The 571,738-nt window shown below is 53.0% G+C and overlaps 2 protein-coding genes across 2 annotated transcripts; both read left to right on the forward strand.

Annotated features, from left to right (window-relative positions):
• Positions 1-220,077: 220,077 nt before the first annotated feature.
• On the forward strand, positions 220,078-467,319 carry IGSF21 (immunoglobin superfamily member 21; the record flags this gene model as incomplete). Its single annotated transcript, XM_080690986.1, has 10 exons — positions 220,078-220,144; positions 324,621-324,733; positions 386,914-387,035; positions 426,365-426,483; positions 451,865-451,980; positions 454,454-454,928; positions 465,466-465,551; positions 465,932-466,124; positions 466,510-466,548; positions 467,246-467,319. 10 exons carry the CDS (start codon positions 220,078-220,080, stop codon positions 467,317-467,319), a joined length of 1,404 nt encoding a protein of 467 aa, XP_080547112.1.
• A 74,444-nt stretch (positions 467,320-541,763) lies between these two features.
• On the forward strand, positions 541,764-544,034 carry KLHDC7A (kelch domain containing 7A; the record flags this gene model as incomplete). The annotated part of the gene is made up of 1 exon (XM_080690984.1): positions 541,764-544,034. One exon carries the CDS (start codon positions 541,764-541,766, stop codon positions 544,032-544,034), a length of 2,271 nt encoding a protein of 756 aa, XP_080547110.1.
• Between the last annotated feature and the right edge of the window lie 27,704 nt (positions 544,035-571,738).

The raw sequence follows: 571,738 nt of genomic DNA on the forward strand, positions 1-571,738 counted from the left end.
TGTGTGTACGGGCTTCCAGGGGAGGGAGAGCAGGGCCAAGGGTTGGTCCCTCTGTCCCCATCCCTGTCCACACAAGCGTGTGCATTTCCTCCCGCCCCTCTGCCCTGTGCCGGAGGAGGAGGGGCCCAGCGATGGTGCCCACTGCCTCCTTTTGTGATGTGGCTGATAGATGGAGGTAGAGGAAGGCAGAGCTGGCCGGGCGGCTGGGAAGGGCTGTTTGATGGAGGGGGTGTAGCCTCGACTTCCGCCTGAGATAAAGGCGCGGCCTGTGCTTCTTGCTCGTATCCTGGACAGGTGAACAGTGTGCCTGGTCCTTGAGGGATCCGCCTTCTCCCAGTCTTAGGGGAACTGTCACTGAAAGGCCTGCTCAGAGACACTGAAAATGGCTGTCGCCTCATGGAGGGACGTGATGGGACAGGCGGGGTAGTTGGGGGAAAGGGCCCAGGCTTTGGGGTCACAGGGACTTGGGTTGAAATCTCTGTCCCCCAGCTGGTAAGCAGTGTGGCTTTGGCTACACTACTTTGCCTCTCTGAGTCTAATTGCCCAATATGTGCAGGGTTAATGTTTAAATGAATGAATATAAGCTGGCCTGGTGGCCCATGCCTGGAATCCCAGGCCTTGGGAGGCTGAGACAGGAGGATCGCAGGTTTGAAGCCAGCCTCAGTAATTTAGGCCCTCAACAACTTGACAGACAATGCTACAAATATAAATAAATAAATAAATAAATAAATAAATAAATAAATAAGTAGGGCTAGGGGTGTAACTCAAAGGTAAGATGCCAGCCGGGCGTGGTAGCACACACTTGTATTCCCAGCATTGGGGAGCCTGAGACCGGAGGATCGCAGTTCGAGGACAGCCTCAACTGCTGAGTGAGGTCCTCCGCAACTCAGGGAGACCCTGTTTCCAAAAAATAAAGAATAAAATATAGGGTAAGGGGTGTAGCTGGGAGGTAGAACGCCCCTGGGTTCCATCCTCAGTGCCACACACACACAAACAATAAAACAAAATGGTAGTATGGCCTTGGGTTCAATCCCCAGTACCCTTATAGCCCCAAGAACAAGTAGTGCTTGGCTACAACCCTGTGATCAAAGTATGGCCGCTTCTAGCTGGGCGTGGTGGCGCACACTTGTAATCTCAACGCTTGAGAGGCTGAGACAGGAGGATTGCACAAGTTCAAAGCCAGCCTCAGCTACTTAGTAAGGCTCTCAGCAATTTAATGAGACCCTGTTTCCAAATAAAATATAAAATAGGTCTGGGAGTATAGCCCGGACGTAGAAAGCCCCTGGGTGCCATTCCCAGTACCACACACACACAAAAAAAGTGTGGTAGTTGTAGACTACTCATTTGGCTAAATTTAAATCCTGGAGGGCTTCCTGCAGGAGAGCCCTGAGGCTAGGCTCTGAGGTCTTGGCCTCCCTTCTGAGTTCCCTTTGATAAGGGGATGTCTCAGCTGCTGGACTGTTCGAGACCCTGGTGGGCCTCCCCACCTCTCCTTACCCCTCTCTCTGACCACTGAGCCAAGCTACTCGGGAGTGATGGTGCATCGGAGCCAGAGGACAGGCGCTGGAGAGGCGTCATGAAGCCAATTAGGGGGGGTGAAGACACTCGCTGGAGGGTCTAGCTTGTGATGAGCGACCCACTGAGTCTGCGCAGCCCGGTGCTCCTCAGCCGTGAAGTTCTCTCTGTAGTCCCACCTCTGCTGCTCCGGAGCTCCGTGCAGATCCATTAGATGCTGGAGTCAGGCCAGGCAGGCAGAAGCGAGGGTTCCCAAACTCCAGGGCTGGCGAGGTCAGGAAGCTGAGGTACTCCCAGAGTCCTGCGTGTGGCTGGGGAGCCAGGCAGTGCTGCTGGCAATACCTTCCTCCTGGATGGGGCAGCCGGCTTCAGGGATGGACACTGCCCCATCCCTCCCGGGGCTGGCTTCCCAACCTTGACTTCTGGCCAGCCTGACCCTCGAGACTCATTCCTCCCTCTTACTGGGTTAATTCCCAGCCCTCGCCTTAGGACGTCCCAAGATGAAGATGTCAAGCATCATTGATACAGAGACAGGCGGGGCCACAAGGAAACCCCTGGAGAGCTGGGGCCAGCCGCCCGAGACCTGGTGTGGCAGAAGTCCCAAGGTGGCAGGGCGGGCAAGGGGCAGAGTTGCCCGAGTCTACTGTTGCTCTCCTAACATTTATGAAGCAGCCACTTTGCCCTGTGCACTGTGCTAATTATGTGTGTTCCCACACTGAATCCTTGCCATCACCCAGTGAGCGGGGAGATCATTATTCCCAGGGCAGGTGAAGGAACCATGGTTCAGAGAGGCCATGCCACTTCCCCCAGGCCACACAGCTCCTCGGTGGTTGAGCCAGGAATCCGATACAGGTCTGTCTCTTTGCAAAGGCACTGTCCCAAGCAGGCCAGTCCCAGGGGGAAAGTATTGATGGGGTCGAGAAAATGACAGTTACAATGTTTGGGCCCAAGAGCTAAGTGGGAGCTAGAGTCCTGTCCTTGGGCGGGCCCCGTCTGTACCGTCACGTTCTTCAGACACAGAGATGGGCCTCTGATGTCTCACTTAGCTTACAAGGGCAACTCTTCTGGACCCCAAGGAACCTTGCTGGCCTGGCTCTTCATCTGCCAGGCAGGACCAGCCCTGCCAAGGTCCCAGGGTGGACCGGGGGACACATGATGATAATCTCAACTGCTCTGCAGTGGCCGGGCCCATGCCACTGCTCCTCTCCCCACACGTGCCCGTGGACCTGCCTCTGCTCCTCCCTGTTGGGCCTTGATGTCCTCCTTAATCTATGTAGCCCTTGCCTTTGGCTGTAGATTCCCTCTGCTAGCCCTACCCACCCCCAGACCCTCAGAGCAAGCATCCTGACTGGTCTGGCACAGAGGTGCGCCTGGGCACGACCCGCCCTTCTAGAGGTGGGAGGCTTCTGTCCTGAAGGGACTGTGTCTTTTTTTTTTTTTAATTGTATGTTGTTAAGAGCCCTAATGTGAAGGGTTAAGACAAGCATGGTACATGGGGAGAGAGAGAGAGAGAGAGAGAGAGAGAGAGAGAGAGAGAGAATAGCCCAGCAGGCTTCTCCTTCCAAATCTCTGCTCCCAAGACAAGTCCGCTTTGCAGATAAATGGACAAAATAGCACGAAGGTGCGTAATGACACAGAGTTATTTCAAAGCGATTATCTGGGATAACAGTAATTATGTCCAAGAACAGAGAAGGTCAAGCTGCTGGTCCCACTGCTCAGCTCCAGAGAGCTCTGCCAGGAGAAGGCTGCCGTGTGCGCTGGGAGGCGGGCGCGGGAGGCGGCGCTGGAGGAGGCTCCTGACCAGGGACTCCCAGGGGTTTGTCCAAGGGTTCGCTCTGGGAGAAATTGAGCTGTCAGTTGCTGTGAGCCAGGAAGCAGCCCTGCTTGCTTCCGGGACACCGGGGGCCTCTCCTTCCCCAGTCCTCAGCATGTGCCTGAAGCCGGGCTCTTGCCTCTTGTTCACCCCTTCGTTTCTTCTCTCTTCTGTCCATTCCTCTGTCTCTCATGGTTTCCACCCTTGTGCTCTGGCCTCCAGTCACCTGGTCATTGCCTACCCAGACCCCTCCCACTTCCCACGTCAACCCGTCACCCCCCACTCCTGCACACCTACCTACCAGGCCCCCTTCACCAGGCTCCTTTCCCTTCTCCCCAACTGCTCACTCAAGCACGCACTGTGTGCCCTTCTACCCAACATCCGTCTGCCCAGCTCTCCTGCCAGCCACTCGTCTCCTAGCGTCCTCCACCACTCACCCGCTCCTCCCTCACCATCCAACACCCCTCCACCCAATCGCCTAGCCATTCATGACCCCTTCCCAACACATCTGTCCACCACCCCTCTGCCCGACCACCCACTCATCCATCACCCCTACCCAACAATACATTCATCCATCATCCCTGCCCAACCACCCACCTCTCCTTCCCCGGCCCTCCGTCTTTCCACCCATCACTCTTGCATCCCCCTTTTCCGATTCCTTTACCCACCTCCCCCCACCCCCTGCCCACGCCTCCACTCTCCTGTCTCCGCCCTCTCTCCCCACCCCTCCCGATTGCCCACACGCCCTTCCTCCCGGGTGAAGCTTTAGCGGCCTCGGTGTCCCCCAATGGGCCCCTCTCCCTTCCCGCTTCTGTCTGTTTATGCTCTCCCCTGCGCCTCCGGTGTCCTCCTCCTGCAACCTGATTGTTGAAATCACCCTGCTCTTCAAGGTTTATTTTAAGATCTCTATTTCAAGCAAGCGTTGCACAGTAGAAAATAGGTGTCTGCAGCCAGAGCCAAGCCTGGACCAGCCTGGCTCAGACAGTCATCGGCTGCACAAGCTCACTGTCCTCCTGTGCCCAAAGGGTTAATGATGTCTATTTTGAAAAGCAGTTAAAGGGTTAAGTAAGAGTGTCTATAAAGTGCCTGGCAACAGACATGAAACCCAGGGGACCCTGCAAAATGGATGAAAGACCCTCCTATGCTCTCCATGGTGGCCGGTTGGGGACAGAGACGCTTCCTGCAGCTGGCTTCTGCTCGGAGGGGTCTCCACTCCACCCGCTGATGCGTCCTCCAGAGGGATTAAAGGCGATACAGAGGGTGGCGGTGTAGACAGCGGGGCATGGTTAAATCAACTTCACTGCGGCAGGGGGCCCGGGACGAGACCACGGGCATCGTGCCAACTACTCATTAGAGACGCAAGACCTGCTCCGCCAAGCACAGCCGTGGCTGGGGGTGGCACAAAGGGACCCGGGTGTCTGCGGGAAAGTCTTTCATTGAAGGCTGTGGTCATGGAGGCCCCTGCTGAGATGAAGGGAACAGTCAGGCCATAGAGGGAATGTGTGTTGAATCCCCACCCCCTGCAGGGAGGTTCCCAGAGCTGATCCAGAGCCCAAAGCTAGACTGGCTTTCTGAAGTGAGCCATCCTCTCTGAGTGACAGAGGCTGGCTCTCAGCTCTCCACTGGCCCAGTGGCCATGCTGTCTAGATTGTAACCACGTCCTCTGCTGAAAGCTACCCATAATGAGTTGGCGCGTGGTAACGCTAGCCACCTCTCTGGGACTGTAATCAAAACAGGACCTGGGCTGGATGTGCGGGTACACACCTGTAATCCCAGTACTTTGGAGGCTGAGACAGGAGGATCTCAGGCTTGGGGCCAGCCTCAACAACTTAGCGAGGCCCTCCGCAACTTAGCGAGACCCCACTTCAAAAATAAAAAATTAGCCGGGCGTGGTGGCGCACGCTTGTAATCCCCGCGCTTGGGAGGCAGAGACATGAGGATCGCGCAGGTTCGAAGCCAGCCGCGTGCGCTGGCTTAGGAGACCCTGTTTCCAAAATGAAAATGTAAAAATAGGTCTGGGAGTGTAGCCCGGAGGTAGAAGGGCTTCCAGGAACCCCAGAACCAGCAAAATAAATAAATAAATAAATAATAAAAAATAAAAAATTAAATAAAATAGGGGTGTAGCTCAGAGGGAGAATGCCCCTGGGTTCAATCTCTAGTACCAAAACCAAAACGAAAAACAGGACCTGGGTTGTATGTACATTTACTGATTTTTGTGGTGTATACGCCTCTACCATGGCTGATTTCAGGTTTCTCAGACACGGGTCTGAGAAGAGATGCTTGGTAGACACTGTCCTGGAGTAATTTTATTACACATATCTAAATACACAAACAATCTCAAGAACATAGTAAGACCGAGTAAATACCTAGGAAGTGGTGGATTTTGTTTTCCGTTTTTTGATTTTTGTTTTCGGTGTACTTTATTTAATGGTGAGTTTATACAATTTGATTTTTAATAATGGCTGTTTAACTTACTAGCTCAGAAAATTCCTGAAGATGGAACCAGTGGTTTTTAAAAGCCCCAGAATACTGCTATTTCAAATGGATTTGTTTTCCCGGCACTCTGGACTTCAAGGTGATGTCAGAGTATTGTGGAGAAATGGAGAACACCGTGTCCACTCTGAACTTTGGCCAGGATGCTCTCAGAGTGAATAATCAGTTGGACTAGTCTGGGGCCAGTCTCCTTAAAGAGCACAAGAGAATGAGATTTTTTTTCTTTTGGTATTATTTATGTGAGAGGCTGTGGGTAAAGTGGCCTTTAGATCCTTTGACTTGGGTTCGAATTCAGTTCGACCATTTAATAGTGGCGTGAGCTCGGGTGGGTTCCTCTACCTCTCTGACTCCTTCTGAGCACATGAAATAATGCATTAATTTAACAGTTCGAGCGCCTGCCATATGCCAAGAACCAGAAAAAGGCAAACAAGGAAATAAAAAAAAATTCCCTCTTTGCATATAGCGTGTGTCTTACAGGACAGAGCGTTCAGCTGTTTGTCATAGAGCAGGCATTTTGCAGTGGCGTCTCTTATTTGTCGTTTAGATATTGTCTCCTGTATCCACAGAGGTTGGATGGGTGACAGCTTTGAGATGCGGGTCTTTTTCAAGACGAGGATGTATTGCTACCGAAAGCGCAGCGTTGTCTTTCACAAAGGTTTGGCGATGGTAGCTTTTCAAAATTGAAATTGACTCCCTGTTCTGGAACACCGTATCTCACCTGGATTTCACATCGTCGGTTCATTAATGATCCATCCATCTATCCACCCAGCCAGCCAGCCACCAGGAAGACTCTATTTCCACTCCGAATGTTTCCTTTGCTGGTAGCTCAATTAGTACGATTCTCGGCTTCTCTGCCTTCTGTCCCCGGGGGCATGGAGCAGGCTGATTGGTGAACTTGGCTCCGGTAGCCAGGTCCTTCCCGACTTCCTCCTCCTAGGAACTTGCTGTCCATGGGAGGCGGGCATTATTCCCCGGTCCTCCACCACCTCTGCCCAAAGCCACTGGCCACATCTGGCCATTAGCGTTTGCAATGTGGCTAGTTTAAATAGAGCCGTGCCGCTAATGTGAAATTTGAATTTGAAAACTAGTACGGAAAAAAAAAGAACAAACTTTCTCATTGATAACGTTTATGTTGATGATGTGTTCAAATTATGTTTTAGAGCTATTGGGTTGAATAGATTACTAAAATTAGTTTCACCTGTTTCTTTTTTTTTTTAAAATGTGGCTGGGCGTGGTGGCGCACGCTTGTAATCCCAACATTCGGGAAGCGGAGACTGTTTGTGGACAGCCTCAGCTACTTAGGCCCTTCACCACTCAGCGAGTCCCTCTTTCAAAAAAATAAAAAGATTAGCCGGGCGTGGTAGCGCACACTTGTAATCCCCGCGCTTGGGAGGCGGAGACAGGAGGATCGTGCAGGTTCGAAGCCAGCTGCACTGGCTTAAAAGACCCTGTTTCCAAATAAAAATATAAAAAATAGGTCTGGGAGTGTAGCCCAGAGATAGAAGGGTTTCCAGGAACCCCAGTACCACCAAATAATAATAATAATAATAATAATAATAATAATAATAACAACAACAACAACAACAATAAATGATAATAATAAAATAAAAATAAAAAGACTAAAAAATATAGGACTGGGGATGTAGCTTGGAGGTAGAATGCCCCTGGGTTCCATCCCTGGCACTGCAAAACAAATGTGACTGCTCAAAAATTTAATATTTTTATAATTATGGGTCTGATGGCACACACCTGTAATTCCAGTACTTGAGAGGCTGAGACAGGAGGATCGCAGATTTGAGGACAGCCTCGACAACTTATTGAGACTCTCAGCAACCTACTGAAACCCTGTTTCCAAATAAAAATATAAAGGGCTGGGGGTACAGCTCAAAAAGAGAATACCCCTGGTTTCTATCCCTAGAAAACACACACACACACACACACACACACACACTTTAATATTATGTGTGTGACCTCATTCTATTTCTGCAGGACAGTGCTGGTCCAGACGTGAGCTTTGTTCCTGCGAGGGGCGGGAGGTGGGTGGCCGGCTCGGCAGGAGGTGTCTGTGACGAGCTGGGGTGCGCTGTCCAATTCCAGGTTCACTCAACAGCCCCATTTGCTTTCATGCTAGGCTCTAGTGTGTTCAAATTAGGCTTTCTCCTTACCAAAGCTGACATGTCTGTTATGACTGCCGCTCGGCGTTCTCCCCAGTGTGTCCAGAACTTGGGGGAAAAGAGAAAACTATTTCTGGACCTCCTGTGCATGGGCAGTCACTGGGCCCTGCCCCATGCTGGGCAGAAGCCATCGAACATGTCCACGTGACGCCTGGCCGCATAACTGGACTGATCTTAAGATGGTTATCACACTGGTTAAAATGGCAGTGGTTAAACTGGGCTAGATCCCAAGTCTTAGGAGTTTGGGAAGGGCCGTGAATCAACTTTTCTTTTCTTTCTTTCTTTCTTTCTTTCTTTCTTTCTTTCTTTCTTTCTTTCTTTCTGGGTCTGAGGATGAAAGGCAGGGGCATTTGACCTCTGAGCTACACCCCCTGCCCTGTTTTTTATTCCTTATTTTGAAACAGGGTCTCACTGAGTTGCAGAGGGCCTCACTAAGTAGCTGAGGCTGTTCGCGAACCACGATCCTCCGGTCTCAGCCTCCCGAATGCTGGGATTACAAGCGTGTGCCACCACGCCTGGCTTCTCTTTTTTATTTTATGTATTTATTTACTATTTGATGTACTGGGGATGGAGCCCAAGGGCATTCTACCTTCAAGCTACAGCCTAGACCTATTATTTATTTATTTATAATTTTGTAGTACTAGGGATGGAACCCAGGAGCATTTTACCTCTGAGCTACACACCCATCCGGTTTTTTTCTATTCTTTATTTTATTTATTTATTTTATTTTTGCAGTACTGGGGATGGAACCCAGGAGCATTCTACCTCTGAGCTATACTCCAGTCCTATTTTTCAGTATGTATATATATATATATATATATATATATATATATATATATATATATATATAGTGTGTGTGTGTGTGTGTGTGTGTGTGTGGTACTGGGGGTGGAACCCAGAGGCTTTTCTACCTCCAGGCTATACTCTCAGACCTATTTTATACTTTATTTGGAAACAGGGTCTCACTGAGTTGCAAAGGGCCTCACTAAGTAGCTGAGGCTGTCCGCAAACCGCGATCCTCCAGTCTCAGCCTCCCGAATGCTGGGATTACAAGCGTGCGCCACCACGCCCGGCAGGGGTGTGAATTTCTGGAAAGATGTCCATGGGCCTTCTAAGGATTCTAGAACTCCTGGTTAAAAGCTATTTAGAGCTGTGTTTTTGCACCACTGCGAGTTTGGGCCAGGCAACCTCTCGTGAGGCCATTCACTGCACTGTGGGATTTTAGGCTCCCGGGCCTCTGCCCACCTGATGCCAGTAGCGTGCCCCACCCCCATTGTGACAACCCCAAATGTCCCCTGAGGGTTAAAGTCACCTCAGTTGAGGCCCAGTGCAGTGGCACATGCCAGCTACTCCTGGGACAGGAGGATCGCAAGGTCCAGGCCAGCCTCGGCAATCTAGCAAGACTGTATCTCAAAATAAAAAATAAAATAGGCCTGGGGGTATAGCTCAGTGGTAGAAGGCCCCCGGGCTCAGTCCTCGGCACTACAAAAATTATTACCCCAGTGGAGAACCTCTTAGTTGCGTCTGGCTAGATTCATCCTCCAACCATATGAGTTTACCCGACTTCTGAGCAGCATGGCTGTCTGTAGCAAGGCCAAGCCTGACTCAACCTTGGTCTCCTCGGCGGCTGGCCCTGGGTCTCTTGTCTCACCTGGCTCCGGGCAATGAGATGGCTTTGTTGAGTGGAGACTGAACATAAGAATCGAAGTCCCCGCTTTCCTCCCCGCCCCCGGCATGCAAAGATCACTCCAGTGCCTTGTCCAGTAGGAGTGCCCTGGGGACATGTCAGCTTTAATTATTTTAAATGCAGACCATGCTGAAACATCTTTACTTCCCAACCAGAAATTGCCACTTGGGAGAAAGTGAAAGAAAAAAGAAGTTCCTGAAAAGCCTCAAGCCAGATGTTCCTGGAGGCCTGGTTGCCTCTGCCTCCTGTGGCAGCTTTGCAGGTAGAATTGGACTGGAACATGGGGCTGAGCATCCTCATGCATCCTGCCTGTATCCCTGGGCCACTTCTACCCATGCATTCTTCCTGTTATCCTGGACCACTTCTCTTACCTGTGCATCCTGCCTGTACCCCTGGACCACTTCTTCCATCCATTTGTCTTGTCTGTATCCCTGGGCCACTTCTCCCCCGCCATACATCCTGCCTGTATCCCTGTATCCCTTTTTCCACCCATACATCCTGCCTGTATCCCTGGACCACTTCTCCATCTATACATCCTGCCTGTATCCCTGGACTACTTCTCCCATCCATGCATCCTCCCTGTATCCCTGGACCACTTCTCCCATCCATGCATCCTGCCTGTATCCCTGGACCACTTCTCCATCTATACATCCTGCCTGTACCCCTGGACCACTTCTCCCATCCATGCATCCGGCCTGTATCCCTGGACCACTTCTCCCATCCATGCATCATCCCGGTACCCCTGGACCACTTCTCTATCTATACATCCTGCCTGTACCCCTGGACCACTTCTCCCATTCATGCATCCGGCCTGTATCCCTGGACCACTTCTCCCGTCCATGCATCCTCCCGGTACCCCTGGACCACTCCCATCCATGCATCTTGCCTGTATCCCTGCACCCCCATCTCTCACCCTTGAGCATTTTTGCTGCTAGGGACACAGACCTGGAATGGGGGATTTCCTTGGTTTCCAGAAAGTGCTTTTCCAGTTCTCTGGCTCCCAGGACCCTGGCTGACTCCAGCATTAGGCGGGACAAGATTTCCTGTCTCATGAATCAAAATAAAGTCAGTCAAGGAAAAGAGCAAAGGCTTCGGTGTCAGAGTGCTCCACGCCCCAGATTCTGCACTTGAATGTGCTGTGTGGCCGCTGGCAAATGGGTCTCCTCCTCTGAACCTCATCTTCGTTCGGGAGCCGGGCTGCAGACTCCCCCTGAGCATCCTGCGTGGAGGGGCCCGGGTTCTTTTCAGTCCACATGGCTGGCACTTCTCTCTGTCCAGGTGAGTTCCATCTTCCCTGCACGGGGAAGGGTTTGGTCGCAGATTACTTGCTTTCAGCCTCAATGTCTATGTTTTGAGGTTTTCCTCTCCTGGCTTCTCCTGCCTTTTCTGTTATCCTCTTGGTTTTAATTGCTAGGCTCACCAAATACCCAGGCGATGGTGGGTATTTGCGATTGAACATCTTCTTTCATTCTTACTTGGCCTCTCTGTTCCTCTGCCTTGGCTTCTCTAATAATTGGCTCCAGGTGAATAAAGGGACAACAGCCAGCACCATCTATTTCTGTAGACAAGGACACTGAAGCACAGAGAGGTTATGCACCCCGCCCGAGGTCACACAGCAACAGGTAGGAGAACTGAGGTTAAAGCCCAGGTAGCCGGCTTCAACTGGAGCCCAGATTACTACTGTGGTAGGAGAGGGGTCTTCCAAGTCAGAGCCTCTGAGAGAAGCCGATCGAGAACTTGCTTTGAGGGTGCCCATTGTGCGGGGTCCGAAGGGTCCCGCGGCAGATGCGTGCAGGTGTGAAGCTGTGAGTGGGCGCTTCCCACACACCTGGCTGGACACGGGTTGACTGAGCGCCCAGGGTGTCGGGCAGCACCAAGGAACAAGCACTCTGTCTTGTGCTGCTTGCGACCTGGAGCAGGAGGCAGGATTCGTGCATCTGAGAGCAGAGGAAAGGGAGCAGGGAGGTGGCGTGATGGCGTGAACGGAGAAGCGCAAAGGTGATGGGAATTGGGGAGGGAGGGGGTCAGGGGAAGCCCAGCCAGGCAGATGACGTTGTAGCATAGATTAGAAGGAGGTGAGGGGCTCACCTTTGTGGATAGTTAGGGGAAGAGCAGCCAGTGAAAAGGCCCTGTGGCAGCACATGTGCCTGATATACTGGAAGAAGTCAAGGAGATCAGTGGTCCAGGGGTCAGAAAAAGACGAGTGGTAGGTTAGATTCCATGGGACTCTGTGGCTCCTGGGCCTTGACTTGGAACGAGATGGGAGTCACTCAGGTTTAGAGCAAGGGGAGCGTGGTTTGAAAGTCAGGCTCTCCATCCAGGGGGCTGTCTCAGATGGAAGGAGTTCCAGGACTCCTTGCCAGTGGCCCAGTCTCTGGTGGAGGGGTCCATTCTAGGGGTGTGGGCGTCCTGTGGCCTCCTCCCCAGGAGGCGCCGGCAGCACCTGGAACCCAGCACTCAAGCCCCAGGCTGTGCCCGCCAGGCCCAGCTGCCCAGCCCCCCTGGACACACCAGCTCCGTGAGCTGGGTTCTGAGAAGTTCTCCTCCGCTCCCCCAGCCTGGAGCTTTTCATCTCCCGCTTTGTCCCCTTGGGCAATTATTTATTATTTCCTTCTCCGAAGTGTTTCTGAGACACGGCTCTTATGAAAGATGCTACGCTGTATGAAGTGGGGCGGCATCGTAATTCACCCTGGCTCCAGCTGAAATAGTTGAACGACAACACATTACTGTCCAATTTCCCTGCGCTCTGCTCCGAGGGGGAGCAGAACCCCGCTCGCCCGGGGCTCCCAGCTCTTCGCTGAATTGAATGGAGTGGGGTTTGGCGGCTCATAGGCTGAATGCCGAGCTGCGGAGCTGCCGGGGCTGCGGGTGGGGGATGGGTACTCAGAGTAGCCAGGAGGCTGCGCCCGCTGCCCTGCCTCCTCCCTGGACTGGAGGCCCGGCAGGCCCCAGAGCTGACTCCTCCTACTCTCTTACCGTCACCTGTGGTGCCTGGTCCAGAAGCTAAGTGAGGCCTGGGGAAAGAAACACAGCTTTGGAGTGAAGCTGGCTTGGTGGAAGGCCCAGTCTTCCTCTTTCAAGCTGTATAATCTAGAACCAGACCATTGGTCCCCAGTCTCTGTGCCTCTATAATAGAAGGACACATTATAGATATCTACTCAAAACTTTCACTATGAGGATCACTATGAGGTGGTGTGTATTAGTTATAGGCAGCTGCGTAACAAACAGCCCCCAAGTTAGCGGCCTGAAACAGCAGCTATGTGGTTTGGCACCTTCTCTGAGGGCGGGGGATCCAGGAGCAGTTTAACTGGGTGGCTCTGGCTCAGTCTCTCACGAGTGTGTCAGTCAAGATGTTAGCTAACCTGGTCACCTCTAAAGATCCACCTGGGCAGGAGAATTCACACACTCCAATGGTGGTTCCAGGAGGCTGGGGTGGAGTGTTACATCCTCGGGACATGGACTTTACAGGGTTCCTGGGACCAATCCGCGAGCAGTGGGCGGTCAAGATGGCCAGAGAGCTACCAAGGTGACAGCCATACTATCGTTCCCCCCACATGGTTTTACAGCATTGTGCAGCGGCCGCTACAATTCAATTTTGGAACATTTCTGTCATCCCCACAAATTTCCTTGCGCCACTTTCAGTTAATTGCCAGTTCACCATCAGTCCTAAGCAACAACTATTCTGCTTTCTAAGTTTCTATCTATTTCGTTTAAATGGAATCACAGAATGCTTAATGTTTTCCATCTGGAATCTTTCACTTAGCAAAATGTTTCTGGGGTTCATGCATGGTGCTGCATGGATCAAGCATTTGTTCCTTTTTAATCACCAAGTAGTATTCCACTGCGTGGACGTACCACATTCTGTTAACCCATTCCTCTGTCCCTGGGCATTTAGATTGTTTCCAGTTTCTGCCTAGGATGAACAATACAGCTATAAACATTCATGTGTGAAAGTCTTCACGTAGAGAGATTTTTCATTTCTTGGAGTGGGTTTACTGGGACTTGATAAATTTATCTTTTTATAAGAAACTGCCAAACTGTTTTCCAGGGTGACTGTGCCGGTGCCATTTTACATTCCTGACAGCAATGCTGAGGAGGAATTCCAGTCCTTCTGCTTTCCCGGCACTTGGTAATCTCTGTGTTTTTTATCAATGCTGTTCCGGCAGATGTGTGGGGGCCTCTCGCCGTGGTTTTCGTTGACATTTCACTAATGATTTATTGTCTTGAGTAGCTTCTTTTGTGCTTCTTAGCTACTTGTGTATCTTCTCTGATGACATGTCTATTTAAATCGATTTAAATCTCTTTATTTCTTTGTCTCTCCAGGTTATATATTCTGTTATTATTTTTTGTGGTTTTTTTTTTGGGGGGGGTACTAGGGATCGAACCCAGGACATTCTATATCCAAGCTATACCCCCAGCACTTTTAATTTTTTTTATTTTGAAACAGGGTCTTGCTAAGTTGCGGAGAGGCCAAGCTGCTGAGGTTGGCCTTGAACCTGTGATCCTCTTGTCTCAGCCTCCAAGCACTAGGATTACAGGCGTGTGCCACCACAGCCAGGTTGGCTTTGTCCGCCAGGATTTCCCGGGCCTCCCGTTGGGCAGAGGATTCAGGAAAGTGGATTTGAATTTGGCATCTATAGAAGAACTTCATAACTCGCGATGCCTGTTATCCTCCTGGCCAAAGGGAGTGAGCCGCTCGCATCGGGAGGTATTTAAATAAGCCCCGGTGGCTTATTTCATATCATAGTTTTATGGTCTTTCAGGGATGCTTAAGAGTTTAGAGAAAGAAAGGCTGGATACGGGGATTCCTCTCAGCACTGAGCGCCGAGGAGGCCACTGGTCATGGTCAGAGCCAACTGGCCAGCAGATGCCAGGGCCGCAGTTTGAATCCACGTCTTTTGGCTCTGAGATTTTATAACCTGGGGCTGCTGCTTCTTGTGGGCGCCTTGTGACCATTTAGCCCACTTCCCCATCTTACAGAGACTGGAGGCCACAGGAGGCGGCACAGGGCACCTACAGGCTTAGTGGCCAGGCCGGCCTGGGTGTGAGTCTTCTCTGGCCACTGATGGCCTCGGTCTGTCCTTCTGTCCTCTGCTTGAGCTCTCTGGGGGCTGCTGGGAGTCGGGCCGGGCCAGGAGGGAGTTAACAAGATAACTTGTGACAGCCACACTCCACCGCAGGGTTTTCTTGTTTAGAAATGCAAATGTCTCGCTAGGCCACGCTGGGTGCTTCGTGTTTTAGCCACACAAATTGTTTTTTTTTCCCCTCCCTCTAAGACTTGTCTGGGATTGTTTGTATTACAAAAACCGGAGGGAATTGAGCCATTTTCTGGAACAATCCTGCCAAATCCGGCCTTTGGGAATAAGGCCTGCTTCAGCAAGGCGGCCCCAAGCCCCCTTCCTTCCTCCGGCTGGCTGGGGTGGAGGCCCAGGGGTAAGGACACAACCTCGTGACCTTTCTGTCTTCTTTCTCCAGGAGGCCAGAGATGGCCAGAAAGGTAAGCCCGGCTCCAGACGGCCACCAAACAGGTGCTGTGTCTCAGACCCAGGTGGGAGGCTGAGGCCCCACCCTCCAATTCCAGTTCTCTTTTACTTTAGGGGACAAGGAGAGATCTCAAGTTTCCAACAGCCGGCAAATCTTACTTTCATTCTCCATCCTCTATTCCCAGCTGTATTGTACCATCGGCAAGTCACTCAATGGTCACGGGCCATCCTGTGTGCTCTGGGGCACCCTCCCTTATAACCTGCAATGTCATTATAGTTATCAGCTTACTCCTCACGATAATCATCATTACTATCTCTCTCTCTCTCACACACACAAAAGGACACTGAGCCCAGAGAGGGGAAGGGTCAGGTGGAATCGTATGCAGCTGCCATATTGGTAGGTAAAAAAAAATGGTGTGTGTTGGCTAGTTCATGTGGTTCAACTCAATAATTTCTCCTAAGTCCTATAACTTGCCCTTTGTCTGATGACACACACCTATCCGCCATGTTGGAGTTTAACCCTCTTGCTAGCTATGTACTTTCAGTCAACTCATCGGCCTCTGTGTAGATGAGGGGATGAAATGTATTAGCCAGCACGTTGCCACAAGTCATGTGCTTCCCAGCAGGCACCTGGACTCAGTCAACCTCTATCTGTGGACTCTTGAGTGTCACCGAGGCAGAAGGCATTGCGTTCACTATCCCCTTGCTCACCTGTATTAGTTATCCACTGCTGTGTAACAAATGACCCCCCCCCCCCCAATCTTACTGGCCTAAAACAAGAGACACTATCATCTCAAAGCCGCTGTGGGTCAGAGATTCTGGAGCTCCTCAACTGGGTGGGTCTGTCTCAGGGTCTCTCATGGGTCTGCATCAAAATATCAGATAGGGCTAGAGTTATCTGAGGGCTTGACTGGGGCCGAGGGACCTGCTTCTAAGAAGGTTCACTTACACGGCAGGAGGCCCCAATTCTTCACCCATGAATCTCCTCATAGGATTGGTTGAGTTCCCTTACAATATGGCACCTGGCTTCCCCCTGAAAAAATGATTGAAGCAAGATGAAACCCATGACATCTTTCATAGACTTCTCTCAGAAGCCACGCTTTCTCATTTCCACCACATTGTATATACAGCCACGAGCCATATAGCATCGATCGGATCAACCACAGACCACCTGTATGCTGGGGGTCCCATGAGTTTATATCACTTAGCCAAGTCATATTCATCATAGTTTTATGTAAGTACACAACAAAAATTGCTCAGTGACAGGCCTTTCAGAACGAGTCCCTGTTGTTATATAGTATGTGACTCTATTAGAAGCAAGTCTCTAAGTATGGCTCACACTCAAGGGGATGGGAGAATTTATCTCCCTAGAAGGAAAGATTGCCAAAATATTTGTGGACACATTTTATTTTTTAAATAAATAAATTAATTAATTAATTTGTAGTACTGGGGATGGAACCCAGGGACATTCTGCCTCTGGGCGACACCCTCAGCACTATTTTTTATTCTTTCTTTTGAAACAGGGTCTCACTGAGTTGCAGAGGGCCTCACTAAGTAGCTGAGGCTGTCTGAGAACCACGATCCTTCTGTCTCAGCCTCCCGAATGCTGGGGTTACAAGTGTGCGCCGCCACGCCCGGCTATGGACATATTTTAATACCACCCTGCTCAGCTCTGACCTGGGTGCTGGTAAAATATAGGGATGAGAGAAACTTCTTGTTGTTCTTCTTGGACTTATGTCCCTAAGCTAAATATCTTCAAAATTTCTTCTTTGGTTAACTTTCCCTTCATTGAAACAAAGGAAGAAAGAAAAGAAAAGAAAAAAGAAAAGAAAAAGAAAAAGGTTCTTGATGTCTCTTGTAGATGCAGGCGGAGCAGAAAAAAAGGACAGAAACCAGACAGTCCCTGGTTTCTCCTCTTCTGGAGCACAAGGTCTTGCCTATAACTTCCTCTCTGGGAATGAATCGTTTGGTCCCACAGGGCAGGGCCTAGGCCATGGTGCTTTGGTGATGGGAGGATACTCAGTGTCATAAGACAGGCTCTGGACGGTGAGAAGGAAGAACAGGAGTTTAGTCTGCTTTACCCACACGGGCTGTGGGAATCCATTAGGACCTCCCTGGGCACTTACAACAACAACAACAACAACAACAACAACAACAACAACAACAACATCCAGCCCAAATTGGCTTAAGAAGAAATAAAAGTTTCATAACTTAGGTAAACAGAGCCAACCAGGAGCTGCTGAGGTTACTTGCGGTGATGTGGCGGTGGAGGTGGCCAGCTGGTCACCCAAGGATCAGGTTCCGGTGCAGACTTGCTGCTGAGAAGCAGCTGCCCAGCCAGGAACTACAATTTCCAGAGCCCCTTGCCTTTAGGCATGGTCATATGACCAGTGCTTACCAATGGAACAGGGCAGAAGTGGTAAGTGCCAGTTCTAGATCAAGGCACCAGGGGCGGGGGCAGTACAAGGTAGAAGGATCCTGGGCCCCCAACCACCAAAATGACCCACGTCAGCCCGTTATGGGAGTAAGACGTTCATTTTGCCTACTGAGACTTGGGTTGTGTTTGTTACGGCCGCTGGCATTAGTCTAATCCAGAGATCACCAGGACCGCCTCTCTCCAGCTGTCTGCTACCCTTTGTTCTCTGTTGGCTTTATCCCTAGTCTCCATGGGAGGGCAATAGGACTGCCAGCAGCTCCAGACGAGTAGAGGTCCCAGGTTCAAGGCCAGCGGGAGAGATTGTGTTTGAACAAAGTCCCAGAGCTCCTAGCTCATGGCTCGCCTCTGTGAGCCTGTCCTAGAATCAACGACTGTGCCAGGTGGTCACCGAGCATGGACCGGTCAGCTCAGCACATGTGAGTTCAACCCATCTGGGCTGCAGCTGAGGGAAGGGACTGGATACTGGGCATTTGTCCATCGCCATGAACTTGGGCAGTGCCCGTAAAGTCCCTGGGCTCTGGTGTCCCTTCCTGTTTGATGAGGGTGCTGGGCTTTGTGCAGGGTTTCCTGGGATGAAATGACCTTGAATTGTTGCCCAGATCTGAAACGTGTGTCTGGTACAGCCGCGCAAGTCTCCTTCCCGCTGGCCCATCGCGAAATCGGCTCATCTGGGCTGCGGTGGACTCTCCGGCCGAGCCGTTTCCATCTCCTGCTTTCCTTTGTTCTCTCTCACATCCACGCAGGGCGTTTTCTGGAAGGACATCAATGTCTGGGCCCAGAGCGCGCGGTTTTGAACATCACTCGCTCGGTCTCACCCGCTGCCAGGCTCTGGTTGGTTCAGCTGCCATTTTCAACCCTTTGATCGGAGGAAACTGATCAGAGCCTGCCTCGCCCCCTTAGGCGGCAGGTTTCAAACCTTGAGGCTGTGTTTTACATCCCCCACCTTGTCCTTGGTCCAGCCTCACCTAAGGGAATGCACTATGAGGCCTCGGTCTGGCAGATAAACAGGTAGATGTTCCCTCCCTTTTTATTATTTTTTTTTTCTGGGAATTGAACCCAGGGACATTCTGAGCTACACTCCTAGCCCTATTTTATTTATTTATTTTATTTTGAAACAAGGCCTCACTAAGTTGCGGAGGGCTTCACTAATTTGTTGAGGCTGGCCTTAAACCTGGGATCTTCCCTTCTCAGCCTCCCAAGTACTGGGATTACAGGTGTGAGTCACCACGCCCAGCTTGGATGACTCTTTTGAACTCTTCCCAGAGGCCCTCCACTTCCCAGTCTGCGCTGATCCCTCTGAGCTCCCAGGCCACTTCTGTTCCCACAGGTAATTGTAGTTTGTCCTTTAAGTGAACAATTTCCTACTTTTCTGTCTTGTGTAAAGACCTTCAGGACCAGAATATATTTTCTCCTTTTCCTGTGTTTCCCGAAGGTTCTTGTGTAGGACCGAGAGCAGAGTCAAGGAAATGAAATAAAATCAAGTTGACATTTATTTAACAGAGCCTAACTGTCAGACACCCCACTGGGGGTGTTTGCATCTGACTCTCATTTGGTTCTCGCCAGCAGCCCCGTGAATTAGATATCCGGACACAGATTTTGCACATAAAGATACTGACGCCTAAGACAGACAGTGTCCCATGCCCAAGGTCACAGCAGGAGAAGGGATGGAAATTCAAGTGTGGATCCTTCGTGCCCTGTCCTGCGTGGGGCACTTTGCCAAGTGACTTCTGTGTGCCATTCTATGGGCTGGATGCCCGGGTCAACACAAAGTAACGGGATTCCCTACGGCTTAGTGGTTCAGGGCGAGCCCCCTGGAATCAGGCTTTTGGGGGTCAGTCAAGGGGAGAGTCTCTGCAGTGGGGCCCTTTCAGTTCGAATCCCTGATGGTCACTGGGCAGTGCCGCCACGCCCCAGACATTTCCTCTCCCATAGCCCCAGACGTCTGCGGGGGCTCACGGCAGACAGGATGCCCACGGGCTATGTGCACACCAGCTCCCTATACTGCTTTATTTACCAACCCGTATGTAGCACTTATTTGGCGCTTAATGTATGCCTGGAACTATTTTAAGTGCTATGTAGGAATTAACTCATGCCCACCCAGCCCCTGAATAAGTGCTATCATTATTTCTGTGTTATAGGTGAAGAGACGGAGGCTCCGAGAGTCTCAGTGACTCTGCATGATTGCGGCTGGGCTCCACATACAGTCTTCCCGGCTCCTGGGCGTCCGCTTCCAGCCTCTAGGCGCTGCTTTCTGTTTACTTAATAAATAGCAATGGATTAGATTGAATTAAATCACGAGTGAGGGATGCCAGGTCTGCCCGGGGTGTTTTCATGGGTCCCTATAGGGCTCCTTGACCACATCCATCTTTTCCCCTGGATTCTGATTCAGGGAGTGAAGTCACGCTCCCAGGAGGGCAGCTCTGACCAGGTTCCAAGTCCTGGCAGGGGTGTGGGGGGTGTAGCATGGCTTCTGGGAGCTGCCCCTGGCCCTGCCGCTCAGCCGTGGTCCATGGGCCTCCAAGCTGGACATTCTACTCGGACTCAGGTTGGTGGTGCTGGGGATTGCGAAGCCCTCTCTGCATCCTGGACCCCCTATCTCAGCACCCCCCGATCTGTAGCACCCCCGTTCTTTCCCTCCTCCCAGGATCTGCAAGCACACCACCCCCACCTCCAGACAGCCGCAGATGCAGGCTGCTAGCCGGACTCCAACGCTTCCCGCACAGAGCGATTTTCAAAGGAGCCTTGTTTGATCCTGTGGGTCTCTTGTCTCCTCTGCTTGACTTAAGCTGACGGTGGCGACGAGACACAGCCTCTGACAAATCTCAGCCTTACTGAACAGTTCCTGGCACGGCCCATGAGGAAGCAGAACGCGCGGCCAGCCGGGGTTGGCGAGGCTTGGGGGCTGAGCCAGACGAGCCTCTTCCCTAAGGCCTTTTCTTTCCTTTGTGGCTCCGGCTGTTTGAGATTTGAGATGCCATTTGAAGATGCCGCTGGGATCTCAAGGAAGTGGGCATCTGTCTGGGAAGAGCTGTGAGGCACCCAGGGCCGCGCCTCTCTGCCGCATCCTCCGTTACCACGCCCCTCCCGTCTTCATTTCATAGGAAGTATTCCAGCACACAGACAGGTGCAAAGAATGATGTTAACCAGGCCCTGTTCACTACCTGCTGGGAGTGTGTCTCCCACTCCAGAAGTGGAATCCATCCGCACACCTGCGCTCAGGTGTACCCACGCCTACCCTACCCAGCCCAACAGAGGCACTGTCCGCCAGGCAGCCACACACCTGTCCAAAGGGTTTCTACCTCCCTTGCCCAACTTGAAGGAGGCAGGCTGGGGCTAGTACCCTCATCTTACTGATGGGGAAACTGAGGCCCAGAGAGGTGAACTGCAATCTGCTTTGGGTCCCACAGCTGGAACAGGCTTGGCATACAGCCAACACCGCCAAGCAAGACCTGGGTGGATAGCCACACACACACAGCCTCTCCGGCTCCTGCTCCAGAGGCCAGAGCAGCCAGGACAGGCGGGACCTGCGCTGTCACCATCTGCTGCGTGTGTCCCTGTATGCCCTCCTCCGTGTCCTCAGTGCCCGGCACGCAGCAGCTGTCGGTAAATACTTGTCTGGCTGTCCAAAGAGATGCGTGTGACCTTAACTGTGGCCAGGCAGGATTGCCTGGAAAGGCAGCCGCACAGCACTCTGGGGGCCTGTGGGAGGTCCCTGGGGCTGCCATCACACAGTCCCACAAGCTGGTGTCCTAAAACAAGATCAGTTCATCCTCTGATGGCTCTGGGGGCTGGAAGTGGAAGGTCACAGTGTCCGTGGGGCCGTGCCTCCTCTGAGGCCACCAGGCAGGGTCCTTCCTGGCGGCATTCTCGCCTCGGGCGGCAGCTGGCAGTCCGTGGATTGTACTTGTGATGGCCATTCTCTGCCTCTGTCATCACAGGGCCTCTCCCCTGCCCCTGCCTCCCTCTGCAAGCCCCCTCCTCTTAAAAGGCTACACTGTGAGGTTCCAGGTGCACGTGGATGGGGGGCTGCGCAGATCCTGGTCCATCCCTGACCTGTGGGGTGTCCTTGGGAATGACACCGACCTTGCTGGGCGCTGCTGTCTCATTTGCCACACCGAGGCCACCGGGGCCTATTTGTGGGGAACCGGGAGGTTGCTGTGAAGACACCTGGTGTTCAGCAGACACCAGCCAGCAGCGAGTCTCCTTATTACAGTTCTGTTATTGAATGGATGCGAGGCGAGGGGGGAGATGCTACTGCTTGTGTTTGCAATGTGATATATTTAGTAGGTAATGAATTCCATGGGGGGGGGAGCAAATCCATTTACTTATTTATGTGTCTGTCGTTCCTGAGGCTTAAGGACATGGCAAACACCTTGCTCAGACCCCGCATCAAGGTCTGGTGCCTGAGGCAGACGGAAGGAGGTCAAATGCCATCCTGATTGCTGGTGAAGCTGTCGGGCTGGGGGTGGGGCTTAGTTTCCAGAGAGCTTCTGACTGCCAGCAGGGCTGCCTCACCTCGGTGGAGCACAAACGCCTGCGCTGCCAACTTTATTGGGGCCAGAGAGCGCCCTCTGCAGGCCGAGGAGCAGGTGGGGTGCATCACACATGCTCAGCGCCTCCAGACTCACAGTTCAGGGGGCCAGGGGAGGGGAGGACTGGGAGCAGGGAGGGGGAGGGTGTGTTACCCGGAGACTAGAACCCGGGCAAGGAATTGCCCTTCCAAATATATCACAGTAATCGTGGAGCAGCCACCTAGCCCGAATGGAGATTTGTGGCAAGAGGCTTGGCCTCTCTGACCCTCAGTTATCTTTGTGACATGGAGACCAGAAACCCCCATTTTGGGGGGCCTAGATAGAAACAGAATGATTTAATACCTAGGAAGTGCATACAGCAAGAGCTTAATTAACGCAGACTTTTACTTTTACTGTCCCCTCATCATTATCGTGTAATGTTGGTTCCTGGAGAGGCGTAGGGGTCAAACATCATCTTGCAGGTGCCTTGGTAATACCGATTCTGTAAGGGCCCCCCTAGGACCCACCCTGCTCCCTTAAAAGTATAAAATGTAAAATGTTGTCTAAGGTGAAGAGACTGTTAAGTTCTCAGAGACCCCCAGCCCTCACTCCTAAACGCCCTTTGCTGGTGTTTGGAACAGGTGGGGGCACAGGTAGGCAGGATACTTGCTAAGGGCCCCCAGGCTCGTGGTAGGGAGGGGACAGTGTAGGGACTGCTGGGGTACTGGGCAGGAAAACAAGGTCACCTGGAATCTCTTCTCTTGCTCTCTGGTTGGGAGGATAGGGAGAAAGGCTGGAAAAGAGAGCTCTGACTGATGGGTGGCAAGTTTCTTTTCTGAGGATCCATCAAGGCTGCTGCTGAGATCGGTCTTTCCAGGGGTGAGTACCACACGTGCAGGATGGCAGAGGCAGGTGTGGGCCCCTTGTGAATAATGCTACACAGCTGGCCTGGCGCTGTCCCCCAGCCTGGATGGGGTGGAGGTCAGGGGGTGGGCAAACGGCAGCTCAGAGCCCAGCCCCAAAGGGTCATGTCCTGGGATGTGGTACCCAGGCTGTGGCTGGCATCCACAGTTATTAGTGTCCTATGACCCTTTAAGACATCTCAAAGGCAAACAGAACTAATGTTGTATGATGGGAATTTTGCATTATCCAGGCTCCAAGATCTTTCCCTGGCCAGGGTGGGGAGAACAGCTTGAATTGGAAACAGTGTGTGAGTTACTGAATCTCTATGAATCTTGATCTCTCCATCTATAGAATGGGGACAGGGATTGAGTACCCTCCTACCTGTGGGGTGCGTATGAGGACTCAGGGAGATAAGCTTGTGCATCACTTTGAACTCTGTGTGGCACAAAGAAAGAGCTCAGTGACTGTCACCTGTGACAACAGAGATGGCATTGATGGTGGTGTTGGTGGAGGTGGTGGAGGAGATATTGGGAGTGATGGATGGGGATGATGGTGGTAATGGTGGCAGTAGGCTGGTGCTGATGCTGATAGAGCTGGTGAAGATGATGGCAGTGGTAGAGGTAATGATGTCGTGACAGTGAAGGTGGTGGTGGTGAAGGTGGTGGTGGTGAAGGTGGTGGGATGATAGTCGCTTGGGGGTCAGCAGCACCCCTGGAAGTGGATGCCCAACCCCTTGCTCCTCCTAGACGGGCTGCGCCTTCATCCCGCTTCCAGACCCTTCCTGTGTGCAGCCAGCTGGCACAGCCTCCTGTGTGATGCAGCTGTGTGATGGTGGTGGTGAAGATGGTGGGGTGATGGGTGGTGATGGTGCTGGTAGTGATGGAGATGGTGATGATGGTGTTAGTGATGGCAATGATGGAGATGGTGATGATGGTGTTAGTGATGGTGATGATGGAGATGGTGACGGTGCTGGTAGTGATGGTGATGATGGAGATGGTGATGGTGATGATGGAGATGATGTTGATGGTGGTAGCAGTGATGATGGTGGTAGAGGTGATGATGGTGATGGCGATGATGGAGATGGTGACGGTGCTGGTAGTGACTGTGATGATGGAGATGGTGATGATGGTGGTAGTGATGGTGATGATGGTGGTAGTGATGGTGATGATGGAGATGGTGACGGTGCTGGTAGTGATGATGGTGATGGTGTGATGGAGATGATGTTGATGGTGGTAGCAGTGATGATGGTGGTAGAGGTGATGATGGTGATGGCGATGATGGAGATGGTGAGGGTGCTGGTAGTGATTGTGATGATGGAGATGGTGATGATGGTGGTAGTGATGGTGATGATGGAGATGGTGATGATGTTGATGGTGGTAGCAGTGATGGTGGTGGTAGAGGTAATGATGGTGATGGTGGTGGTGGTAATGATAATGGTGGTGGTGGAGGAGCTAGTAATTCTATGGGTGGTAATGATAATGATGGGCTGGTGATGAGAGTGGTCCTGATGGTGATGGTGAAGGTAGTGGTGGAGGAGATGGTGGAATGATGGTCACATAGGGGTCATCAGCAGCACCCCTGATCAGCAGTGGACACTCAATATCTTGTTACCCTGCATGGGCCACCTCTTCACTCCACTCCCAGCCCCTTCTTGCATGCAGCCAGCTGACACAGCCTCCTGTGAGCAGCGGTGTGATGGTGGTGGTAGAGGTGCCCGAGTGGTGGAGGAGATGGTGAGATGGTGGTGCCAGCTCCTCACCTTCCGTCCTCCACTTAGCTGCCAGCTCCTTCAGGAGGCCTGTGCCCCTCGCCTCCTGTGCTTCCTCTACTCACCACACTGACTGCGAGTACATGTCCCTCCCAGAGGGCGGGTTGGGTCCTGAGGACACAGCATTTCCTGGGGGCTCTGCTGCTGTGTGCTGCAGGGATGGCTGGGAGAGCAGGGGAGGCTCAGAGAAGACAGGCTGCTCTACCCAGCTCTTCCTCCTTGCTGGGAACCAGCACTCGCCCTCCCGGCTGGTACCTGAAGGCCCGGGCAGCAAAGTCTGCGGAAATATAGAGTGTTATCTAAATGCTAAATAGCAGCAATAACGGCCGCGACGGGTTCATGAGCGATGTGCAGGCTCATTGGCCATTTCCCGCGTCCTTCCCGCTCCCAGCCGTTCTAGAAGGCCTGTCGGGCCCGGTTAGTGGTCACACTTTGTCAGACCCCAGGAGGCTCTCTGAGGGGCTGAGGTGCATGCAGGAGGCTGTGCCGGCTGGCTGAACATGGGAAGGGGCTTGGGGGTAGGGGAAGGAGGCCCAGGTAAGGGGAGCCGGGGGTCAGGCGTCTGCTTCTGGGGGTGCTACAGATGCCCCCCCCCGAGTGCCAGCAGGTAACTGACTGCCCACATGCTCAGGCTCCTCATGTGTGAAGAAAGGGCACCCCACTGGCCTCACAGAGAGGTCACGGCGCCCCAGGTGCTTTCTGCCTTCACACGGTTCCAGATTCTCAGAGCAGCCGCGAAGGTCTCCATTACCCGGGCCGAGAGAGTGGGGCTCAGATAGGTGGAGACCCCGCCAGGGAGCATTAAAATAGAATTTAGCCCAAGGCTGCTGGCCTGTGAGCCTCGGCCGCCTAACATGAGGGGCTGGACTGGATCACAGGTTTGCAAAATGTTTGTAGTGGAGGGAGGCTTTGTTCAAACAGGATCTTACACAGAAACTCTCGGTAGAATACAGATAAAAGCAGACTGTGTCTGATTGAAGCTGGAGCCAGGGTGGGTGGGTGGAAAGGGGGGATTGGCGGGCTCTTCCTGGCTCCCCTCCTTCCACCCTACAACTGGCAGAGCTCAGTGGAGACTTCCAGGCATCTGGGATTCCTGGAGTTGAGCTTCGCCCTGGATGCAGTGACATTGGCCACTTGCAGCCGTTCAGAGGGTCATGGTAACCTGGATGTTCCTGAGTCCATCCCCCCTAGCTGGAGGAGACCCTGGTCTTGCCAGGTTCCCTAGGGAACACCTGGGTGGGGCTCTACTGAGTCACCGCTTGCCCCTTTCTCCTGGGGGGCAGGGCAGGGATGGTGTGGAGTAGCTCTCTGCTCTTCGATTGTTGGTAAGAATGAGGGTATCTGGGGAAGGTCTCCATTAGCCTGCCTCCCCTGGGGGCTGGTCCCTTGAACTGTCAATGGCTCACATGGACCTTGGATAGGATGTTCTCAGAGGGAGGGCTGGGCAGGGTCTGGAGGTTTAGAACCCAGAGCCTGCCTGGCCTGATCAGGATTGTGTAAGGGGCATGCCTGACAAGGCTGGGGACCCAGCTGAGGGAGAAATGCCCCCAGGCCTGGAGGATTTAAGGCTGTGGGCAGAGACTTTCCCCCAACTCTCACTGGAATCATGTCACTGGGAGATGAGGAGCAAGCTCCAAAAAGCTCAGGAGGGCAGGGCAAGGTGTGTGGGCCCTGAGGGAGAGGGGCTGGGGGTTAGAGAGGACCTCTTGGCTTGGAGGCCCTCCAGGGGCTCAGATTCCTCCAGGAAAGGTTATTTAGAGGATGCATTCAACCCCACTCAAGTGGGATTCGAAGTTCTCTTGGGGCTGGGTTTGTGGAGGTCTCCACCCCAGGGTCCCTCCCCTGCCAAATCCTCAAAGCCTTGGGTTTTTCCTCCCCATCTGGACTTCCTCTTTCTATGGGTTTCTCTGCTCAGTGGTCTCAGGGTCATCAAACACCGACCCCAGGCCCCAAGCGCCACCACACCCAGCCGGGACCTGGGAATGCTGGATTGCAGTCCCAGCACCCCCCCCCCCCGCCTCTATTTCCTCCCTCCCCCCACCTTGGGGATGTCGGAAGTGAGGAACTGGGGGGGGATAGCGCTTGGCAGACACCCCCACCCTGCTGGCTGGCGCCCCGCTCAGCGGGACGGAAGCCCAGGAGCCGGCAGGACTGCAGGCTCCCTCCGCCACCCGCCATCCGTCACTCCAGTGGACTCTGGGAAGTCCATTTGGTTTATTAACACAAACACTCTTGGCACAGCCTGGACCGGCAAATTGGATGGGAGTTCACGGAAGTCAGAGGATGTGTTTATCACCTTCTGCACCATCACCTGTCGCCGGCGCTGGCAGCCTGGGGACCGGCCAAGGCGGGAGGGGGGCAGGGTTGAATAAAGTCACCTCCAGAAAAGCACTGCAGCCCGGCCGTGGCTGTGCCCCACCCAGCAGAGGGGGCCCGCTCGCGGATCACTGCTTTTCAGCGGGCTGACCAGACGTTACTTTGGCTCAGCTCCTTCTGAACCTGGACATGAGGGGCTGTGGGAACAGGCTGGACTTTGGCAGCAGATTCTTCTCAGCTGGAGGCTGTCTGAGCAGCTGTGCCACGCACCTCAGTTTCCCCACCTGCAGAACGGGTGCTGCTTCATTTCTTAATTTACCTGTCATTCATGTCGAGCACCTGCCTCAGGCTAAGAATGGAATTGGTGATTCAGCATACTCGTCGTGGCTGGGCGTGGTGGTACATATCTGTATTCCAAGTATTTGGGAAGGCTGAGACAGAAAGATTGCGGGTTCGAGGCCAGCCTCAGCAACTTAGGGAGACCCTTTTTCAAAACAAAACAAAACAGAAAACAATAACAAGAAAGAAGAGCTGGGGTGTAGCTTTGAGGTAGAATGCCCCTTGGTTCAATCTTTAGTACCATTAAAAAAAAAAAATACTGGCTGGACGTGGTGGCCACGCTTGTAATCCCCGCGCTTGGGAGGCGGAGACAGGAGGATCGCGCAGGTTCGAAGCCAGCCTCTCTGCCTTAAGAGACCCTGTTTCCAAATAAAATATAAAAATAGGTCTGGGAGTGTAGCCCAGAGGTAGAAGGGTTCCATTCCCAGTACTACAAAAAAAAAAAAAAAAGAAAGGAAGAAAGGAAGAAAGAAGATACTAATCATGGTGATAATCTCGATACTGTTTTGATGATGGTGACTAAGTGTGTGGCATCCTAAGGCATGAAGGCACTAGTTCTAACAAGGATGGCAGCGTTGGTAACATTATGTGGCAGGCGGCAGGAACAAGGCGTGCAGGGGTCCGGAACCGGCCCAGCCCTGCCTGCCCAGGACCAGCCAGCTGTTTGATACAAAGGGCTTCTAAGAGGAGTCGTGGGCATGTTTGAGATCAGGTCAGCAACAGAGAATTTCTGAAAGGTTTCAAGGAGACAGTGCCCGCCCAGCTCGAAGCCTGTGCCCCTTCTCTTTGACTTCCAAGACTGCGAGTGATCAGAGAAGGGAAAGGAGGGTGGGGCGGCCGTTTTGAGCTCTTGAGGGGAAATGCTGGCAGAGGTGCCTGCTCCCCAGGGGGCTAGGCCTTCAGAGCCTCCCTGGGCAGGCGGGGGGGGGGGTGGTGAGGCTGGTTGCCCCACCCAGAAGGGAAGATCCCATTAGGCCAGGGGCTGTTTGCATGAATCGACTCCTTCTCTTACTCCATTAATCTTGGCAGCAGCACCTGCCTGCTGGGCTCCAGGAGAGGAGACTCAGTCCCTGGACTCCGAGAGGAGATTCCTCCTCTGGGGAAAGACAGGTAGGGGCTTGGTCTTAGAATCAGGCTGATTCCAGACATTTTGTCATTTTACAGGCAAGGAAACCCGGGCTTGGTTGAATGTTCTCAGTGTGGTTTGCTCTAGGTCATTCTGGCATGGTGGAGTGGGGTCAGCGACCAGGACTCCGAGACCCCAGAGTCCAGTCCGTTCCCCTGCACCAGGGATCCCTCCAAAGCCAGCTGTTCGATCAGCAGAGGCAGGGCCCTGCTCCTTTTTCTTCCCCTCTGTCGCTCCCTCCTTCCTGCCCTTCCTACCTGCTGCATTCCTTCCCCCATCCTTTTTTTTTTTTACATCTCTGTGTCTCTATCTCCCCATCCTCACCCCCAAGTGCCTGGACCAGAGGGGACCAGTCACTAGCGAGGGTGTCAGTGCTGCAGGTGCAGCCTCTGAGGACAAGAACAACAGGAGTCAGGGAGATGCACTGTGCACAGAGGTGAGCGGTGGGCGAGGGGGCCCCAGTGCTGGCCATGAGGACTGAGTGCTTCCCAATACCCTACAGGGGGTCCAGGACTGCCCACCCCCTGGGAAGGGGCTTCAGGAGAGCAGGAGCCCTCCAGGCAGGTTTGGGGGTAAACTTCCCCCACCACTATCTGCCGAATCTGCACACTGGCTCTACTAGAGATGCCCCTCAGCTGCCGGTCACCACCCTCTGCCACTGAGGGATCTCAGCTAGGAAGCAGAGAGAAGAAAGCACACTAAGGCTCCCCAGAAGTCTCCAGGCCGGGGAGCCAGGGTGTCCGCCATAGTCTTCCAAATGCCTGCCACGCCCACGTCCCAACCCCATCCCACCACGATCCCCACTGGCGTGGGTCCCTGTTAGCATCCTCTGCAGTTCCTGGGCCTCCGGAGCCAGGGCATGCATGCCTGCTTCTCCTTGAGGCTCCCAGCAGCCTTTCCAGGGGATCCCAGGAGCTTCTTCTTACATGGGAACCTGAGTCTCGGGTGCTGGGGCTTGTCCAAGGTTGCACGGCTAGCCGGCTCCATGCCTGGCTCTGCCCACGCCACCTCACCCTCAAGCATCGCTCAGCTCTGGCGGTGCCACGGAGGTTCCCCTGCCTCCACTTCTCCATCTGCCAAAGGCTCCTCCCCGTCCTCTCCCCTCCCTCATCTCTGGGCTCTGCAGGGCTGAGGGGGACCCGTTCTGATGATATAAATGGAGCCCATTTGGGAAGTGAGCCCCAGGCAACTGCTGGCAGCTCCATCTCCCCACGGTTTGCTTGCCCGGGACATCTCTCAAAGGACAGCGAGTCCCGGCAGCCTCATCCGCTGGCTTCTTCCTCCCCAGGAGGCTGGGTGGAGGGGGCCATGTTGACCATCACGTGGGGCAGAGTTAACCAATCTTCTGGGCCTGATTCTACAGACAGAAAATGGTGGTCCCCAAGGACATCAGGTCCTAGTTCTTGGAACCTGTAGCTGTCACTCTATTAGGGAAAGGCTCTTACTTAGTAGGTGTGAAAAGGTGAAGGATGTCAGGAGGGGAGCTTACCCTGGGTCATCTGGGCGGGCCCCAAGCGCCATCACTTGTACCTGAATGGTTGAAAATAGACTTAGTGAGTTTAGGAGGGAGGTAAAAACATCAACCAGGTTATCAGAGACCGCTGTTTTATTTGGACCCAACCTGGCACCCTCCGGGGAGTCAGCTGGCCGTGGGGGAAGGGGCTGACGGGCCGCGTGTCTGGAGAGTTGCGCATGGTCCTGATCCGCCGGCTGATTTCACGTGCTGGATCAGAGGCACCGCTGTTTTATAGGCATGCCGGTTCTCTCGCGATGTCTGTAGTCTTGCGGTCTCAAGTATGTCTCACAGCACCTGTAGTCTCGCGATACCTCTGCTTCTGGCTTCCGGGATTCTGCCTCCTGTTCCTGCTGCGAAATCACGTGGGGGAGGGGAGGGACCCAACTTATCAGTACCCTTGTGAGAGGCAGAAAGGGATGTTGTACACGAACACACACAAATGCGCGCACGCACGCACGCACATGCACGCACACGCACACACACACACACACACACACGCACACACGGAGAGGCAGAGTCCAGGGGATGCAGCCCTAAGCCAAGGAACACTGGTAACTACCAGAAAGGAGAAGAGGCCAGGAACAGACCCCACTGGACGCAGCATGGCCCCGCTGCCAGCTTGAACTTGGCCCCTTGACACGGATGCAGACTGCCCGCCTCCAGAACCATGGGAAAGCACAATCCTTCCCTGTGCTCAGGGCCCGGTTTTAAGTCAAAGTGATTTGTTCCAGTAGCCGTAGTCCCAGAGAGTTAATACGCTTGGTTCACAGAACCCAAGGAGGGCTTGGCCAGAGGCCCCTGAGAGAGACAACAGGTAGACTGAGGCATATGTGGTTGCATGGGAGAGGGGAACAAGGACCAGAGGGCTCTGCAGCTGTGGGATGGAGCCCAGAGGGCTTTACTGGCTCAGATTAGACTTAAGGGGCCAACGGATGTGCTTGTCAAGGGGAATACAGTTTGGACAGGGCCCTGCCTCCCCTCCCCTGCCCACTGTCTCTGCTCAGCCCCTCCTCGGCTCTCACCTAGACAGGGCAGAGGCTTTTGCTGCCCCCTCTCACCTGCGCACTTCTTGGGCTCCAAATAACTCCTCAGCTGAGCTGAACGCGCCCTGACATCATGGCTTCCAGCTGCCCCCGAAAGCTGCCTCCCCAGCATGGAGACCATGTTTCAGACCAAAAAATAAGGCCTGGGAGTGTAGCTTAAAGATAGAATGTCCCTGAGTTCAATCCCCAGTACCAAGAAAAAAAAAAAAAAAAAAAAAAAAAAAAGCTTTTCCTTGGGTCTAGAATTTAGTACCAGGAATTTGCTTAATGAGACAGTAGAGGACTTGGACTGCTTGTATCCTGCTGGCCGGCCCCGGAGTAGGAGCCAGGAACCACAGCTCTCCCCTGCTTTGGGGCATCCCTCTTCAGCTGATTGGGTGCTACGCTAGCTCTGGAGACGCCCGGCCAGCGCCTGCACCAGCGCCTGCACCCCTCACTGTCTCCAGCGCCCACAACCCTCACTCAGGCATTATTGGCTGGAACTCCTGGGCCTCCAGTCCAGGCCTTGGCCCAGGGGAAACCAATTTGCAAGGAGATCATTTAATTTTCCACTCAGCAGGGTGCTGGCGGCTTGCTGTCTCTCTCCACGCAGAGGGCAGGAAGTAATCTGAACAGGACTGAGCACAATCCTTCCCTGGGCTCAGGGCCCGGTTCTTCTCACTCCCATTGGCTGCCTGGTTGGAATATTCTCTCCCATTGTATAGACGGGTAAACAGAGGCTAGGAAGAGAGGTAACAGAGGGCTTGCTCACCTCTGGGGATGGGGAGAGGTGGTTCAGGAACAGAAGAAGCTGGAGCTTCCTGACTCCTGCTTGGGCATCTACCACAGGTCTGCCATGTAGATGTTAACTATAGCCAGCACTGTTATTTATTTTATTTATTTTTAGTGGTACTGAGGTTCCTAGAAGCCCTTCTACCTCCGGGCTACACTCCCAGACCTATTTTTTATATTTTTATTTGGAAACAGGGTCTCTTAAGCCAGCGCGGCTGGCTTCGAACCTGCGCGATCCTCCTGTCTCCGCCTCCCAAGCGTGGGGATTACAGGCGTGCGCCACCACGCCCGGCCAAGGACTGTTATTTTAAAAACAGATTATTTAAGCCGGGCATGGTGATGTACACTTGTAATCCCAGCATTTGGGAGGCTGAGACAGGAGGATGGCAGTTTGTGGATAGCCTCAGCTACTTAGCAAGGCCCTTTGCAACTCAGTGAGACCCTGTTTCAAAATAAAGGATAAAAAATAGGGCTGGGGTGTAGCTTGGAGGTAAAATGCACCTGGGTTCCATCCCCAGTACAGAAAAAAAAAAATCCCAGGTTTTTAAATTTTTTAAATTGTGGTAAAAAATATAGAATTTATCATCTTGCTATTTGGGGGGGTACTAGGGATGGGACCCAGGGCATTCTACCTCTTAGATACATCCACAGCCCTATTTTATTTTTTAATTTGAAACAGGGTCTCAAACTATGTTGCAGAGGGCCTAAGTTGCTGAGGCTGGCCGCGAACCTGCAATCCTCCTGTCTCAGGTCCTAAGTACTGGGATTACGAGCGTGCTTACTACTTTTAATGTACTGTTTAGGTATGTTAAGCACATTCTCATTGTGCAACTAATTTCCAGACTGTCTCTCATCTTGCAAAGCCGAAACTACCTGGAGCCACTGAGTGATGATTCTCATTTCCTCCCCCTTCCACAGGTCCTCGTCTCTGTGAATTTCGCCGTTGCCAGCACCTCATGTAAGTGGAATCCTACGGTATTTGGTCTTTTGTGACTCCGTTTAACATATTGTCCTTAAGGTTCATCCATATTGTAGCAAGTGTCAGAATTATTTTCCTCTTTTTTTTGGGGGGGGATGGATACTGGGGATTGAACCCAGGGCCATTTTACTTCCCAGCGACACCCCTCCCTAGTCCTTTTTCCTTTTTGTATTTTGAAACAGTAGCTCACTGAGTTGCCGAGTCTGGCCTCAAACCTGGGATCCTCTTGTCTCAACTTCCATGTCTTGAGATGACAGGTGTGTGCAACCACACGCTGTAATCATCTTCCTTTTTAAGGCTGAATGGTATTTTGCTGTGTGGGTACAATCTATGTGGTTCAACCGCTCACCTGTTGATTGATGGACACTTGGGGTACTTGGCTAGGGATTCTGAATTCTGTCTCCATGACTTCCATGTTCAGTGGTAGAGTGCTTACCTAGCATGTGCAAGGCACTGAGTGTGGTCTCTAGCACCACAGTCAGCCAACCAAACAATCAATCAGATAAAATGAAGGAACAGACAGATTTCATGTCAGGAGCCAGCTGTGATTGATTAGTAGTGACTTCTTATAGGGCTGTAGTGGAAATTATTTGGGATTTGTGCCTCTTCTCTGAAGAAGAGAGAACTGAGATCTACTGGTGATGTCTGCCCAGGGTCCCAGAGAGACAGGTGATGGTGAGTGTGCTGTTTGCTTGCCTTCTACCCTTGACATGAAGAACCCTCTGACTCTGATAACCTGTGTTTCTGTGATTCTGAGCTAGACAAACACCAGGCTTTGCCAATATGCTTGGATGAGAAGGAAAGACAGGTTACAAGGACACTTGAGCAGCTTTCTGGGGAGGGCCAGGTGGTGAGGAGCTCTTTCCAGGCACAGAGGTGCGCCATCTTGGGACCCGATCTTCCGGTCCAACCTTGAGTTGACTGTAATGTTGAAACTGAATTGGGGTTCGTTCGCAAAGGAGGCAAAAACCAGCCAAGTTTTTGTGTGAGACCAAGCGTCTTTAATTAAACTGGCACCTTTGGGTGAGGTTGCAGACCATGGAGGAGGGGACCGATGGCCAGGCGGCAGAGTCACGGTCAGCAGAGTCACACCACAGAGAAGAGGTGAGGGTATTTATGTAGCCGGGGTCTTTAGGTGACACTAGTGGTGTGGGAAAATGCTGGTCCTCTCGCGGTATTTGGAGTCTCACAACCTCTGGAGTCTTGCAACATCTCCATCTCTGGCTTCCTGGTTCCGCCTCCTGTCCCATGAGGGGAGAAGAAGGGACCTGACCTGTCAGTGACCACAGCCCCAGTCATGTCCTGTCTGCAACTCACGAGAGAGCCCAGGCCATGACGGCCCCACTAAGCCATCCCAAGTTTCTGACCTACAGAAAACAACATTTTCAATGTTTATTGTTGCTTTAAGCTACTGGGCTTTGGGATGGTGGTAAGCTCTGTTTTGGACAGGTCCCTGCTATGGATGGCTGGTTGCTTGATTCCACAGAACCTCTGTGAAACAAGAAAAATTCATCTCCGGACTATGCCCAGAGGCAGGGGAGGCACCTGCCCGCTGGCTTCAGTCTCCCATCATTTCTGGGCTGCCCTGGCTCCCCGCACTGCGTGGGCCACACATGTCTGCCAACAGGGTCCCCGAGGGCATTTTGTGTCACAGAGGGAGGCAGGCTCAGCACAAGAAGCCAGAAGATGCGGTTCCCGAGGTGTGATACTGTCAGTCATACCCACACAGCGCTGACGGGCCAGGCAGCAGCACTGTCACCGCCGCAGCTGTTGCAGAAAGAAGTAAGGGGAGGAGTGAGCTGCGTGCCCAGGAGGTGTCTGACGCACCGAGTGACTGAGTAGGTCACTGTATAAATGAATGGCGGCTGAGGAGGGGGGACCAGCTGGGAGGCTGGGAGGGAGGGAGTGGATGGAGGCCTCGCGGGGCTGGTCACGCACCAGCAAAACGTGCAAGAGATGCGCTGAACCAGCAGGATTGCAGGTTTGAGGCTAGGCTGGGCAACATAGGAGACCCTGTCTCAAAGTACAAAACCAGAAAGGGCTGGGGATGGAGCTCAGTAGTGGAGCATCTCTGGGGTCCATCCCCAGTACTGAGAAAGGAAGGAAGAAAGGATGAAGGGAAGGAAGGAAGGATGAAAGGAAGGAAGGGAGGAAGGAAGGAAAACTACTGTCCACATCCAATGGCGTTATTCCATGGGCCCAGGCCCAGGTAATGAAGAGACAGAGACATACTGAGAGCATTTGTCTGTAAATCCTGCAGGGCCATCTTCCAGGGAAGGGCCCTCCCTCAACCCAGCTTTGTCTCCTTCTCATCCATTCTGCAGAAGAAGGCAAGGGATTACCGAGGCCCAGGGAAGTGGGCCTGTTCCCTGGGAGACAGGCAGGATAATCACAGGCCTTGATTGAAGGTGTTTCACCACCTGGGAACTGGACAGGAACAACTTTTTTGGGGGGTGGGAATGTCAGGCGGGTTTCTGAGAAGTATCTCAGATCAGTAGCTGTAATAGTTTGGATTTAGAACGTGCCCCAAGACTTCATGGAAGGGAGGCAGCCATGTTGGGGGCAGGGCTTGGTTACTGAGGATGTGGCCTTGGGATTGTTGTGCTTGTGCCGAGGCGACCTTGAGGATTATATAAGGTTCCTCCTCCCCTCGCTTGCCCCCTTTTATTTCCATCCTCCATGATGTGAGAACAGCGCCCTTGCTCTCTCCTTCTTTCTGCTTCCTGCTCTCATGCCTTGAGCTCCACAGACCTGGCTTGACATGGACTAAACTTCTGAAATCTCTAGAACTGTGATCAAATAGATCTTCCTTCCTGTATGATGCGGTGGTCAGTTGACTTGGCCTACGGTGAGAATGCTGATTGATGCAGTGGTCTTCCTTTCTGAGTGATGAATTCAGTCCCCATACTGCCCTCAGTTAATTACCATCGTCTTGGTCACCCCCACTTTGCAGATGGAGAAATTGAGGCCCAGAGTGAGAAGTGACTTGCCTGAGGTCACAGAGCTGTGTGCAGTGTGTGGGGAGGCTGGGATGAGAACTTCTTTGGAGTTCTTTCCCATCTGCCCCCAGGAGGGAGAGATTGATTCATTGGGGAGAAAGCCCTGCAGCATGATTTTAAAAGTGGTGGCGAGAGCTCGAAGTCAGATCTCTGTCCCTCTCTGTGAGTCTTGGGTGAGTACTTATCCCCTCAGGTATGGGCTCTGCTCGTGGAGGAGGGGCTGGGGCTGGAGGGGAGGCAGATGTGCTGCTGATGGGAACCCCGGACGAGCAGCAGCAAACACGCTGACTTGCCCGTCCACTCAGCAAGGCTAGGACAAATGGTGGAACAGGGAATCTGAGAAATTCTCTAACTTGTCCAGAGACCAGGAGCTGATAAGATTCGAAAACAAGATTTGAACCTGCGTCTGTCTGGTCACCAAGCCACACTTGGGCGTTGCGTTTCCTTGCTGTTACTGCTGTTGCTTATAAACATCGGCTACTGCTATTTATTGGACGCCTCCTGTTTGTTGGGATGCTTCTAGGTGAGTTCCTGGGGGCAATATGTCTGCATCAAAAGAGAGCTTTCATTTGCAAGTGAAGGAATCCCACTCAAACTGGCTTGGGCAGAATGTGATTTGTTGGTTCATGTAATGGATAGATCCAGGGGCCAATCCCTGCACAGGCAGCGCTCAGGGCTCCACCCTCACCTTCATTTCCCTTCATCCTTTCTGTTATAGTATGTCTTTAAATTCATGAGTGCAGTATTGTGTGCCGTTTTAATAGGCGTTAATAATCAATGATAGATAATTAATTTAGTTAATAACTAGTTAAGTAATAAGTTTTTAATGTCATATATGGATTTGTGCTTATAAGTTTTGTTTTAAAGTTTTAAATTGACAGGCAGAGAGCAGCTAAACGGGAAACACCCAAAAGCAACTGCCCGGGCCTAGCCCACCTGTGGGTCTTAGATAAGAAACCCCTGCCTATGCCTAGTTTGGAGTTAGATGCTTTAGAAATTGGTTTAAGTTTTATAAGTTTGCTGTGACTAAAAATAAGATGAATAATTATGACAGTAATATCATTAGGTAATAACAGTCAATAGTATTATGATCAGTAGTATTATGCACCAATAGTTCAATAGCATTGGGTGTTAATTATAAGCAAGCTCAAACGGCCAATATTAACGGGCAAATTCCTAGAAAAGCTAAAAGTATAGGGTATCCGCCCCGGCTAAGAGCATCCGCCCCTATCAGGGCTGTAAACCTAGATAAGAGACCCTCTGCCCCTACCCCCGTTATCTTAAAAAATGTCCATACACGTTATGTGGGAAATGTAAAGCGGAGAATGTAAAGCGGGAAATTAAAAAGCGTCATCAGTGATGTAAAACAGTGACTTGCAGTTTAATGTAAATTTTATACATTTAAAATAAATTTGGCCCCTGAGTGGAGCTCTGGGCCCTTGCCATTTCTGCTGTGCCAGAGGTGCTTGGGTCCAGGTTCGAACCTGTAATAAAGTGTGGCTTGACCGACTAGTAATTGGCTGTGGACAGTTATGCTCGCTACAACACTTTCCCCTCTCAGTGTGACTGCGTTTCTTCCTAGGGGAGCTAGACTTTCTCCATATGCCTGCTTCCAGAGTTCCATTCTTCCAACTTAATCATCCAGTGAACCAAAGCCTATTTGGCACCCAGAGTCTGTGTAGCCATTCCAGGGAAGGTGTCTGATTGGCTCTCCTCTGAAGCATAAATCCACCCGTGGGCCAATCAGCTCTTTCAGGGACGGTGGGGTTCTGTGATTGGCTAGGCATATGTCACGTGGGCGTGGTGAAGCTCTGTGATTGGAATCCCAATGCTGTGCCTAGAAGAGACAGCTGTGCACCCAGTTCAGTCACATCAATCCTCACACAACCCCATGAGGAAGGCACGTGACACCTGCATCTTACGGATGAGGACACGCAGGGTCAGAAAGGACGAGAAAACTGTCCAGGTTCCGCAGCTGGGAAGCGACCTCGGGCAAGTCTTTTAGACCCACTCTAATGAGAATTGAGAGGACCGGCACTCTGTTAAATCAAACGAATAAAACGTCATTGAGTGTTTCCTGTGTGCGAGGCTGCTGAGGAGCGGGAGCGCCCGACCCTGCCAGGAGGGCATCTGCAATCTACCTGAAGGAAGGAAATAGAATGAAAAAAAGCAACCAGGAATTTAAACAATAGTTGGAGACAGCAGTAGAGGAGCTGTCACGAGGCCACTGGTGATTAATTGCTAAATGAGCGATACAGACAGTAATTGCTTCTGCAGTTCCGAGGAGAGAGCGAGGGCTGTGGGCTGCAGTCAGAAAAAGTCTCGGAAAGAATGAGACTGTGCACTTGGCCTTGAAGGACGGGAGGGTGTGCGGAGGCAGGCCTCCTACGTGAGGCACGGGTGCAGCCTCCGGGCGCCCCCAGATCTGCAAAGATTCCCCGACCCGGCTCCCGCAGCTCACGCTCAAATCCCGGCACCGCTACAGAGGAAGGAGCGGTGTGGCCTTGGGCACGTCACCTGTCTGATCTTCAGGGTTCTCCATCATTACCTGGGAAAGAGGATTCCTGCTCTGTGTACTTTATCAGGTGGTTGTGAGGCTGGGGTGGAAAGATGTGCCTTCCTTGGGAACCATAGTGATTGGTAAACACGAACAAGGATTATCCACGACCAGCTCCCACACATGTATTCTTAGCCCGGGGGCTGCAGACAGTGTGTGGAGGAAGGCTTGTTCTCCTCTCCCCTGTCTAGAGCCTGCCTCTGAGAGTTATTTGAGAATGGCAGAGCGTAAAACCAGATTCGGAGTCCAGATCACCTGCTCCGAGAACCCTCCCTTAGCCACTTACCTAGGGACATTTAATTGTGCCGGGAAGGCCCGGGCTGAGGATTCAATGGGAGCAGGTACCAGAGAGTCCGGTACAACACCTGGCACAGAGCAGGTCTGTTTCCCTTTCAGGGCACCTTTCTCCAAAGCACTGACTTGTACTCAGAGGCTTGCAGGGCCAGGAAATTGGGTCACACTCATTGTCCAGACACGGGTCACGTGACCAGTCGGGCCCGGGAGAGCTCACTGGGCTATACTCAAGACCTGCAGCCACAGAGCAGAGCCGGTGTGGTGTGTGTTTATTCCCCCTGTGTGGAGCAGTCGGCAAACTCCCGCTCACGGTCAGATCTGGCCCGCGGCTGGCTTTTGTGCTACCTGTGAGCTAAGAATAGGGTTTACGTTTATAAAGGGCTTAATAAAAAAAAAAGAGGCACAGAAAGCTATGGAGCTTCCGTGGCCTGCAAATCCTAAAATATTTACTATCTGGAGCTCGGCGAGGAAAGTTTTCTGACCCCTGATCCGTTCTGTTATAAACACAATGAGCCAGCTAGTCTCAGATCCATCACTTAATGAGCGTAATGAGAGGGCTTTTCATAGCGCCACGTAAGGTGGATTCTGACTAAATAGAGGGCTTGGGAGGTGTACTGGGCAGGTTCCAACCTGGGAAAAAGAAAGCACTAGATGTACCCTCTGTCTTCTACATCCACACATTTAATCAACTGCAAACCCAAAATAATGGAGAACAGCTCGGTGTGGTGGCACACGCTTGTGATCTCAGTACCTGGGAGGCTGAGATAGGAGGATCGCAGGTTCGAGGACAGCTTCAGCAACATGGCAACGCTCTCAGCAACTTAGTGAGCCCCTGGTTCAAAGAGAATAAAGATATAAGTAAAAAGGGATGGGCGGGCGCGGTGGCGCACGCTTGTCATCCCCGCGCTTGGGAGGATCGCGCAGGTTAGAAGCCAGCGCGCTGGCTTAAGAGATCCTGTTTCCAAATAAAAAGTATAAAAATAGGTCTGGGAGTGTAGCCCAGAGGTAGAAGGAGTTACACACACACACACACACACACACACACACACACACACATTTTATGTAAGTGTGTGTGTATGTATATATATATATATAAACAAAAATTATAAAATTTACATTCACACACACTCTCTATATATATGCGAGAAATTGCATTTGCATTAAACACATTCAGACATTTTTCCTTATCATTATTCCCTAAATAATACAGCAGAGCCACTGTTTACACAGTGTTGACATTGTATTAGGTAATCTAAGTACCCTTGGGATGATGGGAAGTTTCTAGGAGGGCCTGTTTGGGCTATAGAAAAATACTTCGCCAGCCAGTGGTGGCGCACGCTTGTAAACCCCGCGCTTGGGAGGCGGAGACAGAAGGATCGCGCTGGCTTAAGAGACCCTGTTTCCAAATTTAAAAAAGTATAAAAATAGGTCTGGGAGTGTAGCCCAGAGGTAGAAGGGCTTCCAGGAACCCTAGTACCACCAAAAAAAAAAAAAAAAAAAAAAATACTGCGCCATCTAGAAGAGGAATGCACACATCCCTGGGTTTTGGTACCCGTGGGAGTCCTGGGACCAGTCCCCTGCAGATACCAAAGGACAACTGAATTTAAAATGAAAGGGTGGTGGAGAGCTGGGGTTGGGGGATGGGGAGGACTTAGCATGTACAGGCGATGCAAGCGCCGGCACTCGGATGGGGAGGGCAGCGCTGCACCCCCAGGCTGGAGGGAGAAGGGAGGAGGGGTTCCTGGAGCCCAGGGCGGCCCGGCTCTGCCCCACGGGGATGCAATGCAGTCTCAGAGGAGAGGTGAGGCTCTTCCCTGGGCTCGGCAGGATTCGGCCTTCTCTCGCTTTGTAGACTCCAGCCTGGGGCAGGTGAGGAAGCAGAGCAGGGCACGTGAGTGTCTGGGGGTGGAGGGTGAGACGGGCACAGCCCAGGGCCAGTCTGTGCCCACCTATTATCATTTGCATTCAGCTTATATTTGATGAGCCCTGAGCAGCCTGCCCTTTTTTTCTCTCCCCTCTCTCAAGTTTGGCCTTTTCCTGTCTTTTTTGTGGTCACAAAAATATACACAATTTTCCAACCTCGGATGCCCCTTGACCCTCTTCTCAATGTTTCCATACTCAGTGTATCCATTGGTCTGAGGTTACTGTAGCAAAATACCAGAGGCTGGGATGTGTATAAAGCAAAGAGGTTGATGTAGCTTATGGCTTGGGACTGAAAGTCCAAGATTGGGTGGCCCATTAGTTAGGTCCATGGTGAGGCCTCCCTTGGCCTTGTCACAACATGGCGCAGGGCATCATGGTAGGAGTTGTGCAAGATGGCAAAGGTCACGTGGTGAGGCATGAAGCCAGAGAGTTTGGGGCGGGGCCAGGCTGGTTCTTATAGAATAAGTCGCTGGGCTCCCATAAGGATCACACCAATCCCTTCCAGGGCAGTGCCCCGGGGACCTAAGCACCTTCCACTAGATCACACTTTTTTGGTGCTGGGGATTGATCCCAGGGGCATTCCACCTCAGAAATATACCCCCAGCCCTTTTTAAAATTTTTATATTTTGAAACAGGGTCTTGCTAAGTTGCTGAGGGTCCCACTAAGTTGCCGAGACTGGCCTCAAACCTGTGATTCTCCTGTCTCAGCCTCCCAAGTACTAGGATTACGGTGTGCCCCGCCATGCCTGGGTTAGGTTCCACCTCTTAAAGGTCCCAGCCTCTCTTATCACTGCCTTGGGGATCAAACCTCTAAGACATGACGGTGAGGGACACACCCATGTCCGGACCACAGCACACAGCCGCCACTTTGAACTACCCCCTGACTTTGGTCATGTCTGCATATGATTTTTTTTTAATCCACTCTATTTTTGAACACATTAATAAATTTAGTTAAGCAGAAAACTTCATATCAATACCATAAATAGAAACTCAGGATTATAAGCCATCAGTAGAAATAAATATCCCCAAACGGAATCAGTGTTAATTAAATTATGGCTAGATCCTGTCGCGTTGGCAAAGACCACAAGTATGAGGTTCTTGGTTTAGAAAAGGAAAATAATAAAAATAAGTCATGGAAGAATAGCACGGAGGGGAGGCTTCCTCCTTGACAGCATCAGAGGGATGGAAATAGACCCGGGAAGGGATTAGCTCTGACCCTGTGGACTCCATGCCGTCGGCCCCACCTCTGGTCCGCTCCTCCCGCGGGTCCCACGCCGGCCTCCGGTGCCCACACGCTCCGCCAAGCTCTCCTCTAACATTTTACTAGTCTTGCCCCTGTGTTTGTCAGAGTTCTTATGCTCCATTCAGCTTTTTTAAATTTTATGAACACTTCTGAACAGTGAGATCTCTCTGAAGTAAATGGATGCCCAAAGACACTTTGCATTCTCTGATTCATTAAAAAACCCATACCCGGAAACGAGGGAAAGTCTTATCAACACTTTAAGTGCTGAGTAAGAGCAGAGAGAGTCCAGGCCTGGGCTCTGGCATCTTGTGAAAATCCTGTGTGTTTGTTTCTTTTTTTTTAAATGATGAAGTATAAACAGTTACTTATAAATAGTTGCAACTTACCTGTCATCTCTAAGTGTCAACATTTATGGCTTAATGACACTGTTTTTATGCTCTGACTGGTGTTTGTGGGTGTTTGTCTGCTTGTTGGCATATGCAGTTCGATTTTAGAGAAACATACTTAAGTTGTGCGTGAATGTGTGTTATATTATACTACATTATATTATATTATATTATATTATATATTGCATATAATCTACCACTATATATTGCATTTATCTGGTATTTACTACATGTCAGACTCTGGGGATAGGGTTTTATGTGACCTTAATCCTCACAGCAAACCCCATGGGATGGTATTGTTATAATCCTCATTTTTTTCAGAAAGAAACTGAGTCTCAGAGAAGCCAGACCACCTGTCCAATGTCACAAGCTACTAATAATCAAAACTGAGATTGAATGTAATCTTGCCCAACACCAGAGCCAATGATCAAAACCATAGCACGAGCCGGGCGTGGTAGCACACACCTATAATCCCAGTACTCCAGAGGCTGAGACAAGAGGGTCACAGGTTCAAGGCCAGCCTCAGCAACTTAGCAGGACGCTGTTTGAAAATGAAACCTGCAAAGGGCTGGGGGTGCAGTTTGGAGGTAGGCTACCCCTCAGTTCAATCCTAAGTACAAAAAACCATAGTCCCGAATTTCTTCTCTCCTCTCATCCCAATCCTTCCTATGAGGAAATTGAGACCAGGGAAGGGACCCACCCTGCCGTGTCCACTCTCTGAGCCTCCCCGGCCACCCCGGCCCCTGCAGGTCCCCAGGCCAGGTGGCGGCTCAGCATCTCTTTGGCCCTGGGCAGGCAGTTTCGTTGCAGATCAACAAACGTCACTGTGACGCCTTCCAGAGAGAGCTTGGAGCTTTTTCTCCTCCTGCAGGTTCTAATGTGATTATTCGTGCAACAGACAAACATTCAAATGTACACGACTTTGAATTATGGGGCACGCCAGGACAGGCTGTATTGAAAACAACAGCTCTATTACTCACGGCTGGGAGGACTGGGGCCGTGTCGCAGGGAGCCTTCTGTCCCCGCGCGCTGTGGGATTCCACCGCCGCCCTTGAGGGCTGACTCAGCCTCCATCCGGGTTCAACTCCTAGTGACCAATCAGCCTACTAAGTGCAAAGCCTGACCTACTAAGGGCAAGACCCAATGCCAGGCCTGGGAAGCAGCAGGGACATACAGAGAAATGAAACTTTCTAGGATCGAGGGGCCCGCTGTGTACCGCTCTTGAGCTCTCCTTTCTACCTTTTTTTTTTTTTTGTATTGGGGATGGAACCCAGGGGCATTCTACCTCCAAGCTATATCCCCTGCCCTATTTTTTATTCTTTATTTTGAAACAGGGTCTCACTGAGTCGCAGAGGGCCTCACTAAGTAGCTGAGGCTGGCAGTGAACCGCGATCCTGCGGTCTCAGCCTCCTGAATGCTGGGATGACAAGCGTGCGCCATCATGCCTGGTGCTCCGTCCTGCCTCTTTATGGTGTCTGTTCTGTGACGCTGGGGATGGAGCCCAGGGCCCCGTACATGCAAGGCAAGTGCTTTTCCACTGAGCTACATTCGCTGCCCTTTTTAAGACTTTTTATTTTGAGACAGGGTCTTGCTAAATTGCTCATGCTGGCCTCAAACTTGTGATCCTCCAGCCTTGGTTTCCCGAGTTGCTGGAATCACAGGTGTGTGCCACCGGGCCCGGTACCTTTTCTCCCTTTTTATTCCCTCTTTCCTTTATTCTCTGCCTTGTATTTTTTCTTCCTTTCCTCCCCCATTGCCTGCCTCCCTATTCCACTAGTTTGGGGCCCTGTTCAGCTCTGGGCACCCTGCTAAGACATTCGCACTGAGGCAAACCATCCTCCATTTACGATGGCGCTAACTAGCTTCTAGAATTGAAGGGCTCCGGGCTGGAAGGGTCCTTTACAGTGACACCATCTTGTTTTAGAACTGGACCAGCAGAGTCATCAGAGAGGGTAGCCAGAGAGCTGGGTGGCTCAGAGTCCCAGAGCATCAGTCATTGTTCTCTAAATGCCATTGGTGGGGAATGCCGCGAGGACTTTGATACTAGGAATTAAAGTGATATCGTATCTTTGGAAAAACCTGCCATGGTAGATAGGAGACAAAGAAGGCCCCAGACGGCCAGCCAGGCAGGCGCGGTCCCTGTTGCCGTGAAACATTAGAACCAGGCAGCCTTCTATGGGCCCTCTGGTGGACTCCGCTTCCTCCCTCAGCCAGATGGACACTCTGGCTCTAAATAAAGGCTTTCCCTGGGCCCTCCGAGGCTCCCCCCGGGAGGTGTGACAGGGCCCCATAGACTGCCGCTAGTGACATTCTTCCTGTGCTGCTTCCCCTTAGGTCCGTGGCTTACTCGGGGCCAAGACCCTGGCGCAGAGCCCGGCCCATGCTCCCTGCACTGTGGCCCACGTCAAGCCCTCTTTACCCTCCCTGCTCAGGCTCGGCAGTGCGGCCCCGTGGGCACCGCGCAGTCTCCCCGTGCCCTGACCGAACAAAGCTACAGAGGTGCGGTGGGTGAGCCTTGTGTGGCGACATGAAGCCCCGGGCAGCGCTCAGCCACCCCCTCCACCTGCTCACCGGGCACGTGGTGTGCCCGGCTCTGTCTGGGTACCTGCCGCCACCGCCCGTAGCAGAGTGTGCTAAGCTGTGCTTTGCACGACTACAACCTGTCCTCTGTGTCCTTCGAGAGGCGTGGTCCCTCTCGTGGCTCCTGAGTCCCTTTCGCCACAGGAACCCAAACCTATCATATCCATCAGTGCTACTGATGATGGTTCTCTGACCCCCCTCCCCCTCAGGTTGACAGAGGACACAGCCTTCATCGAGCTCCCACTGGCTATGGGGTTCAGTGAAGCATACCATCTGTGAGACCCCAGGGAGTTTGCTAACCTCTCTGGGCTTTATTTTCCTCATCCGGAAAAAACCAGTACTATAAATAGTCCTTGCATCACATGGCTGTCGTCAGGGATTAATGAATTAATTCCCGGGCTCTTAGCGTGATTCCTGGCACAGAGTAAGTATGGGCTGAGGACGTGAGCTGCAGAGGCCCAGGTGCCTGGAGGGCCCAGCCCGCGCCCTCCTTTGTCAATGATCTGCATCTCCCACTGCACCTGGCCGGCTCCTTCCTGCCGGTGGGAGTCTAAGCCAAAATCCAAATCTGGCAAAATCCGGCACCTGCCTTGCTGGGTCCTCATTCCCAGAGCGGGGGCTGGCTCATTTCAGAGGCAGGGCGAGACCCTCGTGGCTGTGACAGCTGCGCCACCGGGGTCCTCTTTTAGGGAGAGCAGGTTGCATTTCCGACCTTGGGCTGAGTACTTGACAAAGAGCTCGTCTTTGATCCCATGAGGTAATGGACCGGCGGATCCCTACTGTACAGATAGGGAAACTGAGGCAGGAAGGGGCTTGCCCACGGTGACACCAACTCCCGGGAGCAGAGCCTTAAGCTGCTGGGCTTCGCCGATCATGCCTCCTACCCACAGGCTGCACCTCTCACCTGGCACGCTTTGATCTGCAGACCCCCTCTCTCTCTCTCTGCTGGACTCCCAGGGGGGCGTCTACCCAGCTCCACATCCTGGTGGCATCTCTGCTGCGTGAGGGCAGAGCGCCGCCTTCATGCCAGGCACTTAATTCCTGGGCTCTCCGGGTCTGCCCTCCCTCAAGCTGCAGGGCCTTCCAAACAGGCTTCCCATGTGACCTCGCCCTGACCTCCTCCTGACCAGCCTCCAGCCTCCAGCCTCCTTGCCTCCCCTCCTGCCATGGTTCAGGCCTATTGTGCTGTCCCTCTTGCCCAAACGCCCCATTTATCAGAACCCACGTGCACCCGTGTGCTCTCAGGCTGGGATCCCAGAGCACAGAGGAATGGGAAGGGCTCTGTCATCTCCACAAATAGTTTATCCGTGTGTGCTAGTAACCCTAGCTCTCTAAGCCGGCCACAGGCAGGCATTCCTTGGCCCCAAGCCCAGGGATACCCACATGGACAGCTCCCCCAGAATTCCCAGGGTGAACAGACTGATTTAATTTTGCCCAGTGTAACGTTTCTCAAATGTGTTTATCTATAGGATGTTTCTTTTTCCCTTGGCAATTACAGTTAGCATCTCAAAGCACCCTCAGGGCAAACCTGATGGGAAATAAATTCATCTCACCCATTCACACAGCCTGTCTGCCCATGTTTTTTTTTTGTTTTTTTTTCCTATGAATTTAGCTCCTGGTCTTCCTAGGTATCACTGGATCCTACCCCTTGCAGGAATCTTTTCCTGATTTTTTTCAATTAAAAGCCATCTTTTCCTTGTGGGGAGCTTCATGCCAGTAACTTTCTGGGGTGTCTCTTGAGCAGCCACTGGGTGACAGATATTTGATATGAGCTGTAGTGGCAGGCCATGTTTGACCCGGGTGACCTTGGGCAGAGTCACTCAACTTCTCTGAACCTGTCTGTAACCTCCCCGCAGCTGCAACCTGGGATAACAATAGAAGACAGGGACCATTTGCGATGTCTTCACGCAGCACCGCTCAGCGGAGTGCGTGGCACGCGGGAAGCGTTGATGCGCAATGATTCCTTCTACAACTTCTGTTATTATCATCAGCATCATCGGCACCATTAGGGATGTTGATAGAGATTTGTTGTATTTGCTGCCCAGATTTGTTGCAGCCCTTGCCAAAGATATCTCAGGGCCACCGGGAGTGGGATCCAGCCACAGAAGTCAACTTGAAGGTACAAAGCTAACCTCCCTTATCTCTCTCCTCTGAGACCCCATGAAGGGACCCAAGAGATGTTTTGACTCATCAGTAAAAAATGGGGAGCCGGGCGTGGTGGCGCACGCTTGTAATCCCCGCGCTTGGGAGGCGGAGACATGAGGATCGTGCAGGTTCGAAGCCAGCCGTGCGCACTGGCTTAGGAGACCCTGTTTCTAAATAAAAATGTAAAAATAGGTCTGGGAGTGTAGCCCGGAGGTAGAAGGGCTTCCAGGAACCCCAGTACCACCAAAAAATATAAATAAATAAATGGGGTATTTCGTGTCCTGAGTCAGATTCGAGGTGGCCGAGTAAGGGGCTGGGATCCCCCACAGGAAAGTGCAGAGTGGTCTGACGTCTCTCTCTTCTCTCTTCTCTCTTCTCTCTTCTCTCTTCTCTCTTCTCTCTTCTCTCTTCTCTCTTCTCTCTTCTCTCTTCTCTCTTCTCTCTTCTCTCTTCTCTCTCTCTCTCTCTCTCTCTCTCTCTCTCTCTTTCTCTCTCTCTTTCTCCCACTCTCTCTCCATGCTGCGAGAGGAAAGCCCAGGGCCCGTTCAGGGTTAATGAGTTTCTCTCTGTAACAGTCTGATCAATGTCTCCTCCTCATCCTGCTCCTCTCTGGAAACCTTTTGGTCCCTCCTTTGACTGCTTGCTGCCTGGCCAAGACCTTGGAGCCGGCCATTATTGCTTAATTACTGGATAAACGGTCTCATTTGTTCTCCGTTTGTCAGCGGAGAGGCTGGGCCAGGGCAGCAGAGAAAAGTTTGAGCTGGCCCTAGTGAGCTTTGACTTTGGGGAGACAAAGACACCTGGGGGCTCCTCCCTCCCTGCCAGCCAGGCAGCTCCTGCTCTGGGGGCACTGGTGCCTTCTGCCTTGGGGAGGGGGGCTCCTCTCCACCTTCCTAGCCTCCTCTGTCTTTGTCTTGGTCCCCTCGTGCCTCCAGCTTAGAGCGATGGTATGAACTTGATTCCACCACTGTAAAACCTGGATTGGAGCCAGGTATACTGCTGACCTTCTGGGTGACCGAACCTCCCCACAGGGGCACGTGGAGTGCGCAGGAGGAGTGAATTTACACCAACTAGCGTGCACGTTGCACAAACACCAGCTCGCTTTGTGGCGCTCCATTCGGGACATTCCCTGCATCTTGGTATTTCTTCCCCCATACGGATCTGTCACGAAGAGGCGGGTGTTTGGCTCGGATCACCCCCTCCGGCTGGCATAGTCTTCTGCTTTTTTCTCGCTCACTCTCTCCTTCTACCTGGATCTTCTGGCCCCAGACACTCTTGTGTCTTCACCAATACTCTCCACAAACCTTCCCTGTCTTCTTTTGCCTATGTAGAAAATCAGCTTACCAATAAGGAACTCCTTGGAGTTCACAGGGCAAGCGAGTGGGTGGGCTGGCCAGCCATCTCCAGCGAGCAGAGTTGGGCCTGGAAGATGGTCTCTGGCTGCATTTCATGTTTAGAGGCAGGGGGGAAATTTCCCCTTTGTCCTCTGGAGTCTTGCTGGCATAAACTGATGAAAACATTAATAGGAGGAAACGCCTCCTATTTCTTAACGGTAATGGGGAGAGTCGCAAGGGTGCGATCATCCACTAACTCAGAGAGGTTCAGATGCTCTCGTGCCCTTCTTCATTAAGGGAGAAGGGGTGCGAAGGAATTAAGCAATTCTGAAGGCTCGTGAGTGATTAGGGGAAGTGAATGGACCCAGGAGACAGGAATTAACTTGTAAATGATTTCCTTTGGAATTTGAAGAAGTCTGAGAGACAGACATTATCTTTTGACAAAAGTCCAACCAGGTGTGACTGAGGTCCTCTGTCTCCTTTTCTGTGATGGATAATGAGATTTCAGGGGGGAGATAGAAGATTATTTTGTGCTCTCCAGTGGGTCTAGTCTCAAGGCAGATAAAGGAATAGCAGGGCCCCTTCCCGTGCCTGCGGGAGAGGGGGAGGACCAAGAAAAGGGTGCAGAGGGTCCTCGATTCTAAGACCATTTCTCCAGCTCAGCATACCACACTTTGGGGTATCATTTTTCTGGGCCCAACACATGGGAAGGAGACTCTGAGATGGGGCCTGGCGGGCAGGACATTATTCAGTAAGGGCTCTAAGGCATGCTACCTGTGGAAGGGACAGGAAGGAAGTGGGCCCGGGTAGAGGGAGAATTTGAGGTGGGAGACAGCCCAGCATGGCCTTGGCCAATGTGCGTGGCCACCTGTGCTGGAATAGCTCTTCGGAGGCTGCCCAAGTTGGGAGACCTTTCTGCCCTTGGGTTGGTCAGACACACGGCCTCTCAGAAAAGGGGGTGGGACTCAGACAACCAGTTTTCTTCACCTGAGGTAATCCCATAGGGGGCTGGTAGTCAAGACCTGTCAAAGCCAAGTCCTTCATTCCCAAAGCATCCCGGGTGGGACATCATGGATTGCACCCTAGAGGCTCCTGACCACCTCCCCAAGTCTGGTCCTGTCCCAGCCCCTCTGGGTCCAAGTCTGTATCTCCTGGCTCTGGTGTTTGGGGTCCTGATTCCTGTTTGATGACTCTTTTGTGTCCCTGGATCCCTTTGCCTTGCCTTCAGACCCAACCTGGCAGCCACATGTGGCTGGTAATTGCCCGGGGACTCTGCGCCTTGCTTCTGGGCTCTACTCTGACCCCAGGAAACCCTTCTCTGGAGGAAGGACATAATCCCCTTTCTTGATCAGCCAGCTCCTGGTTTTTTACACTTATGAAAAGAAGCCAAGTCACCAATGATAGGAAGCAGCAGACAATGCAAAATCATTTACATTTGTCCTTCAGTTGCATTAGGCGATTGCAAGGGGCGGGAAGCGGGGTTGGAATCACATGGCTGCTCCCTGGATGCAGACTGCCTAGGTGTGGACCTCGGTTCTGACCCTCAGTAGCTGCGTGACCGCGGGTGAGTCAGCCCTGCTGTGCCTCCACTGCCCGGCGAGTAGAAAGGAGGATTTAATAATGGCACCAGTACCCTAAGACTTAAAATTCAGTGAACCATTCCATGTTCAGCTCTCAGAATACTGCCTAGTACCTAGTAACTGCTCACTAAATCTTTGCCTTAACTGCAAACTCTCAGAGATCTTTTTTGGGGGGGGGTGTGGTACTTGGGATAGAACCCAGAGACATTCACCTCCGAGCTACACCCCCAGCCCTATTTTTTATTCTTTATTTTGAAACAGGGTCCCACTGACTTGCAAAGGGCCTCACTAAGTAGGTGAGGCTGTCTGTAAACTGCGATCCTCTGTCTCAGCCTCCCAAATGCTGGAATGACCAGTATGCACCACCACATCCGACTCTCTCAGAGATTTTTAAAAATGTTATTTGGCATTGCCCTCTTGTAATTGAGGTTGACTCAAAAGAGATTCAAGGGCAGGAGAGGTTGGTCTGCACTGGCAGACCACTGTGCGGCCTCACCAAGCAGATCAGTCCCAGACAGTCATTAGAAGAATGGGTATCCTGGGAGGAGAGGTCAGCACCAGGGACAGCGCCCACGGCCCCATCACCCAGAGACTTCCTTCCCACAAAGGACAGTGAAGCACAGACCTGTCTCATCTCCTGGCAAGCTCACGGACCCAGGCCTGGGCTCCAAACGTTCTTAGTCCAATGATGCTGGGGTTATGTGTGTCTTATTTGCCCACATGAGTACCCAATGAGGGAGGGAGGGAGGGAGGGAGGGAGGGAGGGAGGGGGAGAGAGAGAGAGAGAGAGAGAGAGAGAGAGAGAGAGAGAGAGAGAGAGAGAGAGAGAGACAACCTTGAATCCCAAGTTTTCCTTGGTGAACTGTGTACTTAGTGGGTGGGATAGGAGGGTAGGGTCCCCTTCCTGCTCCAGGACATCGTTTTCTCATCCACAGAGCAGTGGTTTTTGTTCTCCTAAGATGTCAGGCTTTGCATTTGTGGCAATCCTCTGGGGATGGAGATTGTGGATCCCAGGGCCCAGCGCATGGCATCCCTCTAGCCTGCGTCCATCCTTGGGGTGGAGTTTCCCTGCTGGCAGTTCTCTCTGAACCCATAGGAGTGAGGGGAGTCCCTGAACCCTGAGCATGTCTTCTCTCTCCTTATCCCTCTGTATCCCCCTCTCAAGCCCCACCCACTGCCTCTCATCACCATGACAGCTGGTACTGAGTCTTTGCCTTTGAGACAGATGTGTCTCTGCATTCCTGTGTGACCCTGCATTACTGCCCGGCTCTCCTCCCCCTGGGAGGTCCACACTGCAGGGTTCAGGGGAGTCACCTGCCCAGTCCCCTCCACCTCTCACCTCTGGTGTCTCTCTGGAGGACTCTGGACTGTCTCCAGCACGGCAGGGCAGTGTGGAAAATGGGCGGTGGGGTGAGGGAGAGCAGTGACCAGCCTTGCTCCTGACCCGTGGTCCCAGTTCACTCCAGGATGGGCTTGGGTTTGCTGGGAGCAGGTGATGTTCTTTGAGTATCAGGACAGCAAGGGATGGAACAGAGGTGCGGAGACATGAGGAGCACGGAGAACCCTCTGATAATCACTGAGCATTCACGGTGTGCCAAGCGCACATCTGACCCACAACACATGGCTCAGGAACTGTCATTATGACAAAGATGAGGACTGGGACAGTTCCAGCGTACCCTATATTCTATTTTATTTTCTGAGATAGGGTCTTGCTGTTTCCCAGGCTGGCCTTGAACTCCTGGGCTCAAGGGATCACCTTGCCCCAGTCTCCTGAGTAGCTGAGATGACAGATATGAACCAAAATGCCCAGCCTGGTTCCTGCATTTCTTTGGGCCATGCAGTTAAGAAATGGTAAAACTGGCCAGGCATGGTGATGCGTGCCTATACTACCAGTACTTGGGAGGCTGAGATATAAAGACCACAGGCTGAAGGACAGCTTCGGCAATGTAGCAAGACTCTCAGCAACCTAGCAAGATCCTGTTTCAAAACAAAATAAAATAAAATAAAAAATAAAGAGTTAGGAATGTAGCTTGGAAGTAGAACTCCATGAGTTCAATCCCCAATACCATAATGGGGTGGGGAAGGGAGTTCTCTGATGGGTGAAGCAGTGTGATGCTGTGGGCAGAGGCCTCGGTCCAGAGTCTGCCAAACCCTGGCCCGAACTGCAGTTGCCTGACCTTGGACAAAGACCTTCCTCAGTTTCCCCATTTGCAAACAGAGGTGCAGACTAGGATGCTCTCTAAGGATCCTCTGCTTTAAGAGTCTATGAATATTTCCTCCCTGGGACTAAGGCTTTTTTAAACCTGTTTGCAAGAACCCACACATGTGCAAGCCCAGCTTTAAGTATAAACTGAGTAGGCGGCGGGCTGGATGGTGTGAGTGATGGCTGCCGGCGAAGGGCCCTGCCCGAAATATCTCAGAGGCTCATGCTGCCGCCAACGTGCTCGGAGCCGCTCGAGCACGGTGCCACCAGGAGCCCCTATTTCAAAACGCCAGCACTTCAACCAGGACGCCCTTCCCTTCTGTGAGGAAGGGAACTTCTGTTTTGCTGGATGCTGAAACTGACTTGCCTTTCCTGAGCTCAAAGTGTTTTTTTCCTGTGGGGGACAGTAAGCTGGCTGCCCTGGGCCAGCAGGGGAGCGGAGGGCCTTCTTTCAGTTAGGACCCGGGAGGGGCTGAGGAAGCGGCGGGAAGATGCTTGCTGTTTTATGAAGCTCCCTGGGCCTTGGCTCCAGGTGGACCTGGGATGAATCCTGGTAGCTGGATGGCCTTTTGGGGTACGCCCTGACTTTTCTTCCTGAAGCCAGGCCTCTCATTTCTCTGGGGCTTGGCAAGCACAGGCTGCAGGAGAGTTTCCTTCTTCTGAAAGAGGCGCCAGCCCCACTAAGCGGGGTGTTCCAAGGCCAGTCCCTGCTGCTGCCTCTCCGTGCTCCTCAGGCAAGCCCACCTCTGCAGTCCCCCATCCCAGCACCCTGTCAGCTGTCAGCCCTCCCCCACTGGCATCGCCACCTCGCCCCCTCCCTGCCCCTCCTGGCTGGCTCTGGGTGTCTGTGAAGCCCTTCACAATAGAGGAGTGGCGCTCGGCACCATCTGGACCCTCTGTCACCGAGGAGCACATGGGTCCTGACCCTAAGGCTCGGCCGGGCAGGTAGGATGATGTGGAAGGCCCTGGCCCGTGAGGGGTGCGTGTTGCATGCTGGGTCCACCTCCGCCCTTTCTGTCCCCAAGGCCCCTGCGTTTGTGGGCTCGGGGATGAGCCTGGGGCTGACTCCTGGAGACCTCAGCAGACCTTAACGGTCACAAGACCACCAGATGGCGAGGCTGTCGGGAACGTCACTGGGCACGCAGTAGGGCTAGCTGTTTGTCCTCTGGGACTCCCTCGGGGTTCTGTGAGGCCCTGGCACCTCATCTTCTGCAATGGTCCTTCTTGGCCATTCCCCTCCGTCACAGGGACCTTCCTGCTCTTGCTGGAACATTCCAGGACTGCTCCTACCTCGGGCCATTAGCCTGGCCTCACCTGCTTCCTCTCTCTGGAATGTTTTCCCCAGACCTCTGAGTACCTCATTCTCCTGCTTATTTTATGTCTCCTTGAGTGCTACTGGCAGAAAAGCTGTCCCTGACCTCCTTAGTAAAAGAGCCACCGTCACTCCAATAGAGAGATATAGGCTATACGTCTTTATATATTCATATAAAATACATTTACGTATGAGATATTTATATACTTATTGTATGTTTAAGATGATATATACATTTATTTATTAATATATACACCAATAAATACATTATACATTTATTATATATAAATGTATATACTATTATACATTTTATATAATATATACATTATATAAAATAGCTTTTTATATATTTATACTATATCTTTATATATTATATAAAATACATTTTATATAATATATTTATAATATGTATCTTTATATATGATACATATTTATATGTATATAAATATTATATATATTAGTTTTTGTACTGGGGATTGAACCCAGGGGCATTCTACCTTGCTAGGTTTTTTTTTTTTTTTTTTTTTTTTTGGTGGTACTAGGGATGGAACCCTTCTACCTCTGGGCTACACTCCCAGACCTATTTTATATTTTTATTTGGAAACAGGGTCTCTTAAACCAGTGCAGCTGGCTTCGATCCTCCTGTCTCTGCCTCCCAAGCGTGGGGATTACAAGCGTGTGCCACCACGCCCGGCTTAAATTTGAACCCAGCTTCACTGGAGACTAAGCCCACATGGGCTACAGCTTCGTAAGTGAAATCCATTCTGTAAGAATGCATTCCACAATCATCTGTCGAGTACCACCGTGGCTGAGTGCGTTCCCTCCAAAGTCCACCAGCTGGCACTTAATGGCCAGTGAGAAGGGACCAAGGGCGGGGCTTTAAGAAGTGATTGACCGTGAGGAATGGGCTAAGGAGGAAAGGGTCTTCTCTCAGTGCGGCGTTGGGCTTGTACTCGTCCTTCTTTCTGTCTCTGGTCTTCCTCCCCCAGGGGCGACACATCCACCAGGCGCCATGTTGGAAGCAACAAGCAGCCCTGGGGCACCTGTGCCCATGGATTTCTGAATCCAAATATGCATAATCCTAACACAGGTTTTCTACTTCCGTGGCAGTGTTTCCCCTCGCGGAATTCCTCCCCGGCCTTGGTCCTCTAGCTTGGGAATGATGCTCCTACAGGTTCTACATTTCCTGGTTTCCCAGGAAGAACTCGGGTGACATGGGTGTCGGGTGCTTCTGACCTTGTGGGAGGCAGGGACAGGGAAGGGAGCTCGGCACTGGGTCCGGTGAGGACGAGCCCGGCTCCAGGCCGGGGAGAGGGAGAGGGAGCCTCCCCGCGGTTCCCTGCGTGGGGAGCTGGTGTTTTTCCTGCTCCTGGCACAGCAAGCAAGGCCCGGCTTTCCCTGGAGTGGCAAGAGCCAGGCAGGGTGCCAGCTCGTTAGGACGAGCTTCACAGCTATTGGGAGCCAGGAGGGGCAGGGAGGGGGCGTGGGGCGGAGGATGACAGCTCCTGTCAGTCCGTCAGCCATCAGGCTCCGACAGGCTGCTGAAGGGACGGGAGGGGGCAGAGACCGGCTTGCCAGGAGGAGCAGGAGAGGCGGTGGTATTTTTCAGGCACCCGCCTCTGGGCTTCTCCTGAGAACACGCCAGCCCTCTGGGGCTGTTGCTGGGCTGGATCCCACCCCTTCTGGAAGAAGACATTTTACCACCCTGTGTGGGAGGAGGCCTGGAGTGAGGGATTCAGCTTGGGGAAGGAAGAAGTGTGAGCAAAGCTAGAAAAGGGGGCCTTTATGGGAAGGATGTCTATGGAACTCTCCACCAAAGAAAGCAGGAAGGATGTAAGTCAGATACCAGGAAGAACAGCCTGGCAGGGCCACTCGTCAAACAGGGATGGATACTTGTGTGTCATTTCTGATTCGAGGCTCATTTGAATGAGCTCTCATTCATTTATTCATTCATTCATTCACTCATTCATTAACTCATCTTTATTTACATTACCACGTGCCTGTGTTGAGTCCTGAGTCTCTACCCTCGAGGTATCAGGGTACAAGACAGGACATGTCCTCAGCTAACTGCACACAGAGCCAGTTGGGGGTGCCATCATGGAGAGGCCAACAGGAGCTCAGGAAAGAGATGGCGCTCGGGACCAGGCGCCTCACAGAAGGCTCCCGGGAGAAAATGGTATTTGAACTGAGTCTCAGGACACTTAGGGAGAATGGACAGTATGGACAAAGGCCCAGAGGCAGGAGCGGAGGCTCCGCCTGCACCATCGGGTGGAAGGCTGGGTCACGTGACCCCTGTCTGGCCAATCTGTGTATTCTATTCTCCTGACTATGTGATTGGTTCCAGAGTGGCATGTGATCTCAGCTGGTCCGATGAGAATCAGCTCTGGGACTTTTGCTGAAATCACCCCCCAGCTCATACATTTTTCACAGCCAAAGATTGACCTTAATACAGGCTTTAACGCTGGGATGCTGAAGTCCAGCCGTGAGAGGGGGTCTTGAGCCCAGCTTAATGCGTATCTAGAATAACATGTCTAGAATAGGGAACTCAAAGTAGACGACTCTTCCACTGGGAAGTTGCACATCTCTAAGCCCATTTCCCCTCCATCCTAAGTGTATTTATGGAGCAGGGGACCTGCCCTATTGCTGAGTCCAGGAGCACAGAGATGTGGCTATTATCTTCAATTTCCTGGTGCCTCTGCTCCCTTCCATCTTAACGGGATTGGAGGGCACTGGCTTGGGTTTTGCATATTGGAACAAGCCAAGAAGGCTGCCTGGCTTTCCCCCTCCCTCCTGCTGGAGGCTCAGAGAGGGCAGAAGCCTATTCATCACTGGGCACAGTCCAGGAGGGGAAGCCCCCGCCCCCCGCATCTCCCCTGTCTCCATTCTCCGTAAGACTTGGGAAGTTCATTATTTCCCTGACTGGCTTTTCTGGCGAGACTCAAATTAATTTTCCATCTCTCCCTTTCTCTCAAGCCTTGCAATCATTAAATGCCAGGGAAAGTTAAATAAACAGCTGATTTACAGAAGCATTTTCTTTCTTTCTTTCTCTCTCTTTTTTAAAGCAGGAGCCTCTATTAATCAGTTGCGCTGAGCGCAGTCTGATTAAGCAGTCGCCGTGCCCTTCCGACCAGCAAGCGTGAGGTCACAGGGCCCGCGCTGGCAAGAGGCCCCGATCAGGGACCCAAATAACACAGCCCCCCTCCCTGCAGAGGTCTGTGGTGGCCTTTCTACATAGAAGGGTGAAGCATGGACCCTGGCCCAAACCAGGGGGCTCACCACCTTTCTCAGCCCGGAGAATTTCGAAAAACATCTTTGCTCAACTGTTTTATTTAAAAATTTTTTATTGGTGCGTTATAGTCATCCGTCTTAATGGGATAACAAATGCTGGAGACATTCAACTCTGTTTTTATAAAGACTCTGAGAGGGCTGGACGCCCACCCAGGGTCACACAGCAAGGTCATCGGCACGCTGGGAATAAGATCCTGAATTTCTGTTGGGGGCGAATGGATGAAGAGAATTTAGAGATTCATGCTTTGAATAATTTTGACAAGAGAGCGTGAGCACCACAGACCCTGGCATGGTCTGAGGACCGCACCTGGAACAGGTGGAAACCCTCCCACAAGGTCCAGGTGTAGAGAGAGCCCGGGATGGGTGTGTGTGCATGCCTGGCCTGCGCGGAGTGCTCGCTCTTCAAGTGCGCCTGTGTTTTGATACCTGGAGAGCAAAGCCGTTTGCAAACTGCCTGGCCCGGGTGTCCCCATCCATCTGCCCTGCTGCCCTGCTGCCCCATGCTTGGTGCTCCGGGCCCTTCAGCCCTGTTTGCAGCCTGGGCAGATGCTGGCGCAGTCTGGAGCACAGCAGCCCCAGGTCTGGTGTTTTCTTCCTTCTCGGGGACTGATGCCCCTGGTGTTGCCAAGTGGGGTGTAGAGTGGGGACAGGGGTTCTTACCTCCCAAGGCAGTGGTAGGGGTTAAACAGTTCTCAAAGCATCTGCTACTAGATTGTCCAGTAAACCAGAGTCAAGGCCCTAGGACCCAGGAGTGCACCCTCTTTAGGCTCCTGCCTCTGCACATAGTAGGTATGCAGTAAGTGGAAGGGACTGTCACCATCAGCTGTGGTCTGAATGTGTGCACCCAGAGTTCATGTGCTGGGAACTCAACGCCCAGATTCCTATGTTGCGGTGTTTGGAAGCAGGCCCCTCAATGGCGCAGGGGTTTTGTGAGCCGCAGGAGCAAGCCTGCTCGGCCTCGCCACGGGACGCCCTGGCCCAGGCTATGGCGCAGCGGGAGGCCTCCCCAGGTTCTAGCAGAGGCCAGCGCCATGCTCTTGGACTTCCCAGGCTCCAGGACTCAGAGCCCTTTTCTTTGCAAATTTCCTGGTCCCAGGTATTTTCTTATAGAGATGGAGTCAGACAGAAAATGGTCTAAGATAAGCACTGTTTGCCCGTTGGTACTGAGCAATTATCTGATACCAGGCATTGCAGCAGGTTCAGACCTGGAGGCAAATGACCTGAGTGTTTCCAAGAAGGAATGTTCAGATGCTGGGGGAGATGGGTACATAAGAAAGTTGTTCCAAATGAGGCTGAAAATTGCTATAACATGAGGCAGCGGGACATAGCTTGTGGCCCGGGGCTGTGTTAGGTGCTTGGCTCTTTTGCCTTAATCGGTTCTCCCAATAATCCATGTGAGAGGAGCACTGTTATTACCCTCTTCTTATAGATGGAGAAAGTGAGGCCCAGAGAGGGTTAGTAACCTGCCCAAGGTCACACAGCCAGCAGGTGGCGAAAGGCACAGTGGACGCATAGAGGGAGGGTCACTGACTCCAAAGTAGAGTTGGGAGGGGTACCCCCCTGAGAAAGGGGGTGGCCCTTGAGTCCTGAGAGGCCCCTCCCTTTCTTCCTGCTTAGAATGTCCTCCACCTTCCCTTCCTCCCCGGTGACTCAGCTCAGGGCTGGACACTGCAGGGAGTCACATGACTGTGTTAGCCTTGGCTGATTGGACAGGGATGTGCATCTGATGAGCTGGGCTGCAGAAGTTGGGGTCTCCTAAGGAGCTAGCATGGGAAAGAGGAGAAGGGGGGACCCAGAAGCTGGCAGAGCTGACCCTTCTGGGTGGCAGGGAGTGGGAGGCCTGGCCTGGCTCTGTTTCCCTCCTCTCTGAGTTCTGGGGTACTGCGGTGCTCCCAGCTTCTGGGGCTCAGGGGCTCCCTCGAGCTGTATCCTCAGATCACCTCTACTGAAGCAAAGCCAGAGTGGCCTCCTGTTTCTTGCCACCTGATAACGCCAGCCTGGGACAGCTGAGTGCACACCCGTGCCTTCCAGAGAGGACAAGAGAGGCCCCAGGAGGGGGAGGAGCTGCTGTAGGAAGGGCGTGAGGAGCGCTGCGAACAGGCTGCACCCGCCTCCTGGCCTCCATGTTCCTGCCCAGATGTCTTGGGGCTGCGGGGTTCTCAGGCAGCCGGGCCCTCTGCCTGGTTGCAGAAGCCCCGTAGCTCATTTCCAATCAGGCTCTGTCCCCAGCACACAAGCAGAGTTAATTAAACATAGCCTTCCCTTCAGCGAGGAAATGAAAAGCAACCTCCTGATAGAACAATTAGTATTTACCGCCCCGCCTCCTCTCTCCCATCTCTGCCTTCCCTTAATGCCCGGCTTTCATTATCTCAGACTTGGAGCCTGCTCTGCCTACTGTCCATAAATAAGCATTAAGAAACAAGGAGGATAGGAAGGGAGAAGGGACTTCTGTGTGTCCCTCCATAGGACAGGGAGAGAGAGGAAGCCAGCTGTAACACCGGAGAGTGTTTTGGTTCAGGGGTAGAGAGCTGGCTGCTGAGATGCTGGGTGCAGGTGTTTCAACCTCTCTGTTTCCTTGTATGGATCACAGGAATTTCATGCTCTATTTCAAAAGACTTGCTAAGATTGGATGAAAAGAGAAAGTGCCAAGCAAAATGCCTGGCATCTCCTCTTTTTCCCAAGGCAGGTAGGACAGAGATCCGGCCTCTGAAGTCAGCTGGGCCGCTGCTTTGCTGTGTGACATTGGACTGACTATTGGACTTCTCGGGGCCTAGGTGTGAAGGAAGTGCCTGCCTCTCTGTGGAAAGCTGGAAGGCAGGGGTGTGGCTCAGAGGTCAAAAGCACCTGCTCTGGCAGGAGATGCTTGTATTTTGTCCTCATTCCTGTCCTTTTTCCATAGGATCCCCAGGAAGTGGTTTCTAACTCTTTCTGTCTCTGTTTCTTTGGCTCTAAAATGGGAGTGGTACCTACATGCCTTGAGAGCTCAAAGGAATTGATGAATCTGAGCATGTTAACTATACAGACCGAATGATGTGTAGCCCAAGAACACGGCTGGGTAGATTCAGCTCTTCACCTTCACCACCATCACTACTGTTATCACCAGCATCATCATCATTACCATCATCACCATCACCATCATCACCATCATCATTACCATCACCGTTACCATCATCATCACCATTACATAATCACCATCATCATCATCATCATCATCATCACCATCACCATCATCATCACCATCATCATCATCATCATCACCACCACCACCATCATCATCATCATCACTATCACTATCATTACCACCATCATCATCACCATCACCATTACCATCATCATCACCATCACCTCTACCATCATTATCATCATCACCATCACCATCACTATCATCACCATCATCATCACCATCACCATCATGATCATCATCATCATCACCACCATCATCATCATCATCATCATCATCACCATTACCATCATCATCACCATTACATCATCATCACCATCACCATCATCACTATCACCATCACCATCACCTCTACCATCATTACCATCATCACCATCACCATCACCATCATCACCATTATCATTACCATCACCGTTACCATCATCATCACCATCACCACCACCACCACCATCATCATCATCATCATCACTATCACTATCATTACCACCATCATCATCACCATCACCATTACCATCATCATCACCATCACCTCTACCATCATTATCATCATCACCATCACCATCACTATCATCACCATCATCATCACCATCACCATCATGATCATCATCATCATCACCACCATCATCATCATCATCATCATCATCATCATCACCACCACCATCATCATTATCACTATCACTATCATCACCACCATTATCATCACCATCACCATCACCATCATCATCACCATCACCATCATCACCATCACCATCATCATCACCATCACCATCATCATTACCATCATCACCATCATCATCACTATCACTATCATCACCATCATCATCATCACCATCACCATTACCATCATCATCACCATTACATCATCATCACCATCACCATCATCACTATCACCATCACCATCACCTCTACCATCATTACCATCATCACCATCACCATCACTATCATCACCATCATCACCATCACCATCATCATCACCATCATCATCATCACCATCACCATTACCATCATCATCATCATCACTATCACTATCATCACCATCATCATCATCACCATCACCATTACCATCATCATCACCATTACTATCACTATCATCACCATCATCATCATCACCATCACCATTACCATCATCATCACCATTACATCATCATCACCATCACCATCATCACTATCACCATCACCATCACCTCTACCATCATTACCATCATCACCATCACCATCACCATCATCACCATCATCATTACCATCACCGTTACCATCATCATCACCATCACCATCATCACCATCATCATCATCATCATCATCATCACCACCACCATCATCATTATCACTATCACTATCATCACCACCATTATCATCACCATCACCATTACCATCATCATCACCATCACCATCATCACCATCACCATCATTATCACCATCACCATCATCATTACCATCATCACCATCACCATCACTATCATCACCATCATCATCACTATCACTATCATCACCATCATCATCATCACCATCACCATTACCATCATCATCACCATTACATCATCATCACCATCACCATCATCACTATCACCATCACCATCACCTCTACCATCATTACCATCATCACCATCACCATCACTATCATCACCATCATCACCATCACCATCACCATCATCATCATCACTATCACCATCACCTCTACCATCATTACCATCATCACCATCACCATCACCATCACCATCACCACCCCACTTTAGGGCAGGGTCTGTGATCTTTACAGTGACAGTGAAATGAAATCCCGGACTCTCTTTCCAGGGGCTAACCAACACGATCTTCTTCCTCCTCTCCTGGCTCAATCCCCAGCGCATTTGCCCCTGGGTGGCAAAGAGGATTCTCTGCTTTGCAGTAGATGGCCTTGGCAGCTCTTTCCTGAAACAGGATGGCTGGCCCCATCTGCGGCCGTCCACCTCTGGGTGGAGAAAGCCCTCCTCCTCCCCTGCTCTGAGGAGCTATGTCTCCATGGCTGCTAAGTCCTGGCCGCTCCTGGCCTGCCGGAGACACGGCTGAGGGGCTGGCCAGATCCCCTCTCCCTGCCGCCGCCTGCCTGGGCTGAGGGAGAGGAACAAGAGGCCTCTCTGGGCCCAACCCAGCCTGGGTCTGCAGCTCCTATGGCTTCGGCCTCTGCTCTCCCTCCAGAACCTGGAGTGGGAGATGCTGCTGTCTGCCCCCACCTCATTGGTAAAGCCTGCACCTGCCTTTCTACTTGAAGCAGTAGTGTCCAGTGACATACCTCAGTCAACCTCCACTTACCAACATTTGACCTTAGGCAAGCTCTTTAACTCTGAGCCTCAGTTTCTTCATCTGGATAATGGGTGGTAGTAATCTCAACCCCAAAGTGCTGTTGGAGGTTAAAGCTAGGGAAGTGTCCCAGGGCACTTGAGAGACTATGTAAAGAGGGGGTTAAAATCCAAGTTCAGTAGGGCGTGGTGGCGCACGCTTGTAATCCCAGTATTTGGGAGGCCGAGACAGGAGGATCAAGCCTTGCAGACAGCCTCAGCTACTTAGCGAGGCACTTTGCAACTCAGTGAGACCTTGTTTCCAAAATAAAGAATAAGTAATAGGGCCGGGGTATAGCGTGGAGGTAGAATGTCCCTGGGTTTCATCTCTGGCACTGCAAAAACAAAAACAAAAACACAAGTTCAGAGCCAGATGCACACAGCCTGTAATCCTGGTGGCTTGGGAGGCTGGGGCAGGAGGATCACAAATTCAAGGCTAGCCTGTCTCAACAGTAAGAAGGGCTGGGGGTGTAGCTAAGTGGTAGAGAGCCCCTGGATTTGATCCCTAGTACCACACACAAAAATAAAGATCCAAGTTCAGACACGTTTTAGTGGTGCGACTTTGGCCAGGTGACCATGTTTTCCTTGACCTCCAGTTATTGATATACAGAATGGAAATCACAGCAGAACTAGGAACCAAGTCCTTTCGTTCTGCTGTGGGGACTAAATGAGTGTGTGCACGCGTTAGGTGCGTGCTTGGCACAAGAATGGTTTACGCTTACTGACTCATTATCGTTCTCATCTCCCAATTGCCTGGCACTGCGATGGTGCCAACAGCTGGTGAGGACTTGCCTTCTTGCTGTCCTTCGAGGCCAGAGCCGTTCCTGTCGTCGTGAAGATGGGCATTGTGAAGAACTGAACTTGCCAGTTTCTGACGGCCGGGGTTTCCTCCCCTGGGGCTGGCGCTCCCCTCCCCTGTCACTGACAGAGGTCCTCTTGCCAAATTAATATTGACAAAAGCAAAGCCTTGTCCTACGGGCGTTCGGGGGGCTCCCTCACTGTGGCCTTCACTATCAGTTTGGTGAGAGAGGACATGGAAAGCCCAGAGAGGCTTAGCAAGTCACCCGGGGTTACGCAGGACATGGGTGAAACCAACATTTCCGGAGTGCCCAGTTGCGGCCAGTCACCAGTGCCAACACTGTCCCCTGGGTCTCTGTGGGAAGAGAGGCTAAGGTCTCCCAGTCATTTCCACAGCCCCATGTGACCTTCTCAGCTGCCCCATGAGTGGAGCAGGATGGGATTATCCAAACGTTACTGGCACTTTTCAAAGAGGCAAACCTGAGGCTCGGAGGTGACTTGGACGGATCTCAGGTCCCACAGATCCCACAGGTAGAGCAGTCTCTTGCCACCTGCCTGGCACCCCAGCCTCCAGGGAAGGGGTCCTCCCATGATAGCATGGCCAGCCTCTCTGCCCACCCTCCAGCTACCCTCTCCCCGCCCACCTACCTTCTAACCCCGGCCAAGAGTCCTTGGCTGGGCTCCTCAGAGTGGGTGGGCACCCTGCAGGAGGCCCTAACGCTCTGCTGCATGGGCTCGGGACCCCACGCACCCAGTGCACCGATGCCCCTTCTCTGAAGGAGCAGAAGAGATGTTCAACTTTCGAGTACAAACTTGGTTAATTCTTTTGCTCCCACCACCCCCCCCCAATTCTGGGATTGGGTTCAGGGGCATTCTACCTCCAAACTATATTCCCAGCCCTTTTTAGGTTTATAAATAAATATTTTTATTTTAGTTTTTATTTTATTTATTTTATTTTTTTGCGGGTCTGGGGATGGAACCCAAGGGCATTTGACTCCCGAGCTACAGCCCCTGCCCTATTTTTTATTCTTTATTTTGAAACCGGGTCTCACTGAGTTGCAGAGGGCCTCACTAAGTAGCTGAGGCTGTCCGCGAACCGCGATCCTCCGGGTCTCAGCCTCCCGAATGCTGGGATTACAAGTGTGCGCCACCACGCCCGGCTAAATATTTTTATTTTGAAACAAGGTCTCGCTCAGTTGCTGAGGCTGGCCTTGGAACTGTGATCTTCCCGCATCAGCTTCCTAAGCACCAGCATGTGCCACCATGCCTGGCTGAACGTGGCTTTTTTTTTTTTAAATACTTGGAATTGAACCCAGGGACATTCTACCTCTGAGCTACTCCCCCAGCCCTATTTTTTATTCTTTATTTTGAAACAGGGTCTCACTGAATTGCAAAGGGCCTCACCAAGTAGCTGAGGCTGTCTGTGAACTGCAATCCTCCTGTCTCAGCCTCCCATATGTTGGGATTAAAAGCGTGCACCACCACGCCCAGTTTGAACTTGACTTTTAACAAAGTTGCATAAAAGAAAATAGGTGTCCTTCCAGGAAGGCAGAGCTAAGAGGCCAAAAGCTTCCTGATAAAATTTCCTTCTTGTTTGAAAATCACCTCAAGGGGCTGGAAAAATCGACTTCCTGGGAACATGGCAAGATTCTTGTCACGTGAGGTTTCCAGTGAGCTGCAGATGCCGGGATTCAGTGTCAGCCATTCTTCTCAGGGCAGGTGATCTGGGTCATACCAGCTCTGGGCACCAGATGTGCCCTTGAGCAGTCCCAGGGCTCAGCTCCCTCTGAGAAGCTGGGTCCCTTCTCTCCTTGGTGCAACGCGAGCCCAGCCAGCTCAGGCAGAGAACACACCAGGCTCAGAAGGATTGAAGCACTCAAAACACGCTCACACGTGGAAGCCGAAGTCAGGTGTGAGCCATTGACTGGTGTTGTTATTATTTACGGTGTTCATGGAGGGTGCGGAGAGGGGAGGAGCCCTGTCAGGAGCAGAGTCACCGCGGGCCCTCCGCATCGACGGGATGTGCAGCCCAGACTCAACTCACTGCAGAGACAACATACCCAGAAAAACTTTTGCGTCAGTACTGACCCTGTACAGTTTGCTTTTCTTGTCATTATTTCCTAAACAATACCACCTATCCACTATTTACGAGCACACGCATTCTTCTGGGCCTTGGAAGGAAACCGAAGATCGCTTAAAGTACACGAGGGTATGCAGAAGTTGGATGCACATACCACGCTGTTTTTCATCAGGGACTTGAGCATCTGAGGATTGGGCTACCCGGAGGCGTCCTGGGGCTGTTCCCTTGTGGATACTGTGGATGCCAAAGGGCGAATGTATTTCAATTTGGGAGAAGGAATACAGGGAGAGTCTTTGGTCTGGTTGCATTTAAAAATGAAAACAACAGTCATAGCCAGAGCAACAAAACCAAGTGACTCTGCCAGAGCCTGGGCCTCCCCGGGCTCTCAGTCCCAACCCAGCAAGAAGCCAGCCCAGGGGAGGCCCTGGCATCCAGGCCTGTTTCAGAACCGCTGTCTCACCAGCTTCTGGAGATCACAGGTCCCTGGGTACCAGGCCTGGAGCCCAGAGCCAGGGTCTGCGGTGTGTTCAGATATCGGGACATGAAGGGCAGGTGCGCAGGGAGCTCGTTGTCCTCTCGGGGACTGGCACAGGGCATTTGATCTGGGCAGGAGAGGCCTGGGCTGGGGAGCCATTCTTGTGAGCTCCAGCCTCTTCTGCTTCTCCAGCTTTCGGGGGCTCCTCCTTACAGGGATCAAAGCCGCCTCCCTCTCTCCTGTTCCTACCTTTTGTCTGCTCTGGTCTTGTCCAGAAATGATTCAGAAGCCACAGGATGCTCCTCAGAAGCAGGGCAGATGTGACTTGTCTACTCCAGGCCCCCCTGCCATTCCGACCTCATTCCACACCCCCGCGCCACCTCCCGGTAAGATTTGGAGCAGGAGGCGAGGACACAGCCAGGACCTGACTGGTCTTAGAGACCCACCCACAAAGCACTGCTGTGGCAGGCGCCAAGCTCGGTCTTTTTAAATTCTCCCAACAAGAGGGAGATGCGGCAACCCCATCTTATAGACGGGGACCCTGAGGCCCGGACAGATAAAATAATTTGTCCCAGGTCGGGTGGAGAGAAGCAGAGTTGGGCTTTAGAGCCAGCTATGTGGGGTTCCATTCCTAAACACCTGCGTGCAGTAGACTTCCTAAAATGGGAACTCGGATGAACTGAGGTTTTTTTCTTTTTTCTTTTCTTCTTTTCTCTTCCTTTCCTTTCTTTTCTTTCTTTCTTTTTTTTTTGTGGTACTGAGGATGAAACCCAGCAACATTCTCCCTCTGAGATACACTCCCAGCCCTATTTTATTTTTTATTTGCAAACCTGGTCTCAGTAAGTTGTGAAGAGCCTCACTAAATTGCCAAAGCTGACTTCGAATCTGCGACCCTCCTGTCTCAGCCTCCCAAGTACCGGGATTACAAGCGCGCGCGCCCCTGTGCCCGAGTTTCCTTTGCAATCAGCGGACCCCTCCCGATCTCCCTCCCTCAGTTTCTAAACAGATCCTAAAGCGTCTCTACCCGTTACACGCACACACTCTTGACTTCAGGGCACTTTCTAAGAAATTCACCACGGGGCGATTTTGCAGGGCCAACACTGTAGAGCCCTTACTCACGCAAGCCTAGATGGGACAAGCGGGTCACTGACTGTAGCCATGAGGCTTTATTTTGTAAGCAGAGGGCATTTGCTCTAAAATATTGCCAACAGTGCAATACAGTAAATACATCAACCACGGACAGTCTTCATCACCAGCCTCAAATACCACGTGCTACCTGTGACTGTGCACGCTCTACTTGTGTGCGACCTGCAGGGCTGGAGGCTGGTTTGCACCAGCGTCACCACAAACCCATGAGTGACGGACGTGGCCTGTTGTGACGGTGGCTACTACTTCCCTGGCAACAGGGTCTTTTGAACTTGATCATTCTATGGGAGCACAGTTAGCGGGGTGGTTTGTTGTTAACCAAGCCCCCATGACTAACTACTCCATCCAGTGAGAAGGGCTGGGAAATTGCCTTCCCATTTGAGAGAGGAGGGAGCATACAGGGGGAGCCACCGCCCTGAGCCGCCACCTGGTCTCCAGCCTCCCTTCTCCAGAACGCTGGTTCCAGGCATGGCTTCTCTGGGAGAAGCTGTAGAAATGCTCTGCCAAAAAAAAAAAGGGCTGATTATCCTAAGATCATTTCCCATGGTATCCTTCCTCTTCCCTCGAGCTTGGATTGCAGTCACTAACAAGGCCAGCCTCCATCCACCCACCTCTCACCAGGCAGCTCTTTTGCCCAGGCATTTGGTAACGTCTATGTGTCAGGGAGAAGACATCTGCATCCACATCTGCAAATGTGGCTGCACTGGAAGTGAGGGTAAGAGCAGATGACCTGGCTGGGGACCAGGTGGGACCTAGGACCCTGGCACTGGCTGACCTCACCTCTTCATGACCAGCTGCCTCGAGAGCCGAAGGTACCCAGGAGCCAGGAGCTCCACAGCCCTGACTATCTCCTTACTAAAAACTCCCAGTGGTTCCTGTCTTCTAGCCAGGCCCCCTGCTCCTCCCATTCTTCCTTCTGACTTCAGTTCATCCATCCATCCATCCATCCATCCATCCATCCATCCATCCATCCATCTATCCATCCATCAATATACCCTCCCTTCCATCCGTCATTCTCCATCCATACACCATAATTCACTTGTCATTTTATTTAAGCACCATCAGCATCGTCCAACAGAAACTTAGCAAGTGCTTGTTGAATGACTAAAGGCACTTGGATATGATAATAAAGAAGGTACGAACTTATAAGAGTTAAGATAAAACCAGAAATTTCAAAGTTTTTAAATAAGTGCCACTTTCTGGTTGTGCGTGGGGAATCCTTCCTTCTTTCTGCACTTAGCGTTTCTTATGAATGAGAGTTTGGGAATCACAGGCCAGGAGGGGGAATATGAGTTTCTGATCTGGACTCTGGCTTTCTGACATTCTCTCAGTTACTTTCTCAAAGGCCACCCATTAGCTGGGTTGCTTGCACCTTGCCATACACTCTCAGTTGCTTTTTCTACCTCAGACCCTTTGCACACGCTCTCTCCCCCTCACAAACTTCTTTCATCCTCTTGTCCAGCTATAAACTTTTCTGCCTGCTGCCTGGGAATAGGTTTAAATCAAATTGTACCTCTGCTGGAAAGTCTCCACGAGCTTTACTTCTCCCTAGTTGATTCAGAGAGAGAGAATTTCTTTTTTATGTCTGCTTCTTCCATGCAGTGAGAGCTCTGTGGAGCCAGAAATGATTTCTTTAGCACCTAGAATGGAAGGGTGTTCATGGAGTTTTATTAAATCTTAGCTATTGGTGGAATTATTAGATGGATTGTGGTTTCTCTCATATTCCAATTACTGTTCTAAATGTTTCAACATCAGACCTCATATGTCTCTGCAGGGCAGGGATGATTATTATCTTACTTTTATGGGTAGAGAAACAGGCTGCTGTGGTTTCAAGGTGCCCCACAGGGCCATGATGAAGGCTTGGTCACCAGCCTGTGGTGCTGTTGGGAGTTGGTGGGACCTTCAGGGGGTGGGGCTTGGTGGGAGGAAGTTAGGTCTTTGGGGGTGTGTTCTTGAAGTGGATATGAGGACCTGGGCCACTTCCTCTTGCTCTCTCTTAGCCTCCTGGCTGCCATGAAATGGGCGGTTTACCATGCACTCTGCCATGATGTCCTGGGGCAACAAAAGCCAAAACAACAGTGCCAAATGGCCCCGGACTGAATCCATGAGCCAAAACAAGCCTTCCCTCCTTTTAGCTATTTATTCTAGGACTTTTGTCATAGTGACAGAAAGCTGACTACCACACAGACACAAACAAATTATGGCCAATTTATTCCAGATTATGCTGCTACTAAATGGTGGAGCCAGGAACATCCTGGGCAAAATGACTTTACCACCCTGGACCGAAGTCTCTGCCATTGGACAAACTTTCCACTTGTCTGGCTTAGTTCTCCCACCCGTATGGTGAATTGTTAGGACCAAGTGATATTTCAGGGCTGTTTCAGTGAGAACTCACTCAGGATTATCTTCTCTCCAGAGATGATGTCTTCATGACCAACAACTTCTTTATAGAAATGTGACTGCAGCCAGGCATGGTAGTACATGCCTGGAATCTTAGTACTTGGGAGGCTGAGATAGGAGGATCACATATTTGAGGACAGCCTCAGCAACTTAAAAAGACCCTGTTTGCCGGGTGTGGTGGCACATGCTTGTAATCCCCACACTTGGGAGGCGGAGACAGGAGGATCACGCTGGTTTGGAGCCAGCCTCACTGGCTTAAGAGATCCTGTTTCCAAATAAAAAAATATAAAATAGGTCTGGGAGTGTAGCCTTGAGGCAGAAGGGCTTCCAGGAACCCCAGTAACACACACAAAAAAAGACCCTGTTTCAAAATTTAAAGTATAGCTTGAAGATAGAATGCCTCATGGTTTAACCTCTGTTACCAAAAGGAAAAGAGAGAAAGAAAGAAAAGAATAAAGAAATATGGCTGGGACCCTTCAGGGATAGGAAAGAAAGCCCAGTGGGTTTGTGTTTCTGGGACAGTCTTGGTCTAGAAGCACAGGCAGGGAATGGGTGGGTGATAGCTTGTTCATAGCAGAGATTGCTACTGAGCTGTGTTAAATTATCACATTTCCCCTCAATTATTTCCTCTTCTCCCTTGTCCCAGCTCCCCTGTGGGTAAAGTATACTTTCCTCTTGTCTTTGAACTTGACCACGAGACTTGCTTTGGCCAATGGATTGTGGGTAGAAGGTTGTGTGCTAGTCCCAAGATAAGGTCTTCAGCACCATGGCCAGTTCCCGCCAGCACTCTTGTGGTTGCACTAATTTGCAATCCTACCAATAGTGTATTGGAGTTCCTACTTCTCCACATCCTTGCCAACATTTGTTGTTGTTTGTGTTTTGAATGATTGTCATTCTTGTTGGAGTTAGGTGAAATCTCAGGGTAGTTGTATCTCTCTGATTGCTAATGATGTTGAGCATTTTTCGTACATTTACTGGCCATTTGAATTTCTTCTTTTATGAAGAGTCTAGTTCACTTTCCCATTTTTTGATTGGGTTATTTGTTTTCTTAGTGTTAAGTTTCTTGAATTCCCTGTATATTCTAGATATCAGTCCTCTATCAAAATAATAGTTGGTAATTTTTTTCTCCCATTCTGTTGGCTCTCTGTTGAAGTGCTCGATAGTGTTATTTGCTTTACAGAATCTCTTCAGTTTAATGCAATCTCATGTATTAATCCACCGTTTAGTTTCTTGTGCCTTTGAGGTCTTGTTGAGAAAGATTTTACCTGTGTCTGTGCATTGCAGTGTTGGACCTATGCACTCTTCAAGGAGCTTCAAGGTCTCTGGTCTAATTTTCAAGTCTTTGATCCATCTTGAATTGACTCTTGTGCAGGGTGAGAAAGTGGGGTTTATTTCCATTTTTCTGCATATGGTTAACCAGTTTTGCCAACACCATTTGTTGAAGAGGCAATCTTATTTCCAGTGTATGTTTTTGGAGAAGGTTTTATGAACAGCTGAGAAAGATGTGAACTCTGCTGTAGTTGAGTGGAATATTCTATACGTGTTTAATAGGTCCATTTGGTTTATGGTGTTCCTTAGGTCTGAGGCATTTTTATTGACATCTTTTCTAGCATATCAATCTAACAGTGTGAGAGGGCTGTTGAAGTCTCCTAGTAATATTATATTGGGACTTATGTGTGACCTAATGTCACAAAGAGTTTGTTTAATAAAAGTAGCTGTACCTATGTTTGGGGCATAAATGCTGACTATTGTTATTTCCTCTTGCTGCATTGTTCCTTTTACCAGTAAAAAATGACCTGCTTTGTCTCTTCTGATAAGCTTGGACTTGAAGTCTAACTTGTCTGATATCATACTTGCTACTCTTGCTTGTTTTCGAGTTCCATTGGCATGGCTTACCTTGCTCCATCCCTTTACCTGTAGTTTATTACTATCTTTACTTTTAAGGTGTGTTTCTTGCAGGCAGCAGATAGATGGATTCTGATTTTTAATCAATTTTTCTACTTTATGTCTTTTTATTGGAAATTGAGGCTATTTATGTTCAATGTAATTATTGAGAGTTGATTTTTAATTCCTAACATTTGAGGTTTTTTTTTTTTTTGGTGGTACTGGGGTTCCTGGAAGCCCTTCTACCTCCGGGCTACACTCCCAGACCTATTTTTTTATATTTTTTTATTTGGAAACAGGGTCTCATAAGCCAGCGCGCGCCGCTGGCTTCGAACCTGCGCGATCCTCCTGTCTCTGCCTCCCAAGCACGGGGATTACAAGCGTGTGCCACCACGCCCGGCAACATTTGAGTTTTAACTTTTGTTTGAGGTGCTGTTTTTTATCCTTTGCTTAGTTGTTTACTTGATGGAAATTTTTCCTCTGGTTCTGGTGGGTAATACCTGCTCTTCTTTGCAGCTAATCTCTTTGAGTATTTTCTCTAGTGCTGGCTTGAAAGATATAAATTCTTTCAGCTTCTGTTTGTCATGGCAGATTTTTATTTGCCTGTCTAATTTGAGAGATAGTTTTACTGGGTAGGAAAATTTTGCCTGCAAATTGTTTTCTTTCAAAGTTTGGGATGTGTTACTCTAGGCCCTTCTGGCTTTCATGACTTGGTTTGGGAAGTCTGGAGTGATTATAACTGGTTTTCCTCTGAATGTCACTTGGTCTTTTGTTTTTGTTGCCTTTAAGATTCTCTCCTTGGCTTCTGTGTTGGTCAGTTTGACTATTATGTGGTGTGGTGAAACTTTTCTCTGATCTTATCTAGAGGGGGTTCTATAAGTTTTCTATACCTGTGTATTGACCTTTTTTGCTATGTTTGGAAATTTTTCTGATATTATTTCTTTGAAAGATTGTTTCTTTGAAAAGATTGTTGATCCCTTTGGTTTCACCTTATCTTTCCTCTTCTATGTCTATTATTCTTAGTTAGCCATTCTAAGATAGGCCCATATGTCTTCAACGTCCAATTCATGCTGTTAAATTGTTTTTTCTAAATTATATACTATGCACTCATTTTTTGGAGTGACCATCTTCTAAGAGCGAGACTCTATTCTCCATGTGGTCTAGTCTATTGTCTACAGTTTGTATTGATGCCTTCACTTCAGTGATTGCATCCTTTATTTCTTTCAGGATCTCTCTAAATTCTTTTCAGAAATCCTGTCTCGTTTCTTCTGTTAAATTTCTGATTTATCCTTCTGGTGATCTCTGGAATTCTGTGTTGTCAGGTTCTGTTATTGTCAGGTTGTGGGAGCTCAATGCTTCCTTGATATTCCTCCTTCACATGATATTAGAAGTTTGTATCTGTTGCTTTTAATCTGAGTCTCTAGGTGTCAGCTGATATCTCCAAGGGCAAGTTGTGCTATATTCAACAGTGAAGTTTGAGTGAGGAGGAAAGTGACATTGTAAATGCAAGAATAGGGTAAAGCCACAGATACAATTGAATAGAATGAGAGTATGCATTTGGTAAGGTAGAATATAGTAAAGATTAGAGATAGTCAAAATATGGTAGAATTCTAGTAACCAATGTAGAGTATTTAGAACAGTGATACGAAGTAGATTTAATACAAGACAAAGAAGAGAAAAGAAAAGAGATGGAGAGAAGAGAGTGGGCATGTACAAAGGAAAAGGCTTGTGAAAAGGGTAGGGAAGAGAGCAAACAAGCACACACACACACACACACACATAAACAAAACAACAACAATATAATGCAACCCTATAAATATATGACTACTCAGAAGATTTGGCCTCTGCAGTCTCTTTCTGTTCAGATGCCTAGTGTTACTGGCACCTTTCTTGCTGTAAGCATGGTTCTCTGAGTCTATCTCAGTCTATGCAGATGGCCAGTATCAATGGAACTGGATCTAGTGTTAAGCATAGGTCTTCCTCCATGCTTTTTACCTATGTGGAGACTAAGTCTCTTCCTGTGTGCATAGGTGGCAGGTGCCTCTGAGACCAAACCCAATGCATACATAAGAGTCCCTGTTCTCAACAGTTAGGGCTGGGTTGGTCTGACTTCTCTCCATTCACCACGACTGGGTGGTCTTTGGTGATCTCGGAGATCCTACTAGTTGGATCTAGTGTTAAGCATAGGTCTCCCTCCATACTTTTCACTGAAGCAAAACCTGAATCTCTCTGAGCCTCTGCTATGTCCAACAGTAGACTCCACCTGCACCTTTGCTGAGTTGAACTGCAAAGTCTCAGATCCAGAGAGTTTATCACACCTGCACCAGTCCCTTCTGGGGATAATGATGGGTCTTCTCCTGCAGGAATGGCTGGACCACTAACAGTGTTGTTGAGCGCTGCTCTGGATCCCTGGTGAGCTCAGCCACCACTGCTACAAGTTTTAGCTGGTGTTTGCATAGGAGGAACTGAGAGATTACAATTCTGCTAAGCTGCAGCTGCTTACTTAGTTTCAAGTCACTGGGTTTTTTCCCTGTGAGTCTCTGGCAGTCCTCCGCAGTGAGGCAAGATGATACACCTGCAGCCACAGCTGTGGCAGATGGGTGGGATCCTTTTCTGCTCTCTAATCGGCCTCCTAGCTTATTTTATTTTATTTTTTTGCTGCTGCCTTTCACTTGTGCTTTTTTTTTTTAATTGTGCTGCTTTCTTACTTTTGTCAGAACCCTGTTTACATGGCAATGGAGACTGAGAATCAACAGGACTGATAGGTGCTGCTTCCTTTGGTCACCATCTTCCCAGAAGTCCCCAACTTAGAGTTTTTAGACCATATTGTTAATCTTATTATTAATCATTTAAATAATAGTAACTTGTTAAAATGTTTCCCGTGAGCTGGGGCACTGTTCTCTGAACCTTTTACATGTGTTATGCACCATTATTACTCCCATGTTCCAGGTGGGAAAACTGAGGCTGAGGGAGCCCGGGAAACTTGCCTGAGATCACATAGCCATGACATGGTGGAGCTGGGATTCAGCCTATGTTCTCTGGCAAGGCCGGTGTAGCAGACCCTGGAGGTGCCCTGTCCCAATTCCCCATAACCAAACCCAGCCTGCTATGGTGAGAGTTGGGTGCTCACAGCTGGCTCCTGTCCTAAGTGCCCTGTCCCCCAAGAGCCATTTCACCAGGAAATTCCTGGAAGATTACCCTCTCTCCCAGTGGTCACCTCAGGAACTAACTGGCTGATATAGAGTGTGCAATGTGGACCCCTTTCCTTATGGCGAGACAACTGCATGGTGTCACTCATGCCCCAAGTCTCTCAGGGGGCAGGCAGAGGCAGACTTCAGCTGGATCTGCATCTTTATTTAGTTTCCTCCTCTGGCCCCTCCAGTCTTGCTGCCTCCCGGGCTTCTCCTGAGAGCTCTCCTTCAATAATCATTTTCCTGGGAATTGCATCTTGGTTCTTGTAGAAAACTCAATCTAAGACTGGCATCAGAGAGCACCTGGTCATGGATACAGAACCAAGACAAGTACTCATGATTAAAGGGTTTATTACAGGACTTTGACATTGTGGGGTCACGGGGATGGGTAAAGCATCCAGTGCTTCTTCTGTTGCCGATCCCAAAGTCGGCAGCAGGCAGCTGGAGAGGAGATGACTGTGACCTGGGAAGAAGAAGACTCTTGCAGGCACAGTCTGGGGCTTGGAGATGAACTAGAGCTCAGGTGTCTCTCCCCATCTTAAGCTTTCCATGCTGATGCTGAGCTCACCTGCAGCAGAAGCTGGCATGATTCTCCACGGAGCCGCACAGGACCTGGAGATGCCCATGGAGGAGGCATTGCAGGAACCAGGATGGGAAGGCGGTGACCGTGGGCTCAATTGCTGCCCCGCTCCTGCAGAGTGAGCCAGGCCACTAGAAACCTGGTGCAGGGTCAACAGGTAGGCCTAATTCTACCTTCACCAGAGGCTGTTACTCCCCTTCACTTCTGCCTACAAATCCCAAGCAAGTTTTTCTGTAAACTTAGAGAAGCAAATGGAATTTGGAGCCATATGTATCCCACCTTAACTGAGAAGCAGAATGGGACAGGAATTCTGGGAAGGGTAGTGTCAGCTTTCTTAAGTCAACTCAGTTCAAAGCCACCCCACATCAGCTTGGCTTGTGCAAACCTGTCTTTTAACCATATTTAACTTCCAAATTAAGATCATTGCAGAATCACACTTCTTCCTAACACAAAGCAATCATCCCTTGTGATACACTCTCTACTCACCTCTGTTGGAAGAGGTGACACAAAGTCCTTCCATCCATCCATGGGTGATGTTTATATCAAGTTGGGTCAAACTTCTCTTTAGCTATTTTGCTTTTTAAATACTAAATTACAGGTTAACTACTATTAATAAGTTTTACATTAGACGGCAGGAAAATTTTACTATATATGTATATGTATATATATTTACATGATTGTATATATATAAATACTTTCATATCAAAATAAAGAAGAAACAGAACTATAATCTTTCTCTTTTCTCTAACTGGTTGTGTGTTTGCAGGCAGCATTTACAATTTTCTTCTTCTGCTACCCATTTCATACACCATTTGTCCTGATTAAGAACATTGGGCCTTTTATGATTCTCTGCCTGATGGGTGACTCAAACCTTCCTTATTTAAGGGTCTGGGTCATTATCCACCCCACTTCAGATGAGTGGTTGCAGTTCCTTCTATCACAGGATGTGAGAATACTGAGTCACCTCCAGGGGTCTTGCATTCAAAGTGTCTTCCCGCCCATTTCCATGAGCAGTCATAACTTATATTTCTCTTTGATATTTAGAACTGATCTCTCCAGCCAGTGGGAGACAGTTTTCTAAGCTCACTGATTTCCCAGCCTGGGGAGCACACAGCTGCCAGGTAGAAGGCTCAGCTTCCTTCTGCTTAACAGGCCCATTGCACGTCTCCTGTTGGGAGCATCCCTTCCTTGGGATCAAAGGCTCAAGTCATGGGGACAGAAAGTGAATTTTGCTAGAGGATTACACAGTGGTGAGAGGGGCTGCCCCCATTCCTCCCTTGGCTTCCAGCCCTGACATTCTGGCCATGGTACCATGTATAAGCTGCTGGTTTTAGGGCATAGACTGCACCCTGGTGCCATCACTGTATCTTTAAAGGGTCATTCCACCCTCCAGCTGGTCAACTGCCGCAGGGAAACAGGAACATGGTGGGACCAGCGAGTTGCTTGTATGTGAGCCAGTTGTCACACCTGAGTTGCTGTAGATCTCCTTGCCTGCGAGCCGCATGACATGCTGTGGCAGTGATGGTGCATTCTGTTGTCCAAGGTGCAGTTTTGGCAACAGGATCATCGAGGGCAGGGAAGGCAGATAACCCAGGCCAGGGTCTTGTCAGTCATGAGAGCAAAGTACAGGGCCACATTGGAGGCCACTGTTGGCCTCTGCTGTCTGTACCTGGGCAGAAACTTGGCCAAATCAACCTTGACAAGCAAAAGCCTAAGTGGCCGAGCCCACGCCTCGCCTCCATCGCTTCCACTAACACCAACAAGATGGCCATTATGCTCATGAGCCCAGTGAGTAATGATAGCACAGTCTTGGGAAAGAATTCGACTTCAGACTATGGAATGGATCGCTTGGTCTACCCAGTTGCTAAGATCCTTCCTCTACAATCCACCACGGAGATGCAGGAGTTAGAATGTCCCACAGAAGAAGCCATCCTGTGTCCAGGCTTCACCAATCAACCAAGCAAATGGCCATAGCCGGTCCCCAGCTGCTTGAGACAACACACTGGATACAGAACCTCCACATCATGCCTGTGTTGATGAACTTGCCTAATTCTACATTCTGGGGGATCATCCCCAGAACTACACAGAGATGGCAGATCTGGGGAACATAGCATCAGCTTCACCAAGATGGCGGGGCACGGAGCCTCCTTCAGCCTCCAAACAATACTGCTTCTTGGTTTCCCTGAAGTGCCACAGGTGGCTTTGTTAAGCCACAAGGATACGTGCAATGGTGTGATCTCCCAGGTTAAACCCAGAGGCCATCGCTGCTTCTTTTGCAGCCTGACTCACAGGCATTCTGTAGTGATCAGTCCTCTATCTTGGTCCTGACCGTGGTTACCCAGCCTACTGCCTAATCTGTGTAACCTTGCAATGAAGGAGTAATTACCCCTATTTTACAGATGTGGAAACTGAGACCGAGAGGGCACCTGTGAATGGATGGGACTGGGATGTAGGCTCAGCTCCCTGGCTCCAATGTAATAAGGGGGGGCAGACTGTATGGAATCTCTGCACCTCCCTTTTTTCCCAATGAGTTAAAATCTGCACCAGGCCAGTGGTGATGGAGTAGATTTGGAATCCAGAGCCACAGACCATCTTTGCTGGATGAAGGGTCATGAGAATACTTTAGATGCAAGGAAATTAAAGCCCCCAGAGGTGAGGCAATTTGTCCAAGGCCACCCAGGGGACACTAGCAGGGCCCGGGCCAAAGGTGACTTCCTGTCTCGGGGGATGAGGATGTCACAGCTGACTGAGCATGCCCTTCCTAAAGTGCTTGATGCTGGGATGAACATCAGCCTTGACCCAAGCCTGTTCAGGGAAACCACATGCCTTTTCCTGTTGTGTTTGGTGGGCCTGGAAGGCAGGGCCAGCTGGCCAGCTTGACTCTAACCCAGCTCCCGCCTCATTGGCCCAAGTCTCAGACAGTCTCTTTCCTGGTCCCCAGATGACACTTGGATTTTTTTGCCTCTTTGGGTACAGAGGGACGGGGAGTGCCTCTTGACTTGTTTGCTCTGGGAGCAGAGTGCGGGGTCTCATGAAGGCCGATGACCTAGTCCCAGAGGAATGGCTTGATTTTTGTGTTCATGTTAAAAGGCACCAGCAACTTATTTTGAGCTCATCCCGATGCAGCCAGGATGAAACCCTCAAGCGCTGCCTCTGTAATTCAGTGGGGAAATTCTTTCTCTAGGGCATCTAGCAAAAGTGTCACTTGCTTAACATGTGGGCCTCTCAGCTCTCTGTCTCCACTCGGTGTCCAAGGAAGTAGTGGGCAGTGGCTCTGTAAGGCTCAGGTGGGGATCATTCATCCATTCATTCATTCATTCAGGCATGCATTCATTCAACAAACACTACCGAGTCTGCTATGGGTTGGCAAGGTGGGAGGTTGTGATAAAATAGACTTTGTCTTGCTTTTTGGGAATTACACTGTAGAATCTACAATTCCTTATTTATTTATTTTTTGGGGAAAGGGTATTAAACCTAGGGGTGATCTACCATGGAGTCACATCTTCAGATTTATTTATTTATTTATTTATTTATTTATTTATTTATTTTTCAAGATAAGATCTCACTAAGTTGTCCAGGCTGGCCTTGAATTTGTGATCCTCCTGCCTCAATCTTCCTAGATGCTGAGGCTACAAGGATGTGCCATTGTATCTGACTTAAAATGACCTAAAGAATAAAATTATAATGAATAACTATGTGGTGAGTTGGGGAAGGGGGTAGAGGGATGAAGGGCCAGAAGGCAGGCTGCAGAACTGAAGGTCTATGCTGGGAAGGTGAGGTTTTAGTAGACTTGAAGACGGGGAGTGGGAGTGACCCCGTGTGTGTCTGGGGAGCAGCATGCCAAGGAGAGAGAGGAAATAGCCAGCACAAAAGCATTCTTCCTCTGAGATACCCCCCAGCCCTATTTTTTATTTCAAAACAGGGTCTCACTAAGTTGTGGAGGGCCTCACTAAGTAGCTGATCCTGTCCTTGAACCCCGATCCTCCTGTATCAGCCTCTCAAGTCCTGGGATTACAAGCATGTACCACCATGCTTGGCCCTGTTATTTATTTATTTATTTATTTATTTATTTATTTATTTATTTATTTTTAGTGGTACTGGGGTTCCTGGAAACCCTTCTAACTCCAGGCTACACTCCCAGACCTATTTTATATTTTTATTTGGAAACAGGGTCTCTTAGGCTGGCTTCGAACCTGCGGGATCCTCCTGTCTCTGCCTCCCAAGCGCAGGGATTACAAGCGTGCGCCACCACGCCTGGCCATTTTTTATTTTAAAGGGGGTCTTTTTGTCTTTTTTGGACTGGGGATCAAACCCAGGGTGGTCGCCAGGCAAGCGCTTTGCCACTGAGCTAAATCCCAGCCCTATTTTTATTTTTAACGGGATCTCACTAAGTTACTGAGGCTGACCTTGAACCTGTGATTCTTCTGTCTCAGCCTCCCAAGTACTGGGATGACAGGCATGAGCCACCACGCCCGGCTGGGTTCTCGACCATTGCCCGTGGCCTCCTTCGCACCGCAGTGGCAGAGGAGGCAGGCGGCTGAGCCTAAGGGATTTTCTGTCTGGCTCTCTTTGGAGAGTTTGCCCACCCTGGATCTGGACCAAACTGGCCCCTTTTTAGAGCATGTTTTGGCAAGATTTCTCATGCTTCCTCACGTATGTGATCCTTCATCCTGCACCAGGACAGCGCAGAGGCGTGGTAGATGACCTCTGTGTCCACCACCCTCATCGGGAGACCCTCACACCCAGGTCCAGAGCCCATCCTGGTGCCGGCTCTGGGAGAGGTGGCAGGTGCTGCTTCTCCCTCCCCAGAGTGTGCTGTTTGTGGCGACCACGTGGCCGTCACAGTGCCTGGGCAGCGTGATGCTGTAGAATTACACGGCTGAGTGGAGGGATTAATAGCTGATGGAGTGCGTGGCCCTGGACAGTGGGTCTTGATCCGCCGCGGCTCAGGCACGCATGCACTCGGTCCCCACCTCCCCCGCCTCTCTAGGCAGAGCCAGCCCTCAGTCATGCAGAAAAGAGGCCGGCCACTTGGGGAAGCATCCAGCTGAGGTCTGTCATAGCTGTGCACCTTGCTGGCCCTGTGACCTGGGACACGTCAGCCAGTCTGCTTGAGCCTGGCCATCTGTTAAAGGGACCCTTCTATGGATGGGCAATGACACGGTTCATGAGGTTGGCCCCGGGTGGAAACTCATTCTCTCAGGGAGCATGGCAGCCTCGTTGACCTCTTAACATCAGGAGCCCAATTGTGGCACATAATAGGTGCTTAGGAACCGTTTGAGTGAATAAAGGAGCGTAAAGCCAGCAGTGTGGGTGCCCAATTGCCAGTGCTATCGGTGAGTGATAACCTTGCTCCGAGATGATCTGACTCCCAGGAACCTTCCTTCGGCAGCCCATGGGAGCTGGCCTGACTTCAGGATGGGGTTGGGGCTTTGCTTGCTGTGAAGAGGAAGGAAAGGGAGGCTGCCTTGGGGATGACGCCATGGAGACTGGACGAGTTTGGATTCCTGCTGAATGGCCGTGGGCAGGTCTGACAGAGAGACAAGTGATGGATGAAAAGACAGAGAGATGGATTGACAGATAGATAAATAGAGGACGGGAGGAAAGGCAGGTGGGCAGGTTGCCAGACGGGCAGATGAGTGGCTAGGTAGCCGATGGCGGTGTCCTCGGCGCCCATCCTCCCTCTATGTTGCACACCCATGGAGAGACAGGCGTGGGGCCCCGTGTAGACTCTGCCTCTTTGGTCACAGGGCCTCGGGGAGAATCCAGGGCAGGAGGGACACGTGGTCTGTGTCGACTCAAGATGCGGATCAGAGAGCAGGTGGCAGGCGTGGGCAGGGAGAGGCTGGGCTGGAGGCGGGGACCTCAGATCTGCACATGTGCTGTCAATTTCTTAGAGGGTGAGTAACTTGCCCCAGGACACACAGCTAAGTCAGAGGCAGTGCCAGGGCTCAATCCCAAGTCCCCACTCCCACTCACTCCCTGGAAGGGTTCCAGCACAGACTTGGTGGCCCAGGGGTGTTAAGCCTCCTCCCCTCACTGACCCTAGGGCAAGGCTGCTGTTTACTTTAAAATGTTGTTGGAGGATTAAAGAGAGTATCTATGGACAGCACTTAGAATGGTGCCTGGCGTATCGTGAGTGCTTGGTAAGCACCGGTTATTCTTGTGTTCTCTTAGATTTTCTCCAATCCCCTGAGGTGGGTCCTATTAGGATTCCCTTGTGGGTGAAGAATCAGGGTCCAAGAGGTCATGACTTGGTCAGAGCCGCATGACGAGGGAGGCCCCTGGCGGGTCCACACTCGGGTCTGGCTCGAACCTGGCCTCTGCCTTTTCCGCTGCCTTTGGGGGCACATGGGTACCCCCAGGGCGCAGACAGAGGGAGAAGTGAAGTTCTTGGAAGCTCCAAGGTCCCCCTACTCAGGCAATCCAGTGGCAGGTCCCCGGCTCACACGACAGTCTTGTCCACTGCTCTGATGCCCGGGCCAGCTGGGGAGGGGCAGCCCTCCCCTCGCCCAGTGGACCGTCAAGTGCACCGCAGCTCTGGTGCAGCGGCCGCACCAAGGCGCATCTGCCAGCTCCTGACAGTCACCCCCGCGTCGTGGCTCCCTCAAGGATGCAGAGTGGGCTCAAGGGGAGGGTGAAGTCCGGGGAGTGGCCAGCCCAGGGCCCGCAGATGGCCTTTCTGCCTCATCAGCTGGGCTTGCTCTGAAGTCTCCGAGATCCATGAGAAAAATTTCTCAGGATGAGCCAGATACGAACGAGCCAGACTAGGAGGAGGGAATTTACTGACCCTGATGTTTGGGCAGGGAAGCCGATGCAGGCCTATTGATCCAGGTTCTCTTCAGTGGGCCAGCAATTGTGACCGCTGGCTCTTAGGGCTGGGGGAGCAAGAAAGGGAGCTACAATCGCTTCACTTTTCAGATGGAGGAACTGAGGCATGGAGACTGGGGTTGCAACCCCAAGGCCACACAGCCAGCCTTCCATGACTGGGCTGGATCTGGGGCCTAGATTTTCAGAGCCATGGGTGGGCATGTCTGCAGAGAGCTCTGCAGTCTTAGCCAGGCCTGGGAGATCCAGAGCCAGGCTCCCCGAGCTCTGCTCACCCTGCCGGGGGTAATAACAGAAGCCACACTTATTGAGCGCCTACTGTATGCCGAGCGTTCTTCCAAATGCCTTATAAGGATTAGCTGCTTTATCCCGTCTCTCAGGAAGTAGTTAAGAAACAAGATCCCCATTCGTGCACAGGGAGACTGAGTCACGGACGGTAATTCGCCCAAGGTCGTCCTCTTACAAAACAGTTACGATTTGAACACAGATCATAGGACCCGCGGGTCCAAAGCATCTCAACGCTTTGGATATCTTCAAGGGATCCAGAGCCCGTCACCAGCAAGGCATGATGACTCACACCTCTGGTTCTAGTACTTGAGAGGTCGGGCGGGAGGATTGCAGGGTTGAGGACAGCCTCAGAAAACTAGTGAGACCCTCAGTGACTTCGCGAGACCCTGTATCAAAACAAAATCTACATGGGGCTGGGGGTGTAATTCAGAGGTAGACAATCCCTGGATTCAGTCCCCAAACCACAAAAAAATTAAAAAGGAGTCCATTGCCCTTAACTAGTTGTTCACCAACAGTCTAACTGCCTTTGCAGGACACTGAATCCCTTCCATCAAAATCTTCACTCTTGTCTACACCGTCGGCCCCAGACCCAGAAGATGGGTGCTAAAGTGGCTTCGTGAACGGGAAAATGAGATTTGTCAGTGGCAAAATGCTAACACTTAGGGGAAGAGTCAGAAGCAGCAGTACAGAAGGGGGATTCTGGTGCTGGCCTGGGATAGGAGGCAGGACAGGTAGATCTCAATGCCCGCCCCTCCCTTCCCTTGTAGAAACCTGGCCTCTCCCCACCCTTCCCTGGCCCTCAGGACCCGTGCGTCTGCCAAGGGGGATGTTGACCTAGGGTATTTTCTCCAAGGCCCTCCCAGCTCTGACGTTGAGGGTTTGCTGAGCTCCTTCACTTAATGGCTCCTTCACTTCTCGACAGGTTGGCACTGGAATGTCCCCTTAGGAATGCCTGCCCTTTCTCTCTCCTGCCAGCTCTTCCTCCCCCATCCCGGAGCCGGGAGACTCCTATTGTTGGGAATGTCTCCCTTAGGTCTGCCTTAGGAGCCCTCTCGCCCATCCCATCTCGCTTCTTCTGGGATCCTTTGTGCCTCTCTCTTTATGGCAGAGAAATTCAGAAGAAGATTCCAGGCTCCGTTCTGCCATCAGGCATCAGGGCGTGTCCAGACCTGTCAGAGATGCCAATGATAGCTTCATTATGCAGTTTCTGAGCAAACTGATCCCCGGAGGGGAGAGAGTGTGCTTCCTCCTCACCCCAACCTGAGCTGGGGGCGGGGAGGGTCCTCGCTATTCCTGGAGTCAGGCAGAGCCTCCGTGGGGCAGTGACTGGACCTGGGGCAGTGACTGCTGCTTCAAGGTGAGCGCCTCAATGCACCCCGCCCTGTGCCCTGGGAGAGGTGACCAGCTCCCCCGAGGGAGAGGGGAACCGGGCTCTCTCGGTCTTCCTCTGCAATTTAGCATCCGAGCACATCTCAAGATGCATCTCCACCCAGCTCTTTGTCTGCACACACGCTCAATCCACTCCCCATCCTTTTATTCGCTTGTTCAATAATTTGACAAGCATTTGCCGAGCTCCTGCTGTCTCTCAGGATGGCACCTGGACCCTCAGGAGCTTGTGGGAAGGAGAAAAAGAGCCTGGGTCTGGATTCAGATGGGCTCAGGTTCAAGTCCTGACTCAACTAGCAAGTTGTATGACTGGGGAAAGCTGCCTCTCTTTAATTCCTGTCCTTACCCATATGACAAGCATAATATTAACTTGCAGGGCTGTGAGCCCTCTATCTACTCAATTCCGTACACGATGCTGAATGCATAAATGCTGGATTTCTTCCCCACCCCTCCCTTAGCTCCAGCTCCCTCTGTCATGACTTTGCAAATGTGTCTCACACCCACTGCATCAGACTGAGGGCGCTTCCCTTGTTCTCTTCTCTTATACAGCTCCCACCCTCCAAGGAGGGTCTGAGTTTCCCTCTCGTACCCAGAGCTTGAGAAAGGGGCTTCTCCCTTCCTGCCGTGAGGTTGATCATCCCAGCAGCCCCAAACTGTCTAAGCAACCACCGGAGCGGGACTGGGAGCTGGCCGTGGTGCTGACTTGCTCTAGCCTCTTGCAGCAGGGGAAGGAAATGGCACCTCACAAATGTCTTCAAGCTCCCTCGCAGATCATCTGGCTCCTGCCATCACCAACATTTCTCCGAGTGTGAAAAGCTCTGCCTGACTCAGCTGGTAGGAATAGGCCTCTCAGAGGCGCTCTGGAGTGATGAATGGGTCGGGGTGACCGATTGAAGTAGGGGTGCCAACTCCTCCTGCCCTGTCTCTCTGATGATGGAGGAGGTGGGGGTGATGTTAGTGGGAAGTTTCAAAACGCAGGAGATAGAGAGAGAGAGAGAAAACCGTTAGACTCTCTCCTACCTGGCCTCTGCCTGTTATGTGCCTGTCTGCCAACCTACCCTGTAGGCTGCAGCCAGATTCATCCAGGAAAAGTCTCGTTATCATCTGAAACAGAAGCACTGATCACCATGAGCTAGAAGAAACCTCAGAGGTCACAGAGTTGGCTTCTCTAATTGTATAGATGAAGGAGCTGAGGCCCAGGGTAGCAACGACACATGTTTGTGACCAAAGAACCAATGAAGGTCAGAGATGGGGCCAAGACCCAAGAGTCCTAAGCTCTATGTCTGTGACTCGTGTAGGGCATGACACTTTTCAAGTTACTTTCTCATTAGTGACTTCCTGACCTTTTCTTCCTTAGGGGTGAGAGCAGTCTGGCATGGATGTTTTATGAATGAAGACACAGTACCACCAAAGTCTCGCAGTCACATTAATTAGACAGAGTGTACATGCCCATGAGGTGTAAGGGGCAGTGGTGGTGGTTTGTCTAATGTTATCCATAGAGTAAATGACCAGGACTTCTGAATTTACATTCATTCCTTTTTCTAGATACCACGTCTCCCTCTCCATCCTGCTCTAGCTCCCCATTGGCTCTTGAACATTTGTGATACCCCTGGGCCTGGGAATTCTAGGTCCTGAGGAGTGTCATCCCTTCACACTAGATTGCCAGCCCTGGTCTACATCTCTGTCCTCACCTCTCCTGGCCTTACACACAGATCCCTGCATCCTTGACTCCCAGGGACCCATGTCATGTCTGCACACCTAGGCAGCTCAGGACTATTCTAAGGTGAGCACAGAGAAAGCCTTGGGGGGCTGATGTGCCCCCACCTCCCCACTGTACCTCCTGTCACCCTTCCTCCCGGGCCTAGATCAAGTCTCACCTTTTCCAGAAGTTCTACATGACCAGCCCAGTTTCTGGTGGTCTCTCCTTTCCCTAAATCCCTACAGCATGCCTGGTGTGGTTTGGCTCCCAGAAAGGCTCACGTGGTGGCAAAGCAAGACATGTTCAGAGGCTAATTAATTGGATCTGGACTCCAATCTCACCAGTGGGTAAATCCATTGATGGGTTAGTAATTTGAATGGACTTACTAGGTGGTAGCTGTGGACAGGTATGGTGTGATTGGAGGAGGTAGACCAGTGGGGGCATGGCCCCGGGAACTATTTATGTCCCCGGTCTCTTCCTAGCGCTCTGATTTCTGCCGCCACAAGCCAGCGGCTTTCCTCTGCCACATCCTTCTGCCATGACAGTTCTGCCTTGGAGCCGGCCAACCATGGACTGACCCTCCGAAACCACGAGCCAAATAAACCCTTCCTCCACTAAGTCGTTCTCGTCGGGTATTTTGGACCAGAACACTAAAATATTGTTCATGCTCTGTTACTAATTTTCCACATATACGGGGCACTATTTTATAGTCTTTCTCGGTCTCCTCCATGAGCCCATCATCTCCCAGGCAAGAGGACCATTGTATGCCTTGATTATAATTCTTCACTTGGACGAATCAAGGAGCATCCCAGGCCTGGTCACTGTCTGCTTACCACAGCAGTAAGGACCTCGGGGCCAGAGGAAGGGAAATAGCTCGTACCATGTCTCAGCCAAGAACACCGCTTAACTCAGACCTGCTTCCTGACTCAGACCACACTGCACCTGGCTGCTGGGCTCGCTCAGCCCGCAGGTGGCCTCTGGGGGAATCCAGGTCAGCACTGTGACCCTGGTGTGGTTACTGACTCCTGGTGGGAGCCCGGTCAAGTCTCCCTGTCTGCGCCTCAGCTTTCTCTTGTATAACACAGGCATGGCTGGTTATACTCTGTCCTCCCTCTTCTCTCCAGAGAAAATAGTGAGCTAAAAACCCAGCCCCTGCTCCGCTCCGGGGCTCTGCCTGCAGGTGGCTTCTGGCGTGTCAGTTCCCCACTCAGTAGCAGGGGTCTTTCTAAGGTACTAGTGTGTCCAGGTCACCTGCTGGCTTCAAACGCTTCCCATCTTGCCAGTGCCCTGGTACAAGGGCCCGGGCTCTTGACTGTGACTTACAAGCCCTTCCTGAATCCTCACATCCCTGGGTCTCTCTGCGCCAACCACAATGGCTTCCTCCACCTGTTTCTTTCCCACCAGGCTCACTCATCTCTTTGGCCATGAGATCCCCCCTAGTGACAGATGTCTTCACGTTATCTCCACCAGGAAGTCCTCCGTCCATGGCAGGGCTGGGCTGTGCTTTCTGGCCCCCCAGATGGTGACCCTCCCCGAGTGTGCGCACTGCTCCCCACAGTGAGAGGCAGGGCCAGTTCATCCTCTTTCAATCCAGGCTGACCAACAGAACTTCACGGAGGAGACAGTTCCGAACTCCCAAGGCCCAGTCCTAAGAAACTTTGTACCCTCTATCTGGGCTTCTTTTGAGTGTTTTCCCAGGGGAAGCCAGCTGGATAGAGAGCCCACTGCCCCAGGACTGCAGTGATGAAGAAGGTCACTTTGGCCTCCTAGGGGAAAAGGGAAGCTCGACCCTTCCCCGTCTGATCTGGTCATCCTGGCTACAGCACCAGATGTTCGAGTGAAGAAACATTTTGGACACTCAGTGGCCGTGAGATACAGCTGCGTGACAGACCCCCGGGGACTCTGCCCAGCCGAGCCCGGTCACCCGCGGAACCAGGAGAGCTAATAACAAATTTGTCCTTTAATCCACCAAATGGTGAGGGCAGCTTATTGTGCAGTAGCAGATCACAGACATAGGGCTCCGAGCCGCCCTGAATAAGCATCCGTCCTGCATTTCTGGGGTAACTTGTCCTGGCAGAGAGGTTGGCCACCCGACCAGGACTGCTTCCCTTCCAGATGGCAGAGCAGTTGTCAGAAGACAGCACTTCATTTCTCAGCCTCCTTTACAACAGGGAGGGTCAGGTGACTGCGCTCTGGCCAATGGTTTGTGGGCAAAAATGCCGTGCGCCGCTCTGTCCTGGCCGACAGCAGGCCCTGGGCGGCCTCGCATACTCTGCCTTCTTCTGCCCGCTAGCTGTGACTTAGGGAGACTCATACCGTGGACCAAGGTGGCCCCATCAGTCCAGGTCCAGGAGAACTCCCTCCCTCCCCTGATACTGACCTTCATTCAGAAGAGAAAAAATCCAAATGCAGTTGAGATTAGGAGCAGACATCGGTGGTTCTGCTACACGTGGCCTTCACAACACACGGCACAGATTGATTCTGGGCTCCTACCAGTTAGATCATGAGCACCGGGAAGGCAGGGACAACCTCTGATACGCCATTGTGCGTCGGTGCTGCCTGATGCCGGAGCGCAGTGGGCATTCGGCGAACACCTGCTGCTCGTAGGGAGATGTGTTCGCTGCTCTGCCCGGGCTCTCTCCACGAGCGGCACTTCACCTTCATGCTGGGCTCTGAGGGCCTGGGATTCGTGCTCAGCCAGGTCTTGAGCCTCCCGGGAGAGGAGGGGCGCGGAGTCCAGCTCCCAGTCCCTCCCTGTGCTTTGGCCTGGTTTTAACGACTGATGTGTTTTCAGGGAGGGGAGGGTGAGGCGGGCAGTACGTTCATTCTAGTCAGAAGCTAAAAAGCTCGTTGATTTTTCTGATAGCCTTTGAATGGGTCCCTTCTCCACCGACAGCTCCTCACAGCTGTGAGGACTTCAAATTCCTCGCGCATTGAGGGGGGCAGAGAAAAGATATGAAAGGCTTTTCGGCTGACACAAAAGAAAGGAGAAATGTGGAATAAAAACGACAATGTGGTTAATACATAAAACGGTGAAATTTCTGGCACTCGCCGTATCATTAATCTGTCTAAAGTGGCTTTGATCTCTTCTGCTTTAATTAACTTGTAATTATAACATGATGATTTTTGCGGCAGGCAGAATCTGGGAGCCGGGCCCTGAAAGTGACTTGAACCTCCGAGAGGCCCCAGAAAGCAGAGCTTGCAGCATCCTGCATCTGAGCTCGCACACATGCGTCCCCCCCACCCCCGGCTTCTCTGTCATCCTCGTCAAGGGACAGTAGCTGGGTGTCCCCAGCTGAGCCTGCATAGGGGTTACCTGGGCAGTGTCTCTCCAGGGAACGTCGGGGGTGGACAGCAGTCATGAGTAACAGGACTGCATTCTCGTGACGCCCCTGGCAGGTGGGTTTTTTCAGTCCCGTTTTCTAGATGGGGATGCGAAGGCCTAGCGAGTTCTGTTCTCTTGCTAGAGGTCCCCGTTAGAAGGCAGCTGCCGCAGGTAGACCCAGGGGCCCCATTCTTTACTCCTGTGAACAACTTAGGCCTCCCTGTGAGGGGACCGCACTCTCCTCTCCCGACATTGGGTGTGGCTGCAAACCTTTACTTGATGGCCTGTTTTGGAAAGGAACTGTGAGCGCAGCCATGCCTGTGCATTGCTAGGAGGACGTGCCCGGGCTCACCTCTGGCCTCGGGAGCAGGTGCAGGCGGATGGTGAGGTCACCCACAGAGGTCAGCCTGCAGGGAGGGTCCACAAGTGCAGGAGTGAGGAGACCTGTCCTTTCAAGGCCCCCAGTGGGTTCACCCGTGTTGGGGCGGGATTGAGACTCACACCAAGCTTGCGGGTCCCTCTCCCCTGCCGTGTGGCTTCAGAGCCGTGGGTCCTGGAGGCGGTCAGGTTTTCGGACCCGTGCGGTTTGGGGGGAAAAGGGAGTAAGAGCCAGAGCCCTGCCACCTCCGCTGGTCCCAGCTCTTCCCCCGCTCTGCCTCACGGTGGCCTTCTCTGTAACACTTCATTGAAAGAAGGCGTTCTGCCACTTTAAAATGTTGGGAGGAGACAGTGACGGGAGGATCTCAGGTTCAAGGCCAGCCTCAACAACTCAGATAATAAATAGGAAGGGCTGGGGGTATGGCTTGGAGGTAGAATGTCCCAGTACCTAAATAAATAACAAATAAAGCGGGCAAACCGTGAATGGCACACTTTGTGCTCCTGCCTGTGTTCAGTGACAGCCGGGGACACCTACGTCCTGGTGATTACAGGAGGCTGGGTGGACGGACCGAACTCACAGAGACCGGCTACCCAGTACCAGACCACACCAGCCTAATTGGCGCCATTTCATTTAGCGTTTCCAGCAAGCCCACAGACTAGCCATTCATTCAGTCATTCATCCATCCATTCATTCATTCATGTACCCTCAGGTTCTTCCCAAAGTCCTGGTCAACTCAGCTCATATGCTGGGCATTGGGCAGTGCAGTAATAAGTCAGCTGACACCAAGTCTAAGAATGAAGCTGGGGTTTTCAGGAGCGAGATCCTGGCTGCGTTATGGGAGGGAGAAAGGGAATGGGGCCCATCCCCAGCAGGCCTGGGCCAGCCGGGTGCTTGTCTAGCTGTGGTCAGTCCAAGCAGAGGGGGACAGAAGCGGGAGGAGAGAGATACAGAGAACCACGCTGGGAGCCCTGGGGAGTGAGGAGCCAAACTGTGGGTGAATGTCAGTATTTTTGGACAGGAAATAAGTGCTATGCAAATGAAATGCAAAACTATGCAAATCATGGCCATTCAATTTCAGTCCAAAGCTACTTTTGGTAATAAGTCTAGAGCAAGGCTGGTTGGTAGTGGAGGGGCGGGAGGGGAAGGTGGACTGTACTGGAGTGCCAATGTCTGCTCCCAGGCCATCTGTGATTTCTGCTAGAGTAGGGGGTCATCCCGGGCCTGGGCAGGGTGGGGCGGGATGCAGGGAGAGTTAGAGTCCCATTCTGACAGGTGCAAGGTGCAAGGATTGAGCTGCTCTCTGCATTCCAAATACATGGAAATCGCCATCCCTTCCACGAAGAAGAGCTCTCTCTCTCTCCTCTCTCCCTCTCTCTCTCTCTCTCTCTCTCTCTCTCTCTCTCTCTCGTCTCTCTCTCTCTCTGTGTCTCTCTCTGTCTCTCTCCCTCTCTCTCCCCTCTCTCCCTCTCCTCCCTCTCTCTCTCTCCTCCCTCTCTCTCTCCTCTCTCCTCTCTTCTCTCTTCTCTCTCTCCCTCCCTCTCTCCTCTCTCTCCTCTCTCTCCTCCCTCTCTCCTCTCTCTCCTCTCTCTCCTCCCTCTCTCCTCCCTCTCTCCTCTCTCTCCTCTCTCTCCTTTCTCTCTCCTCTCTCCTTCTCCTCTCTCTCCCTCTCTCTCCTCCCTCTCTCTCTGCTCTCTCTCCCCCTCTCCTCTCTCTCTCCTCCATCTCTCTCCTCTCTCTCTCCTCTCTCTCATCCCTCTCTCCTCCCTCTCTTCCCTCCTTCCTCTCTCCTCCTCCTCTTTCTCTTCTCTCCTCTCCTCCTCTCCTCTCCTCTCCTTTCTTCTTCTTCTTCTTCTACTTCTTCTTCTTCTTCTTCTTCTTCTTCTTCTTCTTCTTCTTCTTCTTCTTCTTCTTCTTCTTCCTCTCTCTCTCTCTCTCTCTCTCTCTCTCTCTCCTTTCTCTTTCTCTCTTCCCTTGAATTGCAAGGCCTTTGGGGTCTCTATTTGTTTTCCAGCTTTTGGTAAGGCACACACCAAGAGATTTCTCTCAAATGAGGAACCTGAGCACATAGGATCAACAGTGACGGAGCTCAGGCTCAACCCCCCAGAGCAAGAGTTAGCAGCGAGGACAGTGTCCAAGCGTGGAGGCAACGCCGTCCCCTGTGTAACAGGGCCACGGCTTCCTGGGTCCAGAGGGCTGACATCCAGCAGGAAGGCAGGGCAAGGTCTGATTTCCAAATCGAGAATTCTATGTGAGAGCTTCTAATAACTAAATGTTGGTTCAAATTCTCTCCTCTTTTAACACACTGGGTGGCCAAAAAGGAAAACAGGGAGAAAGAAAGAGGAAAGACAAATGCCAGGCGTGGTGGCGCATGTTTGTAATCGCAGCGGTCGGGAGGCTGAGACCGGAGGATCGCGGTTTGCGGACAGCCTCAGCTACTTAGTGAGAGCCTCTGCAACTCAGTGAGACCCCGTTTCAAAATAAAGATTAAAAAATAGGGCTGGGGGTGTAACTCAGAGGTTGAATGCCCTTGGGTTCCATCCCCAGTATTGAAAAAAGAAAGAAAGGAAGGAAGGAAGGAAGGAAGGAAGGAAGGAAAGAAGAAAGTCTGGAGGCCATGTGCCACTGGCTGAGGCCTCTGGTGTGAGGCAGGACTGGGGAGGCTGCAGCTGGCGTGGCATGTCAGTCACTAGTGTCATGGTTATGCTGCACCATGAACCCCTCGGGGCCTCCACGCACACTGCTTCACACGTGCGCTTCTCTGGTGACTCCGGTGGCCCGGCTGGTTCGGCTGGCCTCGGCTGGCCTCGGCTGGCTAGGACACCAGGGCTGGTTCCACTCAGCTCACTCCCCTGGTAGGTCAGCCCATAGATGTTCTCGTCAGAGGTAGAAAAGCGAGGGAGCAAACAAAACTCATCACTCTCAAGACAGGCTGGAAACTGGCAGCTGGGCCTTCCTTCTACTATTGGTTGAATCAGCCACATGGTTAAGCCTAGGCTCAAGGGCAGGGAACTAGGTCCCTCTTTTCACTGTTCAGAGCTGCAAAGACCCATTGCAAAGGGCAGGGATGGGCGGAGAGCTTGGGCCATTTTTGTAATCCACTTGCAACAGTGGGCCTTACACAAGTCGTTCACTCCACCTGGCCCTGTTTGGTGATCTGTACGATGAGGAGGCCGATGAGGAGGCCGTATGGGATGATTCTTCCAGCCTGCCTAACCTGGGGGCCACCTCATCGCTGGCCTCCAGGGCCCATCTAGATTCTAGCTGGTAACAGCGAAAAAAGGTCTTGCCTTGGCCCCTCCTCTGCTGTGCCCAGGAAGTGCCTGCCCTCGGATCCCAGGCCTCTTTCATCAGGGATCAATAGCTCTCTGTTCTCTAATGGGCTTGCTGATGGTCTGCAGCTGCAGCAGAGCTGAGGGGAGAGATGCATTAGCTCCCCTTGTTCCCCTCAGGGTTGTTTGTCCTTAATGGAGGCAGGGCTGTGGCTCATCCGATCTCTCCATTGTTTGAGATATTAATGAGGCTTTTATTGTTGGCACCTTGCTGAGGAGGGTGACACAAAGCAAAGGACTATCTCCCAAGCCCAGTTTTCACGTGCAGAAACCTGCTTATAAGGCATTAATTCCATCCATGTGTCCATCCATCGATCCATGCATACTTCCATCTATTCATACATCCATTGATATAGCCATCCATGAATCCATCCATCCATGAATCCATCCATCCATGCACCCATTCATCCATCCATCTATCTATCCATGCATCCATTCATGCATCCATCCATCCATCCATCCATCCATCCGTCCACCAATCCACCCATCCGTTTATTCATTATCCATTCATCTATCCATGCATATGTATATTCATTTGTCTATCTATCCATGCATCTTTCCACCCATCCATCCATCCATGTATCCTTCCATCTATCCATTCATGCATTGTTCACCTAGTCATCCTTCCATCCATCCATCTATTCACCCATGCACGCACCCATCCACTGATCTTAAGACACTGCATGTGCTGAGCAAGGCACAAACAGCTTTGAGATGAATTAAAGATAGCCCCAGCCCTCTATGGGGAGAGAAAGCAGACTGGCAGGTCAATGCACCGAGACACTGTTGGGTGCAGCCAAGATGGAGTGTGAAGAAGAGAATCTTACCTACTGTAAACTTGTATATAAGATGCTGGCCTGCAAGGGGTCTTCATGGGCAAGCACCCTGGTGGTAGAATATGCCCTTGGCACTGAGCTCCCAGTGCTTTCTACTGTGTTCTGGGCCCCAGAGCCTGAATGGATGGGAATGAGTTACCTGAACACCTTTATTTGTGCCTGTATGTGGGAGGGGTGGCCCAGTAGTTGGTGGGGCCATTTATCTGCTCTATTCTTCAGGGAGCTTTTCCCTGGATGTAATTGGCCATCCCAACAGCCTGGTTAAGTGGCCGTGTAGATGCCGCTGAGGCCCTGGGCTCTGTCCATCATCCAACTTTCCCTGCCTGGCAGGTAGAGACGGGACCAGGAGAACCAGACAGAAAGAGACCTTGTACTTTAGCGGGGCAGAGCCCACTCTAGACTCTAAGGACGCTCCCTTCTTTTGCAGTCACAGAAACATGTACCAGCCCTCAAAATGACACGTATCATTCTGGAAAGATCTCTGAAGTTTACTCTTGAATCTCAACCTTAGATTATTTCCGCCAATTACATTTCTAGCTCAGCCCGGTGAAACATCCTAGCATCATTGGAGAAAGTACCCAGCACCCACAAAGAGAGGAGGGGCGTTGAGACATTGCCTCAAAGTTCCACCCGCTGGCTCCCTGCCCCTGGGAGATATACCCGCCCAGGCAGATGGAGGAAAGCGGCCATTTCTCTCTGTAGCCGGAACCAGGAGATGCTGGGGAAAAAAAGAAGAAAAAAAAAAAAAAAGGAAATTTCACTTCCAGTGCCAGCCTCTTTGCCATGGAAAACCTCAGTATCCATTCATCACTTATTACCTCTCCAGTTCCAAAGATGGATTGTGTGGATATGTAAAATAAGTGTAACAAATAAAGGAAATACATTTAAAATGTACAAGAATTGGCCAATTTTACAATATTTCACCTCGATTTTATATGCTGTCAAATATACTTGAAATACATGTGCGCTAAGCATGACAAATATATAGAAACTAAAGCTCTATTATTTTGCTGTAATGGGCCAGGGGAATAGCTCTGAAATAATATTCTTCTGTCTACAATAAAGGCTTTTCTCCGAAGCTGTGTCAATGCTGTGAATAAAACCCAGAGACCTCTCACAGTTTCTTACCTTGAAATGCTGCCCTCTCCATGGCCTTCCGCCACGAGGAGTTTGGTACCCACTGGTGGGTGGATGGGAACCACACCCATGATGCATTGGGGTGAAAGGAGCAGGATCCCCCTGGCCCGGGCTGAGGAGCGTGGGGAGGATGGGGAGCGTGAGGACACAGGCCATGGGCCACAGGGTGTGTGGCAGGCACGCGCGCCTGGCGCCTGTCCCCTGGGGGCACAGCTGCCTGTCAGCATCTCCGCCCTGGCAGCCATCCTCAGGAAAGCTGGAGGCTTGAGGGACCGACACCCCGGTGAGTGGCGCAGGCAGCCTGCTACCCAGTGATAAGCTGGAAGAGCCTGCGGGCCTCAGGGGATCAATTCTGCAGCAGACTGAAGCCCAGCTCTGCACTTCCACGGGCTAGTGATGCTTTGGGGGTAGGTTGCATAACCACTCTGAAACTCCCTTTTCTTGGCTAACAAAGGGGGGTAACCATTCCAACTTTATAGGATTGCTGCGGCTCCACCACACAACTCCAGGGGCGCAATTCACGCCGTGCTCTGGCTCGATGATGCTCCTTGGAGTTATACAGCGTGCTTCCTGTGTGGCCTCTCTTGACAGCCCTGCATGATGTAAATAAAGACCCTGGCGCCCAGTAGGTGTGTGATGGGTAACAGCTATTATCACCGCTGGGATTCTTACTCCTAAGCACGCTTTATTTTGGAATGTTGGATTTGGAAGAGGCCTGGATGGGCCTGTTTTGCAGAGTGATTAGAAGAGAGACGTCAGCGTCAGATAAGTCTAGATTCAAACCCCTGCTTTGCTACTTCCTAGCTCAGTTATCTTGGGAGAGTTTCTTAACCTCCTTGGTCCCCAACTTTTCCATCAAATGAGGATAATAATAGATACTGCTGCATAGGCTGCTGTGAGGATTAAGTTTGACAATTGAAGCTCGAGCCTTTACTGGGCAGCGTCTGACACAGGGCAGGTGTTGAAAATGTTAGTTTTCACACAGCAGCTGAAGAGGGAGGGAAGGAGAGAGGGGAGAGAGGGAAGAGAGAGAGAGAGAGAGAGAGAGAGAGAGAGAGAGAGAGAGAGAGAGACTAGCATGAGGCTGACAGCAGTTGCAGGCAGCAGGCCAGACACGCCCACAGCCATGGGGTTCGATTGCAGAGGCCAGAGCTAGCATGGACGTATAGTTTAGTGGAAAATGCACACATGCGACACACACTTCACAAAAAGAAGCTCAAGAAGGCTATACATGCAACCTGCCAGAAATCTTGCCCTTGGGAAGGACGAGGTGGTTGTGGGGACTGAAGATACAGGGGCCATAATGAGGCAGAGCATAGTGGGTTGGTGCGGGTCTCCAGACAAGGGTTCTTTTCTGGAGCCAGGGGTTGTGAGTGGCCTCAAAGCAAGCCCCGTAGAATTTCAGAGCTGGGAAGGACCTCAGAACTTGTCCAGATCGGCCACCTCCCAGATGAGAGACTCAGGAAGATGGCAGTGGAGTGGGGCGCTTGCCTGTGGCCGTGGGGAAGACTGGCTCTGAGGGTCACGTCATGCACCGCTTCTCCACATCCCACACACAGAATCACGCCTGCTGCCTGCAGCACCTCTCGTGTGGGTTTTGGAGGACATCTGGGACCCAGGGCCGGTTCTGCAGCCTGGCCAGTGCAGCTGTGGGAGTTGAGGCTAGAGAGTCAGAGAACTGGACGGGAAGAGGAAGCCCTTGTTGCCAGTGACCATGCACACCTGCTCCCAGGGAGAGCTGGTGAGCGGCGGGGAGGCATCAGGCTGGCCGTAGACGTGGGAGCAGAGGCTGGAGCCATTCGTGGTCCAGGATTAAAGGCCCCGGGGGCCTTATCTTGCACTGGTTCACAAGAAGAGTCTGGAAACATAGCTGACCTGTGTGTCCCTGAGGGTCTCCCTGCATCTTGTGGACACAACATCATAACAGTGCCGAGGTAACACAACTCAAACTGCCAGCCTGAGGGTTCCGGGAACAGGGACAGTGATGAATTCTAGTTGGAAATAAGTGAATGGATGGATGGATGTTAATGCAGCTCCGGCTACCTTCTTTGATGGAATTTTTCTGTTTCAATTAATCACTTTGGGGATGTGTGACTCAGCTCATTGTCAGTTCAGCTGACTGGCTGCTTCCTCTCTCCCCGTTTCTTTCTCTCCCCCACCTGTGCCCCTTACCTCATCCTTCCAGAACATTCCTTCCCCTCAAGCTCCTCAGTATGGTGGTCATGCCCACCCTGAGCCAGCCCTGCCCCCCGTCTTCATCTCATAAGGAAAAAAGCCAAATTGTCAAACTGCTCACAGGACCCGTCTGTCAGATGTCCACCCAGCCTCGTGCCTCTCCAGAAGACAGGGGACCTTCTGAGCTGTCAATGAGACCAGCCAGGTTCCTGCACCTCAGGCAGGAAGGGCTGGGTACCCGGGGCCCATTCTTATATTCCTATAGCATCAGAGGCATGAAGGAACACACAGGAGCACACGGCTGCAGGTGCACAGACACACAGAAGCGCACCTTAGAAGTATTGTGTGCACAGACGTGGATACAGATGTGTGCCCCCAGATAGGGATGCTTACCCAGACAAGAGTGCACATTAAGGCCACAAGCAGCTACGTGTACATACATGCACACACTGCGCATGTGGATAGAAGGAACAGACGCCCGTGTGCAGCTAGGTGCGCACACAGATGAGTGAGTGCGCGAGATAGGCTCCTCTTTGCCCCCTGCTCACACACAGGGGCTCGGGGAGCTGCGATCTTTTCCACCACTGCTTGCATTTGAAGAACGTCTATCATGAGCCGGGGCTGCAAGCCGGGGCCAGAGCAGAGAGACAGGCCCCGGGGCCCCGGGGGAGGTGTGATGTAGTGGGTCGAGCTCCTGGGGGCGGGTCCGTGTCTCCTTGGTCATCTCAGCAGGCATCCCTGCTAAGTCCAGGGCTGTGTCCATGCCAGGGTGCCATGGAGGTGATGTCTGCCATGTGAGGCTGGGAAGCGTGGCCATCCCGCGGCCCACCCCTCTCACACACACACACACACACGCTGGGCCTAGTGCCTATGGAAGCAGATCAGGGATGAGGGGCCGGCACTTCCAGGGAAACCCTTCCAGAGAAATCCAGAGCAGGGGCACCAAGGGTGGGTGGCTTCCTCCGCCCCCTGAAATGCGGGCTGGGCATGACAGGCCCCTGTGAGCTGAGAGGGCATGCCCGCCATGTCCTTTATGCACACTATCTCCACCCAAGTTTCAGATGTTCTGTCCCTCAATTCTTACCATAGCTTCCCCACTGAGCTTTCTACTTCCCCGCGTGCTCCACTGAGAGCATTTTTTATGCATCAGTGAGAGATTCTGTTAACACGCGCGTTCGATTCTCCTCTCCCTTCCTGCCCTGCTCCCGGTGCTGGAACACGCCAGACCGCCTCCTGCTTCAGGGCACGCCAATCCTCCCCTGAAAACACATCTGTTCTCGATGATGTGCACCGCTCACTGGTGGTCACCACCTCCCGGAAGCCTTCTTTTAATGCCTGATCTAGAATCATACCCTCCACGGCTATCTCCAGCTTCCCTTTTCTCTATAGCACTCACCACAATCTGTCACACTATTTTACTTATCTTTTCCATTTCTATTTCCTCACTGCAGTTCTAAGCCCCTTAAGATTTGAGGGTTGACTTGTTCTGTTTACTGTCTAGGACAGTGCTTGGTGTCTAGAGGGTGCTCGGGCTACAGGTGCTGAACGACTACACAGTCCTGCAAGGCAGGTGTCTTTCTCTTCATCTTACAGGTGGGGAAACTGTGACTCCTCCGGTTGAAGTGATTCATCCAGACTCAAAAGGCTGACAAGTAGCAGAGTGGGTTTAAAAGACAGAAGCTGTCTGCCTCACACAGGTAACCACATCCCAGGTACCTTGCAAAGACTCTAAACTTTGGCATGTGTCATAGTCAGTGAGGACCCCGGGGATGTCCACAGATCTAGTAAGCCAAATGGGTGCTTTGTGGAACATACTTTGAGAAACACAGCTGCATCCTAGCTTCCCAAGACACCTGTATTCGTCAATTTTCGGTTACTATAACAACATGCTTGAGACAGGATAACTTTATAAAGGAAAGGGGTTTATTTAGCCTATGATTCTGGAGGCTAAAGGACCATCAGTTTGTCTTCTGGTAAGAGCCCTTCATGACTGTCAGCATCGTGGTGTAAGGTGCAGAGAGTAAGAGATCAAATTTTAAAACCAGAAGCCAGCAAGAGAGCGGGGAGGGGCTAGGCTTTGTTCCTGTCATAACAACCCTGACCCAGAGCTAACCCAGGGGTCCCACAGGAGCCACCTTAATTCCTTCCAAGGGCAACACCCTTGGTGACCTTAAGACCTTCACTAGGTCCATCCCTTAAAGGTCCTGAACTTCTCATAGTCCCACCCTGGGGACCAAGCCTTGAGCACATGAACCCTGGGGACACACTCAAGTCATATTAAACCATAGCGTTACCCAAAGGCTCCTGACAGCTCACAAACCCTCCCAGCGCGTTCCCCAAATCATCGCCTTACTGTTGCCTTTTCAAAGCTCACCTGTTTGGTGGTGGTGGCTGCTGCCTATTTCCTTAGGATCTGGCTGTCATGGGGAAGGGAGAAGAGAAAATAGCCTTTTCTGTGCCTCCTGTGTCTGGGCCCTATTTTAGGAACATGTTCTGTGCTGTGTGCCAGGCTCTGGCCTCAGACTACTTGTTTCTTCCAACCATGCTAGCTTGGGTGACTTCTGTGGCCCCTCTGTGCCTCCATTCCCCTATCTGAAGAATGCTGACTTTGCTACAGATAACTATCTGCAATATCTATCCCTTCCTCTTCTCTCTCTCTCTGTCTCTGTCTCTCTCTCTTTTTCCTCTCTCTGTGGAGGTAGTGGGGATTGAACCCAGTGGAGTTATAGGATTCTATCTCTGAGCTACATCCCTAGCCTTTTAACTTTTTATTTTGAAACAAGCTCTTGAGAAGTTACGCTTTGAACCTGCGATCCTCCTGTCTCGGTCTCCCAAGCACTGGGATTATAGGTGTGTGCCACTGTACCTGCCTTCTTTTATCTTTTAGTAATGAAATTGCGGGATTTTAGGTGGGCCCATAGATGCTGAGTAAGGACTACATTCCCCATACTCCTTTGCTCCCATGCAAGGCCACATGGTTATATTCTGACCAATAAGACTTGAGAGGAAGTTACAGAAGCAGCTTCTGGGTCATGGCCTTAAAAGAAAATAGATTTCCCTCCATTCTTCTCTCCTCTGCCTGCTAGTGAGGGTGCAGAATCACGAGGTGAAGGCCACAAAATGGCCTCAGCAGAGAACAGAGTTGAAGGGGGCCTCATCCCTGACTGATGAGTCCTCGATGAATGGTTGTACAAGAGGGAAACTGGTGTCCTTGGAAGCTCTCTGTTTTGGTTTTTGTTCCAACAGCCAAGTTCGTATTGTGACTAAAGCCGACTTTGGTACCAGAGTGAGCACACAACGAGACTGAAAGCAGGAGGCTTTGGCTGTCATCACAGAACAGGTGGCAGAGACCCGCTAGGGTAGGATCCCTCCTTCCAATATGGTAAGACATCTGAGACTGTGGAGCCATGGGAGAGAGAGCACGTGCCAGTGACGCTGGCAGCCAGAGGCCGTGTTGAAATTCTCAGACTGCACTACGCACTGGCTTATTCTTTTAGATTAACAGGTTCCCAGAAGAGGGACGATGCCAGGCTAGTTATAAAAGAGAATTTGGAAGAGGAAGCCTTCATGGGGGTGGGAGAGAAGAAGACGGGAGCCCAGTCTCTCTCAGGCACCCTGAGTCAGACCATAGGATGGGGGGTGGCAGCCAAGGTCAGATTGGAGCGCTGCCCGCCACCAAGCCTGCTGTCCCTCGAAGGCCCCATAGCGCCTCCTTCAGGCTGGCGGGTGAACAGGACCGAGACCAGGAAACTTTTGAACATGGAAAACTACTTCTAGAAAAGAGCTTGGTGTTTGTTATTTGTGCCTAGAATCGAGTAGAATCTAATAGAATGAAAGCCTATACAAGTCTTGAGTGGATTATATTGCCAACAAAACCACCCGTTTCTCTGGGATAAGCTGACCGTGTGGGAAGAGCCTGTTCCTGGCACAGGGTTCACGATATCCCACGCACCTCCCATTAAACCCAGCCATGCTCTCAAGTGTGCATTTCCACTCTGGCGTGCTAGTGCAGGCCTCTGAGTTCCTCTAGTTTTGTTTATGGGAAAGTGGAGAACCAGAGAGGTACGGGGGCCGGCCCCAGAGCACACAGCTTCACAGTGGGAGAATGAGGAACCATTGCATACATCACAGGATTTAGCATAGGGTTTCTACTGGTTTTTTAGCTCATTTATGCAAATGTCCAGGACCAAATGAAAAGAAAGGATGCTTGTGAAAATAGAGTGTCCAAGAGTGAGGGGTGTGAATGGAGATGGTGGCTCCTGTGACAGCCTCTTTCCTCTCTCTCTCTCTCTCTCTCTCTCTTTCTCTGGAAGTAGTTCATGTTCTGAAAAGATAAAAGGGAGGAAAGGGGGACCCTGGTGTAAGCGCCACACTGTGTGGATATGAATCCCATGGCATCACCTAGTACCAGCGCCACCTTGAGCAGGCAGTTCACTGTGGCGGGTCCCAGCCTCCTCAGCAGTAAGAGCGGTACCCACCTCACGGCAGCGTGGCTGGGGTTAGGTGGGGGAAATAACTCAAAGTGCTCACCACGGCACCTGACGTGCAGTAAGTGCTCAGTGCATGTCTGTGTTAGGGTAGTTAGTGGAGGTCAATTAATTAACTCCACCCTCTCAGCGGCGGTGTGCAGCAAAGTCTATTCCTCAGCTCGATCGGATGCCAACTGGTGGCCCTTCCCACCTTCTAATTACATGGCCCAAGGTGTCCGAGTGTTTCCACTTAGAGAGAGATGAAGGATGCTTCCCAGGGCCAGGCCTCTGCCCACATCCCACGGGCAGAAGTAGTCTATTCTGCAGAGGAGGCTGGGAAGTGTCACGTACTATGTGCCCCAGGGATGAAACAGCGTCCTGACCCCATCACCTCCCGTCACAGATAGGATGTAATCCGGATCCCAGTCCCGGTGTGCCGTGTGGCTCTGAACATGTTGTCTAGCCTCTCTGGACGCCCATCTTCTTGTCAACGGGGCTGTGGACGCCATTTTTATTGTGAGGTTCTTACCAGGAAAGGCAAGTTGGAAGTGCCCGGTGCATGGCAGACACTTGTGTAGTATCACTCTCCTTCCTCAACGGGCCTCCTTCGCCTCACCTGGAACGTCCTCCCCAAGGGAGGTCCCCCCTCCTCCCCCTGCAGTGAGCAGCTAGCGAGTCCCCTGGGCCACATTCACCAAACCCGCCCGTTTTCAAAGCGGCCAAAGAGCACCCCAAGAACAAATGTGGTGGCCAAGAGCAGGTGGACGGGGCCCCATCTCTGCTACCCTCTGTAAATCGTTGGGAAAACCATTAGCGGGCCCTGCAGCCCAGAGACAAATCACAGAGCGGGAGGATCGATGTTATTTCTTTTCCACATGCTGAATTCATAACGGCTTATGACAAAATCGATGCAAATCTTCATGAATAAAGTGATGGCAGGTGCACGTTGGAGAATAATAAGGGGTGGGGGGAGGAGAACCCTCAGCCAATCGGCAGCGGGGGCGGGGCCCGGAGGGAGCCGGAGGCAGGTGCTCGGAGCCTCCTGCCCCCGCTGCTGCTGCCTCCGGGGGACTTGGATCTTGGTGGAGAATGGCCTCAGCCTGCAGAACGCCCTGGAGGGAAGGGGCTTGGAGTGGGAGGGGTGGGTAAGAGATGACTTTTCATCTGGTCTTTTGTACTTCACCTCCTTGGCTTTACTGGGTCCTCAGAAAGACTCACAGAGGTACGTACCATTGTGAATTCCCACTGAAGCCTACAGGGGTAAGACGCTTGCCTGGCATCATAGGGTTACCAGTCAGGATGGCCTGGATTTGAGGCCGGGTCCCAGAGCTCCTGCATGCCTCTGCCCAGCTGTGTCCTCTGTCCCCAGTGCCCCACTCCTCTTCCTTTTTACCAGGGAAGTCCAGATTGGCCCTTCACACCTGGCTGTGATGTTCAGGAAAGGCCAGGGCTCTGTGATGCCCTTAGTGGCATCAGATGCCTTGGCCAGAGCCCCCGGGGGATTCTGGGTGAGTGTCCAGTGCGATTCTGTGATGCTGAGCAGGGACTATTTGCCCTCCTGGTCCCTTACCTCTAGACTGTGAGCTGCTCAAGGATGGCACTGTATCCTGCCTTCCCATCTCTCTTTCAATTTACCCATCTGGATACCAGTATCAACATCCATCCATCCATCCATCCATACATCCATCCATCCATCCATCCATCCATCCATCCATCCATCCATTTATTTCCAGGTAGTTCTAAGACTTGCAAAAAATGACCAGATTTTATCCTGACACCTGGATGAAGCTTGGAGGTGAGGATGGGTTGGGGCTATTGTGTAAGGGACAGAAGTTTCAGTTTTGCTAGATGAAAATTTCCAGATGTCGCCGGGCATGGTGGCGCACGCTTGTAATCCCCGCGCTTGGGAGGCAGACACAGGAGGATCGCGCAGGTTCGAAGCCAGCCGCGCACGCTGGCTTAGGAGACCCTGTTTCCAAATAAAAATGTAAAAATAGGTCTGGGAGTGTAGCCCGGAAGTAGAAGGGCTTCCAGGAACCCCAGTACCACCAAAAAAAAAAAAAGAGTCAAATTTAATGCAAAAACCCTCAATAAGCGAAATCTCCTTCTTAATAAAGATGAGATCCAGCCCTGGCAGCCCCTCTCTTTTGTCTTGTCTTAATCCTAGATCTGGATTCTGAGATAGAGCTATGCACTGAATTGTTTTCTTTCTGGAACCGCTGATGCCACTTGCTTTAATAAGTAACCCTCCCTCCGAGCCAACCCATTCATCAGGAACTGCCTGCTGTGGGGCATAGCTCAGGAACCCTGAAGTCAGTCTTGGTTTAGAAGTCTGTTTGCGGACCTTTATAGCTGTGTGGTCTCAGGCAAGCTGCTTAACCTCTCTGCGCCTCAATCTTCTCTCCTGTAAGGGGTTCTTCTAATGGCATCAACTTTATAGTGCTTTAGGGGATTATCTGAGATAAAAAAAAAGTGCAAAGAGCTTAACGCAGCACCAGCTCCACAGCTGACTAAAAAGGTTAAGCTCTTGTAAAATCAATTCAACCCATTCCTCCATCCACCAAAAGAGAAGTGAGAAGGGTGCATTTATGATAGCAGTCATCAAAAAAAGACAGCTGCTTTTATTTTTCCTCTTTTCAATCCCCCCCCCCAATGTCTCTGGACCTCAGCGGTCACAGAGAAAGTGACAGTCTTGGGGCAGGGGTGAGCGGCCGGGGGAAGAGGCGATGGAGAAATGGTTCGCGGCTTCTTGGCGTCGGGCAGCCACCTGCTCCTCTTTGCCGCCGTCCACATTCTGCACATTTGCCCATTGGCTTCAGATGGGGAAGCGGCCCCTTGTTTTCCAGATGTGCGTTCTGCACATCTGGATTTAAAAGTGCCGGGGAAGGGACGTGAGCAGTTTAATCCCTCTGTGTTGCCAGGAGCATTCAGAGAGCTGGGTGTCCAGGGGCCGACGCTCATCACACCTGCCACACGGCTGACTCTTTTTACCAGATGTCTCTGTTGGGTGTCGTGATGACCCGGGAGTGCTCCAGGCCCCTGGCGCAGCAAAGAGATGACCCACCCAGTTCCCCATGAACTGAAGCTGGGGAGGCCAAGGGACTGTGCCAAGCTCCCTAGTGATATTGGGCAGTGCCAGGTGGGGCCATCATTTGTTGGCTGACCATCTGGCCAAGGTTTTCTGGAGAATCTGACCTGCAATTTCTTCCTGCTGGAGCAGAGAACATGGGGGCAGGCGGGGGGGGGTGGTGGAGATGGAGCAGGAACAGACCCTCTTCATAGCAACCTCAAAGTTGTCCTTAATCACAATGAATCTACATCCCAGAGCGCCGGAGCTGTATTCTGGGACCTGTGGGGGCTTCAATTCAGTCCCCACCCACACTCTGGCTGGGAACACCAAGGTGGAGAGGAGGGACAGGAAGCAGCCGGCAGGACCGCTGCCTATGCCTCTGACCTGTGATCTATGGCTTTGGCTGTGCCCTGAGAGGCCACAAGAAGGTCCCACCTCCTCTGAGCTCTCATCCCCACCAAGTCCAAGGGCAGCTGGAAGATTGGAAGAGAGACCACAGGGGTAAGGAGCCTGACTCTCTGACCCCTGCTGTGGGCCACAGCCTGGACCGCCCTGGACATCTGAGGTGACCTTCACTCTGCTATACAATACCCCTCTGCAGGCAGCTCTCCACAGAGCCCCCTCAGCATCCTTCCTCTGATTTCATCTCGGCCACATCGGTCCTGACTGAGGGTTCTGCTTGGTGTCTCTTCCCCCAGGAAGCTTTCTCTGATGAACTCATGTTTGGGTTCTCCTGACAACCTTGGTGTTCTAGCTTGGCACTGATGGCAGCGTATATTCACTGGCTTATTATTTTTATTTATTTAAATTTTTATTTATTTATTTATTTAGTGTGCATGATATTTGAGATTGAATTCAGGGGCATTCTACCTCTGAGCCCTTTTTATTTTATTTTATTTTATTTTATTTTGAAACAGGGTCTCTCACTAGATTGCTGAAAGTTTTGTTAAGTTTCTGAGGTTAGTCTTGAACCTGCGACCTCCTGTCCTAGCTTCCCAAGTCCTGGGGTTCCAGGTGTGCACCACCACACCCGGCTTCACTGGCTTTTAATGTCTTATCTTCCACAATAGCGAGCTCTGAGAACAGGTAGGGTATGTCTTTCCTGCTCCTCAGTGCCCATCAAGGCTTCTCACACACAGGTGTGCACATGACGTATCTGGTGAATTTTACCAGTGAGGCATCTGGGTAGTGGATGTAGAGAAGTCATAAACCAGAAAGCGCTCTCCTTTCTCCAAAGGTAGCACCCTCCATGCCTCGGTAGAGCTGCAGTTCCACACACGACCTACAGAGGGCGACACCGAGGGCTGCTTCGCTGGTGGGTTGGGGTGCTATGGTATTTGTGGGAAAGGCGGTCCTGGAGCTGGCTGCAGAGCTCAGGGTGGGGATGTCCACCCGGGACCCACGTGGGTTAATTCCAGCAAAGACAAGACTTCCCCGTCCGTCCTAACGTGTGGTCAGGGGTGATCAATGGCCACCAGGCTCTATTCATTATTTCGATGGCATTTTCTTCCTCTTTCCTTTTCTATTCCTCCAATTAGATTTAATTGGATATTGATAATAGAAGTGGGTGTGATGAGTCCCTGTGGTCACAGGCTGGGAAGTGCAGGGTTGCTGCAGAGAGAGGGAGACAGGGTAGGGGTCAGGCAGCCTCTGGGGACCGAGCCGTGGGGCCCAGGCTTCAGATCACCAGTGCCAGTTCCTTCGATTTTATGACAGCTCCTTCCCCATGAAAAAGAAAACACTTGCCCAGCCCTCCCTTCGAAGCCTACTCCCTGCCCACCCGCCCTCTCTTCCTCCTTAGGATGCACAGCCCTGTCCTGCCCGGCAGCTGGCTGCCTGGCACCAAGCCCCAGGTCTCCTGTGTGGATTCTGCTTGGCGGCAAGGGGCACAGGTGTGATTGATGTCAGCAGACACACCCCTCCTCCTGAGGGGGAACATCCACCCAGTCCACCATGTTGAGCTTGGCCACGTGCTGTGCACTGACAGTTGAGGGTCCAGAGTGAACCCACCCACCAAGGTCAGCCCTGCTTTGGCCCCCCAGTGCCAACTGGACAAGCCAAACCGCAGCCCCCATAACCCTCATCAGGGATCTCAGTGCTGTGGTGTCAGCCACTGGGATTTCAACCATTTTTGACACATCATTATTGTGTGATGATAGTGCCTGGCTCTGTTGGAGGGCTGGGTGGGGCCTCCATGAAGGAGAACTGGGAAAGGTTATTTCAGACTCCCGGGGAGGACACTGGGCTCTATTTAGTCTCAAATCTCTGACTCACTTCCTCTGAGGCAGCTTCCTGTTGCTATAGCAAAATACCCGATATAAAGAAATTTATAAGCAGAAAAGGTTTTCTCAGCTCATGGTTCTCAAGGTTTCAGTCCACGGTTGGTCCAGATGCTTTGAAGCCAGGCTTGTAGAAGCGGGTGGTAGAGGGATGCTCATCTCATGGTGGCCAGGAAGTGACAGAGAAAGAGAGGAAGAGGCCAGGTCCCAATATCCCCTTCAAGGACACACCCCCATGACCTAACTTCCTCTCACTAGGCCCTGCCTCTTAAAGGTTCCACCAGCTCTTGATAACAGTGAGCTTGTTAACATGGGGGCCTTTGGGGACACTTCCAGACCAGGGTGTCTTGTCTGCCTCTGGAGATTAGGAAAGAAGTTGGTACCCTGTGTCTTATTTTGACCCCAATCTGGCCCCCACATTGTGTTAAGAGCTTATGATACTAATTAGAAAATGCTACCAAAGTTTAAATGAATGTTAACTTTAAAAACAATCGCTGGTTGGGTACCTGCTATGGCCAGGCATGCAGACGGTTCCTCAGCTGTATGCACTCAGTGTTTCCCTCTGCGCAACCTGCTAGTCCAAATTCCACGAAGCAGCCTCAGCATCTGTCCAGCTCGCCGCTGCCAACCACTCCGTCTGCCGGGAACGTGCCCGTGCCTGGTCTGTGCCAAACTTCTGCAGAATGGGTCTGACCTTGGGGGCTCTCATTGCCTAGTGCCCCCAGGCCGAAACCGAGGCAGCAGAATGTATCTGATGCCTCAGTTGGGGATGACCCTGCCCCCTCCCGCTGCAGGGCACATCTGGCAATGTCTAGAGACATTTCTAGTTGTCTTGCCTGGGTGAGGTGGGTACAGCTACGCATCCAATGGGACAGTCCCACAACAAAGAATGGCCCCAAACGCCAAAGTCATGAACCCTGCCCATCAGAGGTCTGGTTCTATGGCCTGGCAGGGAGTAAACTCAGATTTGTTCTGCCCCAAAGCACCTGTGTTGGCTTCCCAATGCTGCATACCAAGCGACCACAAACAGGGTGGCGTAAGACCACGGAAGGCGCAGGCTCCCAGTTGCTCCCACTTCTGGGGGAGGGAACGCAAACTGGAGATGTGAACAAGGCCTCCTTCCTCTGGAGGATCTGGGGATACTCCTCACCTCTTCCGGTTTCTGGGGTGCTAAGTGTCCTGGCTTGGGGAAGCACCCCTCCATCTTCACGTCCCTTCTCTATTGCTGTCTGGCCCGATTCCCCTTCTGTCTGTCCCTCCTCCCTGGACTTAGTCCCTGCCTGGATTATCCAGTTATCTCTTCATCCAAGGTCCCTTAACTTAACCTCATCCTACAAGATCCTTTTTCCCAACAAGGTTACGGTCACAGGTTTCAGGGATTTCTTAGGGCTATCTCTGTGGGAGCCTTTCTGAACACTGGCCCATCTTGAACGCTGACCTGTCCCGCTCCCCCACAGAGATAACTTGCATTTCATTCTCACACAGCCCTCCGAGGAGCACACTGTATCCTGTTTGACCCACAAGGCACTGAGGCCCAGAGAAGCTGTACAATTTTCTTGGGCGAATCAGCCCTTGGGTCAGGATTTGCTCTCTGGCTCTAAAGCTCTTGCCCAAGCCTTTCACCTTTCTCCCAAACCCTACCTGTCCCTCTTCACTCAGAGATGCCCCCATTCCAAAGAGAACCTGGAGCCGGTTCGGTTCCCAGTTCTCCACAGTCAGTGGAGCAGCCCACCTAGAGGCGAGGGGGCAGACACACACGTCATCAGCAGCCTTTTCGGGCAATTCAGTCTTTTGAGTGACTGGAGGGACACAGAGCAGGGAGGAGAGAGTCCCCAGGCTCAGCAGGCTCCCGTGCAGGGACAGCAGGCAACATCCCGTCACCATGGGAACTTAGCTGCTTCCCCTCTCCTCCCTCCAGCCTCCTTCTCCTCCACCTGTTCCCCAGATGAAGGGACTGTTTGCCAGTGGACTGCAGGGGCCCGGGAAGGGAGGATCCCAACGAAGAGGAAGGGACTTGTGGTCAGATCGAGGACATGATGGAGACAGGGCCACATGGGAGACCCCATCCCACCCTTAGTGTGAAAGTCCTACCAAACACCCAGAGTCAAACATGCCCCACTCTGTGCATCGCGTCATTTACCAACCCCAATCAACTCTGCCTCCCTTCTGTCATGGCTTTATTGAAGCAAAATTTGCACATGAGAAACCACGCATCTTTAGAACGAGACGTCTGATAGATTTTTGGTGCACGCATACACTCGTAAAACCAGTCGCGTGACCAAGATGGTGGATGCGCACACGGCTCCCCAGAGTTTCCGGGCCCCTTGATGATACCTCTCTTCCCCCGCCCCTCCCATCACCAGCTAGGCACGGATCTGCTTCCCGCCACTGTGGGTACCGAGCCTGCCCTGGACAGAGCTTTCTGCAAACGCCATCTTATAGCGCGGGCTGTTTCACGAGGCTCGCTCCGCTTGGCGCGGGCGTGTAGGGAGTCAACCGAGCTGGGTCAGGTGTCAGTGCTTCCTTGCCTTTCTTGATGGCTGCCTCTCTGTCCTGTGTTGATTCCATGGTTGGTTTGCCCATTCATCTGCTGATAGACACTGGCTGCTTTCCAGGCCTGGGTGATTATGAATAAAGCCTCTCTGAGCATTTGCGTGAATGGCTCTGCTTGAACACACGCTTTCTTTTCTCCTGGGTAAATACCTCCGGACGGCTGGATCATATGGTAAATGCGTATTTAATTTAACCGTTTGCTGAAATATCGGTACCGTTTTGCATTCCCTAGCAGCTGCGATTCCCAGTAGCTCTCTGCACCTGCATCCGTGCCTGGAATGGTCAGCTTTTGACTTTTAGCCGCTCTGATAAGTAACTTGGTCTCATTGTAGGTTTTTGTTGGCATTTCCCTAATGTGTAATAATGAGGAGCATCTTTTTTTTTTTTTTGCGGGTTTGGGGATGGAACCCAGAGGCATTTAATCTCCGAGCTATACCCCCTGCCCAATTTTTTATTCTTTTTTTTAAAACACGGTCTCACTGAGTTGCAGAGGGCCTCACTAAGTAGCTGAGGCTGTCCGCGAACCGCGATCCTCCGGTCTCAGACTCCCGAACGCTGGGATGACAAGCGCGCGCCACCACGCCTGGCTTATCTTTTTTTTAAATGTATGCTTATTTGCCATCCATGTACCTTCTTAGGTGAAATGTCTGCTCAAATCTTTTGCTCATTTTTAATGGGGTTGTTTGCTGTCTTGTCCTTGAGTTTTGCAGATTTTTTTGTTTTTCTTCCTCTGCTCCAGATCCATGTACTTTGGCTGACATGTGACTTCCTCTCGGGCTTTGTCTAACTTTTCATTCTTTTAACAGTATCTTCCAAAGAGCAGGAGTTTTTCATTTTGATGAAGTCCAATTTGTCAGTTGTTTCTTTGATGGACTGGGCTATTGATGTGTCTGAGAAATCCCTGCCTCACTCAGCATCTGAAAAGTCTTTTTAGATCCTCACCTGGGAGGCAGAAAGGCCTACCGCAGGCGTTTCTTATCTTTCAAGGATCAAATTCCTTCATTCTCTGGTGTCACTGTCTTGGAAACCATTGTGTCTGTTTGGTTTGTTGTTCCAGGCAAGAGGGTAAATCTGTGTTGCTTCAACTTGACCTGAAGCCTCTTATTATAAGCTTTATTCCAACCATACTGCTTCCCAATTCTTAGTTGAGAATCTCTCTCTGATCACCCAGAGAGGTGGAGCAGCTTTCCCAGGGTCACACAGCACACAAGTGGCACTGTCAGAACATAAATCCAGGCCCACATGGCCCCACTGTTTGCAGACCAGGGACCCTCAGACTCTAGGAAGTATTCCCAGTCCCACTTGCTGCTTGACGTTTCAGAGTCAGGAATGCATGTGAGGTCTGGGATTGTCCAGGCAGGAGCCTCTTATCCAGTGTTGTTGGCTTGGCTCTAAGAGCCTAGGGCTAAGGTAAACTCTCTGAGTTGAAAACATTAATTTCAACTGGCCCTTCTCTGTAAGAGGTACAAAAATAAAATAGGCTCAGACCTTGTAAGATACAGAGTCCAAGTTTACATGCCACTTCTACCGCAGGATGAAGATATCCAAGATGCACTTACCCTTCCTGTGCCCATTGCAGACATCACTAATCAATGACGGACCTCTTTTCTGCTGAGCTAGACTTAGCCTCCAAATACAACCTTTCTAAAAACTCTAATACTCAACTTTCTTACCACCAAGTAGTGGGCTGAGATGAGAAGAGATGAAGGCCCATCCGCATCCCTACTGTGTGGGATCCTGGTCAGATGCCACCTAGTCTCGGGGACACACCTCATTTGCCCAGGTAGCTCCACGTCTCAGGAAAACCGACGTCCTTCAAATGCAGTGTGAAGGTCATGCCCCTCTTTATCAAGTGAAATGTCTCTTGACACGTGACACGTGACCTTTGGAAGTCCTCCATACTTCAGTTTTGAAACCCTTTCTCAGCATCTTTCCTAAAATGTCAAATCCGAATGAAAAGGAAGATATACCCAACATAGGATCTGCTTAAAACACGGTGGCAGAAAACTATTAAACCTTGCTTTCAACATTTCACTTTTATGAACATGGCCTAGGATTTTTATAGTGTGTGTGTGTGTGTGTGTGTGTGTGTGTGTGTGTGTGTGTGTGTAACTGGGGATTGAATCCAATGGCATTTTACCTCTTAGCTACACTCCCAGTCCTTATTTTATTTTATTTTATTTTACTTTTTTTTACTTAGAAGCAGGGTCTTGCTAAGTTGCTGGGGCTGGCCTTGAGCCTGAGATCCTCTTGTCTTAGCCTCCCAAGTACTAAGATTACAGGTGTTTCTCCGTGTCCAGCGTCATACAGCTTCTCTTATACGAGATAATTTTTATCTGACCTGAGCTAGCCCAGAGTCCCCCTTTCCTATCCTGTGCAACCAAATTTGTGAGCCCGGCACAGTTCTTATCATTTTCTCCCTGATTTATCCCACCAGAGTGGACCAAGGAGCTGTATTTCCATGCCTACCCCAGTGCTGGATGCATGCTGAGCAATAATAATAACAATATTATTGAGATTGAGACAGGAGGATCACAGGTTCGAGGACGGAATCAGCAATATAGAAAGACCCTCAGTGATGTAGTGAGACCCTGATTCAAAACAAAAAGAAATAAAAAATAAAAAAAAGTTGGAGGATATAGCTCAGAGGCAGAATGCCCCTGAGTTCAATCCCCAGTACCACCAACTAATAATAATAATAACAATTTTAGCTAACACTAGTATTTGCACATGTTAATACTGTTTATGCATATATTTTAACTAAATCCTCACAGCAGCCGTGAGTGGTAAGCACTATTTTATTCCCATTCTAAGAGGAGATAATAGAATTACAGATGTGAAGAAAACCAGTAACTGGTCAAGCTGGAATTCGAAGCCAGTTCCCCAGTCTGTGTTCCTAATCATGACACGGTCGCAGGGCAGTTCACGTTCTCCCACACAGTCCTCAGGAGGGTCCCCTGGAGGGGGCAGCGCAGGCTGGACCAGCCGGGCCTCTCCTCTGCATCTGGCCTCACCCGGAGATGGTTTCTCAACTGGATCAGGGAAGATGGCTGGAGAATCTCACCTCGGGTCTGTTGGATTATCTGTGGGAGTTTGCTCCTGCTCCAGGCTGTAAGCAGAAGAGGGCGGATAGAGACCAAACCTGACTTTACACGCAACCTGTAGCTCCCTGGCACCTGGAGGGCGTAGCCCTGGCTCTGACTTGTAACTCAGAGCTCTACCCTGGAGGGTGCCCCTAAGGTTGAGGGCCCCCAAGGGAGGCCCCCGGGACTGAGAGGAATGTTAGCTTCCCCTGGTGACCGTCAGCTCTTGGGCCCCCAGGGTGCTGTGGTTTGGAGATGGTTCAAATGTGTTCCCAAGAGTTCATGTGCTGGAAGCTAGGTTCCCAGCGCAGCAGTGTTGAGGGTGATGGGACATCTCTTTTGGTACTAGGGATTGAACCCAGGGGTCTTTTGCCTCCAAGCCATACCCCCAGCGTTTTTATTTTTTCTTTTGAAACGGGGCCTCGCTAGACTGCCGAGAGGCTTGCTACATTGGCGAGGCCGGTCTTGAACCTGCAATCCTTCAGTCTCAGCCTCCCAAGTACTAGGACTCCAGGTGTTTGCCACCATGCTCAGCTGAGAGTTGTGGGGCCTTGGAGAAGTGGGGCTTAGCGGAAGTTGCTTCGGCCCCTGGAGTGCCGCCTTTGGCAAGGACTGATGCTGGCCTCGCGGAGTGGATGAGTACCACCCTTGTCGTGCACTTCTAACGTGATGCCGCCCAGCGCGTTGTGAGGCCACTGAGGGAGCCACTGCCGGAGACCACACACATGGAGCTGCCTGTGTGCACTCCCAGCCTCCAAAACCGTGTGCTACATAGACCTCTTTTCAAGTATTGAAAAGAGCTTCAAGCATTATGTCATCGTAACAGAAAACAGACTAGTGCACTTGCCATTTCCTGGGCTGCGGCTGGATCACTGCAGTCTCTGCCTGTCATCCCGGGGCCGTCTCCCTGTTTGTCTCTGTCTAAACGCCTCTCATCTTAAACACTCGTCATAGTGGATTAGGACCGACGGTAATGACTTGGCGTTAACTCGATTGCATTTGCAAAGACCCTATTTCCAATGAAGGTCCCGTGCAAAGACACTGGGGCTCAGGACTCCTTGCATCTCATCACAGTAACTGACGGAATGCTTCTCTCCCCCCTACCTGAATCCCAGGATTGCCCCCCTCCCCTTTCCACTCGACAAACCTCGGCCTCACCTGCCTGGATTTGGCCCCGAATGGGGCTTCTGCGACTCCCCAGTACCCACAAGAGGAGCAACAACGGGCAGGATAAATCTCACTCCGGAATTAATGTAGCTCAGGAAGAGAAAAAGGAGCCTTTACTCATTTCAACTTCTTGTTGCGAGACTCATAAGTGAATAAATCCGAAATAAATGTAAGTGGGGCGAAGGGAGAAGCCACGATAAACGGGATCCCGTCGCCCTAAATGAAGACAAAGGCTCCGAGACAATATTAAATTCCATCCCCAAAGGCTCATTTCATTTCAGACCCAGATTTCCACAAAATCAAGTTTCGCAGCCGGGCGGAGCTCCCTCTGCTCCTCTGCGCCCACTCCTTCCCCCACAGCAAGTGCTCCCCCCCCCCCACCCCGCCTGCAGGTCTCTGGGCCTCATCCATGAGGGTTACCCACTCCGTCTGCTCACACACCAGCTGGACCCCAAATCCTGAGACCACGGCAGCTTCCTCGGCTCTCAATAGGACAGCTCTGTGTGCTGGGGAGCCCCGCAGCATCTGCTTGGGTGTCCAAGATTTGCACATCTGTATCAGCAGCCTCCCGTCGGCCAGGTGGGGCGCAGGCAGAGACAGGCTCACCTGGGCGTCTGCACAGATGCTTGGGACCTGTGAGGCGGGGAGCTGAGCCCTGGCTGGCCTTCCAGCCCAAATGGTTAAACCCAGGCTGTGTCTGCCAAAGTCCACGTGTTAGGAACTCAAGCCCCAGTACAGCGGTGTTAAGAGCTGGGGCCTTCCAGCGGCGGCCAGGAGGGAGGGCTCGGTCTGCGTCGCGGATCAGGGCTATTATCACCAGGCACTCCTGAGCCGTGGTTCATGATGAACCTGGTCCCTTCCCTCTCGGGATGACGCGGCCAGAAAGCCCTCAACAGAAGTAAACACCTGGATTCTGGATTTCCCAGCTTCCAGAACCAAATGGTTCTTTACCAACTACCCATCCAGTGCTGAGTATTCTGTTACGGCAGCACTAAACAGACCATGACACCTGGTGTGCTGGGGCGCTGGGGTTACGGCAGAACCTGCTCTTCTGGTTTTATTTTTTTTCCTGTTTTTTTTTTTTTTTTTTTGTCCTGGGAGTCAAAGCCAGGGGTATTCTACCTCTGAACTCCACCCCCAGCCCTTTTTTATTTTGAAAGAGGATCTAGTGAAGCGACTGAAGGTCTCGCTAAGTTGCTAATGCTGGCCTCGAGCCTGCGATCCTCCTTTCTCAGCCTCCTAAGTACTGAGATTACAGGTGAGTGCTACAGGGATTACAGGCGCACACCACACCCAGCACTGCTTGTTTTACCTTCCAGTTAACCGTCTACTCCTTGATTCACATCCCTGGCCCCTCAGGGGTCAAGGGTCAGGGGAAGGAGGCGCAAGGAGCAGTGGGAGCCTCTTCCCAGGACAGTCCCTGGCCAGCAGGGTGTGAGGGACTTGGCCCCTCCCAAGGACAGTGGGGAGAGCAGGGACCGCCAGCTCACAGTGCCCCCCATGCCTGGCACAGAGCCTGAAACAGGCAGGACGTCAGGCCACACGTGTCTGGTTAACTTACCTTGTCCTCACCCATGATGTCACCGGCCAGGAGCTCTGGGGCAGACGGTCTCTCTGACTCTACAAGCCGGGCTCAGCGTCTCACCGCCTTGATGACTAAACGGAAACGACTGGGATTGAGCGCGTGGTGAAAGGTTCTCCGGGAATCCAGCGAGCCCCCGGACGGAGCTGACAGCTGTCCGTCTCCAGTGCCAGCAGCTACGTCTCTCTGTGTCAGACAGTGTCAGAGTCAAGAAGTGGCATCGCCTGGGCCCACGCCTGCCCACTCCTGCAGGGCCAGGCTGGGGGCGTCTCGCTGCTGCCGGTGGGGCAGATTTCCTTTCAACACAGCCACAGTTGCCATGTTTGAGCACCTTCGTGCCCACGGAGCCCTCCGCGTGCCTTCTCCTCACTCCACGCATCTTGTCTGAGTGATGCTAATTGCCCGTTCTGCTTTAATGGCTCAGGGATTGCTCTGGTGCCCTAAAAGTCACATTCTGGAGTGGGGTGGCAGGTGCTATTTTTTTTTTTTTTTTTTGCGGGTCTGGGGATGGAACCCAGGGGCATTCTACCTCCGAGCTACAACCCCTGCCCTATTTTTTATTCTTTATTTTGAAACCGGGTCTCACTGAGTTGCAAAGGGCTTCACTGAGTAGCTGAGGCTGTCCGCAAACCGTGATCCTTCAGGTCTCAGCCTCCCAAATGCTGGGATTATAAGCGTGCGCCACCATGGCCGGCTGGTAGGTGCTATTTTAACTTAGTATGTTATAGGGGAGGGAATCAAATTTTTATTTCATATTATCAAAAGTTTATTTTAGGTGGAATTTATTTTATGTCCTATGTCCAGTCCTATCCTATCATTCCTATTTACGCTCCATAACAGCTCTGCTGGGAGGTCTTATTGTCCTCGTTTTAGAGCTGAGAAACTCTCAAGATAAGAAACTTGCTCTGTGGCTGGCCAGGGAGAACGCGGTGCTGTGCCCGCAGAGTGGGCAGAGGGGGCTTTACTGGGAAGGGGCAGGCCAGGATTTGACTCAGAGAGGGTGAGGTGCCAGTCCTGCGCTGCATGCGCCTGGGGTGTAGCTCTGAGGTAGAATGCCCCTGTGTTCAGTCTCCAGCACAACCAACAAAGGGAATTGCAAATAGTCTTGCAAATGAAGCTCCCAGGACAAGTGGGCCTGTCAGGGAGGTGAGGAGCCAGGCAGGCACTTTGGCCTAGTCCCCCAAGCTTCCAGGGACAGAGTCCAGGAACCTCCCCTCTGATCTCCTGAGGTCCCTCCTGGCTTACATGGGTGACACTGGTGGCTGCCTCCTGGCCCAGCTTCCAGGATCACAGCCCTCACCACCCCCCATTTCCAGTGCATTAATCAGTCTTACTACTTATTTTGTTTTTACATTTTTAGTATTTTTACAAATACTAAAAATTTTTTAAGTCTATTCACAAAGTTGTGAAGCTGTTGCCACAATTAATTTTAGAATTTTTCATTACTCCAGAGAGAAAGTCTGCACCATTTACCCGCCACCTCTCTGCCTCCCCCTCCCCCATCCCAGACCTGGTAGCCACGAATCTACTTTCTGTCTCTACAGAACTGTGTATTCTAGACATTTTATGTAAATGGAATCATATACTATATAGTATTTGGTGACTGGCTTCTTCAGATCATTTTGCAGACCCCCACATGGTCAGAGGTAGGAGGGCTCTCCCAGATCATCTAACCAAATTCTTCACATGTCTGATGGAGAATTAAGACACAAGGAGGAGCAGCTCCTTCACCGTGGTCAGGGCTAGGTTGGAACTCTCTTATCCTGATGTCCAGTCTGACTCACTCTTCCTCTTTCTCCCCCAGGCAGGCTGAGTCAGGAACCGATGAAAAGATATGAACTTTGAGAACAGTGCCCTTTGTGGAGTGGTAATTATGAAGTTGTATATCCATCCATCCATCCATCCATCTACTCGCCCACCTGCCCATCATTCTTTTTTTTGTTTGTTTGTTTTTTGTTTTTTTGTTTTTTTTTAATTAATTAATTAATTTTTTAAATTGGTGCATTATAGTCATATATCAATCACATTGGAGTACAAGACTTGAGAGGATATATAAGCACACATCATCCAATTAGCCCTCCTCCAGCCCCCATCCCATTCCCTCCCCCTCCCTAGATCCCATGCTTCTTTGGTGATTTACTTTGATACATTTGTTTATGTACCTCCTGCGTTTTAAAGAGGCTCCGTCCTCCACTATTCCATACCCTCTGATTGGTCACATTGGTTGCATCACTATAGGACCCATTCTATAGCTCAACCTCTTCCTGTTGCCCCTTTCCTCCTAGTTATTGCTGATTAAGAGAAGCGTCTGATTTATATTTTCTGCTATATTTCTCTGTGCATGCTGCATTGCAAGTACCTATCCCACTCTTGACGGCCCCAGTAGTGGCCTGGCTACTCAGTGGACTGATCCAGACCTCGCTGGCTCAAGCAGCGGCCTTGCCTCATGGGAGGCCCCAGTTCTGGTCTCTCTGGCCCCTGCACTGGTCTAACCCCTAAGCTGGCTTCAGTCCCGGCCTTGGAGGCCACAGGAGTGGCCTTGCCTCACGGCAGGCTCCGATGCTGGCCATTGGCCCCTGCACTGGCCTAACCCCTTACCTGCCCATCATTCTTTCAGCCATCCATTAATTCATTCATCCACCCACCCACCCATCCATCCTTTTACCAGAAAACCTTTATCATGGACCAATAATACTCCAGGCTCTCTTCTAGACAAGGGAAGACAGAGTAGGAGGCAGAAGAGGACCAGCCCTTGCAGCTGACAGACCATAAATACAGAAACAAACATACCAAAAAAAAAAAAAAGGAGTGTCAGGTTACAAGCAGGGCTGTGAATCAGAGAGAAGTGGGAGGGAGCACCTGGCAGGGATGGGGAAGGGCCATTCCTTCAGCCTGGGGGACCAGGAGGCTCTCAGAGGGGGATATTTTGCATGAAGGTGTCAATTATGCAAAATCTGGGGAAGGCACTCTTAAAAGAAGGATATGGATTTGGGGACTCTGGGGTGCAGAGAAGGTCAGCATGTCTGGAGCACTGTAGGTTAAGGACAGTGGCAGGAGGTAAAGTTTGCCGTCCCCAGGGGCCCCCTCAGTTCTTTTCTCCATCCTCACACAGTTATTTATCCTGTTTGCTGGTAAAAGGCTGGATGGGTGGGTGGGTGGATGAATGAATTAATGGATGGCTGTGTACTCTCCCGTGCTGGCTGGGAGGGCAGCATGCAAACCAGCCACACCCAAGTCCCATCCCAAGTTCCTGGGCCACACCCACATGGCGACTCCATCTCCATCCCTCCTGGGCCCCACATCCTTCTCCAACCTCCGTATACAGAGACCTCTGTCTGCCTGGGGCCATCATGGGCTGTGTCCCCACAAGAAGAGGGGCGGGGTGTCAGTCAGTGTCTTCACATGAAGATGTCCTCCATCTCCCTGAGCTCCTGTTTAGACAAATGAAGGGCGATGGGAGGCAGTCGCCTCCCCCTGAGGGAGGTCAGGAGAGAGGTCCTGGGGAAATGGGGCAGACGGGGTGGCTGAGCGCTCCTGGCCCCTCTCCTTGTTCATGCACATGCCCTTGTCTCTTCTGTCACTTCTCCTTGAGAATCAAGTTGTTTGGGAAAGAGGATCCAGTTGCATAACTGTGTCCGTTGGTTGGCAGGAGCATTCTAATTTTAAAAAAGAAGTGTCACTCTCTAAACTGCAGCAGAGCTTAATCAGGCAATTACTTTATGATGTAGTATAGTTAAGGAAGAAAAAGAAAAACACCATCACCAACCCTTGAAATCTCAAACACTTTCTGGAGGAGAATTAATTTGGTAAATGTTTGACTTGAGCTCCGGAATATCTTTTGTTTCCATTTCTAAATGACAAAAGGGACAGAAAGAAAGGGTAATACTTTGGTATTAGTCAATCTTCTTCATTAAAATTAGTTCCCCCAGCCAAAGGTGCCATGGAAACAGTGGAGGTTGGAGAAGGGTGTGGGGCCCCGGGTGGGGTGGAGATGGGGTTACCATGTGGGCGTGGCCCCGGGAATTTGGGATGGGACCCGGGTGTGGCTGGCACCGAAACCATCACCATCCTGGGCTGAATGTTTCCACTTTCCCTTGTCCCAGGCCCTTTTAAGTGCCCCGTGGTTTTGTACCCAGAAAAACCTAGTGACCTAAGTGCCTATTTTGCAGTTGAAGAAACCGAGCCCAGGAAAGTTGGAGAATTTGCCCAACACTCATAGTTGGAAATGGCAGAAGAGTGGCTTGAACTCAGGTTTCCTGACCTCAAAGACCTTGCTCCATCTTTTCATCTTATCCTACTGCCCTTTGTATCTGCCAGAGCCTGAAGGGGGCAGGTAGACTCTGGGTCAGGAGGGACTGCGAAGAGGTCCTCAAAGGTAGATAAAGAGCCTTACAGTTTCTGCCCAGGATGCTCTGGAGGTGAGTGTGTGGCTCCCTGCAGGCAGATCTGATGCCCCAGGCCTTCTGTTCTTCTGTGAGACTGGTATCCAAATTTTCACTTCACCAAAACACCCAGGTCTTTCTAGCCTTTCCCTCAGTCCCCAGGCCATGATGAGTTAATACACTCTTGTCGCCTGTGCCGTAGGTGTTGTGAAACCCAGAGAATCTCAGAAGCTGATGATTTCACCTGAGCTGGGAAGGCAGGGTCGGGGAAGGTGGCCAGTCCTCTATAATCTTCAGATCTAGCCCCCATTCCTAACTCTCCCCAAACCCAAGCATTGAGACTGTTCTCCTCCTTCCCCACCCCCCTCCATCTCTGCATTATCTAGAAGAGTATCAGAGATGTTCTGGATAAATCTTTTCCCATCTACCCCTCATATCTCTCCCAAGCCTCTCACACTGCTGAGCGTAGATCTGGCCATCATGGGGTAGGGGGTGAGGAATCCTAGCTGGCAAATACAACATTTAATTAGGCGAGGGCAGCGGGCCTGGGAGTCCTCGCTTGGGAACGCACCTTCTCCCAGTCACGAGATCACATGTCACAATAAGGATTCTGCCATCAGAGTTTGAACAGCCCAGGTGTGTGTGTGCACATGGGGACAGTATAGGTCCAGAGGCTCACAGTCCTTAACTATTGGACACCATGTCCCCTTGCTGGCCTGGTCCCCGGGGCCCCACTGCACTCGGGCCACTCACGCCGGCCGTGCTCAGCTGGACTGTGGTGCAGTGATCAGAGGCAGCAGCTTCTCACTCCCAGGACTCTGCAGCTCGTGCTGACTCAGGTGGGCTAAGTTCACACCTCAGCTGGAACCGAGGGACTGCTTATTGTTGGCCAGCGAGAGGTTCTGGTGCCCTTGTGCTTCCTGGTAATTATGGGCGTCTCCGTTGTCAGGCAATTGCAGAGATGCCCACAGTGAGATTTCCCTCATCACAAAGCCAGTGCCACCACGTCCAACAGTAAGTGATGAGGACCAGGAATGTGGGGGAGAGGAAGGGAAGGCAGGAAGGACGGGCACCTGCTGCTCCTGGGCTGCTGATGGGAGGTTGAGATAGGAGGATCACAGGTTGGAAAGGGCTGGAGGTGAAGGCAGAATGCCCCTGGGTTCAATCCCCAGTACCACACACACACACACACACACACACACACACACACACACACACACGAATCTTGTTGGCTTTGGTTGAGTCCCAGACTCCCAAACACATTACTGGAAATCCCTCCTTCCGCCTTTGTGGAACTATCTGAAGATGCAGCAACTTGCCTTTGGTCAAGATGGGTCTGGAATTCCCTGGGATGGCAGGTTGGCATCAGGAATCTTTCGGGAAGCTCTCCCAGGTCAGAGGAACCTCTGGAAGACACTTCATCTCAGGTATCCTCGGGAGCAGCACAGGAGGACCAGTACCTGGAAGTTTCCGAGCTCTCAGTGGCAAGAAATCTGTATTCAGATCCCGTTCTGACACCAGCCTCCTCCTCCATCTGGAAATTTGCCTTCTGTCCTTTGGGCATCCTTCCTCAGTGCCCAGGCTGATGGGAGGGTGGATGACATGACTGCTTTAGTCATCATTTCTGCTGCTGTGACTAAAATACTTGACAAGCAGCACTTAGAAGAAGAAACATGCATTTAGCTCACACTTTGAAGGTTTTAGAGGGTCCAGTCCTTGTTCACCTGGTTCCCACGTAGAACTGCTGTGCCAGGGAGCAGAGAGGGAGACGGATCAAGGACATATATAGTCCCACAGTGACCAGCGTCTTCCAGCCATGCCCCGCCTCTGAACCCTGATGCTCTGGGGACATGCTTTCAACACAGGGGCCTTTTGGCAGAAGGGGCTGCCAGCCTGGGACTGCTGCAGCTGTTCCAGATGTGTGGCCAGCTGGGTGCAGGGTTTGTAGCTGTGCCATGAGCACAGAGCCTGGGCACACTGAAGTTGTCCAAGAGGGATAGAGAAGCTCAGAAACTAGAGAGTAGAGACACAGCAGCCCCCTCGGGTACCCCATGGGAATCCCTATCAGGGGTCCAGTTCCACCTGTTCCCAGATAGCCACCAGAGCCAGCGATCCCCTGTGATGCTGGGGACATGAAGTCCTATCTCTGGGATTCTCAGAAGTTGCCGGAACCCATAGAGATGGGCTTGAATCTTCCTGCCTCCATTCAGAGGACCAAAGCCAGCCTGCGATCTCTGCTTTCATGGCGTCCAGCTCTGCCTCCCACTCCTTGGGGAGCCCTAGCCCCACATTTCTATGAGCTCCAGCTTCTCCCTGAAGGCTCACCCCCAGCCTCAGTCCCTGCAGCCTCTGAGCTGCGAATAGTCACTCCTATGTCCTGTCGGGGACTCAAAATATATTGGCTCAAAATTATTTTCTTTTCTCTGGATCTTAGTCAAACATTTGCAACAGGGGAGTGTAGACTATGTTGCTGGTTTTCAAGCCACTTACCTTATTTTTTAAAGCCACGTACTCTTTCCTTGGAATAAAATAAAATCTTAGGAGGGTCCTGATATGTGCCCCAGGTGAGAGCAGTGTGCTCCTGGGAGGAGGGCAGGGAGCACGGAGGCTCAGTTTCCCATGTACCTCCTCCCTCACTCCTCCTTCACTTGCAGGGCCCCTGGTTTGCAAGTCACTGTATAAACCCAGATGAAGATGCTCTTGTCTCTGGGCAGTCCACAGCTCAGGAGATGAACCCCACTGTCTCACCCATACCCTGGTGTCCCCTCCCCGCCATGTCCGGGCCCCTCCTCTAGTCTGACCTGCCTCTGATCCACCAGAGACTGCTGTGGCTGTCCAGAGGGACCAGGGGCTCACAGCATAGCAGTAGAGACTAGGTTGGGTCCCCTTCTATATAGTGTCCACTACAGTTGGATACTGGAGGCAAGGCACGGAGGGATGTTTTCTGACCTCTTACACTCTTATTTTCACTGCTGCACATGTCCAAGGCGAGGCTGAACCACACCCATCCCTGTAGCATCTGGGGCGGGGACCAGGCCCCTCTCTCTACCTGGGGAGCCAGCAGGCTGGGCCTCGCTGTCTGCACAGCCCTCCTGGCACTAACTGGTTTCTGACCTGCCAGTTGTAGAGGGGAGCTCATTAGCTACAGATTAACATTATTATTCAACTCGAGCACCCTGTCAGGGGCTGACACAAGGGAACCATCAGGCGCCCGGGATGCGGGCCTGCGTGTCCTTGCTTGAGATTTTAATAATCTCCGATGGTGTTTTTTAATGTAATAATAACAATCATGATGGTGAGCGGAGGACACAGCCGCGTTCCCTCCGGAGGCCGAGCGGCCTGGCTCATGGCGCCCGGGGGAGGGGAGCCCAAGGTGGGTGCGGGAGTGCGACGTCGCCCGCTAAAAACAATCCCAACCCGGGGAAATAGCGCACATTCTAATCTGCCCCCTGCCTCTAGAATGTGCCAGCGTGATGGAAGAACTCCCTGCGTGGCCCCAAATGAGTTGAAGAGGGAGGGCAGATCCAAGAGTCCCGCCCTGCTCCTTGAGGGAGCCCCCTGCGATGCTAACTGCCCCCCTCTCTTCCTTAGGAAATAGTTCCCCGACATCAGGTCTTCTGAGGTTTGTCAGGAGAGGGAGCAACCTAGGACACGTAGCCGAGAACCAAGTGCTGTGTGCATGGGTGTGGGTATCCCTTTGAACCTCACCGTGAAGTATAATTAAAACGCATCAATAGATTATAAAAAAAAAGAAAAAGAAAATAATCAACTCCATCAGCCTCAAACCACCACCATACCAGATGATTTGTTCGGCACATACGTTTGGGGTGGCACTTTAGGTCCGGTTGGATTCATGTGGCTCTAAAGATATTGTCAGGGAAATATAAAAATATAGGTATCCTTATAATCAGCCCCCGATTTTAAAATACTGATCTTCTCTCTCCTTTACTTGGCCCTGCCTTTCCTCTGTTCTCTGGCTCTCCTCTCACGGTGGCAAGATGGCTGCCAGCACCTCCAAGCTTCCATCCTACCTCCTAGTGAGAAAGCATCGCTCCTTTTTCCAGAAATCCCCACAAAAGGCCAGCGCTAACACCGTGACTCCCATTGGCCAGCTTGGGTCACGTGCCCATCTCTGAACCAATCAATGTTGCTTGGTGAAGGAGTTGCTCTGATTGGATAGGCTTGGATCACATGCTCATTTTTAGGGCAAAATGGGCCCTTTCCAGCCACATGGGCTGGAGTAGAGGTGTGCCAAGGATCCCAGGACACCAAGGCTGGTCCTCCTGAGGAAAGGGCATGCATACTGGGCAGGCCCATGCTAGATGGAGGTTCATGCATAAACATACACGAACGACACTGTGTCACACGCACACCCTCACTGCCACCACCCTCCCAGCTCCCAGATGCAGAGCTGATCTGTGTTGCAAGCCAGCCCCGGCCAAGAGATGTCTTTGCCAGCCCAGCCTCCAGGACCAGGTCTCAGCAATGGTCTACTGGAGGCCAAGGAATCACGGATACGAAGACACCAGTCCTGCCCTCATTTAGTGCTCCTCACAGAGGTGGGCCCGTGGCACCAGCAGACGTGCCAGATCTGGGACAGCCCAGGTCCACTGGAAGGGGAGGTCCCTGAGGGCCCAGGCTTGGCCAGCCCAGTCCTCGTTCCCAGGACCAAGGACAGCACCCAGCACTCAGTGGGATCAATTTCACAGTTGCTTTGACTTTTAAACTTATTCTCCTTATATTAACCAAAACCAAACTGGGCAGGGTTGAGGGGGGGGTCTATTCTCTGCTTAAGACAACACAGAGGAACTTAACCATTTCCAAGTGACAACAGGGCAGATATTTGAAGACTAGTAAGTGTCTCTTTCCTCTACCCTGTCTACTCTCTTCTCAGGCTACATAGGACCAGCTCCTTCCCTGCTCCCCACAGGCTATGACTTGGAGCCCCTTTCCCCATCCTGGAGGCTCTCTCCAGACCCAACCCCTGGTTAATACCATACCCCAAAGGTGGTGTCGCTTCTCCAGATATGGGAATCCTAGAGTATAGCAGAGTAAAAGTTACCTCCTCCCTGCTTCAAACTCCACCTGCCTTAACACAGTCAATATCACCCCATGATTGCTTGGGTCCCTATATACCATTGAAAATTCACAACATACTGTTTCTTAAAAGTCTGGTGTTTGGGCGTGGTATCATGTGCCGGTAATCCCAGCACTCAGAAGCCCCCCCCCCCTTCTCACTAGGGATTAAACTCAGGGGCTTTCTGGCATTCTACCTCTGGGCTATATTTTTTATTTTGAAACGGGGTCTCACTAAACTTGCTGAGGGTCTCAACAAAGTTGCTGAGGCTGGCCTTGAACCTGCAATCCTTTGTCTTAGCCCTCCAAGAACTGGGTTTACAGGCATGTACCACCATACCTGGCTGTTGACTTGTACCCATGGAGAAAGAGTGGTGGTCTGGAAGCTTGGGATAGGTGAAGTTAATTTCTTTTTTCAGTACTGGGGATGGAATCCAGGGGCATTCTACCTCCGAGCTATACCCCAGCCCTACTTTTTATTTTTTATGTTGAAACAGTGTCATACTGAGTTGCAAAAGGCCTCACTAAGTAGCTGAGGCTGTCTGTGAACTGTGATCCTCCTGTCTCAGCCTCCCAAATGCTGGGATTATAAGCCTGTACCACCACGCCTGGCAGGGAAGTTAATATTTATTTATTTGTTTAGTATTTATTTATTTTGGGCATTAGGGATTACATCCAGGGGTGCTCTACCTATGAACTACACCTCCAGCCATATTTTATTTTTATTTTGAAGTAAGGTCTCAGTAAGTTACTGAGGCTGGCTTTGAACTCGTAATCCTCCTGTCTTGATCTCCCAAGTCCTGGGATTACAGGAGTACTTCCTTTGTGCCCCGCACTTCACGTCACTTCTGATTACTCAGTGAGGTAGGTATAATTGTCCCCAATTTATAGAGGCTGAAACTGAGGCTCAGAGAAGTTCTTCATTTCTAAACGTTGCAGGGTCAAATGCAGACCTGCGAATTCCTCTGGATAACAGGGTCTGAACAGATGCCGAAGCCACCTCATCTTTTCAGAGAGGATTTCTTTCTGTATGTGCCATCTCCCTAACTCCCCTGCACCCTGACCCGAGCCCATCCCCTGGACTCCAACTCTCTTTCTGGGTCCGCTTCCAACATTCCACAAGAACGCACCGTAGGCTGAAAGTTCTTGACACAGCTGCACCTGCGAGGCACCATGGACAGCAGATGGGGGGGTGGCGAGTTTGGGGCCAGCGAGCCATCTTGGAAAAGGTACGTAGAGGAGAATCGGCCAGGCCAGTCCGCAGCTTTCTGTTTCTACTTACCAGCTGTCAAGGGGGCTCGCCAATTAAGTGGCTGCTTCGGGCTTTCAGAACCACTAATCAGACCTGCCAAATCTTTAAAAAGGGCTTTTCAAAATTTTTCTCTTTTTCATTTATTTTTTTTTAAAGTGTGCTAAAAGGTTCATTAAAGATCTGCAAAGGATGGAGAAGCCCACCTCCAGCTTCCCGCCTCCCTCCCTCGGTCATTAAGAACGGGGTTCTCCCCCCAAACATCAGCTCCCCTGCCTCCCCCATTGCAATGGAAGACACCCATGGACGGGAGTTCAGAAATGTCTTGTTAGCGAGTCTGTCTTGCAAGAAATCGCTCACTAATGGGAGATGCTGGGAGCTGGTGATTTGGTAAAGATAACGCTGAGATTGTGAGCAGGCGGCTTCTCCCAGCCTCCGCCTGGGCCCCTGCCTGCTCTCCATCTTGTATCTGGAACTTGGCTGGAACCCAAAGAAAAGCTGTCCCTCTGGGGATCCAGGCGCAATATGTTCCCTCGGGGAACTCTCTAGAAGTGGTGTTTGAAAAGCAGCAGCACGTTGGGTCCTCTCTGAGAGAATGGCCTTCCTGCTGTGAGAGGGCCAGGGCCGCAGGGAGGTGCTGGACCCAAAGTCAGGAAACCTCGAACTTCCTCCAGAGTAGGATTCGAAGCCAGGAGCCTGTTTCCGAAGCCTATCAGTGGAACGCACTTGTGTTGAAATCAGGCTCCGTGTGCAATTGTGACCGTGACCAGAACCAGAGTTTGTATAGAGAAGACTCCACACTGGCCCGATGGCAGAAGGATCCCACGCTGGCATTGTGGGAGCCACGAGACTCCAGGAACCAGAGAAGCAGAAGGGACCGTCGCCATTTGCTTGGATGGAGAAACAGAGGGAGGGAGGAGGAAGGGGAGAGGCTGGTGGAAGGCAGATCGACCCACGCACAGCCCAGGAAGCCAGAGAGACCGCGCTCACCGGGACAGCGATGCATGGGCGGGCCTTGCACCAACCAGAGCAGAATTCACACTCTAACAGGATGAAGAAGCCTGCGTGGAGCCAGGGGAAAGGTACAAACAGCCAATGATGCCACCGCTTCATTTACTCAGCAGATATTCCCCGAGCACCCACTCTGCGCCAGGCAGGAGCACCCGGGTGCTCAGACCCCTGGCACAGCGCTGCAGGTTTCCCGTTGTGCACAGGGGGCCCCGTCCCTCCCGAGCACGATCTGACCTGCTGCAGTCCCCCAGCTGCCTCTCCCCGCACACTTCTTCCTTTGCACTCTCCACCAGGAGCTGCAGGCCAGGCTGTTGTCCAAAGTCACCTTTTGCCTCAGGCTTCAGATCAAATGCGGCCACCCTACAGACCTCCGCCTGCCTTGTCCCCAGCAGAGAGGCCCCTTCCCTCCCCGGAAAGCCTTTCTTCCCGCCCTCATTGGTTCCTTCCGGGCTATCAGCGATAGCCACAGTCATCTTTTTATTTGTGTATTTCCTTTACCGCTTTCTCCCCAATTAGACAGAAGCCCCGAGGGTCGTGTCCACATCCCTGTTGACCACAGTCCCCTCTCTGGGGCCCAATACTACTGATGTTCAGGAAGTGTCAACTGAAGGATCTATACAAGACAGGCTGGCTGCCCCCTACGGAGCTTAGGAGATGCTCCCGGGATTCACTGGCAAGGGTAGGAAAGGAGAGCTAGTCCTGGAGGGCTTCCTGGTGGGTGATGCCCATGGGGCAGGAGTGGTCTGGGCACAGGCATGGCAGAGATAGAGCAGATCAGTAAACAGAGCCTGGAGGCAGGGGCTGAGCAAATAGCCTTGTTCCCTGGGTTCCCAAAGGAGCGGGCCCGGTCTTGGGTGACCGGACGGTGGAAGATGCAGACCAGAGCGCTTGTCTGTGTCATGTAGAGCTGTGTGAGCCCAGGGAGGGCGGCAGCTCAGTGGCTGGACTGCCTGCAGACCCCGATCCAGGCTCCAGCTTGCTACAGAAGCACGTCGCTTCCACGCCTCAGCTGGCCAGAGAAAGAGGAGGAAAAACCCACACCGATTCCCCAAGAAGCGTTCGAAAATTAGATCTCATTGACCAAGGATGTGAGGCGGGCAGGCTGGGGGTGACCTCATTTCTTCGCTAACAGGAGGCCCTCCTGCTGACGGGAGCTGCAGAGCTGGCCGCTGCCCGGCCTCACCCAGCAGGAGCTTCTGCCAGGCAAGATGTTTCTACTGGAAGGAAGCTCTGCTGCCTAGCTGGTCCGGCAGGGGTCTGCTGAGGAAATGTGCTTTCCTGTTTCAGCATCCTGGGTCTGTAGACAGTCCCCGATGACTGCGTCCTGGGCACTGAGCTTCCAGCTACAGTAGCAGATGAAAAGCCACAGACCTGCCCTTGAGAGGTTGGCCAACTGGAAGCAGAAAAAGATGGTAAACAGTGCAGCCAGCTCAGGAGCAAACAGACAAAGCTGGGGCCTTCCCAAGCTGACAGGCCCAGACTCCACCCCTCCATTTGCTGAGGGGCCTCAAGGCCCAGAGCCACCTGGATAACATCCTGGTGGAGCAGAAAGCATCCTTTACCTGGAGGGGCAGATGCTCCTGGCCCAGCTCCTCCAAGGACCATGACCTGGTCAACAGGTCCCATCTGTGATAGAGGACCAACGCAAATGTCATCCAAGGTTCCCTGGCCCTGGAGGTAGGGAAGAAATAACGAACAGATCTGGAGGGCTTTCCATGAAGTTGGTCCAGATTGTTAAATTTGGGGCTGAAGTGTGGTGATGGGGTGATGCTTACGAGTGGTGGTGAAGGGATGGGGATGGGTGTGACGGTGGCTGTAACTGTGGTACCCAGAGAGTCAATGCTGCTATTGGCAACACATCTACTGGTGATGACATGGAAGCTGACAACCTGGTGACCATGGCGGCAGATCAAAGCTAGTGATGGAGCTGATGGCAGGGAGAGGAGAGAGGCCACGGTGACCATGGCAACAGAGGGGATGACGCTGATACTAGAGGATGGGTGATGTCCAGGTCCCTGTAAAGCAAGGGCACCCTGCAGGACTGGAAGTGCATGTAGCAGCCAACCTTACTTCATCCTGGGCAGTGCTTGCCAAATCTCTTTGGAGTGGGGTGACAGTGAGCTGTCCTTGGGGAACACATGATGTCCACACCATAGTACGGTCTGCATCAGCACCCCTGGTCCTTAGTCACTGTCTGCCACCCAGGGAGGCGTGCCCCTAAAGACTTTGGGACAATCCTCTAGAGACACAGGCATGGGTTGGCTCTCTTGAAAGGGTCCTAGGAAGGGGGTTCCTCTCTGGCAAGATTTTCCATGCCTGTCATTGAAAGAAGAGATTCCTTTGCATGTCAGGAGAGAGACCAGCTTGGGATAAGGACAGGATCTCCAAGCAACTCAGCCATCAAGTTCTAGCGCCAAAGGGTCCTCTTCCAGGGAGCCCTCCCTGATTGTCCCTAGGCTGAGTAGAGCCCTGCTGGCCTGGGCACTCTTCTAGCGTCTTCTTAGCCCACAGCCCATGATGTGGACACACAGTTTTATAATAATTGACTGTGTTTCATCTTCCATGTGGACTGTGCCCCCCTTAGGCAGAGCCAGGGCCCCTTGTTGGTAGAAGGCAGGATCCACAGATGGCCCAGGCTTGATGACGTCAGCCAGGGGAGGTCCAGGACTGCTGGGGGGGGGTGTCTGCCCTCCCCAGATGGGTGTCAACAGGCAGTGTCACAGCCTGGGGGCTGGCACAGCTGACCTTTACTTCTCACAGATCTGGAGGCTGAAGTCCAAGGTCGACTCGGTTCTTGGCAAAGGCCCCTATCCTGGCTTGATAGTCCTTCTCAGGGCTCCCTCTGAGGGAGAAAGAGAAGAGAGGGAGACAGAGACCAAGAGAGAGAAAGAAAGAGAGAGAGAAAAGAAAGAGAGATAAAGGGAGAGAGAAGAAAGAGAAAGAAAAAGGGACAGAGAGAGAGAGAGAGAGAGAGAGAGGGAGAGAGAGAGAGAGAGAGAGTCTGACTTATTCTACCCCTGAGGTTCCCGGTTCTCATTTGTAAGATGGAGGTGATACCATGATACCGCGATACGGACTCCTTGGGCCAGCATGAGGATTTAAAGGGGCAGCTCCCAAATCCCAGAGGGAGGGATGGAGTTCAAGGAGGGAGGCGTGCTTTGGGGCTGTGGATCACTGTCACGCTAGTCTGTCTGGAGGAGGGGAATTGCTAAGCAAATGTGGCAGGTGTGGCAGTGGCCACCATCGGGAGAGGGCTGTTGGGAGGGGACTCCGCAGAGCACCCGGCATGGAGCATACAATTCAAAATGGGCAGTAAAAACGGCAGCCATGCTTCACCTCCCCAGCCAGTTGGTCTTCTTCACGGCCCACGTCTCTATTAGGAATTGCTGTTAAGTCACTGCTTCCACTATGCAGGTGGCGAGCTCTAGCATGGCAGCCTGTGTACCCGAACGCAAGGCGGCTTGGGCACAGTGGGCGTTGGACCCGCGTCCTCCGGGTGGGTGAAGGAGCTTGGTCTCCACGCTAGGCTGTGGGGCCCAGGGCAGCCTCACCACGAGGTCGGCCATCCATTGGCTCATGACCCATCACAAAGTGAGTAGCTGGGGCTTCAGGGACACCTGACACCACAGACACAAACATGTGTTGAGTTAGTAAAGTTTCAAAGCAACAGCCACCCACCTCTCTTCCCTGGAGACATTCAATGCAGAAATGCTTACTGTTGTTATTTATGTGAGCGCTATTATATTATTTATCCTAGCAGGCAGGCAGGCAGGCAGGCAGGAACACGAGCCCCCTTCCCCACCCCACACAACCGGGAAGACGAAGGGGGGAGGGAAGGGCCTCTGAGGTTTTTATGGAAAGAGATGGGTGGCTTTGGTCCCCAAATTCAGGGCCTGTCCCCAAGCCCAGGGCTCTTCCCAGCAGTCCCAAATGCCACCAGCAACCTGGACATGCATCTTTTGTGCCTGAAGAGGGCTGCTTCTTTCCCAAGCCTCATGAGCCACATGCTGTGGGTGTCGTGTGAATCCTTCTTGTCTGTCTCCTCACCTGTGCTACGTGCAGGAGCCTTTCCACCTGCCCGCTTCCTGGGAGGCTGATTGTGCAGCCACATGACCGGATGCAGCCCATGCATACAGCAGGTGCAAACGCTTGGGCCTGATTGGGCTGCTAACGTGCAGGTCCCAGACAGGAGAGGTCACTGCGGGTGGAGGAGATGGGGCAGGGGCCACGGTGGGTGCAGGGAGGCTGGAAAGGAGGCCAGGGAGCAGCAGGTGAGAATGGCGGTGTCCAGTGGAAGAAGCTAGAACCAGGTCATTCTGATGCAGGAAGGAGAAGGCAGGGCTCGTACTCACCGTATCATATAAATGATAAACAATAATAATAACATTGGTTCTCATGTAATGAGAAAAGCTACAGGGACTGAATTGCCTCAGTAATAGCTTACGGACGTCAGGGAGTCATTTGTTTTTTGAAGGAAGAGCTGAGGGTGGCATTCTCTCTCTCTCTCTTTCTCTCTCTCTCTCTACACACACACACACACACACACACACACACACACACACACACACACACACACACGATGTTCTTCAAGGTGGGAAGAAGGAGGACCGCCCTGGCAGAGAGGGAAGCATCAGGCCCGTGGGGCTCAGAAGGGGGCTACAGAGGTCCGTACTGTTATCACTCACCAAGTGTTTCTCATCTCCAGCCATACCAGAAGGGCACAGTCTGCGTTTCCTGCCCACCCTGGGGTTGTTAGGATGTGCCACTTCTCAGCACTCCTGTCACAGCAAATAGCAACAAATGGTGAGAAAAAGAAAAGCTCTCTGCTGAAAGTAGCCACAAAGGGTGGGAGTACCTGTTACTGCAGCATAACCAGTCCCATCCTGACTGACGCAGGGCCTGCTTCTCTCTGGGAAGGGGAGCCCCGGTCCAGAGACTTGTGCAGCTCTTCTGAGCATCACATCCTTACGCAGAGATTTTTCTGGTCAGGTGGAAGCCGGCCCCCTGGCCTTCAAGATGAAGGAATGAATCTCTACCTTGAATCGTTTGATGATTTGGCCCTCCTGTTGCTTCCTTCTGGCTCCAGGACTTACGAGTCACACTGTTGTTCAGGAAATAAAGACCAAGTGGATGGATGTCAGGTATTGTGGAGACAGGAGACCTGTTGGCTGGAATTTGCCTTATCACTTTTGTTTTTTTTAGGTTATTAGATGTCAGAGCACCATGGCCTGGGGTGGTTGGAACCTGGTAGTTATCACTAGTGACACTTTCATTCCACTCCCTGAATGAGTTGGGAAACTGAGGCTCACATCTTTGGGGCCACACAAGACACGCTGGGGTGGTATTTTAAAGTCCCTGGACCCTCCCTGAAGTTTCTAAGAACACTTGCCCCAGATGTGAGGTCTCCGGGAACCCAAGGGCTCTTCCCTTCGTGCCTTGTTTAGGGAAGCGTGAGGGGCAGCGTGCACTTTGAGAGACAGGAACTAGGAAGGCAGACAAAGAGGCCCACCGCTGCCAGGTGCATGGGAATCCCACCAGCTCTCTGCCTCCCACTTAACCAGCTGGAGTCTCGGCCCCCCAATTCCTCATTGTTCAGGGAACGAGGTGTCTGGGAGCCACGCCCGGCCTCTCCATCTCTGCTCTCCTCCTTTGTTGCCGAAAGGCACCATCCTTCAGCCCTTGAATCATGCCCACAGCTCTCATCTGGAGCCTTTCCAACTGCCTGACGACTCGGCCTCTCTGCACAGACTGTGCTTCCCCTGCCTCCTCCAGCCCATCCATTATATACTCACATAGTCAGCCTAATAGCCCTGGCCGCCTAAGAACATAAATTGCATTTATAAAAGGAGCAAAGTGCTTCAGTGTCTTAAGCTGGCATAACAACAGGAGCCATCGCCGGCAGAGGCCCCTTCTCGGCTCCACACACGTGGCTGACTTTCTCCTCCAACGCCCCCAAGCGTTGGTGGGCTCATTTTCCTGTCAAGGGAACGGAAGCCCCATAACTTGTTCAGCATCACACAGTGGGCACACATCATAGACAGCATTCTCTCTCTGGATGCAGGCTCTCAGCTCTGCCCTGTTACTGCAGCATAATCAGTCCCATCCTGACTAACACAGGGCCTGCTTCTGTCTGGGAAGGGGACCAGTCCAGAGACCCCTGCACTGTGTTCCTGAAGGGAACTCTGTTATATTTGGGGAGCCTCAAGGGACAGAGAGATAAATGACACTCTGTAGCTCCTACAGAAACTTAGTGGCAGGTCCACTAAGTAGACCATTTCCTATCTGGTCTAGCCCAGATCCTATATAGGCTTGACCAGGACAAGGTTGCATAGCTCTGTTCTGCTCTACATTGCAGAGTGGAGCTTGCTCCTGATCCCCAAGGAGCAGGCCACCTGTGGCCCTCTTGGAAACCACAGTTGAGCCATTGACTCCTGTCCCATGGCCCGTCTCCAACCACCATCCACAAGAGATATGCTAACAAAAAGTAAGGGGGCGGGGCATGGTGGCACACGCTTATAATCCCCGCGCTTGGGAGGCGGAGACAGGAGGATCACACAGGTTTGAAGCCAGCCACTCTGGCTTAAGGGACCCTGTTTCCAAATAAAGTATAAAAATAGGTCTGGGAGTGTAGCCCGGAAGTAGAAGGGTTTTCAGGAACCCCAGTACCACAAAAAAAAAAAAAAAAAAAGAAGTAAGGGATTCCCGCTGGGATAGGGTTTGGTGCAACCAGTTAAAAGCTTTCAAAGGAGAACAGGGCTGGATTCTGCTCCTTTGCATCTGACTTCTTGTCATACCCAAGCCCAGACACCTGCAGCTCCCCTCCAATCAACTCTGCTTGCAGAGACACAAAAGCGGGTCTCCTACAGAAAATCAGAGTCACCCAGGAGCCTAAGAGCACAAAACCAAATCAAAGCAAGGTCCAGACAGGGGCTAGGTGCCTGTCAGGGGTCTTTTGGCCAACAGGTGAGAAATAGGATCAGGAAAAAAGCCCCCAGAGCCCTGAATTTACCTCCTCCATGACATACCATGAAACATTAAAACTAATCAGCTGTGCAGTGATTTTTATTATATAAGCCAATAAAATGGGAAAATCACATTTTCACTGTTAACTGGTAGACCGAGTTTTTGTGAACTTTTAAATTTTATAGCCTCATAGTTTCTGAAGATTTGTCTTTTTTTTGTGATACTGGGGATAGAACCCAGGGGCATTATACCTCCAAATTACACCCCCATCCCTATTTTATTCTTTATTTTTGAAACAGGGTCTCACTAAGTTGGAGAGGGTCTCACTAAGTAGCTGAGGCTGGCCGCGAACCTGCGATCCTCCTGTCTCAGCCTCCCAAGTACTGGCCTTCAAGCCAATGCCCAGCTTGAAGTTTTTTATTATTATTATATTATTTGTTCTTTCATATGAAACAAAACAATTCCTAAACATTTCTCACTGCTGGGCTTGACCTCTCCTAGACCTTCCCTTGCTCACACGGCCACTGCGACCTTCTTGTTTGCCAGCCCAACGCCATCTGCTCTCTCTCCTCCATCCATACATTAATTGAGCACTTACTAACTGCCCTGGTGTGCAATAGATAGGATTGTGCTACCCCAGTTTTTCAACGAGCTGTATTTCCTGGTGCATGGGCATTAAGTAGAGTCGCCCCAGCTGGCTCTTGTACTCTTGACTTTTTCGCCTGGCTCTGTGATGGGCGGGAGCTACTGGCATGTGAGGTTAAGTGGCAGCACAGCCATCATGACTGTAGGTTCCTCCTGTCCTTAGCTGGATTTCTGTCCTCCATCATGAACACGATGCCCTTGGCTGCCTGCTCTTGGAGATGAGAACCACGCATAGCAGACCCAACCCTAATCTGTAGCCAGAGCCCAAAGCCTAGAGCCCCGGCTGACCTGCCCAGTTGCAGCCGGCCCGGAAACCTGTCATCATCACATCAGCGATCATTTTCCTAGCCAGTGATTTGGGACTGGCCCGCACCTTGATTGTAACCAGTTCATATACGGTGTAACTCACATATTTATGCATGCTGAGGAGCTTTGCCTCTCAAGTTCGAAAAAAAAAATCCTGTTTTTATTCCTAATAAGGGCCATCATTTATCAAGTGCTCAGGAAGCACCAGGCTCCATACCAGGTGATTCGTATGCAGTATCACTTTCAGCTGAGGACTCGGAAGCTCTGAGAGGTCAGGTAAGTCTCCCAAGGTTACTTAGCTAATTAGCAGGAGAACTGGGGTGTCAAGCTCACAAGCGGCTGGTTACGCACCCCACTCATCCTCACCGCCCTCGCCGCTTGGAGCTGGTCAACCCCGCCTGCCCCGGGCCTCTCTGACGTCAACCCATCCTCCAAGATCCTCGCCAAGGCTCCCATCAGCTTGCCCCGGAGTCCTTTAATTAAATAAAGAGGAACTCATCTCCTCCCAAAACAGGGCGCTCCATCTTTGAACATTTCTGGTTATTGGAAATCCTTTATATTGAGCCAAACCTGTCCCTTGGACGAATCTGTCCTTTGGTCCCGATCCCCACCCCCCACCCACTCCCAAAGGATTACGTAAAAAGAACGTGATCTGCCTCCCACAACCCAGCATCTCGAATATTGCCAGACAGGGCTTGGATTTGTCCCGTGTGCTCTGGTTTGAATGTGTCCCTGAGGTTTCATGGGTTGGAGCCTTGGTCCCCAGAGCAACAGGGTCGACAAGTGGGACCTTAAGGAGGTGATTGGGATATGAGGGGCCATCCTTGTCAATGTGTTGATGGGTTAATGGGTTACCGTGGGAGTGGCTTTGTTATAAAGAAGCGCGCTCCCAGGCAAGTTTGTCCCCTTTGCCGTGTGGTCCCCTCTGCCATACTGTGATGGAGCATGAAGGTCCTCATGAGAAGCCAAGCAGACGCCAGAGCCATGCTTTAGGACTTCCCAGCCTTCAGAACCCTGGGTGAAGGCCTGGGGGTGTATGGAGCTCAGCAGTAGGTTTGCTTGCCTTGTACTGTAAGGTCTTGAATTCAATCCCCAGGACTGAAAACACACACACACACACACGCATGCACACACACACACACACACACACACACACACACACAGCCCTGAGCCAGATACACTTCTGTTTATCAATTATGTGGTCTCAAGTACTGTGTTAGAGCAACGGAAAAAGGACTGTGATGCCATGTCTTTTCTGAACTAAACATCCCTACTTCCTCAGCTGTTCTTAAGAAAACTCGTTTTTATTGTAAAATATCTCATGCAGAAAGCCGGGCGTGGTGGCACACGCTTGTCATCCCCGCGCTTGGGAGGCGGAGACCGGAGGATTGCGCAGGTTCGTAGCCAGCCGCGCTGGCTTAAGAGACCCTGTTTCCAAACAAAATATAAAAATAGGTCTGGGACTGTAGCCAGAGGTAGAGGGGTCTCCAGGAACTCCAGTATCGCCAAAATAAATAAATAAATAAATAAATAATACATATATGTGTGTATATATATATGTATATATATGATATTCATATATGTGTATATATATCATATATATACATATATATATATCATGTATATCATGCAGAAAAATGCGTAAAGTGTAACAGCACAGATTCATAAATAAAGTGAGCCTCCCATAACCCCTTCAAGACCAGAGATGAAACTTTGTCATTTCCCAGAGGTCTCGTGTGTCTTTCTATCCCTTGCCTAGGCTTTTCTGGATGGATTTATTACTTGTATGTCTACTCCTAAACAATGCGATTTGGTGTTACCTGCTCTTTGAGCTCTATGCAAATGCAGCTGTACGTTAGGGTGTTCTACCTCCAAGCTACACCCCTTGCTCCTTTTTTTATTTTTACTTTGAAACAGAGTTTTACTACCTTGCTAAGGCTGGCCTCCTGCCTCAGACTCCTAAGTACTGGGATTACAAGTGTATATCACTGCACCCAGCTTTTACACCTTCTTTTAATTCATAGTTTACTTATGATTCGTGTTGTTGTTTGTAACAATATTTCGTTTGCTCACTTCCTTGTAGAATAATAATAGAATTCGTGTGTACATGTATTACAGTGTCCATACCCCTTCTACCGCGGGTGTCCAGTGTGTGCCCCCCGGGGTGGGGGGTTCTTTGCATTCATTAATGTGCTCACAGCAATGATCTAAAAGATTTGGCCACACAGCTTAGAGGAAGGAAGGCTATTTGTCTGCAGTTTCCCTTGGAGATACTGGGCCTGCGTGAGGCTGACGTCTGGATCTCAGGACATGATGGCGGGAGGCGGAGAGAGGGTGAGCAGATGAGCTTTGCCCCTCACATCATGGGGGCTGGAAGCCAGAGAAAGTGAGGGCAGGAGGGACCATGTGTAATCCCCAAGGCCACACCCCAGGGTCACACCATTGTAATGGATTACAATGCTCAAGACTCAATTAGATCAGCTCCAAACACCAGTTTATGTGCTCTTCAAGGGGACACTCTATTTCTAACTATAACAGGGGGTGTCTTTTGGGAAGCATAACGTTGAAATTGAGTCAGGGGGGTGTCACAAAGAAGGCAAAAACCAGCCAAGTTTTTGTGAGAGAGCAAGCCTCTTTAGTTTTGTGTGGCACCTTTGGGTGAGGTCTGCCGACTGTGGGGGAAGAGACCAATGACCAGGCAGCAGAGTCACGGTCAGCAGAATCACGCCACAGAGAGGAGGTGAGGGTATTTATCTTGGGGTGGAGCTTGCGGTCCCCTCGCGACCTCTGGAGTCTGCCCCACGATGTTGGGAGTCTGGCGCATCTCTGCTCTGGCTTCTGAGGTTCTGCCTCCTGTCCTTGCTGCGGGGTCCCATGGGGAAGGGAGGGACCCAACCTATTAGGAAGCTCTCTCCCCTTGGCCAGCTACCACCTTGCATTGCTGGGGTAGAAATCATCTGCTCATTGGAGCAGGTGCGAGCCGGGTGGGAGCCGTGGCCCATGGTGTTTCCACGGCCGAGTCATTTAATCCCGGGGCTGCATCCTACATCTGCACAATGGGGGCAAAAAAGCCACCCCTCGGCGTTTATGGGTACTTTGCCATTCAGGGCAAGTGACGCCAGGGGAGTGAGGAGTTTGTTGGTGCCCAATGTGGGCAGCTGTCATTTTTCTTGTTATGGTTACACTGAGGGTGTCGCTTGTGACCAGGCAAATGTGTCAGTATCTCCAAACTCGCAGCACAGGTCTTCTGAAGATTCTTCCACCACGAGGATGAGAAGAGTCAGAGCTGCAAGGTGAGCTTGAAGGAGGGGGACAACTGTCTCTCAGGGCCCCACACTCTTTCAGGATGACCGCACCCTTGGGCGTGGGGCGCAGGGTTCTATGGATGTTTCTCTGCTTCACACACAGCCCTGAAAGACTCAGGTATTTTTTGGGGGGAGCACCCTCATTTCAACACATGGAGAAAGACCATGGGGATGTCCGGGTCGGCAGCAGAGGCTGGAGGACAGCCTGATCACATTCCCCTTTCTGGTCGCCGGCACAGGGTACTGTTCTGAGAGCGGTGACGACTTGCAGCATGGCCATCTCGCACGTCCGTCCCACGTGCCGCAGAACTGCCGGAAGGGGGGCCTCCATCTTGACCTTCAGCTTTTATGTACTTTAGCTCCCACAAAGCCCTTTCATTTCTCCGCAGAACCGCATCGGACAGCTTTCCTGCTCCTTGGTGTGCGAGAGTTTCTTTGTTTGGTTGAATAAAGAAGCTTGTTACAGGAAAAAAAGGCCCCGGTGAGCGTCAGGGAAGAGACCTGCTTCCTTGCAGAAACTCCCCCAAACCTTTCAGGCGGCTGCTGTGGAGTCCCAGAGCCCCTCGGGTCCACAGGCCCCTCTGTTTTCCATGCTTTCTGAAGCCGTTGCTGGGAAATTTTCTGAGTCTCTCATGTAGCAGGAAAGGTGAGTCCTGCTGCCCGAACCCCGGGGGCACTCGTCAGCTCGGCCCCTGACATTCAGCTTCCTCTTTGTTGACCTGAAGCTGGGGCCTTGGTGCCAGGGAGAGAAGGACGGTGAATCTGTGTCAGGCAGGGTCAGCAGGAGACACTCACCTAAGTGCCACCAGGGGGTCAAGTCTTCAGAAGGTGGACACCTCAGTCCTTCCTGGGTGTCCACTGGGGGATGGGTTTCAGGACCTCCACAGAGAGTGGTATCGGTGGGTGTTCAAGTCTTTTATATAAAATGGTGTAATATTTTCATTAAACCTATGAAACCCTCTCCTATAGTGGGTATGGAATCCAGGGACAACCTACCACCAAGCTACACCCCCAGCCCTATTTTTTTAATTCTTTATTTTGAAACAGGATCTCACTAAGGTTGCAGAGGGCCTCACTAAGTAGCACCCTATACTTTAAAACACCTCTTCATATCTATAATACCTAGTTCAGAGTAAGTGGGAAGCAAATGGTTGTTAGACTGCATTATTAACAGAATCATGAGAAATAAAAAAGTCTGTACATGTTCGGTACAGATGTAATTATATATATATATATATATATATATATATATGTATGTATGTATGTATGTATGTATGTATGTATTTCAAAGCCAGGCGCGTTCCTGTAATCCCAGGCTGAGACAGGATTCCAGGGTCGAGACCGATCTCAGCAATTCAGCAAGACCCCCAGCAACTTAATGAGACTCTGTTTCAAAATAAAAATTTAAAAGGTCTGGAGTGTAGTTCGGAGGTAGAAGTCTTTGGGTTCAATCCCCAGTAAACCCCCCCCCCCGCCCCAGTTAATTTTGAGCTTTCGGTTGGTTGAATTGGCAGATAGGGAATCCTGGTTAAGAAGAGTCTAATGTAATACACCACACCTTCCTCCCCAGGCCTGTGTGTCAGTGGCACACACCTTCCTCTTGGTCCTGAAACGCCCCCACACTCTCACCCCCTGTGCCTTCACACACCCGGCTCCCCTCTTGGATGCCCGTCTTCCTCCCCTGGAGTTAGTTCCAGCATCCTCTGCCAGTGGCATCTTCTCTGACCATGCAGGAAGCCCCAGCATGCCCCGCCCCTCTGTACCACTTTCACTATAGCATTTCTTCCACTTTCTGAATTATATACTCTAATATCCCTCTCCATCCCTCTCCCACGCGGTGGGAGGCCCTTGGAGGTGAAGAGCTGCCGTCATCAGCAGCGCCCGGCATCCTGTGGGTGCTGTGGCAAATTGGTTTTCTCAGGCTCCAGGCCAGATCCCATTTGTGTGGCCCTCAGTGATGGAGAGGACCCACCACAGGATGGAAAGGACTATGGGCCAGCCCGGTCATACAATCGTACTGGTCCCAGAATTTGCTGAGTTCATGAAAATTGGAATTGAATGTTTAGCCAAGGTCCAGAGATTCCTGGGAAGACCCACCTTCTCCGGGACCTCAGCATCTGAACCTCCCAGGGGAGAATCCTATGGCCCCATGAGCCTCACCGGGAACAGAGCACCCTTGTGGGGTCAGGGCCCCTACATGTCCCCAGAGGTCACAGACTTCCCTTTAGGACTAAAGCTAACCCTAGTCATGCCTGATATAACAGAAGGATGTACGCAGTGGACAGCGGCAGGGCAGCCCCGGTGCCACACGCACTTAGAGGAAAGCTCTCTGGAGGGCATCTTACCTGTGACAGAGACACACCTGGCCTCCCCAGAGAAGCCAAGGGCAGGCAGCAGGAAGGAGAGACAGAAACAGATTTTGTATCCTGCTGCATTTCCAACCCAGTGAGTGACTCACGGCACCCTGCTTTCTCTGGCCCGGCCCTGGGCTTCCATAGACAAGGTCTTAGCAGATGGAGGGCCCTGGTCCCTTAGCAACGAAAATAACCAGAATATGTTCATCGCTCCTCTGCACTGGCTCATGTTACCCTACTGAATCCTTCTTCCAGCCCGAGGAAATCAGAACTCATTACTCTGCATAGGTGTGGAAATGGGACTTTGATGGGAGATGCAGCCTGCTCCAGGACATGGAAGAACCCAGACTAACCCTGTGAGACTCCACTCCTTGCCCTTGACCTCTGGCCCACACTGTCCAACTGGCATGTCCCAGCAGCCCCAGATTCCCCATCCGGCCATCTCCCTAGCCCCTGCTTCTGCCGGCCCCAGCTCCCTGACAGCCGCATCCTGTCCCTGGGCCCCCCCAGGGACTTCTCCATCCCACCTACCTTGTGCCATGCAGACGTGAGCCCCACCTTCTGCAAGGGGAGCTGCCTCTCCTGATTCAGATCTGGGACCCTGGCCACGCTCAGCCTGTCCGCGGCTCCCTGGCTCCTGGACAGGCTTTGGCCTTGACTGTCTCCCTCCAATACATTTTGGGTTTTTGTTCCTTCTCTGGATTTGATCTGAGCCTACCACCCGGCACAATGGGCTAGGGTCCAGCCTGTTTCATCCATGTGGAATAAATCTGGCTTCCACACCCCAGACACAAGGAGGGTGCCTCCTTCCCTCCACGGTGGCTTCTGTTCTTACCTATCTAACCGCCAGGCTGTGCCCTGGGCCCCATGCTCCTGTGGGCAGAGACAATGACCTTAACCCTCTTGTCCCTCACTGGGGCAGGCCAGGCACCAGACAAAGGTTCGGCACCTGCCTCTCTTGTTTCCTCTGGTCCTTGTTGGGTTTTGTAAGTCCCGTTGCACAGATGAGGAAACTGAGGCCCAGAGATCATGAGCAACCCCCAGCACCACCACATGGCAGGGCTGACATGTGAGCATCAGGCCACAGAGCCCAGCTGCTCTCCACTCCCTGGGTGCTGCAAGTGGACACCCCTTAGAGTTGGCCAGTGGTCCCCAGCTTGGTGCTCCACGGTGGAGCCCAGCTGCTCTCCGATCTGAGACCTCCTCTTACAGCAAGTCCTGCACCGATAAGATTCGGGACAAGCCACCCAGAACCGCAGCTGCCGAGCCAGGACTTCGTGCATCGCTAACCCTTCACTGTGATCCCACTCTCGTCCTGTGCAGGTCTACCAGCTGAGGACAGCATGTAGCTTAAGAAGAAAAGTAACAATAATGAGCCTGGCATGGTGGCACATGCTTATAATCCCAGAACTTGGGAGGCTGAGACAGGACGATCATAGCTTCATGGCCAATCTCAGCTACTTAGGCCCTCTGCAATTTAGTGAGACCCTGTTTCAAAATAAATAAGCCAGGCATGGTAGTGCACACTTGTAATCCCAGCATTTGGGAGGATGAGACAGGAGGATCATAGTTCACTGCCAGTCTCAGTTACTTAGTGTGGCCCTTTGCAACTCAGTGAGACCTGTTTTAAAAAATAAAGAATAATCCTGGCGTGGTGGTGCATGTTTGTAATCCCTGCGCTTGGGAGGCGGAGACAGGAAGACTGCGCAGGTTCAAAGCCAGTCTCTGGCTTAAGAGACCCTGTTTTCAAATAAAAATATAAAATAGGTCTGGGAGTATAGCCCGGAGGTAGAAGGGTTTCCAGGAACCCCAGTACCACGAAGAAGAAGAAGAAGAAGAAGAAGAAGAAGAAGAAGAAGAAGAAGAAGAAGAAGAAGAAGAAGAAGAAGGAGAAGAAGAAGAAGAGGAAGAAGAAGAAGAAATAATAGGGATGGTGTGTGGCTCAGAGGTAGAATGCCCCTGGTTCCATCCCCAGTACAACAAAAACAAACAAAAAAATGTAACAGTAATGGGCCAGAAATCTGTGTGTCTTCCCTGGGTGCCCAGTCCTTTGCACGCAGTAGGGCTACAGAGCACGAGCTCATCCCTCGTTGCGTGGAGGCATGACCCAGCGTGCAGGATCCAGGGATAAAGGCTCTTCCTGCTTTTCTCGGAAGCCTGACGTCGCATCCATCACAGGCCCGCCCGACCCAACCCTTCTTCCACCTCCCCTTCGCCAAGTGATATATAGAGCTTTTGCTTTGTTGCGAAAGGGGGGAGGGGGGAGCAAAAACCACCCTCAACAACCAACAAGAAATAATTAGCGCACATTGTGTCATTAAACACTAGACTTTAATTAAATCGCATGGAGATAAATACCTCTAACGACTGGGAATCTGGAGACGGAGCAGGCGCGGCGCTCAGTCTAATGGAGTAATAGACTCCGCAGATAGCGGCGAGTCAGGGATTCTGACTTGATTAAGAATCTGACTAAATTGGGTTGTCACCCCGCACGCTGCACCTACTACCTGAAAATTGCTCATTATCTCCCCCATTTGATCTTCTTGGAACTAACAAGCCTTTGCAGAAATCGCTCCAATGATCAAAGGACCCATTTATTGAGGATTTTTGCTTGTGTGGGGGTCCTCGTCCCAGGCGGCTCCTTCCTCCTGGTTTTTATTTGTAATGGATCATCATCCAGGCAGCAGCCGGAGCTGGAGCCAGGCTGGAGGTGACCCTCATGATGCGAGGACTGTCCTCTGTCGCCCCACACCTGCTGCCCAAGGCTGGGCGGCCGGGTCTTTGCTCCCTGCCCCAGTCGGCCACCAACCCCCATCCCCAAACACCCTGCCCCGTGCATCTGGCCTCTCCTGCTCCTGTTCTTTGCCGCTGCTGCAGGCTGATGTGTGTGCATCAGTGGGGGAGAACGCCCAGCCCCCGTCCTCCTCTTTCTTCTGTTTTGGCCCGTGACTAAAACACACTGAAGATGGAATACCAGCAAGCTCCCTTTAACATCAGAAGGGAGATAAGTCCGTTCCTCAGCTCTCAAAGCGTCCTCCATTACGATGGCAGCCTACCTCTCCAGGCCCCAGATGAGTGTGTACAAAGGGCTTGTCCTGAAGGCCCCTTCACCGCAGACAAGCCGCAGACACACCGAGCCACTCTCTTTCCCTGTCTTTCTGACTTCTTAAGCATGGCTTCTTCTGTTCCCTCCCTATGCGGTGCTCTTCCTCTCCAGCTCAGCCTCTCCGCAGTGTATCAACTGTCCGGCCCCCATATTCCTCAGCCATGAATGAAACCTTTGCTAAAAAGCTGGATATAGCCGGGCGCAGTGGCACAGAGTCCTGAGACAGTATGATCACAGGTTCAAGGCCAGCCTCAGCAATTTAGTGAGACTCTCAGCAACCTAGTGAAACCCTGTTTCAAAACAAAAATAATTTTTAAAAGGTTGGGAGTTAAGCCGGGCGTGGTGGCACATGCTTGTAATCCTAGCATTTGGGAGACTGAGACCAGAGGATCACAGTTCATAGACAGCCTCAGCTACTACTTAGGGAGGTCCTTTGCAACTCAGTGAGCCCAGGACTATGGAGTTCAAGGGGAATAAAGCGCCTCTGTCCACTCTTTGGGCCTTTATAAGAGCCTCACACAGAGCGCCTGTGTTATCCCCACTTTACAGATGAGAACAGTAAGGCACAGAGATGGGTGGAGAAGCAGGAAGCAGAGGGCTTGACAGTTAGTTTCTGACACTGCCAGTTCTCCGTTAATGGTGGTTTCTTTTTTTCTTTTCTTTTTCCTTTCTTTCTTTCTTTCTTTCTTTCTTTCTTTCTTTTTTTTTTTTTTTTTTTGGTGGTACTGGGGATGGAACCCTTCTACCTCCGGGCTACACTCCCAGACCTATTTTTATATTTTTTATTTGGAAACAGGGTCTCCTAAGCCAGCGAGGCTGGCTTCGAACCTGCACGATCCTCCCGTCTCTGCCTCCCAAGCGCGGGGATTACAACCGTGCGTCACCACGCCCGGCATTAATGGTGGTTTCTGATGATGATGATGGGGGGGTGCCGACAGTAGGTGCTCATTTAATGTTTCTGGGATTGAAACTAACTGAAACCAAGAAACATCCAGCCAGAACATGTCTGCCACAGCTGAGGACGATGGACGAGTGGGATCCCCTGGGTCCGGGGTGGGACTCGGCCCCTGGGACGCCTCAGCTTAGGCGCACAGCTCTCTGTGGGGATGGATCCTGGGCCGTGGACAGGAGGGGAAGCCAGAGCTGAAGGATAGTCGTGAGGCCCGGGAAGGACAAGACAAAGAACCCACTACAGAGGCAAGTCAATAATTCACATGGTTCCTTTAAATATTTACCTCTCCAGCTGCTTACAGTGTGGAGAGCGTGTCTTTGAATATAGATATTTTGTAGTTTGATCACAGAGAGGCAGACAGTATAGACAGGAGGATGGGGTGGGAGGGCCTGGCGGGGCGCTGGAGCCCTGGGGGCCATGCCAAGCAGCTTTGCGGTCCTGAAGCAGGAATTCGGTATTGAAATCTCACCCGCGGCCTTCCCGCGTGGACTGCTCCCTCTGTGCCGGGCGTGCACTCAGTCTCCATCTTTTTATTTACTCGTGTGGTCTTGCTGGCGCTGGAGCCCAACAACAGAAGTTCAAATTGTGGCCGCTGTGTGACCCTGGAAACACGCCTCATCCTCTGTGTCCTGTGTCCGTCTTCTCTGCAACCCAAGGTGATGGTGGGGAGCGAGCCCTCAACTACACATGGGGCGCCTGGAAGGGCGTCCGGCATCTTTGAAGAGATCAATAAACATCCTTATTCTTGCTACTGCCAGCCTCCTCCTTCCTTTGTTTATTCTTTTCAGAGATATTTACCGAGTGCCAACTATGCGGCAGGCCCCATGGCTGTACAGTGGTGAACTTAAAAGACAGTGTCTGCCTTCAAGGAACCTGTGCTGGGTTACGAATCCCAAGATCAAAAGTCAATAAGCAAGCCTGGCATGGTGGCACATGCTTGTAATCTCAGCATTTGGGAGGCTGAGACAGGAGGATCACGGTTCATGGATAGCCTTGGCTACTTAGTGAAGCACTTTGTAATTCAGTGAGACCCTGTTTCAAAATAAAGAATTAAAAATTAGGGCTGGGGTGTCACGCGGGTATAGAATGCCCCTGGGTTCCATCTCCAGTGCCGGAAAAGAAAAAGTCAATAAGCCAGCTGGGCATGGTAGTGTACACCTGCAATTCCAGTACTTGGGAGGCTGAAACAGGAGGATTGCAGATTCAAGGACAGCTTCAGCAGCATAGCAAGATTCTCAGCAACCTAATATGACCTTGTTTGAAAAATAAAATAAAATAAAATAAAATAAGAGGGACTGGGAGTATAGCTCAAAGGGAGAATGTCCCTGGGTTCAATCCCCAGTACTATAAAAAAAAAAGTCAATAAATGAGGCAGGTTCACATTTTAATAGAGCTGGGAAGGAAATAAATAGGCCAGTGGGATACTGGGTCCTGGAGTGCAGGGGGTCAAGAAGGGCCTAAGGAAGAGCTGACCACTAAGCTAAAAATTGGAACATAAAAATGGTCCAGGAAAGAGAGCTCCAGGCAGAGAGAACAGCACGCACAAAGGTCCTGGGGTGAGCGGTAGCTTGATGTGTTTGAAGAGGGAACAAGAGGTCCTACTGCCTTGCCTTCTGTGACACTGTCCAGGGTATTGGGACATTTGGGGGATGTGGACAAGGAATCCCAGTGAGGTGGACAAATTTGTCCACAGCCTCTCAGCTGGTATTGGTAAAACCAATATATAAAAACAGTGCCATTTAACTTCCAAGCCTGTGCCTCTAACCAGCCAGCCGATCTGCCTCCAAGTGGGGGCTCCAGCCCTCATCAACTTGGCAGACTCAGAGTGGGTTTGGGTGGCTTGAAGTTAGACACCGTCCTGAGAAGCAGCTGGCAAGGTTGGAGGTCTGCCAGCTACTCAGCCCCCATCCTCCCAAACGCTGCCAAGGAGACGCCCCATGGAGCCCTCACTAATGAACACATCAAAGGCCCCCATCCACTTCTCCCTGGGCATCAAGACGGGCACATGGAGCAATTCCCAAGTGCAGTACCCACTGTTGGCAGCAGGAAGAGGAGGCCCAGCACACAGCCGGCAGGACGGGCTGTCCAGAGCCCCTCTTGCGCGCCAAGCTGTCTTGTCTCTCTGAAAGCTACAGAACCACCCTCCTTACTTTAAGAATTCGGGGCTCAGAAACACCAAGAAATTGCCCTGGGTTGCCCGGCTGGAAGGCAGGAAGCTAGCTAGCCAGTCTGATGACCAGGCCGCCGTGAAGGTTCCAGTTGCTGCCCTGCTCAGTGGCTCTGTGCAGCCACACTCCACCCATCCTGGGCAAAGTCACCGTCAGCCGGGTTGCCCCATGCCAAGGCCAATGCTGGGGCCTCTGAGGCCGGGATTGGAGCCTGCCAAAGGATTAGGCCAGTGCCAGGATCAGCAAGGTTGGGATTGGAGCCTGTCGTGAGGCAAGGCCAGGCTGGGGCCTCCGAGGCCAGGATCAGAGCCTGTTGTGAGGCAAGGCCGGGCTGAGGCCTTCGAGGCCGGTATCGGAGCCTGCCGAGGGGTTAGGCCAGTGCCGGGGCCAACGAGGCCGGGATCAGAGTCTTCCGTGAGGCAAGGCTGGTGCTGGGACCCTCGAGGCCTAGATTGGAGCCTGCCGAGGGGTAAGGCTGATGCCAGGGCCAGCAAGGCCGGGATCAGAGCCTACCATGAGGCACGGCCACTACTAAGGCCTCCGAGTCCGGGATCGGAGCCTGCTAAGAGGGTAGGCTGGTGCCGGGGCCAGCAAGACTGGGATCGGAGCCTGCCATGAGGCAAGGCCGGTGCTGGGGCCTCCGAGGCCAGGATTGGAGCCTGCTGAGGGATTAGGCCAGTGCCGGGGCCAGCAAGACTGGGAGCAGAGCCTGCCATGAGGCAAGGCCGGTGCTGGGGCCTCCAAGGCCGGCATCGGAACCTGCCGTGAGGCAAGGCCGCTACTGGGGCCTCCGAGGCCAGAATCAGAGCCTACCGAGGGGTTAGGCCAGTGCCCGGGGCCAAGGAGGCCAGGATCAGAGCCTGGTATGAAGTACGGCTGGTGCTGGGGCCTCCGAGGCTGGGATCGGAGCCTGCCGAGGGGTAGGCCGGTGATGGGGCCAGCAGCCGGCATCAGAGCCTGCCTTGAGGCAAGGCCGCTACTGGAGCCTCTGAGGCCGGGATCGGAGCTGGCTGAGGGGTTAGGCTGGTACTGGGGCCAGTGAGGCTGGGTTTGGAGCCTGCCATGAGACAAGGCCGGTGCTGGGGCCTCCGAGGCCAGGAGAGGAGTCTGTCGAGGGCTTAGGCCAGTGCCAGGGTCAGCAAGGCTAGGACGGAGCCTGCCTTGAGGCAAGGCCGGTACTGGGGCCACTGAGGCCGGGATCGGAGCTAGCCGAGGGCTTAGGCTGGTGTGGGGGCCAGCGAGGCCAGAATCGGGGCCTCTCATGAGGCAAGGCCGCTGCTTGAGCCAGAAAGGTCTGGATCAGTCCACCGGGTAGCCAGGCCACTACTGGGGCCTTCAAGAGTGGGATCAGTACTTGCAACGTGGCATGCACAGAGAAATATCGCAGAAAATAAAAATCAGATGCTTCCCCTAATCAGCAATAACTAGGAGGAAAGGGGCAACAGGAAGAGGTCGAGCTATAGAAAGGGCCCTATAGTGAAGCAATTAAGGTGACCAATTAGAGGGTATGGAATAGGGGAGGATGGAGCCTCTTTAAAACACAGGTGGTACGTAAACAAATGTATCAAAGTTAATCACCAAACAAGCATGGGATCGAGGAATGGGATGTGGAGTGGATGAGGACTAATTGGATGATGTGTGCTTGTATATCCTCTCAAGTCTTGTATTCCAATGTGATGTATGATTACAGTGCACTAATAAAAATAAATTTTAAAAATTAAAATTAAAATAAAAAAAGAGAGAGTAAAAATAAAAAGAGAAAAGAGAAAAAAAATGGGGGGGGGGACCAAAAGTCCTCCCGGGCTCGGCACCAGAATGTTAGGTTGAAAATAGAGTTAGGGGGGTTAGGAGGGAGGCAAAAACACCAACCAGGTTATCAGAGACTGCTGATTCGGACCCGGCACCCTCCGGAGAGTCAGCCGGCCATGGGGGAAGGGACCGACGGGCCACGCGTCTGGAGAGTTGCGCGTAGTCCTGATCAGCCGGCTGAGTCACGTGGCGGATCGGAGGCACCGATATTTTATAGGCATGCCGATTCTCTCGCGACATCTGGAGTCTCACGATGTTTGGAGTCTCAAGGCACCTGGAGTCTCGCGATATCTCCGCTTCTGGCTTCCGGGGTTCCGCTGGAGGGAGGGACCCAACCTATCACTTCTGAGGTGTGATCACATTCATTCCCAACCCAATTAACAAAAGGCTTTCCAAAATTCTTAACAAAATTGAAAGGAAGTCCAGGAGCTGCTGGGGTACCAGCTATGGGAGAAGACAGGACACACTGGGGCCACTGAACTGTCTTCATGGGAAGTGACCAACTGTGGGTCGGGAGTCACAGCTCTCAGAGAGGGAAGAGACAAGTGTGTCGCTCAATTAATTTCACAAGTGCTCCAAGGGCAGGCTTTCTGGATCGGGCCTCCTCACAGGCTGCTCTCTGCTCTGTGACTTGGTTGTCCTTGCGTCAGACACTTGCCCCAAATCCAAACATTTCTGATGAAAGGGACAGGTTATTGGGTGTGGCAGACCACGCACTGGCTAGAGGTGGGCACCATCTTATCAGATTATACCTGCCAGAAGGGCAGGACCCCGGCCGACGCGCCAGGTCTGGGGCCAGTGTGCCTAGTAGGGATTCCAATAAACAGGCGCTGAAGCTGGGCATGGTGGAACGTGCCTGTGGTCCCAGAGTCTTTGGAGGGCTGAGTCAGGAGGATCACAGGTTCAAGGCTAGCCTCAGCAATTTAGTAAGACTGTTTCAAATCAATTAAAAGACCTGCTGGGGTATAGTTCAGAGGTAGATCGCCTCTGGATTCATCCTGGTATCTCCCTGTCCAACACACACAAATAAACAGGTGCTGAATGGTGACAACTCAGGCTTATTGTATCTTTTCTAGGTACCAGACACTGCTAAGAATTTATTTGGGTTGCTCACAGCCTTGGCTGTGTGGGAAATAGCATGAAATAAAAAAGATGGCAACGCCCAAGTCCCGTCTCCCTGAGACTCTGTTGCAATTAGTTTGGGGACAGCTCGGACACTGGTGTTTATTAATGCTTTCTAGGTGACTCTGATGGGTGGTCAAGGTGGACACCATTGCTTTATGCACCTCACTACCACCCAGGAACCCTATGAAATGGCTACAACTATTGTACATTTTGCAGATGAGAAGGCAGATGCGCTCCGAGAGGTTAAACAGCCTGCTTAAAGCTGCACAGCACAGAAGTGGAGTCAGCATTTGAACCCTGAATGCAGACCCCATGGGATGCAGGCAGAGGAGAGGAAGCATCAATTCAGCCAAAAAGAAAGTCCCTTGCAGGGTCTCCTGTCTAGATCCTAAGGGAAGGGGCACCTCCCACAGCTGGATCTCACCCGGGCCCTTTGTAAAGTAACAGTGACACCTTTCTGTGCCCGATAACCTGTCCGATAACCTGGGAGATGTTTGGATTTGGGGCAGGTGTCTGACTCAAGGACAACCAGGTCACAGACCAGAAAGCAGCCTCTGAGGAGGCCTGAGGAAGAAAGCCTGCCCTTGCAGCTCAGTCCCGGTTTATACAAGTTCAATAAGCACTGGCCAAATTAATTGCTTAGTATTGCATTTTACAAACCAGTGAGTAACCTGGGACGCTGTGCACATTTCGCTTCTTAAGCCCAAATATCCACCTTTCATATTAGGTCGCTAATCAGCGTGCGCTCAGCCCCTGGCTGTAATGACCCGGGCCGCGGGGCAAGCTATTCATTCGTTCCTTCCTTCCTTCATTCATTCCGTATCTTCCCTGCGCCAGGCTGTCTCCTGGAAGCGGCAGCGTTTTCTCGTGGGTAACCAGCAGCGAGAGAAAGACCTGAATTCATGTTGGTTTTCACTTCACTCGATGTAAAACAGGATTGCCTGTATTTCAGATTTTGCTAGTTTATCTTACACAGCCAAAGCCCCGGTTATCTCTGCTTCACTAAGTCTTGAGATTGGTTTGGAACTTGAACATATATTCTCCCAAACCATTAAAAGTGGTTTAATTGGCTGTTCCGGGATGCCCCCCACTCTCCTCTCCAGATCATTCCTCTCCGTGTCTCTCCCAAGAACCGGGAGGCTGGAAACCCTAGCCCAGATGATCCACTCCCCCGGACGTATTTATCTTGCTCTGGCCCCAGAAGCACCAGGCTCCATGCGGCAGATCCCGCCTCTGTCCACAGCCCCGTATCTAAATCCTCCCTTTAAGATGTCCACTGTAGCAAAACCACAAGGCCTGCGTTTTGGAGGTGATGCCAGACGTCACTTAGAGAGGAGCTGGCTCTTTGTGAAAATTCAAACTTAAAATAAGGTGATGGGGCACGCAAGGGAGGACTTCACAGGGAAAGACGGAGCTTCCAGAATTACGTAACACAGCAGCAAAACCTGCATCCCTGCGTCTGTTGGACGGGAGCCAAAGACAGGGTCCCCGTTCAGGTGCAGGCTCCTCCAGGTCTTGGCAAGGCGACCTTGAGAAAGGCGCAGGGCCCCTTGGATCTTGTCTCGTGGTCTAGTTCACAGGTTCTCTGACCATAGAATGATGATACCTGTGTGGGTGAATGCACGGGCACCTTGCCAGTGGCCCAGGTGCGCGATGCTGGCGGGTCCAGAATGCGGGCGTCCAGCCACATGGAAGTGGGCACCCCGGGCCGTTTGCTGTGGTTTATTGTAACCCATCTCATCCCAGCCGTCCCCAGAGATTGACGTGAGGCACCATGTATATTGGGACAAGCCCACATATAATAAATCCACGCATGTTTTTGCAAAGGTAAATAGAGACAGGTATGGAGCTGCATTAGAGAGACAGGAACAGGAACATTTCTGGATATTCTCTTGACGTTGCTTTTAGATTATTTCTAGCACTTAGCAGAGTGCTTGTTACATAATAGATACTTAATTCATGTCTTTTGAATGACTACTATAAGAATCTACAGTGTGTGTGTGTGTGAGAGAGAGAGAGATTGAGCAAGAGAGATTGAACATGTGTGTGTCTATACAGTTATTTATTTATTTTTGTGACACTGGGTATTGAGTCCAGGGCATTCTTCCTCCAAGCTAAGGTTTCTACCTCCCCTCCTTGAAACAAGGTCTCTCTAGATTAATGAGAATCTCACTCCTTGCTGTATCCTCCAACCCGTGATCCTCCTGTGTCAGCCTCCCACGTATTAGGATTAGTGTGCGCCACCACACCTGGCTTCTATACAGTTAAAATAGTAACTCCAGTGGCCATATCATGTTTTATATAAATTCCAGAAAATACAATTAAATAAATCAATATAAATAACAAAATACCAGAAACACAAATATATTTTTCCTATTCCCTTTTCTCTCTGTTTTTTAAATTTTTCCTTTCCAGTTGGGTGGTAAGATTTTTTTTAAAAAAAATGAGATACCAAATTGGAATTTCAAATTTAAAAATAATCTTATGGCATAAGTGATAGGTCGGGTCCCTCCCTTCCCCCATAGGACCCCACAGCGGGGACAGGAGGTGGAAACCCCGAAGACAGAAGCAGAGATATCGTGAGAACCCAGGTGCCTCGAGACTCCAAATATTGCGAGACAGACTCCAGGCATCGTGAGACTCTGGATGTCACGAGAGAATCGGCATTCCCACACTGCTAGCCCCACCCCAACTCCTCCCCCCAGCTTTAAACATCAGTACTTCTACTCTGCTGTGTGACTCTGCCAACCGACTGGGACTGACCACATGGCTCACCGATCCTTTCCCCCATGGGCAACAGACCTCGTCTGAAGGCGCTGGTTTGATTAAAGCTGCTGTTGTTAACCTGGCCGGTGTTTACCTCCTTCGCGACACTCCCCAGGTCAATTTCAATGTTAAAATAAGTATGTCTTAAATAGTGCATGATCAAATATTACATGGAGTGTACTTAGGCCAAAAATGATCCATCCTGCTCTTTATTTGCTGAATTTGTTTCTTGTCCATTTTATAAAACAAGTTCTAAAATTCTGCCCTTTTAAAATGTCACATAAGTGCTCACGGATCTTCAGAGATCTTTTTTAAACTTATATATAGGATAGAGTAAAAACCTTTAACCTGGCCCTTGACCCACAAGCTCCCCCACCCCACACATACCTGCTCCGTTTAGCACACAAGCTCAGGGATTCCTGGTGTCCCCTCTGCCTGGGTCAGCACCTCTAAACAGCTGTCTGCAGCTGGGCACAGGGGTGAGTAGCTTTTTATTTATTTATTTATTTATTTATTTATTTATTTATTTATTTATTTTGTCTACGTTAGTTTATAGTTCATATTAGCCAAATCTCTCAAATAAAGTAAAATGCAGTCATCCACTATTATCCACAAGCAATACCTTCTAAGACCCCAAGTAAAGACTTAAAACCTCACATAGCCCCAAAGCCCGGATTTGCTGTATTTTTCCTGTAAAAAGGCTATTGACTAATGGGTGGGTGGAGTATACTGTGTGGATACAGTGAAGAAATTGTACACCGTTTAGTTTAGTGTATACAATTGTATACAGTGTAGTTTATGGATACATTGAACAAAGAGATATTTTGAATCCTAGGGAGGATAGAGTGGGACATCAGAGATTCTGTCCAGCTACATAGAATTACACACATTTTAAACCTTTAGAATTGTTTCTTTCTGGATTTTTCCATTTAATATCTCCAAACCAAGGCTGGCCATGGGCAACTCAAACCACAGAAATCAAAACCATAGGTAAGGGGGCCCACGTATCAATTGGTCATGGAGCCCCGTTGTTCTGTGCACAGAATCAATCCTCACACATTAAGGCGAACCTTTGTCTTTTTACCCTATTAAGACACTAAAAATACAATTCTGTTTCCCCTGGTCCAGGAGGAGCCCATACCGAGCTTATGAGAGATAAAACCTCTGCAATGGGGAATCAGCCATAACTCACAGCCTAGCTGCAAGAGTGCTGTAGCCTTTGGGGGTGGCAAGGTGGGGGTATTTCCTCTCTGCCTGGGTTTCCTTTGGCCCTTTCAGCCGCCACCTACTTCAGCCAGAACAGCCCCCAAACCCCATCCTTGGGGGTTTGGACACTGAGAGACTGAAATACACTTGTAGTAGGGAAGGGACTTGGAGACAGCTGAGAAAGGGGCGCTAGGAGGCATGCAGGGGATGCCTGTGGCTCTTCTGAGTCCTGGGAACTGCTCCCATCCCAGTGCCAGCTACCGGGTTTGGAAAAGTAGGAGCCCTGAGACCTGCCTCTCAGGGTGGGGTGCAGAGCCACGGAGAAGGTATGTGGTGAGTGTCTCCTAGCAATCTAGTTAGCACCTCTGCCCTCCATAAACACTCAGTTATTACAGCCTGCGGTTAGCCGCTGAGCTGAGCCTCCCTTCTCCCAGGCCTGGCTCTCCTGGGGGTAGCACGGTATTGAAGCTTTCACCAGGGGCTCAGCTAAACCAAAGACACAAGACCCAGAGACCTTGGGCCTACCCTGGAGACAGTTCAGGGCCCAATCCTGAGGGTCGGACTGCCCATCCCTGCCCGGAGGAATCAGGAAGACACCAAGAAACCCAAGCTGGGCTTGCACTCTCCAAAACTGATCTATCACTCATCAAATTCTTTCCATCTCTCCAGCCACTGAATCTGCCCAACAGCCCTGAGGTCAGGCATCCCTGTGCCTCATATTAAAGATAAGAAAGTTACAACCTAGAGATCTAAAGTCATAGCACAGCTGTTAGCTGATACTGGTTGTTTGACTCCAGGACCCAGGACCTTAACCACTGGGTTCCTAAGAGACCAAATTGGACTGCGCTTGTGGCATCTGCTGCAGGCTCAGAACTGCCATCCTTGCCCGGTCTTTCATCTGGGGAAGAGCAGGGGGTCCCAACACCCCCGCCATGGTCGCTGGTGTACCCAGGTTTGCTGCAGAACCTGCCCCTTGCTCCCACCCTTGGAAGTAAGCACCCTCCTCTCCCCCTCACAGCTGCAGATCTTTTCCTGGGTAGTTCTTTCTTTATCTCCTCTCTGTGGCTCTGGCCGCTCTCCCTGGAAATACAGTTTGCTGGTATTAAAAAGAAACACACAATCACTAAACACATTTTATATAGTCTTTGAAGTCTAATGGCCTAGGGCTCCTGGGCTGATAAGCATGCAGATATGCAGATAGAGAGGTGGATGGCGGATGGCGAGGTGAGAAGACAGCTGGTGTGCAGGGCAAGCCCGGAACCTAGAGTACAGGGGAACCTGAGGGGGCAGGCAGGGCCCCCAAGGGGAGGGCAGGGGGATGGGAAGTGGGTGCAAGTCCCTGAGAGAGGGTGCCCTACCTCTGCACCTCCCACTTCTGCCCCATAGCATCCTAGCATCCGCAATGTAAACCTGATGGGGAAAAAAGAAAGCAGAGGAGAGGAGAGGGAGCCCCCATCGGCTGCTGCAGTCGAGGCTTTCTGAATGAGAATTTGATCTCCCGGAGGCTGGGAATTTGGGGTTCTCTCTCAAAACAGGGAGAAGAAAGAATGTTCTGTGTACCCCCAAGGCCTCAGAGTGCATCTGTGCCCAGAGAAAGATCAAGACGGAATGTTGAGGTTCTGCCCCCACCATACTTCAGGAATGCCCACACATGTGTGGACACCTTGGCTCCATCAGCCCCTTCCCGTGAACCAGCTCAGAGCGGAGCATCATGGGAGGACAGACTCAGCCAGTGCACAGGGCCATGACCCCTTGTGGGTGCGGTGGAAGCTGCCTCATGATCCCCAGAAAGTGCCAGGTCTGATGGAGGGGGATGCCCCAGACTACAGGCAGCTCCCAGCGTGATGGGGGAAACCTAGGTGTTAGGACCTCATGGCCTGCCAAGGAGGCAGAGGACAAAGTTCCTGACCTCCTTGGGACTGGGAACTCCCTTGCCTAGGAAGAAGCCCTGGCCCTTGTCCTGGGAGAGAGGGGAGGAGGACCCACAGAGACATGGAAACCACTGGTCCATGTGAAGCCTCCTCCTTCTCAAAGCCTATCCTCCAACTTTGGCACTGTGATGTTCCAGGTTGTTGAGCGGGGCCTCCCGGTCAGCAGAGGAAGATGCTTTGCCCCCATCCCCCAGGACCGCCTCCAAGTCCAGGCTTAGACCTCCATCAAGACTCAACCCTCTGACAGAGGGTCTGACCCTGTTTCTCTGTCCCTCCCATCCACCCCCCTCCCCCTCCCTCTCCAAAGGTACACATTAGTTATCACTTTGACCTTGAACCTCAGAGCCCATGGAGGGTGGGCTCCCTGCCACCTTGATTAAATACCTTCTTTGTAGGACTCAGGTGTGCCCCCCTACACGGCCCAGACATGGGAGACCAAGGCTTCACAACCTGGTAACTCAAAACCTGGTCACCTGTGGGATTCTTGGCATCCTTTCAGGCCCCGCCCCTTCCTTAGGGAAATTTTCTTTGTTTGATCACCCCACCCCCAACACCCTGCACATCCCCCTGCATTAGTCACAGCGGCGCCTGGTTAGTGATATCAGGGATGGCTCACACTCCCTGCTCAGCCACAAGCTGCAGAGGGAAGGAAAGGCGTCTGCGTTGCCCGCCACCCTGTCCTGAAGCCTTGGCCTGCGCGCTGGCTCAGGGAACACCCCAATAACACTGCCATTCGGCCGAGGGAGGAGTCTGTACGGCTGGAGTTCTCCAGCCTTCTGCAGCTTCATGGGATACAGGTACCATGGGGCCCCAGATGAGCTTGCACTGTGATGCCGTCTATTCTTAGGTCTTAGAAGGTGCTTCTTCAGACACCACTTTCTGTCCCCAAAGTAAAACAACAACAAATCACTTCCTACCAATCAGATTGGGAAAAGCTAGGAAGTCGTATAATGCTATGTGTTGGTGACCGTGTGTGGAGCACCCATGTTCTGATGGTACGTATGTAAGTGAAGTCAAGGTACCACACAGTCTCCAACTCCTCGTCCCACTCCTGGGACACTCAAGGGGAACCTTTGCATGGGCTGCAGGGGGAACCCCTGGTGGGGGGCCATGGAAAGAGACTGAGTGTCCACCACCCCGGGGGAGTGGGTGTCTCTCTAGAAACCGCAGCCGCAGTCACCGGCATCTAGTGAGATTTATGAACAGCCACGCAGGTAGATCTCAAAACACGGAGTTAAGTGAAAAAATTAAGCCACAGAATGAGATCTATAGCCCAATACAATTTATGTAAATTAAAACACATTCGCCCGATAAACAACGCCATCTATTTTACAGGAAGCACCCATATCTGGGGATATATATTAGGAGTGCTAGAGTGGCCTCCCAAGGGGGGGTGGCGGGAGGGACCACAGAATAGGAGCGGGGGTGAGGGAGAAAAATCATACACGGCAAAACCGGAGAGAGGCCAGGCAGGAACGTGATGCTAGCGGGCGGGAGGCTGAGTGAGCGCTGGACTTGACTGATTCGACTGTTTTCAAGGTATCAGTTAGAACTGACTGATGAACCAGGCTTCCGCTTCCCCTTTCTCCCACGGACCCTAGGAAGATTCTGGAAGAGAATAGGCTTGAGGAATTTCTCCGCCTTGGTGCTGTTAATACTTGTGGTGGGGGCTGTCCTGTGCCCTGTAGAATGTTTAGTGGCTTCTCTGATCTCTACCCACCAGATGCCACAATGGTACCCACTGATCTGTGCTCACCAAAATGTCTCCAGACATTCCCAAACGTCCCCTGGGGGATGAAAATTCCCCCTGATTGAGAATCACTGGGTTCAAATAAAAGCCTGCAAAATTGCTCCAGGTCTTCTAGGTAAGGGGCTCCCATTTCCTTGCTGAAACCCATGGCCAGAGAAACAGACAGGCTGGCGCTCCATCTTGAAAGCCACTAGTGTCCCTTGTGCCTTTAAATTAAGGCCCTTGATTCCAGTTACAACCTGCAACTGCATCTGCCTTGGGCTTCCTTCTCAAGCTAACCAGAAGCTGGATTTGCATAGGGCATTTGCATTTGATATTACCCATGATTCTTGAAGAGACACAGTCCATGGCAGACAGTGGAAAAAAAATATATATATATATCCATTTTCGTTTGCCAAGTAGAAGGGAGGAAGGAGACAGAGGCTTTGGGGAGGGAGGGCGGTGTTTGAAGGGAATTACAATGCCTTCTGCACTTGGGCAGGGGGTGCAGGAGATGCCTTCTGACCACTGGGCACAGGAGACTATCAGTCCTCTCATTGGATAGGTGAATTAATGAACCTGATGGTCAATGACTGAGACTCATCAGGAGGGGCCGCTGTTCTAACCGAGGCGGGCAGAGGGCGGAGGGTTATGGTAGAGACCTGTCTGCAGAACAGCACACAGCCTCTGCCCTCCATGAGCCCAGCCCCTTGCCAGCACTGCCTGTGAGCCTACTGTGTGCCAGGTGGCAGCGCTGTAGTGCTCTCTGCACCTGCAGCCATTTCCCTGTGGGAGGTGACACTCTGCTCATCTGAAGAGGAGGGATGGCGGCTCCTTGGTAAAGAGCATTGTCTGAGTCACAGTGAAAGTTCACCGGACTCTCAAACCAGTGCTATTGCTTCAACACCCTCAGGGGCTTGCAGAGTCGGTGAACCAGGCAAGGGCGGAGCTACAGCTGTAGCTTCTGCTCAACCTAGGAGTTAGCCAAGCCTAGACTCCAGATGGAAAAGCAGACGCCCATGGCCCATAACCTGTATACCAGGTGAGGCATCTGGTCAACCTCAGCCCCCAACCTGTGCTTCTGTTAGTGCCTGTCACTTTGATTTTGAATCTCTCTTCCCCGCTAGACCACGAACATCTTGAGAACAGAGATCACAACTGTCTCATCTCTCCCTCCCTAGTGCTCAGGAAACATGTGGGCTGTAAGCTGAGCTGATTCTGAGCCAGAGGCAGGCGACTAAACAATCCACATCATTCCAGTTGAAATGCTCTCTGGCCCAGAGGAGTTTTCTGATTACCCAGAAGGAAGAACACCTTGGATGGCGCCTTCCCCCTGAGCCATGGGTAGTGGGTATATGCCCCTGGTCAGTTTCCACCTTGATCTCTAAATATACTTAAGACTCCTCAAGGAAATAGTCTTCACTTTTAATTATGGTAATATTTTTTGTGATATCCAGGAGCGTTCTACCTCTGAGCTACATCCCCAGCCCTTTTTTATTTTATTTTGAAACAGGATCTCACAAAGTTTTTTTTTTTTTTTTGGTGGTACTGGGGTTCCTGGAAGCCCTTCTACCTCTGGGCTACACTCCCAGACCTATTTTATATTTTTATTTGGAAACAGGGTCTCTTAAACCAGCACAGCTGGCTTCAATCCTCCGGTCTCTGCCTCCCAAGCGCAGGGATTACAGGCATGTGCCACCACGCCCGGCTCTCACAAAGTTTTTGAAGGCCTTGCTGAGGCTGGCTATGAGTCTGCGATCCTCCCGTCTCAGCCTCCCTAGTACTGGGATTATAGGAATGAGCCATGATGCCTGGCAGGAGGCTTCAGATTCTGACTTGTATTCTTGATGCATATGGGACATTGAACATGGACGGATAGATGGATGGATGGATGGATGGATGGGTGGATGGATGGATGGGTGGATGGATGGACAGGAAAAAGTAGATGAACAATTGGACAGGCACATACATGGGTGATGCCGTAGTAGTTAAGTGAGTGCCTGGGTGGGTGGATGGATGAATGAGTTAGTAGATGGACAGATGGATGGATAGAACCAGGGTGATGGTTGAGTATTTGCATGGGAAAAGCAAGTTAGAAGCTTAAGGTAGAAGCTGAAAGGTTGGGTGGGTGGACCAAGGGTTTAATGGGGAAGTTGAGTGTCAATTGGGGGCTTGCAAACAGCTGGGTGGGTGGACCCACGTGGGGTGTGCAGGTGCGTGGCTGGTGGGATAACAGTGACCCTGGATGTACCCACTGTCCTCTTAGTCCCCAGTGCCACAGTCAGATTTCCTGAGTAAAACATCCCCTTGGTACTTTTTAACAGACTCCACCCTCAATCCCCTCCTCTCCTGCTTCCTCTCAGTCTCCAAAGCTGGGGCTCTGGGTGCCAGATGGAAGCCTTCCCGGGAAGTTCAGCTCCATCCAGTCCCTGCCTCTGCCGGGAGCGCTCCTTGCTGCACAGATTTAAGCCTTAGCCAAGCCTCTCCCCGCTCCTTACCTGCCTGAGGAGGTAGAGCAGCGATTTGCATATTTATTAAATATCTCTTAGCAGGATACACAAGCTGCATTGCCTCATCCCGCTCCTGCTGGCAGACAAGAGCCTCCGATCGGCGCTGCCTCACCGCCTGTTAAATAGCTGTTCCCGGGCTCAGGAGGCCAGGAAGAAGCGAGGCCATGGAAGGCTGAGACCATGCAGGGAAAGGGCCTCAGAGGCCCTGACACAGTTGTCTCACACTTACCTGGCAGCGGGGGGCTTCTGTTCACAGCCCAGGCAGGAAGAGCTCTGAGGGCAACTGTTCCAGCCCCCTGCTTCCACATGGGCACCCCAGGAAATCAGCCCTTCTTTTAGAAACAATTCCCAGAGGAGATCTTTTAAAGCATCTTTGTCTTGTGTTTCTTCCGCTACTTTTTATCTGGAAGTTTAATTCTGATGTCAGAAAAGAAGCCTGCTTGCTTTGTTTTTGCATGAGCCCATTTCTGGTACACTGTTTTAGATCGAAGTGGAAGAAAAGTGTTCACTGTGGGTTTGGGGCACCCTCCCCAAACTGAAGACACCCTGCGAGGTCCACACTTGGACCTTGATTTCCAGGGCCCTCTTCTCTCTGGAAAGGTGTCCTTGGAAAGGAAATGGGTGTCCTTCTAGGGAACAGGTGCTTCCTGACGGAAGCAGGATGAATTCAACCTGCTACCCCAACTCTCCTTCCTATCTCCCGTCACAGTGCCTAGACCTGTTCAGATCTCAGGATGTGGTGTCTGGAGTTGACCTGTCCATGCGCTGATTCCTGCCCCACCTCTTACTAGCTGAGTGACCATGGGTAAATGAAAGAACGTCTCTGAGCCACGGCTTCCTCATCTATACGGTGGGGATGATGATAGCAGCCTCCTTTTAGGGTTATTGTGAGGCTTGAGGACAATGAGGGACATCAGGGGCTTTGCACAGGGCCTGGCTCTGGCTCAGGCAAATACTGGTTGCTACTGTTGATGAACTGGGGGAAGTTAAAGTGCAGTGTGAGGCTGGTGGCTGCTCGTTTTTCCTGGAAAGAGGGGGAGACTAGAGGGACTCTTATCTACGTTTGTCTCCAGTTTGAGTTTTTGAAGTTTTACTTCCCCTGTGGTCAGCCGTGGTCTGAAAATAATAAAATAGAAAATTCCAGGAATTGACAATTTGTATGTTTTAATATTGCCTGCCACTCTGAGTACTAGGGTGAAATCTCTTGCCATCCTGTTCTATCCTGCTCTGGGATGTGAATCATCCCTCTGTCCAATGTATCCACGCTGTATATGGTACCCACCATTGAGTCATTTAGTAGCCATTTTGGTTACCAGATCAACTTTCACACTATCCCAGTGCTTGCCTCCGGTTGACCCTTATTTGATAACAACAAGTACAAGAGAAGGGGTACAGAGGAGGCACCAGGCATGCAGCATGGCAGGACAGGTGAACTCTGGTCTCACCTGAAAGCACTGTGGGGCATATAGAAAAACACTATAAGCAGTGCTCAGTTCTATCTGCAGTTTCAGGCATGCGCTTAGGGTCTTGGAATGCATCCTCTGTGGGTCAGGGGGTTGGGGGATACCCCATTTCATATTCTGTTTGTTGACAGCACAGAGCATGATACCCCAAACACTCCCAGTTTGCAGATGAAGAAACTGAGTCCCAGAAGAAAGAAAAAGATGCCTGGGGCCACATGTGAGCTGAGGACACACATATCTCCTGGCCTTCCAAAATAAGTCACGAGGGATCCCTATCCTAGGAACAGCCTAAGACTCAAGGAAAAGGATGGACAGGGAAACCTTCAACCAGGTTTTACATCTCCATCTGCCCCCACCTCGCATTGCCCAGGACTGGCAGGATCCAGAAGGAGAGTCCTGAGCTACAGACTCATAAACCTTCCTGAAAGCCCTCATAAACATGAGGCCCAGCTGGCTCCGAGTCTAGTGCCACAAAAAGCAAAATCCCTGATCGTAAAGTAATCCTCATAAAAAGAGGAAGGAGGAGAAGAAGAAAAAAATCCCTGTGCTATAAAAATAGTAACAGCCTCTAGGAAATAGAAAAAAAAAAAAGGCAGCTAAGTTCTCATGATTTGCAGGGAAAGTAGGCCCAGCCCCAGCAGGTCTCACCCAAATGGCACCAGGCTCACCTCTCTTGGAGAGGAGAAATGAGATGATATACAGGGTGTGAGGTCTAGGGTGTGCTAAGGACTCCACAAATTGGAGCTAAGGCAGCCTGGGAAGTGCTTAGGACTGGGTTGCATGAGACTCCTGGGCCAAGGGGCCAGCAGGTGCTAGTGGGTGCAGTCAATGCTGCTGACTCAGTTCTCCTGTAAACCTCCTCCGCCTATCTCCAGCACCCTTCAGACAAAGCAGCTCTGCTCAGCATTCTCCACCCCTGAGGGCTCTCCGCCTCCGCCCTCCCCAGCCTTTTATTCCTGCACTCACCTGCTCTCCTCTCTGCCCCTCTCCCTTGGCTTTTGTCTGCCAGGTTCCAGCTTCCTAATCCTGTTGCAGTGCTGACCATCTCCTTTCCTCTCTCTGTCCAAGTTTGGAATGATAGTCTTCCCTGCAGTCAGGGGCCAAGTCAGCCTCTCCCCATGCAAGACTGTGGGCCGGGAGATGCCCTGGAGAAAGGTAGAAATGAAATAAAAGGAGTTGTTTCTCCCACCTCCTTGTACAGGGGAAATACGGGATCTAAGATGCGGCCAGGATCACCCAGCTGGGGGTGACAGGGCTGGTTTTGAACCTGAGTCTGCCCCCAAAGCCTCTGCTTTTATGAAGAAGTCAGGCTGCCTTATACAGGACTTTCCAGTGGCTCTGGGTCTCTTCTTGTGTCGGCCACAAGCCTGAGCACATTGAGACAGAGGGGGTGTCATCACAGGAGCTGGGGTCACACAGGCCTGGGCTGGACTCCTGCCCCCCATGGTTAAAAGAGCACTGCACATGTTCCAGGAATCTCATGATACCCAGGCACCTGTGAGCGCAGGTGACTGTGGCTACTGATTGGTGAAGAAGCTGCGACAGCCCCATCCCTCACATCCTCAACAAAGGGCCAACTGGATTCGTCTTTGCTTTTAGCTGTGGTCCTTTCACATGCGAGGACCTTCCCACCTGCCTGGATTCTTCATTCCCTCTGCCGAGAATCTTTGTTCTTATCCCAACTGGTCTTTTTTCTGCTCGTTCTTCCAGATGGTTCCTCCAGGAAGCCTTGTCGGATCCCCTGGGCTCAGCTAGACTTGCCTCTTCCCCCTCCGGGCCTCACAGCACCTTTAACATCTCTCTTTTCCCGGTAATTGCCAATTACACGTCTGTCTGGAGTGCTGCGGGGTCCCCGAGGGCAAGGAGGGTGTCAGATTTGTCTCACGTCCCCAGCACTGTGTAGCACTTAGAAGGTGCTCTGAGATGGTCACAGGGCGGATGTACAAGTAAGCAGATGAATGAATAAATAAACACACCGATGACAGGAAAATCGGCATGAGCAGCCCTCCTCCCCTGCCTTATTCGGGGTCAGAGACTTGGATGACAGCATCCCTCCCCCATCTCTACTCTCCTAACCACCCCACCCCCACGCCACAGTGTACTTCTTAGCACTTAAATCTGTGTGCTGTCCTTGCAGAAGGTGTTGCCTGAGTCTTGAGTCTAGAAGGTCAGGACCACCATGAGCTCTAGATTCTGCAAACTAAGGGAGCAAGCTCCAGGTCCTGGGGCTGGTGAGACATGAGATGTCAAGGCATGAGGATTCTTGAGACAACTGAGACTTGTAAGTTGGCCTGGATTTTCCTACCACTTGTCTGTTTGCTCTGATAAAGGGAAAAAGGTGTAAGCCGGGTGTGGTGGCACATGGTTGTAATCCCAGCATTCGGGAGGCTGAGACTGGAGGATCGTGGTTCATGGACAGCCTCAGCTACTTAGTGAGGCCCCTTTGCAACTCAGTGAGACCCTGTTTCAAAGTAAAGAATAAAGAATAGGGCTGGGGTGTAGCTCAGAGATAGAATGTCCCTGGGTTCCATCCCTGGTACTGCAAAAAAAGGAGAAAGAAAGAAAGAAAGAAAGAAAGAAAGAAAGAAAGAAAGAAAGAAAGAAAGAAAGAAAGAAAGAAGAAAGGAAGGAAGGAAGGGAGGGGGGAGAGAGAGAAGGAAGGAAGGAAGGGAGGGAGGAAGGAGAACAGAACAGATGTGCCACAGCAGCCTAACTACACAAATCTATGTTCTTTTAATTCTGAGCAACACACACACACACACACACACACACACACACACACACACACACACACACACATACCCCTGCTACAGCAAGAACTGAATTTATCTCAAATTGGCACACACTGCTAGCCAGGCCAATCCCATCCTCATCTGTATCAGACAAATGACATCTACTCCCTATGCTTTGAATACCAGAGAGGAAGACTTCAGACTTCCAAACGCTGTCTTCTAAGAAGTCGGAGTTTGAACACAATCCCTGGGGTGGTCTGTCCAAAGGAGAAGTTCTCACTGAAATTCCCGGCGTCGTAAAATGTCAGGATGTCTGCGGTCTTTATTTATAGACAGATTGCTTTTCAACTTTTCTCACTCCAACATTTCAATGTGTTATTTCTGAAGATAAATGCACATTATGATTTCATAATAGAAATTGCATCTCTCCCTGGTGTCACCTCTAAGCATGTATATACATAAATATGGCACATTGCCTCTGACAGTAACTTAAAAGGCACTTTGGAAAACATATTGATCATGACCAGGGAACGGAGCTGGCATGGTTTAGATTTCGTGGAATCTGCCTCCTCCCCAGCCCGGCCCAATCTTCTTTTCTTTCTTTGGATTTTGAAGCTTGGGAACTTATGATTCCATTTATCTTTGTATATCAGGGTGCTTGTTTATAGGCACCATGGGCTTTGGAAGGAGGATAAAGCAGAATTTTAGTACTCCGAAGTATCAACACGAAGTGATAAAACACAGCACCAGAGTGAATTCCATGGAAGCAGAGATTCTCTGTCTCAACCCCACCACCCGCCCCGTCGACAGACTAGAGGTCTCACGTGGGAGATGCCTGGGGTCATCATCCCACTCTCCATGGCCGGAGTTCTCATCCAGCCAGAGCATCCTCCTGCGCTGGACCAGGATCCTTCTCTCTCCTCCCTTGCCTGCCTCCTGGGAACCCTGGCCTCACCTGAAACATCCACCTCTTCCCTTGGGGCCAGCGCTCATCATCACTGGAAACGGTTAGAAACCCGACTCTTTTAGGAAGCTTCCACGGCTACTGAGAGCTCCATCCCAGCACCCCACTGTCTCTCTGCTACCCTCGACACTCTGCCCATCTTAAAGATGATTTCTCTCTTGGGATGCTTTGAAGATGGCATTAGCTGTCCTGGGCCAGGTACCTGCATTTGTTGGAGGAAATTAAATAGACATTTATCGAGCAGTGAGAATACACCAGGCAAGTTCCTCTGACCCGTCTAATTAAGTCCCTGCAAGATCCTTCAAGAGCAGTGTTTTCATTCCCACCCCCCCCCCTTTTTATTTTGCTACAGGGGATTCTATTTTTCTACCTCCAGGATACAGGCCCAGCCTTTTTATTTCTTATTTTGAAAAGTTGCCGGGGATCTTGCTAAGTTGCTGAGGGTGGCCTTAAATCTGCGATCCTCCTATCTCAGCCTCCCAAGAACTGGTATAGCGGGCATATGCCACTGCACCTGAATATAACCCCCGCTTCTTACAGAACAGAAACCAAGGCTCAAAAATTTCATCTACTTCCCCCCAGAAACTTGGATCCAAGATCTCAAGGCATTACGTGGAAGAGTATCCCTTCAAATCTGACAAGATCGGGCCCCGTGGATAGTGTATTAAGCTGGAGGCTTGAGAATTTAAGAATTCGAGATTTCCCCCCCCCCTTTTTTTGCAGTATTGGGGATGGAACCCAGGGGCATTCTACCTCTGAGGTACACTCCCCAGCCCTATTTTTTATTCTTTATTTCGAAACAGGGTCTCACTGAGTAGCTGTGGCTGTCCACAAACCACGATCCTCCTGTCTCAGTCTCTCAAATGCTGGGATTACAAGCGTGCGCCACCACGCCCAACCTTCAAGGTCCCTTTTTAAAGCAATGCTAATTACTCCTTCAATCAAAAATGGCCTGTCACTGCCCACTGCCCGGATCCAGACACTCACCTCTGGTCACAGGGCCAGGCTAGCGCCAGCTTCTGTCTCTCACCGGCACCTGCTCCTGTCTTTCCTACTCTTTCAACAGCCCTTTCCCCCAGCCCTCTCCAATCACACCTTCCCTCTGCCCACTGCTTAAGCTTCTCTGCTCCCTACACTTCGACTTGTTTTTGGTTTTGTTTTTGGTGGTACTGGGGTTCCTGGAAGCCCTTCTACCTCCGGGCTACACTCCCAGACCTATTTTTACATTTTTATTTGGAAACAGGGTCTCCTAAGCCAGCGCGCGCGGCAGCGTGCGTGGTTGGCTTCGAACCTGCGCGATCCTCCTGTCTCTGCCTCCCAAGCGTGGGGATTACAAGTGTGCGACACCACGCCCGGCCAACACTTAGATTTGGATACCTTTTTTGCTTCTCCCCTGACTTTATTGCCCATCCTTGATCAGGTTCTCTGGGCACCTTTGCAATCTCCAGCTGAGATCTCTCTCCCAGTGTCCCCTCTACGGCCATCTCCACCAGGGTGTCTTGGCGGCTGGCAAATGCAGCATGGGAAAGGTTGAGCCTAACATCCCCCATCTCAATGAGGCTGCTGCTGTGCTTTGGGTGATACTTGTCCCCCCAAAAGCTCCATGTTGGGCCTCGTGGAAATTTGGGGAGGTGGAACTTAGCAGAGGTCACGTGTGGGGTGTGTCCCCTCGAAAGGATGAGGGTAGTTCTCGTGGGATTCTGGGTCCTGATTCAGAGAGCACTGTCACGGAAGCCTGAGTCCAGCCCCACTCCCTTCTGGGTTCCTGTTAGGTGACGCGACCTCTTCGTCCCCCATCCTCTCCTGCCACATTTCATGGGGCCCTCACCAGAACCCGAGCCATGCTGTCCAGATGTTCAGCTTCCAGAGCCATGCACTATATGGATCTCTTTTCTTACAAGGTGAGCCTAACTTGGGTCTTCTGTTATAGTAACGAAAGGCTGACTAATACAGATACCATCACCCACACAGTTTGCTGGAGTCAGAAGCCTCAGCCATTGGTCCTTGACTCCTGCGATGGTATCCCTTCGATTGACTGACAGGTCCCGCATCCTTTGCTGCCTGACACCTCCCTCCAGCACTTCCCTTCTCTCCACATCCTCTGATGCTGTATCCATTCAGGCCACCACTGGTTTAGACCTGGTCATGGCAATGGCCTTTTGAGTTACTTCCTAGTCTCCATTCTGGCCCCTCTGGTCCGTTTTGTGTATGATAGCCAGAGGGAGCCTTCTCACTTAGTAAATGGATGAGACAGTCCTGTTGTTTAAGATCTATCGAGCTCCACTGATGGTCAGCGAGCATGGCTGCACCATGCGCTTAGTCTCAGTTCAAACATGCAATAAATGGTTCCCGAAACTAATGTAGTGGCAGACGCATGTAATCCCAGTATTTGGGAAGCCGAGACAAGAGGACAGCAAGTTTGAGGACAGCCTCAGCAACGTAGCAAGACCCCGTCTCATAAATTTAAAAGGTGGGGGCACTGGGGATATAGCTCAGTGGTAGAGCACCCCTGGTGTGCAATCACCAATATCACTTAAAAAAGAAAAAAAAATGTTTAAAGTTGCCATATGAGTCTTCTCCTCTCTTCTCCTTGGGTCTATTTCCAGGGCTCTGTGCTGGCTAGCTTTTCCTTCCAGAATTTTCCAGGAGCAGCTCCATCTCAACATCTTATCCCTCCTGCCTTAGAGCCAAGACCACGGGGGCTGAGCTGGCTTTGCCTCCGCCTTTAACTGTCTTCCTCCCTCGATTACGCGGTAATCCCTGTTAAAATTACAAATTTATTTATAGTTTTTTTCCTTTCTCCCCCCCTCAACCCAGCAATTTTTACAGCTCATCGGCCATAACAAATTCTACTTCATAAAGCAAAGGAGTGCGTTATTATTACCTTATGGAAATAGTCAGAGACGGATGGCTTCTATTTCCAGTTGGTGTGTTGTCTTGGCAGATCTGTAACGGTTTCAATCAGAACCCCCGTGGGTCTTGTTCCACTCTTTGAGGACAAGAGCGTTTGGACCTGGGATGGTGTTTCTGTCTCCAGACGGTTGGCTGTGGCGGCTTCGCCCAGGGGCCTTGAATCTTGGTGGCTGCCTGGTGAGAAAATTACAGCAGAAAAGTCCCAGTGATTCTATTTTTTTTTTCAGGAATAAAGAGATTATGCTTGTGTACAGTAATTCTCAAAAGCCTTTGGTGAGTGTTATTAAGGGGACCATTTGGGGTAGGTGCTAATTATGAGCCCATTTTACAGGTGGGGAAAGTGTAATTCAAGCTGGAGGAGGTGGGCAGGAGGCAGGGGTGCCCTGATTCCTTGTCCTCCTGCGGGCCTCATCCGGCCTCCACTGTGGGCACCATTAAGTCTTTTCCTTGTTCATTCATTCATTCACTAGTTGACTGCTTCATTCATTCAATACAAATGTGCTTGTGTTGAATGGCACCAGCAGCACTTACTGGGTGCCAGGCACTGTCCCCAGTTCATGGACCTCGTGATAATTAAGCTCTAGGTGAAAGAGGTGACTATCTTCTTCTTCCCTATCAGATGTTACTAATAAAGATGTGGAGGAGGAAAGAATTCAGAGAGGGCAAAAGGGGAGAGAAGGAGGAGCCAGTGCCAGGCGCTCTGGTGACGGGCTCCAGGCTGTGATCCGTGCATTTCTCAGAACTACACAGCCGCAGAGCACAGACTCCAGGCGCCCGCGGTGAACCTTGTCCCTCCACCCCAGCTTCAAGACTGACACCGCACCTCATTCTGTATGCATGAGATGGGGGTAATTTAATACCCGCCATTACTTTATTATGAGGAATTAAACAAGCAGACGTGTGTACAGTATTTATTAAAAGGACTCAATACATATTTTTATTTCTCAGTGCATGATGTAAGTGGTCTTCATTCACCCATTTTACAGATGAGGACTGTGTGGTTCCCAGCACTTGGAACTTCCAGGAAAATAGAGCTAGAACGAGGCGGAGACCGGTTCTGGGGGCGGCTCCAAGTTCTGTTTCTTACTCAACACCTGCCAAGCCCCTCATCACCACCTTTCCGCTCATTTGCTTAATTACCAAGATGGGGCTGAACTCACCATCAGGGCTACAGAGGTGCACACCTGTAATCCCAGTGCTTAGGAAGCTGAGACAGGAGGATCTCAGGTTCGAGGCCAGCCTCAGCTACTTAGACTTGAGGCAACCTGGTGAGACCCTGTTCCAAAACAGAAAATAAAAAGTGCTGGAGCTGGGGATGGTGCTCAGCAGTAGAGCGCTTGCCTGGCATATACAAGGCTCCAGGTTCAATCCTCAGCACTACAAAAAAAAATAATGTACTTCTACTTTATAAAAAAAAAAAAGGTACTGGAGGTATAGGTCAGGGGTAGAATGCTCCTTGAGTTTAATGCCCATCTCCCATCCCCAAAAGAAAAGTACTGATAGAGGGTGCTGGCCTCCGGGGGGTTGCAGTCTCCTAGAGTAGAGGGCTCTTGGCAACAGCCAGCAACCCTGCCTGCAGCCATGTGATCATGTGACACAGGACTGTGGGTGGGAAGGAGGAGCTGGTCCCCGGGCCTTGGGGACAGAGAGCCCGGGCTTGTGATAGTGGGAGAAGCGCTCTGGGAAGGCTCTGGTCCGACTTTCCCATCATCATTGGTGTCTCCGTGCTGCTGACCCTGGGTGTAGCCCACGTGTCGGTCAGGACTCTATTCTGCTCCCTGGAGATGGCTCAGGCTGTGCCACACCCCTGCCCTCCCCCAGGAGCCTGCTGCCCCCCCCAAACTGCCCCCATGCTCAGAGCCTCACCCAGGTCCATTACCTTCCTTTTACCTACTTTCAGGGTTCCTCAAAAGCCCCTAATCATATAAGCACGTATGACCTTAGAAGTTTCATTAAAGAAAGTGTCTTATGTTTATTATTGGATTGTTTTCATAACAAAAGATGTGATTTTTTTTTTTTTTTTGGTGGTACTGGGGTTCCTGGAAGCCCTTCTACCTCTGGGCTACACTCCCAGACCTATTTTTACATTTTTATTTGGAAACAGTGTCTCCTAAACCAGCGCGCACGGCTGGCTTCGAACCTGCATGATCCTCCTGTCTCTGCCTCCCAAGCACGGGGATTACAAGCCCGCGCCACCATGCCCGGCAAGATGTGATATTTTTGGGAAGGCCCTTGTCTGCTTCAGGTTGGCACCGTGTGTGGTCCCTTCTATCTGCCTTCCTGGATTGAAGGTCAGCAGGGCAGGGTCCAGGGCTTCCCTCAGTAGGAGCAGAGGCTCCCTTCTCCCATCTGATTGGGTAGAGGGAGAATAAGGGGTTGGGGAGGGGTGGTAAATGGCCATCTGCCACTCTCTAGACTTTTCTATCTTTGTCTCCAGATCTGATCAGCCCTGGGGAGAAAATTCATAATCATCAGACAATGGCAAGCCTGGTGTGGTGGCCCACACTTGTAATCCCAGATTTCAGGAGGCTGAGACAGGAGGATCGTGGTTCATGGACAGCCTCAGCTGCTTAGTGAGGCCCTCTGCAACTCAGATCCTGTTTCAAAATAAAGAATAAAAAATAAGGCTGGGGGTGTAGCTTGGAGGTAGAATGTCCCTGGGTTCCATCCCCAGTACCATAGAAAGAAAGAAAGAAAGAAAGAAAGAAAGAAAAAAAGAAAGAAAGAAAGAAAGAAAGAAAGAAAGAAAAAAAGAAAGAAAAGAAAGGAAAAGAAAATGACAGGGCATCCTCTTGGTGGGGCTCACAGCTAGGAATGACAAGCCAAGCACACCTCTTCCAGCCTCACTTCTATGGCTCCACAGGCAGAGCACTCACTACCTGCCGAGCAAGTGCCTTTCTGAGCTGCTCCAATTCTCAGAGTTTTTCCTCCTCCTCCTCCTCCTCCTCCTCCTCCTCCTCCTCCTCCTCCTCCTCCTCCTCCTCTTCCTCCTCCTCTCTGTCCCCTCTCTTCCTAGTACTAGGTGTTGAATCCAGGGGCATTCTACCTCTAAGCTACAGCCCCAGCCCTATTTAATTTTTTTTTTTTTTGAAACAGAATCTAAGTTGTGGCGGGCCTTGCTAAGTTGCTGAGGCTGGCTGTGAAACCGTGACCTTCTGTCTCAGCCTCTCACACCCTGGGATTACAAGTGTGTGTCATCACACCCAGATCACTGTTTTCTTTTAAAGGGGCCAAAGTGACAACTCTGAAATTTCTGCCCGTAGGCCCCAGTGTAGCTCTTGGAGGTCTTAGGAGCAGGACAAATCTTCTGTCCACTTCCGGTGCTTGTCTACAGCAGACAGACCACGGAGGTCGCAGGGGGCTGTGGGATCCTCTCCCTCTGCCCCTAGTGGTAAGATGGGGCTGCAGGAGTCACAGCCCTAGGAAAGTTGCTGTGCTTGGCTTTCCTCTGAAGACAGCACGGCTTCGCACATTCAGTGTCGGTTGGTGATTTGACCCCAAAGCCCGGGCTTGATCCCAGCCCCAGGCTCTTTGTAGGCTGCTTTGATTACCCAGTAGAAAGAAGAGTTGGCTGGAACCTGCCTGACTCCAGCCTTGCCCATTCTCTGTAAATTCCCTGCTCACCCTGGCACCTATGCCAGAGCCCGGGCTTGGCCTGTGCAGAAGGTTGGTTGCTTTGTTTCAGCTGCGTTTGATCCTCATCAACTGTCTGGCTAATTTGGCGGATTATGCAGCACAGGGCATTAGTCTTGAAAGCCAGAAATGCTACCATCGTGCCAACCTGAGGATCACTCTGAAGTGTGGAAGGAACTTGCTGCCTCTTGGGGCCCCACCCCCTCCCACGGGAGCCAGGCCTGAAACTCAAATGTCCCTTCTGAGACCTTCAAAGGAAAGGCTCCCCAGGCCCCAGAGGCAGCCTCATGGAGCAGAAAGGAAAAACAGAGAGACACCACGGAGACAGAGAGTTCCATAGAAGCTGCACCTCTTTCTTTTTCAGCTGCGCAGCCCAGCTTAAAGCTCTCCTTTATACTGGCTCTGTTTCCTCATCTGTGAATGAGCGGTGACTGCATCCCATCCAGAGGGGCCGCTGTGGGTTACTGAAGCGAGGAGAGCACAGGACAATGCGTGGCCCGTTTCTCAACGCATAACTAGCTTCCTGCAGACGTTGACTCTCCCCATCCCAAGCTCTGCATACGCACCCCTGTCCTCACCAAATCCCCTCAGACCTCAGCCTTCTCTGGCTGGCACTTGGAAGATCACGGTTGCCATGGCAACACACGGCAGCCCACCTCCTGGTCCCTGCTCACTCAGCCCCATCCCTCTTCATCCCTGCGTCCAGCTCAGCCCGGGAGGCTGCCAAGGCAGCGGATTGTGTCAGACACAGCTGGCCCTTCCTCCTGGAGCTACCCCACTGTCTGGAGGCTCGGAGGGTGCAGGGCTCAGTTGGCATATGGAGCTTTGCTCAGCCAGCACGGGCCCTGCAGCACCCCGGAGCCTGCCTGGATCTGCTTGCTTTCTCGTTAGAAATATGGCCGGGTTGGGCTGGTATTTGGAGAGCTCTTTCCAGTGGCAGGGGGATTTGCCCCCTTCCATCTCTGCCCTGCCTCCTCTGAACCCTTGCTGAGCAGATCTAGATCCCCTAGGCTGGGCAGGCTGGGTCTGGGTGAGAGGATGTCTCAGCATGTAAAGAAATGGCTGTGCTAAAACCAGAGGCATCTGGGTTCAAATGCTGGCCCTGTGTGTAACCAACTGGGCTTGTCTGCCAGGGCTGCCATAACCAAGCACCTTGGCTGGGGCTGAAACAACAGGAATATATTGTCTCATGGTTCAGCTCTGTTCCAGGTATGGACAAGGCCATGAACTGAGCAGGTCCTCTCCCCAGGCTCCAGAGGGTGATTCACTGGCCTTCACTGCCATTCCGTGGTTGACAGATCCTCCACCCCAATCTCTGTCCCTGCCTACTTTGGCCCAGGTACATGTCTTCCCTGGTCTAAATTTCCCTTTCTCTACAGACAGAAGTCGTGCACAATAAGAGCCTGCCATCGACCTCATTTCAACTTGATTATCTCCATCCAGGCCCTATTTCCAAATAAGATCACATTTTAAGTCACTGGAGATAGAATTTCAACATGTGAATTTGGGGGGATATGATCTAACCTGTAACACTGGCTCTGTGGCTTTGGGCGAATCACATCAGAAGACACTAAAAGGATAATCCTGGTAAACGAACAATTTCCTCACGAGGCTGTTATAAGGATTAAACAGGACAATGTCCAGGGGGCTGGGCAGCCCAGGGCCGGCCTGCAGTAGGGTCAGTAGCCACAGATGCTAGGAACTCCTGCTCGGGGGAGAGTCCTCTGCCTCAGCAACTATGCCCATCAATCTTTACATCGTCAGCAAAAAAAACTAAAGGATGGATGGGAAATAAGCTTGAAATCCTCTGGGGGTTCATCATGCAATCTGCCTCCTGGGAACCCCAATAGGGCTGCACTTCCCCAGTCACTCATTCTCTCCATAAATGGGGTCAACCAGCGCCACATGCATTCGGCTTCATTTACTAATTACAAAAGTATTATTATTGCCAATGTACAGATGAGCAAAGAGCAGTTCCCAGAGCGGCTTTCCCACAGCCCCATGACTCAAGAAATGGCTCATGGTTCAGCAGCATAGACATAGTGTGCTGAAAGACAGGTGCCCGGAGCAGCTTTGCATTTTATCTCCTATATGGGCTCCACAAATCCTTCAAACCAAAGCTCCAGTGGCCTGCAGCCTGTCCCCGGAGGAGATCACCCATGCTCCCATACTCTGGGCATCGGGTGCACGAACCCCCCCCCCCTCCATTGCACTCAGTGCATAGGCCCTAGTTATAATTTTTTTGTATTTATATCTTTCTATGCTTGTCGTCAGGCTGTTTATCGGCACGCGGCGATGCATCCCTCATACATGTTAAATATATATGCGTCTCTGTGCGTATGTGTGTGCCTTCCCGGTTATATTTATGCAGTTCCTCGGAGGATTAATTTAGCCAAATAACCGGAGCTATTTAGGTAGCTGACATTCACGCTGGAAAGGGAATGTGAGAGGGAAGTCAGCAAGGGGTTGGCATCACTCCTGGGCCTCCGAAGATTGAATTTCCTTAAAGTTGGGGTCCTTTTTTAGTACTTCTACCCTCAAGACACACTTCCAGCCTCCTTTTTTAAAAAAATTTTTGAAGCAGGGTCTTACTAAGTTGCCGAGGCCAGCCTTGAACCTGCTAGCCTCCTGTCTCGGCCTCCCAAGTACTGGGATTACAGGTGTGTGCCACAGTGCCTGGCTTAAAGTTGGGGTCCTTAAAGCATGGTGCAAAGGGTGGGAGTTGGGCTAGTTCAAGGTTCTTTGCAGGCCTGTCCCAAAGATCCATGCATCTCTGGAAAAAGTCCAAAGCCGAGCTTCAGTCTATTCAGTGAAACAAGTCGTCTCCAACAAAACGGATGCAGCCCTTAAGTGAGTAAAGAATTCAAACCTCTTTGCTTGTTGTAGGTATTTATTTGTTGGTGGTGCTTTTTCCTCCTTACCCCTCTACTTTGGCATCAGGTGGCAGCCCTTGGATTGTCACTCAGGGCTCTCAACTCTCTGGTTCTTAACATCTTTTATCCTCTGGAAATCTTACTGTCCCTGTGTCTGGCAGATGTGTGGTTTGGTTTGGATGGTCAGTGCTCTTGGTATTCTTTCCATATTCACCCTGTGGCTTAGCAAACCAGTAGATATGTTCCCTCTTTCACCTACTGTTCCCAGGGGCTGGAGCCCTTCTGGGGCCCTGCAGAAACCTGCCCTATGATGCTCTTAGATGCTTCCTTTTCTTCTCTTCCCTGTCTACCTCCTTCATGATCCTACAGGTGTGTCTTGGAGCACCTTCAAAATAAACTCTATGTATTCTATTTATTTTCTGAGGCTCTTCTTGCAGACCCAACCTAAGACCAGGTAGGATGGCAGATATTAAGAACCTGAGTTATAAGGTCAAACTATCTGTCTCTGAATCCTGCTTTAACAGGAAGAAAGAAATGGTTAAACCTTTATGAGCCTCATTTTCCTCATCTGTAACATGTAATCACAGTGTCAGCCCCACAGAGACACAAGATGACTCATTGAGATAACCTTCCTTTCTCTCTCTCTGGCTGTTTCTCTGGCTTCAGTTTTTCCCCAAATTCTTGCCACCATCTTCACCACAGAAACTTTATGACTTACCGACTTACATATTTTTTTTCCTTCTCATAGACTGTCCTCACCTCATCTAGATCAACTCCAAGAGTGGGTCTTTCTCTCTGCTAGCTCTGCTGTCAATCAGAACCTTGGACAGCGTCAAATCGCAGCCCTGCTTTTCTCAGCACCTTGGACAGCGCTAACCATGGGTCCCAGTGCCTTGGACAGCACCAGGAGGGGTGTCTCCTCAGCACCTTGGACAGCGCCAAGCCTACACCAAGCCCTGGGCATTTCCCAAATGATCTTTCTGTACATTCCATGCCCCTGGAGAGGACTGGGCTCAGGAATGACTCTGCTTTTGATCTTGATGGTTTCCATCATCTTGGATTCCTTTTCCATCAGACTCTACTTACCCTGACATCCTGGGAGCTGCACAGGTCTATCCTGGCCCTTACTCAACCTGCTACATCTGAGATTCTCCACTGTGCTGTGTCCTTAGGGGCCCAGGCTGAGGACGTGGGCTGTGAGTTAGCATCTGCCCAGTGCCTCGTGTCCTTCAGCTCTTGCGCTCCTTCCCGGGGCCTGGTGGGGTGCAGCCGGGGTGACTGTGGCTCCCTGCTCTCCTCAGCGGCAGCACAGAGCTAAGTCAAGGACCTCTAGGACCCACTGTGGTCACACTTGGAGGCCCCTTCCCACCTGCTTCTTCCTTCTGTCTCGAGTTGCTGGTCAGTGTCAAGTCAGGCCTGCTCTATCTTGTGTCCAGCCTGCCTGATGCTATCTCTCAGCCTCTTTTAGAAACATGGCTGAACTTCCTTTCATCTTCCTCAAGATTGATGGGACCATTCTGGACAGTGTGTGTGGGGGGGGGGCAAACTTTCTGGACTTAACAGAGTTACGGCCAAAGGGTGAAGCAAGTAGGTTCTAGGTGGTTAGAAGACCTGGGCCTGCCAACTTGCTCCGTGGCCTTGGAGAAATCCTTTCATCTTCCCTCTGTATCTCAGCTTCCCCATGGGAGGCACGGGTGTGGGGTTATCCTGAGAGGACCTTCAGCAGAGCAGAAGTGGCCACTCACTGAGCATCCAGTGCATGCCAGGGTGACTCATAATTGTGGTTCTATTTCCTCTTCACCCTGAAACCTGGGTGTCCACTTCCATGTTTTGCAGGTTAGTTTTTTTTTCTTTTTTTTTTGTGGTACTAGGGGTGGAACCTAGGGTCTTTCTACCTCTGGGTTGTACTCCCAGGCCCATTTTTATATTTTATTTGGAAACAGGGACTCACTAAGTTGCTGAGAGCCTCACTCAGTAGCTGAGGCTGGCTTTGAACCTGTGCGATCCTCCTGTCTTGGCTTCCCAAGTGAGGGGATTACAAGGGTGCGCCGCCACGCCTGACAGTGGATTATTTTCTGAGGATAGAAGGGTCTGAAAGCCTGAGAACCTTTCCACTACCCAAGCTTCTGGAAGAGATGCTCTCCTTTCCAATAGAGAGGAGCTGGGGAAGCCTTGGGCAAGAGTCCCCCTGCTCCCCTTCTATCCCTCAGAACCAACCCCTCCCTCCCGGCTGCTTACCCACCTTCCGTGAAGTCTTGCCTGCGCCTGTCTCAGGGGCTCCCACCTGTGTGGATTGCAGTTTGCAACATGTGGACACACACTTGGTCATGACCAATGCATCTGAGATAGAGGCCTAAGACAAAGGGGCCCACCCTTAGGCTGATGAGAAACCCACGAGGAGGCCTGTGGGGGGCGCTCGGTGCACCCCCATCATGTTGAACTCATCCTGCAGGTTGCATCCTGTGCCAGGCACTGCACCCATGACCTCCCCAGAGGTCATGAACCAAAAACACCTCCCCCTCATTCCTTCATTCCTCCCTTCCTTCCTCCCTTCCTTCTATGGTACCGGAGATTGAACCCAGGGATGCTCTGTCTCCAAGCTACACCCTCAGCCCTATTTTACTTTTTTATCTTGAAGCAGTGTCTCCCTACACTGCTGAATGCCTCTTTAAGTTGCTGAGCCTGTCCTCAAACCTGTGATCATCCTGTCTCAGCCTCCCAAGTACTGGAATCACAGGCGTGCACCACTGTGCCCGACTAAACCTCTCCTCTTCCTAAATTGTTTATCTCAAGTATTATATAAAGGATAGCACTGTTTATCTCAAGTATTATAAAGGATGGCACTGCCATCCTTGAGGCCGGTGCAATGTTATCAAGCCCATTTCACAAATGCTGACACAGACAAGGGAGGCCCAGCAACTTGACTGGCATTAGAATATGAACCGGATCTGTCTGGCACCAGAGCGGGCACCGGGAATGCCACCCTGTCCTCTCCTGGGCATGGAGATGAACTGAAATTCTCTAATACTTCTCTTTAAATCCCCAAATCTCAGCTGGGCATGGTGGATCATGCTTGTAATCCTAGCTCTTGGGAGGCTGAGACAGGAGGATGGCACAGGTTCAAAGCCAGCTTCAGCTACTTAGTGAGGCTCCCAGCAACTTAGTGAGACCCTGTTTCCAAACAAAATACAGAATAGGTCTGGGAGTATAGCCTGGAGGCAGAAGGACCCTGGGTTCCATCCCCAGCACCACAATAAATAAATAAATAAATAAATAAATAAATACCAAAGCTCTGAAAACTACACCCACCACAAATGTGTGTGTGAGAGAGACAGACAGACAGGTCTAGGAAATAGAGAAGACTGAACATATGACCAGAAGCCCATGGGGAGAAGGCTGGGAGCTGAATCCAGGGGCTGCAGAAGCCTTGAGGGCCAGAACCAAGAGCTGAGAAAAGGGAGCAACAGAGAGAAAAGGCCTGGGCATGGGCTGTGCCCTCCTGTGGCTTCCCTAGCACCCCTGGGGTCCCAGAATGTGCCAGGCACCTGCTGAACAAAGCTCCTGTTCTCCACCAGGCCTGCCCAGCACAGCGATGGCCCCCCGATACATCCATCCAGGACTCTGACAACCCAGTAGGCACTCTGACATGGCCGCTCCCAACACCACCGTCTCACTGCCCCTCCGGTGACAGCAGCTCATCACTGAGACCCTTATCATGCCATTGCAAAAATTCATCTCCAAGCCACTCAGGACATGCCTGCCTTACCACCTACTACCTGCATCAATTCATTCATTCATTCATTCATTCATTCATTCATTCATTCATTCCTCAAATATCTACTGACCCTCTTACGTACCAAGTGCTCTCCTAGCCAGTGAAAGCACAGCAGTGAACAAAACTGAACACCAGCTTTCAAGTTCTTCCAGTTTTTATCTTTGTCATCCCCTCTGCAACCTTGATAGACAGCACCATCGCCACGCCCCACACCAGCACCATGACTTACCATGTCATCAGCTTTCCACAACTGTGACAAAATACTTGAGATAAACAATTTAGGAAGAAGAGAGGTTTAGTCGGGCACAGTGGTGCACGCCTGTGATTCCAGTACTTGGGAGGCTGAGACAGGATGATCACAGGTTTGAGGACAGGCTCAGCAACTTAAAGAGGCATTCAGCAATGTAGGGAGACACTGTTTCAAGATAAAAAAGTAAAATAGGGCTGAGGGTGTAGCTTGGAGACAGAGCATCCCTGGGTTCAATCTCCGGTACCTTAGAAAGAATGGAAGAAGGAAGGGAGGAATGAAGGAATGAGGGGGAGGTGTTTTTGGTTCATGGTTTCAGTCCATGGTTGTTTTGGGCCTGTGGTGGCCATGTACACATGTACATTATGAAAGGAGCATGTGGTGGGAGAGACTTGTTTACTTCCTGGAAGGCAGGAGAAAGAGAGAGGGAGAAGGAGAAGGAGAGGGAGAGAGAGAGAGAGAGAGAGAGAGAGAGAGAGAGAGAGAGAGAGAGAGAGGAAGAAGAAGAGAGGAGAGGAGAGGAGAGGAGAGGAGAAGAGAGAAGAGAGAAGAGAGAAGAGAGAAGAGAGAGAAAGGGATCCCTTTCACTGAACCTCAATTACTCCCGCCAGGCCCTGCCTCCTAAAGTTTCTACCATCTCTCCATAGCACAAAGAGTGTCCAACAAGAGCTCAACACATGAGGCTTTGGGGGACATTCGAGACTCAAACTTTAGCACTTACTGAGACCCTATGAAGTGGGATGCACCAGGCAGGGGTGGAGCCTTTGAAAAGTGGTGCCCCGCCCCTGCAGTCCAGAGCTCATTCTCCATCCTGTAACATGCATGGGGGAACACCCTCCTCTGGGCTTCCCCCACGTGGTACCCTCCTGGGAACTTGCTGTCTGACCTACTTGGAAATCTTCTTCCAGAAAAAAAGGAGCTGATGCTGCATCCCAGCAGCGGCCACACTTTCTCCAGAGCTGGAGGAAGTAAGACAAAGACTACCATGCACTTAAGTCCAAAACTGCCTTGCGGTGCCAAGGAGGGCCCAGGAGGCGCTGGGGCTTTCGCAGGCTCTCAGTCTCCACCCACAAGTGGCACTTCATCAGGATCCTCCTAGAGGATGACTGATGGGGCAGCGAGGAAGCGTGGTAGGGACAGAGGAGCCTTAATTCTCTGGGTGAAGACAAGCCCATCCATTCCCCCAGGGACTCCTGCTTCTAACCTGGCACTGTATCACGGAGGCCCCATCAGCCCCTAGGGCTGGGATTTACTTAAATGGAGAATGAGCTGAGTAGCTAAAGTGTGTGTTGAGCAATGTTTATTACAGTCAATAAATCATTTTTCTCTATCTGATCTAGAGACAGAAATAGCCAGCTGTGCGCCCAGGCTGCAGGGACAGAAAGGCCTGTCTGTGTGGGCCGGGAGGGGCTGGCGGGCCCCAGGGCCAGGACTTGTCTCTCCTGACATCTCCTCCTTGCTTGGAGGAGCCTCAGGGGAGAGCAGGCGGCCTGTGTGTGAGCAGAGCTGTGGTACAGAGGGCCTCGCGAGTCACGGGGACTCAGTGAAAAGGCTTCTGGGTCTCCTTTGGGGATCTCTTTCCTCATGGGGGGAGGCTCCGGCCCCTGCATGTAGGAAAGGAAGGAGGGAAAAGGTGGCGTCATCTGGAAGTCTACAGCCTGGGACACCGGGGCTAGGTTCATGGGCCAGAATGGCCACTTCTTTGAGTTAGTGACCCACACTCTGAGAATTCACTTCCTCTGTGTCAAATGAAGGAAATGGTATTGCCTGCCTCACAGAGTCACATGGGGGAATACAAAGAGATCCATTGAACGGAAGTGCTGAGCAGGGGGGTGAGTGTGCGGTCAGTGCTCAGGGAGAGCCCCTGTAGTGGTGGGAGAGACCTGTTCACCTCATGGAAGGCAGGAGAAAGAGAGAGGGAGAGGGAGGTTGAGAGGGAGAGAAAGAGAAAGAGAGAGAGAAGAGAGAGAAAGCGTTATCTGGCAAGAGTGGTAGGCTGAGCCATGGTCTCCGCCGGTATCCTTGTCCCAGAACCTGTGAATGTCACTTGTAGGATTAAGAAAGCCATCTTTAGGGTTACTTTTAAGGTTAAAAAAAAACTCCTCAGGGGTGATTAAGCCTAGGAACTTGAGATGGGCAGGTGATCCTGTGGGTTGAGGAGTGGAAGGGCAGAAGCAAATTTTGGAGGATCCTGAACCAGAGCACGGCAGTGGTCTCACTTTTGTTATAGGATAAGGCAGGAGACCCCTTGTCTGGGGTGAAGGTCAGAGCGAGCCTTCCTTGATGCTGATGTCTGACCTGCTCCAGGCTCCTGGCCATCCCCTGGCTGGGATTAGGATCAGTTCCAGGGCTCAGGGTCGAGTGACCTCCCATGGCGTCCACGAGTTCCAGCGACCCAGAGGGAAAGACCGAGGGAGCACTCTGCTGGGGCATTTCTCTCTTTGGGGTCGTGTTCTGCCTGGGGCTCATGCGTGGGCACAGTCTCGGGGTCTCTTCTATGGAGGGAGGAGCCCCGACCCGAAACCACACAGATGAGCATCCTCGGCGGAGAGTCAGCTCTGTGGGAAGCGGTGGGCGGCAGCTTCCTTCCCTTCTTCTTGGTCTGTTCTCCATGGTGCTGCAGCTATTCTGGAGGCTCCATGCCCGGCCCAGGAAGGACTGCTGGGGAGGAAGGAGAGAGGAGCTGGGCAGGTGTCAGTGGAGTAGGGCATGAGGGTGCTGGGGCCACCTCCAGGAGAGATGCCGAAAAAGAGAGGGGATGGCATCCCCAGCGAAGATGATTATAAGTGGTTCTCAAATGCCAGTGCCTGAGCTAGCACTGCAGAATTCCCCAGGGAGTGTGTCCAAGGAACAGACTCCAGAGGCCCATCCCTGGAGATTCATCCCTGGAGATTCACAGCGGGCTTGGCGTTTGCGTCTGTGGGCAGTGGTTTGGGAACTACCAGTCTGCACATGGGTTTTGAACAGCTGTGTCCACAAGACTTAGAGAAGAGAGAGAGAAAGGGGACAGGAGAAACTGGACAAAGAGAAAGCCCGGAAAGGAAGGGCAGAGTGAGAAAACCATGCAGAGACCTCGGGTGGGAGGACCGCCTGCTGTTCCTCGAGGTCACTGTAGGTACCGGCCCAGTTTCTTCCTCCCCAGAGCCCAGTGAGGCCGGCATGATTCTTCCCACTGACCAGGTGAAGATAATGAAGCCCCAGGAGATCATTTGACTTGCCCAAGCTCACAGGGTCAATGCTGTGAGATCCGACTACAGTATCTTGTCCACACTCCTGGCCCCTGTGCTTGCAGGGCAGCCGCTTGAGGGCTGGGACCCCTACGACAAAGAACGAGGGAGAGATGGGGCCTCTGTGATGGGCCCCGGCCTTACCCATCCTCAACTTTAGTGATTCAGCCAGAGGTGTGCGAGGATTCTCCTATCCTAACCAGGCTACCTTGGGAACTCTGCTGCCCCCCACCTCAAGGGCCACCCTGTCTCTAGCAAGCAAACCCCACCTGTCTCTCCCATGTATTCCTGACCAGCTCCTGCTCCCAGCCAGCCTCCTCGCCATGGAGATCGCAGCTGCATCTATCACTTATGGCCCTGGCCCTCCAGAGTTGGCATTGAAAGTGCCCCTTCCCCTAGGACTTGCCTCAAATCCCACCGAACTGGCCTGTTGTACAGCCAACAGCAGTGCCTGACCAGCAGTCCCTCCCGATTCCCAGGGTGGAACAGTGCAGATGAACCCCCAGGATTTGCACTTATGTCAACACTGCCTGGGCCCAATGGGGTGGGGAGAAGCTGCCTTGTTCTACCAGCTGTTATCTCGTTTTTGCATTGGGCGGGATGGTCAGACTTACCTCTGGACTGGCATTGGGACAGAGCCCATTCTAGACATGTGATCATAGCCTCTTTGTGGCCTCATTGGGAGGAGGATGGGTAGGCGGGAGGAGGGGCAGGAACATGGCCGGCTCCTCTTTCTGGCACCCTTAGAGACCACTCTCAGCACAGCAGCCAGGAACACGGCCAGGATGCCTAAGTCTAAAGCCCTCTCTAGTGCAGGGCTTGCTTCTCCCTGACTTTTTTTTTTTTTTTTTGTGGGTCTGGGGATGGAACTCAGGAGTATTCGACCTCTGAGCTACACCCCCTGCCTTATTTTTTATTCTTTATTTTGAAACAGGGTCTCACTGAGTTGTGGAGGGCCTCACTAAGTAGCTGAGGCTGTCCACGAACCGCAATCCTCCGGTCTCAGCCTCCCAAATGCTGGGATGACAAGCGTGCGCCACCACGTCTGGCTTCTCCTTGACATTTTAGATGGATTGTTCTTTTTGTGGAGGTTATCTTGTGCCCTGTAAAGAATTTAGCAGCACCACTGGCCAGCAGATGCCTGCACCCCTCCCCAATTGTGACAAGCAACGTTATCTCCATTCTGCCAAATGCCCCATGGGGGCAAAATTGTCCCCAGCTAAGGACCAGTGCACTGTTGCTTCCCAGTCTTCATCCGCACCTCACCTTATGACCTTGTAGAGGTGGAGTCTATCCCTCATCTCATTAGTGTTGATCTTGGTCACACACTTGCTTTGGCCAATGGAATGAGAGGGCAAGTGCAAGTAGGTCAGTTCCGAGGCTAAACCTTAAGAGACACCGCCTGTTATCACCTTGTTGCTCCTGCTGTTGCCTTGAGAAGAGCATGCTGGGAGAATCCCACTGGCCCCGTTAGAAGGCACATGCATCTGGAGTAAATCTAGACCCCACCCACTCTGGAGCACAGCCCAACACACTAGACTAGGCCATCCCCTGCCAGGCCACATGCGTATGGAGACAGATCAGTGCTGTAAGTTGTTGGGAGCTTTGTTATGCAGCATTATCTGGCAATAGCTGACTAATAGAGCCTCCTGTTAAAGTCAGGAGAAACCCCGACCTCCTTCTCTGACCTAGGAGACCCTCCCAGATCTGGCCACTGTCTAACTCCCAGAGGGGGGCAATAGAGCAAGCTCCCCAGACAGAAGGAAGAGCAAGGGAAAAGACCCTGAGGTCCCGAGGCAGGACCAAGTTGGGCTATTTAAGAAACTGAAATACATCCCTTGTCAGGCAGAGAGCAGTTCTGCTCGCTAGAGAATCCTAGATAATGCAAGTATAACTAGGTTGAAAATCTAAGACATTCGAAGTCTAGATCCCAAGCCCTTAGCTCCCACACCATAGATAACCCTATTATTGCAGTGTTTTCGGTAGTGGTAGTACTGAGAGTAAGCTGTCTCGATGGGCCAGGCATGAGGCTAAGCTTCTAATGCACCATATAAAATTCAATCTTCCCATGCTGGTGGAGGAGGGTCTACTACTGTACCCATTTTACAGATAGGGAAATGAGTCAGAGCCCCAGCATTCACACAAGTAGTGTGAACAGACAGGAACTTGATCTCAGATGTGTCTGACCCCAGAAATCTCAAGCCACCCTTGTCTCTCTCTGGACTGGCTCTGCAGATGCAGACATTTTCCAGAAGTTTCCCTTCAGGGAGCAAGAGAGATGTGTGGCTTTTCAAGTCCTGACATCTTCAGGAGACAAGGGTCACTACAGTGTCATGGAGCCTCCAGCTGTCCCCAGAGGCTGCGGCTTTCCCCCGGATCTGCATCACCAATGTTCCCTCCCATTTACTGGGGGACGGGCCGTAGCGTCCATAGCTTGGGTCATGGGACAAACTCCAGGAGGGTTTTAGACTCTGGAGTTGGAGCTCACGGCTGAAGGGCAGACGGTCTGGGCAAGATAAGAGTTTTGTTTGGCAAAAGGCTGGTCAGGGCAGAGGGAACTCAAGGGGCCTTCCATGCTTGGGAGAATTTCAAATGACACGCAAGGTTGGCCTCGAGACCCAACCTCTGACTTTTAGAGGCCAGGATTGTGTTTTTTAAAGCCTTTCTCCATCCCCAGGTGATTTCAACTTGCACCTGTTCCAGAATTTCTGCCCTGGAGGCTCTGCTCAGATGGGATGGTTTCTGCCTTTACTACACCCTTCTGGGATCGCCTCCTCCTCCACAATACCTCCCTGAGGTCATCGGTCAAAGTGGGGGTCTTTTTTGGGCTCCTTTCCATATCTGGATACTTGACCCATATAAAGTGCCTTGAAACCAACACACCGCAAAGAGAACTCCCCTTTGACCCTAAGCCTACTTCTTCTTGAGTTTTTTGTCTAACTAGATGGCAACCCCACCTTTCCAAAAGCCAGAACGGTTGAATCCCTGAGCGAGGCACTAGGTCGGCCCCTTGGGCTTGCCACTCAGTTCTACCACTCACTGGCTGTGTGGCCACCAGTGAGACGCTCAACCTCTCTGAGCCTCAGTTTCCTAGCCTGTAAGAGGGGACAATGTACCTGCATCCTGGGTTGTGGGCGGGAGTTGTGGGACAGTATAGACTGGGTGCTCAGAAGAGCGCTTGGCACACAGTGTGCTCAATCACTGCTGGCTGTCGCCCCTGTGACCCCCTTCCTCATATCGGATCCATCATGAGCCGATCGATCCTGTCTCCTAAATATCTTTTTGACTCTCTTTTCTCCACCGGCATCACTGGGCCACCCCCGGGGCAGGTCACTATCATCCTCGACCCAGGACAACACCTGCCTCCTCGCCGGCCTCTCTGCTTCTCCTCCTGCAATCTGTTCTCCACGCAGCAGCAGCAGCAACAGGGTGATCTTTTAAGAACACAAATGGGACGGCGCCCTTCTGATGCTTAAAACCTTCAGTAAAGCCGGGCGTGGTGGCGCACGCTTGTAATCCCAGCATTCGGGAGGCTGAGACCTGGAGGATCGCGGTTCGCGGACAGCCTCAGCTACTCAGTGAGGCCCTCTGCAACTCAGTGAGACCCGGTTTCAAAATAAAGAATAAAAATAGGGCAGGGGGTGTAGCTCGGAGGTCGAATGCCCCTGGGTTCCATCCCCAGACCCGCAAAAAAAAAAAAAAAAAAAAAAAAAAAAACCTTCAGTGACTCCCTCCTGCCCTCAGGAGATGGTCTAACTCGCAATGTGCCTTTTAACACCACGTCTGGCCTGGCCCCGGCCTCCCCAGCCTCCCGCCTCGCCTCCCTCTTTTTAGTTCTCTGTCTCTCTGGCTCCGTCTCATGCTCACTCCTCCAGCCTGTCACCCCGGGGCTCCTCCTGTTCCCCTCCACCTCCACGCGATCTCCCTCCCACACATCCTCGAAGCTGTAGCCGAGATAGCGCTGACTCAGGAGGCGCCCGACTCCTCCAGCTCCCCATCTCCGTGGTCCTCAGCCCTCTTCGCGCATCCCCTACTCCACATCTGTAACAAACACACCAAGTTATGGTGCTCCCCGGCCCAGTCTGCAAACACGTGGTTGCCAGGCACAAAGCAAGCAGCGGGAGGTACCGTGGCGCTCGACATCATCGCCCAGCACTGTCAGCACCGTTGCTCTCTGCCCGGCGCCCGCCACCCTCCTGTGTCTATCCCAAAGGCTGAGGGATTCGCTGCACAGACTGTATCCGTACCCATGCGTCACGTTTCCTGCCTGCACACCCTGTGCCTGTGACTTTGCAGTTCGCCCCTTTGTTCTGAATTGGCTTTTACCAGTAGAAGGTGGCCGGAGCTCAGGGGTGTGTCCTGAGCTCGGGCCTCAGTGGGTCTCAGTGGTTCCCACTCTCTGGCTTGTGGCCTCTACCTTGGGACCTGCCGGGCCAGACTGCAGGTGGATGAGAGGTACATGGAGCTGAGATCCTGAGACCCTCGCTAAGGCCGTCAGAGAGGAACCAATGGTCACCGTGCACAGGTGTGATCAGCCCTGCGGGGTCACCTGGCTGACCTGTGGATGACCACAGACGCAAGCCCAAGCAAACCCTGCCCAGAGGCTCATGTGCTGAATAAATGTTTCCTGTTATGGGCCGCTGAGCTTTGGTGGATGTTTGTACATGGTGTTACTGTGGCAATAGATAGCTGACATAGGAGCTGCCTAGGGAATGGGCAGGCTCCGTGCTGAGAACATACCCCAGGCTGTGGAGCCTCTCAGAGTGATGGCTGCCCACTAGCGGCTCGCAGTGACCTTGGCCTTCTGCGTCCACCGCTCTCTAAGCGCGCAGAGCAGCAAGCCCTTTCAGCCTAGCCGCACACGGTCTCTGTTTCCTGCCTTTCAAAGCGCTGAGCCCTCCGGTGTAGCTGAGAGCCCAGGGTGGAGCCCTCTGCAGGAGTGGGAGGCTGTTCCCGGCCCCCGGCTCCTCACTGCGCCCCACCCGAAGCCTGCCTGTGCTGGTTTAAGTCTCCCAGGCTTCTTAGAGAAGGTCTCCATGGATTCCTGTGGCTGGTCCCTGGCTTTGCCTCTCAAGACTGTGCAGTAAGGTTTCATAGCATGTAGACAGTGACCGGAAAACTTTACTGCGACCTGACTATCTCATCTCTTAGCTGCCCCTCTGCTCAGCCGGCGCTCACGAGGGCGCCGCCAGGTCATCTACGGTCCAGCGGTGGATGGAAGAGAAGGCTCTTTAGAAGTCAGCACTCAAGTCCTTTCTTTCCTTCTTTGATGGGGAAGAAGCCAATTTTACCCAGACTGAGATTTTACACCTGTCTGAGCCACGTCTGGAGAACTCTGCCCACCCCCAGCATCGCCGCAGAGAGGAGAAAGTCACCGCTGTCGCTTTGAAGCCTCTGACATAGCTTCACTTGCCGGCAGTGAATTGGCCCAAACACCAGCCACTGCAAACATTCCATAACCTTCAACCTGGTTCTAGCCCTGTGCTCTTCTTTTAAGAGTAAGGCTTAGATTTTTTTTTTTTTTATGGGTACACGATAGTCTCACATAATGTGGATCATGTTGACAGTGGCAGATATTCACACAGTACTCGGTGCCCTCCCCCACCTTGCTCCCCCCTCCCCCAACTTGCTCCCCCCTCCCATACTGAGTGTCCAGGTTAACGATGTTATGCACATTTTGAAAACAACGGAAAACACCTTTTAAGTGTTTCTGGATGTTTTAAAGTTTCTCAGACGCCCGATCCATTCTGAGGAACAGGGTAAGAGCTCTCTGCTCTTTGGAGACCCCAGAGAAATTTGTTTTCCTCATCCGGCAGGAGCTTGTGGCTGCTTGCCTCTGGGGAGGAGTGGGCTCTGTCAGCCTCAGCCAGGCCGTGAAGCAGGACTTCAAAAACACAAACATACCAGCAACTTTACCGCTACTATATGCCTGAAAGAACTACAAGCCGAGACCCAAACAGATTTGAGCAAACCAGTTCAGAGCAGCGCAGTTCACAACAGCCGAGGGGAGGGAGCAGCCCAGGTGCCCATCAGCGGAGGAATGGATAAACAGAAGGTGGTCTGTGCAAACAATGACCTATCACTCAGCCTTAAAAAGGAAGACAGCTCTGGCTCACGCTACAACAAAGATGAACCTTGAGGACATGGTGCTGTAAGTGAGATAAGCCAGCCACGAAAAGATCAACGCTCTACGGTGCCACTTAGGGAAGGTATCTGAAACGATGACATTCACAAAGGCAGAAAGGAGGCTGGTGGTTGCCAGGGGCTGGGGAACGGGCAACGGGAGCTGCTGTTTAATGAGGGCGGGGCTCCAGCTCTGCAGGATGAACAAGTCCTGGAGATGAGTCGCTCAGCCGTGTGCATATACTACAAGCTGCAGAACTCACCTTTAAAAACGGCGAAGACGTCAATTTTATGCTGTGTGAGATTTACTACAAAATTCATTTTTAAAAGTAGATGCTATATCCATGTTTGGTTTTTTTTTAAACACAGAAAAAATATATGGGAAAAAATAAGGGGCGCTAAATGCTCATAACAGGAACGTATATTTTTGTTGCTTTTCTTTTTTTTTTTTTTTTTTTTTTTTGCGGTACTCAGGATGGAACCCAGAGACATTTTACTTCCAAGCTACACCCCCAGCCCTATTTTTTATTTTTTATTTTGAAACAGGGTCTCAATGAGTTGCAAAGGGCCTCACTAAGTAGTAGCTGAGGCTGTCCTCGAACTGCGATCCTCCTCCTGTCTCAGCCTCCCAAATGCTGGGATTACAGGCGTGCGCCACCATGCCCAGCTATTCATTTTCTTCTTTTTTCTTTTCTTTTTTTTTTTTTTTTTGCTGTGCTGGGCATCAAACCCAGGACCTCACACAGACTAGGCAAGAGCTCTACCACTGCGCTAGCGCTACACCCCTAGCTCCTCAACACTCTTTTTAGACATACATAAAATTAGAGTAAGCTTGGCATGGTGGCATATACCTGTAATTCCAATACTTGGGAGGCTGAGACAGGAGAATCACAGGTTCAAGGCCAGACTCAGCCGCTCAGTGATACCCTGCTTCAAAATAAAAAAATAAAAACAGGGCTGGGGGTATATCTCAGAGGAAAAAGGCCCTGGGTTCAACCCCCAGTGACAAAAATTTATTGATAATTAAAATAATTATCAATAATTATTTTAATTTTATTAAAATAATTAAAAGTAATATAGAAAAGCATGATTTAGATCTAGGTGTGTGTGTGTGTGGTGCTGGGGATTGAACCCAGGGGCATTCTACCTCAGAGCTAAACCCCCATCCTGATTTTTTTTATTCTTTAATTTGAAACAGAGTCTCACTGAGTTGCAGAAGGCCTCACTAAGTAGCTGAGGCTGGCCTAGAACCCGGATCCTCCTGTCTCAGCCTCCCGAATGCTGGGATTACAAGCGTGCGCCACCACGCCTGGCTAGATCTAGTTTTTAAAAATGCACACAAGAAGGATTTTTCTTACACCTGGGCCCCGTTCATGGTGCTAAATATCCTTCTGGGTCTTTTCAATCCACACAACCTGCTGCCTTATTCTTCGTGGCAGTTCCACAATCCTAGGGAGAGTGTTCATTGTTGAGCCTATATTCTTTCTAGGCCATGAATTATTTCAGGTGATTAATATGTGAGCACTCATTTAACCTTTCCGACGACCTCTGAGGCTGGTCTCATCATCATCCCCATCTTATACAGAAAGAGGCCGGCAGAGGTTAAATCACCTGCCCAAGTTCAAATAATTGCCAAGTGGTAGAACAAGTTTCCAAATCCAGAAAATGAGCTCAGAGCTGATCTCTTAGTTTTCCGCCCTGAACCGGGTCTTTTCTTTTTCTTTTTCGTTCAAACGAGCTATACTTTATTTAGCTAATTCCTTCCTCGTGGCCATGCAGGCTGTCTTTATTCTTTTGCTGTTATAAATAATGCGGCATAAATGTGTGTATGTGCGTATGTGTGTACGTGTGTGTGTGTGTGTGTGTGTGTGTGTGTGTGTGTGTCTTGTATCTAAATACCAGAATGAGTCTATAGGGGGAATTCCTCGCTATGAATAGATGGGCTGAAGGGTTTGTGCATTTCAGAATTTGATATTATCGCCAAATTGCCCTCCAAAGCGGTAGCATCGATTTACGCTCTCGCCGTTAATGGATGAGAGGCTGGCAAGAGTGTCTTTTGAAGTACACACCCGAGAATATTATGGGAGTGTGGGGGAGGGCTCCTGGCTCTGGCTTTCAGAGCTGGCTTCTTGGGCTCTGGAATTGCGCTGGCCACCTTGGCTGGGCTCCTCAGGGAAGCCGCGGGCCTGGTTCCGAGGTAGGAGAGAGGACATAAAGAAAGCCTAAAGGAAGAACCAGAAAAACATAACTTTAATATTGGCAAAATTTCTCCAATAACCCTCCTCCCCAGCCAGGCCCGTTAGTCCCAGGTTTCTAGGGAATTTAAAGGTCTTTGTGTTTTGTTTTTCTGCGATAGTACTGTGGATTGAACCCAGGGGCATTCTATCTCTGAGCTATACCCCTAGCCCTCTTTTTTTATGTTGAAGTAGTGTCTCACTAGTTGCTGAGGCTGGTCTGGAACTTGGGATCCTCCTGTTTCAGTCTCCCAAGTCCTGGGATTACAGGCGTGTACCACCACACCCGGCTTATGAATCTTTATCAATTATCCTGAGCACGCTGACTATCCTGAAAGGGATATCTATTGATCTACCACACAACAGAGACCACCTAAAAGATCTGGAAAGGTGGCTGGGACACCATACTGCGAACTCACAAGACATTCCTTGTGCTATTAATTATCCAACCCAGGAACCATTAAGCAAGAGAGACATCTGTTGATCCGAACACAGAGATCACACAAAAACGTAGTCTTGGGCGCAGTTAGCCATCCCACCTGTAAATGGCTTAAACAAAAGAGCAGTTTCCTTGGGCACTGTTAGCTGTCCTTGAATAGCTTAAACGAAAGGGGATACCTATTGAGAAGACACTGAAGGCCCCCCAGGACCCTGCTAGTACCCTATATCAGCTTGTGATTACCAGGCTGACTGATGTCAGCCTCACCTATCTCCTCTACCCACCTCTTGTGAAAGTCTCCTCTAATGGGAGAGCTGCAAACCCCCAAGTGTGGCTCTCCTTCTGGAGATGGCCCGCATTCTCCCTTGAGTGTGTATTTCTTAGTTTCCTAAATAAATCTCTATGTCTTTGAATAAGACAAGGACTCTGCCAATCCTCAGTCGTGTTTCTCTCTCCCACACTGGGAACTGCTCTGGAACTTTCATGGAATCAACCCTTCTCCCTTGACGGTTCTATAACTGGTGTGTACACCACTCCAAACCCAGCGTGCTACAGAAATGGTGTGGACCAGTGACGTAATGATGCTCGGTTACTGGATGTCCCTGGGAGGACCACAGGGGACCACAGTGACGTAATGATGCTCGGTTACTGGATGTCCCTGGGAGGACCACAGGGGACCACAGTGACGTAATGATGCTCGGTTACTGGATGTCCCTGGGAGGACCACAGGGGACCACAGTGACGTAATGATGCTCGGTTACTGGATGTCCCTGGGAGGACCACAGGGGACCACAGTGACGTAATGATGCTCGGTTACTGGATCCGACCCTGGGAGGACCACAGGGGACCACAGTGACGTAATGATGCTCGGTTACTGGATGTCCCTGGGAGGACCACAGGGGACCACAGTGACGTAATGATGCTCGGTTACTGGATCCGACCCTGGGAGGACCACAGGGGACCACAGTGACGTAATGATGCTCGGTTACTGGATCCGACCCTGGGAGGACCACAGGGGACCACAGTGACGTAATGATGCTCGGTTACTGGATCCGACCCTGGGAGGACCACAGGGGACCACAGTGACGTAATGATGCTCGGTTACTGGATCTGACCCTGGGAGGACCACAGGGGACCACAGTGACGTAATGATGCTCAGTTACTGGATGTCCCTGGGAGGACCACAGGGGACCACAGTGACGTAATGATGCTCGGTTACTGGATGTCCCTGGGAGGACCACAGTGACGTAATGATGCTCGGTTACTGGATGTCCCTGGGAGGACCACAGGGGACCACAGTGACGTAATGATGCTCGGTTACTGGATGTCCCTGGGAGGACCACAGGGGACCACAGTGACGTAATGATGCTCGGTTACTGGATGTCCCTGGGAGGACCACAGGGGACCACAGTGACGTAATGATGCTCGGTTACTGGATGTCCCTGGGAGGACCACAGGGGACCACAGTGACGTAATGATGCTCGGTTACTGGATCTGACCCTGGGAGCAGTGTGGCTGGGTCCAGATCCAAGTTCCAGCTCTCCATAACTTGCAGTGTAACCCTAGTCCCCTCCTCCTGGGACTCAGCGTCTCCCTTAAAAAATGAGCGTTGCTACCGGGTGCTGGGTCCCCTGGTCCTGTGTGTCTGTAGTGTTTTCGGTGTAGGCAGAGATTTTTACAGACCTCTTATAGGTATTCATACCTATGAGATACTGAACTACAAGGGCCCTGGAGATACAGTGCCAAGGTCTGGTCCTGTTAGCTGGGTGCCCTCTAGCAATTCACCTCATATCCCTGCCCCTTGAGCTCTTCATCTAGAGGCCAAAAATACAAATAGTGATAAGTGAGGGCTGTTTGGGGAATCGAAAGAGTCTGCCTGTGCTGTAGTAATTACTCAGTGAGCATTAGCTATGGCTGCTGCTACTGACACTGTTATCATGTTATCGCCTTCCCATGGGAACCTGGAGCAAGGAGGATGCTGAGAAGGGCTGGTTTCTTGGATGTCAGCTGCCTGGCTGGCCTTTAAACAGGACGTCCCCTTAGGCACGTTGTACCTTGAAATTCAGCCATAAACGAAGAAGCTCCCGTGTTGTGAGCCCCGGGCGTCTTGGAGGGCTGGCGAGATATGTTTGTAGTTACAACTAATGTTAGTAAAGGGTTTGAGGGTCTGCAGAGAGGATGTCCCAGAAATGCAAAGAGACAGGCACACCTTTTCCTGCCTCGCTGTCCTTGGCGACCAGCCGGGCCCTGGGGAGTAGAGGTACTCGCAGGACATCCTTGCTTACTCTGGTGGGGATGCAGGGTCTGGGGAACCCACAAGCCCAGGGCCAAAGCCGCCACTGGCACCGAATAGCCAGCATCCTTGGGAAAACGGCTGTGTCCTCTGAACCTCCGTTTCTCCATCACTAGAATGGGGATCTTAGCTGCTTTGGCGGCTGCAGTGTTGAGGATGAGGTGGACGTGGCGGTGCTCAGGAACGGCGAGTTCTCTTTCCATCTTGCTCAGAGCTCAGGCAGCCCTGTGAACAGAGCCTGGGCCCGGACACAGTGGGGGTCAGTGGTGAGCAGCCGATGCAGCCCCTACCCTCGGGGTCCCTACCCCAGGCCCAGGGGAGCCGTACGCCTACCCTTGGGACGCTTGAACAGTGTGGCTACACAGGTGTCACTTGTGTGCCCCTCCTGGAGAAGCACACGGGGGCCTGCCGTTCAGAGTGAGGTCCCTGGACCAGCAGCACCAGCGTCCATGGGGCCTGGTTAGAAAGGCTGCATCTTGGGGTGAGCCATTGCCTGCACTTGGCAAGACCCCTGAGTGATTCATGTGAGTGATCCAGGTTGAGAAGCCTCGTGTTGGGTAGCCATGGCCATCCTCCTTCCTCCCCAGCTCAGGGCCGCCATGGGCCCTCCTCTTCTCAGGCAGCGAGGGACAGAGGGGCGTGGCTACTGCAGATCACTTTAGAGGCTGGTCCAGGAGTCTAGGAGGCAGGGATGCTTTCTGGAAAGGCAGGATGGCCCTCCCTGCCCTGCCCCCTGTGCCCTGTGGCTCCCGGGGACAGGAGAGGGTTTTGCAACACAGTCCTCAGGGCCAGGCCTGCGGGGACTCGATCTCCACCTCCTCCAGGCCCCCCCCACCACACTGGAGCGAGCTGGGGAGACCGAGGCAGCCGGCGCCAGCCAGCTGCTAATGAGGCGGATTCACCAAACGACCCCCACAGAAGGCGTATTAGAGACATTTGCCTGATCCCACTTTAATAACCTGCCAGCCCGCGCAGCCAAACGCGGCTCAGAAGTTGTGGAACAAGAGGGCCATTTCTTATTATTTTTAATAAAGAGCTTTTCATAACCAACTTCGTCAGGGCTATTAACATGCCACGTGCTTAATAAGACTACACGGTAACAAGAGGCCTCTCTGGTTACTCACGTGTGGAGCCCTGGGCACCTCGGCTTCCCATGCCGGCGTGCGCCCTCGTGCGTGGAGAAGCGCGCGCGCACACACACACACACACACACACCTGTGAGCAGACGTGTGTGCAGCCCGGGCCACCTAGGTGGGGCCGCCTGTGCACACAGGAGCACGTGCACAGACACACACATGCTCTTATGTGGTGTGCAAGCCACACTCATTGCAAATATGTGAGGCTGGAAAGGGCAGTGGACCTGGTCCCTTGAGGTATACACATGTGCACATGGATTGAGGGAAGCGGGGTGTAGGTGTGCACGCACACATGTACACGGCTGGTATTCTGATCTATGGCCTGGGGGAGGCACAGGAGATGTGTCTCCCATAAGTGTCCCCTCTCCCGAGCCCTTCAGAGCAGTGGGGTACGGGGTGCCCAAGGCCCATGTTCCCCGTGTGTGTCCAGCAGAAGGTGTGCGTGGGGGCCCCCGTCCTGTTGGAGGGAGGAGGAGCAGGTGGCCGCCCATGAGGCACCGGGGGTGGGGTGGCAGTCCTGCCTGCCCTTCCGGAGGGCTCTCTTCCACTCCTCAGGGTTTGTGTAATTGGCCTGGAACCCGAGACATGCAGGCATACACACTCAGGGGGAGGAAGACAGAGATGGCCGGCGCCACCGAGGACCCCCCAGCCTACCTGGGCCTTTCTCTCTGGGTCCCAGCAGCCCAGAGCCACCTCAGCGCCTTCCCTCTTGCAGCAGGAAGGTGCCTGCCCACGGCCACCCTGCCTGTGCTGGGCACGTCCCTTCTAGAACCAGCTGAGGAGGTAGAGAGGGTGAGGGGGGTGTCTATGCAAGCAGAGCCAGGAGCGAATGTTTTGGGTTTTTGTGTCAATTCCAGGAGGGAGGGATTGGCGGCCTCCTTTCTACCGCTGAGGCCCGGAAGCTGCACCACATGCCCCAGGACTGCTGGTTGCGATGGGCACACCCTGGGGGCCTCCACTCACAGAAGGGTCCCCGCTCCTTCTAGCCACGAGGCCACATGGGCCGGCCACCTCACTAGCTGCTTTGCGGGCAGAGCCAGCCAGAAAACAAGAGGTCAGCATCTTCCTGAGAGCGTCCCCGCACGAGGCCGCTGGTAACGAGACACCTGTCATCCTCTGGTCCCTGGGCCTCTACAGAATGGATGGTAGAAGCTCTCAGCAGAGCGGCTCAGGCTGAGCCGGCATTAAAGGGAGAAGGGCAGGAGGGAGGGGGCTGGGCGGACAGCGAACAAAACCGTCAGCAGCGGCGGCAGCGTTCGAAGAAGAACAGATGTGGCGGGCTCTGCCTTCTGATCTATAAGCCTCTGGAAATCGGGGGTCTGCGGGGGTCCCTCTGTACGGTCTTTTTTATTCTGGCCTCTCCGCTCCACACAGCTTTCCAGAGCATGATCGAACGGGCTCCCCAAAGGAGACATCGATAGGCCCACGAAAGACAAAACGGCGAATGCCCCTGCCTTCTCCCGGGGGCTGGAAGGAGGGGCGCGTGGATGGGGGGAGATCGACGTTTTAATAGCTGCCGTTGGCGTGGCACTGGGTTGCCCAGGCCCAGACAAAGGCCCGAGATCCCTGCCCTCCCCCCTCCAGGCTGCCTCCTGCCTTCCTGTTTTCCTGGGCCCTGTGTGGACTTGGGCTCTGGCATGCCGGGGCTTCAGAAAGGTCAGGGGCTCCTGCACACCAGGCCAAAGAACTTGAGCCCTGAACTTTAAAGAGGATTATGAAAAACGGCACAGAGGCTCTGTGGGGGCAGATGCAGATTCAGAGAGGCCATTAGGATGGGGATCGGGGGGAGGGGGTTAGGGTCAGGAGGAAGCCCCCAGGCCTGGCCAACCGAGGGCGTACAGGGCAGCTAAGCGGCCCTGTGGTTATCAGCTCTGGAGTCCGGGAAGCTGCATCCGCCCCTCCAGCTTACACACTGACCTACTTTCTCTGGCTTCTCATCTCCCTACCCCGTTTCCCAGATTCAACCAGTCCAGCCTCCGCCACCCCACCCCAGCCCGTCCTCTCTGCGCTCTGAACCCAGCAATGGTAATGGGCACACTTAGGCACACCCCCAGGACCCCCGTATTACCCGCTGTTCTCTGAGCATCTCTAACCAAGCCTGGCCAGCCCAGCAGGACTCAGACAAAGGAAATGAAACAATGGTCAGGAAGCCGCTTTGCAAACCGCACGGGGCCTGCAGGAGCTGCCCCGGAATGTGGGCCGCTTTAATTACTTCCAAGAAAGAAGTGTTCCGGGTGGCTATTACCACTGCCACAGAGAGCAGCTACTATGTAGAGCCAGGCGTGGGGCTAGCAATTTACATCAACAAATTTAATTAGTCTACACAATAACCCCAAAAGGGAAACACAACGATCTTCCTTTTGACAGATGGGAAAACCGAGTCTTGGGAGGTGAAGTGAGCGGCCCACAGTCACACAGTCAGGGGCTGAGTCGAGGTTGACCCCAGACAACCTGACTCCAGATTCCCCACTGCTGGGCCATCGTCACTTGAAGCCAAAATTTTTTCTTTCACTGGATTCATTGTCTTGTGGAAATGCAGGAAAAAAGTCCATGGACCACAGAAGGGTGGGCGTAGAGGTATGAAAGTTTATTTTAAGCCAAGGAAAAATTATAGGGATGAGAGAGACAGACAAGCTCCTCCACACAGAGAGGAAGGGACAGCCAAGGAGAGCTAAAGCTCTTGGGAGACAGCCGAGTGTCCTGGGAACAGCGATGTCAGCTCAAGTGACTGGACTGGACCAAACTGATGACTGGAGCCACCCAGTTTAGGCTCTAAGTGCAGCTGTATCCAACCTCCCTCACCCATTTCTGGAGGTCAAGAGAAATGAGTGGGAGGCCACCAGTGCCCCGTTTGACACTGATTGGCCAGATGCAGGTCCAGCCCTGGTCCAATCATATGGAAATCACCATGCCGGACCCATTTGGGACCTTGGTTTTTCCATCTATAAAACAGGGATAATAAAAATCAGTGTGTGTGCCGATAATCCAAGGACTAAATACGCCTGGCACGACACAGACATTGGGTAAGCGATGTCACTAAGACGATTCCCTGTCACCTCTTTGGAGAATAGGACCAGGAGCGGAGGAGTAGATGTTGGGAGCTGTATTGTCGACAATCCAGGGAGTGGATTGTCATGGGATCACCAGCTATGGAAGTTGGTGGGAAGAGTCTGGCTGGTCACCTGGGAGGGTCTTTGGGAGTATCTCTAAGGGGAGGAAGGGAATTGATAGAGTCAGAAACCCCATCCTATTCTCACAACCCTGTGCAGCTGAAGAGTATCTGAGTTGACAGCCGAGTGTCCTGGGAACAGCGATGTCAGCTCAATGACTTGGACTGGATCAAACTGATAACTGGAACCACCCAGTCTGGGCTCTAAATGCAGTTGTACCCACGGAGGGGGCTCGGAAGAGTCTTTGGAAGTGAGGACGAGCATGAGTTGGCCAACTGGACCAGGATGAGCAGTGAGAAGTGGACAGGAACAGGGAATGGTGCCTCCAGGCTGGTGGAGAAGAGAGCTATTGAACCCCGCCCTCCCCCAGCCCTAGGTCACACCTGGGGCCACAAGAGGAGGACCACAGAGCCCTCGGCAGACACTGGGGGCCACTCAGGGTGGGGACGATCACAGCAGAAGGGCACAGAGGCGGAAAGCTGTTCAACTCTTGGAGGCCCGGAAGCAGAGAAACAGGAAGGGGTGGGGACAAGCCACGCCCCTTGTGACCTACTTCCTCCCACCTCCCAAAAGCGCCATCAGCTAGAACCTTACCCCACTGAGGAGCTCCGAGTCCTCCTGGTCCAAGCACTTCCCAAAAGCCCCGCCGCTGAACACTGCTGCACTGGGCACTCAGACTTCAATGCATGAGCCTTTGGTGGACTTTCCAGGATGAGACCATAACAGAGAGAAAGAAAAAGAAAGAAAGAAAGAAAGAAAGAAAGAAAGAAAGAAAGAAAGAAAGAAAGAAAGAAAGAAGCCAGGTGTGGTGGTGCACACTTGTAATCCCAACATTTGGGAGGCTGAGACCAGAAGATTGCCGTTCGCGAACAGCCTCAACTACTTTGCAACTCAGTAAGACCCTGTTTCAAAATAAAGAATAAAAAGTAGGGCTGGGGTGTAGCTTGGAGGTAGAATACCCCTGGATTCCATCCCCAGGACTGCCAAAAAAAAAAAAAGAAAGAAAGAAAGAGGAAAGAAAGGAAGAGAGAAAGAAGGAAAGAAAGAAAGAAAGAAAGAACCAAAATAATGATCTAATGATCCATACCTCATTTACTTTGGTCACATAATAAGCACTCTGGTTCTCAGCACAATACCTGCAATGATAGGGGCTCCGTAGACATTTGTTAAACGGCTACAGAAGCTGGCAATCACTCATTGCTTATTAGTTTAATGCATTCAGCAACCCTACGAAGCAGATATTAGTATCATCATCTTACACATGAGAAATAGAGGCACAGAGAGACTCAGCAACTTGCTCAAGGCCAAGTCCTTGGAGAAGCCCAGTCAGTGGCAGAGCCGGGACCCGAACGGAAACTCCGGCCCCAACGCCTGGGCTCAGAGCCTCTGCTGCAGTGTGACCTCCTGCGGTCCCCTGCTGTTGAACAGTAGATTCCATGCACCAACCATAAACAGGTGGACGATTTTCTGAGGCTGCCGTGACAAAGTACAGTGGCCTGCGGGGCTTAAAAGACCCGGGCTTATTTCCCACAGTTCTGAAGGCTGTACGTTCAAGGTCAAGGTGCTGGCGGGGTTGGTTTCCCCAGAGGCCAATGCCCTTGCTTACAGGTGTCTGTGTCTTCACATGAGCCTCCCCTGTTGTGTGTCTGTGCCCAGATTTCCTTCTTACAAGAGCATCAGTTGACTTGGGCAGGGCCCACGCCGATGATCTAATTTTAACTTCAGCACCTCTTCAAAGACCCTATCTCCAAGTGCAGTCATTTTCTGAGGTGAGGACTGTAACATATGGATGGGGGTGCAATTCAGCCCATAACAAGGGGGTTCAGAGAGCAAGGTGGGAGACGAAGCTGAAGGATGGGCAGGGCCCACGCCCTGCTGTGTAAAGACACCGAAGGGACAGGAGGCAAAGGGGAGAGAGACCCTGGGCGGGATGATGATCAGCCCGGAACAGATGCTCTCTGGCTCTGTGGCACGTGGATTACTTCATTGGAATAAAAGGCTCCTACGCAAGCCCACTTTCTAGTTCAAAAAGGAAGTTGGTAACAGCAGTATCACCTCGCAGACCCCTGCACACATGGGCTTTAGCCAGAGACACACGGAGGATTCTTTTCTAACTGCCATGCACATGCATTTCTGAACCTTGGGGGATTAGCCGAAAGCTGTAAAATTAACACCAAACCACCCCCAGCAAACTAAATCAATAATGGCGAAGTAAAACTAGTGGGCTTTGCTAATTACAAGCATGGAGAGAAGAGATTGAAAACCACAGCTTACTCGGGGCCCCCTGTGGATTCGCTGATACAGAAGACCCCCCCCCGCCCCGCCCCGCCTCGACGAGCAGGGGGAGTTGATACTCTGTGTGAGCAGGTGCATGACAGGAATCACGCCTGCTCTCACGTCTGAGAGGCACTCCTCTGGCTTCTCGAAAGACAAACCTCAGCCCCAAGTGTCTGAATAGCACATTTTGGTCACCATTAATAATTCAAAGAGCAGGCTAGTAATAACGAGGTCTTAGTCTGATGTCAAAATAAAGGCTCACGGAAACCTGAGCCCCATGACTGAAGGATGAAAGGAGAGATCTACATCATTAATTCGTTCATGGGCCAAGAAGTGACCCTCAGCACCCCCTGAAGCTCCCCCCACACGCCGTCAACGTATTCTGAAAATCCCCACAGTGGCAGAGTATTCCAGGCCCCACAATACAGGACCTGCTGCACCGAGCAGATTCAAATACATCCTCGGCGAGAGAGGTGTGATATTTTAAGTCTCAAACTGAGGCGATGGCAATCTTTGACAATGTTCCCCCAGAAAGAGTCCTGGCTAGGGCAGCAGGAGGCTGGAATGTGAGGCCCAGCTTACCCCAGAGTCCTGGGTTGAAGGTTTCTCTTACCTCTGAATGCATTCCTGTGTATAATCGGTGCCCAGGCTTCTTGAAAGCCTTCGGGGCTTTTTGTCTATTGTGTAACAAATTAGTCTCAAGTTTAGAAGCTTAGAATACACATATTTTTATTATCTTCTCATTTCTCTGGGTCAAGGGTCTGGGTGTAGCTTAGCTCGATGCCCACACACCCTCTTGGCTCTGGGTTTCTAACAAGGGTGCAGTCCTCTGGAAGGCCATCTGGGGACCCTGGGTCTCTAGGCTCATGCCAGGGTCCTGGTAGGATTCGGCGGTGACACTGAGGGCCTCCTGAGCCCTCAGGAGGGGACCTCTCTCAGTTCTTTGCTGTATTGGTCGCTGAAAACAAAGCTTGCTTAAGCCAGTGAGGGACAGGGACAGGGCGAGTACCAGCAAGACTGAAGTCGCGTTTTCCATAATGTCATCTCAAGGGTGACATTACCTATTTCTCTGTTCCATCCATTAGAAGCAGGGCCTTGGGCCCAGCCTGCACTCGACAGGAATGACCACACGGACAGGCCATGGGGATCGTCGGGGGCCATTTAGGAAGCGTCATGCTTCCCTTCCCATCGGTCCCTTGGCCTCCCTCGGTCATCAGAATCCCTGGTTCCCTCTCTTGGACTTATGCAAAGCGTTCTGCACACCTGTAGCCCCAGTACTTAAGAAACTGAGATGGGTGGAGCACAGGTTCGAGGCCAGCCTCGGCAACTTGGAGAGACCTTCAGCGACTTGGCAAGACCCTGTTTCAAAATAAAAAAATAAATTAAAAGGATGGGTGTGTGACTTGGAGGTATGATGCCCATGGGTTCAATCCTTGGCATAAGAAAGAAAGAAGGAAGGGAGGGAGGGAGAAATGAAAAGGCAAAGCAGGTCATCCCAGAGACCTCCATGGGGTTAGTGCACAGGAGAATGAGGAAGGGAACCATTGACAGACATGGCCCCATGGCTATTAATAGGAGGTGCTTCTGTGGGTTCCTCTGCAGGGCCTGTATCCTAACACTGCAACCAGCCTGGGAGAAGGTGTGTGTGCGGCACACCCAACTAGCCTCTCTTGTGCTCCATGTGGCCTCCTGGCCTCCAGATCCAAGTTGTGGCACCACGGGGGGTGACAAGATGACTGGAGCCCATCAGCGCATCCAGTCTGCTCCCTGGAGCTCCGGGGCTCCTCGTGCCTTCAGGAAGAGGAGGCCAAATAGACAGGGGCCTGGTAAGCAGACTGACGGTCCCCTCTCCTCTGCACGGGAGTGACGCTTTTTCACTGAGGGCAGTTAAGGATAATTTAGAAACTTCCTGAGATGTGGGAGGAGAAGCAGACTCTGTCTCAACCGTCTTGTCTTTTATCTTGCCTTGACAAGTAGCAGAAGGGACCTGGCAACTTGCAGTTGTAGGAAGCAAAAATTCCCTGGAAGTCCCTGAGAGCAACTGGAAAATTGCACACATGCAGTCGTGCTTAGACTCCAGCCCCATCTCCTCACTCCTGGAATGGGGCGGACGGGGCTGCGGGCCGGGATGAGGCACCAGGAGACAGGGTGGTCAGGAGATCTTCAGACGTGCAGCCTGATTCCAGCCCTGGCCCCAGGCAGACAAATCGGATGTGTAAGTATTTGTTCAATGTCAGCCTCGCCATCTACACTGGACGCTCTGTGTTTTTGTTTAGCAGATTTACCAATATCTCTTCTGGGCTCCCGTACTTCTGTGCGGGAATGAACAAATCAATCAATCAATCTGAATCAATCAATAAACTCTCCACTGGGTAAGATTCCATTTATCTGCTGAGACCCAGCTCAAAGGTTCTTCTTCCCTGAGACTTTGCCTACTGCCTGGGCAGCATGAGGATGGGAGGCCCACTCCTGGGCTCCCATCACACCCACCCGATAATACCACCACCACCACCACCACCACCACCACCATTTGGGGCTCGTTTGGGCTCTGAAGGATATTGCCTATTTTTTTTTCTTTTTTTTTGTGATACTGGGGATTGAACCCAGGAGCATTCTACCTCCAAGCTACACCCCCAGACCATTTTTTAAAATTCTTTATTTTGAAACAGGGTCTCACGAAGTTACAGAGAGCTTCGCTAAGTAGCTGAGGCTGTCCACAAACTTGGGTCCTCCTTTCTCAGCCTCCCAAGTACTGAGATTACAAGTGTGCGCCACCATTCCCGGCTGATACTGCCCATTCCAGACAGTGTTCTCACAGCTGTGATCCAATAAGCCTTACCACACACAACTTAGAGGAAAGAAGACTTTTCAGCTCACAGTTTTGGAGATCTCAGGGTTCAGTCCGTGTCAGGCCAGGTCTGCAGAACTCAGAGCATGGCGATGGGGAGCAGACGAAGGGAGAGACCAAGAATCTGCTCTCATATTGCAGAAGCTAAAAGCAAAATAGAGCTAGCAAAGGGAGGAGAGATCACATATAATCCCCAAGGCCACACCCCCAGGGGCTCCTTCCCAACTGAGCCCCACCTCCAACATGTCTCAGGGAACATTATGAATCCAAAGTGGGCCCTACCAGGACTTGCATCCTTACGCCTTCTCTTATTAGCTCAGTGACAATTTGCTGGACTTCTCCATGCCTAGTTTTCTCATCTGCAGATTGCGGCCAATAATAGTTGTGTTGTAAGGATTACAGGCATTAATACCCATCAAACACTTAGGATGTTTCAAGAACATAGTAAGAGCTCAGTAGATGCTGGCTGTTCCCGGAGTCAGCTCACTTATCAGCCTCCACTTTAATTACCCACCTAATTAGTAGATTCACTCATTTCTAAGTCCTCTCCTGGCACACAGTAGGCTGTACACGCTGTGTTTTCAGGGATCCCACTTTGACTAAGGAGGCTAGGAAACCCTTAAACCCTGAGGCTGGGCCCATGGCCTTTTATCTCCCCACTTTAGTTCCTAGAAAGCCCTGCCTGGTACACACCACTTGGCCCCCGGGCACCCACGGAGACTCTGAATCCTGGGTCGGCCCTGCCACACCTCCTCATTACTCTTGATTGGGGAGTCCTTGCCCTGGAGTTAATTTCTTGTAGATGCGTATCCGTCATATAGCAGGGGATTTCTGCAGAGCTAATGAGGAATCCTAGTCTTACCGTGTTATTACTTGGCTAATTAGTACACAGATTTGTATGGGGATGGAAGCAAAGGTCAGGGAAGATATCAGCAGAAAGGGAGAAAGTTATGATTTCCAGGGGACTGGGCGGGGCTTGGAGGAAGGAGAAGCGCTGGGCCTCTCCTTACCCTGGTCTGGCCCCGGGAGGTCAGGCCAGCGCACAGAAGGCCCCAGACATTCCTTCCTTGAGCCAGTGTCTGCACACAAGCCCCACCCCACCCCATGTAGGTCACAAGGGGCTCTGGCTCTGCACTGGGATCCAACATGCTGGTGAACAAGAAGCAGAGGCCAGCTTGGGGAGTGGGTGGGCTGAAGGCAGGGGGTGTCTGGCTACAGGCGGGGAGCGTACCAAGACCAGCCTAGAGTCCATGAAGCCAGGGCAGGGGCAGGGCTCATGCTGTGGCATCTGAATGAGCAGACCTTTGTTCAGTTAAAGAAAACCAGAGTTGGACCGTGGTCAATGCAGTCAAATTGGGTTTGATTTGGGCTATTGATAGAGGAAAGGGGGGAATCAGGATAGAGCCGGGCCCTACTCTGAACACAGTTTGGTAGGCGGGGATTTACAGGCAAGGAGCGGGATGGGCTTGGTGCATGGAAACTACTAAGAAGAAACATAGGGAATATGAGGAATCGGAGTCTTACCGTGTTATTACTTGGCTAAGTAGTACACAGACTTCCTGGGGAGGGACAAGGTCAGGGAAGATAGCAACAGGGTTCTTGCCAAACCTAACAGAGCTCTTGCTGAAGCCGCCTGGAGACCAGACATGGCCCGCGGGGACGGTGGTGAACAAGGAGACGGCTCAGACATGAGGGTGGTCAGATACAGATGATGCGGGATTCTGGCTAAGCCAACTTAGCAGATATTTTACTAAAATTGGAGTCTACAAGGAAGCAGTACTATGCATGGGCCGAGGAGATGGTTCCAGAGCCTGGCCTCCCCCAGGGGCCACTCTGGAGGGCATGAGGTCTCACCAGGTATAGGGATCTAAGGAGACACTTGAGTTTGGGGTCCGTGATGTCCAAAACAAGAGCAACAGAGCCCACTGGGTCAGACCTGCTGGGCTACTGGCCGCTGGTCATGTGATTCTACGTTCATGTCTCTGGGCCTTGACTTCTCCATCTGTGAAATGGGTTGATCCGAATGGGATGACGTATAACAAAAGCCTGGGACTTGCAGAGGGTCAGGTCCCAGGAGTAAAACCGAGACTGTATCAGGAAACTACCGATAATCGGGTTCCAAGGAGGAAACACGATAGGGCTGGGACGCCCAGCCCAAGACAGGAGGAGGTATGGCAGTTCCTTGGGTTAGGTTCCATCAGAGGGTATGGGGTACACTGGCTAACTTAAAGATGGCGCAAAGCAAGTTGGGAGAGCTACTTTCCCAATGAAATAGCCTGCCCTCAATGTGGAGAACGTGCTTCCTTCAGAGAAAGGCTTGCACCTCCCTGGTCGGTGTTCAACAGCACAGACTCTAAAGCCAACCGCTCTGTGTGAATCCTTTCTCTGCCGCTCCTGAACGATGCAGCCTCAGTTTATATATCTGTAAAATGGGCACCATATCATAGCACCCACATCATAAAACACATGCGTGTGTACTAGCCACCAACCGCTGAAATAACAAGTCATCCCCCCACGACTTGGTAGCTTAAAACAATAGCATGTACTCTCTTAAAGGAATTGAGAGAGACCCAGGTGGGGTTTCGCTGGCTCCTCTGGCCGGGGACCTCATCTAGTCTGCAACTGAGGCACTGCCAAGACAGACTATGGTGGCTACGTGCGGGCCCCCCGAGCGTGGCTCTGCCTCCAACCTTCCGCAGCCGTGGTCGGCACGATTCAGGTCCACACGGTTGCTGAACAGAGGCCTCGGGTCCTGGGGAGCTGCCATCACCCACTCGTGTCCTCCTTCAGTCCCTTGCTGCGGGGGCCCCTCCAGAGGGCGGCTGGAAACATGGCAGCCCTCTTTTTCAGAGCACGTGATGGGCTGGAGAGAGAGCCCGCAAGGCCGAGACCAGCCTCTGTCCCCTGAGGCCAGCCTCTGTCCCCTGGCGTCAGAGGGATGCCTATCGCTTCCTCCTGTGTAGCAGAAGTGACTCAGTCGGTCCAGCCCATGCTCAAGGGAGGGCATCAAGCAGGTGTGAACCAGCAGCCGCTGCCGTCAGGGCCCCCTGGAGGCTGCCTGCAGAAGGGCCCGAAGAGAGAGGGGCGTATTTCTTTCCTTCGTTGCTTCATGGCTCACCCCTAGAAAAATGCCTCCATGACGTAGAGGCTCAATAAATATTTGTCCAACGTATTAGCCCGGGGCTCCCTCCCAGCAGGGCTGGCTAAGAAGGGGCCTGCTCACTCCTCCAGCTTCTCTGAGCATACAGGCGTAGTTTCTCGCAGCCCAGGGCCAGAATCCTCCCCTCAAAAGAGTCTTCCCCACCCAGCGATGACACCCCCACCCCCGGCTGTGGGAGGAAGGCATTATTCCGCCCAGCAGGGGATGTGTGAAAATTGGATTTGCTGCCAGGGTCAAACTTTGGTGTTGTGGCTTATCCCGGCTGTCACCTGCTTGTGAGGCAGAGACTATTTCTCCATATGACACCTCTCACCTGTGGCCCCTCCTGGCCTGAATCAGAGCCTGGGCATCCCCACTGGTCCCCTCTTGCCCATCTCTGTGGTCACCGTCATCTCTCTCTCTCTCTCTCTCTCTCTCTCTCTCTCTCTCTCTCTGTTCCCGGTCCTAGCCTCCTGCTTTGGCGGCCCCATCTCAACTCAGCACCAGACCACCTTCCTACTCTTTTCAGCCCAGCCAGAGAAGCCTTTCAAAACTGCACATCAAGTCAAGCATGGTGGCGCACTCTTGTAATCCCAACATTTGGGAGGCCGAGAAGGGAGGATCGTGGTTTGCGGCCAGCCTCAGCTACTACTTAGTGAGGCCCTTTGAAACTCAGTGAGATCGTGTTTCAAAATAAAGAATTAAAAAATAGGGCTGGGGGTGGAGCTCGGAGGTAGAATGCCCCTAGGTTCCATCCCCAGCACCGTCAAAAAAAAAAAAAAAAGTGCATGTCAGTGGCAGAGCCCTTGCCTCGCATGCCTGGGGCCCTGGGTTCCATCCCCAGTACAACAGGCAAAGAAAAAATAAAGAAAATAAAAAGCCCACCATGCCCTGCAGCATGGGTCAAGCTTCCCATGGCTTCTGTCTCTCTGGAATAAAATCTCAGCTCCTGTTCTGCAGGCCCTTGGCCTAGAACCTGCTCCAGGCCCACTGTGGGTACAGGCCGCCAGCTCCAGGAGCAGGAGCGCCTCCCCCTAAGGCTTCCCCCTGTCCGTCCTCTGGTGGGGCTCTTCCCAGCACCTCCTTATCCTTAACCTGTCTCCTCCCAGGGAAGCCCTGCCCCTCCATATGACCCTGTTTATCTCTTTGCTGAGATGGACCACAGCCCGTAATCCTTGGGGTTTAGTTGTTGACTTATGATGGGACGGTCAGCTAGGCAGAGCTAGGCAGATGCCCGAGGAGTCACAGCTGTGTCCCACATGCCCAGCACATCACGGGACAAATCAATTCCTTTTCCTGGAGGATGGCAGCAGCCTCGCAGCCACCGCCCAGCCACAGACTCGCCTGGTCCAACCAGCTCTGTACATGGCTGCCGGGCGCCGGGCGTGGAGGGGAAGCTCAGCTCCGAGCTGGTGGCTCCTGCGGCCCAGGAAATTTCTTCTGCAAAGGTAAATGAGCACATTTCTCTCAGTTTGTCCCCCTCCTCCAGGGAGTCTTCCCTGCCGCTCTTGGGGAAAGAGCTTAGAATTGGAAGTAGCCCTGATGTGTATCTGTTTTGCCATTTGCTGATATGTGACTCCCAGGCCTAAACCTGCGCTTTGGAGATGGCAGAGCCCGTCCGTCATATCAAGCCTGGTTACCAGCTTCACTGAGTGAGACATGGCAGGTAAAAACTCTGAGCCAGGGTGCAGTGACACACACCTGTAATCCTGGGGACTCGGGAGGCCGAGGCAGGAGGATCGCAAGTTAGAGGCCTGGCTTCACAAGACTTAGCGAGACTTTGTCTCAAACTTAAAAATAAATGCCAGGTGTGGTGGCACACACCTGGGATTCCACTACTTAAGAGATTAAGACAGGAGGATTGCCGGTTCGAGGCCAGCTTCAGTGACTTAACAAGAGCCTTAGCAACTTACTGAGACCCTGTTTCAAGTAAAAAAAAAAAGGGGGGGGGATGGCTGAGGATGTAGCTTGGAGATGGAATGCCCCTGGGTTTGACCCTCAATATCAAAATAAAATAAAATGGGGATGTGAGGGCGATCTGTCTGCGACATCTGTCACCCTGTTGGTCACCGGGGTTGACTCGGCGGATCTGGCTGGCTAGGCGGTGTCCCCTTCCTCCCTCACTGCTCCACGCGCGTCCCCCCCAAAGCTGCTCGCTGGGTTGAAGAGGACAACCTTCCCTGAATAGAGGACGACCTTCCCCGAATAAAATAAAATGGCCTGGGGTATAGCTCAGTGGGAGAGCACCTGAGTTTAGTCCCTAGTAGAGAGAGAGGGGGGGGGAGAGAGAGAAAGAGAGAGAGAGGAAGAAGAAGAAGAAGAAGAAGAAGAAGAAGAAGAAGAAGAAGAAGAGGAGGAGGAGGAGGAGGAGGAGAGAAAGCTCCTCTGGCCCAAGAAGATGTTGCCCAGAGGCTGCGCCCACCCCTCACACTTGGCCTTCCCATAATGCACTGGTCCCAAACTTCCCCACTACCCCAGCCCCGGCAGCATTTCCTTTCTAGAATTCAAGAACGGCCATCATTCACTTGGTCCGTGAATGCCCATCCACGCGGCGGTGCACGGGCCAGCTACACAGCCAAGTGTCACCTCACAGTCAGCGTGGCCCAGGACACCTTGATCTGCCCCTAGGAGTCACTCTCCACATCTCCTGGGCATCGTTCCTCTCACTGGAGAGCAGGGACTGTGCTCGGCTCTGCTCGCAGTGAGCTGGGGATGCAGGGACCCTGTCCAAAAGGGCCGTGAAAGCCGAATGACCTGCCGCTGCCACGGAGGGGTCGGAGCCTCCGCCTCCCGTCCCTGGTCCTCTGTGTGCTCGGCAGCCCCAGTGACCGGCGCGCCATCCACAGAGGCTGTAGGGTGTGAGGCAGGGAATCCTGCAGGATCAGGTTTGCTCCCTTCAAGAGGAGCAAGCCTAAGACCCAGCAACTCCTCTCCTGGGTATATTTGCAAAAGAACTGAAAGTAGAGATATTTGTTAAAGAGATATTTGCACACCCGCGTTCACTGCTTTAAAGAGATGAATGCACACCCGCGTTCACTGCTTTACAATGGCCCAAAGAGGAAAGAGGTTATTAATGGATGAACAGATAAGCAAAACGTGGCCCATGCCCACAGTGGAATATTATTCAGCCCTAAAAAGGAAGAACATTCTAACACATGCTGCAACATGGATGAACTGAACGCATTGTGCTAAGAGAAATAAGTCATTCACAGAAAGACAATTACTATATTATGCTACTTAGATGAAGAATCCCGAGTAGTCAAACTCCAAAACTCAGAAAGGAGACTGTGGTCGTCAGGGACAGTGGGAAGGAGGTGTGCAGTTGTCTTTGAATGTGTCTGGAGTCTCCGTGTCAGAGATTGATGGCATGATATTGGGGATAGACTGAACACTGCTGATCTGTATACTTAAAAATGGCTAAGATGGTTTATTTTTATGGCTTGTGTAACTTCCTACAATTAAACTTAAAAGACAGAGAGTAACGGAGAGGCGGGGGAGCAGGCTGAGTCTCCTGGGCATGCGCACCTGGGCAAGTGGGGTGGCCTGTGGGCTCCGATCTTGGCCTCTGAGTCCACCCTTCTCCCTCTGACCCCCAGCTTTCTGTTCTACTCCCTCCTCTTTCCCTGTGGCCTGAGTGACATCCTCTATTCTCCTGCCACCCCTGAACACTGCGGACTTGGGCTGCTCCTTCCAGCTTTCCTGAAATCTGAAATAAATTAGAAAGGAAATAGAGAGAGAAAAGTCAAACTGAAAAGAATAGGTTTCTGATTCGACAACTGTCAAACTGCATCTCCAGATCCCGGGTCTTTCTCCAGCCCACCCCGGTTACCCTCTGACGGCCTCGCTAAACCCTTCATTGGCAGATAAAGATGGTTTCTCCTAGCAGCCATCCACGCCCATGGCGTGGACCTCGGCGGCGTCCCATGGTGAGTCCCTGCCCAGCAGTCTCTGCCTCTGCCTCTACCTTCCCGTGTCTAGCTGCCCAGCCCGTGTGCCCATTTCCTCTTCCAGCCCTGCCCGGTAGCCAGGCCCCTAAACTTGGTGCTTGTTTTCACGAATTTTACGCCCCCTGGATCTTTAAGATACAGCCAGGAAGCCAGGCATGGTGACACACGCTTATAATCCCAGTACTTGGGAGGCTGAGACAGAGGGATGACGGGTTTGAAGCCAGCCTCAGCAACTGAGTGAGACCCTGTTTCAAACTAAAAGATAAAATAGGGCTGGAGGTATAGCTCAGATGTAGAATGCCCCCTGGGTTCAATCCCCAGAAACACACACACACACACACACACACACACACACACTCACACACACACACACACGGGCTGTGTCCTCTCAGTTTCCTCTGCACAGTCTCCTTACACAGGGCGCTGGGGGTCCGGCAGCAGGTGACACAGCCCTCTGGGAGGAGAGAAGTTTGCTTACCTTCCTGTTCCTCCACAGCCTGGGGCATGGGTTCTAGAGATGAGAGCCCAGCGCCCAGCCTTCTTGACCCCCATCCTTGGCCATCAGAGAACTGTAATTGTTCTAAAACCCATCGTCCTCTGGACACATCTCCACCGAGTCCTTAGCTACTCTCTGCCTCTCTCTGACTCTGAGGACCTGGCAGATGAAAGCCAGCCGCTCTCTGCTTTGGCCCGCGTGTGATGAAAGCCGGCCCTGGGTTGTAGTGACCCGGCTCTCAGAGGTGCCCTCAGCTCAGGAGCTTGCTGCCAGACCAGCCACCACGCCAGTGGGACACGGGACGGCGCACATCTGTCCTGGGAGGTGGCCCACCTGGAGGGAGCGGGCTCACGTACATGGCTACCTAGAGGAAAGGCTCACGGTGACCCACATTCAAGCCGACCTCCGCCGCTCATTAGCCTTGCCACCTGGCACAGATCACTTAAACTCTGAACCTCAGCTCTCCTCCGCAATAAGCAGGAATAATACCCCTCCCACAGCATCGCTGCCACGTTCAAATGCCATAATATATGTAAAGCGCCGGCCCTGTAGCAGGAGGTCAGTAATGCTATTTCCCTCCGTCCTCTGCGCACCCGGCGCGGAAGCCGGAACACCCACAGCATCCATTGCCCGCATTACCAGATCCGGCCCCGCGTGGCTGCTGACCTGCTCCCAGAGCGCGGCCAGCAGGAATAATGATGAACCTCTTAGGTCTGTGCGTCACCGTCCTCAGGGCCCTGTCCAAATCCATCATATTTATTCTTTAGAAAAAGAATCTGAGAGTCTTCCAGGGAGGCATGACAAACCCCGTGTTACAGATGTCAAGAGCCAGGGAGGGGAGGGTCAGTTGTATTCAAGGTCACGGAGCCGGGGGGCGTGCGGCAGGGCTAAGGTGGGAACTCAGATTTGCTGCTTCTGTTGCTGCTACTGCTGTGGTTAAGTTTTGGTCTGGAAAGTTTGCCAAGACACCACCCGGTTCTTCGGCACCCGTCGCTCTTTTGGGGCAGGGAGGGGGGCGGGCGTGACATCCCGGTACCCAGTAGAGTCTGTGCACCGGTGAACTAATTACCATGCTCCCCCACACTTGCGCTGAGCGTGCCTTCCAGAGAGACCCTAAAGTGCCTCTGAGCTCCTCGTACATATTTATATGCCTGTGTCACTCGGGGTGTAAAATATGGGGCTGACGGAAGGGCTGTGAGCGGCAGCCCTCCTCTGGGGGGAGCCCAGGTCCCTCCTGCTGTGGCCAGGGTGGGAGGGCAGCAGGAAGGAGGGGAATTCACTTATCACTTATTTACATCAATAAGCACTGGACCCAGCGGCAGGAGCCAAGAAAACTCTCGGCTCCTGCAAACCTGGGATCCCTGGAACTCTGGGGATGGAGAGCTGGTCCTGCTGGCGAGGATGGAGCAGTCTAAAGGGGAGTGTGGAGCCGTATGTGGTGGCACAGGCCTGTAATCCCAGGGCTTGGGAAGCTGAGACGGGAGGGTTGCAGGCTTGAGGACAGCCTCAGCAAGTTAGCAAGACTCAGTGAGCTAGCGAGAGCCTGTTTCAAAAGAAAAATAAAATAGGGCTGAGGATGTAGCTCAGAGGCCGAATGCCCCTGAGTTAAATCTCCAGTACCACCAAAAAATAACAAAATAATAATAATAATAATAATAATAATAGTAACAGGAAGCCGGGTGTGGTGGCACATGCTTGTAATCCCAGCATTTGGGAAACTGAGACAGGAGGATTGCAGTTAGAGGACAGACTCAGCTACTTAGTGAGGCCCTTTGCAACTCAGTGAGACCCTGTTTTAAAATAAAGCATAAAAGCCGGGCGTGGTGGCGCACGCTTGTAATCCCCGCGCTTGGGAGGCAGAGACAGGAGGATCGCGCAGGTTCGAAGCCAGCCATGCTGGCTTAAGAGACCCTGTTTCAAATAAAAAAGTATAAAAATAGGTCTGAGAGCGTAGCGCAGAGGTAGAAGGGTTTCCAGGAACCCCAATACCACAAAAAAAGCATAAAATAATAGGGCTGAGGGTGTAGCTCAGAGATAGAATGCCCCTGGGTTCTGTTCCCAGTACTGCAAAGATAAGAAAGAAAGAAAGAAAGAAAGAAAGAAAGAAAGAAAGAAAGAAAGAAAGAACATCCTTCACATATTCCCCTAAGCTTTTTTCCTTGGGAGAGGTCTACAGGTTGGGGGCTTCAGGCTTCTGCCCTCCTACGGCCAGGGTTCCACCAAGTAGTGGCTCTTCCTGCAAGGCGAGGTGGGCAGGGTGGCTCCTTTCTTGCCAGCCCATGCGGGGAAGCTCCAGATAAGAGACCCATTTTGAAGAGCAGAGGGAAATCTTTGCTGGCTACTGCAACCTGTCACGGGTAGCCTGACTGTTGGGGGAGTAGAAACCTTGCCCTATCTAGATTGAGATTTCTGCCTCCATCCCTCTCTCCTCTCTCCCCTCCCTGCCTCCCTCCCTGTCTCTCCCTGTACTTTGCCCCTCTCCCACTACATTCTTGATTCCCTGGGGCAAGCACAGAGCCTGTGAAAGGCAGGAGAGGGCATGCGCTGCAGACTTCCGAGTGACAGCCCTGGTGGCAGGAGCAGGGATTCTCCAGCTTCAAGGGCGTGGGGGTGGGGGGAGCACAGAGCCGGGAGGGGAGATGGGAGCGAGGAGAGGGGCTGGGAAATGGCAGGAGTAAAGGTCTGCCTTGAGGAGAGAGCCCGAGGAGCTCTAGGAGTGGGGCTGGAGCTGCAGAAGTGGTCCAGCTCGGAGCCAAAGGTCCCCAGCTGGCCAGGGGTGCTGGCCACCATCTGCAGACCATGATGGGGCAGTGAAGGGAACTGGGGACGTTTTGATTGGCTTGGCATCGCCGGTGTGATCAGGGGGCCTGGGCTGTGCCTTGTGTGCAGGGTTGGGTGGGTCCCAGGAGGGAGCAGAGTCCACTTCTGAGGAGCCTCAGTTTCTTGTCTGTGAACAAGGCCTCATTGGGTGGGAGGGGGGGCGATTTCAGCATCTGTGGGGGGGGGGCTCCGTGGAGACCTGGGAAGCAAAAACCAAGTATGCTGGCAGCAGGTGCAGGATACTCATGGCAGAGAGGTCTGGCGCATGGACACGCACCCTCTTGTTGGCTTTCAGAAGTCTTGACTGTACCAAGCCCGGCCAACTGTGAGATACACAGGGCACAAGCCACATTCTTTGGCTCCTGTATCCCCGGCCCCCAGCTCAGTGTCTGGTTCACAGGAGCCCAGTGGACGTGTGTGGTCTTTAATGCCCTCAGTGGTGGCGATGACCCATGAGAACCACTCGTTTTAGGACACTGGCATGAGGCTGTTGGGGCTCGGGGCCTATGAATCTGTGCCAGCCTGGGCTGCCAGGCTCTAGCGCCTGGCCACCTCTCCTTGAAATCATAAAAATCATTAACAAGGTGTTCTGTTAACCTGGGTAGCCATCCCTTTGGAAACACCCTATCTTTGGGGGATGAGGGACTCCCTCTGTGTGTCTCCCAATAGCCTCTCATTCCAGGGAAACATCCCAGCCTGATTCACCAGCTGCCCCTCTGCAGAGTCACCCTCTGGGTAGGGTGACAGGTCAAATAAGAGAGTCTGGGAGGGGACAGAAGTCGTCAGCCCAAGAAAGCCAGGGAGGTGACTGGCTGCGGATTAGTGGGGTGGTTTTCATTGCCCATCAGTAGTTGGGGATTAGAGAAGAAGCAAAGAAGAGCACCAGGTAGAGATGGGAAGCCCGGGATGATAAATGGGTCGGTTCGAAGGATCGGGCATTGGCATCAGAAGCCACCCGATCTCGAGGTTGGCAGTGAATCCAGATCGTTTTGCCCTTATGCAGACTGTTTCTTTGCACCCCTCGGTATTCACTGTCTTGTGAGGCGTGGAACCTCTGTCCAGCCTCCCTTCGGGGCCTGCCTGCCCATCCGGGCACGACCATCTCTAGCGTGTGTCTGTAAGGCTTGGCACTTGCTACAGCTTTTCTCTCCCTGGTTAACTGAAGCACCCTTCAATGTGTTAGATCTCAACTCCCCCAGAAAGCCAGGCTCCCGAGTCCTGGCTTGTGCAGAGAGTAGAGTCTCTGCTTTGTTAGTGGGATAAGAAAGAAGAGATGCCGGGAAGGAAGCCGGGGGTGGAATCGTGCCCGGACAAGACATCCACCATCCAGGGCCCTGGGAGAATGATCACAGCCTTTGCCTTTGATCAGTGGGAACTGGGAAGCCCAGAGAGATTCAATCCCCTCCCTGTAGAATTAAATCAGAATTTCCCCAAATGTTTCAGGACCTAGAACCTCCCCAGACAGGAAGCGGGCTGCTGGGTGAGGGGCACCCAGCCCCGTGGCTTCTGTAATTAGCCAGAGCCTTTTTGTCATGAATACAAATTGATGCTCTCAACTGAAGGACTCCTCTGGCTAGCTGGACCTTCCTCCTTGGGTTCCTGGACCCTCTAGAACCAGGTGCCCCAGGCCTGACCCGAGGAGCACAGAAGATACCAAGGAGCCAAGTGGAAGAGGCGAGGGTTTCTAGTACACATGGTGCAACCTGGGGAGACAAGACACGTGGAAAAATCAACCACAATATGCCCCCCAAGCAGCAAGACCGCAGGGAGGCTCGCTCTGGGTCTCCGTGATCTATCTCACACACGGTACTATGAGCCCATCACACTATTGTGATCGCCTGGGGGAGCTTAAGTACACATTTTTAATGATATCATGCCTTACTGGGAAGACACTGAAGCCTATGGAACTGGTGAAATGGGAAGCTGAGTCGTTTTACAGGACACAGGCCCTTGCATTTTGAAAGGTTATAAAAACGGGACAGATCACATATTAGATGGCGCCACCTGTTGTCAATGTCTGATATTGCAGCTTGGCCGGAAAAGGAGGGCGTGGGTCTCGCCATGACCCCAGATCTCAGGCCCCCAGCAACAATGTGGGGGTCAGAGTCCGAGCCAGGGATGACTAATGCTGTAAGTGCCACAGAGGAAAAGGGAATCGCAGGCCCCCTCCTTGCCGGCTGTTTCTGTTGGTTTCGGTCATGGCCAACGTCAGGGGAATCCCTTGAAATCTTGCCCTGGAGTCTTTACCCAGGTCTCCCTCTCCACTTCCAGATGCAGGAGAAGAAACTTCCGGATGGGATGAGAAGAAGCCATGGTGTGGGGTCATTAGAGCGTTGTCAGCTGCCTCAGCCATAGGTAGAACTGCTTACAGCTAATACCTATGGGCATGTATATCATTTGAAGCATTGTCTTATTTAAACCCCACAAGCCAATGAAGTTAATACTCGTCCTCCATCCCCACTCTATAGATAAGGAGGCTGGAACATAGGGAGGTTAAACAGCTTGCCCAAGTTCTTTTACAAGTCCCTCTTTCCTTCCTTCTTCCACAGTCACTCTTTCAGGTGTTGAAATGCTGGGATATGAGCCGGGCAGGCCAATTCTAGATCCTGCATGCTTAGCCGAAGTGCCTGCTTGTGCCTTATGACTATAGCTAATACCTGTTGGTCCAGGTCTTTTACACTTAGCAAGTGCAACAGTACAGGAAAAAATTAAAATCCTGCAGGTGCTTTCTAATCTCGATTCATCTATTCATGCCACACAGTAGTCCTTTCTCTAAATCATCTGAATCGTCTGCCTACTTATCCATCCATCCTCCTTGTAAATCCACCTGTCAATCTATGTATCCATCAATCCACTCAATAATTCTTCCATCCATCCATTCATCTATCTATCCATCCATCCATCCACTCACTGGATAGTCCATCCATCCATCCATCCATCCATCCATCCATCCATCCACTGAATAGTCCATCCTTCCATCCATATACTGAATAGTCCATCCATCCATCCATCCATCCATCCATCATCCATTCATCCACTGAATAGTCCATCCATCCATCCATCCATTCATCCACTGAATAATCCATCCATCCATCCATCCATCCATCCATCCATCATCCATCCACCCACTGAATAGTCCATCCTTCCATCCATACACTGAATAGTCCATCTATCCATCCATCCATCCATCATCCATTCATCCACTGAATAGTCCATCCATCCATACATCCATCCTCCTACCCACCCACCCAATCATTCTCCAATCATTCTTCTTTCCTTTCATCTAACAGCCACTTTCTTGAGCACCTACTATTTTCCAGACATAAATGATGCAGAGATAAATCAGCTGTGGTCCCCACCATCATGCTGGGTTGTACAGTCTCAGAAATATAAAAGAGCAGCATTGTAGATGCTTCCTTATGGCAGGGAAGAGGGATATACTTGACCCTGGAGAGTCAAGATGAAGTCTTCTCCATAGACCTTAGGCAGTAGGGAGCCCTGTGAGGATAAATAGCAGTGGAGCTGAAGTGCAGAGCCGGTCATATCCACCTGGGGAAAGATCTCTCCAACTGCAGGATGGAGGACAGACTGGGGAGGGTGAACCTGGAAGCAGAGGGACTGGTAAGCTCAATGCCAGCTTCACCAGGTACCGGCTCTGTGACCTAAGGCAAGGGGCCTCACCTGTCTGTGCCTTGGTTTCTTTACCTATTCTATGAACTTAAAAACAGGGTTGTAAACAGGACTCGATTAATTAGTAAGAGCAAAGCATCTTGAATAGCACCTGACACACAGTGTCATCAGGTGGTGGCTGTTCTTACCCTTAGCAGCAGCCCCAGCAAATCATCACTACCGGTGCCACAGTACTTGACTACATCGTTTGCTTCTTATGACTACGGCTAGTACCTGCTGGTTCAGGTCTTTCATACTTAGTAAGTGCAACAGTACAGGGAAAAAAAAAATAAAATCTGGGAAGAGATGCAGAGGCTTTTCCAAGGATGTAGCCACATTTCCTACCCTGAGATTTAGACAACTCTTGCTCACAGATGTAGACAGGTATTTATGGGAAGAGGGTTCTAAGGCTAACAAGTGTGGGCTTCAATGAAATAAAACTAAGAAACAAAACACAAACAACTGTCAGACTTCTCAAAGTCTTTAATGTGAATTATAAATCTCCAAGAAGTGGAGAATGGCCTTGTACGTGGCATTTTTAAAGTATATTTAGCCACAGAACCCCCTTTCAAGGTATTTTTATTGCAAATGTGCAAAAAGCAATGGCCCATGTGACCCAGTCTGGGCATCATTGGTCTCCAGCTTCTCTCAGTCCTGGCTGGCCCCCGACTCCTGTTCTGGGCCTGCCATAGCATGATCCTCAGAACCCACAGCCTGCGAGTCCAAGATTCCAGTGGACACCTGCTGGCGTCCTCCTCTGGGACTTTGCAAGGGCACCTGAGAGTACAGGTGGGGCCTGGTTCACAGGACAAAGCACTGGACTTGATTCTAAATGGCTGATTCCAAATCAATTTGGGTCACCTGTGTCTTTAAGGTATCACTTTCAATTATGTTTGATTTAGACAGAGAATAAAAAAAACCACCTCGGTCTTGCCTGGAATCCTGGTTAGTGAGTGTTGAATTCCTAGCCCTAAGAGAGGCAGATCAGGGTAGGAAGGAGCCCAAGGATTGTGTGACTAGGTGTACAGTGTGTGTGTGTGTGTGTGTGTGTGTGTGTGTGTGTGTGTGTGTGTGTAGGAAAGTATGTCTCTGAGGCACAGCTGGGAAGTCTATGCTTGGGTCTATCCCCAATATCCAGTACTCCTCTACCTTAAGAATATTAGACTTTTTTTTTTGGTGGTGGTACCAAGGATTGAATCCAGGGTGTTCTATTTCTGAGCTGTAATGCCAGCCTATTTTTTAAAAATATAATTTTGAAATAGGGTCTTGCTAAATTGGTGAAGACCTAAGTTGCTGCAACTGGCCTGGAACCTGTGATCCTTCTGTCTCAGCCTCCCAAGTACAGGGTTATGGGTGTGCAATACCACGGTTGACCGGCAATTTTTTTTTAATTTCTCTGAAATTCAGTTTCCTCATCTGTAAATTAGACATAGAGAGGTCAAACATGATGTCAAGTTTTCCTGTCCAGAGACTGGCTTCCACAGAGTGGGTGTCTCTGCGTGTCTATGCATGTGAGCATGCGGACACGGGCCACATGCGTGTGGTACATGCTGGCCAGGGAGGGCATTTGAGGGTCCTGGTTCTTGCTGGGTTCAAACCAGGCCCTATTATTAGCTGTGTGACTTGCTCAGCTTCCCAGGGCCTCGGCTTTCTCACCTGTAAGACAAGAACTATGTTAGTACCACCACGAGGATTCAGGAGTTACACACATTTAGTGCTTAAACAGTGCTTGGCATTGAGAAATACTTTCATAAATGCCTTTAATAACTCTTAAGATTACCGAGCCCTACCAGGCATCCTTCCCCAAACTAGCAGAGCCCATCCCCTTGGAAGCCAGGTTGGAAGAATCAGTCATATGATTTAACCCACGCCTTTCCTGGAAAGAAACCAACTAGGGGTGACAGAGGGGCCCTTTGACCTCTAGGGCATCCCTGGAGCCGGGGAGAAGAAACTTGCTTTGTGCAGTAGCGCCCTCTGTCGGGAGAGTTTGGTTCAGCACCATGGACAGAGGGCGGATGGCGCTGAGGGCCTCCCCTCCTGCTGCCTTGAAGGCCCTGGGCTCTTGCTGGTCTCTTGCTGGAGAAAGAGACAGGTCCCACCGTGACTCACAGGTCTGAACACCAACACAGTAAAATGGAAGCCCTGCCTCTGGCAGCCGATCCATTAGGAGAGAGAAACCAAAGGGACCTTAGGCCGATCGAAAGGCCGGGGCTGTCCTGGGGGACTTTTCCTGTGCCCGCTGCTAACGGTGACTCTCAGTCTGGAGACCCCTTTCTCTGGGGCAAAAATAATAATAATAAAAAAAGGCTCCAAAGCTGTGTTTTAGGAAACAGGAACTGGAGGCGCAGGCTCTGCCGGGAGAGCTTTGCAAGGTAGCTGTATTACTATTAGTAATTACCATCTGGTAATAGACACACAGGTGGCACCCAAGTCCCTTCTGGGAAAACCAACTCTGCACCTGGCCAGTGCACAAACCAGGCTCCCTAGAGTTTCCCTGCTGCACGAAGCCTGCTCGGGCCTACCTGCCAAGAGCCAGCCTTGTTTGTGCTTGGGCCTGGGAAACAGAGTGGATTGGACAGAGTGACCAAGTCTCACTCACTCATCCGTCAGTTCATTTACCCATCCAACATGGATTCGTTGAGGGCCTACTATGGGCCGCTGGCTAGGAAGGCAAATCGTTTTAGTATAGGGGATGTTATAAAATAGTGTGTTTGGTGCTGAAGTCCAGGGCCTGTGGGAGGGCTAATAGAGGCCTCTGAACCCCAGGCCCTACAGTTGGTCCCATGCCCCCCCCCCCTTGCTGGGTTATCAGGCCTTCTTTTCCCTCACTGGCCCCTCCCTGTTAGGGAGGGAGGCAGCTGTCTGGCTCCTCTGCTGTTCCCTGGGGCTTTCTCCTCCAGCTTCCAGAAAGCATGGTCCAGGGAGGGGGGGAGTGGAGAGGCCTGGGGGGACTGGGCCCCAGGGCATGGCTGGGCTGGCCCCAAAGTACAGTAGGGGAGAGGTGACCTCAAGCCAACCTCAGCAGCTTGGAGAAGCAGAGACTTAGATGGGGGGGGGCAGAGGAGGCAGAGCCAGGGAGGAGACGGGCCTGAGACTCCAGTATACAAGGCACATCCAGCTCAATCAGGCTGGGAACCAATTAGTCTGATTCAAAAAAAAAAAAAAAATCCATGTAGGGACAAACTGTAATCAAACACCTATTTATAAGGGTTTATTATGATCATTATTATTATTTTACTGAGAGGATCATTCTAAAGCCTGTCAGGTGAAGGTATGCTTTCAGATCTTCATAAATGCAAATCCTGCCTTCCCCCAGGGCTCTAAGCAAGGGAGCCCGAGCTGCAACCGGGTTGCTTGGGAGGCCAAGTGGTGAGGGAGGGGGTGGGGGCGGGCAGGGCTGGGGGAGGGGCAGCCCGCTGCCAGGGTGTGTCCTGCAAGGCTGAGCTTCCCCCAGCGCCCAGCCACTGCCCCCTCTGCGCCCTCTCCACAGGCTGCTGGAGATGGAAGGACCTCTGTACCCACTGCACCTGTGGGTAAACAGAGCCACACCCCTGCAGCATCCTGAGGGGTGGGGAGGAGGTGCTGCTTTTCTAAAACTCACCCCTGGCTCAAGGGGTTACACCTGGGTTCTCAGCCCCGACTGGCCCTTGGCTGGCCAGCTCTTTTCGGGCGGCCAGTCTGGCTCCTCATCCCTGCCCAGGCAGAATTCCTGCCTCTCAACCTCTCCGGGTCCCCTCACCTGGGCCTGCCCTGGGTACCCTTCCAGTAAGATAGTCCCACCCCACCCCTCCTCAGGCCAGGGGTGGGGGAGGAGAGGCCTCACCTGACAGAAAGGTGAAATCACCTGGTCTGTGCCAGGAGGAAACAGCCATCTCCTTACCCGTTTCTGGCAGGATCCAAGGATGTGGCTATTATGGGGGGGGGTGGGGACACCCCATTTCCGAGGGTTCCCGGGGGAGGGGCGACCATACACTGAAGCCCCTTCCCCTTCCCCTGAGAACACTGGTAAGTGGAGGTCAGGGCCGGAGCCACACCCTGCCTGCCCGGTCCCGGCAGGACAGCTGCTGGCTTCTCCCTCCCCAGACCCCCGGGGCCCGCCTCCCGCTACGGGCTGGCGGGGAGGGGAGGGAAGAGGGTCCCAGGCTCGGCCGAGGGGGGTGGCTTCTGGAGGGCGGGGTGACACCTGGCTGTGGGTTAGGGAGCGAGTTGCGATGTGGGGGTGGGGGCTTGGGGTGAGGAGAGGGGGTCGGAGGCCCCGGAGGAGGGGGAGGGGAGAGGAGGGGGCGAGCTCTCCTTCTCCCTGCAATAAATCGGCTTAGGGGACGAGAGCCGAACAGCCCAGAAAGGATTAAAGAAAAGTCTGTATAATACAGCGGAGAGCGCGGCGCGGGGAGGGCGGGGGGCGGGGAGAGGGGGAGGGACGAGGGCGGCGCGGGGAGGGGGCGCTCGCGCGGCCGGGAAGGCGAGCGCCGGCGGGGAGAGCGCGATCGGCTCAAACTCCGGCGCCGCCGCCGCCGATCCGACCGGACCCGGGGCCGCGGAGGCGCAGGAGCCGGAGCCGCCGCGCCCAGGACCCCGCGGACCCCCGGCCCGGCCGCCGGGCATGGGGGCGCCCCCGCGGAGGCCCGCGCTGCCCGCCACCGCCTCGGCCGGCGGCCGGGGGCAGGAGCGCGCCTGAGCCCATGGCGAGGGGCCCCGCCGCCAGCCCCCGGCACCATGCGAGCCGCCCCGAGCCTCCGCGGCGCCTGCCTGCTGCTCGCCGCGATGCTGGACCTGGCGCGCGGTGAGTGGGGCGCGGGCCGCGGGGAGGGCTGGGGTCCCGGCGCCCCGGCCGGGGCCAGTGTGGCTCGGCCAGGCGGGAGGTGGCACTGGGGGCGAGAGCCCGAGGGTCTGCGCCAGGGTGTGTGTGTGTGTGTGTGTGTGTGCCTGCCTGCGTGTGCGCGTCTTTGTCGTGTCCGTGTGCGAGGGTGTCCGGGAAGCAGCTGTGTGCAGAGGGTGCGGGAGTGTGTGTGGAGCCGAGTGTGCACGGGTGTGTGTGTGCGCGCGCGCGATGGTGTGAGTGCCCGGGGGTGCTGGAGCGTCTGGGTCAGTTGCAGGCGGGAGGTGTGTGTAAGAGTAGCGGCCCGGAGTGTTTGGGGGTGTGAGCGTGTGCCAGCTTCAGGAGGGTGTGAAGTGTGTGAGCTCGTGACACCGTGTGTCGGCGTGTGAAGGGACGGGTCTGTGAGGCGTGGCGTCTCGCGGGCGTCCCGAGTGCGCCGGCCTCTTTAGGGGTGTGTGGCGGCCGATGACTGAATTGCCGTGTGCCCCGGAGGGAGGCCTGTGACGGTGGGGCTGGAGTGTGCCCGTCCGAGGTGTGTGGAGGTGCAGGCGCCCGGGGTCGTGTTGCTGGGTGGGCCTGGCCGTGGAGCGTGTGGGTCTGGTGTCTGTGCAGGTGTGGAGGTGTGGATGGTGGGGCCTGAGGGACTTGGTCCCAGGCTAAGCTGAGCCAGCTGAAAGGAGACAAGCTCAGCGGTGGCTGCTGCCCGGGGCCAGCAGGGCAGACGGCTTGGCAGCTCCAGGGAGCAGCAGGGCTCTCAGCTGCCTGGAGCCTCCCTCCCAGCGCCCGCCTGGTGGGTCGTAAATGGTGGCAGAACCTGCCTGCTGGGGTTTCTAGGAGCAGAGAACGGAGAGCAGGCACCAGGGCTCCAAGCCCCGCGGAATAGAGGTGGGACTAACCAAGGACTGTGGGCACCCACGCTGGAGGGTTGGAGCCCTGGACTCCCCTCTCAGCCAGCAGAAACCCTGGAACCAGAACCAGGCCTGATGAAACAAGAGCCGTATGGGCCGAGGGGCTGCCAGGTGTCAAGCAGCCACGGTGACCCTTAGGGCCTGGGCCCCATCCCAGCTCTGTGATAGAGGGAGGGCCAGTCCTGCCCCTGCCCATAGCCCTGTCCCACTGGGAAGTGCCAGCTAGGTTCTGAGCGTGCCTGCCAGGAGGGAGTGTCCCCCTAAAGCAACTCCGCCCCCTGCACCCCAAGTCTTTGGAGAGTGCCAGGTGTGGGGGTGGGGGGAGCTGCATAATTTGAACCTGGGCCGTGGTCCCCTTGGCAGAGGGGGAAGGGGCTGGCGTAACCCAGAAGGAAAGCTAGCCGTGTACTTTGTCCTCCACCCTCGGGACAAGATACTTTCCAAAGTGGGCCTAAATCACCCCCTAACTTTGGGGCGAGCCCCCCCCACTTCGGAAGCCTCTAGAGGGAAAGATTGTGTGCGTGGAGGGTCTGCGTCAGCAAAGGGGCACTGGGCGTTGTTGAAATGCACTGGAGCCCTCACCTGGACATTGCAGGGAGCGGGGGCTGGGGCTGGGGACAGGAGGGGAGCAACCCTCTCTTCCCCAGAATGCACAGAACGGAAAGATGCGCAGGGGTGGGGGTGCCGACTGGTGAGAGCGCAGGGTGGGAACCCTGGCTCTATCAGGACCCCACCCTTCTATATCGGGAACTGTGAGCAGCGTTCTCGGGGCTGCCTGGCTGCGGAGAGCAGACCGGGAGTCCTGGCTCCTCCATCGCTAGCTCGCTCTCCGCCTGCCTCTGCAGGCTGCTGGAGGCTGGGGCTCCGGGCTGGGATAAGCGCCTCTGGGCTGGGGTGGGGGAGCCCCGTGGCCAGGGCCCGCTAATCAGGGTGAATATCGGTGTAGACTCGGATCACAGATGGAAAGTTTCCGAGCTTGGGACTCAGGGGGAGGTCCCAGGCAGCCGGGCATCTTCTCCGCAGAGGAGAAGCGAGTGCACGAGGGTGGGGTCCCCCCATCCAGTCTAAGCCCACCACGTGGGCTGGAGTGCAAGCAAGGTCCATGCGAGACGCAGGAGGCGGGCTGCGCCAGAGGAGGGCGCCCTTCCTGGAAGCTTCCAAGAGCCGTGCACCTGGCGGTAGGCTTCGCAAAGCCACCTGCCTGGAGCAGCCGGCAAGGGAAGCGGTGGTAGACCCCAGGTCTGCGGTCCAGAAACGTGCTGGCCCCGTGAAGGTGGGAGGTGGGGGCATGGCGGTCACTGCTAGGGGAGGGGCGCGACCTTCGCCTGTTCTGCTTGCTCCTCTGGGTCACGGAGCTGGAGGTCTCCACTTTGGAGAGGTGGCCGTGCGTGTGCTTTGGCAGGAGGAAGGAGATCTCTCTCTGCACTCAGCCTCTGCTCGGGGCTCCCCATTCCCCAGTACCAGGCTGGCCCGAGAACAGGCATACATTTCCTTGGTCTCCCGGATCACGAAGCAGCGCCCTGGGGAACCGTGTGTGGTCACTTCTAGGGAGTCCTGACTTGTGCAGTGACCTGGGAGAGGCGGGGTGCCCGGCGAGGGGCGGAAGGTGTAAGAATGGCTTTTGGACCTGCCTCAGCCCTGGGAAATTCGCCGCTAACAGGCTAACAGCGGTGGCGAGCAGGCCCAGTTAAGGCTAGCCGAAGGTCCCAGCCAGAGGTCTCTGGGGCTAGGGGTGGGGCGGCCCCCGTAGTTTCTTGCTAGGCACCTTGGCGCCTGCAGGTGGGTGGGTAGGAAGGCTGGCTTCTCAGGGCCCAGGGAGCTGCAGCGCCCAGACTGCGAGGGCCCCGCACGCAGAGAGCAGGTGTGACGACTTCATATTTCAGACTCTCCGCTCACCCCCTCCCCATCAGGCGGGGCTCTGGCACTGCAGGGATTTTACTCCACCCCACCCCCCTAGGAGAGGTAAACTCTAGAGGCTAGAAGGATGCCCCGCCCCCTCAAAGCTCCACCCCCTACACACCACAGACCACCCGGCAAACTGGAGTTCTTCCTAAGAGGTTGAACTAATATAATTTGTGTGTTTTAAGTGCGGAGAATGTTAGAGCTGAGTGACCTCCGGAGATCACTTATTTCAAATGGTTCTGAAACATTTCTTTTTAAGCAGCAGAACCTTTCTAGAAGGAACCAAATGCTGCCCCACCCCTAAAATCCCGATGCCTTGAGCAAGCCCCTAGGCTGGAAGGAGGGGCTGCCACGTTTGAAGGTGTGGAGACCCTCTCTGAACGACCCTTCCACAAAGGTTAACTCTAGCAATCTCAGATTGCTCTCTTCCAAATGTCAAAGCCAGGTTTGTTTTTAATAACCCTGATTTCACGGCTCATCGCAAGATGCCAGGCGAGGTGCTGGAAGCTGGCTGCTTGGCAGTCCCCATTCATGCTGCAAGATGGACTTAATAAGATCCTCTTTCCACAGATTAGGAAACTGAGGCTCGGAATTTTAAGATTTATGAATGACAGAAATACAGGCTCCTTCCAGCTTCCTCCTGGTCTCGCCTCAGGCTCCCTCTTTTCTTCCAGTGTTCTTTCTCTGGCTGCAGACAAGTCTCTGGGCAGAGCATGCGAGCAGAGGTGGGCAGAGGCAATCCACGTGAGCTCTCAGATCTTCCTGGCCAGGCTGATGTTTCAGAGCATGGACCGCACGCCTGCTGGAGCCTCACCACACTCTGGTGATGGAGAGGTTTGAGGACCTGCTCAGGTCTCTGGCTCATAGCAGTCCTGATTCCAAAGGCCGGCGAGGGGGAGCTCGTGATGTTCTCTTAGCTGGCTTTCTTGGGATCCTGTGGGTCGGTAACCTAGGCGGTCAGCAGCCTGGCCTATCTCCTTGACCCATCTGTCACATTTCCAGGCCACTTGAAGCCCACTTATTCGTGCACCCCCAAAATGCCTACTGTATTCTGTGTGCCAAGGATAGCGCTGTGCTTTGGGAATGCCGTCCCCACACTGTAGCACAGGAATGCCTGCTTTTACAGTTTACAGCTCAGTGAGAAATTGATTCGGCACTTGGAGGGAGGGAGGGTATCTTAGGTCCTAATCATGCTAGGTATGTTCCATGTGTGTTATTCTTATTTGATCTTTACAAGCATCGTGAGAGGTAAAATTAGTCCTGTTAGTCCTATTTTGTAGAAGAGGAAACTGAGGTTCAAGAGGTTAAGTAACTGGCCCAAGGCCACCTAGTCAGTAGGTGATGGGCAGGGGCTTGAACGCAGGACTATCTGACTCCCCAGCCTGGGCCCTTCCCATCTGCTCCATGTCTCCTGGTGAGAACGGGCTTCGGCCGCCTCCTTGGCCCCAGCCTCCTGGATAGCCATGTATACCCAGTTTCCTGGTTGGGTGTTTTACTCTTCACCAAAGTCAAGGTGAAACAGAATTGTTCAATGTCGTCGACTACACAGATGGGAGAGGAAGTGTCCCCTTAAAGACCTTGACATCTGCCAAGAGGGCAGGGCACATCTGAAAAGAGGGGGACCAGTGAGCAAAACCCTCATCCCAGTAGGGTGAGCACTGGACACGTTCCTGAAAAGATGAATGATAACCCAGTCTGTCCGTCCGTCCGTCCGTCCGTCCATCATCCATCCATCCATCTTTTCTTTTTTCCTCTTGAAAAAGAACTAACAAGGCTCAGGATCTTATGGCAGTAAGAGAGCTTCCTGAGAGTTTCAGACCCCAGGCAGCTGCTGTTTCCTCTGGGAGAGGAAAGCTCTGTCCTGTGTGGGAGGACAGGGCGCATTCCATTTGAAGTCAGAAATACCAGTGGTGGTGAAACACAGACATCACCTCCTGTAAGCTGCCGTTCTTCAGGACACGGCTCCCGGGGAGGAGCAGGGTAGGGAGATCCCGCCTGTTCTTTTGATAGATCCAGGAGCAGAGGAGGCCCATGCTCACCGAGACCTACCGGCCAACCATGATTCCACAATGGGGCCAATAGATGCACTGTGGGTGGCTCTGGAGGGGTGGGAGGTGTCAGCATGCCTGGTCACTTCTGCAGCCCAAACAAGCAAGACAGTCATGGGCGAGGGGTATCTGTCTGAAACTGAGACTCAGGAAAGGAATCAACCATCAGGCTTATCCACCAGCTCTTCCTACATCTCTTAGGGCCACATGGATTGTGGGAGGTGGTACCCCTCCCCAACCCCACCTATTGCATGTCATCTTGATGGGTGGGGCTTTCAGGTTTGGACCCCTAGCACCAGCCCAATAGACACACTCTCCCAGGAACCGGAATATTGTGCCATCATGGAGACTGAGAGCTACTGGACAGCTCCCCTTGGCAGTGGGCCCTAGAAACTGCTTTGCTTGCTCCCCAAGGCTGATGTTGATGGGACCTAGCTCCCGGGGTGCCCGGAGATGGACCGGTCTACCTGGAGTGCCGCAGGCTCTGCCCACTGTTACTAGATTGGTCACGGTGACACCACAGTGGCCCCATCTCAAGCAGCAGTCCTCACTGCCAACGTCCCCCTAGCATTCTGTGTGTGTGTGTGTGTGTGTGTGTGTGTGTGTGTGTGTGAGACTGGGGATTGAACCCAGGGGTATTCTACTTCTGAGTGACAGCCCCAGCCCTATTTTATTTTATTGTTTTGAAAAAGGTCTCACTTAGTTGCAGAGGGCCTCACTATATTGCTGAGGCTGGTTTTGAAACTGCGATCCTCCTATCTCAGCCTTCCAAGTACTGGGATCACAAGCATGCACCACCATGCCCGGCTTTCCCCTGCATTCCTATGAGCTTCTTTCTTCTTCTTCCTCCTCCTCCTCCTCCTCCTTCTACTACTACTACTACTACTACTACTACTACTACTACTACTACTTCTTCTTCTTCTTCTCCTCCTCCTCCTCCTCCTCCTCCTCCTCCTCCTCCTCCTTCTTCTTCTTCTTCTTCATCTTCTTCTTCTTGAGTACATTTCAGCCACTAGCATGGAAAAGACCCCTCTTGGTCCCATTGCTATTGCTCTTGGTGACCCCCAGAGGATCCTTCATGGCCCATTGGCTGGCCGGAGGTGACCGATCCTGCTGCCTGCTCCCCGCCTTTCCCTGGAGGATCAAAGCCCTTTGAGTGCACTCTGAAACCTGAATCATTTCCCTCTAGTGAACTGTGGGGTGGAGCTAGTCTTGCTGTGAACCCGGACCCCCTTTCCCTGCCTGCCCTTGGTGCAGGGAGGCAGAGACCCCTGTCTATTTCCTCTCTCTCTCTCTCTCTCTCTCTCTCTCTCTCTCTCTCTCTCTCTCTCTCTCCTCTCTTCTTCTGCAAACACAATGGACTGGGTGTTGGGTGGCACCAGCTTTGTCCTCTGATAGCACACCCTGGCTTAGAAGAGGGCTGAGCACACTGTTTCCTGTTTCTATGGAAAAGTGAGTGGCATGTAAGAATTTAGGCTGGACTTGCAGGTGAACTTCTGGCAGCAGAGACCTGGTCCTGGAACTACATCCTCTCCTTCTAAAGCCTGTCAGTCAACCTGGCGGAGACTCTGCCGCCAGTTCTCCTGACCCCCTTTCCAGTGGTAGGTTCTGAGAATTGACCAAACACTTGTGCACCCGCCATGCTATCTAGGCCTCACATCAGGCATGAAGCAGCTGGTCTCGTGCCCACTGATTGGATGAGGGAAACTGAGGCTTGGGAGGTGCTAGAAAGGCTGCCGCAGAGTGGCTGGATGAGAACCTGGATTTGTGGCTGGCTGCGAGCTGGGCCTGCGTCCTCTCCATCGCCATTGTGCAGTGGCATTCCACCCCAGGGATCTGGCATAAGTGGGTTGGGGGGAACAGGGGACAGCTCCCCATGAGCTCACCGGCTGGTAATGTGGACTAGCGAGCTGGCACTGGGAGGTGGATGTGTGGTGGGCACACGCTTTGTCAGAGTGACCGCCTCCCTTCCCTGCGGGCAGCCAGGTAGGTGTCACATCCGTGGTCCCCAGGCGAGGACACTGATGTGCCCTGGTCATGCAGCTCAGAGAGCAGAGTCCACCTGCTCTCTGGACTCACAGACTTGGCCTGCTCAGAGCTCTGGCCCTCGGTGGCACTGTCCCCCACCACCTTCCCCACGTCCGCCCTTCCTTGGCTCCGAGAGCTGACATCTGCCCTCAGCCAGCTCAGCTCCTGCCTCCTGGAAGCCCCTCCGTATCCCTGCTCCCTGGCTTCCTCCCACCGCTGGCTCAGGTGTCCCTCGGAGCACTGGCAGTGGCCCTGGGTATAGCTCCCTGGCGGCTAAGGTGCCCGTGAGTCCTCCCCTCCCCGGCAGAGCTCTCGAGGGCGGCAGCCCCGGCTCCTGGCCTTGAGATGTGTTTGTTGAGTGTGTGCATGACGTCTCTCCTGAGCCTGAAGTCCTGCCCAGACACTGGTCGCTGGTGTGCTTCCTGGCCCAGCTCTGTCACCTCTGGAAGTCCTTTCTGGTGTGAGAATGTGTCCGCTGTCCAGCGCTGTCCACTATCACTCACCCTGGCACTCCAGCTGGTGCCCGGGACCCCAGCCAACAGTCGAAGGGGCAGGAAGACCAAGGGGCTTCCTGATCCCTCTGGGATCTCCTTGGGGTGGGGGCTGCCCTCCACTGGTGATGAGTGAGGGGTTTGAGGGAAAAAAGAAGGGAAGGAGGACTGGAGAGAGGGAAGGGAGGAAGAAGGAAGGAAGGAAGGAAAGAAGGGGCGCTCACTCAGCAGTTACTAGGTGCCAGTTTCTGAGCCAGTTCAACCAGTGTCATCTTAAATCTCCTGGACACTCCCATTTTGGGGGTATTCTCCCCACTTTACAGGCGAGGCTATGAGGTCGAGGGACACTTATGACTTGTCTCAGGTACCCTGCTGGTGCGGCGGGCCTGCTGGATTCACGCCAGGTGTCACGAGGCACATCTCCTCCTGACTCTGAATTATCCTGTTGCTGACTTGAAATGGACCGGGACCGAGTGTTTACACCAGGGGCATCGGCAACACTGAGAATCAGGCTGTTAGACGCCTGGCGCACACTCTGGCTCACGCTTCTCCCTCACCAGTGCTGCCCACACAGCTGCCCCGTGGTGACACACTCTGCTTTTCACCCGAACTGGCCTCAAATACTCAGCCAATTCATAGAGCAAGACGCTTGGGGAGGCCGCTACCTGCCTGAGTCTTGGCTTCCTGTCTTTTTTTCTTTGTGGTAATGGGGATGGAACCCAGGGGCATTCTACCTCCAAACTACACCCCCGGCCCTATTCTTTTTTTTTTTTTTTTTTTTTGAAACAGGGTCTCACTGAGTTGCAAAGGGCCTCGCTAGGTAGTAGCTGAGGCTGTCTGCAAACCATGACCCTCCTGTCTCAGCCTCCCAAATGCTAGGATTACAAGCCTGAGCCACCACGCCCCGCGGCTTCCTGTCTTTTAAAAATGGAAGGCCCCCAGGCAGGATGGTGTGCAGCTGTAATCCCAAGGACTGGAGTGGAGGAGGCAGGAGGCTCACAGGTTTGAGGATAGCCTCAGCAACTTAGCAAGGCCCTGTTTCCAAATAAAAAGAGTTGGGGGTGCAGCTAAGTAGTTGAATGCCCCTGGATTCAATCCCCAGTACCAAAAATAAAGGAGGGTGCTGGGGAGGAGTGGGGTAAAGCGCTGATAAATACAATGTAGCAGGTAATGTAGTGGGCCCTCCCTTCCTCCTGGCTCGGGAAGGGCGCAGGGATGCTCTCACCTGCCCTCTCCCTCTGCTGGACTCTCCCCTGGAGCCATGTCTACGGGTTGTGTCCATTAACTGAGCAGCTGCCTCAGAAGGGAAGGCCCAGGATGGCGTTGAGGGACTGGACTGCTCTGGACAGTATCAGGGCCTCGGATGGGGAGCAGCGTGTGCAGAGAGGCCTGGACGGGGACGGACAGGAGGCAGCTGGCCTCATGGAGCGTGAGGGCCTTGCTGAGAAGTGGGGAGTCAGGTCCGAGGGACCAGCAGGTGTCTGGCCTTCCTGGCAGGCTCAGGACATCACCCGTCCTGGGGAGAGAGCGGGAGAGAAGAGGGTCACCTCGGCTGGAAGTGCTTGAGACCTCTACCGGGTGGTACATGGCCACATGGCTCCCCAAAAGACAGTGGCCACCAGGGAAGAAGTGCCATCCTCTGGAGACTGTCACCGCTCCTAGCCGCCAGAGCTGACAGGGAAGGGAAACCAGCCTTCCCAGGCCCTGGATAGGGAGCTGCCTGGGCAGAGCATGTGTCTAGGCCGCGCACAGGGAGTGCTGGGAGCGGGGCCTCCTGCAGGGAAGCTTCTGGAACTCCAGCAGGTGGAGGCTCTCGACTGGCTGGCTTCAGGCCCATCTCCGCTGCTTGTCCCACGTGTGAATTCAGGGAGTCTCTTCATGGCGTTCACCCTCAGTTTCTCCACCCGCACACGTGGCTCTTTGTGGTGGCCTTGGTGGGGGGTGCTGAGAAGGTACATCCGGCGGAACCACGAGTCTCTTTACACCATGCCCAGCACACAGGAGGCTTTGGGAAGGGTGGGGATTTTATAATAAGGTTTGCCTCTGGCCGAGTAGCAGGCTGCCCTTCTCCAAGTTTTAAGAGAAGCCGGGCGTGGTGGTGCACGCTTGTAACCCCAGCATTCGGGAGGCTGAGACTGGAGGATCACAGTTCGCAGACAGCCTCAGCTTCTTAGTGAGGCCCTCTGCAACTCAGTGAAACCCTGTTTCAAAATAAAGAATAAAAAATAGGGCAGGGGGTATAGCTCGGAGGTAGAATGCCCCTGGGTTCCATCCCCAAACCCACACACACACAAAAAGTATAATCCCAGCTCCCCCAGAAGAAAGGACACAGTGCAGATTCCCCTCACCCCAGAACTAAAGGAACCTTCAGAATTCCACACCTTTCTAGTTATATAGTGTTTGGGCCAGAAAGAGCTGAGAAATTCCCTCATCATCACCCTCCCCATTTTGTTTTATCTTGGTACTGGGGATTGAGCCCAGGGGCATTCTACCTTCCAGCTACGCTCCCAGTTCCCCCCTTTTTAAAAAGTTCTCCCTGAGTTACTAAGAGTCTTGCTAAGTTTCTGAGGCTGGCCTCAAACCTACAATCCTCCTGCCTCAGCCTACCAAGTACTGGGATTATAGGCTTGCTCCACAGAGCCTGACTGGCCCTCTCCATTTTAAAGATGAACAGACTGAGGCCGGGTTGGAGAGGGCAGTCTTCCTGTGGCTCTGGTGCGGGTCTTCTCCCTGGACATCCTGGGGTCATCCCATCCAGGCCTCTGTCAGGCAGACCCATCCTGAAGAGCCTGGTGTGGGGGTGGGGTGGGGACAACTGGGCCTTCCAGATGGGGTGGAACTTGGCAGCACTTCCTTGGGGCAGCAGCCCCGAGCCTCATAAATCACAGGATCAGCGCTGAGCCTCCAGGGAGAGTTTTGTCCCTTTGCCAAGCTGGTCCCTTTGCCCTTTGTTGGTCTGCAGAGACTGGGCTCCCCCGATGGGCTTGTGGGCTTGCACTGTCTCCATTGAACCTTCTCTACCTCCGGTCACCCGAAGGCCCCCAAAGACGAGCATCCATCAGGGCTACGCTGGCATCTCTTGGGTGGGCAGGGCAGAGCACAGGGGCTCTGAGGCACCGCTGGGTGAAGATGAGGTGCACAGAGGGGACCTGCAGTCCCGTCGCTGGGCTCCCACCCAGCCAGTTGGTATTTGCCAAGTGGAAATTAGACCAAAGGCCGGGTGCCTGGCTTCAGAGAGGCAGGTGAGGAGTTACTGGTTGTCAGCTGGCATCTAACGTCCCAGGCAGGTGTGGGACCAGAAGCAGCGAGGTGCGGGCAGCAAAGGCCGCAGCGTCTCAAGGACTTCTTTGTTCGCTTCTGCAGCAGGGAAGTGGGTCGGAGCTCAGCTCTGAGGTGAAGTGGCCTGCAAGGCGCTGCCTGGGGTTGGGGCTGCCTGGGGAGCTGGACGTGGAAACTGGGGCTGCAGGAAGGATCCCACGATAGGGATCGATTAGCGGTTCCCAGGGTGGTCTGAGTTCAGTGAATGACTCTCATTTCAGGAAGCAGGAACTTGCCTTCTTCTCATTTTGGTTTTCATTTATTTTTGTAACAATGATTCCTGGGGGTCCGCCATGTTTAGGCTCTTGAACTCCAGCAGAGGAGAACTGCTCACGTTCTTGCCCTCCTGGAGTTTACAGCCGAGGGCTACAGCCGTCCAATGTGTGGCCAGGTGTGAGCGTTGGCGTGTAAATTAAAAGGAAAGTTGCTCAGCTTCGATGGGGCTGAAATCAACAAGATTCGGCTCTTCAGCCGGGCCGGCCAGATCTCATCACCGGGGTCCTCGGCCGATGTGACAGAGAAGAATGCCAGCCCGCGCCCATCGGAGTCATAGAGGTTTATTCAAGGAAGTAGGAAATAGACATTCAAGGGAGAATGCAGGCCAACTCAAGAGGAAGAGAGATGCTTTGGGGGGAGTGTTTTGGGCTCTTCTTTTATAGGGGGCTTTCCTGAGGGGTGGTCAGAAGAAGGTCTGTAAGGATGAGCTCAGGCTGGTAGGCTGGAGGTGGTTTCTGGTGGTTTTGGGAGTCTGACCAGCCTTTGGGTGTTCAGGCTGCTCGAGGTCTCCATTATCTCATCAGTACATGAGCTGGAGAGTCTCCTGAATTATAGCTTTCTGCTTATTTATTTTTTCTATGTTAGTCAGATAGAACATTTCCATCTTTGCCAAAGAGGTCAACATGTCCTTCTTGAGGTGGGCAGGTCCATTGGCATGGAACACCAAGGAGTCAGGAGACAATGGCTCTTCCTTCCTTCCTTCCTTTTTTTTTTTTTTTTTTTTGATGCTGGAGAGCATTCTACCACTTAGCTCCACCCCAGCCCTATTTTAGCTTATTTTTGTAAGCAGGGTCTCACTAGGTTTCTGAGAGTCTCACTAAATTGCTGAGATTTTTTTTTTTTTTTTTTTTTTTGTGTGTGTGTGTGGTACTGGAGATGGAACTCAGGGGCATTCTACCTCTGAGCTATACCCCCAGCCCTATTTTTTATTCTTTATTTTGAAACCGGGTCTCACTGAGTTGCAGAGGGCCTCACTAAGTAGCTGAGGCTGACCGCGAACCGCGATCCTCCTGTCCCAGCCTCCCGAATGCTGGGATGACACGTGTGCGCCACCACGCCGGGCTATACTGAGATTCTTTTTCTCCTCTTCCTAGTGCCAAGGAGAAAGCCTCAGGTGGATGCTGCTATGACTTTAAGGCCCCTCCACCACTCCCTAGTCCCCATTTCTAATAAAAAGATAAGAGGTCCCAGCCTGGAGCCTCTGTGGCCAGAGAGAGCCTGACTTTTCACACCAGTTTCCTTCCCATTGTAATTGTTTTGTTCCTCGCCCTCTGTCTAAGCCAAGTGACACCGGTTGCCATTCGGGTCCTTGATTTAAACTCTCTCTGTCTCTTCAAAATGGCTTAATTTAAGTAAATAATGAGTCGAGTTAGAGAAAAAACGTTAAGTACAAACGAAGCAGGTGGTGTGCAGACGAGGCTGGTCTGTGAAGGTGTCGGGTGTGATGTCTGCGGTTACAAGTTGGGCTCGGGTGGAGTGATGTCAGCTCCTAAGTTCCTTGGCTTTGGGACCTTTTTGCACCTTAGCAATCGGGTTTCAGCAGGAGATGGCGCTATCCCTGGGGAGTCAGAGGAGGGAGGACCATCACATCGGCTGCTTGAGTCAGGTCCATGAGGTGTGGGGGGGCACCTTGGGAGCAGCTTGCTGTAGCCTGGAGGAGAAGCTGGGATGGAGAGGGCTGCCTTTGGCACCCTGGCCAGCAGAGAGAGACAAAGAAAAATACTTGGGGACCTAGCAGGGAGCCCGAGGGATGAACACCCCAGCATCACCCTCCTCCTGCTGTTGGGTCTCTTGTGGGTGACCCCCACTGACCAACCCCACTGGAGGTCGCCCAGGTCATCCTCCTGCACACAGGCAGATGGGCTCCCCTGGTGTAAGTAGCAGGGATCCAGCATGGTCCTGCTAAGCCTCAGTTTCCCCTGTTTATAAGGGTAGGGCTGTGTTGTGTCCCTGACAGAGCCATCATGCAAGGACTCTAGACAGTGCCTGGGGCTCCATTCTGGTCTTTCTTTTCTTCTTTTCTCTGGCACTGGGGATTGAACCCAGGCGTATTCTACCTCTGAGCCTTATTTTTTATTTGAAACAAGACCTTGTTAAGTTGCTAAGGCTGGCCTCCAACCTGCGGTCCTCCGGTCTCAGCCTCCTAAGTACTGGGGTCCTAGGCTTATACCACCGCACCCAGCGTGGCAGCTGTTCCTACCCTGTTCTTATTAACAGTGCTATCGGTGCTCACACCCCTCCTCCTGCACCCAGCCCTGAGCACCATGCCACGTGCTTCCTGAGCTGAGAGTAGCCACCTGCATACAGTCTTCAGGAAGGGGTGGGCCTGGCTCTCCAGGGGCAGGGGTGCAGGAAGGAACAGAGATCTGGGAGAACCCTGCGGTGTGCACGTGGCGTGCGCTGGCCAGGAGTGACCTTTGCCTTGCGAGGTTCCTACATACCACACGCTCCTTTCCCTGGCTCCCTGGCTCCGCCCCTGTTCCCTGGGCCATCTCATTGATGGATGACTTCACCCCAGGGCACACTGATCTGTCATTCCCAGTCTATTTTCCACCCTATTTCCCACGGAGATGTTCTTTCTCCTTAGATCCATTTAGGTCAGCTTCCCTCGCATCCCACTGGCTCCTCGCACGCACGGCCTGATCCATGCCCGTCACCCGTGGGCTCCGAGCGCGCTCCTTCCATGCCGAGGAGCAGGCGCGCGCCTAGCTTCAGCTGCTCTCGGAAGAAGCTGCTTCCTCACTCAGGGAAGAGCTGGTGACACTCTGGACCCCCGATCTCCATCTATCGCCACTTGTAGAGGAGTCTTGTCAACGAGGAGTAGCTGGCCTCTCACTGGAGATAAATATTGCTTGGGAAAATGTCCCCGACAGCCCCCTCAGCACCCAGCTTCGGAGGCGGCCGAGGCGGCTTCCTCTTGACCCTCTTTCCTGCTGATCTGGCCCCTTTTTCTGTCTACCTGACGCTTCAAATTGACTTTGATGAGGACTAATTTTGCCAGTTGAAATTCATGAGATGCTCCTATATTCGGCGCTCTGCTGAAATTGCCGTGACAAATACCAGCGGCAATTTCTTCCCTGGCTCACTCTCTGAAGTGCTCTGGGCAAGACAAGGTGCCCCCGTCCCTCACTGGCCTGCCATCTGCCACCAGCCTGGGTACTTGCCCTGCCTCTGCGCACAGATCAGCCTCGGCGCTTCCTGCAGGCTCAGCACCTCTGACCCTTTAGTAGGGAGGGGGTGCTTCCCAGGATCAATATTCCTCGGGGAAAATTCTGTGAGCAATTCCCCCAGCTTTCTGTGACCAAGTTGGCTGGAGTGATAGTCCCTGTCTATTCCCCCAGCTTTCTGTGACCAAGTTGGCTGGAGTGATAGTCCCTGTCTAGTCCCTGCTCCATCAACTTGACGGGCCAGATTTTCTACCTCTGAGCTGTGCCTCCAACCCTATTTTATTTATTTATTTATTTATTTTGGTGGGACTGGGGGTGGAACCCAGGGGCTTTCTACCTCCGGGATATTCTACCTCCCAGACTTATTTTCTATTTTATTTGGAAACGGGGTCTCACTAAGTAGCTGAGGCTGACTTCAAACTTGTGCTATCCTTCTGTCTCAGCCCCCCCCAAGCGCGGGGATTACAAGAGTGCGCCACCACGCCCGGAGGTTATTTTATTTATTTTTAATTTTGAGACAGGGTCTGCGATCCCCCTGTCATAGCCTCCCAAGTACTAGGGTTTCAAGCATGCTCTCAGATGGACTTTGGTGTGGCTCATTTCCAGGGTCCTGCGCCGGTGTACCACCTTGGTCTGCGAAGGCAGGATGCGCGGTCGCCAGGGCAGAGGGATGCGCAGTCGCCAGGGCAGAGGGATGCGCTGCAGGGACGGCCACGCCCCAGTGGTCCCCTTCATGGCCAGAGCTCCATCCCATCCATCCTGTTATTACAGCATCGCTTCCTGAAAGTCAAATATAAACGGAGCCCCTTGTCTGTGACTTTTCTCCTGTAAAAGAAGGATGCAGGAATTTGTGGGCTCTATTACATAATTTTTTCTCAGACAGTGACCATGTGACTGAATCTTAAGAAGTACTCCATAGGAAGTACTCCGTAATCCACCCAGATTTGTCCTGTGAGCACCTTGGGAAACACCAGTTTGGTAGGAAGGGCCCTTTTTGGCGGTCTCGGGTCCTTGAGCCTAGGATCTAATATCAGTGCCCCCGCTGACTTTCTATGTGGCGCTCTCACCCGTTCCCTTGGGCTTTAGGGATATAACATGAGGAGATAAGTCTGGATGATTCAAGTTTCTTTGATGGTGAATAGGATTTGGAAGGAGAGTCATGTATTTGAAAAATTTCCTTTAGGACTGATTTGGTGCACTGGGTGTGGTGGTGCACACCTATAATCCTAATACTTGGGGAGGCTGAGGCAGGAGAATCACAGGTTCGAGGCCAGCCTCAGCAACTTAGCAAGACCCTTAGTAAATTTGCAAGACTCTTGTTTCAGAAATAAAACATAAAATAGGGCTGGGGATATAGTCTAGGGTGAACAAACAGCTGTAAATTGCAGTGTAACATTGGAATTCTCAAAATAGCTAGCAAGTCCCTGGAGGTACAAAATGGGGGCTAACTAATCTGTCCGAGATGTTGGGAGGAAAGTCATAGATCCCTAGAAAGGGCGACGCGTGACTGGGTCCTGGAGGATGCATAGGAGTTCGCCAAGGGGAGAAGGGAGCGGAGGGATTCCAGAAGGAGGCGGCTGCAGGCACGGTGACTCCTAGGCTGGAGGGCCTGGGCCTACGGAGTGAAGGGCCCGTGTGTGTTGCAGGGTAGCAGGAAAGCAAGAGGTGACCCAGGAAACAGATCAAGCGCATCTGCCGGAAGCCAGCCAGTGTCGCCATTCGGGGGGGCTTCCAGAGCAGCCTGGACCCTGAGAAGTGGGAGGGTCTCCTTTCCCACCAAAAAGATCGCTGGTGCCATGTCTCCCCTACAGACAGGGAAAGTGTGGCAGGGGCCAGGAAGCAGAGACGAATCTCCATCCAGGTTGACCTCTTTAAGTGATGACTCAGTCTCTGTGGCCGGGACCACTGCTGCTTATACAGTAGCTTCTCTCAGCTCTCAGTATCGCGGGAAGCGTCCCTGGAGGCGAGCTCGGTCTGCTCTGCCGGGGCCTTCTTGTCCCCACCTGTCAAGTGGTACCCACGGCAAGTGCCCAGGAAACACTCTGGGCTCCAGGCAGGGCGGCGCCACTCATCTTCCAGCCCCAGGGAGGCATGTGCTGCTTGTCTCCCCATTTTGTAGAATAAGACGAAGAAGTTAAGACGCTTGGTCAGAACAGCACAGCTGGGGAGGGGCCGGGCTGATTCCTAAGCTATTGACTGGCCTCTGTGTCGCTTGCTTTCTTGCTTTACCACCGATGCCCACCAACTTGACCTTTGGCGGCCTTCCATCCTGATGCCACGTGGCTCTCAGGGACCCCAGAGCCGAGCCCCTTGGAGGCCACAGCCGGCCCCCTGTAGGCAGTCGCTGGATGGCACTTCACTCTGCTCTCTGGCCTCTTTATTATTATTATTATTTTGCAGCATACTGCTAAAAGCTTCCCGCAGAGAGCACACAACCCAGCTCTTTAAAATTTAAAGGGCTTTACTTAAACAGTGTTACTTTCCTGGGTGGGGAGAGCTGAGGCAGGTGCTATGGTGATGTCTAGTGTGGCCTGTGAGTCTGAGCAGACCTTAAGCTCGCACCAGGGAGATGTGGTTCCTGGGGATGGTCCAGGGCCCGGCTGGCTCCGGAGGGGGCGCCTGCGGCCAGCGGTGACCAGCTGAAGATCCAGGCTGCCCTTGGTCGCTTCCTTCCAGGGCAAGCAGTGGGCTGGTACCTCCTCAAACTGGTCAGGGCGGGAGGAGGGAGCTGCCAGGAAGAACAGGGCTGGCTGGGCACCGGGAAGTATGAGAGTTTGAAGTCAGGGAAGGTCCCTATTTATCTACTATTTGTTAGATTCCAAGCCTTGGGGCTATAAACAAATAAAGAAACAGCCATCTCTGTGTGCAATTGATGCTTGGATGGATAGAGCTTGGAGTGGAGATGAGAGGCCCACGGTCCCAGGACTCCAGTGAGGCCTCACAAGACGAGCTGGGCCTCTGAAGATGGAGGCAGCGGGTGGGATTTGGCTGGTTCACGGTTTCTGAACTGTGTTCCACGGAACCCCGTTTTTTACAGGGTTATACATTCTTTTAGGAAGTGAAAATATGGGTCAAGATGATGGCTGAAGGGGACCTTTGTCCCCGAAGCAAGCTAGGAGTTCTGTTTATCCTGTCCTACAGGTGGGCTGGGGATTGAACTGGGGCCCTGCCCTCCACCGCTGAGGTACATCCGGCCCCTTAAGCTTTCCTTTGAATGAAAGTTGAACAGCCCAGAAGGGAACTTGCAAGTGGATGGGTGGGAGGTAGGGAGGCAGGCTGGGCTTTCGGGGTTCTGGAGATTTCCTACTGAGGACCCACTTCTTTTTCTTTGCAAATGGGGAAACTGAGGCTCAAAGGGGCCAGCGCACTGTCTTGGGTCACCGGCAGGAGGGAAGCATACGCGAGACAAAAACCTCTTCTTTCTGTCTCCCTCTGAGCTGGGAGGAGGCTGCCTGGCCCTGGCTGGAGGGCAGGACTGCTGCGGGGGATGGAGCCGGGCCCCTGTTGGTGCCTCCCCACGGCTCAGGTCCAGGACGCCCCTCAAGCCCCTCTCCATCGCTGGCTGCTGCTCTGCCCCACCCTCATGGGAGCTTTGAATTAAAGGAAATATTTTATGATCCCACGCTTCGTTATGTTTTATTAAAAGTGCCCGTGTGGGCTCTGGCTAGCACAGCTGCCAGCTGCCCCCTCCCGCTCAGAGCTGAGGCGGTGAGGGGGCTCCGGGAGGCAAGGCCGGGAGTGGGGGGGTGATGGTCCTGCATGGCGTCACACAGCCCATACCCATCCCGTCCTGGGGTGAGGTCAGTGGGCCGCTGGACCACTGCTAGATACATCATCTTGGACAATTCAGGTAACCACTCTGAGCTTCAGTTCCCACCAGGGAGCCAGGGCCAGGGGTCTCTGTGTTGGTGGGATTGCCCAGTGCACTTAACAGCCACGGGAGGCTGCCCAGGGTTTAGTGGGCGTCCACCAGATCTCCACTGGAGGGGAAAGAGCAGCCAGGGTCTGGCTTGGTATTTTATCGCCACCATCGTCCATGTTATTAGTGAACACAAACGGAGAACTTGTTATTTATCAAATACCGGTCAATCCTACTATTTCCCGGGGACCTGGTGCTGAACAACGCTTCAGGGCTTCGGCCTCACGGGCTGACGTTCTGCAGAATGAGACAGAAAACAGCCATGCCTAGACTCCTCTCAGCATCGCCTGCAGATGGGAGGGGCCCGGCCTGGCCGGCTGCTCTAGATGAAGACCTCTCAGGAGGGGTGTCTTTGAGCTGCACAAGGGGGGACATGAGCAGGAAAGGTCCAGCTTGGCGCCCCCGGGGCCCTGACTCTGTCACTCTGGATCTGTCCCCTGCAGCTCCGTGATGCCAGGGATGCAGGTTGAGCTGCTCTGGGACAGTGTCCCCTTGTACCAGAAACCCAAGGCCAGAGCGTTCTAGGCCAAGAGAGCAGCAAGCCAAGGCCCAGGGAAGCAGGAGGCTGGGGCTGTACTGAGCGCGTTCCTTTTTTTAAAAAAAATTTGCCCTACTGGGAGTTGAACCCAGGGGTATTCTGCCTCCGAGCAATACCCCTAGCCCTATTTTATTTGTAAATTCTGAAACACAGTCTCCTCAGATTATTGTGCCCTGGCTTTAAACCTGCGATCCTCCTGTCTCAGCCTCCCAAGTACTGGATTATAAACGTGAGCCACCATGCCCGGCTGGACCACTTTTTAGCTCCCGCAGAGGTCGGTGAGGCAGGCCTTTTGCTAGCACCTGGTGGGTGAGGAGACCAGGACTCAGGGCTGCAGCCCAGGTCTGATTGCTCCCTTCCTAGTTAGCTACTGCCTCTTGCAGCTCGCTGGTGTACTGTGTGTATGGGGGGCATGAGAGGGGAAGAGCCCACCTCCCACCTCCTTCTGATGCCTCTGGGCTGGGCTGGAGCCTCCAGCGAGCGGGCCGGGTGGTGGGAGCCCTCGGGTATTGATGGCCCCAGGAGCTGGCGGGCTGGGCGGCGGGGAGGTATTAATTAGCAGTTATTCCCTGGCAGTGCGGAGATGGATAGAGATTAAGGTGGCGGCCCAAGCATCCGTTTTGTAGCAGCTGAGAAGCAACACTAAATCAGTGCTACGAATCAATGCTGTGAGAGGGAGATATGTTTTAATCTTATTAGTGGTATAGCATTATGGTGCGAGGCGGGAGGATCCCTCACTCTGGGGCCCCAGCCTAGAGGGAGGGAGAGAGGACCACAGCTGTGGGAGGTCCCGATGGAGGCAGGGGGTGGGAAAGGAGCCTGGGTGTTCCCAGGGGTCTTGGGCTCAGATTCAGCCCTACTGTGTGCTCCTTCTGGGTCCTTCCCATGGACACGGGGCTCTGAGTTAGACTTGAGATCCCAGACTCGGCCTGGGAGGGACCTGACTCTGACCTGGAGCTGACCCGGGGTCAAGACCTAGCCTCACCCCAACATGGGGCAGAGGACAGAGCCTAGGAAGCTGGACAGAGGATGGGTGCGATCAGGAACGTCTTGGAGAGACTGTCAGACAGGTGTTGGGCCACACTTGTAGCGGCCTAGTCTCCAGCCCCGGATGGTGGCCATCTTATCCCCCCACACAGAGGACTTGAATATTGTACCCTGTAAACCTCACACTGAAATTTAATTGCCCTTGTGCCGATTTTAAGAGGTAGGACCCTAGCCAGGCTTGGTGGTGCAGGCCTATAATCCCAGTACTTGGAAGACTGAGGTGTGCGGATCAAGATTTGCGGCCAACTCTCAGCAACCTAGTGAGACTCAGTTTTAAAACAAAAAATAATATGGGCTGAAGGTATAGTTCAGAGGTAGAACACCCCTGGGTTCAGTCCCCAGTACCACACACACATACACAGAAATAAAGAAGTAGGACCTTCAGGGACCCTTTGTGCCTGAGGGCTCCACCCTCCTGGGGGGACTGGCACCCCACACAGGGCCGGTTCTGCCCTTCCCGCTCTCTCTCCCTTTGCCCTCTGCCCTGGGATGATGTACCGAGAGGCCAGGTGTTGTCCCCTGACCTTGGACTTCCCAGCGGCCTCTAGAATTGCAAACCAGCAAGTTTCTTTGCATTATAAATGACCCCGTTGGTGTTGTTTTAGTAGACCGGCACAAAATGGACGGAGCGCTGGCGCCTGGGGTAAATGGCCCTACTCAGATGTCGCAGCGCTGAGATCTGACCCCAGGGCCGAACTTGAGAGAGAGCCTGCCGCCTCCCGTGTCCTCGCCACTCAAGGAAAGCTACGGGAAATTCCTCAAGACTCTCAAGAAACTTTCCCCCTGCCCCAGCTCCCCCACCGACACCTGGACCAGACACTTCTACAAGAAGATATGGGAGAAATGAACCTTTGAGCCTCCGGGGCATTTTCTGACTCTCTCTGTTTCTTTTCCCCTGCCAGACCTCCAGGGGCTCTTGTGTCTAAAACATTCTGATTCTCCTTCTCCTTCCTTCAACTATCAATTGTCTCCTGTATCACTGGATGCTCTCGGCGGGCCTGGGCCACAGCATTATTGACCACGTTTAGGGATAGAAAATCTGAGGGGCTCAGAAATGGCCAATGATGCACCCAGACTGGCACAGCCAGTGGCCCCGGTGGGCTCTTGAGCTCAGGACTTTCCATACACGGCACGGTAGCATTGCCTGGAAGCCAGAAATCATGGAGGGAGGTGTTCCCTGAGGAGGAACTCGGCCAGAGCACGGCCCTCCCCTGCTCTGAGAATATGGCTGTGACCGTCTGCACCGGGGACAGGGACATTGGGGTACCTGGGAAGAGCCCAGCTCCTTGACATCCCCACTTCCTCTTTTGCTGGGGGTGTAGCTCAGTGGGAGATGCCTCCCTAAAAGGTATAGAAAAAACGTGTTAGCAACTTTCTCTGCCTGGTGTTCCACGCTCAGCCAGCCACTGGCCGCCCTGGGGAGTGGCCAGGGTGGCCCACTTGCCAGAGACAACCCGGGGTTCACTGAGGGGAGGGCTGAGGTGTCCCCCATCCAGCTGGGTCTTCGCTTCCATGAACACCCAGTTCCCCGCCTGCCTCGCGCACTCGGAGTGTGTGGGGACCGCGGCCCTGTCTCTTCTCTCATTTTCCCACTGGCTCGTGGATTTCCATAACTCCTTCCCTGAGCTGTGTTTATCCAATGTTGGGTGGAGTGATGGAGGAGGGGGTGAAAGGACAGTTCTAGAGCCGACCCTGCTGGCCCACGCCCGGAGGACGGCACCCGTGCCTCCTGGGTTCACATTGACCGGCAGAGCCGCACCACTGAGCGTGGCCACAGGGCGATGGCGGGCGTCGTGTCTGGCTCGCTGCGGCAGAGAAGACCTTTGCAGAGGTCAGTCTTGTGGCCTGGGCTGAGCCCTGGCAGTGCCGGCCTGCAGCAGAGAGATGGCTGAGATGACCCTGCATGAATCCCTCTCTAGAGCAGGAACCAGCACAGTGACGCCCCATCCAGGGAGCCTGGGCCTGGGCTGCCTGTCAGGGAGGGGGAGAAGCCCGTCCTTCCCCTGGCAAAGCCCTTGGAGGGGCCCGCAGCCACCCCTGTGCTCGTGCCCTGGACAGCACGCGGGGGGGCACCTACTGAGCTCAGGGGCCCCGCAGGTCTCCCATGTGCCCCTACCCAGTGCCGCTGTCACCCCTGCTCTCCCCACTGTGGCCCACGGGGCCCAGAGACACAGCGGCTCCAGTGAGTAGGAAAAGGGGGGTATGGCGACAGAGTTGAAAATGTTCCTATTCTTGCCAGGCTAGTGAGAATTTGGCTTTAAATTTTTAACCTAAATAGAGTTATATTCATTCTCCCTCCCTCTAGATGCAGAGCACTTTTTTGGAGCAATTAAGGAAAAGCATAAATCAGTCCGGTTTTAAAAGCTCAAGCTGACTCCGTGGCTGCCTAAAATTAGCGGCTCCATAAAGGAGGAGGGCAGAGGGGAGGGGGCTGGGTTTGGCTTTTGGAGGGCCATTCGCCCAGGCGGGGTGAAGCCGGGCTCCTGGCCCCAGCCCTGCCTGCAGGCCTCAGGCACCTGGGGAGGGGAGCGGCTGTGCAGCCCACCCCTACTGACCAGCACACTCCTGCTGGTCCAACTCCTGCCTCACACCTTCCTGATTCCCTGCTAGAGTGGAAGGGGGGTGTGAGGGGACTGAGTCTGACCTGCAGCTCCCCCCACATTCGCTGGGGGAGCCTGGGCCAGTCACCCGCCTCTCTGAGCCTGTCTGTGTCTGATTAGATGACAGTTGGGGCTATCATCTAGGTCCTGTGGGACACGAGCAGACGCGCCCCACTGATGGAGAGGGGCTGGCATTGCTACTCACAGGTCCAGGCGGAGCGTCCCTTCTCCACATTGCTTGGGACCGGGACCGGAACTGTGCCAGGCTTGGGGTTTGGGGATACTTGCATACACATAATAAGGTGTCTTGAGGAGGGGCCACAAGGCTAAGCATGAAATTCATGTATGCTTCCTATGCATGTAGCCTGAAAGTAGCGCTTTCCGTTATTTTCAATAATTTTGTGCGGTAAGCAATGTTGCACGGTGTGGAATTTTCCACATGTGCCGTCAGGCTGTGCGCTCAAAATGTGTCCGATTTTGGAGCACTTGGGTTTGAAGGCTCCACCTGTGAGCCACAGCCCCCCTGCCTGGGATCTGTGACCCGCCGGCGTCCCCTCCCACCTGAGCAGGGACTGAGTATCAGGAATAACACCTCTTCCCTCCACCACCCGCCTCGGTGGGGACGTCCATCCCCGGCGTGTGCATGCTCGCTGGCCACTGCTGGCTCCCCAGAGAGGCTGCGGGCACACAGTAGGGGTGCAAGGGATGTCCATGGGTACCTGGCTTAATCCACGTGGACCACATGGCTGGTCACTCAGGGCCTCGCTTTCCCGTCTTCCAAAAGCACGAAAAGGGAGACAGATTCTACCTGGGAGAACGCCGCCCGGGTCTCGCTGCATGTGAGGCTTCAGGCACAGAGCAGGGAGCAGCAGGGCCTGCCTCCGCCTTCCAGGGCTGAAGCCAGAGGGAGATGGCCGGTGCTGAGCACCCAGGAGGGTGCCCGCTGACTACTCTCAGTTGAACAGCAAGACTGAATGAGTGGGTGAAAGAATGAGTGGGTGAATGAATGTGTGACGGCATGAGAGTGGATGAGGGGCATCCCTCCGTGTGGCCACCTTAGCCTCCCCATGGATTCTGTGTTCCGGGGAGTGGAGCCCGGTGCTGAGGGCTTAGGTTCGGGTTCACTGCCGCCCTCCCCATCCCATCCCCATCCCCAGGGCGGGGCCTGAGACGCCATCGCGCACCCGCTGAGCTGTCTCTGTGCTCTTGGAGGTGTCTGGGGCAGAGAGCCTCCTCCTGGCCTGGCTCTGGTCCAGGTCTGGCCTGGACTCCAGCTCCCCTCCCAGGGGAAGGTTAATTGCTTCAGCTCTATCTGCTCATCTCCCCCCCCCTCTCTTATCTGAGAGACATAAGCATTTCAGCAAATACATTAGACCGCAGCAGGCCAAGCCTTTGGACAAACAACTCAGGCTCCTCCTTGGTGGTGGCTGAGCACGCCGAGGCCGTGCAGCCTGCCCCCCGGGGTCCACCTGCAGCCCCTGAGCATCTCCGGCACCTGCATCCCATCCCGGCACTCCAGCCAGGGGCCGTGTGCAGGGACCCAGCCACAAGGCAGGGAATCAATCCCGCGTGGAGTCCGCACCACACAGGGCCTGGGAGGTCACAGGCTTCTCTGCGACTTAGCTTGGTCGGCAGATCTTTCTGGAGAAAGAAGTCTATCAACCATGTATGTTCTCCCCCAGGCCTGGGCTTTCCCCCTACATGCATGAGACCCCTTTGTACTGTGTCCCGGTACAGGTGAGGACCCAAGCCCCCCAAGAGTGTGGCTTCTTTGGGGGAGCTGGGGAGAGAATAACATTGTCTGGGTCTCCCTGAGATCAGGCCCTGGTCAAGATGCTCCATTTACCTCTCTTCCTCTGATGATCACCTCAACTCTGAAACAAGGGAACCGTTGTTATCCCTGCTATACGGATGGGGAAACTGAGGCTCCAGGCTGCATGAGGAGGATCACTGGCTGATCTTTGCAAATTATAAATGCAAACACTCTCCCTCCCGCTTAGACCTGTCCATGGCTCCCCAGTGCCCGGTCACGGCTGGTGTGAGATCTCATGCCTATTAAGGGAAGGGTTGTATTTCTTACCCAGATGTGAGAGGCCTCAAAATCTATTCTTTGAGCACCTCACTTCAGAGCCCACAAAGGGAAGCCACTTGGGGGAAATGGAGAAATTCACATTTGCATCTGCATGGGTTTCTACCACGTATGGGGATTTCCATGTATTTATCATCTGATGATCCTACCACTACCCTTCGAGGTAAGCAAGACAGATATTTATTTAACAAATATTTATGTAGTGCTTACTGTGTGCCGGGCACGCATCTAAGCACCTTATAAATATTAATGTGTTTAATCAGCATTAAAAACTCTATGCCTCAGATTATATTCTTTTCCTCATCTTAGAAATGTGGAAACCGAGGCACGGAAAGATCAAGAAACTGACTTGAGACCACTCAGCTAGGGAGGGCCGGAGCTGGGCTCCATCGCTGGAGTCTAGCTCCTGTGTCCTCTCCCTTGGTCTTCTGCTCTCTGAGCCTCTGACGTTTTAGAGGAGAAAAGCTGGGTTTGGTGCAGGGGGTGACCTGTCCAGGATGTGCAGAGAGGAAGAGGCAGGGCTGACCCCAGCGGGCAGCGGCCTGACCTGGGCTTTGCTTCTTGTCTCCCTCTTGGTTGGTCTCAGGGCCAACGTGGTGCGGCTGATCTTCAGGGCCCATGTATCTGCCCAGAGCTGGGACTCAAGATAATAGCATTCTAAGTGACAGAGGACCAGAGCAGGGATTAACAGAGTGGAGACGGTCGGAGCCTGAGCCCCACACGTGGGCTCCAGAATCAGCGAGGTTTAAGATCCTTATCTTACCCGGGGAAATATAATAATCCCTCCCAGGACATGCGCTCCCTTTCTTCTTTCCTGAAGCTTTGTCCCGCTGTTGATCCCGATCAATCCATCCAAGGCCTGAAAACTAAGAGGGAACGGAGAGGTGCTGCCGGGTCCCTCGCCCGTCAGGTATCTGCTGCTGGGGCCGCGTTCCTGCCGATGCCATTGCAAACCGCGTGCCCCGGGGCCTCCGCTCAAATCAGAGCCTGAGACAAGGGTTTTGAGGCAGGTATCTATTCAGGGGTGATCCCCGTAAGCACATCAGTTGCAAGAGAGAAGCAAGATGGGGAAGGAAGACAGCTGGGGATGCTGAGGGCAGCTCTGGGGTGTGAACGATCTGGCCTGCCCTCATGGTTGCTGTGTCAGTCAGCTTCCCATCACTGTGATACAGTACTTGAGAAAATCAACTTAAAGAGAGGAAAGGTTTAGCTCAGGATTTTAGAGGCTTCAGTTTGTGGTTGCTTGGTCCTGTCCCTTTGGGGCTGTGGCCATGCAGAACATCATGGCGGAAGGACGTAGTAGAGCTGGGGACAATAACCTACTTTCAACTTCCTTCCACTAAACTCCACTTCTTAGTGTTCCTGCTGTTGCGCACAGTGCCATCTGTGGACCAAGCTTCAGTACGTGGCCTTTGGGACTCCTGGGGTGATGGAGGTGTCATGGCTAGGTTGTTCTACTGCCGCCACCGTTACCTGAGCATTTACTGCGAGCCGGCTCCCCACTAAGGGCCTCCGCTGAGGAAGCTCACTCCATCCATGGACGTGATTTTCTTTTTTCTACAGATAAGGAATCCGAGGCACAGAGATAACTACACAGAGACTGTGGGAGCCAGTCACTGAGCCTGTATGAAGCATCTGCTGCATGCTGGCTTTTTGACTCTGAACCCCGCACCCTCGGCCGCTGAACTCGGCGGTGCCGCCCCGTGAGCCATCTCTCCTCCCTCTTGCCCACAGAGTCTGTATTTTCTGGTTTCTCTAGGATGGTCCCAATTGCAAGTATTTTTTATCCTTTTCAATAAAAGCAATTTGTGACATATATAACCAAATGCACGCGAACGTTTAAACCTTTGTAAGACTTTTCGCATGAATGAATCCCCTCTTCCCTTCCCTCTGGGAAAGCCGCGTGCGAGCGTGTGGCAGACATTCTGGTTCCAGTGGGGAGAGGGGTCACAGCAGAGGAGGGAGCAGGCTCGGACTCAGACCCCAGGGCACCGGGGACACGGCCTGGGCTGCCTGGGTGCGGAGGGCAGGGCCTCCTCAGCCCTCCCCCGTGCTGGGGCGTTTCAGGCTTCCTGGGTGGTGCACCCCACCTGCTCTTCTCCCAGGGAGTCCTTGGCTTCCGGGACCTTCTTGACGTCCTTCCTGACGCCCAGGTATTCTTGTCTGTCTTCATCTTTCGCCCTCCCCAGTGGGGACTGGGCCACTGGCCGGCAGTGTCGCTCAGTGGTTAGATTCCTTGAGACTAGGTTTATTGGTTTGACGCTGAGGCTTAAACCCAGGAGCTTTCAACCTTCAACCTACACCCCCAGCACTTTTTATTTCTTTTGAATTTCTGTTTCTTCCTGCTCATTTGCCGAGAGTCTCCCTAAGTTGCTGAGGCTGGCCTCGAACCTGCAATTCTCTTGTCTCGGCCTCTCGAGTACTGCAATCATAGGCGTGTGCCACCGCACCTGACTCTTCCTCTTCATACTAAGCCACAAATGCTATCACGACCCAGCCCCCAGCCCCCGTGACCTCATCTTGTCCTTTGACCGCCCCACCTCCCGAAACCAACTTCAAGGACATGAGCCTCGGCACCTTCAGACCTCAGCATTAACCATCAAAGGCCCTGGGGCAGATCGCTGGCCTGGAGGCCGGCCCCACAGCGTGCTCGGGGAACGCGGCCTGGCTGACTGGATGCTCTGGGCCTTGGCTTCCTCATCTGTAAACATGGGGATAACACCGTCTCCAGCCATGTTCACCAGGGGTTTCATCAGTTACTGGATGGAAATACGCTTTACACAGTTGAAGCACAGTTCAGATGAGAAAAGTAAACGCAGCAAACCCCGTCGGGGCCAGGCGAGCAGCAGCCGCCTCGGGGAGTCGAGTTTATACTTCTCCTTCCTCTACAAACAGTGTCTGGGGCCGGGGACCCCAGCTCCACACCGCCCACTTTACCTACGAGGCTCTTCATCTTCTCAAAAGCCTACATGGGGCACATCGACTTTATTTTATAAATGAGAATACTGAGGCCCAGGGAAGTCAATGGACTTTTCCACCGCCACACAGCAGCAGATGGCAGAGCCAGGAGTGGGGCTTAGTCCGCGGACTCAAAGCCCTGGCCCGTTCCCCTTTCTGTTACTGGAGCTGGGATGATCCCCCCTTCACCCATCACCTGATGCCTCCTCCCAGAAAGTCTCCCGTGATCCTCCCTGCCCTCCTCCCCTGCCTGCTCTTGGCTCAGGCTGCCCTGCTCCCTGGAAGGGGCGTCCAGGCCCAAGCTGGGACCTCATCACCCACACAGACCTCAGCCCGGGCTCTGAGCCCAACAGCTAAAATCCCGGGCACCAGGGCCAATCCTAGTGCCCTGGCCAGGCATCCGGCAGTGCTAATTGCTCAGTTCACAGTGAAGCCTTGTTTGCATATATGCAAATCGGGGCTTATTAGCACTTCTCCCAGATGGGTCAGGTCAGGGCTCCCCCTGACCCCTGCGCTGCCCGGCTCGCAGGCTCTAGCCGGTGGACAAATGCCCGTCCAGATGGAAGACGCGGCAGGCGGGCAGCCCGCAGCGGCTGATGCCCAGCATTGAAGGGCCCTTCTGTGACGTCAGTGTTTTGATGATGGAGACTGGGGCTTGGGGTTCCCACAATCCTCTCCCACAAAGGGCCTGACCTCTGCCAATCTGGAGTCTCGGGATATCCCAGGGCTGGTCCTGGACTGTCTCTTCTTAGGGACTCTTGAACCTGACCTTTGCCTCATAACGGCAGATTCCCTGCGCAGCTTCTGGGACTCCCGCAGACCAGCGGCTATCTGGAGAGAAGGCCCCATCCTTGAGCCTGGCCAGGCAGCTGCTTGGAGCACAGGCTGTGTTCAACCTCAGCTGACCCTCCGTCCACCTCCCTCCGTCGCTCCAGCTGCCCCCCATCCCAGAGCCAGGCACTTGGGCCAGCCCCTCCTCTCTGGCTGGAGACACAACAGCCCCCTCCCAGTCTCCTGCTTCCACTCAGCTCCTATTCCCCCCCCTAGGCAGCCCACCTGACCTTTCCAAATGACAAATCTAAATGCTCTCCCTCCTGCTTAGAACCATCCGTGGCTCCCCAGTGCCCAGCCACAAAGTCCATACCCCTAATCCGGCCCTGGGTTTCCAGTGCCTGCTTTCCTGGCCTGTGTCCTGCTCCTCACACCACACCCTGAGCTCTGGGAAGGCGTGGACTCATCTCATTGGTTGAGTGTCCCCCCAGCTGGCAGAGCCGGGCAGGCTTTCCCCTTCTGAGGGAGCCTTCCTGGAGGCAGGCCGGCCCTTTCTGCACTTTGAGGCCCTGAACTTGTCTGAATATAGATGGCCATGGGGCCTCACTCTACATCTCTTAGAGCGGTCTAAAGTCCCTTTCTGAGGGAGGCCTTGTCTTCCTGTTAGAATGAGAACCTCTTAGGGGAGAGAGGAGCATTTTCCTTGTCAGACAGGACTTCCCAGGGCAGGAAGCAACATCTTCTCCATCAGACAGGACCTTCTAGGGCAGGAGACATGCCTCCCCCATCAGATAGGTCCTCACAGGATAGAGCCAGCTCCTTTCTCATGAGGCAGGACCTCCTGGGGCAGGGACAGCACCTCCTCTATCTGACAGGATCGCCCAGGACAGGGCCAGTACCTCCCCTATGAGACAGGACCTCTCAGGGCAGAGACAGCGCCTCCCCCATCAGAGAAGATCCCTGAGGACAGGGGCTGGGCTTCCGTGGTCAGATCTGTCTTTGTGAGGTCAGGGCTTCTGTCCCTGCATCAGAGCAAGTGCCCTGAGGGGACGGTCCATGTCCACAGACTGAATATGTCAGTCTAAGGAGAATGTGCGTGTGTCTGTCTCCACTCGGCCACCATGGGGAAGAGATGTGCAGAGGAAGGGGACAGGGCTTGGGGTGTTCTCTGCCTTCTTGTTGTTTCCCCTCCACTGGCCCTGCCATCGCCTCTCCCAGGACCTCCAGGGCAGCCTGCCAGGGAGCCTAGAGGGGTGTGTGGGACTGGGGTCTGCAGGTGACCCTGCGCCCTGCCCACGCTTCCCATAACGGAACGTGCCAGCCCCTGAGGGAACTGGCTTCTCTTCTCCCTCTAGTTTCTCCCTGCTTAGTCCTGACCTGGTCTGGGTTCTACACCCTTCAAAAAACATCTAGGTTTAGGCCCCAGGCCCGTGAAGACACAGGTCATCTGATCCTAGCGTCTCAGCCTGACTGGAGGAGCCTCCAGTAAGCAAAGCCCCGCAGATCACTGCGGGGACCTCCCAGGTGACAATCCCTCGCCTCAACCCAGGGCGTAGAGCCGCGGCCCCTACAGGGGGCCCCTACAGCGGGGTACAGTCCAGGCCCGAGGGCAGAGCACCCATTCTGTTGAGGCCCCTTTTCTGTAAGACAGTTAACTTCCCCATGCCTCAGTTTCCCCATCTGGCCGACTCTAGGACTGTGATCCAGACAAAATAAGATGATAGGCAAGGAGCCGGGGTAATGGGCCTTTACCCGGGCACCTCCGAGTACCTGGCAAAAACATTCTTTCCTGCTGCTTCTGATTATCTGACTTTCAAAAATAACTTTCTTTCTCCATCCCCAAAGTCCTGCCCAAGAGCTGGAGATAATTTAGAGCATTTAGGAAGGCCCAGCAAAAGAAAATAGCACTCCTCGGAGATGACCGCCGTTAACGTCGCGATTATCCTGCCAGCCTTGCCCGCGCCGGGGCGACATGGGGTTTTGAAGGGAAACAGAGTCAGATTCATGTGATTTCTCTTTTAAAAAGTTATCATTGGCGTCATTTTTGTGGTGAGATGGCTGCTCCCAGCCTTTGTTCCCTGACCCTCACATGAGTCCCTGAAAGCCACCCATTACCCTGTTTTTGCCACCAATTTCCCCAATGTGTGCTCCCTATACACCACCATGGGGTACTTTATAGCCCACAAAGGCATTCAAAGTTAATGGCAAAACCAACCATCTGAGAACTCTGCAGTAAAACCCACCTTCTCCCCGGCGCCGGCCCGCCGGCCCCTCCCGGTCCTGCAGGGCCCCTCGGCTGGTTCCACCTAGCTGTTCTACTTGGCCCGGGCCCCGGGACGGCTGCGGGGAGACGGTCCTAGGGGTGACCTTCTCTCCGCGGGGACGTGGAGCTCACACGCGCGCCCTCCTCAGCACAGCACGGAAGCCATAAATATCAGGGCTGTAATTTACGTGGATGATTTGAAGTCCAAACAGAAGGCCGGGGAGGGACTATGAGGACATTCCTTGTGGCAGCCTCTCGGCGCTATCAGGATGGACGTGTGGGCGGTTGGGGCTTCTGCTGGTGAGGCCGCAGGGTGTGAAGCCCCATAGGTGCCCCGGGCTCCCCCACTGAGGTTGGCACCTGGTGGGGCACGCAGCCCAGCACCGGAAGCCCCTCCGCTGCCCCTATCTCCTTTCCACGAGTATTTATGGAGTCTCTTCTGTCTCTTGCTCAAACCCTCCCAGGCAGAGAGGAACATTTGCCCAGCTTAATCTTTTAGGAGAGAAATATCTTTTGCTACTAGGGTGGAGGACTTGGCACTGACCCTGGCTCTGCTGTGAGTCCTTGGGCAAGTTCTCCACCCTCTCTGATCCCCTTTAGTCAAGGGTATTATGAGGCAGGAGTGCCTTATGGTTAAGAAACAAACACAGTGGCTAGGTTGAGGATGTCAATTTCTCTCCCACCCACCCAGGGTTTCCTGATTTCTTGCAGACTAGGAGTGAAGACAGCTCCTTGGTGTATCCTCAGAGCCCTGAGTTCAAAGCCTGGGCCCGGTGGCCGGGGATTGTCCTGCCCACTTTTGGGTGTGGTGAGCCACACAGCGTGGAGGGTCTGGGTGATGGGTGCCCTTGCTCGGCAGGTGTCGGGCTGAGTCACTCCACTCTGGAGAGGCTGGCCCCGGGCCAGGGCCCTTCTCCTGAGTCCTCCAGCACAGCGCTGGAGGCTGGGGAGTTAAGGAGGTGAGGGATTGGGTCACAACACTGCTGCACCCCTGCCCACCCCCACAGCTTTTTGGGGTGGGGTTGAGGAGTGCCTCCTTTTGGACCAGTGGGAAAAACTGAATGGGATTTTCTGTCCAGCCTTGTCCGATGGGTGCAAAGATTAGAATTGGTTTCCAGCCAAGACTACTGAGCTGGAGCACTGGAGGGAAGGGGAGTGGCAGCAGGCCAGGCCCCCCTCCCCATTTATCCCTCTCCATGCTTCTCTGTCCACGATCTTAACCCATCCTCACAGTGCTTGGGCAGACACGTCACCTGAGACTCCTCGGACAGGTTAGGCAAAGTCCCGATCACACAGCAAGTTCATGGCAGGTGAGAAACCAGACACATGCCTCCTGGAAATAACAGACGGAACTAAATAAGAAGAATCCCTCCGGATGGCCCTCTTCCCTCATGCTGCATGGCCGGTCTAGGAACAAGTCCCGGAGGCTGTGTCCCCAGCACCTCCAGAATGTGGCTGCCTCTCCGCCACTGCCACATTCCCAGCCCAGGCCCCCATCTGCCTGCGCCTCCCAGCTGGTCCCTGTGCAGACACCCTGGCCCTCCCGAGCTCAGCTCCTCACGCACCCAGAGATCTGTTATTAAAATGTAATGCAGCAGACGGGATCTCTCCACTTAACATCCTTGCAAGGGTCGACATTAGGAAGGCAGATAGATCCCTCCCTCTCCTGGCCTTGCCCAGCTCTCCCAGCTCTGAATTCTCACACTGCCCCAAGGCTTTGTTTCCTGGCTTCTCTCTGCCTGCTGGGAGCTGTCCAGCCCTTGGGCCTTTGAAATTGGAGTTTCTTCTGCTTGGATCACCTTACCAAGATCTTCCTTGGCGGGCACCTTCTCATCCTGCAGGGCTCAGTTCAAATAGGAAGCAGCGGAGATGCTTCCTCACCGCCCGCACCCGTGTCCTTAAACACAGCCCGCTGTCCTTGGGGCGCTGCCTGTTGGCGTGAACAGTTGTGCTTGGTCCTCACGCATCATCTGATTCCCCGTGAAAATATCATAATATGTTAATGATGAGGCTGTACATACATCGTTTAAGTCTGCAACACTCCATGAGAGAGGGGCTATCTCTGTTTTACAGATGAGGATGAAAACGTGCCAGCAGTCACCAGTGGGCAAGTGGTGAGGCTGGGATTTGAACCCATGCAGTCCTGCTCCAGAGCCCAGACTTTCAACCACACAACCAGCTGGAAGCTATACCCAGACAGCGGCCAGGTCTATTCTGTTCTCTTCTCGGCTGCATGCCTGGCTGCTGCAAGGTCTAGCACCCAGGAGGCACTGCGGTCGGCGGGGCTGGGACCCAGCCCCAGAGCTTGCACATCAGCCAGCCGTGTTGCTCAGAAGATGTGGGGAGGTAGAAATAAGAAGAGGAAGACTAAGCCCGTGTAATTTAAAGAATAAGCGCTTTCTCCTCGAATGAGCGAGGTTGTTGATACTCAAGTACCGCAGAGCTCTCCCGCCCCTGTGCAAACAAGCTAATGTTTCGAACCCATTAGAAAAACCAGAGCGCAAAATCCAGTGATTGAACTAAGTGTGTGCCCGCTCTTACAGCCTGCCTCTGGCGGTGTCCCCAGATTCCCACAGGCTAAGTACACAGGTCTGCACGCTCTCTAGCAGGCCCGCAGCACACCTGGCCAGGTGTGTGCCTGAGGCCAGTGCCCAATGTAGGGCACGATTCCTGTGAGCCAGAGCTGGGACACAGAACAGAATCCTGCAGGGGGCCATGTGTCCTCGGTGGGTACTGATGTTGGAGAGACAGAGGTGTTGGGAGTGCTGGGTGTGCACGAGGAGGCCACAGGGCCACACGGTTCTCAGGACTTGAGGTCAAGGGGAGACTTGGACCCCCCTCCCATGGTAGTGAAGGTGCCCATGGGGCAGGCAGGGCACCCTGGAATGGTTCAGGGGCTTAGACTCAGGGCTGTGTTAATCATCAGTGTCTGTCCCATGATTGCTCACGACTCACTGAGCTAATATTGCTAATGATAAGGGTGATGCCTCCGGAGTCCACAGCCCTGGCCCGGTGCCCAGCCAGCAAGCCCTGCCCTCCTCGTACCGCCAATCTAAATGGCTGGTCCACCCGCTCGTGCACTTTGGGCCCAAGAGGTCTGTGCAGTGGGCACAGACCATGGCAGTCTTGGGTGGCTTTCTGAGGGTTCCTGCGGGTGGGACCCCGGCTCTCTCTCTTTTTTTTTTTTTTGGTGGTACTGGGGTTCCTGGAAGCCCTTCTTCCTCCGGGCTACACTCCCAGACCTATTTTATATTTTTGAAACAGGGTCTCTTACGCCAGCACGGCTGGCTTCGAACCTGCGTGATCCTCCTGTCTCCGCCTCCCAAGCGCAGGGATTACAAGCGTGCGCCACCACGCCCGGCTCCCCGGCTCTCTTTATCCTCAGGTCTGTCCTGGATTCATCGTCTTCCAGCTTCATGACTCTGGGCTGGTAGTTTGCCCCTCGGTCAACTGAGAGTGGTAATGTCTACCAGAACAAGTGGTTCCCAGGCTTCCAAGAGGCTCTGAGCAGAGTTCTCGGCAGAAGCCAGGCACTGGCTTCACTAGGTGCCAACACAGCACAGCACCCACCACCCAAAAATTTAAAACCAGAAGTGTCCCAAGTCTAAAGCGATGCTCCAGCTGAGCATGTTGCGTGCACTTGTAATCCCAGTACCCGGGAGGCTGAGACAGGAGGATCGCAGGTTTGCAGCCAGCCTCAGCTACTTAGTGAGGCCCTCCGCAACAAAGAATAAAAAACAGGGACGTGGGTGTAGAATTCGGAGATAGAATGCCCCTGGGTTCCATCCCCAGTACTGAAAAAAAGAAAAAAAAGAAAGAATAAAATAGGGCTGAGGGTGGGGATTGGAGGTAGACTGCCTCTAGGTTCACCCCCAGAACCACATAAATAAATAAATAAATAAATAAATAAATAAATAAATAAATAAATAAATGTGCTGCCCCAACATGTGGGCTTGGTGCTAAGCAAGGTTCTGAGAGATCACAAGTGGAAAATTCCACACCATGGAAATTTATCTCATGCAGAAAATTATTAAAATATTGTATGGGGGCTAGGGGTGTGAGTCAATGGTAGAATCCTTGCCCAGCATGTACAAAGCCCTGGATACCATCTCCTGGTACCACATTCACGCGCGCGCGCGCGCGCGCGCGCACACACACACACACACACACACACACACATTAGAGATAGAGTATACATAGAGTATACATACTTACTTACATACATACATACATACATACATACATGATATGAGGTTACCTTCAGTCTGTGTATATGAATTTAGTGTTCAGACTTGGGTCCTTTCCAAGATCGATCGATCGATTGATCTATCTATCTATATGCAAATATCCCCCAAATCTAAAGAAATCAAACATCTGAAAGATGTTGATGCCAAGCAATTCTGGATAAGCGACCCTCAATCTGTAATTTTACAATAATGGTGTTTTCATGTTCTCAGTGGTTTGGGGCCCAGATTGACCTGGGGTGGGAATCTCTGGCTGCCGCTCACTCAGGCCTCAGTTCTTTTCTCTGGAGAACGGGGATAATAGCTGCCCAAGGTGGCGAAGGATTCCGCTCACTGCCAGCCGAGTACCCTAGGGTCTCAGGTCCCTTGTGTGTGCTGGGTCTTCTGTGTATAATGGTCTTCTCTCAATTTCACCCAGGCCTCTGCATTGTTTCCTCTTCAGAGAGGCCTTCCTTGGCTGTTTGTAATAGTCAGGGAAATTACCACTAGCTGCTATAACAAATAGCTCCAAATTCTTGGTGATGTAGCAAACAGTTTCTTGTTCAAAGCATCATCAGATGTGTGTATTCCAGGGCAGAGGCTTCCCAGGGTGACTCGCTTCCTGGAAGTAGTCTGGGGATCCCAGCCTCTTCCATTTGGGGTCTTCCTGGGTACCCTTCAGGCCTCTGGATGATCTTCCCTTAGCTTGCTGAAGAGGGAGGAGGAGGAGGAAGAGGAGGAGGAGGAGGAGGAAGAGGAGGAGGAGGAGGAGGAGGAGGAGGAGGATGATAGTGGTGGGACCCATCTAGGAGTTTCTGAGGCTGTGTCCACAGTGGCAGACATCGCTGGTGTCCACACTCCAGTAGCCAAAGATGACCATGTGGCTAAGCCAACCTCAGAGGGAGGACCAGTGCTAGCCACACAGCCATCAGGGAGGGGAGTGACCAGTAATTTCCACTCTGGAGGAGGCCTTCATGGGACATTAAGGCCAGGCCTGGAAGGGACCTGGGACCCTTTGCACCTCTCCCCCTTGACCCTGGCTGAATCTCATGCTCTCTGTAGCTGCAGGGGCTGAGCATCAGAGGCAGCTCACAGGGGCAAATGAAAGGACAGTTTCACCATCTAAACAAGGCCAGCACAGTCTGTTCCTTATCGCAAGGATCCTTATAATTAATCTTCCAAATGGGACAATTTTAAAAGTGTCAGCGATGATTAGCCCCCGAGCAGCATATTTCAGCCAGGATTGTCCCTGGCTTTCAGGACACGGGGTCCCCCTACCCATCACCCCACATCAGCTTAGCCTGCTCTGCTGTTCTTAACACTGTCACCCTTGGGTGGGGACTAGAAAAGTCCTGGAACTCGGCTTGCCCGTGACACCTGCTCATTGTGTGGTTGTTGGGTGGGAGGACAGATGTACTCAGACACCCCCAGATCTGTTGGGAGGACCGGCCTTGATGGAACACTGCGCTCTTGCTCTTTGGGAGAGAAATCCTAGCAGGTGAAACACACCCACATCAGGAAGAGGAGCAGGAAGGGGCACCGAACCCTGGGCTGGCGCCTGCATCTGGAAACCAGGTGGGGTCAGAGCAGACCCCTGCAGATGGAGGTGATGCGGGTGCCAGATGCTTACAAAGCCGGGGACACAGCCTGTTTCTAGGTGGCCTTGAGCTCAGCCCAGCATGGCCTCTGGGATGCTGGTTAAACCCAGGTAGGCCGCTTGACCTTTCTGAGCCTCAGCTTCCTACCTGGAAAGTGACTCTGAGCACCCATATCTTTGCAGGCTGAGCTGATGCTCGAAGGCCGTTGTGCCGAGGAAAGAGCCTGGCAGTTCAGAAGGGGCCCACAGGTGCCATGCACGGTGCTTGGCGTTATTTCTCTGACTCAGATTTTAGGTGCAGGGCTCCGTTACTCTCTCTATAGTTTTTGTGGTATTGGGGATAGAACCCAGAGGATTTCTACCTCTGGTCTACGTTCTCAAACCTATTTTATATTTCATTGGAAAACAGAATCTCACTAAGTTCCTGAGAGCCTCACTAAGTAGCCGAGGCTGGCTTTGAACCTGTGCATCCTCCTGTCTCAGCCTCCCAAGTACTGGGATTATAAGTGTGCGCCACCACACCCGGCTGAGACTCTATATTTTGACCTCTTGTCAGGTAGGGGATGGGGGTAGGGGTCCTTTCTCATGATGTGTCTGCTAAAGCCCACCGAGTGCCTGGAGCTGGGGCCCGTAAGAGAAAGTTGCTTCCCCATGTGGGGTCCCACACACTGATCTGGGCTCCTCCACTTAGGGGCTTGGGAACTTGAGCCACCTGCTTAGCCCCTCTGGGCCTCAGTTTCCCTGGAATAGGATTACGGAAAGCTGTCTTACAGAGCCAGGCGGGGACTAAGGGAAGAGAGGCGGTTACAGGGTGCACACAGTTCCTGTCCCGTGGCTGTGATGTAATAGCTCCCTGACGGGGATTGATCGTCCTCAGCATGCCGGCCAGGCTTGGTGATGTCCCCAGGTTGGGGTGCCCAGGTCCTACCCAGCAGCAGCAGCAGTGGCATCCCAAGGAGAGGGTGTCCTGAGGTCTTGCTCCTGTGATACGCTGCTGCCAAGAGAGGGACAGAGAGGGCCTGCTGGCCAGCTGCCGCTTCACCGTAAACCCAGGAGCAGTTATGGATGGCTTCCTCCTCCTCGAGCCATGGGTCCCATTATCACTCGCACAGGGCCCTAATGGGCTTTGGCAGGCCAGTGCCAGCTGCCTCATCTGCGCTGGATGGAGGAGGCCTGGCCAGGGGGATGTGGTGGGGCTGAGCAGCTCAGGGTCCACAGTTGGAAACCAGATAAATCAAAGGTCTGGGCAGAGGGCGGCGCTCCGGGCTCAGTCGAGCCCTGGGGAGGTGGCTCCCAGACGGGGCACAGGCACTACTATTAAGATAGCAGTTTCCGGGTGGGGTGGGATGGCATATGCCTGGAATCCCAGTTTTTGGGAGGCTGAGACAGGAAGATCATAGGTTTGAGGCCAATCTTGGTAAATTAATAAGATACCATTTCAAGATTTTAAAAAAAAGGGCTGGGAGTCCCCAGAGCTAGTACTTCCTCAGAACCGGGGCCAAACAGACCTGTCATCCTTTTATCCTCTCCATCCTGTGCATCAATTACTTTCTCTGCTTCCCAGATGGGGCATCTGAGGTCCAGGAGAGGAAGCAATCGTTCCTGGTGCTGCAGCTAGGGATCGCAGGAGGGCGAGGGGCCCGGACCTGAGTTCTGGAAGGTCCGAGGCTCCAGCGTGCGCTGTCCGGGGGTCCAGCACAGTCCCCACGACCTATCACTATTCACCAACTCCTCCCGCTGGCTCACTCCATCAGCTGTGGGCAGTCATGGGTGGCAGGCAGCACCCAGCCCAGGGGGTCACACAGCAGGTGGAGACCCCAAGGCCCAGAGCAGGAAGGGCCTCGGCGTGTCACTTGACGATTTGATTCCAAGCGCCCAGTAAATCGTAGGTCTCATGTTTCCAGGTCACTGTGCTTACCCCACCACCCTGGCATCTACGTGACCCAGGCTACTGTCTGGCATCCGGGAGCCACCCTGGGCCTCTGGACATGTGTTTTAATTATTTTTCATACCTGTAGGTGGGGCACAGTCCCTGCTGTACCCCAGTCCCCACCACACCCTATTGCCTCCCCCAGGGACTGACTCATTTCTACCCCCCTCCTGCCACCGTCTGCACCTGCCCTCGCTCTCCTGTGATAGAATCTGACTTTCTTTTCTTCCTCGGAGCCCAAAACTGTGCTCTCAAGGCCTGCTGGTTGCAGCACCCAGTGTCCACCTTTTCTGGGCCCTTCCCACACTGAAACTCCCCCATGAACGATCCCAGTCTCTTGGTGTCCTTGGACGCAGTGAAGAACTTCAAAAATCCACAGCTCTCGGCCTGGGGTGGCTGGGGCGGCTGGGATGGCTGGGACAGCTGTGTCGCCCCTGGCCCCAGCCCAGGTCCAGCACTGAGAGTGTGTGGACGCAGTCCCAGCTGCAGTGGGTCAGGGGCTGGGCCTGAGTCAGGGCTGGGCGAGGAGGCTGGGGTCTCACGCAGGCCTCCCGTGGGCCTGGCTGAGGCTGGCCTGGACAAGAGGTCAGAGCTACTAGAAGCGCCCTGGCCCCAGGCAGCCCTCAGGGTGCGGAGCCCGCCAGCATCTAGAAGTCCATCCTCCAGAAACGGGAAGAAAAGAGGGAGCGTAGAAGGCAGGGGACAGGGAGGAAGGAGGAGCCTTCGTGGCCCATGACAACTCCATTTCCTCCGAGTCTAAATCGCTCAGCTCCTGTGTCCCCAGCCCAGAGATACCCCACCCCACCTCCTTTACCCCCTTCAAGTTTCGGCTGCAAGCCCTGCTCCGCCCCAGCCCCTGCCCCGCACCCTGGATCCCAAAGCCCCTAGCAAGCCTTGGATCTGACACTTTTTTGGGTCACCTCGGCCCCTAGATGCTGGCCCACCACCCCTAGCACCAGCAGGATGGGCAGAGAGACCCTTGCTCCTGCATGGAGACTGTCGGGCTGGGGTGAGTCTCAGGTCTGGTCCCCAGCTTGGCGCTTCTCAGGGGTTCACCACAAATCAGTTGCAGAACAGACTGGACGGGCTGCGGGCGGCTCACCCGCCCCCTCCAAAGCCATTCAGCAGAGTCTGGCAGAGAAAGGGCCAGGGCATATGAGTCCCAGGGTGTCCACAAAACTGGGGCACCCGGAGAGGGACCTGCCCCCCTAAACAAGTTACAAGGGCATAGGACCACAGTGGCAGCTCTGAAATCAAGACAGAGATGGGTCTGAGGGCTCTGAGGAGCGTGGGGCTGGAGGAGATGGGCTGCTGAAGCAGGACGGCTGCGCCTTCTGAGCCCCGCGGTGTGAGGATGCTAATAGGCTCCGGGGTTGGGGGCTGGGAGCCTGATTAATGTTGGCGCGTGTTTTGATAGGCCCAGATACAGTGCTGGCGAAAGGTGAGGTATTAATACATGGAAGGTATAATTATGCACACCCGGGCTCGGCAGCTGTGTGAATGGTTACCCAGCCAGGAGGGGAGCGCCCCTCGCAGACACAGCAGGCTGCAGCTGCCGGGAGGGACCGGGCTCTGTCCCGCCCTGTTGGCCCTGGGTGGGCTGGTGATGTCCAGGACAAGGCCTGGTACTTCCAGGGGCTGCATGGAGCCATTGACCTTAATCAAGGAGGCAGGCAGCCATCAGGAAAGGAGGGGAAGCAGGCTGGACACGCCCAGCCATGGGCTAACCACTGCACACATCCTCTTACTCCTGCCCATTTCTTATTTTGCATCTGATCCTTCCTTCCCTTTTGCAGATAAAGAGATAAGCTCAGAGAGGGCACGTAACCTGCTTAAGGATGCACAGCAAGTGGGTGGCGGAGCTGAGACTCCGATCTCGGTCTAGGCCCCGTTCTGTTTCTTCTAGAAAACAAGACCGAGGCCCCTGTTTGCATGGCCAGCCCCACCCAAGGTCATGCTGGCCGACCCTGAAGAGCCTGGTATTGAGGATCCAGAGGGAAGGCAGCTGCGTCTTGGGTCTGACTCCTTCATGGAACTTCAAAGTTGAGAAGCCAGGTTTCCAAAGGGAGGGAAAGGGGCAATCGCCAGGAGCCTATTTTGCAGATGAGAAAATTGCAACTAGGAGAGGTTAACTTTCCTGGGGTCGCGCACTCATATCTCCCGGTTCATGAGGCTGTGTGGTGGAGGGTCTGCGAGGCCGAGGCAGCGTCTTTCCTCATCTGGCGCAGGCCTCCTCCGGGGGACAGCCATGGCTGGAGCAGGATCCTGGCCCTCCCGCTGGGCTGTGAGCGGGGCCCTGTGGGGGTCTCCCCCACCCCATCCGACTAGAAAGGCCCAACCAGGTCCTTTCTCCCTAGTCTGACCAGGACCGCTCCCTCGTGGTGGGCTCAGTGCCTCGCCCAGGCCCTTAGCCCCTGCCCTGGCCCCTCTGGCCCTGCGTGTCCTGCACAGGCTCCGGCAGAAGCTGGGAACAGGCGGCTGAGCCCCGCACTCCCCGGGCATTAATTATTGTTGCTGCTATTAAGTGTTTCTTCCATTTATGCACATGAGCGAGGTAAGAGGCATATAATGAAGTGTTTGTGGTTTAATACTGTGCGGTAGGAAGGAAGATGAATTTTAATTACTGGCTCCTAATTGGATGGACGGCTTGTTAATATCCTCCTGACAGGCTGCTGCCCGCCCACCCGGGCTGGATGTCTGCTGACCTACTCCGGGGTGGGGTGGGCTAACAGTGCCTCCCAGGGCCTCCCTCCTGCCTGCGCAGGGGCCACACGGGCATCCCTCCGCCCTTACGTCGAGGTTCCCATGACGTGTTCTTCTCCCCTCTGCCCTTTTGCAACGTCCTGGGGCTTCTGCTCAAATCCCCAGAGCGCCGCATGCTGTGTGACCCCCGGCAAGACACTTTCCTTCTCTGGGCCTGTGTCCTTCAGGCTGGGGGCTGGAGTGTGGGTGAGACGGCCAGGTAGGTAGGAGAGTTTTCCAGAGAAGGGGCTCCTGAGAGGTACAGAGGATCAGGAGGTGGGGGGCAGTCCAGCAGGGGATCCTGCAGGGGGAGAACATGTGGAGTGTCTGGGAGAGATGGCTGTTCCCAAGAGTTGGGGGTGCCCACCCTCCAGAGCTCTGCTTGGGTGGCGCCCTGGGCCTCCCATGGGCCTGGGCTGGGGTGGAGGGTCCCTGCCCTGGGCTTGTGGCCTTTGTCCAGTCTTTCACCGCAGTGTTTGGGTGCTGCCACGCAGCTCTCATATCCTGAGCACCGCGGAGACCTGGAACCCACTATTACCCTGAGACGTTTATTCAAGGAAAGATTGGTCTGTAATGGGGCCAAGTTCAGGTAGATCTGTCCACCGAGGGCGCTCCAAGCCGGGGTGCAGTTTGGGTTCTGGAGTAATAGGGAGCCACAGAAGACTCTAAACAGGAGGCCGGGGAAACGATAGAACAAACAACATCTTTATGAACCCCGCTCCACTTCCTCTCGGATTTTTGTCATCCAAATCCTAACTAGCTCTCAGTTTCCAGAGGGCCGGTTTGGAAGTGTTTCAGGCTGCCCGGGGTAGGTGGAGGGTGTACACCAGCTCGGAGGACCAGACTACGGCGAGGAGGAAGGGAAGCCGTCCCCACTCGCTGAGAATGTCCCTGAATCTGCTCACAGAGCATCGTTACCAGTAGAAGAGCCCCAGCCCGTTATGTAGAGCTGACTCGCCCTCCCGAACCCCCTTCCCTGGCGGAGCCCGAGAGGCCGGGGCAGCGGCTCTGTGGCCAGAGCCTGTCCTGAAGGCCCTGCTGGGGACAGAACAGAGGAGTCCCTGCCTTAGGGATCCCCTGGCTGAAGGCCTGCGGGGCCTCCACAGGAAGAGGAGCCATGAGATGGGCTTACAAAGGAAAGCGGATGCCAGGCAGATGTGCACCCAGCCCAAGCTGAGCAGCCCCATGTGGGGGCAGGAAGAGGGCAAATATTTACTGGACGTTGATCGCACCCGGCAAAGGAAGTAGCGGACCCAGGGCACAGAGGCCGCGGCAGCCAGCGGATGACGCCGGCCAGGGTTTGGAGCCCAGCTTCCCCTCTGAGTGCTGTGTGACCCCGGGCACGCTCACTTACACTCTCTGAGCCCCAGTTTCTCATCTGCAAAAGAGGATCCTCATATGGACCTGCCTTAGAAGGCTTAGTGTACATTAGCACAGCAGAGGGTGGTGTGTAGTGGGTACTAGGGGAATGTCCATCCCACTCCTTTATAGGGGCTCTGGCCAGCCGGAGCTATGAACCACCTGGCCCTACACTAGGCCAGAGGGAGTGTTGCTCCTCCAGTAATCTTGGCAGGAAGTGATGACCTCAGCTCCGAGGCGGACACCCAGAGTTATCTTTGGACTTGGGGGAGCAAGGAACGTGCTCTGTGAATACTGGGGCGATCACATGAAGGGTGAGCTCAGGCTCACACAGGGGAGGTTGGCCGGACCCTTTCACCCTGGGTGGCTCCTCTGAGCTCAAGGACCTCCTGGGTGCTTGGGGCACGGTGGCAGGGGCTGGGCTCAGAGTGCTTGAGCCCAGGCTGGGTCCTGATGGTTGGTAGCAGCTGAGCCTGGACGACTCTTCAATCTTCTGAACCTGTTTCCTAAGCTCTATGAGGAAGATCCCAGCCCTCGCCTGGTAGGGTTGTCCTGAAACCCAAATGCCAGGCGCACAGTCTGTGCTCATAAGCAGCAGCGATCGCTGGTGGCCATGTGGCTGCCACAGGGGACCCGGCAGGCCGGGTGCTGTGGCGCAGAGGGAGTGGCCGAGGCCGGAGGGCAGAGGCCGGAGGGCAGAGGCCGGAGGGCAGAGGGAGGAGCCGGGTGCAGGCAGAAGGGCAGGTGATGTCAGCTAGCGTCTCATTTCCTGGCACTTGGGAGAGTTTCCGTACGTGAGCCGGGGCGTGCTGCAAACTCGGGGCTCAGGACCCGGCAATAGCGGGAGTTTTCCCACTCCTGAAAATTTATTAACGTGGAAAGCAAAATACCATGTTAGCCGTCATTGACACCACATCCAATTTCGTTACTGATTCGGTGACTCACTTGACTGGAGACAGGCAGAGAACATAAAAAGAGGGAAGGACCCACCAATGTGACACCCAAGGGCGCCAGTGACAGTGACAATGAGAACGACCTGTGTCCAAGTGAAACGGGCCACAGCAGCTCCCCATCATAGACAAGGAAACCCAGGCCCAGGGAAGGTGGCGCTGGCCCGAGGTGTAGGACTGAGTACCGAAGAGAGGGTTGGAACCCAGCTAGGATTTGACTGATCGCTGCAATTTGCATAAGTGTCCCCCAAAGGCCCATGTGTCCAACCTTGAGGAAGTGGGGCCCCTGGTCACCCAGGGTGTGTCCTTGAAGGGGATAATCGGACCCCAGTTTCTTCCTCTTTCTCTCTTTTGCCTTTGGCCATGAGGTGAGGGCTTCTTCTGTTATGTGTGTACTCCCACCATGATGTGCTCCTTGCCACAGGCCCAAAAGCAACAGGCAGCTGACTCAGTGCTGAAACTGACAACACTGTGAGCCAAAGTGAACCTTTCTTCTTTTTAACTTGTTTGCTTCAGGTACCTTGTTATAGTAATGGAAAGCTGACTAATACACTGACTCCAGAGCACAAATTCCTTCTTTCCTTGTGCTTCTCTCCTGTCCCCTTTATTTTCTTCCTTTTCCTTCCCTCCTCTCCTTCCTTTTCTCCAATTGAATATTTTCTCCTTTTCTCCAATTGAATATTGCCCTCCCTAAGGGTTATCTAATGTATTCCCCCCTCAGCAGCTCCGGAGAGCCCCTCCCTGCCTTCCTAAGGACTCACCAAACACTGTGTTAGCCAACAGCAAACCTTCCAAAATTTTGCCTATCTAATAAGCAAAAGATAGTATCTCAGGGCCATTTTAATTTTTTTATATTCTTATTTGTTCTTTTTTTTCTTTAAAATTTTTTATTGGTGCATTATATTCATACAACATATTGGGGTAAAAAACTTGTGTGTACAAACATGTACTCATCGCTGATTTAACACCTACCCAATTCCCACCCCATTCCCTCCCCGTCCCTCCCTCCCTTGCTCGGCTTAGTGATTGACTTCGATATGTTTAAGTACATTGTTTGTTTTAGAGATTTTCCTCTTCCCCCCTCCTTTATCCTCCTTTAGGTTGTCTTGTTTGCTTCTCTATAGGATTTCCTCTTTCAAGAGTTCCTCCTATGACCCATTTCTCCCTAACTCTCACATATTGGGGAAAGCATCTGATTTCTTATTTTTTGTGACTGACTAATCTCACTTAGCATAATGTCCTCCAGTTCCATCCATTTCCCTGAAAATGATGTAATTGAGTTTTTTTTTTTGATGGCTGAGTAAAATTCCATTGTGTATATATCCCACAGTTTTGTAATCCATTCATCTGTTGATAGACATCTTGGCTGGTTCCATAGTTTGGCTATGGTGAATTGTGCAGCTTTGAACATAGATACACATGCATTAGTTTGGTAATTTGGCTTCCTATCTTTTGGGTAGATACCAAGAAGAGGTATTGCTGGATCAAATGGTAGATTTGTTCCCATTCTTCTGAGGATCCTCCATACAGTTTTCCAAAGTGGTTGCACTAATTTGTAATCCCACCAACAATGTCTTAGAGTTCCCACTTCTCCACATCCTCGCCAGCATCTGTTGTTGTTTGTGTTTTGAATGATTGTCATTCTAGTTGGAGTTAGGTGAAATCTCAGGGTAGTTTTGATTTGCATCTCTCTGATTGCCAGTGATGTTGAGCATTTTTTCATGCATTTATTGGCCATTTGAATTTCTTCTTTTGTGAAGTGTCTATTTAGTTCATTTGCCCATTTTGTTATTGGATGCTTTGTTTTCTTAGTGTTGAGTTTCTTGAGTTCTCTGTATATTCTAGATATTAGTCCTCTATCGGTGGTGTAGGTGGCAAAAATCTCCCATTCTGTTGGCTCTCGATTGAGGTTCTTGACAGTTTCCTTTGCTGAACAGAAGCTCTTCAGTTTCATGCAAACCATGTATTGATTCTCCTTTTAATTTGTTGTGCCTTTGGGGTCTTGTTGAGGAAATGTTTGTCTCTACCTATGTGTTCTAGTGTTGGACGTATGCCCTCTTCAAGGAGCTTCAGGGTCTCTGGTTTGATTTCCAAGTCTTTGATCCATCGTGAGTTGACTTTTGTACAGGGTGAAAAAGTGGGATTAATTTCCAATTTTCTGCATATGGTTAACCAGTTTTGCCAACACCATTTGTTGAAGAGGCTATCTTTTTTCCAGTGTATGTTTTTGGCCCCTTTGTCAAAAATCAATTGGCTGAAAGTGTGTAGACTTTTTTCTGGGTCTTCTATTCTGCTCCATTGGTCTATATATCTGTTCTTTTGCCAGTACCATGCTGTTTTTATTACAATGGCTTTGTAGTATAGTTTAACGTCAGGTATTGTAATTCCTCCTGCGTGGTTTTTGTTGCTGAGAACTACCTTGGCTATTCTGGGCTTTTTGTTATTCCAGATAAATTTAAGGACTGATTTTTCTATGTCTGTGAGGAATGATCTTGGTAGTTTAATGGGCATTGCATTAAATCTGTAGATCACTTTTGGGAAGATGACCATTTTAATGATATTTATTCTGCCAATCCATGAACATGGAATGTCTTTCCATCTTCTAAGATCTTCTTCAATTTATTTTTTCAGTGTTTTATAATTTTCTTTGTAGAGATCTTTTACCTCCTTGGTCAAGTTTATTCCTAGGTATTTTATTTTCTTGTGGGAGATCCTGAGTGGAAGTGTTTTCTGAATTTCTTTTTCAGTGGATTTATGGTTGGTGTACAGGAAAGCTTCTGATTTTTTAAGATTGATTTTGTATCCAGATACTTTGCTGAATTTGTTGATCAGTTCTATAAGCCTTTTGGTTGAGTTTGTTGGGTTTTCTAAATATAGTATCATGTCATCTGCAAATAGTGAAAGCTTAAGTTCTTCTTTTCCTATTTGTACTCTTTTTATTTCCTTTTCTTGCCTTATTGCTCTGGCTAGAGTCTCTAGTACTATATTGAAGAGAAGTGGTGATAGTGGACATCCTTGTCTCGTTCCAGTTTTCAGGGGGAATTCTTGAAGTTTTTCCCCATTTAATATGATGTTGGCAGTGGGCTTATTGTAGATTGCCTTAATAATGTTGAGATATGTTCCTTCTATTCCAATTCTCTGCAGTGTTTTTATCATAAATGGATGTTGAATTTTATCAAATGCTTTTTCAGCATCTATTGAGATGATCATGTGGTTTTTGTCTTTGATTCTGTTTATATGATGAATTACATGGATTGATTTTCGTATATTGAACCAGCCTTGCATCCCTGGGATGAACCCTACCTGGTCATGGTGAATGATTTTCTTGATGTGGTTTTGAATGCATGTTGCTAGTATTTTGTTTAATAGTTTTGCATCCAAGTTCATCAGAGATATAGGCCTGTAGTTTTCCTTCCTTTAACTGTCTTTAAGTTTTGGGTATTTTTGGTTTGGGTATTAGTGTGATGTTGGCTTCATAGAATGTATTTGGGAGAGTCCCGGTTTTTTCTATTTCCTGAAATAGTTGGAGTACTATTGGGGTTAGCTCTTCTATAAAGGTTTTATAGAATTCACTTGGGAAACCATCTGGTCCTGGGCTTTTCTTTGATGGTAAGCTCTTTATTGCTGTTTCAATCTCTTTGATTGTTATTGGTTGGTTGAAGTGTTCTATATCTTCTTGACTCAGTTTAGGAAGGTTTTATTTATCTAGGAAGTTGTCTATTTCCTCCAGATTTTCCATTTTGTTAGAGTATAGTTTTTCAAAGTAGTTTCTGATAATCCTCTGGATTTATACGCTGTCAGTAGTAATGTCTCCTTTTTCATCCCTTATCTTCATAATTTTGATTCTCTTTTTTTTTTAGTTAGGTTGGCTAGTGGTTTATCAATATTGTTAATTTTTTCAAGAAACCAGCTTTTGGTTTTGTTGATTTTCTTTATTGTTTTTTTATTCTCTATTTCATTAATTTCTGCTCTAATTTTAATAATTTCCCATCTTCTGCTGGCTTTGGGGTTCAATTGTTCCTGCTTTTCAAGGGCTTTGAGGTGTGTCGTTAGGCTATTTATTTGAAGATTTTCTGTTTTTCTTATGTGAGCACTTTGTGCTATAAATTTTCCTTTAATACTGCCTTCAAAGTGTCCCAGAGGTTTTGATATGTTGTATCTTTATTTTCATTTGTTTCTAGAAATTTCTTGATTTCACCTCTTACATCTTCTATGACCCATTCTTCATTCAGAAGTGTTGTGTTCAATCTCCACATGTTTATGTTGTTTCTCTGGGTCTTCTTATAGTTGATTTCTAGTTTCATTCCATTATGCTCTGAAATGACACAGGGAAGTATGTAACATTTTAAAAATTTTCTAGTGCTCATTTTGTGTCCCAGGATGTGATCTATTTTGGAGAAGGTTCCATGAGCAGCTGAGAAAAATGTAAACTCCGCTGTAGTTGGGTGAAATATTCTATATGTGTCCAACAGGTCCATTTGGTTAATGGTGTTCTTTAGTTCTGAGACATCTTTACTGACCCTTTGTCTGGAAGATCGGTCTAGTATTGTGAGAGGTGTGTTGAAGTCTCCCAGTATTACTGTATTGGGATTATTACTGTATTGGGATTTATGTGTGACTTCATGTCACAAAGAGTTTGATTTATGAAAGTAGCTGCCCCTATGTTTGGGGCATTGATGTTGATTATTGTTATTTCCTCTTGCTGGACTATTCCTTTTACCAGTAACATGTGACCTTCTTTGTCTCTTCTAATAAGTTTGGGTTTGAAGTCTAACTTGTCTGATATCATAGTTGCTACTCCTGCTTGTCTTCGAGTACCATTATCATGGATTACCTTGCTCCAGCCCTGTACCTTGAGTTTGTTCCTATCTTTACTTGTAAGGTGTGTTTCTTGTAAGCAGCAGATGGATGGATTCTGGCTTTTAATCCATTTTGCCACTTTATGTCTTTTTATTTGGGAGTTGAGGCTGTTTACATTCAGTGTGATTATAGAGAGATAATTTTTAATTCCCAACATGTTAAGATCTTATTTCTGTTTGAGATACTGTTTATTCTTCTTTGCTTAGTTGTCTGCTGGATGGGAATTCTTGTTTCTTTGGTTCTGGCGTGTATTACCCATTTCCTCTTTGCAGTTAATCTCCTTGAGTATTTTCTCTAGCGCTGGTTTTGAAGACATAAATTCCTTCAGTTCCTGTTTGTCATGGAAGCGTCTTATTTCCCCATCTAATTTGATGGATAGTTTTGCTGGGTAGGAAATTTTTGGCTGGAGGTTGTTTTCTTTCAGAGTTTGGAATATGTTACTCCATGCCCTTCTGGCTTTCATAACTTGGTTTGGGAAGTCTGGAGTGATTCTAATTGGTTTGCCTCTGAATGTCACGTGGCCTTTTGTTTTTGTTGCCTTTAAGATTCTCTCCTTGGCTTCCACATTAGTCATTTTGACAATTATGTGGCGTGGGGATCCTCTTCTCTGATCCTGTCTAAAGGGAGTTCTATAAGTTTCCTGGACCTGTGTATCGACCTCTTGCTTTATGTTTGGAAAATTTTCTGCTATTACTTCCTTGAAGAGATTATTTATCCCTTTGGTTTCACCTTCTTTTCCCTCCTCTATTCCAATTATTCTTAGGTTAGCTCTCTTAAAATGGGCCCATATTTCTTCAGTGTCAGATTCCTACTGTCGGATTTTTTTTTCTAAATTAGAAACTATGTGTTCATTTTTGGAATGATCATCTTCAAGAAGTGAGATTCTATTCTCCATGTGGTCTAATCTGTTGTTAATACTTTCAATTGAGGCCTTTATTTCAATGATTGCATCCTTTATCTCTTTTTGACTCTCTCTGAATTCTTTTCGAAAGTCCTCTATTATTTCTAAAGTTATTTTCCTGATTTGATCTTCTAGAGATCTTTGGATTTCTGTGTTATCAGATTCTGATGTTGTGGGGTTGTGGGCATTCACTGCTCCATTGTTATTTCTCTTTCCCATGATTTTGGAAGTTTGTGCCTTCTCTGGGTTCTTCCCTGGGTCACTACGAGTTCACTTAAGATGCTCTGGATCTCGAGTCTGTGGTATCTCAGTCACCACTACTCCTTTACTGGGTTGTATCACAAAGTCTCAGACCCAGGGAGTCAATCGAGGCTGCCCAGACTGTGGGGGGTGCCAAGTTGGGCGTTCTCCAGCGGGGAGTTGTGACTATGGTGTGATATCTCTGCCACTGCCACTCCCCCACTGGGTTGCACTTTTAAAATCTCCGACCCAGGGAGACTATCTGCACAAGTCCCTGGGAGTACAGTACTGGGATTTCTCCCCTAGGGGCCGCAATTTGACTCATGGTTGTTGAGTGTGCTGATGGAGCTGTAGTGAACTCGGTGGATGCGCTGCTGCCGCCACTGGCAATATGGCACCACTGCCACGCCCTCAGCCATGATGCGGCGTATTTCTTCTCTGGTTTTGAGCTCCGCTCTGAGTCCCTGCCAGGTGTGCTGTGCTTGGCCCTTGGGAGCTTTAGATGTTCCCTGTGCCGACAAAACTGCTGACTGCTGCCTGGCTGTTCAGCACCTGCTCACCTCGGCTCGCTGTCCACCCCTCCTCTCAGGAGCCTGGTGGCTGGTTGAGTGCGTTGGTCTTCAGCTGTCCAGTGAACTTGCCACTGCTGCTGGCATTAAGGCGCTGCTGTCTCGTCCTCGGCCGTGAGGTTGGCGTAGTCCTTCTCTGGTTTTGAGCTCCACTGAGTCCCTGCAGGGTGTGCTGATCCCGGCCCTTGGGAGCTTTAGATGCTCCTTGCGCCGAAAAAACTGCTGACTGCCACCCGGCTGTTCAGCAGCGGCTCACCTCGGCTAGCTGTCCACCCCTCCTCTCTGGTGCCTGGTGGCTGGTTGAGTGTGTCAGTCTAGAGCCGTCCGGTGAACTCGGTGCTGCCGCTAGCAGTAAGGCGCTGCTGCTACATCCTAGGCTGTGAGGCCAGCGTTCCTCCTCTCTGAATTTGAGCTCCGTTCTGAGTTTCCCTTCTCTCTGGAGCCTGGTGCTGCTAGGGAAGATGTAGGCCGTGCCGCTCTGCGCCACGGCTTCAGCTGCTCCGGCCGCTTCGTGCCGTGGCTCCGGCTGCTCCGTGCCGTGGTGGCCACGGCACTTCAGGCTGGTTTCTTTCTGGTGTCTTGTTTTTCCAGCCCTCTTTTTCTCTGTCCCTTGTATTTACAGTTTTTATTTCTTTCCTGGTGGTGTTTTCTGGCTCTGAAAGGCTCTGGTTTTGTGGTAATAGAGTTTGATTGTTAGCGGGACTTGTAAGTGCCGCTTTCTTCCATCGCCATCTTCCTGGAATCCCATTTTAATTTATCATGCATGTGGTTGAGTATCTTTTTATATGTGATGAGCTATTTGCCTTTCTTTTTTGTGACTATCTTTACCCTTGTTTAACGTTACTTCTTTTTTTTATTGATTTCTAGGAGCATTTTGTAGGTTAAGAATATTATTTGTAATCAGAATCTATATTAATTTCCTGGGGCCGCCATACAAAATATCCCAAGCGAGGCGACTTTAAACGACACAACGGAACCTCACCTCACAGATCTGGAAGCTGGAACTTCCAGACCAGGGTCTTTTTCACAGCTTCCTCCTCATCTCTCCTTCCTTAATCTGCCTTTGAATATCTGGAGGCCAGCCTAACCTTTGCTCCAGTGCCCTAATTTGTCTTCTGGGACGGCTTGGTCTGGAGGAGCAGGCATGGAAGGCCTGGCCTGGAGTCCTGGCGCTGTACACAGCAGCTGGTGACCTTAGGCAAGTCACTCCAGCTGAGTTTCAGAGTCTCACCTCTACAAATGATGCTGATAATAATGTCTATCCAGCATGGCTGCTCGGGGATGGAAGGAGATGCTGCCCTTACAGCATCGAGCTCCACAATCTGGCCCATCGGAGGAGCTGGGTGCACAGTGGCCATTATGATAGTCGCACCCAGGACATGGAGTGTATGTGTGTGTGTGTGTGTGTGTGTGTGTGTGTGTGTGTGTGTGTGTAAGGGAGAGGTGATGCAGAGCTGAGCTCGTACCCGCGTCTGCTCTCAGGGGCTCACATCTGGCCTGCAGCTGGAATGCTTGATCCAGGCCCCTCTGTCCTTCAAAGCCCAAGCGGGAAGGAGGGAAGGAGATGCTGGGCTCAGCTCAGCCTTGCGGCTGGAAGATTTCTGCAGGTGGGTGGGGGTGGGGGCATTGCTGGGCAGGACTCAGGTGCTCTGGAATGGGGAGATGGGAAAGCGGATTTCCTTCACTGGACACACACCATTCCTTCCACTCTGGTTTGGAAGTGGAGATGCCACCGGGGAAGCAGGATTCTCCGTCATCTGGAATGACCAGACGCACAGTGTCCAATGGGGTTTGGCCTCGACTCTAAAGTGCTGGCTGGGTGAGAGGCTTATGAAGAAGGGACTGTGGTCCGAGCTACACCTTAGTGCCACTGGGGACAGATGGCCCGGCGGGGGTTGAGCTGGCGGCGAGGGGAGCACAGCCTGGCCCAGATGGCGAGGACCAGAAGGCTGTATCCCAAGCAGAAGTTAAGGATGCCCAGGGACTTTAATAAGATGCTGGGACCGGCCCGAGGCACCATGCTGGGTAGAGGGGCCAGCGAGATTATGGAAGGGAGGGAGGCTAGGTGGGCTCCTGGGCACTTGACCCCATCCAGGCCTTGCTCAAACCTGCAGAGAGATCACGGCCTCCGGTGCAGGGAAAATGGCCCATAGAGGCTGAAACGGGGTGCCCAGAGTGCAGTCATGGAGCAGAGGCAGGAGCCGGCTCAGGACCTGGAAGCCTGGGCTCTCACACATGTTCCAGCCTGTTGGAAAAGTCTTAGATAGGGCGACCTCAGCAACAGTGAGCCCTAGGGAAGGGCCCGCGCCCCCACCATCATCTGCCTTGAAAAAACCCCTCGTTTCTGGGGCGGTTAGTGTGTCTGCTTGTCGAGCGTGGGCTTCCTGGTGCAGGTCTTTGGCTTCCCTCCAGGAACAGGGCCCTTCTCGCTCAGTTCCTCCACCTTTAGGACCTGCCGGGGTGGGTGGGGATGGGGGATGTCTAGGCCTGGCTTCTGATCTACCCTGCCTCCACTGAGCACTCTCTTGGTTCCCACAGCAAGATGGGTGTGTGGCTGGGCACTTGCGTGCTCCCTGGGGCATGGGGGCACCCCGAGATGCTTGCTGCTCTCCCGGATCCCAGAACGGGATCAGTCTCACCTCTACAAATGATGCTGATAATAATGTCTGTCCAGCATGGCTGCTCGGGGATGGAAGGAGATGCTGCCCTTACAGCATCTGACTCAGTCTCCCTCCAGCTTGGTGCCCACCACAGGCTTTTGATCACAGGAGAGGGCCACCTGCTCTCCGTCAGCAGGAAGAGACCGATTAGCTTAGCACTGTGGTCTGAAGTGTCCCCTAGGGGCTGCAGGAGACCCGGAGAGCCTGCGGTCCCCTCTGCTGCAGAGGGTGGGGGCGGGGCCGAGGCCAGCAAACCTACGAGCTCAGGGAGGGCATCTGTCCCGCTGCCAGACCCCCCTGCACATCACTCTGTCGCCGCCACTGGAGAGCATCGGGCCGTTAACTTATATATAATATCCCTTAAACACCGCCATTAAGTCACCTCGCATTCTTTTAAACTGCCCAGGAAAGGAACCAGGGTGATCTATGGAGGATTTTATAGCTGGTTCCGGGCAGCTTAAGGGCTCAGCAGCAGCTGAACACAGGTATTGCTGCATGCGTGAGAATCGCTGTAATATCAAAGCGCCACTCCGCTGGGCGCCCAAGCTCCGCGGTAGCATGGACCCCACCTTGCTCCCTGGACCACTGTCACCTGAATGAGGGGCGCAGAGGACGGATAGACTGGTCCAGGGATTCCCGGATGTCACCACAACAGGTGCATCAGGAGACTCTGTTGCTTAATCCCCCTCCTTCCTCCTTTCGCTCAATTACCCTCCACGCTGAGTGCATGGGGGGGGGGGGTCAGGGGACGGAAGAGGAGAGTCGCCACCTGTCGGGACTAACCCACTCGGCGACAGGCACTTTGGGTGTTATCACATCAAATCCTGGATCTTACACAGCAATAAAGGAGCGATTGTCCATGTACAGCTGGGACAGCCAGTAACGAGCCCAAGGTCACCCAGGTCATAAGGGACAACGCAAGGGCTTGGCTTCCTGCTTACATCGAAGCCTGAGGCTCTGGGGCTGGCTGGGGCAGGGGCCGGAGGGCACCTGCTGGTGCTGACCAGACAGCCACGAGCAGCCGGGAAGGGAGGCTGGGAGCGCTCCTCTGGGCTTGCCGACAAGGGCACGGTGCTCGCCTGGGTGGCTACACTCACACACAGCCGGCACTTGGCAAATGGACAGTATTAATATTTAATGAGCAGTGATGGCTGTGGGGAATGGCTGTTTACCCAGCGATTCTCCCCACCCTCCCTCAGCAGAAGGCTCTGGTGCAGCTAGGATGGAGATGGCCCCGGAGAGGCTCCCCCGGCTCAAGTCCCCACCGGCAGACTCAGCAGCAGTCCAACTGCGGCAGGTGTCCAGCGGCTTCAGGGAGCCCGGCCCGGCCTCAGGTCCTGGGGGCGGGGAAGGGCCAAGCATTTGAATGAAGGGTGGTCATGGTGCCTGGGGACATTGGTGTCGCCAACGTGGATGCAGACAGCTCTGTTATTTCTTCCTCTCCTCGAGTTTCCTCTGTCCTGGGCTGAGTGGGCTGCCGGCCCACGGGCTGGGGGCCTGCCATTTCTATTGCATAGAGGCAGCCCAAATGCTCAAGAGAAAACTTTATTTTGTTATAGACAACGGGACAATCCAACACTGCGTCTGCTCCCCGGTGTGGGGATGGCCGCAGTGGCTGATTTTTTGTTTTGTTTTTTGTTTTTTTGGTACCAGGGAAACCCAGGGGCATTCCATCTCTGAGCTATACCCCCAGTCCCACTTTTATTTTTTATTTTGAAACAGTCTCCCAATATTGCTGAGGCCTTCCCTAAGTTGCTAAGAGTAGCCTAGAACCTGTGATCCTCCTGACTCAGCCCCCCAAGCACTAGGATCGCAGGCATGAGCCACCGCACCAGGCTGGCAGTGTCTTTGGTGGTGACTAGAGCCCCCCAGGCCAGGGAGGGGAGTTTTCCCTGGCAGATAGGTGCGCCTGATTAACACACATGGAAGATGAACGGCCGGTTTTTAGGGAGAGCAGATCTTCACATCACAGCATCCAGGGAGAGGGAGGAGGACCGTAAATAGGGTTCCTGGTGCTAAAAGGGCTGGGATCCATGGTGCGGGTGCTTGGGACACAGAGGCGAGCTGTCTGCCTGACGGGGTGGCAGAAGCCTGCAACTGCGAGGGCCATAAGGGGCAGTGGGGAAGTCTTCCTCTGCAGGAGCCAGAGCCTGGGAGAAGCTCAGCCAGGTGGATGTGGCAGAGAGGAATCCCAGGCAGTGGCTTTAGGATGCAGGCTGGGAATCAAATAGCTCTGCATCCAAACCCAGGCTGCCACAGCCCCCAGCACACAGTAGGTGCTTACTAAGCAATAACCGCTACTGCTGCTGCTGCTGCTGCTGCTGCTGCTGCTGCTGCTGCTGCTGCTGCTGCTGCAGTGATGGAAAAGGCAGAGAAGAGCATGGGGTTAGAGGAAACAGCATGGGCGAAGTCTAACTGAGCCTAGGAACCATGCTGGGGATCCTGGGCCCAGGTTAAAGGACGCCATGCTGGGGTCAGAAGCAGGAGGTGAGGTCAGGCCGGGTAGACGCAAGGTAAGCGGCACAGCATGGACAGAGTGAGGACAGCACACACGTGCCTGCAGGCCCGTGGCGAGGCTGCATGTGAGGAGGGGCGGGGCGGAAGCCTTGTGCAGTAGGAGGAGTCGGTGAGACGAAGGCCCTCAGAAGTTTTCCTCTCCAGAATCACCCAGGCTCAGCCCGTGGCCAAAGACCAGGCCGGGAAGGGAGAGCTCTCAGGTTCAGGCGGGACCAAGCCGGGGTTGGTCGAAGGCTGAGCCGGTCTTGGTTCTCCTGTTCTCTCAGCCAGCGATTGGTGGAGGCATGGGACCTGACACAGTTCCAACCAGGAAGGGAAAGTCTGCAAAGGATTCTGGGAAAGGCCAAAGAGGTGCATGGGAAGAAGAAACTGTCCCTCTTCTTGCCTGGGTAGGGTTGTGTTTGCATTCGATGGCAGGAACCAGAGCAGCCATCTTGCAACCATGAGGGGACTAAGGTTATATGCTGAGAAGGGCAGGCAAGAATGAAAGACAAGGCCTGGGACCTTGATGAGGGCCTGGGCTGCTGAATTAATGAGCCCTAGAATCCCCCTGGCTCAGGAGTTCTAGCGTGGGATCATTTTCAACATTGTTTAAGCCAAACTGAGCTTCCTGTTGGGGTTTCCTGTTACCTGAAGCATCTACCTAATACTCTGTATTAATTAAAGTTTATTAAGCATCTGCTATTCCTGGAATAAGGAATATCACAGGCACATCGTCTCCTGTTATCCTCCTAACAACCCAGCAGAATTAGCTTCCCTGTCTGGCTGCCATAACAGAATACTGTAAACTGACAACTTAGCAATTGGGTTTTGTTTTCTCCCAGTGCTGGAGACTGGAGGCCTCAGGCTGTTGGCATGGTCACTTCTGGTGAGGGCCTCCTTCTGACTTGTAGATGGCCACCTCACATGGACTCTTCTGAGTGAAGGCAGAGAGAGAGAGAGAGAGAGCGAGAGAGAGAGAGAGAGCGCGAGAGGGAGCGAGCGCCCTCTGCTCATAAAACCACCAGTCTTCTCAGATGAGGACCCCACCCTTCATGGCTTCATTAATCCTTAATCAATCCTAAAAACCCTGTCTCCAAATGCGCTCACACTGGGGATTAGAGCTCCAGAATTGGGGGCACAACAGGGTGCATAGCACTGTTGTAGGCAGGAGAACACGTGGGTTCACGGAGTGGGGGTGACAGGCCCCAAGTCACACCGCTTGCAGGGGGCAGAGGTGGGCTCTCAACGTCGGCTTGTGCTCTCTGTGCCCCCCAAGGGACTCCTGGTGTGTGTGTGTGTGTGTGTGTGTGTGTGTGTGTGTGTGTGTGTGTGTGTGTTCCATACATCACCCTACTCTCCGATCCCAGATAGACTGGAGCCAATTAATAACATATTTTTCCTCTTATTTTAAAGACCAAGGTGAGTGGAAGTGTAACTGACATGCAGAAAGTTACCCACTTTAACTGTCTGATTTGCTGCATTTCGACAAGTGTGCGCAGCCGTGCAAACGCCACCACAATCAGGATGCAGCACGAGCCCGTCACCCCCAGAACACTGTCCTGGCCCGGTGCAATCACCACTGTTCCCACGCCTACGCCCCAGCAACCCAAACCTGGATTCTGTCCCTGTAGTTGGGCCTTTTCTAGGATCGCTTATAAATGGACCCATACGGTTTGTGTCCTGGGGGGTCTGGCTTCTTTAGCTTAACGTGATGCTTCTGAGATTCAGCTATGTCGTTACACAGATCAGCAGTTTGTCCTTTTATTGCTTTGCTATATTCTATTACAAAGATATGTCAGATCTGGGTTTATGTGAGTATAAAAATGCTGCCTGCCATCCCTGGGTGCTCCGGGAAGCTCAGCCCCCCCCCCCCCCGGTTCTGCCTTTCTGCGTTGCCCTTTCTTGGGCAGTGAACACGCCGGGCAGTCGGGAGCCCCCGGGTCATCGGTCTGTGTTCCCTACCAAGGGTGATGCCGGGATCCTAAATCCAAACAGCCCCTGGTCCCTCTGTCACCAGAAAGCTTGCTCTCCACCTGCTGTGGCACTTCAGGAAGGAGCCGCTCCCTTCCCCGGATCCTCGTAGCCCACGTTTAAGCATCTCACAGATGGGCAGTTCGTCTTTTATCTGGTCCCAAACCTTCATGCTCCATTACCAGCCGCCCTGCTGCTGTCGGCACAGAAGCTTTGAAGTGAGGGAAATGTCTGGGCTTGAAGGCACCAGGAGCAGGGCTGATACAGGAGTCCCTCACCACGTCCCTGCTTATACAGAAAGCGGCTTATGGTGTAGCAGAAGCTGTCAGCGACCCTCTATCCCTAGCCCTTCAGAGCTCCTGCCCGCTTCCCCTCCGCAGCGCCGGCATGGCTGCCTGGGTGCTTTCCCTGCTCCTCAGTTTCCCCTTTGCCCCGGGGTGAGGCTGACTCTGAGACCCTCCTGTGCCCACCCTGGCCTCGAGCTGCCCCAGGGGTGAGCCCCAGTTGCCCCCAGAGGCAGCCCCCTTCCTACACCCTGTCTGGCTCCCAAGGTCCCTGATGGCATTCCCTAGAGTTGTGCCCAACCAACCACACCTCTTAAAGGTGAGGGGTCTACAGTATAGATATCCAGGTTAAAGTTACGTGTCTGCAGGCACTCGAGCCCTCGCCTGGGGCCTGCTTCTGGGGACCCATCCTGAGCCAGATGATGCCAGCGCCAGGCACCTGGGCTGCGGAGCTCTGGCCCAGAGGGTTTCTGCATTCCTCTGGCCACAGAGTCCCCGGAGGTGGAGTGTGAGGCCCAGATGGAACAAGTAACTTGTCCAATGTTGCACAGGTCATAAGCAGACGAGCCAGGTTTCCAGTGCCCCCCTGGCTCCACTCCTGAAATAAACACCCCGTAGTTATGGGGCCCTCGCCCGGGTCCGAGCCAAGCTCTCTGTCTGTGGAACCCTGTGTCCGGCTCTGTGCAAATGTGCTGTGTGGCCGAGGCGAGTGACTTGTCCTGTCTGGACTCTGTTTCCTCACTACAATCTGGAGAGCTTGGGCTGCTTGATAGAAACAGATCCCCCAGCACTGACACGGGTTAAAGCCTACGCTCATAGGAGGTGATTTCAGGACAAATGACAGGCCAGTCCCCAGTGGGAATAAAGAGACAGAGGCAGAATCCGCACCCGTGGGCAGTAGGGAGGCCGTGGGGACCAGCTGCGAAGATTCACAGGACGTCGGCCATGGATAATAAGAGGAGCCCCTCAGGGACATTGCAGAGAGAGGCGTAGACGTCCAGGTTAAAGTGACTGGTCTGCAGTGTAGACGTCCGGGTTAAAGGTGAGGGGTCTACAGTATAGACATCCAGGTTAAAGTTACAGGTCTGCAATGTAGACGTCCGGGTTGAAGGTGAGGGGTCTGCAGTGTAGACGTCTGGGTTGAAGATGAGGGGTCTGCAGTGTGGACATCCAGGTTAAAGTTACAGGTCTGCAGTGTAGACGTCTGGGTTGAAGGTGAGGGGTCTGCAGTGTAGACGTCCGGGTTGAAGGTGAGGGGTCTGCAGTGTAGACGTCCGGGTTGAAGGTGAGGGGTCTGCAGTGTAGACGTCCGATTTCAAGGTGAGGGGTCTGCAGTGTAGACGTCCGGGTTGAAGGTGAGGGGTCTGCAGTGTAGACGTCAGGGTTGAAGGTGAGGGGTCTGCAGTGTAGACGTCCGGGTTAAAGGTAGAGGTGTGCCGCATTTGCTCCCTCTTGGCTGGAAGCGACTTGGGAAGCGTGCTGGCTTCCTCTGCCCAGCGCCCAGCGAGGGCCGCCCCGGCTCCCCCAGAGGCCTCTCAACCAGAGGCCGTGAAGGGACGGCGGGAAGAGGAGGGGAGAGATGCCGAGCCGGCGCCAGGAGCCGGCCGCCTCCGAGGCTGAGCAGGCGGCGCGAGGGGTGGATTATGCATGCGCCCGTCAATCATGCCCTGATTAAAATGATTGTGCTAATATTAATTCTCCCAGCCCTCCGGAGGAGAGGCAGGGCCCGTTCCCCACTCCTCACACTAGATCATGCCCGCCAGACCCGTGGGTCTGGAGGCTGCGGGCTCTCTGCCAGGCCCTTAACGCTCGGGGAAGGCCCAATGACTGGGGCCTTTCGACTGCGAGAGCGAGGCTCAGAGCTGGCGAGGCCTTCACTGTGGACGCACAGCAGGAAGGACCGGGGAGGGGGGAGAAGAGAGCTACTTTAGAAAAAGGAGTCTTCACTGGAAAGAGAGCTGTAGGAGAAGGGAGGTTGGGAGACACGTACCTGACTTTTGAGCAGCCAGACACCCGGGCTTCATTTTGAGACATCTGGAGGTGTCTCTGGCAGTTAAGGAAAGCGCTCAGATCAGAGCAGAGCGGAGGCCTGGACTCCAGCCCGGCCTTCGCCAGGCTCCAGCCAGATGTGCGTGAGAGGGATTCGTTTCTCCTCCCGGAGCCTCAGAGGCCCATCTGAAGATGGGTGTCACCTCCCAGAGCTGTCACCGCAGTTGAGGGACACAAGCCAGACACCCAGCATCACGGAGCAGATGGCCCTTGGGACCAGCTTTCCACAGAGAAGCCTTTTGCCCCATCATGTGGAAAGTTGAGCTGGGACTGACACTCAGGACTGAGTGCCCTGCCAGCCAATCACAGCCCGCTGAGCCGCCCTGGGCGGGGCTGGAGGCCTGGTCCGCCCCTCCTTGCTGAGGTGGGAGGAGTTCTGGGTCCCAATGAGAATTCAGAGGATGGCTCATTCCCTAAGGGAGCGAGGTTCAGAGTCATTGGTACCCATGCATGTGAAGAAATCTGGGCCCGTTCCCTTGGAGACTGGGGGAGGCTTTGGGGACCACCCTGGGTCCCTAGAAACCATCAGCCAGGGCAACCGGGCAGCTGGACCTTGGTGGTGGTAACGAGGGCCGCGCCTGAGGCACATTGAACACCTGGACCGGGGGAGTTGGCTGCAGTGTTTGTATCCACTGCTTTGATGTTTGGGAGGGGCGCGGTGTTGGCGCCCCTGCAGCAGGTGAGGAAGGGGGTGGGGCGGCCCCGGCCAGGGCTGGCCAGCCGCAAAGTTTGTGCTGTCACCGTGACTTTCTTTATTACACCCACAGACTCCCTGGCTCTGGGAAGATGTATTGCTGGATCCGAGAGGCTGGCTTATAGGTGAACTTTCAGGACAGATCCTTCCATAAACTAAATATAGCATAGACTTCGGTGGCCGGGCGGAGCCAGAGTCAGAAATAATCCAGTAGTGGAAGCTTTCTGAAGGGCCCAGGCCCTCCCTCGGGGCTCCTGGTTTTGACTGTACCTAGAAAAATCTGTATGGAGCACAGAGCTGGTACCCGGAACTGGCTGGTAAGGGCCACGGACATGCATGTGTGTGTGTGTGTGTGTGTGTGAGTGTGTATGTGCATGCATGCACACGTGTAGGTGTACATGCATAAATACGTCTGTACTCACAAGCCCATAGAACATAGACACAGGTCACTACCCAGTTGCAAATTTTCCTGGATGATTTCTTTCCCAGCTGATTACTGCCTTGTCCTCTGCTCCATCTCTTACACGCACTCACACACACACAGATGTGCTCTGCACTTCACCCATTTGCATGGGTTTGCACAGAGCCTGGAATGGGGAGTATCTTCTCTCCATCCCAACCTACCTGCTCCATCAAGAATTCTCCCTTTAAAGCCAGGTGTAGTGGCGCACACTTGGAAAATCCCAGCATTCGGGAGGCTGAGACAGGAGGATCGCAGTTCGTGGACAGCCTCAGCTACTTAGTGAGGCCCTTTGCAATGCAGTGAGACCCTGTTTGAAAATAAAGAATAAAAAAATAGGGCTGGGGGTGTTGCTCGGAGGTAGAATGCCCTGGGTTCCGTCCCACATTCTGGCAGAAGAGATCGGTCTGCTTCTAGTACTCACTTGCAAGCGCACCTGATAGGAGTGACTTTGAGCTGTGTATAAGAGAGATAGCTAAGGCTGGGTGTGGTGGCGCACACTTGTAATCCCAGCATTTGGGAGGCTGAGACAGGAGGCTCACAGGTTTCAGGCCAGCCTCAGCTACTTAGTGAGGCCCTCTGCAACTCAGTGAGACCCTGTTTCAAAATAAAGAATAAAAAAATAGGGCTGGAGGTGTAGTTCGCAGGTAGAATGCCCCTGGGTTCCATCCCCATACCTGTAAAAAAAAAAAAAATAACAATTCTTCCTTTAGAGCAATGACCCTGTATAAGAGCAGGTGGTATATTTGGGAGATTGGAATCGCTACTTGGAAAGGTAACATTTGGTATGCCTGTTGTCTCCCAACTATACCCCATGGCAAACCAAGCCCTAGGTGGACAGAGGTTGGGGGACGATGGAGAGGTCCTAAGGTCCAGGAGTTTTCCTAAAAATACAGGGGTCATAAAGGTTGGGTGTGGTGCGCCGTGGTGCACGCATATAATCCCAGTCCTCTGAAGGCTGGGACGGGAGGATCACAGGTTCAGGGCCCCCCTCAGCAACTTAGAACCCTCAGCAACATAATGAGATCCCGTTTCCAAATAAAATAATAAAAAGGGCTGGGGGTGTAGTTCAGAGGTAGAACGCCCCTGGTTTTAGCACCCCACTCCCAAAAAGAGGTTGAGAAGGCCCCTGACAGTCAACCCGCTGGCACTGCAGGCTGGCGGGGAAGAAGCCCGCCGAACCCGCCGCCGCGGGAGAGGTTCCTTCTGTTTTTCTAGCTCCCGTTGGCCAGTGCTCACTTAGATTTCAGTCAGCAGTAACAGCTGTCACCTTGAAGTGTGACGGGAAAGAGAAGAGGGGGAGAGAGAGGGCGCAGGCAGGACTGGAGAGAGAGGAGAGGGCTCCGCATCTGCTCTCCGCTCCCTCCGCCCCGTCCAGAGCACCTGCTCCTGCCCCCGAGGTGCACGCGGCTCTTCTCCCTGGACTCTTTTGAACCATTTGCTGCCACGAGGCTGTCCTGTTTCCACTTTACAGCCAAGGAAATGGAGCCTTGGGGTGAGGGAAGCTCTCTTGGCCACGGGAGTGTGGGGACTCCAACTTCAGGCGGTGTCTGGTTTCTGGAGTTCGAATCCCTGCTCTGCCTCTTACGAGCCTCTGCTATTGGGTGACGTAGCTGCCTTCAGGTTGACTTAACTTGCTCATCTGCGAAATGAGGCTCATAGTATAACCCTCCCCAGCGCCCCTTCCTGCCCCTGCCTCTGTTTCCCTTTAGAGCTGCTCTGTGTCTGCGTCTCCTCCTCCCCTGGCCCCCGGCTGGCCTCCTGGTGGACAGGGGCGGCAGGTGGAGGGGCGCAGGGAGGCCCGTCCCCACGCCCTTCTCCGTGAGAATCAGAGGGCATAAGTTAGATAACCGTGACACCTGTTTTAAATTAGCCTTCAGAAGCCTCCGACAGCTGAGAAATTATTTAACAGGGAAAGAATTGAGTACATGAATAAATATTAATATTAAATCACTGCTACTCTAGATTTAAGGAGAAGTGGAAGGGCGGGGGGGCGGTGCTCAGCAAGAACCGGCAACAGCAGCTGTCCAGAAACGTGGCTGGGGGTGGGGTGGGAACCGGAGCAGCCGCCATCGGTCACCCAGGGCCTGTCCTAGCCCTGCGGGGACTCCATCTGTCAGGGAGGCCGGCAGGTGCAGAGGCTACGTCAGCAGCTCATGGCAGCGGAACGGGGAGCCGGTTTGAGCTCAGCCCTCCAGGCCCTGGCCCTGGAGGTCAGAGGTGCGGAGTGGGAGCCGCCCAAGCACTCAGCAGATTTCCACCCAGGGAGGGGTCGCTGCCCTTTCCCACTTGAGGCTCTCCCGGGTCCCCGCACCATTGCTTCTGTGGGTTCTTTCAGCCGTAGAATACTAAAATGTGTGTTTTATGATCACATTGATATAAAGACAGAGATAACCCAGGCTGGAGTCATGATTGTAATACGATTGCTATTGTATTTGTCTGCCCCCTGACTTTCAAAGGATCAAAAATTGGAAACATCTTAGCCAGACGCGGCCGGTGCACGCCTCTGATGCCAGTATTAAGGAGGCTGAGACAGAAGGATCGCAGGTTCCAGGCCAGCCTCGGCAAGTTCGTGGGAACTTGTTTCAGAATAAAAAGAGCTGGGGGTGTAGCTTAGAGGTAGAATGTCCCTGGGTTCCATCCCCAGTACCAAAAATAAAAGAAAACATCTTCTGTGGCCCTAGGTAGTAGAAAGCTGCTTGGCCTGGTGAAGGAGTCAAGCCTTCCTGGCCCATCAGGGGTGGCTGGTGCTTAATCCAGGGCATATTGAAGAGGGGGCCATTCTGTGGGTGGGGAGTTCCCGGGTTCCTGGCAGAGCCATCTAAGCGCTCTGAGAATTTTGGACCTCAGCTCCCACCCAGCAGGTTCACATCATATACTGGTAATAATAATAATAATCAATTGCTATGAAAAACAAGAGTTATAATATTAAGTATGAGCAGCTTGCTTACTCAGCCTTAGAAGCCCCGACTTCCTGAGACTCCTTAAATACTGCCCAGCACCTCCTGGGCCCAAGGCCTTGGTGTCTGGCCACCTTTGCCTGTGACCCGCTTCCCCCTGGTATTTTTTTTTCTCACCGTATACTGTTTTCTTCGTGACCTTATGTGACAAATACCCATGCTAGGATGTAGCAGAAATATGTGCAAACAGGATACACATTGCAGAGGCCTACCAGGTCACTGTCCCCTCAACTGTAATCCCTACAGGCCTTAGTCCCACTCATCCCTGAGTTCTTACATTCTAGCATAGAGCCAGCTCAATGAACAAATGAATGAATGAATGAATGAATGGGACATGCCCGGTGCACAGTAGGTATAGCCTGTCTTGCAGGTGCTGGTGAACCCGTCACGGAGCAATGGGCTCTGCTACCATGTAACACCTGCCTGATACTCCCCCCAACACACACACACACACACACACACACACATGCACGTGCACACGCGTGCACACACACACACGGCTCTACTGGGCCCATCTCCAGATAGACGCAAGCCACCTCCCCGCCCCGCTTCTTGTCTGATGATGGTGTGACATCGATGTGACAGGGGCATTTAATTAGACGTCCTCAGGCACTGGCCCAAATCGGGTCAGGATGAGGATTTTCCGGCTTGAGCAGCCCGCGCCCCGGGCGTGATGCTGGTAATAGGGCCCTTTAGGTGGTGGAGGATTAAGTGAGATAGCAGAGTCTGGGAGGGCAGGGTGGGGCCAGCCAGTGCCTGCCCTGGAGTCCCAGACACTCTACCCAGCAGCACCTGAAAAGGTGTCCCTCCACCCTGGCTGGGCAAATGGCAGCGTGTTCTCTCTTGGGTTTCTCTTCCACGTTTCACAGGAGTTGGCGGGTGGCAGGAGGACTTCTGATGTCCCCAACCCTCCACCCAGCTACCCAGAGTATGTCTGGCCCAGCAGCAACTCTGCCTTCCCCAGGCTGCATCCCTGGGCCCAGTACTTGAGGACCTTTATTAAGTGCTCATTCTCATCTCAACACCACCGCCATCACTAGGTACCACACCGAGCAAGCCACGTGCTGTGTTCATTTCATGCTTGGTGAGCTCAGCTCTAATTGAAGAAAGAGGATGCAGAGAAGTCAAGAAATTTGCCTCAAAGTTACCCTGCCAGAAAGTTCCAGAGCTGGGCTCAGACTCAGACCTGTGGGTATAAGCTCTATGGCAGGCACCCCCATTTGTGATTCTTTAAGTGGGTTCTCAACCTTTATATGTGGGCACAAAGCCTTCAGTGTCTGGCAGGCCAAGCTTCCTTTCCACCAGAAAGTGGGATGTCTTCCTCTGATTCCCAGGAAGCATCTTTTGAGGGTAAGTTGCTCCAGATTTTCCTGAATCTCATCTGCCCCTTAAGGCTGTCCATGTTCTGGTCTTTCCCCTTCTAGCAGCTACCAGGACTGTAAGTAACTCATCATGAGCCTCGTGAGAGTAGAGACTGTTCTGCCTAGGTTATCACTGTGGGATGGTGGATGGATGATGAATGGATGGATGGTTGGATGATGGATGGATGATGGATGGATGATGGACGGATGGATGATGGATGGATGGTAGATGTACGGAACATGACTCCTTGCTGAGTTCCATCCTCTCACACCCCCACCAAGCTTCCTTGAAAACCCTGTCCCTCTTGATTGCTGTTTGAAGGTGGGCCATTGAGACAGTGAGGTGGGAGGAGGGCTACAGTGATCCTTCCATGATCCTGTGATCCTTCTGTCTCAACCTCCCAAGTATTGGGATTACAGGTGTGTACCAACAATGTCTGGCTGAATAACGGAGCTTCTGTCCACGAACTTTGAGGCATCAACTGGATCTGAGGTTCGAGGGCTCTCTTCTTCCTTCTGAGCTGTAACCTGCTCGAGAACAGGTCCAAGCTGTGAATCAACAGCATCTATTTTCTGTAAATTAAATCCCAAAGTAAGCCGGGTGTGGTGGCGCACATTTGTAATCCCAGCCCTTGGGAGGCTGAGACAGGAGGATCGCACAGGTTCCAAGCCAGCCTCAGCTACTTAGTGAGGCTCTCAGAAACTTAGTGAGACCCTGTTTCCAAATAAAATATAAAATAGGTCGGGGTATAGCCTGGAAGTAGAGGGGCCTGTGTTCCATCCCTAGGACCACAAAAATAAGTAAATAAAATAAAATAAAAAATTAAATAAATCCCAAGGTAGCTGGCAAAAATGAACTCGAGTACAAAGGTCTATGGCAGCCAGGAGAAGGTTCTATGAACACTAAGCACCCCAGGCATCTGGTACAGTGGGAATGAGGCCAGAGGTGAGCCGGGAAGCTGGCACGAGCCGCACGCTAACGTCATGAGATACATCATAGCTGTCATGGGTACCCGGCAACCCCAAACTCAGCGGCTTAAAACATCATCATTTATAGCCGGGCGTGGTGGTGCACGCTTGTTATCCCAGTACTTGGGAGGCTGAGACAGGAGGATCGCAGGTTCGAAGCCAGCCTCGACAACTTAGCGAGGCCCTCCGCAATTCAGTGAGACCTTGTTTTCAAATAAGAAATAAAATCAAACTAGGAGTTCAGCTCGGAGGTAGAATGCCTCTAAGTTCAATCCCCAATGCCACACAAAAAAATCATTTATTCTCAGGACCGTGGGTTTATGGTGGGTGGAGCTAGGCTCAATTGGGCTGGTAAAACTGCAGGCCCAGCTGGCCTTGGCTCCAGGTTCCTGGTGGGGCAGAGTGTTCATTCTGGGGTCCCAGCTGAGGGAGCCTGGGGGGGGGGCGTGCAGATGGTGCCCATTTCCTACTTTAGCTCACACCTAACACCCCATTGGCTAACACAAGTCACATGACCAAAGCCCTGCCAGGATGGGCCTGGAAAGCCGGTTCCACCCACCCAGAAAGGGAGAGGGAAGGGAGATTTGCTGAACAGTAGTTGAAGAGGTCAGCAGCGGTACTCAGGGTTCTGATACTCATCAGCCTAGTGACTTTATGCAAGGGGCTTTCCCCTCTCTGCCTCAGTTTCCCCATAGGAGAGGCAGATTTTTATCAAACATAGCCCATCCAATTGTAATACCCATCAAGCTTCCTGGCCTCCATCCTCACGGATGTCAGCCACGACTTCAAAGATGACAAGCGCCATTCCGACTTTATCTGTGTCACCGTCTCTGGTCCTCTTCTCCCTTTTTTATTTTTCTCATCTGCTGGGCCCAGACCCCCCTTCTCTCTTCCCTTCCCTTTTCCGCCTCCCCAGGGTCTCCACTCTCTTCAAATATTTGGAAACATCCCCGAGGTCCCCGATCTCGGTCATGGTTAAGCCAAGCTACATAGATTTAGTTCCTTTAATCTTTCTCGTAAATTAATCCCTCTGAACCTTTAATCATTTTCCTCGAATGAGATTCAAATGAGACGTGTGTCTGGGCTCCCGCCACCCATAGGCTATGGCCCAGTGACAGGCTGTCGTACTGACAGCTTTCTTGTCTTGCGGGGACAGTGTGCCAAGCTGCCCCAAAGATAAGAGGACTCGTACCCATAGTCAGCCCGAGCTTTTGTGGGCGTCCTGACCACAGACAGAAGGACCGACTGTACCTGCTTTTCCCTGAAGTGGAGAGAGGTGGTCTGACACAAACGTCCGCCATTGGGCGGCTCCTCTTGTGACCGGCTGACCACCATCTGTCTCCTATGTGGGTTGCGTGTCCTGTCTTTGTAGTCAACATGTCAAATCCTCACAGTCTCCTGGAGAGGTGGGATGAGGCAGTAGAGAAGCATCATTAAGACCATGGGTTCGAATCCCAGGGCAGATACTTCTGAGCTCTGGGACTTGGGCGTGTAGGACTTAGCCTATGAGGTGTGGGAAGGATCCAGTGATTTAAAAGGAGGGACAGCTTCAAATAATATTCGGTTCTAGTATATGTATAGTATAGATATACTACACTATATTATTGCATAATCATCTTTATTCGAGTGTGGCTTCTTAGAGGGGAGATGAGCTGTCCCAGTTATAGGGATGGGATTAGCACCTGTCCCTTGGTGCGGCACCAAGCCTGGCCTGGTTCCGACACTCTGGCACATCCTGGCAAAGAGAGCTGAAGGGGTTTCTGCAAACTGGGCCCCGAGTAGGACGCACAGGCCCATCCAGGGGCCAGGGGCTAGTGGACAGTTCTGGCCACATCCGCAGCCTAGCCATCTATGAGATGTGGGTTTGGAAGCCGGCTACTCATTTCTTCTAGGAAATATCCCCCTGACCAAGCATCGAGGGGGTTTCCAAATGGAAAAGTGGATGGATGAGAAACACTGGGTAAAAGCCCATTCTCTGCTGGGCTTCTCCAGGCAGCGGGGGCCCGCGTGGCTTTGTACTCCTTGCAGCACCGCTCAGGCATTTCAGAGAGCAGATATATTCCTGCTTCCTAATTGGGAGAACACGGTTACCTGGTAGTTAAAAATAGGCGGCAGAGTGAGACCTCCCGGCTCAGAGTCCCAACTCTACAGCAAACTAGCCAGCTGATCTGGGGCAAGCGGCTTTGCTTCTCTGGACCTCAGTCCCCCTCTCCGAAAAACGGGGCTAATAATAGCACTCCTCCCATAGGATTGCCGTGAGGATGAATAAAGGTAACTATTTAAGGTGCCGCTGAGCCGGATGTGGTGGCGCATGCCTGTGATCCCAGGATTTGGGAGATAGGAAGATTTCAAGTTTGAGGCCAGCCTCAGCAAAGTTATGAGACTCTGGGTCAACATTTTTAAAAAGTAAAAAAAAAAAAAAAAAAAAAAAAAAAAAAAAAAAAAAAAAAAAAAGCTTGAGGTGTAGTTTGGAGGTAGAATGCCCCTGGGTTCAATCTCCTGATTCTTACATCAGCTCCTGGGAGAAACTGAGGATCCAATAGGGAAAAGATAGAAAGCGCTTGGTAAAATGGGAGGGTCATTTGGGACGGTCACAAGACAGACGGCAGAGGCATCCCCACGCTGGCGGTGAGGCCGTGGAGAGCTGCGGTCTTGTCACAGGGTAAGGGTGACCTTCCAGGGCGGAGCGGCCAGGTCCTGAGCTTTGTGATGGAACGGAGATTCGGCACACACCTGTCGGAAACAAAGACAGATGGTTATTCAGAAAAGTAAGAAATACACATTCAAGGGAGAATGTGGACCACCTCAAGGTGACGGGTGCAGGGTGCCTTTGGGAGTGCAGGGCTCTTTTTTGCAGGGGGCTTTCAGGAGTGTGGGGGAGGGAGGGGGCTTGTGAGGAAGACCTCAGTCCTTTAGTCTTGAGGCGCTTTCTGGCTGGTCTGGCGCCTTTAGGGTCCATAGGCTGATTGGGATCTTCATTATCTGATCAACAGGAAAGCTGGAGTGTCCTAAATTACAGATTTTGTAAGATACCGTATCTATCTTATTAACAGTGCACAGGGCAATTATAGTTTGGTTTTTTGCTCGTTTTATTTTTGCGGTGAACTCTAGGATCTATAGATTTCCCAGGAATTAGGGAGACAGGCCTGAGAAAGGGAACTGTTTTGGAGAGTAAAGGTTGAGGAACTTTAGTGCCAGGATCTTATGTTAAAGTTATATTTCATTTCTTCCTGTGTCCTTTTTATTTTTTCTAACCTACATTAATAGGAAGTGAGAATGTCTTAAGTCTCCAGAACGTCTGGGTTCCTGGTCCCCAAACACTCTTCATGTTGGAATGTCTTGTAGTTTTCTATTCCCCACCTGGGGGACAGATCCGCTGGAGATTGGCTTGGGGAGATTAAATAGGAATGCAAAGGGAGAGGGGCCTTGCTGATTTCCCTGCCAGGGCAAGCTGCTGGATGATTGGGGCATAGATTGTGGGCCCTCTGATCTCACTGCCTCTGCCTCCCTCCCTCCCTCTCTGTTCTAGGGTGGTGGGAGAGGCTGGTCCCCGACTCTGTCAAAGCCAGGCATCCAAAGTCACTGTCCGCCCTCCTTGGCAGCCACTCCTCAAGGAGAACTTGGCTGGGAGCTCGGCCACCTGTCCCTCCTTGGCTATAGAGCCATCATTTCACCCCTGAATGTCTACGGCAGTGCCCAGCTGGATGACCACTTCTTCTCCTTCTTCTCCTTCTCTTCTACCTTCCTTCCTTCCTTTCTCTCTTTCTTTTTTCTTTCTTTCTTTTCAGTACCGAGGATAGAACCCAGGGACATTCTACCTCCAAGCTACACCCCCAGCTCTATTTTTTATTCTTTATTTTTTTTATTTTTTATGTTTTTATTTTTTGCTGGTACTGGAGGTGGAACCCAGAGGCTTTCTACCTCCAGGCTATACTCCCAGACCTATTTTATATTTTATTTGGAAACAGGGTCTCACTAAGTTGCCGAGAACCTCACTAAGTAGCTGAGGCTGGCTTCGAACCTGTGCGATCCTCCTGTCTCAGCCTCCCAAGCGCGGGGATTACAAGCGTGCGCCACTACGCCCGGCTTTTATTCTTTGTTTTTGAAACAAGGTCTCACTAAGTTGCGGAGAGCCTCACTAAGTAGCTGACCCTGTCCTTGAACCACGATCCTCCTGTCTCGGCCTCCCAAATGCTGGGATTACAAGCACGCGCCACCATGCCTGGCTAGCTGGACTCTTCTTACAGTTTTTCTCAACTTCCTAGAATACATTCTCTAAATAGCAGCTGGCAGGGTCTTTAAACAATGCTCACTTGATCCATCTTCAAATCCTTTTGGGGGGGGGGTGTCCATTGCTTATAAATAAAAGGTTCAAAGTCCTACGAGCTAGCCACTGTGATTATCCCAGTTTACAGATAGGAAAATCAAAGCCGGATCCAGTGAAGTAACTCTGGATTCAGGTCAGAGCCAGAAGTGTCGGCACCGAGGTCCTCAGCCCAGCAGCCTGGGTGCTCTCACCCATCCCGCCTCACCCACAACACTGATCTTCTCTCTGCCCCTCTGACTCCTTGCATCCCATGCAACCTCAGAGCCCTCCCCTCCCGTTAGCAGCCCCTGGGATTCCCTCCTCTTCGAGCCCTTTGCCCACCCAGCTTCCTCTGGGCGACCCCTGCAGGACAATCCCGGTGCCTCCTAGATTTGGGAACCCATGCGTCCCAAGACCCATGGATGTCCCAAGAAGTCTTTGTGACCCCAGAGGAGAGCGGAGGGGTTGCCAGTTTAACAAAGATGTGACTGTTTCATTAGTGGTAACCCGGCCGGAAGTTGCTAGAGGACTTTCACTTCTTCTGAAACATGAAGATGAATTTGAAAAGAAGGACAGGAAAAAGTCACGTCGAATCGCTCTGATCGCTCGGCCGGAAAATATCCCTCCGGGATTAGATCCCCGCTGTGAAATATCGCCCAGCGATTAGATCTCAAGCCATGAGATATTCCTTGCATTTAGATCTCCACCTTGGAGATAGAGTTTGCTGATTAGATCGCCCCCATGAAATATGGCCTGTGGGTGAATACACGCCAGTAAAATATGGGCATCTGATTAGGTCACCGCTGAGAAGGCTCAGTCACTCCCTGGGCCCGGGGACTTTCACCATGGCCTGGCAAAGAAAAAATATAAATGTATGGAGGGGAAGAGAAAACGGAGGAGGTAAATTAATAACGGTGACATCTGGGAACTTCTTGGAGGTTGTCCGCGTGAGGGAAGGGCCGGGGAGACGCGATGCTGTCCTCCTGCCGGGCGATGGGGTGGTGGTGACCGCGGGCATGGGCGGCTCCCCGGGGGCCTGGCCCGCTGCTGAGTGCTTTATGCATTAGATCCTCCCCGAGGACCGTGATGTCCTTGCGGTTCCTATTTACAGTGGGGCACAGAGAAGTAGAGTCACTTGCCCAAGGACTCAAAACCAGAAGCGTTGGCGCTGTGATTTGAACCCAGGCCTCGGGCCCTCCAGCCTTGACTCTTACCCACAGCCCTTTGGTTGGTGAAGCCGCCAGCACCTGTGGCCCCCATAGACCCTTAGCTGCTGCAGGGGTGAGGCCTGAGAGAGCATCCCTGGATGTCAGAGACAGGGGTGCCGCCTCAGCGGGTCCCCCCAGATGAGGAGCAGAGGGGCTATCCCAGATTCAGAGCCAAGAGGTGGGTGAGGTCCAACTGGGTTCATTCAAATTGAACAGAAAGCCCAGCCAGGGCCAGGAGGTAGCAGATCCAGCTGGTAGCAGATCCAGCCTCACAGCGGGGCCCAGGCAGAGCCAGGCCCGGAAGCCACAACTGCCTAAAGGAGCATAAAACTACACTTGGACCCCAACTAAGCTCAGGAAGCCTGCTCAAGGGCTGGGGATGGACCTCGGTGGTAGAGAGCTAGTGTGTCATGCATGAACCCTAGCTTCGATCCCCAGTACTGGGAAAAAACAAAATTGGAAGCCGGGTATAGTGGTGCACGCTTGTAATCAATCCCAGCTTTCAGGAGGCTGTGACAGGAGGATCGCGGTTCGCGCCCTTGGCAACTCAGTGAGACCCTGATTCAAAATAAAGAATAAAAAACAGGGCTGAGGGTATAGCCTGGAGGTAGAGTGCCCCCTGGGTTCCATCCCCAGAGAGACGGCCTAGGGTACTGGATACGCTAGACTTGGGTTCATCTCTCAGCTCCCAGCAGTCCTGTGAGCTGGGCGGCAGAGCCAGCCATGTGGAGGGGCCCCCCGCAGCCCCTTCGTCATGGCGGTTCCCCAGGTGCTGGTCATAGCTGACCACTGTCTAGGAACTGCCCTCGGAGGGCACTGCCTGGCCTGAGGTTACAGCCCCACTTGGAGCCTGCTGGATGGGGGCCTGCCCGATGCCTCGGGGTGGGGTCATCCCGCAGGCTCAGCACCACTCCTGAGCTCCCGTGAGACCAGCCACTTCTTCTGTGCCCCATCCCCATGGAGCCACAGCTGCTGTCCCTACAGCCTCCACCCGCCATCACTGCACGCAGGCCCTGGTATGTCCGCCTCCAGCAGACACTCGCTCTCCTCTCCCTCTCCTCTCCCTCTGTGTCAACACCCCTGCCCTGGGTCATCTGGAGGCTGGGGCGCCATCACGCGCACCTGATGGGGTTAGCAGGTTCCTGGCACACCGGGTGCTCCCAAGCCTTCCTAAAGGTGCCTGGAGCTACAGAGGTCATTTTCCTGGTCGCCTTTCACCTGCAGAGTGGGCCACCAATGTGTCTTGGAGGTCCCTATGCAATCCCTCTAGGGCAGTTTGGGGCTGGGGGGCAGAGCAGACCGTGAGCTCTGGTCCCTGTCATTTTCCCTTGGCATGGGTGCTCAGCAGGAGCCAGGGGAAGGTGGGCGGGCATTTCCTTATCTCTCCAGAGCCAGCCACCAGCCAGCCCTTATCGGGGATTGGAGCTTGTAAAACATGGCCGCTATCACGCCATCTCCTGGGGCGAGGGTGTTTAGCGGGGCTTATCCTCCTGATCTTAGCCTGTGATGGAGGAGATGCCTGGGGACCCTGGACCGCAGCACCAAGTCCACTGGGAAAGCTGGGAACATCAGGCCAGGCCTGCCAGGGACACTAGAGTGGAGAGGGACAGAGTACACTGCCCATTCCCTGCCTGGCACTGCGGGGAGACCTGAGAGCCTCCAGGAACTCAGAAACATTTCCCAGATGAAAATGAGAGCTGTACCCACATCCTCAGCCCCTTCATTTGCCTGTTTTCTTGTTAAGTGTCTACGGTGTACTAGGCCCTCTGCACAGCTGACCAGAGAACCGAGCTTGGAGAGTGAAGTCTCAGAATTCTAGCTCTGCTTTTCAATTGTTTTTTAGCTCTGTGACCTCTGGCCAGTCATTTGCCCTCTCTGAGCCTCGTGTGTCCAGTAGGAATCAAGTTACTATCAGAGTTCCTTAAAGCAGTGGATTTGAAAGAGCTGCCTTACAAACTATGGAGCCCGGTGCCATTGGGAGGAGGGGACTTGAGGACAGGCCTGCACATGGGTCACATGCTTAGAAGATAATGGTCCCAGGAACCAGAGCAGCCTCCCTGGAGCGGGAGGAGAGCCTGCTAAGCTTTGCTGAAGACCCCATGGAGAAGGAAGAGAGGGCATCCCGGGCAGCAGACGGTGTCCCTTGCTGGCGGGCAGGGCACGGGGCGGGTTCTCGCTAGCAGCGGGTGCAGGAGCAGACATCTGAGCGGTGCTGGTCCGCGGTGGCCTGGCTGGTCAGGGAAGCCGGGCCCATCTGGTTCTGTGATTCTCCTGTCTGCCGTGTGTAAGCCTCTGTGCCGAGCTCCCTGCGTGTCCCAGTTTCCCTGTGATTCTCTTTTGAATTCAGCATCTGTTTGGGGCTCCACTGGTCCCGCCCCCTGTCCTATGCTCAGATCTGTTGAGGCCTGGGCATCTGTTCTGAGGACAGGAGGTGGTTCCGGCTCCGCAGGTCTCAGAGCTGGGGCCAGATAAGGACCAGGTGGCAGGTCCCTGTGGCAGGCGCTGGCCCTGCCCAGCCCAGTGTGCGGCACCTGCCTCTCTGAGAGTCCAGCGAGCAGCTTCCTCCCTCCCTACCCCCACCCCGGCCAGCTGAGAACTTCCTGTTCTCCTCCTTGTCACCTGTCTCTCCCCAGCCAGCTGCAGGTGCAGGAGAACCTGGATAGGGAGCCTGGATGGAGCCTGAGCCCTGCCCTTATCTGCTGAGAGTGCTTAGATGAAATAGGAGTCTCTGCCTCCCGCCTCTGTGAAACCCCAGGAGGATGCAGGGACTGCGCTGCCCTGGTCCACCCTGCCTATGAAGCAGCGGGAGCCTGCATCTGGACCTGCCAGGGTGCGTGAGCTAACCATGCCCCGTGCCTCAGCTTCCCCATCCACAATCGGGCCAAGACTGGCCTTAGAGAGCCAGCTGGTGGGTTTGTAGGCTCTGTCAGGCTTCAGAACCGTGCCCGAGACACCAGCAGCACTGCGGGGCGTCGGCCTCCTCGTGGTCCCCACCAGCCACCCTCAGGAGCCTGTCCTGGGGCCACAGAGAGGGCAGAGGCTGTGGCCGGGTTTGCCGCTGGGCACTCTGAGCCCCCGGGGAGTCTGGGCACCTGCGCGAGGACTGCGAGGCTCATAGGACGTGGACCGGGGGCGCAGGGAGGTGGTCGGGAACCCTGGGACCGAGTCCACCTTGGAGATGAATCGTCCAGCTGGACGCCGGCCAGCTGCTCCCAGACTCCGACTTCAATTCTTATTTTCTTCCATTAAAAAAATTGAGATAATCTCCCTCCTGAAACATTTGTGAGCATTATACAAGGGGATAAATGTGAACATCTTGACAAACCTGCGCGCAGCAGGCTGATTCAGTTCATTTATTCGCCATGTATGGATTGAGTATCTTCAGATGATAAGTGCCGGCCTGCACTGGGGATGCAGGCAGCGAACGGGCAGATGAGCGGCGTCCCTCCAGAGCCTCCGGGTGGGGGGGGTGCACCCCGACCAGAAATCTCAAGTTTATGTTGCTGGGATGAGTGGAAAGAGCAGGCTGTGGGGAGGGCGTCCAAGGCTGTGTCTTGGGGCAGCCGGGGAGGAGGGGACATGGACAGGAAAGCTGTGAGCACGCCCATATAGGCAGCCCGGGGTAACGGGCAGAGGAGCCTGCGGCGGCATAAAGGCCCTCGTGGAGGACAGATGGCCTGTCCAGGGGACAGTGGGAAGTCCAGTGTGGCAGGAGCTGTGGTCAGGGGCAGCCTTTGCAGGGGCCCAAGAGCTAGATTAGACCGTGGATGCCGGTCCAAGGGAGATGGGAGCCGTGGGAGGCCCGGGGAGGGGGGCACGGTGTGACAGGTGTCTGTCTCTCTCACATATGCAATACACAGATATGACTCTGCCTGCCGTGGAATAGACTGAACAGAAACACACCTTCCCGTGAGTGTGTGTTGGTGTAGGGGGTGGAGCCGGGGAGCCATCTGTAGTTCATAGGATGTTCAGAAAGTGTTTGGACCAGTCAGTCTCTGAGATTCCTTTGGACCTGGGACTCTGTGATTTCTGGAAGACGGGGTCTCCTGGGTTGTTTCCTGAGCCCGCAGACCCCCCAGATGGCCAGGTAGTGAACTGAAAACGAGGGGGGAATTAAGGCGGGGCTGGCGAGGAGGCCGCAGGAGCGGGTAGCATTCCTCCTGCTCAGAGCGGAGGCTACTGTTCCTGGTGGGAGAAGAGGAAGGAGACACTTGTACTGAATTAGGAAGCAATGTGTGTGCGCGCTGCCGAGCGTCCCCAAGCGCAGGCTCCGTGCCGTGTGACTTGAACTTCACCTCCTGGTTCTTATGCCGACGGCGGTAGTTTTCTTACTGTAATTTGCCACAGAGTGAGAGCCCTAAAGCAATAGACTTAGTTCTCTCACAGGCTGGGAGCTCAGAGTCTGAAATCAAGGTGTCTGGCCGTGCTCCCTCTCCAAACCCACTGCTCCCAGCTTCTGGGCTTGTTGGCAATCCTTGGCACGCCCTGGCTGGTGGGCGCCTCCCTCCCAGCTCCGCCTTGGCTGTCCCTGGCTGACCCTCCCTGTCTCTGTCCCTCCTCTGCTCGTAAAGGCCTCGGTACCGTTGGATTTAGGGCCCACCAGAATCGGCATGACCTCATCGCATCCAGTGACGTCTGCAAAGGCCCTGGTTCCAAATAAGGCCAGTGGGTGTTGGGGACAAGCGTCATCCCAGTAGAACCACTCTTTTGAGGGGCCAACAGCCCCCCTAATTTTACAGACCCCCAGAAGGCTGGGTCAGTTATAAAGACCATGTAACTGGGAAGAGACAGAGATGGCTCATACCGGGAGCTCTGTGGATGAACGTTCCCAATGGTACCTGGATGGTGCAGAGGACTTGGGGTGCTTGGACACCGTGCCCAGGCTAGGAAGGCTGGGGCTGCCGTGGAGGGGCCAGCTGGAATGGCGTTGGGGAGAGGATCAAAACAGGCTTGACCGGGCCAAGGAACCCCCTCCTCATCCTTCTCTGATTTCTGGAACTTTCTTTTCTTTTTTTTGGAGGGGCGGTGTTGGGGAATTGAACCCAGGGGCATTCTACCTCCAAGCTTCCCCTACATTTCTTTTTATTTTTAACTTTTGAAACAAGATCTTGGTAAGTTGCTGAAGCTGGCCTAGAACCTGTGATTCCTCGTGACTCAGCCTCCCAAGGACTGGGTTTATGGGTGTGAACCACCGCACCTAACTTTCTGGAACCTTCTGGAGCTAGCACAGAGATCACCTCTCCTTCAGAGCTCTCTCAGACTCCCTTCCTGGGTCAGAACGCATCAGCCTGAGCTCTGAGCTGTCGGACCCCGTATCGTGTGTGCCCTGAGTACCTCTTGGGAGCAAATCCCACTCTCTCTGTACTTGGTTCTCTGTCCATCTCCTCCCAGACTGGCCGATGGAAGGGAGGCAGAGGAGGCTTCCTGGAGGAGGTGGCGGCCAGCAAGATGGTGACTCAGGGCTGTGATGGGAGGAGAGAGACAGTCCTGGCAGCTGGAGCCAGCAGTGGGTGCAGAATCCTCTGGGTGAGAGCGAGAGCCAGGGATCTCAGGGACTGCGGGCAGCTTGGTGCCAGAGACAGAGAGGAAACGTGGGAGAGCCCCAGAGGAGGAGGAGGCCAGAGCTTTATCCTCTGAGACAGACGTCGGGGCAGGAGGAGGCATGGAGCGTCTTGCAGGAGACCTGCGTGGTCAGATTTCTGTTAGCAGAGAGGAGTGAGGCTGGAGGCAGGGAGGCCAAGGACGAGGCCACTTCATAAACCATAAGAAGGATGCCAGAGGGCAGGATGGTTTTGCGAAGGGGAGCGATTTGGGTATCACTAAATCTCCTCAATGTGGGTTCTTTATGGACCTGCTGGGCTCCAGTTGACCTCAGGGCCAGGCCTTGGGTCCCCTGAGGCCCTGCCAGGCCTGTCTGCTGGACCCAGATGGACAGTGTGCGGCCCAGAGCTCAACACCAACACACCCAGAAGCTGGCCAGAGAGCCTACGTTCTGTCCTCACAGCCTAAGCTTAGCGGAGGGCCCCTTGGGGCAATAAAGATTCCCTGGAAAACAGATCCCATCAGGACTGACCCCACTGCACGTGCTCCATGTGTGATCCCAGCTGAGCCACAGAACAGCCCCGGGGTGCTCTTACTGTACCCATTTGATGGATGAAGAAATTGATAATCCGAGAGAGGAGGTGACCTGCTCAAGGTTACAGCCCCAGAGGAGGGGCAGAGCCGGGACCTGGACACAGTCCTCAAGGCTCCCCAGGTCCAGGCTGGTGCGGACACTCCCAGAAGGTGCTGCTGCCCCAGGATGCTGAGGTCTCCCGGAAGACATCCGTCTCCCCTCGCCCCGCCGCAGAGCAGGGGAGCCACGCCTCGTCCGCGTGAGCAGAGGCGCGGAGGAGCTGCTGCCTGGCTTCTCCTGGCTTCCCGGTACCAAGTATATATTTTTTCTAATCGGCCCGGCTGCTGATGGTTATCTGGCTTCGCTAGAGAGCGAAAGAGACTTTGTGTCAAACGCTGAAAAATGACTTTTCAGGCAGCCTCTCTGTCTCCTGAAAGGAGGTGACGTGTTCTGAGCATACAAATCACTCAGTGCCCGGGCGTCTCGGTGCGAGAAAGTGTGTTTAGATTGCTAAAACCACTCCTGTCCCTTCCCAAGGTCACGGGCAGGCAACCCAGCCTCGTCAGTGCCTGAGGGCAGGGAGGCCCATAGTGGAGAGGTGGGCAGAGGGATGACCGGGAGCCTGGGGGCTCTGGGCCCAGGAGGGGTCCCTCGGAAGCAGGACCTGTGAGAGCCCCAGAGGAAGGCTGGCCGCCGCTTGATTCTATGATTGTCTCCATCAGCCTCCAGCCAGCCGTGTGACCTTGGACAAGTTCCTTAACTTTTCTGGGCCTTGGGAATCATGTCCATGATTAGAGTTTCTCAGATTCCACGTGCAACTAAGCCATTGTTCATACAGCCAGATATTCTGATAATCGGGGTTGTCTGGTGTCCACCAACCCTCAGCCTGGGCTTTGGTGCACGTGACCCCTGAATCAGTCTCTGGAAGCACCTGTTTGGGTTCAAATCCTGCTCTGTTACTGAATGGCTGGGTGACCTTGGATCAGTGGCTTTACCACTCTGAGACTCAGCTTCCTTACTAAACAACCGGGGAGTCGCCAGTGGAGATTAGGGGGAGCAAGGGCTTAGAACACACCTAACACAGGGGAGCATCCCAAGTACGTGTCGCTTCTTAGCTATGACAATATAGGAAACCCCATGGTCACGACACCTTGTTTATTTTTTTTTTCTTCTATAAAAAATGGAGGAGGTCAGGTGCGGTGGCTCATGCCTGTTAATCCCAGTTACCTGAGAGACTGAGGCAGGAGGATCAGTTCCAAGCCCAAGGCCAGACCCCGCAAATTAGTGAGACCATGTCTCAAAGTAAAATAATTTTTTAAAAAGGGTTGGGGGGCCGGGCGTGGTGGCGCACGCTTGTAATCCCCGCGCTTGGGAGGTGGAGACAGGAGGATCGTGCTGGTTCGGAGCCAGTCTCGCTGGCCTAAGAGACCCTGTTTCCAAACTTAAAAAATACATAAAATAGGTCTGGGAGTGTAGCCCGGAGGTAGAAGGGCTTCCAGGAACCCCAGTACCACACACAAAAAAAGGTTGGGGTTGTGCAGCTCAGTGGTAAAAACACTCCTAGGTTCAACACCCTAGACTATAAAAATGAATAAATAAAGCAGTGAGGAATTTAAAATTTCTAAGTGCTTACAGCTTGGCACACAGTAGGCTCTGAATCACGCATAGACAGTTTTCTGGCTCTTGGCAAAAAGGTATTTTAAGTGAAAGCTCAGTTTTCAAGTGTGTGTGATACCCTGCAATTCTCTGGAACGTTGGAACAGAGTCATATATAACAGAGTCCATCTTCATGGGAACATTGCATCGGCTAGAATAGTCTCTTTTCAGAGTAGCCAGGAGAGATCGCTGGGGTGTCTCTTTACAGGGAGAATGTCTAGAGGCAGCCCCAGGTGCAGGGTGTCCCCATCCCAGATGGCCACTCAGTGGCCCGGGGCAGGTGCCGCCCCGGCCCTTGCTCCTGGGAGGCCATGACTATCCTCTGGGCCCCTGTATCCGGGAGGGTGGCCCCCGCCCGTGTAGCAGGGACCAAGTGAGCCCCTCGGCGGGGCTGCGGACTGCTGGGGGAGGGCCCTCGTCATTTGCATCCCCTGTTTTTATTTTCCTAGCTATAAAAGAGACAGCACTTAGCCAGGCCTCTGAACACACCGCCAGCCTTCAGAAGGTCGCGTGACGATGGCGGGCTGGCAGCCCTGTGCCGCGGCCCGCGGCAAAACCAACAGCCGTCCCGGGCCAGGGAAAGACTCCCAAAGCAGAGAGGAGGCGGGCAGTATAAATACACAGGATCAAGACAGGGCCAAAGAGGGGACCCCGGCCCAGCGCCTGGCTACGTCACCTGACCTCTGGGGGGCTGAAATTTACCCCCTCCTCAGCAACAGCCCCAATCAGCTCCGGGGTGTTGCAAGGATCTGATGAGACCCTGGAGGTAAAAGGCATCTCCACTTACAAAGAACTCACATGAAGCCAGGCACAGCGCATGCCTGTAATATCAGTATTTGGGAGCTGAGACTGGAGGACCACAGGTTCACAGCCAGCCTCAGCTACTTAGAGAGGCCCTGTGCGATTTAGTAAGACCTTGTTTCCAAATAGAAAATAAAATAGGGCTAGATGTGTAGCTTGGAGGTAGAATGCCTCTGGGTTCAATCCCCAACATCACAAAAATAAGTAAATTAATGATTAGTTTTTAAAAGGGAAGTAGGGAGGTTTCTCTCCTCTCTCTCTGCCCAGTGGTCTCCAAACAGGAACTCCTGGTTCGGCGGGAGCTGTGGAGATCTTGGTCCTCAGCTCCCGTAAATGAGGTACCTGCACCAGGTGACATTCTTCTAAAAGCAAAACCGAAAAAAAAAAAAAAAGTTTATGAAACAGCTAGATGGGGAGGCTTCTCTGGCTAAAGAGGGGACGAAGACCTCGCACCCTATCTGCGAGGTGCCCCCATTCCAGTGCCGCCCCCGCTTCTTGGCAGCGGGGTGACGTGTCTACGGAATGTCCTATCTGTCCGCCTATTTCACCCTCTGTTAAATGGGCATGAGGCCGGGGCCTATATTGCAGGGTGAGGACTAAATTAGACAAACATGCCGGACCCAGAGTTAAATCTCTGCCACGTCCCCATATGGCAAGGAGAGCCCTCAGCAGATTTCCTCCTGCTGGGCACCCCTCGATCCGCAGCTCTGTGAAATACAACCTGGGTGCCCCCCACACCGCACCCCACACCCGTCTCCCTGAGGCCCTGTGGCTCCGGGTACCCTCTCCCTCCCTGGCTGTCAGCTTCTCTGTCTTCTGGCCCCATGGATCATCATTTGGACATAGTGGGGAGCTGCCTTGTTCGTCTCCCCAGGGCTGTGGTCACAGAGCTCCCCCCCCCCCGGGAGCCAGCGGGGCCCCCTCCCCCCAGGTCCTCTCTCTCCTCCGCACCTTCACTCCGGCTCAGAGCTCCAACTCCAGTTAATCGCCTCCATTGTCTGCGCCGCAGGGCAATCTCGGCTTGAACACATGTTCACAAATGGGCGAAGTTTTATCGGCATCGGCTCCCTCTGCCTCGTCAGATAAGGTGCTCACGCTTCTGGGCTCCGCCTCTGGAAGCCAATCCTGCTGCCCTTGGAATCCATCCCTGGGCGCCTGCATTGTCTGAAACAGAATCCCGGGAGGGATGGGGACGGGGATGAGGAGGCACGAAGGGCCTACCTGACCCGGGCAGAGATCCCAACCCCCTGCTCTTTGGGGGGCCCTCTGCTTCCCCTGTTGGCTGGAAACCCTGGGACTGTCAGCTGGGGGGTGGCCTGGATGTGTTTGGGATAGACAGCTGCCCCTTCCTTCCAACCTGGGCTAGTTTCCTAACACTGCCACCTACGATCTTGTGTCTTCTTTTATTTTTTGTGGCATCGGGCATTGAACCCAGGGACATTCAACCTCCAGGCTGCATCCCCAGTCCTATTTTATTTTTTATTTTGAAACAGAGTCTCGCAAGGTTGATGAGAGTCTCACTAATTGCTGAGGCTGTCCTCAAACCTGCAATCTTCCTGCTTCAGCCTCTCAAGTACTAGAATTACAAGCATGTGCCAACATGCCCGGCTCTGAGAGTATCTTAAAACAGCAAAGATTTGTTATCTCCTATTTCTGGGGCTGCAAGTCCAGGATCAAGGTACCAGCAGGGTCGTGCTGCCGGGACCCGTCCTTGTTTTCTCCCAGCTCCCGTCTGTGACAGTCCGTGGTGTCTTCTGGCTTGTAGCTGCCTCTCTCCAGCCTCTCCATGCTCCCTGGGCATCTCCCACTGTGGGTCTGCAACTCGTAGTTTCTCTCCTCTTATAAGGACTCACTATTGGATGAGAGCACAGCCTCATCTTCACTTGGTCACATCCGCAAAGACCCTATTTCCGAGTAAGGACACCCACAATGCTACCCACGGCCAAGCCCTCCTACCCCGTGTGGGCAGGAGCCTCTTGCCTCTGGCAGCACTCTGCCACTCCATCTCCCCGCCCAGAGCGTCAGGTGTCCTAGGGCCTCTGTTTCACTCCAGCCCCAAGGAGGGAGTCATCTCCCAGGGTTCACTGCTCTGTGCCAGGATGGGTGTGTAAACAGATAACCGTGTTTGCACAGGAGTCGAGGGCCACGCGGCAGAGATGAGCATTTGCCGAAGCCGAGATAGAGTGTCCCTTTCACACTGAGGGGAGGCGGCAGTAGGATGCTCTCAAGGGACCAGCTGAGCTGAGCCTTGAAAGATAAACAAGACAGGAAGAGCTTGAGCAGGGGCCGGGGGCAGGAGCGGCCCTGAGCTTTCTGGGCACGGGCTGCAGACCGGTGGAGTCTGGAAGTGGCAGAGGGAGCTCCCTGGATGTCAGGCTCTTGGGACAGCTGGGCTGATAGGTGGAGAGGTACGGGGAAGCCAGGGAAGTTTGTAGATATGAGAAGCGGTGGGGTTAGAACAGTGGCGGAGGGCTAATCCAGCAGCAAACACATCTGGAGGGTTTTGCTAAAGGGACAGCTCTACCATAGAGGGACACGATTATCACCGAGACTTCAAGGAGCTGGAGACATCTATTAACCAGAGGAGTCCGCAGCCTGGCTGGGGAACTGCAGCCACATTGGCTCACGGCCCTTGGTCCTAACCCCCTCGTCCCACCGAGGGTGGGCATCAGACATGGCCCCGGGATATCCAGGAGCGGGGGACTGAGCTGTTCTTCTCAGAATGACAGCCAGGGAGCAGGGATCACTGGGCCTCGGCTCTCTACCTCCCACTGAGGGACAGGGTTCGTCCCTCCTTGTTGGCATCCGTCCTCTACTACAATCCTCAGATTTGAACTTTTACATCCAAGCCTACGCTTTCTGGATGGAGCCTTCTGCAGACTAGCGGTGTGCGTTCTTTGGAAGGCCAGGCATCTGCCTCTGTGCTCTGCAAGTAGAGTTGTTTATTTCTGTCCTCTAATCTTGATTAAATCCACCCGCAAATGAGCCAGGTATTCAACTTCCAACCACATCCTCTTCCTCCTTCAACCCATCCCCACCCGGATTCACCCCGGGAGTTGGCCAGTTCAGTTCAGGACAGCACCGAACACTTGAAAAATTCCATGCCGGGCCTCCTCGGCTCATTGCCTTTTGCCGCCTCCCAACAGCTTCGCTTTTAACTCTATTTACATTCTGGAAAGTACATAAGATTTTTATCGTGTACCTTCCTAATGTCAATTTTACCATGATGAGAATATGGCTGTAAACACCCATATTTTCATAAGCCTATTATGGTCCTCTGCGTTTGCAGAGCGGGGTGGCTCGTGCCGCGGCGCTGGCTGGGGCGGCGGGAGGCGGCCTCATCTTAAGATGAGGGACGGACACACACGAGGAATGACGCTTGAAGAAGGCGTAGGTTGCACCCCTCCGCGGGTGCACACAGACCCTTACCTCCTGCCGTTGGCGCCAACCTGCTGGGCCCATGCTGAGCTGAGCTCGGGGAAGGGGATGTCTTCCTGATGCTCTGTGGAATTCTAAAGAAGCTGGGGAGACCCGCAGGTGGAGGCCCTCGGTGTGACCGTGGGATCTGGAAGCCCTTGAGCCTCTGGGGACCTTCCTCTAGGCGACCTCAGTCACTGAGATGGGATTTCTTATCAAGCCCATTTAACTGGACACCTGTGCTCCTTCCTGCTGAGCCTGCCTGTTGTCCAGCTAAGTTGCAGAAGGCACTAGGGCCTCCAGCAAGAAGCAGGCCGGTCTCCTCGACCCTAAGCCCCACAGTGTAGGGAGGTACAGATTCCCCTCTCTGGCTCTCCAGGAAACATATGCATGCACGAATGAGTATTTGAATACCTTTGAATCTGAAGAAAGTACATTGTGTTAGTCAGCTTTCCATTGCGATGACAAAACAACTGAGACAAATGACTTAAAAGAAGGAAAGGTTTGTTTTGGCTCATGGTTTCAGAGGTCTCCAGTTCATGCTTTTGGGGCCCTGTTGTCACTGAGTGCCGGTGGCAAGGCCAAATATCATGGTGGGGAGTGTGTGGTGGAGAGAAAGCTGCTCGTAATGTGGTAGCCAGGGGACAGAGAGAGGGAGGGAGGGAGGGAGGGAGAGAGAGGAAGAAGAAGAAGAAGAAGAAGAAGAAGAAGAAGAAGAAGAAGAAGAAGAAGAAGAAGAGGGGGAGGGGGAGGGGGAGGGGGAGGGGGAGGGGGAGGGGAGAGGAGAGGAGAGGAGAGGAGAGCCAGGGTTCAGGCATTCAGAATTCCCTTTTCAATTTTGTTTAAAGTAGGCTGAGAAGTCAGGCGTGATGGCCAGGTTGTGACCTCAGTAGCGAGAGCCCGAGACAGGAGGATTGCGGGTTCAAGACCAGCCTCAGCAAACAGTGAAATTCTCACTCACCTCTAAAAAGAAAATAAAGCTAGGAGTGTAGCTTGGAGGTAGAATGCCTCTGGGTTCAATTCCCAGTGCCACAACCACAACATAAAATAAATCAAGTGGGCTGGACTGAGGTTGGAGATTCGGTCTCTGAGAGGATTCCCAAAGGCTCTCTATCCCTGGCAATTTTTTTTTTTGTCATTGTTGTTGTTTTGTTTTGTATCTTGTGGTACTGGAGACTGGACTCAGGGACATTCTACTTCCAAAATATACCCCCAGCCCTTTTATTAATTTTTTTTATTTATTTATTTATTTATTTATTTATTTATTTATTTATTTGGTTTTGAAACATGGTCTTGCTAAATTGGGGACCCTGGTCTCGAACCTATAATCCTCCTGCCTCAGCCTGTCAAGTACTGCGATTACAGGCGTGTGCCACCACACCCAGCTCTGCCAAAGTTTTATACTTTTGTTGTTTAGTGCAGAGAGGGGTTGCATTTACATGTCCAGCAATAGAGGGTCACAGAGTCCTGCTATAAAGTTGAGAGACAAAGAAAGAGAGGGAATTCTAAATGATTTGCCATGGCTTTCTCTGCCTGGTGTTTTATGGAAGGGGATTTTTGTTTTTACAATTACTCATGCTAGTTTTTATTTTCTACGATAAACATATATTACCCTTGAAATCACGGAGGAGACAAGTCATTAAAGATAGAAGCATTGATAAGAGTGCAGCCGGGCCTCCTCCTCCAGAGCCATGTGGGAAGCTACCTGCTCCTGCTCGGTGGAGAATGGATCCCGCGTGGGAAGGGACGTTTGTCATCCGCTTCTTTCCCCCTTATCTTGCTGACAAGGAGAAGGATGGAAAAGTTGCTCTGATGGAGTGGAGCCTACGGGAGCATGACTCAAACAGACCGTCCTGGAGGAAGGTAATCACAGGCTGGGCTCGGCTTTGGAAATAAAATGAAACGTCGCCGCATCTCCTAGCCAGGGAACGCCGCCCCAGCATTTTGATTCCGAGCTCGGCTGAAACCCAGGGCTCCCTTTGAAGCCAGGAGGGCTGGCTCAAGGTCGGGATTCAAGGTGACCTGTGCGAAGGATTCTGATCAAAATGTAACTTAGAATCAGATGTCAGAGAGACCAAGACTGATCATCGTCCAAGTTCAGTAAGAAAAGCACAAAGTTCTGCCCAACGTGGGGGTCTTTTTAAAGCATGGTCTGTTTTAACGGGGAGACCATTTGTGTCGATTTGTTGTCTTCAATAAGCAAGAGACAGCGCCCGGCGCGATGCCTGGCTCCCGGGAGGTGCTGTTCACCATCGACAAGTCCCAGATCCCGCCCCTGGAGCTGGGGGCACGGCTGTGCACAAAACTAACCAGCTCAAGTTCATCCCTCTTGGGGCTGACTTCTAGTTTGGGGTAGCAGCGTATATATAATTGGTAAGGAATGATAGATAAATTCAATGCGGAGTGTCAGGCAGAGAGCTGGTACTGTGAAAAAAAAAAAAGCAATTTTTAGGAGAGAGAAGTGAGGTGCAGATTTTAGACTGGGTGAACGTGAAATTGAACACGAAAGTCGCCTGGTGAGGAAGCTATGTGCCTCGCTGAGTAAGGATATTTCAGGGAAGAGCAAAGAGGCCAACGTGCCTGGAACAGAGTGAGCTCGACGGAGCCGTAAGCAGCAGGGTTGGTGTTCTCACTGTATGGCTTCTGGATCATAGAGGTGGCTTTGATTCTAACCTTTAGATGTGATTGGTGGAAGCGACTCAGGGATTGGAGCAGGTGAGCGGCATGATCAAATCAATGCTTCCGAAGACCGCTGCCATCCCAAATGAACCTGTTGTATCAGTCAGCTATTGCTGCATAACAAGTTATCAAACTCGGCGGTTTCAAACAATGCCCATTCTGTTGTCGCACGGTTCTGTGGCTCGGAAAGCCGCAATGGGCAGCCTTTGGTTCTCGGCTCTGTGTCTTACAAGGTCAAAATCAAGGCACTGGGGGCTTGGGCGCTTATCTAGAGGCTTTGAGCAAGAATCCCCTTCCAGATTTTCTTGGACTGTTGCAGAATTCAGTTCCTGGTGGGTGTGGGTTTGAGGTCCCTGTTTCCTTGCATGTTGGAGTCCTGCTTGGACTTTGAATCTCTTTAGCTTCTTCTTCTTCTTCTTCTGTCCCCAGAAGGAAAAAGTGCTCCAGTCCACTTTTAAGGGCTCCTGCAACCTGCACCAGGCCACTGGGATAGTTAACGTTTCTATGTAAGGAGGCTTGCTTAGAATCACGGGTTTGGAAACTTGGAGAAGGAGGGGGGCGCAGGGTGAATTCTGCCTACACACATGTGACAGATGTATGGCTTAGTGCTGCTTGCAGGAAAGGCATTTTGGAATGTGGAAGTCTCTCTACCTAAAACATTAAAATCCAGAGTTACAAAGTCAAAATGACAATCCCAGTCCCCCTGGCGCTCTCCTAGAGCATTTATTAAGCCCTTCTGCATCCCTGAGAGTACCATGCATCACGAAGGATAGGGGGCAACAGGAAATTTCATCTCACAGGGAAGCTGAAAACTAATGATGTAGATATCAAGTATAGTCATCCCTCAGTATCCACGGCGGCAGCTTCTGATCCGCGGATGTTCAGGTCCCTTTTAAGAAAATGGCATAGTTTTTGCATACAAACTGTGCACATCTTCCTGCACACTTAAAACCATCCCTAAGAGCTGGGTGTGGTGGCACAGGCTTGTAGTACTTGGGAGGCTGAGACAGGAGGATCACAGGTTCGCAGCCAGCCTCGGCTACTTAGTGAGGTCCTCTGCAACTCAGCGAGACCCTGTTTCAAAATAAAGAATACAAAATAGGGCTGGGGGTATAGCTTGGAGGTGGAATGCCCCTGGGTTCCATCCCCAGTACTGCAAAACAAAACAAAAAACAAAATCCCTAGGTTGTCTTCTGTAGTACTTAATTCAGTGTGCACCCTATTTAAATAGTTATCACACTGAGTTTTTCAGGATATATAACAAGGCAAAAAGTCTGTAAGTGTTTAGTACAAACATAACTATCACAGGCCCAACATAATACGTCTCATCAACAAAGTCATTTTGAAAAAAAAAAACGTTAAATTTGTGCAGGATGAGTCTACAGATTTATTTATTTATTTATTTATTTTATCATTTTATTTTTATTATTTTTATTTTTTATTTTTTTGGTGGTACTGGGGTTCCTGGAAGCCCTTCTACCTCCGGGCTACACTCCCAGACCTATTTTTACATTTGTATTTGGAAACAGGGTCTCCTAAGCCAGCGCGCGCGGCTGGCTTCGAACCTGCGCGATCCTCCTGTCTCTGCCTCCCAAGCGCGGGGATTACAAGCGTGCACCACCACGCCCGGCGAGTCTGCAGATTTAGAACCAGAGGAGACAGAGAGCTGTCTTGGTTGTGCTAAAACTCAAGGAAGCGCTGCGTTGAGGATGCAAAAGCCGGAGGGAGCTGGTGTGGGTCGATGCCTTCCTTCTGCCTCTCCCACAGGCCAGGGCATGGCTTATCTTGGGCGCCAGCTCAGCAACTAGCAGGTGCTCCATTTGTTTCCTGAATGAACAAGCCACGGAAGCCGTGTATCTCAGTTTCCCCACCTGTAAAATAGAGGAATTGGCCTCTCCCCAGGCTTGTGGGAAGATCAGACCGAGAAGGGCATCTCCATTTGGGAGCGGAAGGGGGAGCAGCAGAACTGGCCAGTTCTCCTTTGGCTTGGGAAAAATATTTTAATGATAATAATAGATGTTATTCATAATGCCCCAAACTAAATGCCCATCGATGGAAGAATGGAAAATCAGATTTTATTTTCTCATACAATGGAATACTCTCCAGGAAACATTTTTTTTTTTTGAGGCACAAACTACTGAAAACGTAGAGATGAATGTCAAAAAACATTGTGTGAGAAAATGTAGCCAGACCCAAAAGGGCACCGGCTGTATGATGGTATTTATATAGGGGTCAAAGAAAAGCTAAGCCGATCTATCATGGAGAAGTCACAACAGAGGTTGTACGTGGGGTGGGGGGCCGTGACCGGGGAGAGGAGCAAGGGAACTTTCTGGGGATGCTGGGGCTGTTCTAAATTTTTATCTGAGCAGTTCCCCTGTGGGTGTGTATGTGTATAAAAATTCATCATTCTTCACTTGAAATAAGTGCATTTTGCTATAAATTATACTTATAAAAAGGAATGAAATTGTTACTCCAGTGGTAGCTTCAACCACATATTGAGTAATATATCTGCACTATACATCTATTATCTCCAGCCGTGGGAGGTAGGCGTCACGGCTCCTATTTAACAGATAAGAAGACTTTTATGACAGGCATGGAGGGGTATGTCTGTAATCCCAGCTACTTGGGAAGCTAAGACAGGAGGATCTGAAGTTTGAGGCCAGCCCGGGCAACTTAGACTTTGTCTCAAAATAAAAAAATAAATAAAGACCTGGGGGCAGGGCATGGTGGCACACGCTTGTAATCCTCGTGCTTGAGAGGCAAGACTGGAGGATCACGCAGGTTCAAAGCCAGCTGCACTGACTTAAGAGACCCGGTTTCCAAATAAAAGTATAAAATAGGTCTGGGAGTATAGCCCGGAGGTAGAAGGGTTTCCAGGAACCCCAGTACCACCAAAAAAAAAAAAAAAAAAAAAAAGAGCTGGGTGTGTAGCTCAGAGTGCCCTTGGGTTCCATCCCTAGTACCCATCCATCAAAGAAAATGACTATCTTTCATATGTTTAAGAGCGTAGCATGAGGAAGTGGGGGGACAAGATGCCCACCCATTTCTTGGCCCTACTCAAGCCCTTTGAGAGCAGAAAGACAGCTGGCCTGGGGCTTGGCACGCCCCGTCCTTGCACACTGCAGGCTCACCCTTCTTAGAATTCTCAGTTTCCCCAGTCAGTTGTTGAGGGCGCCCTGCCTTCCTCCTGAATTCCTTGTCCCTGGTGACTAGAAGCAGATGCCCTGGCGCCCTGAAGGATGAGAATCCCATGTCTCCCACCCACGCTCCTGCTCACTGGCTCCTCCCCGATGTTGGCAATCTGTGCTCTGCCCTCTAGCAGGCAGAATTTTGATAATGAGCACATCCTGCCCAGCAAAGCCTTTGGGTGACAAGCAGCCCCTCTATAACCCAACAACCGTAATAGGCTGATGTTTATCTTGCAAGACGTGTGCGTTTAATAAAGTGTTAATATGAAGACCAGATGGCTTCTCCCGTCAAGCGGTCAGAGCAAGATTAGAGAGGAGGGAGACGCTGGGTCTCCCCGGGGAGGAGCTCCTCGGATGCTCTGTACCGTGAGCTGGGACTTTGCCTGGCGGAGGAAACGCGCCCTGCCAGGCGTGACTGTAAAGGACATTTCTCCTAGGACTCCCACATCACAATGGTCACCTCTGTTCCCGACGGCAGGAGAGAGGCCCTGTTGGAGGGAGATGGCCTGTTTCGAGGGCAAGGAAGCCAGCGTGGGTGGCAAGGGTTGGGCACAGCTGGCGTGGGGTGATCTTTGGGATGAACAGCTGGCAGCGTCTATTTCTAGCCTTCCATGGCTGGCCCTGATGCTTGGAGACCCTCTGCCATGCCGTGGAACTCCTGAGGCCACATTCTCTCCTTCCAGAAGCTTTCTCCCCTCCCTCTGCCACAGAATGTCTCAACCTGGACACTGTCAGCATTTGGCACTGGATGACTGGTGGCTGTGGGTCCATTCTGCACATTCTAGGATGTTTACGGTACCCTCGGCTTCTATCCACTGGACACCAGGGGCACAGTGCCCTCCCACTGTGATAACCAAATATGGCTCTCAAGGTTGCCAGATGCCCCCTTGGGGTCAAAGGTCATCACTGGCTGAGCCCACCCTGCCCTGTCGGACTATCTTTTCTTTCTTTTCTTTAAATTTTTGTACTGGAACTTGAATCTAGAGATGTTTAGCTTCCAAGCTATTTCCTTGGCCCTGTTTTATTTTTCATCTTGATATAGGGTCGTGCTAAGTGGCTGAGGGCCTCGCTAAGTTGCTGGGGCTGGCCTGGAACCTGCAATCTTCTAGCCTCAGCCTCCCAAGTACAGGGATTATAGGCGTACACCGCCATGCCCAGCCTAGCAGGACTATTTCCTATAGCTGCCGAGGTGGAGCGGGGAGGTAAAATCTCGCTGGACCAGGGAGGCTGCTGCCCTCGTAACTGAGCTGCTCAGTTGAAAGAATCTGAACTCAGGGGCTTTGATTCTGTGATTGGAACTTGTTTCCTAGGTGTTTTTTTTTTTAATTACTAGGAAACTCTGCCACAGGAGTTCATTTACAACTGATGGACGCCGGGCCACAGAGCAAAGCCACGCTTCATTCAGACCACGTCTGAAAATAATAGGGTCAAGGAAACAAAATTGTCACTGAACAAACTCCCTCTGCAAATTCCCAGGCCCTTCAGTGCCAGAATGAGGTAATCAGCTTGACTGCTGGTTGCTCTTTGGGGGAGGAAAGAAAAATAAAAGACAGAAAAATTAAGGATTCCTTGATTTCTGCCTGTAGCTTCAGAGCCCGGCAATTCATTCTTATATGCTAAAGGACTTCTGTGTTTATGAGACATTATTATTTAATGTGGGCCTATTTTATATTGTAATTTTTTTCATTAAGTTGCCTCATTTTACTTATTAAGACCAGTTTATAACCCAGCTTAGACTGAGTTCCTTCAGTAATAACTATTTTTCTTTTCAAATATTCCGTAATAACCTATCATCTATATTTTACATTTTATTCTAAGTCAGAGACGCCTCCCCGTTGCTCGTGACTTGTCCCCGTGATTCGGAGCCATGTCGGGGGGAGGCAGGGCCGTCAGCCCTCCACACACTTTGCTCTGAAGTTCTCTACACAGGAAGTAAAATAGCATCCATATTCCCTTGGGGCTGCCTGCTCAGTCTCGGTGTTCCCGGGCTCGTCGACATCAGCCAGGACCCCCGAGCCGTGTACCCCAAACTCTCAAGCAACATCCTGTGAAATAGCCCGCTGGGAGAAGCAGCTCAGGGACACAGAGACGTGGGGCAGGGAAGGCCAGCTCCCCCACGCCGGCGGAGTCCCCGCCAACTGGGGGCTGCACAAGGTTCCTTGCTGGGACCGTCTGCCAGATCGTCTGCCAGCATCCCCATCTGGCAGAGGTGGAAACTGAGGCCCGGGGCTGTGAAGTGCCTTACCAAGGCTGTGGCGGACCTGTCTGATTCCCAAGCTCGGGGGCACAGAGCTCTCAGCAACCCAGATAGAGGCGGCCACCTGCGCTGCTTTCCCGTCTCAGACTCACAGCTGTCTTGGGGGAATAAGTGCCGTGAGCCCATTTTGCAGATGAGGTGACTGAGGTCAGGGAGAAGCGGGAGGTGGTCTCTGCATCTGTGGCGGAATGAAGGCTGCCCCAGTCCATAACTTCTGCTTCCAGAGCTGAGCTGCTTATTTCTCTCCCTGCCACTGCCTGTAGCATCCCCCTCACTGGCCACCACCGCCCTGGGCCTGACCCGGTGCCCCCGGCTCTGGGGCAGCCACCGCAGACGCCTCAGGGTGTCAGGGCGTCTCCCAGCATCTGCATCAGGCCAGCCATCAGTCCTCGCCCTCCTTCCCTCCTGGAAGTTCCAGTTGTCCCTCGGGTTCTGCATGGGCTCAACAGTAAAGAACTGGTCATTCTCCTTCCCAGCCCCCAGGGGCAGAGAAGGTTCCAGAAAGCGATGGCGGCTTGGCGGATGAGAGAGAGTTGCAGAGCAGACGCTGAAGTGTAGAAGAGTCATAGACTGAGAGCCGGAAGCCTGGGTCCTGCTCTTCAAGGACGTGCCACTGGCTCTGGGACCCAGGCTGAGCCTCACCCCAGCCACCTGCCAAGCAAATAGTTCCTTGGCCCAGGCCAAGCCCCCGTCCCTCTGCTATTCTGTGACCGGGAATTGGACTGGGTGACAGCCGGGCCCCCTGGATTGATTTGCTTACCGTTCATTCTTCCCTTCCCCTGCTAAGAACCTACTGAGTAACTACTCTGTGCAATGTATTTGTAGCATAATGGCTTCAGGAAACCATCCCCAAACTCAGTGGCTTGACGTGACGTTTTATTTCTCATGACGTCATGTCCATCGGGGACCGTGGGGGGACTTTGCTCCTCGTGGTCATTCGGATACCCATTCTCTTACAGCTCCGCACTCCCCAAGGCCCCAGAGCCGGCTCCTCCCAGGTGGAGAAAGCAGGGGAGGGCTGTAGGGGGCAGATTAGAAACCACATTGTCCTGGCCAGAGTTTGGTCACGTGACCCTGGCCAAGCACAAGGCAGGCTGGGAAATACAGCTGGGAGGAAGAGGAAATGGAGCCTGGGGTTGGGGGCACACAGCAGTCTCTGTGGGCTTGGGGAGCACATGCATGACACAGAAATAGCATCATGTACAAGGCTGCTGCAGAGACAGATGTGAACTAGGGTGAAAGACCCCGGGAGAAATAGGCCCCGAGGCCCCGGATGGCCACGATCGGTGGTTCTGGTGCAGCAGCCTGCAGGAGTCTGTGCGCCTGGCCTGGGCGTGTTGCCTGGTGAAGCGCCCCCATCGCCTTCCCTGGCAGACGTCTCAGACTGAACAAGGCCTGGCCTTCCCCGGCCCCGGTGTCCCCATACACAAAATGGGAAGAGATATGGGCTTCTGCAGGAAACTGGGGGAGCCGCAGGTGTCTGCCGAGGGCCACAAGAACGCTTTCCTAAGTCTTCTTATTAATAGCATAACCACATCATTATCAATAATGAAACACAAATTAATAATAAATAAACAAACTAATGATAAATAATACATACATCATGAATAATACATTAATACCACGTTTGAACATCCATTGCCTCTGACAGAGGGGGATTTGATTAGCTGGAGGAGATCATAGGCAGGGGAAAGGTTTCAGAAGAGCTGGGGAGGTCAGGGCAGGGGACAGACGTCCACACGTGTCAGGGCAGTCTCCCCGCGAAAGCTGCAAAGCGTTGGGGGTCCCTGGTGGCCCCGAGCTGAGCTGACCTTCTGCTGGGGGAGGCTGCTAGGAGAACCCGGAGTGGGGGGCAGGATACCTCTTCCTCCTGATGTTCTTTCATGGCTCAAATTAAGGGTGGGAAATCTAAGCCTAACAGAGTAACGGATAGACATTCGGCCCCAAAGAATTAAGATCTCACAGCCAAGGCTGGCCAGCCGAAGACGTCTATAGAATTTTATTGTTCCTCAGTGAATTCATTCACTCTTTAATATGGTCTAAATGCCGACCGTGTGGCCAGCAGCATACGAGGGGCCGAGAATCCAGTGAAAGAGACGTGTACTTGACCGTTTAGGAGTGCTCAGGCTACCGTGGGAAATAGATTGGTTGAAAAAAGTTGGCCAGGCGTGGTGGCGCACACGCTTATAATCCCAGTGCTTGGGAGGCTGAGACGGGAGGATCACAGGTTCACGGCCAGCCTCAGCTACTCATTGAGGCCCTCCGCAAGTCAGTGAGACCCTGTTTCAAAATAGAGAATAAGACATAGGACTGGGGGTGTAGCTTAGAAGTAGAATGTTCCCAGGTTCAATTCCCAGTCCTGAAAAAAAAGTGGGTGTGGTCACGCAATTAGTTTGGGCTATGGTAGGTGGTGTGAGAGGTGGATTTAACCTAAATCTGGGGGTACCAAGGTAGGCAAAATTGGGGTGTGTGTCAGAGGAAGCCTCGAGGGTAAATGATGTCTAAGCTAAGGCCTGACGGGCACACTGAAGCGACAGGACAGAGTGACCGCAGATGTTCCAGGCAGCAGGGGTAACAGGTGCATGGACTCCATGGCTATAGGAAGCCTATATTTTGGGGAGCTCTAAGTAGCCCAGGTGGCAGAGACTTGGCTAGCAAAAGGAAGAGGGGCTGAGGAGGAAGCAGAGCCTTGAGTGGTCTTGGGGGTGGGGGTGTTGGCTGCATCCCCGAAGCAATGGGAAGAAAGGGGAGGATTTGGGTGCAGGGTGGTAACATCAGCTCACTGGAGGTACAGTATAGAGCTCGTTGGTCCTGGCAACAATGTCCACAAAGCCTCTGGCGTGCAATGTGTATGTCTTTTTCATTCACTACTTCATTCCTTCTGCATGCTGGCTGAGCATTCACCACGGGCCAAACATTGTCCAGGGAGCCGGAGAAGCACGCCAGGCCCCTGCCTCGAGGAGCTCCAGTCTGCTGGCGGAGGCAGACGCACAAAGATGTTGCCCTACGGTGGAATGCGGAAGTGCCGTGATGGAAATTCTTACAAGGGCCCGTGAGCTCAGCAGAGTATTAGATCCATAGGCGTCCAGGCAAGGGAGGCCGTGGCGTTGAACCTGGAAGGACTTGGACCCACTTCCCCTGGTGAACCCAGAGGAGAAGGGCATTCTGGGAAGAGGGAAGAGAACAGGCGGCAAGGGGAACCCGAGGGACTTTGGGTTGCTGGTGGCTGGTTACGAGATGGCAGGCGCTCCGTGTGAGACTGATGGAGTTGGAGGGGACGGGAGAGGTAAGCTCATCAGGGACCCAGTTAGCCATGACAGACTCTGAACTTTATCCTGAATTGGAAGGCAATGGGGCGGGGAAATTGAATAGCATTAACCAGAATGGGGCACCATCATATTTGCATTTTAGAAACATCACCAAGACTCCAGCGTGGTAGGTGTGTTAGTAGACACGTCTGGGGATCCGGAGAGCGGCAATTGAGCTGACGCAGGGTCCTGAGAGAGATTTTGGGGGTGCAAACCAAGGTGGGATTGGCGTAGAACAAAGCGTAAAAGACAGTTTTGAGAGCTGCTGGGGAGGCAGAACCGATCCATCTTGGAGACAGATGAGCTAGTCCCTTTCCGTTCTTTGCTGCCTGGCTTTTCTTTAAAGGTTCCCTCCACCCCACCTTGCACCCCAGTTTTTGCCAAAAAAAAAAAAAAGGCGAGTGGCTAGAAATACCTGTTTGTCTGGTGTAGAAGGGCGTATTTCACAAAACCCTCTGTACCTGCCTGGGTGATATGGTTATAGCAATTGGGTTGTTGTAATAATATTTATTACAATAGTAATTATGTGGCGCGGGAGCCTGGGGAAGCTGTCATCAGAGCTGCAAGATGGTATTTATCTTCATGAGATAGGGGTGACCTCTTTTCTTCATGAGTGGTAATGCATGGAGATCTTACTATCGTGTGGAGATAAATTCCAGACCCGCAGGAGGAAGAAAAGTTAGGAGGAATTTATGTGGCCCCGGTCCCCATGGTCTACACCAGTGGGGCCTTAAATCCAGCCAGTGGAATTGCTACCGACCACCTGGCCGCCTGTCTGCCTCAAGTCAGCTCTTGATGTGACCCATACAATTCCTCCGGAAGACAGGGGTCTTGAGTTTTCTGCATTACTTCTTTCTGTACTCCCAGAAACAGAATGGAGCTGAGACTCTGTCCCTGCCCTTGGGGACTCTTGGTCTAGTGGTAGACATAGTCTATGTCCTTGGATAGAAAGATGGATGGTCCATGCTGATCTTCAGTCTTCCCAGTTTGCTTGGTATCAACAAGTGAAGACTTGGACGGCACGTGGCAGGCACTTCCAGGTCGCAGTCATTGGTCTAGAGCCAGTTCAAAGGACTCTGTCAAGGATGCCGTGGGATCATTTGACCAACCCAGCCCCAGGTCTCTTATGGTCCTGGAAAGGTTCTTAGTCAGACATCTCCCTGGCCCAGCAACTTCACATTCTAGTATCCTCTGCTGGCTTTGACCTTGAGCATGGCTTCAACCAAAAGTTACCCCTCAACCTCCTTGTAGAGGTGTCATGTCTTGCTGCGGATGCCGAGTGTCTGATTCTGCTACAGCCCGAGTGAAACTTATTGGTCCCTAATCTTTCTATTCACCTGGGTTTCCAGCTTTTTTGTTTGGAATCGAAGGCAGGATACGCGTGGTAGCGAGAAGAGTCAAGAAGCTTGCCTGCACGGCCTCCGTGGTCCTGAGGAGGTCATTCTGCACCTCACCTGCAGATGAGGATACCATCCCACAAGTGGCAAAGGAGATTGTAATAGCAGATATTCTCAGAAAACTGCCGAGCACTAATCACATGCTCGTTGTTATTTTTTATTATTTGTTCAACAAATATTTATTGAGCGCCTAAGAAGTGTCAGGCACTGTTCTAGATTCTCAGGAATAAGTAGTGATTAAAACATAAAACTCAAGGAGTTATTTTCTGGCGAGATGAAATCAAGATCAACCCCTCTTGATCTCTCCCCAATTCAGCTGTAAAACCTGGGAGGAATGTATGAATACCTATTTGAAAAATCTATAAACTACATCGTAGCAGGCAGGTTGGAATTTGCAGTACCACCAAGAGAATGAATATCAGCAAGACTTAGAATCTCGTCAGGTAATATTTTAAGTGTCCAGAATACAAACAAAAATAGCTAGACACGTACAACTATGAAAAATCTCAACCCACTGGGGGAAAGACAGTCAGTTGACTCTGGTGACGGGATGACACATACGTTGACATTTTCTGACAAAGATTTTGAGGCAGCGATTATAAAAGCTTTTGAGCAAGAGATCAAAATATCTCCAAAAATATTAAGATAAGAAGGACTAAGCGAAGATGCTGAGATACGAAAGAGAACTGAATGATAATTTTTAGAACCCCAAATATAATCGATGAAATAGAACACCCGCCGGATGTACTCAGCAGCAAAATAGAAATGACAGAGGAAGGAATCTGTGAACTTGAAGATGCACGGATAAACATTATTCACTCTGAAAACAGGAAAAGATTGAAACACATAGGTACCGGTTGTCTCTGTTCTCGTGGGGCTTACCACCAAGTGAGAGATGGGGGTCAAGGATAGCTACAGGCAATAAATGAATACATACATAGAGGCAATGACAAATATTTTTTTAAAAATAATAAAGAATAAAATGTTAAAAAAAGAATAAATATTTTTTTAAAAAAAGTTATAGCCAGGCACAGTAGCACAAGTCTATAAGCCTAGTCCTTGGGAGGCTGAGACAGAAGGATAGCAGATTTCAGACCAGCCCCACCAACTTAGTGAGACCCTCACTAAGGGTCAATTTAGCAAGGTGTTGTCTTAAAATAGAGCTGTGGGTGTAGCTCAGAGGTAGAGCACTCCTGGGTTCAATCCTTAATGCCATACAAACAAAAATTAGACAATGATAGGGCTCCTATTTTATGTAAGAGAGTTGCAATAGATAAGAGCTCTGCAAAACGATGACATGTGAGCAGAGAAAGAATTGAGAAACTGGGGAAAGATTGTTCTGGGTTGTAGAAGCAGCAGGTGCAGAGGTCCTGAGGTAGGGATGTGCTTGGGGTAACCAGGAATCAGCAGTGTTCATTGTGAGAGAAAATTCTGAACAAGTTAAGGGGGGGAGATAAAATCAGAGAGATGGGCTGGACAGGTGGCCCAGGGAATCAGTTAGGAGGCGCTGCGCTGGGCAAACATTGAGCAGTGGTGCCCAGTCCAGGGAGGTAGGTATAGACGGGTGAGGTGGATGGATTCTGGGTAGATTGTGTAGAGTTGCAGGCTTTGCTGGCTGCTTGGACGAGAGAATGAGGAGGTTCCAGGAAGAAGATCAGGTGTCCTGAGCTCCCTGAGGGAGAGGTAAAGGGAGTGATCTCTTCAGTGTAGGACCTCTTCCTCTGGGGTACCGCAGACATCCTGGCAGTGCCCTTCAAGGGATGAGGGGGCAGGTTCCTAATTCAGGACACACAGTTGAGTACGGGGGATGCTGGCATTGCTCTGCGTGAAGCTTCCTAGCTAGTCTAAGTCCATCCCCCCAGGCTTGTGGGACAGGCTGAAGATCCAGGGCCTCATCTGTTGCAAGCTACCTGGCTGCCTCTCCAGGTGGCCAGGAGACAGGAGAAGGCAGGGAGACAGGACACTGGCTGGGACCAGCGTTCCCAGGAGCAGCAGAGCATTGCTCAGGATTCAGCGAGAGATCTGCCCTCTGACCCTACATCTGCGGGTGTGGCCGTCACCCCCTCGGGGCCAGGCCCGCCCGCCAGGATGGCCCACCATGGGCTGGCTGCCTCTTGTCTGGGGCTCTCATTGCTGTACGTATGGCCTCTTCTCTCCCTTCTATGCTGACTACTGATGCACCCATTGTTGTTACATCCTACAATCCTGAAGAAAAGAGCCAGCCCATCAGGGCGGCCACTCACCACCCAGTGCCCATTTCCCCCGCTGGACGCAGTCATTGGCCTGGCCACCCCTGGATGCTCTCAGCTGGCACCTAGACCAGCCCAAGCAGGTGTGGTCAGAGAGGAGGTTCCCAAGGCCCCTAACGCCACCGGAAGCCCTTGGCTGGGCTGCCTGGGACCAAGCCCACAGGAGCTAGATGCTTCTGAGCCGGCCTCTGGGAACACCGCCCATTCAACTACGAACTATCGAAGTCTGATCCAGGCACTGGTCTCAGGTGCTTGGGTACCACTGCAGATAGAAGCAGCTCCCTATGGTCCCATGTGGTGGGGAATGTCCCTACATAAGTCACTATAAGAAGTCTGCAGGGTCCTCAGCGGTAGAAGTGGGGTGCTTTGGGGACTTTCTTTGGTAGTCTGGGGAGGTGGGTGTTTCCATAGGAAGCGACACTGATAACTTAGAGGGTTTTGCTTAGAGGTAGAACACACTTGGGTTTAATTTCTGGGACCACCAAAAAAAAAAAAAAATCCAGAAAAGAAAGGAAAAAAGAAACAAGTCATTTATCCCAGGAAACTTCCAAGTCCTGGACACGCCGGGACTTGAGGTCACTCTTTTTTTTTTTTTTTTTTTTTTGTGGTGGTACTGGGATTCCTGGAAACCCTTCTACTTCCAGGCTACACTCCCAGACCTATTTTTTATTTTATTTTATTTGGAAACAGGGTCTCTTAAGCCGATGAGGCTGGCTTTGAACCTGCGCGATCCTCCCGTCTCCGCCTCCCAAGCATGGGGATTACAAGCGTGCGCCACCACGCCCGGCTCGAGGTCACTCTTGATCAGGCATGCCTCTTTTCAGGACATCAAAGCAGCCTGTGTCCCTCTAGTGGAATTTCTCACTGATGTGTCTGCGTAGGGCCGGCCCTGAGCCCAGCAGTGACCTGAGCCAGGCACACCGGCGGCGCTGTGGGGTGAGCTTCCGGGTGGAGGACCCATTTGTCACCACCTCGTTAGGAGGGTGCCTGCTTCCTAAATATTGCCTGCGATTTTGCTAAATGTATCTTAACAGGAGTGGTGTAAATGTTGTCAAAGATAGCGGGGAGACTGATGGCGCCGTGCGGGATAATGAACTGCTTCGTTAAGACAGATCCGTCTCCTCTCCTGATCCGCACCTCGATACCGCGCTCGGGTGTGGGGGGGGGGCTGGCGCGCCAGGGCTGATTGGTGGCAAATCTAATGCTCAGAAAGACAGAGCTCCATCTGAAGCTGGTGACTGAGTAATTGACAAATTCATTTCTCCGAGAAATGGCATCGAATTGTACCTGGGGATAAAAAATGGCAACACTGTCTTCACCTCGGGCCTCCATATTGAGACCTCAGTTGGGGCTCAGGTAGCATCTGGAGGGGGATTAATTGGAGCAGAACGGCCCTCAAAATTTAGTGTCCCCTCGTTTTGCAGATGAGGGCACCAGGGCACAGAGGAAACTCGGCCGAAGCCCCAGAGCTGACTAGCAGCATGGCCAGGACCAGAGAAGACCTCTCCTCGCTCCTCCTGGTCCTCCCCACCAGCCTGCCCAGCTGCTCTTCTCATCAGCCCAGGCTCTTCCTACAAGCCTGCTCCTTCTGCGGGTTCTGGCAGGGGTGTCCTCCTCGGACCTCCTCTCTTTAGTTTTATGTCTGCTGACTTGGGGGAAGAATGTACACGGGCCCCCCCAACTTTGATCACAACCAGAATGGATGCCCAGTGGGCTGTTCATCTCTGCATCTTCTCTTCTTCCTGACCGGCATCCAGATGGCAGCCCCTGTTCTTCCTGCCTCTGTCCTGGGATCATCTTTCCTGGACTGGACCGCAAAAGGCCAGGGGGATTAGAGGTCAGGGGGCCAGAAAGCTTGGTGCCCCTCCCTCCCCGGCCTGTGGGCAGGGATCTTGGAGAACAGAGCCCTGCAGTACGCTTTGCCTCTTTGGACTCTGATTGTTCCTGAATCCATCTCACACAGGAAGATACGTGTCCCATAGAGGTCACCTAACTCGTCCGGGTCACTACCAAGTGGTAGAAAGAGAAGCTGAAGCCAGGGACTGACTTGGAATTCAAGGGAGCCCCGTGGGCAGGGAGGAGTGGCAAAGCAGGAGAGTGCATTTGCCAAGAAAAAATAACAACAGTGCAGTGTATTTGGAAAATGATAGAATTTTGTAAAATAAGAGCTGAAGGGATGTTAGACCCAGAAGAGAACTTTCCACATTTTTCTTACAGGAAAAATTCCTTGGCTACGAACACGGGCTGTCATCTCTCCTGTGTGTTTCTGAAAAGGCAGTTTCTTGGCACCTGTGCACCTGTTAGGACGTCACCTGGCCCTCCCTCTCCCTTTCTCCCTCCACCCCAGAGGCTCAGAGCCCACAGGCAACCTGATACAGTCCAGGTCTCTCTGGAGAGCCTGCTGCAGGGTCTCAGGCCCTATTCCTAAGCCCTTGGGGTTGAGTCTCCCCTCTGCCACATCCCTTGCCAGGCCTGGCCCTGCCCCAGACCTCCCTGTTGGCAGCCCCATGGCCTAGCCTGTGTTCCGGGGTCTCTTCTTACCCAGCCCTGTACCGGGTGCCCTAGCCCGTCTGAGAGCCAGGTAGAGATGCGGTGATAGCAGACAGAACTGCAAAGTGGGGCTACTCCCCACACTGACCCCAGAAAATCACAGGGCTCTGCTTTGAGTGTCAGCAGAAGCCTGTAGCAGGATATTGGCTGTGCGGTCAGGCAGACGCAGGTTTGAGTCCCGGCCAGGCTGCTTCCACGAGTGCGGTATAAAGGAGGCGCTTCCCAGCTCTGAACGGCAGCCTCTTGGTGATGGGCATGTTCTTAGCACCTGCTTCACGGCATTCTGCGAGGACTCACTGGTCAGCACCTAGGAACTCTGGAGAGTGATGAGCCTCACCTTCAGTACTCTGCTGATGCTAATGGTGCTCACGTCCCACAAGAGGCAGATGGGCAGACAGAGTAGAAACTAGAGACGAGAACGCGCCACGTGTGTGCTGTGCCTGGGGAGAAATTTAAGCCTGCCTTAAAATTCCATCCACGCCCAGAGGTGCTGAGAACCCTGCTAGGAGCACTTCTCCACGCAGGGCCTTCCCTGGGATGGGAAGCAGGGTGCAGTCCAGCCAGGAGCCCTGGCAAGTGCGTGCGTCCTCGAATTTTCTATCCCAGGCAGGATCCTCACTCCCTTCAGCCTATTCTAGCCCTAGAACAGGCTCTGCCAAGGATGGGCTCCGGAGCACACACTGTTAAGAAAAATTCCTCCAAGCTGGAAGGTCACAAAACAGGCTGAGCACACCCTGCCTCAGGGCCTCTGGAATGCTCTCCCCTAGAAACCTAGCTGGTAGCACCTTCCTGGTCCCCAGCCTCCTGGGAGAGGCCTGGGGTGGAGGAACAGGGCTTAGCTAGAGCCTCCCCTCCCCACTCCTCTCTTGGCCATCCCTTGCCTGGATTTTCCTCCTTGTACAATCACTGCCTGACTCCCTCCATCATTTATGTGCTAATGACCTCCTCTGCTAGAATATCAGCTCCGGAGGGAGGGACTGTGCGCTGTGTCTCCAGTGCCTAGAACATGCCTGGTACAGAAGAGATTCAATCGGATTCAATCGATATATATATATATATATATATATATATATATATATATATATATATTTCACGAATAAAGGAAAGACAGTGAAGAAAGGAGGAGAGAAAAGTTCCAAGCAGCCCCGAAGGACAGAAATAGGTTTAATTTTGCTTAACTGGCTATTTCTCAAGACTCACTGACAGTAGAAATCAGGCTTGATTAGAAGCCCCTTGTCCTCTACACACCCTGGAAAAGCTATACTGTGTCCCGTGCACCGCCTTCTAAGCCACGCTTCTGATGTCCCCTGGCCCCGCCTCGCTCACACGGTGGGTCTCTGCGCGCGCCCTGGCATGCCCCTGTGGACCCCGTTGCTTCCGACATCTGCTCGGCCTGGCGGTCACCTCACACTTCCGCCCAGTCAGCAGAGCTGCGACCATCCATTACCCAGAGCCCAGACACACACCTGTGATCCCGTGTGGCTTGCCAGCAAACAGTGACCCTCCCCGTGCCCTGGCCGGCCTCCCACGCACCCACCATCTGCACCCACTGTGGGCTGCTAGACATATGCACCTGGGATGGGAGGATGCAGCCTCCCCTCTCCTTCCGGTGGGAGGGGCTGTCCCTGGTCTGGAGCCATTGGCCATAAGGACTGAGGATGCCCAGCTCCCTCCAGTATCTCCAAAAATAATGAGCTGAAGGGCAGATCCTCCGGACCACCAAGCCACCCATGGCTCGGAACTGGCTGGTGGGATCAGGAATCGGGCTTCCATCCTGGTTCACAGGAATACACCTGCCCTGGGGCAGCCTCAGGGCCGGATGGAAAAAGCCTGTGGGCCGCAGCTGAGCAGCATCTGCCTTTGCAGGCGCAGTCTCTGATGTCATCGGAGGCTGTGATGGTGTGTGCTTACCGTGAAGCTGAATCTCTGTTTTTTTTTCAGCTCTGCCGCTAACGCTGGTGTAACCTTGGCAAATACTACATCTCTGTTTCCCTGCACGCAGTGGGACTCAGAATATCTCCTCTCTCCTAGGATGGTCTTGATTAAGTGCATGAAAGTCTAAGAAGCACTTAGCCCAGTGCCTGGCAGAGTGGGGCTCCAGACCCTGGCCACCATCGCTGTGTTACGCTTGGGCTCGGCTTGCTCTGGAGGCCCCCACTTCTTTCTGAGGGTAGCCTCTTTATTTGCCCTGTTTTGGGGCCTGAATCATTGAGGCTGGACTGGCTTCTCCTGTCCTTTCCTGTAGCCTCCCCCCCTTTCTCTGACCTCTCCCTCTCCCTGCGTGGCTATGGCTGTCCCTGTCTTCCTCTGCTGTGTGTGCCTGGGTCCTCTCTGCCTCCCAGATCCTGGCTAGGACCCACACAGAGCAAGTGCCAGTAAGGAGTTGAATGGATGTGAAAAGGAAGGACCAACCAAGATCCTTCCAGATGCCTAGGTGGGTCGCTGCATTCCTGGGCCACTGGGCTCTGGGGCTCCCCAAGAGCCGGACCTCCGCCTAAGCTGGAGATCACCCAAGGCTGGGCCCTGTGCCTTATCTCTTCACTCTGAAGCCTGAGGCCCTGTAGATCCAAACTAACTCCAACTTCCAAATTGATCTTCTCCAGGTCAATATTTTGGGGGGAGGTGGGAGGTGCTGTAGCCATTAAGTTCCAGGCAGGGGTCAGGCCCCTAGCTCGATTGGCTCAGGTTGCCCGCACAATTGAAATCCCTGAACCCATCCTGGCTAGTTTTCTCATTAAGACAATTGGACTGGATTGATCCTATCAATCGATGCTCCAACATCAGCTGGCGGGAAGCAGATCAAACGGACCTGGCTGATCAGCCCAAGAACAAGGTCCCTGCTGAGCTGGGGTGGACGCCCGGCTCTCCAGGGTGCGGCCAGGAGAGGCCGAGGAGGACCCGGAGGTCTCACCAGTCGGGACATTGCTATGGAGGCAGCAGGTCCTCGGGGTGTGGCTCCCAGGCTGATTCCCAGTCCTGTGCATCAGGGAGCTGGCCGGGCATTCTCAGGGGCAGCTGGTGGGCGAGAAACACGGTCTGGTTCTTGCCAAGATTTTAGAATCCTCCCCAGATGGTCAGCCTGTCGTTCCCTTCTCCACCACAGCCTGCTTCTCCTCTCCCTCGGGTGTGAGGGGACTTGTGATGGGAGCCCCAGGTATTCAGGAAGCTGCAGTGGCTGTCCAAGGTTGTGTTCTGAGGAGTGTGCGGTTGGAGGGTGTGGGTGGGCACCAGATCTCAGCATGGGCTCAGCGACCCAGGCTGTGGAGGGCTGTGATAGAACAAAGCTTTAGAAACTGTACAGTAAATGTGTTTCGACGTGTGTGTTTCCTGTGAGCCCTGATAGGCTAATCGTGCATGTCAGGACTCTAAAGGGGTGGGGTTCAGCCCTGGGCTAGAGCCTTTTCTCCTGGGCATCTCATAAATATCGATGCACTTCCTGGAGGTGCCAGCAGGTCCTATCTGGGGAGGGGGGTACTTCATCCCAAGAAGTGCTTTTAGTTTGAGATCCATGGGGCCAGGGAGGTGGCAAAAAGGGGGGCGTGGATGAGCATGACGAGGGCTCCAGTCACCTCTTAAATGTGGATAGGCGCCCCCCCACGGTCATGTGACCACCTCTCCTCCTCCTCCTTCTATCCCCCCACCCCTGGGGGCCATCTCAGCCCTCCTGGTCATCTGCCATCCTCATCGCCCTCTCTCTTTTCCCTGCAGGCTACCTGACCGTCAACATTGAGCCTCTACCCCCTGTGGTAGCTGGGGATGCCGTGACCTTGAAGTGTAACTTCAAGACAGATGGTCGCATGCGCGAGATCGTGTGGTACCGGGTAAGTTGCCACTGCTGCCGCAGAGACCCCAGAGCCCCAGACACCTTCTCAGGCACAGCTGTGTGTTCCGCCCTGACCCTAGCTAGCCCTGAGTGGTCCTGTGCCTTCTGCTGGGTTCCTGTTCTGTGCAGACACCCTTGTCAAAGGCCATTTAGCCAGCCTTATCTTCTGTTTCAGGATCTACTCATTCTGGCCTTCTTTGTGTTCATAGGAGGCCCCAACTCTTAGGAAATCTCATTAATACCCAAGTCAATGGTTTTGAGAACGCTCTGGGCCCCGGTGGCAATGCACAACTAAAGGACCAACTAAATGGCCATACGCGTGGGGTTCCAAGCAGAAAGAGCTGGGTGACGTTTGGGGCAGAGGAAGAGAAGAAGGATGCTTGTCTTCTTTACAGTTGCATTACAGAGAGAATTCACCACCTAATGCCACTATATATAGCACCATTCTGGTGGCTGGGACTGTCCTTTAGGTCTGAAAAGGGAAGTAGTCTGAGCTGAGTAGGTACCCATCTGTCTGGGGCCCAGGTGGGGGGAACAGGAAGAGCAGTTTGGGTCCTTGGGTACAGGGAGCCTCCGACACTAGGGACTCTGGGTCTGGACAGGGGACCCAGCCTGATCTCCTCTGCCTAGGAAAACTTGGGCCTCAGCTCTAGAAAAGGTGCAGCAGGCATGGTGCTCTGAAAGGCCGCACTCAGGTGTACACAGTGCGCTACCACAGAGAACCCCCCCTTTGGGTGATCTAAGGTGGGGGGCACTTTTTTGCTGAATGCCCAGATAGTAAATGTTTTCCTCTCCGCCAACCACATCGCCACACCTTCTCAACTCTATTTTCATGCTGCAAAAACAGCCCCAGATAGGGTGTAAATGAAAGGGCACGTTCCCATAAGAACATTATGCATGGACACCAGAATTTGAATTTTGTATAATTTTCACGTGTCACAAAATATGCTTCTTCTAATGTTCATTTTCAACTGTTAAAAAAAAAAGAAAGGTTAAAAACCGTTCTTAGCTCTCAGACTGTACAAAACAGGATGTCGGCTGACTTGGTTCATGGGCTGTAGTTCCAAAACCCCGATCTAAAACCGCAGTGCTCTCTGTAAGCCGTGCCGCCCTTTTCTTCACACGAAACGGTGACCAGTCAAGCCGAGATGCTCCGAGGAGAACCTGGAGGGAGAGCAGGGGGTGGGGAGGGGCTCGAGTGGGTGGTCTCCTGGCAACAGCTGGCTCCTCTGCTCCCTGGGGCTGACTCACCTTTACTGCTGCGCGTGGGAACTCAGTGTTAGACCAGGGGCTCGGCTGAGGGCTGCGCCCACCACCCTTTCTTACTCTCGGTCGGTCCACTCTTGCTTTGGACCAACCAGCCCGTCCCTTCTTGCATTGCTGCTCTTCGACTTATTAACTGGTCAGTGCTGTATTGTTGGCCAGAACGTGCACTCCTTTGGCCCAAACCACACCTTTCCATCTCAGCATCATAGCCATCCCTGCTTAGGGTCAGCCCCAGCGCCCTCCACCCAAGCCCCACAGGTGCAAACCTGACACCTGCACCCGGCAGGATCGCTGGCTTAGACAGCGGTGGCATCCTGGAGATATCAGTGTCCCCAGAGCCAGCCTAGGCGTATGTGAGCGGCGCCATGGACCGAATCACTAAGAGGCGTATTTACAGGGTATGGGAGCTGCTTGGCTGACACGGGCTGTGAGCATCTCATTAGCACCTGGCAGAAGCACTGGGATAAATTAACTCCAGATCACTGCTGACACTGGGACCGTGTCCCTCCCTCCAGAGGGAGGGGTGGCAAAAGACAGGGGTATCGGACCGGCCAGCACAGTTCTTGGGGGCGCACTGGACAGGAGCTCGAAGATGGGAAAATAGCTGGGGTCACCCCTGGCCTTCCTTTGCCCCGTAGCAGCTGTCCACCCTTTGGTTGGAAATCACACATCAGTGTTGCACCCGCAGCAGTGGAAATCTCCCTGCAGGCACAGCTGCCAGGAGAGGGGCCAGGCTGGGCCCCCAGCCCATGTGGGAGGAGGCTTCCACGTGGCTCCGTTCTGTGTTGCTGAAGATGGAGGAGGTTGGGGCTGGAGGAAACACAGCTCCTGGGCTGGACAGGACTGTCCTCTTCCTCCTCTCCTTCAGGAGGAGAGCCCCCTTCCCCGCCCCCTTCCCACCTCTCCCCTTTCTCTCTACCCTAGCCTGGCATGGCATTGATTGCTGGATGAATCAGTTATATCTCTTACGGGTGTCAGACCCTGCGTATCGGGCCATGGTAGGCTGAGCTAATTAATTTATTTTATTTCATTTCACATCCTTTGACTGAGGGCCTCCGGAGTGGGGGTATGCAGATGTATGCAAATCACATGCAAATTGACTGCAGGAGTCAAATGCCTGGGCCCTTTTAATTCTGTAGCTGGACTGAGGTGGTGCCTCAGCTGACTGGTGACTGTCCTGGGGACCAGGGGAGCCGCTCGCTCTGCCTGTGATGGGGGGTGGGGGGCAGCAGAGGATGGAGGGAAATTCCCCGGAAGGGGCTTTAGTGCTGGCAGTTTTCTGTTTGCCTACCACCATGCTAGCTTCCCTCGCCGATCACCTCTTTTCCCAAGGATCCGGCTGAAAGAAGAGAGATAAGGGCCGACCAAGGCAGGGGATCCAGTAGCCAGGACCAGGGCAGGGCTTTCAGGATGGGATGGGAGAAGCAGTGGGGAGGGCCCCCTTTCTCCAGCTGGACCCTCCTGCAACCCTTCCTCCCCAGCAGACAAGCCCCCTCCCCAGCCTGCCCCCACCCCGGCAACAGCGCTGTTTGTTTTCTGGCCTGGTGCTTGATTCCCTCCCGGCTTCCTTCCCCCATCCTCTGTGAATGAGCTTACAGAGCCCAGCTTGGAAAGAAATGAATAGATTACACAGGTCCAGCCAGAACTGTGTCTCCAATCCCTTCAGGAGGGAAAAGCGGGGCATTGTGACGGGGCCACCACTGCTTGCTCCGCCCAGTGGGCACAGAGCAGCTCCAAACCTGTGTAAAGGCCCGCAGCCTCTCCTCTGGTCCAAAAGATGTGGTCCTAGCAATAATAGCGTCCTGAGCACCCCAAAGACACAGTGAATGGCCAGATTCACTAGGGCAGGTCATCCAGCTGACAAAATTGTCTAAAGCAAAGGAACCAAGCCAGGGCTAGCGAGACCTCTGGCTGACCATTTCGGAAGGTCTTGCCTGAGCGCCTCTTGGGTTGGGTGAGGGGCTAGGAGAGTGCAAGGGCCCGAGCCCTGGACACTTGGCTCCAAGGTCTGACTAACTAGGAAGAGGCTCAGCTGATTTGTAGGCGGTGCCAAAGGATCAAATAGACTCCAGAAAGCACACGTGACCGGTGCCCCCGAGTCTGTTATCCAGTGCGGTGGCCCCTCGCTCCACACGGTCATGTCAGTTTAAATGAAATAAATTACAGATTCATTTTCTCAGTCAAGTCGGCCGTATGTCAAGGCTTGCTGGCCATGCGGGGCCGGTGGCTGCCATATTGGGTAGAGCAGATAAAGGATATTTGCCCTATCACCAAATTTTCTATTGCACATTAAAGCCAGGTAGTCAGCCTTCCCCCACCCGTGGTTTCTGGAATGTACTGCGCTTGCCCAACAAAGGAACAGAAGTGACCGTTCATTGAGCCTGCTTTCCTGGAAAACACGCTCCAAAATGAATTTCAGCGAAATGAATTTCATTTCTTTTGTAACCTGCCATCCTTAGATTGTGCTGTGGCACAGGAGGGAGGGAAGAGGGAAGCGGTTATCGTTCTCAAAAGACTTTTTTGAAAACATACAGAAGATGTCAAGGAAGATGTCAGGCCCTGAGGTGCCAGGTATTGTTATCTGTCAAAGCCCTGTCCAACTTAAGGATGCGTCGCAGAGCTTTTTACCGTCCCGCCATGGCTTCCCCGCGGGTTGCAGGGGTTCTCCTGGGCTTGAGGTTTCCCAGCCCCCATCTTCACAGCGCACACGCACCCAGCCACTCTATTATTTTTCCCCTAGCAATATACAGTGGCTAATAGAGTGGAGATGCAATTCCATACTTGGCCAATAGGAGGCAGTCATTGAACTTCCAATCTACCCTAGCGTTAAAGACGGGACTTTGTTCTAGAAAATGAATGATGCCTAACCATCTTCACTTAACCCTTCCTATCCATAACTAGGAACTTGTTTATAATGTTAATACTAATCTGAGTAGCAAACCGTATTGAGCCTCAACCATGAGCCAGGCACTGGATGTGTGTGTGTGTGTGTGTGTGTGTGTGTGTGTGTGTGTGTGTGTGTGTGTTTTACTGGGGCTTGAACCCAGGGACATTCTACCTCTGAGATATACTCTCAGTCTTATTTTATTTTTTATATTGAAAGTAAGGTCTCGCTAAGTTGCTGAGGGCCTCACTAAGTTGACAAGGCTGGCCTCGAACCCGTGGCCTTCCTGTGTCAGCCTCCCAAATACTGGGATGACAGGTGTGCACCACCACGCCCAGCTCGGATGGAGGATTTCACTCTGGACTATAAGGAAAATTCAATTGTTAATCCTAGTTTTCAAATGAAGAAGCTAAGGCCTTTCAAAAAGACTGTCTCGCCTCATGTTTCCTTCCCTGGTATCTCCGGAAGGTTCTAGATCTGCCCTTCTCTATGATTTCTCTTTCTGGGTCCCTCCTTGAGTATTTACCTCAGCATATTAAAACACCTGTGCTGGACCATGAACATGTCAAGGGCAAAAGCTTTAGGTTTTCCCCACCGAATTCCCAACACGTACTAGAGTCACCTTAGTAAATATTTTTACATTAACAAATGTTAGAGCTGTAATAATATAATACCTGTGTATATTTTTTACAGAGCATGCCTGAACCTTCTTTTCTAGGCGGGCACATGTGTACAGTCAACAGAGAGCATCTGTCCAGGAGAAATGTCGGTCTGCGCAGACTCAAGGGGCTTGGCAGAGGGAGTGTGGGCATAAAGGGACACTTCTTATTAGGAAGCCCCGTTTAAACTCATTTAGTTGGAGGTCACCTGCCCAGCAGGAAAAGCCAAAGGTCTGTTTACATCATAGAAATCCATTAAACAGTCACGGAGGATCATGGGAATTTAACCTTTTACAAGTCGTTTTTATCGTCCCTTCTCGGCTTCCTCTCCTTCCTGCACAATTTGGTCCCCAGAACTGGGCCAAATGTGGGTTATAAGGCCACCGGGAAGAGAGCAGCCACAGAATGAGATGGAGAGGGAAGGAGATGCGTGAAGGGCGGCCCCTCGCCTCACCCCATCGCCCGTGGGGAGCCCTAAGAGCCAGGGGTTGTTTGCAGCACAGAAGATGCTGCCTCGCCCGGCACCCCTCCCCTGAGGGCAGAGCGGGGTGCCCCTCAGGGAGGGTCTGTGGCTGCTTTGGGCCCTTAGAGAAGGGTTAGAGAGGGGAGGTGGAGACAGAAAGGACCTAGGCATCCGAACATCTACCTTCTGGGTGCTCGACCTAGGGTAGGACTTGTCCTTTCTGCTTAGAAACCTCATCCAAAATTGGGTCTGAAACCACATACTTAATAGGCTTAAATGAGGCAATGTCTACGACCAAACAAGACCCGTATTCGGTTCATGAGGGCACCGGTTTTATAAATAGTAGCCATTGTCCTGCCATGTGTTGTGGTAACTAAAGGATCTAGAGAGGAAAGTTGCAGAATCTGAGTGGAAGGCCTTCAGGAAAACCCACCAGGGTCCAATCCCTTGATTTCCACCCAGCCACCTACGGCCCCCAGAGATAGCAGTGGGGACAACACCAGGAGCCCGGACGCTCTTGTTGCTATGTGGCCGTGCTGGTAAACGCCCTGGATTTCCGTTCTAGGAAAGTTCGCGTTGTCAAGCTATTCAGTGGACGTGGCTCACCCTGCAGGGGGAGCTGCCTCAGAATGTCTTTACGAGCACAGGCTTTCTCTTAGTGTCAACCCTGGACAGTATTTTGTTATTTGAAGGAAAATAGAAAATCATGATCATAAGGGAACATTTCAGGCCGTGATATAGGGTAAAAAGATAGGTCCAAGACTGGGTGCCCAGTAGAGACCAGGTCCCAGAGAAATGGACTGGACCAATGCTTTTGCCCATCCAGGAGGCACTGGACCAACCATTTAGCTCTTCTATGAGTGGACTTGATTGGAGGAAACCAATTCAGCCTAGGAGCCACTTAACCTGGCTGCTCCTTGCTACCTCCTTGGACCCACACTGGATCTTGGGTTCACAGCTCTTAACAGTTCTAAGACCCGGAGCTGGAAGAGAATGAAGGAGACAAGAGCCAGGGTGAGCAGGCCCAAACTGTCTTGTCCAGGACTCCTCCTCCTCTTTCTCTGACCTCTGAAAGGGTCAGGTTCTTGTAACGTTGAAATTGAGTGGGGATTGCAAAGGAGGCAAAAACCAGCCAAGTTATTAAAGACCTGTTTAATCAACTGGCACCTTTGGGTGAGGTCTGCCTACCATGGGGAAAGGGACCAATGACCAGTCAGCAGAGTCACGGTCAGCAGAGTCATGCTGCAGAGGGGACGTGAGTGTATCTATGTAGCTGGGGTCTTGAGGAGGGGGCTAGTGGCATAGGAATGCCAGTCTTCTCACGACATCTGGAGTCTCCCAGGATCTGGAGTCTGCCCTGCAATGTCTGGAGTCTTGCGACCTCTGGAGTCTCTTAACGTCTTGCTTCTGGCTCCCAGAGTACCACCTCCTGTCCCATGGGGGGGTGGACCCGACCCATCAGTTCTCTCTGAAGTGTGTGCATGCCAAGGGACAGTCTCGTCACATCAGTCACAGGGGAGAAAGGACCAAGCAGCCTGAGAGAGGCTCCACCAAATAAAAGTTGCTGATAACTGAGACTCGTTCTTCAGCTAACAGATTAGAAACACCAGGACTGGAGCCCCGGGACACTTGCATTTTTCACCAGTTCCTCGGGTGACCACGATGCTCTTGATTCAGCCTATGACTATGTTGTGCTGTTTGGGAAACTCCCACAGCAGAAGCTGCTCCATCCATTCGCTCAAGATTTATTCAACACATATTTATGGCACTAGAGCCAGGATGGTTCTATGCTCAGGGGTGCATTAAGAAAGTTAACATTCCAGGTGTGGTGGTACATGGCACCCAGTACTCGGGAGGCGGGGACAGGAGGATGCCAGGTTGGAGGACAACTTCAGCAACTCAGTGAGACCCTGTTTCAAAATAAATAAAAAGGGGCTGGAGGTATAGCTCAGAGGTAGACTGTCCCTGGGTTCAATCCCTAGTACCAAAAAGAAAAAGAAAAGGTAACACATTCCCGTACTCACGCAAGTTGACCTTGGGACAGGAATGAGCAGGATAAGCAAACAAGAAAGACAGCAGTTAATGATGAGCATGGGGCATGTAACTTAAATAGATCGACAGGAAAGGGATCGGCTGGACACATCAGCTGAGAGCTCAGAGGCGACACGGACTCCGCCATGCCCGGGGGCAGGATAAGAGCACTCCAGGCAGAAAGAGAAGCCAATGCAAAGGGCCTATGCTGGGAAAGAGCTTCCTGCTTTCTCTTTGGTCCTCCTCCCCGTGCACATCCTCCGGAAACTGCCAAGGATATCATCTTTTCCAAACTTCCCGGGCAGACTGGCTCTCCTCCTGGAGAGCGTGAAGGTGTCTTCCCAGAAGTGTAGGGGTGCTGGAGGATGACAGCAGCGCCTTTGGTGTTTGGAGAAAGATCCCTGCTCTGCCCTCTGCCTCTCCTGGTGGTCTCCGGTACCGCACGCTTCCCAAGCAGGATACAAAGACTGGAGATACAAAGGCGGCCCCTCTTCCCCCCAGGGGAGAGCGTCCAGGCCAGCTCAGCACCATTAAGTTGTTAAGCTCTATTTCCCCATCTGGCCAATGGGCTTGATTGCACTTTCCTGGGCGTCTCTCGGGGATTTGTGGGAGGCAAACGAGACGCCCCGCAGACAAGCCATTTCCATCTCCGCCGCGCCGGGGAAACAGCCTCTGCTTAGATCACTTCATCCCTTCTTTTCCGCCTGGCCAAATCTTACTCATTCTCTCCTCTACCGAGCTCCTGACCCTCTCACCAAGACGAAATTAAGAGCTGCCCCCGCTGTGTTTCCGCAGCATTTCTGCTCTCCTCGATTAGAGAGATATCACCTGGTATTTTAGTCAGCTGTCTTTGTGTCTCTCGCTGAGTTTTATTTATCTGCTTTTCCAGCGTGTACCGTGGTGATTGGCAGGCCCTAAGCCGGGGTTCTTATTCTCTGGGTTTCTAGAAGAATGTGGATGGAAAATATACCAAATATATGTTGTGCATCATTGTAGGCAAAGGGGCTGAATATTTTTAAGGGGCTTCTTGACACCCCCCCCAAAAAAAAAAGCTTAGGAATCACAGCAGCAGGTGTCTGGGAGTCGGTTCAATGTGGAACGTGCAGGACTTTTGTACGTCCATCTTTGGGTCACTGAGGCTCAGGCTCAGGATGGCTCTAGGAGATCCAGGGGCTGCAAGCTCAGGAGGCCTGCCATCCAGTCTTCCAGGGAGCGGGGAGGGGAGTGCTGGGGACGTGCCACAAGCAGCCCTGGGGGGAAGAGCCATGTCCAGGGATTGGGATCAGTCCAGACTCAGCCTGGATTTGTGCACGGATGCCCTTGGGTGGGAAAAGGAGATAAGAAAAAAAAAAGAAAGGAGAGACTGGCTTTGGCAGCATATCACTGCCCTTCCTGGCACAAGGGGAGGAATTTTTGACCAGAAAAATCCATCTGCTATTGGGGATTAAGATCAGGTTTCTGATACTGGCAAGGAGATCTTTTCTCTGCCCCATATGGGGTTGATAAGAGCTCTTGGCTTCCAAACTGTCAAGACAGGGAGCCAAGGATTGGAGTGGACGCCCAAACAACAAGATCTTCTATTGGACCAGGCGTAGACTCCACCAGTAACAGGCTCTCCCATTGGATCATTGCAAGAAGATGTAGCCTGGCAGATTCAATGCGTAAAAGGCGATGGCTTAGCTCTCTGGACGACCTTTCTCGCTTATCCAGTGCATAGAAGAAAACGAGACAGGGCCTGGGGCAGAATGGTGCGTGGCCTCCAGTGAAACCAGTTCCTCTCTCTGAGCTTCAGGATCCTCCAGTAAAATAGAAGGGTGAAGTTAGATGCTGTCTACAGAACATGGTACTTCCTCCCCACCCTGCAGCCAACCTCCCATTTGTCCTTCCCCAGAGGACCCTGGGCTGGGCTGGGCTGGGGGAGAGCCAGTGCTCGCTGGGTTAAGGATGCCCCACCCAGAAGACTCTTCATCAGATGCAGGGATGCTGGCCTGAGCCCGTGGAATCCAGGAGCTTTATTAAGACCAAAGTGTGATTTCCAACTGCCTCTGCCTGACGTATGCAGCTGGGTTTAAATGACAAGGGGACTGACTTAACTTGCCAGAGAAGGATTAAAGGTGAACTTTCACTGTAGCACGTTGATGAAATAAAATACCAGGGCTGGAATGCAGGATGCTTCAGGAAACCAGCTCAGGCTCCCCCTCCCTTCTCTCCTTCCCACCTAGTCCTGTCCGGTGCAAGAGCTCAAGGAGCCAGCAGCCTCACGTTGCAGACAGAAGCCACAGCCATGAGCTTTTCTAAGGCGCACATCTGACCTTACCATGACCGCCGTTTTCCGCCCCACACTTCCCACGAGCTCCCCATCACCGCAAGGATCCAGTTCCAGGTCATCGGCTCCACATGCAAGGTCCTTCCAGATTCAACCTCTGCTGGCAGATTTCTCCAGTCTGGCTTCCTGCCTCATTCCCACATGGGCCCACAGCTCGAATCATATGGCTTCTCTGCAGTTCTCTGAACAAGCCAGTGTTCTTCCCCACCTCCCTGCCATGGCATACGGGTCCACGGTGCCCTTCTCTCCTTCCATCTGACAAATGCTAGCTTATGCTCCAAGATGCGGCTCTGTGTTGCCTCCAGAGGCCTCTCCCCACCCTCCATTCCCCTCCAGGGTAGGAGAGGCAGAGGATGGGACTACATTTAATAAGAGCCCGAGGATGACTCCACACCCATAGGCTGTCAGACACATCTCTGCCCATGTCACCTGCGTTAAACCCATCCCTGGGGCCTGCCATGGAGACCGAGTGCCCTGGCCTCACCCCCGTGGCCCCATTCTATCTGGCCCTGGCCTGTGTCTCTGGTTTCATCTCCACGTGCTCTTACTGGAAGGAAGAAACCGAGAATGTTCAGCGATCTCAGTAGGCTTGACAGGAGGAGGAGGAAGGACCAGAGCCCGAGAAACAGACGCCAACCAAGTTAAGCAACGTGTGCACAGTCGTGTGGTGGATGAATGGTCGAGTCGGGCCGAGCCCCACTCTGACTGAGGCCCCGCTGTTTCTGCCCGGCTCCCGTGTTGGGGGTGGAGGGACTTCCCTGAGTGGCTCGCAGTGTGAGGGCTGGACCCACTGTCTTGGGGCACCTACTGGCAGCAACGCAACCCCAACCCCTTCTCTTCTTCATAATCATCATTAATGACATCAATAGGCAACATTAAATGTACTTAGCACCTGAGTATGCAGAGGAACCATCCAATTCTGGTACGCGTGTCCGTTTCGGAGCTGGGGACAGTGCAACTGGGAGAAGTAACTTCATGGCCACAGGCCTGGCAGACGGTCGAAGGAATGGGATTGGGATTCTCTGCCTTCTGACTGTTGCAACACCCAGCCTGGTCCCCAGGATCGGTGCGTCGTAGGGAAGCTCTTTGGCCTCCTCCAGGGGCAGAGGGCCAGCAGGGCTGGGGGAGGGTCTGCGTCCCTTCTCTCCAAGAGGCTTCTGCTTACTGTCATCATCACACTGCTGGAACACCTGCCTGCGGAGGTGCACGGACCCCTGCACACGCTGACAGCATCAAACAAGGACACGGAGAAGACACAGCTTCCACCCCACAGAGACGGCTCGGGCGGCACGGTCCACCTGCCCGAGACAACATGCAGAGCAGACAGGTGGCAGGAACACCCTCCCCCTGCTCCTCAGAGCTGAACCGTCCTCCGGTGGGCTGCCGGCGATTGCTAGGCAATGCTGTCCAGACCGGGTCTTCACCGAGTCGTGGCACATAGACCTCAGGAATCCCACAGATGCAGACAGCATGGATCCGTGGAAAGTCTGGATTGGAGGCTCTTCTTCAAAAACCAAAGTTGATTATTGTTGTTGTTATTGTTGTTGTTATTATTATTATTATTGTTATCATCATCATTATTTTGTAGCGCATTGGAGGAACTCAGAGGACTGTAAACATGTATTGTCAAGTAGCGGTTCTTGGGGGACCTGCTCTAACGGCTACAATAATCACTTTAATTGGCGCATTAATTATACGAGAGCAGGTGCTTCGAAAATAATTGAGGGTGTTGGAAAGCTGTTTATTTCCTTAAGTGGTTTAAACATCCCCCTTTAACCCTGTTTACACCAGGAATATGAAATCACTCAAGGGCTGTTCTTTGGAGACAGAGGCGAAGCCTGTTTGTGTGTGGGCTTGGGATTCGGGAGGTCTCTGGTCTCCCCATTCCTTCCTCCCTTCAGGTGTGGAACTAAGACCTCCAGAGAGCCTGGGTGGGGCCTTGAGACGCCGCACAGAGACGCCGTCCCTGCTTCTTTCTCCAGGAGAGGCTGGGCATCATGGTGGCACCAGGAGGGGCGCATTTAGACAGAGCTATTTGGGAGTGAGGAGGGGACAGGGTCTGGCCAGTCACAAAAGAGAGGTGCCAAGTTCCAGACAGTGGCCCAACTGTGTTCATCGGGTGCTCAGTGAGGAGATGGGAAGAGGGAAGGGAGGAGGAGGCCGAGGGTGACCAGCAACCTGGGCAGAATTTGCCAGGTGTGGGGATGCTATGCAGGGGGGCGTACACGGTGCCCACGGGGAGCAGCCAAGGAATTTCAAGAAGCACAGACCACCACTGTCCAAATTCAGGAAGTTCCAGACCCCTCCCCAGAGATGTCCAGCAGGTATCTTAGCCTCGGCGTGGCCAGTGCAAAGCCCTGTGTCTCTCTAAACCTACGTCTTGCCGGGCGCGGTGGCGCACACTTGTAATCCCTGCGCTTGGGAGGCGGAGACAGGAGGATTGCGCAGGTTCGAAGCCAGCCGCGCGCGCTGGCTTAGGAGACCCTGTTTCCAAGTAAAAATATAAAATAGGTCTGGGAGTGTAGCCCGGAGGTAGAAGGGCTTCCAGGAACCCCAGCACCACCAAAAAATAAAAATAAAAAATAAAATAAACCTACGCCTCCCCCATGCCCCCTCTCCCTCCACCAACAGCATCACCGTTCACCTGGTGTCTTAAGCCAGAAGTCCAGGGTCTTTCTTGTCTCCTGCCTCACATCATTTCCAATTAAAAAAAAAAAAGCACAGAATTCAGTTGCTTCTTCCCATCCCCTGGACCAGCTCTCACCTCTCAGAGTCTGCTCCTGTCCCTACCCCAACTCCCGCGTCCACGCAGTGGCCAGAGTGATGTCTCATGCTTATTGTTTGTGCAGATACCTTACTGAGACTTATCACTTCTGATAGGGTTTTAAATTTTTTGATCTTTAAAAAGTTTTTTTTTTGGGCGGGTCTGATGATGGAACCCAGGGGCATTCATTCGACCTCCGAGCTATACCCCCTGCCCCATTTTGTATTCTTTATTTTGAAACAGGGTCTCACTAAGTTGCAGAGGGCCTCACTAAGTAGTTAGCTGAGGCTGTCTGCAAACCACGATCCTCGGTCTCAGCCTCCCGATTGCTGGGATTACAAGCGTGGGCCACCACGCTTGGCTTATCTTTTTAAAATTTATCTTCTCTTCCAATACCTGAAACAGCTCTCTCTCTCTCTCTCTCTCTCTCTCTCTCTCTCTCTCTCTCTCTCTCTCTCTCTCTCTCTTGCTCTCTCTCTCTCTCTCTTTCTCTCTCTCTCTCTCTCTCTCTCCCTCCCTTCCTCCCTTCCTCCCTTCCTCCCCTCCCTCCTTCCCTCCCTTTCTCTTTTCCCTCTCTGTCCTGGGGTTGAACCCAGGGTTATTCTACTTCTTTTTTTAAAAATTTTTATTGGTGCATTATATTCATACATCATATTGGGGTAAAAAAACCTATATGTACATACCTGTACACATCACTGATTTAACCCCTACCCAATTCCCAACCCATTCCCTTCCCGTCCCTCCCTCCCTTGCTCGGCTTAGTGGTTGACTTCGATATGTTTAAGTACATTGTGTGTTTTAGAGATTTTCCTCTTCCCCCGTCCTTTCTCCTCCTTTAGATTGTCTTGTTTGTTCCTCTATAGGATTTCCTCTTTCAAGAGTTCCTCCTATGACCCATTTCTCCCTAACTCTCACATATTAGGGAAAGCATCTGATTTGGTAGTTTGGTTTCCTATCTTTTGGGTAGATACCCAGAAGTGGTATTGCTGGATCAAATGGCAGATTTGTTCCCATTCTTCTGAGGATTCTCCATACTGTTTTCCAAAGTGGTTGCACTAATTTGCAATCCCACCAACAATGTCTTAGAGTTCCCACTTCTCCACATCCTCGCCAGCATCAGTTGTTGTTTGTGTTTTGAATGATTGCCATTCTAGTTGGAGTTAGGTAGAATCTCAGGGTAGTTTTGATTTGCATCTCTCTGATTGCCAGTGATGTTGAGCATTTCTTCATGCATTTATTGGCCATTTGAATTTCTTCTTTTGTGAAGTGTCTATTTAGTTCACTTGCCCATTTTGTTATTGGATGTTTTGTTTTCTTAGTGTTGAGTTTCTTGAATTCTCTGTATATTCTAGATATCAGTCCTCTATCGGAGGGGTAGGTGGCAAAAATCTTCCATTCTGTTGACTCTCGGTTGAGGTTCTTGACAGTTTCCTTTGCTGAACAGAAGCTCTTCAGTTTCATGCAATCCCATGTATTGATTTGCCTTTCAATTTCTTATGCCTTTGGGGTCTTGTTGAGAAAGTGTTTATCTGTGCCTATGTGTTGCAGTGTTGGACCTATGCTTTCTTCAAGGAGCTTCAAAGTCTCTGGTTTGATTTCCAAGTCTTTGATCCATCTTGAGTTGACTTTTGTGCAGGGTGAGAAAGTGGGATTAATTTCCAATTTTCTGCATATGGTTAACCAGTTTTGCCAACACCATTTGTTGAAGAGGCTATCTTTTTTCCAGTGTATGTTTTTGGCCCCTTTGTCAAAAATCAATTTGCTGAAGGTGTGTGGACTTGTTTCTGGGTCTTCTATTCTGCTCCATTGGCCTATGTATCTGTTTTTTTTTTTTTTTGCCAGTACCATGCTGTTTTTATTACAATGGCCTTGTGCCAGGCTACTTCTGAGTTACACCCCCAGACTTACTTTATTTTTTTATTCTGAAACAGGGTTTCACTAAGTTGCAGAGATCCTCCCTAAGTTGGTGAGGCTCGCCATGAACTTGCAATCCTCCTGTCTCAGCATCCCAAGTACCACACCTGGCTGAGACAGCATCTCTTAGGGTGTGAAAGCACATATCCTGGAACCAGATCACTTGAATGCCAGTCTCAGCTTTGCCACTCAGAAGCTCTGTGACTCTGGGCAAGTTACTCTGCTTCCCTGTTCTCTGGTTTCTGGTGGGCTTAGGACAGAGCCTGGCACCATGGAATTGTTGGTGTTGTTACACTTATTGGACTTATTATAATTTCTTGCCTTATTTCATTGTCAAAAACCTCCAGAATTCTAGTAACAATGTTTCCCTGTCTTTTTCCTGGTCTTCAAGGAAATGCATTTATTAGTTTATCTTTGCAGTATGGTATTTGTTGCTGATTTCTGATAAATACTTTTTTTTGTCATGTATAGGAAAGTTACTTCTATTTTAATTTCTCTTTGGGTTCTTATAAGGAAAAATTAATTAAATGCTTCTTAAGAATCTATTGAAGTAATCATACGGGTTTTTCTCCTTTAATTTACTAATGGAATGAATTATGTTGATGGTTTTCCTAATATCGAGCCTCCATTGGGTTTTTATAATTTTGCTAAACAAATATCTTGTGCCCCAAATTAAAAGAACTCTCAAGCATTTATTTTTTTATTATGATAAATGGAATCTTTTTCATTGGATTTTCTGTGGGTCTCTGGGCTGCAAGAATGCCGTGCAATTGATTTTTCGCGTGTGGTTTTATCTTGTATCCTACAAATTAGATGAATTCATTTTTTTCTCTTTAATAAGACCATAGTGGCTTCTCCCGAATTGTATGGGATTGCCATCCAATCATCCTAGCTGATATTGCTATTTTTTTCTCTTTCCTCTATTTTCCAGGCAGATTGCATTTATCTGTGCACAAGGATGTACTGAGTACCTGCTACGTGCCAGGCACTGCACTGGGCTCTGATTTCTCCATCACTCTCGCCTTTAGCCGGGTGGGGTGCTTGGAGCGTTGTACTGGGCTGGTAGATTGAGAGCAAAGGCCTGGCCTGCGGAAGCAGTCCGGCAAGGTCCCAAAGCCAACTAAGAGGCTAATCAAGATTCCAGCACATTAACTCCTGAGTCAGGCCACCTCCTGACTGACCCTGCTTCCTTTTAAGGTTCAAGAGTAATTAACCTGGGCCTGGAAGGGGAACCCACAACTCTAAAACACAGCGGTCCGTTCCAACAGTGAAAATGAAGACAAACATCCTTGCCTGGGGAAACCGGGCCTTGAACTGTCCAACTCTCAGTTCCTCTTTTTGTCCTTGACTCTGGGACTTGCTTCTAGTACAAAGAGCAAATGTCCCCTTTGGAATGGTTTCTGCTAAGCAGCATCATGCCAGCTCAGAACCTAGGGAGAGCCATGCGGGCTGCTCCCCTCCCAGGGAGAGTGTGCTCCCGGGGAGGGTCTCTGAGATGGAGGCCGCTGGTGCACACAGGCTCCTGCCTGCAGGCCTTCTGCTGCCTCTGCCCCCGCCTTCCTGCCTGGAGATTTGCTCTCAGTTCTCCAGCTAATTACTCTACCTCATCAGTGCACCCTGGCCCTCTTCCCTGTTCCCGGCATCTGGCGCCCTACGAGGAGGAGCACGCATCTTGTAATCTCCCTTCCCTAACACTAGTCGACTTAATTATCCTCGAGGAGCTCGGGCTGCAGCCTGGGGCTGGTTCCCTGCAGCTGCCCTCTGCGTCCTGGTCCCCTCGGGCTTCCTCTGGTCTCCTGCAAAGATGGCAGCTGGCGTCTTGCTGCAGAGTCCCTGGAGCCAGGTCCTCGGTAGGGTGTCCAACAGAAAAAGCAAAGACCGAGGATTCTGTGTGTGCTCTGATCACCAGGCTCGGAGCTCGGGATAACTTTTATTAATTCACACTGAACACCACTGTGTGGGCTGGCCTGGCCAGTGTGCCAGCAAAGCCTCGCCCTGCCCACCCAAGCCCCAAGCCCAGACAGAGCCTCCTGGAGCAGCCTTCGGGCAGGGCTCTCAGCCCCAGCCTCTGGGCGGACTGTGGGGAACCCAGCCTTCTGGGCTCGGCGGCCTTTGGACTCAGGAAGGAGAGGACTCGCTTGACTTTATTATTGCACTTTTCTGGGTGCTCAGTGAGGGCCGTCCAGGCATCGCAGCAGGAGCTGTGAGCAGCGCCCTTGTTTAGGTAGGAGAACTGAAGCTATGAGATTAGACCTGAATCCCCAAAGATTGCAGGGCTGGGATTACTGCCCAGGTCTTGCTGATTCCAGAGCCTCCTGGAACTATTTTCTTATTCCCCTGAGATAGGCAGGGGATGCACATCTTCCATTCACAGGCGCTACCAGCCTTGAGGACCCTTGCATCGGGCCACAGGAGACCAGTGACACAGCGCTTGGGCCGGGCTGGGGGAGGGGTAGACGGCTCATCCCTGTCCTCTGGGTCCTCAAAACCCCACCCGGGGTCCCACCTACTCTCTTTTTTGTCTTGTTTAACCAAAAGAAATGAGGGCTTTATCCTTTGAGTGTGGGCTTCCAGGGCCCTTGGCGGGTGGGGCATCTGGAATCAGGAGTAACAGGGGATCCCCAAGTGGCCGCTCAAGGCTCCACCACTGGCGGGCGAGCGGCCTGCGTGGTGTGGCGGGTCACCAGCCTGCCGGTGCCTCTGTCCCCTCATCTGGAAAATGAGGGAGGTAATGTCTCCATTGGGCATTGCAGGAGTCAAATGAGACCATTCTGCAAAGGGTTATTATGGTGTCCAGCAAATCATAACAATAGAAATAATAGCAGAGGCTATATTTGTCGAGCACTGATCACGGGCCGACCCTCCAAGCACTCTGCGTGAATCTGCCCATTGAGTCCTCAGAGCAGCCCTGTGGGCAGGTGCTGTCACTGTCCCCACTTTATCAGTGGGGAAACTGAGGCACTGGGAGACAGGAACATGCTTCAGATCATGCACTGTTTAAGTAGGCGTGGGATTGGAACTCAGGTGTCCACACGCGCATTAGGTACACGCAGTCCTCCCCGGATATCCAAAGGAACTGAGTTGCTTCCAGGGCTCTCCCACAGATACCGACTATCATGGCTGCTTGAGCCCCTTATCTAAAACCCCATGACACTGGGACATCACCTACATGTTTTCCTATCTGCTGCAGTCGTCCCTGGATTACATACACTACTGAACACGGCATCAGAGCCATGGAAGTAGTCATTCCGCTATATTCTTTAGGAACAATGGCAAGAGAAATCCCCGGATGTGTTCAGCTCAGACTCAACCATTGCAGCCTAAAGAACCCACGGATACCCGGGGCTCTCCCCTACACTGCCTTCTCCCTCCCCAAAAGTGCACCAGGCGCACAGAGGCATCAGCTGAAAGAAGCAATACTCCATTGAAGAGCCCCCGCTTCTGTGCCTCTGCTCCCCGGGACGGGCTCTGCAGGTGCACAGGGGTAGCCGGGCAGTGCTGGCCCGTGAGGTGCTGAAGGAGACACTGCAGCCCCTTTCAAGCTGCAGGAGCTAACCCCGCGTTCTCGAAACTTTCCCCGCTCAGGAGGCTTTCTGCAGACGGTCGGAGGCTGACTTCCACGGCGCTGGTGGGGCTCTGCGGCGTGATTGATAGCTCGCCCTGCAGAAAGCGATGCTGGGGTTTTCCATTAGAACAGGGGGCTTGCTCCTGTGGCTTTCTAGAAGGTCAGAGGGTAGGGCTGCAAAAACGCTACCGAAGCCGACAGACGGCCTCTTCTTGGGGCCTTCAGAGAGTCGGCCGATATTGTACCTGGTGCACGCCGGGGTGCTGAGGACCCGGCGTTGGCCCTCGCTGGGCAGGCGTGACTGCTCCAGTCGGAGGTGCTCTAGAGGACGAAAATATCGTTCCTTCATCCGACACCTGTATCATTCATTTACTTAACAGATATTTTCCAGGCAACTACAGGGTGCCAGATCCTATGACGGATACTGGGAATAAATGTGGGAACAGGACACATTTTCCCTGTTCTCGGGGAGCCAATATCAGGTTGGGGTGCGGAGGGGACAGACCGCAGCCGCTTGTTAAGCGATGGGTAGGTACAAAGAGTGGCCACCAGCCCAGGCCCCGGTGGCCGAGGTTGGCACTCAGAGGGAGAAACTGAGCTAAAGGAGGAAGGACAAGGAGGACTGAGCCAGGAGCCCACGCAAGACGCCTACGGGGAGAGAAAACGCCACATCCTCCAAATTCAACCTGGCCATCTAGTTGAAACCTGAACAGGGAGAGATGGAAGGGACCCGGTCAGCTTCCTCCAACACAGGGGCCTCCAACTAGCCTTGCAGGCACCCTGAGGGCACCCTGAGGGCACGGGGGACGCCCATGCCAAGGAGTGGAGGGCCCAGTGCTACACCCGAGGAAGCCCTGAACCAGGGAGGGGGAGGGGAGGGGAAGAGCAGAGGAGGGCAGGGCCCCCAGGCTGCAGGTGCCCCAGCTAGGACTGGAAATAGGATGAAGGTGGACAGTGGGTGAAAGGGCAGCTGGCAGCTGGGCGTAGTGGTGCACGCCTGTAATCTCAGAACTTGGGAGGCTGAGACAGGAGAATCACAGGTTCGAGGCCAGCCTCGGCAACTTAGCAAGACCCTGTTGTGAAACTTAAAAATATAAAAGAGAAGCCGGGCCTGGTGGCGCACACTTGTTATCCTAGTACTTGAGAGGCTGAGACAGGAGGATAGCAGGTTTGAAGCCAGCCTCGACGACTTAGGCCCTCCGCAACTTAGTGAGACCCTGTTTCCAAATAAGAAATAAAATCGAGCCGGGCATGGGGGCGCACGCTTGTCATCCCAGCATTCGGGAGGCTGAGACCGGAGGATCGCGGTTCGCGGACAGCCTCAGCTACTTAGTGAGGCCCTCTGCAACTCAGTGAGACCCGGTTTCAAAATAAAGAATAAAAAGTAGGGCAGGGGGTGTAGCTCGGAGGTCATATGCCCCTGGGTTCCATCCCCAAACCTGCAAAAAAAAAAAAGAAAAAAGAAAGAAAAAAAAAGAAGGAAAATCGGGCTGGGGGTTTAGCTCAGAGGTAAAATGCCTCTGGGCTCAATTCCAGTGCCACACGCACTAAATAAATGAATAAATGAATAAATAAATGGCGCTGAAAAGGGTCTGGGGTATAGTTTAGAGGTAGAATACCCCAGGGTTCATTCAAAGGAAGGAAGGAAAGAAGGAAGGAAGAAGGAAGGAAGGAAGGAAGGGAGGAAGGAAGGAAGGAAGGAAGGAAGGAAGGAAGGAAGGAAGGAAGGAGAAGTAGCAGCCCGTTGGACTCTCAGCAGAGGATTACCTCTGAGTGGGGAGTTGGAGGCAATAGCATTAGCTAAGCCACAGGTGTGGGGCCACTTAACCAGACGACAAAGGTAAAGTGGGTGGGCATGGACGGGGTCTGGGAGGGACAGCTGGACCCGCCAGGGTGGTGGGAGTCCTGGGCGGCCTCCCTCAGCTCTGAGAGCTTGCACCGCTGCCATACTGCCGATCCCAATCCCAAACGGGGCTCTGCCTCGGCCGCCTCGCTCTTCAGCCTCCACCCCGAATCTCTCCGGTGGAGGCCAGAGGTGTGGCCTCGAGCTACGTCCAGCAAGAGAGATGCCAGCTTTAAAAAGTAAAGGCTTAGCCGAGGGCGATGGCGCATGCCTATAATCCCAGTCCTTGGGAGGCTGAGAGAGGAGGATCGCAGGTTCGAAGCCAGCCTCAGCAGCCTAGCGAGGCTCTCCGCCACCCAGCGTGACCTTGTTTCCAAATAAGAAATAAAACTGGACTGAGGGTGTCACTTGGAGGTAGAATGCCTCTGAGTTTAATCCCCAGGACCACACACACACACACACACACACACACACACACACACACACACACACGGTAAAGGCTGGTGATGGTCACCCTGATTCTAGATGTTGCTGCCCCTTTCCCCACCAGCCCACAGTGGAGGGGCTGGGCAGAGCCTGAGCCACAGCTTTGGCGTGTCCTGCAGCTCACCTCCTGGGGCCGGGGAGGCCTCTTCCCACCCTTCCAGGAGGCCATCGTCCCTCCTCCAGCTCCGTCCTCTCCTGGGGAGCAGATGTGGACTTGGAGACCATGAGGCCCCGCGCTCAGAGCTCTGGTTTTCCATCCCCGCCTCGCCTCCCCCCTTGCTCCCTCCTCCCTCCCTCCCTCCCCTCTCTTGGTTCAGCGTGGACACATCGGATGTCTCAGCGGCCGCACGAGTTCACAGGTGTTCCGGGGCTTGGCTGCTTCTGTGCTTCTCCCAGGTGCTGGGACTCTGTCTCTGCACCCGTCCCTAAGGGAGCCGGGGACCGTGTCTCTTCCTCGGACTGGGAGCTCCTCAGAGCAAGGGCTGGGCTGAAATTTCTGAAGCAGAGTTTCTTGGTGTCAGATCCATCCGAGGCCCCACTGAAAATACCATCAAAAGAGGCAGGAGATTGCAAAGCCGGAGGAAGATAGCTGGGAGTGAGTCAAAGCCGGTTGCCGTCGAAGCTTTTCCATTCACTGGTTTTAACCTCTCTGGGGCTCAGTTTCCTCTCGTGTTAAGTGCAGATAGTTAACTCCAACCTCACGGATTTTAAGAAGTTAATGCTCTTGGTTCTCAAGCATTTATAGTGTCTATGTGCCGGAGCTATTCTCAGCACCAGAATATAGTGGTTAGTATGACGAACGAGATCCCTGCTCTAGTACAGGACAGAGACCGGCCATTAATTAATTAGTGAGAAAATATCAGACAGTGGTATCAGCATGGTAGAGATATTCGGGGTGAAGCAACCAGAGAGTAACGAGGGCTTCTTGGATTGGCTAGCTAGAAAAGGCGCTTCTTGGATTGGCTAGCTAGAAAAGGCGCTTCTTGGATTGGCTAGCTAGAAAGGGTGCGGTGACCACAGCAGCAATCCCAGGACTTGGGCGGCTAAGACAGAAGGATCTCAGGTTTGAGGACAGCCTTGGAAACTCTCAGCAGTTTAGTGAGACCCTGTTTCAAAATGAAAAATAAAAAGGGATGTGTGTGTAGCTCAGAGGTAGAAGGACCTGGGGGAGGAGGCTGCCAGGCAGAGGATATTCATCCCCGAAAGGGATGAGCTTGGCCATGCTGTCCAGGGACATTGAGGGCAAAGGGAAGGAGAGCGTAAGTCAGAGAGAGGGGACCGGGCCCTCTCATGTTGGGCCTTGTGGATTCCATTCTTAGCCTAATGGGACTTGCTGGAGAGTGTTAGGTGATTTTATCTACCTAGGTCTAGAGAGGGTTCTCTGGCTGTTGTGCACAGCCTGGACTAACGGGGAGCTTGAGTCAGAATAGCTTAGGGGATGCTGCATTAACAAAAACAGCCTCCAAATCTCAACGCCTTGGTACAACAAAGTTTTATTTTTTCATTCCCAAAAAAGTTGGGTGTGGGTCCAGCAGCTCTCCCAGACAGCTCTCCTCTAGGTGACCCTAGGATCCAGGCACATTTCATCTGGTGGCTGTACCTGTTCAACACGTATGGTGACTACCAAGAGGGATGCAGAACCATGCGGATGCTCTTATGGGCTGGTCAGCTCGTATTCTATTGGCCAGAACCCAGCCACGTGGCTGCTGGGAAATGTAGTTCTCTGGATGCTCAGGGACAGGATGATGAAATGGGACTCGGTGACCCACAGGGCTCTCTCTGGTAAGATGGGATGGGAGTGAGTGTGGAGCGAGGAGGGAGGACGGGGCCCTGCACTTGACCAGTGATACTGGGAAACAGAGGAGCAGACACAGGCTGTGATATTCAGCCCCTGCTCCTGTGCCTGCCTGGGAGCCTCACCAGTCCCCCACTATTCCCTCACAATTAGAACATTAGGATGAAGTCAGATTCCCCAAATGGCTTTTCTCTGATTCCATAAGGTCAATAGAGAGAGATAATTTTTGACCAAGGCTTTTTAGACGATGCGACTGTAAAACCTTAGAACAGCTTTGAGAGACGTGCAAGTCCACTCTCTGCATTTTATCAGGGGAAACAAGTACCCCAGCCTGGACCACGGACACGCCCACACTGCAGAGGTGGTCTGCGCCTAAGCAGGGGCCAGGTCTGGGCTGCCCATCTGCCTCTATACAATCCAGTGACTTGCAGATCTCTCTTCCTCCAGCAAGGACAAGTGGACAAACAGCTCCGAAAGTTCCTAGAGCAAAATTCTCTCCTGGTCACATCTGAAGAGATCTGAGTGGGAGGAGAAGGATAGGGGGGTTGGTCTCACCTTGATTTTCTGTCTCCTTCCTCCCTGCTCCTGAGGAACAGTATACGGGGAGGTAAAGGCCACGGGTTCCAATCCCATCTCTGCTACTTCTTCACCATTACCTATGGCGCTAAGCACTTATTCTCTCTAGACTTCAGACCTCCCTTTTAGAAGGGAGCTAGAGATGTGAGCCGTGTGGGATTGCTGTGAGGACAGAGTGAGACAGTGAAGGTAGACGCCCTGAGCTCAGAGCCCAGCCCCTAGAAGACCTGCCACCTATGGGGGTCATGGCTGAAGGAGTCTGGGAGCCTCCCGTCCAGCCCTGGCCCTCAGCCCTCACCCCTGGCCCTCACCACGCTAATGCTGCTCTGCTCAGCATTCCAGGAACCGTGCTGAGCATTTCACACATGGTCTCCAATCTTTGAAACCACCGTGGTGATGCCTTCTGTTATGATGGCTGTTTTTCAGATAGAGAAACTGAGGCCCAGGTCCTTCCATTTGTGTGTTTTTTGCTTCTGGCATGTGCTAGAGCCTGGGCTGAACCCCAGGCAAAGGGTCTCGGAGCCTCTGCTATTTATCCCTTTGTCAAAGTTCCTCTGGAATTAGGATGAGCTTACCAAAGCCTCCCCAACCCACGCAGGCTGCCTTTCCTGGCATCTGTGCCCACGTGTGGTGTCCTTGAGTTCCTCTGCAGTAAGACACAACCAAGCACCCTCAGCACCATGTCCAGAGACCAACGGAGCCACAGTAAACCCAAACTTCCAAGCCACCTGCCAAGCTGCACTGTTCCCTGGCACCCCTGTGTCCTTCAAAGAGCTTTTGTCGTTTGCCCCAAATCAAATGTATTCACTGGGGTAGGAGAAAGCCCTCCTCGGGGGGCTCACAGGGTCCCAGGATTCTGGATACAGCCCAGGGGCCTCTTAGAAGCCTTGTGGAACCCTGTGTAGCTCTGTGGCCCTGGCCGGGGTGCCCCGGGCAGGATCCTGCCAGTCCCTGGGATCCCGCCTGGGCTCTCAGAGGAAGCTCAATAAAGAGAATTTTAAAGCCTTTTAATGCTTAGCAGGGAATCTGTGCTTTGCCAAAGCTGCAATTAAAGGGACAGGCTAGTTCAAGATGACTTTATTACTAGCATTTTTTTCTGGAAGAAGAGCCAGAGGGGAGGCAGAAGGGTAATGAAGGCCCTGGACCGTCTCTGCTTCCTCCTAAGGGAAGGGAAGGGGCAGTCACTAGGCGCCTGCCTCCCCGAAGGCTCCAGAGAGGCCACAGGAGTCTGCCTGGGCCCCTCCTGGGAGCTCTCAAAGCAAGGAGGGGAGAGAGATAATGGAGCGAGGTGGGTCAGGGAAAGCTTTCTGAAAGCAGACTCTTTGAGCTGGACTTCTGGAGGTGGGTGGGGTCAGGGCCGAGTGGGGAGGGAGAAGAGGACTTCTCCATCAGGAGCTAAGGCAAGTCAAAGGGACTAACCCGTAATGTTGATCAGTTTTTTCTATGTCCTGGAAATCATGCTAAGCACTTTAGGAGTTATCTTTAATCTTTCAAACCACCTATGATGAGAGCTGTTGTTATTGTCATGTTTTGCAGACATAGAAACTGAGGCTCAGAATCTTCTGGCCAGATCATGCTTCTAGTAAGTTCTGGACCCTGGGCGGAAACCCAGGCAGAAGGTCTTGGTGACTCTGCTTTTAATCCCCAGGCTCTGGAGTGTGGTGGTTGTAAAGTGGGCAGAGTTTGTGTTGACTCAAAGCCCACCAATCTCCATTTCCCTGTTTCTGAACTAGCTCTATCTACACACTGGACTCTCACCTAATGACCTGGCCTGAGCCTGTCTCTCTCACCAGCGGTCATTGTTCATTCTGTTCTACGAGGTGCCATTCAAACTGTCACTCCCAAAAGAATATCTGCCAAGTGACCTTCTCTGAGGTGGCTGGTGGTCTTGAAGTCCCACAACCAAATAGGCTGTTTCCTATATTACCCTGGAAATGGGCTACTCAAGCAAAGGGGCTGGTGACTCCGTTCCACTTCTAGGGCCTTCCAAGAAGCACTGTCAATGCCTAGAGCACATGAGGGCATGTGATCATTCCGTTGCCTCTCTGTCCACCCACCCACTCATGCATCTGTGCATTCATCCACCCACCCAACCAACCAGTCATCCACCCATCCATCCATCCATGCATCTACCTATCCATCCATCCATCCATCCACTCATCTATCCATCCATCCACCTATCCACCTATCCATCCATCTGTCTACCCATCCATCCATCCATTCATGCATCTACCTATCCATCCATCCATCCATCCATCCACCTACCCACCCACCCATCCATCCATGTACCCACCTATCCATCCATCCATGCATCCACCTATCCATCCATCCATCCATCCATCCATCCATCCATCCATCCATCCATGCATCCACCTATCCACCCATCCATCCATGTACCCACCTATCCATCCATCCATCCATCCACCCATCCATCCATCCATGCATCCACCCATCCATCCATCCATGCATCCATCCATCCATCTATCCATCCATCCATCCATCCATCCATCCATCCATCCATCCATCTACCCACCCATCCATCCATCCATGTACCCATCCATCCATCCATCCATCCATCCATCCATCCATCCATCCATCTATCCATCCATCCATCCACCTATCCATCCATTCATCTATCTACCCACCCATCCATCTATCCATCCATCCATCCATCCATCCATCCATCCATCCATCCATCCATCCTTCTACCCATATATCCACCTCCCCATCCAGCCAGAACTTACTTTTGAGCCTGTGGCTTTCTCTTCCTTATGCTGGGCCCTCGATACTATAGACTGGGCTTTCTGGAGAATGTGGGGATTAGTTTGCCCAGCTCGTCTGCCTTTAGACTTTGTTGGGTGACAGGTTCTCTGAGTCACACTAACTCCAGGGAGTGACAGTTCTGGGCCTGAGTGAACCTGGTTTTCCAGTCTCCAGCCCCTCTCTCCATAGAGAAGTGAGTGGAGAATTATCTCAGGTTTGGAGGAGGGGGCCGAGCCCACCTTAGTGTATAGCAAACCCCACTTCTCAGTCCCCTGGCTGCCAACTCAGCATCCAACCACCACGGTGCCCTGCTCTGCTTGTGGTAATTTCCTCACCCATCCAAGCAGAGTGGCTTTTGTCAAACCTAATATTGCCCGAGTTTTGTGCAGACATGTGGCATCTGTCTGTGAAGATGGACAGACACTGACACGCTATGACAGGACTCACAGATGGTAGAAAAGACTCGGATCCCTTCACCTGATTATGCTCTCGGGCCCGCTCCTGTACTTATGCTCCTAACCCTCATTTCTATGGCTCTGTCTGTCTCTTTCTGAGTAACTGTGTCTCCCTCTCCCATGACTCTGGAGTCTATCCTGACTTCCTTTTCTTCCCTCCTGCTTCTCCTAGGTGATTACACTTTAAGGGTCATCCTTAGTCCCTTCCTCCACATCCCTCCCCAGACCCAGGAATCCCCTTCCAAGTCAATTCCACATCTAAATCGCTCTCAAATGTGTCCCCTGCCCTGCCCTCTGAAGCCCCAGTGCTGCTGCCCAGCCCCCCTCCATGCCCGAGACATGTCTCTACTCACTTCCCTATGGAGAACAGGGCTAGAGATTGGAAGACCAGGTCTAGGCAAGGCTAGGTCTCACCACGGTCACTTTAGTCTGAAAGATTGTCACTCCCCACCTGCCCACCGGTGTGTCCAGCCTCAGCCCATTCTCTGCCCTTCTGCAGCTCACCATTGGCCTCAGGACAGTGTCCACTTTATTGCATGCATACAATGCTTCTGCTCTGACCCTCCCTCTGAATCAAAGCATTATTAGAGAGAATCCTGATCGCCTATGTGATTGTCTTCGCCGCTAGAGCCACAGGGATTAGGGTAGAGTAGGATCTAGTTTCCCAGAGAAAACCTAAAGCTGGCCCAGCAGTCCTGGTAGGCTCCCAGGACGGGGAGCTGTCCGTGGTGCTGCCAGCTTAGAGGGCGCTCACTCAGACACCAACTCTGGAGGGAAGGTCCTTGGCATGACCTTCCAAATGCAGGGTCTGCTCTTCCCGGTGGACCTGGGACTGCCTTCTCTGGAAGGTTCTCTGGGAAAGCTTTGTGCTGGTGCTATGTCCTGGACTTCTGATTCTGCATCTACCTTTAGCATTTGGCTGATTCCTGAGGGAGAGAGGCATTCCCACAGCAAATATCTTAGCAAGGAGTTTCTCTGTTGACCACCCTAATCTATCTTTCTTTCTCTTTCTCTCTCTCTCTCTCTCTCTCTCTCTCTCTCTCTCTCTCTCTCTCTCTCTCCCCCTCCCTCCCTCCCTCCCTCCCTCCCCCTCTCTCTCTCTCCCTCTCTCCCTCCCTCCCTCCCTCTCTCTCTCTCTCTGTTCCTCTCTCTCTCCCTCCTCCCACCTGGATATCAGGGAAAATGGAGACCGGCTCCCCTTCCTGAAGCCGTGGCTCAGGTCAGCAGCCAGGCCTGCTCTGGTAGCCCCCCTTTTTCCTCTCTTGTGCCAGGAACCCTGTTCCCATCTCCATAGCGCCGTCTCCATAGCTCTCCGGTCTCAGTGGCTTCCCCTTCCCTCTCAAACCCAGTCCTCTCAGTAATATTGGATTAGCCCACTTTCTTGAAAGCTGATTTTCTATTTGCATAATCCTTCCCTCTTGGAGTTGCTAGGCCCTCGGCGATAAGCCGACAGGCCAGGGCAGTCAAGCAAATTATACTTTTTATTTTGAACAGCCATTGAAAGTGAAGAAAGCACTTGTGATTTTTAAAGAAAACATACACTTTTTTATGTTCACACTCCTTTTGACCTACAATCCAACCCAGTGTTGAGTGCCCTCGCCAGTGCTTCCTGGAATACATAAATCTCTACCAAAGCAACACAGCGGGCAGGGTGGAAGTCAGACCTGTGGAAGGACTTCCTGATAATTATCATGGAGAGAATGCTTATGAAAAATCCCTGTAATAACAATGCGTCGTGCGCATTTCAACCTGTAATTGCCCCCACACCTAGCCACAACACACTAGAGGCCACAAGGATGGGCATTTTTCCTGCATGACAGTGGAGAGCATGGAGGCTCTGAGAGACCCCACATCAACCCAGGCTTGGAACTGAAGAGAGAGCTGCTGATTCTAGTCCCTATGATGCCTGACTCCTGAACTCAACGCACTCCAGAAACGCTTTCTGGCCCCCACTATGTGACAGGGGCTCAGAGCGAGCTACAGGCCAAAGAAATGTTCCCAGGCAGTGATCCTTTGCTTGAGTGCCTATTATGTACCAGTCCACACATTACAACCCAGAGGAATATAGCCCAGAGCACAGAGCTCGGCAAAAAAGGAGAGAAGAAAAAAGTCGAGCATCCCCAGGGCCTCTTCTCTTTGCACAATACCCAACAAAGAATACAAGAAAGAGAGCCTTCTCTCTCCTCCCCATGGACCCTTCCTCTGGTCCTCCTCCAAGGGCCCGTTACAGTCTCCCACTCACTTAGAGTGAATGATGGCCAGGCACAGTGGCTCATGTTCGTAATCCTAGTGCTTGGGAGGCTGAGACAGGAGGATCTGGCCTCCCTAACAGCCTCAGCTATTTAGTAAGGCCCTTTGCAACTCACCGAGACTCTGTTTCAAAATGAATGATAAAAAAAATAGGGCTGGGGGTGTAGCTTGGAGGTAGAATTCCCCAGTTTCCATCCGAAGAAGAAGGAGGAGGAGGAGGAGGAGGAGGAGGAGGAGGAGGAGGAGGAGGAGGAGGAGGAGGGGAGGAGGAGGAGGAGGAGGAGGAAAGAAGAAAAGGAAGAAGAGGAAGAGGAGGAGGCGGAGGAGGAGGAGAAGAAAGAGGAAGAAGAAGAAGAAAGAAGAAGAAGAAGAAGAAGAAGAAGAAGAAGAAGAAGAAGAAGAAGAAGGAAGAGGAGGAGGAGGAGGAGGAGGAGGAGGGGGAGGAGGAGGAGGGGGGAGGAGGAGGAGGGGGGAGGAGGAGGGGGAGGAGGAGGGGGAGGAGGAGGGGGAGGAGGAGGGGGAGGAGGAGGGGGAGGAGGAGGCGGCTCTATATCTGTGTGCTTGAGCTCCATGTATACAATTTATATAAAACATCCTGCCCACCTCCTGGGAAACCCAGACAACTTTCATGCAGAGAGGTATCAGCCCTATTCAGCTCTTTGAGTTCCAGAACAGACTTCTCAACAACTCCCAAGCCTTTTAGCATCCTAAGGTGACCCACACACCAGAGCTGTGCAAGGGAAATTGGACAGGAAGGAAGAGGCGGGGTCCCCTCCTTGCCCTGGGCCCTGCTGGCCTGTCCAAGGTCTCTAGGGGGCACTGGGGAGTTAAGGGACTCCCCATTGCCCTGCCTTCTTCTCTATCCAGCCGGATTAAGGAACAGAGTGTCCCAGAGGTAGGAGAAAGGGTTCAGTGACCATCAAGGGTGAGGTGGACTGTTTGTCCTTTGGGGTTCCAGTAATCATGACCGTGGTCCTGGGTGTTTATGGCAAAGCCAGGCAGAATGGTGGAGGAAAATGCCCAGCCTGGGTTCCCATCTTGACTTCATCCTACCTGAGCTCTTGAGAACACTTAAGGAGGCCCTGTAGTGTGGGAGGGCTCAGCCTGCATCCTGGGCCTGGCCCCCATGTCTGGCTCACCACTGAGACCCAGCTGCCCATCCGTGCAGTGGGGAGATGCTTCCCTCCCTGCACACTGAGAGGACCAGCCGCACCCCTCATTCCTGGCCCAGGGTCAGTGTGCAGAGGTTTTCATCTCCCTCAAACTAAACCTGGCTCAGAGGGATGTTCTCTGTGACCAAAGCCCAAGAGGAAGGCAAGGCTGAGCGCACACATGAATTCAGTTCCAGATGGAGCCAGGAAAGAAGCCAGTCCAGCCTCTTCCTCCCTCCCTCCTCCCTGGGCCGCTGCCGGGTCCCTTTTGAAAGCAGGTAAAACACCAATAGATATTGAAAGAAAGGAAAGAAATGGGTCTGGCTGTGGAGTCTTTGGAGGAATGAATAAAAGAGCCGAAGAGAAATGTTCACTCTCAGGTTGGGCATCTGCCAGGTCCCCTTGAGACAAAACTCAGTTCACAGCGAAGGCCGTCACCGTGGCCAGGCCAGCTGGACTTTGTGTCTTGATTCTCTTTGAGCATCTCAGTGATGGCGACTGGGCCCACTCTAAGCCTCGGCTTCATCATCCGTGAAGGGAAGAGATCCATACCCACCTCCCAGTGGTCAGATTAGAAAGAGTGTCAAAGTTCAGGGCATCCAGTAGGTACTCAGTACAAGCTGATGTTCCACCCTGCCCCAGGAACACGGAACAAAAGAGGAGAGGTCTACAAGTCAAGTGGTCACCCATGGTCACTACAGAGGACAGACAGGCGTTCTGGAAAAGGGCCATTTGGATGGGGGCCCAGGAAGCCCTTGGTGGAGGTTCACCCACAAGCTGCCTTTACCCTGTCTTTACCTCCCGGCCCTTGCATATGCTCCTCATTGGGAACTTCTCTCCTGACATTTCATAGTAAAGACAAGAGAAGATGGTGTGTGTTCAGGATGGGTTGCCGTACGCATGCATACAGCCTGGAGAGAAGCCGCCTGTGGGCAGAGAGAGCTTGGAGGTGCTAGGCCGCAGATGGCAGGACAGGATGCTGTTGGGGTGGTGTGCAACCCCGGGTTCAAGCTCAGCTCTGTCGCTTGCTGGATGTGCACAACTGGTTAGTTCATTTCAGCTCCCTGAGCCTCCATTGTCTCCCTTCGGAGATGGGTTTAAAAGCTCCTGCCTCATCAGTTAGGCAGATTTAAGACAAGACTTATGCACGGTGCTTGGCACAGGGAATGTTGTCAAACGTTGGGTCCCTTTCCTCCCAGGGCTGGAGAACAAAGAAGATGCAGGAAGACACAGATCAGGCAGAAAGGAGGGGGGACTGATGGTCAGCCAGGGAGGATAAAGTCCAGTGCCCTCTTCCAAGACTGACATCTAGCAAAGGGGCAGGGGCTGGTCCAGAGGCTCAAGGCCAGTCAAGAATCCAGAGACACCAGCATCCAGCTGTGCCTTATCCCTGCTACCCTGGCACGGTCCTGGCTGGTTTTGGCTGGCCTGGGCCTCATGCACGGGAGAAGGGGTGAGGGAGAGGGAGCTGCGGGTGCAGCCCTGGTGAGTGGGCTAGGCGGACTCCATGGCCTCAGGCAGAGGTGTCTTGAGGTCGCCTCCTCCTCCCGTGAGCTGATCTGGAGAACAAGGTGGGCGTCCCCGCCATACCTCAGCCCCTTCACCCACACCAAACAGGTTAGGATGGTACCTGCTTCTGGGGACCCTGTGACAGGTGAGGAGGCACTGAGCACACTGCTGGCCCAGAAGACAAGAGCGTCGAGCCCAGCAGCAGAGGAGGAAGACACCAGGTGGGCCATCAGCCAGGAGTCACAGGACCCACCAGGACCCATCGCTGTCAGAATCCCAAGCCTGGGAGATGTAGTGAAAAGACAGGAGCCTCAGGTCTGTCGTGCAGGGTTTCCCCAAGAGCTCGCCCCACTCGGAGACAAGATTTGAGCACCCGTGACTGCTTCTGGCGGCGATCGCTGGAAGCATTGGCAGGGAAGTGAGGATGTAAGTGAGGATGTGAAGGTCGGCTGTTGAGAGCGAGTCCGAGTCGGTGGGAAGCGAAGCCAAAGCCCGAGGGGAGCCTTGGGAGCACGCGGAATCCGCTGCTCAAATCGCCGTGTGTGCAGGAATCGCTAGCGGGGTCATTTTGTTCTTGCTTTTGTTTTTGTCATACAGCTACCCAGGAGACTCTACCTCTAAGCTACCCACACACACATGCCCTTTTTATTTTGAAACAGGTTCTGGCTAGGTTGCTGAAGCTGGCCTTGAACCTAAGATCCTCCTGTCTCACTCTCCCAAGTGCTGAGATTATAGGCATGCGCCACCACACCTAGTTTGCATTTGTGTGTGTGTGTGTTTTGCTGAGGATTGAACCCAGAGGCATTCTTCCTCTGAGCTACACCCCCAGCCCTATTTTTTATTCATTTTGAAACAGGGTCCCCCTAAGTTGAGGAGGCCTTCACTAAGTAGCTAAGGCTGGCTGCGAACCCGCCATCCTCCTGTCTCAGCCTCCCCCACGTAGTGAGATTACAAGCGTGCGCCACCACGCCCTATAAGCTGGGGGGCTTAGGTCACGTGGACCACCTCTCTTCTCATCCATAAAATGAGAATAAGAATTCTGACCTCAGTGACGTGATGAGGTTGAAGCCAATTCAGCTGCAGCACGTAGTAGGTACTCAAGAAAATGTGTGTGTTTTTTTTCTGAGTTTTTCATTTCAGATCAAGTTCAGTATTGTACCAGCAAATGGGTTTCAAACAAACAACCCATGTCTTTCAGGTTTGGGGCCCTTTGGGATTTCCAGGTGGCAGGGATGTGAACATAGAGTCGGTGAGGGGTGGTGCTCATGGCCACCGCCATCACTGCCATCCGTGGGGTATCTGCCTCATAGGGGGCCCTGCTCGGAGCCCAGCTGTGTGGTCGCCATGGTGCCGAAGGGTGGAAGAGGCGGGCAAGGCGGGGCTGTGCGGGTTCCTGGAGCGAAGTCACCAGGGCTGAGAAGAGGAGGCAGGGTTACTTGGGAGGCTGAGGCAGGAGGATCCCTTGAACACAGGAGTTAAAGGCCAGCCCAGGGAACATAAGCAAGCCCTGTCTAAAAAAAAAATAGAGCAAGAAAAAGAGAATTGCCTAGGAAGAGACAGCCTTTGTTTAAATGGAATGTTTCCTTTACCTGAATTTACAGCGGCCTGTATATAGACACAGCTTCTGGATGTTTCTGGAATAAGAGAGAAAAAAGACCTTAGGCACTTTTGACCCTATGCCCAGGGATTTCCTGTCCTCCTGAAATAAATCCCAGCGCCCTGACCCCTGTCGTGAACTCAGTTTACCCACATACCCTCTCCCTAGTGCAGAATCCTGTCCTGCTCCAGTAGCTACTGGGATTTTTTTTTGGGGGGGGGGAGGGTGTCTGAGGGTTGAACTTAGAAGCATTCTACCTCCAAGCTACACCCTTAGCCCTTTTTATGTTTTATTTTGAAACAGGGCCTTGCTAGTTGCTGGGGCTGGCCTCAGACATGCAATCTCCTGTCTCCGCCTCCCAAGTACTGGGAGTATGAGGTACACCACCGTGCCCAGCTTAGATCTTAATTTCTGAGTCTCTCTTACCCTACAGACCTTCTCATGGATATAGAAGCAGGGCCCAGAGAGCCCCTTAAAGGCACAGATCTAGCTCTCCCCCGCCAAACCCCAAGCCAGAGCATCTTCTGGAGAAACGAGAAATCTGCATCTGCTTTCACTGACAGCCCATCCCCCCAAGACCCTCCCGCACACTGCTTTTGAGAACCGCTGTCTACAAGACGGGAGAATTCTCTCTTCTCCCCTGTCTCCCGTAACCAGTTAAACAAAGCCACCCAGCGGGCCGGGTCACCTGATGCGGGTGCATGTAATATCTAAGTGGGAACAACAACTCATCAAATGGAACGGCTTACAATTGCCTGGGATAAAACTATTTTCTTTTCAATCTTCCCTGGAAAGTGACAGATAATAACCAGCCTGGAGATTGTAATATTATTAGGGCCAAAAATAAAATAAAACCCCTTAACTGCTTCCTCTTAGAGAGAGAAGCCGAAGAGTTCTTCCACTCATTTAAATAAAGTGATTGTTTTCCCTGCCCATTATCTTAAATTCCCAGCAACCTGCATCCCCCTCCCTCTGCGTGAGGAGATGGTCCTATTTTCCCCTCTATTGTCTTCCAGTGGAGCCTCTAATCGCTGATTGTCTACCACTTTGCAAGCACCCTGTTGAGACACCCCTCAGCCCCCCTTCAAGATTCAAACACTTATATTGCACTTTTAGCACATTCGCCCAGTATACAGTAAGTGCCCAACTAGTGTTTATTGTCATTATTAATGATATCGTTATATGAAGCGTCTGAATGCTACAAGTCGGCTCTCACTGAGACGTGCGTGCACACTGAGGGCCAAGTACTGAGTGGAGCCTTAGTCCTTCCAGTTGTAAAATGGAGCCCAGGCCCATGGATGGAGCTCAGTCGACCAGCTGAACCCGTAGCAGGGGTCAGTGTGTTGGGATCGCCTTCAGGAGGACTTGAGGACCGGAAGCCTCAAGGCCTTGTGGCCTTATCATTCCTTATTCCAGAAACATACAGAAGCTGTGGCTACTCACGGGTTGGTGCAAATGTAACTGAAAGAAACATGTGGTCAGAGCTAAAGCTGTGTCAGCAGAGCTTGGCGGCACACACCTGTCATCCCTGTGCTCAGGGAGGCTGAGGCAGGAGGCTTGTAGGTTTAAGGCCAGTGTGTCACTTAGCAAGCAAGACCTTGTTTTCAAAATGACAGATAAAAGGGGCTGGGTGAATAAAAAGCCCCATTTCACCTCCCAGGGATATAGCTAAGGGGTGTAACACCCCTGGGGCTCAGTCCCCAGTACCACACACACACACACACACACACACACACACACACACACTAAAGCTACCTCTTCCTAGACACCTCATTCCAGACGATTCAGTTTGCCACCTCGTCGCCCTGTCTCCTCTTATCAGCCCTGGTGACAGTGCAGGAACCCACACAGCCCCGCCTTCTCCTCCTCCGTCATATGGAGATGACGGTGCCCGCTTTCCGGGGCACTGGTGACGGTCAGCTGGCCTCTGATTGGGGCCCATCACACACAGCAGATGCCCCATAAATAGAAGCTATTGCAGCAATCGTGAGCATAATGTCATAATCCTGCTCACAGTCTTCCCTACAACCTGAAAACTGAAAGGGCTGCTTTCTTGTTTTTGAGTTTTTACATGTGTGGGGGGTGGGGGTAATCCACTGCATGGCAAACTGGGCCTGACCTGAATGAGACTCGGCCTCAGCCATCCGGAGGCCACTAATGGCCTTTGTTTATCTCACTTAGCACTGCCACCCAGACGCCCGGCTGCAGAAATATTAATGGGGCGATTATGGAGAGAGCCCGCCATCCCCGGGCAGGTTGTGTAATACACTGAGTGAGCCCCACGCCACCTCTCAGAAGCAGGACGAGGCCTGTGTTCTGGAGCACATCTGACTCCCAGGGTTCCGTGTGCGGGTCCTGGAATTGGTGTTAATGCCAGGCCCAGATTCTCACTCCTCCTTCCAAGTGCGTTTCCTGTAAGCTTTCACACTAGAAATCTCTCTCTCTCTCTCTCTCTCTCTCTCTCTCTCTCTCTCTCTCTCTCTCTCTCTCTCGCACACATTCATAGATTCAGATCAAACCCACCAACCTGAACACACCTTCTCACACATGTGTGTGCACCCTCTCCCTCTCCCTTTCTCCCTCTCCCTTCTCTCTGTCCCTTCTCTCTCTCTCTCCTTCCCTCTCCCTTCTCTCTGTCCCTTTTCTTTTCTCTCTGTCTCTCCCCCCTCTCCCTTCTGTCTCTCCCTCCCTCTCCCTTCTCTCTTTCCTCCCTCCCTCCCTCCCTCCTTCCCTCCTTCCCTCCATCCCTCTGTCCTCTCTCCCTCTCCCTCTCCCCCCCTCTCTCTCCCTCCCTCTCTCCCTCCCTCTCTCCCCCTCCCTCTCCTCCTCCCTCCCTCTCTCTCAACCTCCCTGCACCTGGGCCAGCCCTCGGGTGCTGCGCCTCCACTTCCACCCACCGCCCACCTCCTGGCAGCTGGCGCCCACCCTGCGCCATGGCCACTTGCTTGCTACCCCCACGTGGTGCTGCTGGGTGAATTCTCAGCTCTTCACGCAGAGTTTTGGCACCAGATCTGCACAGACGGGATCTCAATACAGAAGTGTGTGTTTCCCGGGCAAGCCGGCTCCTTCCTTCAGCTCACAGATGGAGAGCAGGGAAGGCCTGGCTGTGGGCTCTGCCCAGGGACGTGGATTCCCATGGGCATCTGCTCCAGGAGTCTTTCTTCTGAGCCAGGAAGGTGATGAGCTTGGCGGGTGTGGTTTGCAGGGATTCGATGGAAGCCATTAAAGGTGATGGGGATGGGGATGGAGAGCGCCTTTCTGTCAGACTGTGCGGCAGAGATGGAAATGACCCAGAAATACATCCTCACGAGCTCTGCAATAGTGATAGGATCGTGAGTCAATATTATTGACCGCTTGTCATGCGGCAGGCTCCGCTCTAAGCACTTAGGTGAGATATTCAATCCTCATGACACTCTCCGTGGCGATGTCCTTTATCACGCTCAGCTCAGAGGGGCTTGGCAACTTGTTCCAGGTCACACAGCCAGTGGATGGTGGAGCCAGGAGACATCCCAGACAGCCAGACTCCAGAGCCCAAATTCTTGATGATTTGTGATCAGCATCTGTTGCCATGGTAACGCGGTGTAACCAATGACCGACCCCGGCACCTCAGAGGCGTCTCCAATAAGTACTTTTGCTCTCACCTCTGGGGGGATGAGCTGAGCAGTGGGCTTGTTCTCGCGTCCAGGGTTGGCTAACTGTTGGCTGACCTAGGCTGGCCTCACAGGGATGGCAGAGGGACTCAGGCCTGTCTCAGATGTCTAGATGTCTGCTGGCTTCACACAGGCTAGTCCAGCAGATTCCCGTGGTCCCCTGCCACCTCTTTCTGTGGACCAGAACAGGCTGCATGGCCAGGCCAGACTTGGGATTTGGGGGGAGACACTGATCATGGACACAGACTGGAGAGCCATTTTGCAGCGTGACATCATATGGGGTCTTTGGTGACACAGGCTGGTACATCCCAGGTGGTCCTGGGAAGGGGAGGGACCACTTCTGACCCTTGAAGCTGGGGATCCTGCCTTCTAGGAATTCCTGCCAGGGATACAACGCCAACAGGGCCAATAGGCTTTGCCTCAGGAACTCCTGAGACAAAAGGGGACAAAGAGCCAACCCCTGACCTCGGGAGAGACCATTAAAATGGGAGGCTCAGCCTCGGCCCCGGGGAGCTCGGATTGTGGAGGACTAGGACTCCTGCTCACAGAACATACCGCGTGATGGGGGAGGGTTGACATCACCCTAATGGGACTATGTGTCAAATGGGTGAGGAAAGATGTCTGCGTTATCAGAAAATAAAAACCACTGCACCCACTCCCCAGGGCCAGCTGATTTGAGGAGAATCGGGCCAGACCCAATCCGACAGAGGCAAGCTGGTGGGAATGCTGGAGGAGAGGTTCCCAGCCAGACGGGGATTAGAAAATGGGGGTCTGAGCCGGGCCTGATGGCTCACACTTGTAATTTCAGTATTGGGAGGCTGAGACACAAGGATCACAGGTTTTCAACCAGCCTCAGCAACTTAGTGAGGCCCTTTGCAACTTAGTGAGACCCTGTTTCAAAACAGAAGAATAAAATAGGGCCGGGGGTATAGCTTAGAGGGAGAATGTCCCCGGGTTTAATCCCAGCATCACACACACACACACACACACACACACACACACACACACACACAGAAATAAAATGGGGGTCAGGATGCTCAGGGGAACAGGAGGGAGGCTCTGATCTCCCAGGCCCCTGGTCTATGGCAGAGCCTCCCCTCTGGCCTCCTGCTTAGGACTCACTCCCTGAGAATCTCCAGGCTTCTCTCTCCCTCTCTCTCCATGGCAGCCACTCCACTGAAGGACTCCCTGGGCTCCAATGGAGAGAGGGAGGAGGTTTGAAGGCGCTCCCATACTCCTTGGGAAGCACATAGGGAGGGTGGGGTGGAGAGTGGACATCAGGCCTGGGGCTGAGCGCCATGACTTTCCCAGCCACTGAGCTCTCAAGGGCGCGGGTGTCGGGCGGCACCTGACCTACGCCATTCTTTGGACAGAGCTTGGCTCTGTCATTAGTGTTGGAAGCGCTAGTTCTCCACCCTGGATACCTTAAAACGGGCCTCCAGAATAGACAGACCTGTAGCACACATTTGCTTACTGTCTCTACAACAGCAGATTTAGTCTTTAAACCTAGTTGCAACCTGTACCAGGTGGTTCATAAAGCTTAAAATAGTTACTTTCGGGCTCTTACAGACACGTTTGCCTCCCTTGCTGCAGAGGCGGGCTCCGGAGGGAAGGCAACTTGGTTTTGGCCTCTGCTGTGTCCCCGGTGCCCAGCACTGCCTGGCCAGGGCAGATGCTTAATCAGTGCGCTTAGAATACAGGTGTGAATGGCCTGCCTCCCCACCTCTCCCCACCTGCCAATGGTTCTACATGGGTGCCATCCCATGGTGGAAAAAGAATCCTATTTCCAACCACACAAAGCAACATTACCTGACTCCTTTTTTTTTTTATTCTTCTCCCTTTTTTCATGAGTCAGATTTTTTTTTTTTTTTTTTTTTTGTGGTACTGGGGTTCCTGGAAGCCCTTCTACCTCCAGGCTACACTCCCAGACCTATTTTATATTTTTATTTGGAAACAGGGTCTCTTAAGCCAGCGCGGCTGGCTTCGAACCTGCACGATCCTCCTGTCTCCGCCTCCCAAGCGCTGGGATTACAAGGGTGCGCCACCACGCCCGGCCGAAAAAGGGTCTCTTAAGCCAGCGTGGCTGGCTTCTAACCTGCACGATCCTCCTGTCTCCGCCTCCCAAGCGTGGGGATTACAAGCGTGCGCCACCACGCCCAGCCCATGAGTCAGATCTTTAAAGGGCAAGGTGAGCAGTGTCTGTGTTCTAGGCATTTAGTAGCCAATCCGGTTTAGTAGTCTCCTCCTTCACAGCACGGGCATCTTCCTGCTGGACACACTAAAAGACCCCTAATGCCTCCTTCCCAGGCCAATGGAGCCATCGGCTCTGAGGTTTTCTTCCTTGGCGTTTGGTAGAAGATGCCCGGGGCTGGTGAATTCTTTGGGCTATAGAGGGGATGTCGGGGACTCCTGGGTCCGTGGGAGAGAAGCCAGTGCAGACCTGGTGCCTTCTAGGACACCAGCCCCACACAGGTGGGTGGCAGAGGCTGGCGTGGCCGACCCCATCCCCCTCTGGCGCGGCCTCAGGTGGTCATCCGTGGACCATGACAGTGGAGGAAATTACTCATCACAACTTGATGAGAGAAAGCTAATTAGTTTCCCCCGAAGATCTGGAAGCCTGTGGAAGAGCAGGAGGAGGGGAGCCTGCAAGAGTTCCAGCATGGGGCGCTGGGACAGCAGCAGGCTAACAGCGATCCTGCTGGTTTATCGGGGTGCATCCTAGGTCCCATGCAGGCCGCCAAAGACAGGAGTCCTCCCCAGTCCTTTTTCATCCAGATTCTGTGAGCAGAAACCCGCAGCTTCGCCTCCCTCTCTGCAGTAGCTCCGGGCCGTTTGTACAGGCACTTAGATGCCTGTATCAATTCAGGGCCATCTCCCTCCTGAGCTGGTCAATTGCTCCTGATGTCCCCAGCTCCGCCGGTGAACCTCTGAGTCCAGGAGCAAATGAGCTGTAAACAAACACGTCAGACGGAGCGTGCGAGGGCTGCTATTTAAGGAGCAAGGGAGCCCGCGCGGAGTTGCCGAGGGACGGGCACTTGGAATCAGGGTGACAGAGGCTTCCCACCAGCTCTGATGCCATCTGTGGGTGAGAGGGGCTGGTGGTGCTGATGGGTCTCAGGGGATCCACCTGGGGCCGGCCTGGGGCGAGTGCAGCGCCCTGAGGGACCCCGTGAGCATTTGCTTGAGGACTTAGGCTGATTGTTCGTTCTCAGTGGGTGAGAAAGGGTCCAGACACCCTCGAGCCTGCATCACAGGGATGAGACACCAGTGCTCGTGAGGTGTTTCAGGAGGAGGAGGAGGAGGAGGGGGAGGAGGAGGAGGAGGAAGAGTTGTTCATAGAAAACTCAGCCAGGGCTCATGCCTGAACAGAAAGTCCCCTCTCAGCCTAGAAGCTTCCTGAAGTCCAGAGTCTGAGCCTCTTAATGCCGAGATCTTCCTCTCCCTTTAGACTGGGAGCCCCATAAGAGCTGGAGCTGTGTGGCCCCATCAGTCAGATGGTCCCTCAAGTCTGGGGAGCATGTGTGTGCCATCAGACTGGCAGCTCTGGGAGGGCAGCAGCCACGTCTCCCCAGCTTGAGGGCACGCCGTCCCCCACCACGCGCGTATCTAGGAACCCTTCTTCACTCTCTATGGCAACCCCAGGCCTTCCTCACCCCAACGACACATTGAAAAAGAATAAGGGCTTCCCAGAAGGCCATGGAGTCCCAAGTGGGATTTGCTGTGTGCCCTTAGGCAAGTCCCCTCCCTCTCTGGTGTTCCGACCCCCTCAACAGAAGCCAAGAGGCTTTGCAGCATTTTGGAAGCACCCTTCCGGATCTCTGAACCTGCCTGCAGCACCCTGTGCTCGTCCTCACGCTCCACCCTTAGGCGTCCTCCCATCCCCAGGACCCAGGCTCCCAGGCTGAGCCAGGCAGAGTCTTGGTGATTTCGCTGGCGGATGGCTGCCTCCTTCCCCGCTCTGTGCCCCCAGCTTCCTGGCGGCTGAATTACACCCTTGCAGGGAATTGGAATTAAAAACTCAGGCACCCCTGCTGCCCTGTGCCCAGCTCCTCCCTCCCCCAAAGCCCGAGGAAGTGGTGCCTTAAAGACCTCAATTTAAACAAGGGAGAAGCAGTCCTGAGATATTCCTTCTGCTCGCGGGGCTCTCTATCGCTATTTTCTGAGCCCCACACACTCTAGGAAGAGCGGGCAGAGGATGGGCCCTTGAAGATTTGTGCCCACTGAGATGCTGCCTGCTCTTGGCACCTGGTCCTCCCGCTGCGTCCTCTCCAGGGCAGCCGGGTGCCCGAGGGGCCCTTTGGGTTGTGACTCAGAGAAAGGCCACATCTGCACAGCGCAGGCACATAGCAAGAGCTGAGCAATGGACCACAAACCAGATTTCTTTCTTATCTGTCTCTCTCCTCCTCCTCCTCCTCCTCCTCCTCCTCCTCCTCCTCCTCCTCTTCCTCCTCTTCCTCCTCCTCCTCCTCCTCCTCCTCCTTCCTCTTTTTTTCCCTTCCAGTACTGAGAATTGAACACAGGGGCATTCTACCTCTGAGCTACATCCAGCCCCTTCCTTTTTCCAATTTATTTATTTTGAAACAGGATCTCGCTAAGCTAAGGGCCTTGTTAAGCTGCTGAGGGTGACAAACCTCTGATCCTCCTGCCTCAGCCTCCCCAGTACTTGAAGTGTGGGCCTGTACCTGGCAGCCACAGACTAGTGTTGACCACACCCATGGAGCGTACGCTGGCAGCCGCCGGAATGTGAGCTGGGCTGGGTAGCAATGGGCCTTCCCTCCCTGCAGATGCCCCGCTAGAGGGGGTGGGTGATCTGCAGGCTCCTTCCTAGCAGGGCCTGTCAGAGACATCAAAAGGGAAGAAAATGCCCCAACTGGAGCCACCGAAGCTGCCAATCACCCCCTCCCTCCAGGAGGCTGCATGCGTGATGTGACGCACCCGCAGCCTTTCTGCAAATTACACACCATTCTCCCACCGAAGCCGCACCTTTGAATGCTGTAATATTTACCTGCCCGCGCAAGTAATTTTCAGGCTTCACTTAGCAGACCAGCGAGGCATAGAGAAAGGCAGGGATGGCATTGACTTCGGACAGCAGGCCCCAGAGAGCCTGCCTCCACTCTGCCCGCAGAGTTAGGGACGGAGCATAGGCTTTCACAGGTTTTCAGCCAAGCATCCGCTAACTCTGGCTTACACGCCTCTGATGATGGGGGACGCACCACTCCCTGCAGACGCACCATTCTATCTCTGTGCCCTGCGGCTGTGGGCGCCAAGTGTGGGAAGCCCCAGGCCACGGTGACCCTCCGCAGGCCCTGGCTCAGTAGGTAGCTGGCAGGGAGGGGGCGGCTTGAGAAGCTGGGGAGATGTTGCTAATGGTGGGCTCCTGCGGCCTTAGGGAGAAGCAGGGTCCCAGTTCACTCCGGCCCCACTGGCTGCGAGGCCCTCGCCATCACTCCACCTGGGGCCTCGGTCTGCTCACACGAGACGGGTTAGCAGAGCCCAGCTTCACAGGAGGCCGAGTGAATACTCAGTCTCTGGGCGTCATGCCTGGCGTCCAGTGGGCTCTGGGATCCGCTCACGGGTCCACGCTGTCACTGATGCTGTGCCCGTCAGAGCCCTCCTGCAGGTCTGTGCTGCTCCTTGCATTGTCTGACTTTGGGACGAGTCACTTGGAAGCAGATGGGTCTCTCGGTGAGCTGAGAGGCCCCTGGCTTGTGCAAGGGCCTGGCTGCCCTGAGCCGGGGCAGGCCTCCCGAGCCTCCGCTAGTCTGGCTCTCTGGACAGAAGAGGCGCTTTAACTCCAAGTTAAGTCTCCATCTAGCCTTTAAAATTACTCAAGCAGCAGGAGAACGCAGAAGGAAACAAGGAATGAAGCAGGGCCGAGGCCTCTGTCAACTTCACCCCGAGGGGGCGCTCTCGAGGCCTCTGTCAACTTCACCCCAAGGGGGCGCTCTCGAGGCCTCTGTCAACTTCACCCCGAGGGGGCGCTCTCGAGGCCTCTCTCAGCTTCACCCCAAGGGGGCGCTCTCTTCCCCCAGGACCCAGGACCCCTGGCAAGGCCTCCCTGGCTCCACAATTCCTTCCCCACTAACAGCTGGAGGGATTTTTTTTTTTTTTTTTTTTTTTTTTTTTTTTTTGGTGGTACTGGGGTTCCTGGAAGCCTTTCTACCTCCAGCCTACACTCCCAGACCTATTTTATACTTTTTATTTGGAAACAGGGTCTCTTAAGCCAGTGAGTCTGGCTCCGAACCTGCGCCATCCTCCTGTCTCTGCCTCCCAAGCGCGGGGATGACAAGCGTGCGCCACCACGCCCGGCTGGAGGGATCTTTTAAACATAAGCCGGGCCAGGTTTCTCCTCTGCTTAAGAACCTCCAGTGACTTCTCATCACCGCGAGAATAAAGCCCAGCCTCCTCACGGCAGCCCTGAAGACCATAAGTGACCGGATCCTGGGTGGCTCTCTGAAAGCCCGCCTCTGTCTACCTGGCCTTCCCACGGCGCTGCCCCACTCACCCTGCGGGTCCGTCCACACCATGAGCGTCGCCTCTGCGGCTGCCCTGGTCTCTGTGTGGCCTCCCCTCCTCCTGGGCTCCACCAGGCAGGCACCTCCTTGCGTCTCTTGCTGAGGACACCTCCTCCCCTTCACAGCCCCCAGGTCCTTTCCAGGCTCTCCATAGCAAGGACCCTCCAGGCACCTGACTCAGGTGCACACGCCGGGTCTCTCAGGATAATGCCCGTTCCCGGGGAGCAGGGGCACGTGGCAGGGCGTGACACCTCCTGACTACCTTATTATCTCATCCCAGCCTCCCTGAGAAGGAGGCTGCAGCCTCCCTCGTCTTACAGACCAGGAGGCTGAGCCTCCATTGGTGTATATACGTGTGGTGTGCGTCTCTCACGGAGCTGGGATGGAGCTGGAGTCTGGACCCAGGGTGTTGTGACTCCAAAGCCCTCACGGTTCTTTTTTCCTTCTTCTTTTTTAATCATTCTACCCATGAACTCCTTGCTCTCAGGGGACACGAGAACAAAACACTACCAGATCTATAATGAAAAGCAAATGGGATTTTTTTTTTTTTTTGGTTGTAATAATACCAAGTGTTCGTTCAGAGCCAGGTAAAGTTGGTTTTTTTTTTTAATATACTGGGTGATTTTTATTGGATAGCTACCTTGTAATAGGAACCAACAGCAGACTTTAAATTCCTCTCCCCCAGAGTAAATAAACTCCCGCTGACCAGCTGGGTGGCAGGGACATCTGCACACCCCTCTCTGGGACCCGAGACGGGAGCATCTGTACCACCCCTCTGGGCCCCGTGAGCACATCAGGGTCTAAATCAAACGGGTTTGGCCAAAATGGACCTGGCCTGGGAGTGTGAATCCCAGCTCAAGCTAGTCTGCCACTGTGTGTCATGGGGCCAGTTGCTCAACCTCTGTGGCAAAGACACCGGCCAGGTCCACCTCGAAGATGGTTCAGGGACTCAAATGGCCCGGTTTGAGGGAAAGAATTAATTATAGGCCACGCCCTTGAAGACCGGCTTCCTCATTTCTTTACGAGGACCGCAGATGTATACTGGTGAGCAAAGAAGACCCTGGTATTGCCCTGTACAGCTTGCAGCTGGGCACCATCAGTACTTACTGCAAAGCTCCATCAAGGCTGCCATCACGCCGTCTTGCTACCATGGCTCCTGCACTTAGTGCAAAGCCAGCCTTTTGGCTCTGCCTCAACAAATACGTCTATAGGTGCTGGTTGGGATGGAGCAGAGAGAAGCCATTGGACCTCCCTGGAGATGTTGGGAAAGGCTTTGCAACTGTATCCCAAAGACTTATCCAGAACCATCCAGGCAGACAGGAGGAAGAGGGGCTCCTCACCTAGATCAGGGTTGACCACCCACGGCCCTTAGGCAAAAGCTTCTGCGAATAAAGTTTTATTAGAACAAGCCACGGCCATTGGCTTATGGACTGCATACAGCTGCTTTCAGGGTGGCAGCTGAGCTGATCATTGGTGACAGAGACTGCCAAGCTTGCAAAGCCCGCGGTATCCCCGGTCCCTTCCAGAAAGGGTGCTGACCCCTGACCCAGACAAGGGGAGGGGCCCAGAAGCCTCTTTGCTTGACATTAGGATGGGCCACTTAATTTGCATGGTCCAGTGCTAAATGAGGAGGGGCCCCTCTGGCAAATTGATGACATATGCCAAATTTCGACAGCAGAGCATCTTCCGGGGGGTAGGGGGGCTTCCTGCCCTGGGTGGAGGGGGAAGCTGCTGTCTTTCTCTTACTTGGAAAGCTACACAGGGAGTCGATTTCGAGAAATTTTGACTGGATGCTGTGAGTGGGGGTCAGATACTCCTTCCTGGATGAGGAGCTGGCCCCCCAGGAGGATCTACTCAGACTTCCTCCTGAGCCCAGGGATGGAGAACAGGCCTTCCCCTCCCGGCTCCTAGTCCTGGGCGAGGTTGGACCTTCAGATCCTTTATCTGGGGCCACGGGGTGTACTTGGTAGGCAGCTGGTCTGGTCCATGGCAGTCACGACAGCGTCACGACGTGCAGACACGGCTGGGAGACCGGCTCGGCCAGATCCCCTCCCTCTCGGCGCCGCCGTCCCTCCAGCCCTGGAGTCAGACTCCTCGGACTGTGGCTCCAGTTCCCAGAGACAGGAAGCAGAAGCTGCCACCTCTAGGTGTGGTCCTGGAAGTCTGCATCTCCTGCCGCATCTGCCAAGCCCATTGGCCACAGTGGCCGCAGCGCATGCGCAGTGTCAGAGGCAGAGGTCCCGGCCCCCATCTCCCAAGGCAGGACTGTCCATAGATGTGGCGCCATCTTTAACCCTGCGCCCTCCCTCCCGTTCATCCCGTCGCCGTCTCTGCTGAGTGCTGGGCTATCAGGGGTCAGAGTCGCCGCACAGATTGTGTTAACTTGTTCTACGCTGGCATTTTGTTTTTTTTAATGAAATGATATTGGACCTACGTAAGCTCACACGTGGACATCATCCCCACCTCTTCCTACTCCGGCCAGAGGCTCAGGCCCGGGCTCCGGGGCCGTGGCGGGGCGGCCTATGGGCCACGTACTGGCAAACTGATGAAGCCACAGAGGCTTTGAGAAGACTTAGTTCTCCCAGCACAATTTCTGGAAGGAAGTATTGGTCTAACCAGTGCCCGGGCCTTTTCTGAGGGGTCCCGAGAGGAAACCAGCCTGGTGCAGGGGGGAGGATGGGTGGGGAGAGCCGGGCGCCTACACTGCGGACACCATGGCCTCCTGGCCTGCTCTCCGGCATCAAGGACAAAGGCAGGACTCGGGCTGCGGTCCCTGCGTTTGAGGCCCGGCTCCGGCCACTTCACTTGGACAAGTCGTTTCATCTCGCTGGCCTGGGTTGTGTCCTCTGGACACTGGGCTCACATGGACACCACCAGGGGCTGTTTCAAGATTGCAATATGGTGACACGGTCTGAGCGCGTGGTCCCCGGCTGCACTCCTGTCCTTCCTGGAATCCTCGGGGCCCCAGTTCCCCAGCCCAGGGTGAGACTTGCATACCTCCGTGCCTAGCACAACACCGACACATAGTAGGTGCTCAGGGGCCTTTGTCGATTCCAGCCGACTCTTCGTCAAACAAAGCAGCTACAAGAGAAAAGAAAATATGCATCTATTTAAAAGTATCGTGTGAGTCAGGGGCGGTGGCATGTGCCTGGAATCCCAGTACTTGGGAGGCTGAGACAAGAGGATCACAGGTTCAAGGCCAGCCTCAGCAACTTAGACTCTCAGCAACCTAGCGCGTGAGACCTTGCTTCAAAACAAAAATTAATAAAGGGCTGAGGGTAGAGCTCAGAGGTAGAATGCCTCTGGGTTCCATCCCCAATACCATACACACACACGAAGTAGCATGTACAAGAATATCCTTAGCAGCTTTATTTCTAGTAGAGCCTAACTGGTAACTATCCAGCGCCGATTAACAAAAGAATGGCTAAAAAATAGTGGTATCTCCTTACAGTGGAATACTATACAGCTATTAAAAGGAATAAACTCCACGCACGGCGAGGGTGTAGCTCAAAAAGACGGTGCTGGAGCAACGGGGCCTTTACTAAACCTATATAGTAGCATATGGTTCCATTTATGTGAAACTCTAAAACTGGAAAAACGATCAGAAAAAAATTAGAATAACGGTCGCCTTTAAGGGCCACAGTGGGCCGGCAGGGGCAAAAAGAACCTTCTGGAGGGTTGGTGGTATTCTGAATGGCCAGGGGTCAGGGTCACCCAGACGTATACGTTTGTCTAAACTCAGAAGACCAATAGGTGTGCAGTTTATTGTACATAAATTTTTCCTCAGAAGGAACAAGACCCTTAAGGAGATATTGGACTCTGCGTTGTGGTATTCGTGCAGACTTGGGAAAAATAAAAACACACTGGCATCTTCATCTTCCTACAAATATCTCTGATGGTCGGCGTGAGTGGGGGAGGAGGAGAGCTGGGGCAGGGAGCACTCAGCGGGGAGGAGCGCTTGCCCAGCAGGCAGGAGGCCCAGTTCATCCCCAGCACTATATTAAAAAAAAAAGAGGGCTTCATAATAAAGCAAACACTGTCAGGTTTCAGTTCTTGAAGCCAATGGCAGATGCCTAGGTGCTGGTCTTAAAATTCCTTACACTTTTCGGCTGGGTGCAGTGGCGCACACCTATAATCCCAGTGACGCTGGAGGCTGAGATAGGAGGATCGCAGGTTTGAGGCCAGCCTGGGCAACTTTGCAAAACTCTGTCTCGAAATTTAAAAAAAAAAAAAAAAAATTAAAAGGCCTGGGATTGTAGCTTGGTTTGATCCCTAGAACCATACACATACCAAAAAAAAAAAAAAGATTAACACTTTTTCTGTATGTTTGGAAATGTTCAAAATCAAATGTTGGGAGAATGAGTCGGGAGCTGTAGCGCTCAGCCCGGGGCTCCTGCCTGAGTCTCAGGCCCCCCATCCGGAACATGCAGAGAGCTCCACTCACCGGGGATTGCTGGGGACTCTGGGAGAAGCCCAGAGCATTGCTTTGCATGAAGAGGAGTCTGCGGGGACCCTGCTGAACACAGCTGGCGTCTTTCGAAGCAAGCCTGCCCAGCCTCCTCCTCCGGTTCCAGCCGCTGCGGCCTCCTCAGGCTGCCTCCCGCTCCGCAGCCTCTGCTGCAGCCCCCTCCTCCCTCCCTCACCCCGTTTTAACTGTCTGCACAGCCCCCTCCCTCTCTGATATACTCCTTCTGTCTTCCTTAATTTGATTTATTATCTGCCTCCTCCCACCAGGCTGCGGACTCCGGGAGAAGAGGGACTTTGCCTTGTGCACAAGTCTATATCCCTTGCTCCTAAGACTCTCAGGCAGCCGGGCGTGGCGGCTCACGCTTGTAATCCCCGCGCTTGGGAGGCTGAGACAGGAGGATCGCGCGGGTTCGAAGCCAGCCTCAGCTTCTAAGTAAGGCTCTCAGTAACTTAGACCCTGTTTCCAAATAAAAATAGAAAATAGGTCTGAGAGTGTATCCCGAAGGTAAAAAGCCTCTGGGTTCCATCCCCAGCACCACAAAACAAAACAAAAACCCTCTCAGGCCCACAGTAGGGGCACGATACGTCTTTGTTGAGTGAGCAGAGCCCGTGAGCTCTAGAGTGGCCTTGAAGGGCAAGATTCTGCCGCTCAGGTTCGGTCTGTTGCCAGACCTGCCCCCACACAGGAAGCTACACGAGAAGTGGGGTCAGCCACCCACTTCAGCAGATGGGGAAACTGAGGCTGGAGAGAGGATGCCAACCTCCCAGCCTCCACCCCCGGTCAGCGGCTGAGCGGAGATGGTCCAGGCCTCCTGGTTCCCAATTCAGGATGCTTTCTCTTCAGGGAGCTGCTAGAGTTGGTGGCAAAGTGTCCATCCCCCGGGGTCAGCAACAGATGGACAGGCAGACAGGCTCCGCTGGGCCGGGCTGCCCGCGACGCCATGTTAATTACAGCCGGCAGGACGTGCTGGCCCAGCGGCACCGGCCGGGGCAGCTGCCCCTCGTTTAGCAGGTGGGCAGGCTGGTGGAGACGGCTGACGGGCCATGTCCACGGGGCTGCCCGTGGCCAGTCCTGCTGGCACAGAACCAGCTGCCCAGAGCACCTGCCGAGCATGGTGGACCGGGCAGATTGGCACAGCAAGGTCCTTCCCCAAGGACTTGGCGGCCACTCCTGGCCGCATCAGTCAGCCGGCCGGGCACAAGGTGGACAGCCGTCCCCACCGTGGGCCTTTGGTGGACACAGCCCGTCTACACAGGTGTGCTCACCGGCGGGGCGGCGTGAGGCCCAAGTGCTGAGTGTGACCACGGGGGACACTGTAGGAGGCTCGTACAGGGTTTGAGCCAGTCTCGCACACAGACACACAGATACTGGATCGGCTGGGACTCAGCCAGGGCCTCAGCCCCAACACCTGCCCAGCAGCTCATGGAATCCAGACATGGAGTTGGCAGCCCTGAGAGACGGCCCAGGAAAATGGTCTCTGCCCTCTTCCCAGTGCCTGTTCCCAAGTGCAGACCGGTGTTGCCACCAGATCTGCAGGGCACACTATAGTCAAGAGGACTGTGGGTTTTGTTTTTCTGGTACTCGCCAGGCTGGCCTCGAACTTGTGATTCTCCTGCCTCAGCCTCCTGAGTTGCTGGTATCACAGGCGTAAGCCACTGCACCCAGCCAGGGGTATTGTTTTAATACCCCTGAAACCTGTTGTCCCTGTGCTTGAAGGCTTCAGGGGCTCCCTATTTCCCTCCAATGAAATAATAATAATAATAATTATTATTATTATTAATAATAATAATAATACCTACTACACTGAGATTTCACAGCTAATAGAAAGAGCTGCTGTTTTAAAGCATGTATGCCAGATACCTCCTGAAACTCTCCCACCTGCCACCCCTTCTCTCTCTCTCTCTCTCTCTCTCTCTCTCTCTCTCCCTCCCTCCCTCCCTCCCTCCCTCTCTCCCTCCCTCCGCCCCCCTCTCTTTTTTTTTTCTTGGTGGTACTGGGGTTCCTGAAGCCCTTCTACCTCTGGGCTACACTCCCAGACCTATTTTATATTTTGGAAACAGGGTCTCTTACGCCAGCGCAGCTGGCTTCGAACCTGCGCGATCCTCCTGTCTCTGCCTCCCAAGCGCGGGGATTACAAGCGTGCGCCACCACGCCCGGAAATTTATCTATTTTTTTGAAGCAGAGTCTCACTAGGTTGCAGAGGGTTTCACTAAGTAGCTGAGGCTGGCTGAGAACCTGTGACCCTCCAGTCTCAGTCTCCCAAGTGCTGAGATTATAGGCTTGTGCCACTACACCGGGCCCTAAGTGCTTTAAAAGGAAGAACCCAGGGCCTCCTCCAGCTCCCTCAGAGGTGGAGCCACTGGTAGCCCCGTCTGATAGATGAGGGAAGGAGACCTGGGATCTAGCATTGGGCTTGAATCCCTATGCCCTAACCACTAGCCAACCCAGCCCCCCAGCCCCAGGGCAGGAAGCACCATCTCCAGGGGGCCGCTCCCACACAGCTCCCAGGAGCCCAGCCGTGGTCTGTGGAGTGGTCCAGATGGGGCGGCCCAGGCATTGCCGGCCACCTGGGAGAGCAGACCTGTGCGGGGGGCATGGAGGTCCTGACAGTGTCTCCTGGCTGTGGTCCCTGGCCCTTGGTCAGCTGACCCCGTGAAGTGTGTTCACAATGCAGAACCGGGATCCACCAGGACTCCTTGAAGTGGGCTTCCAGGGAAACGGGCATTCTCAGGCCGGCCCTGCCGAGCGCTGAGGTATAAATGCTCAGAATCCTGCAGCTCCTGCCCCTCTTTCCTGGGCCCCTGCAGGGGGCATGGGAGGTGAGGAGGCCTTTCTGGAGGAGTTCAGGGGCTCGGGTGGTTGGGTCATGGCCACAGCTTTTGTATCTGGGCATGGTGATGGCCAGGGACAGGGCAGGTTGGCACTCCCACCTTGGTGGATAGAGCTGAGCAATTGGCAGAAACTTACCTCCTCCTTACACGTCTTTGCTTACACCCCACGCCCCGGCCCGGAGCCGGGAGTGCGCATGTCCACAGGGCTCACAGCTGTGGGTTCCGGTATCGTGTGCACGTACAACATGAGACCACACATGACACGCCTGAACATACAGGCGTGCAGACATCCAGCCGGCACGCGGACATTCTCATCAGTGCTTTACTTTACACACACACACACACACACACACACACACACACACACACCTGCGGAACACAGGTTTTCTTATCACACGCGTGCTCACCTACAGGAGCTGGCTCCCCACCCCAGGCACCCCGGCCGCGCACCCCTCCCCGCACCTGTCGGGGCACCTGCCCGCTGTGGCACACGGAGCCTGCGGGAAGCAGCGAGACTCTGCTGTTTTCGCCCCCCTCCCCGCCCCTCCCTGAGCTGCTGTCCGCGACAGCGCAGTAACCGGATGAGACAAGGCAATTTATGACACCAGCTGTCTCTGTCAAAACCGGAGCCCCACACACATCAGGGGAAGCCAATTACCCCGAGCCCAGCCCTGCCAGAAACAGGAACCCACAGGGAGGCTGAGCCGGTGGAGCCCGGTCATAGAGAGAGAGGTGAGAGGCGCCTCGCTGGGGGAGTGCCTGCTCCTTCCCGCCCTTGGGATCCAGCTCCTCTCGCCCTGGTTCGCCTGTGTCTGCGACTCTGGCCTGGCTCCCAGGCCTAGGAGCTGAAAGAGCAGCTTCAGGGTGAAGCACAGGTGGGCGGGGAGGTGTTGGGGAAGAGCGAGCGGTCCAGGGTCACCATGGCAACCAGAAAGCCAGGAGCCCAGTGCCTCTTCCCTGCACAGCAGGCCGTGGGGTGGCTAGTCACTGTCCCGGCTTCCTCTCCACCTTTCCTCTTCTCACCGCCTCTCAGCACCCCTTCTCTCTGCTGAGAATACTCACTCTCTCCTTGCCCCAACCCCAAATTTAGCCCAACCCTCTACCTGTCTGGGGTTTGGGATCAGACCCAGGCTCAGCTCTCCACTTGGCCACCTACCAGCTGGGCAGCCTGGGCAGGCAGCATCCCTGCTCTGGCCAGTGTCTGCATCTATAAAAGATGTTTCTCAATATATGTCTAATGAGAGCATGCCTCAAACCAGACTCTGTTCTAGAAGTTGGGGGCACCACATTGAACACAGCAAGAAGTCCCAGCTCTCCTGGGCTGCCGGTGCTACGGGGAAAGTCAGGAAGCACACATTTCATGAGCTAAAGGGAGATGAGCTCTCCACGGACCCCAGCACCTGGGGCTGCTCGTGGAAAGATGCCCCGCCAATAAGCTCACAACTGCACCCATGCCCCGAGCGGTAGCCCTGGGATTGACTGGATCTAAGTGATCCCTTGACAAGGCCTAGTTGGTCTAATCGATCCCTTGACAAGGCCTAGTTGGTCTGAGTGATCCCTTGACAAGGCCTAGTTGGTCTAATCGATCCCTTGACAAGGCCTAGTTGGTCTAAGTGATCCCTTGACAAGGCCTAGTTGGTCTAAGTGATCCCTTTACAAGGCCTAGTTGGTCTAATCGATCCCTTGACAAGGCCTAGTTGGTCTGAGTGATCCCTTGACAAGGCCTAGTTGATCTAATCGATCCCTTGACAAGGCCTAGTTGGTCTGAGCAATCCCTTGACAAGGCCTAGTTGGTCTGAGTGATCCCTTCACAAGGCCTAGTTGGTCTAATCGATCCGTTGACAAGGCCTAGTTGGTCTGAGCGACCCCTTGACAAGGCCTAGTTGGTCTAATCGATCCCTTGACAAGGCCTAGTTGGTCTGAGCGACCCCTTGACAAGGCCTAGTTGGTCTAATCGATCCCTTGACAAGGCCTAGTTGGTCTGAGCGACCCCTTGACAAGGCCTAGTTGGTCTAATCGATCCCTTGACAAGGCCTAGTTGGTCTGAGTGACCCCTTGACAAGGCCTAGTTGGTCTAATCGATCCCTTGACAAGGCCTAGTTGGTCTGAGCGACCCCTTGACAAGGCCTAGTTGGTCTGAGCGATCCCTTGACAAGGCCTAGCTGGTCTAATCGATCCCTTGACAAGGCCCAGTTGGTCTAATCGATCCCTTGACAAGGCCTAGTTGGTCTGAGCGACCCCTTGACAAGGCCTAGTTGGCCTAATCGATCCCTTGACAAGGCCTAGTTGGTCTGAGCGACCCCTTGACAAGGCCTAGTTGGTCTGAGCGATCCCTTGACAAGGCCTAGTTGGTCTAATCGGTCCCTTGACAAGGCCTAGTTGGTCTGAGCGACCCCTTGACAAGGCCTAGTTGGTCTAATCGACCCCTTGACAAGGCCTAGTTGGTCTAATCGATCCCTTGACAAGGCCTAGTTGGTCTGAGCGATCCCTTGACAAGGCCTAGTTGGTCTGAGCGATCCCTTGACAAGGCCTAGTTGGTCTGAGCGATCCCTTCACAAGGCCTAGTTGGTCTAATCGATCCCTTGACAAGGCCTAGCTGGTCTAATCGATCCCTTGACAAGGCCTAGTTGGTCTGAGCGACCCCTTGACAAGGCCTAGCTGGTCTGAGCGACCCCTTGACAAGGCCTAGCTGGTCTAGCGACCCCTTGACAAGGCCTAGTTGGTCTGACACCACCCTGGCCCCGGGCCTGGTAAGGAGCTTCCCCCATAATTTCAGCGTGTCTGGGCTGAGGACGGGTCTACTCATCTAAAAGGATTCATTCTTTCATCCACCGATCCGTGCGTTCATTTTACAAATGCACATTGAGGACACACTGCACGCCAGGCCCCAGGCCAGACCTACGGGGTCGAGTGAAAGAGGAAGGAACGTCTGCCGTTGCCTAGCAGAAGATTCTAGAAATGCTCTTCATCACCCTCTGCAGGAATAGAGCCACGAACTCACATTCATATCAGTGTCCCCTCCCCTTTTATAAGCTGTCCCCACCCATCCTGTCTCCTTGCGTTCCAACAACTCCGGGGCATACGTTCCATCCACATCGCCCGCCCATCTTCCAGAAGTGGAAACTGAGGCTCAGATGATCCGGGACTTGCCTGAGGACCAGAGCCAGGGAGTGGGACATGCACAGCAGAACCGATTCTTCCCCAGTGCAGCTCAGCTCTGACTGACAGCCATCACTCCTGTTACCTAATCTAATAACCTCTCCCCAGCCCCGCAGTCCTGGACGGCAGGCCCCGCTCTGGCCTGCTTGCACCCGGAGCGTGCCTGGCCTGTGCCGGACTGGAGCAAGATCCCAGGCCCGTCCACGCCTCCGTATCCAATCAGTTCATTAAAACCCTCCTTGCAAATGCTCTCTCTCACCACCCGGACACAGAGACTTCAGCCACTCCATTTTCAGGAGAGCAAATTCCTTCCCGGCTGGAGAGGAGTTGGGGTAATGTAGGCAGGTGATTTAAACAGCTCCGCAAAAACAGCAGTTTCCACTCTCGGCCACTATTACACTTCCCAGCCACGGCGGGATTGGCCCGTAAGTGGGATATCAAGTTTATTACAGCTATTTCCAACCTGTAATTGGTTTTGTGGAACACAAAGAGAGGGGGTGGAGGGAGCTGATATTTTCCCCTTTTTCTTCTTTTTTTTTTTCCTTTTCGGATGATGGCACCCAGGGACAGTATGAGGCGGCTGAAGTTGGAGACCTATTTGTTTTTCAAATTAAAACGCTCTGGCTGGCCAGCGGGCTCTCGCAGTGCCGGCTGGACCAAGCCCATCAGCCACGCTTTGGCGGCTTTAAAACTAACGCAGCCTGGCTGCGGCCAGATTCACTGGCGGGGGGCGGCTGCGCCCTGGGATGGGGTCCTGCGGCCTCACGGGTGTGACCAGCCGTGGTCACCGAGCTGGCTGTTCTCGAATCAGAACAGCGTCGACGTGCAGGGTAGAGAAAGTGCTCAGAGATCTCCATGCCCCAGTTTCCTCGTGGAACTTTTAGGAACATTGAGAGCCGGAGAGGGAAATGGTGCAGAAACCAGCTTCCTGCCCCTCAGAACTTCTGCACAGTGTAGCTGCTCATGTGGAGAATTCGTGGCAGAGATATCGTCAGGGCGAAAAGCAAAAGGATCGTGTGTGTGTGTGTGTGTGTGTGTGTGTGTGTGTGTGTGTAGTTAGTTACTGGGCATTAAACCCAGGGGCATTCTTCCTCTAAGCTACACTCCCAGCCCATTTTATTTTCTATTTATTTATTTATTTATTTATTTGGTGGTACTGGGGATGAAACCCAGGGGCCTTCTACCTTCAGGCTATGCTCCCAGACCTATTTTATATTTTATTTGGAAACACAGTCTCTTAAGCCAGCTGAGGCTGGCTTCGAACCTGAGCGATCCTCCTGTCTCAGCCTCCCAAGCGCGGAGATTACAAGCTTGCGACACCACGCCCGGCTATTTTCTATTTTAAAACAGTGTCTTGGCCTGGGGTGTAGCTCAGAGGTAGAATATCCCTGAGTTCAAGCCCCATTCCACAAAAACAAAGAAAGAAAAAGAAGGAAGGAAGGAAGGAAGAAAGAAAGGAAGGAAAGAAGGAAGGAAGGGAGGGAGGGAGGGAGGAAGGAAGTCTTGCCAGGTTGCTGAAAGCCACTGAAGTTGCTGATCCTCTTGTCTCAGCCTCCCAAGTCCTAGGATTATGGCACGAGTCACTCTTTCTTAAACACGGGTTATGTACCAGCTGCCTACTCTGACTCCCTCCCTACTTTGGACTTAAATAAAAAAACTAATAGTAGCCTATATACACTGACCGATTTCTCATAGGACTACGTGAGTTCCTGCTGGCCGGCAAGGCCTGGCGTGCCGTGAGTGCTGGCTGCAGGACACTTCCTTATACAGAACTTCACTTTCTGAGGTTTCTGTTGCCCACAGTCAATCATCATCTGAAAATATTAAACAGAAAAATACAGAAATAAGCAAGGGATACGTCTTAAATGGCTCACTGTTCTGAGTAATGGGGCAAAACCTCGTGCTATCTCAATGCATCTTGCTGAAATGGGAATTATCCCTTTGTTGAGAGTATCCACGCTGTATACGTTACCCTCTCGCCCGTCACTTAGCAGCCAGTGTGGCTATCAGGCAGGCTACTGCGGTATTGCACGCACGGGTGAGAGAGAGAGAGAGAGAGAGAGAGAAACCATTCACATAGCTTGTATCATAGCACGTTGTTGTGTTTATATACTTTTATTGGTGCATTCTGGTTTCACATCATAAAGTCAGTCACAGTGGCGGTGGTATTCATGCACACAGCACGTGGTGGGCTTCCCCCCTCCCCCTCCCCTCCCTCTTCCCGTACAGAGCATTGAGACTGACGCTGGTGTCCCCACGAAGGTACAGAAGTTGATGGATTCCATCATCATCCCTCCCGACCCCTCCTCCCCTCCCCTAGGCCTCCTCCCTGGCTCCGCTGACGTTTCTCCCCCGTTATCTAGGGTCCCTCTGGTATCCAGATTACCCCCCAGCTTCTGCATGTGAGAGAAAACACCTGACCCTTCACCTCCCGTGCCCGGCTGATCCGACTTGGCATGATGGTCTCCGGGTCCATCCATTTCCCTGCAAATGGCATCATTTTGTTCTTCTTAATTGCTGAGTCGAAGTCCATTGTGTGTATATCCCATAATTTTGTAATCCATCCATCCTTTGATTTTGGAACCGAGGCTGATTCCCTAATTTGGCTGTCGTGAACTGTGCCGCCGTGAACATGGGTGTGCGTATATTACTGTGATCGTCTGATTCCGGTCCCTTTGGAAAGATACCCAGGAGTGGCAGAGCTGGAGTGTATTGCTATCATTGCTCTATTTTGTTGTTAGTGATCATCTCTAATCTCTTCCTGTGCCCATTTTATAATTTTAACTTTATCAAAAGTCTGTACAACTGGGCATGGTGGCACATGCCCTTAACCCCAGTACTTGGGAGGCGGAGACAGGAGGATCCTAGGTTCAAGGCCAGCCTCAGGGACTTAGTGAGACCCTTAACAACTTAGTGAGACTCTGTTCCAAAGTAAGTAAAAAGTAAAAACTAGGGTTGGGGGTATACCTGGGATGGACAATGTTCCTGGGTTGAATATATATATATAGGGTTTAGTACCAACCAAGCTTTCAGGCATCCACGGAGATCTTGAAGCTTCTCCCCCATGGATAAAGCAGGGGCGACTGCATTATTTCTTCCGTTCCTGTAATTACCCTGTGCCAAGCAATGCACTGGGCTCTCCGTGAGTGCATTCTCACTCACCCAATTCTTACACTAGTGCCTCGCAGGTAGGCGTGATGGCTCCTATTTCGCAGACGAAAAGAGTGGGGCGTAGAGACCTCTTCAAAGTCACACAGAGGTCAATTAAAAGTGCCAGAGGTGGGATCTGAGTCCAGACCCGTCCCCCAGCCCAGGCTCCCTGCACCCCCTCCCCCAGGGCCCAGGCTCCTCTCTTCTACTCAGCCATGCACAGGGCACCTTGGGCCGTTTTCCTGCCTCTGCTTGGCCTCAATTTCTTTATCTGCAAAATGGCGATAAAGACACACATCTCCCAGAACCCTCGTGTGCCAGGTGCTGAACTAGGTTCTGGGGCCCAGCCCCTGGATCGCAGGGCTGGGAATCCAGGGGCACTGTGGGGGCAAGGGCCGGTCCACCGCGAGGTCCAGGTGGACGGTGCTTAGATCTTGGACTCTGGCATAACCAGGCGCACGCCTCTCTGTCTGTGTGACTGGGATGTTTACCTGTGCAGAGTAGCGTTAACACTGAATGTGCTAAGAGCAAATCTACAGGCTCCTGCGGGTTTCACCCCAGGGATGGTCTGAGGCCACCGCCCGGCCGGCGCAGGCTGCTCCTACCGAGAGCCCAGGTACACGGGGTCTGGGCCCAGCTGATGGCCTTGGGCCGTCTGCGGTGCAAAATAGCAAGACTGCGTCCCTCTTGCCCTGGTGTCCCAGAGCCTGGCGCTGCAAGGAATCCAGTCGTCCCATCACCGGTCCACTCGACAGCCACCACTGAGGGGCGCCTGTGCTGAGCCCAGGACAGAGCCAGGAGGGGACAGACCGAGACCCCGCTGTCATGGAGCTCCCGGCTGGGAGGCAGCCGCGCCCCCATCCAGGAGCTATTGGCTTATGCTGTAAAACCTGGTGAATGAGTGAACGAAATCTCATTTGGAAGCGCCTGTAGTAGAGGGACAGGCCTCACATCCTCCTCCTCCTCCGAAATCAGGAGGGTGCCTTTTCTGCCACACAGCTTTGTAGTTGTTTGTCTGTCCTGACCAGCCTGTCCCTCAGTCCCTCCTCACCAGGGCACCGGGGAGCATCTCAGGACCCCCAGTACCTGCCCACCTGCGGGTACTTGCTCAGAGAGTCCCGGAACAAACAGCAAGTGCCTGGACCCTGTGTTCCCTGCCCCGCCTCAGACACACCCAGCCTCCGGCACCCTCCACCGCCTGCCTATTTGGGCCTTCTCTGTCTGTCTGTCTGTCTGTCTGTCTGTCTGTCTGTCTCTCTCTCTCTCTCTCTCTCTCTCTCTCTCTCCTTCCTACCTTTCTTATTTCCTTCCCTTTTTTTTTTTTTTTTTTTTTGGTGTGTGTGTATGTGTACATGCTGGAGATTGAACCCAGGAGTATTCTACCTCTGAGCTACACCCCACTCTTTTTTTTTTGAAACAGGGTCTCACTAAGTGGCTGAGACTGACCTCAAATCTGCAATCCCCCTGTCTCAGCCTCCCAAGTTCTGAGATCACAGACGCGCACCACCGTACTTGGCTCTGGGCTCTCTTCTGACCTCCCGATCTTCTACCTGCCCTAGCTTTCCAGCGAGAGCCAGCCCGCCCCGCGGCCCCTCCCAGGAGGGTGGACGGGGCCGCGCCGTGCGCCTCACACTCGTCCCACTTGTCTTCATGGGGGGGTACACAGCATTCTCCCCATTCCACAGATGAGGGACCTGGGGTTTGAGGAGGTGAAGCAGCTTGTTCTAGAGCACTAAAAGTCGGTAACCGACACCAAGCGTTTACCTGGGCAGTGGAGGAAATCGGTCTCCTCCATGTTCACAGCCTCCCAGAGGGAGGAAAAGCTGGCCTGATACTAAGAGTCCCTGAAAAGTGCCCACCTCCTCCAGGAAGCCTTCCACGATCGCCCCTTCCTCCAGAGGAACCCTTGGCCGTTTGGTGACCATCACTGGTAACACCTTGCGGACACATGTCGCCGTGGCTGTCCTCCTGAGTCCGCTGGCTCAGCTAGCCGAGGACCTCCCCCCTGGTCCTGAACGAGGTCAGGCTCTCCTTCTCTGGTCCTAGAACTGTGCCTGCCTGCAAGTCTGGGGGAAAGTTCTAGGATAAAGGGGAGGTGTCTTCCAGGACGCCCTCAACCCACAGCCTGTGGTTTTTTCCTTCCTCTACCCTGACTCACCTGGGGGCCTCTTACCAGCAGGAGCTACGGAACACCGTCCTGGCCACAGCCATGGGCACGCTGGCCTGCCACCGGAGGCTGCCCGGCCTCTCTTTTCCTCGGCCTTCTCTGCGGCTGGGGAAGGTCCAGCAGCCAGGAACTGAGAGGAGTCCCAGCCCTCCGGGTCCATCTCTCTATGTCCACCCAGTTACTCCTCAGATGGAGACCCCAGACACAGCCCAAGAGAAGATGTAAATAAAGCCAAGGAAAACTAGGCTCGTCCTTGAAATTCCCCTGTCCCTCTGCCTGAAGCTGCGATTTACGGCTGGGCTAATTCTCCCGTGCTCTCTCTGGGGTGCGTGGGCCTGTGTGCGTGCGTGTGGGTGCCGGTGTATTTTACTAGTAATAAAACCCTCAGTCCCGACGAATAAATTCGAGGAGACAGTTTTACTGACAGATTTTTTTTTTCCTCTTTTGTATAATAAAAAAAATGGAGTGAAATTCGAGATTGGGGCGATAAGGCCTGCCGCATTTTAGGAGGAGATAAAAACAGTGTACCTGAAGGGAGGCGAGGCCCAGAGATGGCTGCAAGCTACACAGGCCGGCGCCTTCCACTTTAATGGCCTGGGAGAGCGTTCGCAAACCTCTGCTGGGCTCTCGGCTTCGCCCCCTGAATCTCCTCGCCATCCCCCTCTATTCTGCCTCCTTCCCCTCCATCCCCCTAAGGAGCCCCATCCCCATGAGGACCAAGTGGCATATAGCTCACCTCTCCCAGCCTGGCAGGACCGGCCGGGAACCCTGCAGCGGGAGCCGGAGCCTTGCCAGGAGCCCAGCGTGGGATTCAGTCCAATCTCTTTGCCCCTTCAGGGCAAATTGGGGAGGTTAACCTCCCTGCCGCTCACTCCCCGAGGATGCCCTGGAGCCACGCTGTGCGGTGGGCTTAGTGCAGGTGTCTCGGCCTCAGTTTGGCCGATATTTGGGACCAGGCGACTCTGCGGGCATCGGTTCCGTATATCATAAGATGGTCAGCAGTGTCCTTGGCCTCTGTCAGCTGGCTGCCAGGACCAAAAAGCTCTCTCTGGTTGTAACAACAACAAATGTCTCCAGACCTTGCTGACCATCTCCTGCTAGGGGAGGAGACAGGATCGTCCCCTATTGAAGATGCTGGTTAAAAGATCCAGGTGTGGCGGCACACGCTTGTAATCCCAGCATTTGGGAGGCTGAGACAGGAGGATCATGGTTCAAGGACAGCCTCAGCTACTTAGTGAGCCCCTTTGCAACTCAGTGAGACCCTCTTTGAAAATAAAGAATAAAAAATAGGGCTGGGGGTGTAGCTCGGAGGTAGAATGCCTCTGGGTTCCATCCCCCTGGTATCACCAAAAAAAAAAAAAAAAAAAAAAATCCTTTGGGTTTTAAAAGCCCAAATGACTGTGGAGGGGGTCAGAAGAGGGGTGCAGGGAGGAAGAGGAGCCCGTCATGGGGGGAGCCGCGAGGGCCTCTGATCCAAGGGCAGCCATGCCACCTACAGCTTCTCCTTCACCCCGATCATGCACCAGGCTGCACATGGCTGCTCAGGGCCCTTCTGCTGGACCACCGTACAATACAAGGCGCAGAGCCGGGCTACGGGGTTTAAGGACAGGTATCTCTGGGGGGATGAGCGTCAGTGTGGAGCCCAGGGAGGTCAGCCCATCCCCTCCTCCCTGTCTCCAGTGGATTCTCCTCCTCCTCCACTCTCTCATCCCCTGTTTTGCTTCAGAATGGGCCAGAAGTCAGGGTCCCCTGCCTTCAGCTGCACACAGTCTAAAAAGCACAGAGCCCCCAGAGGGAAACCAGAGGCTGTCTGAGTCTACAGAAGCCTGGAGCGCGAGAGTGAGCTGGGCTTGGGGAGGGGTCGAGAGAAACCCCCCAGCAGACGGAAGTCCCACTGCGGATCCCCCTCAGGGTCCCGGAATGTGCGAAAGTACCTTCCCTGAGCATCCCAGGACTGAGAGAGACCTCCTTACCTTTCAGGGAGCTGACCGTCCTGGGCCTGGCACACAGCTGGTGCTTAATAAATTCTGGCTGGGTTGCCCTGAGTCTGTGCTCCCTAAACCACCTAGGCCGGGCAGATTGTGGCCGAAGTCGGCTTTTGTGTACAGACGCCCCCAGAGGAGCCCAGCTGGCCAGAAGACAGACCTAAGCCCATCCCGCCTTTGCCTGTGGGTGCCCCTTTCAGCACAACCCCAGCCCCTGGGAGAAACCCTGTCCCTGGCCGCGGGGCCCGCAGCCCCTCTCCCTGCCTCCACCTTAGCTGCGGGGAGTTAATTCCACTCCTCCGGCCCAGGCATGAGGCCGCTGTCGCAGGCTGTTAGCGCGGAGCCCAGCTGAGCGGCGAGAGGCTGCGAGCTCCAGTCTATAATAGAGTTGCTGAGAAAGCGGAAAACTGCAGCCGGGTAAACAGATAAATAATTGAAACAGTGACAACACATACCTTGCTGCTTTGTGGAGTAACACTTTCATTAGCGGGCGGCCGTGCGGACGTGCGGGGAGCCCAGGCACCTGGGTTGTGTTGTCCGTCGACAGCTGGACGCCTGGGGTTTCTCACGCCCTCCCGGGTTTCTGTGTCCCTCAGTGAAGTGGGGACGGCGTGGCCTCCTTCCTGGCGTGTCCTAAGGGCAGCCGGAGGAGGGCGAGCGCCCCAGGTTCAACACTTCTCTCCTTCTCGGATCTCCAGATGGTGGTCTTGAGGCCCCTTGGACTTGCTGTCAACTGAGGCCGGAGGGAGCCTGGCTTCTATGGCTGCCGTCTCAGGGGTGGACACTCCTTCCCCCACAGTCCGTGACCCGCATGGGCTATTTCCCACATCCTCCGGTTCCTCTTCCTCTCTCTCCAGGCACCCCAACCTCCACCGAGCACATGGGGCTCTGTAGCCTTGGGGTCTGTCTTTCTTTCTTTCTTTCTTTCTTTCTTTCTTTCTTTCTTTCTTTCTTTCTTTCCTTCTTTCCTTTGTTGGTACTGGGGTTCCTGGAAGCCCTTCTACCTCCGGGCTACACTCCCAGACCTATTTTATATTTTTTATTTGGAAACAGGATCTCTGAAGCCAGCAAGGCTGGCTTCGAACCAGCGCGATCCTCCTGTCTCCGCCTCCCAAGCACGGGGATTACAAGCGTGCGCCACCACGCCCGGCGTTCCTTGGGGGGTCTTTCTCTTCTTCTACTTGGGAATTGCTCCAGGCTCTAGTCAGGCAGCTCTTACTCCTCCTGCCAAGGAAAACCACACCTGCTTCCTCCAAGGGCCCTGGTGAGAGCACCACGACTGGCTGTCCCTTCCCCAGGCTCCCCTGCCATGCTGAGTGGGCATGGTAGAGCACGCTTGTAATCCTAGTAGTTGGGAGGCTGAGATAGGAGGATTGCAAGTTCGAAGCCAGCCTCAGCAGCTTAGTGAGGCTCTCAGCAACTTAGTGAGACCCTGTTTCCAAATAAATATAAGATTGATCTGGAGGAGTAGCTCGGAGAAGAAGGCCCCTGGGTTCCACCTCCAGTAGCACCAAAATAAGTCATCGCAATGTAGCTCGTCTTCCCTGGCGGTCTCTGCACTGTGACTGTCCCCTGGCCCAGCCCCGCTGCTCTTCCTGTCTAGCAATTCTCTCGCCCCTGTGGCTGGCTGCAAAGCTCGTGCCCACCCTCCAGTGCTGTCCTGGGCTCCCCGGGATGGGGGAGGGGAGTGCGGTGGCTTCTGCCAGGCAGGCCTCTCGTGGCAGGAGCGCCAGGTGCACAGAAAGCCAGAGGGAAGTGCCGGCCTGCTTCCGGCTGTGCCCCGGGCCGTCCTGTCCTGTCCTGTCCGAGGGGCCTGGAGCTGCCCGTGCTGGGAGGGTCACCTCTTGCTGACCTGTGACATCTCCCAGAGGGCACCGAGCGCCGGCCGTGGGTAGTGTGGCCAGGGAGGGTGTCAGGGCCGGCTGAGCGCTCACGGGCCCTCTGTGCTCTCTGCAGGTGACGGACGGCGGCACCATTAAACAGAAGATCTTCACCTTCGACGCCATGTTCTCCACCAACTACTCACACATGGAGAACTACCGCAAGCGGGAGGACCTGGTCTACCAGTCCACCGTGAGGTGAGGCATGGCGGCGTGGGAGCCGGGCGTGTCTCGGTCCTCACAGCAGCCTGGGTGTTCTGATGGGGAGGAGGGCTCTGCGGGCCTCGCAGGCGGAGGGGGCTCTGCGTGCTGAAGCGGGGTGCTCCCTGGAGGGGAGAGGCAGGAAGAGGTGAGGCCTCAGTCCTCCAGCAGGCCTATCAAGTGGGTTTTGCCATTTTCTGGTGAGAAAGGAAGCCCAGAGAGGGTGAGCGGAATACCTAAAGTCACACAGCCAGGAATGGCAGCGCTCCGAGCTTAGGAAGAAAGCGGTCCCAAACAAGTGGACTCCCAAGTGGGAAACAGCCACCAGGAGGCCACAGAATCAAATTAACTAGATCCCTGTCCCCGGCCAGCCACGTCCACCTTGTATGGGTGCCCTGTCATCCCATCTTCCTCCTACACGCTCCTTGAAACACTCCAGCCCTCCGACTTTGTCCACGTGCTGGTCTCTCTTGGCCTGTGGGCACTTGGCAAGCCCCCCATCAGCCTTCAGAGCCCATCCAGCAGCTCCACCTCGGGACGCCTCCCTGGGACTGCCCTCGTCCCAGTAGATCGGGTCTCCCTCCTCCATGGGTCTACCTGCATTCACGGAGTAGTTTCAAGCCAGCATTACATGTGCACAAATTTTGCACATGCGCGCGCACACACACACACGCGCGCGCGCTCTTTCGCATCACACAGCCAAATGTTCTGCCTAGTGCCCAGCCAGAAAGCAGCAGCTGCCCCGAAGCTGCAGGAGCTGCAGGAGGAGCCGGCTGTGCCGGGTACACAGAGCTCTCTGCTAACGCCCGCGGCATGTGCTGCCCCACTGTGCCTCGGGGGGCGCTGGGACACCCCATGGCGCCTGATGCCCCGCTGTCTTCAGACTCCGAGCCCCAAGGAAGATAGGCTCTCAGCACCACGAGGGGACCGTGGGCTTCGAGAGGGCGAGACACCCGCTGGTCTCAGCAGGAGATCGCCCTTCAGCTGATCCCCTGGCACTCGGTGCAAGGCCTGGCACGCTGTGGGCACACAGGGAAATTTGCAAAATGAGCAGGTGACCCTGCGTACGCTCCTTGGCCCCTGGGTCCTCAGTGTCCTTGTGGGTAAAATTAGAAAATGGGGCCAGAGGCTGCAGAAGGTGCACGGCCCTGCACGGGGAGTCTGCCCAGGGCCCTCCTCTGCTTTGTAAGATGGGAGGTGGCCGTGCTCCCTGGAGGAGCTTCGGCTCCTTCTGTGGGGCTTGGGGCCGGGACCTCAATACGGGGGGGGGGGGCATCGCAGGAGGCTGCTGAGAAGGTAGACGTGCAGGAGGAGGCTGCTGAGAAGGTAGACGTGCAGGAGGAGGCTGCTGAGAAGGTAGACGTGCAGGAGGAGGCTGCTGAGAAGGTAGACGTGCAGGGATCCGAGGAAGTCCGCGGCTGTATGGAAATCGTCCTCCATCCACTCAGCATCTCTCTCATCCCGCTTTCAAAAAGGAATCGAGGTTCCTTGAGATAGGAAGGCTCCTGAAGACGAGCCAGTTGCAATCAAGATGAAAAAAGAGATAAAACTCATTTGGAAGAAGAAAGGAAGGATTCTGGGCACCAGAGAGGGCTGTAAGAAGGGAACGCTATCAGAGCCTGGACCGGGAGCCGTGGCCTCTGAGAAGCCGCGCCGGCCTGTCCCGGGGTGCAGACGGCCTGCCTGCCACAGGCGAGGCCTGGAGGGTGACTCCTTGGCTCAGATTCGGCCCTGAAGTCCCTGGAGTCCGCGGCCTTGTGCTCCCTGGCAGGAGACCAGGCGGGTGCCAGAAGGCCTGGGTTCAAACCCCAGCTTGGCCTCTGCCCACCCCGTGACCTCGGGCCAGGCCTTGACCTCTCCCTGCCTGCATTTCCCCTCCTGCAAAGCAGTCCTTCTATGATGGGCTTCACAGGATTGTTGGTGAAATGTCAGTCCAATGGCCCCAGTTCAAATGCTGGCTCCGCCCCCCCTTGCCTTAGTAAAGCCTGAGTAAGCTTCTGGGCTGGGTTTTCCGTATCAGCCATGGCAGAGGGCAGTGGCAGGAGGATCTGTAAGTGAATTCATGTAAAGTACACGCAGCCGCAGAGCCGCACATGTATGCTGTTACTGCTGAAACCAGCCTTCTCTTCCCCCACCATAAAAAAAACCTTTCTACCTTTCTATGAATTTCACCAAGCCTCCCCATCTACACTTTTTCTTTTTATCCTCACAAACCCCCTTGCATGCAAGGACCAGCTGCCTTCTTACTAGGTTTCTCTAGCCAAGTGGATTTTGATTTTTTTAAGGAGGGATCAAAGTTTAACAAATTCAAGGGCCCCTTCCAAGTGTTTCCACTGGAGGGACTCGAACGGGGGCTCAGACCTCAAACCACCTCTTTCTACCCCTACACCTTCTTTGTCCTAGTAGAGGAAACCGAGGCCCAGAGAGGGGACAGCACTTGCCAAAGGCCATACAGCAGGACTGACTTGGCCGGTCTTTGGGTTCATGGCCAGTGGATCCTCAGGTGGGGGGCCAGATCCCCCCACATTTCTCCCTGATCCCCTTACACTGGTGGCCTCCTGGGCATCAAGCACCCCAGGGAGCCAAGCCAGCCTGTCAGGTGAACACAGAGGGGAAAGGGAAGGCGCAGCCCGTCTGAAGTCTACTGGAATCCTGGAGTTGGGCCTCCCTGCCAGTTGCCTGAGAAGCTGCCTGCTCTCCAGGCAGCAGGTCCCTGTTCAGGCTGGAGGCGGGGCGCGGGGACTCCACATTTACATATAAATGAAGATATTTACAAATTAATGCATCTCAAGGAGAAAGAGTCCCAGCTCACAGCTGTCTGAGCCGCTTCCTCTTCAGCTGGGCAGGAAAGTGGGGTAAAAATGAAGCAGAGAAGATTACCAAGAACTGGCAGAGAGCGCTTCCCCAGGAGCCGCCCCGGAGCCCCAGGGACTCCTCACGCTCTCCCACCCGCTGCTGGGGCCCCGGAGGGGGGGGAAGGGGGTGGATGACAGGCGTCTGCCTCCTGAGGTGCAGCTGTGGCACCCGGGCAGCACCACATGCAGATCACCCCCTCCGAGCATCCCCCCTCCGGGCCCCTTCCACCCGGTGGCTCCCCGGTTCTGAGCCTCAGGGTCCAGAAACTGAGAACATTCTCCTTCAGAGAACATTTCACCCATGAGGAGCCAGCAGGAGCGCCCCGTTAGGTGCTCAGGACTTCAGAGGCCAACAAGAAGGGCCGCTTTGCAATCCAGCAGGGGAGAGAGTAGCCGAAGGATGCTACAGGAAACAGATGTGTCATTGTTCGTTCCATGAAGATGTGGGTCCACAGAGATTGGTGGTGGAGGGGTGAGCCCTTCACAGCGCTGGGAAGGACCGGGTGTGCAGAGGCTGTTTGGCTGGGGAGCCCAGGGAAGGGGGCACGAGGGCCGAGGATGGGGTGGGAGGCGCCCTGCTGGCAGGAGGAAGCTAATAGGGCGCTACCCTCCTTGGCCTCTCTCTAGGGACAGTGCAGGCGCCCATGACCCCTTCCCAGGCTCCCCAGAGCCACTCTGCCTGCGCCCCAGCTGGGCCACAGATGCCAGGAGCTCCTGTTCCCCGGGGAAACCTGTCCAGTGGCAGGTGGCAGGAGGGGATGAATCCCCGGCCATCAGCCCTGTAGCACAATGACTTCAACACACTCCACACTGTCCGCTGGAGGTCCCCATGGGGCCGAGGCTCAGAGAGGACCCCCCTGTGCGACTCCTCCTTTCTGGCTCATCCCACCCCCCTGCCTTGCTGCTGGCTTCCTAGGTCCTCTCTCTCTCCCAAACCTTCGCGTCAGGATCCACATTGCAGGGGAACCCCAAAGAGGGACAGGGGTTATAAGATAGAGGTGGTTCCAGCCACTGCCTCCTGCACAGCCGTTTGTACCAGGCAGGGCTCAGGGAGGAGGGGACTGATGATCTGCCCAGAGCCCACGGTGGGGACAACATTGACCATACCAAACGGCTCTTCCTTGGGGAGAGAAAGGAATCACCATTTCCTTTTGCTTTCCGGCTCCTTGGCTTGGGCCCTGTCACAAAAGGCAGACTAACAGGAGAAAAACCTGTGTCTCAGTACCATGGGAGTTTTCAGAGATGCCGGAGCTTTTGCAAGGGTATAAGGACATCATGGGAAGAAGGAGGTAACCATGGCGCTTCTCTGTGGGTTTGGTGGGAGTGGACCGTTGTGGGAAAGGTGAGGGACCAGTGGGTGTGAGCGACGGGGAGTCAACGGGGGCTGTTCACTGAGAGTCGTGTCTGTGTCCTCTGTCTCCAGAGAGAAGGATGCTCCTGCCCCCCCCCCAAGGCTCTTATGCCTGCTTCAGGGATGGTCAGAGAGCCCAGCTGGCACCATTTCTCACATCCTTCAGCCTAAATAGTCTATGTGCCAAAGCTGTGCGTGGTAGTGCACTCTTGTAATCCCAGCATTTGGGAGGCTGAGACAGGAGGATCAGGGTTCGAGGCCAGCCTCAGCTACTTAGGCCCTTTGCAACTCAGTGAGACCCTGTTTCAAAATAAAGAATAAAAAATAGGGCTGGGGGTGTAGTTCCAAGGTAGAATGCCCCTGGGTTTCATCCCCAGCACTGAAAAAAATAGTCTGTGTGCCAGGATGTCGTAATCTGGGGAGTGGTTTCTGAACCCCGTCACCTGTAGAATGTGGCGGTCCCGAGTGGCAGCCAGGGGCTCCTTGGAGTCAGAGCTAATTACTGCATGCTCTGCAGGTCCAGCGCCCTCTCCACCTGCACAGCCTATCATGAGAGCCGGGACTCGTCCCCCGGCCCGCACATGGCAGTGTGGGACGTCCTGGTTGCACCCAGGGCTGCTGCAACCCCCACTCACTGCGCCCCCTCGACTGCACAGAGACCCCACTGGTCCCTTCAGGCTCAGCTCTGACGGCTTCCTCGGGATGCCAGTGCCCCTGATGAGGCTCGCTCTGTGACACCCAGCGCTGGACCGGAAGCCCCCTGAGGTCAGGGCCCAGGTCGGGGTGCCTTCACCGCCGTTCCCCCCAGCCCCACACGGCACCAGGCCCATTGCGCGGCCATGATCTGGAAGTCTCTGCAGGTGGAAGAGCTGGTGGGTGAGCCCTTTCAAGGCACCACACCCCGCTGCTGCCACCAGAGGGAGAGGCCTGAGGAAGGGGCCTTGGGGCCGTCCCGTCCCTCCCCCAGCAGTGGCGTCCGTCATCCATCACAGATGGATGTCAGGGCCAAGGATAGGGATAAAATGGTGAACAAGGCCTAATCAGAGCAGCCCTTGGCAGGTGTATAACTCCACGGCTGAGAAGCAGGCAGCTTATCGAATTTTAAAAACAAAGGGGAGACTGTGTACAATGCGTGATGCCCGTGGCAAAGGAAAGAAGTGAAGTGTCAGAGGAGGGGGCAGCAAAGCAGGGGCCACACGGCTTCTCATAGATGACACCTGAGTAGACATCCATAAATAAGAAAGAGGCAGCCAGGCAGGGTGGGGTAGGGAGGGCATTCCAAGATGAGGGCACTGCAAGTGCAAAGGTCCTGTGGTGACTGAGCTGGAGCTGCCAAAGGCGTGGCCAGGGCACAGGAAGTGAGGACACCCGCTGACTTTGATTCCCAGTGTCCCAGAGGCCACTGGAGGCCCTGACTGACTGCGATACCCATTTTGGAAAGCTCGCCCTGGTTACTGAGTAGAGGGTAGGTTAGAGGTGGTGGGAAAGAAGAGAAGAGCCCTCCGTAGAGGAGCCTGGTTCCACCTCCCACGACGTGGAGCAAGCGTGCCATCCCTGTAATCCGCGTGGCTGGGTTGGGCAGCCCCGGGCGCTGGCAGGGAGTGTGAGCGCTCGGCTCGGGCTTCCTGATTCCCAGTTCGCAGGGGAGAGAAGCGTGGGAGAAATCAAGCAAGCATCCGTTTGCGTACACCAGATGATGGATTAGGCATCTTCTGCATGCAGCGCGGGGAGCTACCGTGCGCGGGGCGGTCAGAACACAAAGGGGGTCAAGGTCAGCCTCGGCCCCGCACCTTAGAGCCTGCGCCTCCTCCGGCGCCCAGCGGCCTGCCCGCCCCTCCAAGGCTCAGCACATCTTCGCCGTCTCAGCACCCCCAGAACCCACTTGGCATTTAGGGAGGAACAATAAATATTTGTGGAACAGAAAGAGAGGAAGGAGAGATAAAACACGGAGATAAATAGCTAACCATTCAAATAATGAGGCAAAAGTCATCCCAGGGACGATCCCGGCACAACGCCACGATGAATCAGAGATGCGGAGACGGGGGACTCGGCGAAAGTGGCTTTTGAAGTGGTTCTAGGAGCCTAAGTAGGTTTTAGACAGCTCGGAGCCGGGCGCGGCTGCCCTAGGCGGAGGGCCGTGTGCGGACGGGGTTATGGAGGTGGCAGGTGCCTGGGAGCGCCAGGGGGCTCTGGTAAACAGAGGCTTCCACACAGGAGCCTTCTGGATTCTGTTCTAATGAAACCCTCCACCTGCCTGCTTTTAAGTAGACACATTAACTGTTTGGTCCACAAGAGCAGAGGGGTCTGTTTCCCTTTGAGAAGTTAAATGTCCCTTCTGCAATCTTATGTTAATATGTAGCCAACTCTTCCTTCCCTGTTGCTACAAAGAAAAGCGCCGCCTGACCCTTGTGGATTTGAAAGTCTGAATTTTAAAGCTCCTTCTCCCTCTGCTTTTTATCACGAGCTGTACATCATCTTGGAGAAAACAGAACGGGGGGGGCCACTGGCTCGTGAAACTGACATTTGTTATCCCTCGTTTGATCACTAGACCAACGCACATCAATGCCTACTATGTGCCGGGCTTGTGCTGACAGGAGCTGACTCTCCCAGGCTGTGCCCAGTTCCCAGCCACTAGAAACCAATTCCTTTCTCTCCCATCCCAGCCGGAAATCATCCAAGAACGTGGAGGAGAGAGAATGACACGCTACGACGAATGCCTCCGATTCCTCTCCAGCTCCTCATTTCTGACAGATCACACCTCGTAGTTACGTTAAAACTGAAAACCCCGGAATGGGAACCAGGCCCCCATCTCAAAACCGGGGAGGGTTAAAAGAGGGCGCAGGCCTCTCCCCAGCCACTAGCGGAGGTTTTGGTCCAAGAAATTAAAGCAGCACCTGAGCAATCAGATGCCCGCTGGTGGTAGCGTCTACACCACAAGCCAGTCCGTGGACCACCTGCACTGGGGCCTGCGTGGAAGTTACTTTAAAACACTCGTGACTGGACCCACCAGGACAGAATTTGGTGCAAGCCTGGAACAGGGCCAGGGACTCGGGACTTGGGTTATTTATTTATTTATTGTAGTACTGGGAGTGGAAACCAGGGCATTCTACCTCCGAGCTATACCCCCAGCCCTATTTTTTATCCTTTATTTTGAAACAGGGTCTCACTGAGTTGCCGAGGGCCTCACTCAGTAGTAGCCGAGGCTGGCCGCGAACCGCGATCCTCCCGTCTCAGCCTCCTGAATAGAACTTGGGTTTTTTAAATCCCGTAGATGTTGGCGGTGGGATGCACACACTTTCACCGGCTCCGACGTGCAGACTGGGGCCAGGGGATTCAGCTCAAAGGCGCAGGTAATCCTAATTGTAGCTGGCAGCCACTGGCCGGCTGTCCTAACGTCCCTGCTGCCAGACCGTGTGGTCTGAAGATGATGGAATTGCAACCAGAGCCCCCAGCCCCACCGAGGCCAGAGTGACCTCCCAGGAACCAACGCAGTCCCTGGCCCCTGGGCCCTGGCTGCCACCAGGCTGCAGAGATGGTTGTTGAATCAGTAGGCTGAGGGCTCGGGTCGAAACGGGAGCCGTCATCCTCCCGATCATCCCCGGGCTTAACCCTAACCACCATCACCCCCTGAGCACAAGTCTTAGACCCACCGAGGCCAAAGAGACCAAGTAATCCTCTCCTGGCTCCCAGAGAGGGACCCTGGAGGCCCGTGTCCCAGATCTCAGCCTCCTAGACTGACGGCATCCATGCCATCGACCCACAGAGAGGAACCCGTGTTCAACCGAACAAGCCTGGCTTTGCTGCCCAAGTCCCCAGGGAGCTGCCACCTCCTGGCTCCCCGATCCCTGCCCCCTCCCGCATTGACCTCCGCTGCCCGCCGCTCCCTGCTCCCTCCTTCTCAGGGGCCGCCTGCCAACCTGCCCACCTGGCCTCCCTCTCAGGCCCAGCGGCCCTTCCTGACCCTCTGCTGGAGGCAGACTCCATCTGTTCAAGGGTCCAGAGCCACAGGACACAGCTATCCACTGGGGGGAGGGGCAGCACCTCCTCCCCACTAGCCCAGGAGGGCACGGCCATGCTGGGACTTGGCCCCGCCCTGATCCCCCAGAGGTCCATGCTGACCCCTCCCCCCCCCCCTGCCAGTCAAGGCAGACTCTCTTCCCTTCTGTTTCCTGGCTCCCATCTTCTTTGATTCTCCCACCCCTCCTTTTCCAGTCTCTTCCCCATCCTGGGCTCTCTGACCTCTGTGCATGCGACCCCCGTGCAGGATGCCCCAGCTTGCTCTCTCCCTCGTGCTCTTGGGTGTCTTGGCTGGGAGGCCCTCTGCAGCCCAGCGTCTCCCAGCAGCTGGGCCCCTGGATCTCCCAGCCCCAGAGGCTCCAGGGCCATCAAGGAGGCCGAATTCTTCCTTGATGGAGAGTCAGGTCCACTTCCTGGCTGGGTCTTGGGTCAGTGGAGACATGTGAGGCAGGCACTTGCGGTGTTCTGTCGAGCGCACCAAGCATCCTTTTCCCAACACCTGCACCCCTTCTCCGTGGCCCCAGATCCCCGAGTGATCCCTAGCACTCCAGAGATGCCCCCTCTCCAGGGTCTGGTACCCTGGGAGGGACCCTTGCAAAGCTGTCTGCTGCCCTCTGGTGATGCGCTGGGGTACTGCAACCGGGGGTCCCCTGCTTGTGCCCCCATCACCTAAGATACTCAAAGGTAAGCACCTTCTGCTATTCATCTCCACGTCTTCAGTGGCCCACACAGGCCTCAACAAAGGCTTGTTAAATTCATGAGCAGACAGGCATCCAAATAAAGCGTTACTCTTTCAAACAGTCGGCAAAACCTTTTCCCTTCCATCGTCTGATTGAATCCCGACGGGCAGCCTGGGACCCTGTTCATGGGACCCAGGCTCAGCCAGGAGAGGGGCGTGAGCGGCCCACAAGCCAGGAGGGCCCCTCCTCAGGCAGGACCTTGCTCCCCAGCCACCCCCCCCCACCCTGTGCTGGTGGACCGGCCAGGGTGACGCTGGGTGAGCTGGGGCCTCCACGGTCAGCTTCTTCACCCAGAACTAACCAGAGGGGCTGCAGCCAGCCCCAAGCAGCCCTGGGCCCGGCGGGAAGGCCGTCCTGATGCGGCATGTCTAAGGTGGCACGCACGGGATTCAACCACTGGGTTGTTCCTTACTGAGGAGAGGCGTCTCTGTTAACTGGGCATCCATTAACAAACGCGCATTGGCAAGGAAATATGAACATGGGGCCTGGTTTCTGTCCCCAACAAAGGACGGTCCCCGAGCTGTGTAGCGGCACAGAGAGAGATAGGGGCTGCCGCAGCTCTGCCGGGAAGAGTGGGGTCTTCCTGTGTCCTGGATGGTGAGCTGCAGGCACCACACAAAGGCCAGAATGAGCCTCCTGGCTGAGGGACATGCAAGGCCGGCCACAGGGGCAGGCTTACCGGGAGGCTGGAGGACAGAGCTGTGGAGGCCAGGGCCCGGGCACAGCTTCTCGTCCTGCCCTCCAGGAGCGGCCCGAGAACCTGCAATTCTAGCCACTTCCCAGGGAGGCCACGCGTCCAGGGCAGCTTTAAAAACTGGCCCCGAGCCCAGGCCCGGCCCCTTCACTCAGAACATCAGCATGGACGGGGACGGCGGCATCCAGGTCTGAAATAGCCCAGGGTGATTCCAGCGCCCAGTGGGCAGTGAGGACCACTGTTGTAGAACATTCTGGATCATTAGAGAGCATTTGAATTGTATTCGGAGAGCAATGGGGAGTCACTGAAGTCCGTCTCCTTTGCAGTTTTATGGCGCAGAAAGATGAAGCCTAGCAGCCAGGGCAGGGATGGCAGGAAAGGAGAGTGGAGTCCAGGCAGGACCCGTGATGGGCAGGAGGGGGTGTCGGGATAGAAATTAAAGGGGACCCCTGGGGCCGTGGCTCTTTGCAGAGATGGGAGACTGATGAGGACCGGTGTGGAGAGGGGGTGGCCGCAGAGTTCACAAGCACGTTGGACACCCAAGCAGAGACAGTCAGGGCCAGGGAGAGGCTGTGAGGTCCACCAACCCGCAGATGACATTTGAATCCACTGTCCGCACCCAGACGCCTGGGTCTATCAGCAGCATCTCCCAGGGCAACCCTCTCATTCTGCAGATGAGAAGCCATGGCCCAGAAACTGCAGGTGACTTCCTGAGGTCACCCAGCAAGTCTGCTTGCAGAATCGCAAGTCAGCTGCTGACTCCTAGGAGAGGACCTTCCCACCAGGGCTTGGCACGGCATCCCCAGCACCTGCAGCCAGAGGGGTGGAATTGCTGATACGGCAGATAATTTATATATCCGCAGTCAGAAAACCAGAACTGTTAGAAATCATACACACGCGCACACTTGCACACAATCCTCCCTTACTTCTAAGTTAAAAATCAGTGGCCGGCCTGTCAGCTTTATTGGTAATTACGTAACTACTTTATTGCTGGTATTAAAAAAAATTGAAGGCTGAAAAAGTCTGGGAAAGACTTAATTTAGTAAACAGTTCAGAACAAAGTATTTGTCACCAAGGTATTTCTCCACATTAGAATTTGCTCCAGGAGATTCAAACCTCCCCCTTAATATATTATTGTGCTCTCATAAAATCCCCGGTTCTGGGAAAATCTCCTTTGCTGTGCAAGGTAATTGTGTTTGGGGGCTAAGGGTTAGGTAGAATTGATGTAAACTGGAGAGCTGGTGAGCTTGGGGGACAGCGAGAGCCAGGCTGAGAGAGGGCAGGAGGAGGAGGGGACATGACCTGTCCAGGGTCACGCTGGGAACGCAGTAAGCTCAGTGATGGGTGGGTGGGTGGACAGATTAACAGGTGGATGGGTGGGTGGGTGGATAGATAGATGAAGAGGTGGATGAACAGGGGTGAATGGATGGGTGGGTGGAGAGGTGGAGAGGTGGATGGTTGAATGGATAGATGGATGGACAGATAAGTAGATGGGTTAACAGATTAGAGGGTGGATGGTGAGTGGATGGATGGATCAGTCAATGGGTAGATGAGTTTATGTGGATGGATGAAGGGGTGAATGGACGGGGGTGAATGGACAGGGGTGAATGGACAGGGGTGAATGGACAGATGATTGGATGGATAGATGAGCGAACATATAAATGATCATATAAGTAAACAGATGGGTGGGTGGATGCATGGATATATGGAGAGATGTATGGATGGATGGATGGATGAACTGGGGGATAGATGGACAGATGCATGCATGGATGGATAGATGGGTGGATGGATGGATGGATAGATAGATAGATGGATGGATAGATGAATAGATGGATGGATGAATAGATATATGTATGTATGTATGGATGGATGGATGTATGGATGGATGGATGGATGAATGGATGGATGGGTGGATGGGTGGATGGATGGATGGATGAATAGATGGATGGATGGATGAATGGATGGATGGGTGGATGGGTGGATGGATGGATGGATGAATAGATGGATGGATGGATGAATGGATGGATGGATGGATGGATGGATGATGGATAGATAGATGGATGGATGGGTGGATGGATGGATGAATGGATGAATAGTTGTACGTATGTATGAATGAATGTGTGGATGTATGGATGGGCGGCTGGATGAATGAATAGATGGATGTATTTATGAATGGATGAATGGATGGATGGATGGATGGATGAATGGATAGATGGATGGATGGATGGATGGATGGATGGATGTTTGGATGGATCAATGGATAGATGAGTGCATGTGGATGGACAAATGGGTGGTTGGTTGGTTAGTTGGTTGGTTGTTGGATAGATGGATGAACAGATAAGTGGACAGGTAAGCAGATTAGTCAGTGGATGGATTGATCAGTGGATAGATGGGTTCATGTGGATGAATAAATGGATGGATGGACAGGGGTGAATGGATAGATGGGTGGATGGATAGATGATTGGGTGGGTAGAAGGGAGAACAGATAAGTGGGAGGGTAAACAGATGGATGGATGGATGGGTGGATGGATGGGTGGGTGTATGGATGGATGCGTGGACAGACAGGAATGGGTGGATAGATGAATAGATGGATGAGCAGATAAGAAGGTGGGTGGTGGATAGATGGATGTGTGGATGCACTGGTGGGTGGGTGGGTAGATAGGTGGATGGATACATAGATGGGCAGATGGATGGAGGAGCTCCCAGCTGGCTCATAAGGCACAAATAAACCTGAGTCGAGAAATAAGTCACCTAAGATAGCAATGATAGAGATGAAGGAGGTAATATCGGAGAGCCCCTGGCCTTTTGTGCAGAATGTGCACCATCTTCTTCATATGCGAAAGCATAGACTTGACTGAGATGATGAATCAACATTGTACAAGGATGCAGGGCAGGGGCGACCTTTCTTAGAGAAAAAAAAGAGACCAGAGACGCCGAGTAACTTGCTGCAGGTCACACAGCCCAGCCAAGGGCTATGGCTTTGCTGCAGCTCACAACAGCTCAGGGCATCTCAGTCCCTCACTGCCCATCACGGCTCCTTCTTCACATGCCCAGCTACCAGGGCGAGCTTTTAAAGTGAAGCCAGAGGGCGGCACCTGCGGCAGAAACCTTGCCAGGGCTCCCCACTCGCTTGGGACAGATCCCCAGTCCCCAGCCAGGCCCAGCCTCCCAAGTGCTGGGATGCCAAGCGTGCGCCACCACGCCCGGCCCAGCCACCATCCTTTTGATGATCATACATTTTCCTTTCAGCCTCTCAGAGGCAAGACCCCCCAGGACAGGAGTCAGCCCCTCCGGCTTCCTGGCTCCCCAGGCTTCCAGATGGTGCCGGAGCTGGAGCCGGAGCCCACCAGTACTTCTCACTCTGATAAGCCAATTCCTGGTCAGAGGGCCAGGCCGTCTGACCACTGCCTGGCACGGACCGAGATGCCCAAGTGCTGGTCCCCGCGTGTGGCAGAGCACCGAGGGACACACCGGTCACTTGACTTGTCTGAGCCTGTTTCCTTTGGGAGGCTGCTGGGTCACACCCACCCAGCCGTGGGGAGCAGGAGGCCGCCCAGGGGCCCAGGTGACCAGGCAGTCAGCAGAGCCAGGGCTGGGCGGGCGCAGATGCCAGGGTCCCGGCACTGGCTGGCACTAGCGGCCCCGGCGTCGGTGCCGTGTTTGCAAAGGCTGTCAGGGGAGCGGTGACCCTTGCGCTGGGCATTTCCTTGCGAGCCAGGCTGGCGCTTCCAATTAGGAGTGGGAGAGCGGCTAGGCTGAGGGATTATGTCTTTCCTTGCCTGACAGGGCATTTGTCTCCGGCGTCTTGTTCTCTCCCGTCTGGATTAATGCTCCTGAGCACGTGGTACATTTGGTGGGGGCCGTGGAACCAGTCCAGTCATCGTGCCCCTGCCTCCCCCTCCCCAGCCCTGCCAGGGACCGTCCAGCACCTTCATTTAACTTCCCTGGACCTTTGCTTTCCCCTCGGGGGCCATGTCAGAAGTAAAGCCCGAGTTCTGAGGACCAAGAGCTGCTCCGCTAAGGCCGATGCCCATCAGGCTCGCAGTGAGCGCCACGTCCCGCTCTAAGCACGGCCGCGCGGCCACTCCTGCATCCTCAAGACACCACAGCGAGGTAGCCCTCTCACCGCCTCTATATGTGGTGAAAAGAGAGGTTAAGCCGCCTGCCTGCATCACAGAGCAGATAAGCAGCCAAGCCACAGTGGAAACCCTCCATGGGGCGAGAGTCCCTGCCCCCTCCCCAGGGGACTCAGGCGCGGAGCACCAGCCCCCTTTTCTGGCTTGGTGAAGGCAGGGTGTGTCCTGGATGGCCTGGGGCCCCAAGGAGCCCAAGTCCAAGCCCAGGACCCACGCAACCTGCAGGACAGCCTTGGGGTTTCAAGTAGGTCCGGGGCTGGGTCAGGCCCGGCCAGCGCTCAGGGATGCGGCCAGAGGCAGCTCAGTCCTGCCCCTCTCGAGGAGCGGCCCCCGGGCCGGTCACTGTCCTCTCTGAGCATGAAGAACAGTGCGCACGGGCACCCTGGGAGGCCTGGAGGCCCTGGGAGTACGGTGAGGCTGGCGGGGGAGGCCAGCCTCTGCCCATCGCCCCCCCCCCCGCCCCACCTCTGCTGCCGATGGTCCAAGGGGGCTCTGGACCACTCCAATACTCCCCATGGCTGCAGGTGCCCCCGGCCCTGCTCCACAGCCCTCCCACCCCCAGCTCTTGGAGGCCCATGGGACCCTCTGCAGACGCTTCGGCGAGACCTTCCTGGCTCTCCTGTGACCGCCCACTGTTTATTTTCCTTTTACATCAAGGTCTAAATACACACAGTAAAGTGCCTAATATGAAGGGTCCAGCCCAAGGAATTGTTGCCCACTCCACGGTACCACCTGTTGTCCACAGGTGAAATGTCCCCAGCACCCCCAAGGCTCCTTCCCACCCAGAGGGAGGTGCTAGTCTGACTTTGGTACCAGCGTGGCCCCCTTGTTCCTGTCCTTGCACTGAATGTCCCTAAGAATCACACATTCTGTGTCCGGCTTCTTTTGCTCAGCACAGCACCTAGGAGAATGATATGTACGTACATTTGATGTAGCACTGGTTTGTCTTTTTTCGTGGCTGTATAGTGCTTCGTTGCGTTCACCTATGGCCGCTGATTTACCCAGTCTCCTGTGGGGGGAGCATTGGAGTTGCTGCTTCTGGCTTTGAGCAATGGCAAGTCAAGCTGCTTTACGCACGGGCACCCGTTTCTCTTGGATGCACACTGTAGAGGAAGAATTGCTGGGGCACAGGGATGGCAAGGCTTCAGTGGAGGTTGTCTACGCCAGTTCGTTAGGGCTGCTGTACTGAAATATCAGAACTGGGTGGCTTAAAACAGAGCTTTTCTCCCTCTCAGCTCTGGAGGCTGCAGTGTGAACCCGCTATCACCAGGGCCGCGCTCTAGGGGAGACCCTTCCTCCCTGCTTCTGGGGCCATGAGGGTCCTGGGGCCTTGGCTTGTAGCCGCCTCCCCACAGCCTCCTGTTCATCGCCATGGCAGCGCCCTCTGGCCTCTGACTCTCCAGGTTTCCATTGTCTTATTGGTTTAGGACCCACCCTGCTGCAGCCCCACCTCCTCTTAACTTGATCTTATCTGCAAAGACCCTCTTTCCAAATAAGGCCTCACGCCCAGCGCCTGGGCTGGGGTCTTCGGTATGTCTCTCTGGGGTCAGGATTCTGCCCACAGCACTGCCTGACAGCCCACGGAAGTGCCCCTTCCCTTGGCCACCCCCCAGTGCCCCACCAGAGGCCCAGGCGCCCGGGTCCCATGTGCACCCCGTCTTGACGTGGCCACGAGGCACCTCCTCCTTTCTGAAAGTGTCAACCGTGATCTCCACGGCCAGTTACCATGGCAACTCCACCATCTTTGTGTGTGTATGTCATCCTGGGAGGGAGGGATATTCTACCACCAGGCTATACCCTCAGCCCTTTCTATTTCCAAACAGGGTCTCCCTAAGTTGCTGAGAGGCTCCCCGAGTCACCGAGGCTGGCCTCGAACCTGTGAGCTTCCTGTTTCAGCCTCCTAAGTACTGGGATTACAGGCCTGGGCCACCGTGCCTGCCTGACACACCCGCCCAGTCCTTTAAGACCAAAGCCACAGGCCTCTGGGAGCTGCCCCGGGCCTCTGCAGGGGCGGAGCAGGCCAGGCCTACCCTCCTCAGCACTCCAATGCTTTCAAAGACTCCCAGTCCTGGTACAGGTGGCTGCTGAGGCTCAGAATGTTCCAGAATGTTCCAGATGTCCATACTCCCTCCTCTGAGCCCCTGGGGGCCTCAGAGGTCACCTCTGCGGAGACACATCCCTGGGCCACCTTGTCTACAGCAGCGTCCCTGGTGCCATCTGCACCCTGCCTTTTTGCTTCCTGAGAGCCTGTCCACCACTCGCTACCTGGTCCCACGCGGCGCACACTAGTATGCTCATGGGCCGTGAACTTCACGGTGGGCAGTTGGCGTGCGGCCCGTAGCTCTAGGAAGAGCCCAGCCTTGGCCTCCCCGGTGCCTGGAGGCGACCGGCACCCCTGGGCTTGCAGCCCCTTATGCAGAGGCGCCGCCCCGACCTCACCGCCTGGCTCGGACTCAGCCCTCCCGCCTCCCTCTAACAGGGAGCTTTGTGATTGCCCTGCGGCTACCTGGAGAGTCCAGGCTGATCTCCCATCTTAAGATCCCTGGCCACATCCACAAAGTCCCGTTAGCCATGTCAGGTCACACATTTGCAGGCACCTGGGGTCGGGACACGGACCTCTTTGGAGGCGATATTATCCTCTCTGCCACAGCTACGTGCCTCTAATCTGTGTGATTCTAAATCTCCAGGCCTGTGATTCTCCAGGGACAGTAACACCCCTTTTCTTTCTCTGTCTCTAGCTCCTTCTCCAGGTCTGGGGTGGGGGCGTGGGGATCTCTGTGCACTTCTAAGGGGGCATGAGTCACCCTTAGTCACCACCGCAGGCCAAGTGGTGCTGGAACCAAGCTGCCCCCTGGGGTGTGTGTCTCCAGAGAGGTGTCTGGGGGAGACAAGGGAAGCCCAGAAGGAACGGCGGCCTAGAAGTGAGAAGTAGCCAGCTCGGGAGGGCTGGGCTCCAATGATAAGATTTATTTTATTTTATTGGTTTTATTTTGTGGTACTGAGGATTGCACCCAAGGTGTTTTACCTCTAAGCTACACCCCCAGCTCAATTTTATATCTTATTTGGAAACAGGGTCTCACTAGGTTGCTGAGAGCCTCACTAAGATGTCAAGGCTGGCTCTGAACCTGTGCGATCCTCCTGTCTCAGCCCCCCCAAGAACTGGGATTACAAGCGTGCGCCACCACGCCTGGCGCAAGAGAGGATTCCGACCTGACATTCCTCACTTGCGTCTCCTGCCTGCACCAGCTGCAGACCTGGAGTTTCACAATGAACGATAAAACCTAAAGGCCAAATTCAGCCCATTTTGTGGTATAACTTAAGACAGGTGGCAGGCTAGGGTGTTGCTCTGTGGTAGCGCTTGCCTAGCACGTGTGACCCCCCAGGGTTCCATCCCCAGCACCACATTAAAAAAAAAAAAAAAAAAAAAAAAAGACAAGAGGTGACGTCTGGGCGTCTGAATCCCAGCTCCACCACTGACCAGCTACGGGGCCCTAGACAAGTCGCTCTACCTCTCTGAGCCTCGGTTTATCTTTTAGGGGTCTGGTGAGGCTGAGGTGAGACAGGAAAGCTCTCAGGAATGGCCCCAGGTCAGTGACAGCTCTGTGTCACCGAGCACTGTGCGCAGACTTGGGTTCTTTGCTCATTTACGGTGCGCCCGCCCTGAGCCGGGCTGAGAGCAGTTCCAGTAACCTAGGGGCTCTCCACCACTACACGGCAGAAACTATTCTTGCCCCCATCTTACGGGTGAGAAAACTGAGGCCTGGATGTGCCAAGTGCTTGCCCGGAGCCGCAGAACTAGAAAGCAGAGGAGCCCGTGTTGAAAGCGAACCCGCTCTTAGCGCCTTGCTGTCTGCAGCGCCGGTACCCAGAGCCCTGGAACGCTGCCCCAAGTCTCTCTGGAAAACTTGGAAATGGTTCCAAAGCAGGGGTCTCTTCCCTTTATTACGCCCGTTGAGGGAACACGTGGAAATTTGGCTCCGATCAAATTAGGCCCGTGTTGTGGTATAACTTTCTATATTCACCATAAAGCTAATAAACTAATAAATTAGACAGAATGAAAGTATCATCGGGCAAGACCGCGGACCAAGGCATCGCTGTAATCACTCTCACGGCCGGGGCCAATTTCTCAAATTTCGCTTTGGCCAAGTTTTCTCAGCTCACCGTGTCCCTAATAAAGCATAACTCACGCTATAAACATTAAATTGACTTATTTATTTTAAATTACAGCGGAACAGAAAACCACCTTGATAAGCCTATTCTAATGCATCTGCCTTCCTTCCAAGCACAGCCCGGCGAGGTTTATTTTTTTTTTTTAAACAAAGAAATTATCTAGCCCAGTCTGTCTTGGCGTGTCTATCTCCAGCTCTGCCCCGCCACATCCGGCCGGCACAACTTCGCCCCTAGAGACTGAACTCACTCCCTGCAGGGCAGCAGAGGTCATAGGTAAATAGGATTCGTGCCTAATTGATACTAATAACAGCAGTAACATTTATCGAGGGCTTATGGCCGGTACCACAGGTCGGGCTCTCTGCTACACTCTGCAGGGATTCACTTAATCCTCCTTAGAAGTCCTGCAGGGAACATCTTCTGTGAGCTCTACTCTGCAGAAGAGGAAGATCAGAGAGGGCAAGTTACTTGCCTGGGGCACACAGAGAGCAACCGAGGGATAGCTGGGCCCCGGTCAGGGGGTTTGAGCCTAAACTTGGGTTTTCAACTACGATGCTGCCCCGCCGCTCTGCGGATGGGCGGGGATGGCCCTGACCAACATGTCAGGCCAGGGCAGGCAGCTGGGGATTCGGGCTGCCGGGAACACACTTCTGGGGCTGTGTGAGGCGCTCACAGTCTGGCTGGGGACTGGGGAGAAGGGGAGCTGATCAGCAGCCCCTGCCCATGCTGGGGGCAGAATCCAGGGCAGGGATGGTTGCTGGGGGCTCCGGGGGTCCACAAGTGTCTCCCCGGCCTGGCTGATGGGGGTACAGGAGGGACAGGGGCTTGGAGCCTTAGCAGAGATCCTGGCTGGTGGGTAAGTAGGAATTGGTTAGACAAAGAAGCAGGAGTGGAGGGCGGCAATCCAGGTGGGGGCTGCTGGGCAGAGGCCAGGCATCCAGAGGCCTGGGGCTGGAGCCAGGGGGACGGGCGACATGGGCGGCATGGGGGAATCTCTGTAAGGGAGCCTTTGCTGGGTGCACCCACGGTCCCCTGGTCAGCTGAGCGGCCTCTCCTCCCGACCTCTGTGCGGATGCCTCTTCCTAGCTAAGCTTTCCCTGGCCGTCCAGCACAGCATGGCCAGGGCCTTCTGATGCCGTCTGCCATACCCCAGATGCTTCGGGGCTACCGTCAGACCACTGATGTGCAGGGGGTTGGTGCTACCCTTGTCTGTGGCACTAGAGAGTAAGCTTCTCGAGGACCAGGATCTGTGAGGACCAGTATCTGTAAGGATCGGGATCTATGAAAACTGAGATCCATGAGGGCTGGGATCCATGAGGGCCGGGATCCATGAGGGCCGGGATCCATGAGGGCTGGGATCCATGAGGGCCGGGATCTACGAGGGATCTGTCAGAACCAGGATCCTGCCTCTCATATACACTGCTCCCTCTCTAGGAATTATCTGGGTGTCATGGAGTGACACAAAGTAGACAATGTGGATTTGACAGACAAATGGACAGGTGGATAGATGGATGGACGGATGGATGGATGGATGGATGGATGGATGGATATCTAGTCAGTGGGTGGATGGATGGATGGTGGATGAGTAGAAGAATGCATGGATAGCTAGATGGTGACTGGGTAGATGGGTGAATGGTAACTGGTGAGTGAAGAGACAGATAGATGGTAGATGGGTGGATACAGATGGACAAATGAATAGGTAGATGGTGGATGGACATGCAGACGGTGAGTGGGTGAATGGATGGATGGACAGGATGGATAGATGGATAGGTAGGTAAGAGATGGATGATGGGTGGATAAATAGGTAGATGATAGATAAATGGATGGGTAGATGGTGGATGGATGGATGGGTAGATGAGAGAGGGATGGTGGGTGGATAAATAGGTAGATGGTGGATAAATGGATGGGTAGATGGTGTATGTATGTATGTATGTATGTATGTATGTATAAATGGTAAGTAGATGGTGGGTAGATGGTTAGGTAGATGGTGGGCAGATAATGGATAAATGGATGGATGGGTGGATAAACGGCAAGTAAGTGGTGGGTAACTTGACGGGTACATGGTAAGTGGGTGGATGGACTGCAGAGTTCATCAGAGCCGGTGTAGAAAGCGCCCCACAGTTCCTGGCATAGAAAGGCATTCCGTGCCTGAGAGGTTAGAAGCCCAGAGCCCAGCCCTGCTCAGGGCGAGGATTCCTGCTCATCTCAGATCACTTTCTGGAAGGCAGAGCCCCTGATGGGAAGCCGAGACCCGGAGCCAGCCCCAAACAGGACAGAGGCCAGTCGGGGACCTCAGTGTGCGCCAGTCACTGGGCCTGGGCACTGCCAGGCGATGACGCAGGTCGGGGAGGCGCCCTGGAGACCTCGGACTCTGCTGTCGAGCAGAGCTGTCATCCTGTGACCTCCTTCCCGGCATGGGCGCGGAGATGGCTCTGGAGCTGCACATTGGGGAACGCCATCTCCCCTGCCGCTGACAGGCGCAGGCTCCCGAAGCCTCCCGGAAGCCACCGCTGCCCTGCCCTGAACTGAACACCAGCAATCGTTATTGTGTGTTTCTCATTTAATCTTCTCAAGAGCCCACGGAGAAGGTGCCATTATTAACCCCCAAATTTAAGGTGGAGAAACGGAAGCACACAGTGGGACAGTAACCTGCTCAAGGCCTCACATCTGAAAGAGGAGGAGTCGGGTTCAAAGTCAAGTAGCCAAGCTGGAGCATTCATACCCTTAGCACACCACGTGGGTTGCATGCAGGCACCAGGGTTGGGGTCCGCAGGATGCGGGAGAAAGACGACCTGGAACGCGATTGTTGACTCCAGACTGTGGCAAGTCGACTCTAGATGAGTCTCCCGGAGCCAGGACTGTGGCCGGACCCGACCCCACCAATGGCATCTTCCTGATCCTGCATAACTGTTCAATGAGGTTGCTATGGGAACCTGGGAGCACCCCTGCCCTCCCTGCCAAACTCACAGGTGGGTGGCCAGGCTCCCCCCTCCATCTTCTCACCTTCCCAGCTCCCCCGGCAGGAGCACATCTTACATTGGCAATTAACAGAAGGAACAGATGGTAGCAGCTCTGGTGGGTGGTGACGCGTCCCTTAAATCGCACCAGCCTGCCAAGCACTGCTCACTTCTGCGGGCGTCTCCGCTGACAAGGACGCGTGTGTACGCGCATGTGTTTGGTTGGACAGGACGGCTTCTGTTTGGCCCTGGTGAGGATCCAGGAGGCTCACTCCGGGAGTTTGGACCCAATGGGGCTTGGAGTGGGACCTTGCACACGCAGGTGGCTGCACCCTGACTCTCCCACGGTGCTTGCGGTCCATCTCTGCTACCGGCTTATTTACCTCCTTCCCAAACCAAGTGTCCCAGGCCAGTCAAAAAGCTGTGTTTGAACACCGTGTTGAATTTCTTTAATGATAAGAGTTTTTAATTAAATCACGGACAAACTTGAAAGTCAAGATTTCACATTATCAGCCGGGCACGGTGGCACACACCTGTGATCCCGGTACTTGGGAGGCTGAGACAGGAGGATCTCAGGTTTGAGGCCAGCCTCAGCAACGTAAGGGAGACGTTCAGCAACTTAGCAAGACCCTCGGCAACTTAGGGAGACCCTCGGCGACTTAGCAAGTCTTTGTTTCAAAATAAAAAAGGGCTGAGGGTATAGCTTAAAGGTAGACTGCCCCTGGGTCTAATCTCCAACACTAAAAATTAAAGAGAGAGAGATTCCACATACAAATCTATAGTGTTGTTGTTCTTTAAAAAACTGAAGATGTGCCTTTTGCCCCCTGGTTATTCTCAAATTTTAGTAAGGAACCACTATATGTACTGCCAGGGTTTAAATCAGAGAACAATCTCTTCACTCCCTCACCGTTCACACGTCTGTCTCAGACTGAGTTTGGTGTTGGGGGGAATGTAGCTCAGTGATAGGAGGCTTGCCTATCATGCATACGGCCCCGGGTTCAATCCCCAGCACAGAAAGAAAGAAAGAAAGAAAGAAAGAAAGAAAGAAAGAAAGAAGAAGGAAGGAAGAAAGAAAGGGGGAGAGAGAGAAAGAAAGAAAGAGAGAAGGAAGGAAGGAAGGAAGGGAGAGAGAGAGAAAGAAAGAGAGAGAAGAAGGAAGGAAGGAAGAAAGAAAGGAAGGAAGAAAGAAAAAAAGAAAGAAAGAGAAAGAAAGAAGAAGGAAGAAAGGGAGAGAGAGAAAAGAGAGAAGGAAGGAAGAGAGAGAGAAAGAGAGAAGAAGGAAGGAAGGAAGGAAGGAAGGAAGGAAGGAAGGAAGAAAGATTAAGAATTAGTCTGACCTATGTGTAACAAAAAATGTGTGTCTTAAACTAGACAAATTTTTTTTCTCCTAAGAGTCCCGGGTAGCTTGTCCAGAGCACTCAGGGACTTGGGCTTCTTTTTTATTTTTATTTTTGGGTCCTGCGGATTGAACCTAGGACATTCTACAGCCGAGCTAGAGCCCCAGTGTTGATTTTGATTGATAGAAGTCTCTTGCCTGAATGCCAGGAGAGTCAGAATGAGTTTTTAAAGAAAATTGTTATTGTTAGGGAAAGAGGGCAGTTGAGGGGCCTGGGGAGGAAAGAGAGATGTCTCCTGGGCTTCTTCCTCCAGTGTCTTCCTTATAGTGAGGGTTTTAACCAAAACATTGCAAGAAATGATTAATCACATGAAACAGCAAAGCAGTCATGGGGTGAGTCAGGGAAAACCATCAAGGTAGTCACAGATGAATCAGGGAAGGAAGGCGAAATTCTAGGAAATAAAAAAGTTGTTAGGGTCTCTGCTTATCAGTCCCACTGGGTCCTTGGGTGGGTAGTTTGTGCCCCTCCCAAGCCAAACCAAGGTGACCCCAAAGCTGAGGACTAAGAAGACTTCCGATACCCCAGCCCATTTTAATTTTTTTTATTCTGGAAAGGGGTCTTGCTAGATGGCTGAGGCTGGCCTTGAACCTGGGATCTCCCTGTCTCGGCCTCCCAAGTACTGGGATTACAAGTCTGTATCACCATGCTCGGCTGTTTCTGCCCTCTGGATGCTTTATGGTGCGTGGTCTCCATTCCCGAGGTCTCCACGAAGTTTAAGAAGGCTGCTCCAGCCCCACCCAGCATGCTCCACTCCAGCCAGTAGGAAGGGTGGAAGGGGAAGGACACACCCTCCCCTCAAAGCCCTTTCAGGAAGTTGTGCCCGACACTTCCATCTCATTGGCCAGAATTTGGTCACATGGCCACTCCAGAAATTGAGCCCCTCGGATTCTCAGCAGGGCCAAAGAAAAGCAGCCCTGTCTAAGCAAGCATGCATGCGCACACGCCCTGTCAGGGGAGACAGGCCCCCAGGAACGAGCAGTGTCTCAGCAGGCTGATCCATTTATAAATGTTACGAGATTCTCCAGGATATAACAGATATCACTGTGGCTGGCAAAGTGGGCATCTGATATGAGCGCCGGGTGGGCTTTGCCCACCCCTCCACCTGGAGATGTCACGGATCCCTCCCTCCTTCCTTCAGGTCTTGGCGCCAATACTATCTCCTTAGTGAAGCCTCCCCTGAATTCCAGGCAGTGTAAGATTTAAGCCCCCACATCCACCCCCAGCATTCTCTGTCCCTATCTGGTATGTATGTATGTATGTATGTATGTATGTATTTTTGTGGCACTGGGATTCAATATGGAGGGGAGGTTTCTACCTCTGAGACACACACCCCTGGCTCTCTTTTTTTATATTTTATTTTGAAACAGGATCTCGGAAGGCCTTGCTAAGTCGCTGTGGTTGGCTGCAAACTTGCAATCCTCCTGTCTTAGCCTTCCAAGTACTGGGATTATAGATATGTGCCACCATGCCTGGCTTGGTTTTTATTGTTCTAAATATATAAATAATCATGGACACAGGATCCTTTTTTTAAAGCTCACTCTATGTATGGTTTATCTCCCTCCACTAGAGCATAGGCTTTGCACAGAAAGTGGGTGTTCTATGGTTCCAGCTGTAGGTCCAGGACCTAGGACGGCCCTGGCACATAGTAGGTCCTCAGTAAAAACATGTCAAGTGAGCCGGGTGTGGTGGCATGTGCTTGTAATCCCAGCATTTGGGAGACTGAGACAGGAGGATCCTGGTTCGCGGACAGCCTCAGCTACTTAGTGAGGCCCTTTGCAACTCAGTGAGACTCTGTTTCAAAATAAAGAATTAAAAATAGGGCTGTGGGTGTAGCTTGGAGGTAAAATGCCCCTGGGTTCAATCCCCAGTACTGAAAAACACACACACACACACACACACACACACACACACACACACACACAAACGAATAACCAGATATTTCCTCTCTTCTAAGTATGAGGCACACGCATGTCTGTATTCCCAGTATTTGAGAGGCTGAGACAGGAAGATTGCAGGTTTGAGGCCAGCCTCAGAAACTTAGCGAGACTCTTTCAAAATAAAAAATAAAAGGGACTGAGGTATATCTTGGAGGTAGAATGTGACAGGATTCAATCCCCAGCACCAAGTCAAGGAAAAGAAGGAGAAGGGGAAGGGGAAGGGGAAGAAGAAGAAGAAGAAGAAGAAGAAGAAGAAGAAGAAGAAGAAGAAGAAGAGGAGGAGGAGGAGGAGGAGGAGGAGGAGGAGGAGGAGGAGGAGGAGGAGGAGGAGGAGGAAGGGGAAGAAGGAGAAGAAGAAGAGGAAGAATTAGACATTGTGCTTTATATTTTGTATAAGAGATAAGAGGCAGGGCAAGTAGCAAGGTATCTTCCAGTCTTTATATCTTCGTGGCACAGAGCCCAGAGCTGAGCACACTAAGATAAATACCTATTACCTTGGAAGGGATCTCCGTGCCAGCCAGAGTCCAGGAATTTTAATTTTGTTTTGACAAAGAGGCTGACGGGAGAGGCTGGCCAACCCTCCGTCTCCCATCCGCTGCGGCCCTGGGCGCCCCGGCCTGCCCTTTCCTGGCTCCGGCTCCTCATAGCTCAGGCCTGTGAAACCTAATTGGCCTGCCCTACTTTTTAAGAGAACCCAGATTGAAGGATTGGGTTTTCAGTGGGCTGACCTGTTTAAGAGCCTTAAGAGGGAGCTGGGAGTTTTGTTTTTTCCACTGCCAAAGCAAGGCTGTTTTTAGCTCGGCTTTGATGAAGCAGCGGGAATCGAGTTCGGCCCCGGGTCACCCATCAGCTGACCTGGTTGGAAAAGGCCTCCTGCGGGCCCAGGCCCAGCTGCAGCATGGCAGACATGGAGATGTGCTTTACCCTTTGGGTAATTGGTCCTGCGCTGCAGCTGCCCCTGGGCCATCCCCAAAGGGAGGGAGGGAGGGGAAAGAGAGAGAGAGAGAGAGAGAGAGAGAGAGAGAGAGAGAGAGAGAAAGAGAAAGAGAGATGTTTTGTGTTCTGTGTTCTTGACTCTGGAGACACACAGACCCGCTGGGTATCAGCCGTGTGACTTCAGACAAATTGCTTGGGCCTCCCTGGGCCTCAGTTTCCTTACCCGTTAGACAGTTTTCTGATCATCTTCTTGGTCTCTCTGGGCAGTAGTACGTGCTAAACGGTAGGATGTTGGTTGCCTGCTGTATGCCTCTTGGGCTTTGAAGCTATTTCACCTGGGCCCCCTCCCTGCAGAGAGCTGGGCTGATTGCCAGCCACGTGGCTGACCAGGCTACGCAGCCCCAGGCAGACGCAGCGTCAGCCTGCTTCTCTAGGAGTCAAGAACCAAGTCTTACATCCTCTTTTCTGACCCTGTTGTCTAACTGCGGCTGAACAGTTTAGCCTCTGGGTGGTTCGCGCCTACTTTAGAGGGATTCGCATGATGGATTCTTGCTGGACTCTTGCTGGACTTTGCTTCCAGGAAAAATACGATCCTGTAGACACGAGGGGCTGCTCTTGTGACCAGAAGTCACAGCCTGGGCGTGCACCAGGCCCCCCCGTGCTCCCGTGGCAGGCAGGAGACCCGGACCCGAAATCATTGCCCGGGAGCCATAGTCGGCTACTGGGAAGTCTCCAAGCGCCCGCTCCTTCTACGCCCTTGGCCATTCTCCAGTGTAAGGCGTGTGTTCCCATCCTACTCCTGACCCCTGACGTGACCTCCTGCCCAGGATCCCGGCCCACTTCTTGTGTCCTCCAGAAGCCCGAGCCTGGGGTCTTAGGACAGTCTTGTCCACCGCAAGGGCTGCGGTGGCAAAGGAGGCTCCGGAACAGCAGGAGGAATTCATCCTGGGAGTGCTGGCTGGACATGGGCATATCCAGGATCAAGGCGGCTTCTCTGTGGGGAAGACCCACAGAGCTCCCCTGCACCAGGGAGTGGCTTGGTGGAAACCAGGCAGGTACGGTCTCCAGAGCCAGTGCCAGGTGGCAGGCGCTTCAAAGTCCTCTGGCAGAGTATCCTCAGTCAACAGTTAGCCCCGTGCCTCAGCTTCCCCATCTGTGCAGTTGGGATGACCGCAATACTGCGTACGTCATGGGGTTGTCACAAAGATTGAGTTTTCCAGATGAGGAGACTGAGGCTCGGGCCTTCGATGGCTCAACTATGGCATATTAAAGCCGAGTGTCTCCTACAGGACCCCGCACATAGTAGGTGCTCAGTGAGCTGCTGCCTGGTACGGAGATGAATGAGGCTCTGTGTCTGCTGGAATCTCAGGGGCCGATGGCCTAATTCTGACCTCGCACACTGCAGGGGCTCAGCCTTGGTCCCCAGCCAGATGGTGGGAGGGAGTCAGGGGCTGAGCCTCTGAAGGCCAGGTGTCTATGGGCTCCGCCTTCCTCAGGCCAGCCTCCCCCGCGCCCAGGAGGGGGTGGAGACAGATTCCAGGAGGAAATGGAGCAGGCACAGGGAGAGAGGAGGTACACTCAGAGCCAGCCACATGCCTCGGCCATTCTCTGCTCGCTGCCCGGCCTCCTTGGCCCCACTCCCCTTTGGCCCACTCGCTGGTTTCTGGTCCTCTCTGCCCAGTGTCATTTTTTCTCTCTCTAGAGCACAGGCTCCATGTTTCACACCTACAGGGCTGGGATGGTATCGGGGAAGATGGGGAGAAGGAACCCCTGAACCCTGGGTCCCCCCCTACCCTCCCCAACCCCGGGCTGAGCAGCCCCCCCCCCCCCGAGGGGCTAGGAGAATCAGTCAGGACCTGGAGGAGGAATTGGTTTCCATGGCAGCAGCAAGAGGCTGGGAGAGAGTCTGGAGAGGAGGGGGGAGCAGGAGGGGCCGCGGGGAGGGGTCAGCAGGAGCAGCTGCCGGTGGAAGGAGGGAGGGGCTGGGCCTGAGGTGGGAAGGGTGGAGCCAATGTGGGTGGGGGCCAGCTTTCCCACGTCCCACTACCCTCTCGGACCCGAGGACCCCAGGCTGGGCATCCTCTGACTTTTCTTTGGGAAAACAAAATCAGTTTTCTGAGAGGCATCTCCCAACACTGGAAAGAGGCCCCCACTCGGCTGCCTGCTGGCAAGCTGTGGCCGGCCTCCAGCACCGGGAGAGTAAGGAGCCTTCTTGGTGACCTCTGTCATGGCCTCAGGACAAAAATTGACCACACTATGGTATGGACTCTGAGGCTAAGAGGGGCCCACACCGCAGTCCTGGGAGGCAGAGCCCCGGGAGCCCCAGCTCCCTCCAGCCCAACTCTGGGGTCCCCTCCTGGAGTAGAGATGATTCCTGGGGAGGGGGACAGAGGGTCACGGTCACCCTCACTTCATCCTCAGCGCATTGAGCGGTGGTCCCAGGGAGCCCAGCCTAGGCTCCTGGAGGGCGGAGTGGCTGGTCCTGCTGTCAGTCAGGGGCAGGGGCAGGGTCTGGGATGCTCCTCTGGGCCTCCCTGGGAAGAGGCAGGGGAGGGAAGGAGGACCACTGGCGTGTTCTAGAACTCCTGCCCCTGCAGCCTTTCTCCCTCGTCCCTCCTGAGCGGCCCTGTTTTTGATTGGATGCCACAGATGTTTTGTACCCATGGAGCAGAGCAGTTTTACGATAGAAACCATTTGCAGGTTGAAAAGGGGGCGAAAATCATACTAATGGCTTTTTAAAAGCTCAGGATAAAAGAGTTCCAGCAGCCCATGAAAGGGAGAAGGAGACACACCGGGAAGGAAGGGACAGAATTAAGTGCCAAGGCCGTGCATGCCCGTGCTGCCCCTGCTCCCTGACCCCACCAGGACACTCTGAGCTCGACCCAGTGCAGCTCAGCACACTCAAGGGAGCCCGCCATATGCAGACGGGCTGGACTCTCAACCTGAGCACACCCGGGGGTGACGGAGACTAGGGGCTGTCATCCCCAAACATGGCACCCTGTCGGTGCTGATCATTTTAAATCAAGGCCCTTGGGGATTGGCAGATGTTGAAGGAGGCTTGACCCTGATGTCACCCATCTGCCTGAAGACCAGACCCTCCAGCCAGAAAGACCGGGGTTTCCATAACTACATCCACAGAGCGAGGAGGCAGAAAGGCGTCGTCTATGAGGACAGACTTTGTCCCAATCTATTGTCTGTCTCCAGGGCACATTCAGTTTCCAAAAAGAATCATTTATAAAGTCCCACGGGTCCCCTGGGCCTGTTCAATTCCCTAAAATATTAATTGCCTGCCCCAGCCAGGCGCGGTGGCGCACACTTGTAATCCCAGCATTTGGGAGGTTGAGACCGGAAGATCGCAGTTCACAGACAGCCTCAGCTACTTAGTGAGGTTCTCTGCAACTCAGTGAGACCCTGCTTCAAAACAAACAATAAAAATAGGGTGGGGCTGTAGCTTGGAGGTAGAGTGTCCCTGGGTTTCATCCCCAGCAATGCAAAAAAAAAAATATAAAGAAAGAATTGCCTGCCCCACCCCTTTCTCCCTAGTGAAGAGCAAGGTATAAGCATCCCACCTCACTTACTGGGTGTCCACCTTCCCTCAACACCCCCATGCACATTAGTCAGTTTTTCTCTTTTTCTTTGAGAGGGTCTCCCTTTGTTACCCAGTCTGGCCTTGAACTCCTAGGCTCAAGCGATCCTCCTGCCTCAGCCTCCTGAGGAGCTGGGAGCACAGGTGCACATGGGGCCGCCGTGCCTGGCCACGCATTATAGACGCTGAGCCCTTTTCTCCTGACCTTCTGCCAACTGTCAGTCTATCCCAGCAAACCCATGGAGGGTGAGGGAAATCTTCCCTCTGCCCCTACAGGGGAATGGCTAAAAGAGGGTAGGAGGCCCCAGCTTTGGGCTCTCACACCATGGTGCCAGCCTAACAGGTGTTTCTCCTATTTGGCTGGGATATTTGAGCCCAAATTCTCAATCTTTGTGTGGTAAAAAGAACCCCAGCTCTCCCTGGCCCGTGGAGACCCCAGCTCACGGAGAGGAGCACAGCTACAGGGACAGGTCACCTCTGTGCCAGGTCTCAGAACACCCTCACCAGGCTGCCAGTCCTCAGGCCACCGACAGGGGTCGCTCATCCCTTGGTCTCCCAGAGCCCGGGATGGATCCCCTGGCCCAGGTAACCCATTCTCTCCTCCTAGGTCGACTGCAGCTGACCGTCCAGCCTTGGGCAATCACTCCCCTCTCTTACTAGTGTCTTGCTTGTTAAATGTTAAACCATCCTGGTTTTTCTGGGGCTGAAAAATTCCTGGGATGTGGGACATTGAATGGTCAATCTTAGAAAGCCCTGGAATACTTTGGACTCTCTGGTCTCCGCAGTTAGGGGAGCAGGGTGTCCTGGGAGGGCTGATGGTACAGGCTCAAAACTCCCACATGTGCACTCCGTGGCCATAGGACGGGCCCTTTCAGCCAGGGACAGTTTTACCGTCTACCTGCGTCTCTGCTGAGGTGCCCACTCCCCCCTGTGTACCCCTGCAAAGGGCCTGCAGGAGGGAAAACATCAGGTCTTGACCAAGAGGAGGCCAGGGCTCATATCTGGATTTCAGATTCCCCTGTCCCTGTGTCCTCCGCCCTCACCCAGAGACGTGTGGACAGCACTGGGGAGGTGCCAGACCTCACCATCACCACACCACGACGGGCAAGCAACTTGCCCTTGGCCCCTCCAGCAAGCCAGGAAAGACTGAGGAGGCATCAGAAGCCAGAGGCCAGGATGGGAAAGCGTCTGTATTCTGTCGGTGCAGAGGGGTCACGGTGGAGGGCGCAGGCTGCCTGTGGTCAGCTTTGTGGCAGCCCCCGGGGGTTGCAAGGACCCAGCCAGAGCCGGATCATCTGTTGTCCTTGAGTCATTTTCATTCAACAGTGCTCATTGGGCACCTGTATGTGCCATGTACTTCTGAGCTCCAGGGTCAGGCATTTGGTGTTGTTTACACTAGTGGAAGGGGACTACCAGGCAGGTCTGGCAGGACAGGGCAACAGATGGATGGACTCAGTGGAGAAAGAGAAGGACCGGTACCAGAGACTTTGAGCAGAGTTCACTGGCCAGCATCGCCCAAAGCATCCCCTGTTAGAAACCCTTGAAGTCCGACCCAGAGTCCCCAGGTCCCCAGGTGATCGCCGTGCACATTCGAGGCTGAACCCCACATCCTGCACCCTGGGGTCCTACAAAGCATTCCATCAAAGATGGTGCCCCTCTCCCTCCTGTTTCTGCCTGCTCTGATTTATCACAGATATTACCACCAGTCTGTGGTAGGGATGTGTGTGGTCACCCAGGGTCTGTAAGGGGAAAGTGTCACCACGAGAACAGTGAAGGACGGGGATCGGCAGGTGCTGGCCGGCAAGTGCCTCCCTGGACCACTGGACCATCTCACAGACCTGAGCCGCTCCCGGCTCCGAGCCAGGCTCTGCAAGCTGCACAGGTGGTGAGGGGAGGGACGCAGACCTCCTCCCTCCCTGCCTCTTTATTTCATGGAGTAGCAACCCCTCTCCAAATGTCTTATTAGCAAACACCCCAACAGCATCCGAGGCTGCCAGAGACTTTGTGGCCATCTTTATGGGCTCCGCCTCACTGCGCCGCCTGGCCGAGGTTGAGATGCTGCTGCCCCGGCGTCAGAGGGCACGGCCCTGAACTTGGAGAGGGAACCCGTGTCTGAGGGAGGGAGGAACGAGGCCGCCCAGGACCGCGGGGAGGGGGCAGCCACTCGGGCAAGCAAGGTAGATCAGGAACGATACAATTTCATGACTTCACTGTTGGGATCTTTCCAGCAAGGATGAGGAACGGCAGAGCCCTGGCAGGCGCTGGGCTAATAAGATTGCAGGGGGTGTGTTTAACCTACTTGCAAGAAAGAACTCTTGCCGGCCCCTCGGCAGCTCTGTTTCCATGCAAACAATGGTTCTACAAATGAAAAGACTGTCTCATCTCTTCATTAAAGCAGGGCCTCAAAGGACCCATCTCTACCTGAATCTTCTCAGTTAGCCCGGGATGAGGTGCGGTGTATATAAATGAAGGCGTTTGAATTACAAAATGCTTTTTAAATAAGCTGGATTGTACAAGTGTGGACCTGAAGAGTCTCCTCGTTCAGCGGTTGAGTGTTGGCAAGAGACGCCGGGCCACACACCATTCCCTCCCTCCATCTGTCCCTTCTCCTTTCTTCCTCCTTCTGGCTTTGGGCCCGGATCTCCGCTCACGGCCGGGCTGTTTGGGCTTGGTCCTTCTGTGAATGGAAGCGTCAGAAAGAAAGGTTTTAGGTTGGAAGAGGCCAGACTGGATCCTCGGGGTCATAAGGTCACCCTGGCATCAGGGCGGAGACAGGACAGACTTGGGGGGGTCTCGGGCGGGGAGATGGTGGTAAGCATGAAGAAAAGATGGAGAGCTTTTGCAAGGAGCAGGGAGGGAAGGAGATGTCCCAGAGCTGCCTGTCCTGCAACCTCCCATTCCCCAGGGCAGAGTAGAGGAAAAGGGGGCCAGAGGAACCCACGCGAACACAGACACACTTCTCCTAGGGCACATATCCCGCCCTATACACTCCGCGGCCCTTTTTCCCGTTACACTAGGAGCGGAGCCCAGAGGCTCACGCATCCAAGAAGCCCTTGATCACTGAGCAACGCCCGGAGCCTTTTTACCCACAAGGCACACCCACTTCCAATTTGTAAGGACTTGTAATTTGTGTGCAGAGCTCACTGCAAATCAAGAGCAATAACCCAGGAAGTGGGAATCTGTTGGGTGGGAGTAGGGGTAGCGGAGAAGCTTCCAGAGAAAGGTTCCCTGATCAGAGCGTGCTGAAAGGCAGGCAGCCTGCTGGCTAAGGGGCCCTTGGAAAATCACTTTAGAAGACAGCCACACTGCTGCCCCCTGTTTACACAAGAGAAATAAAAGCAGGTGTGCAGCCAGGCGTGGTGGTACATGCTTGTAATTCCAGTAATTGGGAGGATGAGACAGGAGAATTTCAAGTTCCCGGCAGCCTCCGCAACTTAATGAGACCTTGTTTCAAAATAAAAAATAAAGTAGGGCTGGTGGTGTAGCTCAGAATGCCCCAGGTTCAATCTCAGTATCATAAAGATAGAGGAGAGATAGATAGACAGACAGACAGACAGATGCATGCACAGCAGCTGAATTTATGATGGTTCAGTATCAAGTGGTATTGATAAAGTCCACAACATCAGTAAAATGACGATGCCTGGAAGAAACTGCTCAGGTGTGGGTCTTGAATATTCCCAAAGGCCTGTGTTAAGGGGGTGGTCCCCAGCTTGGCACCTTGGGAGGTGCGAGGACTCTCCCTGGCAAGCCCCAGTGGGAGGTCTTGGGTCATTGGAGCCGTGCCCTCAAGGCGGATCATGGGACCCCAGCCCCTTCTTGTCCTACCCATGGCCACCAGGAGCTGAGCAGTGTCCTCTGCCACTTCCTCCCCGCCGTGATGTGCTGTCGTGCCACAGGCACAAAGCAACACGGCTGGGCTCTGAAATCATGAGCCAGAGTACCTTTCTTCTTTTAAAAGTGATTATCTCAGGTATCATGTTATAGTAACAGAAAGCTAACACAGAAACCAAACAAAAAAACTTATGCATTGTATGATATAATGTATATAGCATCCTAGGAAACAGGTTCTGTTGTAACAAAAAGCAGATCCCTGGCTACCTGAGGCTGGGGGCAGTGGATTGCAAAAGGGCACAAGGAAGCATTGGGGAGATGGAAGGTCACTATCTTTTTCTGGAATGCTGGGGATTAGGAACCCAGGGTAGTCTAACTCCAAGATCTATCCTCGGCCCTTTTTTAAAAAAAATTTTTAAAGTATTTTTTTTTAAATAGGGTCTTGCTAGGTTGCCCAGGGTCTGGCTAAGTTGCTGAGGCTGACCTCTAACCTGCGATCCTCTTGTCTCAGCCTCCCAAGTACTGGAATGACAGTTGCACACACACCACCGTGCCTGGCCGAGGTTTATTACTGCTCATGGAACTGTTTTCAGTATGTTGAAACTCATCAAATGTGTGCATGTTAAATACATACTGTTGATTGTCAACTATCCCTCAATAAAACCCATGAGCAAAATTTAAAGCAGAATGGACCAGAAGGCCAAGCCCCCAGGAGCCACTAAGTGTGAGGAAAAACTCGCCTGACATATTGCAAAGCCCCCAAGACTCACTCGGCGAGAGGGGGTTGACAGTTGTCACGATGACCTTGACCCTGGGGAGGTTGATTAGTGTCCAGCCTACTACCTCCAGGACAGAGCGTCTCCACCTAGATAGACAAGACGGCTACACAGTGTCGCGATCCCCGCCTGTGTTGTCTGTCTTGCACCTCAGGATATACTCGACGTTGAAAATAGTGCCTGGTACGTGGCAAGTGCTTAATAATGTGTTTAGAAAATATGATCAATTAATTGTGTGTGTGTGTGTGTGTGTGTGTGTGTGTGTGTGTGTACGCGCACATGTGTGTGTAGGAAATATGACACGCATCTATGGCTTGCCGGGTTTGGTTCTTAGCACATTTGCATCTTTATTAATTTAGGCTTTGGCTTCAGCAAAAGTCAAATATTAGATCTCTAGATTCCCCCAAAATCCAAGAAAAGTAAATAAAAGGTCTGTTCTGTTTCCTCCAGCCCCGCCCTGGCTCCCAGGTCCACTCCCAGGAAGAACCTAGGCTTCTTCCCAGTAGAAAGCCCGGAAGGGAAGGACCCACGGGCCGTAGTGTCCCTCCGGGCGTGGGGACTGTGTGCGCGTCCGCTCGGCAAAGCCCCGGTGGAATGCAGGGGCCTCCCGGTGCTTAAGGATGGAAACTGAGGGACGGTAAAGGCCACCCGTTTCTCCCAGGTGGGGGAAGCACAGGGCTTCTGTAGCCTGGAGAGGTGACGAGGCTCGGCAAGGGCTGGCGCGGGAGCGGGGGCAGGTGCAGATGCCCACGTCCCCACCGATTTGCCACTGTGAAAGGAGGCGCCGAGGGCAGTGCGGGGAGGGGAGGGCACTCACGGGCTCGGGCACCCACTTCGCCACTTCAAATAGGGCACCCACTTCCTCTGTGGCCTCGGTCGCATCACCCCCTCTCTCTGCCTCAGCTTCCTCATCTATACAATGAGGATAAATAATATAACTATTGCTCTATGATACAGATGATGGCACGCTTTATAGAATGCGGCATCACAGCATCACGGTGCCTCTGTGTGATTCCAAAGCTTCTGTGAGAAATGCCAAGTATAAGCCGGGCGTGGTGGCGCACGCTGGTAATCCCCGCGCTTGGGAGGCAGAGACAGGAGGATCGTGCAGGCTCGAATCCAGCCGCGGTGACTTAAGAGACCCTGTTTCCAAATTAAAAAAATATAAAATAGGTCTGGGAGTGTAGCCCAGAGTTAGAAGGGCTTCCAGGAACCCCAGTACCACTAAAAAGAAAAAAAAAAAGAAAGAAAGAAATGCCCAGTACACCCCTCCCGCTATAAATCTCTAGGAATCTTAGCCCCCCCCCCCAAGTGACTGTAACCCCATGAGAGGTATCATCACACCCTTTTATCAGCTGGAGAAACGGAAGCTCGAAGAAGCCAAAGAACCTCACCTGACAAGTTAGGTGCAGAGCTGAGACCAGAGCCCAGGGCTCTTAACTACCAAACTATGCCATCTCAGCTGACCTCGCTCTTACCAAAGACTCGGCCACCCCCGCCTGTCCCCAGGAGGTCTGCTGTGTGACCAGGCTCCCCTTTTCTGTGAGCTCTCACCTGTGTAAAAAGAAGACTACGTTACAGTGTGCTTGGCACATCCAGGCAGGTGCTCCCAGGCAGACGGAGCCAGGAGGTAGACGAGCTCCGCACACACAAGGCCGGGCCCAGGTGGCCCCTGAACTACGGAGCTCCACGGAGCTGGCCTTGTCTGGGCTCACCGTGCACCAGCTCTGAGCTAAGCCCTTGAATTAGCCCTTCTAGTTTTCCCAAAGGATCTATGAGGCGGGGGTCACGGGTGAGGAGCCCGAGCCCTGTAGAGAGGACAGGATGTTCTCAGGATCACAGGTCAGGACTGGTTTTGAAGTGGGACTCGAATACTGACCAAAGTGTGTGCTTTTGACCACCACGCTAAACCGCTGGGCTTAGAGAGATGGCTAGAGGTCCGGGCACAGCCAACAGTGTAGGCAGAGGCAGAACTAGCTCCGGGCCTCTCGGGGTCGCCCCAACCCTATGTCACCCCCAGGATCAGCCTCCGTGCACAGGAGGCCTAAATACTCGAGCAGAACGTGGACGGCCCAGGGTCCTGGCCGCTGGCCCGGCAGATGCCACCACGATCCGCTCTTGCATGGCCTCACCTGGGCAGAGGTCCGCGGGCCGGGGCAGGACACTGCGGGGCCCTGTCCTTCCTGTGCCCAGTGCCTCAAAAACACAATTACTCGCCCTCCAGAGATGCTGTCAGTGTTGGTAAACCCCAGCCGCTAAACTGCATTACACGATCTCTCCAGAAACCTTTGCAGTTATTAATAGTTTATTGATCTCGGTCCGTTGCTGATGAGTGCAGGCCTCCTCCCCCGCCCCCTCCGGTCCCTGCCGCCTGCCTGCAGCCCCCCCTCCAGCGCCCAGATCAATGCCACTCAGTCCTGGGGAAAGGGAGCCTCTGGGTCGCTTAATCCACTTTAGGAGGACAGCAGAGGAGACGAAATCTCAGATTTTGATGAGGCGCCGAGAAGAGGCTGATTGGCCCAAATCAAAGCCACAGCCTGGCAGCTGTTGGATTCCAGATGAGAAGCAGAATCTACCGGGGGGGCGGGGGCTGCGCCTGGATGCTTAAGATAGTAACACAGCCGGCAGGCCAGGGGTGTGCAGGGGTCTCTATTAACTTGCCGACTTTTCTCTAATTCTATCCAAAATAGAAATGTTATCTTAATAAAACAGGAACTTGGCAGATAGGAGGAAGGGACAGAGGCCACTGTGGCTGGAAGAAGGTTTCGGAGCGTGGAGGACAGGGCTCGCCGTGGCCGGAGACGGAGGGAGCTGCTGGCGCCCTGTTGGCTAGGATGAGGATTCGTGTCTTAACTGAAGAGCAGAGAGAAAGCTCTACAGCAATTTAGGTTGGGGAGCGCCATCAACCTCAGTTGCATCTGGAAAGATTTAGATTTTACCTGGAGGATTGTCTGGGAGGAGGTTAACAGGTACAGAAACCCTCCCTATTCCAGGCGAGGGAAGACGATGGCAGTGGAGATGGGGAAACTGGAAATCTGGGGCTTTTTTTTTTTCTTTTTTTTTTTAATGGTACTGGGGATGGAACCCAGGGACATTTTCTCCCGAGCAACACTCCCAGCCCTATTTTTTATTCTTTTATTTTGAAGAAGGGTCTCACTGAGTTGCAGAGGGCCTCACTGAGTAACTGAGGCTGTCTGCGAACCCTGATCTTCCTGTCTCAGCCTCCCGAATGCTGGGATCACAAGCGTGCGCCACCACGCCCGGCAGCTGGGGAATGTTGAGGCAGGAGAACGCCGAGGTTCCTGGATTACCTGGCTGTATTTGGGAAGCGTGGAAATGAAAAATGTCAAGGAAGATTCCAAGAGCGTGATTGGAGGGACTGGCTGCAGCAGCAGGGCCGTTTAGGAAACGCAGGGAGCACTGCAAGAGGAGCCCGCGGGGCTGCAGAAACAGTCCTAGGTGGAGTACTGTCTTCTTTATAAAGCACCCACCCAAGGGTCCCCCGAGCCCCCTACACCACCTGTGTGCTGTCACCCACACGTCTCACCCGAGCACGTCATCAGCTCAGCCACCTAAACACGTGGCCCTCGCCTCTATCTCCTAAACGCATCTGTGCGGGTCGCCTGCGCGGGCTTCCTGTGCGAATCCACCTGAGTGTCAACCACGTCATTATCCCCTATGACATCCCCCGGGAGCTGCCAGCTCCTCGTGTCCCCAGAGCCTATTTCTTTACACGCGCCCTGCGCCCCCGTCTCCCCCGCCAGCCACTTAAACAGCCTGCCTCTACCACAGACGCCCGCGAGTGTCGCCTGAAAGAGTTGTTCTGTGTGACTGTCACTCGGCGACGGTGCCGCCAGGGAGACTGCTCCTTCTAGTCTAGCTGAGTTTCAAACAAAGAAAATCATCCCCCAGGGGAGAGGGGTCGCCTGCTGTTTCTACTGTCACCCAACTTTCTTCTGGGGGGACGAGCGGGAAGGCGGTGCACCGTTTCTGCCAAGTTCCTCTGGTCTACAGTGGGTAGACCAGATGTCAACCTCTGTGTGCTCTATGTAAATGAGGGTGTTGTTTATGCTAATGAGTGCTGGGCCTGCGGAAGGGACATCAGATGGGCTGCCTCCGCTCAGTGTGACAACAGGGATGGAAAGACGAGCTGAGAGCCAGGTGTGGGGAGTGGCGGGGCGGGGGCGGTGGGCACCGTGAGTCATAAGGAAACGAGCTCGAAGACAAGGATGGGGGACGAGAGGAGGAGAGTGCAGCAGAGGTTAAATTGCTCAGCAGAACCAGATGGAAGAGAGAGGAAGGAGGGGGTGGAGTAGAAGATACGTCCACAGGGGTGCGGGGATGAAGGAACCCCCCACTCCAAGGGTAATGGGCCTGGGGGTGCTGGTTAATGCTAGATTTCTCCCCGGCAGCTGCAGTGAAGACTCTGAAAGTCCAGACGAAGGCTTCTGCCCCTCAGTGTGTCCAGGTACCCTGGCCAGGAATTCCCTCTCCCCACAGGAACACAGTATGTGGAAAGGTCACACATGGTCCTCTGTCCATCTGGGTGCACGGTCCTGCTTAGAAGTATTGCAGCTGAGACAGGAGGATCGCAGTTCGAGGACGGCCTCAGCTACTTAGTGAGGCCCTCTGCAACTCAGTGAGACCCTGTTTCAAAATAAAGAATAAAGAATAGAGCTTGGGGTATCACGCAGAGGTAGAATGCCCCTGGGTTCCATTCCCAGTACCACACACACAGAAAAAAAGCATTGCAGCAACACATTGTATTTTATCCTGTAACACATCACTTCTGTTTTTGTTTTTGTTTTGGGGGGACTGGGGATTAAACCCCAGGACATTCTATCTCCAATCTATACTCCCCTCCCCGGCCCTTTTTCTTTTCTGTTTGTCAAGTTGCTGAGGGTTCTCACTAAGTTGCCAAGACTGGCCTCAAACCTGCAATCCTCCTGTCTCAGCCTCCCAAGTACTGGGTTTACAGGTGTGCGCCAATAAGAAAATGGAAACTCAGAGAGTCGGCGTGACTTTCCCAGCGTCCCCCGGCTCAGTAGGAAGAGTGTGGGCAGAATTAGAGCTTGGTTCTCTCCAGCACCACACCGGAGCGCTGTTCAGTCCAGGAGCTACCCTGTTTGTATTTTTCCGTGAGGAGAGAGGATGACAGGCCGAGTCATTTTACCACGATCTGTGTACTCTCGAGAGAATCTAAAACAGGAGTCACCCAACCACAGCCCGAGGGGGCCTAATATACTCCCTCTCTGGCCTTTTAGAGGAAGGGTCTGGGAAAAAGAAGGTCCAAGGGTCTGAAGGTCACCACCTGCTGCCCCCAACAAGGCTCAGATGAGCCCCTGGGTTGCTGGTGATGGCAGCGCACACCCCAGCTTCCGCCTCCCCGTCCACTGCGGCGGGGGTCCTTGGGGGTGGGAATTTGTGTTTCTTTTCTATGTCCCCAGGCCTGGGTGTAAAGCGGCAGGATGGTAACAGGCGTTTAGACCCCATCCTGGCTCTTCTTAGCTGTACGGGGTGGGGCAGTGACCAGCCTCTCGTGCCTCAGTTTCTGTATCTATGCAATGGGGAGATCGATCCCTAAGTGGCTGGCACTCACAAGGTGCGAGGCCCTGTACCGCAGGCTGGCGCACTTCACCCCGCGCCGGGTCACCTCGCAGCACCCTGTGCGTGGCCATCACCCAGCCCAACAGCTACGTTACCGCTCCAGGTCCCCGGGCATAGATTTGGCCCCCGCTGTATGCATGGCCCACTTTCACCTTCTGCTGCACTGAGCGCAAGGCCTGCATACAGTCGGGGTTCCATAAGTGCTGCTTCCCCGGCCACCAGCTCACAGGCCTGTGGTGGCTGCAGCTGGTTGAAGGTGGGCTGGTGGGCGGGGTGGGGGTTGTCGTCCCCCAGGGCGGCCCCCTCCAGCACCGCTCATCCTGTGCTCTCCTCCCGCAGGCTGCCCGAGGTCCGGATCTCAGACAGCGGCCCCTACGAGTGCCACGTGGGCATCTACGACAGAGCCACCAGGGAGAAGGTGGTCCTAGCTTCAGGCAACATCTTCCTCAATGTCATGGGTGAGTGTGGGGCTCGGCCTCAGGGCCACGGAAGGGGGAGTGTGAGAGTGTGCCCAGAGCGTCCCGGGAACCACCCGCCCAAACGTCTGTTGCTCGCTTGGGTATGGAGCCACTTCCTTTCCTGCCCTCGCCCTGGGAGAAGAGTAAGGCCGGCCACACCGAGGGGTGGTAGTGGGCCCGGCCGGGATCTCCTCTCAGGGATCCTTCGCCTCCCAACTCCGGAATCCCGAGCTGCCAGGCATCCTGGGGCTGCGCGGAATGAGTGGCTGAAGGCGGAGCTGGAGGTCCCTGGGCAGCAGGCTTTCCAGGTCTCTGGGCCTGTTTCTGCCTCTGAAACATGGAGAGTAACGCGGGTCTGATGGATTGTCCATGGGCCAGCAGCTCCAGGCTCTGTAACTGGTGGGACTCAGGAAGGGAGGTACGGAGCCCTGTGTCTAGAGCGGTAGAAACTTCCCTGGGCCAAAACCAAGAGCACGTCAGGAGAAGCCCCCCCGCAAGACCTAATGTGGCTGGGAAGGGGGCAGGACCACGCAAAGTCTCCCCAGAGGACGAGACAGCGCCTCAGCCATGATGCGCACCTGCCCCTCACGAGGAGCCCCTTCCTTGCGCCTCCTGAGGCCCTTCTTGGGGTGTCAGAAGACCAGGCCATGAGTTAGAAAGCAAGATGGGCTTTATGCATTTGTAAAATAGGGATTAAGATAGTAGTGTTTAGCCAGATGTGGTGGTGCTGACCTCTAACCCCAGTACTTGGGAGGCTGAGATAGGAGGATCACAGGTTTGCAGTCAGCCTCAGCAATTTAGGAAGACCTTTGCCACTTAGTAAGACACTGTTTCAAAATAAAAATAAAAATAGAGCCGGGCGTGGTGGCTCATGCTGTAATCCCAGCACTCGGGAGGCTGAGACAGGAGGATCATAGTTCGCGGACAGCTACTTAGTGAGGCCCTTTGCAACTCAGTGAGACCCTGTTTCAAAATAAAGAATAGAAAATATGGCTGGGGGCATAGTTCAGAGGTAGAATGCCCCTGGGTTCCATCCCCAGTACCACTAAATAAATAATAAATAATAAATAGGGGTAGAGATGTAGCTTGGAGGTAGAATGCCCCTGGGCTCAATCCCCATCAACACACACACACACACACACACACACACACACACACACACACACTAGTGTCCTTGGGCAAGTCAACCCCACCTCAGCCTCAGTTTCCCCAGATTGTTGCTTGGTGAGCATGGAAGTCCCCACCCTCTCCGATGAGCTTGCCGGACGCACTCTCAGCCCCTGAGGCTGCTCTGCTGCAAGAACGCCGGGGCCTTGGCCTCGACTCCTGCCTCTGTGTTCTCCGATATTCTTATCAAATAATATTTACCAAGGAAACAAAGCCTGCTATACACAGGCAATCAATAGGAGCAGAGAGGCCGCGTTGAAAGCCCCTGATCTGGGGAAATTGAAAACCTCCAAAGGCCAGGCCCCCAGACGGACATTGATCAGGCAGCGGCAGCTTGTGCTGCGTTCCGGCTCCTGGTGGAGTCAGGATGGGAGAGGTGGCGTCCCCAGGAAAACCTCCCCTGCTGCGGCTGCCCACTCGCTGTCCGGCTCCCGAGATACAGGGAGTGCTGGTTCTCCGTGGTCTGCCCCAGGCTGGCCACAGCAGGGGACCCATCAAGGAGCGGAGTCCAAAATGTACTACCAAGGGAACAGTTTAATGTAACTGGGAACAGTTTAATGAGAGATATAAATACAATCATCTGTTTATCAAATATTTATTGAGCACCTACTATGTGTTGGGAAATGGACACAAACTTTTAACTGGACAAAACTTTGGAAGCTTGTACTCCAGTGCACGAGACAAGAGGTGTGGACGAAGCCAAGCGCTGATTGCGATCAATACCCGGATGAAAATAAAGAAGAGAGCTAGGTGCGGTGACACGCCTGCAGTCCCAGCACTTGGGGATGTCAGACAGGAGCACTGCGGTTCGAGGACAGCCTCAGCAACTGAGGGACACTCTTGGAACCTAGCCAGATTCTCTTTCCAAACAAACAGACAAAAAATAAAATGGTTGGGGATGTATCTTAGAGGTAGATTGGCCCTGGATTCAATCCCCGGCACCACAATATAAAATATAAAACGGGTTGGGGACATAGCTCAAAGAAGAAAGGAAGGAAGGAAAGAAATGAGAAGGAAGGGAGGGGGAGAAGGAGAAGGAAGATTTGGTGGGCTCTGTAAGGAGTTGAGGCTTCAGGAGGGTCCAGGGAGAGGCAGGGCTGGGGACATCGCCCCCGTGCTCCACCCTGGTGTCCCAGATGTGGCCATGGCGGAGCCTGGTAACGCAGGGCCTGATTTTCCTTGGCACCACAACCCATGGTACTCACAGTATAATAAGTATTTGCATGATATTTACATTGCATTAGACAGAGTAAGCATTCTAGAAATGACTTAAAGTCCAAGAGAAGGTGTGCCCAGGTTACATGCAAATACCATGCCATTTTCTATAAGAGACCTGAGATTCCATCAGTGTCCATATCCCTGTAGGGTCTCGGAGCTGATAACCCTGATACCGGGGGACCTTTGTATATTATCCTCAGTTCACAGGTGAGGAGACCGAGCTGGGAGGAGGACCTGCCCCAGCCCCAGAGAGTGGAGATTGTTATCTCTGTCCCAGAGCAGAGCAGAGTGTCTCTGGGGGGTTGTGAGGGGCAGGGAGTTGGTGGGGATGACTGGAGGGCATGTCCCATAAAGCCTCTCCCTTTGGCCTGTGAGGCAGGAACTACCCTGAGCTCATGGAATGGACCAAGGAGGCTGAGACCTGGCCGAGATTGAAGATTAAATAAAATAATTTATAGAGTTGGCAGGCGTGGTGGTGCACGCTTGTAATCCCAGCACTTGGGAAGCTGAGACCAGAGGATCACACAGGTTCGAAGCCAGCCTCAGCTACTTAGTGAGGCTCTCAGCAACTCCGTGAGACCCTGTTTCCAAATAAAATAGAAAATAGGTCTGGGAGTATAGCCCGGAGGTGGAAAAGCCCCCAGGTTCCACCCTTAGTACAATAATAATAATTAATAATAATAATAATAATAAATAATAATAATAAGCCGGGCGTGGTGGCGCACGCTTTTAATCCCCACACTTGGGAGGCAGAGACAGGAGGATCGCACAGATCCGAAGTCAGCCTCGCTGGCTTAAGAGACCCTGTTTCCAAATAAAAGTATAAAAAGTAAGTGTCTGGGAGTGTAGGCTGGAGGTAGAAGGGTTTCCAGGAACCCCAGTACCACCAAAATAATAATAATTAATAATAATAATAATAATTAATAATAATAATAATTCACAGGGTAAAATGCTCTGCGCCCCGGGCCTGGCATATTCTGAGTGATCAGTAAATAGTATCTCATGACAAACAGCAGTGGAGTCAGTTAAAATCCAGGCACCACTGGAAAAGCTTTAAAAATAATGCTCCCAGCTAGGAGTGACAACGCACGCTTGTAATCCCAGTACTTGGGAGGCTGAGATGGGAGGATCATAGATTCACGACCAGCCTCGGTAACTTAGTGAGGCCCTCCTCAACTTAGTGAGACCCTGTTTCCAAATAAACAACAAAAAGGGCTGGGGGTGTGGCTCAGAGGTAGAATGCTCCTGAGTTTAGTTCCAGTACTAACACACACACACACACACACACACACACACACACACACACACACCACTAAATTATGCTTCAGCCCCTACCTCTGTGAGCTTCTTCAAATATATCTGAAGGTAGGTTTTGAAAGCTAAAATCTACGCCATCGTTCGGTTTGTCTGCCTGCAATGTTGGTCAGCCTCTTTTCTTGCTCACGTGGGCAAATTCAAAGATCTTACCCCCAAGTGAGCGGATGTCTTTGAACACTGGGGGCTCCTTTGTGCCAAAGAGACCCTAAGCGGCCCAGTGGAGCAAGACAGCCCCTCCCACAGTTGGAGGCCAAAGGGCTGAGCCCAGGACAGGGCGGGGCAGCGGAGGAGCTGGCGTGGCACAGGGCCACTGGGAGCTGGCGGTCCTCCTCGGTCCTCACCGCTGTATCCTGAGCATCCTGTCCCAGCCTCTTCCCCAGGCCTCGGGGTAAAGATCAAAACGCAGAGCTGCTGTAATTTCACGCCTGCAACATCCCGCTGCGTGGTGGGGAAAGACATCGGGCGCCCCGTGGGTGACGCTGAGGGTGTGTGCTGCTCACAGTCAGTAAAATGTTTTTATCTGAGCTGCCGATAAATTGTGAGCCAATTTGAGAGTCTTGTGCTGGGCCCCGGAACGCATTCTACACCGTCACAGGAGGATGGCGAAGCCTCTGGTGGGGGTGCAGGTTACGGGGGAGCGTGTTAAGGGTGCGTAGTTACAATCAATTACATGGTGAGAGGTTCAGGCACCCTCCCTGCCTCCACCAGGGCCCAGAGTCTGGCTCCTCCAGAGTGGGTTTCTCTGCCACCCTCCAGGGACCTTTCAACCCATGACCGGGAGTCCAGGCCACCTTCCTGGTGTCTGCCCCACCTACCCAGTGCTCCAGCTCAAACCTCCGTAATCAGGGACCCACGCAAGCATCCTCAGAGGTCGGTGTGGTCTTCTCGATTTGACAGATGAGGAAACAGGGGTGCTGAGAGTTTAAAGTTTAAAGCACTCATCCCCCACGTGAGTGATGGAGCCGGGGGTCCCAGCGGTTCTGCCTGATCCAGAGCCGCCCTGGCTCCCAAAGGAGACATCCCCCCTCTGACTTAAGAGCTATAAGTAATGCAAATATCAACCGATCACTGGGTGTAGGACAGAGGGAGAGAGCGGGGTCTCATTAAGACTGAGCTCTGAGCTGGACGTGGTGGTACACACCTGTAATCCCAGTACTTGGGAGGCTGAGACAGGAGGATCATAGGTTCTAGGTCAGCCTCAATAATGTTACGAGACTCTCTTCAATTTACAGAGACCCTGTTTTCAAAAAAAATAAAAAGTGGGGGGGCTGGGGCTGTAGCTTGGAGCTTGAATGCCCTTCTTTTAATTCCTAGTTTCACACACACACACACACACACACACACACACACACACACACACACACAGAGTACATAGCACTCCAAACTTCTATGGCTTTGTGGGTTGTTTATTCTTTCTGGGGTCCATAGAAATGTTGGGGGAGAGCAGAACATCAGTGATCCCTTCCATTCCTGTGCCTAGTTAGTCCCCATTTCCGGTTTTCTCATCCACTTTTGCCCAGACTTCCCCTGCTACTCAGACTGCCTGAAAGGAGCACTGAACATGGAGTCCACAGACCAGAGTCCAAATCCCAGTTGGCATTCACTTTGGTACTGGGGATGGAACCCAGGGACATTCTACCTCTGAGCCATACCCCCAGCCCTATTTTTTATTCTTTATTTTAAGACAGGGTCTCACTGAGTTGCAAAGGACCTCCACTAAGTAGCTGAGGCTGTCTATGAACTGCGATCCTCTGGTCTCAGCCTCCCAAATGCTGGGATTACAATCATGTGCCACCACGCCCGTCTTACCATTCATTTTTGACATGAACAGTCTAGTACCAAACTTCCTTCCCAATATATTAAAATAAAACCCATAATGTCTCTTTTGCTGAAATGTATGCCGAAGAGATTTGGATGCCCACACGCAAGGGCATTCCAACTTCCATTCATACATTCTTCATTTGTTTGCTGATTTTAAAAATCCTTAATGAGCACCTGGTATATTCCAGGCACCGTCATTATGCATCAGAATCCGGCAATGAGAGAGACAGATGAAGAGGCCTGGTCCTCTCGGACAGCGCAGTAGGGAGGCAGATGATGGACCAGCAGAGACGGAGCGTGGGGAAGGGCAGGGAGCGATAGGCAGGGAGGGACACCCGGAGGGAGGGACGCGGGGCTGCCTTCACCGAGATGTTCACGGGCCTTCAGAGCTGGCAACCCTGGAGCGAGGTGGCGCATGTGGCTTCTGTGCACTCACACGAGAATGATCCGACGACTCCTTACAGGGCATCTCGCAGGGCCATGCACAGCCTCGGTGCCCTGGGATTCATGTTTTCAAGGTCCTGGGTCTCTGCCTCCTGCCGAGGGAGATGGCTCTCAGCTACAGACAGAGAGACTGAACTGTGGTCTGTGTGTGGGCTTCTGGGATGCTGGTAACAAAGGATCATAAACTCGGTGCCTTAAATCCAGGAAAACAGAGTGGCTCCCTGTCCTGGAGGCCTCAAGTGTGAAGCCCGGCCGTCAGCAGGGCCCGCTCCCTCTGCACATTCTGGGGAAAGGTGCTGCCTTGCTTCCTGCCAGCGGCTGTGCCCCCACAGTCCTTGACACCCCTGGGCTTGTAGCCGCCTCATCCCAGTCTCTGCCTCCGATGGCAAGGGGCATCTGCCTCTGGAGACTGTGCCTCTGGGTTCACATGTCCCCCTTATAGGCTCACCAATTTTTGAATTAGGACCCACCCTGATGCAGCCTCTTGACCACATCTGCAAAGACCCTCTTTCCAAAGAAGGTCACGTGCCCAGGGTCTGGAGCCTAGGACGTCCCCGTGTCTTTTGGGGGGACAGAATTCCAACCCACTGAGCCAGGAGGTAGCAAGCCAGGATTCAGTGTCTGGCTCAGAGGCCGATACTCTCTGCTCCCGGCAAGACGGGTCACCCGTCGGTGTGTGTTTACCAATACGCCGGTCACTGTGCGAAGCACTTTGTATGTTAAGTCATTGAGAACTCAAGAGCCCTCTGAAAGGTGGTCACTACCATTCCCCCCCTGACAGACGAAGGAACCAAGAGGCTACTGTATCGCTTGCCTTGGTCACCTTGTCAGCAAGACGCAGGGGTAAGAGCTACCTACACGCTAGCCGCCCTGCCCTGCAGGGACTCAGCCTTGGAGCAGGAAGCCCAGACTCAGGGGCATTGAAACACACTAAGAAGATGCTCCATCCCAGGAGCTCTCTCTCTCTTCCAGGGTTTTCCACGTCAGGTCACCAGGCGCAGTAGACTTTGGGAACCTGAGACCACAGTACAGCAAAACCACAGCAGAGCTTTCTAAACCTGAAGCCAGGGGCCGCGGCTCCCAATCCAAACCACAGCCGTTAATATATGCCACACGCCAGGTCCTTTGTTTTTTTCAGTAGGTTTTACTGAATTATTATCCTCTCTGGGGCTTTGTTATTCTTTTTTTTTTTTTTTTAGGAAAATGGTTTAACTGGGATGTTCATATATGATAGAATTCACTCGTTTCAAGTGTACAATTCCGGGGCTTTTAGCAGATTCGCAGTTGAGTCATCACAGCACAGTCAACTCCAGAATGTTCATCATCCCCCAAAGAAATTGTGAACCTGCTGGCGTCCACCCCCAGGCCACAGGTCCCTCTCCTCCTTAGTCCTAGGCAACCATTACGCTCCTTTCTGTTTCTGTGGATTCGCCAGTTCTGAACATTTCACTTAGATGTGATCGTACAATATGTGATGATTTGTGGCCAACTTCTTCCCCTGGGATTAGTGTTTTCAAGGTTTATCCTGTTGTAGCATGGATCAGTACCGCCTTCCTTTTTAATGCTGAATAATATTTCCCTCTATGGATATACCACGTGTTTATCCACTCATCAGTGGAAGGAGGGACATTGGGGTGTTTCCACTTTGGGGCATCGCGAATAATACTGCTATCAACATTCATGTGATCATACAGTTTCAGTTCTCAGGGCCATAGGCCTAAAAATAAAGCTCCTGGGTCCAGTGGTGGCTCTTCATTTAGCCCCTTTGAGAAACTGCCAGACAGTGTTTTACACACCTGTACCATTTTACATTCCCACCAGCAGCAGACGAGGGTTCCAGCTTTCAGTTTCGCTGCATCTTACCCCACACTTGTAATTTTATGTCTTTTTTCTTTTTTCATTTGGTACTAGGGCTTGAGCCCAGGGACATTCTACCTCCAAGCTACACCCTCAGCCACTTTTATTTTTTATCTTGAAACATGGTCTAGCTAGATTGGTGAGGGTCTCACTACGTTTCTGAGGCTGGCCTCAAAGCTGTGGTCGGCCTCCGCCTCCCAAGTACGGGGATTACAGGCGTGCACCACCAGGCCTGACCATTTTCTGTCTTGTAACTATAGCCATCCTAGTAGATATGGAGCAGTATTCGCTGTGGCTTTGATTTTCATTTTCCTTCTGGCCAGTGATATGGAGCACATTTTATGTACTTCTTGGCATTTGGTTAGCTTCTCTAGAGAAATACCTATTCGGATTCTTTGGTCATCTTCATTTGGGCTGCCTTTTTATTACCGTTGTAAAAGTTCTCTATCTAATCTAGATGCAAGTCCCTCATCAGATATCGAACTTGCCAATTTTCTCCCATGGAATAGGTTATAGCCTCACTTTCCTGACAGTGTCCTTAGAAGGACAAAGGCTTTAATTTTATCGAAGCCTAGCTCGTCTAGTTTTTCTTTTATTACTTATGCTTTCAATGTCAAAGTTAAGGATGCTTTGCCTAATTCAAGGTCACAACTGGCTCCTACGCTTTTCTTCTAGGTGTTTTTGTAGTTTTAGCTCTTGCGTTTAGGTGTATGGTGTATTTTGAGTTACTCTCTATGGTGTGAGGAAGGGGTCCAACAACGTGATCAACATGTGGACGTCCAGTCGTCCCAGCACTGTGTACTCCCATTGAGTTTTCTGGGCATCCGTGATGAAAATTGACTGACTGTAAAGATGAGGCATTATTTCTCATCTTACCTGTTCTATCTCACTGTTCTTCATTCGGCATGCTGGTGTTTTTCTAAGCCACCTGCACTCGGGCTTTGAGTCTCCCCAGCTATGTGACTTTGAGCAGTGAGTTCACAGGCGGCTTCTCTGTGACAAGTTCCTCAAGCTTTTCCACGAAGAGAAACTTACCCTAGGGCTGATGAGGGCTCCCAGAGGAAACAGGGGGGCAGGAGATCCTAGAAGGTGCAGGTATCCCGGGTGCAGATGGAGGCTGAACCCACTTCCTTGCGGCCTGACCAGCACTGAGCCTTTCTGGAGAACGGAACCCTGGCTTCTAGAACCAGATTCTTGAACCTAATTCTCTGGATTCCCAGCCCAGTGCTCCCCTCTAGAAAGTGGCACCGATTCCCAGGACCAGTCACTGGGGCGTCAAGGACCTGTCTTGCCTTGGGAAGGAGAAGTGTCTGTCCCTTCTAGGGGAGGGGGAGATGTAGGGCTAAGAGCAGACCCTGCCACCCTGCAGCCTGAGCACAACAGAAATAAACAATACAGCTCTGCTTCTCTGAGGGATGCCCGCCCATGGGAAAGCGGGGTTTGGTCTGCAGAATCCCCTTTCCAGAAGGCCACCCATGCACAGGACAGCTGTGGGGGATGATGTGCCTCAGGGCAGAACCCTGACATTGCTGGGGTGCGTGGCTGTCCAAGGCATAGCTGCAGCCAGTGGTTAGAGGCCGCGGTCCTGAGATCCCTGGACATCCCCGTGCAGCGTGGCTGGAAAGTAAGATTCAGAGCCATATCCCCTCTGCACCCGGGACGCCTGCTGGGTGGAAAATGATCAACCGGGCCCCCTGTCTTGGAGCCTGAGTGGATGAGCCCCCTGCTGGCCTGGACTAATTACAGGAACTGGCCCCAGGCGATTGCAGTGGCCACAAACCCCAGGGAGCCAGGCTGGCTGGCTGTTCTGGTTGGGATCCAGGCCAGAGCTGCAGAGAAGTCAGAGCCGGTGCTACAGAGATGTGTGAGTCCTCACCTCCCACCCCATAAGCCCCTGGATCTGCCGGCCAAGCAAAAGGCCCTGAGGGCCACATATCCATCTCCATTCTACAGGGGTTGTGGGGGCAAGGAACATGCAAATGGTCCACGCTTCCCAAACTAGGAAAGGGGGGCCGGATCATCCCCACTGGGAGAATTCTCCCGCTATGAAATTAGGCCGGCCGTAAATAAGGCACGTACTTCCTTGGAGAGTTGAGGGACGGCCGAAGGCACGGGCTTTGGACTCAGACATAAATTTTCCACCTAGTCCTGCAACTAATAGCAATAAAGGAGGCTAATGTTTACTGAGCGTTTACTATACGCCAGGCACGGTTCTGCTCCCCACCCGCTATATCGTTTACCTCTAAGGCAGGTTCTGTGATTACTTCCTCATTTAACAAGGGTGAACACTGAGAAATAAAGAAAATAAATAAATTGATTGCCCAAGAACACGGGTCTGATAAGGGTAAAAGCTGGGCTCAAACCTGGACAGCCGGCTTCTACCATCTATCACTGGAATGTGCCTTCGGCAGACCACTGAATCTCCCAGGGACTCCGTTTTCTCTCTGCTAAACTGGGGGCTACAGTAGCACCTTCCCTGTTGGGGCACGAGACGCGGAGGTCACGTAAAGCTCGCTGTGAAGGCCCTTCAAAGCCCATGGGTCCCTGGCCCGCACCTGTCACTGCTCTGGGGTGGGGGATGGGATGGGGCATCAGGAAGTGACCTCAGTCGGCCCGGCAAGAGCTCTCGGAGCCAAGCAGGGACCACCGTGCCTCCTCCTCTTCTGGAAAAGAAAGGGAGGATGGAGAATGCACCCAGCAGCCCAAGTCCAGTCCCGCCTCCTCTGCAGTCTGCCCCTGCCTCGGTTTCCCCTTCTGTATTCAGGGGATAATGGAGTTTCCTACCTCCTGGGGCTGACAGGAAGCGCTCAGTCTTGCACACCAGCATCCTGACTAGGGAAGAGCCGGCCTTTAGAAGGGCAGAGGCAGCTGGGCGTGGGGGCACACACTAGTAATCCCAGTACCTGGGAGGCTGAGACAGGAGGATTGCAGGTTTGAGGCCAGCCTCAACTATTTAGTGAGGCTCTCTGCAACTTAGTGAGAATTTGTTTCAAGTAAAGAATAGAAATAGGGCTGGGAGTGTAGCAGGAGCCAGCCCTGGGGCTGGGCAGTAAGCACCGCCACTGGACACGAGGCTTTTCTCAGCAGAAGCCCCAGGGCAGGAAGGGACAGATGTGGAGATGTGACCTGACAGGTGCTGGGTGGAGCTGCTCCTCTGAGAAGCGCCAGGGCAACCGTGTGATATCACCCAGCAGAGGTTACTGCAGAAAACAGATGCAGAGGCCGGGCCTGGGGCCCAAGGACATCCACAGGCCTCCCCCTGCCAGCCAGGGCTTCTGTGGGGTCAGCACGATGGGCAGCAGGGGGCCTTAGGACAGCTGGCTGGGCCGGGCTGCCAGGAGCCGGCCAGAGCGGGGCTGCGGCCCGGAGGACACAGGAGGGAAAGGCCAAGGTCCTCCAGCTGCGTGAGTGTGGGTCTGAGAGTCTAGAGCTGGCTGGCGGCTCAGGGGGAGGACGTCCACTCCGCTCGCCCGCCTGCCCACGGGCCTCCTGGCGGGCGGAGGTCACCGGCGGAGATCAGTTCAGAGAGGGCAGGCAGATGGGCCTGGGGCTCGGAGGAGCTCTTTGGAGCTGAGCAGGTCATCTAAAAAGGACAGTCACCTCCCCACTTCAGCCCCAAAGGTCCAGCCTGCCGACTGCCTCCCAGACAGGCTTCTAGAATCCTCCTTCCCTCCCTCTCTGAACATAGCCCTGCAAAGGCAGGTCTAGGCTCAGGCCCAGCACCCTCCCTCGGCCGCCCCATCCCACAGACACCTGCAGGGCAGGTCCCGGGCTGCCTCTATCCAGTCAAGAACCCCGCTGTTCAGAGAATCGGGGATGTGCCCGCATCGCTCAGCCAGTCCCTGAGCTCAGGTCGGCCGGGAGCCCCAGCCCCGGCTCTCCCACCATGTGAGGCTCCCAGGAGGACAGAGGGATGGCTGTTCCACCCCTGTGAGGCTCCCAGGAAGACAGGGGGATGGCTGTTCTCTGTGAGCGGGGCACCAGGGCAGCCACGTGGCCTCTGGATTCTGCCCCCTTCCCCGCTCCCAAACATCAGGCCTCCTCTTAACAAGGACAGCACGAAACATCCAGGCTGCGTGGCAAGTTGATCCGCCCCGCGGCCTGGGCATCAGCGGGGGCTCAGCATCCCCATTACTCAGATGGGGAAACTGAGGCTGCCAATGAACTCTCTGACCCGTGATCGTGAGCGGAAGAGCAGAGGGCTTGGTCGAGCCGCACGCTTGGTGTGTCTGGTCCCTGGGGCCACAGCTGATGTCGCCCTCCATCCTCTGGGAGGCCGACAGAGCTCAGTCCTCACACACACCAGTCCTTGACCCAGTCAGTATCCATAAACACCTACTGTGTGCCTACCAGGGGGAAGATGGCTGTACAACACGGAGACTCATTTTAATATAGGCCAACCAGGGTTAACTCTACAATGACAAGTGCCAGGCGTTGTTCCAAGGACTTGACGCATATTCATTTATTTAATCCTCACAAGTCTTCAGAGGGAGGTGATTTGTTGTTGTTCTTTGTTTAGTTTTTAATTTTGAAACAGAGGCTCACTGAGTTGCAGAGGCTGGCCTTGAACTTGTGAGCCTTCTGTGTCAGCCTCCCAACTACTGGAATTATGCACAACCATGCCCGGTAAGGGAAGTGCTTGGATTATTCCCATATCAATAAATGAGGAAACCGAGGCCCCACGATGGTAAATAACCTGCCCAAGATCACACAGCGAGCAAGCGGCAGGGTTTGTTTTACACCCAGAGCATCAGGCCCCAGAGCCGCTCATGAGATGGCCCGTGGTGCCCCCCCTGAGCTGGGCATGAGGGACTCATCTGCCCCCAAGAATGTGAATTGCTCCGGCAGGTGGCTGCAGCCCGGGGCCCTCTCTGCCTCCCTGGACCTTCGGTGTCTCGGGGCCCAGGGCGCCCCTCTTGTTTCAGAGCCTCACGGGCTGCAGCCTCCCGAGCCCCACCAGAGCAGGCCTGCAGGTGCATCATTAAACCTTGACAAGTGTTAGGTCAGTGATGCTTTATCCTTTCTACCACTGGGAGCTGGATTTAGTGGCGCCGGCAGAAGGTAAACTTCCCCTCCCCGGGACAGGCCCCTTAATTACTAGTGATATGTGGCTGTTGGAACTGCAGCGCCTCAGGCCTGGTGATTTAAGGAGCAGGCAGGAGGCTGAGGCTACAGGTGTTAACGGAGCTGTAGGGAGGGCCTGCCGAGTCGCAACCAGGGTGGCATGGGGAGGCAGGGCTGGGAGCGGCCGCAGAGGGATGCCGCCTGTGGACGCCCTCGGGGAGAAGGGAGCTATCCACAGCCTCGCACAGAAGGGGAAACTGAGGCTGAGCTCACACTGCATGTGTCTCTACCTGGGATCCAATCATCCTGACACCGCTGCCGACTTGCGGTGGATCTCTGGACTCAGTTTCCCCATCTGTACCCAGGGTTTTTCCCACAGTCCCAAGAAGCAAGAGTCAGGAACACCTGAACGATCAACGTGCGTGCCCAGCGTGCTCGTTGTGAGCCAGGGACCTGCCCCACCACGCCCTCCGTGGGCATTCTCGTGTTGAGCTCCTTGGCGGGGTCCTTGCGATTGTTATGTCCATTATACAGAAGAGAAGATTAAGGCTGAGTGAGACAAAGCAGCCTGCCCGAGACCGCGTGGACGTGCTAAGCCACTTCCCTGAATCCCGAGCCTGACCCCTCTGGGCCTGACCCACTGGGCCCAGTGTCTGCCCCCAAGGAGTCCTTAAACAATGGGGTTGGGGGTAGAAGGGCTCGATTGCCAGAATCCAACAGAAGGAAAGTACCACCAATGATGGGGAGGACCAGGGTGCAAGCTGAGGGATATGGGGGTTCTGGGAGGGAGAACCGCCTCCCGGGAGACTCTGGGAAGGCTTCCCGGAGGAGGTGTCATGTCAGGAGCCCCAGGCATGGGGAATGGTAAGACAGGATGGCAGCAGCTCTGACCACACAGCGGCCTGGCAGGTGCAGACCAAGGGTCTGAATCCCTTATGTAACTCAATTAAGCCTGTGTTATGACGATTCCATTTTACAGATGGGGAAACTGAGGCCCGGCGAGGCTAAGTCCCCGCTTGTAGGTGGCAGAGCCAGGACATGACTGTGGGTAGCCTGACCCTGAGCCCTGGCCCCCAGAGAACAGGGAAGGTAAGGCCAGCGTCTCCAGACTGCTTCAGGCCCTGTCTGCCCACTGTCCACGTGGTTTGGCCACAGAAAGGAGAGGCCAGACAGGGCCTGATCCAGTTCTGTTCATCTATCGGCTAGAGGGGCCAGGGACGCCTTGGACACCAGCGAGGCGAGGGAGCCCCCGCAGCAAGGGGGAGAGTGAACAGGGTATTTCCTGGGGAACAATGGTGCATCTGTGGTCAGGGATGGAGCAGGCGGGACCGCGGCAGGGCCTGGGGAGAGGGTGCAGGCGCTGGCCCTCTGAGACCCCCGACAAGCCCCTCTGCCCTGACCAGCAGTTGGGTCCTTTTGAGAATGACGTTCGCCCTACCTTTAAGAAGACCCAATCCAGCAGCTGTTCAGCAGCTCAAGGAGTGGTGGGCGCTCCAGGGAAGAGCCGGGTGGTGGGTGCACCAGTGTCCGTGGTACAATGCTTGGAACCTTTTCGCAGCAAAACATCGGAGAGAAGGCGCGTGACACCCCCCCCCCAACCGATGCCCTTCCCCACGTCCGCAGTTCCTCTCTGGACATTGCTTTATGAGCAGCAGGCAGCTCACATGATTTACCTGCCCCGGGACTTTGACTGAAATGCCCCCGGGGAAATCCTACTGGAAGAAAGGCTTCCAGGGAGGCCTGAGCGACCTCGACCTGGCGCGGTCGGAGGCTAGGCAGCCCAAATGCGCGGGGCTTCCTGACCATCAGCCAGTGTTGGGGAGTGAGTGGACCCCCAGACATTGCCCACTGCACCCTGACTGCTTAAATGAGGAAGCAGGACAGGGAGACGAGGCGCAGGGAGGTCGGTTTTGGAGGCGCAATAGAACTTCAACGTCCAGCAGGCGCCTTTGCTCCCACACATGATAATAAACCGAAAAAGCAGGGGCAAGTGAAACGAACCCCGTGCGTGCAGAGCTGTACACGGCCGCTATGGAGTGTCAGCATGTCCCTCCTGACCGCTGGCCGCCTGGAGCCCCGGCCACTGCCCAGCAACCAGAGAGGGCCACCGATATCACCAGCCCAGGGCAGATAAAAATCCAAAGTCTGCCCGAGAATGGTAAAATTAAAAACTCCAAGGTGAGCTGGGCGTGGTGGCGCACGCTTGCAATCCCCATGCTTGGGAGGCGGAGACAGGAGGATCGCACAGGTTCGAAGCCAGCCGCTCTGGCTTAAGAGACCCTGTTTCCAAATAAAAATGTATAAAAATAGGTCTGGGAGTGTAGCCTGGAGGTAGGGTTTCCAGGAACCCCAGTATATCTCTCTCTCTCTCTCTCTCTCTCACACACACACACACACACACAAGGTGAACCGTGGTAAGCAGGGCGTTGTCCGTTCTTTATTCCCCACAAGCTCCATATGAGACAGATGCCCTCGTCATCCCCAAGTGCCAAGCAACTGCCTCAAGGACGTACTACTGCTAAGCAAAGGCCTCTGGCGGTTCCCTTCCGTGGGCATATCAGGCGGGGTGAGCCCTGGGTGAAGCCCCTAGAATGCCAAGGCCGGACGCTGGGCAACTGAGCTGCATTCCCAGAGGGTCACAAGACCCTTGGCTCCAGCCCACGGCTCTGGAGGGAAGACCTTGAGCTTGGCGCTGCTGCCCCTGGCCAGATCTCCAACAGCCCCTACCCCACCCAGCCTCCAGAAGCTTCTCTCTTAAAGCTGCAAATATGGCACCTGGTGAAATTACCCATGTGTGTAATATATACCTCTGGGGTCTATTGAAAACATCTCCCAAATTGGCCAGCCTTGCTGCTATTTAAAACGAATTCATGTCACACTCCATGGATTTCATCTCTGCAGAAACAGCACCTATCATGAGGCTTAAACACATTTTCTCTGTTGCCACATAAACTACGAGGTGGGAAAGAGCTGCCCCCTCCCAACACACACCGGCAGCCTCCAGCCAGCAGAAACCTCCCTATATCCCCACCCTCACCCCCCCCACCCCAGTGTCCAGATAGGACTGGCAGCTTGGGAAGCCAACCAGAAAACTTGGAACCCTGACACGCAGCCAATCGAGGCATGAGTAGAAAGTTGTGGGAGGCGGGGCCTTGGTCTTTTGACCCAATCACTGTGCAGGGCCCGGGAGGCTCCTGGGAGTCCTACCTCTAGGCCTCGTCCGCTGAGGCTTGGAGGAGCCCAGTCCTCTGAGCCTGTCCTTCCCAGGAATAATCTCACTGTTACTCTCCGAGGCCTTCGTTATACTCCATGGCAATGCCACGGCGTGCTTCTTACGGCCCCTGATTTAGATGCGAGCCAACAGAGCTTACAGGGTCAAGGCGGCCATTTACGCACCTGCCCTCCTCACCCTGGAATGGGGGGGGGGGCTGAACCCCAAGGGCTGCGTCTAGAATGGGGCTCAGGATTTGCAGTTTTAACATCTCCGAGGCGATGGGAACACACTTGAGGGAGCCACCTAGTTAAAGATCTAGTCTAGAGCCGAGTCCAGAGTCAACCCAAACCTGCAGCCCGGCCTCTGGCTCCTTCAGGGTTTATTTCCCCACGAGGCGGACCCTGCTCCGCGGGCCTCCCTGATCCACCGCCTAGCGCTCGGCTCCCCCTCCACACCCCAGAGCAGTCAGCCGGAGGCTCCAGTTGGGGCTGTTAATTTTATCTCCTACCACCGCGAAAGTACAACAGCTGGCAGGGGAGGGGCGAGGCAGGTGAGCGGCGTGGAGTGGGAGGCGGTGGGCGGATTGTGCCCAAAGCCCCCCCTCCCCGGGCTCCACTGAGGGTAGGGAGGACCCCAGGGCCCCCCGCTGGCGGTGACCAGGACTGGGGACCCCCGGTCTCCCCATGGCTCAGCACAGGGACTCCCAGGGCCAAGTGCAGGTTGTTGGGGCGGGGGGAGCACAGCGCAGCAGCTGCCACAATAAAGGGCCCATCGCGGCCGTATACGCACACACGCTGCGTTTATCTCGCCTGTCACTGGTGGTGGCTCCGTTTGGGGACTTCTGTCGGCTTTTTCTCTCTCCGCCGCTGTTGCTACTCAGCTCAATATTTAATTTTGCCATAAACCAGAGAGTCATGCTCCCCCCCCCCCATCCCTTTTGCTTGTCGGAGATCCCTCTCGCTGGTGGGGTCTCCGCTGGGCGAAAGGAGCTCGGGTGGGGCTCGGGTGGGGCGGGAGATTTGGGCCCTTCTGCATTGGGCGGGGGCTGGAGGCCCTGACACCCGGTCCCTCCCCAGCTCACTCGTTCATCTAATCTATTTATTGAGCACGTTCCCGTCTGCCAGGCCCTTGGGATGCCACAAGGGACAAGAAGAGGCCCTCCCCTCCTGCCACTTACATTCTAATGGGGTGCAGAGGAAAAGACAGACACGCAAAGCAATATATGAAGTCATGGTGTACTGTGAGGCACTCTGCGTAGGAAAGAGACAAAGAGTAAGACAGAGAATCACAGGGGAACCCGGCTCAGACTGGGAGGTGACTTCTGAACTGAGTCTTGAGAGATGAACAGGACACAGCCATGCAAAAGAGCGAGAAAAGGACTTTGGGTTGAGGATACAGCAGGTGCAAAGGGCCTGGGGCTGGAGTGAGCTTAGAGTGTGCATGGGGAAAAAATATCTCCGAGTGTTTGGAGTGAGTTGATGAGGTGTATAGTGGTCGAGAGAAAGCTGGAGGAGGGGCAAGGCCCATGCCCAGGGCAGTGCTGCAGGACGCCCTTCCTGCAGGCTTAACCCTTGCCTGTGCAGCAGGAGAGAAAGGAAATAAACAGAAACAGCCTGGAACAACCACTTGTTCCAGGCCCGGTTGACTACAAAGATCCAGCCCCCAGGGTGCACAGTCTAGTGGAGGCAGATGTGGACCTGGGTTCAAATGACAAGCAACACGGACAAGCACAGGGTGCTCTGGGCACCCAGAGGGAACGCCCTAATCCAGCAAAGCCCAGGGAGGCTGCATGGGGAGGCAGAGCCGTGCAGAAGGCGCAGCAAGGCCGGCAGCTCAGCTGCCAGCAGCAAGGACGGCTTCCAGCAGGGGGCGCTCTCTCGAGCGGCCACTTGAAGAGGAGGGAGAAAAAAGAAATTAAAATAGGAGGCATGCAGGGACATTTATATTCATGGGCACTTTTATATTAAGAGACTACTTTTTCTCTCCCTTTTTTGAAATAGAGTTTAATGACCAGGAGCTGAGGGAAAAGAAAGGCAGTCGATAGTGCAGGCGTGCTGGGAGGAAAAGAATGGATTTTTTTTTTTGGCAAATAATATAAATCTGAACTTGTCTCTCCCCTCCCCCACCACTTCCTAAATCTAATTGATGACCTCCCTGTGATCAATAGCGCCGGCGCAGGGGTGAGCTCAGCACCTTCATCCAGTGGTACCCGAGGAGCGGGAGAGCCTGTCCCTGTCCCTACCTGGGGGAACGGCCACCTTCGGGAGGGACAGAGCCCCCCATCCTCCTCCCCCAGCCAGAGGAGGCCTGGGTGACGGTGGAAGCCTGCTCGTCCAGCACCTGACCCACTTTATAGCACATTTACGTCCATTGTCCTATTTGCCTCTCCTCTCAAAACCCCTGGAAACTGAGAAGCCAGCAGGGTACGTCTCAGTGAATCCGTTTTATAGACGGGAAGATTGATGCCCAAGGCCTCCACTGACTCGCTCTAGGATCCGTGGGCTGTTGGTGGCAGAGGCCTGGGCTGCTCCCCCTCCGTCAGAGCTGCTCCTCTGGGGGGCTGCTCAGGTGGTGGACAGAGAAGAGAACTGCGCTCACTTCTCACGGTTAGATACAGATGCGGGGCAGAATCCCCCGTCTCAGGATGCTGTCAGACCAGGCTCAAGTTCCTAAATTGCAGCGGCTACTGGATAATTTACAGAGCAGAGAAGAGCCACCACACGCTCTCTGGAGCGAGTTACGGGGACGGAGACAGAGCCCAGCTCGCGAGATAGAGACAGGCGATATTTCAGAGTTAATTTCATAAAACCGATCACCCGACCATTACCGCACGGACTTGATGTTAACTGCCACGTCTAAAATAACCTCACCTTCTTCCTCCCTTAGCGGCTGGGGATGGAGGGGATAGAGGTGAGTTGCTGTCGGATCATCAGAGCCGGGCGTGGTGACGCACGCTTGTCATCCCAGCATCCGGGAGGCTGAGACGGGAGGATCGTGGTTCGCAGACAGCCTCAGCTACTTAGTGAGGCCCTCTGCGACTCGGTGAGACCCTGTTTCAAAATAAGAAAAAACAGGGCTGGGGGTGTTGCTTGGAGGTAGAAGACTCCTGGGCTCCATCCTAAGTGCTGGGGGGGGGGGGGGAGTCAGTTCACCTCACGTGATGCTAGACAGGACCATTCAAGGAAACTTGTAGCAGTCGTTCTCTCTGGTTGAGGCTAAGAATGAAACTGGCGAGTCCTCTGGCTTGGGGGGCCAGTGGGTTGCAGGGAATCTTATGGGGGTGACTTTGGCTTACCCATGGTGACAGGCCTATCTTCAGTAGGATAAGGGTGGCCCTTCCTACTCCCAGGTCCGGCGATGAGCAAGCAGGTTGAGTGTGTCCAGATGTGGGTTTTAGATTCCGAAGCTCTGCCCGTGTCTGGGTTCTTACTACTATGGGGATGGCTCCTAGTATTAATCCCTTCCCCAAGCAGAGCGGGCCTGCTCTGTGGGTGTCCTGGATGGTCCGTTCAGATGCACGTCTCCAGGGCTGTCATGAGGTTACTAGTCCCCCTTCCCCAGAGAGCAGTGCAGAGCGCCTCCAGAGGCAGCTCTCCAAGGCCACAGGACCCAGTCGTTCATAGTGGGAGCCTCAGACACTACCACCCGGTCATGGTAACACAGGGGTGGGAGAGTGACTGGTGCGCCAGGGGTCTTTATCGGAGATTCCTTGCCGTTAAATGCCACCTGGGTGTCCTCTCAACACAGCTGGACACAGCCAGATGGTCTCGTTTTCCACTGCCCAGGGTGGAGCCTGTCTTTGTACTTGTGATTTTTCCCCGGTATATGAAAGCATTGGGCTTCGCGTCTGTGTCTGCAGCTGGTGGGCTGTTTGGAATGGGCTCTGTTCTAAGGCTAGGGAATCGGTCTCAAGCTTAGGGCACATAAAAGCTTGCTTGAGCTGGGTGTGGTGGTGATGCATGCCTGTGATCCCAGTACTTGGGAGGCTGAGACGGGAAAGTCACAGGTTCAGAGCCAGCCTCAGCAACTCAGTGAGGCTGGTGTCAACTTAGCAAGAACTGTTTCCAAATTAAAAAAAAAAAAAAAAAAAAAAACAGGGCTGGGAATGTAGCTCTCAGGTAGAATGTTCCTGAGTTCCATCCCTAATACCACACACACACACACACACACACACACACACAGGGGCTGGGGGTATACTCAGAGGTAGAATGCCCCTAGGTTCCATCCCCAGCACCACAAAAATAAATAAATAATAAATAAAATATCTGCTTGATTTTTACCTTGGTCAGAGATTTCCACCGGGAAGGGTACTACTGTGAGAATGGGGGTGAGGTTGGAGTCGGGGGTGGGGTAGAGATAGAAAAGGATGGAGCTGAAGAGAGGGATAGAGACAGAAATGATGATAAGGTGGGGTGTGGATGAGGATGGGGTGGGGGACAGAGGTGGGGCTAGAGGTACAGCTGGGGATGGAGATGGGGATGGGGATGGAGGTGCAGAGGGAGATAGTGATGGAGATGGAGATGAAGATGAGGATGGAGGTACAGAGGGAGATGGGGATGGAGATGAGAATGAGGATGAGGTACAGAGGGAGATCGGGATGGAGATGGGGCTAGACATGGAGATGGGGATGAGGATGGAGATGAGGATGAAGATGGAGGTGCCGATGGAGATGAGGATGGGGATGGAGATGCAGAGGGAGATGGGAATGAAGATGGGGATGGGGATGAGGATGGAGATGAAGACGGAAATGGGGATGAAGATGGGGATGAGGATGGAGATGAGGATGAAGATGGAGGTGCAGAGGGAGATGGGGATGGAGATGGAGATGAAGATGAGGATGGAGGTACAGAGGGAGATGGGGATGAAGATGAGAATGAGGAGGGAGATGGGAATGGAGATGGGGCTAGACATGGAGATGGGGATGAGGATGGAGATGAGGATGAAGATGGAGGTGCCAAGGGAGATGGGGATGGAGATGGGGATGGAGATGAGAATGGAGATGAGGAGGGAAATGGGGATGAAGATGGGGATGAGGATGGAGATGAAGAGAGAAATGGGGATGAAGATGGGGATGAGGATGAAGATGAGGATGAAGATGGAGGTGCAGAGGGAGATGGGGATGAGGATGGAGGTGCAGAGGGAGATGGGGATAGACATGGAGATGGGGATGTAGATGGTGCTGGAGGTGCAGAGGGAGGTAGAGATGGGTGAGGACATGATGGGGAGACTAGGAGTGAGACAAAAATCCTGGGGAGTGCTGAGTCACATGGGCAAGAGTGCTATACTAAGTCAAGGGAAGGGAATGAGAAGAGGAAGGGGAGCGCGATGTGTCTGTGTGGTTTGAGGGAAACATGGGCGGAGCTTCCTCGAGCAGCCAGGGACTCCCAGGTATAGACAGTCCCTGACAGCCTGCACTCAAGCCCTCCAGTGACTGACAGGGAGCGAGATGCAGGATGACGTTTGCCCAGGACACGGTGCCGGGAGCCGATGGGCGGTGTGGGGAGCCTGGGCTGTCCACACTGATATTAGCAGCTTCACGGTGTCATCATCCATTACAACTGAAACCCGTTATTGTCTTATGAGCTTGATTAACTGGACACATTTGCTAACAGCTGCTCAGAAACATGATGAGGGCAGAATGCAGCTCCCAGTCAGGGTCTGTGTGGGTGGTGGGTGTGCCTGGGGTGCAGAACTCCAGGATGCCAGTGTTAGGTTTAAGTCCCCACGGGGGCAGGGGCGGGTCTTCCTGCCTCCTGGCTTCCAGCCCTGCCCCTGCCCCCATGAAGCACATGCACGTGTGTGTGTGTGTGTGTGTGTGTGTGCACGCGCGCACGCGTATGTGCATGTGTTGATGGGGACAAGAGGATGCTTCTGTGCAAAGGACCCGGGAAAGGACTTGGAGGGCCGAGTGCCAGTCAGCGCTCCGTGGTTGATTTATGGCGTGGCTGTAGGCAGGTCTGCGTCTCTCTCTGACCCTGTCTATTTGCCTATAAAAGGGGAAGTCTAGGCTAGAGCCGTCCAATAAAAATAAAGCACACATGTAAGCTTTCTGATGAGCACATTAAGAACAGTAAAATTGTCTTGTGCTTTTAAAAAATGTAAGTCTTCAAAGCGTGGTGTCCGTCTCCCGCTTCTAGCACGTGTGGACTTGCACAAGCGGCTGTGTATTGGGAGAACTTGCAAAATATTCCGCAGGTCTGACTTTGATTGAATCTTCAGACCTGCCCTGTACGCTCATCTTGCAGGGAAGGGAACTAAGGTGTAGGGAGGTCAAGTAACTGGCCCCAGGCCCCGCGGTTGGCAAGTGTTTCAGCTGGTCTTTGAACCTCGAGTGGTCTTGTTGAGAGCCCACACGCTCGACCACTGCCCTGAACTGCTTCCTTGATCACGAGGACACAGGGCTGGGGTGCAGCTTATGGTAAGCAGGTGCTCGGGTTTGGTCCTCAGCACCACAAAAATAAAGTGAGACAAATAATATTCATTAAAGCTGCTGCCCTGCACTGCAGGCACCTTATAAACAGCGCCTCATTTACTCCTCAACGCAATTCTCTAAAAAACGTTCTTACAAGTTGCTGTGACCCCAGCAACGTGGAGGCTGAGGCAGGAGAACTCACAGTTGGCGGCCAGTCTCCGCAACTTAGTGAGAACCTATCTCAAAATATTTTTTTTAAAAAAAGGCTGGGGTGTCTTCAGTGGTAAAGCACCCCTGGAGTCAACCTCCAATACTGAAAGGGAGAGGGGGTCTAGGTGTTTAGGGGTCTGACCCCTATTTGCTCGGTGAAGGTGAGAGTTAGTTAGTGGCCCAAAAAAGCCACCTGCCTCGTTCTGAGCCCTCAGGATGCGGGGCGGTATCCTCACAATCTGCACGCGCACCAGGGTTTTATGCTGAGCCCCCACCGGCATGGTCTCTGACCTTTGGGGCAACTCAGTCAACTAGATCCACCCACAGGAGGGGGGGATCTTGAGGAGGGAGTTGAGAGAAGCCAAGTAGGTGTGTGTGACTGCCATAAAATTTGGCTAAAATGTACACTTGGGTCTAAAATACCAAGTAGGTTCCAGCTCCACTTCTATCCCTCCCTCCTTCCTTTCCTTCCTTCCTTCCTTTATTTATATTGGGGATTGAAACAGGGGCATTCTATCTTTGAGCTATACCCCCCAACCCTATTTTATTTATCTATTTTTAAATTTTGAAATTCTCACTGAGTTGCCGAGGCTGGTCTCGAACCTGCGATTCTCCTGTCCCAGTCTCCCAAGTCCTGGGATGACATGCGTGCACCACCTCTCCTTCGGAAGGTAGAGCTGGCGCAGCTCTGTGTCAGGATCCAGGCTCTGGAGCCAGGCTGCCTGGGTTCAGATCCTGACTTCACCCCCAACCCCAGAACCCGGGCGCGTCGCTTCTTCTCTGAAGTTCCCCTCTCCGCAAAGTGGGAATCAAAACCACCTGCCTCCTCCACCAAAGTGGTGGATAAGAAGAGCCAAGGAGCTTTGCTAAAACCTTCACCGTGCCGCTGGCCCGCCAGGCCTTGGCGCTCGTTGGTTCTCGCCGTGTGTGGGCTCCCGGTTTTCAGACGAGTTCTGGAAAAGTCAGACTGCAGAGCCTGCAACTTCTGGGTAATTGAAGTCTGCTGGTGAATTTCCCCTTCTCGGAATTCCTACCCCACTTACCATCTGTTTCGTGCGCGCTTACGCTTAATTACAATTCTCCCTCTATTGTTCTCCGGTGCCTGCTCTGCTCCCGTTGCCGCCGTCCCTGTCTGAAGGAGGGAATCGTTCATACCTGCTTTCATTCTGCTGGACCTTAAAATAGAGTGGCCCGCGTCCTCGGTCGCCCCCACCAGACCCTAAGCCTCTCAGCACTGTGTCTGTTTCATCACCGGGTACCCAGGGCCAGCACCTGGCGTCAGGCCCAGCACCTAGTAGGTGTCAGGAAATGTTTTTGCTCAATCTAATTAAACTTAACTGGATTGAAAAGCCCCGGCAGGGAGGAAACACCTCCTCTGCGCATTCTCTTCTCCTCTGCGCATGGCCCAGGCCGAGGAAGCCAGAACTCACAGCCTTCCCCAAGCAAGGTGCTAAGATTCTGGCTCCCGCTGTCCCGCTGATGAGGAGGCTCACAGACCATCCTGTTTCTGTGTCTGCCTAGCGCTATCTCCATTTAACAAGCTGGAGAGCCCCGGGGCTCTGCTTTGGTGCTGTGCCCAGAAACCTGATGAGAATGTCCGAGCTGGGGTTTGAACCCAAGTGCGGTGCCCTTTTATGTACCCCCCAGCACCCTGGGGCATGGAATCTGGCAGACCAGCGGATGGGAAGAGCAAGAGTCAGTGGGTGGAGGGCTGCGGATCACAGCAGCTGTGCTCAGGCAAGAGCTCTCAGGGCCGCTGGCTACCGCTCACAGGCGCACACAGAGCCAAGCTGCCCTCCTGTCCAGCCTGAATTCACCGGTGTTCTCAATCTCCTTGAAAGGCGATTCCTATCCTGTCCCTTGTTCTTACTTAAAACTTTCTCCCCATTGTTCTCGGGATAAAGAAGCAGTGGTTGGCCAGTGGTGAGCTGTCCGGCGGGCTCTCTGGGGACTGGGGCAGAAGAAGAGGGGGCGGGGGAAGGGCCCTGATGTGTAGCAGCTGCCGATTTTCCTGGTGTAAAGATGTCGGTGCTGACCTGTTTTGAGCTGGCTACCATTCAACAGTGGTTTGCAAAATTCCTGCAACGGCACCTCAGGCTCCCTCTTAGGGAAATCTGCTGAGCTTATACTGCGAGTGGCCACCCCATCACAGGCTCGCAGGCTCTCTGCTCACCCTGCCCGCCCTCCAGCCCTCCGCCTGCCTGCGCCAACCCCCAAGGTCACTGCCAGGCCTGGGCACCTGCTGCTCCCACACACACACACACACACACACACACACACACACACACACCTGCCACTTGGTCCTGGCCCCTGCCTCCTCCTTCTGACCACATTGTAGGCGCGGCTTCTCCAGGACCCCCAGCTCCGGAGGGGACGCCCCTCCCCATGGCACACCTTCTAGGGTCAGGAGCACTTCCGCCTTAGCACTGTTTCTAAGGTTCTAGCCCATTGGCTGGGAACCCCGGAGGGCGGGCACAGGTTTGTATCCCCCCCATCCCATCCCTCCTGCAGTGGCTCCCCGTGGTCCATGCCTGTGGCGTCCCCTGGAGTACACACATTTGCCTTCTGCATCCCCAGCGCCTAGCCTGGGACCTGGCCCCTCGGTGCGCTCTTCCAGAACCTTCCAGCTAAGCCTCCTGTGCTTCCTTTTGGGACAGCTCCGCCCACCTCCATCGAAGTGGTAGCTGCAGACACTCCCGCTCCCTTCAGCCGCTACCAAGCCCAGAACTTCACGCTGGTCTGCATCGTGTCCGGAGGGAAACCAGCACCCCTGGTGAGTCCTTGGGGCACCCAGCCCTCCTCGCAGCCCGGCCACCCTTGTCTGGCTGCAGGTGTCACCTCCTGGCCTGCTGACCTCGACTCTGACCGCGCTCACTACTTGGCTGACCCAGCCTCCAGCGCTGACAGCCTCCACTTCCCCGGAACCCTAGACTTTTCCAGTGGGCGTGGTCTTCAGGGGAGCCCAGCGTCCAGCACACCCTACCCCAGTTACTGAGCAGGAGGGAGACAAACCAGAGGGAGGGACTTGTCCCCGGGTGTTGTGGGCGGGCGGGGCAGGGGCTCAAGTTCACACCCTTCAGCTCCAAGTTCCTGGCTGGGAGGAAGGGAGAGGAGAAGGGAGGGCAAGAGGGAGGGGAGGGGAGGGGTTTCTTCTTTGGCCAACTTCACCATATTAGACCCAGCTTCCAAGGGTTCTGTTGGCTCAGCTCACAGGTCTCCATGGCCACTCGCAGGGCAGGGTACGGTGCAGGACCATCCCCGAGCACGGGGAGCCGGGTTCTAATCCTGTTCCCACAGAGTGACCTTGAGCCAGAGTCTGCCTTCCCCTCTCCACCCGTCACCCCTATCTGCTTCTCAGTTTCCATGAGGAGGTCGAGGAGGCAGGCCCATAGTTATATTTTGCATATTTTTTTAGAAGCTACAGGTTATTTTTAGTCCAGGGTATACACATTTCCATGGTGTATACCCTGGACTAAAAGCCCCAGGTGTACGGCGCTTAAGGAGAAGGGCGGAGGAGTCTCCCTCATGGGCCCCCCGGCACCTCTGTGGGACCCCGAGGGTTCCGCGGGACCCAGGTTGAGAACCTCTGAGCCTCACGCTGTGGAGGACGCACGCCTTCAGCTGCGGTGCTTTGTTACACTTTGGCTCTCGGCCCCCTCAGGCTCCTTTATCATTAGAACTTAGCGAGGGGTAGACCTAGAGTACCGAGCGTAAGGTTAAAATCCAAGATGGGGAGGCGAAGGGTCCCCTCATTCCAAACAGGACTGTCTCTCGGGCCTGGGCCAGTGCTGGGTCATTGACTCCGGGGCCCGCCCGTCCCGGGATCTGGAGTCCCAGAGACCAGATGCCCAGGAGAGTGTAGTGAGTGGCGTGGAGAGGCCCAGGGACAGCGGGCAGGGTGTGGAGGCCCAGGGGGCGGTGGGCAGGATACAGCGGCCAGATGTAGCCTCAGGAAACCCACAACTAAGGTAGTTTCAAAACCACCAAGTGCTAAAAGCAGGATATGGCCTCAGGTTTTCCAGCTGAGGCCCAGTCTCCCTAAAATCAGGTGAGCTGACCTTGCCCCCCCCCCCAGAGAAAAACTCTATCCCCAGAGGGCACCACGAAAGGCTTCTCACAGTCCTGGAACTACGGGCGGCTCTGCCCTCCCCACCCGGCTTGCCTGGTCGCCACTTAAGACTCGGTAATAAAATATTCAGCACTCTCTCACCGCGTAGATATATGAAAGCTCATCGTCTCCCCACATTCCAGGCATCTTACGTTTGTCTGGGACGTCAGAACTTGAAAGAAATGCTTTGATATAAATTACAAACCTGCTTTTGAAGCACTTTTCCAAAAAAAAAAAAAGCAACGAAAAAAGCAAAGAAAGGGGAAAAAAAACCCAAGCGCAAGCTATTATGTGTATAAAAGATTCTTTTTTGGAGTTATAAACTCTGACAGATTCTCCGCATCCGCATTTCACTCGCCCCCACCCTCGCCCCCTCGGCCCCCTCCTGCCACCTGTCCTCCTCCCGCCTCCTCCCCCTACCTGCGTCCCTGAAAGCGGTTTCCTGCCCTCCTTTCTCCCTGTCTCCTATCGATTTATTTGTCTGATTTATTAAAAAACACACCCAATCCCTGCAGGCCTCCGGGCGCATGTACCAAAATAAAAAGACAGCAAATTAAATTAAATGCCGCCTCTCAAAACTTGAATTCCCCATTAGTGGAGAAAGGGAGAAGACGTTTGCTCTCGCCCCATCCCTGCACCTAGTACCCGCCGCCCGTGCACCTGCTTCCGCCTGCCATTTCCAAACCGTGCACATGTACACACACACCCCCAGATGTTTCTCACACGCACACACATAGATGTTACACACACGTGCACAGATGTCTTCCTCCTCCCTCTTCCAACATCTCCTTAATCTCCAGTGCCTCTCCGTTTGTCTCTCGTCCAATGCCCTGGTTTCTCTATACGGCTTCATTTAAACACCAACAGCCCCACAAAGTAGATATCCTTATTCCTTTTTACAAGCAGGGAAACTGAGTCTCCAAATATCTCCCCCAGCTGGAAAACGGCGGAGTTGGGCTGAGCCTCTGTTCCCAGGACGTGAGCACATGCCCACTGCACTGGACTGGCCCACAGTGCTTGGGGGAGAGGACCAGGGGGTTTGCTCTAGAAGAACACTCAGAGAAGCCAGCTCTGGAGTGGGCTTGGAGGTCAGGGTCGTTCACACTCAATCTTCCCCACACCCTCCTGGCGATTTCAGGTGTATTTCAAAAGGGACGGGGAACTCATCGATGTGGTGCCGCTGTCGGAGCCTCCAGCCGCCAGCTCAGGCCCCCTCCAGGACAGCAGGCCCTTCCGCAGCCTCCTGCACCGTGACCTGGACGACACCAAGGTGCAGAAGTCACTGTCGCTCCTGGACGCTGAGAACCGGGGTGGGCGTCCCTACACGGAGCGCCCCTCCCGCAGCCTCACCCCGGACCCCAGCCTCCTCCTCCAGCCCACCACGGAGAACATCCCAGAGACTGTCGTGAGCCGCGAGTTCCCCCGCTGGGTCCACAGCACGGAGCCCGTCTACTTCCTGCGCCACAGCCGCACCCCGGGCAGCGACGGCACCGTGGAGGTGCGCGCCCTGCTCACCTGGACCCTCAACCCGCAGATCGACAATGAGGCCCTCTTCAGCTGCGAGGTCAAGCACCCGGCGCTGTCGATGCCCATGCAGGCAGAGGTCACGCTGGGTAAGGCCGGGTCAGGAACCTCGGGCAGACCCTCTGCCGAGCTGGGAGTCCTGGTTCTTCCAATGGGTTCTTGGGCTGCTGGAAGCCGGAGAGTCAGGTCAGGGTCTTAGGAAGCTTCGCCGATTGCCTTGGAAGAAAATGGGAGGCTCCTGGAGGCCAGGGGAGTCCGGGAGTTGAGGCAGGATCGTCAGAGGTCGGGAGGTCGCTGACTAGGGTCAGGAACGCAGGAGCTCAGTGTCAATTTGCTGGGTCAGCGAGAATCATTTCGGAGGTCATAGCAAGGTGGATGGATCTCTCTAGATCACAGTCAGGAACGTAAGAGATGGCGAAGAGATTTTTCTGGATCAAATAAGAGCGCAGTGAGCTCAGGCAAGGCCATTGGGCGAGGGTCAGGAGTCCTGGCGGTCACGTGACTGGCTGGGGTCAGGACCACACAGAACCTAGGAGAATACAACTCCAGGTCACATCTCTAAGTCCAATGAAGCCCTGTCACCTGCGGGTGTGTAAAAGGTGGGGGCAAACAGGAAATAGGGGCCCCAGAGCCCCGTCCCTGCCTGTGGGGGGCCTCTTCTTCCCAGAGGACACCCCCACTGCAGCTGCCCAAAGCGGGCCCCTCCTCTACACGTCGCCCTCTGGCTGAGTCAGAGCAGGGAGAGGACAGAAGTGTGGAGTTTTAGAAATACACATGACTCAGAGCCAGGGGGCCGCATTGACTGGAGGGCAGGGTGAACATCTACTAGTCCTTTCTGCCTGGGCCCCTTTGAATATTGGTCTGCCTGCCGTACACGGCAGGTCTTCCCTGACCCCGAGTATCTGGAACAACACAGCCCTCCACAGCCTTTAGCCTAGGCCCCCAGTGACCCAGGTCGGAGAGCGAGGGCCAAGAGGGTCGGGACCGCAGCCTGTGTCCGGGGGTCCAGAAGGTTCCTCTGTTTGCCGCAGCCCACCAGAAAGCCCAGCAGCTCCTCAACACCATAGGAAGGGATTTTATGCCCATGGAATGCTGACTGTGTGCCAAGAACCTTTTATTTCTCTCTCTTTTCTGTGATACTGGGGATGGAACCCAAAGACATTCTACCTCCAAGCTGCACCCCCAGCCCTATTTTTTATTCTTTACTTTGAAATAGGGTCTCACGGAATTGCAAAGGGCCTCACTAAGTGGCTGAGCCGTCTTCGAACCGCGGTCCTCCCGTCTCAGCCTCCCGAATGCTGGGATGACAAGTGTGCGCTGCCACGCCCGGCTGCGGCACCTTTCTTGATTACCTACTATGTGCCAACCTGTTGCTTTTCTTCCGGTAGCTTATTGGATGCTTGTGATAACCAGTGAGGTGGGCCGTATTACTATCGCATCTCACCAAGAGCATCCAGGCCCGGGGAGCCACACAGACTGCCCGAGGTGAGGGTGCAGGGAACAGAGGCGGCAGTGTCTGCTGTTGAGCTCGCCTTCTGCATCTGTGTGGGGCACCGCCTCGTGGGCACCCCGTGCTGTGTTAATCCACAGAGACATCAAGGGCACCCTGTAGGGCCAGGCCTGGGTTTGGCGCTGGGGCTGCCCAGATCCCTCTCTCAGCCGCCACCTGGCCAGCTGGCCGCCCTCCCTGGATCTCCCATCCTTTCTGTATATGCGGAGCAGCCTCCAGCCTGCCCCCAGCTGCTATGTCTACGAAAGCCACCTCCTGCCTCCCTCCTGAAAGCATTTGCACCCCTGCCCCATTCCACCAAGAAAAGGAAGGACAAAAGACCAGACAAGGACTTCAAAGCCCGTTTTCCTCCACCCAAGCCACTGCAGAGCACCTGCCTGCCTCTGTGGGCAGCTCCACACCCATCCCCAGGACGTGGGAAAGAAAAGATCACTCACAGGCAGTGGGCCTGGACAGCCCCATGGGGGACGCAGCCGGGCCCCCCAGTGAGCAAGCCGGCCTCCCTCACTGTCAGGCCTGGCCCTCTCCATGGGATGGGAACAATAGCGCCTCTCAGCCACCCCACGGGGTCACTGCAGCTTCCAGGCTATCCAATGAGGAGGGCTTCCTGCCCAGAGCCTGGCTCCTAGTGTGTGCATAAAAGCTCTGTGAGTTCCTGGTATTCTCCCCATTCGATGAGGGACCTGGATCAGCCAGCCGGGGTTGCTGGCCCAGAGCCCATCTGCTCAGTCACCATGCTGGGGGCTCAGCCAGTGAGTGGTGTTTACACCTAGCACGGTCAGGACCCCCTGCACTGGCGGTGAGGCCGGGAGATGGACTCGACGGCCTCGGAGCACAGAATCCAAGCATTTGGCGAGGACTCTGAGGATCGGGCCACCAAAGGTTGGGGCTTGTCTTCTACAGCTCCCTCGCCAGGGATGCGTCCACAGTCCCAGTGCCCCCCACTCCAGGAAGCCCTCCCGGCCCTCCAGTGGCTGTGCTGCTTCTGCGCCCTGTCTTGCTGGGCTTGCGGCTGTCTTGTGACCTGGACCTCTGCTGCCTGGGGGTCCTGGAAGCCAGCTCCGTGGATGGTAATCCATCCCGCCCCGTGAGCAAGCCGGAGACCAGGGGCCACACTCTCTGGCCCACTCTCTCTCTTCATAGCCCACATCTACGCCATCACTAGCGCCTGCAGCTCGACCTCAGAAGGCGTCCCAGACCTGCCCCGGTGACCTCCTGTCCACGCACCTTCTGTTCACACCTGGCCTCTCACAGTCCTCTCGGAAGTGCCTGCTTGTTTCCCTCCCTCCTTCCTTCCTTGAATGGAACGCAGGGCATTCTGCCTCCAAGCTATACCTACAGCCCTTTCAATTTTTTTGTTTTAGTGTTACTGGGGATTGAACCCAGGGGCATTCTACCTCTGAGCTTCACTCCCAGCCCCAATTTTTTTTTTAAATAGGGTCTTGCTAGGTTGATGGGAGGCTCACTTGCTGAGTATGGTCCTTGAATCTGCCATCCTCCTGTCTCAGCATCCCAAGTACTGGAATTACAAGCATGCGCCCAAGCCCAGTGTTGTATTATTATTATTATTATTATTATTATTATTATTATTATTATTATTATTTGGTGGTACTGGGGTTTCTGGAAGCCCTTCTACCTCCGGGCTACACTCCCAGACCTATTTTTATATTTTTGAAACAGGGTCTCTTATACCAGCACGGCTGGCTCCGAACCTGCGCGATCCTCCTGTCTCCGCCTCCCAAGCGCGGGGATTACAAGCGTGCGCCACCACGCCCGGCGTTGTTTTTTATTTTAAAGCAAGGTCTTGCTAAGTTGCCGAGGACCTCGCTAAGTTGCTGAGGCTGGCCCCGAACCTGTAATCCTCCTGTCTCGGCCTCCCAAGTACTGAGATTCCAGGCCTGCACCACTGCATCCAGCTTCCAGAGTGACTTTCTGCCTCTTCTCCTCCTCCTTTTCATTCTCTTCTCTGTCTGATCTACTTGAATATAAATCAGATCAAGACTCCCATGCACACCTGCCCCACGCTCCCCAATGTAGACAAATAGATTGATAGCACAGAATGGAGCCCAGAAATAGACCCACATGGATAGAGGCAATTGATTTTCGACAAAGCCCCCAAGGCTATTGAGCGAGGGAAGAGGACTCCCTCTAACAAATGGCCCTGGAGCAACTGAACGTTCAGAAGGGAAAATTGAACTTGGACTCCTACCTCACACTGGGGCGCCTGCACGCGCACGCGCGTGCGCACACACACACACACACACACACACACACGAGTTAATTTGAAGTGAATGATAGACTCCAGTGTAAAAGCCAGCATCATAAAGCTTCTGGAACAAAATGCAGAAAAACATCTTGATGGCACTGGGGGAGCCAGGGATTCTTAAAGCGGTCACAGAAAACGCCCAGTGAAAAATTGAAAATTGGTCAGTTGGGCCAAATCAAAATTCAAATCTGTTCATCAGAAGGTTATTTTAAGAACTGAAAAGGCAAACTCCAGGACTAGAGAAAATATTCTTGGTACACATATCTGACAGGCACCTGTATAAAGAACTAATGTATATGAGCAACGGGGGAGAACTCGCTTTTTAAATAAGGATTTATAGATGACCCCTGAACATACTAAAAATAAATGTAAGCCGGGCGTGGTGGCGCACACTTGTAATCCCCGCGCTTGGGAGGCTGAGACAGGAGGATCGCACAGGTTCGAAGCCAGCCTCGGCTACTTAGAGGCTCTCAGCAACTTAGTGAGACCCTGTTTCCAAATAAAGTATAAAATAGGTCTGGGAGTATAGCCCGGAGGTAGAAAGCCTCTGGGTTCCACCCCCAGTACCACCAAAAAAAAAAAAAAAAAAAAAGTACATGCTATAAGTCTTCAGGGAAATAAAAATGAAAACCTCAGAGGGAAAGCATTTCACAACCATTAGACTAGCTAAGTTTTATTTGTCTTAATTTTTATATTTGGAGTATTGGGGATGGGACCCAGCGTCTCGCTCACGCTAGGCAAGCACTCTAACGCTGAGTCCCATCCCCAACCAAACTGGCTAAAATGTAAAAATCTGACAATACCAAATGTTGACTAGGATAGAGAGCAATCAGAATCCTCCTGCAGAGCCGGGCGCGGTGGCGCACCTTGTCATCCCAGCATTCGGGAGGCTGAGACCGGAGGATCGTGGTTCGCAGACAGCCTTAGCTACTTAGTGAGGCCCTCTGCAACTCAGTGAGACCCTGTTTCAAAATAAAGAATAAAAGATAGAGATGGACGTGGCGGCGCACACTTGTAATCCCAGCATTTGGAAGGCTGGGATCGGAGGATCGCGGTTCGTGGACAGCCTCAGCTACTTAGTGAGGCCCTCTGCAACTCAGTGAGACCCGGTTTCAAAATAAAGATGGAAAACTAGGTAGGCCTGGGGGTGTAGCTCGGAGGTAGAATGACCCTGGGTTCCACCCTAGTACTGAAAAAAAAAGAAAGAATCCTGCATTGCTGGAAGTATAAGATGATAACGGTGTTAATTTAGGGACACTGTCAGTTTCTTTCAAAGACAGAAACACCGCTACTCTACAATCAACAATTCCATCCCTAAGTATTTACCCAAGAGCAATAAAAAATATGGTCACGTAGATTTGGAGCCAACGATTCACAGCAGATTTATTTATGACAATAGCAACAACAGAAAAACATAACCGTGTGTAACTCAGATGTCCATAGTTTGAAAAATGGACGGAGAAATGTGTGGCGTGTTTATATAACAGAATATTCTTCATTATTTCAAACGGACGGACTTCACTCCGTACGTTCATGTGCGTGAAGTTAAACAGCATGACGCTGGGCGAAGAAGCCAGACCTCGGAGGGTGCCCACTGCATAAATCCAATTATGTGACGTTCTAGAACGAGAAAACAAATCTCCGCCGGTAGCAATCAAGTGTGTTTACGCGCTGAGTGTGGAAATTAACTGGAAGGAAACAGAAAGGACCCTCTGGCTGGACTGATGGGAATATTGTAGAATTTGATGGGGATGGCGGTTACACGCATTTGCATTCGTTAAAATTAATCGGATGGGGCTCGTAAGAAGAGTGTGTTCCCCTATAGGTAAATTTTATCTCAATTTTTAAATACGTGAAGGAAGGGGGGAAATCCAGTTCCCTGGGCCACTATCTCATCTAACCCAAATCCCGGCTCCTTCCTGCAGTCCCAGGCGCTTCTCTGACACCTGCTGCTCAGGCTCTGGGTCCTCCCGCCCCACCTGTGCGTTCCAGCCCCACCTCTGACACTTGGCGCTGACTTTCCTTTCTGCCTAGAATCACCTTGCCCCAGACACTAACTCCTGCAGGCAGGGCTCTCCTCTAATCTGCTTTGAACACTCTATCTGGCATGGCTTCTCCTGCCTGGCCCTTCTACCCCCTTACCTTGTTTACCTGGCAGAGCCCTCTTCTCCATCTTCACAAAAAGCCTGCGTTATCTTGTTGTCCGGACCCCCATCTGGAATTTAAGCTGCATGTCGGCAGGGTCTTGCCCAAGACGGTGCAGGGCTCAGAACCATCCCTGACATATTACTTAATAAACACTTGTTGAGTAGTCGGCTAACTGATACCTTTCTGGGATGTTGTGAGGAGAAAGTAAGGCAGTTCATAAAAGGTGGTAGCCTCGTGATAGACAGGATAAGTATTCCAGTAACCAGGTAGTGGCTCAAGCCTGTGATCCCAGTACTTGGGAGGTTAAGACAGGTGGAACACACGTTCCAGGACAGAGCCAGCAAGTTAGTGAGACCCTGTCGCAAAATAAAATACAAAGGGCAGCCGGGCGAGGTGGCGCACGCTTGTAATCCCCGCGCTTGGGAGGCTGAGACAGGAGGATCGCACGGGTTCGAAGCCAGCCTCAGCTACTTAGTGAGGCTCACGGCAACTTAGCGAGACCCTGTTTCCAAATAAAATATAAAATAGGTCTGGGAGTGTAGCCTGGAGATAGAAAGCCCCTGGGTTCCACCCCCAGTACCACCAAAAATAAAAAATAAAATAAATAAATAATATATAAAAAGGGCAGGAGGCATAGTGTGGAGTTGGAATGCCCCTAAGTTCAATCCCCAGTACCAAAAAAATAAAGTATTTGGTAGAATCTAAGCTATTGTTATTATCCATCCTCGTCCCCCACCATTACCTTGCAGAATGATGTGCACAACTTAGGTGGACAGTAAAGAATTACATGGAGAGCCGGGCGCGGGGCGCACGCTTGCGATCCCAGCACTCGGGAGGCTGAGACAGGAGGATCGTGGTTCACAGCCAGCCTCAGCTACTACTTAGTGAGGCCCTCTGCAACTCAGTGAGACCCTGTTTCAAAATAAAGAATAAAAGATAAGACTGGGGGTATAGCTTGGAGGTACAATGCCCCTGGATTCCATCCTTAATACCGCAAAAAAAAAGAATAAAATAATAGGACTGGGGGTGTATCTCAGAAGTAGAAAGCCCCTGGGTTCGATCCCCAGTGCCGTAAAAGGAAAAAAGAGAATTTCATAGATAGAGCAGATGTATGAATGAGTGGGTGAGCTGATTGGCATTTGTGTATAGGGTTAGGATGGGTGGATAGTGGGTGGGTCGGTGGGTGGGTGGATGGATGGATGGATGGATGGATGGATGGATGGATAACTACCTTCATGAATGCTCCAGATCCCCAGGGGAAGCCTAGGAGGATTTTCCTTGCAGTTTCATAGTGCTATCCTTGCAGCTCCCAGGATGCTTGGGGAGGAAAGGGGAGCTTTTACAAGGAGGACCGTTTGCACCCACTGAGCAGACAGGCATCCCTTTTTCACATTTTATGCTGTGGTCTGTCTCCTCCCACACTGGCATTTCAGAGCATCTCTTAAGCAGGTGGTGGACCATTTTTCCCACTCACAGGTGAAAGATAGGATCGCAGTCTGCAGCCAGAGAGCAGAGGGCTTGGCCTCGAGCGGGGTCTCTGGACTCCTGCTCTTCCTGTCTGTCCAGGGGTTGCGGGGCGTGGACAGGGAGAGCTGAGAACAGGTGCTCCCAGAGCTGTGTCCTAGAAGCAGACGAGAGGAACGGCCTGGACTGCCAGGAGCTACTGCTGGGCTCCTTAGTGGTGGGGGGTGTGGGGAGGGTGACGGCCGCTGGCCTCTCATGGCAACAGTGGGGGAGGGCATTGGGGGACCATCTGCCGTGAATTAGCTCATCTGTTAGCAGCTGCCAGGATGGAGCACAGAGCAGCAAAGACAGAGCCTCCGTGCCCATCAGCCCTGCGCCTTGGGGTCAGCTCCACACAGCAGCCCTGGAACCGGTGGCTGCGACAAGGGTGGAGGAAGCCACCCATCCTGGCCTCTCCCCTACCCCTGGGCTCTGAGCCTCCCCCTGGGTCCCTGCAAACACTCAAGGCCTGCATTGGCTACTTCCTTGCAGGGTGGCCTTGGGCAGCCACTGCCCGCCTGGAGGTCAGTTGTGTTTTTTGTTTTAGTTTGTGTTTTTTGCAGTACTGGGAATGGAACCCAGGGGCATTCTACCTCTGAGCTTCAACCCAGCCCTATTTTTTATTTTTATTTTACTTATTTATGTATTTATTTATTTATTCATTCATTTAGTGGTGGTACTGAGGATGGAACTCTTCTACCTCCAGGCTACACTCCCAGACCTATTTTATATTTTATTTGGGAACAGGGTCTCTTAAGCCAGCAAGATTGGCTTCGAACCTGTGTGATCCTCCTGTCTCCGCCTCCCAAGCTCGAGGATTACAAGCGTGCGCCACCACGCCCGGCCTTCATTCTTTATTTTGAAACGGGGTCTCACTGAGTTGCAAAGGACCTCACTAAGTAGCTGAGACTGGCCACGAAACGCAGTCCTCCTGTCTCAGCCTCCCAAATGCTGGGATTACAAGCATGCGTCATCACGCCCGGCTTTGGAGGTCAGTTTTAAGGTCTGCAAAATGGGTTTCATGGTAACCTGCCCTGTGCACACCAGCACGCTGGGCATGAATTAGAATGGAGTCTACCGCATAGTAGGCACCTGATAAATGCCAGCTCTCTCTCCCATCAGGGACTGAAGGAATGAGGTGGGGCCTTGGGAAGCAAGGCCCCTGAGACTCTAACCTGGGAAAGAGAAGCCCCCCACCACCACCACCACCAGCCCTGTGCTCTGGGCGCAGCCTTTCCCAGGCAGGGATGCCCTCAGCGCCCTCTGCTGGCTGCAGCAAGCATTCCCCAAGGCCACAATGCCCAGTCCAGGACTTTCCAACCCGACTTACACAGCTCCTGAGAGTGAATAAAGATTGTGGGGACGTTGTTGGCCTCTCTAAGCCTTGGACACTTGCAAAAGGCTGGAAGGAAGAATAAAATAACGCGCAGCGGTGTTGAAAGAAGAGCCCGGGACTTAGTATGCGCTAGGCAAATGTTAGCCACCAGGGGGCTGGGGCGCGGCTCCGGGCAGAGTACTTGTCTAGCCCGCCACCCTGGGTTCCATTGCAGCCCCAGACACACACACATACATGTGCACTAGAGCTGGGCGTGGTGGCGCACGCTTGTAACCCCAGCATTCGGGAGGCTGAGACAGGAGGATCGTGGTTCAGGGCCAGCCTCAGCTACTTAGTGAGGTCCTTTGCAACTCAGTGAGACCCTGTTTCAGAATAAAGAATAAAAAATAGGGCTGGGAGTGTAGTTCGGAGGTAGAGTGCCCCTTGTTCCATCCCCAGTACCACACACACACACACACACAAAAAGGTATACCAAATCTGCCATCTCCCAGTGACTGGTAGCTGAGGGTTATTATAATTGGTCTCATAGTGAACTGGGGGAAACTGGGTGGAGTGACTCACCCCCAGGCTGGCGGTCACTAGACTGGAGTTTCTGGGGCCTGGCAGGCCGATGTCGCTCCCACACAGCCGTCCTCTCTTCCAATGCCACCTGCCCCCCCGCCTCGCCGCAGGCCAGCTCTTCTCTCAGCCCCAGGTGGCACCGAGGCATCTTGCTTGTAGTTAATTAATAGCTCTTTGCAATGAATGAAGTCCGCAGTGCCTGGGACACCACCCCCATCTGCTGGCTGCCGTGACTTTCACTCTGTGTGTGCTGAAGGGGGCTTGGAGAACAGCCAGGGCATCCCCGGTGACTCCAGGCCAGCCCAGGGCTGGGGACAAAGCTTTGCTCAGCTGCCACCGCTGGAGGATGTTTGCAAAGAGTGAAACCCTAGGCAAAGCCTGGCACCTTCCTCCAGCCCTGGAAGCTGTACAGGGTCAGTCCCCCGGCCTGTCACGCCCCTGGCCTGCCTCAGCGCTGCCCCTGGCTGTGCCCTCCACCTGGGACATTTCTTGTGAGCTTCACTGGCCAACTTCTTAGCCACATCCTTGAGAGGGGCACTCTGACCGAAACTACCCGCTACCTGAGTCCCTGGACAGGCTGGGTCTCTGTCACTCTGGTTGAATTGTGCCTATGAGATTGTTTTCTGGGGAGTGTCCCCCATTCCCAAGTACCCAAGTGTAAGCTCCGGTCAGTGGACACGGCTCCCCACATAGAAACCCATCTGGGAAGAGCGACCTGGTGGAAGGAGCCCTGGGCGTGAGTCAGGAGACCAGGGCTTGGTCCTAATTCTCCCACACTGTGGGACCTTTGCAAGCCACATGTGACGCTCGGGTCTCAGTTACCAGACCTCGGGGTGATGATGGCAGAGCCTGCCTCGCAAGGGTTTATTTAGCGCATGTGGTTCAGATGCCTCGGGGAATATGGCTTCTGGACGAGTTGTCGCTGGGCAGTGTCCACCCCTGGCAAGTGTCTACCCCCTCCCTACCATCTGCCGGCTTCTCTGATTGTCACCCGCCCGCTGCTGGTCTTTCCCCCACACTGATGTGTGCAGCCCACAAGGGCAGGGGCTGCGTCCCGTCCACCATGGAACCCTCAGGGTCCGGGAGGGATTGGCTTGCTGCAGGGACTCAGGGGATGGGCGAATGAATGCAGGCAGGAATGAATGATTGCGCCTCCATGGGCGTCCTCAGGGAGAAGCAGTGATCCCAAGAATGCAGAATGCTCTAATGAAACTTCCTCTTCCCGGCATCCCGGCCCCCCTTTCCTTGCTAGTCAGCCCATCCCAGCCCCGCCTCGCTGACCTGAGCACCCTCTCCCTCCAGTTGCACCCAAAGGCCCCAAGATCATGATGACGCCCAGCAGAGCCCGAGTCGGGGACACGGTGCGGATTCTGGTCCACGGATTTCAGGTCAGCCTCTTTCTGAGCACACCGGACGGGGTGGCAGGTGGCAGCGGGGACACTCTCGGTGGGGCGGGGGGCTCCCCTATCTCTCCCCTTGCCCTCCAGCTGCCACCAGCAGACCTTGGTGTCTCAGTCTGCGTAATGGCAGAACTAGCTCCCACGAGGAAGAGCATAGAGGACCATGCGCGCCACACCCCACCTAGAACCCTGGCACACGCAGCTCACCAATCTGTGCACCTTCCCAGCCCTGAACTCTCTCCTCCTGGGGTTCCGGGCAGCCACTCCCGGCCCATCAGAGGTGAATGGTGGGCCGGCTCAGGCCAGGCCTGCCTCTGAACCCTTCCTGTTCCTCTGGTGACCCCGCTGCCCCTCACTCTGGCCCACAGAACGAAGTCTTCCCGGAGCCCATGTTCACGTGGACGCGGGTGGGGAGCCGTCTCCTGGACGGCAGCACGGAGTTCGACGGGAAGGAGCTGGTGCTGGAGCGGGTCCCCGCCGAGCTCAACGGCTCCATGTACCGCTGCACGGCCCAGAATCCGCTGGGCTCCACGGACACGCACACGAGGCTCATCGTGTTTGGTAGGCCCCCACAGAACCGCCCCGGGGGTGGGTCCTGCTGCAAGCTGGACTCGAAATTTGCCCCAAGAGGGGGACTCTTGGGAAGGCTGCGTGGCTCAGTGGCTAAAACCATACTGGTTTTGGAGTGAGATTCCTGGTTTCAGTCTCAGCTCTGCCACTAGCAGGGAGCATGCTTGGGCAACCCAGATCACCTCCCTGGCTTCCCCACCTGCAAAATGGGCTGATACCAAGGGCCACAGGGAGGTTGGGTGGTGGCACGGGGCTCGTGCACCACATACCACACAGGTGCTGGACCCGGGGGTGGGCTTCCCTGAATCCTGAGTCTCTATCTATCTATCATCTACCTATCATCTCTGCTTATTTTTTTTTTGTCTCTTTCAAACAGAAAACCCAAATATTCCAAGAGGAACAGAGGACTCCAATGGTAAGTCTCCACCCTCAGAACTTCTTGGCTCAGAAGCAACTAATTTTCAAGGTCCTGGGAAGCTCTGGTCCCCAAACTGCCCCTCTGCCTGTCCTCTCCTGGCCCCCATGCTCGGGAGGCCCTCACTTCTAGTAGAGCAGAGTCAGGGTCCAGGGTGGCCAGAGGCGGGCACTGGGGCGATAAAGGAGGGACTCGATATCCCTCCCGGAGGCGTCTGGGGCTGCAGGAACAAAGCGTGCTCTGTTGCCACCCTTGGTGTCGGGAGTTCTCAGCGGCCCTGGCCCCAAGGGGGATGTGTCTCGTGCTGCCCACAGAGTCATTCTGAAGCCTAGATTATTCCACAGGACAGCTCTCAGCTGGGGTCCTTCCTACTGCCCCCCTGCCCCTGCCCAGCACCACATCAAGGGACCAGATGCTGCTCACGGTCCCCCCATCCCGAGCCAACCTCATATCCACAATGGACACGCCCACTAGGAGACCCTGTTGGCCTCTAGAAGCCCGACCTTGGCCCAGCAAGTCAGGGTGGGGGACAGTCAGTCGGGCTGAACGGCAGAGCCGGGATTCAAGCCCAGTTCACCCGGATGCTGAAGCCTGGAGTCCTTGCTGGCACCATCCAGGCTCTGCTGCCGGCGGGCTGCACACCACCCGGGCCCGCCGGGCAGCGCACAGGTGCTGACGCTGCCGCCCGCTTCTGCAGGCTCCGCTTCTGGCCCTGCCGGCGTCCGGCTCACCCTGGTGCTCGCCCTAACAGTGGTCCTGGAGCTGACGTGAAGGCGCCACCCCGCTGCTGAAGCTCTGTCTGGCACTGACATCTCCGCGGTTGCTTTTCCTTTCTTTTCTATTCCCAGTCTCGTTCTTAGTCTCTTTCTGTCTGTGTCTTGGCTTCTTCAGTCGGTTTAATTAAAACAAACAGACCAATTTTCCCCACCTCGGCGTGTGGCTCTGTGTTCTTCCTTTGCTCTGGAGCAGCAGCGGGTACCTGCTGGTACCCAGAGCAGGCAGGCCCCCGCCTCCCCGATGGAGGGTGGGGTGGGCGTGCAGCTCACTTTCCCCTTCAGATCCTGACAGCCAGGAGTGGCAAGTGGGCAGAGACTCTCAGGGACCCAAGATCCTGCAGGGTAAAGTGTAACAGTCAGCTCTGGCCATGGTAATACCGCATAACAAGCAAGCCCAAGTCTCAGAGACATGCCACAGCAAGTGTTCACAATTACATTCAGGTTGGAATGGGTCAGACGCCTGGTCTGGGATTCGCTGGGCAATCCTGCTTGGGTGGTAATGGATTTACTGCCATTTTCCTACTCCCTAGCTAGCCTAGGGAGGTGGCATGTGGCTGGAGGAGGTGGATCCCTGGAGGTGTGGCCTTAGGGACTATGCTAGGGTCTTTGCTTGACCTCTTGCTTTGCGCCTCCATGATCTTAGAGCAGAACTCTGCTCTCTCCTTGAACTCCACAGACCTGGCCAGACATGAACTGAACCTCTGAAAACTCCAAAAACTATGAACAAATAAATATTCCTTCCTCTAAGTCATGTGTGGTCAGGCTTATTTGGTCACAGTAATGAGCCTGCTGTTTGAAACAGCCCATTGGCCAGGAGTGGTCACATGGCCCCGATGAGCTGCAAGGGAGGCTGGGAAGTCCAGTCTTCCTGAGTACCATGGAAGAAGTGGGCAATGAGCATTGTGCCTGCCACAGAGACACTGGAGTCCATCCAATGGCCACTTCCTCATAACTGCCCAGGCCAGAGTGGTCAGAGGAGGGAGGGCTGGGCCCCCCGCCCCCACCTCCGGAGTGCCCTGAGCTGCTCCACTCTTCACAGCCAGGAGTGCTGTGACCTCAGTGAGACCCTTGTACCTCTCCCGGGCTGTACAAATGTCTTGGTGAATCAGACCCCAGGCCCTGGACACATCCAGCTGGAAACTAAGCTCTGTCCCCTTGCTGCCGTCACAGATTCAGCTCTGGCCATGGCCAGGACCTGGGCACCCAGGGCAGTCAGTTTCCACATTGACTCCCCAGTCTTTGATTACTGAGTTTTCCCTGGGTTGGACTCAAGTTCAATTTCCCACCATGGTCCCCGCCCCCACTGGTTGTCTAATGTACATCTCTAACTTGATGTGGCCAAAACACGACCCTTGAGTTCCCTTTCCAGAACGTGCTTCTCCAGGCAAAGAATGGAGAAAAAATTTTTAGACAAAGGAGAACCCCACCAGCAAAGACTTGGAGCTGAGACTCGGCATGTATTTGGAGAAGAGTTCAGCGGTTGTATCGGCGCTTCCAAAGCACCTTCATTCACTCAACAAACATTCAGTAGCCACTCACCAGGGTCCGGTGGTGTGACGACCGCTACAGAGTGTTAGACACACTGTCACGTGACTCTTGTATCAGTCATTGGTCACCACAACAGTGCCATGTAACAAACATCTCCAAGTGAAGTGGTTTCGAACTACAGCCCTTGAATGCCTCCCAGGCCGTGAGGAGTCGCCACGGCATCTGGGTCAGGTCCGGCTGATCAAGGCGGGGCTCGTTCCAGTTCTTGGAGCCAGTGGGTAGCTGGGGGTTGCCAGGGGTGGCCTTGGCAGGGGCCTTAGCTCTGTTCCATGTGGTTTCTCAGGCTCCTGAAGACCAGCCCCTTGAGGACGGGGACGCAATGGAGCTGAGGTACACCTGCCTCCTGCAGCCCAGGGGAACATGAGCATGGCCACTCCCTCAGCCTGTCCTGGGCCAAGGCAAGTCTCAGGCCACCCCCGCCCAAGGGGAGAAACAGATTCCCCTGTTAGACGGCAGGGCCTAAAATGTCACATTGCACGGAGCATGCGTACAGGAAAGGAAGCAGAATTGGAGCCATTTTGCTGGAATCTACAAGAGCCCTACCTTCTGAACTCGAGGTGCTAAGATCCTGGCTTCCCGTACCTCCTGTTTCATACCCTCATTTAAGTTCAAATGCCAACTCGCAGCAAGTTCTCATTTAAATATCTAAGAAACTAGCAATTCATGCATCCGATAGATAGTTGCGCGCCCACCTTTTGCCCGTCGCTAGCAATACAGAAGTAGATGACTGCTCTCAGATCTCCGTCCCCGCACCCACCAGATCAAAAGGCAACAGCCACCTGGTCCCACCAGCCTCTCCACCCTACTTCCTTCTCCCCCAAAGCCCCGCTCTGTCTCGCAGGAGCCACCCGCCGCCTGCCGGTGATTCTCTAGGGGCCTCGGTCACACGATGCTTTTTGTCCATTTTTCTGGAAGAAAATTTAAAAAGCAGATTTGTTCCTTCTCCTTGCCTTAATAGCAGGAAGCCCATGTAGGCATGAAATTGGAATCGCCTTGCCCTATTAACAGCGTGGTTGTTGGTCTCTTGCTGACCCCCGAAGTGCATTAATACCTTGGCGGCAAGCGGGTGAGCCGCGTCAAGTAGCTGAGGGCTTGCTTGGAGAAGGCCAGCCCGAGGCTTGAGCCGCACAGGCCGCGGCAGCCATCTGCTCCGGGCTGTGAATTCAAGAACTTTCCACCCGAGGCTGAGGGGTGGGGCCCGGCCTGAGAGAAGAGAGGGGCCCGCTTGTTCATCCACTCATTCATTCATTCATTCATTCATTCATTTGACTCCTGCTGAGCATGACCCAGGCAGACCCTGAGCCAAGCACAGGGACGCGAGGCCCTTAAAAAGCACCCCCTACTCCAGAATGCCATGCAACGCCCTTGGCATTGAAGCCTGGAGAGGCTGCCACGGCAGCAGAGGAAGAGTGAGGGACCCTCCTGCAGGGGAGATCGGGAGGCTTCCGGGAAGTGGTGGCAAGTCAGCACCATCCTCCCTCTGGCCTGGGCTGTCCAGGTGTGACCAGCTGGCGTCCTCCCCGTGGCTCGGGTGGCAGGATGTTGGGGAGGAGCGTGAGGGTCCTCCCCTTCCGGAAGGGGGGTGGGCCGGTGCTCAGTCCTCTGGTTTTCCAGGTCTGTGGGTTCTGTGGCCTCGCCTCTGGGACGCCACCTGCTCCACACCCCACTCAGCCCGCAGACCAGGGCCTCCTCCGACTTGCTTCTACCCTGGCTGGGGCTCTGGCCAAACTCAGCACCTGGAGGACCGACACGCTGCAGGGGACCGTGACCCCAGCCTCCGGCTCCAACCCTGGCCTCCTCATGCTCAGGAGAGGCCCACCGCCAGCCGTGGCTCCTCCAACGCCAGGTGCCCCACAAGAAGTGAGAAGGTCTGTAGCTGCCTCCTGACCCAGAGAGGCTGCAGGTTTGTTAAAGGCACAGCTGTGCACAGAGCCTAGAATACAGACACAGGGGTCCGGGGACCAATAGACTCTGAGCTTGGACTTGGACCTTGGAGTGGAGGCGGGAGTGGGCTGGCCAATCAGAGAGATGGGAGAAGGCGGGAGTCTGAACGAGAGCCAGAGGCGACCGAGGACAGGGCAGGGCGGACAGGGGGAGAGGCGGGGGAGGACTGCGGTCACCTGCCGGGGCTGAGTGGGGCATGGGGGATGCGGGTCAGGCTGCTCAGGGAGCAGAGATGGGAGGCTGGGAGGGACTTGAAGATGGGATGGGAGGGGTGGAGGAGCCTGTTGCTTGGGGTGGGGAAAGAAGGGTCCTGTTCAGATGGGCTCTGGGGAAAGAGACAGATGTGCACTGAGGGAAGAGGAGAGGGAGTCCAAGGAGCCAGGAGTGACTAGAAAAGAAATGAGCCCTTGGTGTGCACACCGGGGACCCTGTCCTTGGGAGGCCGAGGCAGGAGGATCGCAGGTCCAAGACTTTCAGCCACTCAGTGAGATCTTGTTTCAAAATAAAAAGGGCTGGGGTGTAGCTTGAAGGTAGAATGTCCCTGGGCTCGATCCCCAGAACCAAACACACACATACAAAGAAAAAGATAAAAAAGAGAGGGAGGGAGGAAGGGAGAAAGGAAGGAAAGAAGAAAGGAAGGAAAGAAGGAAGGAAAGAAGGAAGGACGGACCAAGGAACAGGGACAGAAGGAAGAGCCAGGGACAGAGAGAGGCGAGGATGAGAGAGAAGACAGAGACAGAGACAGGTAGAGTTAAAGGCAGAGACAGGCAGGGGAGGAGGAGGAGCCTGAACTCAGAGACAAGGCAGAGGAGACCCAGAGACGGTGAGAGTCGGTGGGAGAGAAGGTGAGACGCCCACAGTCCAGCCTGGAGGCGCAGCCGCAGACGGGCTGGGAGGGAGTTTTCCAAAAAGCACTTGAACTGTTATTTCAGTGACTGTGCCCTCGGCCTCCCTGGGGACCCGCGACAGCCCTGAGTGACAGGGAAAGGAAATAGATGCCGTCACTCGCACTTTTTCAAATGGGCCCAATCAGGGCCTAAATGTCAGCGGGCACAGCCGCAGCTGCCAGGGCTGTGGCTGCTGCTGCCCCTGACCCCGGGGCTGAGCTTCCCACCTCCCCGCTTCCTCCCCCTCTCTCCTCCCCCCTGGCCCAGGCCGCCGCTGGCTCATGGGGCTGGAGCCTGGGGTCTCGAGCTCTACACCCCAATCTCCAGCACCTCACAGGCCGTGGAGAAAGGTCACTTAGAAAAGGCCTTCTCTAAACCGTCCTGCCCTCCAGCGCCCAGATACAACCTGCTCAGGGACCCTCCTTCCCTGGCCTCAAGGAAAGTGCCCTCTCGGGCTCTGGTTTTCTCCAGAGCAGGGTGCGGCTGCCTGGCACACAGACCCAGAGCCTCGCCATCTGCTGCACCACTCAGTGACTCAGGGTTTTTGTTGTTTGTTTGTTATGCTAGGGATTAAACCCAAAGGCATTCTGCCTCTGACCCTCTATGTTGCTGAGGCTGGCCTTGAACCCGTGATCCTTCTGTCTCAGCCTCCCAAGTACCGTGATTACAGGCGTGCACCACCATGCCTAGCTCCTCTAAATATTTTTATGATCTCAACTTGGTCAGTTCAAGAGGAGTACTGTGAAGTGGTTGAAGAGGTGAAATCGAAGGCCAAACCTTCCTGCATTTAAATCCTAACACGGCCGTGGCTAGCTGTGTGGCCTGAGGCCACGTATATACCCTCTCTGGGCCTACATGACCCATCTAAAAATAATGCGGGTAGCACTCACACCCACCTCTTGGAGCTATTATGGGAGCTAAGGAGACTGAATATTAAAACTTAGAAAATGTGTGGCACATAGCATGTGCTTAGCCAGGCGCGTCATCCCAGCACTTGGGAGGCTGAGACAGGAGGATCACAGGTTCAAGGCCACCCTCAGCTACTTAGTGAGGCCCTCTGCAACTTAGTGAGACCCTGTTTTAAAATAAAGACTAAGCTGGGCATGGTGGAGCACGCTTGTAATCCCCACGCTTGGGAGGCTGAGATGGGAGGATCGCACAGGTTCGAAGCCGGCCTCAGCTACTTAGTGAGGCTCTCAGCCAGCAACTTAGTGAGACCCTGTTTCCAAATAAAATATAAAATAGGTTTGGGAGTATAGCCCGGAGGTAGAAAGCCCCTGGGTTCTACCCCCCAAGTACCAACAACAACAACAACAACAAAAAGAATAAAAAATAAGCTGGGGTATAGCTCAGAGGTAGAATGCCCCTGGGTTCCATCCCCAGTACCAATAAAAAAGGAGAGAAGAGAAAAGAAAAGAAAATCCCCCCTGTCATTTTTACTCACTTGCCGTGAGTGCTAACAGGAATCTCTGTCCTTTAGTCCTCGATCACAGGGGTCACATGGGGCTGCCCCTTCCCTGAAGGCCATTCTGTGTCCCCGGATCATCCTGTGGAAAAGGGGGATGGAGGGCAGGGAAAAGAACCAGGGGGGAACTCACACCACTTACCCACTCTGACTGGTGGCCAGACTGCTCCAACCGGCCGCACAAGCAGCGGAGGAGACGGAATGATGTGGTCAATGAACAGGTAAAGTGAGAGGCTCCAGGATGAGGGCCCTGCCTGGCACAGCGGGTAGATGGGGCCCAAATCCCCTGGGCTCCACACCCTCCGCCCGCCTGCCTTCAACTGAAGAGGCTCGACCCTCCGCCCACCCCACCGCATCTGAGCCCTGACCCCTGCTCAAGCCTCAAGCTGCTGCTGGTGGGGAATGAGGGCGGGCGGAGGCCCCGTCTCCGATGGTCAGCGGCACCTTGGGGTTCAGAGTGGACAGACGGGGACAGGAGACGATTCTCTGTGGATGCCCAGGGCAGGCCTGCTCCCCGCCTCCCCAGCCCTACTGGGCTACATAAGGCCCAGCCCTTCACCCCAACATCAGGGAACAGGCCTCTGCCTTCTATCAGGGCAGAAGGACAAGCTGGGCGGGGTGATGCATGCCTGGAATTCCAGTTCTTGGGAGGCTGAGATAGGAGGGTCGCAGGTTCAAAGCCAGCCTCGGCAACTTAGTGAGAGCCTGTTTTGAAAAGAAAAAAATAAAAAGGGCTGGGGGTGTAGCACAGAGGTAGAACATCCCTGGGGTCAATCTTCAGCACCAAAAAAAGCCAAAAGACAGGCTGAGTCCCGGCCCACGTTACAGCTGGAAAAATGAGGCCCCAACAGCTGGCTAGGCCATACCCGGATTGCCACAGTTGCTGGCCAAGTGACCGCTGGAACCCAGGGGTGACCGACGACCACCCTTTTTCTGGGAGTTGTTCCCAATTGTCTGCCTGGTAAAGAAAATACTAACTAGGCCAGTGGGACCCTGGAGCCTGCCCCCGGGGAGAAATTCCAGGCTAGCTGGTCCTGCGGGAGGGGTGAACATCAAGGCAGCCTCCCCCAGGGAGGGAGGGTGGAGGGCTGAGACTGGCAACCACCAGGACTGTCCCGCACGGGCACCAGGCCCCGGCCTCCCCGACACTGCTCTGGCTTCAGACACCCCTAAGGGCCCTGCTCAGAGGCCAAGTTTTAAATAACTACCCCGTCTTGCTATGAGCCTGCGCCCACCTTAGTCCTTTTCTCTCAATTTCCCCGAAACTATACATGTGCGCCAGTGTGCGTGTGTAGGTGTGTGTGCGTGTGCGTGTGCGTGCGTGTGTGTGTGCGTGTGTGTGTTGAGGTTTTTCCTGGGGGACTATTAACTAAGAATAATTTATCCAAGAAATTTGTTATGTTAGAATTACCAATTAGATATGATTATAACTTACCATGGCTAACACCACTACTGTCGGAAATCTGAATCCCATTAAAATCTAATTAGCATATATTAAGTCGAAGGAGGTTTCACTGCAGTGCGGCAGCAGGCTTGAGTCTCGATGGGAGTGTGGGTTCTCCACCCACTTGGGCACGCCAGCCCCCGGGGCGGGGAGAGACGGGCAGCCTCCTGGAAGCTTGTCCCTTCCTGTGCGGGTACCGGACCACCCGTGTCTGCAGAGCGCAGAAGTGGACGCGGCATTCAGGGCTCTGTCCTTAGCTGAGTGGCCAGGATCCGTGGAAGGCCTCTTTGACACAGGGCCAGAGTGCTTTTGTGGGGTTCCCTGGGCAGAGAGGATGGGAGGCTTTTGCTGCCCCTGAGCCAGTGAGCTCCGTGGCTGAGTGCTGGAGTCACAGAAGTCTCCTTCCCTACAGGAGGGTGTCCTCTGCCTAGCGGCGTCCTGGGGCAGCCACAGTGAGCCCCGCTGAGCCCCTGCAAAGAGCTCTTTGACTTTGTCCTCATGAGAACTCCAAGAAGCCGGGCACAGAGGTACACACCCATAATGGCAGTCCTTGGGAGGCGGAGACAGGAGGATTACAAGTTCTAGGCCAACCTCAACAATTTAGCAAGACCCTCAGCGATGTAGTGAGACCCTTTTTCAAAAGATAAAGAAAAAAATAGAAAAAGTTTAGAGTAGGTTGGAGGTTGAATGCCCCTGGGACTGACTCACACACACACTCTCTCTCTCTCTCTCTCTCTCTCTCTCTCTCTCTCTCTCTCTCTCTCTCTTTCTCTCCTTCAGGAGTGGTGACACACACCTGTAATCCCAGTGCTTGGGAGGCTGAGACAGGAGGATCACAGGTTCAGGGACAGCCTCAGCAAGTAATGAAACTCTCATCACCCTAGCAAGACACTGTTTCAAAGTAAAAATTAAAAAAGAAGGCTGGGGTGTAGCTCAGAGGTAGAAAGCCCCTGGGTTCAATCTCCAGTATGACAATAAATAAATAAATAATAAAAATTTTAAGTTCTGCCTCCTAAGGACTTGTTGAAAAGACTGAGGTCTACTGTTGCCCAGGTCAGGCCTCACCAAAGCCTCCCACAGCCAGCAGGGGAGGCCATAAAGGGAGGCCAGGCCAGTCTGCGCTCATGGGTGTCAGCTCCAGGCCACTCTGGGACTCACGGGGTGGATGGAGGCCCTGAGTTGGTGCTCCAGAGAGACCCCCCAATCCCAATCAGTGGGTTTGAGTGTTTTGGGGAGAAAGCCCTTCTTGCTAAGTATAGTAGATTACAGTGATGCCCGGAACCCCCTCACTTCCTGCCCATGATCCTATAAGTTAGGGGTTATTAACCCCAGGATGGCACATGCTCCCTCCCCACCCCCTTGACACAGGGTGTGGCCACGTGACTTGCTTTGACCGATACAATGCCAGCAGGCCACAAAGCTGGCTTCCTTCCTCTTCCTTGCTAACACACCTGCTCTCACCAAGGGGACCTGTGCTGGGCAGCCATGCCCGACAAGGATGACAGGTAGGTGAAGCAGCCCAGGCTCTGTCCCTGTGCTTGGAGCCCAACCTAGCCCAGGTCAGCCGAGGCCCCATGGACCATGAGAAGGAATGGAATGTTTGTGTTGAATGCTGCTGAGTTTTAGGGCACTTTCTTACGCAGCAGTAGCTGACTGATACACTAGCAGACACTCAATGTAAAAGAGATGAGAAGCAGGCTGCTCTAATAAGGGATGGCTTTTGGTTAGGGATAAGGTCAGCAAAGCCTCATTCATTCACTCATTTCAGTGAAATCCCCACCCAGCTTCCTCTGAGCCTCTGTTCTGGTTGTCCTTGACACCCACTCCGTATCTGACAAAGCATGCCTAAGAAGCCCCACTGGGCTCCTGTCACCTCCTGCACGAAGCATTGGGTCCCCCCACCCAGTGTGGCGGCTCCCTCTCCCTCCCTTGGCCAGGGGAGGGGCAGCGAATGCCCGGGAGGCCTCCAAGGAGCTAGCCTGTCCCATTCTGCACCACCATGCTCCCCTGGCTGCCCCTGGAAGGTCACATCTGTGTCCCCGGGACCCTCTGAGGCTCCGATCCTGCAGGAGGGGGGATGTTCAGGCAGGTGGGGGCCTTGAGCCACCCGCGTGTGCTCTCCCGGGTGCTGGGCTGTGGCTCAGGGGAGCTGTGGGGCCTGAGGCCAGACCTGGGCAGGATCCGGTGTCTGGAGAAGACAGAGGATGGGACAGGGACAGGGCAGGCAAGGACATACGCAACCCCTCGGGGCCTCTCTGAGTGTAACCGGGCAGCTCCCTTTCACCTACCTTTCTTGAGGGTGGGGGGATCCCAGGGGAACATTCCAGCGGTCCCTCCTCCTCCAGCTTCTGTGCTAAACTGAAACTTAGGCTAAAACTTAACCACGTAAATCTCAGCAGGTTGAGCGTGACCTGCCTGAGGGTGGACAGGGACAGGAGGGCCCTAGGTCCGGTCATACGCGTCACATGCGGGCACAGCCTGGACACCTGGCATCATCAAATACAGTAGGTGTCTGTGACCATTTGCTGGAGCTGTAACAACGAACTCCAGGGGGGCCCAGCCGGGTTTTACATTCTCAGGGTGCTGGAGGCTGGAGTCTGAGAACAGGGCTCAGCGGGGCCACTTCCTTCTGAGGCCTCTCTGGGCCTGTCGGCACCGCTCCTCCCTGTCCTCCCGCGGCCGTCCCTCTGTGTGTGTCAGCGTCCCCATCTCCTCTTCTAAGGACACCAAGCCACGCTGGATTAGGGTCTTCCCTCCCTAATGACCTCATTTTTTTTTTTTTTAATTTGGAAACAGGGTCTCTTAAGCCAGCAAGGCTGGCTTTGAACCTGCGCGATCCTCCTGTCTCCGCCTCCCAAGCGCGGGGATTACAAGCGTGCGCCACCACGCCCGGCTAATAACCTCATTTTTAAAGACCATCCTCCAGGTCCTGGGGTTTAGAATCGAAACATAGGGATTTGCGTGCAGGGGTGCAGCCCGAGCTCTCTTACCTACTCATAGGGCTCTGGTTACCCTTAAATATAAATAACTCACATTTTATTTTTTTATTGACTTACTTACTACTTATCTTTGGTACCAAGGATTGAACCTAGAGACAGTCTACCTCCAAACTACCCCTTTCAATCCAATTTTATTTTTTATATTTATTTATTTATTTATTTTGTGTGTGTGTGTGTGTGTGTTATTGGGGGTAGAACCCAGAGGCTTTCTTCCTCCAGGCTATATTCGTAGACCTATTTTATATTTTATTTGGAAACAGGGTCTCACTAAGTTGCTGAGAGCCTCACTAAGTAGCTGAGGCTGGCTTCGAACCTGTGCGATCCTGCTGTCTCAGCCTCCCAAGCGTGGGGATTACAAGCGTGCGCCACCACGCCCGGCTCCGATTTTATTTCTTTATTTGCAAACAGGGCCTCATTAGGTTTCTGAGAGCCCCCTTACGTCGCCAAGGCTGGCTCTGAACCTGGGATCCTCCTGTCTCAGCCTCCCGAGAACTGGGATCACAAGCGTGCGCCACCATGCCAGGTAGACTCCCACTTTGAAATCCCAGACCTGGAACTCCTCTGGGCACCCCTCCCCCACGCCCGAGGCTCGCAATCCCAGGGTGCCACCTTCTCCTTGAAGATGCCCTTCTTTTCCTGTGTCCCCTGCTGTGGCCAAGGAGAGGGTAGACCCAGGACCAGGTGTGTGTGACTCCACGCAGACAGAGCTGAGCCACTGTGGTAAGGTCACCAGGCTCCCCTGGGTAGGGACACCGGGGACACTTTGGGGGTGCTGGTGATATTCGCTTTGTCAATCTGGATGCTGTTTTCAGAGCTATGCTCCGTTTGGAAAAACCCATTGATCTGTGCAAATAAGACAGAGCCACTTGTGAGTTCAGTTGGTAATATTGCACCAATAGCTATTTCCAGGTTGTAACCAGGTTCTTTTCTTCCTCCTCCTCCTCCTCCTCCTCCTCCTCCTCCTCCTCCTCCTCCTCCTCCTCCTTTATACTACAGGTTGAACCTAGAGGCAGTCTACCTCTAAGCTACATCCTCATCCCTATTTATTTATTTATTTTATTTATTATTATTTTTTGCAGTACTGGGGATGGAACCCAGAGGCATTCTACCTCCAAGCTACACCCCAGACCTATTTTTTATTCTTTATTTTGAAACAGTATCTCACTGAGTTGCAGAGGACCTCACTAAATGTCCACAAACCAGATACTCCTGTCTCAGCCTCCCAAATGCTGGGATTATAAGCAGGCACCACCACGCCTGACTCCTATTTTATTTTTTATTTTGAAACAGGGTCTAACTGAGTTGCTCAGGGACCCTGCTAAGTTGCTGAGGCTGGCCTCAAACCTGCGATCCTCCTGTTGGAGCCTCCACACCTGGTTTAAAGAGGTCCCGCGGTTGCGTCCAAGGTCAGTGGGTCCCTGGAAACTCTACACCATGTTTGTAACTTGTGAGTCTTAAATTATTTTAAAATAAGTTTCACATGTTATTAAAAAGCAATAAAAGCGAGACTTTTTTGGTCTAAGATTTTTCATCACATTTCCAGCCCTGGAACAGTTGAAATAAATTTTAAATTAAAAAAAAAAGATTTATGCATTTTTCTATGTGTATTTTAGGCTTCAAATAAAAGTTTTAAAAAAACAACACACTCCGCTGGTCTCCAAGCTTAGAGATGCGGTACTCAGAGCACGCACTCTACGCCAGATATTTCTTGGCATTTATCCCAAGTTATCTCACTCAATACTCTGAAAGAAAGGGCAGGACTGGGAGCCTTTGTTTCCATTTGCAGAAGAGGAAATTGACATTCAGAGAGATCAAGGGGCTGGCGTACGTCACACAGCATCCTCCGGCCTCAGCTGAGATTCAAACCCAACGATCAATGCCTCATAGTCTTTCCCTGCCAATGTGCAAATTAGGGTCGTTCAGGACACCCCTGCCCCACTCGCCTTCCCCTGCCAGGGACCGCCCTGCTCAGCCTCGGGATGAGGCCGAGGTCCTCAGCCACCCCACTGGCACCAGCAAAGCCGCTGACGTGAGTTTTCCGCTGCAGGCCGACCCACTTCCCTCGCTCCCTGGCTGGGACTGACCATCAGGACATTATTAGCACCATTAATTGCAGTGCTGAGCGCAGCCCTCCTTCCCGCGTCTCTACGGGCCCCGGGGCGCGTTCTACACGGGACCTGCTTCTCCCCAACCCCCAGCACATATGTACGTTCTCAGCACCAAAGTCCCCGGGACACTTGGAGCTTGGACAAAATGAACTCGTTTATGCAACCCTCCCGCTGAGAGGCCTCCTGCTCCTCACCACGAGCCCTAAAATTAACCCGGTTCATCGTGTCCTCTGGATTTTGGCTCAGGCAGCACTTTTAGAAACTTGCGGCATCTGAAAATGAAAGATGTGCTGGAGCCGGGTGTGGCGGCGCCCGCTTGTACTACCAGTACTTGGGAGGCTGAGGCTGGAGGATCGCAGGTTCGGGGCCAGCCTCAGCTACTTAGTGAGGACCTCCGCAACTCAGTGAGACCCTGTTTCAAAATAAAGAATAAAATAGAGGGCTGGAGGTATAGGTCAAAAGTAGAATGCCCCTGAGTTCCTTTCCCAATACCACAAAACAAATGAACAAACGAACAAACAAAAACCAGCCAGAAGGGATCCTTGAGTTTCCTAAGGTGGATGGAGGCTGAGGCAGAGACAGGGAGACGCCCGCAGGCCGGGGAGGCCGGTGGGTCTGCGTTGAGTGGATATAACTGCGTCTTCCATTGACAAACACCAGGAGAATGTCCCAGACCATTCTAGGAAGGAGGCCCAAGAATCTGCATACTTATTTCTCTGCACTTTGAGAACGCCCTCTACGCCGGGTCCACGGGGAACACTTCATTGAAAACAGTTCTCCTGAAACATCTCTTCTGAAAACTTCCCCGCAGCCATCTGAGGACCACGGGGCCGGGACATGGCCGCTCTGGGGTCTCTGAGGCACTGAGTCACCCACTTTCAGCTTCTGTCTTCTTTCCCATGAGAGGCCTTACGCGCAGCCTGAGCCCGGGCTTCCTCCCACTGTCCTAATCACACCCTGGACGCTTTCCCATGAAGAGGTTGGGAGGAGAGGGGGAGGGGAGGCGGCCTAACTGGCTGCCCAGGAACCGGGGATTGAGAGAGGGAGATTGGGGTCTGAGCCACTCAGCCCCCGGCCCAGCAGGCAGCAGCCCACGGGAGCCGGGCTGGACAGCTGGACGAGGGGCGATGGTGTCCCGCTTCATGATCCAAGGTGGTGCCTGGCCAAGTGCGCATCTTCCTCGAGATGCCAACGGCAGCTGATGGACACGCACGACCGTCCCCGGGGAGCCGCGGCTGCCAGCTGCGGCCTGCGTTCTGGATGGCGGCGTGGCCTCGGCGAACCCCAAATCCCTCCCAATTCCTGCCGCGAGTCTATGCCGTCTTCTCAGCGCGGAGGCTGGTGGGCACCGGCACCTTTTTCTTTTCCCCAGTCAGAATTCAGTGACTGTTTCTTGAGCACCTACTATGTGCTCTGCTTGGCTCCAGGTTCTGGGGCTCCAGCAGCAGTGAAACAGACAAAACTACCCACCCTCCTCTTGAAACTGATACTGTAGCTAAGAGGGAGAGAGACAGCGAACTAAACCATGAAGAAAGCTATTTGTTTCCTAACACCTTTTTTATTGTTGGCACTGAGGATTGAACCAGGGGTATCCTATCCACAAGCTACTCCCCCAACCCTTTTTGTTTATTCCTATTTTTTACATTTTGAAACAGGGTCTTGCTAAGTTGCCCAGGCGGTCTTCAGACCTGCTATCCTCCTGTCTCAGCCTCCAAAGTGCTGAGATTGCAGGTGTGTAACCAAATATACACCTGTACACAAAATATATTCTAAGCAGCAGGATAAAGCCGGGAAGAGAAGGGGGAGGCCGTCCCTGTAGCAGAGGGTGGGAGAGGCCTCGGCTGCTCTCCTCTCTCTTCCCAGGCTGGGCCTGAGCCTCCAGCTAGACTGCCCGGGAGCTCAGCAAACAGCGGGTTACAATGACAACCGATTCACAGTGCCCCGCCCCTGCCTCTCCCTTTGCAAGGAGAGCCCACGATGACCCTGGCTGCATGGCCGCCAACTGGACCAACAGCCCTGCCAGGCAGGCGGGTGGGTGCTACCCCTGCAGAGCCACTGGCTCAGGATGATGGCACCGGGGATGATGCCGTGGGTCAGTTCCCGCCTGGCTTTCCTCCCACACCCTGAGCCAGCCAGACCAGGGCCCTGGCTCCGGGGAGGTGGGAAGGGCGACCTCAGACTCTGCAAGGTCAACATGGAAGAGGGAATCGCCTCTTGGTCCCAGAATCAGGGCCCAGGCAGGGCAGGGGGTACGTCTAGACGCCCCGCTGCCTCGTGGCAGAGGCCATGCTGGGACGCGGGGCTCTGACCCAGGTCAGCTGTCTTTCCTGGCTCCCAGCAACCCAGCTGGAAGTGTTTTGTCTCCGGCTGTCGGGAGCTGGCTTCTCAGAACACACCTTGCTTTGGAGGCCCGCTTCCCAGGTCTGCTGCTCTGTCCACAACTTTGATAGGTGACTCCCCTCCACTGAGCCTGGTGGTCCGCAATTCACAGATGAGGAAAAGAACACACACCAGGGTGCTGGGGGCTGAAGTCATGCGTGGACCGCGCGGAGCACCTTGCTCCCCAGTGGCCGCACTGTCTTAAGATGGGGATGCTCGGGTAGACCCTGGCCTCCCTCTCCGGTGGCCTCCTGAGCCCTCTTCTCTAGCACCTGCATCCTCCCTCACTCCTACCTCCCCATCTGGTCCATCCTGGGGACCAGCGCTCTGGGGTGCAGGAAAAGCAGGATCCTCTCAGAATCTCAAGGACACTCAGTCTGGCCACAGATGACACGCTCAAGAGACACGATCCGCGAGCAGGCCCCGGCCAGGCTGGGGATCCCGACAGGAGCCGTGAGAGGCGGGAGGAGGGCACAGCTGCAGGCACGGGGTTGACACGGGGTGCGCTCACTTAGTCTCAGGAAGCATCAGCTCCACGCCAGAGGGCTTAACAAGAACCTCGAGGGTCTGGTGTCTTTCCCAAGCGACCTGACTCGGTGGCCCTTCTCCAGGGCCAACATTCGAGTCCTGACTACAGCCCGGTTGCACCAGGACAGTGGAGCAGGTTGTAGGCAAGGCAAAGAAAGTGTCTGGAGACATTGTTTGAGACACAGGGCTACTGGGGATGCTTACAAGAGACCAGAGACTGCCCCAGAAATGCTCAGTGGCGACAGGCACCAGACAGCACCTCTGCCCCTCGCAGGGCTTCACCACGCAGCGCCTCCGCTCCCTCAGGCCTGCGGCTCAGCCCCACACTGGTCCCCGCTCAGGGAGGGCTTCTGTGTGTTTTGGTATAGGGGCCGTGACGTCATCAGCATCAGCCCGCTGCGTCTGCTTGTAGGACCAGCGTCCGGAGGAGCCACCGCCCTGGTGTGTTCAAGGAAGCATCATCCATAGATAACACTGACCCACCAGAGAAAGCCTTCGGGAAGATGTGGACCCGCTCTTTCCGGTCCAGGATTGTTCTCGTTCTTCCCCTAACTGGGCTAGGTTGGGGGTCACCAGACCTGAGCCTGGACCCCTGGCCCTCTACTCATTTATGTTTGGTGGTGGGCAAGGGAGTCAAAGCCTCCGAGCCTTACTATCTTTAGCTGTAAAATGTGCACAAGACGCTCCGTGAGCGTGACCGTGATGACGCCGGCAGGTGGAGGACACAGGGCGATGGGCGAATGGCCAGCAAACGCAGCTAACGCATTAGGAACCTTGTGAGTCCCAGCGTTCACCATGATACCTCTTGGCCTCCATCTGCCCCACTAAACTGGAGATCTGGGGGTCTGTATCCTGTCTCATTTTTATCCCAGCATTGGGCTTATTGAGAACGGGTGTTTAGTGAATGAATGAATGAGTGAATGAATGAATGCTTTAATGAATGTAAGCAAGTTTGAGAGGTCAGGGAAGCCTCCCAAGAAGAGAACTTAGCCCCCCTGTGGTCCCAAGGGTGCAGCCTCACCTCCCAGGATCTGAGGACGAGGCCGGGCCCACAGCAAGAGTGCCGTGAGGATCGATCATGGAACCAATGAAGGCAAGAATAAATGATGCTCTCAAAGTCCTCAGAGCATGAAGGACTCAGGCTGGGGAAGGCGTGCAGGACCTGGTGGTGTGGAGGAGGCTGTGGCCTCCGTTCAGCCAAGTGACAAGCAGCCACCGGGGCCCCAAGGACACACAGCGGGGGGCATAAGGAGGGTCCTCCGTGCAGCGGGAGGGAAGAGGACGAGGGAGGCAGAGATGGCCAGGCCAGGCTCGTGCGGGAGGGAAGGCTCGACAGGGCTGGGTCGCGGTGGCCCTTCCGGCTCCCGGGACTTTTAGAGCGGTGACCACAACTCATTCATCTGCTCAAGAGGAATCCTCGCAGCGCACCTGGTGTGTGTCAGGCCTTGCCCTGGGGCCAGGAAAGAGGCCCCAAGCCTCAGGATCAAAGGGAGGCTTGGCTTCTTTTTCTGGTTCCTTCACCCAGTTTTTCTGTGACCTTGGGAAAAAAATCACCTCCCCTCTCAGGGCACGGCAGCCATTACTAATAATACCTTACATTTGTAGACCACTTTTAACTTTATCAAAACGTCCTTGCATGCGTTCTCTGTGAAGAATCGGAGACCGGTTTTATTACATCCCTGATTTGACAAGTAAAACTCTAATGGATATAAAATGCACTGAGTTCCTTGGAAGTGCTCTCCAGAGAGGGCTCCGTGGGGCAGGCCCCTTATAACAAACCCTAGGATTCTCTCTACACAAAGCCAGTCCCTGGATATCAACCCACAGTTGTCATTTCAAATGATGTTTAGGGCCACGTAATCCCTGTGTGACCCAAGGACCGGGATGGCTTCCTTTATCTTTCCTTTTATTTAAAAAAAAAAGCCACCACTCTGAACATTTCAAAGATTCCCATAGAACTTTTCCAATTTAATTAAAAAAAAAAAAAAGACTACCTCCTCCTAACAGGCTTCACAAATGGGAACGGGGCATCCGCCAGGCCTCAGAGAGGCCGCGATCTAATCACGATAGCTCCTCATTTGGCAGGGAAGCACTTGACAGCCTCAGAAAACCAGGCTGCATGTTTTACGAGGAGGAGGAGAGAGAGAGAGAGAGAGAGAGAGAGAGAGAGAGAGAGAGAGAGAGAGAGAGAGACCGCTTCCTCCCCAGTCCCTCAGATCTGCTCTCAGCCTTCGGTTACAGGGCCAAATCTAAAGCGTTCTTGTGCTGTGGACCTACTGTGTGCTGCGGACCTACTGTGTGCTGCAAAGTCCAGTGCTGATCCTACAGGGTTATAAACCATCTTCCAGGGAGTAAAGTCTAGAAGCTAAGAAGCAGAGCTAGTCAGCGGCAGAGCTGGACTTGAACTCGTGTCCATCTGGACCCAAATGCCCTGTTCTCCCCTCTTTCCCGCCACCTCTGTGCTCTGGGGAGGGGAGCTCTTGCAGGAGACCCAGGTGTCATGTCCAGTGAATGAAGAGGGAAAGGGGGAAGTGGGGAGAGAAGAGAGGAAACGCAGGAGGGAAGGGTGGAGGGAGGTGAGCTGTATTACAGGAGCGGCTACCATGAGCCCAGCACTAGGAAGCACTGGCCACCCAGCACTGTAAGTAGCAAAGAGTGCCTAGGACCCAGAAGAGGGGCTCCAGGCGGCGGGGACCTACAGAGGAAGAATGGGGTGAAGGCAGCGGAGCCGCCGCAGGGAGCACTTCGGGGCGCAGGCCAGCCGTCTTGAGCTCCTCCTACCTTCCTGACTCGAGGCCCATCACCTCCTAAGTGTTCCTTGGATGCATTTCTTTCTGTGCGCCAAGTCGGAGCCCCGTGAGCTCTGCTGTGCACGGAAGGCCTCCTCACAGCCTCCTGCCTCCCACCTCGGCCCCCACCAGGTCTTTCTCCACAAAGTGGCCGAGCAGTTGATCCTGCAGCTGAGTGACCAAAGAGCCCTCCCCTGCTCCCCCCTGAGCCCCAGGGGGTCCCCGGGTTCTGTTGGTCCCCCAAGCGTCACCTTCTCCTGCTCTGCCCTCTGAGCTCCAGCCACCCTGGCCTGGGCAGGTCCTGCTCTTCCTGTCCAGAATCTCCGGCCTCCTCTCACCACCTGGCTCATTTTCCTTAGTTCGTGTTTGATTCGTCTGTGCCTCCAACAGCGATGTGCCGCACACCCAGGCACTGTTCTAGGTGGTGGAATTCCAGTATCTGGCCGCCTGGAGGTGAGTTCTCAAAAGTTCTCTTAGCATTCTGGCGTGCTTTTGCTCAGCTCCCATTGACCAAAGCAAATTTCATGGCCCCGCTCAGCGCCCCTGTGGGAGGAGCCAGTAGGGAAGATCCTGTTCCATTGGGCAAGGCAGGCCTCAAGCCCCGCCCAGAGTCCCTGTGGGAGGAGCCATGTAAGGAGGCTCCTAGAGAGCTGATGTCCCATTGGCCAAGGCAAATCTCATGGCCCCACCCAGAGCTGTGGGAGGACCTATGTAGGGAAGCTCCTGTTCCATTGGGCAAGGCAAGCCTCAGTTCCCGCCTAGAGACCCTGTGGGAGGGGCCATGTAGGGAGGCTCCTAGGGAGTTGATGCCCAATTGGCCATGGACCCACCCAGAGCCCCGTGGGAGGAGCCACGTAAGGAGGCTCCTAGAGAGCTGATGTCCCATTGGCCAAGGCAAATCCCATGGCCCCACCCAGAGCTCTGTGGGAGGAGCTATGTAGGGAAGATCCTGTTCCATTGGGCAAGGCAGGCCTCAGGCCCCGCCCAGAGCCCCTGTGGGTGGAGCCATGTAGGGAGGCTCCTAGAGAGCTGATGTCCCATTGGCCAAGGCAAATCCCATGGCCCCACCCAGAGCTCTGTGGGAGAGCCATGTAGGAAGGCTCTGAAGCAGTAGGGATGAGCCTTCTAGCTTCCTCCGCCCCCAACAGGACAACTCTAAGGTTCTTTCTACTCAGTCTCTGAGTCCCCAGTGTGTTGGAGCCCAGTTGTGCACAGCTGGAAGCCCTTTACAAACTTTCATGGGATTTTCTCTCTCCTGGATCTCTTTCCTCACCTGCTTCCTGAAACCCTCTCCCAAGAAAGTTACCTGCACCCAAGACCTTTTCCAGATTCTGCCTTGGGGAAACCTTGGTGGGAGCCATCGCAGAGCCATGCATTATAACCCCATATTTGGTTTCTCTATACCAGCCCCTGAGAGGGACAGAGGGGAGAGAATAACAGGTGATGGGAAACATGGCAGCTGGGGCCCTGGGGAGCCACTGAAGACTGTAGGCAGAGAAAGGCATGATCAGTGGACAACTCCAGGCCCTCTGAGTCTCTGTGATGGACACTGCTGGGTCAGGGTTGATGACTTGCCCTGCCCAACAGGGACCAGAAGAGAAGCCCCTGCAGGGGCACGTCCAAGTTAGGAAGGAAAGACCCCCCCCCCCCCGAACACACACACACACACACCCTCTCAGGTCCATCCAGATCCCAAGAGCTGTACTCGCAATTTGCTGGCCTGAAACTGACCTCCCTCCCCCGCTCTTCCGAGTTCTATTTTTACTGATTATGCAAATCTCCCATCCTAGCCTGAGCAAAGCAGGCAAGAAGTGGGACAGAGCAACAGGATAAGATGGGCAAACGGCAGATTACAGCCGCCCACTCTGGTAAACACGAGTCTAATTGCTTTTTTTGGAGGGGAAAGGGGGAGGGCGGGCTGGGCTCAGAAATAAAACAAATTCCCAATCAGCTGTGGCAGGACTGAGGAACTGAGCAATGGGAGACCCTCTTCCTCCTGAGCTGTGGGCGGTGGGCTCTGACCTGGGGAGGAGGCAGGGATGGGGAGGTGTGTGGACATGAGGTGTCATCCAGGTTTAGGCACCAGGCCATTTAGGTCAAGGAACTTCGCACCGCAATGGGTGGGGGAAGCTGGGTACTGAGGCTCTAGCTGAATATTTAATAAAACCAGTAGCAGCAATGATAGTGACACCATCTAACAGGTACTGAAAGCTTGCCCGGCACCGGGCACTGGACCAAGGGATCTACACGCACGGATCACTTAATCTTCAATACGATGTTATTATCATCTCCACTTTATAGGCGAGAAAATGGAATTGGACATTAAACTTGCTTAAGACACGGGCCAAAATATTCATCCGTCTACCCGGGGCCCAAGGGCCTATTTATTCAACTAACTCCCATTTATTAAGGCCTCGCTCTGTTTCCGTTGCTTAGTACAACTAATAAGAAGTAAGGCTGGGCGTGGTGGCTCATGCTTGTAATCCTAGTTCTTGGCAGACTGAGACAGCAGGATCGAAGGTTCAAGGACAGGCTCAGTAAAGAGTGATACTCTCATCAATCTAAAATAGAGCTGGGGGTGTAGCTCAGTGGTAGAATGCCCCTGAGTTCAATCCCCAGTGCCACACAAAAAATGTAGGGAAGTAGGGAGGGGGTAAGGCTGAGATTCCAACCCAGGACCGTCTGATGTCAATGACCTAGACAGTGTATCTGAATACTGTTGCACACAACCAAGTAACAATTCTTTCATAGTGGGTACTTATTCTGTGCCAGGCCCCCAGGCCTACATATTAGGCTAAAGATGAGATATGGTCCCTACCCTAAAGAACTCCATGATCTAATGAGAAAGAGAGATACACATATAACATATTGTAGGACAAGTGCTGACTTAGGTGATTAGGTTTGACCGGGAAATTCGGTAGTGCCTACTGTGCCGGTATTGGAAAATTACTTTGGTATTAATATATTGGAAAATTGCTCTGGTAATTCTAATTCCAAATGTAAAAAAGTAGTGGGGGGGGGTCTGGTTGCTGCCAGGCACTCAGGGCTCTTGTTATAATGCAGAGTTCCCCTGCACCAAAAGTGATTAGCAAAAACACAAAAGAGTTGTTGCCCAGGGCCTACATCGTTTAAAAGACAGGTTTACATAATAAATAACTTCTAGCAGATAGGCTAAAATTCCCCAAAGATGCAGGAGGATGGTACAGGCCTTTGTCAAAGGGGGCAGATATCACATGATCCCTGCTTAACGAAGACCTGGACCTACACCTGCATCAAGGCAGGAAGAAGGCCTTTGGTCCAACAAGAAATCCCCATAATCATAATCTCCATAATCATAAAAAGGGGCCTGCACAGAGTTAATGGGCAGGCTCACACCTCGTCAGGTCAGAAGACTATTGGTTGGACAAGATGAAGGATAATGAACCTGTATAAAATATATTCAAAACTTCAGTGTCTTGTTTTCAAGTCACTCCACTACATTTTCTCCGATGTGGTACTTTATAATTTCTGTCCCTTCTTTCTACCTCTATAATAATAAAGATTGCTCAAGCTTACAGAGTAGAGATCTGGCTATTCTTTTCTAAGGTAGCTAAGAACAAGGACCCACAGCTACATCTCACACCGTTACAGTTTCGGCGCCCAACAGGCTCTGTTGCAATTCTGGTGTGGCACCGCTATGCCTACTTCTGCCTGCAGAGGTTGAAACAGGCTTTGTAGAGGAGGCCAGGTGTGAGATGGACTTACCGGTGAGTCAGTTCTCTAGACAGGAAAGGAAAGGGAGAACAGGACAGTGGGCAAAAGCCCCTAGTAGTTTGCAAGGAGCTGCCCCGTTTCAGCCAAGCAGACTGCTGTGACTGGGAATCGGGGGCTCATTCAAACATGGTGACTTTACAGTGAGCAGGGGGGGGCAGGACTCACACCGCCAGGGGCCTCGAGTGCCACCCTAAAGTGGAGACGACGATGGCATTGTACTGAGGATTAAGTGATTCGTTTGTGTCCAGTGCCTGGACCTAGTCCCCAGGGCCATCCTTCCTCAGACATGCTTATTTCTGCAGAGCCCCACGTCTTCAACCAGAGGGCGGTGAGAAAGCCAATTCCAGCATGACAATGAATGGGCACATACCATGTGACCAGTGCTCCATGGGCCTCATCTCCCTGGATCCTCACACTCCTAGTAATTCCCATTTTACAGGTGGGGAACCGAGGCACAGAGAAGCAGGCGCTTGCCTACAAGTTCCCCCACTACCTGCCAAAGCCTGAGGTCCAACCAACCACTTGCAGCTGTGCCGTGGTTCTGTCTACTGCAAGCGCCCCAGCCCTAAGAGAAGGCACAGAGAGGTGTGTCTTTCTCCTGCAGGAGAACCCAGGCATCAAGCCACTCTGGGTGGGTCTGCCCTTGGTGGGGACAGTGCCGCTTCTGTCAGAACCAAGTCAGTTCAGCTCCAGTCAGTACCTACCCAGTCTGTGCCCAAGGGGCAGCTGGGGGGAGGGGAGCCAGTGGATCCCTGGCTGCTGGGAAGCCTACCATCAGGACCCTGCTCACCGGCCTCACCAGGAAAAGGAGCCGCGGTCTCCCAGACTTAGATTTGGGGAACATCGAGGCCAAGTTTGCACATGTAAGGACAGCCAGAGCAGGGCCGGGAGCCCTGGGTCTCTCCAGCCTAGCTTTGCCCCGCTCCTGAAGGCTCCTTGTCCTGATCACACCGCTCCTGCTGTGGGGGGAGGGGTGGCACTGGGATGGACACAAAGAGCGAGCCAGCAGTCCTGGAAGAAGGGAGTGGACTTTGGCTGAGGTATTCAGAGAGCTGGGCTCCAGTCTGAGCTGGAACATGATGCTGGGGCATGCTTGAAGCAGAGAAGGAGTTCAGTCAGAGGTCAGGTTCCCAGGAGAGTGGGGGTGGGGGAAAAGGCTCCCCACAGCCCTGCCCTACCTGGGAGGTAGGGTGGGCAGCAGCCCAGGCCACTGGGTGGTCTCAACCCCCAGACCTGCTCCCAGCAATTGCAGACTTTGGTCCCCCAGCTCCAGGCTGACCTGGCCATTCCTGGGAAAACCAGCTTGGAATTCCAGGGAATGAAGGCATAATGGTGTGAGATGGCGATGTGGGTTCTTGTTCTTAGCTAGTTTAGAAAAAAATAGCCAGAACTATACTGCTGCAAGCTTAGGCAAATTTTATTATTACAAAGGTAGAAAGAAGGGACAGAATATTAAAGCACTGCATCAGAGGGACACAGAGGAGTGCCTTGAAAATAAGACTCTTAATTTTTTGAACATAGAACAGTTTTTATAAGGATTCATTATCTCCTATCCTGCTTAGCCAATAGATAGTCTTTCTATCTGCTCCTGGTGTAGGTGTGGGTCTGCCCATTATTTCCGGTGCAAGCCTTTTGGTGTGATTATAAGGATTCACTAGTTCCCATCCTGCTTGACCAATAGATAGTCTTTCTATCTGCTCCTGACCTGATGCAGGTGTGCGCCTACCCATTACCTCCGGTGCAAGCCTTTGTTACAACCAAGATGTGTTACTTGGTTAACAGAGTCAGGGGTCACAGGGTATATGCCCTCTTCGACAAAGACCTGTACCATCCTCCCTCATCCTTGGGGAGTTTTAGCCTTTCTTTTCTCTATGTGGTAGAAGTGATTTATCATGCAAATTTGTCTTTAAAATATGAAGGCCCTGGGCTACAGCTCTTTTGTGTACTTGGTCATCACTTTTGGTGAGGGGAACTCTGCACTGTAATAGCTGCCTCTCCTCCCTGCCTGAGTGCCTGCACAGCACCCAGGCCCTGACTACTTTTTACATTTTTAAAATGAGTACCAAAGCAATTTTCCAATATCGGCACAAAAGGAACACTGGAAAGGCCACTTGCCCCATCCCAAAGTCTGGGTCCATCAGGCAGATGAGAAGGGAATGTATTTTGCTTCTGCCAGGCTCAGCCAGCAGCAGAGACCAAGACCAGGACCCACAGCCCCAGGACTGCTCCCAGAGGTAACTCAGGGGCTGGACAGGGTGAGTATCCACATGCCAGGGTCCCCACCCCTACCCCTACGGCCTGAGGTCTCAGAGGAGCCCCAGGAGTGACGGCCCCCAAAGACAGAAAAGATCAGGAGATAGAAGTCCCTGTTTCATCTGCACAATTGGAAGAAAGAAGTGTAGAATGGCAAAGGCACAGTATATTTCAAATTCAGGCAACCAAGAGTGCCCCTGATGGAGCCCCTGGGAAAGTCAGCAGGGGGAGCGGGACACAGCCCCACTGTGTCTTGGAGGCTTGAAACACACCTCTCCAGCTGGTTGCCTCTGAGAGCTGCCCTTCCCTCCCCTCCTTCCCAAAGAGAGATGGTGACCTGTGCACCACGAGGCTCTTAGAAGGATCTCCCCAGTGGCTGGACGTGAACGTGTCCAGCGAACAGTACAAGGCTATGTGCCTTTGCAAAGGCCATAGAAAGGTCAGACCTTCCATTGAGGTCTGCACAGAGTACAGCCCCGGGCCCGGCCACCTGGTGCCACTAAACTTAGGACACAGTAGGACAAGTTGCATTTGCTGCTAGCTTCTCAGCCAGGTACTTAGAGGACTCGGGGTGTAGCCAGATGTGGGCATTAACTCTTAGGGAGCCGTGAGGCTACTTTCTCAAGACACCCAGGGTTGCAGTGAAGGGGACATGACAAACAAGATCCCCAGTGCCTCCTCGACCTTAAAGAGCCACAGCCACCGAGCATGCCCCCAAAGCCCGATCCCTCTCCAGCATAAAGGCAATTTAGAGTTATATGGACTCTTTTTAAAAGCCCCTACTGAGTGCTGGGTAGTTTACATATGTGATTTCGCAGCATATTCCCAGGTTGTAGATAGAAGTGGAGGCTCCTGGTCTCTACAGGGACCTGCCAGGCCCTCAGGGTTAATTGGAGGTACGTAGGCTGGCATTAGGGTCTCCTCGGTCTCTGTGAAGCCACCAGCTAGGCACTGCCAGCTGCAATGCCTCCTCTGAGGTGCAAAGATGAAGGCTGGGGAGTTTCAGAAGCGAGGGCTTCTGAGCCACCCTGGAGGCCTCCCTGAAGAGTTAGGGGCCGCCTGCCCAGGTCTGTGAACCCCATTCATCCTCGCGGGGGGGGGGTGGGGGGCTGCTGGGGAGAGTGCTCTGCTGGAAGCCCCCCATTTGATCTTTGACTGGGCCTCTGCAGGATTCAAGAGGCACCAGCCCCCAGTGCTCCAGGGGGTTCTTCTAAACATGATTAAACAACCATTAGACCCAGTGGTGGGGAAATGGAGATTTACAGACATGGAGGCTCCATTTAAATGCAAATGCAGCGTCTTCGGCCTGAACCAGGATCTGGGTGGCATTAAAGGCACCGGCTTCCTCTCCCCACCCCTTGCTCCCCCTCTGGGTGGGCTGCCTTGAGCCCCCAGAGAACCCAAAGTCCACATCCTGCCTTATTTGGTCCACGGGTGACCTTCTTGGTCAGGCCACGGACAGCTGTTAGCCCCCGGCCCCAGGCCGCATGACCTTGTCAAGGTCATAACCGAGCCTGGTTCTGGCAGAGAACTTTCTGGCTCATTGGGAACTTCCTGTTTCAGAACAGAGTCCTGGTGGCACCCGCCCGGTGGGACTTCCATGGGTAGCAGCCCGGGAGATAGTGGCTGAGTTGGAAAAGGAGATGAGGACCTACCACTCAGATTAAACTAGGAAAACAGGGGTGTTTGAGCACTTGCTGTGTTGGGTAGAGAACGCTCCAGCTCATCCTCCCAAGATCCTAGGAGGATGCTCCCCCAGCCCTGGGTGCTGGGGATGGAGCCCAGGGCCTCGTACCGGCCAGGCAGACACTCTGCCACTGAGCTACACCCCTAGCCCGGAATCCCCATTTTTAAAGGGGGAATTGAATTCAAAACTCAGGGAGGTGAAGAGTCTACAGAGCCTGTTCCCGGAGGAAGGGTCTGGAGATGGGATTTGAACCCTGGTCTGTCCAACTCCTAGGCCCACACTCTTAACTACCTCTCTGCCCTCTACCCCTAAGCTGCAGTGTGGCCTGTAGTAAGTGACTTGACCTCTGAGGATTCTACTTCTGGATCTAAAAGGGGTATAATGAGCAGTGAGAGGCGTCAGGAGAGCTGGAGAGTGGGAGGCAGATGCAGACGGGCTGGAGACAAGGCCTTGCACCCCTGGCTGGGAAGGGGCACTTTGTGTTGCCAGCAATAGCAGCCCTGTGGGCTTGGCAGGATGTGGCCACAGGGGCTGAGTGGGGTGAGGAGGAGGAGGACTGAGCACCCTCCCAGGTGCTGTGCTGAGTCAGCTTCTGGCAACACTGACTCCCGCCCTCCTTAAACCCATCTTGCAAAGTTGCCTCTTAGGTCACATTTGCTCCAGATGAGTCAACAGTGGAGGAGGGAGGGACCATGCCCAAGGTCAGGCAAGGTCACCCAGCTCCGGGGAGGTGGAACCAGGCCGCAAGCTCAGGGCAGAGGCCCCAGCGTGGCTTCTCTTCCACATTTTAAGTTTCTGGTCTGGGGCCAGGAGGAATGAGGACTGGGGTACCTAGCACATCCTGGCTCACTGGAAACTTCCCTCATTTTAGAACAAACTCTCCTGTCCCCAAGTAACCCGGGAAGATGGACCACCCTAGGGATGGCTCAGCGATAGTGAGGAGGTAGAAAGGAAATAGGCAGATAGGGAAAAGGCCTTGGCAGAAAAAAGTTAATTTCCTGAGTTTCCTGAGGGGTGACAAATGCCTGAAACTCCAAAGGCTCAGAGATAAGAAGGCCAGAGCTGCACAAAGCCATCTGTTTACTAATCAACAAACCCAGGAGCCAGCACAGAGCAAGTGGACACTCCTACTGAATGAAAGGAGACCCTTCAAAGGACTTGCAAATGCCCTATGCAAATTCTCCTTGGAATCCCAAAGTCACCCTAACCAAAAATGGACTTGCAAGCGGTCAGGCCTAGCCTGACTGGACGACAAACGGGGGGCCTTTCCCTCTCGGGACCCCCTCCCCTTTTGGGGAGCTGTTCTCTCTCTCTCACAGGTCGTGTTGGCCCTCAGAGAAGGCAGAGTGCATCTGAGGGCACGTGGCTCGGGCAACTCTTGAGTAGTGACCTGAAGGCCTCAGCTGGACATCAAGGCTGGCCAGGCCCCTAGGGGTGATCTGCCCCTCTTTTCTGGCAGATCGTGTGGACTCTGGGAGAAAGTAGTTTGCAACTGACGGACACTTGGCTCAGGCGACACTCGGGTAGTGACCCTGAAGGCGGCTACTGGACCCCAGAGTTCCGACTGCCCCTTTTCTCTATTCCCTTCTGGCAGATTGCATGGACGCTGGAAGAAAGCAGCCTGCACCTGAAGGCAATTGGCTTGGGCTACTCTCAAGTATTGTCCTGAAGGCAGCTGCTGAACCCAGAGTTCCAGCCCCTTTGGGGTGTTCAGCCACTCTCCCCCCCATTCCCTGCTGCTTCCAATAAACCTTTTACTCCCCTTCCTGAGGTCTGCGGGTGTCATTCAGTTGGGTCCCTGGTGAGCAGGCCATTGCTTCAGGCCAGGTTTGGGGCTCTTTTACAGGGACCTTCACCACCACCTGGGCCATGCCTGGACAGGGGGACCAAGGTGAGGCGCACAGGGGTCTCCTTTCCAGCACTGAGACGCTGCAGAGACCTCTGGGCTCCCTTCTCTGACTGCATCTTAACCACTGGCCCCACAGGGACTTCTGCTCCAAGCTTAGAGGCAAGAAATCTTGCCCACGTGGCTGTGGGCACCAGGACTCCGCCTGGCTTCTGGACTCTGCCCAGTGGGCCCAGGGGAGAGTCAGTGCGCCCGTGCCAAAGAGGGGAACAGGCCTGGGCCCCATGTGTTTCTGCAGCCTCTCTCTCCCTCCCTCCCTCCTGCCTGCTCTTTCCCTGTTCACTGTGGCCTCTGAACAGAGCCATAGCTGCAGGGGGAGAGAAGTCAGGGCCTGCACTCTACTTGGCAGTAAGCCCCTGGGAAGACGCCCAAGCTGGGGGGGGGGCGGTGATGGGGATCGGACCAGTGGCCTCCTCTTGAGCCTCCAAGTCTAGCCGTGCTCCTGGGGCGCGGTAGGTGGGGTGGCCCAGGGCTCCCTTGGCCTGAGGCTGGTGGGGCAGAGCTCCCGGGGCTGGGAGCCTCCATGCTATAGTTTTAGCACTGTCACTGACCTTGAACAAGTCTCCCTTCCCCTCCCCCCACCCCGCTCTGGACCTCAGTTTACCTATTTGTCAAATGGGGCCCGTGGCATGTTCCCTGCCCTAGAGGATGCTGTGGGTCAAAGGGCAGAGGCTGGCAAAAGAGCCCGTGGACCAGTTAGACAAAAGGAAGGGGATGGGGACGGGGATGGTGAAGGGCAGGGAAGGAAGCCAGAGGAGTACAAGTGAGGCGGCCACAGAGGAGGGGGCGGCTGGGCGGGGCTGGCAGAAGGGGGGAGGCAGGTGACAGCATTTTAAGTAGGGGCGCCAGATGTGAGCCCATCCATCAGCTTGCCATCCCCGGCCCTCCCCATCCCTGTGGATAATTAGGAAGGACACCGATTAGGAGGACCCGGCCCCTCGGCTTCCTTGTTTGAAGTCCTCCCGGTGAATTATGCAGGAGGCTGCGGGGAGAAGCGGGGCGCTGCGATCGCTTCATTATTGATGAGAGATGACGGAGCCTCTGCTGACAGCCTGCCTAAGAGATATGATTAGCTTGTAAAAAATTAATCGCGTGTTCCCGGGGAGGACATAGACCGAGAGCCCGAGGAGCCAGTGTTATCGATGTTACCTAATTTCAGGGGACTTTGAAAAGGTTTTAGTGCAACTCGGAGGAGACAATTAAATTCAATTAGAGTCACAAGTGCTGAAATGTCACTCCCTCCTCCGGGAGGTGGGCTCAGGGGGGCGGCCTGGAGGGAGGGGCTGCAGAGGCTCTGCCCCCTCTGTCCTCGGTCCAGGGGATCCCAGGCTCACCTAGGGCTTCCTGTTTCACCCGGAACTGCCATGACTCACACACCTGGATGACTTTATTTTAGCATTATGACTCTTGGGTACTGGGGATCGAACCCAGGGACATTCTACCCTTGAGCTACACCCCCCAAGCCCTTTTTATTTTGAAACAGGGTCTTGCTATCTCAAGGCTGCCATCCTCCTGCCTCATTGGCCTTCTTTGTGCTAGACTTACAGGTGTGTACCACCGGCCTGGCTCACTGATTTACATATGGCTCCGGCTTGGTCCTCTCCTGCAAATTCCCCAACACCTTCCCTGGGGCTCGAAGAAACCTCCAGTTCCCACCCAAACATCCCCCTCCCTGCCCTGCCCTGGCGCGCCCACTGGCCCTCACCCAGGATTCTCTGTCTTAGTGGAGAGACCAACCCCCACCAAGACCTGCTGACATAATAGGTCTTAAACATCCTTGGAAATTCCAAATTCCTCCCCCCATGTCCCTGGCTCTGTCTCAGCCCATGCCAGCCCCCTCCCAGGTGTCAGACACCCCTCCTCTCTCCTGGCACCCTCCTGTCCTGGTCCCAGTGGACAGTTGCTGGGAATTTGACTCGCCGCACCTAACATGGTCTAGCCTCACCATATCCATCTTCCCTTTCAGCCCTAGGACCCCTCTGCTGTTGGGAGTTGGGAAACAATCATCCCTGGGGGGCGAACCCCACCAATGCAGGCAGGACCTGATGCCAAGCCTTCCATCTGGCAGACATTGCTAGAGGCCTCGCGTTGGCTTCTCGTGAGTCCTGGCAGGATGGAGCCCTCTTCCAGGAACGGTACCCAGCAGCCCTGTCTCATCCTCCCTCTCTCCAGGCCTGCCCCCGAATCAGGCCCACAGAGCCGCCGGCACCCAGGGCCTGGCCTCGGTGGCCCACCCAGAGCCTGGTTGTTCTTCACCGCACACATCTGACGACTCCCTCTTCTCATTTGAACCCTTCTAGGGTTTCCTGTTGCGCTTAGTGAATAGTTGAAAATAGAGTTAGGGGGTTTAGGAGGGAGGTAAAAACACCAACTGGGTTATCAGAGACCGCTGCCTTATTCGGACCCGGCACCCTCCGGAGAGTCAGCCGGCCGTGGGGGAAGGGGCCGACGGGCCACGCGTCTGGAGAGTTGCGCGTAGTCCTGACCTGCCGGCTGAGTCACGTGGCGGATCGGAGGCACCGATGTTTTATAGGCATGCCGGTTCTCTCACGACATCCGGAGTCTCGTGATGTTTGGAGTCTCGAGGCACCCAGAGTCTCGCGACTGCTTCTGGATTCCGGGGTTCCGCTGTGAGATCACGCAGGAGAGGGACCCAACTTATCACTTAGGATAATAGCAAATTCCCAAATGGGGGGTGGAAGGAAGGTCAGGAACCGCTTCCCCCAAGCAGGGTCCCTCCGCGTGGGAGGAAGCGCTCACCCTCCCTGGCCTTCTCCCCTAACACAGCTGTGGAACCGAGGAAGGATTCCCCAGCAGGCCACAGGGCCCTGGCTGCGGAGGTACCTTTCCCGTCCCAGGGAAAAGGAACATTACTTCTGCAGGACCAGAGAATCAGGACAAATGGCCTTGCTAAACTCCCGCCAGATCAAAGCTTCTATCCAGCAATACTCCCCACAACCACCACTCCATTAAGCCTGTGATTTCCCAAAGGTCCTGTGTGGTCCTCCCTGGCTCTCCACTCCCGCTCCCGGGAGTCACAGGAATACACCGGCTGGGCAGGAGGTGTAGCTTAGTGCTAAAGCACTTGCCTAGCACGTGGGGACCCTGGCTTCTATCCCCAGCACCACACACACACGCGCGCACAAAAGTAAACAAAACAACATAGTCCCACTTTGGGGCTTCCTGGAAAACTCTTAATATTTATAAATCTGAATGCTTTATCTCTCTTATCTGTCTTTTGTTACAAGGGCTCAGCCCTAAACCTAGTGGATTGGCGAAGACATTTCTCCCCCAGCGGCAGTGGCCTGAATCATTTGACGCCTCTGCCCTCCTCTCCTGCCATGCACCCTGCCATGGGAGACAAAAAAATAATAATTTTCTCTCCGTCCTCTGTAGTCTTTAACCCAACAACAAAAGGAAGATTAACAAGAGTAAGACAAATAGAAATTCATTAACAGGTGTCCCTCGAGAAGATGCAGGAGAAACCCAGAGAACTGGGGTCTCTCTGGGACAGATCACAAGCAAAGTTGAACTCCAGGCGGGCATGAACACCACTGTGTTCTGAAACAGAGGAAAAGGGGTGTGGGGGAGGCTGGGGGGGGGGAGGGAGCCCGGAAACCAAGGCCGGCTTGCTGCGAGGCCCCAGGTCGCCATCATCCACCATTGTTCTCTCCCAGTGAAGAGAACATGCGCCCCACGGATGGGACGTCTCTTGTGGATGTGCATTTCTCTTACAAAAGGAAATGTCTCAGGTGCCTGCAATTTCTCAGAATAGCCAGCTCAAAACAATCGTGCCAGAGAGGCATGTTTGAGGGTGGTGTAGCCTGGCCTACGCTCATGTTTGGGGCGGTATGTCCTAGCCCCACCATGTCCCCCTGCTGCAGGCCCGTGGTGAGGTGTGCGCTTCTCCCGGCCCCTGCTCTGCGCCTCATGCCCGCCTCCTGCTGGTCTTTCCGGAGAGCTCTCGATGAGAGGAGACCGTGTCTTCTGAATTCTCATCTCGTCCTTTTCTTGCTAATAATTAGAGCTGTGATTTTGCAAATTTCACATTTCTTTGTGGGATTATTTGATTGGCGTCTACCGTTAGGAATGAGCATCATGAAAACAGGAAAGGAGGAAGAAGGAAAAAGGAAAAAGGAAGGGAGGAATGGAGGGAAGGAGGAAAAGGAAGGAAGGAAGAAAGGGAGGGAGGAAGGAAAGGAAGGAAAGAAGGGAAGAAGGGAGGGAAGGAGGAAAAGGAAGGAAGAAAGGGAGGGAGGGAGGGAGGAAGGAAGGAAGGAAGGAAGGAAAAGAGGAAAAGGAAGGAAGGAAGAAAGGGAGGGAGGGAGGAAGGAAAGAAGGAAGGAAGGGAGGAAGGAAGGAAGGGAGGAAAGAAGAGAGGGAGGAAGGGAGGAAGGAAGGAAGGAAAGAAGGAAGGAAGGGAGGAAAGAAAGAAGGAAAGAAGGGAGGGAAGGAGGGAGGAAGGGAGGAAGGGAGGAAGGGGCACCTCGGGCTCTCACATCTCTCCTGACTCGCACTCTGGGGTCCTCCCAGCTCCTGCAGAAGGGGCAGCGAGGCCCTGGGTGAGTGTCCTTGGCGGGGTGACTCCAGCCTCTCCAGAGCTCTAAATGCTAAAGAAAAGCCCCACCTTTAGGTGATTAAGATGATTCACTGCTAAATAATCTTTCTTTAGATTTACAGAACCCAGAACATCTGGTGACCTTCAGATAACACCAGACTGTGTCCCGCCCCTTCTTTATTCTTTAATCCTGTGCGGCAACTAACACAAAGCATGTAAATTGCCAGGAGGTTTAACCTGCTTAAAAGTAATATGTTTGTCTAAAGAAAATATGAGAACTAGACTCAGGAGCCCAAGGTCAGTTGTGACATCCGGCCAGAGGACAGGAGCTGGATGCGGACGGCAGCTCACGGCTTTCCTGCCTCCCAGCACCCCTTGCCCTACCTATAAGGCGCACACCTAAGTCCCTCAGGAAGGGAGATGATAGCTTCCCATCTTTTCAGGGCAGTGGCCCTTGAATAAGCCTCATTTCCTCCCTTCCAATTCCTATCTCTCCAGCATAGCTTTTGAGTGGTGAGCAAACAGAGAAATCAAAACTGCTTATCAAGGCCTTTAAGTTCTCCCCTCCAGACTCCACCTGCTCCCGGCATCACGCCCCTTTCCTCTCCCCACTCACCCCCGGGGGCCAGCCCATCCAAGCTGCCTCCATCTCTCCATTTGGACCCTCCGGTGTGAGCCCCGGGGGTCCAGTGGCCCCACACATACCAAACAGTGCTCTCTTAATTTGTTGACTTCCCAAAAGACTCCCCCGTGGCCTCCTTCCCCTGTGGTCCCTAGTTCCGCCCCCTGCTCCTGAACAACTACCACCTGCGTTGGTCCTCTGTAGGGTGGGGCACTTTCCTTGGTGTCTTGTGGTTTCACAGATGAGGGAAATAGGGGACCAGAAATGTAAAGGCTTGTGGGAATTGGGTTGGGGCTAAATGGGCAATGTGCACATGTATGTCCACACAAGTTTTTGACCCTGATATGATGTATGAATATAATGCACCAACAAAAATTTTAAAAAAATGTAAAGACTTGCCAAGGTCACACAGCTGGAGAGGAGCAGAGGAATGTCAATCCAGCATTCCCTCAGGATGCCAATCATCCAGGCCCCTCCTCCCAGCATGCCCTATGCTCATCCAGGCCCCTCCTCCCAGCATGCCCTATGCTCATCCAGGCCCCTCCTCCCAGCATGCCCTATGCTCATCCAGGCCTCTCCTCCCAGCATGCCCTATGCTCATCCAGGCTCCTCCTCCCAGCATGCCCCTTGTCCTGATTCTACTGATTCCTTGAAGTCCAGCTTAAAGGCCATCTATTCCCTGGAGCCTCCCATGAACACTACTTTCTTAACAGGTGCTCCCCCCCTCCTCCTCCTCTTCCTCTTCCTCCTCCTCCTCCTCCTCCTCTTTGTGATACTGGGAATGGAACCCAGTGCCATTCTACTTCCGGGGTATACCCCCAGCCCTATTTTATATTTTATTTGGAAACAGGGTCTTGCTAAGCTTCTGAGAATCTCACTAAGTTGCTGAGGCTGACTTTGAACCTATGACCCTCCTCTTTCAGCCTCCCAAGAACTGGGTTTATATTCACACACCACCATGACCAGCCAAGCGCTTTCTTCAGAAAGGCCACCAGAGCCTTTGATTTAGAGTCTGGGTTTTATTATAAGAGCTCCGCTCAGGAATCATTTGCATAGCATAAAATTCACCTGCACAAGTATAGGATTCGATGATCCAGCTCTTGTTTTTATACCCCAAACTAACGTGTATTGATTTCTAACAATAATCGTTTTCCACACACAACTCTCAGCTCCCAGGTGAGCGCAGGGCCAGGGCATTATTGTCTCTGGGTCTTCCACCTGCAGACCCTGTACCCAGTGGGTACTGTGCTAGGGTAGTGAGCCCCCACACATGACTTCTGGTGATAAGGGGTTGACCAGCTGTCCCAGTTTGTCCAGCACTTAGGACATTTAGTTTTAAAACCAGGACAGTCCCAGGCAAGCGGGGATAAGCAGGTCACCTACTGTAGTGCATCCTGGGGGACCCACCGGATGGGGTGCTGCTGGGCGGGGCGAGGGCCCCTGTCCTTGTGCCTCCCCTGGACTCTGCCTGCTGGTGAATGATTCTGGGAGGTACTGGACTGAGACCCCGGAAACACAGCCCCAGCCCCACTGTCCATCAGGACAAAGGAGGCAGGGAAAGAAGGTGGGGGCCTTCCTGTCACTGTCAGCCCCCCGGCAGCCTCTGCAAAGAGCCACCTCCCCTTGCCCATTTGCTCCAGGGTCCCCTGCGCGCCTTACTACCTCATCCCAGGGGCTAGACCACTTGCCGAGCACTCTGTGTCTACTGTCTGATGGAGGCACAGAACAGCCCGAGGAGCTGGTGGGGGCAGAATTCATGATTCTTCATTTGATCACGGAAGGGGAAGCACAGAGAGGCGAGGTATCCGACCCGAGGCCGCAGAGCTGAAGGAGTGGCCTAATTGCAGCTCGTGGAGTGCCATCTACCTCCTCCCTCGGCACCACCACACTCCACTGAAGGTGGAAGGGGCAGCCGAGGCCCAGGGTAGGAGACGGAGTTAGAAATCCTGCAGAGGAATTGCCAGAGGAAGATTTAAGATGATCAAGCACATTTTCTCTTCCTTCTTTCTTTCTTTCTTTCTTCCTTCCTTCCTTCCTTTTTTTTTTTTTTTTTTTTTTTTGTACTGGGGATGGAATCCAGGGGCATTCTACCTCCGAGCTATACCCCCAGCCCTGTTTTATTCTTTATTTTGAAACAGGGTCTCACTGAGTTGCAGAGGGCCTCACTAAGTAGCTGAGGCTGTCCGCGAACCGCGATCCTCCTGTCTCAGCCTCGCGAAGGCTGGGATGACAAGAGTGCGCCACCACGCCCGGCTCGGATCAAGCACATTTTGAGGTCAGCCACTGGACTGCAAGATATAGTACAGTTCTCAGACAAGGGAATCTTCCAGGACAGGAAGCAGGGGTGGATATTCAGTTCCCAAATTCACTGGATTTCCATTCACAGAAGAAGCCCCTCCTCCCAAGACTTCCGTGCTTTGGCCTTTCAGGCCCTCCCCAGCCTTTTCATGTTTGAGGTCTACACCCTAGATTTTTGTTCCTTCTTATTCCTCACCCACTGTAAAGTTCCCTCCCTTCCTTGAGCCACCCCAGGAAAACCACCAGCATGCCTTTTATGAGAGCGATGGACGCATCAAACTGGCCTGAGCCACTAACTGGACAGCAGGCGCCAGCTGTGCACCTGTGACTATTACTCTCTTGACCCTCCCAGCAACCTGCAGTAGGTGCTAGCATACCAGCACCCAGCACCGAGGCCCAGGGGTGGTCATCTGCCCACTCCTCACTGCCTGCTTCTTTACCTGCCTAGCCCCATTCCCAGGACAGGAGGGACCCAGTCTTCTCAATTGCATCTGAACAAGGTAGCAGCCAGTGTCTGTACTTTTAGCAAACATCTCAGCCAGTCATAGTAATCGCCTGTGCACACGTAGGGAAACTGAGTCTTGTAGGGTTGAATGAAGAACCTGCCCAGTACCAGGCACATAAGCCATAGAGCTAAGGCTTAGAGGCTACTGTGCCCTGACTGCTGGGCTCCCCTGTAACTGAATGGCACGTGGTGCTCGGTGTGGCCGGTCAGGAGCTCTGTCTCTCAGGCTCAGTGTGTGGGGGCCATCGGGGCCTCCCAGCTGTCAGCAGCAGGACCTGAGCACTCCTCCCTCCCAGAGGCCGGGAGGCCCAAGAAACATGGCCGGGGTCAGCCTTCCAGAGCAGCCAGCCAGCAGCAAGTCTCATTTTCTGGAATTGGAGCCCTGCCACCCTCTTGCTTGAGGAATTGCTAATAATGGCCGGGTTTAATGGCACTAAATTAGCAGCAACAATATTGCAGCTCAGAAGGCAGTCCTGGATCGAGTGCAGCAAGGGTTTCTAGGGTAATGCTGCCACAGGCAGGGGAAGGAAGGGGCAGAAATGACACCAAGAACTCTACAAACTGGGGAGAGATTTGGAAAGGGCATTGCTGTGTCCAGGACCTCTAGGCTAAGGGAACAGGCTAGGAGAGGATTGCAGGCTCAGATTCCTAGCCCAACACTTGACCTTGAACCTGGTCCTTTAGTAGAAAACTGTTATCTGATGATAACAGGTATTTACTGAGCACCTCATAGATGTCAGGCCCAGTCCAACTGTACCCCAGATATTAACTAACCAACTTCACCTCCACGTCTCTGGCGTAAGGACTGATGGCTGTCACAAAGCATGACTGCACATTCTTGACTTCTGACCCAGCACTAGATGTGGTCTCCATCCCCCTTGAATCTGGCCAGGGAGATAACTGTTTCCACAAGGAGAATACAGTGCAAAGTGGCAACTTTGCGCCGCCATGTTCCTGTACACTCTGGCTCCTGGAACCCTGAGTTCCCTCTGGAAGACTAACTCCCCTGAGGCCGCCATGCTGTGAGGAAGCCCAAGCTCCATGCAAGCTCTGTGTTGGTGCCCCGGTGGCAGCTCCAGATGAGTCCAGCCCCGGAACTACGTATCCTCCCAGCAGAGACCTCAGACAATCTGAAGCAGTGACAAGCCACCCCTGCTATGCGAAATCCCAGCTCCCAATCTAAAGAATTATACGGGGCTAGGCGTGGTGGCACACGCTTGTAATCCCAGCATTTGGGAGGCAGAGACCGGAGGATCATGCAGACAGCCTCAGCTACTTAGCGAGGTCCTTTGCGACTCAGTGAGACCCTGTTTCAAAAATAAAAAGACTAAAATATAGGGCTTGGGGTGTAGCTTGGACGTACAATGCCCCTGGGTTCCATCCCCAGTATTGCAAAAAAAAAAAAAAAAAAAACAATCATAAGCATAATAGAAAGCCCAGTGTCCTTTGCCACAAAGTTTTGGGGCAATTTGCTTCACAGCAGTAGATAATCAGAACCGTGTTATTGTTGACACATTCCCAGTGGAGGAAACAGAGGTACACTGATAAGTGATCAAGATGAAATTAAGCCCAGGTCTGGTCCCACAATTCATGTGCTCAAAATATTCCACAAGTGACGGTGGTTATAATTACTATGGCACTGCCATTATTACTTCTGTGGCTTGATCTCAGAACCAGATCGACTCCAGAAACCTACTTTCACGGTCAGACATAATTACAAGTAATTTCATTCTTTACTGAAGCCTCTCAAGGTATTTTAAGCTAACTAAAAAATTCAGTCCCCGACCTTATTAACAGCCCTTCCTTCTTTTCCCAGAGCCCATGGTTGCCTCAGCTTCTTCTCCAACCTGCTGCCCCATAAGTACCCCAAGCTTGTGGGTGTCCCAGCTCCTCCTCGTCACCCTCTACTCCTTATTTCCCGGCAAAAAGAGCTCTTCCTCCTTAAGAAGTGGGGTCCAGGGGCACTGTCCAACCGTTTTGGGATCTCTGCTACAAGCAAGGGAAGTGCAGGTGATCCAAGATGTCCCCACTTGTCATCAGAATGATTTTTGTCCCGTGGAGATGCTGGAAGCTCTCAGATCTTTCCAATCATCTTAGAAACCCCTGCGAATATCTGGAGCTTCAAATAAGCTAAAAAAAAAAAAAATACCCCTAATTCCAGGAAGATGGTGGCTTCCAAGAACCAAGAGCGGAGCCCTGCCCACCTCGTACCTACCCCACCTCCTGTCTCAGTGGAGACAGCATCCCTCAACCCCACCAGCAAGGCCTGCTCAGGGAGGCACGCCAAGTCCCAGGCTTCCACACAGCGCACCTCCAAGCAGGAGCCCTCCGGAGTCGGCCCCACACTCCTCTCCAACCTTCCCCTCTGCCCAGCTTTCCTTCCTGCAGGTACCCAGGCAGGACTGGGGTGCCTTTCTTCTCCATCCCCACCTTCTCTGGCCATCTCCCAGCCTCGATGTTTCCCCAGGGGCCACAGACAGGGATCCTGTTATCTTCTTGGTGCCAGAATAGCCTGCGATCATGGTGCTGTGACCTGCACCCCACTCTGTGACCACCAGCCCCCCAAGGCAAGGTCGCGATCCTCATGCCAAGAGCAGGTGCATCTCCAGGGCCTCTCCTCAGTGGCCTCCACGCCACCCTGATGCTGAGTCCTGGACCGTCAGGACCTTCTACCTAGACACGCTCCGGCTGCCTTTGCCCTGTGGAAGCCCAGGTACACCCTGACAGGCGGCCCCAGTTACAGCTCTTCCTGAGTCCCTCCCTCCCTCACAGCAGCCAACCACTCACCGCTCATGGAGCTGCTCAGAGTCAGATCTTGGACAGTCCCCCACCCCTGCCAGGAAGAACTCCAAGTTCCTCCTCACCATGCTTAGTACTAATCCCGTCCACTGGCAGGGGCTGCTGTGCACACAGCTTTTGTAGACTGTGTGTGATGCGAGTGTGCTTAAAGACATCTGTGAAGGCCCCCATGTGCCAGGCATCCAGCTGGGTGCTTCCCCCCAGCATCTCCCTTAAATCCCCACCATTCCCCAGTACCAACCTGGGAAATGTGGCAAGACTCATCTCCAAAAGCAAAAGAGAAAAGACATTTATTTATGTTTCATATACACGCTATACACAGAGCTCGATAGGAATTTTATGCAACGTTTTAAAAAGTTTTGTATGTGAAGCAGTAATTCATTGCCTGGAACTTCCCACTCACGGCATCTGGTCAGCACTCAAAAACTTTCGGATCTGTAGGGTGCAGTGGTCTACGCCTCCGATCCCAGCTACTCAGGAGACTGAGGCAGGAGCATGGCAAGCTCGAAGCCAGCCAGGGCAACTTAGCCAGGCTGTCTCAAATAAAAATAAAAAAAAAGGGCTGGGGGAGGTAACTCAGTGGTAGTGCACCCCTGGATTAAGCCCCTAGTATTACAAAACAAAAAGTTACAAATTTTGGAGCATTTCCGATTTGGAGGGTTTTTAGGGATGCTTGACTTGTAGTATTCCCCACTCATAGATCAATGTCTTCTGCGTGGTACCCAATAAATAATGCCTTTAAAAATAGGATGTGATTGACACACAGGTTAAGGACTCAATAACTATTAGTCATCAAATGGAATTAGCAATGATTTCTTATTTTTTAGCTATTAGACGGATGGAGGAAAATTAACATCATCCATCTTTGGCTAGAGATGGGGGTGAGTAGCATCCCATTCACCGCTGGTCCTCATAGGCGGGGGCCAGCTTTCTGGGGGATACTCTCGTCCATTCATGTCACAATGCCGTTAGATATCATTGCTTTCTCTTGACTGTCATCTCCTGGCCCCTGCCCCCCCTCCATGGTTGTGACTCAGCCTCTGGGACAGATCTGGCCTGTCTCATCCAATGAGTGGATGAATAATTAAGTCCAATTGACTTAGAGCTTCTACTCTTAAGGATAGTCCCCGATCATGGGGAAAGTTGCAGAATCTTTAATGAGCTTTTCTTTGGTGGGGATACTGGGGTTGAATGCAGGGACACTCTACCTTTGAGCTACATCCCAGCCCTATTTTATTTTTATTTTGAGACAGGGTCTCAAAAAATTACTGAGGGCCTTGCTACGGAGGCTTTCCTCAAAACTGCAATCCTCCTGCCTCAGCCTCATAGGGATTTAATCCAGGGATTTACCCACACCAGACAAAGCTGTCTCCCTCCCAGCCCTGCCCCAGAACGGGCCTGGGGTCTCTCTAGACTGCAGAGAAAGAGGCAGGCTCCCCCTAAGGACCTTTAACACCCTCTGACATCTGCAGAAGCTAATGCTCGGCTGGCCGGGCTGGGGCAGGGCCGGGGAGGAGCCAACTTCTGGGGCCCAGCAGCAATGGGGAGTCAGGACAGACCTGCTTTCAGTTGCTGCCCATCCAGGCTTTAGCCTAAAGCTCACTTCCTCCAGCCACTGTGGCACAGGGTCTTCTGTGATGGCGCTGGTCGCCGCTGTGACATCTCCCCTGCTCTCTCCTGGCACCCTGCAGCACGCCCTTGTACCCTGGTCACTGACATTCTTTTGTTTCATTAAGCACCGTCCATCTCGGGCTCATGTGGGCCCCTTTCTTCTCGTAGTGCTGTCCTCCAGTGCCCGAGGTTTCGTCCGGATCAAAACAGTTGTATAATAAACACTTTCTGACTAAATATGCAAAAAATGAATTCCCACCAGTTTGACTGAAGTAACAGAAATGGAGACTCAGGCAGGCATGGCATAGTGGCGTCTGCTTGTAATCCCAGCATTCAGGAGGCTGAGACCAGAGGATCGCAGGTTGTGGCCAGCCTCAGCTACTTAGTGAGGCCCTTTGCAACTCAGTGAGACCCAGTTTCAAAATAAGAAATAAAGGCCGGGATCGGAGCCTGCCATGAGGCAAGGCCGGCGCTGGGGGCCTGGATCGGAGCCTGCCGAGGGGTAAGGCTGGTGCCGGGGCCAGCGAGGCTGGGACCGGAGCCTGCCGTGAGGCAAGGCCAGTGCTGGGGCTTTTGAGGTCTGGATCGGAGCCTGCCGATGGGTTAGGCCGGTGTTGGGGCCAGCGAGGCCGGGATTGAAGCCTGCCACGAGGCAAGGCCAGTGGTGGGGCCTCCGAGGCCTGGATCGGAGCCTGCCGAGGGGTAAGGCCAGTTCCGAGGCCAGTGAGGCCAGGATCGGAGCCAGCCATGAGGCAAGGCCAGTGCTGTGGCCTCCGAGGCCAGGATAGGAGCCTGCCGAGGGGTTAGGCTGGTGCCGGGGTCAGCGAGGCCAGGATCAGAGCCAGCCATGAGGCAAGGCCAGTGCTGGGGCCTCCGATGCCGGTATCGGAACCTGCCGAGGGGTTAGGCCGGTGCCGGGCCAGCAAGACTGGGATTGGAGCCTGCCGTGAGGCAAGACCGGTGCTGGGGCCTTCGAGGCCAGGATAGGAGCCTGCCGAGGGGTTAGGCCGATGCCAGGGTCAGCAAGGCCGGGATCAGAACCTGCCATGAGGCAAGGCCGGTGCTGGGGCCTCCAAGGCCGGGATTAGAGCCAGCCGAGGGGTTAAGCTGGTGTGGGGGCCAGCGAGGCCAAGATCGGGGCCTCCCATGAGGCAAGGCCAGTGCTGGAGCCAGCAAGGTCGGGATCAGAGTCCTCCAGGTGGCCAGGCCTCTACTGGGGATGTCAAGAGTAGGATCAGAACTTGCAATGCGGCATGCACAGAGAAAGAGCACAGAAAGTAAAAACCAGATGCTTCCCCTAACTAGCAAAATCTAGGAGGAAAGGGGTAACAGGAGGAGGTCGAGTTGCAGAAAGGGCCCGATAGAGAAGCAAATAAGGTGACCAGTCAGAGGGAATGGGATGGGGGAGGATGGAACCTCTTTAAAACTCAGGAGGTATGTAAACAAATGTATCAAAGATAATCACCAATAAAGCATGGGATGGAGGGAGGGGAAGGGAAAGGGATGGGAATTGGATGAGGGCTGATTGGATGATGTGTGCTTGTATATTCTCTCAAGTCTTGTATTCCAATGTCATGTATGATTACAATGCACCAATAAAAAATAATTTTGCATTTAAAAAAATAAGAAATAAAAAATAGGACTGGGGTGCAGCTCAGAGGTAGAATGCCCCTGGGTTCCATCCCCAGTACTGTAAAAAGAAAGAAAGAAAGAAAATAAAAGAAATGGAGGCTCAACCTGGCTTCAGTAATGATGACTGTTGTTCTATCTCCCACCCCACTTTGGGCATGGAACCCAGGGCCTCGTACATGCTCAGCAAGCTCTCTGCCTCTGAGCTACACCACCCACAGCCCCATGAGGATTGTTCAGTTTCATGGAACCTCTCCAGACATTGAATAGGAGTTGCTTTTTTTTAACCTATTAATACTGATAGGTTGGATTCCTCCCTTCCCCCACGAGACCCCACAGTGGCAGCCAGGAGGGACACTAGAACAGTGCCCTTGGAAAAGCGGTGAGCCCCAGGTGCCTCAGCACAGGGGGACCACCTTTCCAGACCAGGACCCTCCTCTGGCCCTACTCAGCCTGGCCGAAGACTGACAGCTCCCAGACTCCTCATCCTCGATCTCTCTTGCCAAGCCCAGGGTACTCTCAAGGTAACGGGTAAGCCAGTCTCCTTTTTGGTTGCCTACTCAGTCCTTCCACCCTTTTCAGGTCCTAGTTTTCCTTTTCCAATCTCGGTATAGAGGATTGACGGTAAACCCTCCTGCCCACACACTACAGGCCCTCTTTTACAAGACAAAATTTCCCTGCCTGAGGTTCAGGCCAAAGCAGCCATTAACCTAATATATAATTCCCTACATGTTGGGCCTACAGTGCTTAAACATTTCCTAAAGCCCTTATTTTAGTCTCCCCTCCTGCAATAGCTGATCAGTAAAGTCAGTGCCTCCTGTTCTACTTGTGCTGCTGTTTTTCCCCGTGGAGACCTTACCCCCTTTTTTCCTACCCACCAAATGAGAGGACATTTGCCAGGACAGGACTGGCAAAATTGACTTCACCCATATGCCTGCTCACAAAATAACTGACATATCTTCTTACCATGGTCGACACCCTAACAGGTTGGGTAGAGGCTTTTCCCTCAAAGGACGAGACGGCCAGCACGGTGGCCAATGTTCTATGCTCTGAATCATCCCTCGATTTGGAATCCTTAACTCCTTGCAGTCTGATAATGGACCGGCTTTTATTTCTAAGGTTACTCAACAGGTGGAACAGGCCCTTGACATTTCTTGGAAGCTGCACATCCCATATTGACCGCAGTCATCAGGAAAGCAGCTCCTTGTCTGTTAAAGTTTATTCAAACGCGCATTACCGAGCTGTCCAGGGTAACCTCCAAGCAACTCCCGCTGCAGCCATACTCCCACCTGCCCACTTCCAAAGGACCCAACCTCTCCTGGCCAAGGGGCCCCCTAAGACTCTCCCTGTCATCAGGAAGTTGTTATGGACTTGGTTGTCGCCGACTATCACCAAAATGCTGGGATGATAGGTCGGGTCCCTTCCTTCCCCCACAGGACCCTGCAGCAGGGACAGGAGGCAGAACCCCAGAAACCAGGGAGATGTTGCGAGACTCCAGGTTCCGTGTGATTCCCGACATTGTGAGGCAGACTCCAGACATCTCCAGACTCCAGATGTCGTGAGACAACCGGCATCCCCATACTGCTAGCTCTAACCCAAGACCCCCCACTATAAATATCCCTACTTCCTCTCTGACCACGTGACTCTGTGGCTTGGTCATCGGTCCCTTCCCCCACGGTCGGGAGACCTCACCCGAAGGTCCCGGTTGATTAAAGAAGCCCTTAATAATTTGGCTGGTGTTTGCCTCCATCACGACCCCCAACTCAATTTCAATGTTACAAATACAAACTACATCCCCAGCCCTTTTATTTTTTATTTTGAAATAGGGTCTCACTAAGTTCCTGAGACTGGCCTTGAACTTGCGATCCTCTGGTCTTAGCCTCCCAAGTACTGGTATCACAGGTGTGTACCACTGCACCCAGTTCTCAACGTCTTTGCGATTGTCTCAGCTCTTTCTACAAGTGTGGGATCTATCCTCAGACTTACTGCTCTCCTGAGCATAGGGTAGCTGCCAGCTGCACCGGAGCAAAAGGCTTCACCATCCCCAGCCAGAGAGAGAGAGAGAGAGAGAGAGAGAGAGAGAGAGAAGAAAGAGACCCAGCACCACCGACCACCAGGTGTACTGTTTCCATGGATCTGATTGGGCCACCATGTGCAAAGCTCTATGCTGATTGGCTTAGTCCTGAACTCCCAGCCAATCACAGCGACCATGCTTGCCGGTGCTGTGCTAGCTAGAATCACTCCCCAGGGCGCCAGGGAGAGTGCACTTCCTGTATATAAATACTTTCATCAGGCAGGAATGAATCTGAAACAAACAGGTGTCCTCAGGAAGGCGGAGTGGGGCTTGGGTGTGAGGATCCGTCCAGCATTGCTATCCCCATGGTACAGCTGAGGGATCCCAGACCCAGAGAGGCTGAGTCATGCACCCAGGAGCACAGAACTCATGCACAGGGAAACCTGGGTGTGAGAGCAGACCGCTCAGACTCCAGACTTGAAGTCAGCCCCCCAGGCTACTCAGATCCCAGGAGAAGGGTGTGCTGAGGGTCCTCCACTCCCAAGACACATCTGTAGTCACACACCAGCACTGGGAGCCTGGCTCCCATCCTTCAGTATGCCCCGAGTGGAGGGGAAGGGATAAGTTCCCCTCATCCTCCCAGAGGATCTTCCTGGAGGTCAGGGCTAGGACTCCAGGCTCAGGGTGATCTCAGGTTCCTAGGCTGCTGTCTTCCCAGGGTGATATGATCTGTTAGCCCCGCAAGGAGGGACCCAGAGGGATCTGCCCAGCCCCTCCACTCTCCACTCTTCCCAGAACTTTCTATCGCAGCCCTCGCTCCCTCCGGACTCCACGATTTTGCACAAGTCCTTCTCTTGTTCTGAAGCCCCACCTATCCTCTTCCTCTCACCTCTACTTCCCTCTCCTTCCATATCCCTCGAGTCTTACCTTGTGACAGCAACAAGTTCCTTCCCTCTGCTTCTGTTTTCTTGTCTGAGAATCAGAGTTGACAAGAGCACCATTGTGGAAATTCAATGAGAAGCTGCAAAGAACATCCTTTGGCACCCAGTAAGCACTTGTGAAAAGCCTGCCGTTATCATTAGTGCCATCTGTGTCTTCCGTGATGTCTGAGTGTACAAACCACTTCCCCCAGGAAGCCCTCTCTGAACATCTCATTCAGGTCAAAGCCATTTGCCCTGCTTTATACCCCTGTGCATCCTGTGTAGGTCAAGAGTCCTTCACTTGTAACAATGAAGTAACTAATTACTCACCCCAGAGAGCAGAGATTTCAGTGTGTCTGGGTTACCTTTGTATCCTCAGGCCCTAACACAATATCTGCCACATTGTTGAAAATGAATAGACACTTGTTAAGAAAATGAAGGAACTTCCCGGGGAGCAATAATCTGGGTACATCTGAGTCCTTGGGCCACCAATAGGTTCTTGACAATGGTTATGAGGATTTCCATCTGCTCTGAGAAGCGCTCCCCCTCTCCTGCCCCCTGGTGAAGCCCAGCCCTGAGTTTAGCATTCTCCTGGCTGATTGCAGGATCCTTTCTCCCCAGCCTGCCTTGCAGAACACCGCTTGCCCTCCCAATCAGCTGAATCTACTGCTGCACCTGGGGCTTCATCAAAAGACCCTGATTTGCCTCCTGCCGCCCAAGCCCATTAGACACATCCAGCTGCCAACCAGCGCTGACCCTGCCCCACCCAGCAGACCCCGCCCCTACAGAGAAGCCAGCCCTCCCTGGAACCATGAACACCATATCCGCACAGATATAGGTAATCCACGCAGGCCAATGGGAATCCAGGCAAGGATAATCCAAACCAGTAGAGGCTCCGAAAGTCATTTCTATTTAGCTTTGAAGTGCATTCAATGAACTTACACCCTCCTCCTCCCCCCACCACCACAGATTTAACTTCTTAATCCTCTTTCATTTCTGCTAACATTGAAATGAGTTTGCCTGCCCGGTGCACATGCTGCTGGTGGTGGGGGGTGACCCCAGGGGTCTTCTAGCAGCGGTGAGGAACAGCTTCACATTTGAGGCTGGATGGTACCAGAAGCCACACTCCTTCTGTGATCTGGGAAGCAGCACCCCCAGTTACAGGTCCTAAAAAAGCCTCCAGGGGTGCCAGGTCAGCTGGGACCTGCCTGCTCCTGTCACTGGAACCCTCTGATTGCACAGAGAGCCGAAGGCCCCCGGGACCCCCATGTGTGTTCAGGCACGCACACGCGTGTGAGCGCACACATGCATATACAGTCACCTTTTCCAGGGAAGAAAAATAGTGATGTATTTTGAAAACCAGAAAAGAAAAAAAAAATCAAAATCACTTCTCATTTACCTGGCCGGAGTTCTCAGAGCCCTGGTTGATGGCAGAGTTCCCGGCACTAAGACAAATAGAGCCAGGTCCCAGTCGCTGCTCAGGCAGCCCCCCTTCTCCCGGGGAGCAGCGCCTCCTTCAGGGTGGGAGTGGGCTTGGAGGCAAAAGCTCATCCCTCTGAGGGTGGCTCACCTTCTGAGCACGTCACTCAAGCTTGCCGGCCTCAGCGTGGCCTGAGAAATGGGCGCGAATCCCCAGCCTGCCGACCCCAACAGGTGGCTGTGGGGAAGATACAGACAGTAGTGGTGGATATGAATCTAACTCCTGTTACCTGGGGGCTAGTCACCCATCTTAATGGGTACCAGTGTTAGTTAAACACTTGCTATATACCAGGCTCTACAAACAGAGCCTTACAAATATCCACTCATGGGATCTTTAAACGGCCTTGCAACACAAGTATTATTATTATTCTTATTCTGTTTCTATGGGTGTACGAGCAAAGGCTTAGAACTTATTTGGACTGGTATCTGGTTCCCCAGAGCCAGGATTCGAGCCTGTGTCTCGCTCTGGGTTACAGTGAGATAGAGCTGTTCCCTCGGGCTCACAGCATGGGGAGGACATCGGAACAGAGAGAGGGGAAGCCACCCATCAGTGGTGAGGAAGCCAGCCCCGTGCTTTTCAGATGAAAGCAGCTCAGCTGCTGCGGCCAGCCAGTACTCCCAATGACCACAAACCTTGACAGGAAGGAGGAGCCATCCCATGCCGATGGGTATGGGAATCTCACCCTCCCCTTCATTTCCATCTCCACCTGTCCTGGACATTCCTTCAGTCATTCAACAAACCTTCATTGGAGACTTACTGTGCACTAGGTCCTGGGAATGGGATCCCGTGTCATCACCTGCCTCTCTCTCCATCACTAAAGCCAGCCAGAACACCCTCATTTGGGCAACCAGCACTCCCAGGATGGCCAATTCCACTTCCTTGACCCCAAGGTCATGGGAAGGGTGTTTGGGCCCTTGGTGAGGAGAGACCACTCTGCAACGGGAACCCTCTGATTGCACAGAGAGGGTTCTGTGCAACCCCTTTCTCAGAGGAACCGCAGCTGCAGAGAGTGCACGCACCTGGAGGTCTCCTAAGTGAGCGCTTAGCACACTCGGGCTGGGGAGCAAATTCTATTTCGGCAGGAGCCCTGGAAGTCTCTCCTCAAAGTCATTCTCCACAGATAGGGGTCAGCGCTTCCCTTCCCAGCAGACAGCTCCCCTCTCCTGATAACTTTGATCCCCCCAAATCCCTTGTCAAACAAGATAGTGGAGCGTGGAGGCGAGGAAGTCAGGCATGTGTAACACTCATGTGTGCCACCCACCGGCTAAACGTGTGACCTTGAGCCACGGCCGCACAGCCCCCCAGCCTCTCATCTGATAAACAAGTCAGCGATGGCATGGCTGCCCCCATGCAGTGCCGCCGTAACTGCACGTAGGTGTGTTAGTCGGCTTCCCGTCACTGTGACAGGTATCCGAGGAAAATCAACATGGAGAAGGAAAGTTGCTTTAGGCTCATGGTTTCAGAGGTCAGTCCATGGCCGGCAGGCTCCAAGGCAGGAACATCATGGTGGAGGACTGTGGCCGAGGAAAGCTGCTCCACTCACGACAGTCAGGAAGCAGAGAGAGGAAGGAAGGGACCCGAGACAAGACACAGTCCCCAAGGCTCCATCCCCGACTCCTTCCTCCAAACAGGCCCCACCTCCTGCAGTTTCCACTGCCTCCCAGCCGTCCACTCAGCCGTCAAATGCTTAATCCACCGATGAGCAAAGGATGCTCAGGATCCAGCCGTTTCCCTAAAGCCTCTGCCCCCCAGGCACTGTGGCCCTGGGAACCGAGCCTTCAACACATGAGCCTTTGGGGACACTTCAGATACAAAAGAAACATAGCAGCAGGCATTGTGAAAAGATCCTTCATTTAACAAATCATCAGAGGGTATGGCCTGTGTAGTAGAGGGCATCCTGGGTGTAAGGGATGGTCGGTCACCCACCTGGTTGTGAATTCTTCTCCTAGGCTAATTTAGAGAAGAAGGAGGCGGAAAAAGCCTGGAGACCTCCTTTGATTACAAATTTTTATTACAAGCAGACAGAGAGAAAGAGGGGTGGAGATAGAGATAAAAGCACCCTCCTTCCAAGGAGATCACAGTGGAGCAGAGCACTATACCCTCCCCCAGACCCCTGAACCTTAGTATAGGATTTGTCCTGTCTGGTCTTCCTTATCTGGGTTGTTGGTTCCCAGGCCCATCGCCTGGTGCTTTGTCAGCATCTATGTGAGAGAATAATTTTTTTCTCAGCTCTTCCCAGGACCCTGATCTTTGAGGTTTTGAGATTTTTAACTTTCTTAGTGTCAGCCTTCATCTTTATTGTCATGCCAACACAGAAGGCTTGGGACAGAAGATGCCCAAACAGCAGGCTGGGGAGAGTAGGAAGCAGCCTGTTTTAACTTTATAATGCTTGCTCTGCTTTATGAAATTATCTATAACCAGAGCACTAGGTGCTGAGGATACAGCAGGTTACAAGACAGAGATGTTCTCTGCTTTTATGAAACTGTTCACCTTGCTAGCCTAGATGTAGCCTCAGAATCCTTCTGAACATAACACCACCTCCAAGATAGCTAATCAAATTATTCTGAGAGAGGAACTCTGTATTAGTCATAATCTCCAGAGGAACAAAACCAATAAAATGAGAGAGATCCTGTGTGTGTGTGTGTGTGTGTGTGTGTGTGTGTGTGTGTGTGTGTGTTACTGATGATTGAACCCAGTGGCATTCTACCACTGAGCTACACACCCCCAGCCCTTTTTATTTTTTGAAACAAGGTCTTGCTAAATTACCTGGCGCTGGCCTTGGAATCTTGATTCTTCTGTCTCAGCCTCTCAAGAACTGGGATTACAAACATGTGCCCCTGTACCCAATAAAAAAAAATTGATAAATCTTAAGAAATTGTCTCACACAGTGTGGAGGCTATCAAGTCTAAAATTTGTAAGTCAGGCTGAAAACCCAGGCAGGATTTCTGTTACAGTTCAATCCCTGGGAAACTTCAGTTTTTGTTCCTAAAACCCTCAACTGATCGGATGTGGCCCACCCAACAGTGACCTCATTAGTGAGAATACTCTCTTTTACTGAAAATCAGCTGGCTGTAGATGCTAATCACTTCTACAAAATACCTTCACGGCAACAACTAGACTGGTGTTTGGCCAGACAACTGAGTACTGCAGATTGGCCATGGGGACACAGAAAATCTATCACAAACCCAATTTCCCATCCTTGCAAATAATCCCTAAACAAGCATTGAACACTGACAATCTAAGACCCCAAACTTTCAATTCTTCTGTCAAACAAGACAGTGAGGGAGTGAGGTTCTCTAGTGGAGAGAACCTCCCGTGGGCGGTGGGCTGAGCAATCAGAGCCCAGACACAAATCAGAGTCCCTACACAAAGAAGTTAGAAAACACACTTCTAAGAGAATCAGTTCAGCCCCCCTCCACAAACATCTCCCAGGACGCATCCTAAGGTGATCTGTGCAGACCCTCGAGAGCATTTTCTTCTGGTTTAACCTGGAACTTGGGAATGTGTGGCCTGTGGGATTTCCAAAAGGCTTCACCTTAGGTCAGAAGGAGTTTTTCAGGCCGGTGTGATTTTCCCCCATACCTGCCCCTTCTACCCTGGTGTGTGACGTGTGCCCATCTGAGCTATTAAGAGAGAGGACAAAGCCGGGCGTGGTGGCGCACGCTTATAATCTCAGCATTCAGGAGGCTGAGACCGGAGGATCGCGGTTCGTGTACAGCCTCGGCTACTCAGTGATGCCCTTTGCAACTCAGTGAGACCCGGTTTCAAATAAAGAATAAAAATAGGGCAGGGGGTGTAGCTCAGAGGTTGATTGCCCCTGGGTTCCATCTCCAGACCCACAAAAAAAAAGAGAGAGAGAGAGAGAGAGAGAAAGAAAGAGAGAGAGAGGACAAGCCGGGCATGACGGCGCACACTTGTAATCCCAGCATTCGGGAGGCTGAGACCAGAGGATCGCGGTTCGCAGACAGCCTCAGCTACTTAGTGAGGCCCTCTGCAACTCAGTGAAACCTGACTTCAAAATAAAGAATAAAAAATAGGGCTGGGTGTGTCACCTGGAGGTAGAATGCCCCTGGGTTCCATCCCCAGACCTGATATAATAATAATAATAATAATAATAATAATAATAATAATAATAATAATAAATTAAAAGAGAGAGGACAGGGATAAGCAGGAGCATCCTCCACAGACCAAACCTGTGTGCTAGGGACTTGCATTAGTCAGCAATAGCTTAGGTTAGGCTGCAGTAACAAATTGACCTGGAAAGCTCAGGGACTCAATAAAAAAATGTTTCTTTCTCCCCAGTGGCACATGTCTAGTGCAGGAGCAGGCAGCCCTGTGGCTCTGCTCCAGAGCTACACAAGGGCCCCGCTGACGGAGGCGCCCCACCCTGTGGTGCTGCTGTAACCAACTTCTCCACAGAACGGCGCGCAGAGCACGCAGAACTCTCACGAATTTTTAAATGTCTCTTGCTCACATTCCATTGGGTGGAACTAGTCACGTGACTTTGCCTGCCTGCAAAGGGGTCTGGGAAATGTATTCATCTGCATTCCCACCAGGAGAGCGCTGTTCTCTGTTGCAGCACTTTGCAACCGATAAGTACCGCAGATGATCAATACTCGACAGGACATATTATGCTTGTTTTATCGATTAGGAGACCAAGGGCCTTTGCTGCAAACCAAATGCAGGTGCTTTCGTGTAAAGATTTTTCTGAGGCAATGTTTGGCAGCTTGGAGATCTTTGGTAACTTCCTTTCTGGTTCTCTTCTGTGTGCTGAACCAGTGATTCCCAATCTGGGTACCATGACACACCAGGAGGGTTCCCCAAAGAGCATCATGTGGCCATTTGAGGGGGACAGCGCCCGTCCTCTGATTGGATAGGCCTAGGGTTTTTCTGGCACACCCGGGATGGGAGCGGGGGAGGGACAGAGAGGAGCGTGGTGGGGAGTCAGGCTGACTTTAGGATCCTGGCTCTGCTCAGCCCAGGGAGCTCCTGAGCCTTGGACTCCCCAGTGCAAGGCGCCTACCTCCCTCCCAGCCTGCCGAGCGAGCTGAGTGGGAAGACAGCAGAAGCCTCTCACAGGGCTTGGCTCTTGTCTCCCTCTTCCCATCTAGCGGATGATTGGCGTGAGGGCCAGATGTGTCAGTGCCTGTCATTACAAATCCAGGGCGAGCTGCTACGTCCGCCTCCACCTGTCAGGGAATGTTCAAAATGCTGGATTAAAAAAAAATGAAAAGGAGTTAAATATTCAAGAACAGGAGCTTGGTTAAACAAACTCATTCAGATTGATGAAGATTGTGCTGCCTGGTGTTTATGAGGAACTCAAAATAGCAAAGGAAATGTTTATGATACAAATTGGAGTAGAAAAAAATAGGACACAATATGGTCTAGACAAAATGGTATCTATCGGATTACACAAACGCGGGGTTGCAGGGCCCGGGAAGAAGTCTTCAAATTGCTGGCCCCGCGTGCATGCGGCACTTCAGACAAATCCCGTTCCTCACAATCGTTTGAATTTCACATTTATCGCGTGTCGTGATTTCAAGTTTTTCTGTATTTAATTTCACATTTTAAAATATGACAAATGACAATGTAAAAATATCCCATTTTATTTTTGTTTCTTAATTTACTTTTTTTTATGCTAGGAATGGAATGCAGGGCTTTGCGCATGCTAAGCATGGGTTCTGCTACTGAGCTATGCTCCCATCCCCAATGTAGCCACTTAAAACAATTTTTAAAATTCTTTTCTAATTTTTTTTGTGGTACTGGGGATTGAACTCGGAGGCATTCTGCCTCTAAGATGCATCTCCATCCCTTTTTATTTTTTTATTTTGGAACAAGGCTTTGCTAGGTTGCTGAGAATCTTGCTACATTGCTGAGGCTGGTCTTGAACCTGCGATTCTTCTGTCTCAGCCACCCAACTACTGGCATGACAGGTCTGAGCCACCATGTCTGGGCTCCATTAAGACAATTTAAATGTGGGACTTCTAGAAGTACCAGCTATATCAGTCTATCAAAATCTGGCCGTTAGCCATCAGATGTTAGCTGGGTGCAGTGGCTCACCTGTAATCCCAGTACCTGAGGAGCTGAGACAAGAGGATTAAAGGTTCGAGGCCAGCCTCCTGCAGTTTAACGAGGCCCTCGGCAACTTAGTGAGACCCTATCTCAAAAATTAAAAAATAGCCAGGTGTGGTGGGACATGCCTGTAACCTCAGTACTTGGGAGACCCAAAAAGAAAGATTTACAGGTTCAAGGACAGCCTTAGCAAGTAGTGAGACTCTCATCAACCTAGCAAGACTCTGTTTCCAATTAAGAAATAAAATCAGGCTGGGGGTGTAGCTCGAAGGTAGAATGCCTCTGGGTTCAATCCCCAGTACCACACAGACAAAAATAAATAAATAAATAAATAAATAAATAAATAAATAAATAAATAGGATCTTGGGTGTAGTTCAGAGGTAGAGCATTCCTGGATTCAGTCCCCAGGACCACAAAAATAAATTAAAAAACAATCAACTAGATATTGGGTGTGATTGGGAGGAGCAGGCTGTGGTGGAGCCCCAGAGAAGGCGGAGCTGACCTTGAACCCGCCTTACCCTTGCCAGCTGTGTGGCCCACCAATCTCTCAGAGGGCCAGGTGCCTAGGGGTCAGTTGGGACTGAGAAGTCCTGGGGAACCCGTGAGTCTCAGTGCAGATTCCTGTGGCGGGGACTCACCAGATGTCCACTTTGGGCTTCTCCATATCCCAGGGCCTTTCTGGGAGGGTGGCTGCCTCTTGCAGGGAATGAATCAGCAGCGTCTCCGTTGCAAGCTCAGCGCCTCCCGCCTGTCCTGACTCCCACCTGCACCGCGGTCCCTGCAGCCCCAGTGGTTCCCCAGGGCCCCTCTCTGGGGTTTCTGGAACTCAGCTGGGGCTCTCTGTGCAGGTCACGAAGCCTGGCTGTCAACGGCCTCCTCTACAAAGGGTCTTGGGGCTCAGGAGCAGCTGCTTCCTTCACTGTGGCCTTTGAGGTCCAGGTGAACAGAGAGATGGGACAAGCTGACCTTGGCAGCTTCTTCCAACCAGGGGCCTGAAATTCTCTCTGCCCGTCACTGGCAAAGCACCTGCAAAAAAAAAAAAAAAAAAAAAAAAAAAAAAAAAAAAACCAGAGGAAAGGTTGGTTTGAGCTCCTGGTTTCCGAAGTTTCACTCCACGGTCACTCGGCCTGTGGCAGGACAGAGCTTCTTGCGGGAGCTCGTGGTGATGCTCAGCGGTCACCTCCTTGGCAGGGAGCAGAGGAAGAGAGGGAGGAGGAGAGGGGGAGAGGGCGCAGCCTTCAACGCCGGGGCCTTTGGAGGTCCAAACTAGGCTAGATCTCTTCCACTCGGTCATATCCGTCTCCAAGAGGCACAAGGGTGGAGGTGGGAGGTGCCACTGTCCTCAGCCCAGGACGCCCCTTCCCTCTTCTGCCTCTCAGACTCCGGCCTATGCTCTGAGTCCACGACGGACGCCCTGGATGCTTCCCGGCCTCCATCAGTCTTATAGACCCGGCTGGGCTCTAGCCCTCAGCCCTGTGTCCTCCTTGGAAGGACGGCTGCTTGCTGAGCTCACCCATGCAGGACGCAGCAGCCAGCAGAAGTTAGCTCAGGAAAGGTTCGCTGAACTGGGTGATAATATTTTACACATCCCCCCTGTAAGGCTTAGTCGTGGCTGCAATAAAAGGAGACAAGAAGGTGGAATGAGCTATCTCCACGCCTGGCATCGCGCTACTGCTTTATTAACACACCCCGATTGTCTAAGGTCCTCTAAGAGGTCAGCCCCCATTGTACAGGTGAGGAAACTGAGGCTGGAGATCTGGAGGGGCTTGCTAAGCCAGTGTCTTGGGGTGACTCTGGGATTGGGCTTAAATGTTCCTCTCTGAGACCTCTGGGTCAGAGATCAGAGGTTAGTCTTGATCCAAGAACTTTTTACAGTGCTGGGAATTGAACCCAGGGCCTGGTGTGTGCTAAGCAAGTGCTCTACCACTGAGTTGCACTCCCAGCCCTGCGTGAGCCTTATAACTATTTCCCTTTGAAGACACTCAATGGCTGTGTGTATGTGTGTGTGTATTCAATATATATATATATATATATATATATATATATATATATATATGTGTGTGTGTATATATATATATACACACACATAAATATATTCAACAACCGTATTGAAGTATAATCAACATTTAAATTCACCCATTTAACTGTATAAGTCAATGGCTTTTAGGAAATTTGACAGATTTCCTCAGTAATCGTCACACTCAAATTTTAGAATATTTCCATTACCCTTCAGAAACTTCAGGCCCATTAGCGGTCATCTCATTTCTACGTCCAGCCCCAGGCAACTCTTAATCTACTTTCTGTTCTGCAGATTTGCCTTCTTATTGGAATGTTCTAATAAAAAAAGGAATCATATTCTTTTTTTTTTGTACTTAAATATTTTTGAGGTCTTTCCGTATAGCAGGACTTTATTCCTTTTTCGTTGCCAAATAGTATCCCACAGTATGGATAGGCCACATTTTGTTTGTCCGTTAGCCACTTAACAGGCATTGGGGTGGGGCCATTTGGGGGCTTTTATGAGTAATGCTGCTGCTACGAAATGTCCACATACAGATCTTTGACTGAACTTACAATTTTAATTTTCGTGGATAAACCCCTAAGACCAGAATTGCTGGGTCATATGGTCAAGTTATACTTAACATTTTAAGAAACCAAATATTTTCAAAGCAGCTGCACCCCTGGTACATTTCCACCATTGAGGTAAGAGGGTTCCAGTTTTTCTGCATCCTCGCCAACACTTGGTATGGTCTGGGTTTTTCTCTGTTATGTGTTTGATTTTTTAATAGCCATTCTAACGGGTAGGAAGAGGTCTTTCATTATGGTTTCAGTTTGACTTTACCTACTGACGAACGGAGTAGAACGTCTCTTCGTGTGCTTATTGGCCATTTGTTTACCTTCTTTAGTGGAATATCCATTAAAACCGTTTGCCCATTTTTAATTGGGTTATTTGTCTTCTCACTTTTGAGTTATGAGAGCCTGCCTTTTCTACTAAAGCCATATTCTTATAATTGCTTTGGGGAGAAGAAAGGAGCTTATTGGCTGGGTAAACAGATCCGTGTTTAAATCTTGGCTTTGCCACTTTGGGACCCAGGGTTTCCAGCAGAACTTTAAGTCCCATCAGTTTCTGTCTCTTCTTCTGCAGAGCAGGAATGATAACACTTTTATTTTATTTATTTTTTGGTACTGATGATGATCAAACCCAGGGGCATTCTATCTTTGAGCTACACCCCTAGACCTTTTTATTTTATGTATTTGTTTATTTATTTATTTTTGGATAATTGGGGCTTGAATCCAGGGGCATTCTACCTCCAAGATACACCCTAGCCCCCCCCCCTTTTTTTAACTTTTTACTTTAAATAAGGGAGGGTCTCACTAAGTTGCTGAGGATGGCCTCAAACCTGCAAACCTCCTGTCTCTGGCTCCCAGGTACCGAGATTACAAGCGTGCGCCACCACCCCTGGCACAGCAGCACCCTTAAAGGGATGTGGTGCACGTCGGTGGCAGAAGGCACATAGTAGGTGCTCATCTTCCATTTGCCCAACAAGCATTTGTGACACTGTGCTGAGCACTACTGTTGGAGTAGGGAAAGGGGTCGGCAGCGTACAGGGAACAGGGGCACCGGCCAAGAGGAGACGCAAATAGCAAAAGAGATGTATGTCAACAAGCGGTCAGTGGAATTCATGGCAAGAAGAGTGACAAGAATATAGTCAGGAGGAGGGTGGAGCCTCTGGATCAGGTGACTAGGCTATGTTAGTTAGAATACAGGGTTGTTAGTGGAATGTGGTAACATACACCTGTAATCCCAGGACTTAGGCTGAGACAGGAGGATCATAGGTTCAAAACCAGCCTCAAGACCTTCAGCAATAAAGGAGGAAGAAGAGGAGGAGAAGGAAGAGGAGGAAGAGGAGGAAGAGGAAGAAGAGGAAGAAAAAGAAAAAGAACCACTCAAAATAAAAAATAAAATGGATGCCAAGTGTGGTGGCGCATGCTTGGAATCTCAGTACTTGGGAGGCAGAGACAGGAAGATCACAAGTTCATGGCTAACCTCAGCAACGCAAGGCTCTCCACAACTTAGTGAGGCCCTGTTTCAAAATAAACAATAAAATAAGACTGAGAGTGTAGCTCAGACGTATAACATCCTTGGGTTCAATCCCCAGTACCACATGATAAATAAGTAAGTAAATAAATAAATAAGGCTGGAAGTGTAGCTCAGAAGTAGAATGCCCCTGAGTTCAACCCTAGGACGAAGAAGAAGGAGAAGGAGAAGGAGGAGAAGAAGAAAGAGAAGGAGAAGGAGAAGGAGGAGGAGAAGGAGGAGGAGGAGGAGGAAGAAGTAGTATAACTCTGATCAAAAATAGCAAATTCTGAGCCGGATGTGGTGGTGCACACTTATAATCCCAGCATTTTAGAGGCTGTGACAAGAGGATCATGGTTCATGGACAGCCTCAGCTACTACTAAGTGAGGCCCTTTGCAAATCAGTGAAACCCTGTTTCAAAAATAAAGAATAGAAAATAGGGCTGGGGGTGTAGCTCAGAGATAGAATGCCCCTGGGTTCCATCCCAGTATCAAAAAGTAAAAATTACACAATCTCCTCAAGGTCATGCCTGTGCCCAGGCTCCTTCTGCATCATGGCTCAGCCTCCCCTGGAGCACAGCAAAGAAGGAGAGAAGGAGAAGGGGGAGGAGGAGGAAGAGGAAGAGGAGGAGAAGAAGGAGGAGGAGGAGGAGGAGGAGGAAGGAGAGGAGGAGAAGGAGGATGAAGAGGAAGAGGAGGAAGAAGAGGAGAAGGAGGAGGAAGAGGAGGACGAGGAAGAGAAGGAGGAGGAAGAGATTGTCTAGGTGTAGCCATGATCCAAAATAGCAGAAGCTTAGACCAAGTGAAGGCTCCCAAAGGTCAGGCTGGACCCAGGCTCCTTCTGCATTGTGGCTCCTCCTCCCCGAGAGCACGGTGCCCTCTGAGACAGCTCGCCACCTCCTCCCAACACAGGCGGCAGGAGGAGGAAGGTCGCCAGCCTCCCCCAGGAGAGCTTTGGATGCGACTCACAGGCCTTTCTCTCTGCTGTTGGCCAGCGCTTCACCCCTTAGCCACACCTCACTGCCAGGAGACTGGGAAATACGGTCTTTATTCCAGTGCCTCGCAAGGCATTCCTTTAAGGCTCAGAGGTTCCACTGCCTCCGGGTAAAGGGAAGAAGAAATCAAAGGAGACAGAGTGAAACGTCCCAGTTAAGTGAAAGGCGTGGTTCTGGAGGAAGAGCGTTCCGCAGCAGAGGTAACGGTGGTTGCTGAGTTGGTACAAGCCCGGCAATTGGAGGAAAGCCACATTCAGCGGGGCCCATGCCCTCCGTGAGGCCGGGCTGGCGTTGAGGGGCTGACCCAGTCACTGCGCGGCTGCCTGCTGGAGCTCAAGTCTTGCAAGGATCCCCGACTTTGCCCGGGCAGATGTACAGTTACGCACGCTCGGCAGGTCTTCATCTTACAGGAGAAGCTCCGCAGGGGTTCAGCACACTGGGCCAAAACAACCACAACCCTGTCATCTTCAGAGCCCCGGGTACTTCTATCAGCAGCGCAGACACCCGCTGACGCCTAGAACCACCAGTTTCGCACAGTGGGAGCCTTTCTCTGAGCTCCAGAGCAGCCTGCGGCTTTTCAACAACAGCAATCCCACCCAGGAGGCTGCAGGTTCCCGGACCCTCCTGGGGGGGCCCTGGGGACCACGGGGCCCTTCCTAAGGCCCATCCCGCTGTGCCTGGCCCCTTACCCACTGCAGATGCGCAGTAAATGTGCTGGTGGTCCGCGGGTCTTTCCCGGCTGCCGTCTTGGTCGGGAGGTCCCTCTTCCTTAGGGAATTGCGCAGTTTGGTGGTTAAGAGCAAGGCCCAAGAGTCAGCCTTCTGGGGGCAGAATCCCGGCGTGACCACACAGAAGCTCCGCCCTGCCACCCTGGGACCTTAGTTCCGTGGGCCTCGGCGTGCCCCTCTGTTGGCTTCTGACCATGAGGAGTCCCGCGAGAATTAAATGCTCAGGCTGGACCCCAGCACGTACGCTCAGGCTCAGTGTGTGTGTGTGTGTGTGTGTGTGTGTGTGTGTGTGTGTGTGTGTGGTGGGGACTGGGGATTGAACCCAAAGTAATTCTATCTCTGAGCTATGCTTCCCACACTTTTTTTTTTGTGTGTGTGTGGTACTGGGGATGGAACCCTTCTGCCTCCGGGCTACACTCCCAGACCTATTTTATATTTTATTTGGAAACAGGGTCTCTTAAGCCTGCGAGGCTGGCTTCGAACCTGCACGATCTTCCTGTCTCCGCCCCCCAAGTGCGGGGATTACAAGCGTGTGCTACCATGCCCGGCGCTTCCCACACTTTTTATTTCTTTGAAACAGAGTCTCACTAAGTTGCTGAGGCTGGCCTCGACCCTGTGATCAAACCTGAGATCCTCCTGTCTCAGCCTCCCAAGTACTGAGATTACAGGTATGTGCCACCATGTCCAGCTTAGATGGTAACCTCCTCATACTGAGGAACTCAAAACCCCTCAATCAGATGGAATCTGGGTTACTTCTCCTTTAGCCAGCATTCTGCCTTTGGGCTTATCAGGAGCTATTTAAGGTTCGTGGCCTCCCCTCCTCAGCTTCTGACACACTTCCTCTTTCCTTCCACTCTCTAGTCACCCTGGCCTCCTTTCTGCCTCAGTTGCACCCCCACCCAGGGCCTCTGCACATCCCTCTAAGGCGGAAACGGTGTGCAAGAGGGAGACATACCCTCGCTTATAAAAGTGGTAGGTGCCGGTCGTGGTGGCGCATGCTTGGAATCCCACACTTGGAATCCCACGCTTGGAAGGCTGAGACAGGAGGATCACGGGTTTGAGGTCAGCCCCAGCAATATAGCTAGTGAGGCCCTCCACAACATAGTGAGACCCTGTTTCAAAATAAAAGATAAAATTGAGTCGGGGGTGTAGCTCAGAGGTAGATTACCCTTGGATTCAGTCCCTAGTACAAAAGAACGGATAGGGGGAATGAGCCCAGGAGAAAGGGGTGGAGAGAGGAAAGGGGATACACAAAGGCAGCTGCCCCCTCGGGCACCTCCTGCCCCAGGCCCTAATGCTGGCTCCTCTCCAGAGGGTCCCAGGCAGAGCGCTGGCCGCAGGGAGGCTGCAGCTGGGGCCCCGCCCCTCTGCAACTGCCTTTCCCACCCCCCTGCACAAGCTCCCTAGGGCATCGCAGATGTAGGGGCTGAAAACGACACACCGGCTGTCCTAGAGAGCTGGAGGTCAGAGAGCTCAGACCTCACCGGCTGAACTGCGGTGCCAGCCACGCTGTGCCCTGCAGCTTTCAAGGAGGCGGCTTCCTCGGCTCAGGCCGGCCTCCATCTGCAGAGCCAGCAACCGCTGGCCAAGGCTTTCTCTGGTCACATCACTCTCAAATGACTCTTCTGCCTCCTGAGTCCACTTTTCTGAGGACCTTGTGGGGGGGGGACCCATAGGGACAACCCAGGACCACCTCCATCTCCATCCCCATCTCCATCCCATATACATATGCATATACATATATACATATACATATACGTTTGGTACTGAGGGTGGAATCTAGAGACATTCTACCTACAAACTACACCTCTAGCCCTTCTTATTTACTTTGAAACAAGAAAGCAGGTCTTGCTAAGTTGCTGAAGGCCTTCTGCATTGCTGAGAATGGTCTTGAACCTGCAACCCTTCTGTCTCAGCCTCCCCAGTACTGGGATTACCACTGTACACCCTGCAGCCGGCTGGAGATCCCTATTTTATTATTTTATTTTTGTGGTACTGAAAGTGGAACCCAGGGGCTTTTCTACCTCTGGGCTATACTCCCAGACCTATTTTATACTTGATTTGGAAACAGGGTCTAAGTTGCTGAGAGCCTCACTAAGTGGCTGAGGCTGGCTTCGAACCTATGTGATCCTCCTGTCTCAGCCTCCCAAGCGCGGGGATTACAGGCGTGCGCCACTATGCCCGGCTGGATCTCCCTATTTTAAAGTCCGCTGATGAGCAGCTCTATTCACCGGCAGCCCCACTCCGCTTGGCTGTGTAGGTGAACAGCCACAGGCTCCAGGCACTGGTATGCAGACAGCTTTGGGGCCAGTAATGTGACCAGATCCAGCCACTATTTAGAGAGACCTCCTGTGTGCCAAGGTGCCCCCCACTGCAGTCATCTTATCCCCTGCCCCCAGCAGTCCCAGCAGGTCAGGGGCCACCATATGTGTCCCCAACACAGCAGGGCCACCTGTGGTTTTCAGGGTCTAGGAGCACTTTTTCCTCTGTGCCTAGAAAAAATTTTGCAATTGTATTTTTTTTTTTTTTTTTTTTTGGTAACAGCATCGTTACAAATACAATCCAAGCTGGATTCTATCATTATTTAAGTTCTGAATTTATTAAGAGTTGAAGGCATCTGGTGGGCTCCCAGCTAAGTCCTGGGCCCTCAGCGCTGCTCTGTGCCCACTGTGCCCAGTGGGCCCTGGGAAGGGGCGATGTGGCCAGCCAGGCCCATGGCCACAGGAGGCCAAGGCGGGGTCCTTTCCGGACCCCACGACTGCAGGACAGAAGTCGCTTAGCAGCTGAGAGACTCGTGGCAGAATGAGACTCAGAGCTGTAGGGCCGCTGCAGGCTATTTGCCCCGGGATCCTGTTTTACACAGGAGAATCCAAGTGCCCAGAGAGGCAGCAGGGCTCACAGGACACACAGTGAGCCAGAGCTGCCGTCAGGATGAGGGCCTGGCCCCCCAAGGTCCACAGAGGACTCTTTCCTGGCTGCTCTTTCTTTTAGAAGAAGACCCGTCTGAGAAAGCCCACAGTGAGCGCTTGCATGCGCACGCACACACACACACACACACACACACACACACACACACACACTCCCTGATACCATGCGTGCAGTGTTCACAGAAACCTGGACCACTGTTGCTCTGACCACTCTCACCAACTGTTCTCAACCATGCACCCTCACCGAGGGCACTCATTTTCCAGGTGGAGAAACTGAGGCCAGAACAGGAAGGGCCTGACCTGGAGCCACTCAGCAGATTAGGAGAGTCCGAGCAGCCTGGGGCTCAGATGGGGACTCGGAGCCCGGGCTCAGTGCTCTGCCTCCCCTGCCCAGGCGGAGTTCTAAGCAGCCGATCATAGACACTGGGCCAGCCCCACACGCTCCCCAGGCCACAGAGACACCAGAAGGTCAGACAAGGGTGGGGAAGGTTCTGGAAGAGCAGTTTCCAAGTCCTCCCTGTCCAGACTTGGCACAGCCACAGCCTTGGACTCAGACCCAGAGCCAGAAAAACCGGTTGCAGGAGGCTGCCCTGAGCCACCTTCCGGCCGGGCCTTTAGCTCTGCCAGGGGGAGGGAGGGGCAGTGGCTGGAGCCGGGCTGAGGGTTCAGAGCAGATCCCACTGACTCTGAGGTGGCCCCTACGGTCCTCTGCAGGATCCTTGGTGCCACATGCAGTCAAGATCTTGTATCACGGGAACAAAATTGCCAGCTCCCCACCCATTTTTACAGATGGAAAAACAGACCCAAGGAATAGGAGTTACTGGCCCCCAGAGACACACCTCCTTCCCGACAACGCCAGGGCTCCAGCGGCTGACGGATCTTGGCCCCGACGACGCCGGCTCATGGCCTTTCAGAAAGGAAAAACATTGAACCTGGCGCTGTGCCGTGCACATATTTACTCTCGTGAACAAGACAGTTTTCGAGGGGTTTCTCATTCTGTTCTCTTTTTGTTCATTTGTTTATTCAGCGAATGTTTCCTGAATACCAACAAGGAGCCAGACCCTGCCCGGGGGCACAGCCCGCCCTCACCTCCTGTCCCTTGTGATGGGAAGAGCAGGCTCCAGAAAGGACTTCTACCCCAGCGTGCTTACATCCACACAGGCACAAGCCCTGCCTTTGTCTCCAGTATCTTCCTGGTTGGCGACCTCGCAAGGTCAGGAAAGCTCTTTCCCATCACCACGGAAACTGCCCAGGGTTGAGGCCAGGGTTCAGAGCCACTGAGGTTTGAGCAGCCGCCACAGAAAAGGTCCAGGCCACGGGAACCTGGGGGAAGTGAGGACCGTCCTCAGGGTGCGGGGCCCCAGCTCATCTTTCAGTGCCCGGAGCCACGGCACTGGGCACTAGCCGCTGGCTCCCTCTGCACTGATTTGGGGGCATTACCCCTTTGGCACGGGCTTGGCTAGCTCCTGCAGTACCGGGGGTTGGATGGCGGGCTCTCTGAGGTCCCGCTCAGCTCCGAGAAGCTCGGCTATCTAGAAACACAGGAGCCTCGCTCTGTCCTGAAAGGCTCCACTCCATCCCTCCCTGTCGGCCCTCCAACCGGCGGTGGAAATGAAAACTCTGCCGCTGGCTCCGAAGATGGAGCATAAACTAAGCGGTGCGCGCCCGTCACCAACGAGACAGATTTGCAAAATGAAACCTCTGACAAACAGCCTTACACACCCAGCCGCAGCCCGGAGCCGCGCCACCATCTTTAAATCATGGGGCCTGGGAAATTAGAACTTGGAACGCAGAGCACAGAAAAGATTGGAGCTTCCAGGGGAAGAGGGGAGAACGGCGGGTGGTGCCTGGGGGGCATGGACCAGGGTGCTTGGTGTTTAAGCCCACCCCTTCCATGAGGCTGGTCTGCCCCTGTTTCCTCCCAGCTCGCAGGCAGTCACGGCAGGTGGGGAGCGCACCAGACCTTTATTTGGAGCCTTACAATGCCGGGAAGGCCTTCCTTGATACTCAGATCGTTCCCTTTGTGCCCGAGCCATTCAACCCAACTGGAAACCAATTCTGACTTCTTCAAGACCCCAGCCCTTTCAAGAGAGTGGAAGGTAGGGGGCTCTAATGGAGTAGATCGGAGGCTGAACTCTGAGCCTCCATGAACGCCCGTGTTCTCATCTGTGAAGTGGGCACTACTGTGTCCAGCCAGTGACCTCTGCATTCACCTAGGACACTGACAATGGCTTCTGCAACCAGCAGGCCCAGAAATCTCAGTGGCTTAACCCCCATGAGGTTATGGGAACAATGGCTCCTGAACTGGGCAGCCTTGATCTCTCCAGCAGATGCGGTCTCCCTGGTTACCACATCAGGAAGAGAGAAAGGAGAAGGAAACACCTTGGTCTTCGCTTCCAAGACCCCAGAATCCACCCAGTCACGTCCCCTTGCCCCTCTTAGGTTCCTGACTCAACCAAATGCCTCCCCACCAGGTGCAAGGGAGTCTGGGTAATGTAGTTTTACTGGGCGCCCAGGAAAAGGAACCAGGACTGAGATTTGGTCAACACTTGGCCTGTCTCTGCCACAGCATTGTCTTAAGAATTAACTGACAGCCGGGCATGGTGGTGCACGCCTGTAATCCCAGTACTTGCGAGGCTGAGACTGGAGGATTGCAGGTTCAAGGCCAGCCTCAGCAACCTAGCAACACCCTGTTTTAAAATTAAATAATAAATAAATAAATAAATAAATAAATAAAGGGCTAGGGTTGTAGCTCAGAGGTAGAATGCCCTAGGTTCAATCCCTAGTACCAAAAATAAATAAATAAATAAATAAATAAGTAAAACAATTAATTAATAGACAAAGGGCGTGCAGTCCCCGGCACATGGTAGGTGCCCAGCCCCAGCTCTCCATCCCCAGAAGGCAGCCCCTGGTAGACCAAGCTCCTGCGGAGGCCAGGCTGCGTGTGAATGCTGGGGGCTGCCCCACTCCTCACCAGGAGGCCAGGTCTACCAGCTGGCTGCTCTCCCGCTGCCGGCCTCCCTGCCTCCCTGCCTCCCTCCCCCAGCTCTTCCCATCCTGCCCGCCAGCCCAGCCGCAGTCTCTGCCTGCTCCTGTGCGGCTGTCTCTTTGCAGAACATTGACTCCCATCCGGCCTCAGCGGCTCTAATGGGCCGGTCAGGCCCCTGGCTGCGCCGAGTTAGCTCCATTTAGAGGCTCAGGGCTGTGGAACACAAACCTGTCCGACCTCTCCAGAGCCAGCAGCAGCTCTCCAGCCTCTGAGAGAGACAAGAACCAGCCCCCGCCCCATGGCTTCCTCCCCTCCTCCCCAGCAGGTCCACCTCCCTGCTGGCTTGGAGAGGGATCGGAGCCCACCCAGCCTCCCAGCACCCAGGGGCCCGCTTACCACGGAAGGTATCTAGGAGAAGGCCTCTGCTTCTCTCCCTGCCGTGGTGTCCCAGGCTGGGGGTGCCCAAAAGGCAGGGTGAGCCTCATACACTGTAATTCATTTGAGCGACAAGACGGCTCATATAGAAACAAAGTCGTACTGGTCCCGTCGTACAGATGAAGAAAGCCAAGCTCAGAGATAACAGAACAGTGTTTTCAAAACCGACTTGGCAGCTGGGTGGGGTGGGGCACCCCTGGAATCCCGGTACTTGGAGGCTGAGACAAGAGGGTCCTAGGTTCAAGGCCAGCCTGGGCAACTTAGCCAGACCCCGGTTCAAAAATAAAAGTAATCAGACAAAAGGGGCTGGGGATGTAGCTCAGTGGCAGAATGGTCCTGGTTCTCCCCAGCACTACATCACACACACACACACACACACACACACACACACACACACACGAGCCCACACCCTCGGCAGGCCCGTTGGCATCCTTGGTGCCAATCTGACAAATTCCTTGGAGCTCAGTTTGACCCTTCCTTTGGCTCAAGGCTTTGTCATCAGGACTCCCAGGACCCGGGTCCTTCCAGAACTTGCAGGTGGAATTTTACGTGAACATACAGTTTTCCAGAGAGGGCCCGTAACTCCCAGAAGAGCCTCAGAGGAGCCCAGGGCCTCAGCATGAGCCAAGAACTCCTGCCCGGCTGGAGTCCCTGGGAACAAGTCCTGTTTTTTTATGTTTGTTTTGTATCCAACGCAGGGCCTCACAGCTGCTAGGCAAGCACTGCAGTGCACCCCCTTTTTATTTTTCATTTTGAGGCCAGATCTCGCTAAGTTGCCTAGGCTGGCCTCCAGTTACGATCCTCCTGCCTCGGCCTCCCAGGTAGCTGGAATGCCAGAGTGTAACCACCACATCCGGCCTAAGGCTTGGTTTTGAGCTGGGGTTTTGCAAACACGAACGCTACAGCCGAGATTTGCGAAGGAGCTCCAGGAGCAGGAGAAATAGCCTATGTGACTGCAGGGACCAGGGGACAGGAAACGGATGAGCTTGGCTGGAGCAGAACGGGTATCTGGGAACAGTGACAAACGAGGCCGGGGCGTCCAGGGGACCTCGGAGAACGAGCCAGGGCGTTTAGATTTGATTGGAGAAGCATCAGGGAGCCACAGGACATCCTGAAGGCAGCTCATGGCAGCTCCGGAGTGAGGTTTGCAAAAAGGGCAAGAGCGGAAGGCAGAAGTGCACCCGTAGGAGAGGGCTCTGCAGACAGAAGGACCCAGGGAGACACCTCTGCCGCTGCAAGGGCACAGTGGGCTGGTGACTGTTTAGGAGGAGCCATGGTGCCAGGGCTGCCTGTTCCTGGTTCAAAGCCAGCCTCGCTGCCTTAAGAGACCCTGTTTCCAAATAAAAATATTAAAAATAGGTGTCTGGGAGTGTAGCCCGGAGGTAGAAGGGTTTCCAGGAACCTCAGTACCACCAATAAAAAAATAAATAAACAAATAAAAAACAGGGAGAACCCAGGTACGGTCATGAAAATTCACCTCAATGAGAGAAGTCATCTGAAGTCCTATGCCAGGGCCGGGCAATTGTATCAGCACACGGCAGTGTGGCTTCTGCTGTGGCCCATAGTCCGTCCTAAGTTCTCAGACCCTCCCAAACATCCCACCACGTCTTGTGATAATAGCCCTATGGAGGGAGGGCATCGAGCCCATCTGGGGGTAAGGTAACCGAGGCCGGGGAAGGATTCTCATCATCAATAGTGATGTCCCTCAGGGTTGATACGGAGCTCAAATGCCGAGGCCACACCTGCCTCCTCTGACTCAAGGTGGGAGAAGATCCCCGCCTTTGATGACTGAAGTTCAAGGTCCTGCAGCTGTATGATTCTTGGGGTTGTGGTCAGGAGGAGCACTGAGCCAGGTGTCATGGTGACTCCTAAGAGTCACCAGAGGCCTAGCTGACATGAGGATTCTGATTGTTTGAGGTTGGAGTGGGGACCAGGTCCTGCATGCTAACCAGCCCTTTCTTGAGTAGCAATAACTTCTAAAGAATGGCTTTATACCTGGAGGAGGGGCATACACCCAGAATCCCAGTGTTTGGGAGGCTGAAACAGGAGGATTGCAGGAGGTTCGAGGCCAGCCTCAGCAACTTAGCTAGACCCTGTTTCAAAATAAAAGATGAAACAGGACTCAGGTGGGGGTTGTATCTCAGAGATAGAACACCCTTTGGCTCAGTCACCAAAAAAAAAAAAAAAAAAAAAAAAAAGGCTTTGGGGTAAAACAGACTTAGCCTAAGCTGAGAAACCAAGTCTAAGTTTCTGCATCTGTAGAATGGACAAATCTTACCAAACTTGGAGAGGGGCTGTGAAGTTTAAAGAAGATGCTATCTGCAGCCTTCCAGAGCATCAGGCCTGGCAGGAGCAAGCACCCAGTAAACGCAGGAGCTATCTGCTCTGTGCTGAGTCCTCTGTTCTGTCTCTGTAGGCAGCAGCAGCTCGCTCCACAGGCTCCAACTTCCGGGCGCCTCCTCGTCTTCAACTCCCTCCACCCCAGGAGAAAGACATCAGCATGCACCGTGCCGCCTCAAACAGCACCCACGAATCGTTTCCCATTCAATTTCCCCATCAAATTCGCAGGCACGTAGCACACACCATTATTCCACTTCCTAATGGCCTGTGTGGTGGCAATCGCAAGTAGGACATTTTTTCACACCCTTAGCTTTCCACGTCTCTGCAAAACCCTCCGGGCTGGATCCCCTCTTCGGCAGTCCAGCACACCTTGCCCTCGCCAAAGTCCTGGCATTCCCCAGCCCCTGGTTTCTCTCTCTGCTCACCCAGAACCTAAGGGGATAACAGCAACATGTCTCTGGAGAACAATCCTGGTCGCCCGCAGGTTCAACGGAGATAAACTTTAGCGGCAGCTGGATGGGTGCTAGGTTCAAGGTCGAAGCCAGCCTTGAGCTCTCCCTGCACTGCAGGCTGCTCCAAGCTGCGGGGCCTCCAAAGAGAAGGTCACCTTGCTCCTAGAAGCCTCAACGTCTGCATGTATAAAATGGAATGATAACACAGCAGTATAGCCTGGCAGCTTCGAAATGGCTGGAAAGGGGTCCTTAAGAACCATGGCGGCATGTGCCTGGCTTGATGGGATGCCCGAAATGAGGGAGCTGGCTCCCGGCTTTTGGCCTGCAGCACTCCGTGCAGGGTCCACCACAGTACCAGGTCAGCCTCACCCTTGCAGACTCAGCATCCCCACTGACCTGACGTCGTCAGAGTAGTTTCTGCTGCGCCGGCATCACCAGCCTCCCCCAAGATGGAGCAAAGCCTGGGAGAGGCGGGGCCCGAGGAGACTTGCAATGCGTTCACTGCCCTACCTGGGTCACGCAGGAATTAGAAGACCCTCGCAGTGCCAGGTGTTGAGTCTGAGCTCAGTGGTGGGGGGGGGATAGGCAGTCAGGCTGGGCGGGGGGAGGCGGCCATTTACCAGCATTTCAGCACTGTAAGAGCCAGGAGGGATGTGCCGTGCACACTGGTGCACGCCAGCTGAGATGCAGCCCTGGGGGGCTGAGTGTAATCAAGCGGGCATAGGTCAAGCAGCCCTTATCCAAGAGAAGGACCCAAGCAGGTGTGAAAAATCACACCTTCTGGATGACGAAGATCCTTGAACTCCTCAAAAATCCAGACCCACTGGGATATCTTCCCCCCCTCTCTCTTTCTCTCTCTTTTTTCTCTCTCTCTTTCTCTCTCTTTCTCTCTCTCTCTCCTTCTCCCTCTTTTTCTCTCCCTCTCCCTCTTTCTCTCTCTCCATTTTACCTGGGACTAGATCAAGGGCATCAGGCTGGGTCAAACCAGGATCCGTGTACAGCTAACCCTTCTGGATCCGGAAGACACACACCTTTCCTCCTGTGCACGTGGATAGGCAGGTATATCGTGTATGTGGACAGGTGCTTGTGTTAAAGCTTGTGCATGCCCTTGTGTTAAAGGCACACAGCTCCTGAATCTCTCTTTCTGACCTCTCCATCCCTCTCTGCACACAGCTCCCCTCCCAAGGGTCCCCCGCACCCCTCACCCCTGCCTCAGAGCCTCACCGGCCACAGCCACCTGGAATCGGCCCCCACCTTAGAAAACATAGACCCGGAAGACCAGTCTGAGGCCCTGGCTGGGGGTGAATGCAAACCTAATCACGCAAAGACGCCTGTTTATTTGCATGGCACGAGTCCTGTCTGTTCCCCCCACCCGGAGCCCGCGGAAGAGTTCTCAATTTATCCTGCCCGCGCGGAGAGACCAGATTGGCGGCGGGCAGGCACACTCGCAGAAGCCCAATATAGACTTGCAATTATCTTTTAATTTCGCTCCTGTCTTCATTTGTTCATTTCACTTTTTCTAAACAGAGACTGAAGAAAATATATAGCTGTAATTTATGGAGTTTGAAGTCAGCCGGCGGCGGCGGGCTTCTCACCTGCAGACGGGTGTACCTGGGGTGGAGCCAAACGCCTGCTTCCTGGGACTCCCAAGACCCCATTCTTCCAACTCTCTGTATTTACTGCGTTTTCTTATTTTCTAGGTTCAGGATACTTTAGCATCGGGGGGCTCTCTGACCTGGAAGAGATTGCCCCTCTTGGCCAATCTGGTCAGCTAATCCCAGAGACAGAAATGACTCCCCAGGAACATATCTTCCATGTGGAAACTTTTAGACCCAGAGCCCACAACCCAGCCACCTTCTCCATCTCTCTCAGGAACCCTTACTTGCTGGGCCAACATCTCTCTGCTCAGGCCCAAGCATCGGGTCAATGATGGCTCAAACTAGTTATCCTAACCCTGCTGACCCTCTCCTGTCCCTTCCCGCAAATCGCACACAAGCTCACCTGGCCTCCTCTCTCTCCCTCTGTCCCTGACCCACCTCCTGCTTCCCCAGGACCCCTGGAGGCAGGCTGCGTCCCCTCCTCTTGGGAACCATGAGCGACATCCTCCCTGAAGGCCGTCAGTCTCAGATCTGCCGGCCTCGGTCGCCATCCCTGACTAGTAGGAAAGCCTCCATTTTCTTTTCTTTTTTTTTTTTTTTTTGGTGGTACTGGGGTTCCTGGAAGCCCTTCTACCTCCGGGCTACACTCCTAGACCTATTTTTATATTTTTATTTGGAAACAGGGTCTCCTAAGCCAGTGTGCGCGGCTGGTGTGGAACCTGCGCGATCCTCCTGTCTCCGCCTCCCAAGCACGGGGATGACAAGCGTGTGCCACCACGCCCGGCTGGAAACCTCATTTAAATGTGCTCACTTGCCAGGCATGGTGGCACACGCTTGTAATCCCCGCGCATGGGAGGCAGAGACAGGAGGATCGCGCAGGTTCGAAGCCAGCCTCAGCTACTCAGTGAGGCTCTCAGCAACTTAGTGAGACCCTGTTTCCAAATAAGATATGAAATAGGTCTGGGAGTGTAGTCAGAGGTAGAAAAGCCCCTGGGTTTCACCCCCGAGTACCACAAAAAAAAAAATAATAATAATAATAAATGTGCTATTGCTTCTGTCCTGAACTGAGTGCTGGCCGCAGGAAGTGAGACGCCAGGACTGAGATCAGGGGTCACCTGCACTGGGCTCCAAGTCCCAATCTGGAGGGCTCTGCCTTCTGCTGTGGCTCCCAGGAGCCCGCAGTCCTCCTCCTCACCTCCCCTATACCGCCATCCCCCCACAGGGGTCCTCTCCACTCCCCCTCGTCCTGGCCTGGGACAGGGCCTCCCATCACACTTTCCCAGGAGCATCGCCGCACCCCGCGGTCTCCGTACCCGGCCTCTTTCCCCTGTTAGACCACCATCCCCAGGGGTGCGGAGGGCTGACTGTCACTGCATGGCCTGGTGCACGGGAAACATCTGGTGAATGTTTGTTACGTTGATTAGCTAATCCATGCTCCTTCCTTCCTTTATCAATACCCCATTTTAAACACGTCTTTCTGGAAGTACCCCCCTTCCCTGACTTCTATTCTGATAAATCATCTCATTAATTTCCCCTTGGCAAGGTGTCGTGGCTCCGTTTCATCTTCAGCGATACCCAGACTTCTGGATTGGAGATCTAAATTCCTCTGGGGCTGGGTCAGTGTCTTCTGATTCCAGCAATTCTCCTTCCTTCCCCCCTGTACCCTTGGGCTGGTACCCAGGAACATGGATTTCTAGTGGGGACACTGACTGTCTGACTTGAAGGGTGTAAGCCGGGGGCCACAGGGACAGGGCTTTGGATGCAATGGGGTCTTTATGGGGTGGGGAGCAGTGGTACTGGGGATGGAACCCAGGGGCACTCAACCTCTGAGCGATACCCCCAGCCCTATTTTTTATTTTTTATTTTGAAGCAGGGTCTCACTGAATTGCAAAGGGCCTCAAAGTAGCTGAGGCTGTTCGCGAACTGCGATTCTCCCGTCTCAGCCTCCCAAATGCTGCGATTACAAGCCTGCGCCACCACGCCCAGCAAGGGAAGCAGTTTCTGAAGGGGCTGAAACCCTGCTCCTCGGTGGCATCTGAGAGGACAGTGCAGGTCATATCCCACCAGGGGCTCATTTTGCACATCGCCCCTTCTCCAAGGCTGCTCTTGGTGTGTGTGTGTGTGTGTGTGTGTGTGTGTGTGTGTGTGTGTGCTGAGGATTAAACCCCAGGCCATTCTACCTCTGAGCTGCATCCCCCAGCCCAATTTTATTTTGAAACAGGGTCCTACTAAGTTGCTGAGGCCTTTGCTAGGTTGAGGAGGCTGGCCTCGAACCTGGCACCCTCCTGTTCCAGCCTTCCAAGCACAGGGATTACAGGTGCGTGCCACCACACCTGGCTTTCCAAGGATGCTCTTGCTTTGAAGCTGCTCCTACCAGCGGGACCCATGGCCTCTGGGGGACCCATGACATGCCCGTCACATCATTTTTGACCATGAATCTTTCTCTTTTTTTTTTTTCCTTTTCCAGTGCTGGGGATTGAACCCAAGGCCTCACACCTGCTAAGCAGGTGTTCTACCACTGAGCTACACCACCAGCTCTGGACATATCACTGTGATCACCCTTAAAGCCTTTCCCTTTCCTCCTTGGAGGAGGTAGGCTGTGAGCAATGATCAGTCAGGACCTGCACTCTCAGCTTCTGACACCAGCGAGTCTCTGAGTCTCAGAGTCCTCACCTGGAAAATAGGGGTGTCCAGAGCCAGCCATTCGGGAGGCTGAGACAGGAGGATCATGGTTTGCTACTTAGTGAGGCCCTTTACAACTTACATCCGTGCAAGGGAATATTACTCAGCAAAAAAAAAAAAAAAAAAAGGAATAAAGCAGCCGGGCGTGGTGGCGCACGCTTGTAATCCCCGCGCTTGGGAGGCAGAGACAGGAGGATCGCCTAGGTTCGAAGCCAGCCTCACTGGCTTAAGAGACCCTGTTTCCAAATAAAAATACAAAAATAGGTTTGGGAGTATAGCCCGGAGGTAGAAGGGTTCCATCCCCAGTACCACAAAAACAAACAAACAAACAAACAAACAAAAACTCAATGAGACCCTGTTTCAAAATACAGAATAAAAAATAGAGCTGGAGGTATAGCTCGGAGGTAGAAGGCCTCTGGGTTCCATCTCTAGTACAGAAAAATAAAAAATTCCTGCAGAATTCCAGGAAGAGTAAATTATTTCGCTGATGCAAAGCGCCCAGGACTTCATTGGCATTCCCCGCTGCTCAGCGTGATTGCCAAGGGAGTGAAGACTCACCCACCTCCCTCTCCAGCCTCAGGGTGAAGAGGAATTTTCTGCAAACCATAGCAAAGCTAACTTGCTTTTCATTCCCGGGCCCACTGAAATGTCCCGAGGTGATTGTTCAAAATAGAGGTTTCCGGGGACCCACCTTAACCCACTGAATCAGAACATCTCGGGGGCTGAGCTTGGAAATTTGCATTTCTGACTAGCTCCGGCAGGGATACCCGCACCCATCAGAGTGGCACGCAGCATTTAGCCCTAATGGATGGCAGAAGGGAAGCCCAGGAGGCCCCTCCTGCCAGTCTCCATGGGACAGACCAACGAGGCCAGACGCTGGGAGAAGTCACACCTGTGCCATGAACTCAGGTCCGTAAAACTCTGGAATGTGCAGACGAGGACGGAAGTCCCCGTTTACAAGCAAACTGACAAGTCACCAGAGGTCCACTTACCGCTGCTGAAAAATGAGGGCACCACGCACACATCTCTCCCAAAGAGGGCCGGGGGCATCAGACGCGATTCATCCAGATGCCACCTTCCCCGATCGCGCAGCGTAAAGGCACAATCTGCACTGGCTGTCGTCCCAATTACACGGGGCCCCATGCGGGCCTCGAGGTTTAAAGTCAAGCCAGGTGCGGTCTCTGTCCTCGGGGACTCAGAAGCCAGCCAAAGGAAGATGCTGTGCACGGAATAGTTTGTGACGGCAGATGTGATTCAGGTTGAAAGAGGAGCTCAGAAGAGAGGAACTCAGTGTGGGGAAAGGTGATTTGGGAAGACGACCCTAGAGGCACAGCCTTTGACCTGGCTCTGAAGAGCCCCAGGGATGTCCGACCACAAAGACCAGGAGCCCTGGCCGGGCACGCTCGGCGGCAATCAGATGAATTCAGAAGGCCGAAGCCAGGCCAGCGCATCGAGGGCTGTGGAGGCCAACCGAAGAAATCAGATTCTCTCTCGGGTCAAACTCTTCAGAGCCACACTCTTCCATGTCCGGGCCTGAAAGGTGCCTTTGATTTTCATTTTTCTTTCTCTTCTTTTCTTTTTATGATACTGAGGATGGAACCCAGGAGCATTCCACCTCCGAGCTACACTCCCAGCCCTATTTTCTAGTCTTTATTTTGAAACAGGGTCTCGTTAAGTTGTGGAGGGCCACACTAAGTAGCCGAGGCTGGCCACCAACCCACAATCCTCCTGTCTCGGCCACCCAAATACTGGGATTACAAGCGTGCGCCACCGAGCCCGGCTTGATTTTCATTTTTCAATTAAATGACAGTGTTGAAAAAAGGAGAGTGAATACATCTGGCCCTGGACTCTCAGCTGCTCTGAAACCAGAGAAGTGGGCAGGGATGGGGGCGGGGTCGATTGTTGACCTGTCCAGGACCCACAGGCAGTGAGAGTTTGAGACCCCTGTACCGGCTGTTGGGGACCCTCCAAAGACCTTGGTCAGGAAGGACACAGTCAGGTCTGGAAGTTTCAGCTGTGAACCATGAACACAAGCGATGATGTTGCTTAAAAAGGAGGATGAAGAGGGAGCCGTGAACAGCTAATGTTTACTGAGCTTCCATGACCTGGGGCCCCGCCCACAGGGCTTTATGGGAGTTAACCCGTCATCCCCCATTTTTTTCAGATAAAGACAGAGGCACAGGGAGACAAAGACACTTGCCTAAGGTCACCCAGCTGGTAAGAGGCAGGTCCACAGCACTAAGGGTGCTGGGGCGAGGTAGGGGTTTTGGGGGAGACTGGGGGTGCCAGTCTTCCCTTGGCCTCTTGCCATAGGCCGTCGCCCAGTTTTAAGAGACAGGATGAATCCCGCTTCTAACCCCTCTCTGGTGTTAGCGCAAAGTGCTTTCCCAAACTGCCTCTGAGCAGGGCCGGTTTCTCTTCGTCTCCAGCAGGCAAAGAGGGCAGAGGTGTCCCAGAGCTGGGGCAGGGGGCTCGGCGGCAGGCCTGGGCTCCAGCCTCCCGGCTGGCTCCTCTGCTTGACCAGCCTGGTGCTGCCTACATGGTGGGGACCTTACTCGGCCTCCACCTGCCCCTGGAATCACCACACCCAAGCCTCCCAGGCCTTGGATTTGCAAAAGAGAAAAGACACAAAGCAGCCACACACACAAAGAATAGCCAACCCTGCGGCTGCTGGCATCCGGTGACGTTTGGCTAAAAGCTTCCTCCTGCTTTACCTACCCACCCGGCACTCCTCAGTCCCCAGCTGCTGGCCGCAGAACTGCGCAGATCTCCAGCTGAGCCCCCAGGCAGGCCCCCCACCCCTGGGAAGGGTCGAAGGAGGCCGGCCGCTGAGATCCACCCTCCCCGGCCCCAGTGGCACCCTCTGCCAACTCAAAGTCACCTTTGCCCCAACTCCCCAGCTGGCTGGCCAGAGCCAGGCTCCCTCCTGCTCAGCTCAGTGGGATCCAGGAACTGGTCCCTATTGGGCAATCATTAATCGGATTCTTGACATTCCTCTGCCCCAGGTCAGCCTGAGAAGCATGCTTCTCGGAGGAGGAGGAGGCTCAGCGAAGGCTGAAGACTGGCATTTGGACATGCAGCTGACCGGCAAGGTGGTGCTGTCCGCCGCCGCGCTGCTCCTGGTGACCGCGGCGTACAGACTGTACAGGTGGAGACTTGCCCCGGCCCCGCGGGGGGGTGGGGACACCAAGGCCGAAACGCAGGAGCAAATAGAGGGCTCCAGGCAACCTGCGGTCCGGGGAGCTTCTCCAGGGACACCGCAAAACGGGCCGAGACGCCGGAGGTCCAGCATGGGGGCCAGGGGGCCCCTGGGCTGCAGCTGGGAGGAGCCAGGAGGCCCTTCTGTCCTGGCCACAGGAGCCACTCCCAGAGATGGGAAGCCCCCCAGGAAAGGCTCTGGTGAGGAGCAGGGAGGGCAGAGCCCGGACTCTGAGCAGGTGCCTCTTCGCAGCCGTGGCCAGGAAGCCGGAACAACTGGTGGCGGTAAGCCTGACCTTCCCCAGCGCCCTTGTTTGGGCAGTGAACCCCAAAGACTCCCACAGGCGGTGGCTGGCAGCAGTGTGGGTGGCGAGCCTGCCCCGTGGCCAGATGGTGGGCCCCCCAACCCCAGGCCCAGGGAGCTGGAGGCCCCGCACTGCCAGATGGTGCCCGTAGAAGGCAGCAGTGACATGAACCAGAGCTGGGTCTTCACCCCCGTGCTGGGGGCCAGCAGGGAAGAGGCTGGGGCGCTCCAGGCCGCTTCAGACATGGCCCTGGCTTTGCATCAGCAGGGCGCAGCCACCAACGCCTGCTACACCTTCTCCTCCGTGGCCCGGGTCCGAATGGAAGAGAACTTCATACAGAAGGCTGAGGGGCGGGGGCCCGGGCTGAAGGGCAAGGTGTACGATTACTATGTGGAATCCACTTCGCAGGCCGTCTCCATACCGGCCCCCAGGGCGGCCAGCCGGGCTGAGGCTCCGTCCCCAGGGGACTCAGAGGGCGGAGCCGGAGCTGCAGGCTCCCCGCAGCCAGCGCTGTCCCCCTCTGCAGGAGGGTTCAGCCGGAAGGAGAGCCTTCTGCAGATCGCAGAGAACCCGGAACTCCAGCTTCAGCTGGACGGCTTTGGTCCCCCTGCCCCAGCCCACCCGGACCAAGGCTCCCTGCCGGGCTCAGCGGGGAGCAGCAGGGAGCCCCATGTTCATCGAGTGGCTGGGACCAATTTCCTCCACGTCCCCCTCAGTCCCCCCTCGGCCCAGGGCGTCTGCCTGGATTTGGGCAACTGCTATGAGGTGCTGAGCTTGGCCAAGAGGCAGAACCTGGAGGCCCTGAAGGAGGCAGCCTACAAGGTGATGAGCGACAACTACCTGCAGGTCCTTCGCAGCCCCGACATCTACGGGCGCCTGAGCGGTGCAGAGCGGGAGCTGATCCTCCAGCGGCGGCTCGGGGGCCGCAAGTACCTGGTGGTGGCCGATGTGTGTCCCCAGGAAGGCTGCGGCCGCCTCTGTTGCTATGACGACGTGCAGGACGCCTGGCACCCGCTGGCCCAGCTGCCCCCCGAGGCCGTGTCCTGGGGTTGTGCCATATACACTCTCTTCAATTATCTCTTTGTGGTGTCCGGCTGCCAGGGGCCCGGGCGCCAGCCCTCCAACCGCGTCTTCTGCTACAACCCGTTGACGGGGATTTGGAGTGAGGCGTGCCCGCTGAGCCAGGCCCGGCCACACTGCCGGCTGGTGGCCCTGGACGGACAGCTGTACGCCATCGGGGGCGAGTGTCTGAACACGGTTGAGCGTTATGACCCCCGCCTGGACCGCTGGGCCTTTGCCCCGCCCCTCCCCAATGACACATTTGCCCTGGCGCACACGGCCACCGCGTGCGGGGATGAGATCTTTGTCACCGGGGGCACCCTGCGCTACCTAATGCTACGTTTCTCCACCCGGGAGCAGCGCTGGTACAGCGGCCCCACGGGCGGCAGCAAGGACCGCACGGCCGAGATGGTGGCGGTCAATGGCTTTCTCTACCGCTTCGACCTTAACCGCAGCCTGGGCATCGGCGTGTACCGCTGCAGCGCCAACACCCGGCTCTGGTATGAGTGCGCCTCACTGGACACGCGCTACCCAGACGCCTTCCAGTGCGCCGTGGTGGACAACCGCATCTACTGCGTGGGGCGCCAGCGCACGCTGTGCTTCCTGGCTGACCACATCTCGCCCAGGTTTGTGCCCAAGGAGCTGCAGAACTTTCCGTCCCCGCAGGGCACCCTTCTGCCCACCGTCCTCACCTTGCCTGCCCCTGATATACCCCAGACCAGGGTCTAGCAGGCCCCTGCTGGGCTCCTCGTGAAAAACCTGGGAGACACATCACCACACCTGCCCATCACTCCGGGAGCGGCTTCTGGGCAGTCTGGAGTTGCAGGAGTCTGACCATCAACAGAGGATTCCGAATCCTGCCTCTTCCGCCGGCTGGAGGGTCTTTGACGAGTCTCCACCCGCCATGGGCCGCAGAAGAAACAGTGTTCTGGAGCAGGGGGTATCCATGTCTGCAGAGATGATGCCCACTCTGCTTCAATCTGAATTCCTAGGGGCTACACCAGGACCCCCACCAAAGTTTAGGGTCAGGCAGAGCCCTGTCACAGCCACAGGTCCAGGTGCCAGGTGCCCCGGGCTCCCCCAGCCAGTGCCTCTGGGGATGGGCTGGCTCTCCCGGATCCACGATGCTCCTTCAATGAACGTCGCTGAGCCCCACCTATAAAGTTCCCAGAAGCACCTGGGGCACAGGTAGGAAAAACCAAGGGAGGTGGTTTAGGTGGGACTAGGAAGGAGCTCAGGGGCCCTCCAGGGTACAGCCAGCAGGAGAGATGGTTTGACAAGTCGAACAGTTGGAAAAGAAAGTGCCCACAGGACTCTTTACCAAAGCCCACTTCACTCTTTCTTGTTACCTAGAACTGTATGTATTGGGAGGGACAGAAACGTCCATTTTAACAAGCCATCTTCTTGTAGATTTCCACCGAGAATACATCGATTTTATAAATGAGGCCTCGGGGGTGGGGGAGGATAGGTATGCTTCAAGGTCACCTTCCTCCCTGGCTGCTGCTCACCTCCAAATGCAGCTTGACCATGGCACTCGTCCTCTGTAACTCAGAATCGGCCCAGGGGACCCAGCCCTCCTGTCTGGGATGGGCAGCCACTGCCAGCCAGCACTTTGGGGCTGGTAAGAGATGATAGCACAATTTGCCCTCCCTGTGCTGTCACCTGGCTTGTCCCATCAGACAAGAGACGAGGAGGAAGAGGAGGAGGAGGAGGAGGAGGAGGAGGAGGAGGAGGAGGAGGAGGAGGAGGAGAAGCACTAGAAAATTCTAACGAAGGATCCAGAACCTGGACCTCCTTTCATATTGTTGACTCTGGAGGAGCCCCAGCCCCATTCTTCCAGGAAGAGATGGAGAGACTGGTCCAGTCTGTTACCACAGCCCTTGCTCCAGCTCCGAGGGAGACAGAGGCACAGACAGGAGAGCAGAGATGCTCGGGGCACGGCAGGGTGGGGCCCAGCGGGTGAGAGGACAGCTGCACGGTGGCCCTCAGGGTCTCTACAGGCTTCTTCCCAAGTCCCAGGTGGTCCTAGCAGGAGCTTGTGTCCGCTACAGCCGCTGGGGTCGAGGCCCAGAGTTTTGGGGGAAGATACAGGATTAGAACAAAGAATGGGAAGGAGGTCGGCATGAAGATGAGACACGGCAGACCCCAGCCTGGGAGGATGAGGCAGCTCCGGCGACTGCTAGACTGGAAGCTGGGAAGGAAAGCCAGCCTGGACTCAGCCAAGGCCGTGTGCAACACCCAGGCATGACCCAAGGACGGCTTCGGTGACAAGACTCTCAGAAGGCGTCAGCACCGTGATGCCAAGCCAGGGAGGGTGAGCTTGAGAAGTGAGCGCCACGTGGGTACTGGGGACAGGTGGGGCTCGGCCTGGACCTCTGTGGAGGAGCCAGGTACAGAGAGTGAAAACCCACAAGCAAGCTGGGCAAAGTTCAGGCAGGATTCCAGGCTCAGGAGGAGCAAGGAGACCCTCCGGGGGAACATTTAAAAGCCAGCTGTACAGCTGTGATAGGGACCAGAGAGATGATTCCAGAGAGAAGTAGGAAAAACATTCTCCAGGTCCCAATGAGCGGTGGGTGTGATCTTCATAACGAGAGGGAGAGCTGAGCTTGGGCAGGGCAGAGACGAAAGGACCTGGTGCAGCTCATCTGCTTGCATGGTGGTTCCATGACAGACATCACTAATCGATCACCCTATCTTCCTCACAAGCCCTTACAATGGGCTCAGAATTATTCCAGCACAGAATCCCGGCAGGCATTACCAACAGATCAGAGCACGTTCGTTACTGCTGCCCTGCGTCTGTGGAGCTGGGCTTAGGCATAGAAGTGGTCAGAGAGCCTGGAAAGACCACCTGGTGCATGACCACGGTCCGTCCATTCACTGAGGAGATAAACCATAAGTAAAGCCATAAGGACCAGGCCCAGTTCTAGATGTCTGATGGAGTGCATGTTCGAGGGGAGGGAAACAGGGAATTGTATAAAGCAAGTATCAAAGTGAATGGATGAACCACACTGCAAAACTGTTAAAGAGAGGGCAATTCATGGAGAGGAGAGAGCCACCCAGCAGGGGCGGAGAGGTAGGAGGATCACTCTTTTAAATAGTGGCATCATGCCAGCCGTGGTGGAGCATGTCTGTGCTCCGATGCTGGGGAGTCTGAAACAGGATGATCTCAGGTCCGAGACCAGCTTCAGCAACTTAGTGAGACCCTGTCTCAAAATGCCTTGAAAGTAGAATGTCTCCAGCACCAAAATCAATCAATCGGTCTGGAAGCCATATAGACCAGGAACGGGAGGGCCAGCTCTGTCACAGGAAGGGCTTTGCCAGGCCAGGCAGGGAGGACAGGCAGGGATGTTTCCGTCAGCGACAGCTTGGTGCAGAGGAAAAGCAGGTGCCTAGACATTCTGGTTCCAGCCTTTGGTGTAAGAGAAAAAATTCGATTGCACCAACATTTATAAAACAGACTCCTTGTATGGAAACAAAGTGCATTCCCCAGGAGAGGCAGAGTTCACACAGTGAGGGGTGACAGCCAACATAATTACCTGGATGTCACAGACGCCACATCTGAGTGTGCAGCTGGGGATCCGCCGGCTGACATCTCCTCATGGAGCCAGGTCTAGGAGTCACACTTGACCTCGCTCCGCTGCCTGGGGTCTGTAGGCCCCCTGCTCATAGCCTGTGCGAGGCTTCTGTGACACCGGGCTCTCTGTAAATCATCTGTCTTGCTTTTTCAATAAGAGCTCTTTCTTCTTTAGGAGTAGAAATAAGTTTGGGTAGCTTTCCACTGTAAGCTTGTCACGCCCATCCTAGAAACAAAGAAACAAACAAAAAACCTGGAAAACAGAGAAAAGTATAAAAAAAAAAATCCCCCATTTTGCTACCCAAAGACATCTCCTACTGCGGTGTGTGTCCCTCGGGGTGTTTTTCTTCAATGTGCAATTTTGGTTGGGCTCAGGTTTTTTTTGCCTAGGTGTGATTATGCTGAGTACACAATTCAGTCGCTTCCTTTTCTCGCGTAGCATTTTAGAATAAGCATTTTCCCGTGTTATTACAAACCCTCGGTAAACATCATTTCAATAGTTGCACAATATTCCAGCGAGTGAATGTAGCATGGTTTACTTAAACATTCCCCTCTCCTGTCGGGCCTGTGGATTTTTTTTTTCTATCACAAATACCATGTCCTTTGTTTTCTTGTTCCTTTCTGGGGCCTCCATCAATATTTACAAGAAAAGCCCAGTCTTGGTCCTGGCTGAAACAACAGGGATGCAGAGAAACCCAGACGCCATCGCACTAGCCCATGGCTGGGGTCAGAGCCCTCTCCGGCTATAGGACACAGAGCTGTCCTCAGAAACCCCAGTGACAAGGTCAAGACTGGCTGCAGGGACCACCCCAGGTGCCTTTCTGCATCAATGAAACAAGGATCACATTTTTTGGACCCCTCCTTCTTGGATCTGGGACTGGACGTTGACATGCTTTTACATGGCCCACCTCACTAATCCTTACAATGGCCCCACTTTAAAGACGAAAAAACTGAGGCTCAGAGGCTTTAAGGGAATGTCCCTCAATGGCAAAATCCAAGGACCTTTCATTTCCCTAAAAGTGTGCTAGGACTTGTCCTCCCCCATCCCAGGGTGATTTTTTTTGTTTTGTTTTTTTTGGTGGTACTGGGGGTGGAACCCAGGGGCTTTCTACCTCCGGGCTATACTCCCAGACTTATTTTTCTATTTTATTTGGAAACAGGGTCTCACTAAGTTGCTGAGAGCCTCACTAAGTAGCTGAGGCTGGCTTCGAACCTGTGCGATCCTCCTATTTCAGCCTCCCAAGCGCGGGGATTACAAGCGTGCGCCACCATGCCCAGCCCAGGGTGATCTTCTTTCTCTGCTGCCCTTCAATGAGGTAGAGGACTGGGCCTGGCCTGTGTCCTGGGCTGTCCCCAGCCCCATCTCCACCCACTCCACCCAGTCACGCTCCCTCTCTGAACCATGAACTCAAAGGAAGCTTTCCTAAATTCCCCCGTCCTCAACATCTGCATCTATAAAGTAGGTTTGCCCCTGCCAGGAGCAAGAGGATGTTGTGAGAACTTAGAACATATTATGCAAATAGCCTCCGGCCCAGGGGCAGCTCCAGAGTGGGTCTCAGAAGACCCCTCGTCCTGCAGGGGGCAGCCCTGGGCCAGCTCAGGGGACGGGGAGGTCTTCCTGGACCTGTCTGGGCGTCCAGCCTCAGAGGAGGGAGGTTATCCGAGACGAGAGGTAGAGAGAAGGTCTGGGGATGCTCAAGATAAAAGTTACTCATGGTTTCAACCATTCAAGTTTCAAGCCTGTGAGCATCTGCTCTCCTGGTCCAGGGTGGGCGGTGGAGGATGGGCTGCCTTACAAAGGTGAGTTTCCCAGGATGAAAGCTTCTAGCTTTTTCCTGGGGAGGCAGACAGTGCTCAGAGCCTCCTGGAAACCTTGGGGAGGTACCAGGTGAGGGGGCTCCTTCCCTTTCCATTATGGGGGCCCCAAAAAGGATGTGGGCTGTGTATTGGCTGCAGATCCAGAGCCACAGACAGAGGCAGCTGGACCATCCACCTTTGTAATCCTTCCCGAGAAGGGCCTTGTGGCCCCGGGTTCCCCTCAGAGTCCCCTGAAGCTGAGGTTCCAGCCAGGAGGAGCCCCCCAGGCAGGTGGGGGTTGCCATGACAGAAGGAGAGAGATGAAGCAAGAGGGAAGGAGGCGCCTTCGGGCAGCTGAGGAGCAGAAGAAAGGACAGCCCGGAGGGAAGTCTCTACAAACAGCTCCCAGCCTCGGGTTGTTTGAGAAGTGGGACGAAGGTCAAAATAAAACAAAAAATGCAAAAGTGGTTAAGTCTCAGGGGCCTTTTTGTGTGCAAGGAGGGGGTGGAGACGTGGATTAGATGCCAATAATAACAAGCGTGTTCTGGGCACCCGGCTCGGTGCAAATACGTGGTGAGTGATAGTCAGCCATCGCCCCTCCCTGAATCCTTTCTGGGACATCCCTGGTTGATTGACAGGGCGGCCATCCTCATGGCAGCAGAAATGGAGACACTGCACAAAAATTAAAAATGACTGTTTAATAGCGTTTAATAGACTTAAATGATTGCTACTAATTATAACACCTATCTTTTATTTCTAAAAAACAGGGAGAGAAATGTAATCATTGTCAATACATTTATATAGTTAGTTGTGTAATGGGAAAGGGAGGGGGCTTCTGGTAATTGAACCCAGAAGCCTCTACCTCTGAACTATACCCCAGCCCTGTTTTATTTTTATTTTTTTATTTTGTAACAGGCCTCAGATTTGCGATTCCCTATCTTAGCCTCCCAGTTATGGGGGTTCTGGGCATGGACCACCACACTGTTGTCGATACATTTATTAGGTAACTCAAATTCAGGTTCTTTACTTATATTGTCTCTTTCTTCAAAATTAATATGGGTCGTAGGTTAGAAGCTAACCTCGGCTACTTAGTGATAGCCTCAGCAATTTAGTAAGACCCTGTTTCAAATTCAAATTAAAAGAGCCGGGCATGGTGGCACACACTTGTAATCCCAGCATTTGGGAGGCTGAGACCTGAGGATCGTGGTTCACAGACGGCCTCAGCTACTTAGTGAGGCCCTCCGCAACTTAGTGAGACCCTGTTTCAAATTAAAGAATAAAACCTAGGGCAGGGTGTATAGCTCAGAGGTCAAATGCCCCCCAGGTTCCATCCCCAGACCAGCAAAAAAAAAAATTAAAAGGACTGGAGGTACAGCTCAGAGGTAGAATGTTTCTTGATTCAATCCCCAGTAGTAATACATAAATAAACAAAAACCTAATTTTACTTTTTCTTTTGTGTGTGTGTGGCACTGGAGTACCACAACCAGGGGCATTCTCCCTCCAGTCTATACCCCCAGCCCTTTTTTTTTAAATTTGGTAACAGGGCCTTGCTAAGTTGCTGAGAGCCTCACTAAGTTGCTGAGGCTGACTGGACCTGCAATCCTCCTGTCTCAGTCTCCCAAGTCCTGGGATCACAGGCATGCACCACCACACCAGGCTTTTTCTTTTTTTTAATTTTAAAGAGACAGGGTCTCACTATGTTGCCCAGACTAGCCCCAAGCAATTCATTCATCTCAGCCTCCGGAGTAGCTGGGACTCCAGTCACGTGCCACCGCATTTGGCTTCTATTGTATTATTTTATTTATTTATTTATTTTTAGTGGTACTAGGGGTGGAACCCAGAAGCTTATTACCTCCGGGTTACACTCCCAGACCTATTTTATATTTTATTTGGAAACAGGGTCTCACTAAGCAGCCGAGGCTGGCTTCGAACCTGCGCGATCCTCCTGTCTCAGCCTCCCAAGCACAGGGATTACAAGCGTGCGTGCCACCACGCCCGGCTCTATTGTCTTATTTTATTCTCAAAACAACCACAACACATTTCAAAACTGGCCAAATCTCTGCTTCCCCCACCCCTGTTCCACCATTTCGACAACCCCCCAAATCTAGTCCGGATTCCTTTGGCCACGGTTAAACAGTAACACACTTGTGTAACTGGGGCTTGAGAAGCATTCAAACCTAGGGTTTGCTTTCCCATAACTCAGAAATGCCTTGACTGCCACCGTGGGAACACGCCCTGGTGAGCCTCGGGCACCTGCTCCTGTTACCCGAGTCCCTAGTCGGATGGGGGAGCCGATAAGTGAGGCCCCCCCCTCACTGACCACAGATGCTCCGGAGAACCCCACTGCAGAGAGCAGCCGTGACGTGCGCTGAGCTAATCTCCGTTGCTTAGAACAGCAGCTTCCGCCCCGAGTTACTCCATTTTATAAAACAACAGCTTTCCCTAAGCTACTCTGCGTTGAGCTCAGGTGCTAAAGCAGAATGACTTGGTCATTTGTTTGGGCAAACAGGTAACCTCCAGATGTTGAACGTTCAGAACTTACCCAAAAGAATAGCCCCAAGCTGCACAGTACCATCAACCCGATAAAAAATAAATGAATCGTGGCCGGGCGTGGTGGCGCACGCTTGTAATCCCCGCGCTTGGGAGGCGGACACAGGAGGATCGCGCAGGTACGAAGCCAGCCGCGGGCGCTGGCTTAGGAGACCCTGTTTCCAAATAATAATATAAAATAGGCCTGGGAGTGTAGCCCAGAGGTAGAAGGGCTTCCAGGAACCCCAGTACCACCAAAAATAAAATAAATAAATAAATAAATAAATAAATAAATAAATAAATAAATGAATGAATCATGCTAATAAAAAAATGACCCACCTGTCAGGTTAAATCAGAGGCCTGTGGATGCATGAGTGGGGCAAATCCGTATCAGGGAAACCAGGCCCGTGAGCTTATCAAACATACCAGACCCACGAAGGACGCGACCCCCTGACCTGGGGGGTCCATAAGAAACCATGAGAGGAGGGGCGCCTAAGACAGCAGCTGGACGGCACACACCACCCACGTCTTGTCAGCCGGCTGTTGAACATGTTCCAAGGTCCACAGGGGACAATCTTCCAATTCTGCCTCCTGAGCTCAGCTTGTCTCCTGGCTTGAGGCCGTCCACTTCCAAACTGCCTGCTGCCGGAACCCTCACCTTGTAATCCCAGTACTTGGGAGGCTGAGACTGGAGGATCACGGTTCGCGGCCAGCCTCAGCTACTTAGTGAGGCCCTCGGAAACTTAGTGAGACCCTGTTTCAAATAAAGGAAAAAAATAGGGCTGAAGAAGTATCACTTGGAGGTACCCTTGGACAGCTCCGGTCCCGAACAGTGTCATGCCTTGAAGAGGCTTCAAGTCGTGCAGCTGGGGTCCTAATGCTGTCTGACCCCTGGCAGTGACCAGTACATGCAGGTCAGCTCTCTGTCTTGGTTTTTAGTTCTGCCCCTGAAACCCTGTTAACCCTTCCTTAGCCGTCTGTAACCTATAGATTGTTGTATATGTGATGTGCGGCTTCAACGTTATAGATATTAATAATTAAGATGGAACGGAATAAAAACTTGCGATTGCCCCTCTCACGGCTACCAAGTGACCTGTGAATACCTGATGAACCGAGGCTGATGAAATGGATGCAGCTTCTGAATCTATGGTTACATCCTAAATTCTGACCTCGTAAAAAGGCACAAATGTGTCCAGTGTGTTATGACCCCGCTCACTCACAATACCACCAAGACCAGCAGGAGAACCTGGCTGAACCTAGCCCGATTGTCAATCCACAGCTGCCTGACAGAAACAGATGGATGTGGGATTTTTGGTGTTTTTGTTTGTTTGTTTATTTGTTTTTTTGTTGTTGTTTTTTGTTTTTTGGGTGGTACTGGGGTTCCTGAAAACCCTTCTATCTCTGGGCTACACTCCCAGACCCATTTTATATTTTTTATTTGGAAACAGGGTCTCTTAAGCCGGTGAGGCTGCCTTCAAACCAGCATGATCCTCCTGTCTCCGCCTCCCAAGCGCGGGGATTACAAGCGTGCGCCACCACGCCCGGCTGGTTTTGTTTTTGTTTGTTTTTTGCAGTACTGGGGATGGAACTCAGGGGCACTCTACCTCCAAGTGATACCTCCTCCCCCCTAGTCTTTTTCTATATTTGAAACAGGGTTTCACTAAGTTTCAGAGGGCCTCAGTAAGTAGTGGAGGCTGGCCACGAACTGCGATCCTCCGGTCTCAGCCTCCCAAGTACTTGAATTACAAGCATGAGCCACCACGCCCAGCCTTGGTTGTGGTTTTAAAGCACTCTATCTGAGAGTGTTTTTGCAGCATGATGATAGTTAGGGGTACAACAATCCTGCGAGGTAGTGAGCCTGCTTTATAGTTGAGGGAACTAGAGTTTATTTATTTATTTATCTATTTATTTATTTATTTATTTTGGTGGTACTGGGGTCCTGGAAGCCCTTCTACCTCCAGGCTACACTCCCAGACCTATCTTTACATTTTTATTTGGAAACAGGGTCTCCTAAGCCGGCGCGCGCGGCTGGCTTCGAACCTGGGCGATCCTCCTGTCTCCGCCTCCCAAGCGCGGGGATTACAAGCGTGCGCCACCACGCCCGGCTATTTATTTATTTATTTGGTGGTACTGGGGATGGAACCCAGGGGCCTTCTACCTCCGGGCTAACACTCTCAGACCTATTTTATATATTTTTTGGAAACAGGGTCTCTTAAGCCAGCTGAGGCTGGCTTTGAACCTGCGTGATCCTCCTGTCTCCGCCTCCCAAGCACGGGGATGACAAGCGTGCGCCACCACGCCCGGCAAGGAAAGTAGAGTTTAAGAAAGCAAGGTAGCTTTCCCAGGGTCTCACAGCTACAAGGAAGGGGAGCAAGAATTCCACCCCGGGATCCCCACATCTCCGGTTCCTCATCATCCAGATGGCTAGCTCTGCTCTTTCTAGAACCGAGGCCCGGAGGACCCACCCAGGGGCCTGGCAGAGGGGTGTGGCACTCAAACCTCTGTCTTTCCCAGGAGGGCTAGGACCTCCCCGGGACCCACTGCACACAACCAGCTCAGAGGAGAATCTTAGAAAGATCCAGAGGCGAGATGCTTGAATAGTAACTGCTGACACCTACTGAGTCAGGCTCTCCTGCAGACACGCCACGTGCAGTAACCCTTTCAATGCCTAAAGCAGTGCTGTGTGTTAGCTACTTTGCTATTTTATAGATGCAGGCGCTGAGGCACAGAGACTTTAAGTAACCTTCCCAAGTCTGCACAGCCAATAAGCCAATAACCTTCCTTCCCTGTCACCACCGGTACCCAAGCCACGGCTGGCCCTTCGGTCCTTACTCTGCTCCAGCAATCAGCACCTGCATGGTGCCCGGCCGCCTCCCAGCCTCTGAAAGGCACACTTCCCACGCGGGGCAGATTGGCACTGCTCAGGGGCTTAGCACCCCCTGCAGGATCCCCAGCCAATGACTCGTGGGGGTGGTGTAGAAGCACCCCCGTTCCCTCAGTCCTCAGGTAAGATGGCCCCGAGGGTCTGGCTCTGCCTCAGCTCCCAGATTTTGCATCGGGCTGAACCCCAGTCATCCCCGGATCAACTTGTATGACAATACCCCTTCAATCAAGTCTCTACAGACCTCCCTGCGGATGCTCCTACCTGGCCATCCTCCCTTCAAGAGCCTGTAGAGGAGGTGCACCCTCCTCACCTCCACTCAACCCTCCCGCCTTCTTCAGGACTACACCCAAGGGATAGCTCTGCTCTAGAACTGACTGTCTCCCCTTAACTCCTAGATGGGCTCCAGCAGCAGCCATCTGTCAAGTCAGAACCAGGTTGCCCCCAGGCAGTAGGATAGGTTGCTGAGAGACCACAGAAAATACCTAGAGATGGCACACAAGGAAAAGGCTTTGCTGAGAAGCTTTATGGGAACTGGGCCCGGTGGCGGCACACACCTGGGATCCCAGTAGTGGGAGGCTGAGACAAGAGGATCACAGGCCTGAGACCAGCCTCAGCAACTTAGCGGGACCTTCCACAAATTAGCAAGATTCTGTTTCAGAATAAGAAAAATAAAAATGAAATAAAATAGGGCTGGGCGTGGATCGGAGGTAGAACGGCCTGGGTTCAATTTCCAGTACCGCCACAATAATAATAAGTAAAAAGAAAAGAAGGTGCAGTGGTGATACACTGACAGCCCCTCAGCCCCTCACGATGTCCGCCCAGCAGTGCCGGTCCACTAGCAGCTGGCTGGTGACGTGTCCTTCCGCGTAGCCCTCAGCTCCATGCCGGTTGGCACCGAGGGGTCTCATACGTTCGGGTGCAGACGCGGTGACGTCATTAGCTGGGCTTGCTTAGTTATGTGTATAACCAGCACCGCAAGGAGCGACGTCCTGGCACGCATACACTTTCTACAGATAACGTTAAACTGTCCTCATTCCCAGCACCTCTGAGCAAAAGCCAGGGTCCTTCAAGATAACACGCATCTGGACTTTCCAGCCCAGGCTTACTCTCATTCTCTGAACTTGGCTGGGTTTAGGGGAAACAGAAAACCCAGCCAACAGGAATATGATATCCTACTGCCGCCCTCCTTTTCTTTAAGGATGACACACTATCTTAAAAGAAAAGCCACTTTGATGTGACTGGGGTGGTTGTACAATAAATAAAAATCACGAATGCACCTTAGAAGGTTCAAAACACTACCCGCGTACAGTGCGTCTTTATCTGTAACAAGTGTCAAAGCGATGTGGTCCCCTCCTGTTCCTGACAACAGTTTACTCTCCGCAGACCGCTGATTATTTCCCCTGCAATCAAGCTTATACAATCGCAGCCAGCAGGCTTTACCTTACAGGTAACAGGAAGGTCAGCGTTAGCTCGGCCTCAATTTGAATCACAATAAATTGAGTGGATTCCTTCAAAAACAACAAATCACAACAAAACAAAACAAAGAGTTTCTGCAACAAAATCTAATCCGAGGGAGACAACCAGTCACCGCCACCCCCCACGGGAGTCAGGCATTTAACATGGATTATATCTAGTAACAGTTTAAGCCGGATCTGCGCTGTTTTGGAGGGGGTTGCTATATACTTTTATGGGTGCAATGTGATTTTAGATCTTAGTGGGATTCAGAGTGATACAGAAGGCAAGCACTCTAGACACGGTCTCTCTCTCTTATCCCCGCCCCTTCCTCCCTCCTCATTCATGTCAGGGAGGTTCCACTGAACGTTGGATGGATGTGACCTTATTTGAACTGGTCCCCTCCTCCCTCCCTGTTCTTCCTCCCCTCCTTCCTCCCCAACTCCCTGCACTGTTTTCTCTCCTCATTTGACACAAGCCCCTTTTGCTTCCTAATTTTGCTTTAGCTTCCACCTCTAAGAGAAAATAGGAATCTTGTCTTGACCTTCCGAGACTGGCCGATCTCTCTTTATTTTATTTTTTTTTTTGGGGGGGCGCTTCTAATTCATAAGCCTCTGAGCAGACCAGGCAATGGCGTAGGAACAGGAATGGCAGAAAATAAAGCAATACAAACCTCAAAAAATAAACCCCAAACCCAGGCAGCAACATCTCTAGAAATAATCATATTACACACACACACACACACACACACACACACACACACACACACACACTTTTTTGTGGTGAAATTCACATAGCACAGAATTTGCCATTGTAACCACTTTAAAACATCCAATTCAAGGGCATTAAATAGGTCCACGCCGTGCCTCTACTTATGTTTTATCTGATGACAAAGAATCCACAAACATTTATTGTAGACGATGTAATTGGAAAAATACAGAGAAGCCCGAGAAGACAGTGGAAAACATTCCCCTCCCAGAAATAACCCATTATTATGCTGACTTCTTTATTTCCAGCTTCTTCTTACCCATCATTTAAAAAATAAAAACGCGGTCTTACTTTCCCCGGGCCTTACAGCCCAGCCCACTCTTTCCCCCCATCGGAACAAGGTGGCTACTTTTGTGTGCCGAGTTTCATAAATATACCACTGGGTTTCTTTGTACGGTGGTTAAATATATATAAAATGTCCCATTTTAGCCATTTGTAGGCTTCGAGTTGGGCAGCTTCCTGTCTGTCTGTCCACGTCATCATGCGACCAGCCTTCCGTCTGTCCCTCTGCCTTCCCCCCACCCTGCCTTGAGGTCTGCACCCAGTGAACCCTAACTCCTCCGCCCCCTGCCCCCCCTCCCACCCTGGGCACAAAAGTTGTCTTTAACTTTGGAGACGTCTCTTCCAAGCGTGCGGACGCTCCCGCTCCATCAGCAGAGATAATTGGCAAGGCGCCTTGAGCACAAAGACTGTTTTTCATCCATTCTGGAACGTTCCACCCGGCTCAGTGGGACGCTCTGGGGCACGAGAATCTGATGAATAGATTCTTTCTCAAAGACGCCTGGCATTCCCTCCCGTCACCACGGGCAAGACAAAGGAGGAAGCAGGCACGCTCTCCGCCCCCCACCTTCTTCCGTCTTCACGCTAAATTAATTACTTTTGGGGGCTCTGACAAAAATATAGTTTGGAAACAGCCAAGGTGTGCAGCGTGCTAATGATTGTGTTCTATTGTGGGTCCTAATTATGCCATTACCGGCATTTACGGTGATGCGCAACTGAGTCCCTGTAACGACACAGTAACGGTCTCCCACAGGGCAGGCGACCCCAGGACGGTGTCTGTGTTTAAGAAGCAGCCCATCGCAGGATCAGGAGGCCAGGAGGCCGGGAGACCGGGGCTGAGCGTGCAGTGGACACCAGGAAAGGTCTCCTTCCGAGGGGCCAGCACAATCAACAGATGCACCTCCGTTCCTCCTCCCTCCGACGTTAATTAAATCGGTGTCTCCTGCCCCGTGCCAAGGTAACGGTGTGGACGGCTGGGCGCATGCTACCGGAGACGCCAAGGAATAAGTAGGTGAACTACTACATAAAATAATGACAGATTGGCATAAATTCAGTGCGGGAAATAAATGTCACGCTGTGATGGAGAATGACAGTGGAGGCGCGTTTCAGAGGGTTCTCGGGATGACTCTTCCGAATGGGTGGCATTTAAGCTGGAATATTAAAAAACGAAGGACTTGGACGAAAAGGATAGAGGGAGGGAGAGAGGGAGGGAGGGAGGGAGGGAGGGAAGGCAACTGAGAAGGAGAGGAAGAGCCAGAGGAAGGGCATTCTGGGAGATAGCACACCAAAAGCAAAGGCTTCTGCCCTGGCCCAAGAAAGATGAGGGAGGACTGAGAAGATGGCGTGGGGCACAGCCTGCTCTCGCAGGACCCTGGCAGCCAGGAAAAACTGTTTTATTCACAGCCTGCTTGGAAGTCTTCAAAGGATACTAGTATTTCGTTCATGCCTTAGTCATCTTATTATTTTATTTATTTTTACGGTATTAGAGATTGAACCCAGGGGCTTTCTACCTCCAAGCAACACCTCTGAGCTACACACACAGCCTTATTGTTCATTTTGAAACAAAGTCTCACTAGGTTGCTAAGAGTCTCCCTATGTTGCTGAAACAGATCTTGAATCTGCGATCCTCCTATCTCAGCCTCCCCAGTACCAGAGAACAGTCATGCGCCACCGACGTCCAGCTCTTTATTTTTTTTTTTAATTTTGAAACAGGGTCCTACTGAGTTGCCGAGGGTCTTACTATTCCTTCTTTCTTGGTCCTCCTCTGGCTTGACCTCTTGGCCAGACCCGCAGTGCCCACAGATGATCCCAACTTAGATGCTCTCTGCCCAGCCCTGGGCTCTGCTATTCTCCAACAAGCCCCAGTTCCTTTGATTAGAAAATGATATTAGAAACCAAAATCTGAGCACCGTGTTTCTGATTTCAGTGGTGGTATTTTCTGATTTCAGCATTTTTTTAATACCGGGATTGAACCCAGGAACACTCTACCTCTGAGCTATAGCCCTAGCTCCTTTATATTTTTCTTTTGAAACAAAGTCTCACTAAGTTGCTGAGGCTGGCCTCCAACCTGCAGTCCTTCTTATCTCAGCCTCCCAAGTACTGGGATTACAGGCATGTACCACTACACCCAGCTGATTTCAGCTTCAACTGTGATTTTCTGGCTCCTATAGATTTTCTGGCTTCTATAGAGAGTGTGTTTTGGTGGGTGGCCAGAGAGGAAGCCCAGATACTAGTTAGGAGGCCATGGCGGCCATTCAGGTGGGAGGCATCGCCCTGGACTGTGCAGGGAACCACGGCCAGCTTAGAAATGGGGCCTTGGAGCAGCAAGGGGCCCGTCATGTGGTTCCTGCTGCCCAGCCCTCCTCGACCCCACCAACCTGCTCATACCCCAACCCCTCCAATACAGCCCCTCAACTGATTTCTGCTGCCTATAACCCGGAGCCCCAGCCTCTGGCAGTTCTCACCCTTGGTCTCTGCAGCGGGTCCTAGAAGACGGAGTTGGCCGGGGCCATGTCCCACCTCCTCTAAACCCTCACACCGAGCCCGGCACAGGGGCCAGGCTCAGAAAAATCCTTGTTGAGAGGGATTTCTGCTGTTGGATAAACAAAACAGTCGGCTGCCTGAAGAGGCACCACCAAGGGGCCCACGGGGGGCGGGGGGCACCACAGCGAGCCCACTTAAGAAAATAAACTGCGAGCAACTTCTTCCTCGGCATCCATTTGCATGGAAACAATCAGTGTGCTAATTAAAATTGAGTCTTATGTGTTCATTAAAGTGGGCCCAGCAGGATCTCCAGTTGGCAAGACCGGGCTGGCAAAGACTCCCAGGTTCTCTGGTGGCAGCAAGAAGCCACTTCGTTTCCAGGCCAACATTTAATAATTCAGGTGACGGCCGTGTCTGGCGGTCCACGTTTCCTCTGGTTCTTGTTAGCGAGCGGGGCTTGGCAAGCGTACCCGGTACCGGCCTCGGCCCAGCGCAAATGAGCGAGAGTTTGTAATCCTCCTCCCAGCCTGGCCTGGCTGGAGCTCGCCTGGCTCCATCAAGAGTTTGTTGCTAAAATTAATAGTACAAACAAGATTTCAGGAGGGAATGTTTAACCTACTTAAGACAACACACTGTTTTCTAGCAATTAGCGCCGTTTGCACGCAATGAGCGTGCTAACTGCAGCTCAGCCTTATTCTTGCCATCCAGGGGGATCGGGCAGCGCCGGTGCTTGGCAGCACTTTGCCGATGGTTTTACTTCGCTATCACCACCGAAAGCAATCCCCTATATTCAGATTTCGAAGTGATTCTCGTTAATTCTCTCCAGGCCGTAATTTCGGCATCGATAAAATGGGGAATAGACCGATCTCAGAGGGTCGTTGTGAAGAGTTAATGAGTGGGGTTGTATCCATAAATGGGAGCCGGATTCACTCTGGCCTTCCCCCAAATTTGGTCAAACAAGGAGACAGACTCTGAGCTCAGCTGCTGATGGGGCGGAGGCCCGGAGTCAGCAGCCGAAGCAGCTGCCTGCAGTCTGGGTTCTGCCTCTAGCCAGCCGGGCAACTTGAGGTCAGACTTCTATAAATTTCAAATGTCTTTTTCTGTCACATGAGCTGGGTGAGTAAGCTTTGTGATTTTAAGATTTTTTTCTAAAGTTAATTTTTCTTTCTTTCTTTTTATGCTTGCTTATATTCCATTGAGAGGAAAATTCTTTCTTCTACCGTCTTGAGCTCGGTGCGTGGGAGCCTGCAAATTAAAGTAACAAAGGATAGATTCACAGGAAAAGACACACAACATATGTTACTATTAACACGTCCAGAAGTCCACAGAAAAGAAAGGAAGCTTAAAAAGGAGTTTGACTTGAGGTCTTAGGTACCCTTTTAGGAAAGGAAAGAGTTGGGCTTCAAGGGGTAATAAATCCTGGGAAAGTGCAGAAAACAGGCTAAGCCCTTCTCTGAGCCTGTCCAGGTGGCATAGGATACAGCTCTCAGGCTGTGCCTGCCCTGAGTTACTTCACTGTCTAAAGCGGCCGTTTCCCATGAGCCATGTCATCTTGAGTCCAGCAGCTAAGGCAGAACGACTTGGTCAACTTGTCTGGGCAAGAAGATAACCACCAGATGTTGACCATACAGAACTTGCCCAAAACAACAATGACCCCCAGCTGCAGAGCACAGTCAGAAGGCATACACAGGAAGATTAATCATGCTAATAAGAAATGACCATCTGTGAACTTTTCCAATCAACCGGAGATGCATGGCTGGATGCCTGGGCACCTCAAACCCAAATCAGGGAAGCCAGGCTGGCAAGCTTATCCAACACATCAGACCAAAGAAAGATGCGCTTCTGCCTCCCTCGCCTGAAACCCGCAAAAGGAGGCGGATCTCTGTAGCGGACAGTGTTGATGTTGATTGGATGATGAGAAGTCTCTCACACAAATGATAGTGGAGTTGGAATGATTTTTAGAGAAAATTATTATTAGAGCAAGAGGGCAGCTGAAGGGGTTGGGGAGAAGAGAAATTGAGATCGCTCCTACCTGTCCTTCCACAAGCATCTTGCTTTAATTGAGAGTTTTAACCAAACATCGTAAAAATGATTAATCATAGGAGACAGCAAAGCAGTCACGGGATGAGCCAGGGAAAAACATCAAAGTAATCACAGGTGAACCAGGGAAGGGAAGGATAAACAAGGAAGTGTCAGGGGTTCTTGGAGATTTTTCTGCATGCAGAAATCTCTACTGGGGCAGTTTGTGCCCCTCTCCAGCTGGACCGCGGTGACCTCAAAGCTGATAGCTAACAAGGCTTCCAGCAGGTCTCCCCTAAGACCATGAGACAGCAGCACACACGGACTGTCTGCTCGCCAGACCATCCTGTGGATAGGTCACAAGGTTAACAGGTGACAAACAGGATTCTGCCACCAGTACTTTAACTCAGCACAATCTCCCAGCTTGATAGAGCCCACTTGACAACTGCCTGCCGTCTTGCCTTGGACAAGTTCTGCACCCTGAGGAGCTTTAAACCTGCCCTGAACAAGTTCTTGGCTGGTCCCTGGTATTACCGGACCACCTGCAGTAACTCTTTTGCTCTGGGTCAGACCTCTGGAATCCCTGTGGCTGCCTTAACCCTTTCTTAGTCATCCTGAAACTTATACATTGTGTGACATATAGTACAGATTTTGAATGTTACAGATACTAGTATTTTGGGCTGAGAATGGAATAAATAATGTATGACTGTCATGGTCCCGATACCAAGTAAACCATGAATATTTTCAGGAGTAAAAGCCTATAAAAAGGATGTAGCTTGTGGGCTGAGTGTTATCCAGTGAATTCTGATATTACAGAAAGACATAGACAACTAGGAAATACTAATGAAAGATCAGGATTATTTTTGTGAGATCTGTTTCTGCAAGCTCATCTTGGCATCAAGTCCCCATCTGTGAGGATGAGAGTCACTCTTCTCTCCCTCAAAGAAATAAGTATGAAGGGAAGGAAGATGGCAGTGGCCGCGGCCGCCAAAAAGGATATGCATTCCTCGGAGAAGCCCTGGACATCAGATTTTGGTTTAATATCTGAGTGGGACAACTTAAGGAGACATTTCCAGCTGTGACTTCCTACCTAGAATACAGGAGAGAGAGTGGATAATGGTGGAATTAGAAGCAAGGTGACAAAGAGGTGCCTGCCACGCAAGAAAGGTGATTTTTGGAAGAACATCCCAGAAGAGATTAGAGGAAAGACCGCTTCAGCCGCATAAGCTGGGGAACTCTTAACAACATACCTTGTAAGAAAAATGATCCGGGTATGGTGGAGGGAGCCCAGCAGTGTGTCCTGGGGAGCTCAGGGGGCCTGGCCATTGTGTTCCTCTATGCTGTGCTGGGGGCTGTGACGTGCTCGAAACAGCAGATCCTGCTCTACGCAGTGAGGCTGTGGGCCTCCACTTGTAGAGGAAAGATAAAATTCATTGCTGCTGAGTTTTCGATCTCACAACCTCTTCAAAACACACATACAGTCTTCTCTTGTTAAAAAATATTGGAGATGAGTCAAGATGGCAGCGGCAGCAGCCAGGATTCAGGAGATGCAGACAAATCCTAACCAATCCACCTTGAACTTTTGGATAAAATCTCTATGAAGGGGGACTGGACTGCCCCTGCCGCACATGCTTAAGAATTCTGGACTTCATACCATGTAAGAAAGGAGCTCAGCAGAGAACCAGGAGGAAGGCAGTGGCAGCAGGGGTGGCGGAGGCCAGTATTTGGGAGAGGCAGAGATCTGACCAACTCCACCTTGATCTTTTGAAGAAATCACCCCAAAGGTAGAGTGCTACCACCACACATGCTCAGAAATTCTGGATGACATACTGTGTGGGAAAAATGTTTGGGAGAGAACTGAGATGGTGGAGGCAGCGGCAATGGCGGTGGCCAGTATTTGGGAGAGGCAAAGAACTGATTCAATCCACTTTGATCTTTTGAAGAAATCGCCCCAAAGGTAGAATGCTACTGCTGCACATGCTCAGGGATTTGGGACAACATGCTTTGTGAATAAGGTGTTCAGGAGGAGACAGGAGGATCACGCAGGTTCAATGCCAGCCTCACTGGCTTAAGAGACCCTGTTTACATATAAATGTATAAAAAGAAAACAATAGGTCTGGGAGTGTAGCCCGGAGGTGGAAGGGTTTCCAGGAACTCCAGCACCACAAAAAAATAAGTAAATAAATAAAAAAGGAAGAAAAAAGGGAACATCTGTAGACGACATGCTCATAGTGACAGAGACTGGAGCCCAATGCACAGCAAGGCCGGTGCCGGGGACTCTGAGCCCAGGATAGGAGCCTGCCATGCCATGAAGCCTGTGCTAGGGTCAGCGAGGCCAGGATAGGAGCCTGCCATGAGGCAAGGCCAGTGCTGGGGCCAGCAAGGACGGGATCAGAGCCTGCTGTGAGGCAAGGCCGGTGCTGGGGTTTCCGAGGCTGGGATCAGAGTCTGCCAAGGAGTGAGGCCGGTGCCAGGGCCAGTGAGACCAGGATCGGAGCCTGCCGAGGGGTGAGGTCAATGCTGGGGCCTTCAAGAGTGGGATCGGAACTTACAATGAGACATACACAGAAAAATATCACAGAAAATAAAAAATCAGATGCTTTCTCTAATATGCAAAAACTAGGAAGAAATGGGTAATAGGAGGGAATCTAGTGGAAGAAAGGCCCCTACGGAGGAGCAATTAAGGTGACCAATCAGAGGGGATGGGATGGGGGAAGATGGAATCTCTTTAAAACACATGATGTATGTAAACAAATATATCAAAGTTAATCACTAAATCAAGCATGGGAAATAGGGAGGGGGAGGGAATGGGATGGGGATTGGATAAAGGCTAATTGTATGACGTGTGCTTGTATATCCTCACAAGTCTTGTATTCCATTGTGATGTTTGACTACAATGCACCAATAAAAATATATTAAATAAAAAAGGAAATAAGTTTTAAATTAAAAAAGAAATAAGTATGTCTTGCTTTTCAGCAGATAAGGAAGGCAAAAGACCAATTTCTTTCTCTCTCTCTCTCTCTCTCTCTCTCTCTCTCTCTCTCTCTCTCTCTCTTCCGTACTGGGAACTGAACCTATGGACATTTTACTTCCAAGCTACATCCCCAGCCCTTTTTCAAGTTTTCTATTTTGAGACAGGGTCTTGCTACGTTGCTGAGGGCCTAAGTTGCTGAGGCTGTCCTGAACCTGCAACGCTCCTGTCTCAGCCTCCCGAATACAGCGATCCCAGGTGTGTGCCGCCATGCCCAGCCCAGAGAACTCTTTCTGTGCTTATTAGTTCTCCATTATCAACTCAAAAGGCTGCTCACCACACAGCAGCATATTTGAGAGTCATGATCCCCTTTAATCCTAACCCCAGAGGGACAAAACACTCCTTTATTAACCCTCATTAATTTCACAAACACAGCATGTCCAGCATATGTTTTAGGCGCTGTGGAAAGCAAGTTTTAAAAAGGGGGGAATTTGGAGTGATGAGAAAGACAGTGAAACCAACACAATAGGGTGAGAAGCTGGAGCAGGTCTTTGGGTTTACAAGAAGCAGAGAAGGGAACGAGAAGAGCCAGTGAGCCTGAGTTATCCTGCCCAAGGAGGCGGGGACTGGGGTATGTGCCCACCCACTCCCATCAGCCATTGCGTGAGGATGCTGCTGGGAGGGGGCAGGAAGACCCTGGCACTTCTGCTGACCATGCCTGGGTCGTGGTGCCCTGGTGCCCCATGAAGCCCACAGGCAGAATGAAAGTCCCTGAGAGTTGGGAGTCAGGCCAGCACCCGTGAAATGGCCGCTGAGGGTGCCTGCGCAGGAGTCCTGGCTCCCTGCAGGGGCCAGGGAAGCAAAGGGCAGCCTCTGGCCTCCGATCCCATGGCGGAGCTTTCTGTCAACTGGAATTCAGTTCATTTTTTAGAGGGGGGAGGAGAACTGTGGGACTATAGCTATTTTCTTTTCTTTTTTTTAAAGTAATTTCAAGTTTACTGAAGAGTTGTGAGCAAAATGCAGAAACTGTGTGTGTGTGTGTGTGTGTGTGTGTGTGTGTGTGTGTGTGTTATAGGTGATTAAACCGAGGGGCATTCTGCCTCTGAGCTATACCTTCAGCCTGATTATTTATTTATTTATTTAATTTATTTATTTATTTATTTATTTTGCGGGTCTGGGGATGGAACCCAGGGGCATTCGACCTCTGCGCTATACCCCCTGCCCTATTTTTCTTTATTTTGAAACCGGGTCTCACTGAGTTGCAGAGGGCCTCACTAAGTAGCTGAGGCTGTCCTCGAACCATGATCCTCTGGTCTCAGCCTCCCAAATGCTGGGATTACAAGCGTGCACCACCGAGCCCAGCTCTTATTTTTTGTTTTGAAACAGGGTCTCACTCTCTTGCTGAGGCTGGTCTCGAACCTGCGATCCTCCTATCTCATTGTCCCCCAAGTACTGGGGTGACAAGTGTGCGCCACCATGCCTAGCTCTTTTTTTTTTTCTGGACACTTTCTCAATGTTTTTTTTTTTTTTTCCCCCAAGAGCAACTGATAGTAGGATATACATCACTCCCAAAGTCTTTAGTACTTATTTATTCCCTGCAAGTAAGGACCCTCTCCCACGTAACCACTATACAGACACCCATATCAGGAAGTTAATGCTAACATATTATGGCCACGCAACCGATGCCTCCACCTGGTCCTGCAGCGGGACTGCACGCGGCACACTCGCCAGAGGTCTCCAGCCTCCTCCCATCTGAGCAAGGCAGCCCTTGGCAGAACATCCCCGGGTTTGGGTTCATCTGATGTTTCCCTGTAACTGGACTCAAGCTGCGCGTTGTAGCAGATTCACCACAGAAGCATGGCTGTGTTCTTCTTGCATCTTCTTATCAAGTCTCACGTGACTTTGATTTGTCCTGTAACTGACCCCTGATACTGACCCCTTGATTCAGGTGACATTTCTCCATGTAACGTTGCTCTTCCCCCTTCCCCCCTTTATAATTAGCAAGCATGTTGTGGCGAGGAGTTGAGACCATTAAGTGTCCTCGTCTCGAACTGTCACCATTAGTTGTAGCTTCTATTGACACGTCTTGGCTGAGTTTATTACCATGATGGCTGTCAAATGAGAGCTTGCTTTCTTTCTTGCAGTGCAGGGGATTGAACTCAAGAACTCAGGGCCTTGAACGTGCCAGGCAAGTGCTCCACCACTAAGATACGTCCCCAGCTGCCCACACAGTGATATTCTCTTCTATCTATCTATCTATCTATCTATCTATCTATCTATCTACTATCATGTATCGCCCCTTCTCTTTCTTTCTCTCTATTTATTTATTTATTTTGGCACTGGGGATTGTACCCAGGGATGTTCTACCTCAGAGCTACACTTCTAGCCCTTTCTATTTTTTATGTTGAAACAGGGTCTCACTACGTTGCTGAACTGGCCTCGGACCTGCCGTCCTCCTGCCTCAGCCTCCTGGGTGTTGGGATTGCAGGCGCCGCGCCCGGCTCAGTGGCTCCCTTCTGTGTGTAGTAGATGGGTTTCTACTATAAGACCTTTCCCTCTCTCCAGGTGCTTACTCCCATCAGTGTGACTTGGGGACTTCCTTTGTATGTAGTGAATTACAACCAGCTTTAATATGATTTATGTGGACGCTCAGATTGTCCCAGACGTGGCGGTGGCAGCCCCTCCCTGCTGGAGTCTGCTCTCTTTAACATTTTTCCATACCTTAAGTACCTCCTTATCTCCTAGGGGAAAAAACTATATTCTTGCTTATCTTGTATTCCCTCTTCCCCAGCTTTGCAATCAGCTGTTTCTCCAAGAAGCCATATTTCCTTTTACTGGGGAATGGTTTTTAGAAACCAAGGTCTGAGTGTCCCGGGCGCTTCCAGGTGCTGCCAGGCGGGTGGGTGGGCATTTCTAAATGTCTTTCTTTTTCTCTGTGTGCAAAGTCAACCCCGGGTATCCACAACAATATGGGGTAAAGGATACCCCAGACCCACAGATGCTCAAGCCCCTCATATACGATGACATCACGTCTGCATAGTATAGCCTAAACAACTCCTCCAAGTACTTGGTTTGTTTTGGTTTGGTTTTGGTTTTGACTTAGGCGCTGGGGATCAAACCCAGGGCCTTGAACTGCAAAACATACATTCTACCATGAAACCAGACCCCAGCCCTCCTGTGTACTTCAGAATCATCTCTAAGTCAGGCGTGGTGGCACATACTTGTAATCCCAGCGTTTGAAAGGCTGAGACAGGAGGATCGCGGTTCACAGACAGTCTCAGCTACTTAGCATGGCCCTTTGCAACTCAGTGAGACCCTGTTTCAAAGTAAAGAATAAAAAAAATAGGGCTGGGGGTGTAGCTCAGAGATAGAATGTCCCTCGGTTCCATCTCCAGTACCGCAAAAAAAATCATCATGAGATTACATATAATACCTAAAACTATCTAAGCACTGTATAAATGGGCTGTTATACTGTATTATTCAGGGAGTAATGACATGAAAATTTCTGTATAGGCTCAGTATAGACACAACTACTTTTAAAAAAAAAATTTTTTTTTTCTTGGTGGTACTGGGGTTCCTGGAAGCCCTTCTACCTCCGGGCTACACTCCCAGACCTAGTTTTATATTTTAATTTGGAAACAGGGTCTCTTAAGCCAGCGAGGCTGGCTTCGAACCTGCGCGATCCTCCTGTCTCTGCCTCCCAGGTGTGGGGATTACAAGCGTGCGCCACCACGCCCGGCTGCTTTTTCAAATATTTTTGGTGCGCAGACCCCGCCAATACAAAGGGGCAGCCTGTATATTGAAACCATGAGTTCACACTGACGTCTCCCATCGCGAACCAATGCCACAGACTTAATCCTCCTTTGGCTGCCTTTCCATTTCTGTAGCTCTTCTCTGGCCATGAGAAGCCCAGCTCCCATGATACTCAACATATCTACACATGGGACCAATTTCATATGTGTAGCTAATCTTCTTGGCCCTATAGTGCGCGTATGAAGTCTCCCACCTCCCCCCAGCCCCCGCACTGCCACCCGATCCAGGCCTCCCAGGTCACTTCTTCCCCATGAAAACACCTTCTTCTCTCTGTTCAGGCTTGGATACAGCCCGTGCCAACATCGACTTCTCTTGTCCCAGCCCGATGACCTTGGACTACGTTATGGAAGAAGGCAGATGGGGAAGGACAGTGCCAACTGGAACTCCAGCTCTGACAGAGCCTCACATCTTCCAGTGGGCTCTGGAAGCAGATCCTGGGAGCCGGATGCAGCTCTCTGGGACTGACTGAAGAGGTATTCTCAAGAGAAATCAGAAAGGGTGGAAGAGAAATAGGAAAAGGGAGGGGGGATGACACATGAGAAAGGAGTTTAAGATGAAGTCCATCCTCAGCCTGGTCCCAGAGCGTTCCGGGGCCTCTCTTTTACCCCAGCCCATCATGCGGAGGTATTTGGCTCCAGACAGGTGCTGGTCACCCAAAAATAAATTTCCTAAGAAAGTCGCACTTTGAGCCATTCACAGAGGCAGCGGAGGAACCAGGAGATGGTGCCTAATCGATAACAGATGATGCCAAGATTCTGAGCATGTCACCTCCACTGCACAGCCATTTTCTCTTATTTTGAAAAAAAAAATTTTACATTATGGACAAACTATGCCTGATGTCAACAACGTTTTTCTCTCAAGGGACAAATAGTAAACATTTTAGCCTTCAAAGCCATGTGGTCTCTGTCACAATAACTTGACCGTGTCCTTCTAGTATTCAAGTAGGGTTAGACAACATGTAAATAAGTGGGTGTGATTGCGTTCCTATAAAACTTTATTTACAAAACCAGACAGAGAGTCGGATTTGGCTTATGGTCCCTGCAGACTCTCCAGCCAGCCTGTGAGTTTGAATAAATCCAGGTACTTGTGGTGGTCAGTTTATGAATGCTCCCTCTAAAACATCAGATTTAACCATCTGCAGCCTCTTGGTTGTTTGGGGGCACAAACAGTGCTACAAAGCAAGGAAGATGACATCAGTAGCTCCAAATTAAAGTCTGGAAACTAGAAATGGATTGAGGGACACATTGGTCAGTCAAGGGCCACGTCTCTTTAAGGGGGCAAAAGACTTCACTAGAATCTTAAGGAAATGAGGGAAACGAGGTTCATAATAATGACAGCATCACGAGCAATGGAATGAACTTAGATCCCTGCCTCACACCGTATGCAGAAGCCAACTCAAAACGGACCAAAGGCTTATGCGTAAGAGCTAAAAAATTCTCACAGGAAAACATAGCTGGGAATCTTTTCAACCTTGAATTAAGCAATGGTTTCTTAGATATAACACCTAGACCGAAGCAACCAAAGAAAGCAGTAGATAAACTGAGCTCCATCAAGCTAAAAACTTTAGGGCATCAAGCCAAGCTGTGATGATTAATTATATGTGTCAGCATGGCGGGGCTTTGGTATTCAGACGCTGAATAAAGCATGAGGTGTGCTGCGCAAGGTATCTTGTAGAGATGATTATGCCTACAATCAGTTGCCTTTAAGTAAAGGAAACTATCCTCTATAATATGGTGGGCCTCAGCCAATCAGTTGAAAGCCTTAAAGACAAAATCTGAGGATTAGGGGGGGGGATTCTTTCTAAAACCTGTCATCAATTCTGAGTCTCCAGCCTACTTGGCTTATCTTAAGAATTTCAGATCTGTCACTTCCCACAGTTGGGTGAGCCAGTTCCTTAAAATAAGTCATATACTGATAGAGTCTCCTGTCTAGAATATATAAAGAACTCTCTTTTTGTGTGTGGTTTTGGGAATCCAAACTGGGGGCATGCTACCTCAGAGCTATATCCCCGGCTCTATTTTACTCTTTATTTAGAAACAGGATCTCACTGAGTTGTGGAGGGCCTCACAGTTGCTGAGGCTGGACTCAAATCTGCAATCCTCCTGTCTCAGCCCCCCAAGTACTGAGATTACAAGCTTAGAGAACTCTTATAACTCAATAGTAAACACACAAGCATACACACACACACACACACACACACACACACACACACCAGTTGGAAAATGGACAAGTGCTTTGAAAAGACATTTCTCCAAAGAAGATACCCAGATATCTAATAAAGTACATAAAAATGCAATCCACATCATTAGTCACTAGGGAAATGCAAACTAAAACCATGAGATACCACTTCACCCTGGCTAGATGGCGATGATTGAGAAATGGAAGATAAAAAGCACTGGCGAGGTTGGGAGAAATTAGAGCCCTCATAGACTGCTGAAACATGGAGCTCTTGTAGACTGCTGAAATATGGAGCTCTCATAGACTGCTGAAACATGGCAGCCCCTGCGGCTTACCCTTTGGAAGTTCCTCAAAAAAGTTAAGCAGAGAGCTGCCATATGACACAGCAATTCTGAGACAGAACCCAGGCATTTAACCAAAGAATTAAAAACATGTTCACAAAAATGTGTGCAAAAATATTCATAGCAGCATCATTCACGATGGCCAAAGAGTGGAAACAACCCAGATGTCCATCAGCTGATAACGGGATCAACCAAATGTGGCCTAGCCATAAAAAGGAATGAAGTGCTGATCTGTGCTTCAACGTAGGTAAACCTTGACAGTGTTTATACTAAAAAAGGGAGCCAGATACTAACAACCACATGTTGTATGGTTCCATTTATACGAAATGTCCAGAAGAGGCAAATCCATAGATACAGAAAGTGGATTAGCAGTTGCCAGGGGCTGGAGACATTAAGAGGCTTGGGGAGTGGCTGCTGATGGGTTTGAAGTTTCTTTGGGAGTCGGTGGGAATGTTCTGGAATTCAGTATCGTGATAGTTCGACAGCTCTGTGAATATGCCCAAACACTTTAATAGAGCAAATGGTAGGCTACATGATATATATCAGTCTTTTGAGGCTGGAACAACAGACAAACATTATTAACTGCTCACCCCAATATCTATTCCTAGACTGTGGCATGGTGTCTGCAGCCCAAGAAACCATCTTTGGACCATGAATTGGCAAAGGAAACCCATGTCAGCCAGACAGAAAGAGCCTGGTGCCGGTGATTGATGGGCTGCCATGGACCGCCTACCTTAGGCTTCTTTACATGAGAGGAAAATAAACATTTTTTTTTTTTTATTGAAGAAGAAAAAAAGATGACGAGGTTTGTTTTGCTCGTGCGGCTGAGTTTACCTTTGCAGCAGCTCGTGTCTGCCCTTGTCAGCGTCAGCCGGGGGCCTTGAAGGCTGAAGCTTGGAAAACATCTTCACTCTCAAATCGGGCAGATGATGGTGGCCGCTGGCTGGGATCTTAGCTGGGGCTGTCAGATAGGACACCTAACCGTCGCCGCCTATGCGACCTGATTTCCTCCCAGCACAGAACTCACGACTCGTTTCTGATGAAGAGGGACAGAAGGCTTCCGAGGCAGAAGGAGCATCCCTTTTATGACCTAACCTCAGACGTTATACGTTCCTCACTGCGTTTTGTTCTAATTTTAATACAAATTGCTAGGTCCTGGTTGTTTTGTTCAAGTCTTCTGTACTTATACTGACTTTTGTCTTGTTGTTTTTTTTTTATCAATTAACGATGTAGGAGTTATATTCATTTTCTATAGCTGCGATAGCAAATGACCACAAATTTTGCCTCTTAAAATAATATCGATTTATTAGCTGGGCATGGTGGTGCACACTTGTAATCCCCGCG

The sequence above is a fragment of the Muscardinus avellanarius genome, assembly GCF_963383645.1.
Source record: "Muscardinus avellanarius genome assembly, chromosome: 3".
NCBI classification, from domain to species: Eukaryota; Metazoa; Chordata; class Mammalia; order Rodentia; family Gliridae; genus Muscardinus; species Muscardinus avellanarius.